General features: G+C 44.4%; 1 protein-coding gene across 3 annotated transcripts; it reads right to left on the bottom strand.

Moving 5' to 3' along the window:
• Nucleotides 1-241,615: 241,615 nt before the first annotated feature.
• Nucleotides 241,616-574,272, bottom strand: NDFIP2 (Nedd4 family interacting protein 2). 3 transcript variants are annotated; one of them, XM_033949047.1, is made up of 8 exons: nucleotides 573,668-574,272; nucleotides 537,860-538,028; nucleotides 504,333-504,469; nucleotides 444,691-444,778; nucleotides 356,004-356,128; nucleotides 303,548-303,614; nucleotides 283,358-283,463; nucleotides 241,616-243,201 (listed from the first exon to the last, which is right to left on the bottom strand). In XM_033949047.1, the coding sequence occupies exons 1-7, from the start codon at nucleotides 573,701-573,703 to the stop codon at nucleotides 283,360-283,362; spliced, it is 726 nt and encodes a 241-aa protein (XP_033804938.1). In that variant the 5' UTR covers nucleotides 573,704-574,272; the 3' UTR covers nucleotides 241,616-243,201; nucleotides 283,358-283,359. The 3 variants fall into 3 exon arrangements, with proteins under 3 accessions (XP_033804938.1, XP_033804940.1, XP_033804939.1); XM_033949049.1 differs by having other exon boundaries at nucleotides 504,333-504,466; XM_033949048.1 differs by lacking the exon at nucleotides 241,616-243,201 and adding an exon at nucleotides 255,388-255,691.
• Nucleotides 574,273-576,716: the final 2,444 nt, after the last annotated feature.

Genomic DNA, 576,716 nt, shown 5'->3' with positions numbered 1-576,716 from the left:
ATACACTGTCCTATCACACCCTCTGGAAGCGCATTCCAGGCGTCTACCACCCTTTGCGTGAAGAAGAACTTTCTAGCATTGGTTCTGAATCTGTCCCCTCTTAATTTTTCCGAATGCCCTCTCGTTCTTGTAGTTTTCGAAAGTTTGAAGAATCTGTCCCTCTCCACTTTCTTCTGTTATAAAATATTCTATCAGATGACTTAAAGTACTTTTTGCAAAGCCTTTGGTCCAGAGGAGAAGTCCTGGGTTGAATCGACCAACCTTTGTGACCTTGTCCTCCTATAGAAATTTTGGCCCCAAATGTTCTATGGGTCTTTCAGAAGCTGCTCCTGCTAAATAGTAAAAAAAAGAATAGAAGAGGCAAGATCTATAAGTAAATCAGCAAACAACAGATCTATAAACCAACAGTAGTCATTAATCAGAGTTATATTCTGTGGTGCTAATTATATGGATTGGCACTTAACTTCATTTGCTGTGTGGGCCAGCTGAATATCAGAAACAAGGATTTAAATGTTTTCATATGAGCAAAAAATCAATTAAAATCTGCCAAAACTAATGTAATTTAATTTATCACATAAGATTTTTCCAGTACTGCATTAGCTCAATATTAATTACCCTTCTTATTTAGCTCATTTTAGTACTGCAGAAATGCTTAAGAAAATACAGGGAATAGAGAAGGGAGGTACCATAGTGGCTAGGCAAACCTTTCCTTTTGATCCAACTATGTAAAGAAAGATAAATGGCAAGATGTGCAGACATACTTTACAGTTCAGGAGCCATAAGTTCCAATAGCTATCAGCACAGGATCTGCTCAGTAGTTGCCAGCTCAGAAATGTCCTTCCATTGCTTGTAACAGATACAAACCAGCTGCGCTTTGGTAGAGGCAGAATTGAGAGACAGGGGAGGAAGCAGAGGGACTGGGCCATGAGCACTAACAAACACTAGAACCAGCTGTAGTCTGCAGGTCGCATTTCCACTGCAAGAAAACATTGTTGTTTAATATTTGCCAGACACTGAAGCAATTCATCACAAGGTCTAAGTGGAACAAAAATGCCTGAAATGGCCTGTTGAAGATTAACTGGATGTATCACATTTCCAGTGTGATGACCTAAATGAGAAACAAAATATAGTAGGAACTTTGCTGTGAAGACACATACTCACATGCTGCAGTAGCAAAGCTCCCCCACCCCCTACCCGCCTTGCTCACTCTAGTAATGTATTAAGGAAAACCTATGCCAGAATACTTGTGTTCGTAAGAAGGCAAGGAAACTATACAAGAGAACTTTGGCCTTGCTAAATTCTTTTCTTCGAGCTGAGGATCTCTCATTAAACATAGTACTTCCATAATAAGTCCTGTCAAGTGATCAAGGATATACGCAACTCTGAACATCAACTTTATATAAGAAAAAAATATTAAAGGGACCAGAAACAGATAAAAGCCACAATACACATATCTATCTCACATTAGTGGGTTCAGGTTAGCCAAAAACTGATTTGCTGACCTGTGATAAAAAGCCAAGAAAGCTAACTGCGAATATCTCAACTTTAAATTTCCTTCAGCATTAATTATAACGGTTTTCTATTTGCTCTCACTCTGGATCTAAGCTTTTTTCCTTTTTCTGGCAACATAGAGATTATTAGATATTGAATCATTCTCTGTGTATCCTCTGACATTCAGAGGCCAATAGCACCACCATGCTGTTCTCCAACTTTTTGATTCATGCCTTCTCCTTCAAATTGCTGATGGTGTCATGATTTCACCTTTTTTATAGGAAGGATATCTTAGGTGGGCTTTGTTTTATCCATGTCCCATAAATTTTTAATTTATTTAATTCTTTATTTATAAATTTTAACAATTTTGACAGTCTTAACGATAAAAAAGGAAAAAACTTATTGTTGACAAACATCAATGAAATTTCACAAAGGAAAAAGATAAAAAAAGGAAAAAAAATTTCACAAGAAGTAGGTAGTCCACAATATATGGAGACGGAGTTGAACATTAGCTGAATTTTAAGTCCATGAAAAGATAACAAAGAAAACTAAACATGAGGGTAGGTGGCTCTCAAATTATCCTAATTGAGCTAAGTAACATCAACAGCAAACTCATGTTATAGTAACTGATTGCCTTTTAGTGGAAACAAATTCTGATAGATGCTGTGGTTCATAGAAAACATATCTGTTTTCCTTGAAAATCAAAACACATTTACAAGGATATCGCAGAACAAATGTTGCACCCAACTGGAGTACCTGAGGTCTCAAAATGTATCTCTTCTGGGTTGGACGAGATACATCTGGATACATTCTTATTACATTTGACAAAAAGGGAACATCTTTATATTTAAAAAACAATTTTAGCATCCATTCCCTATCGGCATCTAGAGTAAATTGTACCAACAGTGTTGCTGACATCTGAGTCTCAGTATTTGATCTCTTCAGGAAATAAGATAAGTCCAAACTATCAGCAAACAAATTCTGCTGGTTAGGACTTTGTGGCTTTATTCTTCTAGGAAAATAATACATTTTTGAGAGAGGCGGATATGAAGTTTCCGGTACTTTCAAAATTTTGTTCAAATATCTTTTAAACATAACTATTGCTGTTATTGAAGTTATATTCAATAAAGGCAGATCTTGTTTGATGAACTTGCTGCACTTCTTCGAGGGAGTAAACAGGCAGATAGACAAGGGCGACCTGGTCAACATTGTATATCTGGATTTTCAGAAGGCGTTCGACAAGGTTCCACATGAAAGATTGCTTCGGAAATCGCGAGCCATGGAATCGAGGGTGAAATACGTGGATTAAAAACTGGCTGGAGCATAGGAAACAGAGTGGGGGGGTAAATGGACAATACTCGGACTGGAAGAGCGTCACCAGTGGGGTGCCGCAGAGCTCAGTGCTTGGACCCGTGCTCTTCAACATCTTTATAAACAATCTGGACATTGGTACGACGAGTGAGGTGATTAAATTTGCGGACTATACGAAGTTATTCAGAGTAGTGAAGACACAGGGATATTGCGAAGATCTGCAACATGACATAATCAAGCTCGAGAAATGGCAAATGAGGTTCAACGTGGATAAGTGTAAAGTGATGCATGTCGGTAACAAAAATCTCATGCACGAATAGAGGATGTCCGGGGCGGTATTTGGAGAGACCTCCCAGGAAAGAGACTTGGGAGTTCTGATCGACAAGTCGATGAAGCCGTCCGTGTAATGCACGGCAGTGGCAAAAAAGGGTGAACAGAATGCTAGGAATGATAAAGAAGGGGATCACGAACAGATCAGAGAAGGTTATCATGCCGCTGTACCGGGCCATGGTGCGCCCTCACCTGGAGTAACACATCCAGCACTGGTCGCTATACCAGAAGGACATGGTACTACTCGAAAGGGTCCAGAGAAAAGTGACTAAAATGGTTAAGGGGCTGGAGGAGTTGCCGTACAGTGAGAGATTGGAGAAACTGAGCTTCTTCTCCCTTGAAAAGAGGAGATTGAGAGGGGACATGATCGAAACATTCAAAATACTGAAGGGAATAGACTTAGTAGATAAAATAAGATTGTTCACCCTCTCCAAGTTAGGGAGAACGAGAGGCCACTCTCTAAAGTTGAAAGGGGATAGATTCTGTACAAACGTAAGGAAGTTCTTCTTCACCCAGAGAGTGGTAGAAAACTGGAACGATCTTCCGGAGTCTGTTATAGGGGAAAACAACCTCCAGGGATTCAAGACAAAGTTGGACAAGTTCCTGTTAAACTGGAACATATGCAGGTGAGGCTGGACTCATTTAGAGCACTGGTCTTTGACCTGGGGGCCACCGCATGAGCGGACTGCTGGGCAAGATGGACCTCTGGTCTGACCCAGCAGTGGCAATTCTTATGTTCTAGAACTCAGCATAAGGATGGTAAGTTTGCATAGTGCAGATAAGTGAGTACATATCATCCTATTTGTCTGTCTTGTCTGTATAGATTGTAAGCTCTTTCAAGCAGGGACTGCCTCCTTTGTGACCTGAGTACACCTGGTAGCACTCTAGAAATAATTAAAATTGTCCCAGGCTTTCTGACAGCAGTGGCAAGAGCTAACCTGGTCAGAAAATTTGCCTGTCTCCACCTATCACACACACATCGCTAATTAATCAGTACACATACGAGGGCTGTTCAAAAAGTATCAGACCTTTATTCATACATAATACTCATATTCAGATACAACAATCTTATACAAATCTCCTTCAAAGTAGTCCCCTTGGGCTGCTACACACTTCTTCCACCAGTTCTTCCACTGTTGTAAGCAGCACTGGAATGCCTCTTTTGAGATTGCTCACAACTGGTACGTCGCATTCTGCATGATGTCTTCTCTTGACTGAAATCTGGTCCCCTTCAGGAGCATTTTCAGCTTGGGGAAAAGCCAGAAGTCACATGGAGCCAGGGTGGGAGAGTAGGGAGCCTGAGGAACCACAGGTGTGTTGTGTTTGGCCAGGAAACTCCATATCAAATGTGAAGAATGGGTAGATTCGTTAGCAGCTTTGGCACAAACTACACTGAAATTCTGAAGCTCAAATCCTCAGTCACAATGGAATGAACAGATCCAATGCTGATGCTTGCCTCGTCTGCAAGTTCTCTGATCGTGATTCGACAATCCTGCATCACCAGGGTCCTCACTTGGTCAATGACAATCTCATTTCTGGATGTTGAGGGCCTACCAGAATGTGCTTCACTCTCCACTGATGTGCGGCCATCTCTGAAGCAGTTGTACCACTCTTTTATCTGTGTGGTGCCTGTTGATTTGTCCCTGAAGGCCTGTTGAATTTTGCGGATCGTTTCCACTTGGGAATCGCCAAGCTTTACACAAAATTTAATGTAGTAGTGTTGTTCAACTTTTTCTGTCATTTTGTCAAGAAAGAAAATCCGACAGTACTCACTTACACTTCCTCACTCATCGGTGGTCTGCCGGTGACTGACAGCTTCTGTAGGCAGGAAAAAATTCAAGCATGTGCATTAGGGTCACCTACATACGTGCACCAAACCATGCCTCCCTAGCTTTATTTGTTTACACAAGAAAAATTAAGGGCTGATACTTTTGAGCAGCCTCATAAATTATATAATTTTTTAAATTTAAACAAGGGTCATTTCATAAATAATGCACACTATTTTATTTTTTTAATTTACATGTTTAGTTTTTTTTTTTTTCAAATATTTCTTTACAATCTTTCAATATAGTCTTCCTGCTTTGCAATGACCGAGTCCCAACATCCAGGAAGCTTCATTATTCCATCCAAGACACCGTTTTTGTTTAGTTGCAGAATGGCTTGTGTACCGGTAGAAGAAAGCTCTTCCAGAGAAGCAAAACAATGTACACGCATAGGTTGTTTCAACTTTGCAAAAAGGTCAAAGTCTGGTGGCTCATGTCTGGACTGTAGGGAGCATGAGGTAACACCTCCCAGCCGTATTTGCATAGTTTTTCAATGACGAATGGAGAGCTCCATCTTCCCCACGACCAAAAGACAAACAAAAGATTTTTGCTTATGATCATGAAGGCATCATCATCACAGACAAAGTTCCATGGGGAAGAAGTGTCACAGCAATGTATTATTGTGATTTTTTGCAAAAAATGCACAGAAAAATGCACAAAACCTGACCTCAGTTGCTCTTGGCTGGGCCTCTTATTCTTCACAACAACGCTCGCCCGCACATAGGGAATGTCGTCATTGAAAAACTACGCAAGTATGGCTGGGAGGTGTTACCTCATGCTCCCTACAGTCCAGATATGAGTCCACCAGACTTCGACCTTTTTCCAAAGTTGAAAAAACCTATGCGTGAACATCATTTTGCATCTCTGGAAGAGCTTTCTTCCGCCAGTACCCGAGCCATTCGGCAACTGAACAAAACAGTGTCTTGGATGGAATAATGAAGCTTCCCGGACATTGGGACTCGGTCATTGAAGGATTGTAAATAAATACTTGAAAAAAAACCAAAACATGTAAATTAAAAAAAAAAAAAAAAAAAAATAGTGTGCATTATTTATGAAATGACCCTCATATTTATTGAATTTTTAACCAAATTTTATAAGCTAAATCTGTCTTGTAACTGGAAAAATAAGCATTAAAGGAAATAAAACAATAAGAAAATAAAAACAAAACATAGATGCCCTTTTACTAAAGCTTAGAGCATCCTAAAGTGCCATGTAGCCTATAGGGCATGCAGCATTTAGCATGTGCTAAGCTAGTACAAGGACCCTTTAGTCAATATTCAAACAGGAAAGGACAAGCTCTATTAGACCCCAAATAAATGGGGAGAGCAGTAATAAACTAAAAGGGGGAGGAAATCACGTGATGCAGTAAGCAGGGGCAGATGTGTTTCTGCATTGCTCAGGTCTTCCCACTACCAACAGCTCTAATTTCTCCATTTATTATGAGCTCTCAAGCAAAATTTGGAATTGAAGATTGACTGTACTCATATATGGACAAATTTGTGCACAAGCAGGGTGTTACTATGGCGGCTAAAATAGAAAAAGACAAAGAGAGACAGCACCTGGGAGATGACAAGATGGCAGAGGACCCCTCTGTAATATCTGCCATGATCTTGGAGGTCCAGATAGAGCAGCTTACCGCTGGTGTGGTGCACGCTTTAGAACCCAGACTGGTTAAAATATCGGAACAACTTGCCTTTTGGGAGGTTACTCTCTCAGCTACTACACAGCGCACCGCTGAGTTGGAACAGCGGGTGTTTGAGGCGGAGGATTCCTTGGCGCACACCGAGGCTAGGCTGATGGGTTTGCAAGCACTAACCAAGATGCAGGCGGCTAAACTTGACAAGCAAGAGAATAGATTATATCAAAAAAATTTGAACTTTGTGGGCATCCCAGAATCTGTTGGGAATGGTCTTTTGCCATGGAAACTGGAACAGTGGCTGATTAAGCAACTGTCTATGGCAGAACGGACACTATTTAGCATTGAGAGAGCACATTGGCTAGGACACAAGTAGCACGCGGCCGAGAGTTGTGATAGCCTGGATTCACAACTATGCCCACAAGATGGATAGCCTACAAGAATACAAAGCAAAATGGGATAGCTATTCTTTGAAAAAGAGTCTTGTCTTGTCTTGACCCGGAAAAAATAGAATATTTTGAGAAAATTTACACACAAGTATGTAGGTAGAAATGTCATACATGTGTATATTAAGGTTGTGTATTGAGCACTATTTTATAAAGTGACATTTTGATATTCAACCCATTTATTTGGATAACAGCTTCTATTAGCTAGACAAATGGTTTAGCCAGTGCTGGCCTTGGATATTCAATGGCACTATGTAGTTGCTACTGAATATTCTTACGGTCTGTCTGTGTACAGGGCTAGGGCAGAGCTGACAGTTATCTGGAAAGTGGTGATATGTAGACTGCTGTTTGAATAACTACCTAGATAAAGTTAGGTCAGAAAAATTGATGAGCTAACTTCTTTTTTTTAATATTCCATAACAAGTGCACAACAATGGTAAGCATTTCTCTCCAACACTCTTTCAGAATAAATTTAAACAATAATAAAAGAACAAAAGTGTTTCTTCCCAGTTGACCAGGGGGAACTGCATCATCTGTCCCATCAGTTACCTTTTTACACTTTATAATCCCCTGCCCTTTAAAATTCTCCCTATTCAATCATTCACTCCATTCAGTCTCCATACCCACCCTTCCTCCCTCCATCCATTTACCCACCCCAACCAGACACTCATGTTGACTCAAAACTTGTTACTCTTCATCTTCTACTCTTTGTAAAAATTTGTGCCACAATTATCTGGATTTCTACCTAGATATAGGTTTGAATATCACCACTATTCTAACAAAGACGGTACTTGCTGTTCTATTCAGATATTCAGCACTGCAGTGTTTTATTTAGCTGCTATGGAATGTCTTTAAAAATAACACTAACTGTAGTGGCTGACTATTCTACTTGAGGTAGTATGCATAACTTATGTATAGGCCAGAATGTGAAAAAGTCCATACCTTAAAAGGCATGTTCTTGGGTGGGTAATAGGCATGTTCTGGAGAGGATGTATAATAACCACATACTAAGGAACAACAACCACTTCAAACGTCTTTTAACTTTCAATGGTGCTCAGATTCCAAGATGGAGGTTTAAAGTACTCAATAGGGGCATACAGCCCGTGAGAAACTTTATATGGTATCAATCATTGCACCTAGTTATAAAAGATGTTTCAAAGTCCTTAATCAGTAATGATTTGTAATGCTTGAAGGTCCAAAAAGTGAAAGCACTGATAATCCAAATTTTAAACTGTGTATATAAAGAACTTCCAAAGTAAATCACTTAGCTGAAACATAAAGAATGCGGTGAAATAGCTGGGTCCTGACGCGTTTCGCCACACAGGCTTCCTCAGAGAACCCGCTTGCAATTCCTTACATTCAAACTGTAGTTATGTTTTCAAATTTTCAATCCTGCAACACAGAGAAACCGAGGTACAGAAAAGTTATAAATTTTCAGAGGCTATGGGTATAACTACACCGAATAACTTTACCAAACTCTCAGCGCTGTCGACGGAATACCTGCTGTTACTCCACTGATTGATTGACATCTTCCTTGGTGCATAAAAAACCGGGTGCTCAGCTGAGCATTCACGTCATAGGACATTAAAAGATTACAGAAGTAACAGCAGGTATTCCGTCGACAGCGCTGAGAGTTTGGTAAAGTTATTCGGTGTAGTTATACCCATAGCCTCTGAAAATTTATAACTTTTCTGTACCTCGGTTTCTCTGTGTTGCAGGATTGAAAATTTGAAAACATAACTACAGTTTGAATGTAAGGAATTGCAAGCGGGTTCTCTGAGGAAGCCTGTGTGGCGAAACGCGTCAGGACCCAGCTATTTCACCGCATTCTTTATGTTTCAGCTAAGTGATTTACTTTGGAAGTTCTTTATATACACAGTTTAAAATTTGGATTATCAGTGCTTTCACTTTTTGGACCTTCAAGCATTACAAATCATTACTGATTAAGGACTTTGAAACATCTTTTATAACTAGGTGCAATGATTGATACCATATAAAGTTTCTCACGGGCTGTATGCCCCTATTGAGTACTTTAAACCTCCATCTTGGAATCTGAGCACCATTGAAAGTTAAAAGACGTTTGAAGTGGTTGTTGTTCCTTTATGTGTTAATAGTTATAACCCTTCAGGAACATTTGTTTTGAAACATACCCAGTTGTTTATATTGGGATTTAATAACCACATACTACATATTTTATAATAAGAATACATACCAATGTCATTAAAAAAAGAGTGTGTGCATTACACTTACTATAAACCGGCGTTAGGGGGAAGCAAACAGGGCAGCTGCCCTGGATCTCGTGGCTCGGGAGGGTCCCCCTGTGAACCAGCATGACTTCCCCCTTCTAGCCACACCGGTCTGATACTGTCCTTACCTTCTGTCACTGACAAATCCATATTTGCTGCAGGAGGTCTCCAACTGCGGCAGCCAATCTGAACAGCTGCCTACGGCCATGTTATGTGGGCATTTGCTCAGTTAATGATTGTTTAGATCAGTGGTCTCAAACTCACTGCCCGGGGGCCACATGCGGCCCGCCAGGTACTTTTTTGAGGCCCTCAGTATGTTTATCATAATCGTAAAAGTAAAATAAAACAGTTTCTTGATCATATGTCTCTTTAGCTATAAATTACAAAATTATTATTAAGATTTAGCCAAAATGAAAAATTTATAAACTATAAAAAGTTTTACCGCATGCAAAACTGTCATTTCTTTAATAAGACATTAACTCTTTTTTTCTGAGGCCCTCCAAGTACCTACAAATCCAAAATGTGGCCCTGCAAAGGGTTTGAGTTTGAGACCATTGGTTTAGATGTATAGTAGTTATGGGTGCTCTGTGGACTCAACTACCCAGAGAACTTTGTTTCCAGTAGTCTGGGCTGATTCAACAGAGCATGGGCCCACCTCCTTCTTCAGTCTGAGGAGAGCAGTGGACATATTTACTAAGCACATGCTAGAGTGAAAGCCTAAGAGTGGTGTTCTCCCACCAGGTTTTTCACCCCTTTAATTCTGACAATCAAATACAGCTTAGATTACTTCTGAGTCTGGAGAACGGTGTCATCTCCACATTGTGGACACTTCTAGCATAGTGGAGTGAGAAGGAATGTACAGGCTTGAACTACATTGAACTATCATCTTGTAGGGTCATGAAATGGTTAACTGTTGTTTAAAATATTGCTCTGGCCTACATAGCTGAAAACAGTATATAATCTATTGACTGCATCTGCCTGAAATGTATGTCCCTGCCTTACCACATTGTAAGCTGAATAGATAAGAGTTTGAGCCATGATGTGCCCTGCCCTTCTGTACATGTAACATTTAGACCTGTAAGATTTAGATAAGCAGAGAAATGAGCTAGTTTCCTATAGGACTATAAGTTGTACCCCTGAACCTATCATAAGTGCTGGCTTAGGACCAATAATAATTGTAGAAAGTTATAGAAGTAACAAATGAAAATTGTAGTTTTTGCATATATTAGTTTGCGAAAAGGGCATAAAAGTCCGTGTATTTCCTGTTTCTGACGCTCTAATAGGCAGGCTATTAACTGCACTAGAGTCCCGGCATGCTGTGAATAAAACTCTTGTACTTTCTTCACGCCTCTGACTTTGTGTATCCAAGTGACCTTTCAATCTGACTGTAAGTTGTTTGCTTCATTATTGAAGAACTGTTCAATTGATTCAGAGTCTGACTGTGACATCAAGATTAAGGAATTAGGGGTTGGATGAACAGGAAACTCTTACAGTGGCCAGTAACTTAGAGAAGTCCTTGCTTCAGTACAAAAACCTGAGGACTATGCAGAGAGCTGTTTCTGTATAATAGAAGCAACAGTAAAAAACATGGAACACTCTTGGCTTGTGGCCAGAGTGAGAAACCTGGAATACTCTTGGCTTGTGGCCAGAGTGAAAGAACCCGAGAGACTTGTCATGATGGCTGGGAGAGTAAAAAATATCTGTTGGACTTTGACTTGGTAACCAGGAGTGAAAGGACTGCTTGGGATGTTGCTGCTTGTATTTGAACTGCATTTAAAACGGCCTTATAAATGCTGATAAAGTTATAAATCAAACTAAAAGAATCATAGCTGAAGGCTGTAAAGAATATTTCATAAGGCAGAAGAGGACTGCCTACACATAAGTGAAAAGTTGTCTTAGAAATGGCCTATGTTCATCAGGAGAGGGTTACCCACACCTCAGTGAAAATTATCAATTGGTTGGCATAGATGCTGCATAGGCTCAAAAAGAAAAAAAACAACACACCTTACAGAAGAAACAGCAGGGTAGAAACAGCAGGGCAGAAACAGCAGACGAAACAGCAGAAAGCAGCATGGCACAAAAACACCATGACAGGGAAGAAGGCACAGAAACAAGAGTGTATACCTTAGCTCAGGGGTGCCCAAAACGTCAATCGCGATCTACCGGTCGATCGCAAAGGCAATGCCGGTAGATCACTGAGCCAGTCTTCTCCCTAGTGTGTTTAGCATCTTTTAGCCGGGCACTCTGCCCAGCTAATTTAGGTGAGCACCCAGCTGTCTTACTCAGATGACATGCTTCCCCCTCAGCGTCCTCCATTCTTCACTCTGGATCTATCACAGTTGAAAGTTAATTACAGCAGCCTTCAGAGCAAACGTAGCAGGCTGCAGTTGGTCTCTGTAGCACGTTCCCTCTGCCGCGGTCCCGCCCCTGACATTACAGGAGGTGTGGAACCGCAGCAGAGAGAACATGCTACAGAGGCCAACGGCAGCCTGCTACGTTTGCTCTGCAGGCTGCTGTAATTAACTTTCAGCTGTGGTAGTTAGGCCCAGAGGGAAGAATGGAGATGAGGACAGTTTGAAGATAAACTGAGAGAGTAAGTCTGTACCCTCATCTATCCTCTTATTGAAACATAGCATTTAGGGAAGTACTCCTCCCAATAAGGCCCCCAGAGTGCCTTCCCAGCTGCCTGTGGTATCTGTTTTGCTGACCACTTTAAAATTTATTCATTTTAAGTTTGCTACTGTTTTGTCTAGTTTCAGAGGCATAAAGGGAAATTAGCTGAAGTTGAAATCAAGAGGTAAGGCTGTGCCCATAGCGAGGGCCCTGGTGGGATGGGGGTTGCCTTAGAGATGCTGGATCGGGGGAGACAAAAGGACCTTAAGGAGGGGAGGGGGAAAGCAGCTTTGAACCAAAAGCTATGAACCAAAAGGGAGGGGGAAGACAGATCCTGGACTAGTAGAGTGGTTAGAGAAGGGAAACACCCCGAACTGAGGAAAGAGAGGTTCCAGACCCTGGGGAGGGGGAAGACAGAGTGAGAGAGATTAAGACCTTGACCAAAGGTGGGAGGACTCAAAAATGTTAGCAGAAGGATGACAGAGAGAAGGAGAAACTTGAAACAAAGGGGAGGCAGAAGAGAGGGGGGCAGATGTTGGTATATGGAAAGTGCAGACAGAGGAGGAGAGACCCTGAGGAAGAACAGAGAGATGCATGATTATAACAGAGGAGAGAGAGAGAGAGAGAGAGGGAGACATGTTGCCAATAGGGGTGGAGGAGAGAGGAAGAAAAGTTGGACTCCCAGAGGGACAGAGAGAGATGTTGGTTAGGGAATGGAACGAGGTCTGGAGGACAGAAGAAGTGCACACAGTATATATAATAAATAAATATCGGGGGTCTTTTACTAAGGTGCGCTAGCCGATTTAGCTCGTGCTAAATGCTAATGCGTCCAAAGAATATAATGGGCGAATTAGCACTTAGCACTCGTCAAATCGGCTAGCACCCCTTAGTGTTTAGTGTTTTTATTGTTGGTAAATCATTTTGACTTGGTCATTTTAAAAGTAGCTCGCAAGCCCAAAAAGTGTGGGCACCCCTGCCTTAGTTGAAAGGGCTCAAGAGAATTATGAGTCAGAGATACAGAAATACCATAGGTCATTAGATAGTTTAAGGGCCAAAGTCATACAGCACATAAATAAGAAAGCTGCCTATCAGACATATGAAGGCACAGGAGTAGAGTTCAATGCATATCTGGATAGGAAGCACACTCATGATAGTATGGTCCAGTCTGATAGTCAAAGGGCCACAGACCAGGTATGCTCCTAAAAGAGCAGAGCAGCCTACAGGGGCCCCAGATAAAGACACTAATCCTAAAAGGCAGGTCTAAATACTCCACAAAGAGCTCCAGAAGCAGTAGAACATCTAGAACACACAAAACAGGCCACTCAAGCCATTCCAGCAGATCATCTGTCAGACTAAGAATGGAAGCAGAATCTGCCAAAAGAAAAGCTCTCTATAGCCAGCAAGAAGCAGCTATAGAAACACAGAAATTAAGCAGTCATATGTGTGCGGACGATGTCAGGAACTGAGAAGCTTGAAGAGCGAAGTCAGTCGTCTGAAGCACAGGATCCGGAAGCTGGAGGGACTCTACATCTCAGAAGACCCGTTCCAGACAGCCGAAGACCCTATGAGAGAGAGGCACATCGAATAACAAGTCAGGGAGCTCGAGAAGTTCATCGAGGATGTCTAAGGGAGAGTGGAAGAATGAGAACATGAGCCGCGCAAGAACGAGGAAGATACACTAAACGGAGGACAAGAACCATCTGACACCAAGGCAGAAGGAACCCACAGAGGAATCTTGCAGGAAGAAGAGGCAAGATTCTACCAGTGCCTAGAGGGAGAAGAAATGAAGCGCACCAAGGATACGGACCTGCGACCTTAGCGGAAGCTGAAAAAGGGAAAATCTACAATCCTGGTGGGAGACTCAATCCTAAGACAAGTGGACAGTCACATAGCAGGAGGGAGAGAGGATCGGCTAGTGACCTGTCTCCCAGGAGCAAGAACTAAGGACATCGTAGACAGAATTGAAAGAATCCTGGAAGGAGCAGAGACGGAAGAGACGGCAGTGATAGTCCATGTCGGGATGAATGATGTCACTAGGAGAGACTACAGCAGGAATGCACTTACCGAACAGTTCAAAATCTTAGGAAGGAAGCTGAAAATAAGGACTCAGAGGATAGCATTCTCAGAGATCCTGCCAGTACCAAGGGCTGATGTGAAGAGACAGACGGAACTACAGTCAATAAATGGATGAGGAGATGGTGTGAGGAAGAGGGATTTCACTTCGTGAGGAACTAGACAACGTTCTTGGGCAAGAACAAGCTCTTCAGGAGAGATGGATTACACCTGAGCACGGCGGGAACTAGACTACTAGCAAACAACGTCAGGAGAGGAATAGAGCAAGCTATAAACTAAAAAGGAGGGGAAAGCTGACAGTCGACCAGGTGTCAATGATTCGGAAGAAAGTATCCCGAGGATATTGAGTGGGAAAAATTCTGGGATGACACAAATAGCACACAACAGGAGCTGAAAAAACAAGGGAACCGGCCGAAACAAGAGGAGGATAGGAGGAGTGTACTACAAGGGGAAGTCAAAATGGAGCAAGATGAAGGGAAGGAACAAAAGGAAGACAATAAGAACGTATCACAAGGGGAAGACAAAAGGGACAAAAATCAGGAGTCGGCAGATCAGGAAGGGGACAGAAAGAAAAATGAAACGCAAGGGAAAATAACAAGGAAGAAAAAATACCAAGACTTGAACTGCATGTACACTAATGCAAGGAGCCTAAAGAACAAAATGGGGGAATTAGAAGTCATGGCTAAAAATGAGAATCTAGACATCATAGCGATCACGGAAACATGGTGGAACAAGGAAAACAAATGGGACATAGTACTGACGGGATACAAGCTCTACCGAAGAGACAGGATATCAGAAAGGAGGAGGAATAGCACTATACATAAAGGACACCATTCACTCAACCAGAGTGGACGCAGCAGTGACAAACGACCAACTGGAATCATTATGGGTTAAAATACCGGGAAGAAATGGAGCCGAGATAAAGATGGGACTGTACTACCGCCCACCTGGGCAAATTGAAGCAAAGGATACAGAACTGGGAGCCGAGTTGAGGCGGGAATGTAAAAATGCAAACACCATAGTTATGGGAGATTTGAACTATCCCGGGATAGATTGGAGTCTTGGAATTTCAAAATGTACAAAGGAAATGGAGTTCCTGGAGGCTGTATGGGACTGCTTCATGGAACAGCTTGTCAAGGAACCAACGAGAGGGACTGCTATTCTGGATCTAATCCTCAACAGGCTGAAAGTGGAAGTGGAAGTAGTGGGACCATTAGGAAACAGTGATCACAACATGATCCAATTCAAAGTGGAAGTAGGAATGCCAAAGGGGAAGAGAACCATTGCAACAACGTTTAACTTCAAGAAAGCGAACTATGATGCCTTGAATCTAATGGTGAGAAGGAAACTCAGAAGCAGCTCCAGGAAAGCACAGACTGTGGAGCAAGCCTGCTCCTTATTCAAGGACACGGTAAATGAGGCGCAAAACCTGTATATACCCAGATTTAGAAAAGGGTACAAAAAGAATCGAACAAAAGACCCGGCGTGGAAAACAAATGAAGTTAAGATAACGATAGGAGACAAGAAAAAATCATTCCGGAAGTGGAAAAAGGATAAAACCGAGGAAAATTGGAAAGAGCACAGGAAGCATCAAAAAGAAAGTCACCGCATGGTCAGAAAAGCAAAAAAAGAATACGAAGAGAACTTGCCAGGAAAGCACGAAATTTTAAACCATTCTTCCGATATGTGAAAGGAAAGCAGCTGGCGAGGGAGGAGGTGGGACCTCTGGATGAGGGAGACAGGAAGGGAGTGGTGAAGGAGGAAGAAGAGGTGGCAGATAGACTAAACACGTTCGTCTTGTCGGTCTTTACAAGAGAGGACACATCCAATGTGCCGGAACTGGAAAAAATCTTCAAGGAGGATCAAGAGGAAAAATTATCATACATGGAGGTAAGCCGCGAAGATATACTGAAATAGATAGATTAAAAACTGACAAATTTCCGGGCCCAGATGGAATCTGCCCGAGAATACTGAAAGAGCTCAGAAACGAAACATCAGAGTTACTGCAGCAGATTTGTAACCTATCCTTGAAAACAGGAGTGATCCCGGAGGACTGGAGGATAGCAAATGTTACACCTATCTTCAAAAAAGGATCGAGAGGCGACCCAGGGAACTACAGACCGATGAGCTTGACCTCAGTTCCAGGGAAGATGGTCAAAGCATTGATCAAGGAGAGTATCAACGAACATATAGAAAAAAATAAACTGATGAGAACAAGCCAGCATGGTTTCTGAAAAGGAAGATCATGCCAAACAAACCTACTACACTTCTTTGAGGGGATAAGCAAACAATTGGACAAAGGTGACTGCTTAGACATCGTATATCTGGACTTCAAAAAAGCCTTCGACAAGGTACCCCATGAGCGCCTACTAAGAAAACTGTGAAGCCACGGGTGTGGAAGGGGATGTGCACAGATGGATCAAAAATTGGCTGGCAGACAGGAAACAGAGGGTAGGAGTAAAGGGACACTACTCTGACTGGAAAGGGGTCATGAGTGGTGTCCCACAGGGGTAAGTGCTGGGACCGCAGCTGTTCAACATATTCATTAATGACCTGGAATCAGGGACGAAGTGTGAGGTTATAAAATTCGCGGACGACACAAAACTCTCCAGTAGGGTTAGAACTGTTGAGGAATGTAAAGAACTACAAAGAGACCTGAACAAACTAAGTGGGCAAATAAATGGCAGATGAGCTTCAATGTAGAGAAATGTAAAGTCTTGCACATAGGAAAATGGAACCCAATGTATAACTATACAATGGGAGGGATGGTACTGGGGGAAGGCAACCTAGAAAGGAATTGGGGGTTTTGGTGGATAAAACAATGAAGCCGGCGGCCTCAAAGAAGGTGAACAGAATGTTGGGCATTATCAAAAAAGTATCACTACCAGAATGAAGGAAGTTATCCTGCCACTGTTTCGGGCGATGGTGCACCCGCATCTGGAATACTGCGTCCAACACTGGTCGCCGTACCTTAAGAAGGACATGGCGATGCTCGAGAGGGTCCAGAAAAGAGCAACAAGGATGATAAAAGGCATGGAAAACCTTTCATATGCTGAAAGGCTAGAGAAGCTAGGGCTCTTTTCCCTGGAAAAGCGGAGACTTAGAGGGGACATGATAGAGACTTATAAGATCATGAAAGGCATAGAGAAGGTGGAGAGGAACAGATTCTTCAGACTAGCGGGGAAAACAAAAACAAGAGGGCATTCAGAAAAATTGAAAGGAGACAGATTCAGAACAAATGCTAGGAAGTTCTTCACTCAGAGGGTGGTGGACACCTGGAATGTGCTTCCAGAGGAGGTGGTAGGACAGAGTACGATATTGGGTTTTAAAAAGGGTTTGGATGATTTCCTGAAGGAGGAGATTGAAGGGTATAGATAGAAGGTTACTATACAGAATATTAAATGATTAGGAAATAAAAGGTTTAGGTAAAGGATCACTTACAGGTCATGGACCTGGGGGGCCACCGCGGGAGCGAACTGCTGGGCATGATGGACCCCTGGTCTGACCCAGCAGAGGCAATGCTTATGTTCTTATGTTAACAGAAGGAAACAGTACGTAGAGTCAAAGAAGAGGCAGATGCCACAGCATGTAGAGTCAAGGAAGAGGCAGATGCCGCTGCTCGTAGAGCCAAGGCAAAGGTGGAGCTTGATATTGCCTTGAAGGTGCTACAGCAACAAAAAGAAGTGGCTGCCATTGAGGTGCAGCTGAAGGTGTTGGAGGGAGCCACAGGGGCTGACGGCGGGGAGAGTCAGTTGAGCCATATCAAACGGGAAGATCCCACACAGAGTAGGTTAGAGTATGTAAAGGTCTATGCCTCAGGGCAAGAAAGCACAAACAATCACAGTCTGACTCAGAGGAGTCACTTGATGAAGAGAAAGTACATTCCTTAGCAGCAGAGTCAAGATTGCCTGAGAGAAGCAATCTGAAGGCAGAGTGCGCCAAGGAGCCAAAACGTCATTATAGTGGTCCATACGCAAGTACACACATGGATGCACTGCCACTGGCTCTCAGTCCAGAAAGGCTCACCAAGAAGAATGCTTCATCTCTAGCAAAGATTCTGATACCAGACAGGAACCCGGCTCCAGTGAAGATTGAGCAGCCACCTTTCCCTCAGCACACTGTGATTAAGGAAGAGGCACCTGACACGCTATACTCCATACCTGTTTACAGGCCAACAGCAGCAAGTAGTCAGCCACCGCCAGCTTCCCACCGCCAACACTATAGGAATCTCAGAAAGAGAAGACTTTGCAACATACATGGCACACAAAAAAATAGTAAACATGGGGCTCATCCAATTTAATGATAGTCCAGAGAGGTACTGTGGGTGGAAGGCTGATTTCCAAGATGCTATATCAGTCATAAAACCAAGGCCCAGGCAAGAGATTAATCTAATGATCAGGTGGCTGGGGCCTGAATCATCCAAAAAGATAAGACACCTTAAATATGCATTCCAACATGATGATGTTCGGGACCTAAAGGAGATGTGGAAGAGGCTCAAGTAGCAGTAAGGCAACCCAGAAGCCATTCAGCAAGCATTAATGAGGAGAATAGAGAACTGTACAAGACTTACCAGCAAAGATCATGAGAAGCTGCTGGACTTGGGAGACCTCCTCCAAGAACTGGAAACACTTAAGACGATCCGAGTCTTCCAGGCCTGAGCTACCTGGACATATCCTATGGCATAAAGAAGTTTGCATCAAAGCCACAATATGATGTCAAATAAAAATGGTCTGCTCTAGGTATGAAGTATAAGGAGGAGAATCAAGGGAGGTTCCCCCAATTCACAGTCTTCATACACTTTATTAGAAAACTGACAACGAGAAGGAATGATCCCAGTTTCAGAGATGACACACCTGATCAAGGGAAGATAGGCTACCTCCAGAATGAGAAGCCAGTAAAAAGGTATGGCAACTCTACTAGAAAGTCTGTAGCAGTGCACAAGACAGATGTGCTACCTGCAGCAGCTAAACCAACAGACTGTCCTCCTACCGTAGAAACAATAGAGGATCCAGAAAGACAATGTCCAATACATAGAAAACCACATCCTCTTCTGAAATGTCGAGGGTTCAAGGAGAAAACCTCGAGAAAGCGAAAAGAGCTGTTGAGGAAATATCGAATATGCTTTAAGTGTTGCTCCTCAACCAAACACATGGCTATGAACTATAAAGCAGCCATTAAGTACACAGTATGTGATAGTGACAAACACATCAGTGCCTTACATCCTGGCAGGAGTAGACCAACCTCTCCAAGGATCCCTGCCCCAGAGTCAGGCCAAGGTGGGGAAGAGAGGACAGAACAAACAACATCACAGAATATCACTGTATGCTGCACAGAGGTATGCGGAGAAGGCCTCAGTGGCAGGTCATACACCAAGATATGTGTAGCAAAAGTATACCCTAAAGAGCAACCAGAAAAGGCAGTGAAAATGTACGCTGTCATTGATGAACAAAGTAACCAGTCCCTGGCAAGGACAGAGTTCTTCGATATGTTCAACATCCAGGGAAACCGCTACCCCTACCACCTTATAACCTGTTCAGGGAAGACCAGGAAGACAGGGAGAAAAGCAAGTGGTTGCACCATAGAAGCAATGGATGGCAACATCAAGTGAGATTTACCAACTCTAATTGAGTGCAACCAAATACCAGACATCAGATAAGAAATCCCTACACCTGAACTTGTACAACAGTACGCATCTACAACCAATAACAGAACACCTGCAACCAGTAGATCCAAAAGGAAAGATCTTGCTTTTACTAGGAAGAGACATACCAACCCTGATCAGATCTCTCGAGTTAAATGCGGGATCAGCCGATGCTCCATATGCTTATCAACTCGCCCTCGGATGGATAATAGTAGGTGACGTCTGCCTCAATGGACTGAGGAGACCAAAAAAATATGTATTCAAGACGTGTGTCTTGGTCTGTATTAACCCTGTCTTTTTTTGTTTTTTTTTAATATTTTTTATTTTTTTAATTAATTGTTTTATCCCTATTAAACTGTTATGTAATTCGCTTAGAATTTATTAGGCGAACCATTAAATCTAAATAAACTTGAAACTTGAAACTTGGTCGATGGACACACCACCTTATTCAAGCCTTGTCAGAATCATCTACAAGTAAAAGAAGTCTACAGTTGGAAAGAATTAGAACCTAATTCAGTCATCTACCAGAACACTTCACTATCAGATCCAGAAGATCATCTGGGTGATGCAGTGTTCCAGGTTAGCAAGGATGATGACAAGCCAACTCTTTCTGTAGAAGACAGAGAGTTCATCAAAATCATGGATCAGAAATTCTCTAAAGATGAGTCCAGCAGTTGGGTGTATCCTCTACCCTTTCAGACACCCAGAATACAACTTCCAAATAACAGAGAGCAAGCTCAATCTGAACTAACTTCACTGCAGCGAATCTTACGGAAGAAACTGGAGACAAAACAGCACTTTATAACATTTATACAGAATATGCTGGACAATGACCATGCAGAACCAACTCTACCATTGAAAGAGAATGAGGAATGCTGGTATTTACCTATTTTTGACGTATACATCCACAAAAACCAGGCCAGATCAGGATTGTATTTGACTCCAGTGCTCAATACCAAGGAGTCTCTCTCAACAATGTGCTGCTTTCTGGGCCTGATATGATCAATAGCTTAATGGAAGAAAGGAACCTATCGCCATATCAGCAGATATCCAGCAAATGGTCTACTGTTTCTTAGTGCATCCAGACTACAGAAATTATTTAAGATTCCTGTAGTATCGAAATCATGACCTCAATCAGGAGGTTGTAGAATACAGAATGAAAGTGCTTGTCTTTGGTAATAGTCCACCACCTGCAGTAGCAACCATATGGGCTTAGAAGGACAGCCCAAGAAGGAGAGAGAGAGTATTGCACAGATGTCAGACATTCATTGAAAAGGACTTTTATGTAGATAAACACAATTGTGGGCAATGATTTCAAGCTATCATTTACATAAAAGTCCTAGCTGTAGAAGTAGCAGAATGATACTTAAAGAACTGGACATTCAAGTGAATGCAGTTACATTCTACACTGACAGCAAAGTCATCCTGGGATATATATACAACAAGACCAGGAGATTTTATGTGTATGTCAGAAACAGAGTAGAGCGTATAAGGAAGTCAACTAGACCGGAGCAGTGGCACTATGTACCAACTAGTCAGAACCCTGCAGATTGTGCCACCAGAACCATAAAAGCATCAAAGCTACTGGAAACAACCTGGCTGACAGGACCAGAATTTTCCCTAGAATCTGGTCATATACTTCCATCCAAAGATAATACATTTGAGCTCATAGATCCTGACTCTGACACTGAAATTCGGCCAGAAATGACTGTTTTTACTACAAAGGTGACAATGGTCAACACCTTAGCAGCTCATCGCTTTTCTCGTTTCTTAAGTTAGTCAGCGCTTCAGAGAGCCATAGCGTGCCTGATCCACATTGCAACTTTAACTCAGCAACCAGCTGAGGCAAGATCAGATACTCAGCAGCCAAGTGTCATCAGAGAAGCAGAGCTTCAATTCACCAAGAGCAACTTGGCTCCACCTGGGAACCAAGGAACAGCTAAGACCATCACCTGAAAAGTGATCTTTTGGCATTGTGAAGAAGCCTGAGACGAAGATGTCATGGACCATTGTCCATCTCAGAGAATGAAAGACTTTTTCTCTCTTTTTCTCTCTTTGTGTTGTGTTCATCTGTGTTGTAAGTCTATCGTTGCAGCTCCTGCGAGACGACCAGAAAGAGATCATCTACATTGGAGAAGATAAGCCACAAGTCATCAAGTCAAGCTTCAATGATTAATGGACTTTGAGAGAATTGTATGGTATTGCTATGTAGTAGTAATACCAGATGGGGAGTGTTATGCCCCATGTTATGTGGGCATTTGCTCAGTTAATGATTGTTTAGATGTGTAATAGTTATGGGTGCTCTGTGGACTCAATTACCCAGAGAGCTTTGCTTCCAGTAGTCTGGGCTGCTTCAACAGAGCATGGGCCAGCCTCCTTTTTCAGTCTGAGGAGAGCAGTGGCCATATTTACTAAGCACATGCTAGAGTGAGAGCCTGAGAGTGGTGTTCTCCCACCAAGTTTTTCACCTCTTTCTGACAATCAAATACAGCTTAGATTACTTCTAAGTCTGGAAAATGGTGTCATCTCCACAGTGTGGACACTCCTAGCATAGACATGATATGCAAGTGGAGTGAGAAAGAATGTACAGACTTGAACTACATTGAACTATCATCTGACTGTAAGTTGTTTTTGGTTCGTTATTAAAGAACTGTTCAATTGATTCAGAGTCTTGACTGGTGACATCAAGATTAAGGACTTAGGGGTTGGCTGAACAGTGCAAAAAGCTGAGGACTATGCAGAGAACTGTATCTGAATAGTAAAAGTTAGACAGCAACAGCTCTCTTCCCTGCTTTCCTTTGCCCTGGTCCTCCCAGGTGTAAACCGGAAGTTGTGGCAGCCAATTTGAACAGCTGCCTACGGCTCCCTTCCCTGCTTTCCTTTGCCCTGGTCCTCCCAGACAGAAATTGGAAGTTACTTCATTGGGGATGGACCATGGCAGAAGAAAAGCAGGGAGGGAAGCTATAAGCAGCACTTCAGATTGGCTACTGCAGCTGAAAGTCCCCTACAGAAAAAATGGATTTTCAGCGACAAGAGCAACATCAGATCGGCATGGATAGGAGGAAGATATATGAGCGAGGAAATCCCCGTATGTAATTTTAGCTGTAATTATTTTTTTAAGTAGAAAGGGGGATTGGGGGAGGGATTTAAAAGAAGTGCCAGACTGAGTGTGGGAGTAGGTACAAGGGAAGAGCTTATGGGACTGGAAACAGTGGAGGAGGGAGGAAGGAAGGAGGAATGAGAGAGAGAGAGAGAGAGAGAGAGATGGTGGGCAGTGATCTGAAAGGAGAGAACAGAAACAGAGAAGTTGGATGTGGGATGGGGTGGGGTGGAGTGAAGGAAGGGTAAAGATACTTGAAGAGAGGACTGTTGGGAAGAGAAAGGGAGAGATTATGAACCTGGGGAAGGAGTGAAAGATAGGGGGAGGCTATTTGGGGAGAGAAAGAGAGAGATGGTAGACCTGGGGATGGAAAGAAAGGAGAGAAGGAGAAATGTTAGGTCTGGGGATGGAAGGGAGAGAGAGATGCAACATATCTCTTTCCCTCCAACCCATTGTTCAGCATTAAGGGGGAAGGGAAGAACACAATAGAAAAGAGAGGGAGCAAAATGTTGGACCATGGGGAAAGAGGAAGAGAGTTGAATCCACGGTAAAGGGAAAATATCAATATGTTGGAGACGCATAGTCAGGGAAATGGAGCAAGAGAGGAGAAAAAAATGAACAGACACTGGAAAGAGAATTAGTAAATGACTAGTCTGTAAGCCCGTTACATTAACGGGTGCTAGAATAGATGTATGTGTCTGTCTTTCTTCCTCTCTCCTTGACTGCTTTCTGTCTGTCTGTCTTTCTTTCTCTCTCTTTCCTCGGCTGTCCACCACCACCCCTTGCCTGCTCCCTCTGTCCAGCAGTAGCCCTTCTCTCTTCCTTTTACCTCCCCCATGTCCAGCAGCCCTTCTCCCTTTGTTTTACGTCTCCACTGTCCAGCAGCACCCCTTCACTGCTCCCCCTGTCCAGCAGCAGCCCTTCTCCCTTCGTTTTACCTCCCCCCTGTCCAGTAGCATCTCTTCCCTGCTCCCCCTGTCCAGCAGTAGGCCTCCCTTCCTGTTACCTCCCCCCTGTCCAGCAGCACCTCTTCCTTGCTCCCCCTGTCCAGCAGTAGGCCTCCCTTCCTGTTACCTATGTCTTGGCGGAACCACTATCCGCGCTCTTCAATCTCTCCCTTAGTACAGGTAACGTCCTGATGGACTGGAAGATGGCTAACGTCATTCCACTACACAAGAAAGGCTCCAGGATGGAGATGGCAAACTACAGACCAGTGAGTCTCACTTCAATAGTGAGCAAACTAATGGAAACCCTAATCAAACACCAATTGGATAGGATCATGGACGAGGAGAATCTACAGGATCCCCGCCAACATGGATTTACTAAGGGGAGATCCTGCCAATCCAACCTGATCAGCTTCTTTGACTGGGTGACGAAGAATCTGGATGTTGGTGAGTCCCTGGACATCGTCTACCTGGATTTCAGCAAAGCATTTGATAGCGTGCCACACCGCAGGTTGCTGAACAAGATGAGTTCTTTAGGTTTGAGCGACACATTAACCAAATGGGTTGGGAACTGGCTTGGAGGTAGGCTTCAGAGGGTGATGGTGAATGGCACCCCCTCCGAAATGTCAGAGGTGATAAGTGGAGTGCCACAGGGCTCCGTCCTGGGACCGATCTTGTTCAACATGGAGGAGTGTGTGGCGCAATGGTTGGATCTACAGCCTCAGCACCCTGGGGTTGTGGGTTCAAACCTCACGCTGCTCCTTGTGACCCTGGGCAAGTCACTTAATCCTCCCTAGCCCAGGTATGTTAGATAGATTGTGAGCCCACCGGGACAGAGAGGGAAAATGCTTGAGTACCTGATTGTAAAAACCGCTTAGATAACCTTGATAGGCGGTATATAAAATCCTAATAAACTTGAAACTTGAAACATCTATATAAGAGACTTGACAGAAGGGCTCCGAGGTAGAATAACATTATTCGCTGATGATGCCAAACTGAGCAATGTAGTGAGCAAAAGCTCAACAGACAAAAAAGCAATGGCAGACGATATGGTGCATGACTTACTTCTGCTGGAGCACTGGTCTAGGTCCTGGCAACTCAGTTTCAATGCCAAAAAATGCAAAGTCATGCACCTGGGAAGCCAAAATCCATGCAAGATTTACACCCTAAATGGCGAGATCCTGACAAGAACTGAAGCAGAAAGAGACTTAGGGGTGATTGTCAGGGAAGATATGAAGTCTGCAAACCAAGTGGAGCAAGCTTCATCCAAAGCAAGGCAAATCATAGGTTGCATACACAGGAGTTTCGTCAGTCGTAAACCTGAAGTCATTATGCCACTGTATAGATCCATGGTGAGACCGCACCTGGAGTACTGTGTGCAATTCTGGAGGCCGCATTACCGCAAGGATGTGCTGAGACTGGAATCGGTCCAGAGAATGGCCACCAGGATGGTCTCGGGACTCAAGGAGCTCCCGTACGAGGAGCGGTTGGGGAAATTGCAGCTCTACTCACTCGAGGAACGTCGAGAGAGGGGAGATATGATCGAGACATTCAAATATCTCACGGGCCGCATCAAGGTGGAAGAAGACATCTTCTTCTTCAAGGGTCCAGCGGCAACAAGGGGGCATTCGTGGAAAATCAGGGGCGGGAAACTGCACAGTGACACTAGGAAGTTCTTCTTCACTGAAAGGGTGGTTGATCGCTGGAATAGTCTTCCACTTCAGGTTATTGAGGCCAGCAGTGTGCCGGATTTTAAGGCCAGATGGGATAGACATGTGGGATCTATCCGCAAAGATAGATAGGGAGGGTCACCGGAGTGGGCAGACTTGATGGGCCGTGGCCCTTATCTGCCGTCTATTTCTATGTTTCTATGTTTCTATGTTTCTATGTTTATCTGCCAGTCTATCCTCTCAGTATCTGTCTCACTGCATCTGCTAGGTCCTCTTTCAATCTGCAGTATGAAAGCACAGAAATACATAGAAGCATGTATATGGGTGGCATATCTATAGTATTGATGGTATCCCTGAGTAAGTGGTCAGGACTCCAACAAAATAGCAGCCTGCTAAGAATGTGCTAAGTAAGCAGCTCTATATACACAGCACATTCCTTGGCCTCACTTGCTCTTCTTCCCCTAATTCCTTGGCCATGATTTCCACTGGGCACAACTTTCCATCAAGTAACACATCTATTAGTGAGGTAGGCATAGAGGTTAGGGGCATGTTTGCAAGAGTCAGGTAAAAGGGTGGGTTTTACTGCTTTCCTGAAGTTTAGTAGGCCTGTCAGTGATCTAATGGTTGGTGGGATTACGTTCCATAATTTTGGTAGGAAGTGTGAGTAGGAGTGTTTGCGGGCACTTTCTGGTAGGAGGATTTGTGCCAGTGGGGTGAACAATCTTCTCTCAGCTTATGATCAAAGGGGTCGGTTGAGGATGCATATTGTTAGTTTTTTGCCATGTAAGATGGGACCAATCTATTAAAGAATTTGAAAGCTAGTGTAAGAGATTTAAAGATGCAACATTTCCAAATGGATAGTGTGACAAACCGAGGTCCATTTCGGGTTTTTCTCATAACAAACCCGAATCCGTCCTGGGTTTTGCCTCAATGGTCAGGAGAATACACAGAGCACCTAGATGCAGGAGAGCTGATCAGGTGACTAACCAATTAACTGAGCAAGCTGACTTCTGCTCTGATAATGATATGGAGGTAGAAGAAACAGGGCAAGATAAGATCAGAAGAAAAAGCTACACTCCATGCAGACCTGCCCCTGCCACTGTCAGAAATCTGAAGCAATTTGAACAGCCGGTTAAAACCAGGACTAGGGAGAAACCTGCCTGTAATAGCAGGAAACAGGCTAGTGTGTGGAAAACTCTTCCCCCACCTTCTCAGAGGGGGAGTGGTTCTCCACAGGATATAACGTGGCTCCTGAGAACAGAAAGGGGGCACACAGGGGAGAGGCATTCAGGAGAGTGTGAAGCTGGGGAGAGTCAGTCTCTCTCAGACTGGCCTATGACAGAGGAAGAGGAGTTGTCTCCTAACGGGAAGCCTTGGGAGCAGCCAGAGGAAGAAGCTATGGAGGTACAGGCAAGCCATGCAGGCACTGAGACCCAGCAGGCACTGAGACCCATGCAGGCACTGAGGCCCATGGAAATCCAGTAAGTCTGAGAATTGGATTTTTCCTGTTGCTTATACCTCTGTGCTGCTAGCGATACTGTAGTTTGTGTGAACTGAATTTAGAAGCTCTCCTTGGAAGCCAAACTTAGAGGCTTTCTTTAAAGCATTGAAGTGTGAGCAAACGTATGAGTGTTTGTTTTCCCTGGATTGTTGCCAAGCTGAACCAGCACGTTGCCTCCTCTCACAGCTGTGCCTACTTACTGTAGCCACGTTTCAGAGTGAGAGAAACGTAGGCATGCTACTGAGGTTTTGAACAGAATCAATGATTTGGTTTGAGATGAACTGTTTGATAAAACATTATTTGCTTAAAGCATTACTGCTCTGGTGAAGAGGACTGTGTTACTCACCTGATTTAAGTCCAGAAGCAGGGGACTGTGCTTAATGCAGTGCTGGCCAAGCTTTAACTTCTGGAATGCATTATTTTGAATCTTTTGTTATAAGTTCAGGCAATATGTGCTTACACTGAACTGCAAGGCTGAAGCCTATATTTTTGAGTTATTTAATCAGTGCTGGAATAAAGCTATTTTTGTTTTGCCCCTTCTGACTGGGACTCTTTTACCTTGCATGCTTATGAGGCAGATAGCGTGCCTGAAGTAAGACCTGGAGGATCCCTTGGTAGTAAGGGACACGCTGGATCTGAGTTTTAGTCACGTTCCCGGGTGCTCACTGCGTCTACAGGAGCGCGGGTGTGACAATAGCCAGTGTACAGCAGTCAGAGCTGGGGCGACTGAGTCGCAAATAGACAGGTTCTTCAAAAGGCGAACTGCTGCATTTTGTACACGTTGCAATCTTTGTAGGTTCATTGCAATAGTCCATGTGTGATAAGACATAGGCTTTTGTTTGACTAATTTTGTGTCACACATTGCAAGTGAAGAAGGATTACAGATAGGTGGTTGTTTTATACCTTTTATGCAGCTTATTTTATACCTTAGCAACCATGGACCTCTGAGGAAGGAGTGTTTTCCATGTGTCAGGTCCTTTGGTTTGTTATAAGGTGGTATTTTTAACTGCATAAATGAAATATTTGGTATAATAAACATTGCCTGCAACTCGTACATAGTTGCCTGCAGTTTGTTGTTTGTTTTTGCTTTGGCTGGTGGTACTGCAGTTTTCGTTGGATTTTGTTTTTGTGTTGTTAAGACATAGGTGTAGAGCAGTTGGGTGAATTCTTCTTCTCTGAAGTATGGACGAATTTTCCGTAGTTGGCACAGGTAGTAGAAGAAGGTTGCTACTACCTGTGAGACATGGCTCGTTAGTGATAGTTCTGCATCTAGGGTGATTCCAAGGCTGCGTACTTGATCCTTAGCTTTAAGAGTCATATTATCCCAGGAGAAGACTGGGTGAGGGTGGGAGCAGTTTTTCTTATGAATCCAGTCTTCCATTCTCACAATGTCCTCTTGCAATTTTTCACAATCCTCTTGCAATATAACAACTTTGAACAACCTTGTGTCTTCAGCAAATTTAATTATCTCACTAGTTATTCCCATCTCTAGATCATTGAAAAATATCTTTAAAAAGCAGTGGTCCCAGCACAGAACCCTGGGGAACCCCACTATTTACCCTTCTCCATTGAGAATATTGACCAAATAAACCTACTCTCCGTTTTCTATCTTTCAATCGGTTCTTAATCCATAATAGGACATTACCTCCTGTCCCATAATTTTTTAATTTTCTCAGAAGTCTTTCATGGGCACTTTGTCAAATGCCTTTTGAAAATCCAAATGCACAATATCAACCGGTTCACCTTTATCCACATGCTCATTTACCCCTTCCAAGAAATGCAGTAGATTGGTGAGGCAAGATTTCCCTTGACTAAATCCATGTTGGCTTCTCTCTCATTAATGCATGCTTACGTATATATTCTGTCATTTTGTTCTAGTCTCTACACTGGCACTGACGTCAGAGTCACCGGTCTATAATTTCCTGGATCACCTCTGGAACCCTTTTTAAAAACCAGTGTCATGTTGGCCACCCTCCAGTCTTCTGGTATTATGCTGAATTTTAAAGAAAAATTATAAATTACTAATAGCTTTGTAAGTTCATTTTTCAATTCTATAAGCACTCTGGGATGTATTCCATCCAGTCCAGGCAATTTGCTATTCTGTAAATGTGCAATGGTCTTGCATAGAGCGTATTTGCAAGAGGATGGAACACTTGGGTGGAGCTTGGGCGTGGATCCCACCTATAGGCATAGCTGATGGGATACTGGAAGTGACATGTGTTGCTGCCAAATTTAGGTGCTTGCATGTTACACTAGATCCGTGGCTGGTATAAATGTGGCACCTAAGTGTTAGGCATGCTGATACTGGATTATGCTTGTGTTCTGGACAGTGGTGTTGTAAGGGGGGAGGGGCTTCTGTCAAATTGACCCATTACATCATCCAGTGTTACAGAGATTTGTATGAGTTTCTCCGATTCATCAGAACTGAATATAATTTTTGGCACCAGTAACTTACCTACATCTTCCTCAGTGAAGACTGAAGCAAATAATTAATTTAATAGCTATGGTCATGTCTTCCCTGAGAGTCCCTTTTATCCCTTGGTTATCTAGCGGTCCAACCAATTCTCATCCCAGCTTCTTGCTTTTAATATACAGTACTTAAAAAGATTTTACTGTGTGATTTTGCTTCTAGCGTAATCTTTTTTTCAAGGTCTCTCTTCACCTTTCTTATTAGCGCATTGCATTTGTCATGACATCCCTTGTGCTGTTTACAATTATTTTCAGTCAGATCTTTCTTCCACTTTCTGAAGGATTCTCTTTTAGCTCTAATAGCTTCCTTCACCTCACTCGTTAACCACACTGGCTGCTGATTGGTCTTCCGTCCTCCTTTTTTAATGCATGGAATATATCTAGTCTGGGCTTCCAGGATGATATTTTTAAATAATATTCTCACCTGCTGTATATTTTTTACCTTTGCAGTTGCAGCTAAACGTTTCTTTTTTACCGTTCTCCTCATGTTATTGTACTCTCCTTTTGTAAAGTTAAATGCTGCTGTATTAGATTTCCTGTGTACTTATTCCAGGGATTATATCAAATCTTATCATGTTATGATCACTGTTATCAAGCAGCCCCAGCACCATTACCTCCCTCACCAATTCTAGTGCTCCACAAAGAACTAGATCTACAATTGCTTTACTTCTTGTCAATTCCTGAACCAGCTGCTCCATAAAGCAGTCCTTGATTTCATCAAGAAATTTTATCTCTCTAGTATTCCTAATGATCATTTACCCAGTCATTATCGGGGTAGTTGAAATCACCCATTATTACTGTGTTAACCAGTTTGTTAGCCTCCCTAATTTCTGATAACATTTCAGCATCTGTCTGTTCATCCTGGTCAGGTGGATGGTAGTACACTATCACTATCCTTTTCCCCTTTAAACATAGAATTTCTACCCATAGGAATTCCAAGGTGTGTTTCTGCTGTTGAAGAATTTTTAGTCCATTTGTTTCAAGGCCCTCCTTAACATATAACACTACATTTCCACTGATTCGATCCACCCTATCACTGTGCTATAACTTGTACCCTTGTATGACCAGGTTTCAGAGATGCCTATTATATCTATCTTTTCATGTAGTGCAATATTTCTAATTCCCCCACCTTGTTTCTAAGGCTTCTGGCACTTGCATACAGACATTTCTGGAGACTGGGTGAGGGTAGACAAGCAAGGAGAGGAGGGACTTAGGTATACCCTCAAGGATATACACTGACTAAGCTAAGAAGCAGGAAGAGCTTACAGCTACTACCTTGGAAAACAAAATGAAAAGGATTGAAAAGACTTAAACTCATAAGAATAAGCCTATGTAAACAATTCAATAAAACCAGTTTATTAGCCAGACTTGTTCACAGCCATCATTTTGGATTTTTCCTGGGGGAAAAGAGTATGATTCTACCACCTGCTAATGCTTCTTTTCCTCAGGTGGAGGCACCAAGTGCCAAATGAGTGAGGGACTGATGAAGACTGCCTTTGGCGGATTCCAGCCAAGTCAGGGTCTGAATCCAGAACCACCCTGAGAGGGCATTACATTACTTTTTCCACAACAATATCATGGCACCTTATTCAAGATATAAGATTGGAACAGATATAAGTGTCTTTCTCCAGAATAACAGGTTGAAGCTTTGAAATGTGCTTTGAAATGAGACCAAAACACAGATGTCTACAATCAGTGTTATGTTTTTAACTGTATTTTGGTACAGACTGAAAGGAAGAATATTGTTCCTCATCTAGATTTCTTTCTATCCCTGGAGAGTTTGTGAATGTGGGAATACGGGCTCTAACACAAAACATTTGGTCTGTTTTCAGTTCTTCACACATACTCCAGAGTTCATGTTGCGGTTATCGGAAGGAATCTATGAAAAATGAAGCTGTGCACAACTGCAGCTCATCAGCAAGGCTTAACCCTGTCAAGAGGGGATGAAACAGGAAGTGCTTTGTGACACTGACTGGCAGAAATGCAAACTGATGAAGAAAGCATGCTGGAAGAAAGAGTATCCTAGGCAGCAAGCAGGAACACAGTATACAAATTAAAATTATATTCTAAAATGGCCAAGATCAGAAAGCATGCCAGCTAGATATTTCAGCAAAAGGATCAGTTGCATTGGCTGATTTAAACTTCACAAAATTTTGCTAAGGAAGAAATGTGGATTAGGACACAGGAAAGGGGAGATGGTGATGTACAAAGAGATAACATTTTAATTGTACACATGCTATTCTTGACATCCTAATCCAGAGGTTAATATGGTTCTTGGCACAGATGTGCCAACAGTCACATAAACATCAGCAAAGTAGCAGGTTAAAGAGGCTTCTTGTCATGCATTGATGAATCAAAACAATTTTTCTATTGATTTAACTAGTTTTCTTTCTCTCCATTTGTTTAAAAACCATACTATAGTACCATTTAACTTTTCCATAAAGAAGCTCACTATATAACATTTTTCAAAAGTGGAATGTGATTGGCATGTTGGCATGTCAAAAGTTCATGAGCAAGAGTAGATTATCCTGGCCAAGCTCCACTGGCTTCCGATAATCGCCAGGGTCCACTATAAATGCGCCTGTTTAACTTTCAAAATCCTATATGGTATCCTCCCTCCCTTTATCCCTCTTTCTTGGAATTCCTCAAACCCTAATATCACCAGATCCTCCCACAAATTAAAACTATCCTTCCCCTCGCTAAAAGGCATTTCCCACATAGGAAAGCTAGGGACCTCCCTCCACTTCAAAATCACTGAGCTCTGGAACAACCTTACCTCCCCTCTTCGGAACTTGAGCTCTCTCCAAGTTTTCCGCAAACATCTGAAAACCTGGCTTTTCTCAAAAAATGTAAGTCTCCCTCCAACTTAGGAATCAAGGAAACTCTTATATCTTGGCATCCCAAGTCTTCTAAATTTTCTTCACACTTCTACCTCTAACCCTCTGTTGTAGTTCCTTCCTTAATTCTCCTATTGTAAACCGCGTCGAGCTCTACTAACGTGGAGATGATGCGGTATACAAACCTAAGGATTAGATTAGATTAGATTATCATATTCCACCATGAAACTCAGAACTTTTCTCTGTGAAAGATGCAAAATCTATACACACTTAGAAAGAGCTGACAAATTTTCCATACACACAAAAAGCAAGAATACAGTATATAAAACAAAATTCATTGAATTGCCTTTTCTCCAGCATAATCTGCCTAACTGTCCAAATCTTATGTTAGTGAAATAGCACAGAACAATCAGAAAATGGTTAAATATTAATCACTACAAAGTATAAAATATATGGGTGGAATAGTAACGTGACTTAGAAGAAGCTATTGAACCCTCAGAAAATACACCATAGGGCAGTGTAAATTCAAAAAGTAAAACCTTATTACTGTATACAAAGGAAATAAACAAGCCTGTTTCCTCACAGGTTCAATATTCATAAGAACATAAGAAAATAAGAAGTTGCCTCCACTGGGTCAGACCAGAGGTCCATCGCGCCCAGTGGCCCGCTCCCGCGGCGGCCCATCAGGTCCGTGACCTGTGAAGTGGTTTCTGTCTAATCCTATAACCTACCTCTACTTCTTTCTGTACCCCTCAATCCCCTTATCTTTTAGGAACTTATCTAGACCTTCCTTGAACCCCTGTAGCGTGCTCTGGCCTATTACAGCCTCCGGGAGTGCGTTCCATGTGTCCACCACCCTCTGAGTGAAAAAGAACCTCCTAACATTTGTTCTAAACCTGTCCTTTTTCAATTTCTCCGAGTGCCCCCTTGTGCTTGTGGCTCCCCACAGCCTGAAGAATTTGTCCCTGTCTACCTTCTCTATATCCTTCATGATTTTGAAGGTTTCTATCATATCTCCCCTAAGTCTCCGCTTTTCCAGAGAGAATAGCCCCAGCATTTCCAATCTGTCCGCATATGAGAAGTTTTCCATACCCTTTATCAACTTTGTCGCTCTTCTCTGGACTCCCTCAAGTACCGCCATAGCGGCAAAATGACTTCCTTCGTCCTGGTCGTGATACCCTTTTTGATGATACCCAACATTCTGTTCGCTTTCTTTGAGGCTGTCGCACACTGTGCTGATGCTTTCAATGTTGTGTCTACCATCACCCCCAGGTCTCTTTCAAGTTTGCTCACCCCCAGCAACGATCCCCCCATTTTATAGTTGAACATCGGGTTCTTTTTCCCTACATGCATGACTTTGCATTTCTCAGTGTTAAAACTCATTTGCCATTTTTTTGCCCAGTCTTCCAATCTCGTTAAGTCCCTTTGCAGGTTTTCACAGTCTTCCTTGGTTCTAACCCTGCTGTAGAGTTTGGTGTTGTCCGCAAATTTAATGACCTCACAGTTCGTCCCTGTCTCCAAGTCGTTAATAAATATATTGAACAGGAGCGGTCCCAGCACCGACCCCTGTGGGACTCCACTCATGACCCATTGCCATTTTGAGTAATGGCCCTTTACTCCAACCCTTTGTTTCCTGCCTGCCAACCAATGTTTGATCCATCGGTGGATATCCCATTGCACCCCGTTCCACAGCTTCTTAAGCAGCCGTTCATGGGGTACCTTGTCGAAGGCTTTTTGGAAGTCAAGGTAAATGATGTCAATGGATTCCCCTTTATCCATCTGTCTGTTTATTCCCTCAAAAAAGTACAGCAAGTTCGTGAGGCATGACCTTCCCTTGCAGAAGCCGTGCTGGCTTGCCTTCAGCTGCCCATTTTTTTCTATGTGGCCGCAGATGGTGTCCTTAATCAGTGCTTCCATCATCTTTCCCGGAACCGAGGTCAAACTCACCGGTCTGTAGTTTCCCGGGTCATCCCTTGATCCTTTCTTGAAGATGGGCGTGACATTTGCTATTTTCCAGTCCTCTGGGATCTCCCCTGTTTCTAAGGAAAGGTTACATATTTTGCGAAAAGTTTCTGCTATTTCGTTTCTCAGCTCTTTAATTAGTACCCTTGGGTGGATGCCGTCCGGACCTGGTGATTTGTTGCTTTTTAGTCTGTCTATCTGACGGAGGACTTCCTCCCGGCTTACTTCTAGTTTGACCAGTTTCCCATCCTGGTCTCCATGTAAGATCTCTTCGGGTTCTGGAATATTGGATGTGTCCTCTCTCGTGAAGACTGACGAGAAGAACTTGTTTAACCTTTCAGCTATCTCTGTTTCTTCCTTTACCACTCCCTTTCTGTCTCCATCATCCAATGGTCCCACTTCCTCCCTGACCGGTTGTCTCCCTTTCACATACTTGAAGAATGGTTTGAAATTTCCTGCTTTCTCTGCTAGTCTCTCCTCATATTCTCTTTTTGCTTTCTTTACCACTCGGTGACATTCCTTTTGGTACCTTTTGTGTTCATCTTGTTTGTCCTTGGTTTGGTCCTTTTTCCATTTTCTGAACGATGCTTTCTTGTCACTTATCGCCTTTCTTACTGCATTTGTTATCCACACCGGGTTCTTTGTTCGATTCTTCTTGCACCCTTTCCTAAACCTGGGGACGTACAGGTTCTGTGCTTCGTGTACCGTGTCCTTGAGCAGGGACCAGGCTTCTTCTACGGTCTCCATCTTCCCTGAGCTCTTGCTGAGTTTCTTTCCTACCATTTTCCTCATGGCCTCGTAGTTCCCTTTTCTGTAATTGAGTGCTGTCGATGTGGTTTTCTTTACTTTTGGTGTTCCTATTTCTAGCTTGCAATGGATCATGTTGTGATCGCTGTTTCCTAGTGGCTCTAGTACTACCACCTCCTTTACGGGTCCCCCTAGCCCGTTGAGGATTAGGTCAAGAGTGGCTTCTCCTCTTGTTGGTTCCATGACCAGCTGTTCCATGAAGCAGTCCCTTATAGCTTCCAGGAATTTTGTTTCCCTTGTGGAGTTTGAGTGTCCAATATTCCAGTCTATGCCAGGGTAGTTGAAGTCCCCCATCACCACCACACTTCCGCTTTTGCATACCTGCCTTAATTCAGTCTCCAGGTCCTGGTCGTTTGCTTCCGGTTGTCCTGGTGGGCGATAGTACAGTCCCAATTTTATGTCAGCTCCATTACCTCCTGGTAGTTTAACCCATAGTGACTCCAAGTTGTCCGCCCCTATTGCTGTTTCCATCCATTCTTCATGGAAATCTCTTAAACACAACCTCACTTTCAATAATCCGGCTCAAGCATGGCTATTCTCTTCCATAATCGATGTCTTCAGCAACCAAGGCATTCCGAGACTACCTTGGTATTCTTCTCTCATATAAGCATTCAACCCTGAAATTCCTTCAAACATAAGCTTCAGAATTCTTCTCACTCAGCATACAAGGTTTGGACTAGGAGTCCTTCTTCCCAGGACTCTTACCAAGTACTACAGCATAAGCAAGATTACCTTGTGAGGATCTTTGCCCTCAAGACCTCTTTAGAAGACTTCTTGGCTTGAGTCCTCCTTGATCTATTCAGCCTCAGGGCATTTAACTCCAGCCTGAGTCTCACCCCTCTGACTCAGTCTCAGCCTCAGCAAACTAGTAACATATGCTGTAAGATGGATGAACTATACCATCAGTGAGGGAGTACTCTTCGCTATACCATTCATTCTCATACACACAAAGACAATAAAGAACATAGAATATCAAAAAATACAGATACATGGAGGGGCATAATCAAAACAAACATCTGTCCATTATGGGCCTAGGGCACTAGTCGCCCAAAGTTGGCAATGTCCAACGTTCATTCTCGAAAAATAAATCACAATTTTTTTTTTTTTCAAAAAATCATCTACTTCTGTGTCCAGCCGTTTGATCATCCAGACCGCTAGTACATCTATCTTTATACTATATTCTCGTCCAAAAAATCGTCCAAGTCCCAAACGCCTAGAACAAGACCTCTTGGATGTTGGGGGGGAGCCAAAAAAGTGATGGACTGGCCACCCAGACATGGCAACAGAGTAATGGGGCACCTTACTGGGCACTGCTGTGAAATTCACAAAAAGGGTGCCACATATCAGTCATGTGAAAAAATCTGTTCACCCCATGAAATATTCCCTTGAAAAGAGATCGAAACATTCAAGATAATGAAGGAAATAGACTTAGTAGATAAAGACAGGTTGTTCACCCTCTCGAAGCTAAAGAGAACAAGAGGGCATTCTCTAAAGTTAAAAGGGGATAGATTCCATACAAACGTAAGGAAATTCTTCTTCACCTAGAGAGTGGTAGAAAACTGGAACACTTCTGGAGGCTGTTATAGGGGAAAATACCCTCCAGGGATTCAAGATAAAGTTAGACAAGTTCCTGCTTAACCAGAACGTATGCAGGTAAGACTAGTCTCAGTTAGGGCACTGATCTTTGACCTAAGGGCCACCACGTGAGCGGACTGCTGGGCATGATGGACCACTAGTCTGACCCAGCAGCGGCAATTCTTATGTTCTTATTCAGTTCTTTCATAAGAAATGTTCACATATCGATGTCAAATCTTTTTTTTTATCTCTGGAAGAAAAAGTGATGCAATTGCAGGCAAACAACAAAAAATTTCCTTGATTTACTCGTGAAACAAAAGATATCCACAAAAATGTGTATTCTAACTGAGGAATAAATTAGGACACCCTACACCCTAATAGCTCTGACATTTTTCTCTCTCACCCAGCACCACAACACAGCTTCTCCTGTTCTGGGATTAAACCCCGTGCAGGACAAAGGAGGAAGTAGGAGGCAGGCACGCAAGGTTCTCATTGGCCCATGCTTTTGATCCGGCTTATGGATGTCTCCCATAGGCGGGGTAGACAAGGCGCTGTCTTTTAATTGATTTTTTTACTGATGACTGACAGTTTCTTTTATATGTATCCGTCCCTCCTCTTTCGTTTGAATGCAGCTTTCGTGGTGGCAGGAACAGCTAAAAGGGCCAAACCAGATCCTCCCACACCGTCTAAAGTCCCGTTAACAAAAGACTCTGCAGAGCTGTTGGACCAAGTAATATCGGATCTAAAGACAAAAAAATTTTTAAAGAAAATACTACAAAATTTGCTGGAGTTCAAACAGAAATAGCTAACCTAACACAGCAATTAACAATCTGTAATACCCATACAGAACAACTGGAGCAACGGGTGTCTGGGGTTGAAGAGATTCTCATGCAGTGCCGAGCTGATCACAAAATTATTGTACGGCTTTCCAGGGAGCTTGAGGACGCTAATAACCATAGTAGACGCAACAATGTCCGTCTGCTAGGATTACCTGAAGGAGTTGAAGGGAAAAATCCAATTGAATTTCTGATGAAGTTTATTCCAGATCTCCTCTTACTCAAGTTTGTTTACCCTTTTGAAATTGAGAGAGCTCATCGGATTACCTCTCATCTCTTCAATAAACAGCAGGGACCAAGACCAATTATAATTAAGATTTTGAGATTTTAACAAGTAATTGAAATCTTTGAGGCAGCAAAAAGGGCAAAAACTGTGAAGTGGCAGGATGGAAGAATTCTATTTCTTCCAGATTTCGCTACACAGCCTTGCTGAGAAAGCAGTTTCTGCAACTTCGACCACAGTTAAGGGAAATGGGGGCACAGTATGGCTTATTGTACCCTGCAGTGATGAGAATCACATATAATAATAAAACTACTCATTACCAAGATCCTAATGTATTGTAGGAATTTATAAATCAGCAACAGAGTTCATTGTCTTGAAATTACTATACTGCTGTGAGAACGGTTGCCAGATGACAGTTGAAATTTGACAGTTGGAGTTTATTTCTGTTACACATGACAGATAACTTTACTCATACTGGTTTTCATTAATTCTCTTATGTTATGTTGTTTAGGAAAAGGATTTTAAATATGTTTGTTGAGGAAGTACTCTATAATATTACATCGAAAGGGCTATTCTGATCTCTTAACATTAACATTGAGTGACAGGATATCATAGTCTGTAGATGAAAAGAATTTCAAGTAAGTAGGGCCAGATACCAGACGGGGTTTTTTTTTTCATCATCGACTATTTAAGACATCACTCTGGCAAAATCTGCAAGGAGTTTATATTTATAACTGATCTTTGGTCATCACCTATGCATTATTTATATTAAAAATAAAAATAAGCCGCATATCTTTAAAGTTCAGTAATGCAGAGAAAACAGCTTCTCACATATTACTTGGAAGGATCGCCTTGGGATGAGAGAGGCTTATATTTAAAGAAAATATTTACTGATCGATAAGTATAATTAATAATTTTTGTGGAAATGGTTTTTTTTGCTCAAAGAAAACGTAATGAAGACTAAAAGAAAAATAATTTTTTTTAAGGTTGTTTCTTTTTATTTGAAATATGTATGCATATGTATGGCAATTGAAGCAAGATGGTGTTGTATTGAGCTAACGTTTTAGCTTTTATTATTTATGATCACAGCGTTAAATGATAGGTCAATTAACTGCTAATTTTATTTTAGAAAGACAATTGAAGGGTATTGTGAGTAAAAGGGGCTAATGTATTGAGTTCTAATTGCTCTGTCGGGGGGATTTTACAATTGTAATTTGTGTTGTTACCTCGTCTATTTATTTATTTTTTGAACTAAAGATGCATTAATTCTATGGCCATCAGTATTTTAATTTCTTATTATTAGAGTTATATGTCATTTTATTATTTTTAGTTTCCAGGAACTGTAGTTTATTTGATCACTGGTTGTAAATACAGGTCTTATTTGGATAGGAGGCTTGCATTTCAAGCAAGTAAATAACAGTCCTGGTTGGGTAATTATATTAGTGGTCCCATGCTGTCTTAAACCGCATTTTGAAAAGAAATTAAGACTGTACTATTTGACAAATTCATCTCTTAAGTTTTGTTTTTACAACAAAAATATTATATTGTCTGTCTTTAGGTAACATGTATTTTTATCATTACTATTCTGTATTTTGCTGATTGTCCAGTTTTTCTTCTGTGTAAACCGCCTAGAAATCGCCTGTGGCGGTATAGAAGAATAAAGTTATGTTATGTTATGTATTAAGCAAATCAATGTCCTTAGCGCTGTAATTCAATGGTATCTCTGGAACAGGATTTATTTAAATTGATGGCAATTGGAGAAATATAAACAATTCGGATGAACTGTTTTTTTATTTTAATTAGTTTGTTGACATAAATTCTATTGCCATATGTGATATTTTATTGGTATTTTAATTTTTTATTATTAGAATTATATGTCATTTATTATTTCAGGTTTCAGAATTGAGATATTTATATTAATCAAATCAATGTCCTTAGGTCTATTTGATTTGGGTTTTATAGTTACATTAGTAAATATCTGATATTTATTCTTTTGGGGGAAGACAGGTTTTTTTAGGATACTGGGTTATTATATTTTCTGAAATCAGATACTTACATTAAAGATATTAATGTCTTTAGCTACATTAGATATGGTTATCATATTGTCATATTGGATAAGTCAATATATTGCTTTCTAGAATATACCATTTGGTATTTTAATTTTACTTTTTAATTGTAGTTATATGTTGTTTAAAAATGGGTGTTAGACAAGGATGTCCCTTGTCTCCTTTGCTTTTTGATATTGTTTTGGAACCTTTGTTGTTGGCTATTCTGCAATCAAAGGAGATACAGGGAATTCTATATGCAGGTCAAGATTATAAAGTCTCGGCTTATGCAGATGATATATTGCTTCATTTGAAGAATCCTAAATCAACCATCCCGCATTTACTGGAATTGATTGATTGTTTCTGGTTATATGATAAATTGGAGTAAATCAGAAGTTCTTTCATTGAATGTATATTGTGTAAAAGGTTTATTTGATCCATTCCCATTCCTTTGGAAGGAAGCGGACATAAAATATGTGATTCTCATCACTGCAGGGTACAATAAGCCATACTGTGCCCCCTTTTCCCTTAACTGTGGTCGAAGTTGCAGAAGCTGCTTTCTCAGCAAGGCTGTTTGTGTAGCGAAATCTGGAAGAAATAGAATTTTCCATCCTGCCACTTCACAGTTTTTGCCCTTTTTGCTGCCTCAAAGATTCAAAAAACATTGGAAGATACAGGGCTCCTTTTACTAAGCTGTGGTAGAGTTTTTAGCGCATGCAGCAGATTAGCACGCGCTAACCCCCACGCTATGTAGAAAAACTAATGCCAGCTCAATGGAGGTGTTTGCGTCTAGCGCATGCACTAAAACCGCTGGCATAGCTTAGTAAAAGGAGCCCACATGACAGTAAATGAAAAATCTTTATTGTTGAAAGTCAAAGAAATGGGCTCTGCGATAGACTCACTTTGCCTTGGCGATCGACCATTTTCTGGACCTCGCTGGCCGTGCACCCCCCATAAGGCTGCACCCGGGGCAGACCTCTCCCCCGTCCCCCCTTGGTACGCCACTGGGGGGATTAGGGTAATTTGTCTTAATATTTGATTGAATATAAGTGCTGTAATGCTGTAATATGTTATATCTGAATGTATATTTGTTTGCACTTGTATAAGTTTGTTTTTTAAATTAAATCTTTATTAAGTTTTCAAGGCTAACACAAAGGGCTCCTTTTACAAAGCCACGCTAGGGCCTTAACGTGTGGAATAGCGCATGCTAGATTGCCACACGTGCTAGCCACTACCGCTTCCTTTTGAGCAGGTGGTAGATTTCCGGTTAGCGCGTGCTATAGCGTGCTCTAATCCACTGCGTGCGATAAAACCGCTAGCGCGGCTTTGTAAAAGGACCCCAAAGTGCAGAAAATTGTAATAACCTCATAGGTTAATGGAATCGATGATACCAATATGTTATTAATCTGTCTCCATATCGATTTCCAAAAATTGAGTATCAAAGGACAATAGAACAACAAATGATCCAGTGTCCCTATTTCAAGATGACAATGCCAGCATCTATTAAATTTAGAACTCTCTAACTTCTGCAAATGAACTGGGTCCAAAAAGTTCTGTGTAATAAAAAAAAACAGGTTTGTCTCATAGATGCTGATGCTGTTCATCTCATCCTCCAAGTCCAAATTCGTGGCCATTGAGAAGCAGAAATCTGCTGCTTAATCTCAATGCTCCAAATATCTCTCAAGCTTGTGTTTGGTTTTTTATTCATATAGTCAGATATGAATTTATATTACTTGGCTACCTGATGCCCTAGCAAATCTGTCTGGAAACATAGGCCCGACAAGCTATACTGATTTTTTTTAATTTTGCCAATCAGGGAACCCTTTCTGAATGGCCTGTTTCAATTGCAACAAAACAAGGAGGGGAGGGTGGTCCCAACCTAAACTGCAGTAAACAACCAACCAAGAGCAAACAAAACAAAACTGCAGATCTGTACAAGACGTAGGCAAAATTTTTTGTGACAAAATAATTTATATGCAAACCCTTTTACCAATCATGGGACCCGACATGGTCTGTTTGCATTGAGTGAGCCCCGATGTCGCCAAAATTTTGCTGCTGCTCTACATTTTTTGTGACTTTTTATTTTCCTTTTTTACTATGGACCCCTGATGAAGGTTTGTCCGAAACACGGACCGTGTCGGGTCCCTTGATTGGTAAAAGGGTTTGCATATAAATTATTTTGTCACAATAAATTTTGCCTACGTCTTGTACAGATCTACAGTTTTGTTTTGTTTGCTCCTGCTTCAACTGCAACCACTTATATGCTTGAGACCTTGAAATACCAAATGATTGTTGCAGTCATGAAAAATCAAGCATTTTCCCATTTGATAATACATCATCTAATATACGTATACGTGCCTGCAACCAGTGCTTCCAGAGGATCTTAGACTCGCCTCTTTGGATCTTGGAGTTCAACATAAGGATTTACACGTGGATTGTTGTATTGGTATAGATGTTAACTTGTTAATGAATGTTAAGTTTTTCCATGTAACCAAAAGAATACTATTGTCCTTATAAATACGGGGTAATTTAATACTCAAAATATGGCTCAACTGTAATGGGCTCATTTGGCTCGCTTTAAAAGCTAAGTTGGCTGTGGTTTCTTGTATTTTGTATCTTGGGGATTAGGCTGGGGAGGACTCTATGAGTGGGTTTTCAGTGTGATTCACTCTCTCACTAGTTCACTGTTTGTGACTTATTTATTGTTATTAATTCTGCACAGTTGATTTTGCACACTAGGGACGCCCGATGATGGTGTGCAGGCGGGGTGATTCACCTCCGTCTTTGTAGTGGAAGCGCTGGAGTTTGTTCTCCCGTCGCTAATAACCTCACACTGAGAGCGTCCCTACTCCTCAATTGACATTTGGTATTTGTGTGGTTTGGTCTGTTAGTAGTGATTAGCTGATAGACACACTCATAGAGTCCTTACTGACATCTTTTGCCTTCTTTTTTGTATCTTTTCAACTGTAATGGGGACATAAGTTGTCTTTCTAAGATCAACCAATCCAGAAGATGCTCCAAGACTTCAGGAAGGATCCAATACAGACCTTGCCACATAATAAAAGCTTGATGGTATCTATAGAAATTTGGAAATTTACCCCACCCGCTACAATTGGGTTTGTTTGGGGTTGGGTTTTTTTATATATAAATCTTTACTAATTTTCAAAACTTATACAAGTGATGCATTTGTATAAATTTTGAAAATTAATAAAGATTTATTTTTTAAAAAAAGAAATCATTAAAGAAACATAGAAACATGATGGCAGATAAAGGCAAAACGGCCCATCTAGCCTGCCCATCCGCAGTAACCATTATCTCCTTCTCTCTCCAAGAAATCCCTCGTGCTTATCCCAGATCCTTTTAAATTCAGACACAGTCTGTCTCTACCACCTCTTCTAGGAGACTGTTCCATGCATCTACCACCCTTTCTGTAACAAAAGATTAGATTCTTACCTCTGCTATCAGCTAGGTGGGTCCTGGGAAAAGGATGAACTGCTCCTAATTCCATTGCCATAGGCATCTTGGAAAAATGGGTTTTAAGACCACCTTCAACCTTTAGAAGGATAATTCAAGGCAAAGGTCAAAGGGAAGGCATTCCAGAGTGAGGGGGTAGTGCAATAAAAAGCCCTATTTCTAATGGAGTCAAGTCTAGCTCAATGGACAGATGGAATATGGTGGCAATGATCATTTAAAGACCATGGAACTCTAAATAGAGCATAAAGGGTGATGAATGAAGAATGGTGCATAATTTTATGAAATAAGAAAAAGCCTACCGTACACGAGAGGGGTCACAACATGTAAACTGGAAGAAAAAGACCTGCTCTCAATTCTGGAAACTATCTTAAACCTGCGGACTTTCAAACTTTGCACTACTTGATTAATATTGGTTAGATACACCAGGAATCTCTAGAGATTTAATAAATAGCTAGGGATGGCTATCAGTTCATGGGAACTTGTTGGCAGAAAGTCATAAGTTCACCAGGGCATATCAGGCATAAAGCACCCAAGAGTGCATGCAAGGTTACCCATAAGCATCATTTAAAGTCATCCACTAGCTTAAAAACCAATTAATGTGTTAAAAATTCTAATAAATATAAATTCAAATGTGCAAAGATTGAAGATAATAATAATAACGTGCCCAAAGTGTCAGGTGCAAAATCACATCGTTCCTGAATTTCAAAAAGCACACTAAGGTCTATATTCTGAATAGTGCGTCTAACGTTAGGCATGCTTTAGATGTCCGCTTTAAGTAGATAATGAGCTATTTAATTGTCTTAACAAGCGTTAATTGAAACTTAGACGTCGGTTAGATGTCCATAGCTCGCAGGCGGAACCTAGACGAAGACGTAGCACTTAGACACGTCCAATCTTGTAGACGTGGGCGTAACCTGGGCGTGGTTAATAGTAGGTGCAACTTAGATGCTAGTTAGGCAGCCTAGTGCATCTAACTAGCGTCTAAGATATAGGCGAATGAAAAGCTGGTCTAACTATAGTATTTTCTTCATTTCAACGTCAGGGTACTGATGCTGTCACTTTAAACGTTATGCCACTATTTCCCTAAACCTGCAGATTGATACATACATATGGCAAAGGAAAGTTGTAGGTACTTCAAAGGACATAGGAGCACTTTAATATATTTTTTTCCTTTGATAAAGTTGATTTCAAGATGTTTCCATTACAAATGCCATGTTGTAAATGGGAAAGATGTGCTATAGGAGCTGAGGTTGTCATTTGAAATCTGCTCCTTTGGGAAGTGCGGTAATGTTTAATATTCAATGTGAAAGATTTATTTGGCACAATTGTAGTTTTAAAAATGAATCAAGATTTACCCAAAAAATATGATCAATTTGATTGATACTGGTTTACATCATCATTACTTTTTACATTATTATTTGAGATAGCCTGACTAAGAATACTTACTTCCATGGGACAGGAGGCTCTTCTATTATACCGCTGGGTCAGGCGGGTCCAGGATTCCCTGAACTGCAGGTGTGACCTGCGGTGGCCAGGCACCACAAAATAATGGTGCTCGTGCACCAAGAATAGCCTGGCCAGGAGTTTTGTATCAGCAGTGCTGAAGTTGGGCAGTCTCCTAGCAGCCATTTTAGGAGAGATAACTGCGTATGAAGAACGGGAGATTCTATGACATCACAACGCAAAAAACGCAATGATGTTTTTTGTGGCGCTTGTGGCGAATGCTCCGCGCTCCCTGAACTCCGTTAATTACTATACCATGCTGAAACCGCAGTTATAAAAACAAATATAGCACAACACTTAGAATGAACCTTAGCATGTAAACCTGATGGGAGTTCAACTCCCCCCATGTATTGAAGTTCACACAATCTACATTTGAACAAATACAATGACAATAAATTAAGAGTGGGAAGTAATAGGCATAATCTCAGGAGATTCACACATACTTTAGCTTAGCAAGTTAAGGCACTTTCGTGTGGCAGCTCTCCAATTCAAGTCCCAGTCTCACCTGCACTTATTTTAACAACCCTAACCCTAACATGTGTTCATGTAAAAGCTTTGACAATGCCTATATATCGTCCAATCAGATTTGAATGTGTTGGTGGGAAGTTCTAACGGCGCCTATGATGTCAGATGCTAATTAGGCGTGCGTAGTATATATACGGCTCTAAAACAGCATATTTGTGTCTCCTTTAGACTCCAGTGCGTTCGTTCTTCTGGTGCTTGATTTGTGATATTGTGACTTTGTGCTGTGATCTCACTGTTTCTCCTTTCCCCCATCTTCTCCCTTTTGTTGTGTACTTGTCAGTTGGTGTCTTTGGTTTGGTGTTGGTTTGAGAGATGGCTGACTACTTTGAGTTTGTCATACGTGTGGATGCCCGCCATAGATTGTTGCACAGAGGAAGGGGTCCGGCCCCGGCCCTGGGGCGTGGCCAGGTTAGAGGCAGAGGCACAGGCCGATGCCGATGCCAGGCCCCCAGGGTATATAGGCCCAGAACTTCCTTGATATGATTTGATTTAATTGGGAGACCATAGTTCATCTGTGTGACCAACTGCAGGAGGATTTGGAGCACACCACTCTTAGGGAACATTCCCTTCGAGTTTATGTACAAGTAACTACAGCCCTGGCATTTTTGGCTACAGGAACCTTCCAAAGGCCCCTGGGAGCTGAAGCTGGCATCAGTCAACCGTCTGTATCCAGGATTATAAATAAGTTTTTGGATGTCTTTTTAAGGCGTATTGCCATGTATATACAGTTTCCAATGAGTGAGGCAGAGCGGCAACGCACAATGAGGGGTTTTGATCAACTGGCACGTTTTCCCTCTGTCCTAGGAGCACACATGTAGCACTCAGACCACCTGCCGAGACTGAAAGGCAATTTAGGAACCGGAGGGCATATCATTCGATGAATATGCAGGTGGTCTGCAGTGCTACCATGGAGGTGACGGATGTGTGTGCCAGCTTCCCAGGGTCCTGCCACGACGCTTATATCCTGGTCCACTCCAGCCTAGGTGGCAGGTTCCAGAGGGGAGAAATCCACGGTGGATGGCTGGTTGTGAGTTAACATACTACTGCAAATAAAGCTTTGCTACATTAACCACCTTTCTCTCATTTTACCACAGGGTCATCGCAAACTTTGAAGGATGATGCAGAGCAATGGACAACAGATATGTGCCCCTTTTCTAATATTGTTTCTTCTTGCAGGTGATCATGCCTATCCCCTGAGGGCATGGTTGATGACCCCAGTTGTGCGTCCACAACAGCCAGAGGAGGTGCGGTATAATCGGGCTCTGAACACCACAAGGGCCATCGTGGAATGTGTGGTTGGGTTGCTCAAGTCCCACTTTAGATGTCTATACCACTCAGGAGAGCAACTGCTCTACAGCCCCAACAAGGTGTCCAAGATGTTTGCTGCGTGCTGCATGCTACATAACCTAGCGGTGAGAAGAAGGATGCTAGACCCTCCTGAGCCGGTCCAAGACAGTGATGATAACGAGGACATCCAACCTAGACAGAGGTTGCTACCTGAGCAAGAGGAGCGTAGGAGAGGGCAGGTGGTCAGGGACAACCTAATAAGAGCCCATTTCTTGGGATAATGGTGAGTATATTTATGTGAATCCCAAAAAGCTTCTCTCTCTCTGTCTCTGTCTCATGTGACTGAATATGATCATGCCTCTTTCTCTAGGCAGCAGTTAAAGCTCAGATGTCCTTGACCACCAAAGCAAGAAGTAATTGGTAGCAGCTCAAGTATTAAAGGTGGAATAATAGGTGAGAATCGAATGTAGCTATCTTTGTTTTTGGCCTGATTCACTATGTTGCTCCTGTATATCATTCCATTAGCAGGCTTTATGATGAATTGACCACATTTCAAATAGCTAAAAGCTTTCAAACTCTTGTTGCAGGTTGGATGTCCAAGACTTTCATCGTCACCATACAAGGGCATCGTAATGTGCTTCTTGATGGCCTGGTAAGAACTAGCAGTTTAGGACCTCTTATTTTTTTTGTTTTTTTACCAAGAAGTCCAAAATCAACACATGCTGGTGTTAGTTTAGCATATGTGTTGATTGAACACCCCCTTAGTTTTAAGTATAAATCACATCTATAGTTCTAAAAACCCTCTCTCAATGAACGTCTTTGGGAAGCTCAGAGAAAGCTGATTGGATGACCTAGACTACCTATACTGCTAAAATCTTAAACTACGGCTATCAGAAGCCTATATGGTGCTCAGCTTTCCACTTCTTATAGGAGTTAATGATGGTATTGTTCTACAAGTTTCTGTGTAGCATAAGACTAAAGCTCCCCTCCCTTTTCCATGCTGATAATTCAAGTTCAACTGAAGCTATAGGGTAACTTAGGTGTTCTGACAGTTTGAGGTGGGGAACTTTTCCAATGTATTAACATGCTTCCCCTCTTTGCAGGTGTTCGGGCCCAGCTGACCTCCTCCTGTGGCTAGCATCTCATCATGAAGCTGTTCCTGTGATACGGGCGGATCCTGTGACCTATTCCTGATACTTGTGCATAGGTAAGTATGAGATATTTGTGCTCACTTCCACTAACCTTCAACATTCCAAACAGTGTGTGTAGGTTCCTAGCTCTCATATGGACTCTGTAACAAGGAGGACAGCATTTATTTCCCTTGCTTTCAATGGCAGAAACCTCTGGGCTTTATTCTCTGATCTCCTTACTTCCCTTTCTTCCAGTGCAACGAAGAACATCCTACATCTCTGAATCCATCTTCCTTTTCCTACAACCTTCCTTATCCTATCGGGGCTCCATGAGGAAATTTTAATAATTCAAGCGCACTGACATTTTACCCTTTCCTCCTGTAGGCTGGCAGTTGATTTGGACCTAGGAGTGGCTTACTCTGTATACCGGTGTAGCTGTGATCCATCTCATCGAACTGCAGTTGCATGATGTTACACTTGCACACTGCTTTCCTGGACTGTGCAAGGATTGTACATTTGAGTGTCAATGAAATGACATGATATTCTACAATAAAAATCTTAAACCATTTATGGATCTTGTGATTACTTACCAAAGGAATGCCAGGGCCCATTCTGATACATTGAGTAGTGCACAGGCATTTGTGTTTCCTTAAGTACCGTTGTAAATTGATCAATGTTATCACATTGATCTTAGTCTTAACTAGTGTTTAATGAGGGCTAGGTTGCAAAGGAGAGAAGTGGGGTAGCAAACAGGGTAGGTGTGCTATTGGGGGGAGGAACTAGGGGTTGTCATGTCTCCCATTTGCTCACAGTCCAATGACACTACCTCAGAGCCTGCAAATAGCATAATTAAGAAGATGGCATTACTAGAGAGGATGGACAAGGTGGTATTGTTCCATCTTGTAGTTTGTAGGGAAATATTTTCCTTTTTACACACCTGGGTTTCACTTCTCTTCCTTTCCACACATAGCCTTTTGCTTACATTGCATATCATCTCACCTCATCTAGCTACAGTTGCATAACATTACTCTCGCCTGCTGCATTCTTAGATTGACAAAACAAATTCTTAGATTGACTGACAAAACCACACAGGAAACATATAAACCAGTATAAACTTTTTGTAAATAAAATCTTTAAAATATATATTAAAAACAGATTGCTATGTACATATGCCAAAGTGGAATTATAGGTACATATGTGTAATCAGGCAGGCACTTTAATATTTTACATCTTTAGTATTTTTTTTTTTTTTTGCAAAGTGGATTTCAACAGGTTTCTATTATAAAAGAGCTGTTTGGTAACACGTGCATGTGGCACAAATATTAAAAGCAACAAATTATGAAAGAACATGATGAAGGATTAGAGATTGTAAGTTCAAATCCCACTCTGCCACCTTCGGGGGGGGGGGTAGTTGTAAAAAGAACTATTTTGTACATGTTTATATACACAAACTAATTTAACATGATTCTTAGTGATCACCTGAATATGTATAATGATGTTCCTTAGGGTGGAACAAACTGGCTAGGAGCCTGGAGTCCTCTGTGGTAAAATAAGGATTTCTCCTGGCTACCATTTTCTCTTAATAAAATGTGTTATAAAACAAACCAAAAAAAAGGTGAATGATGTCTGGATGCTAAAACAGCATGATGGCGAACAGCTTTAGGACGCCGATAAGAAGAAAAACGCTACCGCCGCCTATAATTCGCATATGACAACTATGCGGGAAGATCCACTATGATGTTCATATAATATCAAAAAGGCTGTCGATATATCGCATACGACGCCTAAACGGAAAGGTACAATTGAGGAATAGCTTCAATTTTATTCCTCATTCAGTAGCACAGTGGTTTGAATGAAGGTTAGCATGTGAGCATGGGCTGGGTTCGACTCTCTCAAGTCCTTCACCTGACACAGTACTCATTTTAATAAAACTTACAAGATACAGAGCAATCCCATCTAATTTTCATCTCATCAGCACATTAGCAATACAAGACACAATACATTAAAGTTGAGCTTGCGTTTGATCAAAACAGCACTATTGGACTCCATGTCACATTTATTGAACCATACTTGAGAATATGGGTTTCGGGTCAGTGAAAGCAGCACTGGGCAGACTTGCACGGCCATTTGGTGGAAGATGGGCTGGGGAGGGCTTCAATGGCTGGGAGGGTGTGGATGGGCTAGAGTAGGTTTTAACAGAGATTTCGGCAGTAGGAACCCAAGCACAGTACCGGGTAGAGCTTTGGATTCTTGCCCAGAAATAGCTAAGAAGAAAAAATTAAAAAATTTAAATTGAATCAGGTTGGGCAGACTGGATGGACCATTCGGGTCTTTATCTGCCGTCATCTACTATGTTAAACCATTGAGCTACCACTCTTATGTCTCAGCTTACTGTGAGATGATAGCTAAGCTGATTTTACCTTAGCAGGTCACTAAGGTGTGATATGACAAGGGAGCCAGAGACACTGTAGCTCAATGAGTAAAAGCGCTGTGCCAATCTTTCAGAGGTTGTGAGTTCAATTCCCGGCCTGTCTTTTATTTGTGGCATTCTACCTTCCAGGTGCACCTTAATGAGGTCACAATGAGGTCAGCATTGTGCTGCTGGCTACTTCCATTTGCTATGAACTAGAAGCCACATTCAGGTATGTTCTGTGTTTTTATTCTGTTTTTAAGCTTGGACAATTGAAGTTATGGGATTTCCCTTTGGTCTGAAGAATGAGTTGATTGTAGTGATGTTTCATAAGAAAGAGAGTGTTATTTAGAGCAAGATATGAGTTCTATAAACCTCTCAAAGAACGTCTTTGGGAGGCCTGTAGAAAGCTTATTGGATGACCTAGACTACCTATGCTGCTAAAGTCTTTCTGGAGCTTAAACTACAGCTATCAGAAGTCTATATGGTGCTCTGCTTTCCACTTCTTATAGGAGTTAATGATAGAATTGTTATACAAGTTTGTGTGTAGCACAAGGCTAAAGCTTCCCCATCCCTTTTCCATCCTGATAATTCTAGTTCAACTCCCACTCAGTACCTCTCACTGAAAAACAAATCTTATTCTTATCCTTTTCAACATGTTACTTCTTTTGTTTTTATAATGTTGAAGTATAAATTCTGAAATCATGAAGGAAAAACATAACAGGGTAGTGTTCTGTCTCCTAGCAAAATTAACTGCCATTCCCTACCTATAAGGAGTAGTATAGTCAAATCAGAATTGCTATTATTGTATGGTGCGTTGTATAGCACAGTGGATTAGAGTGAAGGGTAGTGTGTAAGCATGGCACATTGTTTTCAATATGCACACTGATGTTCCAAGATCAACTCCCACTGAAACTGATATATTATAAATATTGCTTTAAACATGCTATACTGTGATTTCATTCTCCTTTTAATGATGGTATACTTTGAGTTAATTATGTGAAAGCTTACATTCCTGAAATAATGATAAGAAATGTGTAAAAAATGGCGTGATATGCTACGGACAGTTAGTCGTGCAGAGAGATTCACATCCATGCCGAGCATTCACCGCAAAAGTTGCCGATATTTTGCATATGATGCCTAAGCGGAACAGAAAATTACAAATGGTTAGAATGAAGGTTAGCGATAAAAACAGCACTATTGGACTCCATGTCACATTTATTGAACCATACTTGAGAATATGGGTTTCAGGTCAGTGAAAGCAGCACTTTAAACCATTGAGCTACCACTCTTTTGTCTCAGCCTACTGTGAGGTGATAGCTAAGCTGATTTTACCTTAGCAGGTCACTAAGGTATGATATGACAGGGGGAGCCTGAGACACTGGAGTGAAGGGTACTGTAGCTCAATGAGTAAAAGCGCTGTGCCGATCTTCTGAAGGTTGTGAGTTCAACTCCCGGCCTGTCTTTTACTTGTGGCATTCTACGTTCCTGGTGCACCTTGATGATGTCACAACAGGTCATCATTGTGCAAGTGTCATACTTCCATTTGCAATGAACTAGAAGTCACATTCAGGTCTGTTCTGTGTTTTTATTCTTTTTTTAAGCTTGGCCAATTGAAGTTATGAGATTTGCCTTTGGTCTGAAGAATGAGCTGATTGTAGCAATGTTTCAAGATAAGGAGAGTGTTATTTAGAGCAGGGAATCACTTCTATAAAACCTCTCTCAAATAACGTCTCTGGGAAGCCCAGAGAAAGCTCATTGGATGACTGAGGCTGCCTATCAAAGTGTTTCTGGAGCTTAAAGGAAGTTTATCAGAAGCCTATATGATGCTCAAAGTCCTATGCTTTCTACTTCTTATAGGAGTTGATAACATTACTGTACAACATTCTGTGTAGCATAAATCTGAAGTTCCCCCTTCCATGCTGATAATTTGAATTCAACTCCTACTCAGTACTTTTCATCTTATATTTCTCCTTTTAAACATGGCATGAAATCATGAAGTAAAAAGATATAACAGGGCAGTGTTCTGTCTCCTAGCAGAATTAACTGCCATTCACTACCTATAAGAAGCAGTATAATCAAATCAGAATTGCTATTATTGTATGGTTTGTTGTGTAGCACAGCGGATTAGAGTGAAGGTTAGCATGTCACATTTTTTCAATATACTCACTGATATTCCCAGATCAACTCCCACTGAAACTAATATATTATAAATATTGGTTTAAACATGCTAAACTGTGTTTTTATTATCATTTTAATGATCCTATACAATGGTGAAGTAATTATAACATGCTGAAATATATATAACATCGTAGGGACGTCTATCTAGCATCTTCGAATGGCAGTGTAGAGACGTCTAGATGACGTTTCAGAAAGCCGCATCTAACTCGCGCTCAGCGTTGTACAGATGTCTAGTAGCTGTCTATGGAATGCATAAGTATCGCTGATTGGCACTTGCGCGGTGAGGACGTCTAAACCACGCCTAAGTTTAGACGCAGTATTCAGAATCTAGGCCTAAGTGCAAAATCATTAATTGATGAGCCTTGAGAAAGCAAGAAATCACATTTATCCAATAAATTTAAACTGCCATCTGCAAGGACTTATCTGAGAAGCCATCAACATCCAACTAGAATTTTATGAACCAGAGTGTGAGTCTTGTATATGCCCCTAATTCTATAAAATGTGCTAAAAATTGCACGTACATTGTTAGCCATGTACCCAAATTGTGCATGCAATTTAATTGAATAACAAGCTCATAGATTAGATTAGATTATCAGCAATAACACTTCAACATTTTTTAGTGTATCTTACAGATTTTTGACTGCTGATCACAAAAATCACATTTAAAAAGATGTTTCACATACGGTTTTAACAAAAAAGTACATTTTAAAAAATCATTCTATTTATTGAAATTTCAAAATTAAATAGGATATAACATGCATCAGAAAACAAATTTCAATTTGCAATAAAATAATAAACATAGGCAATATTAATAGTAATTCTGTATCATAATAAAAAGCAAATGAATTTCCTATAAGCCCACTAGTAAAAGAGAAGGAATCTTAAGGAAAAGAGGCATAATTACTAGGAAAAAAACATTATTCAAATAAGAATACCGGGTTTTCTAGATGGTTATTCAATTATTCTATTTCTTCTCTTTTACAGAATAAAAAACTAAGTTGCTTCATTCATTTCCCTCCTATCCACACTTGGGACCTGAATTGGCTGTTTATTTTCAAGAAAAGCCTTGAGTTGTTTCAGGTCATAGGAAAGATATCTATTCGATTCAAAAAGGATTAAGCACTTACCGTATTTTCGCGGATATAACGCGCGCGTTATACGCGTTTTTACCTACCGCGCATACCCCTCGCGCGTTATATGCCTGAGCGCGGTATACAAAAGTTTTTTAACATAGTTCCCACCCCGCCCGACGCCCGATTCACCCCCCCAGCAGGACCGCTCGCACCCCCACCCCGAACGACCGCTCGCACGCGCTCCCACCCGCACCCGCATCCATGATCGGAGCAAGAGGGAGCCCAAGCCCTCTTGCCCCGCCGACTCCCCGACGTCCGATACATCCCCCCCCGGCAGGACCACTCGCACCCCCACCCTGAAGGACCGCCGACTTCCCGACAATATCGGGCCAGGAGGGAGCCCAAACCCTCCTGGCCACGGCGACCCCCTAACCCCACCCCGCACTACATTACGGGCAGGAAGGATCCCAAGCCCTCCTGCCCTCGACGCAAACCCCCTCCCCCCAACGACCGCCCCCCCCCAAGAACCTCCGCCCGTCCCCCAGCCGACCCGCGACCCCCCTGGCCGACCCCCACGACACCCCCACCCGCCTTCCCCGTACCTTTGTGTAGTTGGGCCAGAAGGGAGCCCAAACCCTCCTGGCCACGGCGACCCCCTAACCCCACCCCGCACTACATTACAGGCAGGAGGGATCCCAGGCCCTCCTGCCCTCGACGCAAACCCCCCTCCCCCCCAACGACCGCCCCCCCCAAGAACCTCCGACCACCCCCCCAGCCGACCCGCGACCCCCCTGGCCGACCCCCACGACCCCCCCACCCCCCTTCCCCGTACCTTTGGTAGTTGGCCGGACAGACGGGAGCCAAACCCGCCTGTCCGGCAGGCAGCCAACGAAGGAATGAGGCCGGATTGGCCCATCCGTCCTAAAGCTCCGCCTACTGGTGGGGCCTAAGGCGCGTGGGCCAATCAGAATAGGCCCTGGAGCCTTAGGTCCCACCTGGGGGCGCGGCCTGAGGCACATGGGCCCAACCCGACCATGTGCCTCAGGCCGCGCCCCCAGGTGGGACCTAAGGCTCCAGGGCCTATTCTGATTGGCCCACGCGCCTTAGGCCCCACCAGTAGGCGGAGCTTTAGGACGGATGGGCCAATCCGGCCTCATTCCTTCGTTGGCTGCCTGCCGGACAGGCGGGTTTGGCTCCCGTCTGTCCGGCCAACTACCAAAGGTACGGGGAAGGGGGGTGGGGGGGTCGGCCAGGGGAGTCGCGGGTCGGCTGGGGGGGCGGTCGGAGGTTCTTGGGGGGGGCGGTCGTTGGGGGGGGGGGGGGGTTTGCGTCGAGGGCAGGAGGGCCTGGGATCCCTCCTGCCCGTAATGTAGTGCGGGGTGGGGTTAGGGGGTCGCCGTGGCCAGGAGGGTTTGGGCTCCCTTCTGGCCCAACTACACAAAGGTACGGGGAAGGCGGGTGGGGGTGTCATGGGGGTCGGCCAGGGGGGTCGCGGGTCGGCTGGGGGACGGGCGGAGGTTCTTGGGGGGGCGGTCGTTGGGGGGAGGGGGTTTGCGTCGAGGGCAGGAGGGCCTGGGATCCCTCCTGCCCGTAATGTAGTGCGGGGTGGGGTTAGGGGGTCGCCGTGGCCAGGAGGGTTTGGGCTCCCTCCTGGCCCGATATTGTTGGGGAGTCGGCGGTCCTTCGGGGTGGGGGTGCAAGTGGTCCTGCCGGGGGGGGATGTATCGGACGTCGGGGGGGGGCATCAGGCTTTCAGGATGGGGACAGACCTTCAAGGGGGGACAGGACTTCAAGGGGGGACAGTGCACGGAAAGTCAGGGGGGGGTGAACGGAGAGTCGGGACAGCGCACGGAAAGTCAGGGCAGTGCACGGAAGTCAGGGGGGGTGAAGGGAGAGTCGGGACAGCACACGGAAAGTCAGGGCGGGCGAAAGGAGCGTCGGGCATCATGCGCAGTATACCCGTGAGCGCGGTATACAAAAGTTTTTGTACATATCATCGTGATTTCTGCGCGCTATACCCGTGTGCGCGTTTTACACGGGTGCGCGTTATATCCGCGAAAATACGGTACAAGGAAAAAGTAAAAAGAAATGTGCACCCAGGGATAATACCTGGAGACGAAGCTATAAAAATTGCTGCTTCTTCTCTTGTGTATCAACACTGACATCAAGAAATATCCAAACCTTCCCTCCCAGAACACCTAGTCTTTATCAGACTCAAAGACCAAAAGAGTAGTTCTTTCACACTCTTCCTCTACAGATGTTTCTAAAAATTGTGTTAAATTCAAGCTATCCATAGATAGCTCTTCTGGTCTTGAGACTTGTCACTTTTTTCTAGGCAAGAAATATGTACGGGAAACAGGAAGAATAGCTTCCTTAGGCACCCCTAAGTTCTCCATCAGATTTTTCTTAAACATTTCTAAGGGGACTGCCTTTTTTTTGACTGTGGAAAATTAGATTCAATCTTTGTGTATAATTTTATAGCTTTTCCACTTTTTTCTTAAGGCCCACAAACCCTTGATCAAACACTAAGGGCTCCTTTTACTAAGGTACGCTAGCATTTTTAGCGTACCCTGCATTGCCGCGTGCGCTAACCCCACACTATACACCAAGAACTAATGCCAGCTCAATGCTGTTGTTAGCGTCTAGCATGTGCTAAGCATGCGCTAAAACCACTAGCACAGCTTAGTAAAAGGAGCCCTAAGTAATTTGATTTAATTGTTTTCAGATCTTGATGAACTTTCTCAACTTTTCTTTCCAGTTCAAAGTTCTTTATCTCTTGAGTGACTAGGCGTGTTTTAAGGCTTGCAAGGTAACATCCACTAACATTTTATTTCCTATAAAAACTTTCTCCAAATGAGCAACTGTGTCCCAGATGGACTCTAGTGTTAGTTGGGTAGGTTTAATCATGGGGAGAGAGAGGGCTCACCGTCATTGTTGCTTCTTTGGTGTCTCACCAAAAGAATCCAGCAGCTGTTGACATTTATTTCTCCCAGGATTTCTAAGGTTCCAAGGGAAAACTCCGGACGTTCACCCTTGAAGGCATTGTTCCCTCCTACTGCTGCCTCCAAGCTCTGGTCACCCCTTCGATCAATGTTATATTAGCTGCTAAGCTGCCTGCCTCACACGGCTCTATCGATGGCTCTGGGAGCTTCTCCATGCCTGGATCTGAAAGCAGAAGGCTCTCCTCTGGGCTGAGAGTCGCATTCAGCTCCAGTGAGGACACCTCACTGCCAGCACTGGTTCCAGGGGGTAATACTGAGTGGACCACGAATATCTCAATGGACAAAGCAGGGAAAGAAGTGGATTCCAAAGGGAAAGTCCTTATTTTCCCTTTTCTTTTTCCCATCTTAAATGTAAGTAACCAAAAGAATTTAGCAGGAAAAAGATTTGTCTCCAGATCCCAAATCAGCAGATCCATCTAGAATGCCATCTTGATTTCCTCTCTCAAAAAAAGTGCATTTTTACAATTTCTTGTTATACTTTCAGGCTAATGCAATTAATTCTTAGCCTAATTCTTAATATAGGTCTATTGCTCACATTATACCCAACAGGCAACAGATTTTGAATGGTTTAGGAATACACAATTTTCAAAGACCTAGGTGAAAGTTATGACAGCCAATACTAATAATTTCTGTGGCGCTACTAGATGTACACAGTGCTAATTCTATAAAAGGTGCTTAAAAAAATTGCATGTGCAAATATAGTCACAAGACTAATTTGTGCATGCAATCTAATTGAATAATCCAATTAGTGCTGATAATTGGAATCTTAACAAGCAATTATCAGTGCTAATTGTAATTAATTAAAATTTATTTATGTCAGAGGTATACCTAGCATATTTGACATGCGGAGCTAATCATTTTTAACTCCCCATGTTCTGCCCCCATTTTATGTGGGCATTTACTCAATTTCTTGTATAAGAACTAGTATAAGTGTTTATGCTAAGATGTATGAGTAAAGTGTGCTCTGTGGACTTAAATCCCCAGAGGGCTGTGCGTCTTCTAAAACGCTAGGCTGTAACCACAGAGCTTAAGCCCACCCCACTTCTTGTTCAGTCTGAGAGAGAACAGTTGCCATATTTGTAGACTGCATGGCTTTATGGGAACTTGAGTTTAACATTATTCTCCCACCAGGTTTTCTGCCTTTATTTCTAACAATCTAACATAGCTTAGTTTTATATCTAAGTCTGGAGAACAGTGTTATCAAGGTGTGTACACACTCCCAGCTCCATTTTTGGATAGGGAAAGCTGGTAGAGTGAGAAGATTCTGTGCCAGAGTTGAACTGCCTTGAAGTCATCAATTGTGAGTGTTTATTCTTCATGTTATTAAAGAAAGTTGTTCAAAAGTCTGGCTGATAACACTAAGGTAAAACAATGAAAAATCCAACCGGTCTGCAGTAAAAGGCGAACACCAAAAACAAAGAAAAAACTACAGAGCGGAATGTACAAGGTGCAGGAATCTTTATTAAAAGTCTATACAAAATTGTAATCTATAAAAATGGCTTTCATATACATGGAGTACGGACCCAACACAGTCCGTGTTTCGGAGAAACACTTCTTCCTCAGGGGTCCGGTATATCCAATGTATCACATATAGAGAGTCATGCGGAGAACAACATTGTAATATAAAATAATCAAAATTTTAGAATCGGAGGCAAGAAATTCTCTTTCTGGGCTAACGGACAGGGTGAATACTGCTACCAAAAATGAAAGAACGCCCAAATCTGACTGCTCACAAGCCGAACACCCTCTCCACATGACTCTTTATATGTGATACAATGGACATACTGGACCCCTGAGGAAGGAGTGTTTCTCCGAAACACGGACCATGTTAGGTCCATACTCCATGTATAAGAGAGCCATTTTTATGAATTACAATTTTGTATAGACTTTTAACAAAGATTCCTGCACCTTGTACATTCCGCTCTGCAGTTTTTTCTTTGTTTTTAATAACACTAAGGTTACAGAAGTAAGGGTTAACTAAATAGAAGCCTCTTGCAATTGCCAATATAACTCAAAGGAGTCCTTTCTTTCAGTACAAAGCCTGAGGAGACTTCAGAATGAGGAAATCTATAAAGACTGTTCAGGGAAACTGACTATGATCAAAAGATTGCCCATTTACACACACAAGAATCTGCTGATACTTTTTCTGTACAGCTAGACATATTCAAACAAGATATGGAGGACTTTAAGAAATAAGTAAAAATCATGAAAATTAATAAGTTTTGGAGAGACGAAAACGACTATGTAAAAGGTTTTGTATATCCATGGATGGATCGTAATCGATGTGCACATTCTATCAAGAAACCCATTACCTATTCAAAAACATCAAGTGATTCCTCTGCTGAACTAGCAAGCTCGGGCAAGTCAAGTGGGTCAGCAGTATCTATCAACGATCCAGTGACAGTACATATTAGTACTCGAAATTTTCCAGCACAAGCCTCAGCTCGCGGTATAGGGAATCGTCTGAGAGACAAATGACCTCCCCGCACTTGACAGGTAGTGGATCTAATATATTTAATCTTTCTAAACGGCCATTATCCACAGTTGAGCTATCTGTACTAGCTAAAGGGCTATCGTTTGTTCCGAACACAGCACACACACGTATTAACTTATTTAAACTAATTAGGAAATGCAATCTGTCCTTGTTCTTTAACAATCAACCTTCAAGTGACAGCACTGAACACACTTTGCATAAACCCTCCACTTGGTGTCCTCCCAGCCCTAATGACCCTCATGTACAAGTATTTCACAATCTTGTAGAAGATCAGATCTCTGCTCTTGAAAGTTCACACCAGGTTACATCTAACTTGACCTTTGCTCAAAGAAATGCCATGCAAATGCTATCTGAAGATCACTCAATTGTAATTTGAGCAGCGGACAAGGGGGGAGGAATCGTTATTTTAGATGCAGCAAAGTATGAAGAAGAAGCCCACCAGCAATTGTCAGATCGCCAATACTACACTCCACTGCTACATGATCCAGTCGAGGATTTAAAGACCTACATTCATCATGTTTTGATTCAAGTACTTGAGTGTCACATTATTACTGACAATGAATTTAAATTTTTGAGTCAAGAATATCCAATCACGCCTGTTATTTATTTCATCCCCAAAATTCATAAGAATTTAGTGGACCCGCCGGGATGTCCCATCATCTCCGGGATAGGGTCAATTCTTGAGCCTTTATCAATGTTTGATGATGTGCATCTAAAGGATGAAGTTCCACATGCCAGATCCTTTGTTAAGGATTCCACTGATATGCTAAACCAACTTATGACATACCAAAACTTACCTCCAGACACCATTATGGCTACACTTCACATTATTGCCTTGTATACCAACATCCTCAGGACGCAACCTTGGAGGTGATTCGTCATCATTTGGAAAATCAATCTCTTTCAGCTGCTAGAATTGATTTTGTAGTACATTTGGCAAAAATCGCCTTGGAGAAAAACTATTTTAAGTTTGTTGATTGCTTCTATATGCAGTCAAAAGGCACTGCGATGGGAGCTACTATGGCTCCTACCATCACATGTCTTTATGTGAGTAATTTTGAAGAGAAATTCATATATGTTTCCGAGTATCATCAGCATATGTTAATCTGGAAAAGATACATTGACGACATTTTTGTGCTATGGTCAGGCTCACGAGATGTTTTCAGTAAATTTTTATGCTGGCTTAATCAGTGTGACACCAACCTGTCTTTTTCGGCCACCACTAGCACTGATTCTATTTCCTTTTTGGACATTCTAGTTACCAAACATGAAGATGGGCTTGCTACAATTCTTTACCATAAGCCTAATGATAGAAACAATCTATTGAATTTTGATAGCTTTCATCCCAAGCACCTTCGTGAAAATATTCCCATTGGACAATTTTTGCATCTTAAAATTCGTGCAGTAGAAATGCGTGTGAGATTTGAAGAACGAGAATATCCTAAAGGAGTAATTAAGAGGGCGTACAAAAGAGCTTGTATAAGCATAGAGAACTATTATTACAACCAGCTCCTAGAAGCACTGAGGCCCTGATTCTGTATAGGTGTCCTATACAGAATCGGGCCTACACTAAACTCCGATTCTGTAACCGGCGTCCATGTTACAGATGCTGGTTAGAGAATCGGGTTAGATTAGACACGGTCACTACACTTATCGCGGCAAGGGATATGTATAGCGGCCGCCTGTCCTATCGCTGGCAGGAGGATGCCCAACTCCTCCTGCCGGAACCCCGGACCCCCCCCTCCCCCCCAAACTCGTAATCGCCGGCAGGAGGATGCCCAATTCCTCCTGCCGGAAAGCCGAACCCCCTCCGGACCCTTCATGCTAATGACCCCCCCAAACTAACCTCCCTCCCCAACTAACCTTTAAAAGTTGGTCGGCTGGACGGGTCTTCTAGAGTCTGGGCCAATCAGGCCTTAGATTTAGTGGGGATGGGCCGGGAAGGGGCGGGCCCGTCTCATTTCCACGAGGCAGGCCTGTCGGCTGGACAGCAGCAAGACCCGTCCAGCCGACCAACATTTAAAGGTTAGTTGGGGGAGGGAGGTTAGTTGGGGGGTCGTTAGCATGGGGGGTCCGGAGGGGGTCCGGCTTTCCGGCAGGAGGAGTTGGGCATCCTTCTGCCGGTGATTACGAGTTTGGGGGGGAGGGGGTTCCGGGGTTCTGGTGATTATGAGTTTGGGGGGTCCGGGGTTCCGGCAGGAGGAGTTGGGCATCCTCCTGCCGGTAATGGGACAGGCGGCCGTGGCTGCTATACTTATTGCAGCAGGAAGATCTCTTGCCGCGATAAGTATAGCGGCTGTGTCTACTTACAATGTAGACCAGCATTTTGCTGGCCTACATTTTAAGCGTCTCTTTCTCTACTAGGGAGACGCGTAGGGCCGCCTAGGTTCGCCTAAGGCCCTTAGGCGAGCTTAGGCGTCTTGCGGGCCTCCCTAGGCTCCCGGAGGCGCCTTCAATATAGGCAGCCAGCCTGGGGAGCATTTTTTTAAAAACGTGCATCCTGATTGGTTGATTAGACAGCTGTAGGACGCCTACAGCTGCCTAAAATCAGACGGCACTTTTCAGAATTAGGGCCTGAATCTTCTCCTGTATGTGTATTACCCTACTCATATCATGCATTCAAGATTAAACGCATTATAACAGAACTGGCATATGCTTCAACATCATGACATTTTTCTATCAGTTCCTAGATTTGCATTTTCTCGCTCTAAAAATTTGAAAGAATTACTGACTTATTATCAATCTAATACAGGTATTGTCAACTACAGTCTTAAAGGACATGCAAAATGTGGACACTGTAATATATGCGACCGTGCTATAGTAACTGATGTGGTGATTCACCCCCGACTGCATTTTTCTCATAAATTGTCTCAATATACCACATGTGACCCAACTGGTGTTGTATATCTTATCAAGTGTCCTTGTGATTTAATGTATATAAGTCATACAAAGCATATCATCAAGGTTAGAATTATGGAATATCTGAGCAAAATACAGCAGGAAAATCTTACAACCCCACTGGTGCAACACTGGCGGGAGGCGGGTCATTCTGAGCAAGATTTACAGTTTGTTGTTTTGGAAGCTCCAATCATGCACTGGTGGGGGGAATCTTAAAACCCAGCTATGGAAAATGGAGCAGTCTTGGATTTATAGATGGCAAACAGTAGAACCTCACGGACTTAACCGTGAAGTAGAATGGTGGGCGTTCCTACATTAATTAGCATTACATCATACTGAGGCCTACTAAATTTATCAATTTATCAATTCCACTTTCTTTATAGACTGTGTCATTGTTACATTTTTTCAAGTTTAAACACTCTCCCGGGGGAACCTATTCAGTTAAGCTAATTATTGACTTATTTAAGTTAGAATCAAAGCATTGATAAAGAAAGCTAAAAAAGAATATGAAGAAAAACTTGCCAAAGAGGCAAAAATTTGTAGTAGGTACCTCAAAAGCAGACTGGACGACGGGAAAGATGGTAGAGTCATTAATAAAGGACCGCATCATCGATTACCTTGACGGAGACAGGCTGATGAGGACCAGTCAGCAGGGTTTTAGCAAAGGCAGATCGTGTTTGACGAACTTGCTGCACTTCTTTGAGGGAGTAAACAGACAGATAGACAAGGGCGACCCAGTCGACATTGTATACCTGGATTTCCAGAAGGCGTTCAACAAGGTTTCGCATGAACAACTACTTCGGAAAATTGCGAGCCACGGAATCGAGGGTGAAATACTCACATGGTTTAAAAACTGGCTGGAGCATAGGAAACAGAGAGTGGGGGTAAATGGACAATACTCGGACTGGAAAAGTGTCACCAGTGGGGTGCCGCAGGGCTCGGTGCTTGGACCCGTGCTCTTCAACATTTATATAAATGATCTGGGCATTGGTACGATGAGTGAGGTGATTAAATTTGCGGACGATATGAAATTATTCAGAGTAGTGAAGACACAGGGGTATTGCAAAGATCTACAACATGATATAATCAGGCTCGAGGAATGGGCATCAACATGGCAGATGAGGTTCAACATGGATAAGTGTAAAGTGATGCATGTGGTAACAAAAATCTCATGCACAATACAGGATGTCCCGGGCGGTACTTGGAGAGACCTCCCAGGAAAGAGACTTGGGAGTTATGATCGACAAGTCAATGAAGCTGTCCACGCAATGAGCAGCGGCGGTGGCGAAAAGGGTGAACAGAATGCTAGGAATGATAAAGAAGGGGATCACGAACAGATCAGAGAAGGTTATCATGCCACTGTACCGGGCCATGGTGCGCCCTCACCTGAAGTACTGCGTCCAGCACTGGTCGCCATACATGAAGAAGGGCACGGTACTACTCGAAAGGGTCCAGAGAAGAGCAACTAAGATGGTTAAGGGGCTGAAGGAGTTGCCGTACAGTGAAAGATTAGAGAAACTGGGCCTTTTCTCCCTCGAAACATTCAAGGTACTGAAGGGAATAGACTAAGTTGATAAAAATAGGTTGTTCACCCTCTCCAAGGTAGGGAGAATGAAAGGGCACTCTCTAAAATTGAAAGGGGATAGATTCTGTATGAACGTAAGGAAGTTCTTCTTCACCCAGAGAGTGGTAGAAAACTGGAACACTCTTCCGGAGTCTGTCATAGGGGAAAACACCCTCCAGGGATTCAAGACAAAGTTGTACAAGTTCCTGCTGAACCGGAACATGCTCAGGTAGGGCTAGTCTCAGGGCACTGATCTTTGATCAGAGGGCCGCCACGTGAGTGGACTGCTGGGCACGATGGACCACTGGTCTGACCCAGCGGCGGCAATTCTTATGTTCTTATGTACCTGTGAGGGAATCTGTGGGACCTTTGGATGCTCAAGGAGTAAAAGGTACGCTCACGGGATAAAGCCATAGCGGAGAGATTGAATTAATTCTTTGCTTCGGTCTTTATGTAAGAAGATGTAAGAAATCTACCTGAAGTGGAAATGGTTTTAAGGGTAATGAGGTGGAGGAATTAAAAAAAATCTTGGTGAATCTGGAAGACGTACTATGTTAAATTGACAAGTTAAAGAGTGATAAATCACCTAGACCAGATGGTATACATCCCAGGGTACTGAAAGAACTCAAATATGAAATTGCTGATCTGCTGTTAGTGATCTGTAACTTATCTTTAAAATTGTCTGTAGTACCTGAAGATTGGAGGATGGCCAATGATACGTCGATTTTTAAAAAGTGTTCCAGGGAAGATTCAGGAAATTACAGACCGGTAAGCCTGACTTCAGTGTCGGGCAAAATGGTGGGAACAACTACAAAAATAAAATTGTGGAACACGTAGACAAGCATGATTTAATGAGACAGAGTTGGCATGGGTTCAGTCAAGGGAGATCTTGCCTCACCAATTTGCTTGACTTCTTTGAAGGTGTGAATAAACATGTGGATAAAGGTGAACCTGTTGATGTAGTGCATCTAGATTTCCAGAGGCTCCTGAGAAAATTAAAGAATCATGGGATAGGAGGCAATGTTCAATTTTGGATTACGAACTGGTTATCGGACAGAAATCAGAGGGTAGGGTTGAATGGCCATTTTTCTCAGCGGAGGAGGGTAAGTAGTGGTGTGCCGCAGGGATCTGTGCTGGAACCAGTGCTAGTTAACCTATTATTGAACTCATTTATAAATGTCTAGGAACTGGAACTACAAGCGAGGTGATTAAATTTGCAGATGACACTAAACTGTTCAAAGTTGTTAAAATGCATGCGGACTATGAAAAACTGCAGGAAGACCTTAGGAAATTGGAAGACTGAGCGTCCAAATGGCAGATGAAATTTAATGTGGACAAATGCAAAGTGATGGATATTGGATGAGAAGCTGAGGAGGATGGAAGCGCAGGTGGTCTTCTCCTCGATCCTCCCAGTGAGGGACAAGGGGAGAGCCATGGAGGATCGTATCCAGAGGACTAACGACTGGCTACACGGATGGTGCAGGGAGATGAACTTCGGATTCCTGAACCATGGAGAGGCGCTGCAAGGACTACAGGGACCTGATGGAATTCACCTGACCAGAAGGGGAAAGAACGTCTTTGGACACCTTCTAGCCCGCCTACTTTGTAGGGCTTTAAACTAGGTAAGTTGGGGGAGGGTACCCTCTCATGTGATGGCGCAAGTGACCAACTTGACGAGGTAAGTTGTCAATCCATTTCTGGGTCCGAGGTAGGTACACTCTGCATTTCCGAGTCAGAGGTAAGTGCACACATTGCAGACAGTATTATAGGAGTCCAACTAGCTCAGGCAGGAATATCTACACAGACACAGAGCAAACGTAAGGTATGGAGAGCTATGTATGTTAATCCCCACAGTTTAGAAACATAGAAACATAGAAATAGAAGGCAGATAAGGGCCACGGCCCATCTAGTCTGCCCACCCCAAAGGTCTTCCCCTACCTTTCTCTGTGAATAGATCCCACGTGTCTGTCCCATTTGGCCTTAAAATCAGGCAAGCTGCTGGCCTCAATAACCTGAAGTGAAAGACTATTCCAGCGATCAACAACCCTTTCAGTGAAAAAGAATTTCCTGGTGTCCCCGTGCAGTTTCCCGCCCCTAATTTTCCACGGATGCCCCCTTGTTGCCGCTGGACCCTTGAAGAAGAAGATATCTTCTTCCACCTCGATGCGGCCCGTGAGATACTTGAATGTCTCGATCATGTCACCCCTCTCTCTGCATTCCTCGAGTATAGCTTTAATTTATCCAGCCATTCCTCGTATGGGAGAACCTTGAGTCCCAAGACCATCCTGGTAGCCATTCTCTGGACCGACTCAAGTCTCAGCACATCCTTACAGTAATGCAGCCTCCAGAATTGCACACAGTACTCCAGGTGGGGCCTCACCATGGATCTATACAATGGCATAATGACTTCAGGCTTACGGCTGACGAAACTCCTGCGTATGCAACCTATGATTTGTCTTGCCTTTGATGAAGCTTGCTCCACTTGATTGGCAGTCTTCATGTTCTCACTGACGATCACCCCTAAGTCTCGTTCTGCTTCAGTTCTTGTTAGGATCTCACCATTAAGGGTGTAAGTCTTGCATGGATTTTGGCTGCCCAGGTGCATGACTTTGCATTTTTTGGCATTGAAGCTGAGTTGCCAGGACCTAGACTAGCGCTCCAGTAGTAGTAGGTCGTGCATCATGTTGTCGGGCATTGAATTTATGTCCGTTGTGCTTTTGCCCACTACATTGCCCAGTTTGGCGTCATCGGCAAATAATGTCATTTTACCTCGCAGCCCTTCTGCTAAGTCTCTTATAAAGATGTTGAATAGGATCGGGCCCAGGACTGAGCCCTGCGGCACCCCACTGATCACCTCTGTCATTTCTGAGGGAGTGCCGTTCACCACCACCCTCTGAAGCCTACCTCCAAGCCAGTTCCCAACCCATTTCGTCAATGTATCGCCCAATCCCATAGAACTCATCTTGTTTTGCAACCTGCGGTGTGGTACGCTATAGAATGCTTTACTGAAGTCCAGGTATACGATTTCCAGAGACTCCCCAACATCCAGCTTCCTTGTCACCCAGTCAAAGAAGCTGATCAGGTTGGATTCGCAGGATCTCCCTTTAGTAAATCCATGTTGACGGGAATCCCGTAGATTCTCCTCGTTCAGGTTCATATCCAATTGGCGTTTGATTAGAATTTCCATTAGTTTGCTCACTATTGATGTGAGACTCACCGGTCTCTAGTTTGCCGTCTCCATCTTGGAGCCTTTCTTGTGGAGTGGAATAACGTTAGCCGTCTTCCAGTCCAACGGGACATTACCCGTACTAAGGGAGAGATTGAAGCGGTTCCGCCAAGACATCATGCAACTCCCTGAGCACCCTAGGGTGTAGGTTGTCAGGTCCCATTGCCTTGTTAACCTTAAGCTTTGACAGCTCGCAGTAGACACCGCTGGGTGTAAACTTGAAATTACTAAACGGGTCAACTGCGTCAAGCCTTGTCTGTAGCTGAGGGCCGGGTCCCGGCGCCTCGTGGGTGAAGACTGAGCAGAAGTATTCATTTAACAGTTGGGCTTTTTCCGAGTCCGTTTCTATAAAGTTGGTTTCCTGAGACGTACTATCCCACCTGAGTTCCTATTTCTTTCACTGATATACCTGAAGAAGGATTTATCTCCTTTTTGGATGTTCTTCGCTAGAGACTCCTCCATGCGGAATTTGGCCTCCCTAACTGCTATTTTGATGGTTTTTGACTTGGCCAGATAGACTTCCCCTAAAGTCCTGTTTCCCTGATTGTTTGTAAGAGATTAATGCTTTTTTCTTCTCCTTGATGAGGTCCAAAATCTCCGCAGAGAACCATTGAGGCTTATTGTTTCTTCGCCGTTTACTTATTGATTTAACATAGCGGATTGTTGCGTCCTGTATGGTGGCTTTCAAAGTCGACCATATTTCTTCCACGTTATCGATTCCTGCTAGGCTTTGTAGCGCCTGGTGAACGAAGTCTCCCATTTCTTTGAAGTTTGTGTCCTTGAATTTGAGGACCTTGGTCAATGTAGTAGATTTAGTGAAACCTTTCCTGAGATTGAACTACACCATGTTGTGGTCACTGGAGGCCAATGTGTCGCCCACTGAGACCTCTGAGACACTTTCTCCATCGGTAAGTATCAGATCCAGTATTGCCTGATCCCTTGTTGGTTCCAACACCAATTGCCTGAGTCTTGCTCCCTTCATAGAGTTTAATAGCCTCCTGCTGCTGCCAGAGGCAGAGGAAAGCATGTCCCAATCCACATCAGGCATGTTGAAGTCACCTAACAATACTGTGACCCCACGCATAGTGATATTCTCTATATCTCCGATCAGTTCCATATCTAGGTCATCCTGTTGTCTTGGGGGTCTGTATATTACGCCGAGATACAAGCATTTGTCCTTCCCTCTGGCCAAGTTTACCCAAAGGAATTCCCCAGTGTATTGGACATCTGTGATTCTGGTGACTTTAATGTCATCTTTAGTATATAATGCTACACCTCCTCCCATTTTGCCCTCCCTGTCCCGGTGGAGCAAGTTGTAACCCGGTATGACCATGGGCAATAAGATTCTGGAATTAGAGACGAAAATGAGGAACGCCGACCTAGATGTAGTGGCGATATCTGAGACTTGGTTCACGGACTCTCATGGGTGGGATATGACGATACCGGGATACAACTTACTTCGGCGGGACAGAGAGGGCAAAATGGGAGGAGAGGTAGCACTATACACCAAAGAAGACATCAAAGTTACCAAGATTGCAGATGTCAAGTACACCGGGGAATCCCTCTGCATGAATTTGGCTAGAGGGAAGGACAAATGCCTGTATCTTGGCATGGTATACAGACCTCCAAGACAAAGGGAGGACATGGATATAGAATTAATCGAGGACATTGAGAATATAACTTTGCGTGGAAACACAGTATTGTTAGGTGACTTCAATATGCCTGATGTGGATTGGAACAGACTTTCCGCTACGACCTGCGGCAGCAGGAAGCTATTAACCTCTATAAAGGGAGCTAGACTCAGACAATTGGTATTGGAGCCCACTAAGGATCGGGCGATACTAGACCTAATACTCACCAATGGAGAAAGTGTCACTGAGGTCTTGGTAGGCGATACGCTAGCCTCCAGTGACCACAACATGATACGGTTCAACCTCAGGAAAGGTTTCACAAAGTCAAGCTCATCTACCAAGGTCCTTAACTTCAAGGGCACTAACTTCAAAAGCATGGGAGATTTCGTCCAGAGAGCGCTGCAAAATCAAACTGAAAAAGATAATGTAGAGGTGTTGTGGTCAACTCTCAAATTAACCATATGAGAAGCAACCAACCGCTACGTCAAATCAGTAGGTAAACGGCGAATAAACAATAGACCACAGTGGTTCTCTACGGAGATCTCAGACCTCATAAAAAAAAAGAAAAGGGCATTCATCTTCCACAAACAATCAGGGAAGCAGAAATCCAAGGAAGACTATCTGGCCAAGTCTAAAGCAGTCAAAATGGCTGTCAGGGAGGCCAAACTCCGAATGGAGGAAGACCTTGCGAAGAACATCAAGAAGGGCGATAAATCCTTCTTCAGGTACATTAGTGACAGAAAAAGAAACACAGATGGGATAATACGCCTTAGGAAACCCGACGGGAACTTTGTGGAGTCGGATTCTGAAAAAGCCAAACTGTTAAATGAATACTTCTGCTCGGTATTCACTTGCGAGGCGCCGGGATCCGGCCCTCAGCTGCAGACAAGGGAAAGCTTGGAAGACCCATTTCAAAATTTTGAGTTTACGCCCAGTAGTGTCTATGATGAGCTATCTAGACTCAAGGTGAACAAAGCCATGGGACCGGACAAACTACACCCCAGGGTGATCAGGGAACTGAGTGACGTCCTGGCGGAACCGTTATCCGCGCTTTTCAATCTTTCCCTAAGTACAGGAAGAGTTCCGTTGGATTGAAAGATGGCTAACGTCATTCCGCTCCACAAAAAGGGAAGCAGGACAGAGGCTGAGAATTACAAACCAGTGAGTCTCACATCGATAGTAAGTAAACTTATGGAAACGCTAATCAAACGCCAATCCTGAACGAGGAGAAACTACGGGATCCCCATCAACATGGTTTTACGAAGGGAAGGTCATGTCAATCAAATCTGATCAGTTTCTTTGACTGGGTAACAAGGAATTGGATACAGGGGAATCCCTGGATGTCGTGTACTTGGACTTCAGCAAAGCATTTGATAGCGTCCCACACCGCAGGTTACTGAGCAAGATGGGTTCGATGGGACTAGGTGTAACATTAATCGCATGGGTTAGGGACTGACTTAGGGGTAGACGTCAGAGGGTAGTGGTTAACGGTACCCTCTCCGATACGATGGAGGTGACCAGCGGAGTGCCTCAGGCCTCAGTCCTGGGCCCGATCCTATTTAACATCTTCGAAAGTGACTTGACTGAAGGGCTGCGAGGTAAAATTACATTATTCGCAGATGACGCCAAACTATGCAACATAGTAGACACAAGCTCATCGGACGAAGGCACAGTGCCCGACAAAAGCTCAATGCCTGACAGTATGGCGCAGGACCTACTCCTGCTGGAGCATTGGTCAAAGACTTGGCAACTAAGTTTCAATGCCAAAAAATGCAAGGTCATGCACCTTGGTGGCAAAAATCCATGCAGGACTTACACCCTAAATGGCAAGATCCTAGCAAGGACTGTAGCAGAATGCGACTTGGGCGTGATCATTAGCGAAGACATGAAGACTGCCAATCAGGTGGAGAAAGCTTCCTCCAAGGCTAGGCAAATCATGGGTTGTATCCACAGAAGCTTCGTCAGCCGTAAGCCCCAGGTTATTATGCCATTGTACAGATCCATGGTGAGACCCCATCTGGAATACTGTGTGTAGTTCTGGAGGCTGCATTATCAAAAGGATGTGCGGAGAGTTAAGTCGGTTCAGCGAATGGCCACCAGAATGGTTTCAGGACTCAAGGATCTCCCGTATGAGGAATGGCTGGATAAGTTGCAGCTATACTCACTCGAAGAATGCAGAGAGAGGGGAGACATGATCGAGACGTTCAAATATGTCATGGGCCGTATCGAGGGGGAAGAAGATCTCTTTTTTTTTAAAGGACCCTCGGCGACAAGGGGGCATCCGTGGAAAATCAAGGGTGGGAAATTTCATGGCGATACCAGAAAATATTTCTTCACCGAAAGGGTGGTTGACCATTGGAATAATCTTCCACAGCAGGTAATTGAGGCCAGCAGCGTGCCAGATTTTAAGAAAAGATGGGATTGGCATGTTGGATCTCTTCATGGAGGTAGATAGGGGGTGGGTCTGTGGTGTGGGCAGACTGGATGGGCCGTGGCCCTTTTCTGCCATCATTTTTCTATGTTTCTATGTTTCTATAGTTTTTTGGATGCTAGGGACCACCTTGGGGGTCAGCACTCAAGAAAAGGATCTGGGTGTCATCGTAGACAATACACTGAATCCTTCTATCCAATGTGCGGCGGCAGCCAAGAAGGCAAACAGGATGCTAGGAATTATTAGATAAGGGATGATTAACAAGACTAAGAATGTTATAATGCCTCTGTATCTCTCAATGTGGCAACCTCACCTTGAGTATTGCATTCAGTTGTGGTCTCCTTATCTGATAAGAGATATAGCGGCACTAGAAAAAATTCAAAGAAAAGCGACCAAGATGATAGAGGCGATGGAACTCCTCTCATTTGAGGAAAGACTAGAAAGGTTAGGGCTCTTCAGTTTGGAAAAGAGACAGCTAAGGAAAGATATGATTGAAGTCTACAAAATCCTGAGTGGTATAGAACTGGTACAAGTGGATTGATTTTATACTGCTTCAAGATTTACAAAGACTAGGGGACACTTGATGAAGTTACAGATTAATACTTTTAAAACCAATGAGGAAATATTTTTTCACTCAGAGAATAGTTAAGCTCTGGAATGCGTTGCCAGAGGTTGTGGTAAGAGCAGTTAATGTAGCTGGTTTTAAAAAAAAGATTTGGAGGAGGTTTCCTGGAGGAAAAGTCCATAGTCTGCTGTTGAAACAGACATGGGATGGTAGCATGGAATGTTGCTACTATTTGGGTTTTTGCCAGGTACTTGTGACTTGGATTGGCCTCCACAAAGATGGGATACAGGGCTAGATTGACCATTGGTCTGACCCAGTAAGGCTATTCTTATGATCTTTTGATCTTACCAATTATCTTCCTACCAACTGTCACATCCAACAATTATTTTCCTACCAATTGTCACTGAACCCCTCTGTCTTGTCTCTGTCTTCCATCTAGCATCTGCCCTCTTCCCCTTATATCCACTGTCTGCCCTGCTTTCCCTTTCATCCAGGAAGCCAGTATATAAAAACAGTGAAGATTTAAATATATATTACACACATATACAGTGATGCATGACAATTAGCCATCTCTTCTTCCCTCCACACCCCTCCCCCCAGGTTCTGGCATCTATCGCCTCTCCTCTCCTCTCATTCCCTTCCCATCCCACCTATGGTCTGGCATCTCTCTTCCCTCCTTACCTTCTTCACCACCATCCCCCCCTTGCTCTGGCATCATTCATCTCTCCTTCCCTTCCCTCCATGCTCTGGCATTTCTCTCCTCCCTTTTCCTTCCCTCACTCCCTCCTAAGCCTGGCCTCTATCTCTCCTCTCTCTTCCCTGTTTTTTTCTTTTCTTCCCTTCCATGGTCTTCCTTCTCCCTCCTCCCTCCCCCCACCCTCCAAATTTGGTGGCTTTCTCCCTTACCCCTCTCTCCCCCTAAGTAGGTGCATCTGCAGGCTGGTGCTTATAATCTTTGGACCACCGGCAGCATCAGTCAGCTAAACACACTGCCTTCGGCAGCCCCAGAAACTTTCATTCTGCTTCAAATTCCTGTTCCCACAAAGGCAGGACACTGAAGTAGAGGAAAAGCTTCCATGCTGCTTAAGGTAGCATGTTCAGCTAATTGACGCTGCTAGTGGCCAAAGATTTCAAGCTGCAATGTTGGGAAAGAATGCTGCAGAAATGGAGCACCCCCTTATGGTTTGCACCCAGGGTGGTTTGCCCCCACCTCCTCACTCTTGGTACACCACTGATGTGCAAATATTTAGATTTGGGGTCCATGCATAAATTTTACAAGTGGTTCCAATAAGAAGGCATGGCCATGGGCAGCCCTGTAATTTACACATAAAGTTATAGAATAAGGGGAGGTGGATCCATGCCTAATTTAGGCATGAGGATTTATACCATGTTGCATTTGGTGTAAATAGCCATGCCTAAATTTAGGTGCAGTTCCTGATCTATAAAGAGTGCTTAAATATATGTGCCATTTATAGAATAGCAGTGATTTATTTTGCACCATTTTTTTAGAATCTAGTCCTATACTGTAATTTCTCTGTCCCTAGTAGGTTCATATCCTGTTTTGTACCTTGTACAATGGAGGGTTAAATTACTTAGACAAGGTCACAAGGAGCTGCAGTGGGAATTGAACTCAGTTCCCCATAATCATAACCCACTATACTAACCATTAGGCCACCTCTCCTAGAAGACCTGATTATAGCCGAGATATCTGAAGCAAGAGTCAGTGTAATGAATCAAAATAATATCAGCATAGTAGAATGCTGTAAGCCAAAGATCTTAGAAGAGGGTCCTCAGAGGACTGATAAATATGTTGAAAATCAGAGGGGCCAAAACCAAACCCTGGGTAACCCCCATATTCTTATTGGTAAACTGAGGAGGTTGATGAATGGGTAGAGACTACAAATGATCTGTAATTGAAAAAAGAGGAGAATCCAGCATTGAATATCCAGGCTCAGTTTAGCTGCTGTGGTCAGCAGCTTAAAAACCACTGACTTCCGCAGGGTAAACATTACACCCATACATTTCTAAAGATTTTAAAATTCTATCTTTCCAATGAAAGTATTTATTAAGAATAAACCCACTGGTCTCCAAGTCTGACATTAATATGCAGATGTGATGCCAGTTTGCAATGAATAGGGGGATTTTTGTATAGAGTCATCCCTAGAGAAGAATTAGTGGCATATGAAAGATCAACAAACAGGCAACATCTTGTCCAAATGTATCATTAAAAGTGTAGCCATTTGTATGATTTGGCAGGCTTATCCATTAAGCTATTAACAATGATAAGTTTTAGGGATTCTTCAACAAATCTAGTTGATGCTATTAAATGCTCACATAAGTGCTTTTTATTATCATAATGTTAGTATTCCTTCTAATATTTTGAAATGAGATCCTCCTATGCATGTTCTTACCACAAATCCATGACAAAATGTGCAATACAATTCATAAGAATCTGAAAGAATTCACTAGGGATGTTAAGGCAAAAAAATAAATAAATCTATTTTGGTGTATTTGGGTTTTTTCTCATATTTTGGGTTTTTTAAAAAAATTCTCTTCATGCATTTGTTTTAATACAACAAAGTATATATATTACAGCTTCCTAATGCACAAAAATCTTTAACTCTAGAAAGTTGTGCACCCAAATTTGCTCAGAGACGTTATAGAATAAGGTCAGTTGCACACATTACTTAATTGAATGAGATAATCAGTGTTAACTAGCAATAATAGGCTAGAATTGGTCTTAATTAGCATTAATTAGCACCAATTAGCAATTAGTCAGTATTCTATAAGTTGACATTAATATGTAGATGGCATTAATATGCAGATATACAATTTGCAATGAATAGGGGGATTTTTGTATAGAGTCATCCCTAGAGAAGAATTAATGGCAGATAGCTAGTGAAGAATTAGGGCCAGGGCCGGATTAATGGGTAGGCCCAGTAGGCACGTGTCTAGGGCCCAAAATTGTCAGGGAGTCCACTGAAGGAGGGCAAAGAGACAAGCTACTTACCTTGCCAATTTTTTATTTTTTTTTCAAAAGGCAACCCCCCCCCCCCCCCCCCCGCCAGCATCAATGGCATTATGGCCAGCTCTGCTGCAGGAAGGTCCCATGATGACTAAATCTGCTGGTCCATCCCCCCTCTGACGTCACTTACTTCTTACGGAGCAGAGCTGGCTGACGCAGTCATCGCGGGACCTTCCTGCAGCAGAGCCAGCCGTGTTGCCATTGATGCCAGGGGGGCCTGTGTTGCCGTTGATGTTGGGGGGGCCTGCATTGCTGTCGATGCTGGGGGGTGTTGCCATCGATGCTGGGCAGGGCCCGTTGCTGCCAGCTGTTCTGCATTTGTTTGAAGAGAGAAAGGAGAATGGAAGGGTGGTGGAGGGAGAGAAAGGGGGCAGGGTGGTATGGAAGGGTGGTGGGAAGGATGGTATGGAAGGATGGTATGGAAGGGTGGTGGAGGGAGAGAACGGGGCAGATGCTGATGGGCAGGAGGAAGGTAAAGGGGAGAGAGACATAAGGGGACAGATGCTGATGGATTGGTGTGCAGGGAAAGGAGAGAGAGACATAAGGGGGAAGGATACTGGATGCAATTGGATTGGAGGGAAAGAAAGGGGGCAGATGCTGAATTGGTGTGCAGGGAAAGGAGAGAGAGACATAAGGGGGAAGGATACTGGATGTAATTGGGTTGGAGGGAAAGAAAGGGGGCAGATGCTGATGGAAGTGGGGGAAGGGAAAGGGAAGAGAGACATAAGGGGGCAGATGCTGATGGATTGGTGTGCAGGGAAAGGAGAGAGAGACATAAAGAAGAAGGATACTGGATGTAATTGGGTTGGAGGGAAAGAAAGGGGGCAGATGCTGAATTGGTGTGCAGAGAAAGGAGAGAGAGACATAAGGGGAAAGGATACTGGATGCAGTTGGGTTGGAGGGAAAGAAAGGGGGCAGATGCTGATGGAAGTGGGGAGAAGGGGAAGGGAAGAGAGACAAAAGGGGGCAGATGCTGATGGATTGGTGTGCAGGGAAAGGAGAGAGACATAAAGGGAAAGGATACAGGATGCAGCTGGGTTGGAGGGAAAGAAAGGGGGCAGATGCTAATGGAAGTAGGGGGAAGAGAGAGGACAGAGTGAAATGCCAGACCATGGGGGTGTGGGAGAGGGAAGGGAAGGAGAGGAGAGAGATTCCAGACCATTGGAGGAGAGAAGGGAAGAAGATAGATGCCACACCAATGGGGGGGAGGGAAGGAGAGATGGGAGAGGCAGACAATTTCTGGAAGAGGCATAGAAAGAGAGCAGAAGCCTTATGGAAGAGGTCAAGAGAGGGCAGACAGTGGATGGAAGGAAGAGAATGATAAGAAAGTGAAGAAAGCAGAAACTAGACAACAAAGATAGAAAAAAAAATTATATTTGTTTTATTTCTTTTTGCTTTAGGATAAAGTATTATTGTAGCTGTGTTGATAATCGTTTATTAATAGAAAATGGAAATAAGGTGATCCTGTTTATTGGACTAATTTTAATACATTTTTTACTAATTCAGAAACCATAACTCCTTAGGTCAGGACAGGGATACTGTAACAGCAGTATAGTTTACTGACCTGAAGAAAAAGGTTTTAACCTCTGAAAGCTAAGTGAGAAATGTATTAATCCAATAAAATGACGGACACTAAATTTTCTTCCCACTATGCCCCATGCCTCTTACTCATATGCAAAATATGAATTGGTGGGCTTCCCAATGTCCTGTCAGCTGAAGATCTCTTCCTCTAGGAAGGAAGGGGAGATTTGTTCAGAGATGTTTGGAGTTTGCATAGAAGAAAAACTGTACACTGGCACTGGTATGGTAATTTTTGTTGTTTGTTTTGAATTTTGAAATAAAAAGAAATAAAGTGGAAATGAAGTAAATAAGAAAATGGGTAAATAAATGGGGGCAGGGTGGCCCAGTGTACTTGTGTGCCTAGGGGCCCTCGACGAATTAATCCTGCCCTGATTAGGGCAGATAACTTTAAAGGAGCATGAAATTTCATGGTGGCATGTGTGGGCCAGGGGCATGTCAGGCAGTCACGTGCATGTGTTATATAATACTACCATTTGTGTGCCTATGGTTAGGTGTGAGCATTTACACCAGCCACTAAGCTAGCAAAAGTGCTCACACCAAAAGTTAGGCATGTAAATGCAGGATTATACTAGTATTCTATAATGGTAGTTACACACACAACTACTGTAATAATTTTTGTGTTAGCTTGCATAATCCTGGTGCCCAGCTTTAGGAGATCTACAGATAATTATTTCCAATTGATTTAACGTGTGTTAATTCATAGGTTAATCTAATCTAATCTAATCTAAACCTTAAGTTTATATACCGCATCATCTCCATGAGAATGGAGCTCGACACGGTTTACAAGAACTTAAAATAGTGGGTAGAGAAGAAGAAAAAGGATTACATGAACTTATGTGTAGAAGGGGGGAGAGAAAGGGGGGAAGGATAGAGCTAACATCCTAACAAACACAATAGGGTAATTTTATAAAAAATATACTTGTGGGTGAAGGGAAAGGAACAATCTATAAGCTACCTATTTAAAAAAGATAGATAAATTGTGCGCTAAAACAATAGTAATATTTCTTTGTGGGTTAGCTTTCTTTTGTGTATTTCATATCTTTTTTTTTATTCAAAGTTTAATGGCATTTAATGTGAGCAAGTGCAAAGTAATGTATATGGGAAAGAGGAACCTGAACAACAGCTACATGAAGCAGAGATCCACATTAGGAATCACCACCCAGGAAAAGATCTATGTGTCTTCATCGAGGATATCTTGAAACCCTCAGTTCAGTGTGCAGCAGTAGCTAAGAAAGCAAATTGAATGTTAAGAATCAAGAAAGGAATGGAAAACAAAGATGAAAATGTTATAATGCCTCTTTATCACTTTTTTAAGTTCAATATTTTTATTGGTTTTATAATAATAATACATAAAATACATATACTTTATAACCCTGCACATTATTCCATCCACATAAAAGTAAATCATCCACATTATCCAATATCAATACACATCTAAGTAATCTGTATGTGCAAGTAATATAACAATGTAGAGTAACACAGAACTATACAACTAAAATAGAAAAGAAGGAAAATAAGTCAGTCATAAATTGAGACTTGGTCTGCATCATCTCCTGAAACTTCTAAAATGAAACAATTATTAATATACAATACTAAAGAGATTCACAATATTCGACCATAGTACCCCATACCTTAATATATTTAGCAAAGCTGCTATGTTTCTCTGCGTATGCTTTTTCAAATTTTGCTACCTGACATACCTGAGCCCACCAGAGATGATACGATAAGTTACCACTGTTCTTCCAATTACACAGTATAGTTTTGATAGTAATGAGAAGTAGGCATCTCAGTAGTTTCCCAGTCCATTCATCAATAGGTTCCTTCAACCCGTATTTGCCATATATGACAATTGCAAGAGTAAGGTCTTCCCTAATATCAGTGATTATGCATATCGTGTCCCATATTTTATCCCAGAATATTTTGATAGGGGGGCATTCAAAAATCATGTGAGCTAGTGTTCCCACTGCTGACTTACATGACCAACAACAGTTTGATGTCAAATTTGGGAGTTTGCTGAGTTTATAAGGCGTCCAGAAGGCACGGTTAAGGAGAAAATATGCTGATTGAGATATGCTTGCAGAGTGTAGAGAATGTATGCACTCTGACCAAATTCCAAGCCACCCCTGTGAGTCGATCTCTTTTCCAGTGTCTTTAGTCCATTTGTCACATAAGTCCGATGATCCTTGGTATTTGGCATCAATTAGGTAGTGATACCAAAAGGCAGCTTTGCCTTTCTTCTTAGATTCTACCAATCGATTCAGCCTCATCAAAGTAGGTTGAGACTCGTGCATCGACGACAGATCAATAGAGGCTTTAATAGAATGACAGAGTTGTATCCATCTGAAGTGCTGTGACATCGGAAGGTGGTACTTCTCACGTAGTGCAGAGAAGGGAATCCAATCTCCTGAACAATATAGTTGGTGAAGATAGCAAATACCTGCAGTGTGCATTAGTGACCAGTGTATGGGTTTCCCTTAAATTAAAATCTTCGCTTTGTTCCATAAATAAACAAAGGAAGTGGTTTCCCATCTAATATCCGCCAGATCATCAGAAGTACGAAGAGCTAATTTAGTTGAGTGAGTAGGTTCCCTGTGCTCACCTTTTTTGTGTATGTTTGTAAACATAGCCGAGCGTAAGTCTGGAATACCCAACGCTGACTTTTCTAAGTTAGACCAACTTTTTTGGTGAGTATTTTGTGGATCACATATCCAGAAGGAGCAGCGTCTCATTATGAATGCTGTGTGATAATCGAAAAAACTGGGGAATTTAACCCCACCCTCTGAGATTTCACCTTTCAGCTTTTTCAAACCTATCCTTGGAGTGGAATTATTCCAGAGAAATTTAGATAATAGAGTCTCAATTTTGGCATATATATGCCTAGGCAAATACATCGGAAGCATACTTAAAACATAGTTCACAACTGGTGTCATCATCATCTTTATGGTACACAGGCGTCCCCACCATGTAAGGCGCAGAGGGGTCCATTTGGAAGTAAGAGATTGAATGGAGTCTAAAATGTAGGTGGCGTTATATTCTACAGTCTCTTCTAGTGATTTGCCAAAAAAAATACCTAGATATTTCATTTTACTGGTGGTCCATTGAAGCCCAAGTTCCTCGATCTCATTCTTTATTTCAGGGCAATTAAGAGCAAGAACTTCAGTTTTAGTTAAGTTCAATTTGTAGCCCGATACATGCGAATATGAGGCAAGTACCTCCAAAACTTTTCCAAGCGAGGTCGGAGATACATATAGCAGGACATCGTCCGCATATGCGGATAATTTTATTTCAGTGTTCTCGCATTTGATACCCGTGATATGAGGATGTGACCGTATCGCTATCAGTAGTGGTTCTAGAGCGATGTTAAATAATAGGGGCGATAAGGGGCAGCCCTGTCTGGTTCCTCTACTTGGTCTGAACGTGTTGGAATATAGACCATTGATAAGTACCTTCGTAGATGGTTTGGAGTACAATACTTTAACCAGTGCCAGAAACTCAGGTGTAAATCCAAACCATTTCATCACAGAAAACAAAAAAGGCCATTCGACACGATCGAATGCCTTTTCTGCATCTAGGGCCATGGCCACTAATGCAGTATCATTATGGTTGGCATAGTCTATGATATGGGCAAATAAGCCGGTGTTATCAGCAGCAAGGCGCCCAGACATGAATCCATTTTGATCAGTCAAGATGATATGAGGCAGAACAGCTTGGAGGCGTGTAGCTAATGTTTTTGCATATATCTTTGCGTCAATATTTATTAATGACAAAGGCCTATAGTTCTGTATCAACAATTTATCCTTGCCAGGCTTGGGCAACACTATTATTGTAGCTTCTGTGAACGTGCCATCAATATCCCCAGATTCTATTAGATAATTGTAGAAAGACAGTATAATCTAGGAAGTAATAGGTCTTGAAAAGCCTGATAAAATTCTGATGACAGTCCATCTGGCCCCGGAGCTTTTGCTCTCGCCATTGAAGATAAAGCCATAGCTAAGTCTGAATGGGAAAGTGGCTTGTTCAATATATTGTTATCTTCCTCCGACAATATCGGCTGTGACAGGTCTTTCAAAAATGCCGCAGGATCTACATTGGGATCAGATGTGGTTGTATAGAGTTGTTCATAAAAGTGTTGAAACTGATTTAAAATGGTGGGTGGGTCAGTTGAAATGGAGTCATTCTCCATTATTATGGCAGTGATATTGGTCTTTTCATGTCTTCCCTTTAGGTAGTTAGCTAAGCTATGGCCACAAACATTAGCTTCCATATAGTAGTTAGCTGATTGGAGAAATATATGCTCTGCTGCCGAACAACTTTGTGTAAGATTATAGTTGAATTTTGTGGCTTGTAAAAGTCGAAGTGTATGCATATCAGAGGTATCAGAGCTGTGTGCTCGTTCTAGAGATTTGATTTTGCTATCCATAGACTCCAGAGCGGCCGCTGTTGTCTTCTTCTTATAAGCAGCGTAGGAGATAATGATTCCACGTATATATGCCTTGAAGGCGTCCCAAAGAATTCTCCAATTGGTATCTTCTGGTGTATTTAAGTCAAAGTAGTCCTTGATGGCACGTTCGATGTGAGGTTTGAATTCAGGATCTTGCAAAAGGCTATTGTTAAATCTCCATTGAGACCTATTTACAGGTGTACCTATATCAGAGAGACTTAACATCACTGGAGCGTGATCAGACAAGGCTATAGCTTTGATAGAAGAAGAGCATATTTGTCGTACAAGGGAAGGAGTTACCAAAAAATAGTCAATTCATGAGTACGAATTGTGGGGATTGGAAAAAAATGTGTATTCACGATCAGACATGTGCAGCAGTCTCCATGGATCTGTAAGTTGAAATTGATTAATCATTTCCTGTAATTGAGACCACATTTTAGATTTTTTAAAGACACAGGAGGATTGTCTATCAATATCAGGATTACAAATTAAGTTGAAGTCTCCTCCTAATATGCATGGAATTTCTATATGTTCATATAGACGCTCAGCTATAGTGGCATAAAATTTTAGGTCATCAATATTGGGACCATAGATATTCAGTATCATCACATGAGAATCCCCAATATCCAGAACCACCTCAGCCCATCTGCCGCAATCATCATTAGACTGTGATATAATTTTGATCTCTGATTTTTTCCTTATGAGTATAAGCACCCCATTTTTTTTATCAACAGCAGGAGATGATATATTAGGAAAAGCCCATGGGACCCTAATTTTACTTGAGTCATGAGCATTGAGGTGTGTCTCCTGCAACAGCACAATATCAGCCTTTAATTCATTTAAGTATGATAAGATTTTCTGTTGTTTAACATTATTGTTAAGACCTTTAACATTCATGGTAACACAATTCAAAGGCATGTCAAATAGCTACAGAATACATCAGCATAAGCATGGAATACATGATGAACATATAAAAGGAGAGCATGACACAGAAAAAACTGCAAGTGCATCTAGACTGACATTGCAAGTAAACATATTTCCATAAGTGTAACAAGAACAATAGTAAATGTTGAACACAGGTCAGCAAGACCACCGGTAGTGCAGTCCTGCATAGCCCAGCGTGAAAAGTAATTAACCAACCATCCGTGGATTCAGCAATATGTAGTCACAGTATCAGCAAATAGAACAGCAGGTAATTTTTAGTATTCACCTCAATGTATATTGTGAATTTTACGAGTAGCCCATCAGGTGGTATCAATGGACGAAGGTGACAGCTTCTCCAAATAATCAGCAAGGTCCATAGGTCTGACAAAATCTTTTGTACAATTATTGTACGTGACCCTCATCTTAGCAGGGTAAATCATTCCAAATTTTGCACCCATTGCCTTTAGTTTCGGGCGGTATTCCAGAAGTAGCTTACGGTTTTTGGCCGTTTGCTTGCTCAGATCGGGTACAAACATCAAAGTGCGGCCCTCATATTTTATAGGTGAGCGTAGTCGGGCCTGTTGCATGATGGTAAGAACTTGAGTATACCGGAGAAGTTTGACCACCACAGCCCTTGGGTATTTGTCATTCAAATTTTGTTGTGCTGGCACCCTGTGGGCCCTCTCTATCTCAAATGGTTGGGCAAATTCTACTTCAAGTAATTTAGGTAGCAGATCAGATAAGAATTGTACCATGTCGCGGTCCTCCCTCAACTCCGGCAATCCGAGGATCCGGAAATTACTCCGCCAGGCGCAATTGTTCGCGTCCTCCAATTCCAATTCTAAACGATCGATTCTTTTTATGCTTTTCATTGTGGTGGAGATATTTTCGGAATTAACCTTAGTTTTAATTTCCAGTGTCTCCACACATTGATTTAGGTCCGTGAGCTCAGCCCTGAATGTTGACAACTCCTTCTTAATGTCGGCCATTAGTGAGCGCATGGCACGGATTTCAGACAGGATGGTGCAGGCCGTATCGTCATCGACCTTCGCGGCCGATTTACTCGGGGAGACAGGGTCAGTGTTGCGCCATTTGCCGATTTTGGCGGTTGCCATGGTGCCGAGGGAGAAATGTACGAAAAGCTGAGCACTCTTACCCACGGGAAGTCAGTGAAAATCGGGACTTTCGTTTGAGTCACGCTGGAGCACAGGACTAGGCAGCCATACCATATAGCGCTCGCTAGCGCCCCCTTTATCACTTTATGGTACAGCCACATCTCGGATACTGTGTGCAATTGTAGTCACCATATCTAAAAAAAAGATATAATGGAATTAGGATAAAGCGGCTAGGGCTCTTCAGCTTGAAGAAGAGATGCCTCAGGGGAGATTTCATAGAGGTCTATAAAATACTGAGTTTACTCTTTCCAAAAATACTAGGACCAGGGGTATGCAATAAAACTACTAAGTAGTAGATTTAAAACAAACAGAGAAAATATTTCTTCACTCAATGTGTAATTAAACTCTGGAATTCATTGCTGGAAAATGTGGTGAAAGCAGTTAGCTTCGCAGGGTTTATACAAGGTTTGGATAATTTCCTAAAACAAAAGTTCATAAGCCATTATTGAGATGGCTTGGGGAAATCCACTGCTTATTCCTAGGATAAGCAACATAAAATTTGTTTTACTCCTTGGGATCTTGCCAAGTACTTGTGACCTGGGTTGGCTACTGTTGGAAAGAGACTTGAAGGACATTTATTCTGTCCCAGTATGGCAACTCTTATGTTCTTATAATGTAATGATATAAATTGAAATAAATATTTTTTAAGACACATAGGTGAGACTTCGGAGTAATTCTCTTGGAAACCAAATAAAAAGATACTTTGGTTTGTAAGTTGACTTTGGTTTGGCATAAGTTCACTGATTGGATTGATTCTATATCCCTGTTTGATCTAAATCTTGGTTAATTTGTGGTACTGGACCAAGGGGACATGCTTGTTGGAACCCGAAGTTAACAGAACCTTTCTTTAACATTATGTCACTTGCACAACATAGTACTGTTGCTTTACAACGAGACACTGAGCATTATCCAAGATATGAACATGATGCACTAATATGAGGGGCAGCTGAAAAGTTCTTAGCCCAAACAACAAAGTTGAGGCAGACTCCTTTGAGGGCTATACTGTACATTTAGGGCTCCTTTTACAAAGGTGCGCTAGCGCTTTAACACGCATAATAGCATACGCTAAATTGCCGGATGCGCTAGCCGCTACCACCTCCTCTTGAGCAGGTGGTAGTTTTTGGCCAGCGCAGGGGTTAGCGCATGATGAAAAGTCACGCACGTTAACCCCACCAGCACGCCTTCGTAAAAGGAGACCTTAGTCCAGCAATTTTCCACTTTTTTCATTTTGTATTTGTCCAATGGAATGAAAAAAGTGAAAAAAAAATCACTCGACTAAGTGTATAGTCCTCAATGGAGACTGCCCCAGCTTTGTTGGTTGGACTGAGAACTTTTCAACAGCCCCTTGTAAGATACTTTTAGAGCTCCTTTTATGAAGGCGCGCTAGCGAGGTTAACGCGCATGAGTTTTCATCACGCGCTAACCCCTGCACTTGCCAAAAACTACCGCCTGCTCAAAAGGAGGCAGTAGCGGCTAGCATGTCCGGCGGTTTAGAGCACGCTATTACGTGCATTAAACCACTAGCGTGCCTTTGTAAAAGGAGCCCTTAGTTTTTTTTGAAGATTTGCATATTTATGATTTTTATTATGTATGTTATTTATTCTTTTGATATTCGACTAACATCTGAAAACCTGGTTATTCTCAAAAATGTAACTCCTCCTCCCTCTCTGGTTATTCTAGTCTTCTAAATTTTCTCTTCATTTTGCCTCTTCCCTCCACTGGAGTTCCTTTCTACCCTAACTCTTGTTAACCGTGTCGAGCTTTATGAATGTAGAGATGATGCGGTATACAAACCTAAGGTTTAGATTAGATTAGATTAATAATTTATAGTATAATTCTAATGATTTTGCTATTATTTATTATACTTTAATTATTATGATTTATTATACCAGATTAATACTTTGTGGGGCCCTAGTCAAATATTTTCATTTATTGGCCCCATTTATGCTGCCCACAAATAAATAACCCTGTACCTCCCTTCAGGGATCTCCATTTATAGTGTTTTTAGGCTTCCCTCCCCCCAATATCCTCTCCTAAAATAACTTGCAGGAGAGTTTAGGTAGTGATTCTAGATGTAGCAGCAGTAAGGGTAAGGGTCATGAATTTGATATACTGCATTTCTGTGGTTACAACTAGAGAATGACACGGTGGCGGTTTACCCGCGGCTACTGCGTTTAGCCACGGGTAACCCGCCAAAAACGGGGAATGAAAATTAGCAGCCTCTGCGGGGACGGGGACAAGGCCATCACCGCCCCGTGGAGCGGTGAATGGTCTTGTCACCGCAGTGAGGCATAAAGGATCGTGCGGTACCCGCAGCCCCCACCCACCCACCCGCACGTCAGCTCGATCATTTAACCAGCTTCCTCTCTCCACCTCACCTTAGTTTGCCGCCTTTCTTTTTCGGCGACCGGAACGCTTTCAAAAGAGCCGCGCACGCACGGCTGCTCAGTATTCAATCTTCTGCTCTGACCCAACCGAAAACAGGAAGTTGCAGCAGAGCAGAAGATTGAACTTTGAGCAGCCGCGCATGCGCGGCTCTTTGAAAGCGTGCCGGTCGCCAAAAAACAAAACCGGCAAACTAAGGAGAGCTGGAGAGCAGTAGCGTACCAAGGGGGGGGGCGGGAGGGGCGAAAAAGGTAATGGCGCCAGGCCTTGGAGCACCGAGGCAGACCGCTTCTCCCTCCTCCCAACCGAACCCCCACTGACCCTCCTATCTCTCCCCCCCAAGTGAACCTTTCCGACCCTCCCAGCGAAAGCAACAAACCTCCCTCCAGTAGTGTCGGCTTTCTCCTCCCTCTGCCGCATCACTGATGATGTCATCAGTGACGCGGCAGAGGAGGAGAAAGCCGTGAAGGAGGAGGGTCAGAAAGGTTCACGGGGGAAGATAGGAGGGTCAGCGGGTGTTCGGCTGGGAGGGGGGAGAAGCGGTCTGCCTCGGTGCTCCATTACCTTCTTCGGGCAGCAGCAGCGTTTACAATTCGCTGCTGTTGCCGGCTTCAGGCCTTGTTCTCTGCCGGGTCCTGCCTACTTCCTGTTTTCATGAAGACAGGACCCGACAGAGAAGAAGGCCTGAAGCGGGCAACAGCAGTGAATTGTAAATGCTGCTGCTGCCCAATGAAGTTCAGGACATCAGGACATTGGGGAAGGAGCAGGGAGAAATCGGCTGCTGGCTTGTGGGTGAGGGTAGGGAAAGAATCGTGGAAGTGGAGAAATTGGCACTTGTGGGGGCTAGGAGGAGAGAGAAAGAAAGGAAAAAATAAAGAGGGGGGCAGGGGGAGAGAGAAAGAAAGGCAGAAATAAAGAGGGGTCAGGGGGAGAGAGAAAGAAAGGCAGAAAGAAAGAGGGGGGACCAAGGGGAGAGAGAAAGAAAGGCAGAAATAAAGAGGGGGTCAAAAGGGAGAGAAAGAAAGGCAGAAAGAAAGAGGAGGGCCAGGGGGAGAGAGAAATAAAGAGGGAGGCCAAGGGAAGAGAAAAAGAAAGGCAGAAATAAAGAGGGGGGTCAAGGGGGAGAGAAAGAAAGGCAGAAAGAAAGAGGAGGGCCAGGGGGAGAGAGAAATAAAGAGGGAGGCCAGGGGAAGAGAGAAAGAAAGGCAGAAATAAAGAGGGGGGCCAGGGGGAGAGAGAAAGAAAGGCAGAAATAAAGAGGGGAGCCAGGGGGAGAGAGAAAGAAAGAGGGGGGGCAGGAGAAGAAAGAAGAAGGATCAGAAGAAGGACCAGAGACTCATGAAATCATCAGACAAAAAGGTAGGAAAAATGATTTTATTTTCAACTTAGTGATCAAAATGTGTTCGTTTTGAGAATTTATATCTGCTGTCTATATTTTGCACTATGGCCCCCTTTTACTAAAACGCAATAGCGGTTTTTAGCGCAGGGAGCCTATGAGTGTCGAGAGCAGCATGGGGCATTCAACGCAGCTCCCTGTGCTAAAAACCGCTATCGTAGTTTAGTAAAAAGGGAGGGGGAATATTTGTCTATTTTTGTATAGTTGTTACTGAGGTGACATTGCATAAAGTCATCTGCCTTGACCTCTTTGAAAACCCGCGGAATATAAATGATAATTAACATTTTCTCTGCGTACAGCGTGCTTTGTGTTTTTAAAATTTTATTGTTGGTAGATCATTTTGACTTGGCCACAAAGGTAAGGGGGAGGGAGGGAGGGGAGCTGCTGAAAGACATCTAGTAATCCTTGCAGGCTTGACTGTGCAGGGAATTATTTTTGTAAAATCATGTTTTGTTATGTGACTGGCATTATCTAGACTTTAATTTCTATGAATGAATAGATTGAAAATGATATAAAATTACTTGCTTGCGGGGACCGCGTGTTCCGGCTCACACAAGGAAGGAGGGGGTGAAAGGGAAAAAGTTTCTCTTCCTTGGAAATAGATTCTGAAGTGACCTCATCAAAGAAGACCAGCACCAAATGTACAAGAAATCCCTTAAACAATTTCAAAAGAGCCCAAAATAGAAAATTGCTACTGCCTTGAGACTCCATTATTGAAGGAATCAACTTGAAATCACAGAAGAGACAGGAAAAGGTTAAATGCCTCATGGAATCCTCAGGTACAAAACACAAACCAAATTGTGAATGAAATCAGAGCAGACAGTAAGAATTATAAAATTGATGTCATTATCCATCTGGAAAAAAAGGCGTACTAGAAATAATGCCTCAGCAATACAATTTTCAGAAGTTCTATTTGCTCATGGTAAGGGAAAAGAGAGACTGCTAGTGATGGTAGGGGGACTGATAGAAGATATGAAAGAAGGGTGGTAGAAAGGAACAGATGGTAAAGGAGGGAGGAAAGGGTGGTGGTGGTGGAAAGGAATAGAACAGACATTGAAAGAGGGTAGAGAGGAACAGACCCTGAAAGGAAATGTGGAAGGCAGAGTGGGGAGAAGACGCTGGAAGGGAAGAAGACAGATGCCAGACTATGGGGGAGCGGAGGGAAGAAGATGGGTGCTAGACGGGGACGGTGACGGGGCGGTGAATGGGATGGCAGTGGCGGTGACGGGGCGGTGAAAGGGATGGCGGTGACAGTGATGGGGCGGTGAAGGGAACGGCGGAGACGGGGCGGTGCAGAGGATGGTGGGCCGGGGACAGTGCAGTGACGGGGACAGATTTTTTCCCCTTGTCATTCTCTAGTTACAACCAAAGTGGTGGCAGTTGTCTTGTAGTACTAGCAGTGGTACCATCTAACTGTTACTAATGCTTGTGGCAGATGTTTTGAAGTTGATGTCACAATGGGCAAGTTGTATCATACTATATTAGACCTGCTTTTAATACTATGTTTATCATGCTATGTTTTGCCAAACTATGCTCGTCATGCTAAGGCTCACCATATCATGTTTTTATCATGCTTTGTTAAGTATATTATGCCATAAGAACATAAAAATTGCCACTGCTGGGTCAGACTAGTGGTCCATCGCGCCCAGAAGTCCGCCAGTGTCCTGAGTCTAGCCTTACCTGCGTACGTTCTGGTTCAGCAGGAACTTGTCTAACTTTGTCTTGAATCCCTGGAGGGTGTCTTCCTCTATAACAGCCTCTGGAAGAGTGTTCCAATTTTCTATCACTTTCTGGGTGAAGAAGAACTTCCTTACGTTTGTACGGAATTTATCCCCTAACTTTAGAGAGTGCCCTCTCATTCTCCCTACTTTGGAGAGGGTGAACAACCTGTCTTTATCTACTAAGTCTATTCCCTTCATTATCTTGAATGTTTCGATCATGTCTCCTCTCAGTCTCCTCTTTTCAAGGGAGAAGAGGCCCAGTTTTTCTAATCTCTCACTGTACGGCAACTCCTCCAGCCCCTTAATCATTTTAGTTGCTCTTCTCTGGACCCTTTCGAGTAGTACTGTGTCCTTCTTCATGTACGACAACTAGTGCTAGACGCAGTATTCCAGGTGGGGCGTACCATGGCCCAGTACAGCATTTACCATGCTATCTTCTATCAAATGAGTGTGGCATAGTGGTTAGAGCTGCTGCCTTGGTACCCTGAAGTTGTGGGTTCAAGCCCACACTGCTCCTTGTGAACCTGGATGGATCGCCTGATCCCCCATTGCATAAGGCACATTAGATAGTTTGTGAGCCTGCTAGGTCAGACAGGGGAAAATGCTTGAGTACCTGGATAAATTCATGTAAACCATTCTGTTCTCCCCTGGGAGAACAATATAGAGAATTGAATAAATAAATAAGTGGTAATCACGTCTGCTTTAGTTTCTGAAATCACCAGGAACTGTAAAAGTACACTTACAATATCCAATTATGAAGGTTGGAGCTTAATAATCAAACAATCTTCCCTATAAACTGGACTTTTCCATTGAACTTGTGCTAAGAAGAATCTAGTATAAAAGTAGATCCAGATGGCCTATTGTAGGTTGGAGGGATTCTTAAGGAAGCTATGCTTGGGGAGAGGAAGAAAAAGGAAAGGAGGGAGAATCAGATGCTGGATTTGATAGACTTTTAGTCTGTCCCAATAAAGCAACAGTTATGTACTTATGATGACATAGTTGGCACCTGGTTTGAAGTATGGCCTCATTCCTGAGCTGGTGCCATTACTGTACAGTTTGTAGTTGCCAGTGAGTATCCATTTTAGTTTAAGGAGCTGTCAATAAATCAAGATAAGGTTATCACTCAAAGCATTTAAGAGGGTAGAATCATTGTACAAGATGGGATGTACAAGGGTCCACTGAAAAGTTCTCATTCCAACCAACAAAGTTGGGGCAGTCTCCATTGAGGCCTATACACTTAGTTCAGCAATTTTCCACTTTTTTCGCTGCATATTTTTCTGATGGAATGATAAAATTGGAAACTCACTGGACAAGGTATATAGCCCTCGAAGGAGGCTTCCCCAACTTTGTTGGTTGGGCCGAGAACCTTTCAGCGGCCCCTCGTAGATACCTGTTAATATGAGAAGTGGTTTTAGCTGGGAGCTGTAAGTGACAACTATAGGTGTCTAGTTTTTTTCCCTCTGGAAGTTTTTATCAAAAATTTCTGCTCTTGATGTCTTTTTTATTTTATTTGAGGTGCTATATACAATCTGGAAATGGTGATTAAATAATGTTAGCAATACTTCAAAAATGAGCTTCTGTTGGTTAAAAGGGCTGTCAAGCATATTTTACAAAATATATAACTGTAATCAAAGGATTAGAGAGATAAACATGAATAAACTTGACAGTCTTGCAATGACAAAGTGCTGATACATAATGTTATGGCTGTAGAAGAAATATGCTCCCATAAGATGGATTCTGCTATGTAGTATATTTAATAAGAACATAAGAAGTACCATCTCCGGAACAGACCCTAGGTCCATCAGGTCCGGCGATCCGCACACGCGGAGTCCCCACCAGGTGTACCCTGGCATAGTTTTAGTCCCCATATCATTCTAAGCTTCTCATAAAGAGAAGTGCATCTAGCTTACCCTTGTCACTTTATGCCACTCATAAGGAGATGTACATCTAACTTACCCTTAAATCCTAGAACAGTGGATTCCGCAATTACCTCTTCCGGGAGAGCATTCCAGATGTCCACCACTCGTTGCGTGAAGCAGAACTTCCTGATATTTGTCCTGAACTTGTCCCCCCCTTAGCTTCAGTCCATGTCCTCTTGTCCATGTCACATTGGACATTGTAAATAATGTTTTTTCCTGCTCTATTTTGTCGATTCCTTTCATTATTTTGAAAGTCTCGATCATATCTCCTCGCAGTTTCCTTTTCTTAAGGGAGAACAACCCCAGTCTCTTAAGTCATTCATCGTAATCCAGGTTCTCCATACCTTTCACCAGCTTTGTTGCTCGTCTCTGCACCCTCTCTAGCAGTTTTATATCCTTCTTTAGGTATGGAGACCAATGTTGGATGCAGTATTCCAAGTGTGGTCTGACCATTGCTCTATAAAGCGGCATTATAACTTTCTTCGATCTACTCGTGATTCCCTTCTTTATCATGCCTAGCATTCTATTCGTGTACTTCGCTGTCACCACGCATTGCGCCGACGGCTTCAGAGTCCTATTGATCAATACGCCCAGGTCCTTTTCCTGTTTGGTTTTTCCCAGAGTCGCACCTGACATACTATACTTGTGTTCCTTATTTTTTCTGCCTAAGTGCATCACTTTGCATTTTTCCACATTAAACTTCATCTGCCATTTATCTGCCCAATTCTCCAATCGGCTCAAGTCACTCTGGAGTTCCGCACTGTCCTTCTGCGATTTGATGGCCCAGCATAGCTTTGTGTCATCTGCAAACTTGAAGATCTCACTGGATGTTCCATCCTCTAGGTCGTTGATGAAAATATTAAATAAGATGGGCCCAAGTACTGAGCCCTGGGGCACACCGCTAGTCACATTTTCCCAGTCTGAGAACTTCCCATTTATGCCCACTCTCTGCCTTCTGTTCTCCAGCCATTTGCCTATCCATCTTAGTATATCTCCTTCTATTCCGTGGCCCTGCAGTTTCCTGAGGAGTCTTACATGTGGAGCCTTTCGAACGCTTTCTGAAAATCCAAGTATATAATATCCACCGGTTCTCCATTATCAATTTGTCTGTTCACTGTCTCAAAAAATTGAAGTAGGTTTGTCAAACATGACTTCCCTTTCCTGAATCCATGTTGGCTGGCTCTCATCAGGTCGTGTGTGTCTAAGTGCCGAGTTATGCTATCCTTGATCAGCACCTCAACCATCTTCCCAGGGACCGATGTGAGACTCACAGGTCTATAGTTGCCCGGTACTCCTCTTGATCCTTTTTTAAATATTGGCGTGATGTTCGCTATCTTCCAGTCGTCCTGTTTTGATTGACAGGTTGACAAGTTTTTGCAATAGTTCTCTGATTTCCACTTTTAGCTCTTTCAAGACTCTCGGATGAATTCCGTCCAGTCCAGGAGATTTGTCACTTTTGAGCTTGTCGACCTGGCGGTAAATCTGGTCCAAGTTCACTTCTACTATGGTAAGGCTGTCCTCTGTTACTCCTTTGAGCACTTTCACTGCTTCTGGAATTGTAAAGACAGACGCAAAGAAGGAATTCAGTCTGTCTGCAATTTGTTTATCTTCCTTGATGTACCCTTTCCTTCCCTGGTCATCCAGCGGTCCCACTGCCTCTTTTGTGGGTTTTCTCCCTTTCACGTACCTGAAGAAGGGCTTGAAGTTTTTGGCCTCCTGCGCTATTTTCTCCTCATAGCCCTTTTTGGCATCCCTCACCGCCCTGTGACACTTCTTCTGATCATCCTTGTGTTTGTTCCATGTTTCGGTTGTTTTCATGCGTTTCCATGCTTTAAAGGAGTCCTTCTTTTTTTTTTATGGCTTCCTTCACCTCTTTAGTAAGCCACGCCGGCTCTATTGTGCCTTTGGTTTTCTTTGCTTTGGACATCCGTGGAATGTAGAGGCTCTGTGCTTCCGTGATAGTATTTTTCAGAAGGGACCATGCTATATAGATTTATTGTACCCACTACTGTTACCAAGACATATAACATACAAAGATTATTCTACTTGCATGAATATTCACAAGGAATATTCACTATTTGTCATTTGGACACAAACTTTTATGCAGCTTTTCACCTTGAAACCATAATGCAGCTCCTAAAGTACTGTATTTTTCCTGTAGGCAAGAATCACTCTGGCTTTGGTGACATAGAACCTAAATGAATGTAAAATGATCCCAGTTTTAAAATTTCATCTTTAAGCTGTTTAATGCTTGCTAAATGAGCACACTCATAGTCTTAAATTGTAGGACTTTCAGCACATTAATCTGTTGCTGGGCAACCAACAGAAAGGAGCCCCGTGAAACAAAGAGTGAAACCTTCAAGAATGCGGCAGCTGCAGGATAGAGAGTATTAAAGTCTATTTTGTAGCTGTGTTCAGACAAAAATACTATTTAAGCTGCAGATTTGTTGCTGCTGCTGCTTTTGATTTTAGGAAGAGCCAAGCAATACAGTACTGTTAGTTCTGCTATGATTTAAATCCAAAAGAGTTTAATTTAAAACTATATTTGTTTTATGTTAAAAAAAAAAGAATGATTTCACTTTAAGGAAGGCCAAGTTATGAAATATACATCTAGAAAGGTTGTGTATGTGCCAATGCATCTATATGATTATCAGAGAAAGCACAGTTACTTACCGTAATAGGTGTTATCCAGGGACAGCAGGCAGCTATTCTCACATATGGGTGACGTCATCGACGGAGCCCGGATGCGGACGCCTCACAAGCAGACTTACTTGAAGAAACTCGAAGTTATGAGTCGCCCGCACCGCGCATGCGCGAGTGCCTTCCCGCCCAGCACAGGGCGCGTCTCCTCAGTTCAGATAGCTAGCAGAGAAGACAACCAGGGGAGGTGGGTGGGTTGTGAGAATAGCTGCCTGCTGTCCCTGGATAATACCTGTTACAGTAAGTAACTATGCTTTATCCCAGGACAAGCAGGCAGGTATTCTAACATATGGGTGACCTCCAAGCTAACCAGAATGGGATGGTGGGAGTGTTGGCAAGTTAGGAGAATAAATTTTGTAATACTGTTTGGCCAAACTGTCCATCCCGTCTGGAGAAAGTATCCAGACAATAGTGAGAAGTGAAGGTATGAACCGAGGACCAAGTAGCAGCTCTGCAAATTTCCTTAATAGGTGTAGATCTGAGGAAAGCTACTGAAGCTACCATTGCTCTGACTTTATGGGCTGTGACTTTACTATGAAGGGGTAATCCAGCCTGGGCATAGCAGAAAGAGATACAAGCCGCCATCAAGTTGGAGATGGTACGCTTAGAAATAGGATGGCCCAACTTATTTGGATCGAAGGAAACAAAAAGTTGAGGAGCAGTTCTGTGTGGTTTGATGCATTCCAAGTAGAAGGCCAAAGCACATTTACAGTCCAGAGAATTAAGAGCTGATTCTCCAGGGTGAGAATGAGGCTTTGGAAAAAACACTGGAAGTACGATGGATTGGTTGAGATGAAATTCCGAGACCACTTTAGGTAGGAATTTCAGATGAGTACGAAGAACAACTTTGTCATGATGGAACACCATGAAAGGTGGGTCAGTAACTAAAGCCTGCAGCTCACTGACTCATCGAGCAGAAGTGAGGGCAATGAGAAACACCACTTTCCAAGTGAGATACTTCAGATGAGCCTTATCAATTGGTTCAAATGGAGGCTTCATGAGTTGAGTAAGGACAACATGGAGGTCTCAAACCACAGGAGGCAGTTTGAGAGGAGGTTTGACATTGAAAAGTCCTTTCATGAATCTGGAAACCACCGGATGAGCAGAGAGGGGTTTCCCTTCAATAGGCTGATGGAAAGCCGCAATTTCACTGAGATGGACTCGTATAGATGTAGACTTGAGGCCAGAATTGGATAAGTGCAAAAGATAGTCCAAAACAGAAGATAAGGAGGAATGCTGAGGCTCCTTATGATGAGAAAAACACCATATAGAAAGTCTAGTCCATTTTTGGTGATAGCATTGTCTAGTTGTAAGCTTTCTAGAAGCTTCTAAAATGTCTCTTACAGATTGAGAAAACTGAAGAGGGGTTATGTTGAGAGGTACCAGGCTGTCAGGTGTAGAGACTGCAGGTTGGGATGAAGCAGAGATCCTTGACTCTGTGTAAGTAGAGAAGGAAAAACTGGTAGAAGGTATGGCTCCCTGCTGCTGAGTTGAAGTAGAAGGGAGTACCAGGGTTGTCTCGGCCACCGAGGAGCGATTAGAATCATGGTGGCATGATCGTTCTTCAATTTGACCAAAGTCTTGAGAATGAGAGGGAATGGAGGAAATGCGTAGAGGAAAAGATTTGTCCATTCCAGAAGAAAAGCATCTGCCTTGAGGCGGTGAGGAGAGTATATCCTGGAGCAGAACTGAGGCAGTTTGTAGTTGTGGGGAGCTGCAAAGAGGTCTATCTGTGGCGTTCCCCACTGTGAAAAAATGTGGCGAATAGGCGAGGAATGGAAAGTCCATTCGTGAGGCTACAATAGACGACTCAAGTTGTCCACCAAGCAATTCTTTGCCCCTTGAATGTAGACAGCTTTGAGGAAGGTGTTGTGCAGATTGCCCAGTCCCAAACCTCCAGAGCTTCTTGACAAAGGGAGGCAGACCCTGTCCTTCCTTGTTTGTTGACATAATACATGGCGACTTGGCTGTCCGTCCGAACGTGGACTACTGTGTCGTGAAGGAGATGTTGAAAAGCATGGAGAGCTTTGAGGATTGCTCTGAGTTCCATCTGATTGATATGACACTGACAATCCGTACTGGTCTAGAGGCCTTGAGTACGGAGACCATCGAGATGAGCGCCCCAAGCGTAGGTCAAAGAGTCTGTCATGAGGACCTTCTGATGAGGGGGCGTTTGAAAAAGCAAGTCTCTGGAAAGATTGGAAGAGAGCATCCACCAATGGAGAGACTTCTTCAAGGAAGGAGTGACTGAAATATATCAAGAAGGAGGGTCGCAAACTTGCGTCCATTGAGATGCCAGAGTCCACTGAGGAATTCTGAGGTGAAGTCTGGCAAAATGAGTCACGTGTACTGTGGAGGCCATGTGACACAGAAGTACCATCATGTGTCTCGCTGAGATGGAAGAGCGGGAAGACACTGTGTGACAGATTTGAAGAAGAGCTTCCAGACGTTGTTGTAGAAGGAATGCTCTGAGTTGGACAGTGTCCAGAACAGCTCCAATGAATTGTAGATTCTGAGCGGGCTAAAGTTGAGATTTGGGAAAGTTGATTTCGAATCCCAAACTTTGTAGGAACCAGGTAGTCCGTTGGGTTGCTACAATAATCCCTTGAGATGTGGAATCTTTGATGAGCCAGTCGTTGAGGTAGGGAAATACCTGAAGACCATGATTCCTTAGAGCTGCTGCTACCACTACCAGGCACTTGGTGAACACTCTGGGAGATGAGGCCAGGTCTAAGGGTAGTACTCTGTATTGATAATGCAGATTCCCCACCCGAAATCTGAGGTATTGACGGGAGGCCGGATGAATGGGGATATGAGTGTTGGCCTCCTTGAGATCCAGAGAGCATAACCAGTCGTTCTGCTCGAGAAGGGGATAAAGGGATGCCAGGGACATTTGAAACTTTTCTTTGACTAGGAATTTGTTGAGAGCCCTGAGATCCAGAATGGGTCGCAGATCGCCCGTCTTCTTCAGAACAAGGAAGTAACGAGAGTTCGATGGCATGGAGACGAAGCAGAGCTTGAGCTTCCTGAAGAAGAAGGGCGATCTGGGATGGATTGGAAGGATACTCTCTTGGAGGAAGCTCTGGTGGAACCTGAGTGAAATGAAGAGAGTATCCTTCCCTGATGATGGTTAGCACCCAGAGGTTGGATGTAATTATTGTCCATCGGTTGTAAAAGTGATGGAGACGACCTCCTATAGGGGGAAAAGGAGTCAGAGACAGAACGGTGGAAGTTATGCTCTGTTGTAAACAGTCAAAAAGGCTGGGAAGCCTTAGGTGCAGGAGAAGGTTGGGGTTTCTGTTGCTTCTGAGGTTGTTTTTTCAGAGGAGGGTGAGTATAAGGATCCAGCTTTGGAGCAAAACGCCTTTGATAGATAAGAGCAGGGCATGTAGGCTTGGCAGGAGCTGGCTTTGGTTTAAGTCTGACTATAGAAGCAAATGATTTTTCATGGTCAGATAATTTCTTGGTGGCTGCCTCAATGGATTCATCAAAGAGGTCGTTGCCCTCACAAGGAATGTTAGCTAAGCGGTCTTGAAGGTTAGAGTCCATGTCAATGGTACGAAGCCAGGCAAGACGACGCATAGCTACAGAGCAAGCAGCCGCTCGGGCAGACAACTCGAAGGCATCGTAAGATGATTGGAGGAGATGCAGACGTAATTGAGAGAAAGAAGCAATGACTTCCTGAAACTCAAAATGCATTTGGTTATCCAAATAAGCCAAAAACTTTGGTAAAAGAGAAAAAAGAAATTCAAAGTAAGTGATGAAATAAAAATTATAATTGAGGACTTTAGAGGACATCATAGCATTCTGGTAGATGCAACCTCCAAATTTGTCCATAGTTTTACCCTCCCTTCCAGGAGGAACTGTGGTAAAGACCTTGGAAGGGTGAGATCTCTTCAAGAAGGATTCAACAAGCAGGGATTGATGAGATAACTGTGAGTTGTCAAACCCTTTGCGATGCACAGTCTTATACCTAGAGTCCAATTTTCCTGGAACAGCTGGAATGGAAAAAGGTGTTTCCATGTAACGAGCAAAAGTCTGATTCAAAAGCTTATAAAGGGGAAGCTTAAGACACTCTGCCAGAGGTTGAGGAAGATGCATGACTTCTAGATACTCCTTATAATACTTGGAGCCAGTATCCAATTGAATATCCAAGTCTACAGCCATCTGTCGCAGGAAAGACGAGAAAGATAGCTGATCTGCCAATGCTTTGCCTCAAGAAGGACTCAAGGACGTCGAGGCAGCCTGTGTCGAAGAAGAAGCTTCAGCATAGAAAAAGGCATTAAAAGAACCTGGTGACTTGGACGAGGCAATCGAGACCGGAACATCCTCGAGATCCGGCATCGGAGACCTCGAACGAGGAGTCGATGGTCTGGTCGAGGTTAGAGTAGATCAAGGCTTCGAGGAAGATGGTCTGTCATGAGAAGAAGAACGATGCCTGGAAGGATGCCTCAATGAAGGCATTGAATGTCAGTGAGAACTGTGTCTGGATCCAGATCTCAAGGATCGAGGAGATTTCGCCTCGGAGACGTAGGCAGCCGATGCCGAAGTATGAATAGGACTAGAGGCTATAAATCGAAGCTCCAGAGGCTTGGTGGAGGAACCTCGATGCACGCTCAAAGACTCTGCTCCTTGTTTAGAGTGTGAGGATTCTCGTCGAGGCACTCGCAAAGAATCTGCTCCTTGCTTTTCGTGCTTGGATGGCAGACCAGACACTCGCAGACACTCTGCTCCCTGCAAAGAGTGTGTAAATTCAGACTGGGGCAAAGGAAGCGGCTCAACCTTGCAGGAGTCTGCTGAATGCCCAGGCTGGATAAGAGGAAGCAGTTTAGGTCCCATATTAGTAAGGAACTGAATAAACTGCTTCTCTAACATGGTCTGGAAAGAAGCCGGCAAGGATGGATCCGTGTCTGAAACCGAACCACCTGCTTTGGCTGGAGGTTTCTTCGAGGTAGTGTGAGTGTGTTTCGACTTAGGAGTCTTGGACACTTTAATCACCACCGGCGGAACCGACTGCTGAGCTATCTGACCTGAGGAAACAGGGGAAGATACAGCAGGTGACGTCGAAGCAAGAGCCGCTGCAAACGACGAAGGTCTGATGAGGCTCGAGGTGGAAGCAGTAGATGCAGAAGGAGCCTCGATGGAAGTCGAGGCCGAAGACGCCTTCGAAGTCGAAGGATCAGTAGGAGACTCCATCTCGAAAAGCTTGTCCACCAGAATGCAACGACGCTTGAAAGCACGAGGCTGAAGTGTTTGGCAAGGCAGGAATGACCTAGGATGATGTTTTGGCCCAAGGTACTTGAGGCAGCATCCGTGAGGGTCCGTAAGAGAGATTGCGCGCTGACACTTGCTACACCTCTTAAAGCCTGTAGCAGGCCGGGACATAGATGGAAAAATAGCCGCCGCAAAGTCGAAGCCTTCGGGCTGCAGCCGAGCGGCCTGTCCCAGAAAACGAACGGAAGAAGAATTTTTTTTTTTTAAACTAAAATAAAAGAAATAAAATAAAACAGTGATTCGTGAAGAAAAAAACACAAACCGCGGTTGAGAGAAGGCACAAAGTGAACAAAGTTAAACGCAGAGAGTCAAAGACAGACTTCTCGGCTCTGTGGAAAACTGAGAACTGAGGAGACGCACTCTGTGCTGGGCGGGAAGGCACTCGCACATGCGCGGTGTGGGCGACTTGAAACTTTGAGTTCTTCAAGCAAGTCTGCTTGTGAGGTGTCCGCATCTGGGTTCCGTTGATGACGTCACCCATATGTGAGAATACCTGCCTGCTTGTCCTGGGATAAACAGAAAATAGCATCAAGTAACATTAATGAAGGGAGTAATAGATTATGGTATTGTGTAAATTACATTACTGTTGACAATCAGAAAACTGCTGAACTAAGGGCTCCTTTTACGAAGCCACATTAGCGACTTTATCGCACGGGACTTTTCATCACGCGCTAACCCCCGTGCTAGCCAAAAAACTACCACCTCCTCAAGAGGAGGCAGTAGCGGCTAGCGCGGCTGGCAGGTTAACATGCGCTATTACACGTTGTAACCAGACAGGCATCGTGCCTGACCTAGTTCCAGCTAAAGTTCCCACTAAGACACAGAGTAAAACCCGGAAGGGAATGGACAAGGGTTGTTCTAGGGATGATTTTCAGGTTAACCACCAGGGGGAGCCTGAAATCTCCAAGGATATCCTGGAAGAGCAGTATCTAGGTCACCACATGAGGAGCCCAAGAGCCCAGGCAGGTCTGCTGATTCAGGTAGAATAGGGCATGCCCCTGGAGTACAAAAACCAGCAGCTGAGAGCAAGCAGACAGGCAGGCTAGGGAGAAGGTTCAGACCTTTCCTCCCTGAGAGTCTCCTCGGGCCAAGCAGGGATGATACAGCCTCACCTATGGAGGTACAGGAGGCTGGAGAAATGCTGGAGGAAGTTCTCTCTGATGCTGATCTTCCAATGGAACTTGACAACCTGCCTGAGGAAGGAAGTCCTTGTGAGGAAGCCATGGAGGTTGGTCTTTCCATCAGCTGCAGATCCTAATTGGCAGAAACAGTGAGTGTGTTTTCAGCTCCCTTTGATTGAAAGTGACTGTGTGCTGAAACTGGACCTTTTGGGATTTTTGCTTTTCTTTTTCCTTTGTTTTTCTGAAGCTGAAGGTGTCAGTTTTTGGGAGAGGTTTGCTGTTACCTGGGAGAGCATTTTGTAGGCTATATTATAGCTAAATGAAAGCAAACTTGTGACACTCTCCTTTGCCTGGCAAGTTAGTGTAAACCTGCCAGAGGCTTCACTAGAGGAGCACTGTGTTCAGTGAATTCAGTGACTTGAGCTCTATGTTTGTACTACACTGTATAGCCTGTTTGGGAGCAGGTTACCTTGAGTTCTGAGGTGAGACTAAACCTCAGAGGGGGAAATAAGGACAGCAGATGAACTTTATATTTGAACTGTTTTGTTGCTCTTTCTTTTGATTTTGGACTGCTTGAAGATTTATGGTTTATTTACCTGTTTGTTGGGATTCATGATTTTCCTGATTTTTTATGTTTGGAAAGAATAAACCTGAGGCATTCTGATTTAGAACCTTTTTGGAACATTATGGCTTTTGATTTAATTTGGTGTCAGTCCAAGCCTGCAGGGTGACTCCAGTCCGGGTCACACACAAGTGCTTTTATTTCTTGTAACCACTGAGGGGTGCTGTTGAGTCCCGAGTAGACCACAGTACGGGTTACAACGTGTTAAACTGCTAACGCGGCTTCGTAAAAGGAGCCCTAAAGGGATGCAAGTCCTTTTCTCTGTTGATATGATTACAGACTCTCTGGTCAAAACTAGTCAGAAGAAAACTTCACTTGATAGGTTCTGGTGAAATTTAAGGGACCATTTCACAAAAGTATAGTAAAAATGTGCATTTACCACTTATTAGATGTAAAAGCACATGTTTACTGTTGCAGATGTTCTACATAGTTACCAAGCACAAACTCAAAAAGAAAACGTAGTGTATAATGATTTTAGCAGAAAAACCCCATTCACACCATATCATCAAAAATAAATGAAACAAGACAAAACTGATAATGAATGCAAAAAAATGGAGAAAACAGATCTCATACATGGGCAGCCAGGACTATACAGTGCCCTAAGCTATCCATATCATCACTGGTCTGAAAAAACTCCATACATTTATAGTGGCAATTTTTCATTTCATTCATTCAAACTATCTTTCCTAGCAAGTTGGAACCTGTATGCAAAACTTTATACAAAACAAATCAGTGAAAGAAGATTTGAGGATTCTTCTAATTCTTGAAAAGTAAAACCTACCTTTACTGCTATAAGTTCTGTTGCACTGCACTAGTTTACAGAGACTAATAGTGCACTATACATTTAAGTCCAATCATGCAAAATAAATTTAAGTCCAGCACAACAGGAAAAAAAAATCCCTTTTGGATCTTGCAAATACAGACCTTGCCCACTTTTAGGCAGGTTGTTCAGCTTTCTCTGGCTGAGCCAAACTTATATTTTGCAGTCCAGGCAAAACAATTCCTGTAAACTTCTACCTTTCTTTAAGTTTTCTTTTAGTTCATTGCAGTGCACTACCTGAAATGCCACATTGAGTTTTTATATTAAAGCCAATACATATAAGTTACTGCAAAAACATCTAAAGCCCTGTCAGATGTTATGGCAAACTAAAACTATATTAAAGAGTTTTGATATTATCTCATTAAAGCCAATACACCAACTCAGGACTTTACTATATCATAACAGCACTAACTTTCAGAACTCAAAGAGCAACATCCTTAAGCACTGTAAATATTACACTAAGTCCTAAAATACTAATACAGCACCTAGTGAGAAAACAGAACAATATGATTGCTGCAAGATTTCTACACAGAAACTACATACTAGCAGAATAGCACACCCTGGTCACACATACAAGACACATGAAACTAGGGACCAGAGATCAGTAATAGAGATAAGAAGGCAAAAATCTTAACTGGAAACCTTAAGAAATCAGACTTGGCATATACAGCAATATTAGAGAAACCAAAACCAAAATGCACATCTCTTGATTATATTGTATTTCCAATGACTGGGATATTCTAATTTATAAATTCAGAATGAAATACTGAATTCTACCTTTGTTGTTCCTCCAGGAACTTGTCCAAACCTTTTTAAAATCCAGCTAGGCTAAACACTATTACAATATCCACTGGAACTTCTTAAATTTAAAACATTCAAAATAAAATGCTTTTTTCTACATTTGTTGCCTAAACCTTTTATTTTCCACACAAAAGCACAGCGCAGGAAATGAAAACCAATAGAGTTGGATGGGAATACGTTATTCAATATCACATTATGCAATATTTAATAAAGTGATCCCATCCAACTCCATTGGTTTTTATCTCCTGCACTGTGGTTGTATTGTGCGGAGGATTTGTTATCTTCTGTTTTTATCCATTTTATTTTTACATCATGTTGGTATAAATGAAGAGGGCCCACAGTGGGTTGAAGAGCAGGATGAATTTTGGCTATGCTCTCCAGAAAGCTGTCAAAAAGGCTGGGTTGACTTCTAAGGTGTGGAAGTTTAGGGTTTCTGAGGCCGTTGAGACTTCTGCCTCTTCTGAGGTGGAAATTTAGAAGAGGACGATGTTGCAGGATATTGTCTCTTATAAGAAGTATAAAATTGTTTTGGATAAGTCTTCGATGTACGAGTCTTAGTAGACTTAGAAGTAGACATGCTCTGTTGGTGGCAAGTGAACATAAGAACATAAGCAATGCCTCTGCTGGATCAGACCTGAGGTCCATCATGCCCAGTAGTCCGCTCACGCAGCGGCCCAACAGGTCCAGGACCTGTGTAGTAATCCTCTATTTATACCCTTCTATTCCCTTTTTCAACAGGAAATTGTCCAATCCTTTCTTAAACCCCAGTACCGTACTCTGCCTTATAACGTCCTCCAGAAGCGCTTTTGTGTAGTTTCCTCTACTTTATTGCCAAACAATTCCTCTCCCAAATAGGGAATATTGGCTAGTTGATCTTGAACATTAATATCAAGGTCAGAAACCCAAAGCCAGGTTAACTGATGCTATCAACATAGCTGATGCTCTGGATGTTACATCAAAGGCATCAAAAGCAGATCGAGCCACAAACTTGTGGGTTTGACGAATATTACAGGTAGTCTCCTGGAAATATGAAAGGCGATCAGCTGGAATAAACTACTGAAAGTCAGTTAGATGTTGGTAAGTTGTTTCATATAGAAAGGCATGAAAAAATTATAGCTTAGCACCCTGCTGGCTAACAGAATTCTGTTAAAGCCAGTGGCCAAACTTCTCTGCCTGGGGGCGCACCAGCATAGATTCAAACTTGATGATTTCTTGAGAGCAGTCTCTAATAATAAGGACTGGTGTTGAAGTTGAGGTTTATCAAAACCAGGACAGGATTGAATCTGATATATAGAATCTATCTTCCTAGGTTCAATAGGCAGAGTAAGGGGAGTTTCCCAGTTCTTGAACATTGTGTCTTTAAGCAAATGATGTATGGGAAGTTTAAGAAAATACATAATAAAAGTCTAAAGCTCAGAATCTGCCTCCAGCTTCACTGGCAAAGCTTTTCCCATTTGCCGGATGAACTTTGTGAAAGAAGTCCCTCAGGAGGTGATCAGTGCCAAGGTGGAGGAGGAAATGGCTCTGAAGGTATGCCATGTGACATTGGAGCAGAAAGATCAGGAGCAGAATCCTCATGGACTGAAAAGTCTGAGTTGACTATATGTACTGCAGGAGACTCCCTGTATGAAACAGGAGTAGAAGGCTTGTGCCTATTATGGGATGGAATGTAGCAATCATGAGAGTGTCTTGAAGAACTCTTACAATGCCTGTGGTACTACTCTGAAGAAGAGGAAGACAATGTTCAACGCTGAGAGTATGACGATCTTGATTTGCGTCGAGAAGCATGGGAGCTGGTACCGTGCAGTGCTGATGCTCTCTGAGATGTAGACTATGCAAGTGAGGAGTGTGCTTCGTTACCATGAAACTTTGATGTTCTGTTGGTACCATGTGGCCTCAATGTGCCATGCTCAGACTGTGCTGGTACTGAGGGAGATGGTGCAAGCACCAGTGCCAATTGTGCTTGGAACAGTGTGACCAGCTCCCCTCTGAACCAGTTGTTTAATTTGATCTTGAAGGAGATGCACTGGTACCGTTTGCTTAGCAGCTGGTACCAAGGGTGCAGCAGGCTGTTGAAGCATTGATGACTTTGATGATGAGGTACGCCTTTGAGGCGAGACAGCCTGCACAGATGAAGATCTCTGGTGCCATCACCTATTGGCATGCATTGAGGGACTCGATGCCGAAGATGCCTGGGATGGTGGATGAGAGGAGGATGGCTTCACAACAGGTTTACCAGATGATGGAATTGAACCCAACGTCGAGGGGGCATCAATGCCAGTACTGATGAAACCAGAGCATCCTCTGAAGACATAGCAGGACCGAAAAGTCTCTCCTGCTGGAGGCGCCAGGCCTTAAGAGTGTTTTTTAAGGGTTGAACAGTGTTTACAAGTGTCTACTTGATGCTCTGGTCCCAAATACTGAATGTATCAATTGTGCAGATCAGTGATGGGAATGGGCTGTTGACACTGAGACCACTTTTTAAAACCCAGTAGAAGGCCTCGACATGGAAGGAAAGATAGTGGTAGCCAAATCAAAAAGCGCAATTGTACTAAGAATATAAGAAGTGCCTCTGCTGGGTCAGACCAGAGGTCCATCGTGCCCAGCAGTCCAGTCGCGCGGTAGCCCAACAGGTCTATACCTCTCTATCCCCTTTCTCTTCAGGAAATCATCCAATCCCTTCTTGAACCCCGATACTGTACGCTGTCCTATCACGTCATCTAGAAGCGCATTCCAGGTGTCCACCACCCGTTGGGTGAAGAAAAACTTCCTAGCATTGGTTTTGAATCTGTCCCCTTTCAACTTTTCCGAATGCCTTCTCATTCTTGTAGTTTTCGAAAGTTTGAAGAATCTGCCTAATAAGAGGATTCCTCAGGCTAGACCATAGGTCCAGATAGAACAGCCTGATGATTTTTCAGACCCAGAATGGGAGAACATGAAAACCCTCCCCAGTCACTGCACACCTTTAAGTAGACCTAGAAACGTGGAGGGGCATAATCAAAAAAAGCGTCTAAGTCCCCTTTTGGCCTAAGTCCCTAAACGTTCAACCCAGAAGCAGGGAAAGTGTCCATAACCAAAACAAATGTCCATGTTTTGATTATGGCCTTCCTCTGCCTAAACGCCCAAACTCCACTATGTCTAAAAGTACCCCCACAGCACGTCTACACTTTTTAGCTATAATGAAACAAAAAAACGCCTAAGCCAAAAACGTCCAACAGAAGGGCTTTTAGGCGAAGGAGGAGCCAGTCCTTCACCTAAAAACTGGATTCTATAACCGGTGTCTGTCAAAAACAACACCGGTTACAGAATCTCCCACACACACACAACGATCCAGGCAGGAGGGTGTCCAAGCCCTCCTGCCATGTCAAACCGCGACCCTCCCCCTCCCGACAACATCGGGGCAAGAGGGAGCCCAAGCCCTCTTGCCCCAGCCAACCGCGGCACCCCCGACATATCGGGGCAAGAGGGAGCCCAAGCCCTCTTGCCCCCCCCGACTCCCCGACTCCATCAAGGCAAGAGGCAGCCAAGCCCTCTTGCCCCGCCGACTCCCCGACTCCATCGGGGCAAGAGGGAGCCCAAGCCCTCTTGCCCCACCGATCCTGCCCCCCCAACTTGTTCGGGCCAGGAGGGAGCCCAAGCCCTCCTGGCCCAGCCGATCCTCTACCCCCAACCCCACTACATTACGGGCAGGAGGGATCCCAGGCCCTCCTGCCCTCGATGAACCCCCCCTCCCCCAATGTCCGCCCCCCAGAACCCCCGATCGGCCCCCCCAGCTGACCCGCGACCCCCCGGCCGACCCCCCGACCCCCTACCCCCCTTCCCCGTACCTTTAGGTAAGTTGGCCGGACAGACGGGTGCCAAACCCGTCCGTCCGGCAGGTAGTCCTCCGACGAATGGGGCCGGATTGGCCCAGCCTAACCAAAGCCCCGCCTACTGGTGGGGCCTAAGGTGCCTGGGCCAATCAGAATAGACCCGGGAGCCTTAGGTCCCTCCTGTGGGCGGGGCAGGGAGGCAGGATCAGCGGGGCAGGGGGGACAGGATCAGCAGGGCAAGAGGTCTTGGGCTCCCTCTTGCCCCGATATGTCGGGGTGCCACGGTTGGCTGGGGCAAGAGGGCTTGGGCTCCCTCTTGCCCCAATGTTGTGGGGGGGGGAGTGATGCATCGCGGCAGGATAAATGCCTCATCTCCCCTACCGTGATGCCATCACTCCTCTACCCGAACTGCTGCGGGTCGTGGCAGTTCGGGTAGAAGAGTGATGGCATCGCGGTAGGGGAGATGAGGCATCTCTCCTGCCGCGATGGTTAGGTTGCCGGGCTGCTGAATTGATGGCGCCAACGGCCATCAGCTCAGCGGCCCGTTTTTCGGCACTTAGACCTGGTTTTATTTCGTCTAAGTGAAAAAGGTCTAAGTGCCAACTAAACTATATTGGTTATACCTGTTGTACGCCTAGGTGTAGGTCAGCCACCTCCCGCCCACTGCCCACCCTTTCCCCTCCTCTAAACACACTTCTTTTCTCTCTGTGCGTTTAGAGGCAGGGGAAAGGCCTAAGTTGGTTTTAGATAAGTCTAAAAACCAGCTTTGGTTATGGGTACTTGGACGATCAGGCTTTTTGATCGTCCAAGTAGCCACTTAGGACACTTTTTAGATGTTTTTTTTTTTTATTATTACCCCCATAGCTTTTAAACCTGGTCCTGTTTGCAGGAGGCCATGCAGTTTCCCTAGCGTCCACTGGGGAAGCCCAAGAAAGCCACAGATTAGGCAAGGTCAGCCAGATTAGGGCGTGGCTCTCCCCATGAAAAGCCTGCAGATTTCTCTAAGCTGTTAGAGAGGATAGGGATATAGAAACAGATCTCTCCCCAAGGAGGAAGCTCTCAGTTTAAGCCAGGGTAATGGCTTAGACCTAATGGAAGTGGTGGAAGCTGGTTCTACTACAGAGTTTGCAGCACAAGTCTAGGAGGAGCTGACTCAACGGACAGAGTTAATGGACTTGAGTTTGGCTGCCAAGCACTACTAAAGGCAGTGCTGTGTGCTTTGGATTGTTGAGTTTGGGACACTTTTGGAATAAGTCTCTTTTGCTGTATTTGGGTTTTTTTCCTTTTGGTGATATTTTTCTTTTGCATTGACTGACTGAACTGTACTGATTGTGGTGCCAGAATTAAGTACCCAGTGTTTGGAAACCCAGTGTTTTTGGACTCGTGTGTGGGTGGAGCACTGGTTGGTGCCTGATAAAAGAAAAGAAAAAAGAAACTGTGTTTTTGTTTTCCACTTTTCAGCCCAAGCTTATAGGAAGCTGGGGTTTTGCCCTTTGAGGGAGAAGTTTGCCACTATCTGGGAGGGAATTTAGGAAGCTGATTATTAAGCTTTTTGAAAGTTAAACTTGACACAATTCTCCTGTTGCAGCTGGAGGTTTCCATGTTTTTTTCTTTTGAGTGTTTGAATGCTTGGACTGTTAAAGCTGTGGAGCTGAACTTATCTGAAACCTGCATTAGGCAGGCTAGGGAAAAGAACTTTCAGAACCTGCAGGTCTAACTCCATCCTGAGTAGTGCACCTAGACCAGTTCTTGCCTGTGGCCACCAGGAGCACTGTTGTTTGTTCCTTGGGATCCCGGTGGCTACAATATATATATATTTTTGTTTGTTTGTTTGTTTTGTTTTTAAAGAAAAACACATGGGAAGAACACTAAAGAAACAAAATAAAAAAGATAATACCTGAAGGCAAAAAAAAAAAAATGTGCGACAGGAAGGGAATTCAGATGTACAAAGTCCAAAACAATACTTCTTCGCTATGCAGAAAAATGAAGAAGAGGAACCGTGAGCTGAAGTCGGACGGGAAGGCACTCATGCGTGCATGGTGCAGGCAGTCTCAAAGCTTTGTTGAAGCTTAAAGTGACAGTACACTTTAGTTCTGTCCAAACCGGGCTCCATGGATGATGTCACCCACATGTGAGAATATGCTGCCTGCTTGTCCCGTACCTTAAGAAAGACATGGTGATGCTTGAGAAGGTCCAGAGGAGAGCAACTAAGATGATAAAAGGAATGGAGAACCTTTCATATTCCAAAAGGTTAGACAAACTGGGGCTCTTTACCCTGGAAAAGCGGAGACTGAAAGGAGACATGATACAGACGTATAAAATCATGAAAGGCATAGAGAAGGTGGAGAGGGGCAGATTCTTCAGACTAGCGGGGACAACAAAAACAAGAGGTCATTCGGAAAAACTGAGAGGGGACAGATTCAAAACGAATGCAAGGAAGTTTTTCTTCACTCAGAGGGTGGTGGACACCTGGAACACGCTTCCAAATGAGGTAATAGGACAGAGTACAATACTGGGTTTCAAAATGGGACTGGATGACTTCCTGAAAGCGAAGGGGATTACAGGGTATAGATAGAAGGTTACTCTACAGCAGTGATTCCCAACCCTGTCCTGGAGGAACACCAGGCCAATCGGGTTTTCAGGCTAGCCCTAATGAATATGCATGAGAGAGATTTGCATATGATGGAAGTGATAGGCATGCAAATTTGCTTCATGCATATTCATTAGGGCTAGCCTGAAAACCCAATTGGCCTGGTGTTCCTCCAGGACAGGGTTGGGAACCACTGCTCTACAGGACATAAGCGAAAAGCGTATGACAGTTTTAGGGTATGAGCACTATCAGGTCCTGGACCTGAGGGGCCGACGCGTGAACGGACTACCGGGCACGATGGACCTCCGGTCTGACCCGACAGGGGCAATTCTTATGTTCTTATGATAAAGACCTAAACAGTCCATCCAGTCTGCCCTGTAACTACAGGCATTACAATTTAATGATTAAATTGTCTTTATTTTTTTCTTTGTTTCTTCTGAGCCAGAAACCTTGGAAGTTCACCTGGTACTGTCCTTATGCTCCAACTACTGGAGTTGCTGTCGAAGCTTACTCCAGCCTATCCAACCCATCTCCTTTGCAGGGTTCAGACCGTGAAAGTTTGCCCATTCATATTCTAGTTAGAGATCCTCTGTTTTCATCTCACACTTTTTTAAAAAAAATTCTGTCACTGTTTTCTTCTCCACCACCTCTCTCGGGAGGGCATTCCAGGCATCCACTAAAGCTTGTAGATATAATAAATTTATACAATGACCAGGGCTTAGGCTCAGACATAGAAAAAATATATTTTGTACCAAATTACAACATACAAAACATACAAAAGTAATTAAATATGCTAAGTAAAATATAGCTAATGGGTGTGGTGAGACAAAGTCTAGAGAGATTCCTGTTGATGCTGAAGCATGAGATGCTTTCTGAGGAGCAAGTCAAAAATCAAAGTCCTGCAAGTGAGATTGCAGCATCTTCCAAATATGTATCCTAAAAAGATAACTGTCATGGTCAATAGTAAAGTAAGCAACATAAAAGCAGCTTTCATAACATAAAAAAGAGCATCTATCACCACAGAAATCTGCTGTAGGCATGGAAATTGAAACTACCTTTACAACTATTAATCATGACAGAGATTCATGATGCAACTGAAGAAAATAAAACAGAGGTGGATTACCTTACAACACATTTATCCTTTCCTTGAACAGACAGAAGATGAATTGGAGGAAAGGACTTCCTTGTCAGAATGATGATCTGTTCTAGAAGCATTTATTGCTCTCATCTCTTGTGGATTTATTTTGTCCCCGCTCCTGATGAAGGCTCTGAAATGGAGCTCTGTTGAGGGCTGACAGAACCTGATGGGATTCAGCCAAGTTGGCGTTACATTCTGAATTGAACTGAACTCAGCTAAGTTAACTGTTTTCTTGGTTTTTCATTCTTCAACACCGTTGAATGATTTTTCAAAATATTTTGTGCAATGGTAGTTTGAGGCTTTTACAGCGCTTCATTCTTTTGCTTCCACTCTGAATTGTTTAGTTTGTGGTTTTTTAGCATGTGGCTGCTCTTTCACTGATTTTGAACATTCAAACTCATAATTATATAAATTATTTGAAACAGTAATGATGTATAGGACAGGACTTATGTAGACCTTTGTCTGGTGCCAAGTCACCAATGAGTTCCTGCCTGGGGCAAGGTTAAAACGAAGTATGGTGGACTGCCGTACCGATGTCTTTTTGTTCAGGTTATTGAGTTTCCACACACTGAAGTTTCTTAGTGGGAGGCAAATGTTAATGCCAATTATCTTTTTGCTAATTATAAAAGTGTTGCACCAAAATTGTGGTGCCTAGTTACAGAATTGCCCCCAAAGGTGCACAGACCCCAGATTCTATAAATAGTACCCAAAATTGCATGTGATCCTGAGATATGCATGCAAATAAATTACAATCATTAGCAATCAATAATTAACTTCAAATATTAAATAATTGATATTGACTCTAATTTGTGTGCGGCTCTGGCTGTGTGCAGTTCTATAAAGATTTGTACTCAACTCTTGTGTGCAACCCAAAAGGAGGCATGGTTATGGGAGGGGCATGGGCGAGTCAGGGATATTGCAAAGAGTTGCATGCAATGCTATGCATCAGGATTTACACCACGGCTCGGTTGGTATATGTCCTCATGCCCAAAACTGGCCGCCAGAATGCATGCTAAGTACTATTTTATAAACAGCACTCAGGACAGAGAACCCTTTTTAACACAATGCTCAATATGAATCTTTCCCAGTACCTACTATTTGGCATCATTTACTAAATCCAGCCCCGTGTATCTTCCCATATCACAAACTGGCCATAACACTAGAGACAGTGAGCATCATGGCCAGTAAGCAGCTAAGGTCCTACCCTTAAAAGAATAAGTGATGCAAGGAGATTTTCAGATCTGGTGGGGAGGAAGAATTCCATTAGCTGAAAAAGAGGTGAAGCAGATGAGACCAAGTGTTGCAATGATTTGGGGAGCCAAAATCTTGCCAGCCACATGCACACTCAGTTCTATGGTACCTGTGCAAAATGGCTCAAGAGGATAGCTTAGAACCAGCAGACAGAAGTTTCCACTGACAGAGTTAGGGATGTAGAGGAGGGAGAAAGAAATAAACAGCCATAAGAGAAGAGACCTCTGCAAAATCATGGAAGGAACTGGATGGGGTAAAAGAAAGAAGGTCCCACAGAATAGGGGGGATTGAATAATGCTAGAGGAAAAAATAAACCCCACAAACCCTGTCTGTACCCTAACACTCAAACGGTGAGCACTCCAAGTCACCCATCACATACACCCTCTCGCATAGAGCCTACATACTTCACACCCTTTCACACATGGAGGGCCATTTTCGAAAATACATCTAAGTCCAATTTTGGATGTTTCCCACAAAACGTTCACAAAGTCGGACGCATAGAAACAGCCATTTTTGAAAGCCAAATAGCTAGATGTAAAAAAAAAATTTTTTTTTAATAATCATCTACTTAAACATCTTGACTGCTAGGATGTCTAAGCTTCCAAAATGTCCAAAGTTATACCCCATTTTTGACTAAGAAAACATCTAAAAGGTCTGCATTTAACATTGGAGGGGCCAACCTTGTAATTGACTGACCACACCTAAATGCCAAAAGAGCAGTGGGGCACCTTAAAGGGATTTTTACTGCACCCTAGTGCACTTCGGATTTATTGGCACTATTACTGCTAGTCTTTTTAGTAGTTAATTTTAGATTTTACTTGTCTGTTTTTAGTTATTTTAAAGTTTACCTGCTTAATTTTCATTTCCAGATTGTAGCCTTGCTCAGATCTGCCACCGCAAAGCGGCGGCGGCGCTCCTGACCACACCTCCTCTTCAAGCCCAGTACATGCTATATTTAAAGCAGCTTCTTGCAGCACACGCCACAAAGGAGCGTGCTTAAGAAGCATGTAATGTTCCTTAGTTCACTCCTTTGTGCGTGAACTAAGTGGGCCATTAAAAAGACTCCTTCAGCCTGCATTTTTAGTAAGTTCCCTCTGTTATTTCTCTCTTTATTAACCTGCCTTTTTGTAATGGGTTCGCTAATAATACAACGGGTTGAAGGTCGGTCTACAGGGGAAAATATTCTCGTTCACTGGGGACATCGACCAGCTAACCCACACAGGTATGTATCTGCCTATTATAGACACCAAAACACTATTCAAACTTCTACTTTGACTCCTACTAATCATCACTTAATCAAACACCTTAAAATAGGTCTCATAAATGCAAGATCTATAAAAAGCAAGAGCCATATTATCAAAGATTCAATGACTCTAAACTCGGTGGATATACTGTGTATTAGAGAAACGTGGTTGTTAGACGTTGATGAGGCTTATATCAACTATGCTTGTCTGCCTAGCTTCACTTATCAATTTAATCATCGCACAGGTAAAAAGGGAAGAAGCATCGCAGTTATACACAAGCAACAGATGGCTAAAGATTTTGAAAAATCACCACCTAGGGCCCCAATAGAGTACCTACAATTCAAAATCAATGTTAAACCAGATCTTGATATACTTCTATATATGCCACCCCCTATTACCAGAGATTTGATCACTCATTTACAATCACCATTTATGGATTTTAATAATAATAATAATAATTACAGCTTATATACCGCAATACCGTGAAGTTCTATGCGGTTTACAAAGATTAAGCAAAGGTACAAATTGATTGACTTTAAGAGGGGAGGAAGAAAGAGAGTTAATAGGACAGGAAATCTATTTTTGAGGAGAGAGTACAATATCACAAAATATAGTAATACTTGGAGACTTCAATATTCACTTTGATAACCCAGAGAATCCCTTTACATCAGATCTGCTCAATTTTGTAACTTAGACTTAATTCCTAAAGTTTCCCAACCAATACATACTACAGGACACACTATAGATATAGTTTTTGTCTCGAATCATCTTAGTCCAAAAGCTTAGTTACCACGATCAAATAAGTTCACTTGTAAGAACCTGCTTTTATAGGTTAAGGTTGATTAGATCACTAGCCACTTTTCTTGATGAATCATCGTTGAATATTTTAATACATTCACTAGTCATATCAAAAATTGACTATTGGAACGTCCTGTACAAGGGACCTACCTTAAAAGCAATGCATAGACTGCAAATTCTCCAAAATACCGCATAAAAATAATTCTGAAAAGAAAAAAATTTGATCATGTAACTCCCCTTTTAAAGGAAAAGCATTGGTTACCTGTAAATCAGAGAATCACATATAAAATAGCATTACTCATACATAAAATATTAGTAAACATAGCTCCTGCATTCTTAGAAAGATTTCTAATACCATACATCCCCACTAAATCTTTAAGATCTGAACATAAATCTTTGCTAGTAGTCCCCTCGTTAAAATTCATTTATTCAAGGAGGGATGTGATTTTTTTCTTTACAGCCCCTCAAATTTGGAATTCGCTCCCGATCAACATAAGAAAAGAAAAATTACTCAGCAAGTTTAAAAGTCTCCTAAAAAGTTGGCTTTTTAAGGATGCTTTTAACTGATTCATTTAAGTTTTAAGATTTTACATTGGACTAGGAACACCGCCAAGTGAAAATTAAGTGGGTAACATTCCCCAACCTCTTGTTTCATTATCTTTCCCTTTTTACTTGTTTTTAAATTGTATTTAAGCCACTTTTTTTTCTCCTCCCTTTTTCAAATATATTATTTTATTACAATTAGTATTTATTGCCTTGTTTTTTTATTTTTATCTTAAACCTAATTTTTAACTAAATGTAAATTGCATTGGATTTGGATTTTACGATGAAATCAAACATTTTAAATAAACTTGAACTTCACATAAAGAGTGCCACATCTACATATCCTCTTATAATGTGGGGTGAGCCCCCTAAAATTTCCCCAATACCTTCTCTACTTGTCTACCACCTCAATATCCTTATGGCTGCAGGTGGCACCTTTATGGCAGTATAGTAGGGTTATGGTGGGTTATGGTGACCTCACACTTTCCATCATAAATGTTCTGGTTAGAGTAGCTTATGGGTCTAGGTCCTCCTCTCTATGATTCATTAACTCACTCACCAGGCTACTTAAGACCCCTGTGTGCTACTCTAGTAGACTTTCCTATCTGAGATGTTGCTGTTCTAGAGACAGGTATGTACTTTTTCATTCAGATTTTTGTGTGATGAGAGGGAGTCTGTGCCCACTGGGAAAATGTGGGGGCCATTACTTAATTCCTCTAGTGGTCATCTGGTCAGTTTGGATACATTTTAGGCTTCTAAAACCGAGATAAGCTAAAACATCTGTTCCATCTAGGACATCCTGCAAAAAGTTTAATTATAGGTGCAGGACATCCAAGACTAAGCCCCCCACCCACCCCCCATAGCACACCTCTCTACACTCTGGATGTACTGTGGGCCAAACATCCCACTAGATAGCCAGAAAACTGGTTTCTATTATTAGCACTTAGTTGTCCTGGCGATTAGGATGTCCAAGTGCCAACTTAGATGGCTTTCTGGACATGTTTTGATAATACCCCTAAAAGAGACACACACAACATGCACATACATCCGTCTTCCTCGCATATATATTCCATCCACACCCCCAACCCCACAACTCCCATGTACAAATATCCCCCAGCACACCACCCACACAGTAATTCCACCACCGAAGCAATACATTTCACTCCATCATTTTTGACAGGCTTTTCCCAGTACTACTAATAAAGTCCTCTTTAAGATTCTTGAAGCATTGTGCTCTTGAGTGTGTTGGAACATGCTCACTATAACACTTCTTGGTGGCAGGCCTGTGTTTATGGAATTTAATGCCCAAGGAAGTGAGTTTTAGTGAAGATTATTATACTTTTTGCAAGTTAATTAAAACTTGGCTTTTTCCAAAAGCTTTAAGATCTTAAGCAGCCATTGTAGCAGACATAAAAGATTATGTGAGTAATATTGCTTCTATTGAGTGATTCATTTGGAACTTTTCTTGTTTCGAAGTTTGATTGCATTTTCTGTAAGAGTGCTTATAAAACTAATTTCAATTCTCATGTACTGAGAGGTTCATAGAATTTTTGAAGAAGCAGTTTTATAACCACATGCATGGGTATTAGTACAGGTGTACAGGTATGCTTGCTCCAGATTTTCAAAGCAAATGTGTATTCATACTTCAACTTTGAAAATTACCCTGAGAAAATTATTTGCTGGCATTAAATACTGTACCAATATTCCTCAGATAGAAAGTTTAATTCTTATTGGAAAGGAATTAAGACGATTCACTAATTTAAGAGTTCCTAATCATCTTCCTTTGACTCTTGCAATCCTCGCATTGACCAAGAATTATTTTTGTTTTCAGGGAGTATTTTTCAAACAGATAAAGGGTACAGCAATGGGTTCATCCATGACCCCTGATTTAGCTAACTTTTACATTGCCAACTTTGAGGAATTATACCTCAGAAATTTTCCCTTTTAATAATGAGATAGATATACAGACAGTATATTGACAATAATTTTATGTTATGGAATGGTGATACTCCACCCCTTTACTAATTGTAATGGGATTTTTTTCCATTCATTTTTCATATACACACAATATACACTGCAGATATAAATTCTCAAAACTGACACTTTTCAATCACTATATATAAAATCATTTTCCCTATGTTGTCTGATGACTTTATTTTTCTGTGCTTTTACCTATGTTTCCAGGGCCTTCTTATCCATTGACTGTCTCTCTGTCTTAACTTTCTGTCATGCATCCATCTTTGGCATTAACTTAACATTCAATATTTCCATTTTTCTGCTTTCTTCTCAAAATCTACTATCTCTCTCTCCTTCCCTCCCTATTTCCATGGTCTGACATCTCTCTCCTTCCCTCCTTCCCCCCCACCCTCCCCCAGTGGTCTCCTATTTCCATGGTCTGACATCTCTCTCCTTCCCTCCTTCCCCCCCCCTCCCCCAGTGGTCTGACGACATCTATCTCCTTCCTTTTCCCCCTTCCCAGTCTGGCATCTCTCTCCTCTCCTTCCCATAATCTGGCATCTCTTTACTACTACTACTACTATTATTATTATTTCTATAGTGCTACCAGATTCCCCTCCTTCCCTTCTATTCCTTGATCTGCTATCCCTTCCTTTAGTCATCTCTCCTACCCCCTACCCCCCCTTGTAACATTTCTCTTTCCTTTCCTCCTTTCTGTCCCCTGCTGTCCATCTACCTTCCCTTCCTCCTTTCTTGCCCCCTTCCCAGTCCAAACATTTTACCCTCCTTTCCACCAGTCCAAAATTTTTTCTCTCTTCTTCCTGCATGCTTCTCCTCTGGTCCTCCTTCCCTCCCCCAACCAACATCTCTCTCTCTCTCTCTCTCCCTCCATGAGTCCAACTTTTCACTCTCTGCCCTCTCCCCCTTCCCCAGAGTGTAACATTTCTCCTTCCCTCCTTTATGTCCTCCCTATCCATCTTGTCCAACACTTTCTCCCTCCTGCATGCTTTCTCTCTCTGTCCTTGTCTCTTCCTTTGAGTGGCATCCCTCCTTCCCACCCTAAAACCCAACATGATCTCTCCCCATGCACCATCTCACCCTCCCCTCCAGGTGTATAGCACCTTTCATTTCCCTCCCTTTCTGCCAGGTCCAGCAGCACCTCTTTGCCCTTCATTTTACCTCCCCCCTGTCCAGCAGTACCCCTTCCCTCCTCCCCCTGTCCAGAAGTACCCTTTCTCCCTTCTCTCCTCCCCCTGTCCAGCAGTACCCCTTCTCCCTTCCCTGCTCCCCATGTCCAGCAGTACCCCTTCTCCCTTCCCTCCTTCCCTGTACAGCAGTACTACTTCCCCTTTCCCTGCTCCCCATGTTCAGCAGTACTCTTTCTCCCTTCCCTGTCCAGCAATACCTCTTCTGTCACTTGTAGCAGTAGTTTAGCTCAGTTTCATCAGGCAATCTCGGGGCCTTTGCTAGGCCGGCCCGCTTCGATGATGCAAAGGCCCCAATGCTGCCTGATAAAACTGGGCTAAACTACTGCTGTGTGCTGAAGTTAAAAGCACACAGAGCTGCTGCTCCTGGTAGTCTGGGGGTGCAGAGACAAGGAAGACAGGAGTCCCGACAGATATGCGTGTGACGGTAGAAGTCAGCAGACACAGCACACTTAAAATCTCAAAAGGCACACTAGTGTGGTACGGCACTCAGTTTGTGATATACTGCCTTCAATCTCACTCCCTGGTGTGGTAAATCTCATTATTTGTGGTGATTCACCCTTGGCATTTCCTAGATGAAGAGGACAATACAAACGCGAAAGAGTTTAAAAACTTTCTATCCCTATTCAATTACAACCTCCCTCTACCCACACAAACACATGAAAAAGGCCATCAGTTAGATATGGTAGCCATGTCCACAAAGGACATCCCAAACCCTGCCATCTCTATACGTAAAGGCACCTGGTCTGATCATTTTACTTATTATTTCAAGCTAATCTGGTCTTATTCTAAATCTAAAACACGCCCAATAATAAAAAGAGAACATCACACCAGAGGCTATATTAATCCAATAGATTTCTGGTCACAATATGAATTGCAGTCAGAGATAGAAGAAGGAATCGATTTCTGGGATCACTGGATGACAACCAGCACATCCATTTTAGATAAAATCGCCCCTATATGCAATAGCAAAAGCAATGCAAATAAATATAACAAATGGTTTGACACCGAACTTCTAAAACTGAAACAACTAGCTAGACGACTAGAAAGAACTTGGAAAAAAACAGGAGAACTAACAGACTGTAACAAATGGAGAGCTAACATAAAAATCTACAAACAAATGATAAAAGACAAACGTAAAGCATTCTACTCAATTAAAACCAACTCATCTTGTAATGGTTCACTAGGAATCAATACAAAAGAGCTATTCAACCTGATCACAAATTTATTTGACACCGCTCGCTACACCATACCCACACACAACTCTAAGTTACCCTCTGCAAATGACTTAGCACTACACTTCGATTCGAAAATTAAAAACCTTAGAATTCATTGTTCAACAAACGACCCTAGTGATCATCCGATACCTATCACCCAAGGAAATGATACACCAGCAGACATGATCTGGAGCTCCTTTCAAGATTTAGAGTGGAACAATTACAACAGACTATATAACAAATACTCTAAATCCTATTGCGTTCTGGACTCATGCCCCCCAGAAATCATGAAAGCGGCACCTTTAGTATTTAAACTATCGTTGATGCAATATTTGGCTCATAACCTAAAAACTGGGAAGTTCCTCTCTAATAATGGTCACATAATAATAACCCCAATTCTAAAAAATTGAAAAGAATCTTCAGCTATAATATCCAACTACAGACCAGTAGCATCCATTCTGTTTATTGTAAAAATTATGGAGGGATTGGTACAAACCCAACTGATGGATTATCTGGATCAGTTCTCTCTCCTACATGAAACTCAATCCGGTTTTAGACCGTTATTAAGTACTGAGACAGTAATTGCGGCTATTTTAAACAATCTGCGCCTATTGTTTAGTAAGGGCCTTAATGCCCTGGTTGTGCAATTCGATATGAGTTCTGCCTTTGATCTAGTAGACCACGGGAAACTGCTGCAATGCCTAGACACCATTGGTATCAGGGACGAGGTGCTGAATTGGTTCCGTGGCTTCCTTATGTCTCGCACTTATCAAGTACATTTTAATTATGAACTTTCAGATACCTGGAGCAATCCATCCGGTGTGCCACAAGGGTCTCCGCTATCTCCATTGCTCTTCAACGTCTACATGTCCTCACTAGGCACGCAGCTAACTCAGTTATGGATAAAACTATTTAGTTATGCAGATGATTTTACGATCATCATCCCATTCGTTAATTCTATCTCTGAAACTATTCCTAAAGCTTCAGAAACCATAAACATGATGGAGCACTGGATGACAACCTTTAGGCTCAAACCTAATTCAGAAAAGACAACTTTCTTTGTTGCTTCTCCACATCCGCTTGACACCAAATCACCACTATGTATCAATAATCTTAATTACCCTATCCAACCTACCATAAAGATACTAGGTGTAACTTTGGATCAGTGCCTAACCATGAGAAACCAGGTGGACTCCTTGATCAGAAAGGGATTTTTCACTCTCTGGAAACTCAGATCCATTAAAGCTTATTTCGATACAGCGGCATTCAGAACCCTAGTCCAATCCCTCATACTGAGTCTACTTGACTACTGTAACATCGCCTATTTAGCAATTTCCCAAAAGAACATGCAGCATTTACAATTGATACAAAATGTAGCGGTCAAACTGATCTTTGGGCTGAGGAAGTTTGACCACGTGGCACCCTACTACTGGCAGCTGCATTGGCTGCCAATGGAGGCGCGCGTAAAGTTTAAATTTGCCTTCTTCTGCTTCAAAGCACTACACGGACTTGCCCCTAAATATATAACTGACCTTTTCGTCTTCTCAGCCAACAGACACAAGAGAAGCTCACATTCCAACTTCGTTTCCCCCCCAGTGAGAGGTTGTAAACTGAAAAAACACCATGAACATCTTCTCTTGCACCAAGCAACATCATGGGGTAAAGACCTAGAACAATTGCTTTCGCCCACTACTTATGAGGAATTTAGGAAACGTCTGAAAACACACCTGTTCCTAAAGTATCTAGACAACTGATCCTCTCTTCTCTCTCCCCTCTATAGCGATTAACTTGTTCTATTGATCACTCTCTCCTCAAAAATGGATTTCCTGTCCTATTAACCCTCTTTCTTCCTCCCCTCTTAAAGTCAATCAATTTGTACCTTTGCTTAATCTTTGTAAACCGCATAGAACTTCACGGTATTGCGGTATATAAGCTGTTATTATTATTATTATTATTATTATGTGATATGGGGAGAGTGACAAAATGGACATGGGCTGAATAAGAGAGATGAGCTGAGTGGTGGGATACAGCTCCAACTGTCTGCATATTGGTGATGTGAGCTAGGCCCTTATACAGGGATATTCTGGATAGTGTGGAGTCAGTGTGTGTTCTTACCCATGAGCCAGCCCCCAGTGATCTCTCTTCTCTCAAACTGGTCAAATATCTGTGAGTAAGCCAGGTTTTGAGTTCTGGCAGGATCTAGGAGAATCATGGGAAGCCATCAGTGATCTCCCAATGTGCATTGCGCAATACTTGTATACTTAGAGAGTAAAAGGCCTTTCTGTTGCAGTAGGTGGGCTCTCGCACTTTGAGAGGCCTAAGGATCAATTGGGTGATTTCTACCATCAATGGAATTGATGACAGAAGGGAAGTAGGCAACCTTATAGAATCAGGTCATTGTCTCTTGTCTCTGTTGCTGGGTCTGGGGGAATGCAATGTCAGCATAGGGTATGAGAAGGGCCAAGAGGACCTGTGTAATATACTGGGAAATAGCTGACTGGCTGAAATCTGCAGTGGTTGCTTTATGTCTGAAAACTGCTAGTGACAAGAAATGCTAGTGCAGAGGTGACCTTAAAGTGGACAAACATGGACTGACCCATGTGAGTGGCAGTGTGGAGGAGGACTCCAACTTTTTGTAGAGAAGGTGAATAACATTCACTTGCCAAAGAAGCACCCTGTGCACTGTTCTTCAGTGAGGTCAAGAAACTGTGTTCTGGGCCTATATATCTTGTGATAAGGAGGTGGCTTATTGGTCTTTCTTTCTTAGAATATAAGAACATAAGAATAGCCTTATTGGGTCAGACATGGTCCATCAAGCCCAGTAGCCCATTCTCACGATGGCCAATCCAGGTCACTAGTACCTGGCCAAAACCCAAAGTATAGCAATATTCCATTCTACCAATACAGGGCAAGCAGTGGCTTTCCCTATGTCTTTCTCAATGACAGACTATGGACTTTTTCTCCAGGAACTTGTCCAAACCTTTTTTAAAACCAGCTACGCTATCCGCTCTTACTACATCCTCTGGCAACGCATTCCAGAGCTTAACTGTTCTCTGAGTGAAAAGAAAATTTCCTCCTATTGGTTTTAAGAGCACTTCCCTGTAACTTCATCGAGTGTCCCCTAGTCTTTGTAATTTTTGAAGGAGTGAAAAATCAATCCACTTGTACCTGCTCTCCACTCAGGATTTTGTAGATTTCAATCATATCTCCTCTCAGCTGTCTCTTTTCCAAGCTGAAGATCCCTAACCGTTTTAGTCTTTCCTCATACGAGAGGAGTTCCATCCCCTTTGCCATCTTGGTAACTCTTCTTTGAACCTTTTCTAGCACCACTATATCTTTCTTGAGATAAGGAGATCAGAATTGAACACAATATTCCAAATGAGGTTGCACCATGGAGCGATACAGGGGCATTATAGCATTCTTAGTCTTGTTAACCATCCCTTTTTTAATAATTCCCAGCATCCTGTTTGCTTTTTTGGCTGCCACCACACATTGGGCGGAAGGTTTCATCGTATAATCTACAATGATACCCACATCTTTTTCTTGGGCGCTAATCCCCAAGGTGGGCCATAGCATCCGGTAACTATAATTCAGGTTATTCTTCCAAATGTGCATCACTTTGCATTTGTCCACATTAAATTTCATCTGCCACTTGGACACCCAGTCTTCCAATTTCCTAAGGTCACCTGAAATTTTTCACAATCCGCATGCATTTTAACAATTTTGAACAGTTTAGTGTCATCTGTAAATTTAATCACCTCACTCGTCGTTCCAATTTTCAGATCATTTATAAATAAATTAAATAGCACCGGTCCCAGTACCGACCCCTGCGGCACTCCACTGTTTACTCTCCTTAATTGAGGAAAATGACCTTTTAACACCACCCTCTGTTTTCTATCCGATAACCAATTCCTAATCTACAACTGAACTTTGCCACCTATCGCATGACTCTTTAATTTTCTCAGGAGCCTCTCGTGAGGAACTTTATCAAAAACTTTCTGAAAATCTAGCTACACTATATCAACCAGCTCACCTTTATCCACATGGTTATTCACACCTTCAAAGAAGTCAAGCAAATTTGTGAGGCAAGATCTCCTTCGGCTGAACCCATGCTGACTCTGTCTCATTAAATCATGTTTGTCTACGTGTTCCACAATTGTATTTTTTATAATCGCTTCTACCATATTGCCCGGCACCAAAGTGAGGCTTACCAGCCTGTAATTTCCCAGATCTCCCCTGGAGCCTTTTTTAAAAATTGGCGTAACATTGGCCACCCTTCAATCTTCAGGTACTACAGACGATTTTAGCGACAGGTTACAGATCACTAATAGCAGGTCAGCGATTTCATTTTTGAGTTCTTTTAGTACCTGGGGATGTATACCATCCGGTCCTGGCGATTTATCACTTTTTAACTTGTCGATTTGGCTTAGTACATCTTCCAGATTCACCGAGATTTCTTTCAGTTCCTCCGCATCATCACCCTTGAAAACCATTTCTGATTCAGGTAGATCTCTTACATCTTTTTCCGTAAAGACCGAAGCAATGTGCCTCATGCAAGAAAATCAGAACAGCCCAGACATACTTTTGCCTCTTGGTGTTTTATGACATATAAAACCATGAAAATTCAATTAAAAAAGTACAATTGAAAGGTTACTTGGACACATAAAGTCAGAGGCATGAAGAAAGTACAAGAGGTTTATTACAGCATGCTGGACTCTAGTGCAGTGAACAGCCTTCTTACAAGAGTATTAGAAACAGGAAATGCACGAACTTTTATGCCCTTTTCACTAAACATATGCAAACTAATATATGCAAAAACTACAATTTTCATTTGTTACTTCTATAACTTTCTACAATTATTATTTGTCCTAAGCCAGCACTTATGATAGGTTCAGGGATACAATTTATAGTCCTATAGGAAACTAGCTCATTTCTCTGCTTATCTAAATCTTACAGTTCTAAATGTTACATGTACAGGAGGGCAGGGTGCATCATGGCTCAAACTCTTATCTATTTAGCTTACAATGTGGTAAGGCAGGGACATACATTTCAGGCAGATGAGGTCAATAGATTGTATACTGTTTTCAGCTATGTAGGCCAGAGCAATATTTTAAACAACAGTTAACCATTTCATGACCCTACATTCCCCCCTTTCAGGCTGGCGTACCTAAGGAGCCAAGCCTGACAAAATAAAGTTAGGGGTCAGGAAAGTCGGGGTTCCCAGTGGGTAAGGGACGATACTGGGAAAGGGCAAGGGCCAATGCAGCAGGGGAACAGTTGACAGCAGAGTCTACAGTGTGATGAAGAAATTTCATAGCCAGTGGAACTAAACAGGGTAGACAACATAGTACCAGGGAGGACAAAGCAGTTATCAACAGAATTGTTTTCAGGGTCATACCAGAGGGTAACCAAGAGCCCAGGGAACCATAGAACCAGTCCATATTGAGGCCATGCCAGGTTTGAACAGGAACATGAGCCAGCTTGGTGATGCGGTCTACAACTTCCTCAATCACTTTACCATCATCATCAAGTTCAAGGCAACAGTTGGAGAGGTTGAATTTACCACAGACACCCCCTTCAGCAGCTAGTAAATAGTCCAAAGCTAGACGATTCTGATAAATAGCAGTGTGCATTTTAGCATTTGCTCTGCCAATGGTACTCAAAGCTCGGGAGGTCTCATTAGTTATCAGTTCGAGTACAGCTTGTAGACGAATAATGCAGTTCAGCATGTAGATCAGGGTCTGATAGCCCCAGGTGCCGTCCTCAGCCCATGTGGCAGGTCCGTAAACAGCAATGATCCATTCTGCAGGCCAGTCATCACCCCATTCACCTATTTTAAGGGAATTGGTGAAAGTAGACCGCTTTTGGCGACCCCTGGTGTTGAAATCAGGGGCTCCCAGGTGTTCACCATCGGCCAGCGGTAACAGGAAGAAACTGGGACGGATCATGCCAAGTACACAAGTTCCAGTCCAATTTGCTGGCAACCAGGAGTATGCAAATAAGCCGCAGAGCCAGTATCGATTATCAGGGGCTGGCCAGTGATCATAGGAGATACCCTTGAGCAGATTCTGGTGCTGAATAGAGTGGGGCTAATTTTAAAGCCCTGGGATAGACGGGTCCAGGTTACTTGGGAGGTTTGTCCAGTGGAAGGGTTTTCCCATTGGAATGCAAAATGGGCTGACTGGAAGAGGAACCGACAGCAAACGAATGCATAAAAACCTGACGGGTTATGTCCTCTTCCAGGGAGCCAGAAGGGGCCAGCCCACACCAAATATCGGCCATTCTAACTGGCACAGACGAATAAGGGTTGATTTGTTAAGTGTAATCAGAGACAAATCCCTTTTTAAAATTAGCTAACATATCAAGGGATCTCCACAGATAGACTGACATCCCCCATTGTGCAATGGAGGACAAAAATACTTCCCTGTATTCCTGGCCCTGCCCGTCTCCGGACTAGGGAAACGCAGTACTAACAGGTCCGCACTCGCTTCGTCCTCAAGGACGTCTCAGACACTCTCAAATACACAAAACACAACAGATTTCAGTTCAATTACTCAACCAGAAAATAACAATTCCTAGAATCCCTCCCCACAACTTCAGCGACGGATCAAGTGGCTTACTAGGCAGGAGACGATAGACAGGATAGGGATGATCAATCCCCACTTACCAGATGGTGGCCACTCCAAGACAGAATTAAACTGATACAGATTCTTGTACTTTAAACTGAGACTGGATAAGTCAGTTGAAGTGGTCAAACTTCCTGAGGTCTGCCAAACCCAAAAGAAGGGATGCCAGCTAAGCAGACTAGTCAGCTGTAGGACCAGAAACAAGTGACCAATCGAGTAACCAGTGGTCAAGAGACCTTCAAGTCCCTGTTCGGAAGCCAAATGAAAGGTCACTTGGATACACAAAGTCAGAGGCGTGAAGAAAGTACAAGAGTTTTTTATTCACAGCATGCCAGGACTCTAGTGCAGTTAATAGCCTGCCTACTAGAGTGTCAGAAACAGGAAATACACGGACTTTTATGCCCTTTTCGCAAACTAATATATGCAAAAACTACAATTTTCATTTGTTACTCCTATAACTTTTCTACAATTATTATTGGTCCTAAGCTCATACTAGCAGATCACTTATCTAACTCTTACAGTTCTAAATGTTAAATGTACAGAAGGGCAGGGTACATCATGGCTCAAACTCTTATCTATTCAGCTTACAATGTGGTAAGGTAGGGACATACATTTTAGGCAGATGAGGTCAATAGATTGTACACTTTCTTCAGCAAAGTTGGCCAGAGCAATATTTTAAACAACAGTTAACCATTTCATGACCCTACAGTAGTGGGTAATTTTTCAGGATGGGGCAGTTTATGAAATGTAGATGCTATAATGGGGCAGTTGTGGGGGGGTTCATTTTTTAGTGGTGGGGCTGTTTTGTAATGTAGAGATGCTGTGTAGGTTGGGGTGGCAGTTGTAGGGATAGCTATTGGGTCTGGGGCAGCTGGCAGACTGGTGAGGCAATTGTGGAGAGTATTTTATGTGTGGGAAGTTTGTGGATAAGTGGGAAATCTGTGAGGAGCTAAAGACAGAGCAGTTAATAGGGTGATATGAAAACAGTGCAGGTAGACTTTGGGGAAGGGCAGTTACAGAGTAGCATTTTTAGGGTGAGCAGTTTGCAGGATGCTGAGATAGTTGGGAGTGATAATTCATGGGGTGGGGTGGGAACAGTTTGCAAAAGTTCTCCTTGGTCTGGAAGAGTTGTTCCTAGTTAGGCGAGTGTTCAGGTAGGATGGTCCATTGCAATGTAGAGTTTTGAAGAGCACGAAGGTAGTCAGTGTGTGTCTGGTAGGGGTGGTAATGTGGTCGTACTTAAGTGGATAGATCAGTCTGAGGGCTGTGTTTTACACTGTTTATAGTTGTTTTATCATGGTGGTGGTGGGGCAGGGTAGGTATATGATATTGCAGTATACTGATATTTGTCAACATTTGCTTATTTCTGATCTGAAGAAGGGTTACCTTCAAAAGCTCATCATAAAACTCTGGATAAGATCCTTTTTCTTCCATCTTTAATTGTTAAAAACAACTGCTTTAAAGAAGTGACCCCCTTCCCCTCCCCTATTCGCTCTCTCCCTTCCCCTTCCTTTTGACTTCGATGTAATTTTGAGTCTTCCCCTCCCCCAGTACCTATTGTATCAACTTTGTCTGTATCTTTGTCTGGTTTTTATGTTACCCTATTTTACTTTTATTTTATTATTACTTTTTTAAACTCTAATTTTAACAATTGTAAACCATCCAGATATTTGTTTGATGGTCAGTATATCAAAGTGTAAATAAACTTGGAAACTTATTACCTTATTTCCTTTATTTTTTGTTTTATTTCTATATATTACCTTGAAAAGTGGACTAATACGGACACCACACTATTTCACTCAGGAATGAAGAGGAAATTCTTATAGGGCCTCTTCTATCAAACTGCGCTAGCAGTTTGTAGCTCAGTGAGCCGCGCTGAATGGCCCACGCTGCTCCTAATTCCCATAGAGTTCCTATGAGCATCAGGAGCAGTGCGGGACATTCAGCGTTGCTCTCTGCGCTAAAAAATGCTAGCACAGTTTGATAGAGGCCTATAATTTCAGGTGGATTTCTTTCTTTCTTAAGCACAGTATAGGGACAGTTGTAAAGTAGTTTTAGAGGTGGAGCAATTTGAGGGATGATAAGTGTTTCTTGATTGGCCAGTATATGCTAGCACTTAGATTTTGAGTAGTGTAGAAACTAGTAAAGTATATCTATGCTATCCCTCTAGGTTATTTTTTTTTTGTTTTTTTTTACCTCTTTCCTTATCCTGTCCTGGATTTCATTGGCTATTTGACCAGCTAAATTTAGCTAGTTAGAGAAAATTAAGTGATTATATCGCTAATGTTTTAAGTGTTTGTATACACTCTGAGTTAGTATTATTATTATTATTTTTTTTTTTTTTTTTTGCATGTTTAGGATATTTGGTCCATGAAACTGAGCATATTTTATACTGAGGCCCTGAAGCAGTGGCTTAGTGCCATGAAACGATCATCGGCCACTGGACTTTATTTTTGGGATTATCACTTGTTTTTTTACCTCGCTGTTTTCACATTAACAGTGTTCTCCCTAGGGCCTTTCAGCCGGGCGGTCCGCCGCTGCTGCTCAACATTATTTAAAAAAAAAAACGGCTTGAAGATTTCACCTTAGCTCGTAGCGAACTTATGCTCCGGGGCTCTAAAGCACAGTTACTTACCGTATCAGTTGTTATCCAGGGACAGCAGGCAGATATTCCCACACATAAGAACATAAGAACTTAAGCAGTGCCTCCGCCGGGTCAGACCATAGGTCCATCCTGCCCGGCAGTCCGCTCCCGTGGCGGCCCAAACAGGTCACGACCTGTCTGAATCACCAGAAGGGGCTCCCTTGCCACCTTGGTTTCTCATTGAAGTCCTATCTTCCCATCGAAGTCCTAACCCTCCAGTCTTGCACATGCACGACCTGGTTGGGTTTCTATATAAGAACATAAGCAGTGCCTCCGCCGGGTCAGACCACATGGGTGACGTCACCCATATTCCCACACAAGGGTGACATCACCGACGGAGCCCCGCAGCGGACAGCCTCGAAAGCAAACTTGCTTGAAGATCTCGAGCTTTCGAGTGCTGCATCGCTTATGCGCGCGTGCCTTCCCGCCCAAACTAGGGGGCGCATCTCCTGTGAGGATCCTCAGTTCAGATACCAAGCCAAGAAGCCAACCAGGGGAGGTGGGAGGGTTGTGGGAATATCTGCCTGCTGTCCCTGGATAACAACTGTTACGGTAAGTAACTGTGCTTTATCCCAGGACAAGCAGGCAGCATATTCCCACACATGGGTGACCTCCAAGCTAAGTAAAAAGGGAGGAGGGAAGTTGGCAATTTACGAAAAAAGATTTTGCAAAACAGACTGGCCAAAATGGCCATCCCTCCTGGATAAAGTATCCAGACAGTAATGAGAAGTGAAAGTATGAACCGAGGACCAAGTGGCAGCCTTGCAAATTTCCTCAAGAGGTGTTGATCTGAGGAAAGCGACAGATGCCGCCATAGCTCTAACTTTGTGGCCCGTCACTCGACCCTGCAGAGAAAGACCAGCCTGAGCATAGCAGAAAGAAATACAAGCAGCCATCCAGTTGGAGATGGTACGCTTAGAGACAGGACGCTCCAACCTATTCAGATCAAAAGAGATGAAAAGTTGAGGAGATGTTCTGTGAGGTTGAGTACGTTGAAGGTAAAACGCCAATGTACGTTTACAGTCCAAAGTATGCAGTGCCGCGTCACCGGGATGAGAATGCGGCTTAGGAAAAAATACCGGTAGAACAATAGATTGATTGATATGAAAATCTGACACTACTTTAGGTAAGAATTTAGGATGCGTACGGAGAACCACCTTGTCATGGTGAAAAACTGTGAAAGGTGGGTCCGAGACCAAAGCTTGCAACTCACTGACTCGATGAGCAGAAGTGAGGGCAATCAAGAATACAGCTTTCCAAGTAAGATATTTAAAATGAGCCAAGTCAATAGGTTCAAATGGAGGTTTCATCAATTGAGCCAGAACAACATTAAGATCCCATACAACAGGAGGCAGTTTGATAGGGGGATGGAGATTAAAAAGGCCCTTCATAAAACGAGCAACCAGAGGATGCGCCGAGAGAGGTTTCCCATCCAGAGGTTGATGAAAAGCAGCAATCGCACTAAGATGAACTCTAATAGATGTGGATTGAAGGCCTGACTGAGATAAATGAAGCAAATAATCCAGAACTGAAGCCAAAGAGGAAGATTTCGGCTGAAGACGACGACTGGAACACCAAGTCGAGAATCTGGTCCACTTCTGGCCATAACATTGACGAGTGGACGGCTTCCTGGAAGCCAGAAATACATCTTGAACAGACCGAGAGAATTGAGAAGGATCTGTTATGCAGAGAGGAACCATGCCGTCAAGTGAAGAGACTGCAGGTTGGGATGAAGTAAAGACCCCTGACTCTGAGTGAGCAGAGAAGGAAAAACTGGTAGAAGAAGAGGTTCCCTGATGCTGAGTTGAAGAAGAAGAGAGAACCAAGGTTGTCGGGTCCACCGAGGCGCTATGAGAATCATCGTGGCATGGTCCGAGTTCAGTTTGACAAGAGTTTTGAGAATCAGAGGGAATGGAGGGAAGGCATAAAGAAACTGATTCCTCCAGTCCAGAAGAAAAGCATACGCCTCGAGACGATGAGGCGAGAAAATGCGGGAACAAAACAGAGGTAGTTTGAAGTTGCTGGGCGACGCAAAGAGATCCACTCGAGGAGTTCCCCATCGCGCAAATACTTGACGAAGTGTGGGGGAGTTGAGTGTCCATTCGTGAGGCTGAAGTAATCGACTCAATTTGTCTGCAAGGCAGTTCTGTTGACCCTGAATATAGACAGCGCGAAGGAGGATGTTGTGAGAAATCGCCCAATGCCACAACCTCAGAGCTTCCTGACAAAGGGAGTGAGATCCCGTCCCGCCCTGTTTGTTGACATAATACATCGCTACTTGATTGTCTGTCCGAACCAGGACTACTTGGTCGTGAAGGAGGTGAAGAAAAGCTTTGAGAGCAAGAAAAATCGCTCTGAGTTCCAATAGATTGATGTGACATTGACGATCTGTGGTTGTCTACAACCCTTGCGTACAGAGACCATCTACGTGGGCTCCCCATGCGTATTCGGACGAATCTGTCGTGAGCACTTTCTGATGAGGAAGATGGTGAAACTGTAAACCTCTGGAAAGATTGGAAGAGAGCATCCACCAGTGGAGAGACTTCTTCAATAAAGGAGTCACCGCTATATGTCGAGAAGGCGGGTCTAGAGCCTGTTGCCACTGAGACGCCAGGGTCCATTGAGGAATGCGAAGGTGTAGCCTTGCAAAGGGAGTCATATGAACCGTAGACGCCATATGTCTGAGGAGGACCATCATTTGGTGAGCCGTGAGAGTCGAAAGGGAAGCTACTCGTTGACAAAGTTGTAAGAGAGTTTCTTGACGATTGAGGGGGAGGAAAGCTCTCATGTGAACAGAATCCAATACGGCGCCCAATAAATTGGATCGATTGAGTTGGAACCAACTGAGATTTGGGAAAGTTGATATGGAACGCCAGACTTTGAAGAAAAGAAATAGTCTGAAGGGTCGCTTGAGTAACCCCTGGAAGAGAAGGGGCTTTGATAAGCCAATCGTCGAGGTAAGGAAAAACCTGGAGACCCCGAGCATGGAGGGCTGCAGCCACCACGACTAGACACTTGGTGAAGACCCTGGGAGAGGTTGCCAAGCCAAACGGAAGAACCCTGTATTGAAGATGAAGGTTCCCCACCTTGAACTGTAGATATTTGCGAAAATTCGGATGGACAGGAATGTGAGTATACGCCTCTTTGAGGTCCAGTGAGCACATCTAATCTCCCTGATCCATGAGGGAGTATAAGACTGGAAGAGAGAGCATGCAAAACTTCTCTTTGACTAGAAATTTGTTGAGAGCTCAGAGATCCAGAATGGGTCACAAATCCCCCGTTTTCTTGGGAACTAGGAAGTATCTGGAGTAAAACCCCAGATTGTGTTCGGAAGGAGGAATCTCCTCCACTGCTCGAAGGCGAAGAAGTGCCTGAGCCTCCTGAAGAAGAAGGGGGAGTTGCGAGAAACTGGAAAGACACTCTTTTGGAGGGTGATCTGGAGGCACCTGAAGCAGGCGCAGAGAGTATCCCTCGCGGATGACTGTGAGAACCCAGATGTAATGGTTTCCCAGACAGATATAAAGAGGGAAAGACGACCTCCGATGGGCAGGGAGGAGTTTGGATGCAAGGAGGTTGGAACGCTCACCACTGGACCGTCAAAAAGACGGAGCGGGTTTTGTTGGAGTGGGCGCCTGGGACTTCTGAGGCCGTTGTTGTTGAGGCCGTCTAGGTGGAGGCCAAGAGAAAGCCGGAGTGGATTTCATGGGATAGCGATGAGCAGGAGGCTTGTAAGCCCTAGTCGTAGAAGGTTTCGGCTTAGAACGAAGAAGAGAGGCAAAGGAGCGCTCATGCTCAGAGAGCCGCTTTGTAGCTGCCTCGATCGAATCGTCAAAGAGTTCAGAACCTTGACACGGCAGGTTTGCTAAACGATCCTGTAAATTTGGGTCCATGTCAACAATTCTGAGCCAGGTGAGACGGCGCATGGCCACTGCAAATGCCGAGACCCTAGAAGAGAGCTCAAACGCATCATAAGATGCCTGCAACATGAAAAGGCGTAATTGAGACAGAGATTGTATAATCTGTTTGAAATCCGAAAGACGCCCCCTGGGCAAGTCTGGGCAAAAAGATGACAACTGTTTCAAAAAGTAATTAAAATATGAAGTGAAGACATAGTTGTAATTCAAAATTCGATTAGTCATCATTGAATTTTGATACAGTCTGCGCCCAAACTTGTCCATAGTGCGACCCTCACGCCCCGGAGGGACTGTTGCAGACACCTTCGAGGGATGAGCTTTCTTAAGGGATGATTCAACCACCAAAGACTGGTGGGAAAGTTGCAATTTCTCAAAACCCTTGCAGGGAACAGTGCGATACCGAGACTCTAGCTTCGAAGGGATAGCTGTCACAGAATAAGGAGTTTCCATATTTCGCAGGAAAGTCTGCTTCAACACCGGAGTCACGGGCAGTCGCAAAGTCTCCTTAGGAGGATGGGAAAGCTCCATATCCGCCAAATACTCAGGTGTGTATTTAGAATCAGAATGTAAGTCGATGTTAAGAGCCTGCCCCATGTCGAAAACAAACTTTGCAAAAGAAGAAGACTTCGAAGTCGAGGCTTCTTCAGGGGAGGCAGAACGAGAACGAGGAGCCACTGAAAACGAGGGGGAAGCCTCGCGAGAATATTGAGAGACCGGATCCGAGTCCAGACGTAAAGTGATGGAGGATGCTCCACTGCCTGTCAGAGGCGGAGTAATTGAATGCTTCCACTTAAAACTTCGAGATGGAGAAGTTCGCGGAGTGCGAGGCTTAGAAAGAGGAGAGATATCCCGAGGTAAAAGCCTCGAGGTAGGAGTCCTCGACCTCGAATGCCTCGATTAAACAGAGGAGGCAACAGTACTCTGAGAGTGAGGCACATGCTTCAAATGGAGATCCGAAGGCCTCGAGCTCTTCGAGGAAGGGATCTTCGAAGACCTGGACCGATGCTTCAATCGAGGCAAAGAAAGTTTAGAAGTCCGTTCAGGTGAAGAGTCTGACGAGGAGACCCTAGTTCGAGACCTGTGTTGAGGAGAATGCCGACGAGGCTCAGACTGTTGCTCAGGCTGGACTTGCGAAGACAGGGTCGAGGCCGGGACCAACTAAGCTATTATTAAGGAAATTTGCGTAGTCAATATCGACTTAAGCATATCCTTGAACATGGGGACAGAGACCAAGGGACTCGGAGTCACAGGAGGTATCGTGCGTTCCAATGAGGGCGACCTCGAATGAGAGTATTCCCTGGACTTGGAAGCACGTTTCGAGGATGGTCTAGAAGACGGAGTCGAACCTGGAGCCCCAGGTTGCGTGGAAATAGACTCCGTCGGCTTCTTAGGAATGGCACCTGAAAAGGAAGCAGGAGACTTACCCCCCAGTCCAGGCTTCGAGGACACCACCAAGGCCTTCAAGACCGAGGACCCGGAGGTCTTCGAGGCCAAGGCCTGCAGAGGAGGCGAGGTCGAGGGTTTAGCACTAGATGATTGTCCCGAAGTCGAGGGCTTAGAAGACGCCTCGGCCGAGGCCACAGCTTTGTCAGGCTCCATTCGAGGGAAAAGCTCGAAGAACCTGTCACAGAGGCGCTTAAAGGCACGAGGTTGAAGAGTGAGGCAGCGAAGACAATCTTCCGGGCGATGAGTCGTCCCCAAACAGAACATACACCGACTATGGCGGTCGGTGATCGAGATTGTTCTGCCGCACTGATAACACCTTTTAAACCCGGTGACAGGCCGGGACATAGATAGGACAAAGTCCTTGTTGAGAATGAGGGAGAGAGGCCTAGGCCTCAAATCTCCCAACCCGACTCGCAAAGAAAATACAAACAATCTTTCTTTTTTTAAAAAAAAAATAAAGAAGAAACGAATAATAAACACAGCGACCGAAAAGAAAAAACACTACTCAGCCGTGGTGAAGAGAAGGCACAACACTACGGAGACAGAGTCGACAAGTCTTCTCAGCTCCGCGGAAAACGTTGAACTGAGGATCCTCACAGGAGATGCGCCCCCTAGTTCGGGCGGAAAGGCACGCGTGCATGCGCGATGCAGCACTTGAAAGCTCGAGATCTTCAAGCAAGTTTGCTTTCGAGGCTGTCCGCTGCGGGGCTCCGTCGGTGACGTCACCCATGTGTGTGAATATAGGTGACTTCACCCATGTGTGGGAATATGCTGCCTGCTTGTCCTGGGATAACGTGTGCATGCCGGCTTCCCTTCTCTTCCCTCCGAAACCGGAAGTTATGTCCGGGAGGGGGGAAAAAGAAGGGAAGCCGGCATGCACACGTTAGATCCCCGAAACATAAGTTTGCTACGGGCTAAGGCGGGAGACAGCTCAGTAAGCTTTTCATTTGCTCTTCTTGCTGCTGGGTCCTGCCTACTTTCAGTTTCCGCGAAGGCAGGACCAGGCAGCATTTCCCCCAATCGATTGTGATCTTGGGCCAATCAGCCTTCTTCTCCGACGGCAGAATTGACATCGGGGAGAGGAATGCTGGTCGGCCCGAAGTAGGGAGAGCTTGGCCAGCGGCTTTGGGGCCTGTTCCCCGATGGCAGTGACATTGGTAGTGGCTTGGGGGAGGGCAAGGAGAAAGAAAGTAAGAGGGCAGAAAGAGAAACAGAAAAAAAGAAAGGGGGCAGGAAGAGAGAAAGAAAGGGCAGGAAGAGAGGAAGAAAAAGTTGGGGGGAGGGGAATGAGGTTAGGAAGAGGGAAGCATACAGGCTGAAAGAAGGGAAGAAAGATTGGATGCACAGTCAGAAGAAAGTGCAACCAGAGACTCATGAAATCATCAGACCATAAGGTAGGAAAAATGATTTTATTTTAAATTTACTGATCAAAATGTGTCTGAATTTATATCTGCTCTCTATATTTTACACTATGGTTCCCTTTTACTAAACCGCAATAGCAGTTTTAGCGCAGGGAGCCTATGAGTGTCATGAGCAGCGCTGGGCATTCAGCGCAGCTCCCTGCGCTAAAAACTGCTATCATGGTTTAGTAAAAAGGGAGGGGGGTATTTGTCTATTTTTGTATGGTTGTTACTGAGGTGACAGTGCATAGAGTTATCTGCTTTGACCTCTTTGAAAAAATCCCAGAATAGGAATGATTATTAACATTTTCTCTGCATACAGTGTGCTTTGTGGTTTTTTAAAAAAATTTTATTGTTGGTAGATCATTTTGACTTGGTCATTTTAAAAGTAGCTCGCAAGCCCAAAAAGTGTGGGCACCCCTGCTCTAGAACATCGCTCCTTAGTTTTATCAAGTGGTGCAGTGAGGAGGGGGGGGGGTTAACTTCTTTTAGCATGTTGTTTCATTAATTCTGAGTTCGGTGTTACAATATGTTGTTCTTGGTTTTTAGTTTACACATTATTTATTCTTTTCTATGACATGTTCTTATCGCAATTTTACTCAAAAGTATAAATAGGTATCCATATTCAAGTTGCATCACGGTGCTCTGGTTTTGGCTCCAGTATTTGTCACTTCCGTCCACCAGGTCTGGCTATCCGTTACCGTCTCATATTTTAAAGACTCACTCATTATAATTAGCGGTGATCCACACGTCTCTTCGTAATGGACATGTCCGATTTTAGCATTTGGATCTTAGTACTATGGGTTTGGTCTTTTCTGGTTTCCTTTCTATAGTCTGCTTTTCGTCTGGAGTCTTGAGTTTAGAATTACATTTTATGACATTTTTGTGGTTATAATTGTATGACATGTCTAAATCGGTCAAGTTATCCATTCTTTCTATTATTTTTTGTCCCCTCATACAGTGGCAGACCGCCCCGGGTGCCAGCCCTAGTGGGGTACACAGCCGGCTGGATCCAGAACCTCCCAAGCTGCTTTAAATGGCACCTGCACCTCAGCACGGCTGCCGTACTTATTCTGAAGCAGTCGACAGCCGCACTGAAGTGCAGGAAGGTCCCGCGATGACTGCATTGGCCGCCTCTGCCTCCGGAAGACGTAAGTGACGTCAGAAGGGGAGGACCGCAGCTGCAGTCATTGAGGAACCTTGCTGCAACTCCTGTGTCTGCCGGCCCACCCCCTCCATCGTCACTTACATCTTCCAGAGGCAGAGGCAACAGAAGCAGTCATCATGGGACCTTGCTGGTTTGGAGGGAGAGAGGAGTATATAAGGGTGATGGAGGGAGAAAAAGGAGGTCAGGGTGGTATGGAAGAGTGGTGGAGGGAGAGAAAGGGGGCAGATGCTGATGGAATTGGTGTGCAGGGAAAGGAGAGAGAGACATAAGGGGGAAGGATACTGGATGGAATTGGGTTGGAGGGAAAGAAAAGGGGCAGATGCTGATGGAAGTGGGGGGAAGGGAGAAGAGAGAGTGAAAAGCCAGACCATGGGGGTGTGGGAGAGGGAAGGGAAGAAGAGGAGAGAGATGCCAGACCATTGAAGGAGGGAAGGGAAGAAGATGGATGCCAGAATAATAGGGGTGAAGGGAGAGATGGAAGGGGAATACAAGGAGAGAAGATGCCATATAGAAGGGGCAGAGAGAGGGTAGACAGTGGATGAAAGGAAGAGAGTGTCAATACTATGAGAAAAGCAGAAACCAGAGAAGACAATGTAGAAAAAAATTATATTTATTTATTTTTTTGCTTTAGGGGAGATGCATCGCTGTTTCTGTGGTGTTGCATTGTATGCAGAGTCCAGCTTCTTGGTGGTTCAATTTAACCTTTGTCTACGTTTTTCTATTTTATCCCCCCTTTTACAAAACTGTAGAGCGTTTTTTTTAGCACCGGCCATGGTGGTAATTGCTCAGAATTCTTTGAGAGTCTGAACTGTTACCACCATGGCTAAAAACCACATTACAGTTTTGTAAAAGGGAGAGGGGTTAGTTTGTGATTACATATTCCATACTAGGCGAAGGTGTGTTCAAAAGACATGGTTTTCAGTTAGGATTGACTGTGTAGGATTGATCTGTACTAGTCTGGCTTGTTTAGTTTTACATTGGGTGTATTGATGTACTGCTCACTGCAATATGTAAGATGCTGCCTTTTCCTAGGTACACTCTTGTGTGATATGTGGATTATTACTAAACTCATGTTTTTCATACAGATGGGGGGTGTCAAAAAATGATGGGCCTCGGGTGTCACATATGCTAAGTATGCCACTGCCTTCATAGTTTATATCTAATCCACAAGCCTGCTTTTAGGATCTACAGGGTATGTATCCCTCTGATTCATGACAATTTCACTTCTCATGTTATCTTATCCATTCTTTTTATTATACAACTACCCAGATAAGCATCATTCTTTGACGGGATTGGACCTTGAAAACTAACGTCATCAGTATTCTCCCCAGAACTTTTTTCCAGCCATGAAAAACATTTGCTACATTTAGTGTGCCGGAGTTAAAAAAGTTTGAGAGAAGCTGCTCTATACCATTTGAAAGAGGGCAACTATCTAATTATTCACTTCTAGAATTGGATATTTCTTAAATTTAATATATATATTATGGAACAAGTGTCAAACCTTAAGAAAGGCAGTCATATTGAGCATTGGAAAATAACTAATAATAATTAACTAATACAAATAGTACTCATTTAGGGCTCCTTTTACTAAGCTGCGACAGCGGTTTTACCGTGCGCTTAGCTCGCGCAGAATTGCCGCACATGCTAGACACCGATGCCAACATTGAGCTAAACGTTATTGCAGCTTAGTAAAAGGAGCCCTTAATTTTCCCCACCACCAAATTTCCCTGTCCCACCCCACCTAGCTACTTTTTCATGCCACCCGGCTGGAAAAAATTTCTGGGGAGAACACTGTGTTACATATTATTCCACATTTACATTGTCAGAATAAATATATTTCTTAAAATAAACATCTCACTTGGCATTTGAGGCTTTAAGATTAAGTACCTCTTCTATTAAACTGCGCTAGCAGTTTCTGGCGCAGGGAGCCACGCTGAATTGCCTGCACTGCTCCTGATGCTCATAGAGTTCCTATAAATGGTAAGAAGAGGAAAAAAAGATGTTGTATGCTCAAAGTCATTTCATAAGATGTTAGTGGTTAAAGGCCTGAATGTTCTTGAAATTCAAAAGATCTATTGTTTCTATGGTACAAAACCTCCCCAGTATGGGACAGAGATAAAAAGGAAGGAGTTCCAAGTAGATCAAGGTTAACCCGGATATATAAATAGCATAAATGCTATTAATCTACTGCAGCATGAACCAGAGAATTTCGACAAGCTACGGCATGAGGTTTTTATGTCATTTTATGTTACATAATGAGTATATTCATGGTGTAAATCTGCATACTGTCCAAGCTAGCACAGAAACAGCTTTAAGTAGCTTTAAAGAAAAAATCAAAGCATTTGATCTGTGGCTCTAAGAGGTAATAGGGATGCTCAGACAGTACCAGGTTTAGATATTTGCAGGACTCCATAGAATCAAACTCTGCTGGAAATAGCGTGAGAAAGGGTTTCTGAGCTGGATTGCTCACAGCTTATTATGTATGATGCCGCCTCACCTCATTATCTACTTTTTTTTTTCAGGAGTTAGCAAAGAAGCCGGGTAATACATGAAAAGATTGTTAACCGGAAAACATGAGATTTTTTTGTGCCAGGACTAAAAGTTCAAAATGAACGAAGTTCCTTTTTCTGACAAAGCGACAGATCCAAAAACCTAGAAAACAGCTAAAACACAGTGTGTTCCCAGGATATACAGCAGCATATCCACAAAATGTAGAAGTCATCGTAATGTTGGAAGAAAAGTGATAAAGGAGATAACTTTTGAATCACTTTCACTTTGGAAGAATAACCAATTACAAAGTTAATTCACTCAAGAACACAAAAATAAAGGTGAAACCTTATTTTTTTTTATATGAATCTTTATTCATTTTTAAAAGCCAACATAAAGTGCAACAGGTTAACAAACAATTAATACTTTGTCCTTGTGTCATTTTCTACTTTGGAGCTACAAGGGGCAAGATCAAGTGGGGTTTACTTCTGATCATTCACAGTTTAGAAAAATGTTGAAGACACAACTGTATATTGAGGCTTTCCTTTTAAACTTCTCTAATAGCCATATTTGATTAGAAATATGAATTGCACTTACTGCACTTTATTAAGCAGGGACAGATAAAGCACAGTTACTTACCAGATTTATCTAACAAAAAACCCAGAGAGGCCAAGAGCTCTGGCTCTGGGGGGGGCTACATTTCTTGTTAAGTATACTGCAAAATGTTATGATTCTTATCAGAATAAGAATTTTCTTTTTTTTTTTTTGAGCCTAAACAACTCTTGGAATTTGTTGAGTCGAAAGAAAGGTTGGTAACTGTGCCCAATGATATATGACTTACCATTCGGCTGTAGGAAGGTATATCTAGTGACGGTATATCTAGTGACGGTGCACCGCTGAGCCAGTTGGAAGGCTCAGTGGGAAGCCCCCAAGGTTTGAACTTCGTTGGTTTTACTTTTTTATCTTTTGTTACCTCTTCGCCGAACCTCCACAACCTCTCCACGGACCGGGAGCACGCGGGGCAGAGCAGGAGCAGAACAAGACTCGATCTGGGCGTGGGAGCGAACTCCGCCCCTCCCCTCCCGACGGTGCACCGCTGAGCCAATTAAAAGGCTCAGCGCTCAAAGGCCTTAGCGAGAGCGCCTTTGCGAAGCGACCAAGAGACCAGACATCCACACCAGACCTCTCTACAACTTCCATTCCTAAAATCTCCTTCCACAACTCCTACTCCTACCCAAACAAAGTACATGAACAACAACCTAACCATTGGCTGCCTATTACCACCTGCTCCAACCTTCATAATGAAGTTAACACCACAAACAAACACCCAGATCCTCCTATTGATAATCCTTCTTATCTCCAGCTGTAAGGTAGAAGCAAACAATCTACCCAACATTCCCACCAACTCAATTACAAACAAAACACATCACCCTAACAGGAGAGCACCATCAGACAGAAACCCTAACCACCAAACAAGCATTCAACACCCCATAACAACTACATGAGGAAGAAGAGCAACACAACTTAAAATCAAACCTCACCAGAATACAAAATCTCTCACCTATCCTAAAACAAATCAGAAACACCATACTGAAACCACAACTCTTAAATGTGCCTACCTAAACATCAGATCCCTAGGCCCAAAAACAGACCTCTAAAAAACTGGTTAAAAAACGAAAACCTAGACTGCCTCTTCCTCACAGAGACCTGGCTTACATCAGACACAGACACTAGAATCACGGAAGTCTGCCCTCAAGGATACAAAATTACAATGACTTGCAGAGAGAAAAAAAGAGGAGGAGGTTTAGCCATCCTAATTAAAGACTCCCTAACCCTAAACATACTGGAAAAGACATCCACCCCACACTTGGACCTTCTTGCTTGTCAAATATCAGCCACCACACTAAAAAACTCACTAAACTGCATGCTCTGCTATATAACACCGGGAAACTGGGCCATGGTTAGACCTGAATTTGAAAACTTCATTTACCAAAACTCACTTACAGCTACACACAACCTCATCCTAGGAGACTTAAACCTTCATCTTGAAGACCATTCATCCAAACCCGCACAGGACCTCCTGTCCTTCCTCAAAGCCTTATCCTTCCAAATTTTAAACCCTCAAACGACTAATGAGAAAGGGCACCAACTTGATATTGCAGCCTTCATGTCCCACCAAACATCCAATCCAGAAATTCAAACACCTACTGGAACTTGGTCCCCATCCCTCTGGTCAGATCACTACGCATACACCTTCGAAATTAACTGGACCAAAAACAAAACAAAACCGACATCCAAAACAACAACCTACAGCACGCAAACACATCGAGCCTATCATATTCTGGTCAAAAGTCGATGAAATAATCCAATAAGACAACCCCAAAGACTTCATAACACACTGGAGCAAACTGAGCGATAACATCCTCGACGAACATGCCCTACTACGAACCAAAACTAGAACCTGCAGAAGTTCAGACTAATGGTTCAATGACGAATTACTCATACTCAAGAGACAATATAGAGTCTGGAAAGAAAATGGAGAAAAACCAATCTAGATCACATAAAAACCTCCTGGAAAAAAACGAACAAGCAATACAAACTTCTATTAAAAGAAAAAAGAAAAACACACTATACAAACCTAATAGGCACAGAAACCCAAGACACCAAAAAATTATTCCAAATATTAAAAGATCTAACGAACACCAAACCCTATATGACCACAAACAATAACCCCTCCCTTTCAGCTTCTTTCCTTGCAGAACACTTCAAGAATAAAATCACAAACACCAGAGCTTCCTTCAAAAATAACCCAGCCCACCTAATTGACATCATAACACCTCCCACAGAAAAAGAATCATGCACTGCAGACAGAACCTGGTCCCAGTTCCCTAAGATACACTGGACCGAATTCAACAAACTCTACAATAAATACAGCCATGCATCCTGTGAACTCAACCACTGCCCACCTTATCTCCTATCATCAGCGAGCACTAAGTTCCGTACCCTACTCCTACACTGGATACAAACCATGCTCACAGATGGCACATTCCCAACTAATCTCAGTGAAATCATCATCACCCCAATCCTAAAAGACCCAAAAGGTCCAACAGATAACCCATCTAATTACAGACCAATCACCTCAATACCTCTGTATATCAAACTAACAGAAGGACTAGTAGCCAAATTCCTCAACAACTACCTCGAAGACTATGGCCTACTCCACCCCACGCAATCTGGCTCAGTACTGAGTCACTATTAGGCTCCTTTATCGACACAGCAAGACAACACCTCAGCACTGGAAAAAAAATGCTGCTAATACAGCTGGACCTGACGGCGGCTTTCGACCTAGTTGACCATAACATACTTCTCCAAATTTTAGACACTATAGGCATCTCAGACAAAGTATACTCATGGTTTGAAGGCTTCTTAAAATCCAGATCATACAAAGTAAAATCAGACAAAGAAAAATCCAACCCATGGTCCAACCCCTGTGGAGTCCCACAAGGATCTCCTCTATCCCCTACACTCTTTAACCTATTTACAGCCTCTCTCGGCATGTACCTGAACAAACTAGGTCTAACCTCTTACAGCTACACTGATGACATCACCATCCTCATACCCTTTGACCAACCAAAGCTAGCAATGACAGACACACTACACCGAACACTAGCTACAGGTACGATGTGGATGGAAAATCACAAACTGAAACTCAACCCAGACAAAACTAAATTCATCCTCCTAGAAAATAACAAAGTCCCTACCACTACCAACTTAGTAATCAACTCTATCAATTACCCTCTACAAACCTCCCTAAAACTACTTGGAATGACTATTGACAGGGGCTGCACCATGCAATCACAAATAAACAAAACGATACAGAAATCATTCACAGTCATGAGGAACCTTAGACAAGTCTGAAAATTCTTCAAAAGACTACAATTTTTGCTTCTAATACAATCACTAATCCTCAGTATACTCGACTACTGCAACATCCTCTACCTCCCCTGCCCGACAATAATGATTAAACAACTACAAACAATTCAAAATACAGCTTTGAGACTTGTCTACACTTTGAAGAAATATGACCACATCACGGAGGCATACATCGACTCACATTGGCTTCCAATCCAAGAAAGAATACAATTCAAATTTTACTGTATACTATTTAAAACTATTAACGGGAACAGCCCAACCTACCTAAACAACCGCTTTATCCAAACTACCTCTACCAGGCATAGAAAAACACACACCCCTTTCACTCACCCTACAATCAAGAAAGTAAAACAGAAAAAAACTTTACGACGGCCTACTAGCCACTCAAGCAGCAAGACTAGATAACCAAGTCTCCATCCTACTGACATCAACCCCTGACTACAAGAGGTTCAGAAAGGATATAAAAACTATACTCTTCAAGAAATCCCTGAGTAAAGCCTAATACCATGATTACCTCCCTTACCCCTGATCCTACCTTTCCCTCTCTCAGAAACTATCTCTGATCTAACTTTGTAACCCTTCCCTCCCCAACTTTTATTGTATTCCGCTTTGAACCGAAAGGTAATGGCGGAATAGAAATCTGTAATGTAATGTAATGTAATGAAGAGAGGCTAGCCAGGGAAGGACGAAATTTCAAACCGTTCTTCAGATATGTTAAAGGGAAGCAGCCAGTTAGGGAGGAGGTGGGACAGCTGGATGACGGAGATAGGAAGGGAGTGGTGAAGGAGGAAAAAGAAGTGGCGGAAAGACTAAACATGTTCTTTTCATCAGTATTTACAAAAGAAGACACATCCAACATACCGGAACCTGAACAAATCTTCAAAGGAGACCAAGCAGAAAAATTAACATCCATTGAAGTAAGCCTTGAGGACGTACACAGGTAGATAGAAAAATTAAAAACTGACAAATCACCGGGCCCGGACAGAATCCACTCTAGTGTATTGAAAGAACTAAAGGAGGAAATAGCCCATCCCCAGCGCGTCATCTACTGCGTGACACGGCTCCCCCTTAAAAGGGAGAGCCGCGGAGATCATCCCCCACATCGAAGCAAACTACCATTGTAAGTAGTTTGCCTTTTTGCTTACCTTTGGATTAGCTGTTTTTTGCAAAGGAGGGGGAGGCTTGGGGCTAGCAGGCAGCGCGGGGTAGGCGAGAGGTAGCTCTGCCCACCCCCATCTACTGCGTCATCTACTGCGTGACTCGGCTCCCCCTTAAAAGGGGGAGGGCCAACGGCGCGCAGCCATTTGGCGCGCGGTGAAGGAGAGTGGCAAAGGCCTTAGCGAGAGCGCCTTTGCGAAGACGCCTTAAGAAAGAGCCAGGAAGCAAGGTAGGAGGACTCACATAATACACCGGTACAGAGGTTTCACATAAAAGCACAGGAAGCTCTGAGGAAGAACAGGTATGAGCACCCACGGAAGCCAGATGGTGTGCTTTCCGGTCTTCTGCAACGGCTGCAGAAGACCTCCCCTCAGGGACTACGTCATACATTTGCAGACGGTGCAGGGAGCTGGAAAGCCTGAAACAACAAGTCTGGTTGCTGAAGGGAACTGTGAAGGAATTGGAAGAAATCCTCATCAATAAAGAGGAAAAGTGCACGCAGGAGAGGTTGCTTGTGGAGTCCTGCACTAGTGAAATGATTGAGGAATTGGAGAGATACATCGAAGATGCCCACCAGCAGATTGTGGAGACCCCAGGACTTGGGATCTGCAACCAAACAGCCCAAGAAGGAGGATTAATTGATGCAGAAGGAGGCACCAATTCAATCAACACAGATGATAGACCATCTGAGGATGAGCCACAGAAAAAAGAAGATAGGACTTACACCATGGATACGGACTTAAGACCCGAGGAACCCCCGACTAAAGAAGATTGGGATTATAGTTGGAGACTCCATCATAAGGAATGTGGACAGCCACATTGCGGGAGGAAGAGAAGACAGACTGGTCACCTGTCTGCCTGGTGCAAGAGTCAAGGATGTGGCTAGCAGGATAACCAGGATCTTAGACGGAGCAGATGGAAAGGATACTGCAGTGCTTATCCACGTGGGAACCAACGATGTTAGCGGACGGAAATACGACAGGGAAGAAGTAAAGGACCAGCTCCACTCACTCGGAAGGCTATTGAAGGTCAGGGAGGTGAAGGTGGCCTTCTCGGAAATCCTGCCGGTACCGAGAGTGGATAGAATGGGGCAGGATGAATTGAGAGCTGTAAATGCCTGGATGGTGCAAGAAGAGGGTTTCGACTTCGTGCGAAATTGGACAACATTCTAGGGAAGAAGCAGGTACTATAGAAAGGACGGACTACACATCACCAAACAGGGAGCGAGAGTCCTGGCTGAAAACATGAAGAAGTCCATTGAGAAGGCTTTAAATTAAAGATTAGGGGAGAGCTGACAGTCGGCATCCCGTCGATGGCCTGGACACCAGGATATCTCGAGGAGAAAACTTCAACCAACCGCCAAGTTAATGGGCAAGAACACGATGATTCTACAAGTGGCAATGAAACAGATCAAATGGATACAAAAAAGGATGTGAAGTCCACTAAATCCAAGAAATTAGCAAGAACAGTACTTAAATGTATGTACACGAATGCGAGAAGCTTAGGAAACAAAGTGAGAGAACTGGAAGAATTAGCAAAAAGAAAACAACTGGATATCATAGGAATAACAGAAACATGGTGGAACGAAGAAAATGAATGGGACACGGCATTGCAAGGATATAAACTATACAGAAAAGATAGGATTGGGCAAAAATGGGGAGGTATTGCCCTGTACGTCCATGAGGAAATAGAGTCTGTTAGGGATGGAGAAACAGAAGCTAATGTTAAACTAGAGTCCCTCTGGATGAAGATTCCTGGACAAAAAGAAGCAGACACACGAATTGGCCTCTATTATCGACCCCCGGGACAGAATGAGGAAACAGATAAAGAAATGATGGAAGAAATTAGTCGTAGATGTAGATCGGGAAATGTAACGATCATGGGAGACTTCAACTTTCCGGGGATAAACTGGAATTTGGGAACGTCAAGCTGCAGTAGAGAGATAAAATTCCTAGAAGCGATAGGAGATTTCTTCCTTGAACAAATGGTAAGAGAACCGACAAGAGGAAACACAATCCTTGACTTGGTCATAAATGGCATTACTGGGAAGACAGAAGATGTAGAAGTTACGGCCCCGCTGGGGACAAGTGATCACAGTATGATCAATTATACCATTGTCATCGGAAGGGGGAAACCAATCAAGACTAAAGCCAAGACCTTTAACTTCAAAAAAGGGAATTACGACAGCATGAGAACCATGGTTAGAAAACGGCTCAAGAAGGGCAGAGCAGAAATCTAAACAGTTGAGCAAGCATGGTCTCTACTGAAAAACACCATCACAGAAGCACAGAATATACACATACCAAAGATATCCAAAGGAAGGCGAAAAAAGAATAAAGGAGAACCAGCTTGGTTATCCAAAGAGGTTAAGGATGCAGTAAGGGAAAAGAGGAACTCGTTTAAAAAATGGAAAAGGGAAAAAACAGTGGAGGCCTGGAACTGTCACAAAATCGATCAGAAAAAGTGTCATAAAGTGGTAAGAGATGCCAAAAAAGTCTATGAAGAAAAGATAGCGCAAGAAGCCAAAAACTTCAAGCCCTTTTTTAGATATATAAAGGGAAAGAAACCAGCAAGAGAGGCAGTGGGCCCTCTCGACGACCAAGGAAGGAAAAGGTCAATCAAAGAAGACAAACAAGTAGCCGATAAGTTAAATGCATTCTTTGCCTCTGTCTTCACAAATGAGGACACTACAACAATGCCAGACACGGGGAAGATATTCACCGGAGGCATAGAGGAAAGCCTCGAAACAGTTGATGTGGAGTTGGACATGATATACTTTCAAATTGACAAACTAAAAAGTGACAAATCCCCTGGACCGGATGGAATTCACCCGAGAGTATTAAAGGAACTTAAGGTTGAAATTGGCGAACTATTGCAATCCCTAGCCAACATGTGAATTAAAACCGGGCAAATACCAGAGGACTGGAGGATAGAAAATGTCATCCCAATTTTCAAAAAAGGATCAAGAGGTGAACCAGGAAACTACAGACCTGTGAGTCTCACATCAGTTCCTGGGAAGATAATCGAAGCACTAATTAAAGACAACATTGTACAACACTTGGAAGATTACAACTTAATAAGGGCAAGTCAACACGGCTTTAGGAAAGGGAAGTCATGTCTGACAAATTTACTTCAATTCTTTGAGAAGGTGAACAAACAATTGGACAATGGAAACCCAGTGGATATAGTTTACTTGGATTTCCAGAAAGCGTTTGACAAGGTTCCGCATGCCAGGCTTATGAGAAAACTACTGAGCCATGGAATAGGAGGAGAAGTGCACAGGTGGATTGGCAAATGGCTCGAGAACAGAAGACAGAGGGTTAGCATTAATGGGCAATTCTCGTACTGGGAGAGTGACCAGCGGCGTGCCCCAGGGTTCGGTTCTTGGGCCTATCTTGTTTAATATTTTTATAAACGACCTTGAAGAGGAAACAACATGCAATGTAACAAAGTTTGCAGATGATACAAAAATATGTTGGGTGGTTGGCTCTCTAGGGGACTGCGAGGATCTCCAGAAGGATCTAAACCAGCTGGAAACTTGGGCGAAAAAGTGGCAGATGAATTTTAACATAGATAAATGCAAAGTGATGATCTAGGAAAGAAAAACAAAGAACATGAGTATAAGATGTTGGGGGTGACATTAGCCAAATGCGAACAAGAAAGGGATTTGGGCGTACTGATAGACAGAACCCTAAAGCCTTCGGCTCAATGTGCGGCGATGGCGAAGAAAGCAAGCAGGATGTTGGGCATGATTAAGAAGGGGATCACGAGCAGATTGGAAGAGGTCATAATGCCACTTTACAGAGCAATGGTCAGACCTCACTTGGAATACTGTGTCCAACACTGGTCTCCATACCTAAAGAAGGATATAACTCTGTTGGAGAGGGTGCAGAGGCGAGCCACGAAACTAGTCAAAGGTATGGAAAATTTGAGCTACGAAAAACGCCTCAGAAAACTGGGCCTATTCACCCTCGAGAAGAGAAGATTGCGAGGGGATCTGATAGAGACTTTTAAAATATTAAAGGGATTTGATAAAATAGACCAGGAAACAGCATTACTAACATTTTCGGAGGTGACACGGACAAGGGGTCATAGCCTGAAACTGAGTGGCAGCAGGTTTAGGACAAATGCTAGGAAGTTTTGTTTCACACAGCGAGTGGTTGGCGCTTGGAATGCTGTCCCGGAGGAGGTTGTGGCGGAGACTATTGTTCCGAGTTTCAAGCGCAAGTTGGATGCACACCTTCTTGCAAAGCATATTGAGGGATACGGGAAATCCGGGTCTCCAAAAAGGAGTACCTAAATGGGCCACCGCATGCGTGGATCGCCGGACAAGATGGACCACGGTCTGTTCTTATGTTCTTATGTAATCTATCCCTGAAAACAGGCGTGATCCCGGAGGATTGGAAGATAGCCAATGTTACCCGGGGAACTACAGACCGGTAAGTCTGACCTCGGTTCCGGGGAAAATGGCGGAAGCGCTGATAAAAGATAGCATCGAGAAGCATCTAGAGAGGCATAAACTTATGAAAACAAGCCAGCATGGCTTCTGCAAGGGAAGATCATGCCTGACGAACTTATGGCACTTCTTCGAAGGAATTAACAAACGGATGAACAAAGGGGATCCCATAGACATTGTATACTTAGACTTCCAAAAAGCCTTTGACAAGGTACCCCATGAACGCCTACTTCGGAAACTAAAGAACCATGGGGTGGAAGGAGACGTACACAGATTGATCAGGAATTGGTTGGCGGGCAGGAAGCAGAGGGTAGGAGTGAAGGGCCACTACTTGGACTGGAGAAAGGTTACAAGTGGTGTTCCGCAGGGGTCGGTGCTTGGACCGATGCTATTCAATGTATTTATAAATGATCTAGACACGGAGACGAAGAGCAAAGTAATAAAATTCGCAGATGACACCAAGTTATTTAATGGGGCTAGGACTAAAGAGGACTGCTAAGATTTACAAAGGGATCTGAACAAACTAGGGGAGTGGGTGACGAGATGTTAAATGACGTTCAATGTAGAGAAATGTAAAGTCATACACGTAGGAAACAGAAACCCAAGGTACAGCTACACGATGGGAGGGCTGTTATTGAGTGATAGTTCCCAAGAAAGGGACTTGGGGGTAATAGTGGACATGACAATGAAGCCGTCGGCACAATGCGCAGCGGCCGCTAAGAAAGCAAATAGAATGCTAGGAATAATCAAGAAGGGTATTACAAACAGAATGAAAGAAGTTATCCTGCCGTTGTATCGGGCGATGGTGCACCCGCATCTGGAGTACTGCGTCCAAAATTGGTCGCCGTACCTAAAGAAGGATATGGCGATACTCGAGAGGGTTCAGAAGAGAGTGACACATTTGATAAAAGGTATGGAAAACCTTTCATACGCTGAAAGATTAGAGAGACTGGGGCTATTTTTGCTGGGGAAGCGGAGACTTAGAGGGGATATGATAGAGACTTACAAGATCACGAAGGGCATAGAGAAAGTGGAGATGGACAGATTCTTCAAACATTCAACAACTACAAGAACAAGAGGGCATTCGGAAAAACTGAAAGGGGACAAATTCAGAACTAATGCTAGGAAGTTCTTCTTCACCCAACGGGTGGTGGACACCTGGAATGCCCTTCCAGAGGGAGTGATAGGACAGGGTACGGTATTGGAGTTCAAGAAACGATTGGACAATTTTCTAAGGGAAAAGGGGATAGAAGGGTATAGATAGAGGGCTACTACACAGGTCCTGGACCTGATGGGCCGCCGCGTGAGCAGACTGCTGGGCATGATGGTCCTCAGGTCTGACCCAGCAGAGGCACGGCTTATATTCTTATGTTTCTCTTGTAATTAGTTATTCGATAATTTCCACTGTGGTTAATTTCTTCTCTTGATCTCCTAAATTGTGGACTAAATAAGAGTTTACTTTCTTTTTGCTTTGTATACTTAAATTGTATTTACTTGATCTGTATCAAGTGTTATTATATGCTTGTAAAATTGAAAATCTTATAAATAAAAAAATATTAAAAATAAAATAAATCATTTGTATGAGGACTCAGTAGTGAATCAGTCGCCCAACAAGACTTGGCCACGGATCGCCCAGTTCGGTGAGTTTATTGAATCTAGGCCAAAGAGTAGCTGCAGTGAAAACAAAATAATAGATCCTGACAGCCATAAAAACTCAATGCACCAGCAATGCATACTTTTACCTAAATAAATGGTGGACAAGCTTCAAATAGCCCCTTTACCTAAGTAAAATTTCTTGTGGAAATTGTCCTCATTCTCTATAATAAAACCCTAAGTGCGCATGCGCACTTAGGACGGCGTGTTCCCTGACAGTATGATGTGTCCCTCCGTGCCGAATTCCATTTTCGAACACGTAGGCAAGGAACACACCGGCGACTCAAGTTTCAAGTTTATTAGGACTCCCCCCTCCTGCCCTCACTCACTGTAAAGCCCCCAAATTCGCCGTCGCTGCTGCTGCTCTTCTTCAAAGTAGCCTGCTGAGGATCGCTGGCCGGCTATAACGAACCTCGCAGGCCGCTCTCCACCTCGATAGCACGTTCCCTCTGATGCAATCCCATACGTCAGAGGAGGGGCAGGATCGCGTCAGAGGGAACGTGCTGCCGAGGTAGAGAGCGGCCTGCGAGGTTCGCTACAGCCGGCCAGCAATCTTCAGCAGGCTGCTTTGAAGAGGAGCAGCAATGGCGGCAGTGGTTCGTGCCAGTGGGCCAGAAGAGAGCAGGAAGCCTGGTTTGGAAGCAATACAGGCAGGCAGGGTGCCAGAGTGAGAGGGAAAGGGGACTGCTTTGGGGGGAGTGTTCTGGGGGGCAGACAACAATCATGCTTTGCTATGGTAAGGGGAAAAACAGAAGGAGGCCACGGAGCAGGCAGGCACAGCACAACAGGGGGCCAGGGGGAGAGGGAAAGGGGCTGGTTTGGGGGGAGGGATGTGCTGGGGGCCAGACAGCAATCATGCTTTGCTCTGGGAGGGGGGAGGGGAAACAGAAGGAGGCCACGGAGCAGGCAGGCATGGCACAACAGGGGGCCAGGGGGAGAGGGAAAGGGATAGGGGAATGACATACAGACAGGGGGCTAGGGAGAAACACAGACAGAAAGAAAGAATGACAGACAGACAGGGGGCCAGAGAGACAGACAGAAAGGAAGACAGACAGACAGCGGCCAAGGAGAGATAGACAAAGAAAAAAAGACAGACAGACAGCGGCCAAGGAGAGAGCGAGAGAAAGAAAGAAAGACACACACATCTATTCTAGCACTCGTTAATGTAACAGGGGTTAAAGACTAGTTTTTTTTATATAAACACACACAGAAAAGTTTTATATTTACATGGCTGATGTCCTGGAAAGGGGGCAGATTAGGGGCCTTAAAGTTATTTGTGAGGGAGGTGCAAGGCTGAAGTTTTGTCTAAGGTATCAAATACTTATGCTCATGCCCTGCATGCTGGGACATGATCAGTTCGGTATCTTTAAAAACTCTGCTGGGGGGGCGCTATTGAGCTGGAGAACAAGGTGGCAGCATAATCTCTTCTCTCCTCCTCAAAAACTAAATCATCGAAGCGGAGCAAGTGTTAATATCCACAGATTCAATATATTCTTATATCATTTTAAAGCCGAGATGGCAGTGAATAAATCGGGTAAAACAGATTTACAACTACCACAAACATCGGGATCGAAAAGAACCAAACACGATCCTCCGTCGCCAGAGAAACCGCCGGTGAGTAAACACCATACAGACTCCTCTGACATCGTTTTAGATGAGATCCGCGCATTAAAAGATCTCATTACAAAGCAATATGATATAACCTGCGAAATGCGCGGAGAAATAAACTCTCTCTCAGTCTCCTTCGAATCCTGTAAAACGCGTGTCGAGGCGTTAGAGACCAGAGCAGACATGGCGGCGCTCTCCTCGGCACAATTCGAGGAACGTGTGCAGCAGCGTTTTAAAAAATTAGACCAAGAGCTGGAGGATCTTTCCAATCGCAATCGGCGAAATAACATAAGAATTATCGGTCTACAGGAATGTGCGGAAGGATCAGATCTTACTAAATTTCTGGTTGACCAACTCCCGAAAATTTTACATTTGCCACTCGACTCACCTCTGCAATTTGAACGAGCCCACAGGACGCCATCTTCTCTAAAACAAGGATTCACATGACCAAGACCCATCGTGGCAAAACTTTTGCGTTATCCTCAGGCTCTACAAATATTAACAGCGGCAAGATCCACCTCGGATTTGAAGTTTGAGGATAAAAAAATTCTAATCGTTCCAGATTTAGCGAAAACAACGGCGCGAAAACGGAAGTCATTTCTGGATATGAGAGCACGCCTTAAATCAATGGGTGCAAGATATGGACTGCAATATCCTGCTCGGATGATTGTGACAATTAACAACTCTACCCAGCACTTTGATTCCCCAGAGCAGCTCCAATCTTTCCTAGATAACCTGCAGTCACAAGGCATGTCGTCCACCTAATGACTCTTCACTATACTTTATCTATCTGCCTACTTCTTATCCCTCTGAAGGACTGTGACAATCAACAACTCTGCTCAGCATTTTGTTTTTTCACAGCAACTCCAATTCCTCCCTGATTACCTGCAGACACAAGGCATCTCATCCATATACAGAGTATATTTACATTTCATCTATATACCCAGTTTTTTTTTTACTCCTTCAAATGACTGTGTCAACCAACAACTATACCCAATATTAGTTTCCCCAGAACATTTGCATCCTATCCTGGACTGCCTATACTCACAAATCATATATTCCATCTAATGTCCCCTTCTACTATACATCACCTACATGACTATTACTACTCCTCCGGATGAATATGACAATCAATAACTCTATTTTGATATCTGTCCCCCCAGAATACTTCTAATCATTCCTGGAATGCTTGCACCCTGTGGGAACTGAAAACTCTGCAGAAGACTATGCTTGTTTTCCACCCTCCTTGCCTTTACTTATCAAGATTTGTTTCTGTCTCCCTTGTCTTCTTATTTATATTATACTTAACTCATGCTCAATTTATTGAAATAATTTCCCTTCTCTTGTTTTCTGCTAATGGTTTCTCTCTTTGAGAGAGAGCGTGCGGAACATAGGATAAGGGAATAGTCGTTCTTCATATGTTTATGGATTTATTCTGACTTCTTTTTATCTAGACTTCTTATCTTTATTATGGTCTTATCTAAATTGGTTGAAAGGAAAGATTTTCTTATAATTAATGAAATTTTATATACATATGATAATGTGGAAATATAGGAATAGAATAAAGAAGAAAATAATAAGAAATAGGTAATAATTAAATATAAACTTAATGAACTCATACAATAATCTACCAAAATGGAGAAGGAGGGAAAAAAAAAAAAAGATAGAAAAAGAAAAGAAGAAAGATATAAAAAATCTAATTAATTACCTTTTCATCTCTAATTAGATTTTTTATAGGAACTACTAGTTTATTTTATGTCCATAATGTTTATTGAAATAATTTTCGCTTCTTTTATGCATAAACTTTTACTATTTGTTAGAAAATTTACTCTGTATAGGGAAGGGGGAAAATAATTATAAAAAATAGAGTAAAAACAAAAAAAAAAAAAAAAAAAAAAAAAAAAACATAGAGGAAGGGAAATATAAAATAAAGGGAAGGGAAGGGAAATAAAATATAAAATAAAAAAAAAAAAAAAAAAGAGAGGGGAAAAATTATATTTCTTTTGGTTGGGAATTTGGATGATTGAACAAAAAAAATTAAAAAAAACATATAAAAAAAAAAAATGAAGGGGAAAATAATAAAACAAAACAAAAAAAAAAAAACAATAATAATATAAAAATACAGAAAAAAAAAAAAATTACAAAATAAAAAAAGTGATATATGAATGTATTAATATGGTTAATGAGCAATATATACTTACGATTTATATTATAGATATGTTACATTCTTGTATAGTCCATATATTATATGGGATCTAATTCATTTACATGTTAATTTTCGATCTGATTTTATATAAGAATTACTAGTTTAATTTTCATTAATTATATCCTTATTGAAATAATCCTAATTCTTATTCTTTGCATGATATCTGCTATTTGTAAAATTACACAATATTTAGTGATTTATTACTTTACTAATTCTCTTTATGATCTTCTTGCTTCGTAGATACTTTATTAAGTATCACATTGAAAGGAGAGATATGCTTAACCTTGTTACTCTGTGTTTAATGGCACCATTCTGTTTTTATACGAATGGCTGGACCAGGTTGGTCCTCTTTGCCTTTTTTGCAATATTGCAAGTTCTACTTCAGTTTTTGTTATATATGTACGTTTTTCTTTTTGGCAACTGGCAGTATGTCTTTGATAGTAAGATGGTATTTTATGTTTCCCTGTTTCATACTATAGATCTATACTTTGAAATAAGCTTTTATGACCTCAGATAAGCAATTACCAGTCTCTGTTGTCTCATGGAATGTTAATGGGCTAAATAACCCTATAAAAAGGAAAAAGGTTCTCATTCACCTAAAACAAAAATCACCAGATATAATAATGTTACAAGAAACACATCTCCCTTCCACAACCTCTTTGATTAAAGCGTGTAACTGGATTGGTTCTGGAATTGATTCTCCCTCTTTAGGTAGAAGAGGAGGAGTATCTATATTATTTTCTAAATCTATACAACCCAGGATATTAAGTCAAGACATTGACACAAATGGTAGATGGGTAATATTACAAATCACTATAAATACTCTGCCTTTCCTCTTGATAAATGTGTATGCACCTAATAGTGACTCTCCAGAGTTCTTTCTTGATTTATTAACTACTATACAAACATTTGAACCACTTCCAATTATTATGGCGGGGGATTTCAATCTTCCTCTAGATCTTCACTTAGACAAACAATCAAAATCCAAAATGTCTCTGCAAAAATCTCATATCTCCTTTAAATCACTTATTACACAACTTCAGTTAATTGATATATGGAGATTACAACACCCTTCTGATAGAGATTATACATTTCACTCTATTCCACACAATAGTTTCTCACGGCTGGATTATATCTTTGTTTCCCCTCCTTTCCTTAACTCCATACTCAATACATATATCTCCCCAATTCTCATCTCTGATCATTCGCTAGTCTCCGGTACTTTCTTATGGAATGTAACACCTACACCTAGATCTCCTTTATGGAGAATGCAACTCTCGTTATTGGAAGATGAGGTAATAATAGATCGAATTAAGAAATTTATTCAAGATTTCTTTGCCACTAATGCTACAGCTGATACAGATCCTCTAATTACGTGGGAAGCCTTTAAAGCCGCGTTGAGAGGAGAATTTATCTCTATTGCTTCACATAAATCTAAAGCAGATAAAATTACTATAACAGACTTAGAAACACAAATCTCTACTATGGAGCATTTATATAGCAATACAAAAGATCCCAAACAATATAACGATTTATGTCAACTCAAATATCAATATAATCGTCTCATTTCCAAACAGGCGGGGATGCAAATATTTCTCAGTGAAGCTAAATATTACGCAGAAAGAAACAAAAGTGGTAAAATGTTAGCCTCATACTTGAAACGAAAACAATGTAAAATACAGATCCCTGCGATACACAATGAGAATGATCTTTCTATTACTTCATATTCTGGTATTTTAAAAGTTTTTCAGGAATATTATCAAAAACTATACCGATCTGAGACTACTACCGACTTATCCTCCCTAGATTCTTTTCTCTCAAAATTACATAGACCGGTATGGTCTGATTCAGATAATTTACTCTTAAATCATTCCATAACTACAGAGGAAATCCTTCTTGCACTGAAACAACTCAATTCTAACAAATCACCAGGTGCAGATGGGTTCCCTGTAGAATTTTATAAAACCTTCCAAAAAGATCTTTTACATCATCTTCTTGAAATGTTTAGATATCTTTCTCCAGACACAGTTCGATACAGTCGCTTTAGTGAGGCAATCATTACGGTCATTCCAAAACCCAACAAAGATCATTTAAAAGTACAGAATTATAGACCTATTTCGCTACTAAATGTAGACTATAAAATATATGCTAAAATACTAGCAAATAGAATCAAAAAGGTTATACACAAAGTAATTCACTCTAACCAAATTGGATTTATGCCCAATCGTCTTATTGCGGATAACTCCAGACTTTTCTTTCACCTATCTCACTTAGCTAGCAAATCACTAAATCCTGTTATAGCCTTATCCCTTGATGCCGAGAAGGCTTTTGATAGAATAGAATGGAATTATTTATTTCATATACTAGATTGGTTTGGGGCACAAACTCCTTTCATTCAAATGATCAAAATTCTCTACTCTTCTCCGTCAGCTCGAATAATAGCGAACAATTCTCTTTCCTCCTTTTTTCACCTGTATAGAGGCACTAGACAAGGATGTCCTCTTTCTCCATATTTGTTTAATCTTGCTTTGGAACCATTACTTATTCAAATTAGGCAAAACCCAAATATATCTGGGGTAAGGTGCAATTCTACTGAAGTTAAACTCTCTGCATATGCAGACGATGTTCTTCTATATATCTCTGAGCCGGAAACTTCGATTCCAGAACTTCTAGGTATTATAGCTGATTACTCCTCCTTCTCAGGCTACAAACTTAATCAAGATAAAACAGAGTCTCTTCCTTTAAATCATTTTGCATCCTCAGCCATGGTTCAACCTTATAATTTGATTTGGTCTTCTAACAAGCTGAAATATCTAGGGATTGAACTTACGCCGACCCTTCCAGAAACTATTGAAGTCAATACACAGAGAATATTTCAGCTGGTTAGAACCTTAATTCAATCGTGGCACCCTCTTTTCCTCTCCTGGTGGGGCAGATTGGAAACAATAAAAATGATGTTTATGCCCAAAATTAATTATATTCTACTTATGATACCTTGTCTCTTTTCTCCTTCTTTTTACAAAAAGATTGATTCCCTTTTATCAGCCTTTCTTTGGAAAAACAAGCAGCCTAGAATAGCACTTAAAAAACTTAAATTGAAAAAAGAGGCAGGTGGTGTTCAATTCCCCGATTTCTACACTTATCATAAAGCCTTTATTACTCATCAAGGCTTACACTGGTTCTCTGATATAGAAAACAACTCACCTATCTGGCTTGAAGTGGAAAAACAAATGTTATCTCCTCTATCTCCAGCTGCCTGTCTAACAGCAACACGCAACCCATCTATCTACCCCATTTTGAATTCAACAATACAATGTCTCTTAGACTTTGATTCCACCCTGGAAAACTCATATGATACCTCACCGTATATATCTCTATGGTATAATCCGAATATCCTCATAGACAAAAAACCTTTTCTATGGAAGGAATGGATAGACAAAGGAATATTCTTATTGAAAGATATCGTAGATGATAATTTTAAACTACTTCCTTTCTCTATCCTTCAAACTAAATTTGATCTATTGCCCTCTGCGTTTTATCAATGGATGCAGCTTCATCATTGTATCTCACACAATATTTCCCTTCAAAGCATCACTGTTACTCAACCATCTATTTCCAATATTGCCTCAACCCTTTTGACAACAAGACACATTGCGTCTAAACTATATAAATTAGTCTTTTTCCGAGATAATTTACCTAACAGCACACTAATGGACATCTGGGAAAAGGATTGTAAACAACACTTAGGTGATAAAGCATGGGAACTGCTCTGGTCAAAATCTCTGAGGTCATTATCATCAGCTAGTACTATACAATCTATGTATTTCTTATATCATAAAGCCCTATGGACCCCTCATAAGCTCTGCCTTGCAGGTCTCCTATCTTCTAATGTTTGTTGGAACTGTCACATAGATCAAGGTTCCTTAATTCATATGATATATGAATGTTCTTATGTGAATTCATTTTGGCAAGAAGTATGGTCCGTAATGAAATCTATGTTTCATATAGATTGTCAATTATCTTTAGCTATTGTAATGTTCAAATCTCACTCCTTGCACATTGATCTATTAGACTCTCAAAGAAAATTGTTTGATATATTACTTATTCTAGCTCAAAAATTGATTCTAACTCATTGGAAATCTGCAAGTTTACTTCACATCCAACATTGGTGGAACTTAGTTTTACAATACCATAAATATGAAATAGCGTTTTACAAATGTAAAGGACAAATACATTCTGTTAATTCTTGTTGGTCCCCATTATTACAATATTTGCAAACATCTGATGTATGAATGTATTTATTTTATTTTTCTCTGTAATGATATTATTATTTGTACTGCCTTTTGCCTCTGTTACTTTGGTTTTATATAAATTTAATAAAAATTTTCATGGAAAAAAAAAAAAAAAAAAAAAACTCTGCTGACCAGGGAACTTTTTGTACCATGCCAACAAACACATATGCATTCCTGCACAATCTGTGGGGAGAGCAATTTTTTTAAGTATTTTTAAATGCTGACCATCACCAGCTTAATTAGTTCTGGATTTTCAGTGCAGGACTGTGTCTAGGCACTGGCAATGAATATCAATGTCATGGCCACCATCGGGGTTTAAAAAGTGCGGCAACGGTGCTCGGGCTATTTCCGTCACTGACCCTCATCGTTGGTGTCTCCAGTGTTTGGGCCCGAGCACCATCCGGAAACTTGTACGTGCTGCTCTATTTATAGAAAAGAACTTTGAAAAATCGTCTGACACCATGGAAGAGGAACCGACACCAACCGCACCGGCTAAGATGACACCAAAAACTTCAATGCCAGCTGAACCAACAACGTCAATTTCAGTGTCGTAGTATACCATCCCTTTGGGTAAACCAGCTAAGAAGCCTTCCCCTTCTCCCTCCAGGACACATGTCAAAGCTGCATTGAGTCAAGTCATGTCAACTTCACATAAGTCCCATAAGTGCACAGTCCCCATTACGGTGAGTGCCTCTACATTGGCATCTTCCTCACCGGACCGTAGTGCAGCACCAGCGATACCAGTGAAAAAAAATGGTACAGGAGTGTGTGGCACAGTGGTTGAAGCTACAGCCTTAGCATAAGAACATAAGAACATAAGAAGTTGCCTCTGCTGGGTCAGACCAGGAGTCCATCGCGCCCAGCAGTCCGCTCCCGCGGCGACCCATCAGGTCCATGACCTGTAAGTGATCCTTTGTCTAAAACCCTTTAATCCCCATTTTTCTTCTATCTATACCCTTTCATGGTCCTATCTCTACCTCTATCTATATCCCTCAATCCCCGTATCCTTCAGGAACTTGTCCAATCCCTCTTTGAATTCCCTTAATGTACTCTGTCCTATCACATCCTCTGGAAGCGCATTCCAGGTGTGGGTTCAAACCCCATGCTGCTCCTTGTGACCCTGGGCAAGCCACTTAATCCTCCATAGGCCCAGGTACATTAGCTAGATTGTGAGCCCACCGGGACACATAGAGAAAATGCTTGAGTACCTGATTGTAAAACCGCTTAGATAACCTTGATAGGCAGTATATAAAATCCTAATAAACTTGAAACTTGAAGTAGAACAGAAAAAAATGCAAGCAGCTAAACAGTTGGAGATAGTGCGCTTGGAAATCGGATGTCCCAACTTGTTTGGATCAAAGGAGACAAAAAGTTGAGGAGCAGATCTGTGTGGCTTAGTCCTTTGCAAGTAGAAAGCCAAAGCACGCTTACAGTCCAGAGTATGAAGAGCTGTTTCTCCAGGATGAGAATGAGGCTTTGGAAAAAAACACTGGAAGTACAATGGATTGATTGAGATGAAATTCTGAAACCAGTTTAGGTAAGAATTTAGGATGAATACAGAGGACCTCCTTGTCATGATGGAATACTGTGAAAGGTGGATCTGCTACTAAAGCTTGAAGCTCACTGACTCTGCGAGCAGACGTGAGAGCAATGAGAAAACCACTTTTCAAGTGAGATATTTGAGATGAGCCGAAGCCATTGATTCAAAAGGAGGCTTCATCAATTGAGCAAGAACAACATTGAAATCCCAAACCACTGGAGACGGTTTGAGAGGTGGTTTGACATTGAAAAGTCCTTTCATAAATCTGGAAACCACAGGATGAACAGAGAGGGGTTTCCCTTCGATAGGCTGATGGAAAGCAGCAATTGCACTGAGATGGACTCGAATGGATGTGGATTTGAAGTCTGATTGAGATAAATGCAACAGGTAATCCAAAACTGAAGACAAGGAGGTAGATTGAGGCACCTTGTGATGAATGGTGCACCAAGCAGAAAATCTAGTCCATTTCTGATTGTAACATTGCCTAGTGAGAGGCTTCCTAGAAGCTTCTAAAATGTCCTTTACAGATTGAGAAAACTGTAGATGGCAGTTATGTTGAGAGGTGTAGAGGCTGCAGGTTGGGATGAAGTAGAGATCCCTGACTCCGTGTAAGCATAGACGGAAAAACTGGTAGAAGTAGTGGCTCCCTGCTGCTGAGTTGAAGTAGAAGGGAGAACCACGGTTGTCTGGGCCACCAAGGAGCTATCAGAATCATGGTGGCATGGTCATGTTTGAGTTTGACAAGTGTCTTGAGAATGAGAGGAAATGGAGGAAATGCATACAGAAACTGATTCATCCATTCCAGAAGAAAAGCATCTGCCTCGAGGCAGTGAGGAGAGTAAATCCTGGAGCAGAATTGAGGCAGTTTTTTGTTGTGGGGAGACACAAAGAGACCTGCGGAGTCCCCCACTGAAAAAAAAATGTGATGGAGAGGCGAGGAATTGAGTGTCCATTTGTGAGGTTGCAGAAGACGACTCAATTTGTCCGCCAGACTGTTTTTCTCGCCTTGAATGTAGACCGCTTTCAGAAAGGTGTTGTGAAGGATTGCCCAATTTGAAACTTTCTGAGTTTCCTGGCAAAGAAGGAGAGATCCTGTTCCTCCCTGCTTATTGACATAGTACATGGCAACTTGGTTGTCTGTATGAATGAGGACTATTTGAGAGCACTGAAGATCACTCTGAGTTCCAATAGATTGATGTGACACTGACGATCCATGCTGGACCAATGGCCTTGAGTATAGAGTCCATCGAGATGAGCCCACCAAGCATAGGTCGAGGAATCTGTGGTGAGGACATTCTGATGAGGGGGTGTTTGAAACAGTAAACCTCTGGAGAGATTGGAAGAGAGCATCCATCATTGGAGAGTATGTCTCAACGAAGGAGTCACTGTTATGTGCTGAGAGTGGGTCGAAAGCTTTCACCCACTGAGATGCCAGGGTCCACTGAGGAATTCTGAGGTGAAGTCTGGCAAAAGGAGTCACGTGAACAGTAGAAGTCATGTGACCTAGGAGAACCATCATGTGTCTTGCTGAAATTGAAGATAGGCAAGACACTTTTTGGCAGAGTTGAATGAGAGCATCCTGATGTTGTTGAGGAAGGAATGCTCTTGAGTTGCACCGTGTCCTGATGAACTGTAAAGTCTGAGAGGGCTGTAGTTGTGACTTGGGAAAGTTGATTTTGAAGCCCAAACTTTGGAGGAACCACGTAGTCCGATGGGTCACTACAATAACCCCCTGAGATGTTGAAGCTTTGATGAGCCAATCTTTGTCCAGGTATGGAAAAACCTGCAGACCATGGTTTCGCAAAGCTGATGCTACCACCACCAGGCACTTGGTGAAGACTCTGGGAGATGATGCCAGGCTGAAGGATAGCACTCTGTGTTGAAAGTGATGATTTCTCACCCAAAATCTGAGGAACTTGTGAGAGGCTGGATGAATGGGAATGTGAATATAAGCCTCTTTGATATCTAGAGAGCATAATCAGTAGTTCTGATCTAGAAGGGGATATAGGGATGCCAAAGACAGCATTCAAAATTTTTCTTTTTTTTTTTTAAATTCTTTATTCATTTTTTTATGTTACAACAAGTGTAGCAATTAAACTCATATGAACTTAAAGATGCACACTTGATTAACTCTCATATAAGCAAATAAGAAATTTGTTGAGTGCTCTGAGATCCAAAATAGGTCGCAGATCGCCCGTCTTCTTTGGAACCAGGATGTAACGGGAGTAAAACCCCTTGCTCTGCTGTTCTAGAGGAACCAACTCGATGGCACGGAGATGAAGCAGAGCCTGAGCTTCCTGAAGAAGAAGGGCGGTCTGCGATGGATTGGAAGGATACTCTCTTGGAGGCAGATCGGATGAAATGAAGAGAGTAACCTTCCTTGATGATTGAGAGAACCCAGAAGTCTGAAGTAATGAGTTCTCATCGTTGGTAAAAATGATAGAGATGACCCTCCAATGGGAAGAGGAGAGTACAGAGACAGAATGATTGAGATGATGCTCTGGATTAGATGGTCAAAAAGACTGAGAGGCCTTGGGTGCAGCAGGAGTCCGAGTCTTTTGCTGCCTTTGTTGTTGCTACTGTTGTTTTTTAGGGGGAGCCCTTGAATAAGGAGCCGCCTGCTGAGGAAAACGCCTCTGGTATGATGGGAAAAAGCCTAGGACCCTTAACAGCAGAAGGCTTGGGCTTTGGCCAGATGACGGAAGCAAACGATTTTTTATGTTCAGACATACGTTTGGTAGCTGCCTCGATAAAGTCATCAAACAACTCAGTGCCCTGACAAGGGATATTGGCCAGACGATCTTGAAGATTCGGGTCCATGTCTACAGTTCAAAACCAGGCAAGCTGGCACATAGCCACCGAGAAAGCAGTGACCCTTTAGGAAAGTTCAAATGCATCATAGGAAGATTGAAGAAGATGCATGCGTAATTGAGCCAGAATGTTACACAGCTGCTGAAACTCTGGAAGTCGATGTTGTGGAACAAAATCAGGCATGGTGTTGACCAAATGCTTGAGATAAGAAGTAAAGACAAAATTGTAATTCAAAACTCTGGTTGCCATAAGTGAATTTTGATACAGGCAACGGCCAAACTTGTCCATAGTTCTGCCCTCTCTTCCAGGAGGGACAGTGGCATAAATTTGGCAGGATTGGTTCTTTTTAAAGAAGACTCCATGAGAAGGGACTGATGGGATAACTGAGACTTTTCAAAGCCCTTGCAGTGGACCATCCTGTAGCGAGGTTCCAACTTCACTGGCACAGCAGGAATGGAATATGGTGTCTCAAGATTTCGTTAGAGAAAGAAGTCAATTAATGGGCAATTTTAGAGACTCCCTAGGAGGATGAGGCATACCCATTTCTTCCAAATACTCCGTGGAGTATTTGGAGTCAGATTCCAGAGTGATGTTCAGATCTTTACTCATTTGGCAGAGAAACTTGGACAAGGATACCTGATCTGAAGAAGGATGGCCTCGTGAGGGAGAAGGTGACCTCGAGGCGCCTTGCATACCTGAGATCTGAATATGCAAGTATAGATGACTCACTGAGAGAATGTAGGGAATCTCTCGCAGGAGAAAAATGGCAGCGAGAGTGGTAAGACTCTGCAGGTAGTCTTTTCGACTGAGGAGTTGGAGGCCTCGAAGAGTCTCTATGCCTGGATAATTGAGACCTGTCCTGAGAAGGAGACGTAAGCCTCGATGGGTGCCTCGACAGATGATGTGGAGAACTGTTCCTCGAATCAATCAGATCCCAGTTAGATGAATGTTAAGGAGTCCTCACCCTGTGCCTCGAAAAGGGCAATGCCTTATGTGAGGAAGGCGGGCTGGAAGTCGGAGATTGACGTTGAGACACCAAAAAGGACTCAGCTCCTTGTGTCGAGGTATCTTGAGGCACTCGCAAGGACTCAGCTCCTTGTATAGTGTGTAGACTCCGGTCAAGACACTCGCAAAGACTCGACTCCTTGCATAGAGTGTGTAGATTCACAACCACCGTTTCTAAGGGAGGCATGCCCAAAGGAGTTTGCTGAGCTACCTTACCTGAGGGAGACAGTGAGGAAAGCGGCTTGTCAGGTGAGGACTTGGCAGACTTGCTCGAGGACGAGGAGTTCCCAAACGAGGAAGTTTTAATTAAGGCCGAGGACGAGGTAGAAGGCGGAAACCCCATCAAAGACTTGACCGGATTCGGGGTTGAGGTCGAGACCGGAGTTGTAGTCAGGGTAAGGACCTTAGGCAAAAGTCTATCCATACCACCGAATATCTTTTCTACCTGAACTCAATGACGTTTAATGGCTCGAGGTTGGAGGGTAGCGCAGCGGGCACACGACTCTGGACAGTGGTAAAGTCCTACATACTGAACACCCCACTTAAGTGGGTCAGTGAGGGATATCGTGCACTGGCAATGACTACACTTCTTAAAGCCTGTGACCAGCCAGGACATAGACTGTAAAATAGCCGTGGCGAAATCGAAGCCCTTAGGCTGATGCCGCAGGGTAGGCCCCGCCATGACACAAAATAAAAAAGAGATGAAGTTGAAAATTTTTATTTTTTATTTTTAGAAATGAAACGCGCAAAAAACACAGTGACCCTGTAAGAAAAAAATACAGAAGCCGCGGTGAGAAAAGACCCAAAGTAGAACTAAGTCTAGCGCAGAGCATCGAAAGAGGACTTCTCGGCTCCACAGAAAACTGAGAACTGAGGAGACGCTGAGGAGGCGCACCCTACGTTGGATGAGAAGGCACTCACGCATGCGTGGTGCGGCAGTTGCAAACTTTCTAAAGTTTTACTAGCAAGTCTGCATGCGAGGCTGTCCACATCAGGGCTCCGTGATTACGTCATCCACATGTGAGAATATGCTGCCTGCTTGTCCTGGGATAATATGTAGATTCCTTGAGTTTTTGATGCAACTTAAGTAGTCTAAATCAGTGTTCTTCAACCACCGGTCCATGGACCAGTGCCGGTCCACAGAAATTTCCTGCCAGTCCACAGGGCCAGCACGTGCATCAGGCCCAACACAGTGTTCTTCAACCGCCGGTCCACGGTGCGATCGATGCGGCGTTATCTTCGAGCCAGCTCCCTCTTCCTAACTGATTCAGTGCACAAAGCCACGGGCAGTGACTTCTATGGGCATCCTGCGCCTGAATTGGAAGCCTTCTCTCTGACGTTGCAACGTCAAAGGGAAGGCTTCCAGATGAGGCACGGGATGTTAAAGGTGCAATTAGTACTATTATGGGGGTGGGGTCTGGGGTGGAGATTGGGTAGAGATGGGCGGGGTCTGGCCCACGACTTAGCCCAGTGTTCCTCAACCGCCGGTGCACGGACCGATGCCGGTCCACAGAATAATTATTTTATTTCTGCCGATCCATAGGTGTAAAAAGGTTGAAAAACACTGGTCTAAATTATTATGTGATTATGATTTAATTGAATGCATTTTGTAATTGTGCTGTCCTCACACTATTAGGTATAGGCGGTCTAGAAATTTTATAAATAAATAAATAAATACCAAAAGACCACTAGACCAGTGTACTCCCTAAGCCTAAGTACCCCCATCCAAGCTCCACCCCAGACACGCCCAGACTCTGGCCCAGACTCCACCCCATAATAATAGTACTAATTGTAATGCAATTTCTTCCATCCATTTTTCATATACACACAATACAGTATACCGTATTTTCATGCATATAATGTGCGCGTTATACACGATTTTACAAACCGTGCATAACCTTGCGTGTTGTATAAATTTTTTTTTACATTGTTCCCCCCCCCCTGACGTCCGATTCACCCCGCAGGACCGCTCGCACCCCCACCCCGAAGGACCGCTCGCACGCACTCGCACCCGCACCCCTACCCCGAAGGACCGCTCGCACCCCCACAGCCTCCCGACCCCCCCATCATGTAGAAGCCCTACCGTTGTCCTGCTGCTTCCTCTTCCGGTGGTCCCGGCCCTTCTGTTAGCCCTGCGTCTGCGCTGCTTCCTCTTCCGGCGGTCCCGCCCTTTCTCTGACGCTGGAAGAGGAAGCAGTGCAGACGCAGGGCTCACAGAAGGGCCGGGACCGCCGGAAGAGGAAGCAGCAGGACAACGGTAGGAGCTGCTACATGATGGGGGGGGGGGTCGGGAGGCTGTGGGGGTGCGAGCGGTCCTTCGGTGTGGGGGTGCGAATGCGTGCGAGCGGTCCTTCGGGGTGGGGGTGGGGGTGCGAGTGCGTGCGAGCGGTCCTTCAGGGTGGGGGTGCGAGCGGTCCTGCGGGGGGGGGTGAATCAGATGTCGGGGGGGCATCAGGCTTTCAGGGTGAGGACAGGACTTCAAGGGGGAGAGGAGAGTCGGGGCAGCCGAAAGGAGAGTCGGGGTGGCCAGAGGAGAGTCGGGGCGGTCGAAAGGAGAGTCGGGGCAGCATGCGCGGTATACAGGTGTGCGCGGTATATAAAAATTTATTTACATAAATTACAGTTTCCCGCGCGCTATACCCATGTGCGCGTTTTACACGGGTGCGCAGTATATGAGTGAAAATACGGTAATCTTATTAATACATAATGGTAACCACAAAATTGAAAAAAACACAAAGCACACTGTACCCACAGAAAATGTTGATTATTTATATTCAGGGATTTTTCAGAGGTCAAGACAGATGACTTTAAAATATGCAATGTCACCTCACTAACAACTATAGAAAAATAGACAAATATAGTGCAAAACATAAGACAGCAGATATAAATTCTCAAAACTGACACATTTTGAATTGCATGCACCTGGCCCGTCCCTGTTGCTGTGTCAGTGTTGGCATCAGTGGCTTCTCAGGAAACTACAAAGCCATGGAATAGAGGGAGATATACAAAGGTGGATAGGCAAATGGTTGGAAAACAGAAAGCAGAGAGTGGGCATAAATGGGAAGTTCTCAGACTGGGAGAAAGTGACTAGTGGTGTGCCCCAGGGCTCAGTGCTTGGGCCAATCCTATTTAATATTTATATCAATGACCTGGAAGACGGAATATCCAGTGAGATCATTAAGTTTGCAGACGACACAAAGCTATGCCGGGCAATCAGATCGCAGGAGGATAGCGAGGAACTCCAAAGCGACTTGTATCAGTTAGAGAAATGGGCAGAGCAATGGCAGATGAAGTTCAACGTGGAGAAATGCAAAGTAATGCATTTAGGTAGTAAGAATAAGGAATACGAGTATAGAATGTCAGGCGCAACTCTGGGTAAGAGCGAACAAGAAAAGGACCTGGGTGTACTGATAGATAGGACCCTGAAGCCATCGGCACAATGCGCGGCAGCGGCAAAGAAAGCAAACAGAATGTTAGGCATGATAAAGAAAGGAATCACGAGTAGATCGGAGAAAGTCATAATGCCGCTTTATAGAGCAATGGTCAGACCACACTTGGAATACTGTGTCCAACATTGGTCTCCCAACCTAAAGAAGGATATAAAACTGTTGGAGAGGGTGCAGAGACGAGCAACGAAGTTAATAAGAGGTATGGAGAACTTGGAATATGAGAAACGACTCAAGAAACTGGGACTGTTCTCCCTTGAGAAGAGGAGGCTGCGAGGGGACATGATCGAGACGTTCAAAATGCTGAAAGGCATCGATAAAATAGAGCAGGAAAATAAATTATTTACATTGTCCAACGCGACACGGACAAGAGGACATGGTTTGAAGCTAAGGGGGGGCAAGTCCAGGACAAATGTCAGGAAGTACTGTTTTACGCAGCGAGTGGTAGACGCCTGGAATGCTCTCCCAAAGGAGGTTATTAAGGAATCCACTGTGCTGGGATTCAAAGGCAAATTAGATACACATCTCCTTATGAGAGGCATAGAGGGATATGGGTGACTAAAACTACATCAGGTGTATACCTGACTGGGCCTCCGCGTGTGCGGATCGCCGGACTCGATGGACCATGGGTCTGATCCGGAGATGGCAGTTCTTATGTTCTTATGTTCTTATGATGGTGTCGGGTGTTGAGTGGCAGGGTCAGCTTCGGGGGTGAGGCAGGGAGAAATTGGATGCGGCTGCAGTTTCAGTGAGTGGGAGAGGCAGGGAGAGATCCTGGGTGGTAGTCAGCCCACGTACCTCCAACAGATGGCCCGCATACCCCCAAGGGTACACGTACCGGAGGTTGAGAAACACTACACTAGATAACTATTCAATGCCAGCACCCACACAGCTACTTGGGCAACATTAGAACTGCTATTTATGTAGCCCTACATGCCCAGTTAGCTACATAAATACTGGCACTAAATATTGCCAACTCCTGCATGACTCTTGGCTCCTCCCCACCTCCACCTCTGGAACTCTCTTATTCTGACTGGCTATCACATGGCCAGTTAGTACAGTTATTCAGCAACACTATCAGGTTAAGTGCTGCTGAATTTCAATAGTCAGCCTGCTCAGCATGCATTTAGAAGGCAGAAACCTCACCTGCCCATTTAAATCATGCTGAATATCAACCAATATATCAACCCCTATACATCTAAGTGGCTTTAGTTAAACAAAACTGTTGAAAATAATTTATTGATAGTTCATATTTAAGAGAAAAAAAAGGAACATTCTTCCTTAGTCCCTCATTGCTTATCTCCAACTGAAAGCCCTGACAAACTGCTCTCTTATGAGGAAAAGTGAAAGAGAATAGAAAGCCCAAGAGCCCGTCTCGACGGGCGACTTGTAACACGGAGCTGGGAGGTCCACGAGGTCGCCCGTCGGTTAGGTGAGGGGGGGGGGTCAATTGGGTGTAGGGTGGTAGGGTCTGCAGCGGGTGAGGTCTTTCCTGCCTTGGGATTGACCTCTGATTGGTTAGGGGTCGTAGCCGGAAGGAATTGTGGGAGGGGATACTTAAAGGGAGCTCTCAAAGGACCCTAACAGTTTCCGGTCCTCTGAGGCAGCTTTTGGTTTGCAGCGTGTGGTCGTTTGGGGATCGCAGTGGCTTTGATATCCGACTCAACGCAGAGTTTTTCGGCGCGAGTGCCGGGTGTTATTTGTGGTGCAGGAGAGTGCCTGTCAGGTCAGCAGTCCAGAGATTGGCGGGGAGTGATGGCGCGAGCGTCGACCAGCAGCTGCGAGGACCCCGCAGAGTTGTCCCTACTTGCTGGTGATTCCCTTGACGAAGACATGCAGGCAGTGGTGAGCAGGGCCTCATTTGAGGGTAGACAGTTGCCTCCGAGGCGTTTGCGTTCAGCTGCTCGAACGGCGATTGCTTTGGAGGCTCATGGTCAGGGGGGGCTCGGGGTCACCCCGCAGGGGCAGAAGTAGATTGCCTGGGAATTGGGGAAAAGGTCAAGGTTCCTTGGGGTCTGGAGCCAAGTCTGTGGGGGAGGCAGTCGGGCTGGAGTTGTAGGGCACTTCCTAGGTTCCCTGGTTGGAGATGAGTGACTTGGGTGTGGAGATGGAAGGAGGCATGAGGGTTGTGAGTGCGGTTTCCCCAGTGAGGGGTGTTGGGCCAGCGGAGGGAGGTGCGCATGGGATAGCCCGCCCCTCAACATCGGGGGAGGGTCGGGACAGCATGCAGGTGCTGCTACCTGGTGGTTGCCCTGGGCTGCTTGCCCGTGGGGGGCTAGCTGGGGTCCAGGCCCATGGTCTGCGGCTCCGCCGCCATTTTTTTGGGAACAGTTCCAGGAGCTCGCCGTGGGAATTTGGGGTTCCATTATCGGCCGATAAATCTGAAGGGCCTACTACTTGTCTCATGTTCTTAGGGATAGAGATTGACTCAGTTGTCATGGTGACTCGTCTGCAGGGTAAGGTGCGGCAGCTGTTGGATTTGATCTTGCTGGTAGGTGGTACCCGCAAACCTACACTGCGGGTGGTTCAGTCTTTGTTGGGATACCTTAACTTTGCTTGTCGGGTCCTGTCTATGGGCCATACATTTTCGCATAGACTGGCAGCGGCGACGTCGGGGGTTTGGGACCATAGACACTTTGTTCGAATTACGGCTGGGATTCGGGCGCATCTGCGCATGTGGACCCTTTTTCTTGCGCACTTTAATGGGACACTCCCAATTCAGCAACCTGATATTTCTAATTTGGATTAGAGAGTTGCGCGGGGACAGAAATCCCACCCGTCCCCGCCAAAGTCCCACCCGTCCCCACCCGTCCCCGTGAGGAATCCCTCCATCCCCACCTGTCCCTGTGAGGAATCCCACCCGTCCCCGTGAGGAATCCCCTCCGTCCCCGCCCGTCCCTATAAACTTCAGAAATAGTTATTTCATTTAATTATGCTACTGAATTAAAGGCTCTGGTAGAAACCCATTTACAAATAAGCAAAAAGACTTTATTAATTTGAAAATATTAATTGGGAAGAATACATACTTTGTAAACGGGTTTCTACCAGAGCCTCTAATGTTTATAAATTTTTATCAACACAACTAATATACTACTTTATCCTGAAGCAAAAAAAAAAAGAAATAGAATTCTTTTCCTACCTTTGTTGCCTGGTTTCTGCTTTCCTCATGTTCTCATTCAATTCTTTCCATCCACTGTCTCTCTTACTTCTGCATCTTCCATTTGCTCTGTTACTGTGCCTCTCCCTTTCTTCCCCCTTCCAAATTGGTCTGGCACCCATCTTCTTCTCTCCGCTCCCCCCATAGTCTGGTATCTGTCTTCTTCCCTGCCAGCGTCTTCTCCCTACTCTCTCTTCCCCATTTCCTTTCAGTGTCCTTCTCCCCCCCATCTTCCCCATGTCCTGTCAGCGTCCTTCTCCCCCCTCTGTCTTCCACATGTGCTTTCAGTGTCCTTCTCACCCCTCTGCTTCCCCATGTCCTTTCAGCGTCCTTCTCCCTCTCTGTCTTCCCCATGGCCTTTCAGCGTCCTTCTCCACCACCCCACCCCACCCCCGTCTTCCCCATGTCCTTTCAGGGCCCTTCTCCACCCCTTTCTCTTCCCCATGTGCTTTCAGCATCCTTCTCCCCCCTCTGTCTTCCACAAGTGCTTTCAGAGTCCTTCCCCCCCCCGCCCTTCCCATGGCCTTTCAGCGTCCTTCTCCCTCCTCTGTCTTCAAGTGCTTTCAGAGTCCTTCCCCCCTCCCCCGCCCGTCTTCCCCATAGCCTTTCAGTGTCCTTCTCCACCCCTTTGTCTTCAGTGCTTTCAGCATCCTTCTCCCCCCTCCTTTTCTACTGCCCCGGGTGCAGCACAGCCGGCCAGGTCCCCTTATTTTGTGGCACTTCCCCGACCGACCGACAACAGCCCCGGTCCGACAAACCTCCCTGCCCTTAACCGCGAATCTAAATTACCTTCTTACAGCTGCTGTAAGAAGGTAATTTAGATTCGCGGCTACAGGGCAGGGAGGATTGTCGGACCGGGGCTGTTGTCGGTCGGTCGGGGAAGTGCCACAAAAGTAAGGGGACCTGGCCGGCTGTGCTGCAACCAGGGTGGACTGCCCCCCTCCCTTGGTAGCCACTCGAACCGCGAGGCTACTCTCCTTCTCCTTACCTGCCCTGCCTGCAGCACAGAGCAAACGGAAGTCTTCCTTACGTCAGCGCTGACGTCGGAGGGAGGGAGGGCTTTGTTTAAGCCCTCCCTCCCCTCCGACATCAGCGCTGACGTCGAGAAGACTTCCATTCGGCTCTGTGCTGCAAGCAGAGCAGGTAGGGAGAAGAAGAGCTGCGCGACTGAGTACATCCAGCCCCGCAGGAACCCCGCGACCCTCAGAGGCGTCCCCACGGGATCCCCGCGACCCTAGGGGGCGTCCCCACGGGATCCCCGTGACCCGAAGGGGGAACCCGCAGGATGCCCGCGGGTCCCGCGGGATTCCCGTCGTCCCCGTTCCTGTGCAGCTCTCTAATTTGGATCTTGAGCTGCAATCAGATGCCGCGGGCGGTGCGGGTCTCCTCTATTGTCAAGGGTCCCCTCTATTGTCAAGGGGACTGGTGTGCGGCAGCGTGGCCGGAGAGTTGGCGGCGAGCGGGGGTTACTCGTAATGTGACCCTGCCGGAGCTTTTTCCATTGCTGGTTGCCTGTGAATTGTGGCCGGATCGGTTGCAGAATTGATGCATTGTTTTTTGGTGTGACAACATGGGATTGGTGGAGGTGGTCAATTAGCAGGCTGCAAAATGTTTACAGGTGAACTCGTTGATGAGGGAACTTGTATTGCACTGTCTATGTCTTAACTTGTTCATTCGGGCACGTCATGTCCCTGGGGTGCAGAACCGGCCTGCTGATGCTCTTTCCCGTTTTCAATTTTTGCAGTTTCGGCAGCTAGTGCCTGCAGCGAAGATAGATGGATTGCCAATGCCGGAGCATTTGTGGAGCCTGGTGCTGAGCAGATCTGGTACTTGTTGCAGCGGTCTGTAGCTCCAGCCACTTGGATCCGGTATAATCAGGGTTTCAGAACAGTGTTCCTTTTTCTTCATACCTGTGGTTGGGTTCCGGGGCCTGTGACGGAGGTCCTGCTAGCGGACCTCTTAGCAGACTCACAGCTTGCTGGCTATTCCTGGAGTGCAGTGGTGGGTCACTTAGCGGGCTTTGCCTTCTTCTGTAAGACCTTCGGTTGGCCTTGCCCGTCGACGGGATTTATGCCGCGCCAGATGATGGTAGCCTGGGATGGGGTGGCTCCGCGGCTGCCGGATTCGCGGCTGCCTATCACCTATGAACTGTTGTCTAGTCTCATCAGGGTCTTGCCGGTGGTGTCGAGTTCTAGCTTCGAAGCATGCTTATTCTGAGTGGCTTTCTCCTTGGCCTTCTTCAGAGTTTTTGCTCGATGACTTCGCTTCCTATTGCAAGCGTTTGGTGGGTCCTTAGCCGCAGCTCTGTTCATTGGGGGGGGGGCCTGTAACGAGTTACAGGCCTGTGGCGGTATCCCGAGCTACTGGCTGCTGGGCTCATCAAGGGATGAGCGATGGGCCGACTGGTAGCCGTATCTGGTGGGTCGTATGACCCTGGAAAATGGGGCATGTGGGATATGCTACACTTCGGACCCTTGCTTAGAAGGCAGGGTCGGGGGCCATTTACATCTGTTACAGTAGCTCAGAATCAAGGTCACAATGGTGATACCATTGTGTTTGTATAATCTGCTAATGTGTTATTTAATGATGTTTGTTAATATGTTATTTAAGATATGTTAAATGTTATTTAAATATGTTAATTTTCAATAAACAGGGATGCGGACAGGTTCACCACATAGGTTTGAGTGTTTCCTTGGGAAGGGCTAAAGGTATATAGGGTGGGGGGATGTGTTCCCTTGGGGGGAAGCGGGCCGCTCCAGGTTCTGCTGTTATAGAAAGCCCGAGAGCCCATCTCGATGGGTGACTTGTAACACAGAGCTGGGAGGCCCACGAGGTCTCCCGTCGGTTAGGTGAGGGAGGGGGTTAGTTGGGTGTAGGGCGTTAGAATCCGAAGCAGGGGAGGTCTTTCCTGCCGTGGGATTGACCTCCGATTGGTTAGGGGCTGTAGCTGGAAGGAATTGTGGGAGGGGATACTTAAAGGGGGCTCTCAAAGGACCCTAATTGTTTCCGGTCCTCTGAGGCAGCTTTCCTGCCCTCCTGCCCCGCTATGTTCTTGGATGGGTGTTAGGGTGCTAGGATACTAGGGTGGCGGTATCCCGAGCTACTGGCTGCTGGGCTCATCAAGGGATGAGCGCTGGGCCGGCTGGGAGCCATGCCTGGTGGGTCGGATGACCCTGTATAATGGGGCATGTGGGGACATGCCACCCCTTGGACCCTTGCTTAGGCGGTGGGGTCGGGGGCCATTTACATCTGTTATGGTAGCTCGGGATCAAGGTCACAATAAGTACATAAGTAGTCGCCTCCGCCGGGGCAGACCAGAGGTCCATCCAGCCCAGCGGTCCGCTCACGCGGCGGCCCATCAGGCATAATGCCTGGTCAGCGGTCCCTGACTAATTTTATTGCCTACCTCTACAGTTATCTCTAAACCTTCCACTGCTCTTATCTGTACCCCTCAATCCCTTTGTCTTCCAGGAACCTATCCAGGTCTTCCTTGAAACCCTGTACTGTGCTATTTCCTATCACGGCCTCCGGAAGGGTGTTCCATGTGTCCACCACCCTCTGTGTGAAAAAGTACTTCCTTGCGTTTGTTTTAAACCTGTCCCCCTTCAATTTCATCGAGTGACCCCTTGTTCTTGTGGTTTCTTTCAAATTGAAAAATCTGTCTTTGTCAACCTTTTCGATGCCCCTCAGGATCTTGAAGGTCTCTATCATATCTCCTCTGAGTCTCCGCTTTTCCAGGGAGAACAACCCCAGCTTCTTCAGTCTGTCAGTGTATGTAAGGTTTTCCATACCCTTAATCAGTTTAGTTGCTCTTCTCTGGACTCCCTCAAGCATTGCCATGTCCTTTTTGAGGTACGGTGACCAGTACTGTACACAGTATTCCAGCTGCGGGCGCACCATAGCCCGGTACAGTGGCAGGATGACTTCCTTCGTTCTGGTCGAGATACCCTTCTTAATGATACCTAACATTTGGTTTGCTTTCCTCGAGGCTGTGGCGCATTGTGCCGACGCCTTCAATGTCGTGTCTACCATCACTCCCAAGTCTCTTTCCAGATTACTGACCCCTAGCATTGATCCCCCCATTTTGTAAGTGAACATCGGGTTCCTTCTCCCTATATGCATGACCTTGCATTTCCCTACATTGAAGCTCATTTGCCACTTTTTCGCCCATTCTTCCAATGTCGTAAGATCCCTTTGGAGATTCTCGCAGTCAACCGTGGTTTCAACCTTGCTGAATAGTTTGGTGTCATCTGCAAATTTGATGACCTCGCATTTTGTTCCCTCCTCCAGGTCGTCAATGAATATGTTAAACAGGAGCGGTCCCAGCACCGATCCTTGAGGAACCCCGCTCGTGACCCCTTGCCAGTCCGAGTAATGGCCCTTTACACCAACCCTCTGCTTCCTGTCTGCCAGCCAGTTTTTGATCCATCGGTGGACCTCCCCGTGCACCCCATGGTTCCATAGCTTCCTGAGCAACCGCTCATGTGGTACCTTATCGAAGGCTTTCTGGAAGTCTAGGTAAATTATGTCTATGGGTTCTCCTTTGTCCACCTGGTTGTTTACCCCCTCAAAGAAGTACAACAAGTTTGTGAGGCACGACCTACCCTTGCAGAACCCATGCTGGCTCGACCTTAGCTGTCCATTTTTTTCGATATGGTCACAGATGCTGTCCTTAATCAGTGCCTCCATCATCTTTCCCGGGACCGATGTGAGGCTTACCGGCCTATAGTTTCCCGGGTCGCCCCTCGAACCCTTCTTGAAGATGGGCGTGACATTAGCTATTTTCCAGTCCTCCGGGATCTCTCCAGTTTTTAGGGATAGGTTGCATATTTGCTGAAGTGTCTCTGCTATTTCATTCCTTAATTCCTTGAGCACCCTTGGGTGAATGCCATCCGGACCTGGCGACTTGTCGCTCTTTAGCTTGTCTATCTGCCTGAGGACATCCTCCTGGCTCACCTCTAATTTGACCAGCTTGTTATCTTGATCTCCATTTTCTATTTCCTCTGGTTCCGGAATGTTGGATGTGTCCTCCCTCGTGAAGACCGACGTAAAGAAGTCATTTAACTTGTCAGCTATTTCTTTTTCCTCCCTCACTACTCCCTTTCTATCCCCATCATCCAAGGGCCCCACTTCCTCCCTCGCTGGTTGCTTCCCCTTTACGTACCTGAAGAATGATTTGAAATTTTTTGCCTCTCCCGCTAGTCTCTCTTCATATTCCCTCTTTGCTCTCCTAACCACTCGGTGGCACTCCTTCTGGCTTTCCTTGTGTTCCTTTTGGTTGGCCTGCGTTTGATCCTGTTTCCATTTTTTGAACGATGCTTTCTTGTTACTGATCGCCTTTTTTACAGCTGCCGTTATCCATGCTGGGTTCTTTATTCGATTTTTCTTGCACTCTTTTCTGAACCTGGGGACGTACAGGTTCTGTGCTTCGTGCACCGTACGCTTGAGCAGGGTCCAGGCGCTTTCTACGGACTCTACCTTCCTTGTGCTGCCGTTGAGTTTCTTCCCCACCATTTTCCTCATTGCATCATAATTCCCTTTTCTGAAGTTGAGCGCTGTTGTTGTGGTTCTTTTCACCCTGGATGATCCCAGTTCTAGTCTGCACTGGATCATGTTGTGATCGCTGTTTCCCAGTGGGTCTAATACCGCTACTTCCTTTGCAGGTCCCCCCAGTCCACTGAAGATTAGATCAAGAGTAGCTTCTCCTCGTGTAGGTTCCATGACCAGCTGTTCCAGGAAGCAGTCCCTCGTGGCTTCCAGGAATTTGGTCTCTCTCTCGCAACTTGAGTGCCCGATACTCCAGTCTATCCCAGGGTAGTTGAAGTCTCCCATCACCACCACACTTCCATTCTTGCATACCTGCCGCAGTTCCGTCTCCAGGTCCCGGTCGATTTCTTCCGATTGGCCAGGCGGTCGATAGTATAGACCCAATTTGATGTCTGCTCCAGATCCTCCTGGTAGCTTAACCCATATTGATTCCAAGCCCTCCGACCTTACTGCTGTTTCCATTTTGGTTGAGGGTATGGAGTCTTTTATGTATAGCGCTATTCCTCCACCCTTCTTGTGTGTCCTGTCTCTCCTGTAAAGTTTGTACCCTGGTATGACCACATCCCATTTATTATCCTCAGCCCACCACGTTTCTGTGATTCCAATTATGTCCAGGGCTTTTTGACTGGCTATAATTTCCAGCTCTCCCATTTTGGCCCTGAGGCTCCTCGCATTTGTGTAGAGGCAATATAGGTCCTGATTTGTCGCCCGCCCTGCTGTTTTCTTTCCATGGCTCGGCGCTCCCACCTGGCTTGCCTTTACTCGGTCATCCACCTCCCGTGGCGTGTCCGTTTTGCCCCCATCCAGTATCTCCTTTTTTGGATGGTCCTCTTGCTCCCATTGTTCTCTTTCAACCATGTCTGTTAGGCTCGTTTGTGCACTGGGCCCCTGCATTGCATCTGTGGACCTTTTTTCTGAAGATTTCCACTCAACCCTTTTGTTTAAAAGTTCCCTCTCAGTCCCTTTGTCCAAAAAGTCCCTCTCAGCCCCTTTGACCAAGAGTTCCCACTCAGTCCCTTTGTCCAAAAGTGTCTCCTCAGTCCCTTTGTCCAAAAAGTCCCTCTCAGCCCCTTTGTCCAAGAGTTCCCACTCGGTCCCTTTGTCCAAAAGTGTCTCCTCAGTCCCTTTGTCCAAAAAGTCCCTCTCAGCCCCTTTGTCCAAGAGTTCCCACTCGGTCCCTTTGCCCAAAAGTGTCCCCTCAGTCCCTTTATCCAAGAAGCCTCTCATAGTCCCTTTGCCCAAGAATTTTCTCTCAGTCCCTTTGTCCAAAAGATCCCACTCGGTCCCAAGCTCTCTTTTGCAATGTCCTTGTTCGGTATCATTTTTTGATACCAATGTCCGGTGTGTCGAGGCCAGATCGACTTCCGGCTTTCCCCTTCTCTTCAGTTTAAAGCTAGGTCTATGGCGTTTTGGATGTTTCTTGCCAGCTGCCTCGTCCCAGCTGTGCTCAGGTGCAGTCCATCTCTCCTGTAGAGCTTGTTCTTCCCCAAGAAGGTCGTCCAGTTTCGAACAAAGTGGAATCCCTCCTCCTCGCACCATCTCCTCAGCCATCCGTTCATTACTTGTAGTTCGCTCTGTCTTCTTGCGTCTGCTCTCGGTACTGGTAGGATCTCCGAGAAGGCTATCCTATTTGATCTCAGCTTCAGTTTCCGCCCCAAGATCCTGAACTGCTCAGTCAGTGTAGTCCGGTTGAAATTTTTCCTGCTGACGTCGTTGGTTCCAATGTGGATTACAACTGCCGTCTCCTCTGTCTCGGCTCCCTCCAGGATTCTATCAATTCTGCTGATGACGTCCGTTGTTCTTGCCCCCGGGAGACATGTCACTAGTCGGTCCTCCCTTCCTCCGGCAATGTGACTGTCCACTTCTCGCAGGATTGAGTCTCCTACTACAACAGCAGATTTCCCCTTCCTCAGATGTCTCTCTGGTCTCAGGTCCGTGTCTTCCGGGCTCTGCTGGATCTCCGCTGGTCCTTCCGCCAGGTCCTGTTGGGTACCATCATCTGCATTTTCAGACCCTACGCTAGGTCCCACTCCCATGGTGTTTGTTGGTTCCTGACCTCCAGCTGCCGGTTCCCGTCTGATACGCTGGTGGTCCTGTGCCTCTGCCATCTGCCAGGCCTCCTCTATGTACTTCTCGAGCTCTCTGACTTGTTCTGAGATGTGGCTCTCTCTGGTAGTCTCCTCCGTTTCCCCACACTGTTCCTCTATTGAGCAGAGTCCCTCCAGCTCCTGGACTCTAACCTGCAGCCTTCCGACCTCCCTCTTCAGGCTATCCAGTTCCTGGCATCGATTGCATATGTATGCCCGCCTCCCAAAGGGGAGGTAGTCATACATATGACATTCGATGCAGTATACTGGGTAGCCCTGCTGGATTCCTGCAGCCTCCATTTCTCTGTTTTCTTTCCTGTGTTCTGTAAGAGAAGAGAGAGAAAGAGAATGAGAATGAATCGAGAGTAAATTAGAGAAAATGTACCTCAGGAATTTCTCTACTGGGCTGCCTGTGCTCCTGGCTCCTTCTTAAGGCTCCTCCGCAAAGGCGCTCCCGCTAAGGCGAGCGCCTTTGCCGCTCGCCTTCGCCGCGCGCCGAACGGCTGCACGCCGTTGGCTCCCTGCCTTTTAAGGGGGAGCCCGCTGGCTGAAGCCGCTGACGCGATGCGGGTGGGCGGAGCTAACTCTCGCCCGCCCCTGGCTCACCGCGTCCCCCTCGCCTCTCTGCTTTCCTGCTCGCTGCCGCTGGAATCGGCAACGAGCTCTGAAGCCTCTGCGTTCGCCTGCCTGCTCTGCTGTCCTGGCCGCAGCTCCCTGCCTTTTAAGGGGGAGCCCACTGGCTGAAGCCGCTGACGCGATGCGGGTGGGCGGAGCTAACTCTCGCCCGCCCCTGGCTCACCGCGTCCCCCTCGCCTCTCTGCTTTCCTGCTCGCTGCCGCTGGAATCGGCAACGAGCTCTGAAGCCTCTGCGTTCGCCTACCATTGTGTTTGTATAATCATGCTCAATTCCTCCTGCTGTAGATATTCGGAGTTGGAGAGGGGGCAGCTTTGGAGTTCTGGCAGGAGAGACTGGGCATCTCTCCTGCCAGTAATCTTTGCAGGGGGGTTGGGTCCCTACCGTTGCCGCTAAACTAATCACGGAAGGAATATTCCCTTGCCGCAATCAGTTTAGCGGCCATGTCTATTTGAAATGTAGGCCAGCATTTCAGGTGCCTATCGTGACCCTAGGGCAGTGGTAGGCAAACTCATTAGTCAAAAGAGCCAAAGATCAGCAGTACAACGATTAAGATTTCTTTTGAGAGCCATACCACGCACCCGCTTGCGCCATGACAGCTACGTCAACCCGACTGACAACCTGCTCACCTGCACGTAGTCAAAATCGATTTGTGGCAAAGCCTAGAGAATGACATGGGGAAAAAATTTGTCTCTGCCCTATGAGCTCAGTCCTCGTCCCCGCAAACTATCTGATCCCATCCACTCAAGCCTCGAATAGTTTTATACTGAACTTATTATATTAAAGTATAAAAAGAAACAATATTATGTACAATTGTCAATTTATAAATCTGTGTCTTCTCCCCACTCTCTCTTCCCTGTTTCCCTTCAGCATCCTCAGCCCACTCTTTCTCCACTTCACTTCAGCGCACGCACATAAAAACAAGCAAGCAATTTTATATCATTTTCATTCTATTCATTCATAGAAATTAAAGTTTAAATAATGCTAGTCACATAACAAAACATGCCTGCAAGGATTACTAGATGTCTTTCAGCAGCTCCCCTCCCTCCCTCCCCCTTACCTTTGTGGCCAAGTCAAAATGATCTACCAACAATAAAAAATTTAAAAAAACAAAGCACACTGTATGCAGAGAAAATGTTAAATATCATTTATATTCCACGGGTTTTTAAAGAGGTCAAGGCAGATGACTTTATGCAATGTCACCTCAGTAGCAACTATACAAAAATAGATAAATATAGCCCCTCCCTTTTTACTAAACCGCGATAGTGGTTTTTAGCACAGGGAGCTCATAGGCTCCCTGTGCAAAAAAATGCTATTGCTGTTTAGTAAAAGGGGGCCATAGTGCAAAATATAGACAGCAGAGATAAATTCTTAAAACGGACACATTTTGATCACTAAATTGAAAATAAAATAATTTTTCTTATCTTTGTTGTCTGGTAATTTCATCAGTCTCTGGTTTATTCTTCTGACTGTGCATCCAATATTTCTTCCTTTCTTTCAGCCTCCTGTATGCATCCTCTCCTCCAGACCTCATTCCCTCCTCCAACTTTGTCTTTCTTTCACCCTGCCCCCTTCTTTCTTTCTCTCTCCATGCCCCCTTTCTTTCTGTATGTTTGTCTTTCTCTCTCTCTCCGTGCGCCCTTTCTTTCTTTCTCTCTCCATGCCCCGTTTCTATCTGTCTCCCTATCTTTCTCTTTCCTTGCCCCCTTTCTGTCTGTCTTTCTGTCTCCCGTCTCCCTTCTTTCTTTCTGTCTCCCTGCCCCCTCTTTCTTTCTTTCTCCCTGCCCTCCCCACAAGCCACCGCCATTGGGGAACAGGCTGCCACCGCCACCATCGGGGAACAGGCTGCCGCTGAGTTCTGAGATCTCCCTGCTTCCCTTCCCCATAAAAAGGACGCTGAAGCGCTGGGCCGACCAACCTTCCCCACCTGACATCAATTTTAATTGGCTGGCCCAGAACTTCCTCTCCGACGTCAGAATTGACGTTGGGTGGTGAAGGTCGGTCGGCCCGGTGCTTCAGCATCCTCTTTAGGGGGAAGGGAAGCAGGTTGGGCCCCCCTGCTCTAGCTAGCTGAGCCGCGAGCTGCACTCAAGTGGCTAAAGAGCCGCATGCGGCTCGTGATCCATGGTTTGCTGACCACTGCCCTAGGGAGATGCCTAGGGCAGCCTAAGCTTGCCTAAGTCCACTTCCGGGTGAAACCATGCCTGAACCTAGTCTTGGGCAAGCTTAGGTGGCCCAATGCGCCTCCCTAGGCTCACGAAGACGCCTACAATATAGGCAGCCAGCCTCGGGATGTTTGTTGTTTTTTTAAATGTGTGTCCCAATGGCTCGTTAGACAACAGTAGGACACCTACCACTGCGACACCATTTATAGAATTTGCCCTAAGTGTCTATTATATGTTTGAAATGTTCTTTGATGCCAGCAATGATGGATGAATCTGTTGCAGTAACAGCACGATGCTTGAGAAACTGGGCACATGATGGAAGGATGTTGCAAATGATAAATAGGTATCTGATTAGCAGACTCTTGTTGCCACATCAAAGGCAGACAAGATACAAATAATGTCATTTAACAGTTTCTGCAGTTTTCTGTTTTTTTAAATCATTGAATTCAGTTGCCAATTGTTTAAGATGTGTAAACTTTTACTTATTGATACTAGTCCCAAAGTTTGTCCCTGTCCCCACAGGCTCTGTCCCCATCCCTACCCTGCAGTTAACTGTGGGTACCCATCCTAGCGTCATTCTTTACTCTGGAACTCATTGCCACAGGATGTGATAAAAGTATTTAGCATAATCGTCTTTAAAAAATGTATGGATAAGTTCCTGCTCCTGTGTGAATGACTGATTAGTCAGTCATCACAGCTAGCACATCTGTTTCATCCAGTCATGTCCTCTATAAATTTATATTGATGTTTTATATAAATAGCTAAAACTATGTTCTTAAGTACTTAATAAAGTTCTAGTTGACCAGGAACAAGTAAAAGAAAACAATACAACAAAACTCATCCCCTACAAAACAAAACCTCCTCTTTCCCATCCCAGTAACAATGCTACACTGTCAGCCAGAATGCACATTAAAATTCAAACACTACCAATAGGAATATTGTGACCAGGCAGACAAGAAGCATGCCAAGGTCCCAGCTAAGCCCGGAGAAAAAGTTAAAAAGAAAACCCGGATGGGATTGTATAAAGGGTGTCCTAAGGGAAATAGGGATGATTCTCAGGTTGACCACCAGGAAGAGCCTGAAATCTCCAAGGACCTCCTGGATGAACAGTATCTAGGTCACCACAGGAGGAGCCCAAGAGCCCCAGACAGGTCTGCTGACTCATGTAGAATAGGGCGTGCCCCTAGAGTACAAAAACCAGCAGCTGAGAGCAAACAGACAGGCAGGCTAGGGAGAAGGTTCAGACCTTTCCTCCCTGAGAGTCTCCTCGGGCCAAGCAATGGTGATACAGCCTCACCTATGGAGGTGCAGGAGGTCGGAGAAATGCTGGATGAAGTCTTTTCTGATTCTGATCTCCCCATGGAACTGGACAACCTGCCTGAGGGAATAAGTTTTGGTGAAGAAGCCATGGAGGTTGGTCTTTCCACCAGCTACAAGCCCCAACAGGATTGAAACAGTGAGTGTGTTTTCAGCTTGCTTTGTTTGGAAAAGACTGTTTGCTGAAGCTGAACCTTTTTGGGATTTTGTTTTTCTTTTCTTTACTGTTTTGCATTTTCTGTGAAGCTGATAGTGTCTGTTTTGGGAGAGGTTTGCTGTTACCTGGGAGGGCATTTTGAGGTTATATTATAGCAAGATAAAAAGCAAACCTGAGGCACTCTCCTTTTCCTGGCAGTGAATTGCATGGCTGCCAGAGGCTTCAGTTTGGAGTACTGTGAATAGGGTATCCAGTGCCTTAAACCCTATTGTTTTGATGAACTGAATATCCTGCTTAGAAGCAGGCTGATTTAAATTCTGAGGTGAGTACAAACCTCAGAGGTGTGAAATAAGGAAAACACTTTGGACTTTATATCTGAACTGTTTATTGCTCTTACTTTTTGAGTTTGGACTGTTTGAAGTTTGATGGTCTACTTACCTGTTCTGTGGAACTCATAATTATCCTGACTTTTATGTTTTGGAAAGAATAAATCTGAGGCATTTTGATTTATTACCTTTTTGGAACATTGTGATTTTTGTTTGCTAATTGATGTCAGTTCAAGCCTGCAGAGTGACTCCAGGCCGAGTCGCACGCCATTGCAATTTGTTATTGTAACCACTAGAGGTGCTGTGGTGTCCCGGGTGGACCACAGTGGTGGTCACAATATTCATTCTACATTCTGAGGTTTTGCAGTTGTCATGGTCACAACAGCTAGTTGTATTACCTAAACAGACAGGTTATTGTATTCAACAAAATCAGGCAGTGTCTGATTTTATCAGTTGTAGCATTGTTATAGTCTTGAAGCACAACAAATTAGGTCAAGATCATCCTAATCTGAGAAGTTATGCACATACAGTTTGTCTGAAAATGCACAGATTCCAGTGTGGTTCTACTATAACAATATTTCAGCCAAGAATGGCAGATGTGTATGATTGTGCTAAACATGCTGAAAATCTTATTTTCTCTTAGACACAAACCTCGGGTTCCCTTCTTGTGCAGCAAAAAGTCATGAGCGCATGGAAAAAATACTATCACTGTAGTTCTAAATAATTATTTTAGACTTGCACAATCACAACAATATTATAAAGCTTTCTATGGGATTTTATGATACAAGATTAATTAAAAGATAATAATAATAATAACAGCTTGTATACCGCAATACCGTGAAGTTCTATGCGGTTTACAAAAGATTAAGCAAAGGTACAAACTGACTGACTTCAAGAGGGGAAGAAGAAAGAGAAGTAATAAGACAGGAAATTCATTGTTGAGGAGAAAAGTGATCAAAAGAACAGTAGGACGCTATTGAGGGGAAAGAGATGTGGATCAGTTGTCAAGATGTTTTAGGAACAGGTGTGTTTTTAGACGTTTCCTAAATTCCTCATAAGTAGAGGGTGAAAGTAATTGTTCTAGGTCTTTACCCCATGATGCTGCTTGATGTGAGAGAAGGAATTCATGGTGTTTTTTCAGTTTGCAACCTCTCACTGGGGGGTAAACGAAGTTGGAATGTGAACTTCTCTTGTGTCTGTTGGCTGAGAAGGAGAAAAGGTCAGTAATGTATTTAGGAGCAAGTCCATGTAATGCTTTAAAGTAGAAACAGGCCAATGTAGCTGCCGGTAGTAGGGTGTCACGTAGTCAAATTTCTTTAGTCCAAAGATTAGTCTAACTGCCACATTTTGCAATAGTTGTAGGCGTCGCATATTTTGGGGGGAAATTGCCAAATAGGCGATGTTACAGTAGTCAAGCAGGCTTAGTACGAGGGATTGGGCTAGGATTCTAAAAACCGATGTAACAAAATAAGCTTTAAGGGATTTGAGTTTCCAGAGAGTAAAAAATCCCTTTCTGATTAAGGAGTCTACTTGGTCTTTCATGGTTAGGCATTGATCCAGAGTTACACCTAGTATCTTTATGGAGGGCTGGATAGGGTAATTAAGGTTATTGATACAGAGGGGTGATTTAATGTCAAGTGGATGTGGTGAAGCAATGAAAAAAGTTGTTTTTTTCTGAATTAAGTTTGAGCCTAAAGTTTGTCATCCATTGTTCCATCATGTTTATGGCTTCTGAAGCTTTAGGAATAGTTTCGGAGACAGAATTGGTGAATGGGATGATAATCGTAAAATCATCTGCATAACTAAATAGTTTTATCCCCAGCTGGGTTAGCTTCGTGCCCAGTGAGGACATGTAGACGTTGAAGAGCAATGGGGATAATGGAGAGCCTTGTGGCACACCGGATGGATTGCTCCAGGTGTCAGAAAGCTCATAATTAAAATGAACCTGATAGGTGCGGGATATAAGGAACCAGTTCAGCACCTTATCCCGGATACCAATGGCATCTAGGCATTGCAGCAGTTTCATGTGGTCCACTAGATCAAAGGCAGAACTCATATCGAATTGCATTATCAGGGCATTAAGGCCTTTACTAAACAGTAGGTGCAAATTGTCTAAGATAGCCGCAATTACTGTCTCCGTACTGAATAGTGGCCTAAAACCAGATTGAGTTTCATGGAGGAGAGAGAATTGATCAAGATAACCCATCAGTTGGGTGTGAACCAATCCCTCCATAATTTTTATAATAAACGGAATGGAAGCTACCGGTCTTTAGTTGGATATTGGGGCTGAGGATACTTTACGATTTTTTAGAATTGGGGTTATAATAATGTGACCATTATTAGAGAGGAACTTCCCATTGTTTAGGTTGTAAGCCAAGTATTGCATCAGTGATAATTTAAATTCTAAAGGTGCCGCTTTCATAATTTCTGGGGGGGCATGAGTCCAGAACGCAATAGGATCTAGAGTATTTGTTAAATAATCTGATATAATCATTCCACTCTAAATCCTGAAAGGAGCTCCAGATCATGTCTGCCGGTATATCATTTCCTTGGGTGTTAGCTATTTGATGATCACAAGAGTCGTTTGTTGAACAATGGATTCTAATGTTTTTAATTTTAGAATCGAAGTACAGAGCTAAGTCATTTGCAGAGGGTAGTTTAATGTTGTGTGTGGGTGAGGTGTAGCGAGTGGTGTCAAATAAATTTGTGATCAGGTTGAATAGCTCTTTTGTATTGATTCCTTGTGAACCATTACAAGATGAGTTGATTTTAGTGGAGTAGAATGCTTTACGTTTGTCTTTTAACATTTGTTTGTAGATTTTTATGTTAGCTCTCCAGTTGTTACGGTCGGCTAGTTCTCCTGTTTTTTTCCAAGTTCTTTCCAGTCGTCTAGCTAGTTGTTTCATTTTTAGAAGTTCGGTGTCAAACCATTTGTTATATTTATTTGAATTGCTTTTGCTATTACGTATAGGGGCGATTTTATCTAAAATGGATGTGCTGGTTGTCGTCCAGTGATCCCAGAAATCGATTCCTTCATCTATCTCTGTTTGCAATTCGTATTGTGACCAGAATTCTTTTGGATTAATATAGCCTCTTGTGTGATGTTCTCTTTTTATCATTGGGCGTGTTTTAGATTTATGATAAGACCAGAATAGCTTGAAATAATAAGTAAAATGGTCAGACCAGATATCATGACTCCAGGTGCCTTTAAGTAGCGAAATGGCAGGGTCTGGGATATCCTTTGTGGACATGGCTACCACATCCAATTGATGGCCTTTTTCATGTGTTTGTGTGGGTAGAGGAAGATTATAATTGAGTAGGGATAGAAAGTTTTTGAACTCTATCGCATTTGTGTTGTCCACTTCATCTAGGTGTAGGTTTATGTCGCCTGCGATGATATTATAAGAAGGACCGATTGAATTGTTTAGGACAAATGCATAGAAGTCTTCTTTGGCTTTTGGCCAGCTTTTTGGTGGGACATAGAATAATATGCAGGATAAGGATTCTTCTAGTTGACAGTTGCTAATTTTACAGGCTAAAATTTCTAAATGGTCGGTCATTTTGGAATCCAGAAGTTCGAAGTCAAATCCTTCTTTAAGAATAATTGCTAATCCTCCTCCTTTTTTTCCCACGCGGTTTAGCGTAAGGATTTTGAAATTGCTTGGTAGGAGATCAATTATTATTGGATCATCTTCTGATAGTAGCCATGTTTCAGTTAGTAAAAGGCAGGCTATTTGCTTGTTGATGATCCAATCATTAATTAGGAAAGCTTTATTCCTGACAGATCTAGTATTAAGGTATGCACAGGAGATAGATGTGGGTGTGATAGGTTTGGTAGCGGTAGTGGTTTTGATGGGTTTTACTTGCCTTATTCTTTTTTTAAGTGTTCGTTGATGTCTTCTTTGAGATAGCGGTAATATGATTTATTGTGTTTTCTTGTGAATTAGTGATGTGTAGAATTGATAGATCAGGGTAGTTGATTGATTGTAATTGTGGGTGGAGTGAGTTAACATCTTTGATGTTGCCAATTAACAGACTGCAATTAAAAGATTGCAGTTGAGAAGAAATGACAACAGCTTAACAAGCGCTTGAAGGCATTTAACTCTGAAAATAAAAAGCACATTCAGAAAGTATAAAAAATGATGTATGCTAATCTACAAGATACTTTCAGTTTAAAATTCAAGTCCTGAACTACTTATTATACGGGCAATTCTATAACTAGCTACCCAGGGCCTGTTCAAGAGATTACAGTGCTTCAGCCCATGCTCGACCCTGGTTTATGTCCTGCCCCTGGCCAATTCCCTCTTCCTTCATAGGCTAGCATATGTGTCAAGCAGCATTTCACTTCTCTGACACTAACCCTTCTTCACGGCACCTAGCCTATGAAGACACCCTGCCAGGACAGGGCAGCAGCACCAGAAGAGGAGGGAAGTATAGCCGCAGAGTAGCTTAACTTATAAGCCAGTAACATCATGCCCCTGGATATTTGACACTCTTTAGTGCTGGCACCCTAGGCCAGAGCCTCACCTGGTCCATAGGTTAAGCTGGCTCTGGCTCTACCCATGTGTATAAAGTAGGGGTGGACCAAGAACTTTCCTGCACACAAGAGTAGAATATAAAAAATTATTTATCAGCATAGCACTGACAGATAAAAAGACTCAATAGGGGGTGTGTTTTGGCAGATAACTGCCTGCTTCAGGGGTCGCAAATACTCTTGTCAGATGTGTTCTTAAATTCTTAAGATGCCAAAGAGCAAAGTCTGCATCCAATAGCACCCACAAGGTGCTAAAGAAAAAGGCAAAAAAAAACCCAACCCTCAAACTGTCCGTCTCACAGCTAGTGCTGCAAAGTGCAGGGAAACTGAACTTTTCCTACTTTTGTGTGTTTTTTTTTACTTTGATACATAGGAGTGTACACCAAAAGAAACTATGTAAGTTAAAGGGTATTTACAGAAATAACAATCCAACAAAAACATCACAGAGGGCTTCAATGAACAAGGACTATACTGACCCCACACGAATCATGTTTTGGTGTACAACGCCTGCATCAGGGGTCAGCCAACAAAAACTTCAATGGAAAATAAAAAGCAAATACCGGGACTTGAAGATTAGATATAATCCTTTAGCTGGTATACACTAATCAATCATTATGTCCAGTCTGCAAAAGTGAAACTGAGGCATGTGTGGTAGTGGCTGTTTGTCTTTGACCTTTATTCGATGAAGTTTTCATTGACCTTTATGACCTTCATTCATTAAAGGTTTTGTTGGCTGACCCCTGATGCAAGTGTTGTATGCTGAAACATGGGCCATGTTGGGTCAATAAAGACAGTCCCTGTTCATTGAAGCCCTCTGTGCTGTTTTTGTTGGATTGCTATTGGTATGCTTTGTCTCTTTCTGTGCTGCTATTTACAGAAATAGTGCATAGGTTATATGTACACATACATACTGTACATAAGTACTAGTATTCTTGATATTTACATACTAAAACTGTGTATAAATATGAAGCACATTGTGCTTTCTCTCCTGCAAGCATCAGACGTGCCAAGCTCACATTCTTAAGGGGCTCATGCATTAGCTCTTTCTCCCCGGTGATCTGGTGCTCTTCTTCTCACACGAGTCTGGCATTGCCTTACCTTTATCTCCTCTCTCCCGTTACCTTCTACAGTTCCAACATCTCCCCTTCCCTATGCCCCTCCACCGTCCCCTCCTACAAACTTCTATGGCCAGTTTAAACTAAAGCTTAACTTTATATACCGGGTCTTCAACCAAAGGAAACTCGACACGGTTTACAACAATTAAGTAAAAATTTAAAAACATTAAAAACAAAAATTTGAAAAGAAATTAATTTTCGAAATGTTTAGCAAATAGAAAAGTTTTTAGAGATTTACAAAAAGATTGAAAAGGACTGGGGTTCCTCAGAGTTAAGGGAAGTTCATTCCATAGTTGTGAAAGTTCAAAAGCCAAAGGTTGACTAAAAATCCTAACTCCCTTAATTCCTTTTCTGGAAGGAAGGGAAAGTGAACTGTTGGATGTCTCTTGCATAGGAAAATCTGTAAACGTTCCATAATAAGGGAACGAGGGGAATAAAAATACCATATAAAATTTTAAAAGAGATACAAGCACATTTGAATTGAATTCTAAGATAAACCGGGAGCCAATGAAGACTCAGAAGCAAAGGGCTCCTTCCCTTTGTTGCAACTTCCAGTTGCTACATAGGCAGGATGCGGCAGAGAGAAAGAAGCCTCAGAGCAGCAGAGAGAGTTTGATGTAAGCAGTGCCAGCATAAACACAAATTGTAGGGCCCACGGAGAAGGGGCACAGAGGGGAGGAAAGGGGAGATACTGGACACCCAAGAGGGAGGGGAGAGAATACAATATACCGCAAAAGCCTTTTGGTTCTATGCGGTTTACAAAAAAGATGGGCTGACCATTGACAGTGAGCTACAATAGATAGAACATTGGCATCAACAAGTTAACAATAATTTCACATCAATATGCTGCTTTGGAGGGATTACAAGAATATTTAATAGCTTTTTAAAATGGGTTTTTAATAGCTTTCTAAAATGCATATATGAGGATGATATTCTAACCATTTGGCCCAGTTCAGGATCTATGGAAGCGGCATGGTATGATGAGTCGGTTAATGAATCTTTTCTGAGTACAGCCTTCGACTGAAGTGAAGGTAAAAAAAATGATCGGGAATGTGTGGAGCGGCTTGGCAATAAGAAGAACCACTAAGTAGTTAGGCAGTAGGCCACGTAGAGCTTTGTAGAAGAGGCATCCAAACTTGAAGAAAACTCTTCCCTCGACAGGAAGCCAATGTAATTTTTGATAGAATAGAGTTATGTGGTCAAATTTTTTCAGGTTAAAGATTAATCTCACTGGATAAAACTTAGTTTCTGGAAATGGACAGGATGAGTGGGAATGCTGCATTTGACGGAAAGGGAAGAGAGAGGAGGAAATGTGCATGAAGGGGAGGAAGGGAAAGAGATGCCAAGATTAGGAGGGGGGAAGGAAGAGATGCCAAGTTTAGGAGGGGGGAGGAAGAGATGCCAAGACCTGTAGGAAAAGAATGAAGAGTCAGAGATGCTGAATCTGCAAAAACATGACAGAAAATGAGCAAGGAAAGAGAGGAGGGGTTCAGGGGAAGGAAAGAGAAATGGAGAGATGTTGGCTTGGGAGGGGAAGACAGGAGAAAAGGAAGAGATGCTGGCACATAGAAGAGGATAAGGACACAAGATTTATGTTGGATAGGACAAGAATAGGGACACAGAGATGGGAGATGCTCAACATGGCAGAAAGATAGGGGCAAGGAGACAGGGATAATGCTGGTTAGAATAGATAGGAATGCAGAGAGAAGATGGACGATAGACATAGAGAGAAAAGACATGCCAAATAGACTATGAGCCTCTGGCAAGACAGTTAAGCGAAGAAATCAAAGACTCAATAAGAAAAATAAAATGACCAGACAATAAAGATAGAATACAAGTTTTATTTTCAGGGGTGTATAGCAACGATGTTCATAGAATTCCTATGAGCATCGGAGCAGTTGCCGCCGCTGCCAGTGCTAAAACCCACACTCATGACCCAGGGGCCACATGCGGCCTGCCAGGTACTATTTTGAGGCCCTCAGTATGTTACCATTGTTCTGGAATATTGCCCGCCTCACTGCTGTAACCTCACGCAAGCACTTTCCTGCATCTGTATGCGATTGTGAGGTGGAGTGGAGAGGACAATCGTGTACAGACGCAGGAAAGCACTTGCATGAGATTACAGCAGTGAGGCAGGCAACGTTCCAGAACATAAGGTAACCATTGGAGGCAGTGCAGCTTGTGTGTGTGTGTACATAATTTCATGAACTCTCGTGAAATTCGGCACCTCTCCTGGCAGTGACTGTTTGATGTAAGATGGCAGTTGTGGCCGGTGCTGGAAGAAGTGAGAGCTGAAGGCAGTTGCGGACGCGAACACCGGACACAACAACCGGATACTTAAGGCACAAGTTTTCCATTCACAAGGGAACAAGTTGGATATTGATTCTCCCCTCTAAAAAAAAGCCTAGAGGACTACACCAAAATCTTGTCTCTTGCAGTTGATACTTTAGATTAGAATCTAAATCACAATTTTGCATGAAGTAAAACTCTTTATAGTTTATAAATCTTTCCTTAATTGCGTCTGATAATTTCAGCTATACACTGCTGAAAGCAGTGCAACGTGCAGAAAGTGAAGCTTAGATAGTTTTTCACTTTCTGCACGTTGCACTGCTTTCAGCTGTGTATAGCTGAAATTATCAGAAGCAATTAAGGAAAGATTTATAAACTATAACAAGTTTTACTTCATGCACAGTTGTCATTTCTTTGATAAGACATTAATTATTTTTTCTGTGGCCCTCCACATACCTACAAATGCAAAATGTGGTCCTGCAAAGGGTTTGAGTTTGAGACCACTGCACTAAAGCAAACTAGAGAAAGTAGCAGATATGCATTAAAACAACATATATGCCATGGAAATGGACTAGATTGTTATAATCTTGTGTCTAACTACAAGCAGCATTATGCATTTCCAGAGCAGAAGACAACAAAGAAAAAGGAGGATTTAAAGTTAATCCTTAAAATTTGGTGTAGCATAAGATGCATTAATGCTTGTAAGTGCACACTAATGTGGCAGCACACCTTAGTAAATCTATTGTTTAATTCCTTCTTAGTGTAGTTTGTTTTTCTAAAATTAGGATAACATTCAGAATTTATGTTACCACTTCTTAAAATAAAAACACCAGCAACAATATTATATTTTTCATTAGAAAAGAAAAAACTATTATAGAAAATTCTAAACTATATAAAAATACTTTAATGTATGTAGTAAACTTCAGTATTCTTTCATTTAGAAAATGAAATTCCCTAGAACTCTGTGTAAACCAACTGCCATATATTAAAGTGTTAATCAAATTCTATGTACAAATATTGTTTCAGGGAAAGTTTGTCCAAAGTTTAAAATCATATGTGTAAAACAAGTAGAAAAATGTTTCCAGTTATGCTTTAGTCCCAGATGAGGAAAGGATTCTAAGAGGCATATAGTATATATAAATCATTCTGACACTGCATTTTATTCCAGAGTCCAAGGCACATAGCAAAATTGGCTAAGTGTCCCCATACTAAGGAGGCAGCTGCTCCTTCCCAAATGGACAGGAAATAGCAAAGAAAGAGAACATCTGACACATGTGGAAGAAATTGCTGAGACTTTCAAAACAATGTTCCAATTCCCTGGTTCCAGATGATGAGATTTCAGGCTACCAGAACAGCAATGATTAGATAAGAATGCCTCAACTCTCTCCAGCCCTTGGACTACAAAGGAAGGGAAACCTTCAGAATGTGGCAATCAATAAGAAAAGTAATATGAGGTATATTTGGAGAAAAATAAATACCTGGGAATAGTTGCCATTTATGCATTCATGCAAATGGCATTTAAATAGGCCAAGAAAATCTTTTTCTGGATATTGGTCATGGATGGAACACCGGGGACATGCACTTTGACCTATAACAACTTTCTTTTCCTTCAGGTGGAGCCTTCTGATACTCAGAAGCTGCCCAAACCAAAAGCAGATGGGTCTCAAAGAAGGAGGGAATGAACACAAGACATTTAGGAAGATGAGGACAATATCTGAATTTAAATAAAACACAGGATAGGAATGTGGGATCTCTTAGGGGAGGAAGACAGTTCATGATATGGATGGGCAGACTGGAAAGGCCATATGGCTTTTATCTGCCATCATTTTCTATGTTTCTATGATAAAAGAGATATTCAGTACTAGTATCTGGATAAATTAGGACAGACTTTTTCTGTCCTAAGTTATCTGGACACACAGAGCAGCATTGATCTGCAGGCATGTAGCACAGCAAATAGATAGCAAACCAACAAACATGAATATAAATAATTTATTAAATGAAGACCTACATGGGCACATTTCACCTCGAGGATAGATCAGGGGTAAAAGCTAAAATGAGATCAGAACACAACTTCCCCTAATTAGCTACAGTACATCCAAGATAGCAGTTGACAGCACAGGAGCAGCAATTCACCGTTCCACATTAACAGTTAAAAGAATCGCTTATCTCAGGTAGAGCTTTAAAAAAAATGGCAGCCTGAGCTATGCTCTCCAGAATGCCATTGTTTATTTCCTATTTTTCGAATGGTTAAAAGGAATGGTTAAAAGGTTTTTCCATCTGAATCCAGGTCTGTATCACAATTACCTGGTCCAATGGATTTTTCTGGAGCATGGACCAAAGAAGAATCTGGAAACTTTAGAGACTCAAGGTCAATCTTGGATAAAGGACATTGGGACTATTCATTTGAAATTGGAGGCTTTAAGAGAATGTGGTCAAAAAGCAAAACCTCAGATTAATTTTCCTAAACTATTTTCAATATCTGCTATTGATATGTTTTAAAAACATATTTATCTGAGGTTTTAAAAGTTCCAGAATCATCCTATCCTCCGGTCTCAAAAATTTATTACTTCCCTTCTGGAAAGAAAAAAACAGTTATTAATTAATAAGATCTTACTGTTGATAGTTTAGACTTGACAAATTTCTTAGAGAGATCGGATATGGAGGTAGTGGTATCAGCCATGTTATTTGTTGAATTGGCATTGGATTCTGACAGAGATTGGTTGCTGAAAATGTTTTAAGCACCAATACAATTTCTATGAATCATAAAATTCTAATGTATCCAGATGTATCTAGGGCCACCGAGAAAGCAATTTTTACTTTTGAGACCTCCGGTCTTACAAATGGGAGTAATGTTTGTGCTTAGATACCCTTGTAAATCTGTTGTTACCCTTCAGGAAATTAATTAGGTGTTTTTTTGAATCTTCACAATTGACTGAATTTATTTTTAATAAAGCATCATCGTTCTCTAGTACTCCTCAAAGTCTGCAACCTCAAGCTTCACAATGAAACTTAAGTCCAGTCTCAGGCTGCTTCTGTTTTCCTTTAGAATTGTGATATATTATATATATATATATATATATATATATATATATATATATATATAAAGTCCACCTTTTCCTTTTCTCCTCCCTTGTTAATTGAAGGCTAATAATGCATAAAATATTTTTTCCTTGTATTTTCTTTTTTCTTATTAGAGAATGTGTTTTAGTCATTCATTTGCACTGCTAATTTGTGCTCGATTAATATTGTCATGTTTCATTTGAAATTTCAATAATGAAAAGAAAAAAAGAATCGCTTAGCTGGCTATGGTGAACCATATAAACCCTCTCTACTCCCTTTTACAAAACTGTAGCATGGTTTTTAGTGCCAGCCACGGCAGTAACAGCTCCAACACTCATAGAATTCCTATGTGGATTGGAGCTGTTACAACCATAGCTGGCACTAAAAACCATGCTACAGTTTTGTAAAAAGAGAAGATAAGAGTGACTTTTAAGCAGACTTATTGATGGCTAACACCTCTTCCAGTAAAATGATGTGGTAGCCATCTCGGTCCACTTTTAAAGGTAATATATAGAAATGAAACAAATGAAATAAGGTGATAACTTTTTATTGGACCACCATAATACATATTTTATTATTAGCTTTCAAATATATTGTGAGAGTTCTATGTGCGAAGTATAACGGAATTGGTGCCAGCTTCTGGTGGTTTATCACATAGGCATGGCTGTGGAACAGCATGTAATTTGCTTCTGCCTCTCACTGTGTTGTCAAGGACATGCTGCAGCCTTCACTCCTTACTAACATGTGGCTGGCTGGAATTGAAATGAATAGAGCTGATTTAATGTGCATAAGGTCTTACAAAACCATCACATTTCTGGCCCTGTGGCAGAAATTACTGACTCGTGGTTATGTGGTCAGGAAAAGATGATCTCACCCTTCTGAGACTTTCAGAAACCTTCCTGAAACTTCTAGAACAATGTATTAAGCAATAGTGGGAAGGACAAAGCCTTCTCCCAAGCCAAGCTGCACATCAGAACATTAGGTTTGCAGGTTGTTGTGACATCAGACCTGAAGGATGTGATTGCCTGCCTCCCGCTGAAAGCCTCTCCGTGAGACCTTGCTGCCAAATGGTAAACCATCTCTTATTACTTGGGGGTAGTAACAATAGACCAGTGGTCTCAAAGTCAAACCCTTTGAAGGGCCACATTTTGGTTTTGGAGGTACTTGGAGGGCCTCAGAAAAAAAATAGTTAATGTCTTATTAAAGAAATGACAATTTTGCATGAGGTAAAACTCTTTATAGTTTATAAATCTTTCCTTTTGGCTGAGTCTTAATAATAATATTGTCATTTATAGCTAGAGAGACATTTGATCAAGAAACTGTTTTATTTTACTTTTGTGATTATGATAAACATACAGAGGGCCTCAAAATAGTACCTGGCGGGCCACATGTGGCCCCGGGCCATGACTTTGAGACCACTGCAATAGACTATCTTGAGGCTTAGTAAGAGTTATTGTGTGTTTGTTCTACTTGGTAGATAAACAATAAGAGCTTTTCTTTCTTCAATGCTGCATAACGTTCATATAATTCTGATTCGCTCATGTGTGTATGCTAATCTGTGCTTTAAATAAAAGCTTTTATTTTTATTTTATTTTTTTTATTAATACACATCCTGAGCCATTACTTGTTAGAATTGGTCTGTGCAGGGTAGAATTTGGATCTGGGAAATATAGAATATATATATTTTACCATTACATGTACATTTGCTCCCTGTTGCGGACCAAAAGCTCTATAGACCAGTCTTTCTCAACTTCTTCAAGCCAAGTACCCCCTAAGTCTAACAATATCAACAGAGTACCCCTGCCCAAGCTCCACCCCGACCCCACCCCCATAATAATAGTACGAATTGTAATGCAATTTTTTCCATTCATTTTCATACATACACACAATATAATCTAATTAACAATACATATTGGTAAATACAAAATTAAACTACACAAAGGTCACTGTATGCAGAGAAAATGTTATCATTTATATTCTTTTTCAAAAAGGTCAAGACAGACGACTTTAAAATATGCAATGTCACCTCAGTCACAGCTACAGAAAAATTCCTTTTTTTTTTTTTTTTTGCTTTCTTCTCAAAATCTACTTTCCATTCTTACATTCCCTCCCTATCTCTCTCCTCTCCCATGGGCTGACATCTCTTTCCTTCTTTTTCTCCTCCCAGTGATCCAAATCTCTCTCCTTCCTTTCCCCTTCCTTTCCCCCTTCCCATAGTCTGGCATCTGTCTCCTCTCCTTCCCTACCCCTTCCACTGGTCTAACATCTCTTTCCCTTCCAACCTCTTGTAGGTCTCTGCACCTCTCATACCTCCCTCCCCCAACCCATGGCCAAGATTTTCTCCCCTCTTTAGGCCCTGACCCTTTATTTCCCTCCAAACCCCTTGATTTCCCATGGGCCTACCAAGGTACCTAGTGGTCCAGTTGGACTCTTTGTGGCTGCCTTCTAAAATGGATGCCACAACCTTTTGTGGCAGCTCATGGTACTATAGGACATGCTGCAAGCAGCTGTGAGAGGTCGAGGCAGCTATTTCAGAAGACAGCCACAAGGAGGCAGGAGAGGGCTGCGCTACTGACACAAAGATCCCCGCTAGACCCCCCCCCCCCCCCCCCAGGTATCTCAATAGGCCCGGAGGGAGGATTGTGGGTTTGAGAGGAGATTAAAGGGTTGGGGCCTGGACAGCGATTCCATCAGGCAGCCTTGGGGCACTTTGCTAGGTTGCCCACCTCCAAAGAAAGAAGAAATTGCGGGCTACTTGCAAAGGACATAAGGCAATGGAATCACCAAAGTAATGCTAGCAGCAGCTGTATGGGGAAATTAAGACCACAGTGAGTGCTGGGGAAAGATGATTGTAATAAAATATGCAATGGCAGAAGGAGGGTGGAAGACTTACAGCACCATGCTGTGTACCCTGGCAATGGTGCATGCAAGTATACCACGTGTTGAGAACCTCTGCTGTAGACAACCCCTGCACATGTAATCCCTTATCAGCTTACACATTGCTTACAGATGGAGGTTCTACTATGATAAAAGATAAGATAAACCCTGTAATAAATACTTTGCTTTTTGGATAAAGGTCAATTTTTCTGTCAGAAGCTCAGGCTGTGTTAATATCACTGGTACATTGGAGTTTTTATAGGAGTATGTTAATCTTTGTTTACAGTACACAGGGTACATATTTGATAAACAAATTTGCTTTGGCAGAATTCCCAGAAGGAAACACTTAAGAGACAAACTGTTTTCTTTTTCTGAGCAGTAATAAGCCAAAGGGAACACTCTTTCAGATGCTAAGCATTGTTGACAAGACTGCTCCATACTAATGTAATCACAGTTAGAGTTCCACTGATTTATAATTAACTACTAAATATTGACAAACTTGTAATGTATATTCTTTTAAAACAAAGCACATAGTTTTAAAGTTTCATTCCTGGATTGTACACCTTAGTAGATTCTGTTAGCAGAACATTCATTGAGAGATTTCCCTTTAAATCTTCTGCATGTAGTGGGAGAGAAACTTAACTCTTCATTACACTGTTGAATATAATTTCTAATGCCAACATTTATTGTATGCTAGAAATAATTCCTTAGCCCATAGAAGTAAATTTACCTCTTGGTCTTGGTTGGTATATTTGTTTATTATAATAGTAAACAAGTTTCAACAGTGCGGGATTGCCTGTTTTGATTCCAGGCCTCAGCTTACTGTTGTTACTGGTTAATGCATGTGTCCAGAGGACAGCATCTGGGAGTGACAAGAGAGGAAAGTGTTCCCTAAGAAGAAATATAGTTAACACTTCATGGGCATACTAGAAATAAAGTTTGCTGATTTATTAGAAATTCTCTGTGTGGAAATACGTTAAATAAGTTATTTAAACTGCACTTCACATGTATACGATAGGAGAGGGACACAGAAATAGCAGATGTTCCAGGTGATACTTTTGGGAGATTTAATTATAATATTGCTGCATCAGCATGTGGGTACAGTCACCCAGAATCATATTATGGTAATCTAGAAAGGGGTATAAACAAGGAGAGTGTTAGAGCAGGAAACATCCCTTTGCTAGATACTTTGGTGAAGGTTCTGTTACAGCAGTGTTTCTCAACTGGGTCCTGGAGTACCTCCTTGCCAGTCAGGTTTTCAGGATCTCCACATTGAATTTCCATGAACTTGATTTGCATACACTGCCTCCATTATATGCAAATTCTTTCATGCATATTCATTGAGGATATCTTGAAAACCTGACTGGCAAGGGGATACTCCAGGACCGAATTGAGAACATAAGAATAGCCCCACTAGGTCAGACCAATGGTCCATCAAGCCCAGTAACCTGCTCTCACAGTGGCCAATCCAGGTCACCAGTACTTGGCAAAAACCCAAGGAGTAGCAACATTCCATGCCACTGATACAGGGCAAGCAGTGGCTTCCCCATGTCTCTCTCAATAACAGACTATAGACTTTTCCTCCAGGAACTTGTCAAACCTTTTTTAAAACCAATGTGTTCCAGAGCTCAACTATTCTCAGAGTGAAAAAATGTCCTCCTATTGGTTTTAAAAGTTTTTCCCTGTAATTTCATTGAATGGTCACTTCCAGTCACCACTAGTCACTTCCAGCAACTCTGAGAACCCCAGGGCCTGATCTGTCACCCCCACAGTGCAAAGTCCTTGATCACATGCTGGCCTTGTCAGGATCTTTTGGCTTACTGGGGGTTAAGCAAATGCCAATATTCATTCCTTTAAGGGTCACCTGAGAGCTCCTAACAAGCTCTCCCTTTCCTGGTTACTACACCTGGGAGTCTTGTTTTCTAACCCCTTTTCCCCTTGGGGTGAGTAGCGAGCTCCCAGGTATCTCTGCAGTGTCCATATACAAATCTGTATGTAAATGAATTTCATCAATGGTATCTGTTCCGGGTTTTAAACCCATGCTGGTTTTGGGTAGTGCATTTTCACAGAGGCCTTCTTTAAATCTGTGGTTTCTAGTGATGGGACACCTACCCTGTCACATGTCCCACCCCCTCCTCAGACTGAGCATATGCAAAGGTTTTCCTCACCTCAGTCTGCTGCCTGCCCTATAACCATACCATTCCCCATGTTTCCACAGTTTGTCTTCAGATTGGACAAAAGGGCAATTTTCCCTACTGTGGTCAGTTAATTCACAGAATTTACACTTTTGCCTTGTTCGGAAACTGCTTTTTCTTGTCTTTGGGATTGAGTTCTTTTCCCAAGCTGACTGAAAGGAGCTAAGAGTCAGTTGAGCTTTCTTCCTATTTAGGGCTTCCTTTGATCTCTCTAATTTCTGCCAATAATTATGTGTAGGTGATTTCTTTCTGTTCTAGGCAGAGGAGGGTGTTTTGATTCTTGATTTCTGGTTTGGAGAACTATCTGGTTTTCGGCCCTTCCCAGGCACCTTAGGGCCTAATAGGACATGCATCCCCTCCCTCAGGGTTACCTCACCTAGACATCCCCCTCTGAAAGAACATTCCATGAGTGGGCACTCCCTTCTAAAGTGTCCCTCTTCCCCACACTTATAACACCTAAGAGGGCCTCTGGTTGGTTGAGAGAGCTTGACCCCCTAAGGGTTTTCCTTTTCCATTCCCTTCTCCCAGAAGAAGGATGTATCTCAGGGTCCTGGGTGCCCTGTAAGTCTCTTCCTCTGGACCTCTCTCCCCTGGGAAGTAACTGGACGAGGTAGATGTCCTTTTCTCAATATTTTTCCTGGGTCTTATTCCCACACCCCATTCTGCTTCCAAGTAATGTTCTGCTAGCTCAGTGGCCTTGGCTAGGAAGCCTGGAGACACACATCTGTGAAGGGGGTGGCAGCACATTTAAGAATTGCTCCAGCACCACTTGGTTGAACACCTCGGCCGTTCTCCATTTTGGAACCCTCGGTTTCCAACTTTCTTCTGACAGCCCTCTGGCAACAGGTCTAGATGGTCTTGGATGGCTGTCTTCTCTTCCCCATAGTCTAAGGCTTTGGTCTCATCCAGTGCTCTGTAGGCAGCCTGTTCCTCTCCTGTCGATGCCAGACGAGTTGCCCACTGGTAAACTGGCCATCGGGTTACTGTTGCTATTTGTTTGAAACATGTGGATAAAGGTGAGTCAGTTGATATAGTATATCTAGATTTTCAGAAAGCTTTTCACAAAGTTCCTCCTGAGAGGCTCCTGAAAAAAAATTAAAGAGTCATGGGATAGGAGGCAAAGTTAAGTTGTGGATTAGGAATTGGATAGCGGATAGAAAACAAAGAGTAGGGTTAAATGGTAATTTTTCTCAATGGAGAAGAATACACAGTGGGGTGCCACAGGGATACTGGGACCGGTGCTATTTAACTTATAAATGATCTGGAAATTGGAATGACAAGTGAGATGATTAAATTTGCAAATGACCCTAAACTGTTCAAAGTTATTAAAATGCATGCAGACTGTGAAAAATTGCAGACAGACCTTAGGAAATTGGAAGACTAAATTTCGTCTTCCATTTGGGCACTCAATGTGGACAAGTGTAAAGTGATGCATAATGGAAAGAATAACCCAAATCATAGTTACCAACCTGTGTCCCAAGCTTCTCAACATTTGTCCAGCTGATATTTTTCAAGCACTCCTGAGTTTCTTCTACAATTGATACTAAGGGCTCCTTTTACAAAGGTGTGCTAGCGGTTTTAGCGCGCGCTAAAATGCCGTGTACGCTAGCCGCTACCACCTAAACTAAACTAAACCTTAAGTTTATATACCACATCATTTCCACGGATGTGGAGCTCAGTACGGTTTACAAGAACTTAAAATATAGGAAGAGAAGGAAAAAAAAGGTTTACATGAACTTATATATAGAAGAGAATAGTAAGGGGGGATAGAATTACATTTTAGTGAAAAGCCAAGTTTTCGGTTGCTTGCGGAATAATTGGAGGGAGCCCAGGTAACACAGCGGGGTAGTAAGGTCGTTCCAAAGACCTGTGATTCTGAAGAGAAGGGATTTTCCCAGTTTGTCTGCATAGCTAATACCGTGTAGAGAGGGGAAGGATAGTTTATACCTTTGGGCGGGTCTGGTAGAGTTAGGACTCGAGGAGTTATAAGATAGTGGGATTAAGGGAGGAAGAATGCCGTGAATGATCTTAAAAGCCAGGCAGGAGCATTTGAAATGGATTCTGGAATTCACTGGGAGCCAATGAAGTTTGGCTAGGAGTGGGGAGACATGGTCAGACTTGCGTTTTGCATAGATTAGCTGGAGTCTTTGAAGACTTTTTTTGATAGGCTTAAGTAGATGGCATTGCAGTAGTCTAGTTTGGAGAGGTTGATGGATTGGACAAGGACGGCGAAATGTTGTTGGCGAAAATAGGATCTTACTTTCCTCAGCATGTGGAGGCTGAAAAAGCATGATTTAGCCAAGTAGTTGAGGTGGTCATTGAGGGAGAGAGAAGACTCGATAATGATGCATAGGACCTCAGGGATCACCCTTATCCCCTATTCTCTTTAACATCTATATGTCCTCCCTGAAACTCCTCCAATTATCCCCCCTTGAAACAATCTACACATACGCTGATGACATCCTTGTCCTCCTTGAGACAGACCAGAACCTCACCAACCTCCACGAGAACATTACAGCTTGTATAATGAGACTCCATTCCTGGTCCGTCTCGGTACAGATGAAATTGAATGAATCAAAAACCTTTTAAGCAGGCGGTAATTTTTCAGCTAGCACGCGCTAATCTTGTGCATGCGCTAAAAACACTAGCGCACCTTTGTAAAAGAAGCCCTAAGTTGTGGTTCCTCAGTTGTAGAAGAAAATTGCCTGTGAAATTTCTAGTAATGCCCTAATTGCTGTGTCAGACCTAAATGAGACATGGAATTATTTTTGTTCATGTTCATTAGCACTTGATAGCCTGCCATATCCATAGTGGTTTACATAAAACAAAATTATAAGGAAAAGATCTGAATAGGAAAGCACTAGCCAATGAACACAAACAAAAAGACACACAAACAGATATCTCCCCTAATCAGGCATCACTAAAGGTTTTCTTAGAAAACAAACTGCTTTTTTTTTCATTAAGGATTTAACTTTGGAAAAAAGATAACGCAGCTCAAAGTTGGATCAGTAAACTGTTCCAAAGTAAGGGGGGGACATAAAAAAATAGAAGGCACTATCTCAAGTGCATTCCCAAATATGACTTACCCTGAAACATAGGAAAAAAAACGTTGGATTTCCCCCTGAGGCAAGACCAAAACCTTACACTCAACCCTACAGACTATGAAGCCAATGAAGCTGCATTAGTAAAGGTGTTATTAGAGAATGACACAGTGGCTGTTGCCTGTGGCTAGCCACGAGTAACCCGCCAAAACAGTTGGGAAAAAGAAAGTGCTCACTGTGGGTACAGAGACAAGGCCATCCACCGCCCCATGGAGCGGTGAATGGCCTTGTCTCTGCATTTAAGGGAAGGAATGCACACAGTCACCGATTGCATGCAGCGCCCTCCGTCCCGATCGCTGCCTCATCTATCTCCCTCCCTCCTTCCTACCTACCGATCGCCGCCGCATCTATTTCCCTCCCTCCCTTCCCCTTACTTTCATGGTACGTTTTAATTTAATTTGTTCACGCAGCCCGAGCCTGACATTGCGTGCATCTGCAGAAGCTTCTCCTCTTGACGTAACTTCCAGTTCTGTCAGAGGAGAAGCTTACGCAGATGCATGAGACTTCAGGTTCGGGCTGCTTGAACAAATTGAATTAAAATGCGCCACGAAGGTAAGGGGAACGGAAGGAGATGCACAGACTGCGTGAGGGGTGCTGAAGGGGGGCAGAGAGAGGGAAGGGAGTGGAAAGGAACAGACCCTGAAGGGAAATGGGGAAGAGAGAATGGGGAGAAGGCGCTGAAGGGAAATGGGGGAGTGGGGAGAAGATGTTGAAGGGAAATGGGGAACAGAGAGTGGGGAGAAGACGCTGAAGGGAAATGGGGAACAGAGAGTGGGGAGAAGACGCTGAAGGGAAATGGGGAACAGAGAGTGGGGAGAAGACGCTGAAGGGAAATGGGGAACAGAGTGGGGAGAAGATGCTGGAGGGAAATGTGGAACAGAGAGTGGGGAGAAGACACTGGAAGGGAAGAAGACAGAGATGCAAGACTATGGGGGAGCGGAGGGAAGAAGATGGATGCCAGACCAATGGAGGGGGGGGGGGGAAGAGGCACAGTAACAGAGCAAATGGAAGAGGCAGAAAGAAGGCACAGTGGATGAAAGGAATTGAATGAAGAGATGAGAAAAGCAGAAACCAAGATAACAAAAGTAGAAAAAAATTATATTTCTTTTCTTTTTGCTTTAGGATAAAGTAGTATATTAGTTGTGATAGGCAGACTTAAACATGTCTGAGTCTGAGTGCTTCTGAGATATTTTATTTATCAGCCACGCCCAGTTTGCAGAGATACAGTGCTACCAGTGCTAGAGCCCAAACAGGCGAGAATTCTAATGAACACAAACAGCAGAATGCATTACTGGTAGTGGTGTTTCCCTATGATAAATTGCCAGATACTTTCTGTGGATTGAATGTATCTGTATAAGATTATACACATCCTTTACAGTGTTCTCCCCAGAAATTTTTTCCAGCCGGGTGGCATGAAAAAGTAGCCGGGTGGGGCGGGACAGGGAAATTTGGTGGTGGGGAAAATTAAGGACTCCTTTTACTAAGCTGCAATTGCGTTTTTAGTACGTGCAGAATTGCCACGCTACACGGCTAGAACTAACGCCAGCTCAATGTTGGTGTTAGTGTCTAGCATGTGCAGCAATTCTGCGCAAGCTAAGCGCGCGGTAAAACCGCTATCGCAGCTTAGTAAAAGGAGCCCTAAATGTGTACTATTTGTATTAGTTAATTATTATTAGTTATTTTCCAATGCTCAATATGACTGCCTTTCTTAAGGTTTGACACTTGTTCCATAATATATATATTAAATTTAAGAAGTATCCAATTCTAGAAGTGAATAATTAGATATTTGCCCTCTTTCAAATGGTATAGAGCAGCGTCTCTCAAACTTTTTTAACTCCGGCACACTAAATGCAGCAAATGTTTTTCATGGTTGGAAAAAATTTCTGGGGAGAACACTGATGCCCTTAATTTTCAAGGTCCAATCACGTCAAAGAATGATGCTTATCTGGGCAGTTGTATAATAAAAAGAATGGATAAGATAACATGAGAAGTGAAATTGTCATGAATCAGAGTGATACATACCCTGTAGGTCCTAAAAGCAGGCTTGTGGATTAGATATAAACTATGAAGGCAGTGATGTACCTAGCATATGTGACACCCGAGGGCCATCATTTTTTGATACCCCCCCCCATCTGTATGAAAAACATGATTTTTAGTAACAATCCACACATCACACAAGAGTGTACCTAGGAAAAGGCACCATCTTGCATATTGCAGTGAGCAGTATATCAATACACCCATTGTAAAACTAAACAAGCCAGACTAGTACAGATCAATCCTAACTGAAAACCATGTCTTTCGAACACACCTTCGCCTAGTATGGAATATGAAATCACAAACTAACCCCTCTCCCTTTTACAAATCTGTAATGTGGTTTTTAGCCATGGTGGTAACAGTTAAGACTCTCATAGAATTCTGAGAAATTACCATCATGGCCAGTGCTAAAAAAAAAGCTCTACAGTTTTGTAAAAGGGGGGATAAAATAGAAAAAAGTAGACAAAGGTTAAATTGAACTACCAAGAAGCTGGACTCTGCATACAATGCAACACCACAGAAACAGCGATGCATCTTCCCTAAAGCAAAAAAATAAATAAATATAATTTTTTTCTACATTGTCTTCTCTGGTTTCTGTTTTCCTCATAGTCTTGACACTCTCTTCCTTTCATCCACTGTCTACCCTCTCTCTGCCCCTTCTATATGGCATCTTCTCTCCTTGTATTCCCCTTCCATCTCTCCCTTCACCCCTATTATTCTGGCATTCATCTTCTTCCCTTCCCTCCTTCAATGGTCTGGCATCTCTCTCCTCTTCTTCCCTTCCCTCACCCACACCCCCATGGTCTGGCATTTCAATCTCCTCTCCCTTCCCCCCACTTCCATCAGCATCTGCCCCCTTTCTTTCCCTCCAACCCAATTCCATCCAGTATCCTTCCCCCTTATGTCTCTCTCTCCTTTCCGTGCACACCAATTCCATCAGCATCTGCCCCCTTTCTCTCCTTCCACCACCCTTCCATACCACCCTGACCTCCTTTTTCTCCCTCCACTACCCTTCTATACTCCTCTCTCCCTCCAATCCAGCAAGGTCCCATGATGACTGCTTCTGTTGCCTCTGCCTCTGTAAGATGTAAGTGACATTGGAGGGGGTGGGCCGACAGACACAGGGAATTGCAGCAAGGTTCCGCAATGACTGCAGCTGCCGGTCCTCCCCTTCCAACATCAATTACGTCTTCCGGAGGCAGAGGCAGCAAATGCAGTCATCGTGGGACTTTCCTGCACTTCAGTGCGGCTGCCGACTCTGCTTCAGAATAAGTACGGCAGCCGTGCTGAGGTGCAGGTGCCATTTAGAGCAGCTTGGAAGGTTCTGGATCCAGCCGGCTATGTACCCCCCTAGGGCTGGCACCCGGGGCGGTCTGCCACTGTATGAGGGGACAAAAAATAATAGAAAGAATGGATAACTTGACCGATTTTAGACATGTCATACAATTATAACCACAAAAATACGTCATAAAATGTAATTCTAAACTCAAAGACTCCAGACGAAAAGCATACTATAGAAAGGAAACCAGAAAAGACCAAACCCATAGTACTAAGATCCAAATGCTAAAATCAGACATGTCCATTATGAAGAGACATGTGGATCACCACTAATTATAACGAGTGAGTCTTTAATATATGAGATGGTAATGGATAGCCAGACCTGGTGAACGGAAGTGACAAATACTGGAGCCAAAACCAGAGCACCATGATGAAACTTGAATATGGATACCTTGCATTTCTTGGCGTTGAAGCCCAGCTGCCAGGTAGATGACCAACGTTCCAACAAAAACAGGTCCTGCGTCATACTATCGTGTAAATCAGAGCCGCTCACTATATTACATAATTTGGCGTTGTCGGCGAATAGTGTTATTTTACCTTGAAGCCCCTGAGTCAGGTCCCCTATGAATAAGTTGAAAAGGAGTGGGCCCAAGACTGAGCCCTGCGGTACTCCACTTGTCACTTCTGAGGTTTTAGAGAGGGTACCGTTAACCACCACCCTCTGAAGTCTACCATTGGCTATTTTTTGGGCTTGCGAGCTACTTTTAAAATGACCAAGTCAAAATGATCTACCAATAACAACATTTTTTTTAAAAACCACAAAGCACACTGTACGCAGAGAAAATGTTAATAATCATTCCTATTCCGGGGTTTTCTCAAAGAGGTCAAAGCAGATGACTCTATGCACTGTCACCTCACTAACAACCATACAAAAATAGGCAAATATACCCCCTCCCTTTTTACTAAACCACAATAGCAGTTTTTAGCGCAGGGAGCTGCGCTGAATGCCCAGCGCTGCTTTTGACGCTCATAGGCTCCCTGCGCTAAAAACCGCTATTGCGGATTAGTAAAAGGGGACCATAGTGTAAAATATAGACAGCAGATATAAATACAGACACATTTTTATCAGTAAATTTAAAATAAAATCATTTTTCCTACCTTATTGTTTGGTGATTTCATGAGTCTCTGGTTGCACTTTCTTCTTCTGACTGTGCATCCAATCTTTCTTCCTCCTCTTTCAGCCTGTATGCCTCCTGACCTCATTCCCCTCCCCCCCCAACTTTTTCTTCCTCTCTTCCTGCCCTTTCTTTCTTTCTCTCTCTCTTCATGTCCCCTTTCTTTTTTTCTGTTTCTCTTCCTGCCCTCTTACTTTCTTTCTCCTTGCCCTCCTCCAAGCCACTGCCAATGTCACTGCCATCGGGGAACAGGCCCCAAAGCTGCTGGCCGCCGCCCCCCCCCCAAGCTCTTCCTACTTCGGGCCGACCAGCATTCTTCTCCCTGATGTCAATTCTGCCGTCGGAGAAGAAGGCTGATCGGCCCAAGATCACAATCGATTGGGGGAAATGCTGCCGGGTCCTGCCTTCGCGGAAACTGAAAGTAAGCAGGACCCGGCAGCAAGAAGAGTAAATGGAAAGCTTCACTGACCTGTCTCCCGCCTTTGCCCATAGCGAATTTATGCTTCGGGGATCTAACATGTGCGTGCCGGCTTCCCTTCTCTTTCCTCCCCCCCCCCCCCCCCCGACATAACTTCCGGTTTCGGAGGGAAGAGAAGGGAAGCCGGCAAACACACATTAAAGCCCTGGAGCATAAGTTCGCTACGGGCTAAGGTGAAATCATCAAGCCGGCTTTTTTTTTTTTTTTTTTTTTATGTTGAGCAGCAGCGGAGGCAGCAGAATTTAGCTGGGCGGTCATCTAAATTACCCGGGCGGACCGCCCAGCTGAAAGGCCCTAGGGAGAACACTGCTTTAAATCTAGAGAACGTAGCCAGTCCCCTAAGAATTAGAGAGACCAGGGAAACTATCATAAACTTCTGCTTGGTCAGGAGGAGGAGAAAGAAGTGGCGGAAAGACTAAACATGTTCTTTTCATCAGTATTTACAAAAGAAGACACATCCAACATACCGGAATCTGAACAAATCTTCAAAGGAGACCAAGCAGAAAAATTAACATCCATTGAAGTAAGCCTTGAGGACGTACACAGGTAGATAGAAAAATTAAAAACTGACAAATCACCGGGCCCGGACGGAATCCACCCTAGGGTATTGAAAGAACTAAAGGAGGAAATAGCAGAACTACTAAAGCAGGTTTGTAATCTATCCCAGAAAACAGGCGTGATCCCAGAAGATTGGAAGATAGCCAATGTTACCCGGGGAACTACAGACCGGTAAGGCTGACCTCGGTTCCAGGGAAAATGGCAGAAGCGCTGATTAAAGATAACATCGAGGAGCATCTAAAGGCATAAACTTATGAAAACAAGCCAACATGTCTTCTGCAAGGGAAGATCGTGCCTGACGAACTTATTGCACTTCTTCAAAGGAATTAACAAACAGATGGACAAAGGGGACCCCATAGACATTGTATACTTAGACTTCCAAAAAGCCTTTGACAAGGTACCCCATGTACACCTACTTCGGAAACTGAAGAACCTTGGGGTGGAAGGAGACGTACACAGATGGATCAGGAATTGGTTGGCGGGCAGGAAGCAGAGGGTAGGCATGAAGGGCCACTATTCGGACTGGAGGAAGGTCATGAGTGGTGTTTCGCAGAGGTTAGTGCTTGGACCGCTGCTATTCAATGTATTTATAAATGATCTAGAAACGGGGACGAAGAGGGAAGTAATAAAATTTGCAGATGACACCAAGTTATTTAATGGGGCTAGGACTAAAGAGGACTGTGAAGATTTACAAAGGGACCTGAACAAACTAGGGGAGTGAGCGACGAGATGGCAGATGAAGTTCAATGTAGAGAAATGTAAAGTCTTACACGTAGGAAACAGAAACCCGAGGTACAGCTACACAATGGGAGGCTGTTATTGAGTGAGAGTACCCAAGAAAGGGACTTGGGGGTAATAGTGGACATGACAATGAAGCCGTCGGCACAATGCGCAGCAGCTGCTAAGAAAGCAAATAGAATGCTGGGAATAATCAAGAAGGGTATTACAAGCAGAATGAAAGAAGTTATCCTGCCGTTGTATTGGGCGATGGTGCGTCCGTATCTGGAGTACTGCGTCCAATATTGGTCACCGTACCTAAAGAAGGATATGGCGATACTCGAGAGGGTTCAGAAGAGAGCGACACGTTTGATAAAAGGTATGGAAAACCTTTCATACGCTGAAAGATTAGAGAGACTGGGGCTATTTTTGCTGGAGAAGCGGAGACTTAGAGGGGATATGATAGAGACTTACAAGATCACGAAGGGCCTAGAGAAAGTGGAGAGGGATAGATTCTTCAAACTTTCGACAACTACAAGAATGAGAGGGCATTCGGAAAAATTAAAAGGGGACAGATTTAGAACCAATGCTAGGAAGTTCTTCACCCAACGGGTGGTGGACACCTGAAATGCGCTTCCAGAGGGCATGATAGGATAGGGTACGGTATTGGAGTTCAAGAAGGGATAGGACAATTTTCTGAAGGAAAAGGAGATAGAAGGGTATAGAAAGAGGGCTACTATACAGGTCCTGGACCTGATGGGCCACCGCGTGAGTGGACTGCTGGGCAAGATGGACCTCTGGTCTGACCCAGCAGAGGCACGGCTTATGTTCTTATGTAAATATTTGTTCAGGGTCTTTAGGTCTAGGACAGGGTGGAATCTTCCCATCTTTGAAATACTTGGAATAAAATTCATACCCTTTTTGTCCTGGTGAAACAGGCTTGACTCCATTGGTTTTCAAGAAGGAAGAGAGTTTCTTTGTAATACTTTCTGATGCTGAGATCTTTACCTTGGTGCTCTTGGCCTTTATCTGCCATCATGTTTCTATGGTCAGCAATCAGAAGGGGAGTCCAATTACTATAGACTAGTTTGAGAACCCACCCTCCTGAAATTGAATTAAAGTCATGTTCTCCTGAAGGCAGGCAAAACCCCATCCCTGGGTGCAGAAAAGAGGGATTTCTTAGCTCTTAGCTGTCTGGCACAAGAGTAATATCCTTGTTTGGGTTGGGAGAAGCAGATGGGTAAAAAATACCTACTCTAACAGGGAAGTCTATAATCTACATTCGGCATTAAGTAGCCGATTTAGTCAAATTTCAGAAAAAAGGCCTCAGAATAGGGAGCACTATGCAAGTCGTATCAATAACTGATGCTATTAGCGTAGTGAAAATGCCATCTTGCCGGCGTTTGAAAAACTACTGGCAGAACTAAAAAGAGTTAGACCACTGTGTCCGACTATTGGCCCTGAAGCAGCAGACTAAGTTGTGTTCCGCGAAACACTGGCCCGTCGGTCCCGGCTTTGGCTCCAGTTGTTAAATCAATGGCACAGATGATAAAAGAGTATTTAAGATAAGTGACAATTTATGGGTATTCTGTTAGTACTCTTCAAATCGCTAGGGTAGTCTATTCTACAAGTTTATAAATTATTGGAAATGAAGTTTTAAATGAAGGCTATGAATTAAATTAAAAAAATAACAGAATTTAAAAACAACAGAATTAATATTAAAAAAAGATTGGATTATCTAAAATATTAATTAAATTCAGGCTTTTTAGCCAATGATTGTATGACGGAGCAAAACCACTCATTTTGACGACGCTGATAGCATCAGTCATTGATACGACTTGCGTAGTGCTCCCTATTCTGAGGCCTTTTTCCTGAAATTTAACTAAATCGGCTACTTAATGCTAAATGTAGATTATAGACTTCCCTGTTAGAGTGGATTATCTATTATTGATAGTATACTGGTTATTTAGAGCACTTGGTAAGAAATATTTATAAAAAATACCTACACCTTTAGAGTAATAAGACTTCCATAACTTATCACTCTGAAACCTCCAAGAAGAGGTCAGGTTGGAAGTGGGCTGTGAAGGGCTTCAATGGCTGTGAGGGTGTAGATGTACTGGAGTGAGCTTTGATAGAGACTTCGGTAGTTGGAACCTAAGAACAGTACCAGGCGGAGCTTTGGATTCTTGCCCAGAAATAGCTAAGAAGAAGAAGGAAAAAACTCCAACAAATTTTTAGATTAAATGGACCATTCGGGTCTTTATCTGCCATCATCTACTATGTTACTCTGTAACAGCAGCCTCCTGTACCTTCTTATCTGCAATGAAATTCTCTTTATGGCATGGCACATCAGCAAGCTTTCCTGCAGATGAAATTTTACATCTGAGGCCATCAGCAGCTCTCAATGTTGTACTGATATCACAGGTCACAGATTATACATTTTCCATACTACTTCCCTTTGGCTACTAGCCTACAGAAATCTTGAGCCTTTTTCACAAAGAGAATGTTGGCAAACTATTACAATGAGTACTATGCTTTACAAGTGTATACCTATAAAGAGCTAGTAAAAAATAAGGATCTGAGCATTAAAAAAAAAAAAATCCTCCACTGTCTTAGCATTCCTTAAAGGAGTAAGTCTTGGAGCTCTTGGTTCTTTTGAGAGTGGATTGAAACATCATGGAATAGTGAGAAAGCCGATACTGCTAAATCTGGGAGCTTTCTGGAATCTTGTTAGTAGGAAAAACAGAGGGAGCTATCCCAGATTTTCATCTGAACTTCCTTTCTGAGCAAGCACTATCACAGCCTCTTTGATTTAAGGAGAGGATATAAATCTTTTGTCTCTAACTTAAATGGGGTATCATGGACCCTTTTCCTTATGAATTTAATGAATGAAATTGCCTCAGGTATAAACTGACTTTCATGAGATGGGAATGGATTTGAAGGAAGGTCTGGAGATACCTCCTCCAAGATGACATCTGGATGTTTCTCAGAAGCACTCAGATTTAATTCACATGTTTAAGTCTGCCTATCTCAAAGGCCATGGGCATCAAGATAGCAGGGATTCCTAGAAATCAACACTGGTGCAGCTAACATCAACTCTAGGCCCTTTTAAAGCTTCAGTGTTTAGGCTGATTTGATTTATTAAATTAAGATGTTTTCTGTAGGCAGTGCATAGACACCAAGGATTGGCTCTCCTTGTCTTGACATTGATGATGTGGAATTCAAAAAAAGTATGGGATGAACATACAGGATCTCTAATTAGAAAATTAATGGAATAAAACCCCCCAAACAAATGATTGCATGTATGTTTGATGTGTTGAATGGTGATTAGATGGCAACTTTGGTTGTGAAGAATTATGGCAAGTACTGTGCAGACTTGTACAGTCTTTGTCCCGTATATGGTAATTCAGTTTAGGATGGGCTGGGGAGGACTTCAACAGAAACTCTAATAATTTGGAATGTTAAGACAGTCTTGGGTAGACCTTTATGGTTTATATCCTACAAATGACAAGATGGTTTGGATAGGATGGAGTGAGCTTTGACAGCAACTCTGGTAGTTGGAACCTAAGGACAGTACTAGGCAGACATCTACTGTCTATGCACCAGAAATGTCAAAGAAAGAAAATTAATCATGAATTAATAAGGCACGTGACTGTTGGGCAGACTAGATAGACCATTTATATCAAGCAAAGAAGCACTCCTTTTCAAAGGCTGCGTTGACAAAAAAATATGGATATCGTAGTAAGTATGGATATCATAGGAGCGGCCACAAACTCCTGTGTTATTTGCGGTGTATTTGGAATTGGGGCCTTGAATCTGTAGAGGCTGTTTCAAATGAAGACTTTATTATTGGTTGAAAAGACTCCCCCCCCCCCCATTGCCTTTTCTTGCTGTTCTGCACTCTCTCCAATGCCACAAAGGTTCAGTGGTCCTCATTTTAAAAGCATGTGGAAGACACCAGCAATCTTGGTGTTTCAATTATCTCAGTAATGTTCTCTGATGAGGGGTGATGTTGAGGTGAACTAGCCTCTGCCAGGCAACCAGCATTATGCTCTCTTGGCACCAATGAAAATGAAGAAAAATTATTTCAGGCAAAAATCAATGATCAATCTCAATGGCTTCTGTCCATGTTTTATGTCAAGGGTGGTTCAGACACTTGATATTAATCCATCCCCAATTCTACTGTAGCTCCAGGACCCACCGACCCTGATACTTTTAATACTGATAACAATAGACTGGGCTTATTAGATTAAAAAAAGCTTTCCTCCTGCTTTTCTTTGCCAGAAATCTCTCTCTTTGATATCTGGGAACAAGCAATAGAATGAGGGGTCATGGTCAGGTATTGCAGGTACTGTTATTATATGTTAGGGATATGGTCCTGTTACACTAGAAATACCTCTTTGAACTGCTGGGGTGTCCTTCCTAGACATGCTGTCAAGGAAAAAATAGCTGCAGCAACATTAAATGACTTGAGGATAAAAATATACTTGGAATGGAGCCTGTGATCTAAAAATGGTCTACACCAGGCTAATGATGAAAAAATTAAGAAAACTTAAAATATACATCATAACTGCATAACAACAACTGAACTTACACAGTGAAAATCCAAATTCAATCACTGGAAAAGACATTCTAAAGTGAGCATGTCACAAAACACTTCTATTTGGATCCACGGAAACCCAAGGACTGAAATTCCTCAGAACAGTGGCAAGCCAGAAGAGGTACACAAGCATGGTGAGGCTTTTTCATAAGGTCTGGAAAATGCTGGAGGAAACTTCTGCACTGGCTCAAGTTTCATGTTTATTATCTTTTTAATATACCGACCATCAACAAGTATCTGGCCGGTTAACAATAAAATTTTAAAAAGAGAAAAAAATCATAGATATTTAAAATTGATAAGAGTGAACATCAAAAACATTAACTGGACAGACTTGAAAGTGAGGGTAAAAGGTGAAGGAGGGGAAAAGTTACATATTTTGAGAAGAGAAGGAGAAAGTGGGAGTGGGGTAAAACATATTGGGTGGGGTCGCTTTTTTAAAGCGGTTGGTTAAATATGAGAGGAACAGAAGAGAGAAGGAGAGAGAAAAGAAGGAGAGAGAGAGGGAAAAAAAATAGCTCTAAGCACAGGTGAAGGCGTCACGAAATAAAAAAGTCTTCAGGCTAATCTTGAATTTATCTAGATGTTGTTCATCTCAGAGTTGCTGTGGCAGGGCATTCCACAACATTGGGGCGACTACTGCAAAATTTATTTTCCGGGTGTAATAGAAATCTTTTATGGAAGGAATTAGCAAGAGTTTTTGATCTGTTGACCTCAGAGTACGTGAAGAACATTGAGGAATGAGAACCTTATCAAGATATAAAGGCTGGTGTGAGTTTTATTTTGAAGGTCAGCAGGATGATTTTATAGGTGATACGATGTGTGATAGGGAGCCAATGTGCCTCTTTCAGAAGCGGGGTAACATGATCATATTTGCCTGTTTTGTAAATGAGTTTTATTGCTGTATTTTGTATTAATTGTAGGCGTCAGATTTCTTTTTGGGGGAGACCGTTATAAAGAGAGTTGCAGTAATCTAGGTGGGAAATGACTAAAGAATGAACCAGAATTTTGATTGATTCAGTCCCTAGAATCGAAGTTAGTGAACGAATAAGGCGAAGTTTGAAGAAACAAATTTTTACAACCGAACTAATGTGATCATGGAAAGTAAGATCCTTATCGATAATGACTCCTAATAATTTTATTTTTGTTTCCATTTGTATAGGAGTGGATTTGATAGAAATTTTTCCTGATAGAAACTCGCTGTTTTTGATTGGGAGTAAAAGGCCACAGGATTTATCAATATTGAGAGAAAGTTTATTTGTATAGAGCCAGTCATTTATAACATCCAGTTTATTGTTTATGTCTTTTATATCTGAAATGTTTGAGGTGTTGACTGGGTGAAGTAGTTGTATCTCAAATGATGTTGCCATCTGTGAGAATTTGCTTATCTTGTTTGTCCTTGGAGAGAATATAAAAGCTCTTAGGAAAAAGGGACTTCCAGAGGAAAGATGGTACCCAACTGGACATGCTGAGTGGGTTCTTGAGTGCATTCCTGATCCCTGAAACAGCAAAACTGGGAAGGGAAAGTGATTAATACTTTCACATAAGAATATCCATACTGGGTCAGACCAGTGGTCCATCTAGCCCAGTATCCTTTTTCTACAAAGGCCACTCCAGGTCACAAGTATCTGGCAGAAACCCAAATAGTAGCAATATAACCCCTCAGAGGTTAGTTAGACTCATTGGATGATAAAGTGACTGTTTCAGCACACTGCCAGAAAGAGAACAGGTTTCTGCTTCTCTGCGTCGAGTGGCACTGATATAGTTTCTTTTTTATTTTTTTGGTTGAGAGAAGACAGCAGTCTTTCTGTGTTCCAGAACTATTTTGTTGATGAGGTTGCTGCCATCTGCAAACACTGTGGGAGATGCAGCAGAAGCAGCTAGTAAAGATAATTCTAGAGATATCTACCTCGTCTAGAAAAGTTGGTTTGAGTGGTAGGTCACAACATGAAGAAATCAGAGAGTTGGTGAACCATGTTGTGGAGGAGGTGAAAGTTCTTCTGCAGAGGTTTGGAAGGCCCAGTAGTTGTTATATTGTATTTTTTACAGGATGCCACCAAAGGCCCAGAACAAGTGCAAACATCTCAAATGTGATAAACCAACTAAAAAATGTCTGCAATACACATTTTGAAACAAAATGTTTTATTGGGATTTCTGAATGAGACATAAGAGACATTTTTTGAATGAAAAACAGAGAAAAATAAAATTACAGACAGAATTCTAAGAAAAATATGAACAAAATGATAAACACCACAATGAATTGTATTTGTTCCATACATAGGAAAGGTTAGTTTTGACATGTTAATTTAAGATCATTTATCTTCTTAATTTTAGGGCTCCTTTTACAAAGCCATAGTAGAGATTTCTACCAGTGGCTAGAGAGTTAAATGCTCTGATGCTCATAGGAATTCATAGCACCTACCTCGCTGGCCAACTGTAGAAACCTTTACTGCAGCTCTGTAAAGGCCAGCATTAGAAAGTTTAATAAGATATACCTTTTACTTTTTTTTTAACATGCTTAAGGTCAGAAAATGTTTTCTTGATAAAGTCCCCCCCACCACCCTTAGAAATAGAAGGAGGAAAAAACCTTAATATACCAGGCCTTAAAATTTGAATACAATATTAACAGCTTGCCATTATTAACAGTAAAGTTCTAGCTTCAAGAACAACAAAATTTTAGAAAGCAAAGGTGCAAAATGCAATGCCAGTGGTTAAAATCCAGGTTCCAGTTGTAGCATGACTTAAGAGATGATTATTTTAAACTACAGGAAACTACAGGATAATCATTACTAGAATGAACAACTAGCAAAAGTGCACTGCTTATATATTTGCTAGCTAACCTAGCACAGTAATAAATATTGTTTTAGCACTTCATGAAATAAATATTTTTAATACTTTTGATTTAAAGTGATATTGAACCTTTTCATTTCTCTGAAATAATCAAGTCTCCATATTATTTCAAACTACAGCAAATTAAGAATCCTTACAAGATGATTCAACTGTAAAGAATAAGCCTGCTGTTAAAGTTACTTTACCTTCTGTGAGCTTTATCTTCAGATTTATGGCCATTTTGTATCTTTGTCCTGTCACACAATTATAACTAAAGCAAACTATATTTATGGAGTAATTTTACAAGCCATTTATGAACATAAAGCAGAAGTTTATATGCAGAATAGCTTCTTTTAACACTGCCTAGACTACCTGTGGGTAAAAGCAGTTACCCAAATCAAAGTAGGCAGACTTGCAGAGGGGATAGCAGAAATGTGCATACTTTATGAACTATCCCCCAGATTCTCTAACTGGCGCACATGTCGGTGGCCACCAATCGCATGTCAATCATGCGTTAGCACCAGTTAAAGAATCGTGCCTGATTGCAAAGATAGGTGGCAGAAAAGTAGGCCAGAAAACCCTGGCCTACATTTCAGCCACCAGACTGCAGCCTGCTATCAGCTAATTGCAACAGGGGAATTTCTCCCGATCAGCTGATCCAGCAGGACTCGCTGAAACTGTGGCTTCGGGGACTCCTGCTAGCTCAGCTGAGTAAGGATACCTATGCCACAATCAAATGATGGACTATTGTCGGGATCCTTCAGCCAAGACAGGTAGCAGAAATGTAGGTGAAGGTTTTCCAGGCCTATATTTCTGGTGCCTGATTGTGTGCATCGCACCTATATAGGCGCTTGAGGTGCGATTCTCTAACTGGGGTTGTCACATGACTGACACATGATCAGCAGCTGCCAATGGTGTACCAAGGGGTGGTGGGGGAGGGAGGGTGTCCACCCCAGGTGCAGTCCATAAAGGGGAACTCCAAGGGCCAGTGCCGTGAACTTCTTCTGGCAGTGGCAGTATTCACAATCTGCTGCTCTGTCAGTGTTGGGCCTTATCTCTGCTGGGTCCTGCCTTTGCAGAAACAGGAAGTAGGCGAGACCAAGCAGAGAGGAAGGTCCAAAGTCAGCAAAAGCCATGATTAATGAAGGCTGTGCTGCCGAAGGAGGGTGTGTATGACAGAGAGAGAGGGAAGGAGAGAGGGGAGGAGAAAGGCTGCACCCAATTGGGGAGAGTGAGGGAGGAGGGAGAAGACCAGGGAGAGGAAAGAGATGCCAGACCATGGAGAAGGGAGGGAGGGAAAGGAAGAAAAGGAGATACTAGAACTTGGAGGAGCTAGAGATGCTAGGGCACTGGGTAGGAATAGGGAGGGAGAAGAGAGTGAAGCCAGAGCATAGAGGAGGGGGTGGAGATAAAGAGAAAAATGGAGAAGGGGGTGAAGCTGAAATGAATCATGTATAAAAGAGAAGGGGCACAGGATAGACAGTTTATGGAAGGGACATAGAAAGAGGGAAGATGCCCTAAGGAATAGATAGAAAGGGTGGACAGTGGCAGGAAGAGTCAGAAAGAGAGAGAGAGATAGAGAGGACAGTGGATGGAAGAGGCAGAGAGAGAGAGAGAAGATGGTCAATGGATGGAGAGGGCAACGGCTGGATGGAAGGGGCAGAGAGAGAGAGGGCAGATGTTACATGGAAGGGAGAGAGATGACAGATACTGTATGGAAAGAAGAGTGAAGAGAAGATGATTAAAACAGAAACAAAAATATTTTTGTTGCTTTAAAATAAAGTAATATTGTAGCTGTATTGATAAACGTTTATAAACAGGAAATGGAAATAAGGTAATCTTTTTATTGGACTAAACCCCCTTCCTCAGGTCAGGACAGGATATTGTAACAGCAGTATATTGTACTGACCTGAATAAGGAGGATTTGGCCTCTGAAAGTTAATTGTAAAATGGATTAGTCCAATAAAATGGTATTTTCTTATTTCCTATTATTTGTTTTATTTCTGTTTGTTAATTTGTAGAGTGATGCTTACTATTTCTTAGTTTTTTCAAATTTAGATCTGCTATCTCTGTATTTTGCACAATATTAAGGGGCATGCATCATTGTTTCTGTTATGTTGCATTGTATGCAAAGACTGGCTTCTTTGTGATTCAATTTAACTTTTGTCTATATATTTCTATTTTTAGTTTGTGATTACATATTCCATACTGGGCGAGAGTGTTTCTGTGTGTATGAAAGATATGGTTTTCTGATAGCATTGACTATGGAGGATCAATCTTTACAAGTCTGGATTTTTTAGTTTTACAATGGGTATATTGATGTACTGCTCAATGCAGTATGTAAGATGCTGCCTTTTCCTAGGTACACTCTTGTTGTGCGAAGTGTGGATTATTACTAAAAATCATGTTTTTCATATAGAGGAGGAGGGTGCTAGAAAACGATGGGCCCCCAGGTGTCACATATGCTTTTAAGGCAGCCACCAACATGAGCACCGGTTAGAGAATTTGGGGGTTATTGCACAAGCTAGGCAGCCTACCCAAAGAAGAGTAATTTATAACAAGGTATCTATGTTATCATGGTAGGAAAGCTCATTTTTTTAGCCTATTTTATAATTTGCATTTGTAAATTGTACCTAGATTGAAGGTGTCAACATTATGCCTAATCGTGAGCAGCTGCAAATGTATCTGCATATGTTATAATATAAACATGTAAAATGCAACTGCCTCATAGGCATGCACCATGATTATTTTGAAACATGATCAAATTTTATAAGTGATCAAATACAAACTCAAAATACTAAGAGGTGAAGTGGAAAAGTCAAGCCAAACAAAGGGCTCCTTTTACTAAGCTATGCTAGCAGTTTTAGCATTGCCACACGGGCTAGACGCTAATGCCAGCATTGAGCTGGCATTAGTTCTTGGTGTGTAGCGCGGGGTTAGCGCGTGTTAAAAATGCTAGCGTACATTAGTAAAAGAAGGGGAAAGTTCAAAAATATCTTACAGGTTTAGGCAGAGAAAAGAACTAAGTGTCTCTCTAATATAGCCACATATAACATTTATCTACTTAATTGGGAAGAACTAGAGTAAAGAAATTGTCATGCTGAAATAATATAATTTAAATGCCTAAGCCCTGAAGCAGCATGATTGTCACTAGTGTTAAGATCTGTTAGAAAATTTATTATGCAGATTTTTTGAAAATTTAATACACAGAAAAATGTTTCATATTTTCAGATTATTGCTCCATTGCTTTCTAGCATTGGTACATACTGTACAGTATTATAGCAGTTATTCTAAGACCTATGATGTGGTATGGGTTCACAATTAAGTCAAATAAATGCTGTTTGCTCTGTGTTAAGAGACACTAAAGTCTTTCTCTGCTTAAACTAGTATGATACTTTTAAATAGTTTTAGATTTTGGAGAATTTTATAAGAGTTAATTCATGTGCATAAATCAGTACTTTGCACACAAAAAAAGCTTATAAAATTACCCTCTTATCCAAATCAAAACAAACATATTATACTTAATTTAAAATAAATGAGAAAACACAAGGTTAAATACATTTGGACAATATACTATGCAATGTAAACAGTAACACTGGACAACAAAGTTTTTGCTTCTTCAACACTTTCGGGTGTATCTTACAGATTTTTGGCTGCTGATCACAAAAATCACATTTATAATTACATATCACGTACCGTTTTAACAAAAAAGTACATTTTTACAATGTCTTGTTATACTTTAAGGCTAATGCAATTAATTCTTAGCCTAATTCTTAATATAGGTCTATTGCTCAGGTTATACCTTGCTGGATTTAGTGTGGGCATGTCCAGGGATACATTCAGGGCAGGTTGCATCTGGGCATGCCTGTACATGTGCTTGATGGATGCAGCCTGAAAAGGCTATATAAAACCAGTTCACTTACAGGGATAATCTCATTACGTGTCTGTCAGTTCAGGTGTATTTTGACACTTCAAGGCATAGTATTGTCTATGTAAGTAATTTAATTAGTAAGCCAGTTAATTATTAATTGCTTTAGGATGGTTTGTGACAGCAGAAATGTCTCACCGATGTTTGAACAGCTGTGATACATTCTGCTACATTTATGGTGAGTACACGCTTAAGCCTCAAAACTATGACTCAACTTGTTAAGAAAGCATATGAGCTGTACTTCGGTTGCAAGACTAGTGATCAAGAAAAATCATGGGCTTCTCACATTTGTTGTACAAGATGTGCTTTTGAACTTAGAGCTTGGCTCTTAGGTACTCGGAAGTCAATGCCATTTGCTATCCCAATGAGAACAGAAGAATCACTTGACAGATTGTTAATTCTGTCTGACAAATGTTCCTGGTTGTTCTGGTTAAAAAAAATAATCGATTAAATACTCCCAATCTTCCTTCAGCCATGAGACCAATGCCTCATGATGACAGTCTTCCGGTACCAAAGCCACCAGAGAAATGGCAAAGTACCAGCCAAGCACTGACAGTGACATTGATCCTGATTTTGAACCATTTACGTCTGGTAAGCCTCATCTTATAACAGTCAGAATTAAACGACCTGGTCAGGGACTTAGGTGTGTCAAAAGCAGAATTATTGGGTTCAAGACTGCAGGGATGGAGTTTGCTCTTGTCAGGTATGAAAATTTCTGTCTTTTGAAGCCACCAAGATGATTTAAACAAATTTATTTGCACAGGTTGAAAACCTCTGTATCTGCATTGACATTGAAGGGTTGTTCACAGCTTTGGGTTGTACACATGACCCACAGGAGTGGCATCTTTTAATTGATTTGTAGTGTTAAGCCTCTAGGCTGTTTTGTTACACAATAGCGATGTCTACCCATCAATACCTATTGGCTATGCTGCACACATGAAAAAAACATATGAAAACATGAAATTGCTGTTAAGCATATCCAGTACACAAAGTACAACTGGAACATCTGCAGAGATCTTAAAGTAGCAGCTTGGATATACCAAGTACTGTTGTTTTATTTGTGAATGGGACAGCTGTGCCAAGAAGTTGCATTACATTAAAAAGAAATGGACACTCCGTAATAATTTGGTTCCAGACCAGAAAAATGTGGTACATGAACCACTTGTTGACCCGACAAAGATATTTTTGTCTCCTCTTCACATAAAACTTGAACTGATGAAAAATTTTATAAAAAGCGATTAACAAGACAAAGGTTTTCTTTATCTAAGACAGATATTTCCAAGAATAACTGACGCCAAGATTAAGGAAGGCATTTTTGTCAGTCCACAGATCAGAAATGTTATCAATGATGAAAGATTTGAAGATCCACAATGAAAGTCCACAAACTGAAACTGAATCAGGACAAAATAAACTTCATCCTACTCGAAAATAACAAAACCCCAACCGTAACAAACCTTGTCATAAACTCTACAACATACCACATCCAACCCACTTTAAAACTCCTGGGAGTGCTAATAGACAGAGGCTGTACAATGCAGCCACAAATCAACAAAACAATAAATAAATCATTCACAGTCATGAGAAACATTACATTACATTAAATTACATTAGGGATTTCTATTCCGCCATTACCTTGCAGTTCAAGGCGGATTACAAAAGAGTTAAAGAGGGTGTTTTACAAAAAGATTTCTGGTCCTTTTTGGGGAAAAAAGAGTAGAGTGGGTTGATTTGGGGGCTCGGGAGGGTTAGAGGGATTTTTTCAGGGATTTTTTGAAAAGTATAGTCTTTATTTCTTTTATGAAAGTTTTGTAATTGTTTATGGGTTGTTATCAGAAGGTTGGCAATTTGGTTGTCTATTTTTGCTGCTTGAGTGGCTAAGAGGCCATCATATAGTTTTTTCCGTTTAACTTCTTTGATTGGTGGGTGTATGAATGGGGTGTGAGTTTTCTTATGTCTGGTTGAGGTGGTTTGGATGAGGTGGTTGTTCAAGTAGGTTGGGCTATCTCCGTAGAATTTGAATAGTATTCTTGCTGAAATTGGAAGCCAGTGAGAGTTGAGGTATGCCTCTGTGATATGGTCGTGTTTCCTCAATGAGTAGATGAGTCTTAGAGCTGTGTTTTGAATTGTTTGTAGTTGTTTTGTTATTGTAGCAGAGCACGGGAGATAGAGGACGTTGCAATAGTCTAGTAGTCCTCCTATTAGTGATTGTACTATGAGCTGAAATTGTGTTTTCTCGAAGAATTTTCTGACTTGTTTTTCTCTTAACTGCGAATGATTTCTGTATTGTTTTATTGATTTGTGGTTGCATGGTGCAGCATCTGTCTATTGTTATTCCTAGTAGTTTTAGGGTGGGTTTTATGGGGTAGTTAATTGCGTTGATTTCTATGTTTGTTATGGTTGGGATTTTGTTATTTTCGAGGAGGATGAATTTTGTTTTGTCTGGGTTCAGTTTCAGTTTGTGATCTTTCATCCAAGTCGCTACTGCTTCAAGTGTTTGGTGTAGTGCGTCTGTCATGTAGGGCTTTGGTTGATCAAAAGGTATGAGAATGGTGATGTCATCTGCATAACTGTAGGAAGATAGGCCTAGTTTGTCCAGGAGGGCACCAAGGGAGTCAGTGTAGAGGTTGAAAAGAGTAGGGGATAGTGGCGATCCTTGGGGTACACCGCAGGGGTTTGACCAAGTTTCTGATTTTTCTTTATTTGATTTTATTCTGTAGGTTCTGGATTTTAGGAATCCTTCGAACCATGAGTATACTTTATCTGTGATACCTATTGTGTCCAAAATTTGTAGTAGGGTGTTATGGTCCACCAGGTCGAATGCAGCGGTCAGGTCCAGTTGTATGAGCATCATTTTTTTCCCTGTACTAAGGTGCTGTCTAGCAGTGTCCATGAGGGATCCTAGTAGCGTCTCTGAGGTAAAGTTGGTTCTGAAACCGGATTGCGTGGGGTGGAGTATGTTGTGGTCTTCTAGATAATTGGAGAGGAGTTTGGCTACTTGACTTTCTATTATTTTGACATATAGCGGTATGGAGGCAATGGGTCTGTAGTTGGATGGTTGGTCCATTGGTCTTTTAGGGTTTTTTAGGATTGGGGTGATGATGATTTTGCCGAGTTCAGTTGGGAAGATGCCGTTTGTGAGCGTGGTTTGTATCCAATGTAGGAGAAGAGCTCGGTATTTAGTGCTGGAGGTTTTTAAGAGATATGGAGGACAGTGATTGAGATCACATGAAGCATGGCTGTACTTTTTGTAGAGTTTGTTAAATTCGGGCCATTGTATGTTGGGGAATTGGGACCATGTTCTGTCTGCTGCAGTTGAGTCTTTATCTGTGGGATGTATTGTGAATTTCATAATGTGGGTTGGGGCATCATTAGGGTAGCTCTGGCATTTTTAATTTTGTTCTGGAAGTGTTCTGCTAATAGGGTGGCTGAGGGTGGGGGGCTATTGATTGTGGTTAGGTAGGGTTTGGTGTCTGTTAGGTCTTTTAGTATTTGAAATAGTTTTTTGGTGTCCTGGGTTTCTGTGCCTATCAGGCTGGTGTAGTGTGCTTTTCTCTTGTCCTTTAATTGAAGTTTGTATTGTTTGTTAACTTTTTTCCAGGCTGTTTTCGTATGATCTAGGTTAGTTTTTCTCCATTTTCTTTCTAGTTGTCTACATTGTCTTTTGAGTAGTAGTAGATCGTTGTCAAACCATTTGTCTGATCATCTGCTGATTCTGGTTTTGGTTTGTACTGGTGCTAGTTCATCAAGGGTGTTGGTACTCAGTTTATCCCATTGTGAAATGAAGTCTAGGGGGTTGCTTTCTTGGATTGTTTCATCTATTTTAGACCAGAATTTGGAAGGTTCAATGTGTTTGCGTGAGGTGTAAGGTATTTTTATTTTTATTTTAGTAAAGTTTTGTTTTTGGTCCAGTTGATGTTGTAGTGGTCTGACCAGAGGGATCGTGTCCATGTTCCATTAGATGTATGAATTTCTGTTAAAGAAGGTTGATGGGTCATGAAGGCTGCGATATCAAGTTGGTGACCTTTCTCATGAGTGGTTTGTGGATTTAACATTTGGAAGGATAAGGCATTGAGAAATGAGAGAAAGTTATCTACTTGTTTAGATGAATGGTCTTCAAGGTGTAGGTTTAGATCTCCTAGGATAAGGTTGTAGGTTGCTGTTAGTGAGTTTTGGTAAATGAAGTCTTCAAATTCAGGTTTTGCTGTAGTCCAGTTTTCCGGTGTTATGTAACAGAGCATGCAGTTTAGTGTGTCTTTTAGTGTGGTGCCTGAAAATTGACATGCTAGAAAGTCCATGTATGGGGTGAATGTTTTTTCAATTACATTTAGGGTTAGGATTCCTTTGATTAGGATTGCTAGTCCTCCTCCTCTTTTTTTCTCTCTGCAGACCACTGTTATTTTGTATCCCTGTGAGCAGGCTTTCGTTATTCTGGGATCTGTGTCCGAAGTTAGTTAGGTTTCTGTGAGGAAAAGACAGTCCAGGTTTTCGTTGATTATCCAGTTTTTAATAAGTTCTATTTTTGGGCCTAGGGCTCTGATGTTTAGGTAGGCGCATATAAGTGTAGTGGTTTCTGAATGATAATTGTGAGTTGTTTTAGGATAGATGAGTGATTTAGGGTGAGGGTGAGGTTTGGTCTTAGGGTGTGTTGGTCTTCTTCCCCATACTTGAGTGATGGGATGTTGAATGCTGCGTTGTTGGTTCGAGTTTCTGCCTATTGAGATTCTTCTGTTAGGGTGAAGGATTTTGTTTGTTGTAGTGGGGGGTGTTGGGAGGATGTTGTTTGTTACTGCTTCCCAGCTTGTTATAAGAAGGAGTATCAGTATGGTGTTCTGGGCTTGTGATAGTAGCTTCATTTTGGTGGTTCGGGGAAGGTACTCGAGGAGGTGACGCTCTCGGTGATAAGGTTGTTATCCTTACGTTGTATCTGGGTGGTTAGAGGTAGGAGTATTTATAGTAGTGCTGTGGGAATATTAGTTTGGGAGGGGGTTGCAAATTTGAATGGGTTTTGAAGAAATTGAGTGGGTTTGAATGCGTTTTGAAGAGATTGTGGTCTTATTTAGTTGGGATTTGGGTCATTTCTTGGTCGCTTCGCACCTTAGACGGTGCACCAAATGACTGCGCACCATTAGGCGCTGGGCCTATTATAGGCTCGGTGTAGTCTGGTCGGGGGGGGAGAGGCGGAGTGCACTCCCACGCCGGAGAGTTGCTTGTACTCAGCTCCCAGACCGGAGAAGATGGCAGGGTCAAAGAAAAAGGCAGAACTAACTGAAAGTAAATTTAATTTAATTTAAAAAAGGTTTCTGTTGAGCCTATCAGCAGGCTCAGTGCAGTCTGGTTGGGGGGAGGGTCAGAGTGTGTTCCCACGCCGGAGAGTTGCTTGGACTCAGCTACCGGACTGGAGAAGATGGCAGGGCCAAAGAAAAAGGTAGAACTAACTGAAAGTAAATTAAATTAAAAAAAGGTTTCTGTTGAGCCTTTCAGCAGGCTCAATGCAGTCTGGTCGGGGGAGGGGCGGAGTGCGCTCCCATGCCAGAGAGTTGCTTATACTCAGCTCTGAGGCAACCTGAGGCAAGTCAGAAAATTCTTTGACAGAAAACAATTCCAACTCTTGGTGCAATCCCTAATCCTAGATCTCATAGACTACTGCAACATACTATATCTCCCCTGCACAGCAACCATGATAAAACAACTACAAACAATATAAAACACAACCCTAAGACTGATCTACTCACTGAAAAAATTCGACCACATCACAGAGGCATACCACGACTCACATTGGCTCCCAATACAAGCAAGAGTACACTTCAAATTTTACTGCCTACTATTTAAAGCAATAAACGGAGACAGCCCAGCTTATTGCAACAATCGACTAATTCAATCCACCTGAACCAAACATAGGAGAACCCACGCACTATTCACACACCCTCCAACCAAAAACGTCAAAAGAAAAAAACTGTACGACAACTTCCTAGCCACTCGAGCTGCAACACTCGACCTCCAACTCTACAACCTATTGACCTCGACCACAGACTACAAAACCTTCAAAAAAGAAATAAAAACCCTTATATTATAAAAACACATAAAACCAAACTAACTCAATCAGAAATGTCCCAAGCATCACCTGCAACTACTCCATATGTACTTCTAATACCATGAAAATTCAAATGTAATCCTTAGCAACTCAAAGAAATGTACAAACTACTCCCTAAATACTTCTAATGTCCTGACAAACTACTTGTAATCCACCTTGAACCGCAAGGTAATGGCAGAATAGAAATCCCTAATGTAATGTAATGTAATCTGTTAGTCAGGCCAGAGAAAAATCGCCTAGAAAGCATTCAAGGATGTCGTTGAGAATTTTCTTTGCAGTTACAAAGCACCAAACCATATTAAACTGGTTGACAAACTTCTTAGAGCATACAAACTAAGAAGTGCAATATGTCACTGAAGATGCACTTTCTACAATCACACTTGGACTTTGCCCCCGCAAATCTTGGTACAGTCAGCGACGAGCACGGCAAAAGGTTTCACCAGGACATTGCCACTATGGAGAAAAGATATCATGGCAACTGGAATCCATCAATGCTGGCTGACTATTGTTGGACACTGCAATGAGATGCACCGCACACCAAGTACAAATGAAAATCAGCAGGAAAAAACTTTCAGCCACTGCGATCTATCACAGTGTATCAGAAACCTTGTGCATTAAAACATGTTATAGCCCATTAAAGATACCATTGTGTTTCTCAAAATTCCTATGTGATACAGTCAGTGGGAAATTATATTTATGTTTATTTTGAAGGGGTCTAACATAATCACCAGTTTATTTCAATGAAGCAAAACTTTTGGAAAAATTTGTTGTCCAGTGTAATTGATGAATGATTATTTACATTAGGAAGTTGATTTTCATTTTTTAAACTACTAGTTTTCTGAATTTGGTAGACCACTTTCCAGAATCAATATTAAAAATACATGAGTATGAGTAGTGATTTATATTTATATAAAAAGAGGTTAATTTCTGAATAACTAGGTCTGATGTTACATCATTGCATCCATTTCTATCTCATTTAGAATCTTAAGGCTAAAGAGACAGAACATGCATTCTTTTTATGGACAGTCCAAAATAGTAGAAGAGGCCAATCCAACTGTAGATAAATAGGAGGGGGTGCTGAAAAGTACTCAACCCAAGAAGGGAATGACATGGAGCCATGAAACTTACAAGTTATTCCACATATTCGCCCCTAAGTTCAACACACTTGGTACATTGGCCCTGATTCTATAAAGGGCGCCTACATCATACCTAAAGTTAGGCGCGCTTTAGGCGTCCAATTTAAGTAGTTAATGAGCCAATTAAGTGTGTTAACAAGCAATAATTGGCACTTAGAATTCCAAAGGACGTAGACGTCACTTTGTAGACGGTCACAATTTCATGGACGCCCATGTGCTGGGATTTGAACCTGTGACCTCTGGAAGAGGCACACAGGGCTTTTACTTATTGAGCTATAGCAGTTTCTAGGCAGGTATCTCTGACTGCCCTATGGTATGATAGCTTAGAGATCTGCTATCTATCTGAAGCCTAAACTGTGTTCAAAAGTAGACTTCCTTACAATGCCTATAAGACCCAGTTTTATAATTGCTATGTAGCTTGTTAACTCACTCTGTAAGTACACTGGCTAAACCTATACCCTTCTATCCTAATGTTGCTGGTTCGAATCCCAATCACTCTATCTGATGGAAGAGAAATAAATAAAAGCATTAAACAGATCCAACTCCTAGTATTACAATTATAATGAAAAACAGCATAAAATCACCATTCCAATACCATAATAATAAAATATTATAACATTAAGGACATTGCTTGGACGTCTAAATCTCACCTAAAACCTGATTCTCTAAAGGATGCCTAAAAAGTTAAACGACTAAACATTGCTGAACTCTGCTGAGCGCGAATCTACGAAGGACGCCTAACTTAGGCACCTAAACGGCGCCTAACTTTAGACGCATTCTGCTGAATCAGGGCCACTGTGTCTGAAGTTTCTGTAACCCTTCCAAAAAATATTCTGATGTCTGCTCACTGAAATAATGCTCTGTTGCTGCAATCACCTCTGAATCACTTGAAAATTATCGCCCTTTCAAACTCTTTTTAAACTTTGGAAACACAAAATAGTCAGATGGAGCAAGATCTGGTGAGTAAGGGTGGATGGTCTATGCACTAAAACCCCAACTTTGTCGAAACATTCATCATTTTGCCAGCCTTTTGAGCAGGCACATTATCTTGCAAAAAAGAACTCCTTTTTGCAGCTTCCCTCTCCTTTTTTCTTTCAATGCCTCCTTTAATCAGCACAACAAGTTACAGTAGTATTCTGTATTAACTGTTTGGCCTCTTGGAAGATAATCATTACTACACCTTGCTGATCCCAAAACACTGTCAAAACATAGCATTACGGTTCTGCAAATTGACACTTTGCACAATAAAATAACACTCTTTTCAGCTACAGTGGCAAAATAACACTCAGAATTTAGGAAGTTGGTTGGGCTGAGAACTTTTCAGCACCCTCTTGTAGTTCAAAAAGAAATAGCAGTGGATACAGGAACTAGTGGTAACTTTTCTTAAAAATCTGTAATCACAACAATTTCAAAAGTGGTAAAGGCAAAGAATTCCACACAGTTGACAATTATAACTTTAGCCCGACATGCTTCAGCATAATCGCCTGTTTTGGGGCACTTAACCAATTCTGAAGTGGCAGTCTTATACCACCTGTACAAGAAGATAAGGGAGCAAAGGGTCTGGATCAGTCAAATATAGTAAGAAAAATAATTAAAAATACAAAAATGATAATAAGGAACAGTAGAAAGGAAATGGTTATGTAATAAATAGCATGAACAATGTAAAAAAGTGTCACTCTGAGTTGTAACACCATAGCACCCAAAATATGGAGCATAGACAGCTACAAGTCAACAACCAAAGCAAATTAAAACCTAATGGAGCTATAAGGTACTAACCTCATGGAATGTCATTCCAGCATATACTGTATTTTTCACTCCATAAGACACACCTGACCATAAGATGCACCCTAGATTTAGAGGAAGAAACAAGAAAAAAAAACCATTCTGAACCAAATTCTCCCTGCCAGGCTCTGCAACCTGTCCCCCCTCCCTGCCAGGCTCTGTACCCTGTCCCCCTTCTGGTGGTCTAGTGGTAGGCAGGGACAGGGCACAGGGCAGGCAGGCCTAGTGACAGGCATGGCCCCCCACCCTAGGGCAGGCAGGCAGGGCCCCCAAAATGCATTATCTTTCTTCTCTTCTTCACTATCCAAGTGTACCATTTCCTCCCCTTCCATTAAGTATCACATCTCTGTATCTTTATTCCTCCCCTTTCCAGTATTATTCCATGTCCCTGTCCCAATGCTCCCTCCTCCTTCAGCATTTCTTTGCTCTCTCTCTTTCCCTCCCCATGTTAAGTTTCATTTCCTTCCTCCTGTACTCCTCACCCCCCCCCCACCCCGAGGCAGGCAGGCAGGGCACCCCCATCCCTGAGGCAAGCAGGCAGGGGGCCCCCCCGTACACCCTCTGACCTCTCCCCGTACCTTATTTTAGTTCCTCTAGCGCAGCTTGACAGGCCCGTTCCTCCATGTCCCGCCCAAACGTGAAAGGAGTCAGAGGAGTGGCGGTGGAGGCAGCTGAGGCCCGGTTGTGCCGCCCAGCACTGCCACGGGGAAAGGGAGGCAGGATAGCGGAAGGCTGGAACCAGCCACCGCTTCTGCTGCTGTTGCTGTAGCTGCTCACTCTTGTCAGGGCCGCGCCACCATGCCGGAAATCCCAGCGGTTTCCGGTTCCGATAGCTGCTGCTTGTGCCCGGCCCACGGGGAGTGTGTGGGAAGCAGGACTTTCTGTCTCCAGCTGCCTCTCCAGTGGCAGAGCGGCACACAAGGCTGCTTGCCTGGTCGGCTATCGTAGCTGCCTCCTCTTCCCATTAGCGGCAGAGCGGCGCACAAGGCTGCCTGCATGGTCCCGTGCCACTTCCCACGAGAACGGAAGCAGCTTGGGACTAGGCAGGCAGCCTTGTGCACCGCTCTGCCGCTACAAAAGGGAAAAGGAGGCAACCGTATCAGCCAACCAGGCAGGCAGCCTTGTGCGCTGGTCTGCCGCTACAGAGACAGCCGCGTCCAGCGAGGGAGGGCACCAAAATTAAAATAAGTTAACTAGGGGGTGGGTGGTTTGGGTGTTTGCTCCCTTATTTCCACCAATTTTGGGGGAGGGGTAAAAAGTGAATCTTATGGAGTGAAAAATACGGTAAATTTGTCACATTTACAAAAAATATCTTTGCAAAAGAATATTTTTAACAGTGACATATTTACAAAAAAGATCTTCTCAGCCACCTATACTCTGAAAGAGCTAACTGGAACTAGCCTCTAGAACTAGACCTTAGGACATACTTAGCCAATCAGAATTTCAGTATATCAGTGGTGTGCAGTGACATTTATAGCATCTTCACCATGTTGGGTTTTCAGGATTTCCATAATGAATGTGCATGAGATCTATCTGTATACAATGGACACACTGCATACAAATACAGTACATTACATTTATATTCATTGGGGAAATCCTGAAAAAAGCCAAACTTCAAATGGATTTCAAGAAATTACATAGTAAATTAATGACTGTATCAAAGGTATTGTTTATACAGTAAGAGAGAAAAAGGATCTCAGATAAAATAACATTTATAATCTGAGACTTACAGATTATAAACTTTTATTACTAATCTTGAAAAATCTCTCAGTAAACTTGTGAATTCTTACCTCCCCCTTTTACAAAACCGCAAAATCAGTTTTTAGCGCCAGCTGGTGTGCTGAATGCTCTGCTCTACTCCCGATGCTCATAGAGTTCCTATGAGCATCAGGAACAGCGCAGAGCATTCAGCGCACCAGCCTACACTAAAAAACACTTCCGTGGTTTTGTAAAGAGGGGGGGGGGGTTAATAAATTATACGGCAAATATCTGTTCAAAAAACTTATTATATAATGATTGTCTGTTAAAAAAAACAAACCCATTTCAAATCATTTGCTTATAAAAAGGAGTCAAACTTAACAGCCAATGTCATTTAATTCCTGAAAACAAACCTTTAGTTTGGCAAGCATCTATTATTCTTCATCTCTCAAACCCTTGAAATTTCATTCTTTATTTAAAATAGTCAACCACAGATTTTTCACTGAAAGGAAATCCACATTCAAACAGGACCAAAACGTCTACTGCCTCCCCTCATGTCTCCTTCCCTTCAAACCCCTGCCTCCTGCTACTACAATAAATAAAAACATAAGAACAGCCATACTGGGTCAGACGGAAGGTCCATCAAGCCTAGTATCCCATTTCTAATAGTGGCCAATCCAGGCCACAAGTACCTGGCAAGATCCCAAGAAACAAAACAGATTCCATGCCTCTTATCCTAGGAATAAGCAGTGGATTTCCCCAAGCCATCTCAGTAATGGCCTAATGACTTCTCTTTTAAGAAATTATCTGAACCTTTTTAAACCCTGTTAAGCTGATTTCACCACATTCTCTGACAATGAATTCCAGAGTTTAATTACATGTCCTAGTATTTTTGGAAAGAGTAAATAAGCAATTCACATCTATTCTTTCCACTCCATCCTTTCTTCACTCCAAAAGCAAGTTATAAAACAAACATTTTAATTCTTCATGGAAGAATATTCATGTCAGTCTAACTCACTTACCCCCCCCCCCTTATTTTTTAAAAAACATGTTAGGCTTTTTTATCGCTGGACGCAGCAGTATTTTCTCCAACGCACATAGAATTTCTATCAGCGACTGAGCTAATACCGCAATGGTTGGCGATAAAAAAGCCTAACATTGCTTTACAAAAGGAGGAGGGTTAATTACTTAACTTTGTCAAGGGAATTTTTGGAAACAGTGCTAATCTGGGTTTGCTATGACAAATGATGTGACGTCACACCACACATCAGAGGTTTTTAATTTTTGAATTGCATTTTTTTCAGATGGCACAATGTGAAATTCTTTTTTACAAGATTCTGTACATGCATATACCAAAAGGGACTCTGAAAAAAATTGTAAATATATGTATATACACATATACATATAGACAAGAGTAAGTCAAGCTGGTGTGGACACACCCAACCCACTTTGCATTAGTTCACTACTCTATCTGCAACCAACAAACACTTGATAGTTCACATAACACATGAGTTGCTTTTCCCCATCTTCCTCTTCAGAAATTCTGTTCCTTCTCCAGTAGGTCCTCCAGGTAAAAGAGAGAGAGAATGTTATCCTCCTCCTCCAATAAATTAGTTGGAGTCCCCCCCAGTTCTCTCCTCTGCTCTGTGATATAAAAATGTGTGATCACCTTGGGGCCAGAGATCTGTTGGTCAGAGCAGGGCTGGACTTATCCTTGATTCTGGGGGTGCTACTGTGGCAGGACAGAAAAGGCAGCCTGGAGAGCTGCAGGGATTTCATGGGGGCTACAGTCAAGGACCAGAGCTGCATTCTGGCTCCACACACCCCCACCACCACCACCACCACACACACACACACTAGCGTCCTGCTGTTCAAGAATTCAGCACCTGGAGAGAATCTTCTCAAGGTTCATTTTTATTTATTTTAATTTAATTGATTGGGCAGGCTCAGAAGTTCTGCCAGCCCAAACAAATAAATTAAAACAAAGGAAAACCAAAATGCCTTCACAACCAGAAATTGTCATTCCTTTCCTTTTTTAACTGATTAAATAAGCCCAAGAGCTAGTCTCGACGGGCGACCTTAACGCGGGGCTGGGTGGCCCGCTGAGTCACTCGTGGGCTAGTTAGTCTAGAGGTAAGGTTGGGGTAGGTTGAGAGATAGGAGAGAGTGCGGCCAGGGCGGTCCAGGGTCGAGGGATCTCCCCCAATTGGTTAGTCGCGGCCGAGGGGGATTGTGGGTGGGAGGAGTTAAAGATCTGCTCTCGGAGGACTCTAACAGTTTTAGGTCCTCCGAGGCAGCTTTAGCTCCACGTGTCGGTTTGCACCAGAGAGCGCGGCCTACCTGGTTTGGGCGTGCTGAATCGGCAGCGTGATCGTTGGTGGCTGTCTGTGGGTCGGTCTTGCCTTCCTGATGGCGCGCGCACCTCCTACCGCCGCCGCGGATCCAGCGGAGCTGTCCCTTTTAGCCGGTGACTCCTTCGATGAAGGAGACACGGCTTCGGTGAGTGCGGCTGCGGCCGGGGGTCGGACGTTGCCTCCTCGGCGCTCCCGTTCGGCCGCCCGAACGGCGATAGCGCTGGAGGTGGTGGGGGAGGTGCCGGTTGTTGGAGGGAGCGCGGGTTCGCCCCGCAGGGGTAGGGGCCGTCTTCCTAGGTCGCGATCACGTGGTGAGGCCTTGGCAGGGAGGGCAGCGGTTGAAGCCTTGCCTGCTGCTGCTGCAGATCCTCGGGTGGTGTCTCAGGGGGCGGGGGAGGTGGCTGCGGTGCTGGTGGAGGACCGGCGTGGTTTGGGGGCTTCTCCTTCCGGTGGGTGTGGGGACGTTGGGAGTGGGTTCCAGGAGGCTTCCATTCGCCCTTCCACTTCCGGTGCAGCCAGCGGCCCGCATGGGGGTGTGGCGGGCGGATGGTCCCCGTGGGGCATGTGGGGTTCTCCTTGGGTAATGGGCCCGTGGGCTTCGGTCCCCCCTTCCTTTCCGGGTGTGGTCCCTCCGTCGCCTTGGGGCCCGGATTTTGCGGGAGGGTCTGGTGGTTTTAAGGGGGTTGAGATCCATGGTGGGGCAGTTGGTTCTGCGGGGCTAACTTACCCTCCTGCTGTTCAGGTTGCTGGCCCCTGTCCGGATTTCTTCCCACAGGCTATCGCCGCTGGAAGTGTTGCTGTGGCCGGGACATCTACTGCTGGACCTGCTCGTGAAGGACGTGCTGGAGCCGTGCGGATGAGCGTCGAGGAGCCTGACCGGACCACACAGCGTCCTGCTATGGTGGTTGCTGCGGATGGCGCCGCTTCGGAAGCAGTTGGTGGCGGACGCGGACCCGGAGATGACCGGACTGAAGGTAACATGGCCCTAGGGGCTGGGGTTGATATCCGGGGTAAGCGGGGGAGGAAGAAGGGTAAGGGTAGGAAGAGCCGTAGGGGCAGGGATTCTTCTTCGTCCTCTTCCTCATCTTTAACATCCTCTTCCTCTTCACTGTCGTCTTCCTCTTCTGGGTCCCAGCGGAGGGTAGCGAGTGGGGGTCCGATGCATGAGGGTGACGATCGGGGGCTCCTGCATTAGTGGCGTTGTCGGAATTATGGGAGAAGGTCCCGCGGTCCCTGCGGCGTAAAATTAGGAGACGTGCCTGTGTAGACATCTTTAAGCTTATGGAGGGTTGGGTTTGCAGTAGGAAGAAGAAGGGTAAGAAGGAGGGTGGAAAACCCAAGGTGGGTGCGGTTTCGCGTAATGTTCTCAATTGGACGCGTGCGTTCTTGTGGTTGGCCAGTGTATGGGGAAGGGAGAGACCCCAGGATTATGGCCTTTTACTGGCGTATGCGGACTCCATTTTGGATGCATGTCAGCGCTTTGGGGGTTGGGCATGGCTGAATTATGATGAAGCGTTCCGTGACAAGATGGAAGAGAATCGGCACATGTCCTGGGGCATGCAGGACATTAATCTCTGGCTCACTCATATGGCAAAGCCGGGAGGTTCGGGTCCTGGAACTTTGGGTAAGCAGGTTCCGCAGGCGGCAGGGGGGGGTGCATTCCTTTCGTCCGCCCGGAAGTTCGGGTGTCGGGGGAGGTCCGGGCCTCTGCTGGCAGTTTAATAAATCGGTCTGCTCCTTTACCGACTGCCGTTTTTGACACGCCTGTTCTCTGTGCGGACAGGGTCACTCGGCCCTCAAGTGCCCCAAGAAGGGAGCCGGATTGCCTCCTGCCCCGGCTAAGTGAGTCTGGGTCCCGTGGGTTGCCCACCCCAGTTGTAGTGGGTGCCATGCGTCCGTGGCTGGCTCAGTATCAGGATTTGCGGGCGGCGGACGTTCTGTTGGGGGGGGGTTTAGTGAGGGATTTGTGATACCTTATGTGCCGCCTTTAGCTAATGTTCAGGCTTCCAACGCTTCCTCCATTTCTCAACTTCGGGTGGAGGTTCGCCGGAAGTTGACTGAGGAACTCGAGCTGGGGCGGGTTGCGGGGCCTTTTCGCGATCGCCCGTTTCCGGTGATGGTGCTGTCTCCCCTGGCGATCATACCTAAGAAGGAGCCGGGCAAATATCGTTTGATTCACAACTTGTCCAGGCCGGCTGGGCGTTCGGTGAATGACGGCATTCCGCGTGATCTCTGTTCGGTACGCTACGCGTCCTTTGACAGTGCCCTCTGTCTCATTCGTCGGGTAGACCCTTTGGCTTTGCTGGCGAAGGTGGACATTGAATCGGCTTTTCGGTTGTTGCCAGTTCACCCGTCCTCGTATCCTTTATTGGGTTTTAAGTTTGAGGGAGCCTTTTATTTTGATCGATGTCTGCCTATGGGGTGTTCCATTTCCTGCGCCTTTTTGAATTGTTCAGTTCCTTTTTGCACTGGGTCACGGTTCGGCGTGCTGGGAGGGACTCGATAGTTCACTACTTGGATGATTTTCTTTTTGTAGGGGGTGCGGATTCGGGTGATTGCATGCTATTGAAGACCACTTTTGAGAACATGGCTGCGGAATTTGGGGTTCCTTTGTCGGCTGATAAGTCCGAGGGTCCTTCCACGTGTCTCACGTTCTTGGGGATTGAGATCGACACTGTAGTGATGGTTACTCGGCTTCCGCAGGGTAAGGTTCGACAGTTGTTGGATTTGATATCATTGGTGCGGAGTGCTCGCAAGCCTACTTTGCGGTTGGTACAGTCTCTGTTAGGGTCTCTTAACTTTGCCTGTCGGGTTTTGCCTATGGGTCGCCCCTTTTCTCGTCGCTTGGCGGTATCGACGGCTGGTGTTCAAGACCGCCGACACTTTGTGCGGATTTCAGCTGGGATTCGGGCTGATATGCGGATGTGGTCCCTTTTTCTTGAGCACATCAATGGATCGCTTCCCATTCAACTGCCAGAGGTTACTAATTTGGATCTCGAACTGCAATCAGACGCGGCGGGTGGTGTTGGTTTCGGTCTTTATTTCCAGGGCGATTGGTGTGCGGCGGCTTGGCCGGAGGCTTGGCGGCAGGCTGGACTTACCCGTAATGTCACTCTGCTAGAGCTTTTTCCGTTGCTGGTGACTTGTGAGTTATGGCCGGACAAGTTGCGGAACAGGCGAGTTGTGTTTTGGTGTGACAATATGGGGGTGGTAGAAGTGGTCAACCGGCAGACGGCGAAATGCTTACGGGTGACTGCGTTTATGCGCGAGCTTGTCGTGTGCTGTTTGCATCTTAACCTGTTCATTCGGGCGCGGCACGTTCCTGGGGTGCAAAACAGACTTGCTGATGCTCTTTCTCGTTTTTGCTTTTTGCAGTTTCGGCAGCTGGCACCGGAAGCGCGGATGGTGGGATCGCAGATGCCGGAGCGTTTGTGGAGCCTGGTGGAGAACGGATCTGGTGCTTATTACAACGCTCCATAGCTCCGTCTACGTGTGCCCGCTACAATCGAGGTTTTGTAACGGTGTCCGGCTTTCTTCGGTCTCGGGGATGGACCCCTGGACCGGTGTCTGAGATACTGCTGGCGGACTTCCTGGCCTCGTCACAGCTACGGGGCTGTTCACGGAGTGCGGCGGCAGGTCATCTTGCGGGCTTCGCATTCTTTTGCAGGGCCCTCGGTTGGTCCTGCCCTTCGTCGGGGTTTTTGCCGCGTCGGATGTTGGCGGCCTGGGGTAGGATGGCTCCGCGGGTGCCTGACTCCCGTCTACCTATTACCCATGAGTTGTTGGTTAATCTTGTCAATGTTTTGCCACGGGTGACGAGCTCTGGTTATGAGGCATGTTTGTTTCGGGCAGCTTTCTCCTTATCCTTTTTTGGAGCGCTGCGTGTGGGTGAGCTGCTTGTCCATCCGTCGGATGTTCAGGGTCTGCGTGGCCTGCTGCGTAGTCAGGTGTGTATCTCCGGGCACACGTTGCAAGTATTCATTGCTCGTTCTAAGGCGGATCAGCTGGGCAGGAGGCGCACGTTGATCCTGCATCAGGTGGAAGGTTGTACGTCATGCCCCGTCTGATCTCTGGATGCCTATATGGCGGTCCGTCCTCAATCTGCCTTGGCGTTGTTGGTGCATGAAGATGGCGCTTTTCTCGCGCGGTATCAGTTCCTGGCAGTGTTGCGTCTAGCTCTGGGTTTGTGTGGTGAGGACCTGGCTAGTTACGGCACTCATTCCTTTCGCATTGGGGCGGCTACCAGTGCGTTTGCGGCGGGGGTTCCTGACGCGGTCATTCGACAGCTGGGTAGGTGGTCGTCTGATGCGTATCGTGGTTATATTCGTCCGTCGGGATCGGCTCGTGGTAATTCTCGGTTGGGCGGATTGGATTAGCGGGGAGTTCTGGGTTGTGTATGTCCAGGGCGGTGGAATGTTGTGGGTTTCTTGTTTGGGGATGGTTTAGGAGGTGGGGGTTTGGGGGGGGGGGTCACTGCATGGTCCCCTTCTTACTAACTTTCTGGTTTGGTGGTCTGTGATTTACTTGCGGGGTTTGCCTTGCAGGTGCTGTGCAGCGGGTCCTGTCTGTTTGGATTATCGGGCATTCCTTCGTCCATTGGGCTGGGGAGCGTGCCGTTGTCCGGCCCGGCGGTCGACACTTGGGCCTTGGGCATCGCGGAGTGTTTGTCTCTTGGTGGGGACAGAGGGGCATGCGCTGGCACCAGTTGCTCCCTCTGTTGAACGATCTTCGGCGGCGTCCTCGTCATCCGGATCTGTTGCTCCTTCACCTGGGGGGCAATGATGTCGATGCCCTTAGCGGCAAACATCTTATTGACATGGTCATTGGGGATTTGGGGGTGGCGCAGGGTTGGTTCCCCGAGGCGCAGTTGGTCTGGTCGGATATCATTCCTCGGCCGAGCCGATTGGCGTCTCGGCGGTGGACCAGAGGGCTCGCTAAGGTTAATCGGCAGGTGGGTAGATGGGTGGAATCTCGGGGTGGTATTCAGATTAGGCACGATTGGGTGGATGTGTCTTGTTCTGGGTTGTACTACAGGGATCGGGTCCATCTGTCAGATATTGGTTGGGATTTGTTGTTAGATGACTTCGCCTCCTGTTGCGAGCGAGTGTTGGTCTCCTAGCCGCAGCTCTGTTTCTTGTGGGGGGGGCCTGTAACTGGTTACAGGCCTGTGGCGGTATCCCGAGCTACTGGCTACTGGGCTCATCAAGGGATGAGCGGTGGGCCGGCTGGGAGCTGTGCCTGGTGGGTCGGATGACCCTGGATAATGGGGCATGTGTGGGACATGCCACCCCTCGGACCCTTGCTTAGATGGCGGGGTCGGGGGCCAATTACATCTGATGGTAGCTCGGGATCAGGTCACAATGGTGATACCATTGTTCAGGGTTATTGTTAATGTATTATTTATGGCTGTTAATTTATATATATTTAATTATGTTAAAATGTTATATGAATATGTTTACTGTTCAATAAACAGGGCTGCGGCCAGGTGTTTTACCAACTAAGGTGTATTTGTCTCCTTGAGATAGGGAAAGGGGATGTTGGGAGGGGGGTAAAGCGTTATAAGGAAGCGGGTCACTCCAGGTACCGCTGTTATAAATAAGCCTAAGAGTTGTCTCGACGGGCGACCTTAACGCGGGGCTGGGTGGCCCGCTGAGTCGCCCGTGGGCTAGTTAGTCTAGAGGTAAAGTTGGGGTAAGTTGAGAGATAGGAGAGAGTGCGGCCGGGGCGGTCCGGGGTCGAGGGATCTCCCCCAATTGGTTAGTCGCAGCCGAGGGGGATTGTGGGTGGGAGGGGTTAAAGATCTGCTCTCGGAGGACTCTAACGGTTTTAGGTCCTCCGAGGCAGCTTTCCCACCCGCCCGCCCTTTGGGTTCAGGGGTGTGTGGGGTTGGTACACCGCACTGATGTTATAATAAAGAGCGATATATAAATACAAATAAACATAAACTGAATCCCCCAACCGCACTAGCTTCTCCTGTGCTCCACAACTGCAGAACATTAAGGAGGCACCCAGGGTTAGTCAGCCTTGAGCCATCGAGGGATTCAGTGTCTGTAGTGTAGAGAATCCCTTGATGGCCCGACACCAGAACAACGCTCTGGAGAAGCATGTATGGAGAAGCTGCTGCCGGGAACCACCCAGCCCGAGGTCGGGAGGAAGAGTTGCCGGGAGTCTAGAGCTATAACTAATGCAAAAGTCACTCAAAAAATGTAGAAACAAAGTTTTAACTCAGACTGTTTTTCAAATGGTAAATGTAATAGAACTCTGCTCAGAGACATGAAAGCTGATCTCTCCGCCTCACCCACCAATCATTACAGTGTTCAATACAGAATTGAATATGGAGGTGAAGTCTCTCTATATATTGAATAGAATTTGTTATCATTCACACCTTGTTTCTTCTAATAGTTTGCACTATTAGAAGAAACAAGGTGTGAATGATAACTTAAAATTGCACTATTAGAAGAAACAAGGTGTGAATGATAACTTAAAATTCTATTCAATATATAGAGAGACTTCACCTCCATATTCAATTCTGTATTCGTTTGTCGGTTCCCTGACGCAGTACCGAAATGTGGCACGTCGGAACCAGTTAGCTATTTAAGCTAAGTACCAACATTTTTCTACTTTAAAATTGCAATAGTAGTCTCAGCATAGCTGGATAAGCTAGCAAATAGCATACATTATGAACACGAGTTTTAGAGTGAAGCTTTATTGAACACTGCAATGATTGGTGGGTGAGACAGAGAGATCAGCCTTCATGTATCTGAGCAGAGTTCTATTGCATTTACCATTTGAAAAACAGTCTGAGTTAAAACTTTGTTTTTACATTTTTTTGAGAGACTTTTGAATTAGTTATATCTACCTCTTTAATTACTCAACAATAATATTATAGTTGAGTTAATTACCCCTGTAGTGCTTTTTGAGGGAGTCTGTAGCTGGCAGTTCATAGTCAGAGCATTCACTGAATTACCCCTGAAAGCCCTGAAGGCACACCACTGCAGGATACCTACAATTAATATATATGAGATAGATTTGCATACAATGGAGGTAAGGCTTGCAAATCTCTCTTATGCATATGTAATGTGGCAATCCCAAAAATCAGATTGACTGGGTGTCCTGAGGATTGGATTGAGAAATCCTGTTCTAGAACAACAAATATAAAGAGAATGCACATAATTATAAATAAAACTTCCCAAAACAGTATCAAAACTAAAAGGTTAAGAACATAAGTACATAAGAAATGCCTCTAGTGGGTCAGACCTGAGGTCCATCGTGCCCAGCAGTCCACTCACGCGGCCGCCCAACAGGTCAAGGCCTGTGCAGTAGCCCTCTATCTATAACCCGCTATCCCTTTTTCCAGCAGGAAATTGTCCAATCCTTTCTTGAACTCCAGTACCGTACTCTGTCCTATTACGCCCTCTGAAAGCGCATTCCAGGTGTCCACCACACACTGGGTAAAGAAAAACTTCCTAGCATTCGTTTTGAATCTGTCCCCTTCCAACTTTTCCGAATGCCCTCTAGTTCTTTTATGTTTTGAAAGTTTGAAGAATCTGTCCCTCTCTATGCCCTTCATGATCTTGTAGGTCTCTATCATGTCTCCTCTGAGTCTCCGCTTTTCCAGGGAGAAGAGCCCCAGTCTCTCCAATCTTTCAGTGTATGAAAGGTTTTCCATGCCCTTAATCATTCATGTCGCTCTCCTCTGGACCCTCTCAAGTATTGCCATATCCTTCTTAAGGTACGGTGACCAATACTGAACACAGTACTCCAGGTGCGGGCGCACCATTGCCCGATACAACGGCAGGATGACTTCTTTCGTTCTGGTCGTAATACCCTTCTTAATAATACCCAACATTCTGTTTGCCTTCTTCGCGGCTGCTGCGCATTGTGCCGTTGACTTCATTGTTGTGTCCACCAGTACACCCAAATCTCTTTCAAGGTTACTTCCCTCTAATACTAATCCCTCCATTTGGTAGCTGAACATCGGGTTCTTTCTCCCTATATGCATGACCTTGCATTTCCCTACATTGAAGTTCATCTGCCATTTATTCGCCCACTCCTCCAGTTTGTTCAGGTCCCTTTGTAGGTCCTCACACTCTTCCGCAGTTCTAACCCTTCTACAGAGTTTAGTGTCATCCGCAAATTTTATAACTTCACACTTTGTCCCCGTTTCCAGGTCATTAATAAATACATTGAACAGCAGCAGTCCAAGTACCAATGCTACGGAACTCCGCTCGTGACCCTCCTCCAGCCCAAGTAGTGACCCTTCACTCCAACCCTTTGCCTTCTGCCTGCCAACCAGTGTTTGACCCATCTGTGTACGTCCCCTTCCACCCCGTGGTTCCACAGCTTCCTAAGTAGCCGCTCATGAGGTACCTTGTCAAAGGCCTTTTGGAAGTCGAGGTAAATGATGTCCACGGGTTCCCCTTTGTCCAACTGGCTGTTTACCCCCTCAAAGAAGTGCAGTGAGTTTGTTTGGCACGATCTTCCCTTGCAGAAGCCATGTTGGCTCGCTTTCATCAGCCCATTTTTTTCGATATGCTCACAGATGCTGTCCTTTATCAGTGCTTCTACCATCTTGCCCGGAACCAATGTCAATCTTACCGGCCTGTAGTTTCCCGGGTCTCCTCTTGACCCCTTTTTAAAGATAGGTGTAACATTTGCTATCTTCCAGTCCTCCAGGATCTCGCCAGTTTTCAAGGATAGGTTGCAAACTTGTTGGAGTATTCCCACTATCTCATTTCTTAGTTCTTTTAGTACCCTAGGGTGGATTCCGTCTGGGCTTTTCAATCTATCTATCTGTTGGCGGAAGAACAAATGGCTAAAAATGTAAAAAAGGGAGACAAAAATTTTTTCAGATATATTAGTGAAAGGAGGAAGATGAAAAATGGAATTGCTAGGCTAAAAGATGCTGGGAACCAATATGTGGAAAGTGATGAGGAGAAAGCGAATGTGCTAAACAAATACTTCTGTTCTGTGTTCACAGAAGAAAATCCTGGAGAAGGACCGAGATTGTCTAGCAAAGTTACACGAGAAAATGGAGTAGATTCTGCGCTGTTCACGGAGGAGGGAGTTTATGAGCAACTTGAAAAACTGAAGGTGGAAAAAGCGATGGGACCAGACGGGATCCATCCCAGAGAGGTTCTGGTGAGTCCTAATAAAGACTTGTTCAACAAATCTCTGGAGACGGGAGTGATTCCTGGGGATTGGAGGAGAGCGGATGTGGTCCCTATTCATAAAAGTGGTCACAAGGATGAAGCAGGAAACTACAGGCCGGTGAGCCTCACTCCAGTTGTTGGAAAAATAATGGAAGTTTTGCTGAAAGAAAGGATAGTGTACTTCCTTGAATCTAATGGGTTACAGGATCCAAGGCAACATGGCTTTACAAAAGGTAAATCGTGCCAAACGAACCTGATTGAATTTTTTGATTGGGTGACCAGAGAGCTGGATCAAGGACATATGCTAGATGTAATTTACTTGGATTTCAGCAAAGCCTTTGATACAGTTCCTCATAGGAGGCTGTTGAACAAACTTGAAGGGCTGAAGTTAGGACCCAAAGTGGTGAACTGGGTCAGAAACTGGCTGTCGGACAGACGCCAGAGGGTGGTGGTTAATGGAAGTCGCTCGAAGGAAGGAAAGGTGAGTAGTGGAGTCCCTCAGGGATCAGTGCTGGGGACAATCCTGTTCAATATGTTTGTGAGTGACATTGCTGAAGGGTTAGAAGGAAAAGTGTGCCTTTTTGCAGATGATACCAAGATTTGTAACAGAGTAGACACCGAAGAGGGAGTGGAAAATATGAAAAAGGATCTGCAAAAGTTAAAGGAATAGTCTAATGCCTGGCAACTAAAATTCAATGCAGAGTAATGCATTTGGGGATTAATAATCAGAAGGAACCGTATATGCTGGGAGGTGAGAAGATGATATGCACGGATGGGGAGAGGGACCTTGAGGTGATTGTGTCTGAAGATCTAAAGGTAAAAAAACAGTGTGAAAAGGCAGTGGCTGCTGCCAGAAGGATGCTGGGCTGTATAAAAAGAGGCGTAGTCAGTAGAAGGAAAAAGGTGTTGATGCCCCTGTACAGGTCATTGGTAAGGCCCCACTTGGAATATTATGCTCAATTTTGGAGACCGTATCTGGCGAAGGACGTAAGAAGACTTGAGGCGGTCCAGAAGAAGGCGATGAAAATGATAGGAGGCTTGCGCCAGAAGACATATGAGGAGAGACTGGAAGCCCTGAATATGTATACCCTAGAGGAAAGGAGAGACAGGGGAGATATGATTCAGACGTTCAAATACTTGAAGGGTATTAACGTAGAACAAAATCTTTTTCAGAGAAAGGAAAATGGTAAAACCAGAGGACATAATTTGAGGTTGAGGGGTGGTAGATTCAAAGGCAATGTTAGGAAATTCTACTTTACGGAGAGGGTGGTGGATGCCTGGAATGCGCTCCCGAGAGAGGTGCTGGAGAGTAAAACTGTGACTGAGTTCAAAGAAGCGTGGGATGAAACAGAGGACTTAGAATCAGAAAATAAGATTAAATATTGAACTAAGGCCAGTACTGGGCAGACTTGCACGGTCTGTGTCTGTATATGGCCGTTTGGTGGAGGATGGGCTGGGGAGGGCTTCAATGGCTGGAAGGGTGTAGATGGGCTAGAGTAAGTCTTAACAGAGATTTCGGCAGTTGGAACCCAAGCACAATACAGGGTAAAGCTTTGGATTCTTGCCCAGAAATAGCTAAGAAGAAAAAATTTAAAAATTTAAATTGAATCAGGTTGGGCAGACTGGATGGACCATTCGGGTCTTTATCTGCCATCATCTACTATGTATGTTATCCTCATGGCTCACCTCTATTGTTGACAGTTTTTCATTTTGGTGTCCATGGAAGATCACGTCGGGTTCTGGTACACTGGATATGTCCTCGCTTGTGAAGACTAACGAGAAGAATTTGTTTAACCTGTCGGCTACCTCTTTTTCCTCCTTTATCACTCCTTTTCTGTCTCCATCATCCAACGGTCCTACTTCCTCCCTCGCCAGTTGCTTCCCTTTAACATATCTGAAGAATGATTTGAAGTTTTTTGCCTCCCTGGCTAGCCTCTCTTCGTATTCCCTTTTCGCTCTTCTAACCACTTGATGACATTCTCTTTGGCGTTTCCTGTGTTCCTTCCAGTTCTCCCCAGTTTGGTCCTTTTTCCATTTCCAAATGATTTTTTCTTGTCTCCTATCGCTTTCTTCACTTCATTGTTTATCCATGCGGGGTCTTTTGTTCGGTTTTTTTTGCACCCTTTTCTAAATCTGGGGATGTACATATGTTGTGCTTCTTGCACTGTGCCCTTGAATAGAGACCAGGTTTCTGTTTTCTTTGAGCTGTTTCTGAGTTTTTTCCTTACCATTGCTCTCATAGCATCATAGTTCCCTTTCTTGAAGTTGAACGTTGTCACTGTGGTTCTCTTCCCTTTTGCTGTACCTACTTCTAATTTGTACTGGATTATGTTGTGATCGCTGTTTCCTAGTTGTCCTACTACTTCCACTTCTTTTGCAGGTCCCCCCTAGTCCATTGAGGATTAGGTCAAGAGTGGCATTCCCTCTTGTTGGTTCCTTGACAAGCTGATCCATAAAGCAGTCCCTCACAGCCTCTAAGAATTCTGTTTCCCTCGCACAGTTCGAGTTTCCAATACTCCAATTTATCCCGGGGTAGTTAAAATCTCCCATTACTGTCACGTTCCTGTTGTTGCCTTCCCACCTCAATTCTGCTGCCAGATCTTTGTCGTTTGCTTCCGTTTGTCCAGGCGGACGATAGTACAGACCCAATCTTATGTCAAGGCCATTTTTTCCCGGTAATTTAACCCATAATGACTCCAATCCTTTCGCCTTTGGTTCTATATCCACTCCGGACGAGGGAATGGTGTCTTTTATGTATAATGCTATTCCTCCACCCTTCTTATGGGTCCTGTCTCTTCTATAGAGTTTGTACCCTGGCAGTACTACGTCCCATTGGTTATCCTCATTCCACCATGTTTCTGTGATTCCAATGATGTCTAGGTCCTCTTTTTTGGCTTTGTAATTAGCCCTCTAAAGTGAAAAACAGCTCTTTAAATTACATATTCAGAAAGCATTATATAATGAACTTTTAAAGTTTCTTTTGACATTTTATTTAGATCAGAGTTGTGTTGTCAAAAGTACTGGCAGTAAATGGAAGTGTTAAATGCTGCCTTTACAGAAGTTCTACTTTTCAATGAATTAGAGAGAGATGTGGCCAGTTTGAGGAACATTTTCTAAAGTTTGTTTTTTTGGATTCTACATATTGTAGTAAGTAATATGCTCTGACTATATGTTTTAGAGCATTTGAGTTTAATTAATTTGGCTCTCTTTTATCAAACTGCATTAGTTTGTTTGTTTTTAATCATGGGCCGCTGTGTAAAAGCTTTGATGCTCATAAAATTCCTATGAGCGTCAGAACTCTTACTGCAGTGGCCTGCAATAAAGAACCCTAATGCGGTTTGATAAAAGGGGGCCTTTATTTGTTAGCCTGATATTCCATGAGGCTAGTACCATATAGCCCCAAAGGTTTTTAATTCATTTTAGTTGGCTCTGATTTTTAGGAATTAATTGACTTTTCTTTTTGCAAGTGAGCAGGAGAGGCTCCTGCCCATTTAAATTACCTGGAGCCAGTTGACTGCTGATACTTAGCAACACCTAACCAAGCAGTGCCATTGAATATCAGCTTTGACCAGCCCCCCAAAAATGAGCAGATCAGGGGCAATACAGGAGGCACTTATGTGGGTGCCAGTAATAGTGCTAAGACCAATATAGCTAAGCGATTGAATTTAAGATAGCTGCAAAACTGTCCTAATTTCAATTGCTTAGTTATACTAGACCCAGCAATGAATCTCGGCCAGGGCACCCATAAAGTACAATTGCAAGCAAATTCTTATCCATGCCTTCCAAAGTAAATTTGCATATGGTCCACAATGTGCTTTTTTTAAATTTGCTGTTCTGAGGTTAAAACTTGTGGGTTGACATTTTTGTAACATTTTTCACGCTATTTTATTTTTATAGAATCCCTCTCTTTCTATTGTCCCTTATTGTTTTTAATGTTTCTTACTATACTTTTAATTTATCCAGACCCTTTGCTCCCATATGTAAGATTGGTTCTCTAGAACAGATTAGGTGATCCTCACACAAGCAATTACTACAAAACATGCTGGGCTAGACAGCCTTTGAAATCTTTTAAACTAGATTTTACAGTTATTTTTTGTGAATAAATTTTTTAAAATATGAACCACTGCTATTTTGGGGGGGTCTTTTGTATAGGTCACATCTTACCTCTATTTCAGATTTGAAGCACTTGTTCTCATTTTACTTATATTCTTAAAAAATAGCACATATGCAAAAATAAAGCCAGTGCTTAACATATATATTTAATATATTGGCATCAGAGCATAACCCAGGCTGTCATTCTCTTTTGAAGCAGTATGTATTTTCGTAGTCTTCAAAACTGCTGTCTTAGAAGGTTACAGATCTGGAAAGTTCACATTGGTACAGGAAAGGAATGCCTGATCCACAACACCTGTGAATACAAAAAGAAAGATATTCATCAACAGATTACATCTATGTGAACTTCTTTATAAAGGCTGGCCTATGGTCCAAAAATCTCTTCAATATACCCTAAAGCAGCAGGGCATGTAAATTTTAGGGATAGATTTCTATTTTTTCAAACTTTATAAACTGCTAGTGCCCAAATTATGTAGCTTTGCATGCTGAATCTAAAGCTATCTTCAGAAACTGCTTAAAGCAAGTCTCACCTACATCAAATCACAGTTGAAATATGTAGAAATTATATCTGTTTGAACATACAAATAGTCTAAAATAGGTCTGTAGCCACATAATTGCCTTTAAAATGCCATTTATACAGTTAATTTAATTGTATTTAATAAAATCCAGCAAAGAGGTCACTTTATATTCAATCTTAAAATCTTTAATCCCCAATCCAAGGATATCAGAACAAGCTTCCACTAATAATAATAATAATTCTTCTATACCGCCACAATCTGACGACTTCTCGGCGGTATACATCGAAGAGAACTAGCACAAGTACTAGCTAATTTCTGTCAAAAGAAAATTGATAATATTAAAAACCAAATTCTCTCTACAGCTAACATTAATTCTAATGTGTGCATCATTGATCAAGCTTTTCCTAAAGGTACTGTATATACTCAAATATAAGTCTATCCGAGTATAAGATGAGACCCCCATTTTTCCCCACGAAAAGGAGGAAAAAGGTTGACTCGAAAATAAGTCAAGAGTAGAAATTTGGGTGATCCTGGTGAGAAAGTCTACAAAGACTAGATATCATTGCCATGTGTTTTAGCACAATATCTTGTAACTTTAAATATTTTTATTAGTGTAAAACCACAAAACATTGCCGCAGTTTAAACAATATCTGTAGATAAACATTTCTTCCCACCATAATTCCCCACATTCCTTACCCTCTATCCCCCTTCCTCAAATTTTAAACACATTAATTTCACAGTGTAGCTTTTAGTCATCACAGCACTGGGAAGCAAAGATCCCAATCTACTTGACTGATAATAGTATCTATAATAATAAAACCCTAGCCGCACATGTGCACTTGAAACTCTGTGCCTCCGCATGCGCAGTAGAAAAACCACTGAGCAGAGAGGAACGCCGAGCAGGGAAGCATTTCAGTGCAGTGACAGCAGTCCTGATTCACTAACCCCCCATTCCTTACCCAAAGCAGCAGTGGCAGCGTTGTAAACAGGCTATTTGCGGCAAGCCCTGGCAACGCCTTTCCTCTGCTACATCACTTCGGATGCGGTAGAGGAAACACCTTGTCGGGGCTGTCCGTGAACAGCCTGTTTACAGTGCTGCCACTGCTGCTTTGGCGAGTCAGGACTGTTGACGCTGCTACTGCTTTGGGGCACGGAGTGAGTGAGGAGGGGTTGGTAGGTCAGGACCACTGCTGCCACCTCGGGTAAGTAATTGGGGTCCAGGAGGCCAGACCCACGTGGAGGGAGGGCAGACCTGTGGGGGTGGTGGACCAGGTGTGTGTGTGTGGAGGATCCATCAAGGGGAGGGGCAGCCTGCCCAAAGATTTAGTGCAGTGGCCAGGGAGGAGGTAGGTGGGGGAGGGGGGTGGGGTTTGAACTGGTGCAGGCTCTGGTGTTGGGATGCAGTAGGGTGAAGAGGGTTAAAGTAATGGGGAGGGGGAGAGTTGCAGTTACAAGGAGAGGGGCAGGGGAGAGATGAGAGAGAAATTGATCCTGGGGTGGGGTACAAGAGAAAGGGTAAAAAAGGAAGAGAAGCTGGGTGGGGGTGGCATAGAGAGACAGGAAGAATGGCCTTGCAGGCAATGGAAGGAAGGATAGATAGGAATGGAGCTGGGACTGAAAGGGTGATAAATGCAGTGGAGGATCGATGAGGGCCAAAAGGGTACAGAGGACTAAGGAAATGGTGATGGATAGCGCCGGGAGCCAACAGAAGAAAGAAAGACATACAGACAGACAGGGGGCAGGGAGAGAGACAGAAAGACAGACAGACAGACAGAAAGAAAGACAGATAGAAAGACAGACGGGGGCAGGGAGAGAGACAGAAAGAAAGAAAGAAATTCTACACATCTATTCTAGCACCCGTTAATGTAACGGGCTTAAACACTAGTGTTTTAATATTTATACATTCATGGAGAATATTTTCCCTCAGCAGACTTTTTAAAAACAGCTAAATGAGTGTTCCATTAACACTTGTCAAAATGGATGTAATTAGGCCATTAACTTCTACAGGAAATTTCCCAGCCTTTTGCTAAATAACTTTGATGAAGGCATTATCACTGTCACATATAGAGTTAGGGGCTCATAATAAATTAAAAAAACATTTAAAAAGTGGCCTAAATCGGTACTTGGACGATCAAAAATATAGATCGTCCAAGTACCGATAATCAAAACTGGGTTTAGATGTATCTAAAACCAGCTTAGGCCTTTACCCTGCCTCTAAAAGCCTAGAGCGAAGAGAGGCATTTTTAGAGAAGGGGAAAGGGCGGGAGGTGGGCTGACCTAGACTTAGTTGTACAGCAAGTATAATCAAAAACTTTAACAGGTTGCCGAGTCGGAACTTATATGTTTTGACTTAGACCAAGTCAAAACAGGTATAAGTTCTGAATAGGGGCCGCTGAGCTGATTGCGACTGTCACAATCAGCTCAGCAGCCTTGGCAACGATCACGGCAGGATAAATGCCTATTCTCCCCTGCCATGATCGAGATCCCCCTCCCCCCGATCTGCTGCGAACCCTGGCAGGAGATAGCCCAAGCCCTCTTGCTGAGGCGCGAGCCCTCAAACCTCCCCAAATCCCTCAAATACCAACAGGAGGGAGCCCAACCCCTCCTGCCAAGGTGCACCCCCCGTGACACACCCATTCGACAATACCGGAGGAGGGAGTCCATCCCCTCCTGACGAAAGGTGACCCCTCCCTCAATATGGGCAGGAGAGATCCCAGGCCCTCCTGCCCATGGCACATCCCTCCGCCAACCCAACCCATGTGCCTAAGGCCCTGCCCACAGGAGGGGCCTAGGGCAAATGGGCCAATTCCGGTTGTCCCAGGCACCTAAGGCCCATCCTATGGGAGTGGCTTTAGGCACCTGGTCCAATCAGGCCCTAGGCCCGCCATTCGGTTGATGGCGGGCCTGCTGGTCGGACTGGCTTGGGACCCGTCCGGCCAACTTAACGTTAAGTTGAGTTGGGGAGGTTAGGGAGGGCCATTCGGCAATTCGGGGGGGCCAATCAGGGGTTCGTAGGGTACGCCATGGGCAGGAAGTACGGGGTCATTCCTGCCTGTATTTGAGGGGGGGTCGCCTTCCGACAGAAGGAGTTGGGCTCCCTCCTGCTGATATTGTCGGGTGGGTGGGTTGCGGGGGGGTGCACCACAGCAGGAGGGTTTGGGCTCCCTCCTGCCGGTATTTGAGGGATTCGGGGGGTTTGGAGGACTTGCGCTCGGCAGGAGGGCTTGGCTCCCTCTTGCCGGTATTGTCAGGAGGGTTGGAGTGTCGTCAGGAGAGATTGGGCACCTCTCCTGCCATGGTTCGTGGCAATTCAGGGGGGGATCGTGATCGTGGCAGGAGAGAGTAGGCATCTCTCCTGGCGCGATCGTTGAGGGGGGCATTCTGTAACTGATATTGTTTTTGACAGATGCTGGTTACAAAATCCAGCTTTTAGGCAAAGGACTGGCCCCTCCTTCGCCTAAAAGGTCTTGTTTTGGGCGTTTGTGACTTGGGCAATTTTTCGGTTGATAATGTGTTCTAAGGTTAGACGTAGTTGTGGTCTGGGTGATTAAACTGCTGAACGTAGAGATAGGCATTCTCAAAAAAAACCTCATTTTGGATGGGTTTTTTTGAGAATGGACATTTTCCTTGCTGCTACTTTCAGCGCTTAGGGCTTTAGACCAAAAGGGGACTTAGACGGATTTTTTGATTATGCGCCTCCAAGTGTTTTACCTGAGTAAAATGGCCAACATTACCCTCATTCGAGCAGCTATAACTGTGCAAAGGCTTCTCCAGCTCAAGGTGCTTCTAGTCACAGGACTATAGGTGCATTAGATTTGCAAATATATGAATATTATTTTTCTCAAATAGAAGGTTCAAAATATGCAAGTGATTTTAAGAGTTTCTGCAGATGTGAAAACAGGATAAATTTTGATGTCTTCTCTTTTTCATTAAGACATTTTCTCCATTAAATTGTACAGTGAAAACAATTTCTGTAAAGAAATATTTTCCATGTGTTTCTCTGTGAATATGAAAAGACTACGGTAATTTTAAAAGAGGGAGAACCGCAGCACGCTTAAAAGAGGGAGAACCGCAGCACCAGGAGAGCTGATTCGGCCGGTGCAGGATGCAGCAGGCACTGACGAAGAGGAGAGGAGGAAGCCGGGAGAGAAGGCAGTGAGGGAGAAGGCAGGCAACGCGGGGTAGCGGCGAGATGAAGCTCCGCCCACCCCCCAGCGTCACCAGCGAGCGTCACCAGCAAGCCCGGACTCCCCCTTAAAAGAGGGAGAACCGCAGCACCAGGAGAGCTGATTCGGCCGGTGCAGGAGGCAGCAGGCACTGACGAAGAGGAGAGGAGGAAGCCGGGAGAGAAGGCAGTGAGGGAGAAGGCAGGCAACGTGGGGTAGCGGCGAGAGGAAGCTCCGCCCACCCCCCAGCGTCACCAGCGAGCGTCACCAGCAAGCCCGGACTCCCCCTTAAAAGAGGGAGAACCGCAGCACCAGGAGAGCTGATTCGGCCGGTGCAGGAGGCAGCAGGCACCGACGAAGAGGAGAGGAGGAAGCCGGGAGAGAAGGCAGTGAGGGAGAAGGCAGGCAACGCGGGGTAGCGGCGAGAGGAAGCTCCGCCCACCCCCCAGCGTCACCAGCGAGCGTCACCAGCAAGCCCGCACTCCCCCTTAAAAGAGGGAGAACCGCAGCACCAGGAGAGCTGATTCGGCCGGTGCAGGAGGCAGCAGGCACCGACGAAGAGAGGAGGAAGCCGGGAGAGAAGGCAGTGAGGAAGAAGGCAGGCAACGCGGGATAGCGGCGAGAGGAAGCTCCGCCCACCCCCCAGCGTCACCAGCGAGCGTCACCAGCAAGCCCGGACTCCCCCTTAAAAGAGGGGAAGCCAATGGCGCCCAGCCGTTCGGCGCACGGCGAAGGCACTCAGCAAAGGCGCTCGCCTTAGCGGGAGCGCCTTTGCGAAGGAGCCAGGAGTCCAGGCTGTGCAGCAGCAAATTCAATCTTCTTAAATAACCTAAAAAAAAAAAAAATTATATATATCTACTTCCTTTTCTTTATTCTCATTCTTTTCTTCTCTCTACTTTTCCAGCTAGCTACACGCCGGGCACACCCCAGCGCACCAAGAAACTTAGGCACGAAGAAAGAGAAATGGAGGCAGCAGAATCCCAGCGAAGCTTTCCAGTATACTGCATTGAGTGTCACATGTATGACTACCTCCCCTCCGGGAGGCAGGCTTACATATGCGGTCGATGTCAGGAACTGGATAGCCTAAAGAAGGAGGTCGGGAGACTGCAGATCAAAGTCCAGGAGCTGGAGGGACTCTGTGCCGCAGGAGAACCATGGGAAATCAAGGCAACTGACGATACCACCAGAGAGAGCCACATCAATGAGCAGGTCAGAGAGCTCGAGAGATTCATCGAGGAGGCCTGCAAGATGGTAGAAACACAGGATCACCAGCAGTTCGAAAGGGAACCATCAGATGGAGGACAGGACCCACCACCAGAAGCCGGGGGAGAAGGACCTTGCGGAGGAACCAATCAGGAAGAGGAAGGACTGGAGGGTCAAATCACCGATACAGACCTGAGACCCAAGAGGAAGCGGAGAAAAGGGAAATCTGCAATCGTGGTGGGAGACTCAATCCTGAGAGAGGTGGACAGTCACATAGCAGGAGGCAGACCAGACCGCCTAGTGACATGTCTCCCGGGGGCGAGGACAAAGGACATATCTGACAGAATCGAGAGGATCCTGGAGGGAGCTGAGACGGAGGAGACAGCAGTGATAATCCACGTCGGAACAAATGATGTCAGCAGACGGAACTTCAACAGAACTACACTGGCCGAGCAGTTTAAGATCCTGGGGAGGAAACTGAAGCTGAGGACAAGGAAGATAGCCTTTTCAGAGATCCTGCCAGTACCGAGGGCAGATGCAAGGAGACAGATCGAGCTGCAAGCAATAAACGGATGGCTGAGGAGATGGTGCGATGAGGAGGGTTTCCACTTTGTACGTAACTGGACAACCTTCCTGGGGAAAAACAAGCTCTACAGGAGAGACGGACTGCACCTGAGTGCGGCTGGGACGAGGATGCTGGCACGCAACATCCAGACCAGCATAGACATGGCTTTAAACTGATAACAAGGGGAAAGCCGATAGTCGATCTGACCTCGACACATCGGACCACAGTATCAAGCAAGGATACTGAATCAGGAAATGGCAATAGAGGGCTCGAGACTGTGTGGACATTTTCTGGACTAAAACCCAAAGACGCCTTGCAGGGATCAAAGGAACTTAAGGAACTAAAGAGCGACAAAATGAAGAAACAGCCGGAATCAGAGGGCTATCCAAAGTCGAAGAAGCGGACGGAGGACGGGATAGACACACCACATGAGGAAGGTGAACAGAACGAGGCTCGGGGACTGGCAGACCGTGAGGGGATCGACAGGAGCACCAAACCACGAGGAGAACCAAATGAGAAGGTAACCAACCGGGACTTAATTTGCCTATATACAAATGCCAGGAGCCTAAGGACAAAAATGGGAGAGCTAGAAGTTATAGCCAGTAAAGAGGACTTGGACATAATAGGAGTCACAGAGACATGGTGGTCCGAGGACAACAAATGGGATGTGGCCCTGCCAGGGTACAAACTCTATAGGAGGGACAGGACACACAAGAAGGGTGGAGGAGTAGCACTGTATATAAAGGAATCCATTCCTTCAACCAGGATGGAAACGACAGTAAGGGCGGACAGCTTGGAATCAATATGGGTTAAACTGACAGGAGGAAATGGAGCAGACATCAAATTGGGACTGTACTATCGCCCACCAGGACCTGGAGGACGAATTGAGGCAGGTATGCAAACTTGGAAGTGTGGTGATTATGGGGGATTTCAACTACCCTGGAATAGACTGGAACACTGGACACTCCAATTGCACGAGAGAAACTAAATTCCTAGAGGCAACGAGGGACTGTTACATGGAACAGCTGGTCACGGAACCAACGCGAGGGGATGCCACTCTGGACCTAATCCTCAATGGGCTAGGGGGGACCCGCAAAGGAGGTGGTAGTACTAGCACCATTAGGAAACAGCGATCACAACATGATACAGTACAAACTAAACATAGGAACACAAAAGGTGAAAAGAACCACAACGACAGCACTCAACTACAGAAAAGGAAATTACGAGGCCATGAGGAAAATGGTGGGAAAAAAGCTCAGCAACAGCTCAATGAAGATGGAGACCGTAGAGGAAGCCTGGGCCCTACTCAAGGGCACGGTGCACGAGGCACAAGACCTGTACATCCCAAGATTTAGGAAAGGGTGCAAAAAGAATCGAGCTCAAAACCCGGCGTGGATAAACAATGCAGTAAAAAAGGCGATAAGTGACAAGAAATCATCTTTCAGAAAATGGAAAAAGGACCCAACAAGGGACAACCAGAAGGAGCACAAAAGGCACCAGAAAAAATGTCACCGAGAGGTTAGGAAAGCAAAAAGAGAGTATGAGGAAAGACTGGCGGGGGAAGCAAGAAACTTCAAACCATTCTTCAGGTATGTGAAGGGGAACCAACCAGCCAGGGAGGAAGTGGGACCATTGGACGAAGGAGACAGGAAAGGAGTGGTAACAGAGGAAAAAGAGATAGCTGACAGATTAAACAAGTTCTTCTCGTCAGTCTTCACGAGAGAGGACATATCCAATATCCCAGAACCTGAGGAGATCATAAATGGAAACCACGATGAAAAGCTGGTCCAATTAGAGGCGAGCCGAGAGGATGTCCTCCGACAGATAGACAGACTGAAGAGCGACAAATCACCGGGCCCGGACGGCATCCACCCAAGGGTAATAAAGGAACTGAGAAACGAGATAGCGGAAACACTTTGCCAAATATGTAATCTATCCTTGAAAACTGGGGAGATCCCAGAGGACTGGAAAATAGCAAATGTCACGCCCATCTTTAAGAAGGGATCAAGAGGATATCCGGGAAACTACAGGCCGGTGAGCTTGACCTCGGTCCCGGGAAAGATGATGGAAGCACTGGTCAAGGACACAATCTGCGAGCACATAGAAAAAAATGGACAACTGAAGGCGAGCCAGCACGGCTTCTGCAAGGGTAGGTCGTGCCTCACGAACTTACTGTACTTCTTTGAGGGAATAAACAGCCAGATGGACAAGGGGGAAGCCATAGACATCATCTACCTCGACTTCCAAAAAGCCTTCAACAAGGTACCTCACGAAAGGCTGCTTAAGAAGCTGTGGAATCACGGGGTGCAAGGGGATATACACAAATGGATCAGACACTGGGTTGGAGTAAAAGGGCATTACTCAGACTGGCAATGGGTCACGAGCGGAGTCCCTCAGGGATCGGTGTTGGGACCACTCCTGTTCAATATATTTATCAACGACCTGGAGACGGGGACGAAATGTGAGGTCATTAAATTTGCTGATGACACCAAACTCTGTAGCAGGGTCAAAACCAAGGAGGATTATGAAGACCTGCAGAGGGACCTGACGAGACTAGAGGAGTGGGCAAAAAAATGGCAAATGAGTTTCAATGTGGACAAATGCAAGGTCATGCATGTAGGGAAAAAGAACCCGATGTTCAGCTATAAAATGGGGGGAATATTGCTAGGGGTGAGCGACCTTGAAAAAGACCTGGGGGTGATGGTGGACGCAACATTGAAGCCATCGGCGCAGTGTGCGACAGCCTCAAAGAAAGCAAACAGAATGCTGGGCATCATCAAAAAGGGTATCACAACCAGGACGAAAGAAGTCATCATGCCACTGTATCGTGCAATGGTGCGCCCGCACCTGGAATACTGTGTCCAGTACTGGTCGCCGTACCTCAAGAATGACATGGCAGTACTCGAGGGAGTCCAGAGAAGAGCGACAAAACTGATAAGAGGTATGGAAAATTTTTCATATGCTGACAGGTTAAAAATGCTGGGGCTGTTCTCCCTGGAGAAGAGGAGACTTAGAGGGGACATGATAGAAACCTTCAAAATCCTGAAGGGCATAGAGAAAGTGGACAAGGACAGATTCTTCAAACGGTGGGGAACCACAAGCACTAGGGGTCACTCGGAGAAATTGAAAGGGGACAGGTTCAGAACAAATGCTAGGAAGTTCTTTTTTACCCAGAGGGTGGTAGACGCATGGAACGCTCTTCCAGAGGTTGTGATAGGCAGGGGTTCAAGGAAGGTTTGGATAGGTTCCTAAAGGATAAAGGGATTGAGGGGTACAGATAGAAGCAGAGGTAGGATATAAAAATGGTCAAATCACTTCACAGGTCAAAGGACCTGGTGGGCCACCGCGGGAGCGGACCACTGGGCGGGATGGACCTCTGATCTGACCCAGTGGAGGCAACTTCTTATGTTCTTATGTTCTGTAATCATTCTGCCTGATGTTTAGCCTGTGGTGGTAAGTGGTGTCTGAGCTGCTCCAGCCACAGGTGAACTAACCCTGGTTATTTGATGCTGGGGCATGCAGCTCCTGCCAATCAATATCTGCGACTCAGTGGTTACTCAGAGGTGCATTTGATTTGCAAATGTATGAATATTATTTTGCTCGAATAGCAGATTCAAAATATGCAAATGATTTTAAGGGGTATAAAATCCTTAAAACAGGATTCCTCATCATCAGAATTCCCAAAGAGACAGTGGAAGTCAGCTTCTGTGATGTCATCAGCACAGACACTCCTGACAATCCTGTTTTCCTGTATATGACCTTCTTGTATATTCCTGTTAACTTCAATGACTTCATTCTTTGTATCCTTAATTGATGTGAACCGCCTAGAACTCCCTGGGTATGGCAGTATACAAAATAAAGTTATTATTATTATTATTGTCATCACTACCATCATCATCATAACTGCTGTTCTTGCTCCCGTTCTCATATAACACATCATCTTCAGTGCCATCCATGGCATTGCTTATACCAGGGATCTCAAAGTCCCTCCTCGAGGGCCGCAATCCAGTCGGGTTTTCAGGATTTCCCCAATGAATATGCATTGAAAGCAGTGCCTGCACATAGATCTCATGCATATTCATTGGGGAAATCCTGAAAACCCGACTGGATTGCGGCCCTCGAGGAGGGACTTTGAGACCCCTGGCTTATACCACATTTTGGAAAGTATATTGAACCATATCTTCTGGAATGTCTTCCCAAGCATCTCTGACCCACTTTGCAACCAGTTCAATGTCTGGTTTTATCAGATTTCTAGTTTTTATCAAGCATGTTTGACCAGAAGACATCCATTCATGCCACATCTTTTGCACATGATCCTTGAAGGGTTTATTCAAACAAACATCTAGTGCTTGTAAAACAGATATAAGGCCTCCTGATATAACTGCTAGTCTGAAGAGATTTTGCCTTTTTTAATGTCTTCAGATATGTGGGCTTTAAACATGTCCCAAACAAGCAATGATGATTTTTTTTTCCACAGCAATACCCAGTTGTCTATTCCAAATCTCATCAAGCCATATTTTGGTTCCTTCTTCATTCATCCAGCCTTTCACATGTGCACACACAGTTATTCGTGGTGGAAATTTAACCATGTTTGGTAATGTCTTCATTTTAAAAATGACTACAGGCCTCAGCTTGATTCCATTCGCCAAACAAGAGAAAACAGTAAAATGGTTCTTTTCATTCCCAGTTGTCCTCAAAAAACTGTTTTATCTCCTAGACTTGCCACGGTTCTGTTGCTGGGAAAGTCAAACGTCATCGATGTTTCATCCATGTTTCCAATTTCTCCAAGCTCAAAATTGTATAATTTTGTTGTTTTATAATAAATTTATGAAATGAAGATACTTTTTCTTCAATATCCTGTGGCAGTTTCTGAGGAATTTTTGTTCTTTGTCACAAAGACCATACCTATTCATAAAGCGGCTACACCAACCTGCAGACTCAACAAATTTGTCTGTACCTTTAGCTTTATATTTGTCCTGTTTTGCCATTTGAAGGGCATGTAAGCAAATTCCTGTACGTGTAACGCAGTATCCATTTTTCCAGAATTCTAAAACCCAGCTGTTCAAGTCATCTTCAAGAACCGAGAAGGATGTAGTTAAACCTCGACAAGCCTTTTTGGATTTTGGCATTTTTTCTCCAACCTCTTACTTGCTTTTTGCTAATACCAAATTCTCTGCTTGCAATTAAATATTGCTCTTGATACAGCTTTCAATTTAAATGTGGCATCAGATGACATCCGTTTTCGCTTTCCACCAAGACTAGCAATGTAAACAATGTAAACAAAATTTAAAGGAAAAAGTTGGTTCCTTAATGTCCCCCAGCTGTACAGATTGTTCATATGGGAACTGCCGTAATGCATACTACATGCTAAGAAGTTCATAGGTATAAAATGGGCTTCTTGACATTCAGCTTGTGTAACGGTAATTCTGTGCCATAGGTACTGGTAGATCATAGAGAAAATAGTGAGAGAAGATAGAGCAAACATTCTATTAGTCTCAGAAAAACCTTGCCTCTTTCTTCTGCAGTCCGTGAAATGGTACTGTAAATGACTTCCAGGTGACTTATACCATTACCTTTCATACATGCCTCTCCCCCCCACACAGATGATCCATACAGATGTCCTCCATATACTAGTATTCCCCAAATTCCACAGCAGCTATTGATTTTAACCCAAAAGATCCAATAATAAATTTTAGCCCAAAAGGTCCAACAAATTCCACAGCAGCAATAGATTTTATGTTTAAAACGTTTTTATTGATGACAACCACAGCATGAAAGCAAAATACAAAAGCCAGAAAGCAAAATACACAGGCCAACCTGCCAGAGGATGGACCTCCAAAGAAAAGATCAACAATACAAGTCATCAATCATATTTTACAGTAATTTTTACAGTAATAAACCCCTAATCCCCCCTCTCCAATCACTACCAAAATACTACCAGGTAGTAAGTACACCCCAAAAAAATATTTTAAATAAAAAGATCCCACAAATTCCAAAACAAAAATCAATATTGTGGGATATTTCACGGTTTTTGTTTTGATTTCTCACTTCAGCAATACCCATTGTAGACAGCCAGCCTTATTGGTCGGTGACGGTGCTCCAAGCTGCAGATGCCAGAAAAATCTGTTTGCCGGTTTGCGATCTGTGCGGGGCCTTGAGCATCTGTGCATGCTCAAGGCCTGCCGACTTCCGCCTTCTGCTAAGAAGAATGCTGACATCATCAGGGGTGGGATCAGCCCTACAGAAAGCATCATCAGAAGTCATTACTGCTAGTGAATGTCGATCTGGTGCGGGGCCATGAAAATTGGATTCCTCGAAAGACCCAAGCAGGAGCTGATAAACAAAACAAAAAAGAATGTGTAATGGGGGAGGGAGAGGGACGGGCCATCAGAAAGCAGTATCGGATCGGAGCAGAGCGTGCAGGCAGGCAGGGGAAGGGGGCCTTCAGAACGGCAGTGGAACTAGCATCGGAAGTGGGGGGAATCTTCATAAAACAGTGGGGGGGAGTCTTCAAAAAAAACATTGGAGGTAGGGGTTTCTTTAGAAAGCAGCATCAGCGGTGAAAGGCTAGTGTGCGGGAGAGCAGCGGCATTCATCAGATGTTGGTGGGAGTTTAGGAGAGCATTACTCATTGTTAAAAGAGGAGTACTGAAGCAGCAACTACCTGCTTGACCCGAATATAAGACAAGACCCCCATTTTTGGGCCAATTTTTTGGCTCCAAAATCTCATATTATATTCGAGTATATATGGTAAATACCTTCCAATGGCTGCTTTCAAACCTCCATCTATTGCAGAAATCAAAACACTATTTCAATGCATCAACATCAAGGGATCAAATTCAGAAGTAATCCCCCCTCCCTGCTCATTCTAAAGAAATTTTTCAGACAATTTGGATATTTCATTCATACATTAATAACTAATAGTCTCAAAACGGGCACTCTTCCTCAACAATGGAAAACATCTATCATTAACCCCATCATTAAAGACCAGAAAGTGTAGTAATCTGGAAGTAGCAAACTATCAATCAATTGCAAAAATTCCATTTCTGGCTAAACTGACCAAGAAAATAATATTTAACCAGATTTCTGAATTTGTGGAATCCACAAACATCCAGAAAGTGTAGTAATCTGGAAGTAGCAAACTATCGATCAATTGCAAAAATTCCATTTCTGGCTAAACTGACCAAGAAAATAGTATTTAACCAGATTTCTGAATTTGTGGAATCCACAAACATCCTCCACCCCAATCAAACAGGCTTCAGGACTAACCACTCAACTGAGCACTCCCTGGTTGGGGATAACAACTACTGTTCTATATCATAGACCATCACAACTCTGTAGTTCTCATTTCCATTGATCTTTCAGCCGCCTTTGATACGGTAGACCACCCTCTCCTCTTACAAAGGCTTGAATCTATTGGGATGCTCAATTGGTTCAAATCATATTTCTCCAATCGGCAATCCAAAGTCTTATTCAATAACACTTCATCAGATCTCTTTACCAGGCAACGCGGGGCTCTTCAAGGGTCTTATCCTTTCCCCTTTATTATTTAACATCTTTTTGTCCCCCCTTCTCACCCTCTGCCAGTCAATCGGTTTCTCTGTCTTTGCATACACAAATGACATCCAGTTACTGCACCCTCTCAATCCAGCTAACATGAAAGAAATCTCCAAAATCAATAATAATCTAGAGCTAGTAAGGCTCAACAACTATGGCTCAACAATAATATGTTAGCATTAAACATCTCAAAAACAAAAACCATGATTTTCCAATGGAAAGAAGGAATAACACTTCAAGCCCCAATCCTACTCAATAACCAACCAATAGATAATGTTTCCTCATTAAAAATCATAGAGGTGGGGGGTCACGTGATGAAGCCTAGCTGAGCGGAGGCTCCTTGCCTGAGCTCCGTCCCTTCCAAGCTTAACTGTGCTAATTTCGCAGTGTTTACCCCTTTTTTTCGGTTCTGTTTTTGGCTCCACGGCAAGCTTAGTGATTGCTGCATAGGGCGGTGGGATCGAATTGTCCTCGGCACGGTGTCGGGAATTGTGCCATGCCCTTGAAGTCTTTGCAGTCAGCTAAACTGAGAAAAACCATGCTCTCTCCTAAAATGGCGGCAGCCGGCGTCTCTCCTACTACTACTGTCACGCTGCAGGAGGAGGCCATCAAAGAACTCACTAGGCATCTCTCGGCATTAATTGATGATAAATTTGCAAGATTTCAGGCGGCAGTCGATGAGATGAAAGACTGTGTTGAAAGGCAGGGGGCCCAAATCACTCACCTGGAACAATGGGTTTCTGCACGGGAGGACGCCGCTGGCCTGACTGATATCCGGGTGCGGGAGCTGGAAGCCACCTGTAAGCTCTTGCACTCTCGCCTGGAGGATCAGGAGAACCGCGGGCGCAGAAACAACTTGCGGCTGGTCGGTCTTCCAGAGCGGATTAAGGATTCGGCGCTATGAGACATCATGGAGCGCTGGCTGCCTGACCACGTGGGTTTGCACCTTGATGCTAGAGGCAGCGTGGTGGAACGGGTACATTGCATAGGCGCACCGCGAGCAGATGCTGCGCGCCCAAGACCGGTGATTGCCTGTTACCTGAATGCAGCAGTGAAGGACCGAATCCTGGCGCAATTCTGTACGGCTGGTGGCTTGGACTATGAGGGTGCGAAACCCTTGCTCTTCAACGATTATTCCGCTGATGTCGCGGGGAGACGTAAGGCGCTGGCCCCATATTGCACAGAACTGAGAAACAGGGGCCTGCGATTCACTGTTTTGTTCCCCGCTCGGGTCCGGATTCATACCGCCACGGGGGCCCGACTGTGCGAGACTAAGGAAGACCTGCAAGCCTTCCTGGAGGAGCGCTGAGAGGAGGCTGCACCTTGAGCGGCTTGGCGATGGTACATTTGGTATCAGTTGAGGGGCTTCTTGTGGGTTCTTGACTACTTTCTTGTGAGCGGGGGACCGGGAATAGAACCCTTCTGACTTTTTGACTAACCCTGCGGGACTTCCTTGGTCTGTGACTCTGGGGACCATGGCCGGCTCTGTGCCTTTTCTATCCTGGTTGTGTGTTCTCATTTGGGTATCAGCTGGGACCCAACTGTTTTGTGCTGTTTTGCTGTGTGTTTGCGCGCTGTCTTGACTAGCCCTACACTGGATTGGGGGCCATAATAATAATACTACTATCACTTCCATACCATGTTCATTTGCTGAGCCCTTGTTATGGGCCCGCTTACCCCATCTGCTATGCTGGTGCCTTGTTTTTTGGGCTGGTTTGTATATTTGCCTACTTGAGTCTCTAGTCATTTTGACTTGCAGTTTCTGTTTTGCACTGTTTATATTCTCTATGTTATACTAGTTGGGTTGGGGGGGAGGGCGCTAGGCCTACGGGGATGTTTTTTATCCTTTGGTCTTGGGAGTATTGGGGGTGGTATGCTGCTTCTCCTTTCGTTCAGGGGTGGGCAGTTTCTCTTGTGGTAGGGGGGTGGAGGGAGGGTAGAGCTTCGGGTGGGTTGCAGGGGGGTTCTGAGTGGGGGGGAGTTGTCTGTGTCTTGGAGTTGGGCTGTGTGTGTGAGTGATGGTTGGGGGGAGGGGGTGGGTGGGGTTGGGGGCTGGGGATTTTCCTCCTATGGTTTTCCTTTTTGGGCAGTGCAGGGATCTGGTGGGTCCTGGATGGGGTGTTTTTGGGGGTCTTCTTCTGGTCATCTCTGTCTCTTTTTCTTGACTGCTTGGGAGTTGGGGGTTTGATGGGGGTGGCTGGGGGTGTGTGGGATGGTGTGGCTGGGGTGTAAGGAATGTGTGTGTGTGGTGGGTACTGTCTGTGATGGGGGATTGGTGGCCGGGGTGGTTTTTGTGGGGGATGAGGGGGGTTGGAGGGTGGGTTTCTCTTAGTGACTGGGAGTCTTCTTCGCTTTCCTTTCCCTGGGGGCTCGGCTGGGAGGTCTACAGGGCTGCCCTTATGTTGTCTATCTTTTTGTTTCATCTATGTAGTTCTCATGGCTATGGCTGACTTGACTTATATCACCCTTAATGTGGATGGTCTTCATTCTCCCATCAAACGTAAGAAGGTGTTGTCCTTTCTAAAGAGAGAGAAGGTATCGGTAGCCTTTCTACAAGAGACACACCTTACCTCTAGTGAACACTCCAAACTAGTGAGGGATTGGGTGGGGGATGCTGTTTATTCTTCCTATAATTCCAGGCAGAGGGGTGTTGCTATTCTCATTAACAAAACAGTGGTGGCGGTTCAACATAAGACTATTGTAGACCCTCAGGGACGCTTCGTCCTCTGGGCTGGCACTCTTCAGGACCGACCGGTGGTACTGTGCAATATCTATGGCCCTAATGTATATGCTCACTCTTTCTTTTCTACAGTGTTGGCAAATCTGTTGGCCTTGCCCAATTATGAACCCATCCTGGCAGGGGATTTTAACATTACCAGTGACCCTACGATAGACTGTAAACCTCCTAGGGTGGTGAAGGGAGATAACGAACGGATTGGCGTGAATTTTCTGATGAGCGAGTTGGGCCTGATTGTGTGGAGGGCTCATCATCCAGGGGAAGTAGATTTTACATTCTATTCTGGGGTGCATCATTCTCATTCTAGATTGGATTATATTCTGCTGCCGTCTCAGTCCATTGGTCGGGTGGTGCGTACCCACATCCTTGATGTTCCTTTTAGTCAACACGCTGCTGTATCCCTCACTATGCACTGGCGAGGGCCTGTCCCTGATCACATTTGGCGTCTTAATCCCACACTCTATTTGGATAAAAATTTTCATGCGTATCTCTCGATGGAATGGGATTTTTATTATCAAACCAATGCAGGCGGGGAGGTCTTGGACACCATTTTTTGGGAGGGCACCAAGGCCTTTTATGGGGGCGGATCATCACCTACACAGTGCAGCAGCGCAGACAGCGCGACGCGGCCTTGGTGTCTCTCACTCGGTAATTGCGCCTGTGTAGGATTGCTCTGCATACGCAACCCTCGGAGTCTATTCGCATGGAGTACTTGAGCCTGCGTAAACAAATAGATGTTCTTTTTACCGAGCGCGCTATGTCTCATTCGGTTGTATCAATGGGGTAATAAGGCGACTAAATTGTTGGCTAATTTAGTGAGGCCGTTTCGGAAGGCCACTCGCATCTCTCATATCCGGGCTAGTGACCCTACTGTTCATACGGAGGAGACAGAGATCCGGGACCAATTTGTTCGCTTTTACCAGGAGCTTTATGGGCCGGGCCCTTATGATCTGGCGGCACGAGATTCTTTCTTTCAGGATCTTGTCCTACCTCAGGTGTCGGACCAACAACTACGTATGTTAAATGCACCCATCTCGTGTGATGAGATTCATGCCGCCATGGGGAAGTTGAAGTTAGTGAAGGCCCCTGGCCCGGATGGGATGGGGCCTGAGTTTTATAAAATTCTGAAATCTCAGATAGGCCCAGCCCTGGTGGCCATGTATGCACATCTGCAGCATACAGGACATGTTCTTCCTGCTCAGGGTCACGCTCATGTGGTGGTCCTACCGAAGCCGGGGAAGGACCCGGAGTTGGTGGGATCCTACCGTCCTATCTCTTTATTGAACCAAGATATGAAGCTTCTTACTGCGATCCTAGCAGGTAGGTTGGCCCAGGTGATTCCCTCCCTGATCCATGCTGACCAGGTCGGTTTCGTCCCAGGTCGTTTTGCTTCTTCTAATATCATACGGGCGTTAGTGGCCTTAAGGGAGGTTAGGTGTCGAGAGGGTGACGATCTTCTGGCTAGCCTGGATGCGGAAAAGGCCTTTGATAAGGTGACCTGGCCTTATTTTTTCTGGGTGGTGCAACAATTTGGTATTTCAGGGCCTTTCCATCGGTGGATAACTCTTCTTTATATGTCCCCCACGGCCCAGCTCCTCATTAATAAGCGTCGAACAGCCTCTTTTCCCCTCTATAAGGGCACGCGACAGGGTTGTCCCTTATCCCCGCTGTTATTTATTTTGTCCTTGGAGCGTCTAGCTCACAAAATCCGGACCTGCCCAGACATTTCTGGCATTCGGGTGGGTACTGAGGACTGTAAAATTACTCTCTTTGCAGATGATATGTTGTTGTTTGTGAGCAGGGCTCAAGAATCGATTCCACGCTTGTCTGCCGCTATTGAGATGTTCGGTGCGCTCTCGGGTCTCTGTATCAATTTAAGCAAATTGGAGGCTTTGCCTGTCTCGTCTCCGTGTGCTTCTTGTTCTGTTCCTAATTTCCCATTCCATTGGGCTAGTGGGGAGCTTAAACACTTGGGCATTTTCCTTAGTGCGGATTGGCCCACTGTCTACCGCCGTAACATTTCGGATCGGCCGAAAACTCTGCAGGCTTCCTGTGATCGCTGGGAAGATTTGCCCCTATCTTTGTCGGGTAGAATTGCTCTTGTGAAGATGGTTCTGCTCCCTAAGCTCCTCTATCCTCTCCAGATGCTCCCTCTATGACTTAAGTCCGCGGATGAACGCTCTTATCGGTCTTTTATCGGATCTTTCATTTGGCATCGTAGGAGAGCACGTATAAGCTGGCGTATGCTTACCCAGAGCCGCGATAGGGGGGGGGTTGGCTTTGCCGGACCTTCGTTTGTATAATGTAGCCGCCCTGCTCCGCTGGGTTCATGAGCTCTTTACTGCGGAAACTCGTTTTGCTCCAAGGGGCTTGTTTGACTTTTGGACAGCTCCTTATCGGGCTTTTGCCTGCTTGACTTGCCCCTTGTGGAGCCGCCCTTGAACGGGTTTTGCCTCAGTCTGGCTGTCTCCTTTACGAAGGGCGCTGCAGTGGTGGCGACATCAGATTGGCGGGGGTCGGGGTAACTGGGCTATTCTGATGATCGGTCATAGCCCTGACTTCCTCCCCGGTGTGGGCCCATCGGGGGGCGTTGCGGTGCGGTTCGGCTCTCGTCTTTGTTTGGGTCATGTGTCCTTGGTGGGCTCTGACCCCTTTGTTTTTCCCTCACTTGATACCCTTCGTACGACCTGGGCCTTACCTCGCATGCCCCTTTTTGCTTATCTCCAGTTGCGGCATTATTACATGGCCAACCTTCGTCGTAGCCCGGAGGGTGGCTCTTTTCTACAGGTAGATCAAATCTTCTTGTCTCTCCCATCTGCTCTCAACTCTTTATCTTTCTGGTACCGGACTGCGCAGGCAGAGCGGGTGGACTCTGATGCCTCGGCTGGCTTCTAAATGGTCTGGGGAGATGGGGGAGATTACCCCGGGGGAGCTTCGGGTGTGCTTCTCTAACATTACCACGGGGGTCCGTAGTGTGCAGTTGCAGGAACTCCAGTTTAAATTGCTTCATCGTACCTACTTTACCCAACTTAGGGGGCTGCAGGCTGGCTTATGGGACTCAGCGACTTGCACGAAATGTAAGCATGCACCTGGGACTCTATTGCATATGCTTATTGAATGCCCGATTTTTGGTGGGTACTGGAATGGGGTCTTGGACTTTCTTCTCCAGATCCTGGGGGTGCGGTCCAGTGGTTTTATCGTATTTTAGTTTTGGGTCATGAGGTGGAATTTCTGGAACAAGGCTTTAATGCTGCCCATTTGCAATTTGTTTATGTTGCCCTTCTCGTAGCTAAGTGGGGTGTACTCTGTAAGTGGTTAGCTGTAGAACCTCCGGAGTTGGTGGGATGGCAGCGGGCACTTCAGGACGTGGCCCTTTGGGAACTGCGGGGTCTTGCGGGGCGGTGAGAGGGGCCTCTTTGGGAACAGGTTCTTGCTGCTCCCCTCTGAGATTGCCTCGGTGTTCTTTTTCTTTCTTTTTCCAGTCGCTGAGGGGGTGGGGAGGGGGGTTCATCTTGGTTGGTCATGGAGGGGGGGGTTGTTTTGTTTTGGGGGGATACAACGGAAGTACGCTGACAGACTGTGTGGTTTTCACAGGTTTTCATGGGTGGCCCTGGGCCTCGCTGCACATTGACTGGTTTATTGTGTGGGGGAGAGGGGTTCTATATATTTATATATATATATAATTTTTCTATATAGTTTCTATATATTTCTATATCTTTTGTATGTATCTTTTATATTTCTTGATCGATTAGGATTCGTGTGCTAGTTCACACTACCCTCTCCCAACCTGCGAGTTGGCTTATATGCTGTATTTGATCTATTTCCTGGATATTGCTTAGTTGTATTGGCATTCTCTGTCTATTTGCTTCTTAATAAAATGTTTCAAACCAAAAAAAAAAATCATAGAAGAATGTAAGTCACGCTTAGTAACTCAGGAGGCAAAGAACTTTGAATTGGAGAGGAGTATAGAAGAGGCACAACAAGATTTGAAAATCTTGAAAACCAATTCCTTAGTGTCTGGAAGGGGATATGAGGGGTTAAAGAACAAAGTAGAGACGTTCGAAAATTACACACGGAGGTTAAACCTTTGTTTTGTTAATTTTCCACAATCTAAGAGGATTGCCTCTATTGAGGTGCTCAGAAAATGCCTGTTGGAAACTCTAGGGGTACCTAAGGAAGCCTTTCCACCCTTTTCCAGAGCATATTTTCTGCCAACAAAGAAGCGACAACCTTTGAGACAAGAGGAGCTATCTCTAGATAGCTTGAATTTGACACAGTTCCTGGAAACATCAATGGAAGAAGAGTGTGAAAGATCTACTCTCTTAGTGACTTTTGTCTTTGAGTCTAATAAGGACTGGATGTTATGACAATATTTTCAAAATTAGAATAAGATGTTTATTTGAAACTGCTAAGAAAAGAAATAGAAAGGGTAGATAAGCAGAGAGGATGAAGTAAAAGAAAAAAGAAAGTGAGGATGAAGTAAAAGAAAAAAGAAAGGTAAAGAAGGAGAAAGAGAAAGAGGGAGAAAAAGAGAGAGGTAGAAGTGTCTACGAGGCAGAATGAACATATACTCTGAATTCTTCTTAATAATTTGTTATATGCAAATGAATGCAATTACGGTTTCTTTTGTTTCTACATCACTATTTCTTATTCAATTTTCATGTACTTGAACTGCTTTCTGTATATTATTTATAATATTCAATAAAATTATTGAACTCAAAAAAAAAAAAAAAAAAAGAATAAGATGTTTATGGGTGGGAAGGTATGGGTTTTTCCTTATCTGTGCATTGACACACAAGAAAAAAGAAAACAATTCTTATTGCTTCGCCCTCAGGTTTTGTATATGGGTTTCATTTTTATTTGCGTTTTTCATGTAAATGTTTCATTCTTTTTTAAACAAATAGATACCTGTTCTATTTCCCTAAACAGCTAAAGGCTTTCTTGGAAAACAAACATGTAGTAATGGTTCCAAGTGCGGAGGTGAGGAAGTTGAGTGTAGACACTTAGGTGTTTGAAAAAGGGAAAATGAAACTATATAGGTAAGCTAGGTTCGCCTGATTTATTTTGTAAATTGATTTATGCTTTATTGATGCCTCTTTTCCTTAAATTTCCTCTCTCAACTGTATTATGGGCTTATAGGGAATTCACTTGTTAATAAATTTGATTCAAATTCATCTGAAAAAAAATCTTTTCTTTTCCTTGTTGGATAATTTATTTTTTACAATTGAATTCTATTTCCTGCTGCATATATGTGCTGTTTATTTTGAAAATTAAAAAAATTTTTAAAAATTCTAGGGGTCGTGTTCGATAAAAAACTAACATTTCATGAGCATATCAGTACTATAGTTAAATCGTACTTCCTCAAACTTAAGATGATTCGCTCTATCTCCAAATTCCTAGAGTTGAAATCTCTGAACATTCTGGTCCACTCTCTTTTAATTGCAAAGATAGATTATTGTAATAGTCTATTTAGTGTAATCACTCCGAAGGAAATGAGAAGACTTCAAATTATCCAAAATGTGGCTATAAAACTCATATCAAATACCAAGAAATTTGACCATGTGACTCCTTTATTGCTGAAAACTCATTCTTGTACAATCTCTCTGGCAGCTGAACGGCTGGGATCTTGTATCTCTATTAGTTTCAGCTGCAGGGCAACTAAAAGATCCCTCCCCTTTGGGCTACCTGCCCGAGAGCTTCCTGTCTTGCTCAGTTTGATCCTGCAGCTTCACTGCTTGGTTTCATCTCAGTTAATTCTGCTCATGATTTGTTTTCAATTCCTAGTCTTATTTTGATATTTTTTTGCGGGTTTGCCCACGTGCTGCAGATCAATTCGGTGCGAGTGATCCTTCAGCGGGAGATCGCAGACATTTTAATGTTTGGCTGCTTCTGGAGGGTGCTCTGTAAGCCTGAAACTGCAGTAAGCCCTCTAGACAGCATGCAGATTGAATCGGGTCTCCAGGTTCGGAAGCCATCTCTCCCCTGGTTCGTCTGCAAAGGGGTAGAGCACAGGCTGCTGCGGTTCCGAGGAGGTATGCTGGGATCAGAACCACGCTGCGGGTCTTCCCTGATTTCCCTGAGGTGGCAGGGAAGTTGAGGCAACCAAAAGATCTGAAATTCCAGTTTAATCAGATCCTGAGGTATGATCTACCTATGCTTGCACTGTGTAATACTGGCTGCCATTGAAAAGCATTGCAGCACATGTATCTGTGGGGTCTGTGAGTCACAGAGTTTGCAGATTTTGGGGGGTCCTCAAATCGGGGTTTTGGGGAGGTTCCCTGCATGCCCTGGTCCCACCTGTAAAATCCTAAAACCGCAATTTTTAGCGTTTTCCTGCGTTTTTAACAGTCATTTTTATGTCAAAATCAGCACCCACGGCAGCCATCTTGGATTTTCTTTAAAGTTTTTAAAACTATATTTTTTGGACTTAGAAGCTTCGTTTTTGCTCCAAACTTCACAGATGTCCACCTCAGGACAGGATGGCATGGATTCATTCTGTAAATCTGGCGGATGGCTTGCGGTTGTGCAGCCGCATATTCTGTGCACTGTGGCCCGTCAGGGGCGTTTCTAGTGTGTGGATTCTGCACTTTCCTCCTCCGGAGAGGACATGCTTCCCTCCGTTGCCGCCAGAGTCGTGATTCCAGCGTCCGGGATGCCGCAATTGTGTGAGGAGGGCATTTTCGCATAAACACAGGCGCAGTTCCAGGGAAAGTCATCGATCTTCAAGCAATTTCAAATCTGAGTCCTGCTGATCAACTCAGGCCGCCGAGGACTAATTTCCGCCGGAAATTCTGGATATGTTGTCTCAGGCTTTCATGAGAAAATGGGCTATGCCTGTGTCTCCCTTTCAGACTGCGGTGTGGCAGTCTGTACAGCCTTTGGATTCCAGCATGTCAATCTGATCCTTGCTGATACGCCTGAACGTCAGCAGCAACTTCCCGCTATTGTCGTGGTACCTGCATCACTTTTTAAGCCGTTGCTGCCACACGGCGGTTCTACGGGTCCCGCTGAGTGACTAGCCTAGCGAATCTCAAATTATTCCTAGAACGCTGATTCTCACGAGTGGGAGAGAATCAGATGGTGCGCAAGCTAAGTCAAGTTGCCTTCCTGATTCTATCTCTGAATCCTTGTGGACATTCTGACTCTGCAGTTCAGGCGGAGTGTTCGATCATGTGTTCCACGTGCCCATTCTCCGCTGCATTTCCGGATTGTGAGGACTCAGCTCTTGGAGGTTGGGGGGCCCATAAGAGTCCTCTAAGGCCATGGCTAAATTGTATCCCATGACTTCGGAATTTTCCATGTGCCTAGTCCCGCCGTGGATGGATTCGGTGGTGGCTCAGGTCCCTAAACGTACCTCCTTGCTCTCGGATGGAGGGGTAGTCCTGACGGATGTCTAGGACTGTAAGCTAGATTTTGTCTTGAACCGCCTTTTTGATTCTGCTGCGACAGGGGTGCAAGCTGCAGCGGCCGCTTCCTTTGTGGCCCGGGCATGCCATACTACACCTTTATGATATTTTGACGGTGTTTGCTAAGCTGGGAGCTTATTCAGTTTCTGCTAGGAGAATGTTATGGAATCACCAGTGGTCAAGGGATTCTTCATCCATGGCTACTCTGAGCAAGCTGCCATTCAAAGGTTCGCTCTTATTTGGCCAGGGTTTGGATCACCTTGTGGCAAGTGTGCAGGACCTTAAGTGCTCCCTGGCCCTGGTTCTCATCCGCCCAGGGGGCCGGGATGGCTGAATTTTCATCATTTTAGGAGGACTTCGCAGTACATCGGACCCTCTGCGGCAGGATGGCGCTTCGGAGCCTCCTACAGGCCTTGCTTTGAAAGTACAGCGCACCCGCAGCCTCAACCTTCGGTACCTTCCAAAAGAGAATTATGACACCAGGGCTCTGGCGAGGCCTCCCCGAATCAGGGGGCAGCTGTTGGCCTTCCTTCCGGAATGGCTGAAGTTAACCTCAGAACAGTGGGTTCTAGAGATACTCAGGGAAGGTCTTCGACAGCAATTCTTCTGGCCGGCGGTGGACATCTTCATGTCCTCTCCTGAGGGCAATTCGGACAGGTCCGGTTGCTGGATCTGGCAGCTATAGAGCTGGTTCCACAGGGCGTCTTGGGCTCTGGAGATACTCGATTAACTTCATCGTGACAAAGAAGGACTCCATCGATTGCAGACCATTTCTGGACCTCATAGAGGTGCATGCATTCTTGCGAGTTCCATGTTTCCGGATGGTATTGGTGCATGCGGGGTTACAGCGGTGGCACCCGAGGAGTTTTTGGCTTCCTTGGATCTAACGGGAGTGTATCTACACATCCCGCTTTTCACAGAACATCGGAGGATCCTGCGGTTTTGTGTTCTAGGGAGGCATTTCCAGTTGGCTGAGCTCCCTTTCGGTTTGGCATCGGCGCCCAGAACCTTTACCAAGTTCATGGTGATGGTGGCTGCCCTTCTGCGATCATGCCTAACTAACTTATTGCACTTTTTTGAAGGAATTAAACGGATGGACAGAGGAGACCCCATAGACATTATATACCTAGATTTCCAAAAAGCTTTTGACAAGGTGCCTCATGAACGTCTACTCCGGAAACTGAAGAACCATGGGGTGGAAGGAGAAGTACATAGATGGATCAGAAACTGGTTGGCGGGTAGGAAACAGAGGGTAGGGGTGAAGGGCCACTACTTGGACTGGAGGAGGGTCACAAGTGGTGTTCCGCAGGGCTCGGTGCTCGGGCTACTGCTATTTAATATATTTATAAATGATCTAGAAACAGGGACGAGATAATAAACAGATCTAGAAACAGTGTGAGATAATAAAATTTGTGGACAACACCAAACTATTCAGTGGAGCTCGGACTAAAGAGGACTGCGAAGAATTGCAAAGGGACTTGAACAAACTAGGAGAATGGGCGACGAGGTGGCAGATGAAGTTCAACGTTGAGAAATGTAAAGTATTACATGTGGGAAGCAGAAACCCGAGGTACAACTATGTGAGGGATGTTATTGAATGAGAGTACCCAAGAAAGAGACTTGGGGGTAATGGTGGACATGACAATGAAGCCGACAGCACAGTGCGCAGCGGCCGCTAAGAGAGCGAAGAGAATGCTAGGTATAATCAAGAAGGGTATTACAACCAGAACGAAAGAAGTTATCCTGCCGTTGTATCGGGCGATGGTGCGTCTGCATCTGGAGTACTGCGTCCAATATTGGTCGCCATACCTTAAGTAGGATATGGCGTTACTCGAGAGGGTTCAGAGGAGAGCGACACGTCTGATAAAAGGTATGGAAAACCTTTCATACACTGAGAGATTGCAGAAATTGCGTCTCTTTTCCCTGGAAAAGAGGAGACTTAGAGGGGATATGATAGAGGCATACAAGATCATGAAAGGCATAGAGAAAGTAGAGAGGGACAGATTCTTCAAACTTTCAAAAAATAAAAGAACAAGAGGACATTCGGAAAAGTTGAAAGGGGACAGATTCAAAACAAATGCCAGGAAGTTCTTTACCCAACATGTGGTGGACACCTAGAATGCGCTTCCAGAGGACATAATAGGGCAGAGAATGGTACTTGGGTTTAAGAAAGGATTGGACAATTTCCTGCTGGAAAAAGGGATAGAGGGGTATAGATAGAGGATTACTGCACAGGTCCTGAACCTGTTGGGCCGCCGCGTGAGTGGACTACTGGGCACGATGAACCTCAGGTCTGACCCAGCAGAGGCATTGCTTATGTTCTGGGTATGTTAGTGCATCCATACTTCGCTGACTGGCTGATCAGAGCTCCCTCGTGAGAGCAGGACTGCTTGGCGGTTTGACTAGTGGTGTCTTGGCTGGAACGTCTCGGATGGGTGATTTTCTGAAGAAGGTTGCCTCGTGCTGACCCAGGTATTGGAGTACCTGAGTATCCGGTTCAGCACGGGGGCTGAACCGGGCGTTTCTTTCAGATTCCCAGAATCTGAACCTTCGGAGTGCGATTTGGGACGGGTTGGCAGTCCCGGTTCAGCCGGCCTGGCGGTACCTGCAGGTGTTGGGTCTCATGGTGGCAACCATGGACGTCTTCCGTGAGTGAGAGCTCACCTGCGTCCTCTTCAGTTTTCTCTTCTGTCAAGGTGGAATTCCCCTGAGAGATGCGCTGGGGATGCAGCTGCCTGGGTTGGCAGTGGTGTGCAGCAGTATGCTGTGGCGGTTGAACCCAGTCATTCTGCCCACAGGGCTACTTCTGCGGGTCTCAGATTGGGTGACCCTGACTAAGGTCAAGAGTCTCCGGTTGGTGAGCAGTTTGCATGTCCGTCCTGGTACCCGCTGGATGGGTAGCGGTCTGCGTCAGAGAGAGCCGATGGTCGATCAATTGGCTGGAGCTGCGAGCAATCAGTTAGCTCTGCTACGGGTCCGAGTGCATCTCCATAGGACGGATGTCCGTGTGTTCTCGGCCAATGCAATGGCTGTTGCCCATGTGTGCCGTCAGGAGGCGCGAAGAGTCCCCGGCTTGGATTGGAGGCTCAGATGCTCTTTCCATGGGCGGCGCATCATCTCTTGGCTTTCTCCAAGGCTCATGTGGCTGGCGTTGACAGTGTTCAGGAAGACTTCCTCAGTCATAAGTCTCTGGACCTGGGAGAATGGTCCCTGTCTGTGCTGGCTTTCGCTCCTTTGCTCTGATGGCGTCCTAAGTAAAAAGGAAGGTGGAGCCGCCAACGAGAGGTCGGCGTCGGACTCAACGCTCTGGTTCAACCTTGACCCACAGGGGACCTTCGGTGCGTCCTTCTCCCATGGCCCATAAGGTGCGTTTTGTGCCGGGTGTCCTCGCACAGGGGCCCGGTGATCCTTGTGGCTCCGGACTGGCCCAGACGATATTGGTACGTGGACATTGTGAGGTTGAGCTCCGGGAGTGGTCTGTGTCTTCCTTGCCATCAGCAGTTCATCATGAAGGGTCAGTTTGCACTTCATGATCCGGACCGCTTTGGTCCTGCGGCCTGGTGCTTGAGTGAGCAGCCCTAAAGGGCAGGGGGTTATTCCTCTGCAGTTTTCATCATGCTCCTGCTGAGCAAGCGGAAATCGCTAGTCTCAACCTACGCAAACGCCTGGGGGTGTTTTCAGCTTGGTGTGCGGAGCTCCAGGTGGACCCGTTGGTTCCATTGGTGGCTCGTTCTGGACTTCCTGCAGGCTGGCCTCTGTAAGGGTCTGGCAGTCTCTTCTCTATGTGTTCAGTTTGCGGGCCTCTCCTGTTTGGGTCCCTCTTTGTTCAGGGGTTCTCTGGCTTCTCACCCAGCTGTTGTCCAGTTCTTGCGGGGGGCAGGGAGGCTTAGGCCTCCCTTTCGACTGCCTTGTCCATCAAGGAGTCTGAATTGGTCCTACGCTCCCTGACTCGTCCACTCTGTGAACCCCTGGATGCGATCTCTCTGAAAGATCTTACCATTAAGACCGTCTTCTACACTGCGAGTGTCAGAGCTTCCGACTTTGCCGTGCAGAGATCCTTTCTCCGCGTCATGGAGTCGGCGGTGATTTTGAGGACTGTGCCTTCTTTTCTTCCAAAAGTGGTTTCTTTTTTCCTCATAAACCAGGGAGATCGGTTGCCGGCCTTTGTTCCTTTGGGTTCCACGTCTCTGGTCCATGTTCTGCGATCTCTGGCGTCGTCTTTTGGGACACCTAGGGGCCACTACCATCCTACGTCTATCGGCCCATCTGTTTGTCCTAGCGGGCCCCGCGCATTGGGGTCGGCCTGCTTCCGAGACTTCTATTTCGTGTTGGATGCGAGCGGCAATTTCCGCGGCCTGTGTGGCGGTAAAGAAGACTCCCCTAGGGGTGGAGGCTCACTCTCCTGAGGAAGGCTTCCTTGTGGACTGAGTCTCACATGGTCTCACCTGTAGAGACTTGTCGGGAGACCACGTGGGCTTCCCTTCATACCTTTTCCAGGTTTTCCAGGCTTGATGTGGCATCTACGAGTGATACGGTGTTTGGCGTTTCTGTTCTTGCAGCAGGCTCATCGGGCCCTCCCTGAGTTTTGGGGACTGCTTTGGTACGTCCCAGTCGTTCAGCTGCCAGAGAGATTGTACAAGAATGAAAGATTAGGTTTATTATCTCTGCTAATCTTCCTTCTTGTAAATATTCTCTGGCAGCTGAACGCCCGCCCATCTGTTTTTTGTCCAATTTGCAGGTCGCCTATTCAGTAACTGGTAAATTTATGCTGGAGAAATTGTGGTCAGCTGGGTACCTTTCTCCATATTTGGTGGGACTGCCCGCGGGTTGTCCCCTATTGGGATATGGTTTTTGAATTATTGTCTGATATCTTACACAACACTCTTACTCGACATATGGTTAGTGCTCTTTTACATCTCCCCTTGGCTCCAATGACTGCTAAAGCACATAAATTAGCTTGTTTTATCTTTACTGCTGCTAGACTTTTATTGGCAGCTCATTGGAAACAATCTTAACCCCCAGGTCGGACTCACCTACTGCAAAAAGTGGACTTTATTTTCCGTATGTCTAAATTGACTGCTTTGCTTCAGACTCGTATTACTCCCTTTTTTAAGGTGTGGGTTCTCTATATTAGATGGTGTGAAAGTTCCTCATGACCTATGGTTAGCTATATATTTGTTACTTGCAAACCTTTTGTATTGTTATTGAGTTAGGGTTAGGGTTAGGTGAGTATATTTTTGACCCTGGAGTGGGGGTGGGAAGGGGGGTTTGGTTTTAATGGCTATGCTCTTGTGCATTGTACTGAAGTTACGGTACATTTTTTGTTATTAAGAGTTGGGGGGGGGGGGGTTGAGAGGATCTGTTTTATGTGGATTTTTGATTTTGAATTGGTTGTACCTCTGAGGCTTTGTATTTTTTCTGAAAAATTTCTCTTGATTGTTCTTATGACCCTTGTACACCTTTTTCCTTTTTGTATTTCATTAAAACTCAATAAAATTTCAAGTAAAAAAAAAAAATGCTCTTCTCATTTATGTACCGTATTTTCACACATATAACGCGCGCGTTATACACGGTTTTTACAAACCGTGCATAACCGCGCGCGTTATATGCGTGAGCGCGTTTTACAAATTTTTTTAACATAGTTCCCACCCCGACGTCCGATTCACCCCCCCCCCGCAGGACCGCTCGCACCCCCACCCAGAAGGACCGCTTGCACGCACCCACACCCGCACCCCCACCCTGAAGGACCGCTCGCACGCACCCCCACCCGCACCCCCACCCTAAAGGACCGCTCGCACTCCCACAGCCTCCCGACCCCCCACCCATCATGTAGAAGCTCCTACCGGTGTCCTGCTGCTTCCTCTTGGTGGTCCTGGCCCTTCTGTGAGCCCTGCGCCAGCGCTGCATCTTCCGGTGGTCCCACCCTTTCCCTGACGTCAAGCCCTCTTGCCCCGCCGACTCCCCGACATGATCTGACTCAAGCCCTCTTGCCCCAGCCAACCGCGGCACCCCCGACATGATCAGGGCAAGAGGGAGCTCAAGCCCTCTTGCCCCCCCAACTCCCCGACATGATCAGGGCAAAAGGGAGCCCAAGCCCTCTTGCCCCGTCGACTTCCCAACTCCCCGACAATATCGGGCCAGGAGGGAACCCAAGCCCTTCTAGCTCTGGCGACCCCCCCCGCTAGTTGTTCGAGCCAGGAGGGAGCCCAAACCCTCCTGGCCACGGCGAACCCCTACCCCCACCCCGCAATACATTACGGGCAGAGGGATCCCAGGCCCTCCTGCCCTCGACGCAAACCCCTCTCCCCCCAATGACCGCCCCCCCAAGAACCTCTGACCGCCCCCCAGCCGACCCGTGACCCCCCTGGCCGACCCCCACGACACCCCCACCCCCCTTCCCCGTACCTTTGTGTGGTTGGCCGGACAGACGGGAGCCAAACCCGCCTGTCCGGCAGGCAGCCAATGACGGAATGAGGCAGGATTGGCCCATCTGTCCCAAAGCTCCGCCTACTGGTGGGGCCTAAGGCGCCTGGGCCAATCAGAATATGCCTGGGAGCCTTAGGTCCCTCCTGGGGGGCGGGGCCTTGGGCACATGGTCGGATTGGGCCCATGTGCCTCAGGCCCCGCCCCCAGGAGGGACCTAAGGCTCCCGGGCCTATTCTGATTGCCCCAGGCGCCTTAGGCCCCACCAGTAGGCGGAGCTTTGGGACGGATGGGCCAATCCGGCCTCATTCCGTCATTGGCTGCCTGCCGGACAGGCGGGTTTGGCTCCCGTCTGTCCGGCCAACCACACAAAGGTACAGGGAAGGGGGGTGGAGGTGTCGTGGAGGTCGGCCAGGGGGGTCGCGGGTCGGCTGGGGGGGCGGTCGGAGGTTCTTGGGGGGGGGGGGCAGTCGTTGGGGGGAGGGGGGTTTGCGTCCAGGGCAGGAGGGCCTGGGATCCCTCCTGCCCGTAATGTAGTGCGGGGTGGGGGTAGGGGGTCGCCGTGGCCAGGAGGGTTTGGGCTCCCTCCTGGCCCGAACAACTAGCGGGGGGTCACCAGGGCCAGGAGGACTTGGGCTCCCTCCTGGCACGAACAACTAGCGGGGAGGGGGGTCGCCAGAGCCAGGAGGGCTTGGGCTCCCTCCTGGCCCGATCGTGTCGGGGGTGCCGCGGTTGGCTGGGGCAAGAGGGCTTGAGCTCCCTCTTGCCTCGATCGTGTCGGTGGTGCCGCGGTTGGCTGGGGCAAGAGGGCTTGAGCTCCCTCTTGCCCCGATCGTGTCGGGGAGTCGGCGGGGAAAGAGGGCTTGACGTCAGAGAAAGGGCGGGACTGCCGGAAGATGCAGCGCAGGCGCAGGGCTCACAGAAGGGCCAGGACCGCCAAGAGGAAGCAGCAGGACACCGATAGGAGCTTCTACATGATGGGGGGGGGTCAGGAGGCTGTGGGAGTGCGAGCAGTCCTTCAGGGTGGGGGTGCGGGTGGGAGTGCGTGCGAGCGGTCCTTCGGGGGGGTGAATCGGACGTGGGGGGGGCATCAGGTTTTCAGGGTGGGGACAGGACTTCAAGGGGGAGAGGAGAGTCGGGGCGGGCGAAAGGAGAGTCGGGGTGGCCAGAGGAGAGTCGGGGCGGGCGAAAGGAGAGTCAGGCGGCGACGGAAGAGTCGGGCAGCATGCGCGGTATACAAAATTTTTTTACATATATTTCGGTTTCCCGCGCGCATATTATACCCATGTGCGCGTTTTACACGTGTGCGCGTTATCTACGTGAAAATACGGTATTTGCTTCTTTTGCTCTTCTCATTTATGTATTTGTAAAAATGCACAACACCCCCCCATCCCCTGCATTTGTTAAGAAACCAATTGAAAAAGAAAAACTTATTATATTTACTCATGTTACCGGAGTTGCCATAAATAGTATCCAAAGGTACAACAGAAAACATATAATAAAACTAAGTAAACTAATGGTAGAAATCATCAGTAAAATCCAAAAACAAAATGCTGCGTAAAAATCCATGGGAAAAATGGTTTGATGTACCCTGTGTGTACCTGAATATAGTGAATGTAATCCAAAATAAATTTTTAGGATTATTGTTAAATGCAAAGGAGCAGCTAATTAAATGACTGTGAAAAAACTACCATATTTTTTCGCTCCATAAGATGTACTTTTGTCCCCCAAAAGTGGGTGGAAATAAGGGTGCGTCTTGTGACAAATCAAGCCCCCGTGCTGGTTTTGCACCTAGAGCTGCCAACAAGATCCTGTGCAGAAAAGCTGATCAAGTCAGCTCTGCTGAACCGTTTGAGATTGACCTCCCTTGTCCATGCTATAAGAATAGTAGTAATCTGGATCAGGTTTTTTATGAGCAGGAAGAAACACAGCATTGGCACTCTGTCAGTACATCAGCTAGGGCAGATTAAAGCCAAGGTGGCTGCGCCTATGAGAATAAGGCAGAACAGACAGGGGAAGCCTGAGCTTAGACAGCCTGCTGTAGAACCAAAGCCCATCCCTCTCTACAGGCTGAAGGGGAGTGGCTTTTCTGGTTAAAGGCAGGCTGAAGGATGCAGTAAGGGGAGTGGAGTAGTGCTGCCCGATTCACGATTCGAACTGATTCAATTTTTTTTAAAAAATCGGCCTCCCGATTTGATAACCGACCCTTCCCCCATGCCTTCCTAAAGCAGGAATGGAGGTGTTAAGGGACTGGAGGAGTTGCCATACAGTGAGAAAATGGAGAAACTGGGCCTCTTCTCCCTTGAAAAGAGGAAACTGAGAGGGGACATGATCGAAACATTCAAAATATTGAAGGAATAGACTTAGCAGATAAAGACAGATTGTTCACCCTCTCCAAGGTAGGGAGAAAGAGAGGGCACTCTAAAGTTGAAAGGGGATGGATTCCATACAAATGTAAGGAAGTTCTTCTTCACCCAGAGAATGTAGAAAACTGGAACGCTCTTCCGGAGTCTTTTATAAGGGGAAAACACCCTCCATGGATTCAAGACAAAGTTGGACAAGTTCCTGCTAAACTGAGGCTGGACTCATTTAGAGAACAGATCTTTGATCTGGGGGCCGCCGCATAAGCGGACTGCTGGGAACGATGGACCACTGGTCTGACCCTGCAGCGGCAATTCTTATGTTCTTATGACCTGGATCACTTGATCCACCATGCACTGACCCTCAGAGAATGAGGGGATTCTAATCAGCCAGTCCAAGTAGGGGTATACTTGCCAAGACCACCATCACTCTTTGCCCTCATGCTCTAAAGTGCGCAGCCTGGACAAACAAGTGTAAGTGACAAAGGATGCCGCCAAGGCTGCCTTGACTCCCAGAGCTACTGCTTCAAAGACTCTAAGCTGAACACGTTGCTTCTGTTGGACCCGGAAGATTTCCCTCTGCTTCAACTTCCTGTCCCTGCAGAGGCAGGTTGCTACAATAGAGCAAAAACTTCTGGGGCCACTGAGGATGAGGGAGCAAGGAGAAGGAAAGAAGATTGGGCCGATGCAGCACTAGTTCTGGTGTGCTGTCAAGTGCTACCTACCTCCAGCCAATGGTTCACGTACCCCTCAGGGTATGTGTTCCACATCTTGGGAATCTCTGACCTACATATTGCAGTATGGAACAAGAGCCTCTGACGTCAGAGGAGGGGCGGAACCGCGGCGCAGGAAGCAGCGCCGAAGCAGCGCAGGGATTGCTGACGTCGCGATCCTGCTGCGGCTGCTTCATAGGTGGTGCGGGGAGGCCAGGGGGGTGAGCGGTCCTTTGGGGTGGGTCGGGGCATCAGGCCTTCAGGGTGGGGCGGGCGGACAGGCAGGCAGGCAGGCTTTCAAGGGGGAGGGGGGTGACAGGCAGGCAGGCAGGCCTTCAAGGGGGGACAGGCCTTCAAGGGGGGGAAACAGGCAGACCTTCAAGGGGGGAGGCAGGCCTTCAAGGGGGGGACAGGCCTTCGGGGGGTGTGCAGACCTTCAAGGGTGCAGGCCTTCAAGGGGGAGGGACAGGCCTTTAAGGGGGGGCAGGCAGGCCTTCAAGGGGGGACAGGCCTACAAGGGAGTGGGACAGGCCTTCAAGGGGGTGGGACAGGCCTTCAAGGGGGGGAGAGGCCTTCGGGGGGGGACAGGCCTTCGGGGGGTGTGCAGACCTTCAAGGGGTGCAGGCCTTCAAGGGGGAGGGACAGGCCTTTAAGGGGGGGCAGGCAGGCCTTCAAGAGGGGACAGGCCTACAAGGGGATGGGACAGGCCTTCAAGGGGAGACAGGCCTTCGGGGGGGTGCAGGCCTTCGGGGGGAGTGCAGGCCTTCAGGGGGTGCAGACCTTCAAGGGTGTGCAGGCCTTCAAGAGGAGGGGACAGGCCTTCAAGGGGGGGGATAGGCAGGCAAGCCTTCAAGGGAGGAACAGGCAGGCAGGCCTTCAAGGGGGGGATAGGCCTACAAGGGGGGACAGGCAGACCTTTAAGGGGGGACAGGCCTTTGGGGGGACCCTGGTTTAGAAGTACACGGAGGGAAGGGGGTGTTCAAAGAGACGTGCATATGCCAAACTTTGGGGGGGGGAAGAAATAATGGGTCTGAAAATAGAGGAGAGGGAGAGAGATGATGGACCATGGGATTTAGGGAGGGAAGGAACAGAAAGGGAGAGAAATTGGACACAAGGGATGGTGTGGAGGAGGGATAGAGATACTGGATAGGAGGGTAATTGGGAAAAGAAAGGGAGATATGGTGTACTCTGGGGTGGTGGGGAAGGAGGGAGAGATGCCGGATGAAAGGGTAGTTAAGAAAAGGTGGATTTGTGGAGGGAGATGAATAAAAGGAAAGATACCAGACTTCCTGGGGAGGGAAGGGAAATGGAAAGGGAGGACAGAGTTGGCAGATGGATGGTTAGCATGCAGAAAGAAGAAAGAAGGAGACCCTGGCAAACAAGTTATCAGAAGAAAACCAGAGCCTTGGACCAACAAGATTTGAAATATAACAAGACAACAAAAGGTAGAAAAATTAATTTTATTTTCTGTTTTGTGATTACAATATGTCAGATTTGAAATGTGTATCTTGCCAGAGCTGGTGTTGGACTGCAAACGTGAGCTAGGATTTAACAGAGAGAGGAAAAGTCCTTTTTGTTTCTTTATTTTATTTACACCACAGCGCCAGTGTGGTTAGGAGAAGCCAAAGGGGGTGGAAAAGCTATAAAACACACCAGGAGTTTTGAAAAAAATCACCCAACTGGGCAGGAAAATCGAATTGAAAAACCAATTCAATAGGCTGAATCGAATCGAAATTTTTTTTCCTGAATCTGGCAGCATTAGTTTGCGCTACTGTCTTAGACTTTAGGACCTGGGATTGGGGAGAGATGGCATCCTCAGTACTTTATAATGCAAGTGAAACGAGGATTTGGTCAGACTTTTGAAGTGTCTGCAGAAAAAAAATATTGTATAGGCTGGGGACATGAGACAGCAGGAAATGGGAACTTTTCTTTCTTCTATTTTTGTGAATGGAAAGGCTGAGGATGTCAGAGAGTTCAGTTAAAATATGTGCTTTATAATAAAATATAATAATGTGTTTTATAAAGTTTATAGCATAACTGGCCTACCCAGTGAGGTGTTCCTAGTGGTGGTGGTGGCAGCGTGTCAATGTGTTGAGAGGAAGAGGTGGTCTGGGAAATTCTTCTGAGCAAACTCCGGGCCCATTTCCACCCCACAGTTAGTCCACTCCACTCAACTGGTTCACACACTGAGTGGGTCTTTGGGTGTTGTTTTGGAATCTCTTCCATTGGTTTATCAGTATCTCCTTCTGGTCCAAGGAAGGAAACTTTGTTATCCTTAGCATTGACCTACAGAATATGTTTGTAACAGCGCTGCTTGTGTGGCATTAGGCTATGTAGTGATCGAAAGAAAAAAACAGACCTTTGCACATTTTTGCACTATATGGTGGGTGTATGAGGAGATTCACATTTCCTGCACAGCTAAGTCCATGTGAAGTTACCTTGTGCTGTATTTGACATCTAGCAAGGTCTCTGTTTGAAAGGAAAGATCTAAACTTAAAAATGAAGTGGCCAGAAGTTATGGTAAAAGCAGATAGTGTAGCTGGTTTTAAGACCAGCTGGAGGAATTTGGTTTTAAGACCAAATTCCTGGAGGAAAAGTCCATAATCTGTTATTAAGACACGGGGGAAGTATCTGCTTGCCCTGGATCGGTAGCATGGAATGTTGCTACTCTTTGGGTTTTGACCAGGTATTAGTGTCCTGGATTGGCTACCATGAGAATGGGCTACTGGGCATGATGGACCATTGGTCTGACCCAGTTAGGCTATTCTTATGTTATGTTCTCATCTGTAGGGGCCTTTGTTTTCACTTCTTATTTTAATGTATTTTTTTTCTGGGAACTTATCAGTGTTTTTTATAATGGGAACAAAAATGGAAGAGAATTAATGTGTGTGGGATGAGGGGGTAACTAATTTTTTCAGCTAAATAATTAAATCTACCTCAAACAGACATAGGAGAACTCACGCACCATTCACACACCCTCCAACCAAAAACGTCAAAAGAAAAAAACTGTTCGACAACCTCCTAGCCATTCGAGCTGCAACACTCGACCCCCCAACTCTACAACCAATTGACATCGACCACAGACTGCAAAACCTTCAAAAAGAAATAAAAACCCTTCTATTCAAAAAACACATAAAACCGAACTAACACAATCAGAACTGTCCCAAGCATCACCTGCAACTATTCCATATGTACTTCTGATGTCATGACAATTCAGACATAATTTATGCTATGTTATGTTTGGAATATAAGAAAATTTTCACTGCCTGTTTCTATTCTGACCATTTATTCCGTTTCATGGTCATTACAAAAAATATTTTTTTACATGGGGGGGTGTCAAAAAATGATGGGCCCTGGGTGCCACATATCCTAGGTATGCCACTGTCTGGAGCCACAATTAGTTCAGCAGCAGGGAGAGTCCTACCGCTCAGCTGTTTGGGGTTTCCCCTGTTTGCTCAGTTGATTGTGGCTCCAGAGCTGCAAACAAGATGAGTTGGCAGTAGGGAGAGTAACAGTGGCGACAGGATTATATCTTTGGGTAAGCATACATTATTTTGCTCTGAGCTTTGATAGGTTTGGGGAGAAAGTGCAATGTAGGTTCCCTTCTATAGACAGTTTGGATCTTAAAAGAGCAAACTTTACTTAGCTAGTCTCCATAAAATAATAGCTTCTATAAGCCTCTGTAAACTTAAACCTTCTGCTAGAGATAGTTTCTGGCAAGCAAAGAAAAGTCTGGCTTAGTCTCCATTCCCTCCCACTCTCCCCTCCCAATCATAGCTCATTTCTTTACTTATAATCTTAATTTATTGTCAATTATTCTAATTAAGACAACTCTTTATATTTCATTACCTGCAAAGAATCAAACAGTAAATAAGCATACAATATAACCCTAAGACTATCTAAGAAAGAAACACACTAAAGAATGTAATGAAATCCTAAGGCTCTCTATACTAGTCTAATAAGGTTAATTAATTAATCAGCTCAATAACAATATGCTGACAGTAGTCCAGTAGCAAGAAGGTTGCTACCCAGTCTTTTGCAGAGTGTCACATGTATGATTTTCTCACGGTTGGTGAAAAGTTATATGTGTGCGCTCCCTACAAAGAGCTCCTAGCTCTCAGATAATGAGCATGTTCCCTTGAGGCTAGATAGAAGATTTGGAGGAGCTGAGGGAGACAAGAGGAGTACATAGAGGAGACCTACAGGGATATTGTAGAGAAGTCCCACCTCTAGTTTGGTAGCCCCTGTGCTGCCTTGGAGGAGAGAGATCTCCTAGATGGAGAGCCTCACCCTGGTGAAGTAGGAACTAATCCTGTAGCTAGAACTTACCCATCAGGGGATGCAATGTCCTCTCACAGCTGGTGATCATGAGGGTCGCCTGGTCACTTGACTGCCTGGTGCGAAGGTGGCAAACCTCACACATCATATAGATAGGATTTTAGATAGTGCTGGGGAGGAGCCAGCTGTCTTGGTACATGTAGGTACCAATGATATAGGAAACTGTAACGACAAGTGAGGTGATTATATTTGCAGATGATACTAAACTGTTCAAAGTTGTTAAAACTCATGTGGATTGGGAAAAATTGCAGGCAGACCTCAGGAAATTGGAAGACTGGGCATCCAAGTGGCAGATGAAATTTAATGTGGACAAATGCAAAGTGGTGCACATTGGGAAGAATAAACCGAATGACAGTTACCAGATGCAAGGGTCCACCTTGGGGGTTAGGATAAAAGGATCTGGGTGTCATCAATGTGCCCAATGTGTGGCGACAGCCAAAAAAAGCAAACAGGATGCTAGGAATTATTAAAAAGGGATGGTTAACAAGACTAAGAATGCTATAATGACACTGTATCGCTCCATGGTTCGACCTCAAATGGAGTATTGCATTCAATTCTGGTCTCCTTATCTCAAGAAAGATATAGCGGCACTAGAAAAGGTTCAAAGAAGAGTGACCAAGATGATAAAGTGGATGGAACTCCTCTCATATGAGGAAATACTAAAAAAGTTAGGGCTCTTCAGCTTGGACAAGAGACAGCTGAGGGAAGATATGCTTGAAGTCTACAAAATCCTGACTGAAGTAGAATGGGTACAAGTAGATCAATTTTTCACTCCGTCAAAAATTACAAAGATTAGGGGACACTCTATGAAGTTACAGGGAAATACTTTTAAAACCAATAGAAGGAAACATTTTTTAACTCACAGAATAGTTAACCTCTGGAATGCATTGCCAGAGGTTGTGGTAAGAGTGGAGAGCGTCGCTGGTTTTAAGAATGGTTTGGACAATTTCCTGGAGGAAAAGTCTATAGTCTGTAATTGAGAAAGACTTGGGAGAAGATACTGCTTGCCCTAGATCGGTAGCATGGGTTTTGGCCAGGTACTAGAGACCAGAATTGGCCACCATGAGAATGGGCTACTGGGCTTGATGGACGATTGGTCTAACCCAGTAAGGCTATTCTTATGTTCTTATGATGCCTCCCTGCACTACATGATATGCACTAGTTATTAGTACAATATAGGATCAAATTCAAATTTGCTTGCATTATTTTTAAGTTACTGGCTGGCCAAAGTTCATCATCATTAAGTGCAAGTTGTCTTTCATAAAGTAGGCACCATGAGACTTCACAAGAGCAAAGTCTTACTACACCCATCATTAAAATCTCAAATATAAAAGACATCATGAATGCACCTTTCAATACCTGAATGCTAAAAGCTGGAATGATTTTCCAACAGTAATTAAAGCTATACCTACCTACTGCATATTTCATAAATTACTGAAAACCTCTCTCTTTGAAGAATAGGCTTCACTCAAACCATGATGTTTAGCAGTGTTATTTATAATTTTCAGTAGTTTTGTTTATATTCACCCTTTTAAAATTTTTGTAATCTTTTGTACATTACTTTGAATCCAGTAGGAGATATAGCGGTATATAAGACACAATTAGCATTCTGTTTTATTGTTTCTATATACCTATATAAACTCAAGATGCTATCAGTAGCACTTCCCCAGCACAAACAGATCCAAAACACGGAGACAATAAGTTGTACCACATTTTTGGGTCAAATTAGAAGTCTGAAAATAGGCGCCTGGGCTCTAGGCGCCTGGGCCAATCAGGCCTTAGACTTAGTGGGGATGGGCGGACCCGCTATGCCTAAGGCCTGATTGGTCCAGGCTTCTAGAGCCTGGGCCAATCAGGCCTTAGGCTTCGGAAGGATGGGCCGGGAAGGGGCGGGCCCGCCTCATTTCGACGAGACTGGCCTGCCGGCTGGACGGGCAAGTTCCGTCTGGCCAACAAGGAAAGATTAGTTTGGTTGGGGGGAGGTTTGAGGGCTGTTAGCGCGGAGGGGGGGTGCGGAGGGGGTGCGTCTTCTGGCAGGAGAGATTGGGCACCCTCCTGCCAGCGATCGGTAATGTCGGGGGGGCGGTCGGTAGTGTCGGGGGGGCGGTCGGTAGTGTCGGGGGGCGGTCGGTAGTGTCCGGGGGGGGCATCTTCTGGCAGGAGGGATTGGGCACCCTCCTGCCAGCGATCGGTAGTGTCGGGGGGGCGGTCGGGCCTCGCCTTCAATATAGGCGGCCTGCCTGGGGAGCATTTTTTTAAAAAACGTGCATCCCGATTGGCTGATTAGACAGCTGTAGGACGCCTACAGCTGCCTAAAATCGGGACGCACTTTTGGAGAATCAGGGCCAAAATGTCTAGGTTTTCTCACAGATTTCTAAGAAATGATCTGCACCACCACCATCAGAAAATATCACCCACATGGGGGCAGATTCATCCTGTTGTCCCTTGAAGAATTATTTCCTTACCTTTAGTACAAGAAGAAAAACCGTGTTCTATGAGCAGCTGCCATACTTTCCGACATGTTTCTGACTTTCAAATAATTGACAAAACCTCTGAAGAACAGGAGGAGGCCTAAAGTATAAAAACCAAACAGTGTCATGTCATTGAACATATCACAATGATCACATTTCAAGGAATGCAATAAAAATTAAAGCAGAGTTGCTTTCCTTTTATAGATGTTAATGGACAGCAGGATACAAGTACTTAGACATAAAACTAACAAGCTTTTAGACCTCTCTGCTATGCTCTGAGAACATGAGGGATGTCCCGTGTCACACTGGTTATCACACCTTCTATCAGCTGAGAATAATATAATTTGAAAAAGCCAAGCCTTGGATGGGAAGGGGAGTTTTATAAGAACTGATATCTTGCTATCCTCTGAGAACACTCACTATACAGTACGTAAGCAACACTACTTTATTCAAGAACAGTAACTGCAGTTTTCACATATTTAAATTCCTTTTAGAATAAACTAGAGAAGAAAACTACTGCCAATAGGCTATATTTTATTTGAAAGGGGTAAGGGAGGGGGACAAACAGGAAATAAAAATGAGCCTTGAAAGAATACTGTTGGATTCTAAACATGAAAGATCTTGCAAGACAGCTTTACCAAAACTATGGTAGAATTGGGGGTCTCTGTCCCATCCCATTATTTCACTGTATTTTTCCTGCCCTCTCTCAGGCTTTCAAATATTGTATGTAATATGGTAGTTTGGAAATTTAATAAAGATTTACAGAAAAAAAAATATTGCTTGCCCTGTAACGATAGCATAGAATATTGCTACTCCTTGGGTTTTGGCCAGGTACTAGTGAGGAAGAATCAGGAATAAGACCTGCATGAAAATGTAGGTGAAGACCCTTGAGACCCCCCCCCAAAAAAGTTATATTTCTAAGAGAAACATTGTGCTTATGAATTTAAGTTTCTGGACAATCATAAGTCTAAGCCTAAGGTCTGATTGGCCAATCAGGCCTTAGATTAAGTGGGGATGGGCGGACCCGCTATGCCTAAGGCCTGATTGTTCCAGGCTTCTAGAGCCTGGGCCAATCAGGCCTTAGGCTTCGGCGGGATGGGCCGGGAAGGGGCGGGCCCGCCTCATTTCGACGAGGCGTGCCTGCTTGCTCGACGTGCAAGACCCATCTGTAAGAACAGGTTTGGTGGAGTGGGGGTTGTTAGCGCCGGGGGGGGTGCGTCTTCGGGCAGGAGGGATTGGGCACCCTCCTGCCAGCGACCGATATTGTCGGGGGGGGGGGATCGGTAATGTCGGGGGGGGGCGGTCGGTAGTGTCGGGGAGGGGGGGGCGTCTTCGGGCAGGAGGGTTTGGGCACCCTCCTGCCAGTGATCGGTCAGGGGCCACGGCCCGCTATACTTATAGCGGCAGAGAGATCCCTTGCCGCGATAAGTATAGCGGCCGCGTCTACTTACAATGTAGACCAGCATTTTGCTGGCCTACATTTTTAAGCTTCTCATCTACTAGGGAGACGCGTAGGGCCGCCTAGGTTCAGCCTAAGGCCCGCCTAAGGCCCTTAGACGAGCTTAGGCATCTTGCGGGTCTCCCTAGGCTCCCGGAGGCGCCTTCAGGCCTGCCTGGGGAGCATTTTTTTTTTTTAAACGTTCATCCCGATTGGCTGATTAGACAGCTGTAGGACGTCTACAGCTGCCTAAAATCGGGACGCACTTTTAGAGAATCAGGGCCTTTGTATGTATGTTATCCTTTTAGCCCAATGTGCTGTACTTTGTTGTTACATGTAATCTGCCTTTTGTTTAATGTTAATAAACCGATATATACAGCAATTGGGTCGTTGCAAGCTCAGTTTAAGAAAAGATCTGCAGCCTGTCATTTCATTTGGTGACCCTAATCGTGAAACCTTAAAATAGTTGTTTTTGTTTGATTTCAGCAGCTCCTGGTCTATGTTAGGTTTTGTGTCCGTGGTTTCTATATTGTTTTGATACTGATTAACGCTCAGCTCAGGGACACTGAGCTTGTATTTTGTTCTTCTTTTGTGGTTTTCAGAAAATAAAAGTGCTGCTTCTAGGAAGTAATTCAAAATTATTGCAATTGCATTTTGCTTTTATGTATTCTTATGTTGGTACCATGTGAAAACGGTCACATACACATCTTTCTCTGGTAACAATGCTCTAATCTAATCTGTCACTGTTAACTGTTTATATACGTTTCTGTCAGCATGCATCTTAGTGAACATATTTTGAAAGTATATGGGAACTGATGCCTGACTTCTTTTTTCTCCTTAACCTACATTTTCCTTCTGAAACTTCATACCTTTGTGTTCAGGCATAATTTTGAGGGTGGGCTCTATGCCAATAAAATCTCTACTGAATACCCACAAAATATATGTCCTCAAAGCTATCTTTCTAAGCCTATCTTCTACATAAATGAGAGCATTCCTCCATACAATAAAGCCTTTCCCGGCTTTGACCCAGTGCCAACGAGTGAATTAGAGTAATATGGAGTATAAATTTAGGCGTAGATGGATTTAAACCATCATTGGTTTCCTCCCCCTCAATCCAATACTTCCACCCTTCTTACTTACCCCTCCCTTCTCGGCACCCTCCTGTAATTGATACTTGTCATTCACCACTCTTTATCCTCACCATATAGGTAACTATCTTTGCATAGTAACCGCTACAACCGCATTATACAGTCTCCTGCACTGTATCATATTCTATAAGTCTCTCGCACCGTATTCTCACTGTATAAATATCTCTGCTGCATTTGTACAGTCTCCTGCATTGTAAATCTGCTTTATTTTCCGCTGTATTAACACCCTTGCTGAATATGTACAGTCCCCTGCATTGTAAATTGATCTCAACTGCATGGTACATTCCCTTACATTGTATCTTCGCTGTATATGTACAGTCTCTTACACTGTAAACCGCTCTGAACTGTTTGTGGTATTGCGGTATACAAAAATAAAGTTGTTATTATTATTATTATTATTGTTTTTGTACATTAAGGAGTGACCTCCAACCATATTTGACTGGTGGGTATAGCCAGCGAATCCGAGTAAGCACCAGCTTTTTGACTGGTGGATAGCAGCCAGCTGTGTACTGTAAGTATTTCTTTCATTATCTTCCTCAGTTAGTCAGGAATTCTTAGATAAGAAGGGCACGCGTCTTTGTTTTGTTCAATCTACTGTTTGTGTTAGTAACAGGTCTTTAGCCAGCTATATTAATTGGTTTTATTATGGTACCCTTGGACACTGTTAAACTTGCTAACCACCTAGGCATGCATAAGCTTATACAGCACTTCCATGATAAGTGGGTTAAGAACACTTCTAAGAAACACATAAGAAAAATTTCTAATAATTGGAAATGGCCAAAGGAAGGCTTTCTTTAATGGAGCGACCTTGTCACCCTCCGCACTATTGTCATAAATGATATTAGAACATTTAGGCATGTGGAAATTATGGCATGCCCATTGTCAGGATCCTCCAGCCCGAGATGTCACTCTATGCCAGGACATTACCCCTGCAACGGATCCCACTCTTGTCCCAGAACCCCCCTACTGACCTGAATCCCTTATGTATGGCTCCAGACAATCCAAAGCCACCCCCTTATTCTCATGTTTCTCCGCAGCCAACCAATCTTTCCACTGATCTATATCCGTCCTTGCAACCTCCTACCACCTACCCCAAAAGTGCGACGGATTAACCCGCTTTCTCCGTCCACTCTAAATTCCATACCTGCCTATAAAATCAATGGCATTGTAGACTTGGTGCCTGCAAATGGGCGTATTAGCACTGAATCTTGCATTTCTGACAAATATCTTAAAGAGATTGACCCTTACGACAGCGTTTGCCCTAATCGCCACTTCAATAACCCTGAACCTGACCCGTCTTTGATTCACCCTGAGCCATCCGCCCCCTTACCTATCAGAGTGAGAGAAACTCCTGTTATGCTTCATGATGAAGCACGCTTTAAGCAGTGGCCCAAACAAGAAACCAGGTGAGAGACAGATATGAAGGAAAGGGACCGTGTTCATCAGGAACACCTTAGATATGCCATCCCAACAGAGCCAGACAGGGAACGCCTTACAATGACACAAACCTAAGCACATGATGGAAACTATGTAGGCCAGCTGACACAGGATAATTTGGAAAGGGAACACTCATGTTTTGATTATCAAATTAAATCACACAAGCATTTAGACTCAGCACAGCCTTTAATTACTTTGGAACGCCTGAGGTTAAACAATAGTTCTGAGAGACTGACTTTGGATGACTCTATTAGGCATCCTCTAGAGCAGGGGTGTCCAAACTTTTGGCTTCCATGGGGCGCATTGGCCGAAAAAAAATTTCTGCGGCCGCACAAACACTAACACTAGCTGAGCAAAAAAAAAGGTTGAGCAGGTCCCACATTTGCAACCACTAATATAGAAGATGTACGTATCTAATAATAAACCTTCATTAAAGGGACACTGTGGAGAGGAACCCAAAAAAGCAGTAATACTGACCCTGACTGAGTGATCCTCCACGTACACCGCTGACAGTGGGAGCAGCCACAGGCTTCCTCATCCCCACTCTGATGAGCAGGGATGCGCGCTCCTGGTTCTACCATTCACTTCTATTATAGCTACAGCAAGCCTCTTCAGAGGTGAGCCTCATCAGAGCGGGGATGTCAGCTGATCAGCTGTCAGCAGCGCACATGGAGGATTGTTTAATCAGTGTAAATATTACTGCTTTTTTGGGCCTCCCACTTTGAGCTTAGGCTCCCTCAAAATTAATATCTCCCCTGCTGTAGCTATTAGGGATAAGAACATAACATAAGCCGTGCCACTGCTGGGTCAGACCTGAGGTCCATCATGCCCAGCAGTCCGCTCATGCGGCGGCCCATCAGGTCCAGGACCTCTATAGTAGCCCTCTATCTATACCCTTCTATCCCCTTTTCCTTCAGAAAATTGTCCAATCCCTTCTTGAACTCCAGTACCGTACCCTGTCCTATCAGTCCCTCTGGAAGTGCATTCCAGGTGTCCACCACCAGTTGGGTGAAGAAGAACTTCCTAGCATTGGTTCTGAATCTGTCCCCTTTTAATTTTTCCAAATGCCCTCTCGTTCTTGTACTCACTGCTCTCTCACTCATCTTGTCATCTCCCTTTTGACCTCATCCTCATGGCTCACCACTTTCAGAGACCCCCCCTCCCTCTCCCTGTCCCTTTCTTTCCATCCCCTAGCATCATCTTATCCCAGCTCTCTTCCCTCCTATGGTTCCATCTCTCCTCTTCTACTTCCATGGTCCAACATTTTGCTCCCTCTCTTTTCTGGTTTTCTTCTTCCCTCCTCCCTTGATGCTGAACAATGAAATGGAGGGGAAAAAAGAGAGATGCTGCATCTCTCTGCCTTCCATTCACAGGCCTAACATTTCTCCCTCTCTCTCATCCCCAGATCCAACTTCTCTCCCTTTCTCCCATCTCTCCCTCTGCCTCCTTTCCCCAGGTCTACCATTTCTTCCTTTGTCTTCCCAACAGTTTTCCCTTCAAGTATCTCTTTCCCTCTTCCTCCACACCACCCCCAGGTCCAACTTCTCTTCTTTTAGACCATTGCCCACCATCTTTCTTTCTGTCCTCTGTTTCTGGCCCCATAAGCCCAATCTGGCACTTCTTTTAATACCCTCCCCCCATAAAAAAAGTCCAGGAGGCTTCCTCGTCCCAGCATGTTCTCCCCCTTCTCTCTGCGCCCATACATCTCTACCTCACTACTCTCCCACCACCATGTCCAATAATTCTCTCCTATCTCCATCCCTCCTCTCTCTGCCCAACAGTTCTCCTCTTTCTTTATCTCCCTAATTGCACCATCTCTTTCCCTCTCAGACACCCATTCTCCCTTTTTATTATCTCCCTCACCTCAGCATCTCTTTCCATCACTCCTGCCATTCTTCCATCTTATGGCTCATGCTCCCCTCCTTCTTTCCCTTCATTCTGTGTCCTAAGTTCATGCCCCTTCATCCTTCCTTCTATCATTTTTTCCTAAGTTTGTGCTCCCGCCCTCTCAAGTCCCAACACACCCTTCTCCCGCCCTCCCTTCTATGCCCCAGGTGTTTACCGTCAGACCGGCTCCCTCCTCACTGCTACAGTCATATTGGCAGCGCCTCCCTCTCAAGTCCCAACACACTCTTCTCTCTCCCTCCCTTCTGTGCCGCGGGTGTTTACCTTCTTGCCTGGTCCCTCCTCCGTCTTGCTGCAGCGTTCGCTCAAAGCTACAGGCAGCAGCTCCCATGCGCTTCCCGCAGCTGATCTGGAAGCGTTCCCTCTGACGTCGTTACGTCAGAGGGAATGCTTCCGGGTCAGCCGCAGGAGGCATGTAGGCACCGTTGCCCGCGGCTTTGAGCGAACACTGCAGCAAAACGGAGGAGGGAGCTGGCAAGACGGTAAACACCCGGGGGCGGCAGAGGACATAGTGTCAGGAGACAGGATAGGCAGAGAAAAACAACGCATTGCCCTCGAGCGGGCAGCACAAAATGCCTCATGGGGCCGCAGGTTGAACACCCCTGCTCTAGAGTTTGAGCCCAAAGAATTATAAACATCTGTCCCACATGCTCCCTACTCATGCTATGCCATTTGATGGTGCTAACACTTTACAGAAAATATGCCCCATGATATGATTTCAATTTATTACCTTTTCTCCTTCCCCACTCAATTTTCCTTCCAACAAATTGGCACAATCATCAACATTAGCACACTTCTCCCACAGTACCCCCTCCCCCATTAATAAGATAATGAACCAAGTGGAACAACTCTCATGGCCTATTTTGAGCCTGTTTTATCCGAACACTATAGGTAAAGGAAGACTGTGCAAACTGGCACCTCAATTCCTCTACTTCAAAATCCCTAAATAAGTGAGGTATCAACTGCCTATATTCCTAAGAGGTAGGATTCCTAGCATCACCAAACAGGCATGGTTGCTGGAACAGTAGTTCCAAAATTGGGCAGGGTGAATTGGGAAAGAAAATGTCATAATATGTATCAGGAAAGGTGAGGGAAGCAAGAAAAAGTATCACGCCGAATTAAGAATAAAGGAAAAGCACAGTTACTTACTGTAACAGGTGTTATCCAGGTACAGCAGGCAGATATTCTTAACATATGGGTGACGTCAACCACAGAGCCCCGATGCGGACAGCTTCACAAGCAGACTTGCTTGAAGAACTTTTATAAAGTTTGTGACTGCCACACTGTGCATGCCTTCACACCCGATGTAGGACGCGCATCTCCTCAGCTCAGATAGCTAACTAAGAAGCCAACCAGGGGAGGTGGGTGGGTTGTGAGAATATCTGCCTGCTGTCCCTGGATAATACCTGTTACGGTAAGTAACTGTGCTTTATCCCAGGACAAGCAGGCAGCATATTCTCAACATATGGGTGACATCCAAGCTAACTAGAATGGGATGGTGGGAGTGTTGGCAATTCAGGAGAATAAATTTTGTAATACTGCCTGGCCAAAGTGGCTTTGCAGATTTCCTCAACAGGAGTAGATCTAAGGAAAGATACAGATGCTGCCATGGCTCTAACTTTATGGGCTGTGACTCGACCCTATAGATGCAGTCCAGCCTGAGCATAGCAGAATGAGATGGAAGCAGCTAACCAGTTGGAGATGGCTCTTTTAGACACTGGATGTCCCAACTTGTTTGGATCAAAAGAGACAAAAAGTTGAGGAGAAGATCTATGTGACTTTATCCTTTGTAGGTAGAAAGCCAAAGCACGCTTGCAGTTCAGAGTATAAAGAGCTGTTTCTCCTGGGTGAGAATGAGGCTTTGGAAAAAAACACTGGCAGTACAATGGATTGATTGAGATGAAATTCTGAAACAACTTTTGATAAGAATTTAGGATGAGTACGGAGGACCACCTTGTCATGATGAAATACTGTGAATGGAGGGTCCGCTACTAAAGCTTGTAGCTCACTGACTCTGTGAGTGGATGTGAGAGCAATAAGGAAGACCACTTTTGAAGTGAGATATTTCAGATGAGCCGTAGACATTGGTTCAAATGGAGGCTTCATCAATTTAGCAAGAATCACATTGATCCCAAACCACTGGAGGCGGTTTGAGAGGTGGCTTGACATTGACAAGTTCTTTTATAAATCTGGAAACCACAGGATGAGCAGAGAGGGATTTCCCCTCTAACGGCTCATGGAAAACAGCAATTGCACTGAGATGGACTCTAATGGATGTTGATTTGAGGCCTGATTAAGATAAATGCAACAGGTAATTCAGAACTGAAGACAAGGAGGTAGACTGAGGCTCCTTGTGATGAAGAGCACACCAAGAAGAAAACCTAGTCCATTTCTGGTTGTAACATTGTCTAGTGATAGGTTTTCAGGAAGCTTCTAAAATGTCTGTTACAGACTGAGAAAACTGTAGATTGGCAGTTACGTTGAAAGGTACCAAGCTGTCAGGTGGAGAGACTGCAGGTTGGGATGAAGAAGAGAATCCTGACTGTGTAAGCAGAGACGGAAAAACTGGTAGAAGAAATGGCTCCCTGCTGCTGAGTTGAAGTAGAAGGGAGAACCACGGTTGTCTGGGCCACTGAGGAGCTATCAGAATCATGGAGCTATGTTCGTGTTTGAGCTTGATGAGTGTCTTGAGAATTAGAGGGAATTGAGGAAACGCATAAAGAAATTTGTTCATCCATTCGAGAACAAAGGCATCTGCCTCTAGTCGGTAAGGAGAGTATATCCTGGAGCAAAACTGAGGCAACTTGTTGTTGTGGGGAGACTCAAGAGATCTATTTGTGGAGTTCCCCACTGAGAAAAAATGTGATGGAGAGGCGATGAATTGAGTGTCCATTCGTGAGGCTATAGAAGACAACTCAATTTGTCCGCCAGGAAGTTTTTCTCTCCTTGAATGTCAGAAAGAGGTTGTGAAAAATCACCCAATTCCAAACCTTCTGAGTTTCCTTGCAAAGGGGAAGGGATCCTGTTCCTCCCTGCTTGTTGACATAGTACATGGCTACTTGATTGTCTGTATGAATGAGGACTACTTGATTGTGAAGAAGATGCTGAAAAGCTTTGAGAGCACTGAAAATCGCTCTGAGTTCCAACAGATTTATGTGACACTGACGATCTGTAATGGACCAATGCCCTTGAGTACGGAGACTATAGAGATGAGCCCCCCAAGTGTAGGTCGAGGAATCTGTCTTGAGGAGCTTCTGATGAAGGAGTATTTGAAACAATAAACCTCTGGAGAGATTGGAAGAAAGCATCCACCAGTGGAGAGACTGTTTGAACGAAGAAGTCAGTGTAATGTGCTGAGAGAGAGGATTGGAAGCCTGCGCCCATTGAGAACCCAGGGTCCACTGAGGAATTCTGAGGTGAAGTCTGCAAAAGGAGTCTGTAGAGGCCATGTGACCTATGAGAACCATCATGTGTCTTACTGAGAGTGAAGTGAGGGGCAAAACTTTGTGTCAAAGCTGTATGACGTTGCTGAGGATGGAATGCTCTTGAGTTGCACAGTGTCCAGTACAGCTCCAATAAACTGTATTGTTTGAGAGGGTTGTAGCTGGGATTTTGGAAAGTTTATTTTGAACCCCAAACTTTGGAGGAACCAAATAGTCCATTGGGTCGCTATAATAACTCCCTGAGATGTTGAATCTTTGATGAGCCAGTCATCCAAGTGCAGGAAAACCTGAAGACCATGGCTGCGCAGAGCTGCTGCTACTACCACTAGGCACTTGGTGAAAACTCTGGGGGATGATGCCGGGCTTAAAGGTAGTAATCTGTATTGAAAATGATGATTTCCCACCCAAAATCTGAGAAACCTGCGGAAGGCTGTATGAATGGGAATGTGAGTGTAAGCCTCTTTGAGATCCAGAGAGCATAACCAATCGTTGTGATTCAGAAAGAGATATATGGATGCTAGAGACAGCATCCAAAATTTTTCCTTGACAAGAAATTTGTTGAGAGCTCTGAGGTCCAATATAGGTCATAGATCTCCCATCTTCTTTGGGACAAGGAAGTAATAGGAGTAAAACCCCGTGCTCTGCTGTTGCAGAGGATCTTCCTCGATGGCACGGAGATGAAGCAGAGTTTGAGCTTCCTGAAGAAGGGTAAGCTATGACGAATTGGAAGGACACTCTCTTGGGGGGAGATCTGGTGGAACCTGAAGAAATTGAAGAGAGTAACCCTCCCTGATTATTGTGAGGACCCAGAGGTCAGATGTAATTTGTTCCCATCGTTCATAAAAATGATGGAGATGACAGCAGGATGGGAAAAGAGGCAGAAAGATTGATGTTATGCTCTGTATTAGATGGTCAAAATGGCTGAGTGGACTTGGGCGCAGCAGGATTCTGAGGTTTGTGCTGTCGTTGTTGTTGTTTCTTAGGAGGTGACCTTGAATAAGGTGCTGACTTCTGAGGATAACGCCTCTGATAAGATGGAGGAAGCCTATAACTCTTAGCAGTGGAAGGTTTCAGCCTAACAATAGATTTCTCATGCTCAAACAAGCACTTTGTGGCTGCCTCAATAGAGTCATCAAACAGCTCATTTCCCTGACATGAGATGTTGGTCAGTCGATCTTGCAGGTTTGGATCCATGTCCACAGTGCATAACCAGGCTAGACGACGCATGGCCACCGAGAAAGCAGTGACCCTGGATGACATTTCAAAATCGTCATATGTGGCCTGAACCATATGCATGCGAAGTTGACCTAGAGTAGAATGCATAAGCTGGAACTCTGGTAGCCGATGTTTTGGGAGATACTTGAAAAAAGTAGGCATAGTGTTGACCCAATGCTTCAGATATTCCACATAAACGACTACTTCGAAAAATTGCGAGCCACGGAATCGAGGGTGAAATACTCACGTGGATTAAAAACTGGCTGGCAGATAGGAAACAGAGAGTGGGTGTAAATGGACAATACTCAGACTGGAAAAACATGAGTGAAGTACCGCAGGGTTCGGTGCTCAGACACATGCTCTTCAACATATTTATAAACGACCTGGAAATTGGTACGACGAGTGAGGTGATTAAATTTGCAGACGATACAAAGTTATTCAGAGTAGTGAAGACCTGGGAGGATTGCGAAGACCTGCAATGTGACATAAACACTCTCGAGAAATGGGCTGCGACATGGCAAATGAGGTTTAATGTGGATAAGTGTAAGGTGATGCATGTCGGTAACAAAAATCTTATACACGAATACAGGATGTCTGGTGCGGTACTTGGAGATACCCTCCAGGAAAGAGACTTGGAAGTACTGGTCGACAAGTCGATGAAGCTGTCTGCGCAATGTGCAGCGGCGGCAAAAATGGCGAACAGAATGCTGGGAATAATTAAGAAGGGGATTACAAATAGTTCGGAGAGGGTTTTCATGCCTCTATACCGGGCCATGGTATGCTCTCACCTGGAGTACTGCGTCCAGCACTGGTCGCCGTACCTGAAGGGGGACACAGTGCTACTTGAACGGGTCCAGAGAAGAGCGACTAAAATGGTTAAGGGGCTGGAGGAGTTGCCGTACAATGAGAGATTAGAGAAACTGGGCTTCTTTTCCCTTGAAAAGAGGAGACTGAGAGGGGACATAATCGAATCATTCAAGATAATGAAGAGAATAGACTTAGTAGATAAAGACAAGTTGTTCACCCTATCCAAGGTAGTGAGAACGAGAGAGCACTCTTTAAAGTTAAAAGGGGATAGATTCTGTACAAATGTAAGTAAGTTCTTCTTCACCCAGAGAGTGGTAGAAAACTGGAACGCTCTTCCGGAGGCTGTTATAGGGGAAACCACTCTCCAGGAATTGAAGACAAAGTTAGACAAGTTTCTGCTGAACCAGAACGTACGCAGGTAAGGCTAGTCTCAGTTAGGGCACTGGTCTTTGACCTAAGGGCCGCTGCGTGAGTGGAAGTTGGGCATGATGGATCACTGGTCTGACCCAGCATCGGCAATTCTTATGTTCTTATGTGAAGACAAAATTATAGTTTAAAATCCTATTTGTCATCATAGAATTTTGATACAGCCGATGGCCAAACTTGTCCATGGTCCTTCCCTCTCGGCCAGGAGGGACTGTGACATAAACTTTGGCAGGATTGGTTCTTTTTAAAGAAGACTCTACGAGAAGAGATTGATGGGATTGTTGAGGCTTCTAAAATCCTTTACAATGAACCATCTTATATCGAGATTCCATTTTTGCAGGCACAGCAGGAATTGAGTATGGGGTATCCAGATTTCTCTTGAAAGTTTGACAAATAATAGCATTCATGGGTAATTTGAGAGAATCCCTAGGAGGATTAGGCATACCCAGCTCTTCCAAATTCTCCTTAGAGTATTTCAAATCAGACTCCAAGGCAATGTTGAGATCTTTACTCAATTGACACAGGAACTTAGTAAAAGACACCAGGTCAGAAGAGGGAAGACCTTGAGGTGAAGATGAATGAAAGCCCCTCGAAGTACCCCTTACAGCAGAGAAAGAAGGTGAAGCCTCTCTGGAATATTGGTACCGCAGATCAGAATCCATAGGCAAATATGAAGATGAAAGTCCACTTCAGGAATGAGTAGGAGAAGCAGAATGTTTTCTTTTTGAGGAACAAGCTGGTGAAGAAAACCTCACAGGAGAGGAACTCGACTGACGAGAGTCTTATGGTTTCTGGATGTGAGGTGAAAAGCAACAAGCAAAAAACAAAAGGAATTGACCCCAAAATATCCACAAAGAAGAAAATCCAGAGAAAACCAAAAAAACTCTGTGGAGTGACGATGTTCCCAAATGGACTTTATTTGAAAGTATCAAAGTTCCAAAGGTACACTAAAATCATCCACATAAAATAATTCCATTCACATAAAAGTAAATCATCCACATAAGAGCCTTAAAGGACCTAGTCCGCTAGGGATACAGGACCCAACACGGTCCGCGTTTTGACAAAAAGTCTTCTTCAGGGGTCCCTGGGGGGTCCTATAAATGCAAGCAGTGTCTCACTTCCGGTTCACCATACAATTGTTTCCCACGTACTCACCTTTATAGGACCCCCAGGGACCCCTGAAGAAGACTTTTTGTCGAAACGCGGACCGTGTTGGGTCCTGTATCCCTAGCAGACTAGGTCCTTTAAGGCTCTTATGTGGATGATTTACTTTTATGTGGATGGAATTATTTTATGTGGATGATTTAGTGTACCTTTGGAACTTTGATACTTTCAAATAAAGTCCATTTGGGAACATCGTCACTCCACAGAGTTTTTTTGGTTTTTTCTGGATGTGAGGTTTCACAGTAGATTTCCTTGAAAAAGGAATCGGTGGCCTCAATGAGTCTGGATGCCTCGAAGAATGAGGTCTGTCTCGAGAAGAAGACCTAGGTCTAGATGAATGCCTCAGCAGATGATGTGGAGATGAACTATGCCTTGAAGAATGAGGCATTGGAGTCGAATCCAGCCTCGATGAGGAATGTCGAGGTGTCCTCGCCCTGTGCCTCGAAGAAGGCAATGCCTTATGTTGTGAGGTAGGACTGGAAGTTGAAGATCGAGGTCGAAACCCTTGCAATGACTCAGCTCCCTTGTATAGAGTGTTCAGATTGACCTCGAGGAACTCTCAAGGACTCGACTCCTTAAGAACATAAGAATATAAGCATTGCCTCTGCCGGATCAGGCCAGGGGTCCATCGTGCCCAGCAGTCCGCTCCTGAAGCGGCCCTCCAGGTCCATGACCTGTAAGTGATCCTTTACCTAAATCATTCATTCCCTAATCATATTATCCTGTGTAGTAACCCTCTATCTATACCCTTCAATACCCTTTTCTATCAGGAAGTCATCCAATCCCTTTTTGAAACCCAATATTGTACTCTGTCCTTGTAATACTGCTGAGTGCTCAGGCTGGACTGCAGGAAACAGGGTCAAGGCAGGAGTCAACTTGGCAAGCATGTTATCAAACTCCTGGTGCAGAATAGCTTCCAACATATGCTGCAAAGCCGGCACCAAGACCACTGGAGCTGGTGCAATTGGTGCGGCTATGGACTCCGAGGAAGATGACCTCAAAGAAGAGTGTTGTCTTGATTTTGAGACACACTTCTTGGGAAGTCTCGAAGCAACCGATCCCACTAAGGTCGCTGTTGGAATGGACTGTGACTCCTGAAGGACTGGCTTAGATTGCTTACCTGATGGAGACACTGAGGATAACGGCCCCTCCGGAGACGATTTTGCTGATTTCCCAGAGAACGAGGACTTCTCCATTGAGACAGGCTTGATCGAGATCGCAATCGGGGTCGAGGGTTTGGCAGACGGAAGATCCATGGCCCCGAAGATCTTTTCAATTTGAACTCGACATCGTTTGAGGGCCCGATTCTGAAGTGTAGCACAGCAGGCGCATAACTCCGGATTATGATCCGGTCCCAAACACTGCACACACCACTTTTGTGGGTCAATGATGGAGATCACACGTTGACACCAGCTACACTTCTTGAACCCTGTGACCGGCCGGGACATGGAAAGGAAAATGGCCGTAGCCAAATCGAAACCCATGGGCTGAGGCTGCGGAGTAGGTCCCGCCGTAACACGACGAGAAAATAATAAATTCTCTTTTTTCGCGCAAAACACATCAACCCTGTAAAGAAAAAAAGAATACACGAGACACGGTGAGAGAAGGCACGAGTTAGAACTAACTCTCACACAGAGTCTTGAAATGAGGGCTTCTCAGCTTTGCAGAAAACTTAGAACTGAGGAGATGCTGAGGAGACGTGCGTCCTGCATCAAGCGGGAAGGCACTCGTGCATGCGAGGCAGTCGCAAATTTTCTAACAGTTCTTCAAGCAAATCTGCTTGTGAAGCTGTCTGAATCAGGGCTCTGTGGTTGATGTCACTCATATGTTGAGAATATGCTGCCTGCTTGTCTTGGAATAATGTAGTAATACGAAGGAAGTGGGAGGTAAGAGAAAGTGGTATTGATGCCAGGGGTAGGGTGGTGGGAAAGAAAGGAAAGCGATGCAAGGGCTAATGGTGGAGAAACAAAGAAAAAATAATGATAGCAGATTGGGGGGAGTATAGGGAAGCTGACTGGTTGGAATAACAAAATGAACTCAATTCTGGGTGTATCATAATAAAACCTAGTATTGGCATGCCTAACATTAGGTGGCAAACAAACAAAAAATCTTCCAATGCAAATCAGACTTTAGTGTATAAGGATAGCCCCCCAAAGTATATAATAAGTTCATACAGAGGAGGCAAAATCTCAAAATCCCAATAGTCAATACTCTTATTGCCAGTGTTCTCCCCAGAAATTTTTTCTAGCCGGGTGGCATGAAAAAGTAGCCGGGTGGGGCAGGACGGGGAAATTTGGTGGTGGAGAAAATTAAGGGCTCCTTTTACTAAGCTGCAATAGCGTTTTTAGCGCATGCTGAATTGCCGCTCTACACGGCTAGAACTAACGGCAGCTCAATGCTGGCATTAGCATCTAGCACGTGCAGCAATTCTGCGCGAGCTATGCGCGTGGTAAAACCGCTAGCACAGCTTAGTAAAAGGAGCCCTAAATGTGTACTATTTGTATTAGTTAATTATTATTAGTTATTTTCCAATGCTCAATACGGCAGCCTTTCTTAAGGTTTGACACTTGTTCCATAATTTTTTATTAAATTTAAGAAGTATCCAGTTCTAGAAGTGAATAATTAGATATTTGCCCTCTTTCAAATGGTATAGAGCAGCGTCTCTAAAACTTTTTTAACTCCGGCACACTAAACAGAGCAAAAGTTTTTTGTGGCACACTAAATGGAGCAAATAGTTTTCATGGCTGGAAAAAATTTCTGGGGAGAACACTGTTGCCGTTAGTTTTCAAGGTCCAATCACGTCAAAGACTGATGCTTATCTGGGCAGTTGTATAATAAAAAGAATGGATAAGATAACATGAGAAGTGAAATTGTCATGAATCAGAGGGATACATACCCTGTAGATCCTAAAAGCAGGCTTGTGGATTAGATATAAACTATGAAGGCAGTGGTGTACCTAGCATATGTGACACCCGAGGCCCATCATTTTTTGACACCCCCCCCCATCTGTATGAAAAACATGATTTTTAGTAACAATCCACACATCACACAAGAGTGTACCTAGGAAAAGGCAGCATCTTACATATTGCAGTACATCAATATACCCATTGTAAAACTAAACAAGCCAGTCTAGTACAGATCAATCCTACACAGTCAATCCTAACTGAAAACCATGTCTTTCGAACACACAGAACACAGAAAACACAAACTAATCACAAACTAACCCCTCTCCCTTTTACAAAACTATAATGTGTTTTTAGCCATGGTGGTAACAGCTCAGACTCTCATAGAATTCTGAGCAATTACCACCATGGCCAGTGCTAAAAAAAACGCTCTACAGTTTTGTAAAAGGGGGGATAAAATAGAAAAACGTAGACAAAGGTTAAATTGAACCACCAAGAAGCTGGACTCTGTATACAATGCAACACCACAGCGATGCATCTCCCCTAAAGCAAAAAAATAAATAGAATTTTTTTCTATATTGTCTTCTCTGGTTTCTGCTTTCCTCATAGTCTTGTCACTCTCTTCCTTTCATCCACTGTCTACCCTCTCTCTGCCACTTCTATATGGCATCTTCTCTCCTTGTATTCCCCTTCCATCTCTCCCTTCACCCCTATTATTCTGGCATCCATCTTCTTCCCTTCCCTCCTCCAATGGTCTGGCATCTCTCTCCTGTTTTTCCCTTCCCTCTCCCACACGCCCATGGTCTGGCATTTCACTCTCTCCTCCCCCTTCCCCCCACTTCCATCAGCATCTGCCCCCTTTCTTTCCCTCCAACCCAATTCCATCCAGTATCCTTCCCCCTTATGTCTCTCTCTCCTTTCCCTGCACACCAATTCCATCAGCATCTGCCCCCTTTCTCTCCCTCCACCACCATTCCATACCACCCTGACCCCCTTTTTCTCCACCTACCACCCTTCTATGCTCCTCTCTCCCTCCAAACCAGCAAGGTCCCATGATGACTGCTTCTGTTGCCTCTGCCTCTGGAAGATGTAAGTAATGTTGGAGGGGGTGGGCTGGCAGACGCAGGGAGTTGTGGCAAGGTTCCGCAATGACTGCAGCTGCCAGTTCACCCCTTCTGATGACACTTACGTCTTCCGGAGGCAGAGGCGGCAAATGCAGTTATCGCAGGACCTTCCTGCACTTCAGTGTGGCTGACGACTCTGCTTCAGAATAAGTACGGCAGCCGCGCTGAGGTGCAGGTGCTATTTAGAGCAGCTCGGAAGGTTCTGGATCCAGCCGGCTGTGTACCCCCCTAAGGCTGGCACCCGGGGCGGTCTTCCACTGTATGAGGGGACAAAAAATAATAAAAAGAATGGATAACTTGACCGATTTAGACATGTCATACAATTATAACCATAAAAATATGTCATAAAATGTAATTCTAAACTCACCCAGACGAAAAGCAGACTATAGAAAGGAAACCAGAAAAGACTGGGTAGATGAAAAGATGTAAATTATTGTTCAAATGGGCTTCTATTAAAACCAAAGAATAAAACCACAGCACTCGGGAAAGTAAAAAAGGGAGAGTAAAATGGACTTAGTGAAAAGGTCTCTGCACTGATGAGATAAACTTGTACGCAGAATAAATGTGAACACGTGACAGTGGGGCTATGATATTTGATCTGTTGAAAGAGGCGCCAAAAAAATGTCGGCAGTGGATTGAATGCACACTGATAGGGGAGGGGCATCGGGCTGTTAAAAAAGGTTGCTTTAATAAATAAATGAAAATACTGGTGAAAAACTAAATAAAAAACCAAAACCATGATAAAATGCCGAACCTGACTGCAAGTGGTAGTGAAAGTAGCATAAGGCACCCGTAGTACTGTTAGTGCCAGAGCTGCTTAGAATAAAGAACCGTGCTGTACATGAGGAGAAAAAAAGAATGAGGTGATAAGATGTAAAGTGCTGGCCCCTCACTGCATCACTTGATAAAACTAAGGAGAGATGTTCTAGAGCAGGGGTGCCCACACTTTTTGGGCTTGCGAGCTACTTTTAAAATGACCAAGTCAAAATGATCTACCAACAATAAAATTTTTAAAAAACACAAAGCACACTGTACGCATAGAAAATGTTAATTATCATTCCTATTCCAGAGGTCAAAGCAGATGACTCTATGCACTGTCACCTCAGTAACAACCATACAAAAATAGACAAATATACCCCCCTCCCTTTTTACTAAACCACGATAGCAGTTTTTAGAGCAGGGAGCTGCGCTGAATGCCCAGCGCTGCTCTCGACACTCATAGGCTCCCTGCGTTAAAAACCTCTATTGCGGTTTAGTAAAAGGGGACTTTAGTGTAAAATATAGACAGCAGATATAAATTCAGACACATTTTGATCACTAAATTTAAAATAAAATCTTTTTTCCTACCTTGTCTGGTGATTTCATGAGTCTCTGGTTGCACTTTCTTTTTCTGACTGTGCATCTAATCTTTCTTCCCTTCTTTTAGCCTGTATGCTTCCTCTCCTCCAGACCTCATTCCCTCCCCCAACTTTTCCTTCCTCTCTCTCTGCCCTTTCTTTCTCTCTGCCGCCCTTTCTTTTTTTCTGTTTCTCTTCTTTCCTTCTGTCTCCCTGCCTGCCCTTTTTCTTTCTTTCTCCCTGCCCTCCCACAAGCCACTGCTACTGCCATCGAGGACCAGGACCCAAACCGCCACCAATAACAGGCCCCAATCCGCCACCAATAACAGGCCCAAAAGCTGATGCCATCCCAAGCTCTCCCTGCTTCAGCCGACCAGCATTCCTTTTCCCCGACGTCAATTCTGCCATCGGGGAGAGGAAGGCTGATCGGCCCAAGATCGCGATCGACCTATTGGGGGAAATGCTGCCGGGTCCTGCCTTGGCGGAAACAGAAAGTAGGCAGGACCCGGCAGCAAGAAGAGCAAATGCTTCACTAACCTGTCTCCCGCCTTAGCCCGTAGTGAACACTTGCTTCAGGGCTCTCAACATGTGCATGCCAGCTTCCCTTCTCCCCCCCCCCAGACATAACTTCCGGTTTCGGAGGGAATAGAAGGGAAACCGGCACGCACACGTTATAGCCCCGGAGCATAACTTCGCTATGGGCTGAAATCTCCAAGCCGGGTTTTTTTGTTTTTTTTAATGTTCAGCAGCGGTGGCAGCAGCAGATGATAACCGGGCGCTCATCTAAATTAGCTGGGCGGACCGCCCAGCTAAAAGGCCCTAGGGAGAACACAGCTTATTGCTAATAATAATATTGGTGAATGAGAGTCCTCAGTTTTCATAACTCACAACTTATATCGGCCACACTTTGAAAATTAATCTTCTGAAACTTAGTCTTATTCTTTATGGTTTTTATTTGTTAAGTTAACTATTGTAAACTGAGTCAAGCTTTCTTGGATTGATGTCTCGGTATATAAAGCCAAGCCTTAGATTAGATTAGCAAACAAAAACAGCTATTCTGCACAGCCTTCCTTTCTAGATCTGACTTGAACCAGCAGGATGAGAGGCACTTAACAGTTTGGTAGCTTACTCTTTTATGCAAGGCGAATGAGACCCCATATTTACCTGTTTATAAAAATGAGATCCCACAATTCTTTGCATTTGACCTGATTTCCCTACTACTACTACTACTACTACTATTTCTATAGCCCTACCAGACATACACAGCGCTATACAGAGTCATGAAGAAGACAGTCCCTGCTCGAAGGATCTTTTAATCTACGCTGACAAGACAAACAGGATGTCATGGATAAGTTAAGGGGAATCTGCTGGCTAGGTTGGTGGGCAGTGGGAGTATGGTTATGGATTGAAGGCTATATCAAAAAGGTGGGTTTTCAGTCTGCTTTTAAACAAGGGAAGGGGAGGAGCTTGGTGGACAAACTCAGGCAATTTATTCCAGGCATAGGGGGCAGCTAGATGAAAGGAACGAAGTCTGGAATTGGCAGACCCTAAAGGCCACTCCTGTTTTGTAATGTAACACAATGGGCATGTTCAGTAAGCTAATAACTGAGATGTGTTCAGCTGGCAAAACAAGTATCCTAAAAAATGTTGCAAATATAACCAACTTTGTTTAGAGACTGGTACAGAATACAAAAGAAATCATTATAAATACAATAATTTCAAAACATGCAACATATGTATAAACATTTACTCAACATATGAATAAAATGGTTTCTCTGTGTCAGAACATTGGATCACATTAGTTGAAGAATGATATTTCTCATGAACTGCAACTTACCAAGTACAAGAAATATCCACCAAAGCCAGTACTGTCCATTAAAGTATCCAGTAAAATAGTCTGAGAACTAAAATGAAAAAAGTAAGCTTTTAGCATCATCACACACAGAATAAAATACACATTTCCTACAACATAAATCATGAACACATAGAGGGGCATAATCAAAAGTGTGCCTGAGTTTGGACGTTTTGTGCAATATGTCCACAAACCCAGTAGGAAACATGCCCATTTTCAAAACTGCCAAACACCTATCTTTTATTTTTGAAAATAAACTAGGTATAAGTTTTAGTCCTTAGGATGTCTACCTTTTTTGCCCATTTTCAAAAATAAAATGGTGATTTTGAGCTAATCAGGGCCTTCGCCCCTCTCACTGCATCCCAAGATGCATTGGGAAGGGGAAGTCCCTTCATTTGCAGCACGCAGCCCTGCTGTTTTCTCATCTGAATATACCGGGTGGGGGTGGGGGGTCTGGGGATGTGGGAGGGGGGCCCAGGAATGTTGGGGGGATATGGGGGAGCAGAGATGTAAGGGGATGTTGGAGGAGGTCCAGGATGTCAGTGGAATGTCGGGGATGTTGGGGATGGCAGGCATTGGAGGAGGTCCGGGAATGTCAGAAGGAGGGGTGTAGAGCTCTGGGGCTCAGCTGATCCTGGCAGGGGGAATCCCCATCAGCTGAGCTGCCAGGAATCCCCAAAACCAGTTCAGCTGATGGGGATTGCTTTGACGTGGTCAGCTGAAGGGAAGCCTATGGGTTTATTTTTTTTTGGGGGGGGCATGACTACTGGGGGAGAAAGGGGGAGTCATACCTTAAATCCTCCAGTGGTCTTCTTGTCAGTTTGGCAACTTTGTGGAACTTAGAAGCAACTTAAACAGGTCTAACTGCCGGTGTCTAAGTTCCATCTAGGAAAGCTTTGATTATGGCTGGAGTACTTACAGGTTGAAGCCCGCCCGATTCCTGCCCATAACACACCTCCAACATGCCCCTTTGCTCTCTGGATGCATCGTAGCTTAGAAGTGCTGCTGTATATCCAGAAAGTTGGTTTTGATTATTGGCACTTAGACATCCCTGCTATTAGGATGTCCAAGTGCCGACTTAGGCTGATTTTTAGATGTTTTAAAGTTTTGATTATGAGCCCCATAGGCTTTTTTGTTTGAGGGAGGAGGAGCAGCAGCTCTGCCTCAGATCTCGCATCCATAATAATAGTACTAATTGCAATGCCATTTCTTCCATTCATTCTTCACATACACACAATATAATCTTATTAACAATGTATAATGGTAACCACATAATTCTGAGATTCTGTACCCCTTGTATTGTGCAAAATATAAAGATCGCAGATGTAAATTTCAAAAACTGACATATTCCAATCACTACATTGCAAATTAGCAAATACAAATAATATAAGAGATGGAAAATATGATACCATTTTATTGGACTAAATACATTTTTCTACTGGTTTACAAAGGGCAAGCGAGACTCTTTTCCTCAGATCACTACAGCATACTGCTGTTATGGTACCTGTGTCTGGCCTAAGGAATGTAGCTTTGGTCTCTGAAAGTTAATCAAAAAAGTATTAAAATTAGTCCAATAAAAAGATAACACCTCCGTGCGCAACTGGACGGCGTTCTGGGGAAGAAGCAAGTACTACAGAAAGGACGGAATACACCTCAACAAAGAAGGAGCAAGAGCATTGGCAAGCAACATGAAGAAGGCCATCGAGAAGGCTTTAAACTAGAAGACAGGGGAAAGCCGACAGTCGACCACCTGTCGATGGTCCGGGCGACAGGATGCCCCGATGAAGGAACCACGGGCTACTACTCATACACAGGAGGGGATGACCTCACAGCAAATAAGGGAGAAAAGGCAGGAAAGGACAACACAGACACAGGAGGGGACGCCCGCACAGCAATCAAGGGAGACAACGCAGGAGCAGAAAAGGATACCGTGAAAGAAACAGTAGAGACAGCCAAGCGTAGAAAGTCCAAGAAGGTAACACAAAGAGAACTCAAATGTATGTTTACGAATGCTAGAAGTCTGGGAAACAAAATGGGGGAACTAGAGACAATAGCAAGACACGATAAATTGGAAATCATTGGCATAACAGAAACATGGTGAAATGAAGAAAATAAATGGGACACAGTACTACAGGGATACAAACTATACAGAAGAGATCGAGTAGGGCAGAAAGGCGGAGGTATTGCCCTATATGTTCAGGAAGGAGTAGAATCTGTTGGAGTGGCTACGACGAAAGGAAAGAGAAGCTGGAGTCCCTCTGGATCAAGATTCCTTGTCATAATGGCGCAGACACAAAAATTGGCCTTTACTATCGACCCCCAGGACAGACGAAGGAAACTGACTCGGAAATGATAAGAGGAAATCAAACAAGAATGCAGGACAGGCAATGTAATAATCTTGGGAGACTTCAATTTCCCGGGGATAGATTGGAACCTGGGAACCTCCAACTGCAGCAAAGAGGCCAAGTTCCTGGAGGCGCTAGGGGATTGCTTCCTGGAACAAATGGTAAAAGAGCCAACAAGAGGCAACGCCACCTTGGACTTGGTCCTAAATGGCCTCACGGGACCAACAAAAGAAGTAGAAGTCGGTCCCGCTGGGGACGAGCGATCACAGCATGATCAACTTTAAACTTGACATTGGGAAAGAGAAACGTACCAAAACCTTAACCACGACCTTAAACTTTAAAAAGGGTAAATATGATTGCATGAGAGCCATGGTAGAACAACGGCTCAGGAAAAAGGTGGACAAACTTAAAACGGTAGATCAGGCATGGACCCTACTGAAAAATACTATCACGGAAGCACAAAATCTCTACATTCCACGGATTTCCAAAGAAAGGAGAACTAAAGGCAAAGGAGAACCGGCATGGCTTACCAGACAGGTGAAGGAAGCCATAAAAGAAAAGAAGGACTCTTTCAAAAAATGGAAACGCATAAAAACAACCGAAGCTTGGAACAAACATAAAGATGACCAGAAGAAATGTCACAAGGCGGTAATGGATGCTAAAAAGGACTATGAGGAGAAAATGGCCAAAAACTTCAAGCCCTTCTTTAGATAAGTAAAAGGGAAAAACCCTGCAAAAGAGGTGGTGGGACCCCTGGACGACAAGGGAAGAAAAGGGTACATCAAGGAAGACAAACAAATTGCAGATAGACTAAATTCCTTTTTTGCATCCATCTTTACAAGGGAGGACACTGCAACAATACCAGAAGCAGTGGAAGTGTTTAAAGGAGCAATAGAAGACAGCCTCACCACAGTAGAAGTGGATTTGGACCAGATATACTACCAGATCGATAAACTTAAAAGTGATAAATCCCCTGGCCGGATGGAATTCACCCGAGAATCTTAAAAGAATTGAAGGTTGAAATCGGAGACATATTGCAAAAATTTGCCAACCTGTCAATTAGAACTGGACAGATACCGGATGACTGGAAGATAGCGAACATCATGCCAATTTTCAAAAAAGGATCGAGAGGAGAACCGGGCAACTATAGACCTGTGAGCCTTACGTCTGTCCCTGGAAAGATGGTTGAAGCACTGATCAAGGATAGCATAGTCCAGCACTTGGATACACATGGCCTGATGAAACCCAGTCAACATGGCTTCAGGAAAGGGAAATCATGTTTAACGAATTTGCTTCAATTTTTCGAGACCGTGAACGAACAAATTGATAGTGGAGAACCGGTGGACATAATATACTTAGACTTCCAGAAAGCGTTCAACAAAGTTCCACACAAAAGACTTCTCAGGAAACTACAAAGCCATGGAATAGAGGGAGATATGCTAAGATGGATAGGCAAATGGCTGGAGAACAGAAAGCAGAGAGTGGGCATAAATGGGAAGTTCTCCAACTGGGAGAAAGTGACTAGTGGTGTACCCCAGGGCTCGGTACTTGGAACGATCCTATTTAATATTTATATCAATGACCTGGAAGAAGGAACATCCAGTGAGATCATCAAGTTTGCAGATGACACAAAGCTATGCCGGGCAATCAGATCGCAGGAGGATAGCAAGGAACTCCAGAGCGACTTGTGTCAGTTAGAGAAATGGGCGGAGAAATGGCAGATGAAGTTCAATGTGGAGAAATGCAAAGTAATGCATTTAGGCAGGAAGAATAAGGAACACGAGTATAGAATGTCAGTTGCAACTCTGGGTAAGAGCGAACAAGAAAAGGACCTGGGTGTACTGATAGATAGGACCCTGAAACCGTCAGCACAATGTGCAGCTACGGCAAAGAAAGCAAATAGAATGTTGGGCATAATAAAGAAAGGAATCACGAGTAGATCGGAGAGGGTCATAATGCCGCTTTATAGAGCAATGGTCAGACCCCACTTGAAATACTGCGTCCAACATTGGTCTCCCAACCTAAAGAAGGATATAAAACTGCTGGAGAGGGTGCAGAGACGAGCAACAAACCTAGTAAGGGGTATGGAGAAACTGGAATACGAGGATCGACTCAAGAGACTGGGATTTTTCTCCCTTGAGAAAAGGAAACTACGAGGGGATATGATCGAGACCTTCAAAATACTGAGAGGAATCGACAAAATAGAGCAGAAAAAATTATTTACATTGTCCAATTTGACACAAACAAGAGGACAAGGAATGAAGCTAAGGGGGGACAAGTTCAGGACAAATATCAGGAAATTCTGCTTCATGCAGATAGTGGTTGACACCTGGAATGCTCTCCCAGAGGAGGTTATTGCGGAATCGACTGTCCTAGGATTCAAAAGCAAACTAGATGCACATCTCCTTACGAGAAGCATAGAGGATATGGGTGACTAAATTACGCCAGGCATACACCTGGCTGGGCCTCCATGTGTGCAGATCTCCGGACTTGATGGATCGAAGGTCTGGTCCGGAGATGGCGTTTCTTATGTTCTTATTTCAATTTTTATTTATTAACACAGCTACTACATTACTTTTGCCTTAAAGGGAAAATTAAATTCTTTTTTCTACCTTTGCTTTTTTTCCAATTGTAGTACCAGTCTCTGTTTTCTGCTTTCCTCGTTTTCTCTTAACTCTCTTGATTTAAGGCAGTGGTCTCAAACTCAAACCCTTTGCAGGGCCACATTTTGGATTTGTAGGTACTTGGAGGGCCTCAGAAAAAAACAGTTAGAGGGGCATAATCAAAAAAAGCATCTAAGTCCCCTTTAGGCCTAAGTCCCTAAACGTTCAACCCAGAAGCAGGGAAAGTGTCCATAACCAAAACAAACGTCCATGTTTTGATTATGGCCTTCCTCTGCCTAAACGCCCAATCTCCACTACATCTAAAGGTACACCCACACCACGTCTACACATTTTAGCCATAATGAAACAAAACAACGTCTAAGCCACAAACGTCCAACAGAAGGGTTTTTAGGCGAAGGAGGAGCCAGTCCTTCGCCTAAAAGCTGGATTCTGTAACCGGTGTCTGTCAAAAACAACCGGTTACAGAATCCCCCCCTCCCCACAACCATCCAGGCAAGAGGGTGCCCAAGCTCTCCTGCCATGGCAAACCGTGACCCCCCCCCTCCCGACAACATCGGGGCAAGAGGGAGCTCAAGCCCTCTTGCCCCGGCCAACCGCGGCGCCCCTGACATATCGGGGCAAGAGGGAGTCCAAGCCCTCTTGCCCCACCGACCCCCCTCCCCCCAATGTTCGCCCCCCAGAACCCCCGACCACCCCCCCGGCCGACCCGCAACCCCCCGGCCGACCCCCACAACCCCCCACCCCCTCCCCCTTCCCCGTACCTGGTTTGAAGTTGCCCGGACAGACGGGTGCCCAAACCCGCCTGTCCGGCAGAATGAGGCCGGATTGGCCCAGCCATCCCAAAGGCCTGCCCAAAGGTGGGGCCTAAGGTGCCTGGGCCAATCAGAATAGACCCGGGAGCCTTAGGCCCCCTCCTGGGGGCGAGGCCTGAGGCACATGGGGTAGGCCGGGAGGGCAGTTGGGGGTTCTGGGGGGGCGGATGTTGGGGGGAGGGGGTTCATCGAGGGCAGGAGGGCCTGGGATCCCTCCTGCCTGTAATGTAGTGGGGGGTGGGGGTAGAGGGTCACCTGGGCCAGGAGGGCTTGGGCTCCCTCCTGGCCTGATCGAGTCGGGGGGGTCGCGGTTGCAGCAGGGCAAGAGGGCTTGGGCTTCTTGCCCCGATGTTGTGTGTGTGGGGGGATAGTGATGCATCGCGGCAGGAGAGATACCTCATCTCCCCTACCGCTATGCCATCACTCTTCTACCCGAACTGCCGTGAACCGCGACCCAGCGGCCATCAGCTCAGCGGCCCCTTTTTCGGCACTTAGACCTGGTTTTCTTTCGTCTAAGTCATACAGGTCTAAGTGCCGACTAAACTGTTTTGGTTATAGGTGTTGTACGCCTAGGTGTAGGTCGGCCCACCTCCCGCCCACTGCCCGCCCTTTCCCCTCCTCTAAACACACCTCTTTTCTCTCTGTACATTTAGAGGCAGGGGAAAGGCCTAAGCTGTTTTTAGATACGTCTAAAAACAGCTTTGGTTATGGGTACTTGGACGATCAGGCTTTTTGATCGTCCAAGTAGCCATTTAGGACACTTTTTAGACGTTTGGGGTTTTTTTGATTATTACCCCCTTAATGTCTTATTAAAGAAATGACAATTTTGCGTGAGGTAAAACTTTATAGTTTATAAATCTTTCCTTTTGGCTAAGTCTTAATAATAATATTGTTATTTATAGCTAAAGAGACATATGATCAAGAAACTGTTTTATTTTACTTTTGTGATTATGATAAACATACCGAGGGCCTCAAAATAGTACCTGGCGGGCCGCATGTGGCTCCCGGGCTGTGAGTTTGAGACCACTGATTTAAGGTATATTTGTTTTTCTAATTAACTTTTCATTCACACTGCCTTTTTATATATATATATGTATATGTGAACTCCAGATGTACAAAGCATGACTCACAATCCAATAATTAAAAAAAAATAAACTTCCTACCACTTTCCCCCCTTTTCATGCCAAGCAGTAATGACAAAGAGGGTGATATACTGCTTGCATACTCAACATCCACCATTTAAGACTCTGTTGCAGGCTTTATGAGACATAGAACGGCATAATAAAAAAAACACATCTAAGTCCATTTTGGACCTAAGTCACTAGTTGCCCAAAATCGGAAACATCCAAAGTCCATTCTTGAAAAATACGTCCAAAATATTTTTTTTCAAAAATCTTATACTTCTATGTTCAGCCGTTTGATTGTCCAGTCCGCTAAGTCATCTATCTTTATACCCCGTTCTCGTCCAATAAATAGTCCAAGTCAAAAATGCCTAGAACAGGGGTGTCCAATCTACAGCCCAAGGGCCGCATGCGGCCCAGTGAAGTATTTTGTGCGGCCCCGGTCGAGGGCGATGCAGTGTTTTCCTCTGCTGCCCCTGGGTGTTTACCATCTTGCCGGCTCCCTCCTCTGTCTTGCTGCAGCATTTGTGCATTTGTGCAGCCCCAGAAACATTTTTTTCGGCCAATGCGGCCCAGGGAAGCCAAAAGGTTGGACACCCTGGCCTAGAACAAGACCTTTTGAATGTGAGAGGGGTCAGCAAAGTGATGGACTGTACACCTAGCCATGGCAACACAGTAGTGGGGCACCTTACAGAGCACTGCTGTGAACTTCATGCCACATAAACATCTCACCACAACTCCCTTATAGGTCCCTAAACACCCCCAAAACCTACTATATCCAACTGTCTACTACCCCAATAACCCTTATGGCTGCAGATGCCATCTACATGGCAGTACATGTTTTATCATGAATGTAGTGGTTCGAGTGGCTTATGGGCCTGGGTCCTCCTCACTAGCCCACTTCCCAGACTAAATAAGACACCTCTGTGCAGCTCTACTAGGCTTTCCTATGCCAGGTGCTGATGTTCTGGAGGCAGATATGTATGTTTTTATTTCAATTTTTATGGCGGTGATCACTGGGGGAGTGTATGTGGGTCTGTACTTTATGTCTACAGTGGTTATCTGGTCACTTTGGATACCTTCTTTGCACTTATACCTGTTTTTAGATTGCCTAAGTCACAACGTATAAGTTCCGTCTAAGAAATCTCATTGAATTTTTGATTATCGCTAAAGGACGACTAAATCTAGGTCGGCCCACATCCTGCCTATCTCTTGCCCCCTACCACTCCTTCAAAAATGCCCCTTTTTACTCTGGGCATACAGTAGCACTATAAAGGCCTAAGTTGGTTTTAGATATGTCTAAAACCCGTTTTGATTATCGGCACTTGGATGACCTGTCTTTTTGATCGTCCAAGTGCCAATTTAGGCAGGTTTTTAGAAGTATTTCTATTATGATTATGTACCTCATAGTTTTTAAAAAAGGCTTCATTCTGCCTTTTTAAAATATTGATACATCATATTCTGTTAAGCACACATCACTTAATTGGGAGTTATAGTGATGTCATCGTCTTATGTCAATCAGCTTTAAGTGCAGGTACTTTTTAGTTTTACATGCGTTTCTCACTAATCACTTCCTTTTCACTTTCTTTTGCACTAAGTGATTTTGCAAGTTCGGTTGTATAACTTTTTTGAGAAAGTAACATAGGATCATAAAATAGTAGATTAAAAAAAAAGAAAGCAGATAAGTTGGAAAAGACCTTTAAGTAGATATTTATTAAGGAACTACACTTCAACAGTAGCCCGACACAGCTATGCTTCGTCCCCTCCAGAAGCTACATCAGGGACTATTAATCCGACGTTAGCATAAAATCATAAGAACTCAAAACATGCAAAGATTAAAACCATTAATTGCATAAATAAATTCTTACCTTGATAATATCTTTTCCAGTAAATAGGAAAGGTATGCTGAACATTAAGGCACTAGATCTATCCTTTCCACTAAGCATCCTGCAGAAAGATGTCAATCACAGCTTTTGAAAACTCCTCCTTCACATAGGAGTCTACTGCCCCCTTCAGTTTGTTCCAAAGCATGCAAGAGATCTAGAGTTGAGAATGACACGAGGACAAAATTGTCCCCGTCCCCACAGGAACTCAATTTCCCTGCCCTGTTCCAGCAAGTTTTGTTGCTGTCCCTGTCCCATTCCTGGAAGTTCTGCCTTAACTGCACAAACCTCGAACACTTATAATTTTTAAGTGTTTAAGGCTTGTGAAGATGAGGACAGATCTTACAGAAATGGGGCAGGGACAGGAAAAGAACTCTCCGGGACAGGACAGGATAATGAGTTCCCGCGGGGATGGGGAAAAATTACATTACATTACATTGTCATTTATATACCGCATGACTTATTATAGTTTAAAGTGGTTCACAGCAATAAGATTCTGAAACAGTCTCAGGAGCAACAAAAACATATTAGTTGATCACAATTAGGTTACAGAAATTTATCAAATAAGTGAGTTTTCAAGGGTTTCCTGAAATGTTTGTATGATGTAGTGTTAGCTATTAGTTGACTAAATTTCCTGTCTCTGATCGCAGCCTGATATGAAAATAATCTTTCAAAAAGATTTTTGTAATCGACAACCCTTTACAGAGGGGAACGTGAATTGAAATAGAAAACGTTGGGACCATTTTGATTTTGCCAGTTCAAAATGGTCCTTCAGGTAGTTTGCTGTAAGACCGAACAACACGTTGTAGCAAAGTAATCCAAACTTGAATACGACCCTAGCCTCTATTGGAAGCCAATGTATTTTTCTGTAAAAAGGAGTTATATGATCCAATTTTTTCAACCTGACAGCTGTATTCAAAAATCAACCTGACAGCTGTATTCTGAATCAAACACAATCTTCGAAGATTACTTTTTAGGCCAGCATAATAAATGATATTACAGTAATCAAGAAAACTAAGGAGCAGAGATTGTACCAACAGTCTGAAAGCAGAGTGGTCAAAGTATGAGCGTATGGAATGTAATTTCCAGAGTGAGTAAAAGCACTTCCAGACTAGCTGATTGGTGTGTTCTTTCGCAAATAAATTTGAATATAGAGTGATTCCTAGAATCTTAATGGTCGAACTTAACATATAGGTAACCCCATTTATTAATACATCCTGAACGTATTAAAATTTGTTCCCGTGTCATTCTCTACTCTAGAGTAAAAGACAGGAGAAGCAGGGACAGGAAAACCAAGGTACTGATCTGCTCATATAACATACGTAACAGTTAATAATGAAACTGTAATATATAAATGAACAAACATTACCATTGAACAGTAAAACACATCAAATAAACACATCAAATAAAAGCAACAGTTTTAATATTAGTGGAGCTCAATTATCTCTTTAGATTCTATTTACAAACGGATTCTGACCCCCATTGTCCGACTGGCAGAGAAGTCTTAACCATGGAGAGGACCATGAAACAAAAGGCAGAAACAGGCACATCAGAAATTATCAGGTGGGTGGGTTCAGCATACCATTCCTATCTACTGGAAAGCACAGTTATTTACAGTAACAGGTGTTATCCGGGGACAGCAAGCAGATATTCTCACATGTGGGTGATGTCATCTAAGGAGCTCGGTATGGACAGTGTCAACGGTGCATTGTCATTAAGTTTTTAGAAACTTCATGACTGCTTGCACTGAGCATGCACGAGTGCCTTCTCACCCAACGTCAGCTCATGGTATCTCAATACCGTACGCAAGCTAAAAAGCCAACCAGGGGAGGTGGGAGGGATGTGAGATTATCTGCCTGCTGTCCCTGGACAACACTTGTTACGGTATGCAACTATGCTTTATCCTAGGACAAGCAGGCAGCATATTCTCACATGTGGGACTCCCTAGCTTAATAATGGGATGGTAGAAGAGTTGGCCATTAAGAAGAAAATAAACTCTGTAATACTGTTTGGCCAAAACGACCATCTCATCTGGAATAGGATTCTAAACAGTAGTGAGATGTGAATGTGTGAATTGAGGACCAAGTAGCTGCTTTGTAAATATCTTCGACAAAAATGCTACTGATGCTGCCATAGCTCAGACCTTGTGTGCTATAACACATCCTTTGAGCTGCAGCCCAGCCTAAGCATAGCAAAAGGTACAGGCCACTAACCATGTGGAAATATTCTCTTGGTTACAGTCAGGCCCAATCTATTAGGGTCAAAAGAGATGAACAATTGAGGTGAAGTCCTGTATGGCTTAGTCCTTTCTTTGTAGTAAGCACACTTCCAGTCCAAAGTGTATAGAGCTGTTTCTCCAGGATGAGAATGAGGCTTTGGGAAGACGACTGGAAGCACAATGAATTTAAGGTGAAATTCCATGACTACATTTGGGAGGAATTTGGTATGGATCCTGAGAACCACCTTGTCATGATGAAATACTGTAAAACAATGGTCTCAAACTCAAACCCTTTGCAGAGCCACATTTTGGATTTGTAGGTACTTGGAGGGCCACAGAAAAAATAGTCAATGTCTTATTAAAGAAATGACAATTTTGCATGAGGTAAAAACTCTTTATAGTTTATAAATCTTTCCCTCCCCCCCGAAGACCTGCATATTCCCCTCCTTCTTTGCAGCATCCTCCAGCTTCCCCCCTGGTCTCCCAGTCTTAGTTTCAGCTAATTACCGCAGCCTGCAGAGAGGATCGGCAGTGCTGTAGCGTTCCTTGCAGGCTGCCATCGGCCTCCGCAGCACATTCCCCGTGCCGCAGTCCCGCCCCTCCTCTTGAAGTCAGGGGCAGGATCGCGGTAGAGGGAACGTGCTGCTGAGGACGATGGCAGCCTGTAAGGATCGCTACAGTACTGGCAATCCTCTCTGCAGGCTGCGATAATTATCTGAAGGTAAGAGCAGGAGGCCAGGTGGGAAGCTGGAGGACGCTGCAAAGAGTGGGCAGCACTAGTACAGACCGTGGGCTGCAAAATAGTACCTGGCGGGCTGCATGTGCCCCCCCCCAGGCCGCGAGTTTGAGACCACTGCTGTAAAAGATGTGTCGGAAACCAATACTGGAAGTTCACTCACTCAACAAGAAGTTGCAGCTTGGGGACTTTGGAACTCTAGAAGCTGGAATTATTGTCATCTGTGTTGCTGAGTGCACTGCATGAGGAAATGGAGCTTTCAACAGTCAATCGTCCAGATATGGAAACACTTGAACCCGTAGGTAAGTAGGGTTGCTGCCACCACCACCACCAGGCACTTAGTGAATGCTCTTGGAGAAGAAGCTAGGCTGAATGGCAGAACTTTATACTGGAAGTGTTGATAAACTAACCGAAAATGTAGAAACTTTGTGTGTAGGTCTCTTTGAGGTCTATGGTTAAACATTTTTTTATCGACTTGAACAAAGCGGATCAACAACAAAATACCAGGAAACAGTATGCAACTGAAAAAGCAAGAACTCCGCCATAGAACAACAGAAACAGTACAAATTTTTTGTATTAATATCCCTCCCTCCCTATCCCCCCTATCTCTACAGGCCCCCCAGTCCCACCCCCATAAACCCCTCCTCCCTTTTTTTTATTCTCCCAAACAACATAAGTCTAATTTAGGATCTAGGCAAGCCAGTCCTCCAAGCAATGATGAACACATACCCACCAGGGCCTTGACTCTGATGACCCTAGGGCACTAAACAATGCAGGACCTGCCTTCCAAGATAAGACCCCCCCAACCCCTCCCCCCCTCAGAGCAGAAATATACTAAAGTCCTAAGTTAACGAGGCATCCAGCCAACCTACAAAAATCAAACAAGGGTGTTTAAAATAAGACTGCACCCCTTGGGAGGTAAGGTGTGTAAATAAAGATCCAATAGAAGCAAAAAATGACATCTGCGTTTAAGAGAGCCCCCCCACTTCCCGCACCTCTCAGAGAACCAATGTATGTATTTGAGCCCTCCACTGCCAAAATGTAGGAGGGTCTGGTGAAGTCCAGTGCTGCATGATGCATCTGCGAGTCAGGAGACACACCTTACGACAAAGCAAGTGGTCCCCCTTGGGTAATGCCCAAAAAGAGCCTGGAAACATGCAACACCACCTGTTCCATGGTGCATGCAACAAAGCGGCCCAAAAGTGAGTGTAAGTACTGTACCACCTTAAACCAGAAGGCCTTAATGTGCCAGCACTCCCACAGGGCATGCAAAAAGTTATTCGGTGCCCTACCATATTTGAGGTATAAAGGCTAATCAATGCCTCCAATTTTGTGAAGCTGAACATGAGTGAAATACCCCCTATACAGGACACGAGCATAACATCCCCGCATCACTGCTCCCCGGATTAAACAAGGGAGGCCTCCAAGAGTCCATGAGATGTGCCAGTGATCCAGACCCACCTGAAGCTCCGCTGCCCAACCATCATGAATATGCTGACAGTCCTTAGGAGCCTCGAACTGAAGCAATGCCTTGTATAATGCCGAGACAAAAGTCTGTGAGATGTCAACCTGGGCAAAAAAGTCTTGAATGCGGTCTCCCATAGGATGGTGAATGCCCTCTTGCGGGAGAGACAATATATAATGCTTAGCCTGACAATATGCAAACATGTCTCCCCAACAATGCCCCAGATGTTCCTGAAGAGAAGCCAGAGGCCGCAACCCTTCCTCTTTATGCAAGAGATGTTCCACCAAAGAGATTCCCCACTCTTTCCACCAATGAAAACTGATGTTATCCATCCTAGGCTCAAAATTAGGGTTTCCCGTAAGTGGCAACAAATTAGTTACCCTCGGATCCCCCCTCCCCCCAAATGCCTCACCATACCTTCCCAAGCCACCCACATAGGACCCATCGATTGGTTGGAGTCATTTTTCCAGGATGGACTCCAGGGCCGCAGTAACATCAGCTCTTATCTCCGCTACCCACGTAGAAGCGATGGAAGGCCCCCGCCAGGCTCATGTCAGCCACTACTCTGCTCTGCTCCCGGTATATCCCTGACGGTTTTGCCACCATAAATCATGGCACATGCTTAGATACACTGTGCCAGAAGTGTGGGAGCCTCGATGCAACAAAGCAAGTTTGCTCAAAGGGGTGATAAGCTGAAAATCCCGGGTTCATTCGGGCAGGTGGCAGGAGAGGCGGTCTTCCCCTGAGCATAGCATCACGTGACTCCTCCCCTCTTTGAGGTCTAAAGAACACAGCCAATCATTTAATTCTAGAAGAGAGTATCGGGTTTCTAGAGATTGCATGCAAAACTTTTATTTCACTAGATATTTGTTTAAGGCTCTGAGGTCAAAAATTGGAAAAAGACCTCCCAACTTTTTTGGAATTAGGAAATACCTGGAATAGAACCCATGATTTTTCTGAGAAGAGGGTATTACTTCTACGGCATTTAGTTGAAGTAGAGCTTAAGTTTCCTGAAGAAGAAGAGACGTCTGTTGAGATGTGAAAGAGGACTCTCTTGGAGGATGGTCTGGAAAAATGGTGGTAAAATGGAGAGAGTAACCTTCCTTGAAGACCTTGAGGACCAGGTGTCCATGGTGATGAGAGTCCAGCACTGATGATACAACAGAAGTCGACCTCCGATGGGTTGGGGAAGAGGCTGATGAGGAATTTTGGCTTTGCTGTCTAAAAGCACGTCAAAAAGACTGGGATGGCTTCTGAGAAGCCGAAGGCTGGGGCTTCCGAGGCCTCTGTTATTTCTTCCTCTTCTATGGTGGAAGCTTAGAAGAGCCAGTTGTTGGATATTGCCTCTTATATAAAGAAGAAGTAAATCTTTGAGAAGGCTTAGACGGTTGAACCTTAGTCAGATCCCGGTTAAAGCATTCCAACACTGCTCATGCGAGTCAGTCTTTGATTAGTATCCTCCACCTTGTCGCCGAATGACTTGCAGCCATGCAAGATGTATGATGCTCTGGATGTTCTTGCCATAAATTTTCGTGTTTGAAGTAGACTGTGAATAGTCTATTGAAATTCTAGTAGGCGGTAAGATGGAATTATACTGCTCAAAATCAGCCAACTTCTTTTTGAGCTGTTTAAGAAAAAAAAGACATGTAGAAGTTGTAATTGAGAACTCGGTTAGCTAACAGAGTTCTGGTAAAAATGCATCCAAACTTATCATTAGCATGACCCTCACATCCTGGTGGTGCAGTAGTATAGACCCTGGAGCTGGAGGATATTTTTTAAAGATTCAACAAGCAATGATTGATGTGTTAATTGTGGTTTATGAAATCCAGGACATTTGCTAAAGAGTCAACTGGATACAGGGTAAAAACCAAACAAAATAACCAAAGCTTAACATACAAAGCACACAAAAAGATTGATCAACCTAAATTCTGGAACAAAGTAGACACCATGATACAAGATGGAAACCCCAAGGACTTCATTAACCACTGGAGCACCCTAAGCACATCTATCCTCAAAGACATGTCACAACCAAAGAAAAAGACCAGAATCTGTAGACACTCAGATAAATAGTTTGACCACGAACTACTGCAACTCAAATGACAATGTAGACATCTTGAAAGAGAATGGAGAAAAACAATCGAGAACACACAAAAACAACCTGGAGAACACTGAATAAACAATACAAACAAAAGCTAAAAGAAAAAAGAAAGGCATACTACACCAATCAGATAGGCATAGAAATCCAGGACACCAAAACCTTTTCAAACTACTAAAGGAACTCACAGACACCAAACCCTATCTGGCCACCAAAACTGCCCCGCCCCCCACAGCCAATCAATTGGCTGAATTCTTCAGAAACAAAATATCAACAGCTAGAAACACCTTCACTGGGACCCCAAACCACCTCAACGAAATCTCGATACCACCTAAAGAAAACGAGGCCTAGACAGCAGACAGAAACTGATCAGATTTTCCAGACACACAATGGCATGACCTAGACAAACTCTACAAAAAATACAGTCATGCAGCTTGCGACCTCAACCATTGTCCCCCATACCTGTTAAAAGCCACCAGCACTTGATTCCGCACTCACCTCATGCGGTGGATTAGTTACATGCTCACAGAGGGTCAATTTCCACAAGAAGTCGCCAAAATCATCATAACCCCTATTATGAAAGACCCAAAGGGAGCAACAGATCAGCTATCCAATTACAGATCTATAGCCTCAATACCGCTATATGTCAAACTAATGGAAGGCCTCGTAGCAAAACTTCTCACCGAATACTTAGAAACCCACAACATTCTTCACCCCTCAGGCTTCAGAGACAACTACAGTACAGAAACACTAATAGTCTCTCTCCTAGACACAGCCAAACAACACCTAAGCAAAGGCAAGAAAATGCTACTCATACAACTCGATCTCACAGTGGCATTCGACCTAGTAGATCACGACATCCTACTACAAACAAGCAGTAGGAATCACAGGCAAAGTCTACAATTGGTTTGAAGGATTCCTCTGCTCAAGAAGATACAGAGTAAAAGCAAACAATGAACAATCAGAATCCTGGAACAACCCTTGCAGAGTCCCCCAAGGTTCCCCACTATCACCAACACTCTTCAACCTTTACATAGTCACACTTGGCACATGATTAGACAAACAAGGCATAACGTCATACAGCTATGCAGACGACATCACCATCCTCCTGCCTTTCGACAAAACCACTTCCAACACAACAAAGTACATATTGCACTAGAAACAGTGTCAAAATGGATGAGAGACCACAAATTAAAACTGAACCAAGACAAAACCAAATTCTTACTCCTAGAAAGAAACAAAATCCCAACCATAACAAACCTAGAAATAAACTCCATCACATATCCCTTATAACCCAACCTAAAACTGCTGGAAATAATGATAGACAAAGGCTGCACCATGCAACTTCAAATCAGCAAAACGGTTCAGAAGGCATTCGCAACCATGTGCAACTTAATACAAGTCCGAAAATACTTCAACAATAAACAATTCAAACTCATAGTACAAGTGCTAATCCTAGGACTCCTGGACTACTATAACAAACTTTACCTGTCATGCCCTGCCAACATGCTAAAACAATTACAAAGAGTCCAAAATAAAGCCCTAAGACTAATATACTCGCTGAAACAATACGACCATATTACCTCAGCTTTCCAAGACTCACATTGGCTCCCAGTACAAGCAAGCATACAACACAAATTCTACTGCACCCTATTCAAAGCCCTAAATGGAAATGGACCAAGCTATCTGAACAACCGCCTAATCTGTAAAAACACATTCAGACCAAGGAGAACTCAAGCACACTTTACCCACCCCCCAATCAAAGGCATGCAACGCAAAAAAATATATGATGATCTATTAGCCACCAGAGCAGCAAAAATAGACCACCACCTCTCAAATCTGCTGACCACAACGCCCAACTACAAAACATTCAGGAAAGAACTGAAAACCATACTATTCAAGAAATTTGTCAAATGATCAAACCAAACCAGATCGACCATTCCCAAATCCCGATGCATACTATAGCTATCAGCCGTGTAATCTCCCTGGGAATGCCCAGGCTAATTTCTTGTTGTAAACCGCCTAGAACTGAAAGGTATTGGCGGGATAGAAGATATCAATGTAATGTAATGTAATTTCTAGAAGCTATAGTAACAGAGAGAGGGATCTCCCAGTTCTTAAAGAGCGCATCTTTAAGAAGATTGTGCAGAAGCAACTTTTATTATTATTTTTTTTTTTAATTCTTTATTCATTTTCAAAGTTACATTAAGTGTTAAATATATTCATTCACATTAACAATAAATACATCACTTACAAACAATCATTAGTACATTACATAAATTCTTATCTCTTCCCCTTTCCCATCCCTCCCACCCATATATTTCATTATCATATAAAACATGTAATAATAAAATTCCCCCCTCCCTACACCTTAAATTGATAAATATAAGGGAAACAATTTCAATTAATCTTTACAATATTTTGTTAATGGTTTCCACACATCCTGAAATTTCTTAAAATATCCCCGTTGTAATGCAATAAACCTTTCCATTTTATAGATATGGCATAAAGAGTTCCACCAAAAGTTATAATTTAATCTCCTCCAATCCTTCCAATTATATGTGATTTGCTGAATGGCAACACCAGTCATTATAAGTAACAATTTATTGTTGTTCGCAGAAATCTGACTTTTTGCTCTCATTTCCATACCAAATATCACAGTATCATAGGATAATGCCACTGGATTATCTAATAAATTATTAATTTGGTCCCAAATTGATTTCCAAAAATTCATAATAAATGGGCAATGAAACAATAAATGATCTAAAGTTCCTGCTTCCAGATGACAATGCCAACATCTATTAGACAAAGAACTATCTAATTTTTGCAACCTAACAGGGGTCCACAACACTCTATGCAACAGAAAAAACCAAGTTTGTCTCATAGATGCTGGCACCGTACATTTCATCCTCCAAGACCAAATTCGTGGCCATTGAGATGCAGTAATTTCATGCTTAATCTCAATGCTCCAAATATCTCTTAAACCAGTTTTTAATTTCTTTTTAGTAAATCCACTTAACACTTTGTACCACTGGGCAGCCTGGTGACCCAAGAAGTCTGTCTGAAAACAAAGAAACTCCATACTATAATGATTATTAAGGTTTTTCCAATCAGGGAACCCCGCCTGAATGGCATGCTTCAGTTGCAACCATCTAAAATTTTCTGAGTTATTAAGACCAAATTTATGTTGCAACTGTGAAAATTCAAGCATAGTACCATTATAAATAACGTCATCCAATATTCGTATTCCTGCTATCATCCAATGCTTCCAGACTAGTCTCTCTCCGCCAATTTGGATCTTGGAGTTTACCCATATAGACTGATTTGTAGATTTATAAATTGGAATAGTTGTTAAGTTACTTACATACCGCAATGTTTTCCATGTATCGGCTAGTATGCTATTATCTTTACTGTAGCTAGGCAATTTGATACTGAGCACATGGCATAGACGCAATGGAGACATTAGTTGCCATTCTACCCACAACCAATCAGGGAGTTTTTCCATGAGTTTTGGGAGGACCCAATACATACCTTGGCGCAAAATATAAGCTTGATGATACCTATAAAAATTTGTAAAATTTACCCCTCCCTCTGAAATTGATCTTTGTAAGGATACCAAAGCCACTCTAGGAGTTTTACCCAGCCAAATAAATTTTAAAAGAATGCTATTTAATTTTTTATAAAAGGACCCTTGAAAATATACCGGCAACATACCCATCTGATAACAAACCACAGGTGAAATCATCATTTTAATAGTTTGGATTCTCCCCCACCATGAAAGGTGTAAAGGATTCCATTGCTCACACATCTCCATAACCTACTGTAATAACAATTTTTCATTTATTTTCCTTGTTTCATCCAATGTATTTTTAATCCAAATGCCTAAATACTTTATTCCATCCTCTTTCCACAGAAAGGAAAAGAATCAAACAAACCTTTTGTACAATGAATATTGAGTGGAAGAATTTCTGATTTATTCCAATTTATCTTATAGCCTGAAAATTTTCCAAAATTCTCAATTATTTCAAGTAAGCAAGGAATGGTTGTCTCAGGATTTCTCAAATAGAGCAATATATCATCCGCATAAGCCGAAATCTTGTATTCCCGATCTTTATGAGGAATACCCTGTATCTCCTCCGTTTGCTGAATAGCTAATAACAAGGGTTCCAATACAATATCAAAAAGCAAAGGAGACAAGGAACAGCCTTGTCTAACCCCCCTTTGCAACCTAAAACCTTCTGAAAAATTATTATTAATATACAATTTAGCAATAGGGGAGCTATACAACGCTTGAACCATTTGTATAAATCCTGAACCAATACCAAACCACTCCATCGCTTGATACATAAAGGTCCATTCAACACGATCAAAAGCCTTTTCTGCATCAAGTGATACAGAAAAAACTGGATCTTTTAAGGCTTTAGACAAATTCAACATATGCAATGCAAGCCTAGTGTTATTAGAAGAATGTCTTTGAGCAACGAATCCTGTTTGATGAATACCAATAATAAAAGGGAGAGCTTTAGCCAAACGTTTAGCCAAAATTTTAGCTAAAATTTTCCCATTAACATTAATTAAAGAAATAGGCCTGTAATTTGAAACCAGTGTGGGATCTTTATTTGGCTTTGGCAAAACTATAGTTAATGATTCAGCCATGGTACCCGTAATACAACCTTTAGTAAGTACAACCTTTAGTAATACAACCTTTAGTAAGATACATAAAGGTCCATTCAACACGATCAAAAGCCTTTTCTGCATCAAGTGATACAGAAAAAACTGGATCTTTTAAGGCTTTAGACAAATTCAACATATGCAATGCAAGCCTAGTGTTATTAGAAGAATGTCTTTGAGCAACGGATCCTGTTTGATGAATACCAATAATAAAAGGGAGAGCTTTAGCCAAACGTTTAGCCAAAATTTTAGCTAAAATTTTCCCATTAACATTAATTAAAGAAATAGGCCTGTAATTTGAAACCAGTGTGGGATCTTTATTTGGCTTTGGCAAAACTATAGTTAATGATTCAGCCATGGTACCCGTAATACAACCTTTAGTAAGTTGAGTCTGATATAAATTTAATAAATATGGTAACAGGGTAATTTGAAATGATTTATCGTCAAATATATTTTATTGAGCACCAATAATAACAACAATCCAAAACAAGGTCAAAGATCAACAAGGCAGCTCAAAATTTCACACCATAAGCCAACCAACCCACCCCACCAACCCAACCCACAACCCATTCCTCCCCCCAAACACTCTCACTGATGCCAAACAAAAAGCATAATAAACTAAGGGAAAAAGACAAATACCAAGGGGTTAACAGTTTAAAAGGCGACTACGGGCCACCGGAGACAATGTGGTCCAAAAGGGCTCCCAAATTCGTTGAAAGGCTCGTCCGGGCAAGGAAGAAATGACTTGAACTCCTCTCCGTTCCCAGGAAAGCAACATAATCATGTGACAACGCCAAAGGGAATAGTCAAGTGCCTCCGCTTCCATCCACTTAAGCAAAATGCATTTGATAGAAATCACTGCTGTCCAACGCAGGAATGCGGAGGCCCCGGGCCGACGGGGATGGAAGTGTAAGGAGGCTCCAAATAACACCAAGGCTGATCTCTGAACTGTAATGTTTCAGATGTCGTCAACAAAAAGAAAAACAGCGTCCCAAAAGGTCTGAATGGATGGACAAGACCAAAACATGTGGCCAAGACCGGCGTCTGGATCACCACAGCGTCGACAGTCCGCAGTCGGGCAGAGCCCCGCCAAAAAAGCTCTCCGAGGAGAGATATACAGGTGAAGAGTCAATTTGTAGTGTTGTTCCCAAAAAATAGCATATTTACTATATAGAGGTAACTTTTTGATAGCATTCAAAATTACTTCATCAGAGAATTCCACATTCAAATCTCCCACCCAAGCATCCCGCAATCTAATACAAGCAAGCATAGGGGACTCATCCTTCAGATGTCTATGGTGAAATTTCAAGGGGACAGGCTGTTGAGAGCCAAATGTAAAAGCCTCCAGCAACAGTTCCCGACTAGAGGCCGAAAGATGAGTACTAGGCAAAGAGGATATGTAGTGGCAAATCTGGAGGTAGGCATAGACATCTGTACGAGGTAGAGTAAATTCCTCACAGAGCAGGTCAAATGATTTGATCAGACCTTCATCATCAACCAAATGAAACAAAAAACGAATCCTCTTTGCTTCCCACTGCACAAAGCTAGCATTGTCCACCCCTGGAGGAAAACGAGCATTATAGCGCAAAGGTAAAAATGGAGAGACCAGAGGACTGAGAGAATGAAACCTACAAACCCAGTGCCAGGTCCGACGAAGAGGGAAATGCAACAATGCACTGGGTGCAGATTCCCATTTAGAAAGCAAAGGAGAGTGGAGAAACGCACTAAAGTGAGTAGAAGTAAAGCAAGAAAGTTCCAAGGAAGTGTTAGTAAACGTGGAGGTGCAGCTAAAGATATCATTAATGTGGCGCATACCACAAGCAATCGTTAAGAAACGAAGATTCAACAACCCCAAACCACCTTTGTACCAAGGTAAGGCCACCCTCTTATAAGGAAGGCGAGCACGCTTACCCATCCAGAGGAACCTTTGTACCATGCGCTCAATACGCTTCTCATCATGAGGGGACAGATAGAGGGGAAGAACCTGAAAGACATACAGCCACTGTGGTACTACAAGCATATTATACAGACTCACCCGACCCAACAAAGAAAGGGGAAGACCTCGCCACAACTGCAACCGTGTCCCAAAGGTAGAAAACAAAGAGCCAACATTTAAGGAATAGAGGCGGGCAAGATCCATAGGAATGCGGATGCCTAAATAGCGAAGCTCTAACTCCGCCCAGCGCAAAGGGAAGGAACCCTGCCAAGAAGTACGAACTGCCGGACTAGAAGGCATAGCCAATGATTTGTCAAGATTAAGGGAAAGGCCGGAATGAAAACCAAATTCAGAAATAAGGTCCAACGCGAGGGGAAAAAGACACCTGCGGACTGGTCAGGATTAAAAACATATCGTCCGCAATAGCCAGTGTCTTCAGAGACTCACCCGCAACTCGAAGGCCCCGCACCTCATCGAAATGACGCAGAGTACAAAGCAAGGGTTCCAGAAACAGCAGAAAAAGAAGAGGAGATAAGGGGCAGCCCTGCCGAGTACCTCGAAAGATAGGAAAGGAATCCGTGCGAGTACCATTAACCAAAAGAGTCGCCCTCGGGATAGAATATAAAGAACGGATTGCACTAAGATAAAACCCCCCCAATCCCACATGTTCAAGGGTGGGAAACAAGAAGGACCAGTTGACACTATCGAATGCTTTAGAGGCGTCCAGGCTAACAAATAGCGAGTCAATGTTCAAGTCCTGGCAATGAGCCAGCGCAAAGAGGACCTTGCGCACATTGCGAACTGAGTGCCGACCCCAAACAAATCCAACCTGGTCTTCATGAATAACAGAAGGAAGAAGGGACGTGAGACGGTTGGCCAAAAGACGAGAGAACAATTTTAAATCAACATTAAGTACAGAGATCGGGCGATAAGACCCTGGGTCATCTGCCGCTTTACCCGGTTTCAGTAACAAAGTAACCAAAGCCTCGTTGGCATAGCGTGGAAAGGAGCCCCTATTTACAGCCGCATTGTAGTAGTCAAGTAAGGGCCCGAAAACGCGATGGGAGAGAATACGATAAAACTCGCCGGAAAACCCATCCGGACCAAGAGCCCGACCCGATCGAAGAGATTTGATGGCAACCTGTAATTCTAACGCCTGAAGGGGCTCATTAAGATGAGTCGCTATGGCCGCAGCCAAGCGCGGCATGCTCGACGAGTGCAAATAGTCAGAAATGAGGTCCCCAGAGATCTCATCCGGTGCAGCATAGAGGTGAGTAAAGAAATCAAGAAGCGTGTCCGCCACCTGTGACGTTTTTGTCACTCGACCCCCCCCCCAAGGTGTCTTAAGGGTCAGGATCGGTTTGCGGCCCAGCTGAGCATCGACGAGACGGGCCAATAGTCACCCCGGTCTGTTACCAAATCTGTGAAATCGATGTTTGTGGAAGGCCGCCCATTTCATCGAACGAGAGTGGAGTAACGAGTTAAGCGTAGCCTGAGCAGACAGATAGTGTTCTCGTGTAGCAGGAGAGGGAGCAGCCTGAAAGGTTCGCTTAGCTGCGCCAAGATCACGTTGTAGGGCTATAATACTCCTGTTAATGCGTCGGTGTCTGGCACAGAGGAAGGAAATAATGTGACCTCGAATCACAGTTTTGGCGGCCTCCCAAAACAAAACGGGATCATCTTGATGGTGTGCATTATGTTGTAAATAGTCATCCCACTGAGTCTCCAAAAAGGTTTTAAACTCCACATCCTGGGCCAAATAGAAGGGAAATCGCCAAGAAGAAGAATGAACATAGGACGGATTCAGATTGATATCAATCCAAATTGGTGCATGATCGGAAATGGCCAAAGGGCCAATCTCCGCGGACGAAACGGAGGGAAACTGACCCAGGGACACAAAAATGTAATCGATGCGAGACCAGGTATTGTGAGCTCTAGAGAGATGAGTATAATCCCGGGTCTCGGGATGCAAGAGGCGCCAGGGATCTACCACCGATAGAGTGTCGCAAAAATCAGCAAGAAGGCGGCCTCGAGTCCCAAAAGTAGAGGGGGGGAGGCCCTGACTTATCTAATGCAGGATCACTAACCAAATTGAAATCACCCACCAAAAGCAAAGGATCACCAGAATACCGGGAATGAAGAGCGACCAGGTTGCGTAAAAAGGCTGATTCTGACGAATTCGGGCCATAAACCACCAGTAACAGATAGCTCCGGTCACCCATCGAAATTCGCAAAAGTAGATGGCGACCCTCCAGAGATTTGTCCAATACCTGCACACCAAGAGGCGAAGATTTCCGAAGCAACACCGCCACACCCCTATGGCGGCCAGGCGAAGACGCAAAATAAACCTCCCCCACCCAAGAGCGCCGTAACTTAAGATGTTCCTCATCAGTGAGCTGAGTTTCTTGTAAACAGGCAATATTAGTATGATGACGCTGAAGCGCAGCCAAAATTTTAGACCTCTTAATCGGGGACGTAATGCCCCCTACATTCCAAGAGGTGAGCCGAAGAGGTAAACTTACAGCGGCCAGAAGAGAGAAAAAAGACGACTCACAGATAGACGAAGCCTCCAATATAAGACCCTAGGAGCCCAGCCTCCCCCAGGGCCATCAGAACCACAGTGCGCCAGGACAGGAAACAAGAGGAGAAGAAGAAGCTCAAAGAGGCAGAAAAGAAAGGGAAGAGGAAAAACAAAACCCCAAACTCCCCAGGAGGAGCAGACAATGCAATAAAAAATACAAACCCAAAAAACAAACCCCCAGCATCAGTGAGAGCAAACCACCCCCTCCCAAAACCCAACCCAGCCCAACCCAAACCACCCCTCCCCAAAACCAAATCCCAATTCCCAACACAAGCACACACCCCGTCCAACTAAAGCGGAACAAAGAGAAGGAGTCACGAACCAATGTAACCCAGGCCCCAGACCTCCCTACCTCACACCCATCATTGCTACATCTCACATGTACACAAAGAGAACCAATCATACAAGCATAAACCCGACCCCTCAACTCACTCAAACCCACCCCAGACCATGCGACCAACTCAAAACCATCCCAAAGGAATAAGGCAAAAGCAAAATGGAGGAAACCACACATACAAAGACCAATCAAACTGAGGAGGCTGCCCAACGCAACCCATCCAGGCAGAAAGCCCAAACACACACTAAACTGCAAACACACAAGTGCCTGCTCCAAGCATGGAAGTCCCCAAGTCATCCAGGTGCAGGCCAAAATAACATGGTAAATTACCCACACGCAACCCAGCATTCAAAATGGCTTATCATGAGTCCCATAAGGTATAACCCAAAGATTCAGACTCGTGGCAAAAGGAACCCCAGCGAACAAGAGCCAACAGGTCCTAAGACGAGGTCCCACAAGGGCTAGTCCCAACGGTAACGGTAGTCGCAATCAGGGCCCCGATGAAAAAGCAGGAGGCAGCTGGCAGCAAAAAACCCCCAAAAACCAACAGCAAACACTCAATCCCCAGCAAACTTCAAATCCCTCCCAGCAGTCTCACTAAATCCCGAACATCCAAAGAGTAGTGACCCACATGCTTCCAACCACAGTTCCAATCAAACCCCATATAAATCATACCACCCCCCACTTGAGGGAGTAGAAAGAGTAAGCAAGAGAAAGCGGAGCCATAGTCCACAAAACTGGAGACAGGCACGCTAAAGCTGAAGGTCAATTGTTCCCAAAGAGGATCACCAAAATAGCCAGATCCCACAAAAGGCAAAATCAGGGCGCCGAGGAGGGACCCGGGGCAGCCGGCAAAGCATCCAAAAAGGACTGAGTGGCCTCCATGGTGGCATAGCTCCTCCATCCAGTGCTGGTCCAGATCTTCAGAAGTGCCGGATACTGAAGCATAAAACGTTGCTTGCGGTCAAATAAGGCCGAGCACACCCTGGAGAAACGTCTCCGACGGTCCTGAAGAGCCAGTGAGTAATCTTGAAATAGCCTAATTGGAGAACCTTCATATGCAAGGGTGTTGCGTCGCTGCTTGTAAGCCCGCATCAGTTCAGCCTTGTGTGCAGAGTTGTGTACTTTCACAATTGTGACTCTGGCACGCGTAAGATCCTCAGAGCGCCGGCCCAAACGGTGAGCCCGGTCCAAACGAAGAGGTCCCATCCCTGCCGACAAGGGAAACTCAGCATTTAGCCAGGCTTCAAGGGTAGGCAGAAGGCGAGGGTCAGGCACAGACTCTGGAAAACTGATCAGCCTGATGTTATCCCTGCGCGACTGGTTCTCCAGGTCGTCAAGTTTCTCTGCCTGGCGCTGCACGAGGTCTTTGAGGGAGAGGAGGTCAGCCGCCGAAGAAGTGTGTGTCTCCTCCACTAGCGCTATCCGCGACTCGAGCTCCCCCGTGCGGCTCGTGGTTTCTGTGAGCAGGGACTCGAGCGATGTAAGCTGCCCAGACAGACCCTCAAAGCGCGAATCCAGCGCGCAGACCACCGATGCTGAAAGGGCCTCAATATGCGCTTCGGAGAGAGGCAGCGTGGAACCCGAGTCCGCGGTCGCCATCTTGGCGTCAGATTTGGGAGGCCGCGGTTCTTTATCTTTGTCCTTTCGGGAGGTCCGTCCGCTCATTGCAGGGCTAGTGGGGTGTACGAACCGGTCCATGCACAGATCCAAGCCCCGGGAAGGAACAGCAGATAACAAAAGCAGGCTAGAGGAGGCGGGGAGGATCGTGGGGCCCAGGAGCTCGAGCTAGGCACATCCTGCTCGGCTCAACACATCACGTGACTACCTGAAATGATTTATAAAACTCTACAGTAAAACCATCTCCACCTGGAGCGGATCCAACTCTAAGGGACTTCAATGCTGCTTGCAATTCATTTATTAATATTGGCTTTTCTAAACTTTCTTTTATATGCTCAGGAATTTTCGGTCCCGTAATTAATTTTAAAAATTTCAAACCATCCCTTTCTTTATCTAAATAGGGCTCAGAAGAATATAGGTTTTTGTAAAAACTTAAGAAGTTCTCTAGGAGGCTCACCATAATCTAAAGGCATTAAGGAGCTCTGCTCTGGGCTCAGTATCTGACTCCAATTTGACAGGCAGAGCTTTCCCCAACTGCCTGATATACTTAGTAAATGAATGTCACTCTGGAGGAGATCTTCTTCTGGGAGAAGGAGGAGATGGATCTGAAGGGATGCCATAGGACTCTGAAGCAGATAATGTAGGCTCATAGTCAGTATCAGTATTGTGCTAAGACAGGTCAGAATCGACATTTTGTGCCCCAGGAGATTCTCTACAGGATGAAGATTTTCTATGTCGAGGAGTTCAATGAGTGTAAAAGCGTCGAGAAGAGCTTCTTCAACAACATCGATAACAATCCGATGACAATGACAAGCGATGCAATGATCTTTTGGATCTAGAAGCATGTGATGTCAATGTTCGGCGATGCAGATGCTGTGATGTAGAGTGGCACTATATCGATGCAGCCCTCTCACTGTTACCACATGGCCTCAGTGTGCTAACCTCAGGCTGGGCCGGAACTGAGGGAGTCGATGTAAGCACTGGTGCCAAATGCAACTTACACAGGTCACCAAGCTCCCTGTGGAAGAACTCCTTTAGTTATTCTCTGAAGACTTGCGCTGGTACCCTTGGCTCAACAGACAGTACCATCTGTGCTGCAGGGTGTTGAGAAGTGGGAGACTTCAATGACAATGCACACCCCAAAGGAGACACTTCCTACACTGAAGGAGATCGATAGCATCAACTCTTGGCCTGCATCAAGGGACTCAATGCTGTAGAGGCCTGCGATGCTTGTCGGAAAGAGGGTGGCTTCTTATCAGGCTTGCCTGATGGAGGAACAGCATCTGATGTTGATGCTAGTACCACTGGTACCGATGGTTCAGATTTAACACTGGAGTCCATGCCGAGCTGAACAGCTTTTCCTGCTGGACACGTTGAGCCTTTAATGAGCGTTTCTATAGTGTAGAACAATGAGTACAAATGTCTACTTGATGCTCGAAGGTTTAGACATGGACAGAAAAATCTTGGCGGTGAAATCAAGAGACTCAATGGTAATAACAAGGTCAAAAAACCACAGAAGTGGAAAAAAGAGGGTCCAAAGGCCTGACCGAGGTAGAAAAGAAAAGACTTTTTTTTTTCAGACCGAAGAACACTATAAAAATAAAACAAATAAAGAAATAAAGCCTAAAGGCAAAAAAAAGAGAAACGTTGATGAGAAGGCAACGCAATTTTGGACGGAGTCCCCCAAAAATAGCACTTCCTCACTCCCTGGAAAATGAAGAACTGAGGTACCGTGAGCCGACATCTGGCGGGAAGGCACTCGCACATGCAAGGTACAAGCAGTCACGAAGTTTCTAAAAACTTAAAGCAGCAATGAACTTGATACTGTCCCTACCAGGCTCCGTGGATGACATCACCCACATATGAGAATATGCTGCCTACTTGTCTAGAATAAAAGATATTATCAAGGTAAGAACCTAATCTCTTTTTCCTATGCAATAGGAATGGTATGCTGAACCTTAGAGATGTACCTCAGCAGTCCCCAAAGTCCTGGGTGGGAGAGAAAAGCCTGCTTTCAGTACTGAGGATCCAAAAGTGGAATCCACTTGTGCTGCCATATCCACCCCATAGAATTTAGTGAAAGTGTATAGGGAAGACCATGTTGTAGATCTACAGAGGTACTGCTCTTGATTCCACCCAAGATGAGACTTCTCCTCTGGTCTAATGTGCTTTCAACACCACCAGCGGTTGTTTGCTGCAAACAATGTAAGTGAAGGAGATCACTGTCCGAATCTACCGGGAAATGGTGGCCTTGGAGGCTGGTCTGCTTCAGGCTGACTCTTTGGTTAGGACAAAGAGATGGTCTGACAGACAAAACTCATTAGTCACTTCTAGGTAATGCAAGAGAACTCTGCAGACTTCCAGCAGCTTTAAAGCCTTGTCTTTCTTCTTAGAGCCTGTAGGTAGAAGGCTGGTAGCCCGACTTCCTGGTTGATGTGAAACACTGAAACAGCCTTTGGCAAAAAGGAAGGCACTGTACACAAGGTCACTCCTGTTTCAATGATCCTCAGACACAGCTTGCAATTCTGAGACTCTTCTGGCCAGGCTGAATATCCTTTCTTGGCTAGCACTGCATACTCGAGAGCCATACCGTAACACTGAACTGATCCAGATCTTCTAGAGCAATCGGTCCCTTTGTGAGCAAGTCTGGATATACCTGGAGCCAGAGACATTCATCCACTTGTAGGTGTACTAGATCTGCATATCAAGGATGCCTGGGCCACAAGGATAATCCTCTCTGGGTGAGATGCTATGCGACAAACCACCCAGCCTATCAAGGGCCATGGAGAAAACAAATATAGCAGTCTAGACTTGGGCTATGGTTGCACCAAGGCATCCAGCCCTGCACTTCTGGTCCCATATCTTTGGCTAAAATACCGAGGCACTTTCTTGTTGCATGCTGTTGCCATCAGATTAAACATCAGACACCAAAACATCCAACAATGTCTTGGAACACCCACAGGACCAACGACCAGTCTCCCAGGTCCAATGTCTGTCTGTCCAGGGTCCGCAGGCATGTGCAATGAAAGAAGCAGCTGACACCACCTTAACTCCTAGGACCAGGGCCTCAAACTGCCTCCTGAGAACCATATCCATGCTGCAGTCCTATGTATCCTTCATTACAACTCCTGCCCTCACTGGGTAAGGACATACATTTAGTCACCTGTACCACCAGAGAATCTACCTTAGGCATAGCAAACATTTACTGATCCAGAGGAAACAGCCTAGTCATGGCTTTTGCCCCTTCAAGGGAGCCTTCTGGGACCTCCCACAGTTATGTAACCAGGAGTTTCATGTCTAGGTGTCACGGAAAGGACTTGGTCTGAGATCAGACTCCACTCAAAAGAGAACACTGAAATGACTGGGGCTGAGGTTCAATCTTGAGTTCACAAAGAGACTCAGATATGATGTCTAGCAAGACCGAAAATTTAAACAGCAACCATATGGAGGAATCCTCTCCTGGGTCCACAGCTGGGATTCCATCCTGATTCTCAACATAGGAGGCTGAATCTCCCATTTGGGAGGCCTCGCTTTGAGACATCTTATTAGTTGCCAAAACTGATCCAATCTGTTTAGATCTGGAACCGGTGAAAAAGGGACTTGTAATAATTGCCCAATGGATATCAGATCATAGATTAGTTCTCAGTGTTGAGAAATGTGTGTCCTGCTGGATCACAGGTCATTATCCACAGCCAAAGTTTGATGTCAAAATTTTTGGAATGAGAATTCCATTAGTTGAAAGTTTTAGATATCTTGGAATCTGGGTGGACTATCAACTGACTTTTGAAAAACATGTCTCAAATATTGTAAAAATAGGATTCAATTCATTGAGAGCTTTGCAAGCAATAAGGGGATTTTTTCAGGAAAAATATTTACATACTCTTATTCATGCATTAATAATCTTGAAGTTAGACTACTTTAATATTGTATACTTGAGTTTGTCAAAAAGGAATCTAAGAAGATTACAAACTATTCAAAATACCACTATAACATAACTTTATTTTTCTATACCGCCACAATCAGATGATTTCTAGGCGGTTTACACTGAAGAGAGCTGGACAATCAGTGAATTACAAAATACAAATAGTAAACGTAACTCTATGCTTTTTCTCTTGCCAATGTTGTACAAGGGGAGCCTCTATATTCCCCATATTAATCCTAGACTTAAGTTCTGTCAAGCGAACAGATATTTTTCTACTTGTGCGTCCCACATAAAGGAGGTCACATGGGCATTTTATTAGATAGACTACAAAGAGCAACTAAGTTAATAAAGGGTATGGAGGACCTCTCATATACTGACAGACTGAAAAAGCTGGGGCTTTTCTCCCTGGAAAAGCGGAGACTTAGAGGAGACATGATAGAAACCTTCAAGATCATGAAGGGCATAGAAAAAGTAGACAGGGACAGATTTTTCAAATTATGGGGAACCACAAGTACAAGGGGGCACTCCGATAAATTGAAAGGGGAAAGGTTTAGAACAAATGCCAGGAAGTTCTTTTTCACCCAGAGGGTGGTAGATACATGGAACGCACTACCAGAGGATGTGATAAGCAGGAGCACGCTACAGGGCTTCAAAGAAGGTTTGGATAGGTACCTGGAAGACAAAGGGATTGAGGGGTACAGATAGGAAGAGAGGTAGTTTATAGGGATAGGATTAGAGGACTAGAGGTAAGTTATGAAATTAGTCAGGGACCACTGTTCAGGCAATAGGCCTGATGGGCCGCCGCGGGAGCGGACCCCTGGGCAAGATGGCCACCAGGATGGTCTCGGGACTCAGGGAGCTCCCGTACGAGGAGCGGCTGGGGAACTTGCAGCTCTACTCACTCGAGGAGCGTCGAGAGAGGGGAGACATGATCGAGACATTCAAATATCTCACGGGCCGCATCAAGGTGGAAGAAGACATCTTCTTCTTCAAGGGTCCCGCGGCAACAAGGGGGCATTCGTGGAAAATCAGGGGCGGGAAACTGCACAGTGACACTAGGAAGTTCTTCTTCACTGAAAGGGTGGTTGATCGCTGGAATAGTCTTCCACTTCGGGTTATTGAGGCCACCAGTGTGGCGGATTTTAAGGCCAGATGGGATAGACATGTGGGATCTATCCGCAAAGATAGATAGTGAGGATCACTGGGGTGGGCAGACTTGATGGGCCTTGGCCCTTATCTGCCGTCTATTTCTATGTTTCTATGTTTCTATGTTTCTATGCCTCAGCAGAGGCAACTTCTTATGTTCTTATGTTCTTATGTTCTTATGTACAACATATTTCTCAAGAATAGTCAGAATAGAATTATTAAATTTAGTATGACTTCTGTTTAGGAAATAGATCTGTCAAACAATACAGTCTTAATTTCTTTCCAAAATGCGCCATAGGTCAATCTGGCTCCATTGATGTAATTACCTAACCAAGACTGCTGTTTACTTGCTTGAAACATAAAAGTTCTATCCAAAAAGGGCCTGTATTTACAACTGGTGATCCTTGGATATGCAAATAAATTACAATTTCTGATTATCCTTGTAGGGCTATGTAGCACGAAATGAGGTAAGAGATAGGTAGGAGGTATTCCCCAAACCAACTTAAAGCAAATGCAAGAGAACATAAGCTGGGCTTTAAGAAAAAGTTTGATAGAGTTACACCTCTCTACTTACAATTTCACTGGTTGCCAGTCTTCTAAAGATCTCAGTTCAAAGCTGTAGAAACAGTTAAAAACAGCTTTTGAAGTTTTCCCACACATTGTCACAGCCTTAATCATATTGTAGACCATGTGCTGGAGAAATGGTGCTACTGCTGCCTGCTTCAGCTCCTCTCAGGTGTAGCTGTTCTAGGAGAAGCCCTCTGCTTCGAGTCACTCAGTCACTTCGATGGGATCTTTAGGCTGCTGGTCAGACCTTCATGGATCGACCCTCAAACCCCCCAGACCTCTCACAAAAAAGGGAGAGGGAGAAGAAACACAGCTGACACCGTGAGTGCCTCTAGTCCTTCCATAGAAATGGGGAAAGATACTGTTAGCCCCATTAGAAATTCTGTTAGGAGAACTATGAGATATCCTGAAGCAAGTGAAAATCCTGTGCATAGCCTCAGTCAGGAGCCTGCCCCTTTAAGAAAGTCCAGTGCTCAAGCTAACAGCAGGAGTGCAGGATTCTTTAAGAACTTCTCAGTCCTTGCTAGGAGGGGGCATGGCCTTATGCCAAGGTTTCCATTTCTTGAGCCTCCCTCGTCAGATAGGGGGAGGACACAGCTGGAGCATGCAACTGAATGTAAGCTGGGAAGGAAGCCAATCCTTCCAGCAGAGCAGGACTCATAACAGAACAGTTCCCCCATGGAAACTTCTGACTATGAAAAGGAAGAACAAGCTGAAGGCAATGCTGAGCCATTCACAGAGAATCAGCAGGAGGCATGTCCAATGAAATACAACGAGGATTATGTTTTGCCTGACCTGATTAAGGAACAGATGGTCTGTGAGTAGACTGCCCAGCCCAATGGTTTATTTTTTTATTAAAGTTTCTTTTTGATGTTTTTGGTGCAATTGCTGCTTGAGAGTTTGTGCTAGCCATCCAGTGAACTGAGTTTCTAAAACTGCATTTTAGGTTTTGTTTTTCTGAAGTATGTGCACTGCTCGAGGCCTAAAGGATCTGGGAGTCCAGTTGGCCCAAGCGGCTAAGGCCCCTCCCATGGGGGGCCTTAGGCCCCTCCCCGGTGCATCCCATGATGCAACGGGAAGGGAAGGCCTGCCATTTTTGTGAAGGCAGGCCTGCCAGCCGAAGGCTGGAAGGATCTCTCAGGCCGGCCAACCACAAAAGATAGGCAGGGGTTGAGGGGTTAGGCGGGAGGATTCCAGCTGGGTTGGGGGGTCAAGAAGCCACCTTTGGTGAGGGGATTTGGGGTGTCCGGCAGGAGGGACTGGGCATCCCTCCTGCCAGGGAACAATGCGGGGGATCGCCTCAGGTTTGGGCAGGAGGGACTGGGCATTCCTCCTGCCATGATCGTTGGGGGAGGGGGGAGGATGGTTTCACGATTTTCTAACCGGAACTTATGATAGACACCTGTTAATAGAATCGAGGTTTTAGGAAAAGGACAGGTTCCTCCCACGCCTAAAAGGTCTTGCTTTGGGTGTTTAGGACTTGGGTGAATTTTTTTTTTTCGGGAATAGGGTTCAAAGATAAACATAGTGGTGGTCTGGGCGATTAAACACCTGAACATACAGGTAGGTCATTCTCGAAAAAAAACAAACAAAACATTATGGACGTTTTATTTGAGAATGAATATTTCCCTGCTGCCTATTTTAAGCGCCTAGGTGCTTAGGGCAAAAAGGAAGTTAGATGTTTTTTTTATTATGACCCTCCAGGTGAATATGTATTAATTATTCCAACTCCTTTTATTGATATATCTGCTTTTTGTAGTTGAATAGGCGAACTAGAAATCATGGCCAAAGATGAGAACCTAGACGTCATAGCGATCACAGAAACGTGGTGGAATGAAGAAAACAAATGGGACATAGTACAAGCTCTACTGAAGAGACAGGGCGCATCAGAAAGGGGGAGGAGCAGCACTTTATATAAAGGATACCATTCACTCGACCGGAGTGGACGCAGCAGTGACAAATGACCAACCGGAATCAATATGGGTTAAAATACCAGGAAGAAAGGGAACCGAGATAAAGATGGGACTGTACTACCGCCCACCTGGACAAACAGAAGCAATGGATGAAAAACTGAGGGCCGAATTGAGATGAGAATGTAAAAATGCAAACACCATAATTATGGGAGATTTCAAGTATCCCGGGATAGACTGGAGCCATGGAGGTTCAAAATGTTCAAAGGAAATAGAGTTCCTGGAGGCTTTAAGGGACTGCTTCTTGGAGCAGCTTGTCAAGGAACCAACGAGAGGGACAGCTATACTGGATTTAATCCTCAGCGGGCTGAAAGGACCAACCCAAGAAGTGGAAGTAGTAGGACCATTAGAAAACAATGATCACAACATGATCCGATTCAAAGTGGAAATAGAAATGCCAAAGGGAAAGAGAACCATTGCAACATCGTTTAATTTCAAGAAAGGGAGCTATGATGCCATGAGGCAGATGGTAAAGAGAAAACTCAAGAACAGCTCCAGGAAAACACAGATGGTGGAGCAAGCCTGGACCTTATTCAAGGACACGGTAAACGAGGCGCAAAACCTGTATATACCCAGTTTTAGAAAAGGGAGCAAAAAGAACCAAACAAAAGACCCAGCATGGATAACAAATAAAGTTAAGAAGGTGATAGGAGACAAGAGAAAATCATTCAAGAAGTGGATTAAGGATAAAACCGAGGAAAACTGGAAAGAGCACAGGAAACATCAAAAAGAATGTCACCGTTTGGTCAGAACAGTGAAAAAAGAGTATGAGGAGAGACTTGCCAAGGAGGCACAGAATTTTAAACCATTCTTTCGATATGTGAAAGGAAAACAACCGGCCAGGGAGGAAGTGGGACCCCTGGATGAGGGAGGCAGGAAAGGAGTGGTAAAGGATGAAAAGGAGGTGGCAGACAGATTAAACATGTTCTTCTCGTCAGTCTTCACGAAAGAGGACACATCCAACATGCCGAAACTAGAAAAAACCTTCAAGGGGGATCAGGAGGAAAAATTATTATCGATAGAGGTGAGCCTCGAAGATGTACTCAAACAGATAGATAGATTAAAAACTGACAAATCGCCGGGACCAGATGGAATCCACCCGAGAACACTGAAGGAGCTCAGAGACGAAATAGCGGAGTTACTACAGAAGATTTGCAACCTATCCTTGTAAACAGGGGTAATCCCGGAGGACTGGAGGATAGCAAATGTTACACCTATCTTCAAAAAGGGATCCAGAGGCGACCCGGGGAACTACAGACCAGTGAGCTTAACCTTAGTTCCGGGGAAGATGGCCGAATCATTAATCAAGAATAGCATCAATGAGCATATAGAAAGAAATAATCTGATGAGAACGAGCAAGCATGGTTTCTGTAAAGGAAGATCTTGCCAAACGAACCTACTGCACTTCTTTGAGGGGATAAACAAACAATTGGACAAAGGTGACCCCATGGACATTATATATCTGGACTTCCAAAAAGCCTTCGACAAGGTACTCCATGAGCGCCTGCTAAGGAAACTGTGGAACCACAGGGTGGAAGGGGACGTGCACAGATGAATCTGTAATTGGCTGGCGGACAGGAGTAAAGGGACAGTACTCTGACTGGGAAGCAGTCACAAGCGGTGTCCCGCAGGGGTCAATACTGGGACCACTGCTGTTCAATATATTCATTAATGACCTGGAAGTAGGGACGAAGTGCAAAGTTATAAAATTTGCGGACGACACAAAACTCTCCAGTAGGGTTAGAACTGTTGAGAAATGTAAAGAACTACAAAAGGACCTGAACAAACTGAGTGAATGGGCAAATAAATGGCAAATGTGCTTCAATGTAGAGAAATGCAAAGTCTTGCACATAGGGAAAGGAAACCCGATGTACAACTACAAGATGGGGGGAATGGTATTGGGAAAAAGCAACCTAGAAAGGGACCTGGGGGTTATGGTGGACCACACAATGAAGCTGGGGGCACAATGTGCAACGACCTTAAAGAAGGCGAACAGAATGTTGGGCATTATCAAAAAAGGAATCACTACCAGAACCAAAGAAGTTATCTTGCCGCTATATCGGGCAATGGTGTGCCCACATCTGGAATACTGCGTTCAATACTGGTCGCCGTACCTTAAGAAGGATATGGCGACACTCGAGGGAGTCCAGAGAAGAGCAACAAAGATGATAAAAGACATGGAAAACATTCCATATGCTGAGAGGCTGGAGAAACTGGGGCTCTTTCCCCTGGAAAAATGGAGACTTAGAGGGGACATAATAGAAACTTACAAGATCATAAAGGGTATAGGGAAGGTAGAGAGGGACAGATTCTTCAGACTGGTGGGGGAAACAAGAACAAGAGGGCACTCAAGAAAATTAAAGGGAGACAGATTCAGAACGAATGCTAGGAAGTTCTTCTTCACTCAGAGGGTGATGGATACCTGGAATGCACTTCCAGAGGAGGTGGTAGAGCAGAGTATGATTTTGGGTTTCAAAAAGGGGTTGGCTAAGTTCCTGAAGGAAAATGGGATTGAAGGGTATAGTTAGAGGGGTACTATACAGGATAACATGTCTTAAGTAAAGGATCACTTACAGGTCACTGACCCGGGGGGCCGCCGCGGGAGCGGACTACTGGGTGCGATGGACCTATGGTCTGACTCAGCAGAGGCGATGCTTATGTTATGTTTTATATATTACTTTTGATGCTCTTAACTTTATTTATTTATGTAATTAATGGTTTTATACTAACATAGGTTTTTAAAAATATATTAACAGTTCTTATAGAAACATGATGGCAAAAAAAGGCCAAATGGCCCATCCAGTTTGCCCATTCGCAGTAACCACTATCTATGCCTCTCTCTGAGAGATCCTACATGCATATCTCACACTTTCTTGAATTCAGACAGTCTCTGTCTCCACCATTTCTTCTGGGAGACTGTTCCACGCATCTACCAACCTTTCTGATAAAAAAAAGTATTTCTTTAGATTACTCCTGAGCCGATCACCTCTTAACTTCTTCCTATGCCCTCTCATGCCAGAGTTTCCTTTCAAATGAAAGAGACTCAACTCATGCGCATTTACACCATATAGGTATTTAAATGTCTCTATCATATCTCCCCTTTCCCACATTTCCTCCAAAGTCTGTTCCCATACTCCTTATGACAAAGACCGTGCACCATTTTATATCTTTTTGAAGGTGCGGCCTCCAGAATTATACACAATATTCTAAATGAGGTCTCACCAGAGTCTTCTACTTGGGAATCAATACCTTTTTTTTCCCTACTGGCCATACCTCTTCCCATGCACCTTAGCATCCTTCTAGCTTTCACCGTCACCTTTTCAACCTGTTTGGCCACCTTAAGATCATCACATACAATCACACCCAAGTCCCGCTCTTCTGTCGTGCACATAGGTTCATCACTCCCTAAACTGTACTGTTCCTTCAGGTTTTTGCAGCCCAAATGCATGACCTTGCATTTCTTAGTATTAAATTTCAGCTCCAAATTTCAGACCATTTTTCAAGCTTCACTAGGTCTTCCTTCATGTTATTCACACCATCCGGGGTGTCTGCTCTATTGCAGATTTTGATATCATCCTCAACGAGGCAAATCTTACCTGACAGCCCTGCAGCAATATCGCTTATAGAAATGTTAAAGACCCAAGAACAGAACCTTGAAGCACACCACTGGCAACATTCCTATGTTGTCTTCCACTCAACCAGTTCCTGACCCAGCCTGTCACTTTGGGGCCCATTCTGAGGGCACTCAAATTTATTTATTAGATGTCTGTGTGTAACACTGTCGAAGGCTTTGCTAAAATCTAAATACACTACATCTAGCACACTCCCTCTATCCAATTCTCTAGTCTCCCAGTCAAAGAAATTGATCAGATTTGTCTGACAAGACCTACCTACCTCTAGTGAATCCATGTTGCCTCCGGTCCTGTAATCCATTTGATTCCAGAAACTTCACCATTCTGTTTTAAAAGCATTTCCAATAATTTGCTTACCACAGAAGTCAGACTTACTGGCCTGTAATTCGTAACTTCCTCCTTACTTCTACTTTTGTGAAGCAGGACCACATCCGCCTTTCTCCAGTCCTCCGGTACCACTTATCGTTTTGCCAACCTACCTGCCTGGGCGCACTGAAAAGGCCTAAACTGTTTTTAGATATGTCTAAAACTTATTTCAATTATCAGTGCTTGAATGACCTCTCTTTTAGGTGGTTCAAATACCAATTTAGGCAGGTTTTTAGATGTATTTCCATTTTGATTATGAACCTCAAAGTTCTTAATATTAGCTTGAGCTATTACCTTATAGCGGAATGATTTAATAATAATAATAATAACAGCTTATATACCGCAATACCGTGAAGTTCTTTAAGCAAAATTAAGCAAAGATACAAATTGATTGACTTTAAGAGGGGAGGAAGAAAGAGGGTTAATAGGACAGGAAATCCATTTTTGAGGAGAGAGTGATCAATAGAACAAGTTAATCGCTATAGAGGGGAGAGAGAAGAGAGGATCAGTTGTCTAGATACTTTAGGAACAGGTGTGTTTTCAGACGTTTCCTAAATTCTTCATAAGTAGTGGGCGAAAGCAATTGTTCTAGGTCTTTACCCCATGATGCTGCTTGGTGCGAGAGAAGATGTTCATGGTGTTTTTTTCAGTTTACAACCTCTCACTGGGGGGGAAACGAAGTTGGAATGTGAGCTTCTCTTGTGTCTGTTGGCTGAGATTTAAGGCTTATGCATGCAAATATGGACAATCTGCTTTGCAAAAAGGCATAATAGTTGTCACCCAGGATTTTAGAGTGCCAATACTATATATACACATATATGCACATACAGTACTCCCCCGATATTCGCGGGGGTTCCGTTCTAGGAACCCCCGCGAATGTTGAAAAACCACGAATACGATTTTTAGCAGGGAAGACAGGAGAGGGCAGCCGGAGAGGCAGGAGAGTGCAGCCGGAGCGCCGGCGGGCAAAGGAAATCACTTGCGGTATGCTCCAACTGCCTCTTCCTGTACTAAAGTCAGGCTTCACCAATCAGGAGCTGCTTTGTCCTTCCTCTCCTTGGGATGTTCTCATCTCCTCCACTTCCAGGACAGCAAACCGGTTCTTCAGTTCAATGGTGGAGGGGGAGTCACAGTACCAATCTTGCAGTGTTCCGTAATCTGAGTCCAGCTGCCTTCCCTCACCCCAAACTCTCGTTCTCCACTACTGGAAATCTTCGACGCCTCATGAACCATATCATTGATGTACCTCTCATTCTCACGGTTGCTTCTCAATCTTGCCACCTCTTCTCTTTGCCAATCCCTCTCTCAGTTCTTTTACTTCTTTCATGAGGGATTCAAGCTGAAGACAGCTTGTACATGGAACTACTCTCTCTGCCTGGGTAACATTTTCTGTCTGTACAGAGACAGAAGTTGTAATCTGAGCAGCAGCTTTGGTGATACAATGTTTCCCAGCCATACCGTGGTGCAGAAGAACTTATACCTGGAAGAAAAAAAAGGGAAAGAGCAGAAAAATCATACCAAAGTAATGCCCTGTTCCAGAGGCAGACAGTAGTTCACAGGTTGCTACAAGTAAAGAAATGAGCTAGGGGTGAGCCTGCCAGAAAGTATCTTTAATGCCGATCCTCTACAACCTTTCTCTTAGAGCCAGGCTTACTGAGGGTTAGGCACTAGGCCAGCATTCCTCCCTTCAAGGGTCACCTGTGGAGTCTGATCTCTTAAGAAAGTCCTCAGAGCATAGATAATTGGAAGATCTGTTTGCAAAAACAGTCCCAATGTCCTGGCTTCTCTACCTAGAAAAACAGAAGCTGCATGATTGTTTGAAGACAAATTCCACAACTAATAATTTTGATCACCATCTGATAACCTTCACCATTACTCACCCTAACCCCTCCACCACTCCCAGTCACCTCCAAGAGGTTTAGAAATCTTCAAGCCCTCGATCCTTCTATGCTCTCATCCTCTCAACCTCTATGCTCTCAACCTCTCCTTGCCTCCACTATGTTATCTAAGTCTATCCACGAGGCTGTCTCGTCGTACAACTCTATTCTCTCTTTTGCTCTGGACACCCTTGCTCCCCCTGTTCCTCACTCTGTCAGACATACCAAACCTCAACCTTGGCTCACTCCCAGTGTCCTGCAACCGCTGTGCTGAGCGTCTTTGGCTCAAATCTCACACATGTGCCGAATTTCATCACTTTAAATTTATGTTGGCCTCCTTTAATTCTGCACTTACATGGATCAAGCAAGACTACCTACATCCAACTAACTTCCTTTCTTCCAACCCTCATTGTCTCTTTGTCACGCTTAACTCCCTCCTCAATGTGCCCCCACTTGCGACCCTTCCTTCTCTCTCTCGCCAGATTATAGAAACAGAAACATGACAGCAGATAAATAATAATAACAACTTTATTCTTTTATACCACCATAACCAAAAATTCTACGCGGTTTACATCCACAGTAACCATTATCTCTTTCTCTCTCTGAGAGATCCCATGTGCCTATCCCAGGCCCTCTTGACAAGGTCCACAAGATTGCCCTTGAGTTCACTATAAAGTCACATCCTTCTCCCCTACCCATCATCCATTCTCCTGAAATTCAATCTCGCACCTCCCTTTCATCCTTCACCCAAACAGCTTGAGAAGCTAACTCCTGTCAGGTTCCGTCTGCTTGTCCCTCTGTCAACTACTGCTGAATTTTCTACCTTCTTTGCAACCACATAGGAAGAAACTGCACATCTTCTGCCTTCAGCCAAGCCTACTACATGTCCATCAGACTCTATTCCCACCCCTCTACTCGACCCCATCTCCCATATGCCATATTCTCAATCTATCTCTTTCCACTGCAACTGTCCCTGCTGCCTTCAAACATGCGGTGGTTAAGCCACTTCTTAAAAAACCCTTGCTGGCCCCTCCTACACATCCAACTATCACCTTTCTCCCCTTCTTCCATTCCTATCCAAGATACTCGAGCATGCTATTCTCCATCGCTGCCTGGACTTCCTCTCAACTCGACACATTCTCAATCCTCTACAATCAGGTTTTTACCCCTAACACTCCACAGAGACTGCCCTCACTAAGGTCTGCAGTGACATGTTCATCGCCAGATCTAAGGGACTTTACTATATCCTCATCCTTCTTGACCTGTCTACTGCCTTCAATACTGTAAATCACAGCTTACTCCTTGATATGCTGTCCTCGTTTGGATTCTGTGAATCTGTCCTCTCCTGTTTTGCCTCCTATCTTTCCCAATGCACCTTTAGTGTATGTGTTGGTGGGTCCTCTTCTGCTGCTACCCTGCTACGGTTTGTGTACTCTAGGGTTCTGTCTTAGGACCTCTTCTCTCTCTACACCTCTTCCCTCGGTGCCCTGATCTCCTCCCATGTTTCCAGTATCACCTATATGCTGATAATTCCCAGATCTACCTCTCTACACTTGAAATTTCACCTAAAGTCTAGGAAAAAGTCTCTGCTTGTTTAGCTGACATTGCTGCCTGAATGTTCTGCCCTCATCTGAAACTAAAGATTGTGATATGCAAGGTGTGCCTGCTAGGACTGTCCCTAGTATAAAGCCCATGTCCAGAGCAGATAGTTCCCCTGCTGCTCAGTTTAAACCACAGTGTAGCCTTTTGCCTGCCATTCCTCCTGTATCCAGCAGAGGGAGCCCTAGTGCCAGACTACAGGTTTCCCTTCCCCCTCATAATCAGGGAAAGAGAAACAGGATATCCGGTACACCTGAGCGTTTGGTGCGTGGTTGCCAGCTCCTAAATCTGAGGTCTGTCCTGCTGGAGAGGGAGAAGGAAAGCTGGAGTGAACCAAGGCAGTTGCAAAGCTCAGGGCTGGGAGCTCTGCCAAACTGTTCTGTACCTGAATGTATGGAACTGATAGAGGCAGGAGTAGAGACGCCTACAGTCCCTTTGGAAGAGTTCCAGGCCATGGAACTGGAGTTGGAGCCAGAGCCACTTACAGGGATACCTTCCAGTGTGCAGCCTATGGAAGTCTGTTAATCCAAGGCAAGTGCAAGTGGCCATAAACTCTTATGCTGGATTACAAATATCCAGGTTTTCCTGGAGGGACTATTTTTGGTAGTACAGACTGTTTTGTAGTCAAGGTGGTGGGGGTTAGCCCCACGTTAAATGTGAAGGGATAGAGGGTACACTACCTTGTCCAGCACTACTGCGGTTGGAGGAATCAGTGCTGAGGCACTGGTTCAGGCACAAGTCTTTTTGATAGAAAATAAGGACTTATGCTGGGCCTATATTTTGGCTATACAGAGAAACCTTATTGTTTGGAACTCTGACTGACAGAAATGAATCCCTTTTTGTGGAGACTTAAGGTTTCTAATTTTGGGATTTTTTCTTTTTCTGTTTTGATTTCCTCTCATTGGAGAGATAGTACACTGCAATAGGACTAATAAGTTTGTCTAATCTGAATGTTCAGAGAATTTCCTATTGGCGGTCATCACCTGATAAAGTGTATCTTTTGATTTCTTGGTTTTTGTGGACTGATTTAAAGCTGAAGTTTGAAGCAACTGTTTTGTTTTGTGCTACAAAGTAAATCCAGTCCAGGTTTTGAATTTTTACTTTCCTGTCTCAAGTGTGCTTTCTTTTACTGGAACCTGCCTTATCATTCTTTGTGTCGCTCGTGGCAGCACACAAGAGCCAATTTCCTTGTCCCAGCGGCTCGGGACCCATTGCCCTGACCCCGTTGGTGACAAGATGTCCAAAACTGAGCTGCTCCTCTTTCCTCCTTTCTCCATCTCGGTTAATAATACTGTCATTGTTCCAGTCTCCTCTGCTCGCAACCTTGGAGTGGTCTTCGATTCTGACCTCTTATTTTCAACACATATCCAACAAGCTGCCAAGACCTGTCGTTTCTATCTCTTCAATATCACCAAAATTCACCCCTTCCTCTCTAAGCACAGTACCTGGACCCTTGTCCAAGCTCTCCAAACCTCACACTTAGATTACTGCAATCTACTCCTAACTGGTATCCCTCAGTGTCGCCTCTCCCCCTTGCAATCTGTGCAAAACTCTACTGCGCGACTCATCTTCTACCAATCTCACTACACTCATGTCACCCCTCTCCTTAAGTCACTTCACTGGCTCCCTATCTGCCATCGTATACAGTTCAAGATCTTATTGTTGACCTACAAGTGTGTTCATTCTGCTGCCCCTCAATATCTCTCCTTGCTTCTCTCTCCTTATACACCTCCCAGAGAACTCTGTTCCTCAGATAAGTAACTCTTAACGTTACCCTTCTCCTCCACTGCCAATTCCAGACTTCATTCCTTTCATCTAGCTGCCCCCTACATCTGGAATAAATTACCCGAGTTTATCTGTCAAGCCCCTTCCCTTGTTTAAAAGCAGACCGAAAACCCACCTTTTTGATATAGCTTTCAATCCTTAACCCTATTCCTCTGCCCTCCAACCCAGCCTGCTGATTAACCATTCCCCTTAACTGTATCCATGACATCCTGTTTATCTGTCTTGCCTGTTCAGATTGTAAGCTCTTTCGAGCAGGGACTGTTTCTTATTCTTTGTGACTCTGTGCAGCGCTGCGTGCATCTGGTAGCGCTATATATGATTGATTACCTCCATTGCCAATTCAGCAGAAGCACCAGTGTGCTGTTTCTCCAGCTAGATCTTAGCAGTGCTTTTGATTTAGTAGATCATGATATCTTGTTGGGATGTCTAGATTTCAGGCAAGATCTGGAAATGGTTTCAGGGATTCTTGAAAATTCGATCCTATCAAGTGTTTAGTGATGGAAACTATTCTCACTCTTGGAGCAATCCTTGTGGTGTACCCCAGGGTTCCCCGTTGTCACCTACACTATTTAACATCTATATTTCCTCACTTGGATATCTATTGCAGAGTTTAAATCTGAAATTTTACATCTATGCTGATGACATTTCTATTCTGTTTCCTTTAACTAAGTTCACTGTGGAAGTCATAAATCAGATATCATCTATATTATTTCAGATAGAACAATGGACTATTAATACAAAAATTATTTTAGCCAGTCCTAATGATAAAATAACAGAAACATCGCTTTGTCTTAATGGACATGTCTATCCAATAACCAATTCCATCAAAATTCTGGGAATCACGCTTGACCGTCAATTGACTTGGATCAACTATACAAATTTGGTGGTACAAAAATGTTTCTATACATTATGGAAATTGCGGACCATTAAATAATATTTTAATCCAGCGCTTAGATAATCTTGATAGTCGGTATATAAAAAACCTAATAAACTTGCTAAACTACTAGACTAGCCAAGGAAGCAAGAAATTTCAAACCATTTTTCCGATATGTGAAAGGGAAACAGCCAGCGAGGGAGGAGGTGGGGCCCCTGGATGAGGGTGACCGGAAGGGAGTGGTGAAAGAGGAAAAAGAGGTGGCTGGTAGGCTAAACAAGTTCTTCTCGTCGGTCTTTACAATAGAGGACACATCCAGTGTGCCAGAACCGGAAAAAATCTTCAGGGGAGATCAAGAGGGGAAATTATCATGCATGGAGGTAAGCATCGAAGACGTTCTCAGGCAGATAGATAGATTAAGAACGGACAAAGCTCCGGGCCCAGACGGGATCCACCCGAGAATACTGAAAGAGCTCAGAGATGAAACAGCAGAGTTACTGCAGCATATTTGCAACCTGTCCTTGAGAACAGGGGTAATCCCGGAGGACTGGAAGATAGCAAATGTTATACCGATCTTCAAAAAAAGATCGAGAGGCGACCCGGGAAACTACAGACCGGTGAGCTTAGCCTCTGTTCCGGGGAAGATGGTCGAATCAATGATCAGGGAAGGTATCAATGAGCATATAGAAAAAAATAATCTGATGAGATCGAGCCAGCATGGTTTGTGTAAAGGCCGATCATGCCAGACAAATCTACTGCATTCCTTTGAGGGGATAAGTAAGCAATTGGACCAAGGTGACCCAGTAGACATTATATATCTAGATTTCCAAAAAGCCTTTGACAAGGTGCCCCATGAACGCTTACTGAAGAAACTGTGGAGTCACGGGGTGGAAGGGGACGTGTACAGATGGATCAAAAATTGGCTGGCGGACAGGAAACAGAGGGTAGGAGTAAAGGGGCACTACTCTGACTGGATAGGGGTCACAAGTGGTGTTCCGCAAGGGTCAGTGCTGGGACCATTGCTGTTCAATATATTTATTAATGATCTAGAAACGGGGACAAAGTGCGAAGTTATCAAGTTCGCGGATGACACAAAACTCTCCAGCAGGGCCAGAACTGTTGAGGAATGCAAAGAACTGCAGAGCGACCTGAACAAACTGAGTGAGTGGGCAAAAAAATGGCAGATGAGCTTCAATGTGAAGAAATGTAAGGTCTTGCACATAGGGAAGGGGAACTCCATGTACAGCTATACGATGGGAGGGAGGGTACTCGGGGAAGGCAGCCAAGAAAAAGATCTGGGGGTATTGATGGATAACACAATGAAGCCGGCGGCACAATGTGCAGCGGCCTCAAAAAAAGCGAACAGAATGTTGGGCATTATCAAAAAAGGTATCACTACCAGAACAAAAGAAGTTATCCTGCCACTGTATCGAGCAATGGTGCGCCTACATCTGGAATACTGCGTCCAATACTGGTCGCCATACCTCAAGAAGGACATGGCAATACTCGAGAAGGTCCAGAGGAGGGCAATGAGGATGATAAAGGGTATGGAGAACCTTTCATATGCCAAACGGTTAGACAGGCTGGGGCTCTTTACCCTGGAGAAGCGGAGACTGAGAGGGGACATGATAGAAACTTATAAAATCATGAAAGGCATAGAGAAGGTGGAGAGGGACAGATTCTTTAGACTAGCAGGGACAACTAAAACAAGAGGTCATTCAGAAAAACTGAGAGGAGACAGATTCATAACGAATGCAAGGAGGTTCTTCTTCACTCAGAGGGTGGTGGACACCTGGAACGCGCTTCCCGGAGAGGTGATAAGACAGAGTACAATTCTGGGGTTCAAAAAGGGACTGGATGACTTCCTGGAAGCGAAGGGGATAACAGGATACAGATAGAGGTTTACCTTACAGGACATTGAACGAATAGGGTATGGATATTTTAGGTTAGGTAGGGAACACTTTCAGGTCATGGACCTGGGGGGCCGCCGCGGGAGCGGATTGCCGGGCACGATGGACCCCTGGTCTGACCCGGCAGAGGCAACGCTTATGTTCTTATGTTCTTACTGGTACAATCATTGATCTTACCCATTCTGGATTATTGTATCATCATTTATTTGGAATCTTCCCAAAAAATTTTAAGAAGACTGAGAATAATTCAGAATACTGTAGTTCGACTGATATTTGGTCTGAAGAAGAATGACCACATTAGCCCATATTATCGTTTATTACATTGGTTAGTGTTGGAAGCAAGAGTACTATTTAAATTTTCTTGCATTTGTTTTAAGTTGATTTCAGGACAGTCTCCTATTTATCTGTCTCCTCATTTCGCGTTCTACAGACATAAGAACATAAGAAACGCCTTCACCGGATCAGACCTAGGTCCATCTAGTCCAGCGATCCGCACATGCGGAGGCCCAGTTAGGTGCTCCCTGTTGGAGACCCGGATCTCCCATATCCCTCGATATGATTTGCAAGAAGGTGTGCATCCAACTTGCGCTTGAAACCCTGAACACTAGTCTCTGCCATAAGCTCCTCTGGGAGAGAATTCCAAGCGCTCACCACTCGCTGTGTGAAGCAGAACTTCCTGACATTTGTCCTGAACCTGCTGCCACACAGTTTCAGGCTATGACCTCTTGTCCGTGTCACATTTGAAAATGTCAGTAATGCTTCTTCCTGGTCTATTATGTCAAATCCTTTTAATATTTTAAAAGTCTCTATCAAATCCCCCCTCAATCTTCTCTTTTCGAGGGTGAACAGTCCAAGTTTTCGTAGGCGTTCTTGATAGCTCAAATTCTCCATACCTTTGACTAGTTTAGTCAGTTTGACTAGTTTAGTTTATATCCTTCTTGAGGTATGGAGACCAGTGTTGGACACAGTATTCCAAGTGTGGTCTGACCATCGCTCTGTAAAGTGGCATTATGACGTCCTCCGACCTACTCGTGATCCCCTTTTTAATCATGCCCAACATCCTGTTTGCTTTCTTTGCTGCCACCGCGCATTGAACCGATGGTTTTAGGGTTCTATCTATCAGGACCCCCAAGTCCCTTTCTTGTTCGCATTTGGCTAATGTCACACCCAATATTCTATATTCATGTTCTTTATTTTTCTTTCCCAGATGCATCACCTTGCATTTGTCTATATTGAAATTCATTTGCCACTTTATCGCCCATTTTTCCAGCTGGTTCAGATCCTTCTGAAGATCCTCGCAGTCCCTTGGAGAGCCAACCCCCTGACATAATTTTGTGTCAGCTGCAAACTTGATTATATTGCATGTCGTTTCCTCTTCAAGGTCATTTATAAAAATATTGAACAAGATGGGTCCAAGAACCGAGCCCTGGGGCATGCCGCTAGTCACCTTCTCCCAATCCGAGAATTTCCCATTTATTATCACCCTCTGTTTTCTGTTCTCTAGCCTTTTGCCTATCCATCTGTGCACTTCTCCTCCTATTCCATGACTTTGTAATTTACTCATAAGCCTTGCGTGCGGGACCTTGTCAAACGCTTTCTGGAAGTCCAAATAAATTATGTCCACTGGATCTCCAATATCGATTTGTTTATTCACCTTGTCAAAAAATTGAAGTAAATTTGTCAAACATGACTTCCCTTTCCTGAAGCCGTGTTGACTAGCACTTATTAGGTTGTGCTCTTCCAGGTGTTGTACAATGGTATCCTTAATTAGTGTTTCAATTATCTTCCCAGGAACCGATGTGAGACTCACAGGTCTGTAATTTCCCAGTTCACCTTTTGATCCTTTCTTGAAAATTGGGATGACATTTGCTATCCTCCAGTCCTCCGGTATTTGCCCGGTTCTGATTGACATGTTAGCTAAGGATTGTAATAGTTCGCCAATTTCTATCTACTGCATTCATGCAAGAGTATTAAGTTCCTTTAATACTCTTGGGTGAATTCCGTCCGGTCCAGGGGCTTTGTCACTTTTAAGTCTTTCAATCTGAAAATATATCATGTCCAACCCCACATGTACTGTTGCGAGGCTCTCCTCTATGCTTCCGGCGAATATCCTCCTTGTTTCTGGCATTGTTGTAGTGTCCTCATTTGTAAAGACAGAGGCAAAGAATGAATTTAACCTATCGGCAACCTGCTTGTCTTCTTTTATTGACCCTTTCCTTCCTTGATCGTTGAGAGGACTCACTACCTCTCTTGCTGGTTTCTTTCCTTTTATATACCTAAAAAAGGGCTTGAAATTTTTGGTTTCTTGCGCTATCTTCTCATCATAGACTCTTCTGGCATCTCTTACTGCTTTGTGACACTTTTTCTGATCGATTTTGTGGCAGTTCCAGGTTTCCGTTGTTTTTTCGCGTTTCCATTTTTTAAATGAGTTCCTCTTATCCCTCACTGCATCCTTCACCTCTTTGGATAACCAAGCTGGTTCTCCTTTGATCTTCTTTCGCCTTCCTTTGGATATCTTCGGTATGTAAAGATTCTGTGCTTCTGTAATGGTGGTTTTCAGTAGAGACCATGCTTGATCAACTGTTTGGATTACTGCTTTCGCCTTCTTGAGCCGTTTTTTAACCATGGTTCTCATGCTGTCGTAATTCCCTTTTTTGAAGTTAAAGGCTGTGGCTTTAGTCTTGATTGGTTTCCCTTTTCCAATGCCAATGGTAAAATTGATCGTATTGTGATCACTTGTCCCCAGCGGGGCCGTAACTTCTACATCTGCTGTCCTTCCAGTAATGCCATTTATGACCAAGTCCAGGATTGCGTTTCCTCTTGTCGGTTCTCCCACCATTTGTTCAAGGAAGCAATCACCTATCATTTCAAGGAATCTTGTTTCCCTGGCGCAGTTTGACGTCCCCATTTTCCAGTTTATCCCCGGAAAGTTGAAGTCCCCCATGATCGTTATATTCCCTGATTTACATCCACGGTTAATTTCCTCCATCATTTCTTTGTCTGTTTCTTCAATCTGTCCCGGGGGTCGATAATAGAGGCCAATTTTGATGTTCGCTTATTTTTGTCCAGGAATCTTTATCCAGAGGGACTCCAGTTTACCATTTGCTTCCGTCTCCCCTACTCTAATAGATTCTATTTCTTCTTGGACCATTAAGGAATACAAGAAGTTCTTATTTATTTGCCTATCCTAAGCCAAATGGTGTCAGATATGAGACCTTTTTTGATAGGACCTTAGCATTTCAGACAAGCAAATTACAATTCTGGCTTGGTGAATGCATTCAGCAAGCCATGTCTTACTTTTCTTTTTGAAAATTAGTTAAGTCCTCTTTGTTCGACAAATTTATTACTTAGTTAGGTATTTTTAAGATTGTAACTATATTTTTAACTTTTTAAATGGTTTTATTTCTATGATATGTATGTATTTCGCTGATTGTTCAGTCTCTTATGGTGTAAACTGCCTAGAACTCTTGATAATGGCGGTATAAAAGAATACATTTATTATTATTATTATATAAGTAATTAATAGTAATAAAGTTGAGTTCTGTCAAAGCCTGGATACTTTTGAATTCTATACATTATGCCTATATTTTTAGGAGCTACCTGGATTGACAGGGGATTCTCCCAGTTATTAAATAAAGCCTCTTTCATGACCCTATGCAAAGGTACCTTAATGCATTAATTTGGTGGTGCTTCAAAATCAAGGAATTCAAAAGGTTCAGAGCAAGGTTCCTCCTCTGTTTCCATTTTGATGGGCAAAGCCTGACCCATCTGCCTTAAGAAGCCAATAAAAGACATACTCTCTGGCAAAGACTTGCATCATTAAGAAGGAGGGAAAGGATCAGAAGGCATACCATAGTAGTCTGGCAAATCCTTTTCTAAATGACTGGAGAGATCCAAGTCGTATTCCTCAAACATCTATCAGGTGAATCAGGTGATTTACCTATCAGGTGAATCAGGGAATGTGTGTTGAGAGAAGCATCAGCTGTGTGTCAACATGTAGGCTGATGGTCTAATCCAGAAAAGAACTGCTCTGCTGGTAATGATGCACGTGTTAAGTGGGTCTGTGCTGACCCAGATGCTCAAAGTCCAGAAGGGAGAAAGACCTCATCCTCAATTGACACTTCGATGTATCCTCAGGCTGACTTGAGGCAGGCATGAAAGCTGTTAATGCAGTAGACCCAAAAGCTCTTGTCAGAACATAGCCTGGAATTCCTCCTGCAGAGATGGTGCCGGTACAGGAAGAGACATCGGTATAGAAACAGTCTGCTGTGCCAGATGTTGGGGTGGGGAGACCTCGATGTCAAGGGATACCTACAAGGAGACATGAACTGGATAGAAGGAGAGCAATCCTTGGTGCGTCGATGTTTACTATGCGTCGAGCAATCGATGCTTGGGAGGATGCAGTACCATATCTAGAAGGAGAAGAATGTTTGTACTTAGCTTTCTTACATGCCATGTCTACTAGAAAGTAGAGTCCTGTCTCTAGAAGCCTGATGCTCTTGATGTGATGTCAATGCATTTGGTGTTGATGTCGATGCTTGAGTCATAGGAGGCTGGGTATCGAGTTCTGAGTCCCTCAACGTGCTCAATGTTGATGCAGACGTGGTACAGAAAAGTTTTCAAACTGAAGTTATTGGGATTTCAGTGACCTCTTTTGCATGAAAACAGAGAGGTCACAACAAAAGGTTACGACATTTGAGACCCAGGCACTGGACATATCAATTATGTGGGTCAGAGCTTGAAATAGTCTGATTAGAGAGAATATTTCTTAAAGCAACTCAATATCCTGTTTGACATGGAGGGGAAAAAAAGGGCTCAATGGCCCAAGGAAGTCAAGTAACTAGGATGCTCAAAATGGTCAGTGCTCCTAGGAGAAAAAAAGGCTCGGAGAGGCCAGAAAGTCAAAAGGCCAAAAAATGAAAAACTGACAAAAATCAACCAAAGTCAGGTGCAATACTGGAACATGATAGAAACAAGAAATTATGAGGAAAATAATGAAAAATAAGTATGGGAAGGCAAAAGCTCAACATACTGAAGAGAAAACTGGAGAGACATTGTCTCAGCTCTGCGAAAAATGAAGAACTGGTGGTCTTGTGAAACAACGTCAGGCGGAAAGGCACCAGCATCTGTGACTTGGTAATATCCATACCAGGTTCCGTGGATAACGTCACCCACATGTGAGAATATTATGTCTTCTTGTCCTTCAAGAACCCCAGATAGCTAACTTTACTCTGCATTATAGCAGACACCCAAAAGTTCTTGGAAAGCCCCAAAAGTTACTTCAGAGATTTTAAGCCCTTAATTTTCAACTTGTTCTATATATGTTATTGTATTTCAATAAATAGGTACATACTTTTTCAGTGCACAAGACAAATGTTAATGATTTTACTCACAATTAAAAAGTCTACTTACATGTACTGTTACAGTTGGTTTTTTTTATAGTTTATTTAAGATTTGATAAAAACGCTTATAAAAACCTTCTAACCACTGTACATACTAAATTGGGTACAGTACATTTATAAAAAATACAATACAAGTAAATTATTCTAAAAAGGACATAAATACTTACATAACACTACATAGACAATGACTTATTAGCACAATGACTTACTGGTACATGGGGAGTGGAAAGGAAGAACTACAATATTGTAAGGAAAAGATTACTTTTAAGGTAAGAACGAGAGGAGGTGGAATAGCTTTGGTTGTGGTAAATTTGAAAGAAGGTCTAAGTTCAGATGAAAAACAAAGTCAGGTTTCAAGTTTCAAATGCGTCCTTAAAAAGAAAGGTTTTAAGGGCCGCTTTAAATTTTCCTAATATGGATTCCTCTCTGAGATAGCTGGGGAGTGAATTCCAAAGCTGGGGCACAGTGACTGAAAAAATCTCATTGCGCCTTGTGCCAATTACTGTTAGTTATTACTTTTGTATATGAAGAAAATGTCTGATAAAAAAAACCTAACAGTTTGAAAGGCAAAATGAAATACATAATTTCAATTAGCTATTTATTTATTATTTATTGTGATAAGAGCCCAACATTCACCCAGACATTCACACAAAACACTTTAAAAAGTGCAACAAAATTCTTATTTATGTGAGATGGCAATTTGTGAGCTTTGATTTATTGTTATAATTGTTGTTTTTTTTAGCATGGGCTGGCGCAGTAAATGCTCAGGCACTCATAGAATTCCTATGAGCATCAGAGCATGTACCTTGATAGCCTATGCTAAAAACCTCTAGTGCAGCATAATAAAAGGGGGTCAAAAAGATTTAAACATAAGAAGTTTAAACAGGTTAGACTGTAATCTTGTTAACTATTATATGGACTCAGGAACATAAGCTCAAATTACTCACCCGGACAATTAAAATCCATTTGATTAAGGAAAGGCCAAATCCACATATTGCCCCATATCTTCCTGCTATTGTATTAGTTATACAGAAAGATAAGCAAAATCCAATCCAATTGAAAATAAATGCCACTAGAAAAAGAAAAATCATTCAATACTAATATGAGAATACGAACATATCAATTTAAAAGAAAAAACACAGCATAACTGTACAGTAAATATATATTGTCAAAATTAGTTTGTAGGAATGCACATATACTTTGTTATATTCTTGCTATATACAAATGAAGTTAGAGAAACCATGGAAATGGTTGTTCAACTAAACAATTCAAGGTATTCCACTCTTGAAAAAAGCCCATTGGTTGACTATCTCTTATAGAATAACTTATAAAATTGCATTGTTAACATTCAAAACTCAAATCACAAAAGTCCCTAGTTTTATTGACAAAATTATTACATTTCTCCCTCCTTATCCACGGTTTCAGTATCCACGGATTTGGTTATTCTCAATTCTTTTTGTCTAAGTTTTCTTCTATTTTTAGGCTGTCAGAGCCTCCCCGGACCTTACCTGGTGGTCTAGCGGTGACACGGGGCAGCAGCGATCTTCCTATGCTCCTGCCCCGTACAGAGCCATCATCAAAATGGCTGCCGTGATTTTCCATTGTAGTCTTGAGACTACATTTTGATGACAGCTCTGCACAGGGCAGGAGCATAGGAAGATCGCTCTTACCCCGCATCACCGCTAGACCACCAGGTAAGGCAGGGGTGTCCAATGTCGGTCCTCGAGGGCCGCAATCCAGTCGGGTTTTCAGGATTTCCCCAATGAATATGCATGAGATCTATTAGCATACAATGAAAGCAGTGCATGCAAATAGACCTCATGTATATTCATTGGGGAAATCCTGAAAATCCGACTGGACTGCGGCCCTCGAGGACCGACACTGGACACCCCTGAGGTAAGGTCTGGGGACGCAGAAGGGAGGCGGGGATGGGTCAGAGCCGGCCCAAAAACTTATTTACAATTTTTCACAATTCGCGGGCCGGCTCTGCACCTAACCCCCGTGAATATGGAGGGAGAGCTGTATTCCACATCTATCATCTAGATCACTTAGATCCGCTACACAAAACTTACTGTTCATACCCTCCCTAAAGATCATCAACACCCATCGCACAAACATATTCTCGGTAATGGCTCTTCTTATATGGAATTCTTTACCCGTCCACCTAAGGATGGGAAAAGAACCTAGACAAATTCCTTTTTTTCCCAATTCTTTATTCATTTTTAAAAAAAACTTACAATAAGTGTAACAGTATTTATAGCATTTAAAATTCAAATACAACACTTAATATTCTGTTAAACATTATATCAGACTTTATCCCCCTCCCCCTAATCAATTACACTCTTAAAATTCCAGAAAACCTATCATAAACCCCATTCTTATATACCTTCTTTAATGTTCAAAATCAATAAAAATCCCTCCCCTCCCCCATCCTGGACATGTATTTTTAAGGGAAAAAGAGAAAAAAGAAAAAGAAATATTCAATCATTACAATATTTTGTTAATGGCTCCCAAATCTCCTGAAATTTTCTAAAATTCCCCTGCTGTGTGGCTATTATCTTCTCCATTTCATAAATATGACAAAAAGAGTTCCACCAAAAACTGTAATTAAGTCTCTTCCAGTTTTTCCAATTACTCGTAATCTGTTGTATGGCAACCCCTGTCATAATAAGTAGAAGCCTATTGTTCTTGACATGACAAACAGCACAGAATCATAGGATAATGCCACTGGATTTTCTAACATACAATTTATTTGACTCCAAATTGATTTCCAAAAAGCAAGAATCAATGGATAATAGAATAACAAATGATCTAATGTCCCAGCTTCAAGATGACAGTGCCAGCATCTATTAGATTTAGAGCTATCTAACTTCTGTAAATGAACCGGGGTCCAAAATGCTCTATGTAACAGAAAAAAACAAGTTTGTCTCTTAGATGCAGACACTGTACATTAGAGAATGACATGGTGGCTGTTACCCGTGGCTAGCTGCGGGTAACCCGCCAAAATGGTGAGGAAAAACCTGTGTTCACTGTGACTATGGGGACAAGGCCATTCACCGCCCCGTGAACGGTGAATGGCCTTGTCCCCGCAGTTAAGCGAGGGAACGCGCGCGGTCACCTATCGCGCTCCCTCCCTCCTTACTGCCACCGCCGAGTTGAAACAACTCCCTTTCTCCCTCCCTGCCCCTTACCTTCATGGCCGCAAGTCTAAATTGCCTTCTTACAGCTGCGTGTGGCTGCCGTAAAGGTCATCTCTGACACAACCGGAAGTTGCATCAGAGACAACCTTTACGGCAACCATATGCAACTGGGAGGGAGGTTTGTCGGACCGAGCCTGTTGTCTAGGGGGAGGGGGGATGAAAGCGCCATGAAGGTAAGGGGCAGGGAGGAGGAAATGTGGGGTGGAGAGGAAAAGATGCTGAAAGCACATGGGAAAGACAGGGGGGGGAGGACACTGAAAGCACATGGGGAAGACAGAGGGGGAGGACACTGAAAGCACATGGGGAAGATGGGGGGAAAGAAGCACGCTGAAAGCACATGGGGAAGACAGAGGGGGGAGAAGGACGCTGAAAGCACATAGGGAAGACAGAGGGGGGAGAAGGACACTGAAAGGACATGGGGAAGACAGAGGGGGAGGACGCTGAAAGCACATGGGGAAGACAGAGTGGGGAGAAGGATGCTGTAAGCACATGGGAAAGACAGAGGGGGGAGAAGGACACTGAAAGCACATGGGGAAGAGAGTGGGAGAAGACGCTGAAGGGAAATGGGGATGAGAGAGTGGGGAGAAGATGCTGGCAGGGAAGAAGACAGAGATGCCAGACTATGGGGGGAGCGGAGGGAAGAAGATGGGTGCCAGACCAATTTGGAAGGGGGGAGAAAGGGAGAGGCACATTAACAGAGCAAATAGAAGACGCAGAGAGAAGACAGGCAGTGGATGGAAGGAATTGAATGAGAAGATGAGGAAAGCAGAAACCAGACAACAAAGGTAGAAAAAAAATTATATTTCTTTTTCTTTTTTCTTCAGGATAAAGTAGTATATTAGTTGTGTTGATAAAAATTTATAAACAAAGCCCTGCCAGCTGAACATCTCTTTCTCCAGTTCAGCAGCCAGAACTTTGATTTCTAAGGAAGGAATAAGCTAAATATTGCAGTACTGAGGCTTGTATGGATGTTGCGGGGATGGTGACGGGACGGTGAATGGGATGGCAGTGACGGTGATGGGGCGGTGAATGGGATGGCGGTGACGGGGCGGTGAAGGGGACGGTGAGCCGGGAACGGTGCAGTGACGGGGACAGATTTTTCCCCGTGTCATTCTCTACTGTACATCTCATCCTCCAAGACCAAATTTGTGGCCATTGAGACGCAGTAATTTGATGTTTAATCTCAATGCTACAAATGTCCCTAAGACCCGTTTTTGGTTTTTTATTCATAAATCCAGATATCAATTTGTACCACTGAGCAGCCTGGTGACCCAGAAAGTCCACCTGAAAACATAAGAATGGTAAACTATACTGATCACTAAGATTTTTCCATTCAGGGAACCCTACCTGAATAGCCTGCTTCAATTGCAACCACTTATAATTTTGTGATTTATTAAGACCATATTTGTGTTGAAATTGTGAAAAGTCAAGCAGCTTACCATTAGAAATAACATCATCTAAAGTGCGTATACCTGCCTTCAGCCAGATACTTCCAGATGATCTTAAATCTGCCAATTTTTATCTTGGAATTTAGCGATAGGGTCTGATATGTTGATTTAAATATTGAAATTGGTGTTAACTTTTTCCATGTATCTACTAATATTCTATTTTCTTTATATAACCTAGACATTTTGATACTGAGAATATGGCTTAATCTCAGAGGAAACATGAGTTGCCATTCCAATATCAACCAGTCTGGGAACTTATCCATGAGTTCTGGGAGGATCCAATACATACCTTGACACAAAATATAGAATTGATGATACCTACAAAAATTAGGAAAATTTACCCCACCCTCCATGATTGGCTTTTGTAAAGATACTAGAGCAATTCTTGCAATTTTACCCAGCCAAATAAATTTCGTAAGAATACTATTCAATTTTTTTATAACAGGACCCCGGAAAAAACACTGGTAACATACCCATCAGGTAACAAACCACAGGTAGAATCATCATTTTAATAGTTTTAACTCTCCCCCACCAAGATAGATGTAATGGGTTCTATTGCTCACACATTTCTGTAACCTTTTGCAATAAAAACTTCTCATTCACTTTCATTCTCATCTAGCGTATTTTTAATCCAAATGCCTAAATATTTTATTCCCTCTTCCTTCCAAAGAAAGGAAAATGAATCAAATAATCCCTTAGTACATTGTACATTTAGTGAAAGAATTTCTGATTTACTCCAATTTATTTTGTATCCTGAAAATTTCCCAAATTTCTCTATCAATTCCAGCAAATGTGGAATGGTTGTTTCAGGATTTCTCAAATGAAGCAATATGTCTGCATAAGCTGAGACCTTGTATTCCCGACCTGTGTAAGGAATACCCTGTATCTTCTTTGCCTGTTGAATAGCTAACAACAAGGGTTCTAATACAATATCAAAAAGCAAAGGAGACAAAGGACAACCCTGTCTAACCCCTCGCTGCAAACAGAAACGCTCTGAAAAATTGTTATTAATGTACAGTCTAGCAGCAGGGGAGCTATACAAAGTTTGAATCTAATATAATAAAACCCTAAGCCGTGCATGCGCACTCCCACCTGCATGCTCCCGTTTTCCGTGCGCTGTAGGGCACCGCAGGTAGGAGTGCGCAAATCTTTCTCTTTCTCTCTCCCCCCGAGGCGGATGTCGGCCGCCGCGGCTGTTGGTGGCTGCAGGCCGCGGCGGGCAAGCACGGAGCATGGAGCCAGTGTAGATGGCTGGAGGAGGACGAGGAGGAGCTGCGAGAGCTCCGCAGAGGCAGGCGGTGACAAGAGTTTTCAGAGAGTTTTCCAAGGTGCAGGTTGCCTCAGCAGGATAAGTAGTGCAGACGTCAAGTTCCCTTCCAGGTAGGATGAGTCAGGGAAGGAACAAGGGGGGAGGGGAAATGTCATTCCATGGCAGCATTTTAGCTCCATGCTGGGAAGGGAGATACTACAAGTAACAAGGCAACAATTTCTTCCACTCTCTTCAGGCTTAGAAAGGTCCTTGACTGTTAGCTCAGGATGTTTCCTATTGTGATCATCATCAGTGAGTGAGCCAACAAAGGCAATGAACTTAGAAACAACTAAGACGATTACAGTTACTCCAGAATGCATCTATCTAGAGAACAAAAGGGGAAGCATAAGAGCTACCATACTGATACAGAACAAATCAGGAGAGGGAGAGATGGCATTATAGAATTGGTGCCTTATGCTTGGTATCAGCATGCCTAAATTGTGGTGCCCAGTTATAGATTTCCCCCATCTAATATAATAAAACGAGGCAGGAGGTGACTAGAGAACAAAAGAAAGTAAGCCAGAGAAGCATAAGAGCTACCATACTGAGACAGACCAAAGGTCCCAAAGAGTAGAACAAATTTATGCTGCTTAAAATAAAGCAGTGGATTTCCCCCAGATTCGGGAGAGGGAGTGGGAGAAGGGAGAGATGTTGGACTCAAGTGAGGAAAGGAGAGAGAGACAGAGACAGATGGATGAGAAGACAGAGGGGCTACTAGGGGGACCAGGAGAGATGGTAGGGGATAGGGAGAGATAGACTTCAGGGAGTGTGGAGGGGGACAGGAAAGGGAAAGATGGCAAAATGGTAGAGGGTGTGAAAGGGGGAAGGGAGAGATGGAAATGGTAGGACCACTGCTGCTTTGGAGCACTGAGGGAGGAAAGGTTGGTATGTCAGGACTGCTGCTGCCGCTTCGGGTAAGTAAAGACCTTGTCAGGTGATAAATGCAATGGAGGATCTATGAGGGCCAAAAGGGTACAAAGGAAATGGTGAAAGGTGAGGTGGTGGGACTGGGATCAGTGGGAGGCAGGGTCTGGGCATGATAGAGGCGGGGCAAGGGTAGGGTCAGAGTCAGGGTCAGGGTCAGGGTATAGATGGGGCTATTCTAGCACCCGTACTGTAACGAATGTAACGGGCTAAAACACTAGTCATTTGTATAAATCCCGTACCAATACCAAACCAATCCATTGCTTGATACATAAAGGTCCATTCCACACGATCAAAGGCCTTCTCTGCATCCAAGGATACAGAGAAAGCCAGATCTTTCAAAGGCTTTTGTTAAGTTTAACATATGAAAAGCTAGCCTGGTGTTATTTGAGGGATATCTCTGAGCAACGAACCCCGTTTGGTGCATACCAATGATATAAGGGAGCCAAGCGTAAAGCCAATATCTTAGCTAAAAGTTTACCATCTACATTGATTAAAGAAATAGGCCTGTAATTTGAAACCAACTTAGGGTCTTTATTTGGCTTTGGCAAAATTATAGTTAAAGATTCTGCCATAGTACCTGTAATGCAACCATTAGTTAGTTGAACCTGATATAAATTTAATAAATGTGGTAAAACGGTATTTTGAAATGATTTATAAAACTCTACGGGACTTCAACGCTGTTTGTAATTCTTTTAGCAATATAGGCTCTTCCAAACTTCTTTTTATATGTTCAGGAAGTTTTGGTCCCCCAATTAGTTTTAAAAATTCTAACCGTCTTTTTCCTTATTTAAATAAGGCTCAGAAGAACATAAAGCTTTATAAAAATTAATGAATTGTTTTAATATAGGTGCAATTTGAGAATGAACATCAATCACCTTTCTCATCTTTAATTCCAATTATTTTTATCTTTCTTTTTTTCACTTTAAGATAATTTGCCAATAAACTTCCTGCCTTATTTGAGTTTCCATAATACAAGGTCTGCTGAAAAAACAATTATTTCCTTACTAATAGTGAAGAAATTTCATTATATTTACACATGGAGGGGCATAATCAAAAAAACCGTCTAAGTCCCTTTTTGGCCTAAGGCCTTAAACGTTGAAAGCAGAAGCAAGGAAAGTGTCCATAACCAAAACAAACGTCCTTGTTTTGATAATGGCCTGCCTCTACATTCAGCTGTTTAAACGCCCAGACCACCACGACATCTACACTTATACCCCATAATGAACCAAAAAAACGCCTAAGCCCCAAATGTCCAACATAAGGGCTTTTAGGCGAAGGAGGAGCCAGACCTTCACCTAAAAGCTGGAGTCTGTAACCGGTGTCTGACAAAAACAACACCGGTTACAGAAACCACCCCCCCCCCACGACATCGGAGCAGGAGGGAACCCAAGCCCTCCTGCCCCGGGCACCCACGGCACCCCGCCACAACATCGGGGCAAGAGGGAGCCCAAGCCCTCCTGCCCCAGGCAACCACAGCACCCCGCGACAACATCGGGGCAGAAGGGAGCCCAAGCCCTCCTGGCCCCAGCGATCTGCGACCCCACCCCTGCCGATTACGTTCGGGGCAGGAGGGAGCCCAAGCCCTCCTGATCTCTCGCCCCCCCCCCACCCCCCTACACGATCGGGCAGGAGGGAGCCCAACCCCTCCTGCCCAGGCAGACCCCCCATCCCCCACTACAATACGGGCAGGAGGGATCCCAGACCCTCCTGCCCTCGATACAACCCCCCTCCCCTTAACATCCGCCCCCCCCGAACCCCTGATCACCCCCCCGCTGACCCGTGACCTCCCCCCACAAGAGGAGCCTTGGGCTCCTGGGCCTATTCTGATTGGTCCAGGCGCCTCAGGCCCCACCTGTGGGCGGGGTTTCAGCCGCCTGGGCCAATCCGGCCCCATTCTGGAGCCAGCTGGCCTGCCGGACAGGCGGGCTTGGCACCCGTCTGTCCGGCCAACGATTTGAGGTATGGGGAAGGGGGATGGGGGTGGGGGGGGTCGTGGGTCGGCGGGGGGCGATCAGGGGTTCGGACGTTGGGGGGAGGGGGTTTGTGTCGAGGGCAGGAGGGCCTGGGATGCCTCCTGCCCGTATTGTAATGGGAGCTGGGGGATAGGGGGGTCCGCCTGGGCAAGAGGGATTGGGCTCCCTCCTGCCTGATCGTGTAGGGGGATGGGGGACGAGATGTCAGGAGGGCTTGGGCTCCCTCCTGGCCTGATCGTAATCGGGGGAGGGACCCGCGGGGCAGGAGGGCTTGGGCTTCCTCCTGCCCTGAACGTAATTGGCAGGGGGGGGTCGCAGTTCGCTGGGGCCAGGAGGGTTTGGGCTCTCTCCTGGCCTGATGTTAATCGGCAGGGCAGGAGGGCTTGGGCTCCCTCCTCCCCGATGTCGTCGGGGAGGTTGGGGGTGCACGGGGCAAGAGGGCTTGGGCTCCCTCTTGCCCCGATATTGTCCGGGGGGGTGATGTATCCCGGCAGGAGAGATTGGCCATTTCCCCTGCTGCGATGCTATCACTCCTCTACCTGAACTGCCACAACCCGCGGCAGAAGAGATTGGGCATCTCTCCTGCCGCGGGTCGCGGCAGTTCGGGTAGAGGGGTGATCACATCGCGGTAGGGGAGATGAGGCATCTCTCCTGCCACGATGGTTGCGGTGGGTGGGTGGGTAGGTTGCTGGGCCGCTGAACTGATCACACCAGCGGCCATCAGCTCAGCGGCCCCTTTTTTGGCACTTAGACCTGTTTTGACTTCGTCTAAGTCAAAAAGGTATAGTGCCGACTAGGCAACTTGCTGCACGCCTAGGTGTAGGTCGCCCACTGCCCGCCCTTTCCTCTCCTCTAAACACACCTCTTTTCTCTCTGTGCGTTTAGTGGCAGGGGAAAGGCCTAAGCTGGTTTTAGATACGTCTACAAACCAGCTTTGGTTATGGGTACTTGGAAGATCAGGCTTTTTGATCGTCCAAGTAGCCATTTAGGACACTTTCTAGACTTTTTTTTTTTTATTATGAACCCGTTAGCTTTTAAAAGTGCCTGTAAAGTAATTTGTTCCCATTTTTCAATCTATTTTGATTCCAAGACCTTAATCTCCTGTTCCAAATTAGAAAATTTTCTTTTAAGCTGTTTCCTAAAATATGCTGAATGTGAAATAATTTGTACACTCATGGTTGCTTTAAAAGCATCCCATAAGGTTTCCATAGAGACCTCCTCTGAGGTATTAATTTGAAAATAATCATTCATTTTTAACTGAACTACTTCAAGAAAGTTTGAATCCGCAAGTAATGTATTATCAAATCTCCATACAGGTGTACTACTATCCTGTTCAGCAATTTTAAATTCAATCCACACACCCCCATGATCAGACAAAATGATTGGATCTATGGAGGCTTGTGTTACCTGCTGAACTAATTGATCCAAAACGAAAATATAATCTATTCTTGAAAATGATTTGTAAACATTGGAGCAAAAAGAAAATTCCCGCTCATTAAAATGAAATATCCGCCATATATCTTTCAAATCACAAGACTGTGCGAAATTATCTAATCCTAATGACTTCATAATTTTACTAGGTTTTTTTTATCTATCAATGGATCCATAACAGCGTTAAAATCCCCAGCCACTACTAAATTAGAAGCAGCCAGTGGTAGTACCAACTTTTGCAGAGCTTTGAAAAATTCAATTTGATTCGAATTAGGGGCATATACACTAAAAAGCACCAGCATATTATTTCTCATGCTCATCTCCACATGCAACCATATGCCTAAGGGATCTGCAGAAATCATTTTAAACATAGCTGTACATTTCTTATTCACTAAAATAGCTACCCCAGCCTTCTTTCCCACAGCAGGGGCAAAAAAACAATGCTTCACCCAACCCCCTTCTAATTTCATTGACTCTATGGCTGATAGATGTGTCTCTTGGATATAGCATATATCTACATTCTGTTGTTTCAGATAAGAGAGCGTTTTTTTTCTTTTAATTGGGCGATTAAGGCCAATTAAAAATGACCTAGTAAAATGAATATATTTTAACCTCCATTTCCATAGTACATGACCCACAACAAATATCGCAAATTAATCTGATTTTTCAATAAATACTCCTTTTCCCCAATTTTAAAACCTGGAACATAGAATCTAATTCCCCATACCATCCCCTCCCTAACACCCCCCATTCCCCTCCCTCCACCCTCCCCATAAAATTATTGTACTGCTTGAAACCTCTCATACAGACAACCATCGACACCCCCACCTTTATATCCTTATTCCATACATCACATCAAACATACAATTATCATATAATCATCCAAGATTTAAAAAAAATAATAAAAATAATCATACCTCATTACCTAACCAGTAATTCCGATTAATAAAATATATCCTTAATAGAATAACATGTAATATTTTAACATTTTATATCCTCATTCCATTCAAATACATTAAATTCATATATTACTCCCACCTATCTAACAGAACCTTTATCCTAAATCCCTCCCAAATTTTACCATATAATAAATAAAATTCACCATATTAAATTTCATCTAATATAAAATAAGCCTTAAACTCTATCAATATGCTTTCAACAATACTGTCTGTTAGAACTAACTTACTTCCATTTTTTTCCTTTAAAACCATACTCATTAATTAATAAATAACCTGACTTCATATATAATAATCTCAAATTTCAATATGAACTCCTCAGACCCATGTTTTATCAATACTTAATCTACTTGAAATCCATTAAATGATATGATACTATAATGCCAGTTTATGTTTAACTAATCACTATCTGTAACCCATCTCAATAAAAAATTATTTCTATGTACTTAAAATAATCTTTATATCAAGTTTCTGTAATAATAAAATGATACACAGACTCAAATCAATATATTCCAATCAATAGTATTGACAATATAACACTCAAATTCCTACTTTAGATCATAACTCATTATACCTTCTACCCATAATAAAAACTAATTATGAGCATTAATACATTTTGCAGCCTAACAGTATCCAATATACTAGCTTTGAGCCATAAAATTTATCTTATCTTTTCTAAATAAACATTTTATATATATACTCAACTTAAACTAGTATTAGAATAAAAATGCTGAAAACGATGTCTAATTTTCAGTACATATCATCCAATTTCAGTACATATCATCCACTCCCCCCTCTCGTCTTATGAGCCGCATAACAATCGCTGAAGAAGATAAGTATCCAGTATAATATCACTACCCCATCCATGTCGATCATTCCTACTTGAGTCCGAAGATCACACCTCTTCTTTTCTCTTCTAACATCAGGGGCAGAACCTCTTCTCAAAACTTCTTTCCGTGCATTTTAGAAAAAAAAAAAAAAAAAAACCATTGCATTTGACATTGAATCACTTAGCCCCACCTCATGCAACTACAGGCCGTTCACATTAAGGGGGCGTTCCCACATGCCGATTTTCCTCCAATCAGGTGATAGTAAACAATACTGAGATGATTCCATTCCAAAACCAGCAAATTTCAACTGTCAAGAACTGAATAAACTCACTATAAATTTCAATAAAAACATTTCTGCTCATCTATACACTGGGAACACCAAACACTCCTGATGCAAACCTCCCACTTCACATTACAAAATCGAAAAAAAATGTTTCCTGTAGTCCCTCCTCTTCAGCATTCAGTTGAGACACTCCATATTATGTAGACATCAGCACCGTTTGCTGCTCTGTATGTTGAGTCAGGTATTCCTCCAACTTTCTAGGATCGTCAAAATTTAAAGTTTTATTTCCATGAGTAATCCGCATTGTGGCAGGGTAAAAAAGACCATATTTGATGTCAAGTTCCTTTAATTTCGGTCTCAAAGCCAGAAATTGTTTCCTCACGCTGGTTGTCATCTTTGCGAAATCTGGCACAAATGACAGTTTAGACTCCTTAAATTGTAAATTTCTGTTTGATTTTGCAAGTCTCAATATTTCCAACGCCAACTGAAATCTTAACACATGGAAGATTATTGGTCTGGGACCCATTTAACTGCCAGTTCTCCTTGCAGGAATCCTGTGGGCATGTTCAATTTCAAACGGAAATTTAAACTTCACTGGCAGCAATTATGGTATCAATTCTTCCAAAAATGAAACAGGATCTGCTCCTTCCAAATTTTCCTTTAGCTCCAGGACCCTGATGTTATTCCTACAGGCCCTATTCTCCAATGCATCAAATAGCTTCTTTTGTGCGTGATTCTATGGATTTCATAACTCAACTCCATTTGGTGAATATACCTGTTAGTTACTATGGACATTGTTTCCCTTTATACTAGCATACCCTAATCTGAAGCTCTTCAAATTATTAAAAAAGTATTATCTAACTCTTTGGGGGTTGGAAACCGTTTGGATTTACTTTTGTCTATGGGTGATTTTGTGATCAATAAGAATTATTTCAAATTTGAAGACACCTTTTACATTCAAAAGAAAGATGTAGCGATGGGAGCATCTGTCGCCCCTTCAGTTGCTTGTTTGTTTATGGCAGAGTTTGAAAATCATTATGTTTATCCTTCTGTCTTCTTCTCTAAAGTTCTTTACTGGAAGAGATACATTGATGACATTTTTGTCGTCTGGTCAGGCTCTTGCTCTGAACTCATGGAATTTTCTGCATATCTCAACCAGTGCAATCATAACATTCAATTTACTGTCACATATCATCCTACCAAGATCAATTTTCTTGATATTCAGTTGATCTATCAAAATGGTCAATTTGAAACATCTATTTTTTGTAAATCTACGGATACCAACTCATTATTACACTACACTAGTTATCATCCTAAAATTTTGTGGAATAGTATTCCTACAGGCCAGATGCTTCGATTGAATCGTCTATACTCTTCAGATACAGATTTTAAAATCCAAGCTCAGGATATGACCTACCGATTTAAAGAACGTGGTTATCCTAATAGTATCATCAAACGGGCTGCTAAACGTGCTGCATGTGCCAATCGCGAGTGGCTTTATCTCTCTATTTGGTCGGTCTCTCTCTCTCTCTCTCTCTCTCTCTTCCTTCCAACCTAACCTTCTTCATTGCTTGCAACTCTGATAAAATGTTGTAAATCCGCGTATCATCTTGGATCTTAATTGATGTGAACCACCTAGAACTCCTTGGGTATGGCGGTATACAAGAATAAAATTATTATTTATTATTATTATTATTAATTCCACAGCTGCAACCGCTGACCAAAGGGTCACATGCATTTTACCATTTGCTCCTCTATCTGCTCCGTTGCAGAAGATTATCAGGCATCATTGGGCATTTATTAAGTTTCCATCATGAGTTTAAAAATAAACTGAGATTTGCCTTTAAATGAGGTAGGAACTTAGGGGAACATCTTAAAAATCGTTTGGGCCATTTTTCCACTGATTCTCAATTAGGACATAAACCCTGCGGCTCCTGTAAATATTGTCAGTTCTCCCTGAACACCAATCACGTGTTGATTCCTAATGTTAATATCGATTTTGAGCTCTGTGGTAATACAAATTGTAATTCTACTCAAGAAATATATGGTATATTTTGTCTGTTTAAGAAATTATATGTAGGACAAACAAAAAGAGCTGTTAAATTATGAATACACCTTAGTTGTATTAGGACGAATACAATGGACTCCCCGCTCACTGAACATTGGGCACAAGCCCATCATTCCCTGACTGATCTTAAGTTCTGTGTTTTAAAACATTTGATTTATCAGAATGGTGGGGATATATCTCAATTATTAACCTACCATGAGCAGTGTTTCATCTTTGCATGGAACATGGTTGTCCCTCATGGCCTTAACAGAGAAATTGAATTGTTGGTGATGCGTTAATGTCTCTGTTGGCCTGCTTTGCATTTTTGAATGAGTGAAGGCTCCCTAATTTTCTCTGCTACAGCTGTATTAGTTTTGTTTGACGTTCAGCTCTTTAGTGAATCCCTTTTCGTCATCACGCTGTATGCTTTTTACGAAGCTTTGTCCATTCTGTTAATCTTCCGCTGGCTGACGGGTTTGTCACGCTGCTCATGGTTAATCCAGTTTTCTCTCCTCTCCCGGTAGGACTGCCTTGAATTAGTTTGATAAATTAGTTTTTAGTTATGTTGTTTATTTGCTTTATTGTATGTCATATGTATTTTGGTTTGTATTTTTGTCCATATGTTTCTCTCCTATTCAGTACTGTTATTCCTCTTGAAAAATACAATATCGAAACACAATCTGTATTGAGGGAGTTGTATCTGTATTGGATTATCTGGTCGCATTTGAAGTTGGATTCATCTATGTGGACTTTGAATTGGTCACTTTGTGAAACACTTATGAAACACCTGCACTTGCACCTTATGGACTAATTGTTTATGAATTGGGACTGAGAATATCTGGACTTTGAAGTTTCTACTTTATCTTAAACAATCTTTTTTTACTCCTTCACTGATTTTTGGCAAAATTGGAAGATTGAATGTTATATATTAAATCTTTTGTTGATATTCGTAAAATTGTTACTGTTTTCAATGTTTTATGAATTTTATGATTATATTGTGATTTAAATGCAGTAATATTGATTAAATAAATTCGGATTCTCTTGTGATAATATTTTACTGATATTACCTGCACCACAAACCATTGATGTGTGCTGTATTACCTGCACCATTTGGAATATTAGTGAAGAATTACAATAAACTTTGGCTTCAAGTACCTCATATCCACAGTTTTGCTTTTGTTTTTGGATTGCTCATATACTGTACTTCATCAGCTTATCCAAGTTATCACCAAAGAACAAGTGCCCCCTAAAAGGCAGCTGACTCAAAAGCATCTTGGAAGCCACATCCAACAGGAACTTTCAACACCAACATTGAATGAGAAGCCAGACATACCAGATCATACCAGAGCATCTGTCCAAAACTGCATCTCAGCTTTCAGACAAGAAATTTGGGGGGACCCTCTCACTGCTAGAACAAATACAGCATGGAGCTACACAACTACCACAAACAGCAGCTTGAATGCTGGGGGACCCCATTTAAAATGCCAGGCAGAGCTGCTATTCCATTCTTTTTCCCTAAGAACCAAGCCCCCTTGGATACATACAGCAGACACCTTCATGACTGTCATAACTAGGGTGTCCACTTTTGGGAAGACCCCCCAACCTTCTCAGTGAAGGCATAGAGCACCAGCCACCCTGAGGGGACCATCCAAAGACTCCCACTTTGCCATCATCATTAGGATGAGGGCCTCTTGGAGTGGAAAATGCTTTAGGGCTCTGAGGGACCTGCTGTGAGAGACTTAAACATAGCCAAGGCCGCCACGACCTTGTCTAAGAGAAAGACAGCTCCTCGGAATAAAAGAGCAAGAACCCAGGACAAAACAGGACAGTCCTCTCTTCCCCTTGCTGTTTTTACTCTTTTTAGACCCATTTTTGTGCACGCTTAAGAGGGGTGATGAATTGCAGGGCCTCCTGGAGGGTGACGCGCAATTGTGTGTCTTAGCATTTGCAGATGATATGCTGTTGACCTTAGTGGACCCACAACCATCCTTGACTAGGGCCCTGGCCATATTGGATGAGTATAGTATGTCATTGGAGGGGGGATTTTTCCTTACATTGGGCGTCAGACCACTTGACCTATTTGGGAATTAAGATGCCAGTGGACCTTAAAGCACAGTTAATTACCGTAACAGTTGTATTCCAGGGACAGCAGGCAGCTATTCCACATGTGGGGAGCCAGGATACGGACAGCCTCGCAAGCAGACTTGCTTATAGAAAACTTCAAAGTTTCAAGTCTGCTGCACTGCGCATGCGCGAGTGCCTTTCCGCCCAGGTAAGTAACAGTGCCTTATCCCAGGACAAGCAGGCAGTCTATTCTCACATGTGGGTGATCTCCAAGCTAACCAGAATGGGATGGTGGGAGTGTTGGCAACTTAGGAGAATAAATTTTGTAATACTCTCTGGCCAAAATGGCCATCCCGTCTGGAGAAAACATCCAGACAATAATGAGAAGTGAAAGTATGAACCGAGGACCAGGTGGCAACTTTGTAAATTTCCTCAATAGGAGTGGATCTGAGGAAAGCTACTGAAGCCGCCATGGCTCTGACTTTGTGGGCTATGACTCGACTCTGTAGATGCAGTCCAGCTTGGGCATAGCAGAAAGAGATACAAGCAGCCATCCAGTTGGAGATGGTATGCTTAGAAATTGAATTTCACAACTTGTTTGCATCGGAGACAAAAAGTTGAGAAGCAGATCTGTGTGGTTTGCTGCGTTCCAGGTAGAAGGCCAAAGGACATTTACAGTCCAGAGTATGAAGAGCTGATTCTCCAGGATGAGAATGAGGCCTTGGATTGATTGGATTGATTGAGATGAAATTCTGTAACCACTTTAAATAGGAATTTAGGATGAGTACGGAGGACCACCTAGTCATGATGGAAAACTGTGAAATGTGGATCAGCAACTAAAGCTTGCAGCTCACTGACTCTTCGAGCAGATGTGAGGGCAATGAGAAACACCACTTTCCAAGTGAGGTATTTCAGATGAGCTGTAGCCATTGGTTCAAAAGGAGGCTTCATCAATTAAGCAAGAACCACATTGAAATCCCAAACCACTGGAGACAGTTTGAGAGGAGGTTTAACAATGAAAAGTCCTCTCATACATTTGGAAACCACCGGATGAGCAGAGAGGGGTTTTCCTTCATTAGGCTGATGAAAAGCAGCAATTGCACTGAGATGGATGTAGACTTGAGGCCAGAGGTAGACAAATGCAAAAGATAACCAAACAGAAGCCAAGGAGGTATCTTGAGACTCCATGTTACGAGAGATGCACCACGTAGAAAATCTAGTCCATATTTGGTGGTAGAATTGCCTATTGGCAGGCTTTCTGGAAGCCTCTAGAATGTCTTTAATAGGTTGAAAGAACTGAAGAGGAATTATGTTGAGAGGGACCAAGCTGTCAAGTGCAGAGACTGCAGATTGGGATGAAGTAGAGATCCTTGACTCTGTGTAAGCAGAGACGGAAAACCTGGTAGAAGGTATGGCTCTCTCTTACTGAGTTGAAGTAGAAGGGAGTACCAAGGTTGCCTGGGCCACCGAGGAGCTATCAGAATCATGGTGGCATGATCGTTCTTGAGCTTGACAAGAAATCTATCTGAGGAGTTCCCCACTGAGAAAAAATGTGATGAAGAGGCGAGGAATTGAGTGTCCATTCGTGAGGTTGCAGAAGATGACTCAACTTGTCTGCCAGACAGTTTTTCTCCCCTTGAATGTAGGCAGCTAAGAGGAAAGTGTTATGAAGATTGCCCAGTTCCAAACATAAAGAGCTTCTTGGCAAAGAGGGAGAGATCCTGTCCCTCCTTGTTGTTGACATAGTACATGGCAATTTGGTTGTCCGTCCGAATGAGGATTACCTGGTCATGAAGAAGGTGTTGAAAAGCTTTGATAGCATTGAAGATCGCTCTGAATTCCAACAGATTGATATGACACTGACGATCCGTGCTGAACCAGTAGGTCAAGGAATCTGTCGTGAGGACCTTCTGATGAGGGAGTGTCTGAAACAGCAAACCTCTGGAGAGATTGGAAGAGAGCATCCAGCAGCGGAGAAACTGTCTCAACGAAGGAGTGACTGTAATGTGTTGAGAGAGTGGTTTGCAAGCCTGCATCCACTGAGATGCCAGGGTCCACTGAGGAATTGTGAGGTAAAGTCTGGCAAAAGGAATCGCGTGAACGATCGAGGCCATATGACATGATAGAAACCTTCAAGATCCTGAAGGGCATAGAAAAAGTAGACAGGGACAGATGTTTCAAATTATGGGGAACCACAAGTACAAGGGGGCACTCGGAGAAATTGAAAGGGGACAAGTTTAGAACAAACGCTAGGAAGTTCTTTTTCACCCAAAGGGTGGTGGATACATGGAATGCGCTTCCGGAGGCTGTGGTAGGCAGGAGCACGTTACAGGGCTTCAAAAAAGGTTTGGATAGGTTCCTAGATGACAAAGGAATTGAGGGGTACAGATAGGAGTAGAGGTAGGTTATAGGGATAGGAGTAGAGGTAGGTTATAGAAATAGTCAGGGACCATTGCTCAGGAAATAGGCCTGATGGGCCGCCGTGGGAGCGGACCGCTGGGCGAGATGGTCCTCTGGTCTGCCTCAGCGGAGGCAACTTCTTATGTTCTTATGTGACCAAGTAGTACCATCATGTGTCTCGCTGAGAGTGAAGAAAGGGAAGACAATTTGTGACACAACTGGAGCAGAGCATCCAGATGCTGCTGAAGAATGAATGCTCTGAACTGGATAGTATACAGGATAGCTCCGATGAACTGTATATTCTGAGAGGGCTGAAAGTGGGATTTGGGAAAGTGGATTTCGAATCCCAAGCTTTGTAGGAACCACATAGTCCATTGGGTCGCTACAATAATCCCCTGAGACGTAGAATCTTTGATGAGCCAGTCGTCCAGGTAGGGGAATACCTGCAGACCATGGTTCCTTAGAGCTGCTGCTACCACCACTAGGCACTTGGTGAACACTCTGGGACATGCGCGCATGTTTCCTTCTCATGGCATTTGAGGACACGCCGATGGGGTGGAAGATGGCGAATCGGAACAGGCTTGCAGGCGATGCCATTGACAAAGGGACTGCCTCTGAGGGGTTCGCACCATGTGCGGCAGTGGTGGTGATTGCCTTGCCTGAGATGTCGCCTGTTCTTGGAGGAATCTCAGGACCCCAGATGATAGCCATCGGAACTGGGGTTGATGGCGGTTGAACGTTTTTTTCACTCTTTGGCTTGTAATTATTATGATCATTTAACATCAGATCCTAATGCTTTTTGGAATATATTATATTTATTTCTTTTTATACTTATTTTTTATCTCTATTTTTATTTATTTTACTTATTATTTTAATTCTATCTTTAACTTATTTATTCATTACTTGTTGGATTATTCATTTCTATCTCTATCTCTACCTCTGTTTTTATATTTTTTATCTTTACTTTTCATAAATTGTTTCCTCAGGTACTTTAGTTAGATTGTGAGCCTTTGGGACAGTATGGGAACTTCCAAGTACCTATCTTTATTTATTTTATTTATTGTATCTTTTAATGTATCATTTTTGTAAACCGCTTAGAACCTCACGGTATTAGCGGTATATAAGAATTAAATTAAATTAAAATTAAATTAAATGATGCAAGGCCGAAGGGTAGCACTCTATATTGAAAATGCAGATTCCCCACCCGAAATCTGAGGTACTGACATGAGGCTGGATGAATGGGGATGTGAGTGTAAGCCTCCTTGAGATCTAGAGAGCATAACCAATCGTTCTGATTTAGAAGGGGGTAAAGGGATGCCAGGGACAACATGCAAAATTTTTCTTTGACCAAAAATTTGTTGAGAGCCCTGAGATCTAGAATGGGTCGCAGATCGCCCGTCTTCTTTGGAACTAGGAAGTAACGGGAGTAAAAACCCCTGCTCTGCTGTTCCAAAGGAACTTCCTCGATGGCACGGAGACGAAGCTGAGCTTGAGCTTCCTGAAGAAGAAGGGCGGTCTGGGATGGATTGGAAGGATACTCTCTTGGAGGAGGCTCTGGTGGAATCTGAGAGAAATGAAGAGAGTATCCTTCCCTGATTATTGTCAGCACCCAGAGGTCAGATGTAATGGTCTCCCATCGATGGTAAAAATGATGGAGACGACCTCCTATGGGAAAAAGAGAGGACAGAAGCAGAACGATGGAGGTTATGCTCTGTATAAGACAGTCAAAAAGGCTGAGAAGCTTTAGGTATAGCAGAAGGTTGAGGTTTCTGTTGCTTTTGCTGTTGTTGTTTCTTGGGGGGCGCTCGAGTGTAAGGAGCTGCCCTCAGAGGATAACGCCTCTGATAGGATGGAAGAGGTAGAGTAGGTTTTGCAGGAGCTGGCTTATGCTTTGGTCTGACAATGGAAGCAAAGGATTTTTCATGTTCAGACAACTTCTTGGTGGCAGCCTCTATGGATTCATCAAAGAGGTCATTGCCCTCACAAGGAATATTAGCCAAATAATCCTGAAGATTTGGATCCATATCAATGGTGCGAAGCCAGGCCAGACGGCACATCGCTACCGAAAAAGCAGTGACCCTGGAAGAAAGTTCAAAGGCATCATAAGATGACTGGAGAAGATGTAACCTGAATTGCGCCAAAGTAGCATGACTTTTTGGAACTCTAAGGCCCTGATTCTCCAAAAGTGCGTCCCGATTTTAGGCAGCTGTAGACGTCCTACAGCTGTCTAATCAGCCAATCGGGATGCACATTTTTAAAAAAAAAATGCTCCCCAGGCAGGCCTAAAGGCGCCTCCGGGAGCCTAGGGAGACCCGCAAGATGCCTAAGCTCGCCTATAGGCCTTAGGCGAACTTAGGCGGCTCTACGCAATTACGAGTTTGGGGGGGAGGGGGCTCGGGGTTCCGACAGGAGGAGTTAGGCATTCTCCTGTCGGTGATGGGACAGGCAGCCGCAACAACCGCGGCCGCTATACATATTGCAGCAGGGAGATCCCTTGCTGCCATAAGTATAGCGGCCGCATCTAATTTAACCCGATTCTCTAAAGACGCCGGTTACAGAATCGGCGTTTAGTATAGGACGCCTCTCCCGGGCGGCCTGCCTGGGTAGCATTTATTTTAAAAAAACGTGCATCCCGATTGGCTGATTAGACAGCTGTAGGACGTCTACAGCTGCCTAAAATCGGGACGCACTTTTGGAGAATCAGGGCCTAAATGTCTATATTGATCAAGGTTTTTTGTAAAACCTGGAAGTATATCAATGAGGTATTTAAAATAAGTAGTGAAAATAAAATTAAAGTTGAGGACTCTGGAAGCCATTATCGAATTCTGATAAAGGCAACAGCCAAACTTGTCCATGGTCTTACCCTCTCTTCCAGGAGGTACTGTGGCATAGACCCTGGAAGGATGGGTTTTCTTCAATGAAGATTCCACAAGAAGGGATTGATGAGATAGTTGTGAATTCTCAAAGCCCTTACAATGTAGAGTTCTATACCTCGATTCCAACTTGCCTGGAACAGCAGGAATAGCGTAAGGAGTCTCAAGGTTTCATTTGAAAGTTTGAGACAAAAGTCTATTAAGAGGCAGCTTGAGAGACTCTGCAAGAGGTCGAGGCATACTCATCTCTTCTAAATACTCCTTGGAATAGCATCTAATTGAAGATCCAAGTCCTCAGCCATCTAGCGGAGGAATGAGGAAAAAGACAATTGATCCGCCAGAGCTTGGCCTCGAGAAGGGCTGGACACCCTCGAGGTGCCTCGAGTGGAAAATGAAGGTGAAGCTTCTCTAGAGTATTGGTACCCTAACGAATATACTGACTGGAACAAGGCATTGGAGTCAGCTGAGTCCTCGGGTTCTGCAATCGGTGTTCTCGATCAAGGAGTTGGAGGCCTCGAAGAGCTGGAAGGCCTGGACGGAGGCCTGGACGAGGAAGGCTTCTCCCTGGAAGAGGACCTGCAGCTCGATGAATGCCTCAATGAGGGCCTCGATCGACGACGAGAATACTGTCTGGAAACAGGCCTCGTGTAAGATCGAGGAGACTTTGCCCTATGCCTAGAAACGGGCATTGCCGCTGGTGAATGAATAGGGCTAGAAGCTGTAGATCGAAACCCCATAGACTCAGTAGTTTGGATGGAGGAATCTCGAAGCACTCCCAAAGATTCAGCTCCTTGTATGGAGTGTGAGGATTCCTGACGAGACACTCGCAAAGATTCAACTCCTTGCAGAGTGTGAAGATTCCAATCGAGATACTCGCAAAGACTCGACTCCTTGCATAGAGTGTGTAGATTCCAGTCCAGACACTTGCAAAGACTCAACTCCTTGCATAGAGTGTATAGATTCAGCTCGAGGCACAGGAAGGGACTCGACCTCGTGTGAGACTGTGATTGCCCAGGCTGGACTGCAGGAAGCAGAGTAGAGGCAGGACTGTATTTGCTCAGTAACTGAACAAATTCCCGCTCTAAAATGGTCTGGATAGTAGCCTGCAATTGTGGATCCGAGTCTGGAACTGGACCGCTTGCTAAGGCTAAAGGCTCTGAGGTGGAAGGAGGAGCATGCTTCAACTTGGAGGATTGATGCTTGGATATCTTGAGGACCACCACAGGAACTTTCTGTTTAGGCATCTGACCTGAGGGAAGCTCAGGGGAAGATATGACAGGTGTACTCGAGGTCAAAGACGATCCAAACGAGGAAGGTCTGATGAGACTCGAGGTCAGAGTTGTGAAGACAGATGGACCCCCTCCCCCCCCCCCCCCCCCCGTTGAAGGCTTGACCGAGTCGGAGATCGAGGGTGTAGCTGAAGAGTCCATCCTGAAATGCTTGTCCACTTGAATCCGATGATGTTTGAGGGCTCGAGGTTGAAGAGTAGCATAGCGCACGCACGACTTTGGACTATGGTTAGGCCCGAGACACTGAAGACACCAGTGGTGTGGGTCCGTGAGGGAAATTGCACGCTGGCACTGGCTACATTCTTGAAGCCCATGACTGGCCGGGACATAGGAGGGACGATAGCCATTGTGAAGTCGAAGCCTGCAGGCTGCAGGCGCGCAACCCACCCCGCCAGTCAGTCGCCGAAAAAATAAAACTTTTTTTTTTTAAACTAAAAGAAAAGAAAAACACAGTGATTCGGTAATAAAAAATTAAAACACAAACCGCGGTGAAGAGAAGGTACGAAGCGAACAAAGTTCAGCACAGAGGGTCAAAGACAAACTTCTCGGCTCCTCGGAAAACAGAACTGAGGAGGCGCGCCCTGTGCTGGGCGGGAAGGCACTTACACATGTGCAGTGTGGCAGACTCGAAACTTTGAAGTTTTCTACAAGCAAGTCTGCTTGCAAGGCTGTCCGCATCCTAGCTCCGTGGATGACGTCACCCACATGTGAGAATAGGCTGCCTTCTTGTCCTGGGATAAACATCTATATCATCTGAATGTGGTGTCACTCCTCACCCTTACCAAACAAAAAACTGCAAATTTGGAGGGAATATCTACTGTCCTTACTGGGAAAAATAGCATTGTATAATATGGTTTTAGTACCTCAGTGGATTTATGTCTTTCAGATGCTTCCCATATTGCTGTCTGCTAAACATGATAAAGAAATTGGAAAATGTTTGAGCTCCTATTTGTGGAACGGGAAACGTGCTAGGATATCCTTGTCAGTACTAATGAGGCCCAGGGATCGGGGGAGAGGGGCTACATAGTTTAAAGTTGTTTTCACAGGCTTGCAGTATGCCAGTATTCATCAGCTAAGTTCGGCAGCTAGATAGACCTGCCTAAATAGCAGGTCTATCTTTGGCTGCTATGACTTAGCCGGCTATGTCTTGGCTAGCCAAGAAAACCTCACAAATTCAATGCTGGTCAGGCGCCAGCATAGAATTTTTGAGTTTACTGCATACTGCGGGAGTCAGCCAGCTATCTCCTTCCTGCATTCTGAATATCGGGTGGTATAAAAATAATCCATCATCCCTGCTCAGCCAGCTACTGTCTCGGCAGACCATGCAGCTTGAGCCAGCCAGCATGCCCTATCATATGGCAGATGCGTGTTGGCATGCCTGACTGCCTCGGCCTACCTTGGCCTGAGGCTCCAGCATATCTCCATTTCCAGCTCTCTCTGGGTGTGCCTAGAGGGAAATTTCCTACTTAGTTTTTTACAACTGCATTAGGCCTGATAAAGGGCACAAAGCTGTCCAGATCAATTGAATATATATTTGAATCAATTGAATATATATTTTTGTGCAGAACAGTGGAGTCAATGCTAAAAAATATAGTATAACTAGCTGATGCCCCGGCGTTGCACGGGTATTTAATTATAGCAATAACACTGTAAATGGATTCAAATAAAGATACTTTATAGTGGTGAATGAAATTATTTTTTTACAGCTTTATAAAAAGTACAATATTCAAATTATAAAGTGAAATATTTGACAAAATGAATACAATACAACTAACACAAAACTTGATTATAAACAACAGTTTTAGTTTCACCTCCAGGAGCAAGAACATATACATTCTTGGGTGAACCCACCCTTGAGCAAGCAACATAGAGTTGTCCATGGGAAAAACAGGGGGATCTTAAATCCACTCCACAGTATGTAATAGGTCTGTCCTTGTGATTTGTTGATTGTGATAGAGAATGCAAGTCTCACTGGAATTTGCAATCTCTTAAACTGAAAAGGAAGATCTGTTGGAATAAGTGGTATCCGCGGGATAAATACGGTTTCACCTTGTCCCTTTCCGGTTAAGATAGTCGCTTTAATTACATTGGCCAGTAACCTCTTTACACAAAGCCTTGTGCCATTGCAAAGTTTTGGTGGGTCAAGGTTGCTAAGTAAAATAACTGGAGATCCCACAGCTTTTTACATTTTTTCCATTGACTTGAATGGGTGAAATCAGATTTTCTGTTTGTAGCTCCGCCCATGTGTGCAGGTGGGCCGCGAAACCCCCAGAACATATCACCCCAGGTAGTGAGGGATCTGCATGCCAAGCTTCGTTCAAATCGGTCCCACAGCTTTTTACATATTTTCCATTGACTTGAATGGGTGAAATCAGATTTTCTGTTTGTAGCTCCGCCCACGTGTGCAAGTGGGCCGCGAGACCCCCAGAACATATCACCCCAGGTAGTGAGGGATCTGCATACCAAGTTTCGTTCAAATCGGTCCCACAGCTTTTTACATATTTTCCATTGACTTGAATGGGTGAAATCTGATTTTCTGTTTGTAGCTCCGCCCACGTGTGCAGGTGGGCCGCGAGACCCCCAGAACATATCACCCCAGGTAGTGAGGGATCTGCATACCAAGTTTCGTTCAAATCGGTCCCACAGCTTTTTACATATTTTCCATTGACTTGAATGGGTGAAATCAGATTTTCTGTTTGTAGCTCCGCCCACGTGTGCAGGTGGGCCGTGAGACCCCCAGAACATATCACCCCAGGTAGTGAGGGATCTGCATACCAAGTTTCGTTCAAATCGGTCCCACAGCTTTTTACATTTTTTCCATTGACTTGAATGGGTGAAATCTGATTTTCTTATTGTAGCGCCGCACACGTGTGCAGGTGGGCCGAGAGACCCCCAGAACATATCACCCCAGGTAGTGAGGGATCTGCATACCAAGTTTCGTTCAAATCGGTCCCACAGCTTTTTACATTTTTTCCATTGACTTGAATGGGTGAAATCTGATTTTCTGTTTGTAGCTCCGCCCACGTGTGCAGGTGGGCCGCGAGACCCCCAGAACATATCACCCCAGGTAGTGAGGGATCTGCATACCAATTTTCGTTCAAATCGGTCCCACAGCTTTTTACATTTTTTCCATTGACTTGAATGGGTGAAATCTGATTTTCTGTTTGTAGCTCCGCCCACGTGTGCAGGTGGGCTGCGAGACCCCCAGAACATATCACCCCAGGTAGTGAGGGATCTGCATACCAAGTTTCGTTCAAATCGGTCCCACAGCTTTTTACATATTTTCCATTGACTTGAATGGGTGAAATCAGATTTTCTGTTTGTAGCTCCGCCCACGTGTGCAGGTGGGCCACGAGACCCCAGAACATATCACCCCAGGTAGTGAGGGATCTGCATACCAAGTTTCGTTCAAATCGGTCCCACAGCTTTTTACATTTTTTCCATTGACTTGAATGGGTGAAATCTGATTTTCTTATTGTAGCGCCGCACACGTGTGCAGGTGGGCCGAGAGACCCCCAGAACATATCACCCCAGGTAGTGAGGGATCTGCATACCAAGTTTCGTTCAAATCGGTCCCACAGCTTTTTACATTTTTTCCATTGACTTGAATGGGTGAAATTTGATTTTCTGTTTGTAGCTCCGCCCACGTGTGCAGGTGGGCCGCGAGACCCCCAGAACATATCACCCCAGGTAGTGAGGGATCTGCATACCAATTTTCGTTCAAATCGGTCCCACAGCTTTTTACATTTTTTCCATTGACTTGAATGGGTGAAATCTGATTTTCTGTTTGTAGCTCCGCCCACGTGTGCAGGTGGGCTGCGAGACCCCCAGAACATATCACCCCAGGTAGTGAGGGATCTGCATACCAAGTTTCGTTCAAATCGGTCAAGCCGTTTTTGCGTGATCGCGGCACATACACACACACATACATACACACATACCTCCGATTTTATATATATAGATCATTGCTACCAGAATATATGAGGTATAGCTCTGCCAGCTTTAGGGCTCTGAGGGACCTGCTGTGAGAGACTTAAACATAGCCAAGGCCGCCACGACCTTGTCTAAGAGAAAGACAGCTCCTCGGAATAAAAGAGCAAGAACCCAGGACAAAACAGGACAGTCCTCTCTTCCCCTTGCTGTTTTTACTCTTTTTAGACCCATTTTTGCGCACGCTTAAGAGGGGTGATGAATTGCAGGGCCTCCTGGAGGGTGACGCACAATTGTGTGTCTTAGCATTTGCAGATGATATGCTGTTGACCTTAGTGGACCCACAACCATCCTTGACTAGGGCCCTGGCCATATTGGATGAATATAGTATGTCATTGGAGGTGGGATTTTTCCTTACATTGGGCGTCAGACCACTTGACCTATTTGGTTTACGAGCATAATTCGTTCCAGAAGCATGCTCATAAACCAAAATACTCGTATATCAAAGCGAGTTTCCCCATAGGAAATAATGGAAACTTGCTTGATACATTCCCCCCGCATGCTCAAGGCTTTCTAATTCTCCCTCTCACTGAGATTCTCGGTGAGAGGGAGAATTAGAAGGCCTCTTTCTTACTTCCACTTTTGTGTAGAGGGACCACATCCGCTCTTCTCCAGTCCTCAGGAACCACTCCTGACTCTAGAGAAGCATTGAAAAGGTTAGACAGCGGAGCCATCAGAATGTCCCTTCAGCACCCTCGGATGTAAACCATCCGGCCCCATTGCTTTGTCTACCTTTAATTTAGCTAGCTCCTCATGAACACAATCCTCTGAAAATTGATCAGGGTCTATCACTACTATCCCTATTCGTGTTTGTCTTCTGTAGTCCCGCTCCCGGAGCTTCAGCTATGAACACAGACAGAAATATTTGGCCCCGAAGCAGCGTGTGTAGAGTGATGCAGACGCTGCTGGAGTCGGCAGGTTTGGAGTCGGGACCGCGGGAAGGGAAGGGGGGGGCGGCAAGGCAAAGAACTTACTTTTACCAGAACAGGGAGTCCAGCACTGGTGGCCAGTCCTGCCGGCGAGTGTAGTTAGTTGCTCTAAGGCTGGAGACCCGCGCATGTGCACTCCTGTCACCACGGACCTACATCTCACAGAACAGGGAAAATGGAACACGCAGGTAGGAGTGCGCATGCATGGCTAGGGTTTTATTATATAGGATATACCCAATTTCCCTTGTTAATCCAGCAACCTACATAAATACAGAATATTATTATGACGATTCTTACTATTAATCCCTAGTATTTTTCTGGCCTTGGCTGCAATCCATATTCATATTTTTATATCTTGGCACAGAACTTTTCATAGGCTCTTAATTGTCTCCCACAACTGCATTACTAACTAGATTTACCCAGAATCATATGAAAAGTAGGTGTCTTGCATGTACCTTGCACACCATCCATGCCACACCCTAGCGCCCTTTGTCCAATAGCGCCACTCCTCAGGACTACTGGCTAATGCACCCATATGGAGCAGCCGGCCAAATGAGCAGTTGAAACCAGCCATGTCTCAAAGTAGATACGAATGAAAAGGGAAAGGAATTTCGTAGGCAACGAAAGCATGATTCTCGTGAAAAGAATAGCTTTAGAGGATGAAAAGGAGGAACTATTCTAGAAAGAAAGAAAAGCCTATGTTATGAAACATAAAATTAGAATGACATAGTGGCTTACTTTGGAGAAAATAACCTCCTGATAAAAATATTTTTATTATATACCATATTTTTCGCTCCATAAGACGCACCTGACCATACGAAGCGCATTCAAGGTGTCTACCACCCTCTGAGTGAAGAAACTTTCCTAGCATTGGTTCTAAACCTGTCCCCTTTCAATTTCTCCGAGTGCCCCCTTGTTCTTGTAATTCCCAGTAGGCTGAAGAATCTGTCCCTTTCCACCTTCTCTATGCCCTTCATGATCTTGTAAGTCTCTATCATGTCTCCTCTGAGTATCCACTTCTCCAGGGTGAAAAGCCCCAGTCTTTCTAGCCTGTCTGCGTATGAAAGGTTTTCCATACCTTTTATCATTCTTGTCGCTCTTCTCTGAACCCTCTCAAGTATCTCCATGTCCTTCTTTAGGTACGGCGACCAATATTGGACACTGTATTCCAGATGCCGGCACACCATCACGCGCTTCAGCGGCATAATGACTTCCTTCGTTCTGGTTGTAATACCCTTCTTAATAATACCCAACATTCTATTTGCTTTCTTTGAGGCTGCTGCGCATTGTGCTGTTGACTTCATTGTTGTGTCCACCAGCACACCCAAGTCCTTTTCAAGGCTACTTGCCTCTAGTACAGTGGTCTCAAACTCAAATCCTTTGCAGGGCCACATTTTGGATTTGTAGGTACTTGGAGGGCCTCAGAAAAAATAGTTAATATCTTATTAAAGAAATTACAATTTTGCATGACGTAAAGCTCTTTATAGTTTATCAATCTTTCCTTTTAGCTAAGTCTTAATAATAATATTGTCATTTATAGCTAAAGAGACTTATGATCAAAGAAACTGTTTTATTTTACTTTTGTGATTATGATAAACATACCGAGGGCCTCAAAATAGTACCTGGCGAGCCGCATGTGGCCCCCGGGCCGCATGTTTGAGACCACTGCTCTAGTACTAATTCCCCCATTTGGTAGCTGAACATTGGGGTTTTTTTCCCTATATGCATGACCTTGCATTTCCCTACATTGAAGTTCATTTGCTATTTATTCACCCACTCCTCCAGTTTGTTCAGGTCCCTTTGTAGGTCCTCACATTCTTCCACAGTTCTAACCCTGCTACAAAGTTTAGTGTCATCCACAATTTTTATAACTTCACACTTCGTCCCCGTTTCTAGGTCGTTGATAAATATATTGAACAGCAGCGGTTCGAGTACCGACCCCTGCGGAACTCCGCTCGTGACCCTCCTCCAGTCCGAGTAGTGGCCCTTCACTCCAACCCTTTGCTTCCTGCCTGCCAACCAGTGTTTAACCCATCTGTGTACGTCCCCTTCCACCCCGTGGTTCCACAGCTTCCTAAGTAGCTGCTCATGAGGTACCTTGTCAAAGGCTTTTTGGAAGTCGAGATAAATGATGTCTATGGGTTCCCCTTTGTCCATCTGGCTGTTTACCTCCCTCAATGAAGTACAGTAAGTTTGTTTGGCACGATCTTCCTTTGCAGAAGCCATGTTGGCTCGCTTTCATTAGTCCATTTTTTTCAATGTGCTCACAGATGCTGTCCTTTATCAGTGCCTCTACCATCTTGCCCGGAACCGATGTCAATCTTACCGGCCTGTAGTTTCCCAGGTCACCTCTCGATCCCTTTTTAAAGATAGGTGTAACATTTGCTATCTTCCAGTACTCCAGGATATCGCCAGTTTTCAAGGATAGGTTGCAAACTCATTGGAATATTTCCGCTATTTCGTTTCTTAGTTCTTTTAGTACCCTTGGGTGGATTCCGTCCGGGCCTGGTGATTTGTCACTTTTCAATCTATCTGTTGGAGGACATCCTCATGGCTCATCTCTATTGTCGACAGTTTTTCTTCTTGGTCTCCACTGAAGATCTCTTTGGGTTTTGGTACACTGGATGTGTCCTCGCTTGTGAAGACTGACGAGAAGAACTTGTTTAACCTATTAGCTACCTCTTTTTCCTTCTTTATCACTCCCTTACTGTCTCCATCATCCAACGGTCCTACTTCCTCCCTCGCCGGTTGTTTCTCTTTAACGTATTTGAAGAACTATTTGAAATTTTTTGCCTCTCTGGCCAGTCTTTCTTCGTATTCCCTTTTCGCTCTCCTAACCACTCGATGACATTCTTTTTGGCATTTCCTGTGTTCCTTCCAGTTTGGTCCTTTTTCCATTTCCAGAACGAATTTTTCTTGTCTCCTATCGCTTTCTTCACTTCATTGGTTATCCATACTGGGTCTTTTTGTTTGGTTTTTGTTTTGTTTGTTTTTTGCACCCTTTCCTAAATCTGGGGATGTACATACGTTGTGCTTGTTGCACCGTGCCCTTGAATAGGGACCAGGCTTGCTCCATGGTCTCTGTTTTCCTTGAGCTGTCGCTGAGGTTTTTTTTCACCATTACTCTCATAGCATCATAGTTCCCTTTCTTGAAGTTGAGCGTTGTCACTGTGGTTCTCTTCCCTTTTGATGTTCCTACTTCTAATTTGTACTGGATCATGTTGTGATCGCTGTTTCCTAGTGGTCTTACTACTTCCACTTCCTTTGCAGGTCCCCCTAGCCCATTGAGGATTAGGTCGAGAGTGGCATTCCCTTTCGTTGGTTCCTTGACGAGCTGTTCCATAAAGCAGTCTCTCACAGCCTCTAGGAATTCTGTTTCCCTCGCACAGGTCGAGTTTCCAATACTCCAGTCTATCCCGGGGTAGTTAAAATCCCCCATTACCATCACGTTTCCGTTTTTGCATTCCTGCCTCAATTTTGCTGCCAGTTCTTTGTCATTTGCTTCCGTTAGTCCAGGCGGACGATAGTACAGTCCCAATTTTATGTCAAAACCATTCTTTCCTGGTAATTTAACCCATAATGATTCCAATCCTTCCGCCTTTGTTTCCATATCCACTCTGGTCGAGTGAATGGTGTCTTTTATATATAGTGCTATTCCTCCACCCTTCTTGTGAGTCCTGTCTCTTCTATAGAGTTTGTAACCTGGCAGTACTATGTCCCATTTGTTTTCCTCATTCCACCATGTTTCTGTGATTTCAATGATGTCTAGGTCCTCTTTTTTGGCTACGACTTCTAGTTCTCCCAATTTGGTCTTTAAGCTCCTCACATTTGCGTACAAGCAATTTAAGTCCTGGTCTTTTCTTTTCCCTGCTGGTTTTCCTTGTGATTTACTCCTCTTGCCATCCTCCTTTTGAGCTGCCAGTCCCTGATTTCTGTCCCTTTCTTCCTCTTTTTTTGGCGCATCTTTTTCGTCCCCCACCTGATTTCTCAATTTCTCTTGTTCCTCTAGCTCTTTCTTTTTGCCCTTCTTATTGTTTGCCAGGTTCTCTTGTTCTTTAGTTTCCTGTTGTTCGTCTTTTGCTTGTTCCCAGCATTTTTCCCGCTCAGTATCTTCTTTGGATACTCTTGTCCCTAAGTGCGCATGCGTACTCCTACCTGCGTGTTCCGTGATCCATATGTCCGTGGATGGCAGGAGTGCGCATGTGCGCTTAGGGTTCTATTAGCTTGGGAGAAAAAACAGCACCACACTCGCGGAACCCCAAGGATGTTCTGAGCGAAGTTATTTTTAAGTTCAAAGCCGCGGTGGCAGCTCCTCTCACGAGCCGCACCTGCATCGGAGAAGTCTTCTGACGCAGGCGGGGATTGTGAAATGAGCCGCTGTGGCAGCTTTAAACTTAAAAATACCTCCGGCACAGAACTAAACGGTCGGCGAAAGAACGTAGGACATTGCTCACGATCCCGGTCGCTCCTCACACATTCCTCACACACCCGAGCAATCTCTAAGCGCGGGCCACCCTGCTCTTCAGCTCCTCCAGGCAGCGGCAGATCTATCCACAGCCAGGGAGTACTGTAAGGCTCTCTGCTGCTCTTCTGTCTGCCCTCCTCTTCTAAACAGCCAGATGCTGGACAGGGGAATCAAGGTAAGGGGTGCTGCAGTACAGGGGGAGCAGAGAAGAGGTTCTGCTGGACAGGGGGGGAGGAAACAGGAAGGGAGGCCTACTGCTGGACAGAGGGAGCAGGGAAGAGGTGCTGCTGGGCAGGGGGGGGAAAAAAGGAAGGGAGGCCTACTGCTGGACAGGGGGAGCAGGAAGAGGTGCTGCTGGACAGGGGGAGCAGGGAACAGGCGCTGATTGTCAGGGGGGAGGTAACAGGAACGGAGGCCTACTGCTGGACAGGGGGGAGCAGGGAAGAGGTGCTGCTGGACAGGGGGAGCAGGGAACAGGTGCTGATTGTCAGGGGGGAGATAACAGGAAGGGAGGCCTACTGCTGGACAGGGGGAGCAGGGAACAGGTGCTGATTGTCAGGAGGGAGGTAACAGGAAGGGAGAAAGGCTGCTGCTGGACAGGGGGAAGGTAAAAGGAAGGGAGAAGGGCTGCTTCTAGACAGGGGGAGCAGGGAAGAGGTGCTGCTGGACAGGGGGGAGGTAAAACGAAGGGAGAAGGGCTGCTGCTGGACAGGGGGAGCAGTGAAGGGGTGGTGGTGGACACAGGGGAGGTAAAAGGAAGGGAGAAGAGCTACTGATGGACAGGGGGAGCAGACAAGGGGTAGTGGTGAACAGCTGAGGAAAGAGAGAGACAGAAAGAAAGACACAGTGGGAGGGAGACAGAAAGAAAGACAGACAGAAAGCAGCCAAGGAGAGAAAAAGAAAGACAGACACACATCTATTCTAGCACCCGTTAATGTAACTGGCTTAAAGACTAGTATATATATATATATATATACACACACACGCACACACATACATAATATATATATATTTTATTTTTTTAAATCTCGCGAAGGCTGAGAAAGGATTGTAATAAGCCTAGAACAATAAAGTCAGTAGAGAACAGGAATGGGAAGCATATTATATAAGCAATATGCCAGTAAACACAAAATCTCCTCAGAGATTTAGTAAGGAAAGTGTGAATGGATTTGTTTAATATCCTTGTAAAAACAAAATGTTGGTCAAGTGTTTGTTTTGGGTTATTGTTTTTTGTTTTTAAAAAGGATCCTTATGCGCTGAAAGAGGAGCTTAGTAAGGTTAGAGCGCTACTAAACTTTGGTACTAAAATTGGGAACTGAACCCATGAAAGCATATTTCTAGAAGAAAAGTAATTAAATTTTCAATCTACGGTTCCCTGTTAACGGCACGTTAGAAATTGGTAATCAAAATACACAAACTTTTACCCCAGTAAAAGTAAAGAATGGAGAAACGAGCCATGATAGTTGTGGCCCTGAGTAGTAAATAAGTGCCACCTAAAAACACATGTACCTAAGAAGGTGAATAAGAAAACCAAGTAACAAATCCATGTAATTGAACTCCTGTACCCTCTTATTTTGCTATAGAAGAGGGATCATGGGTAACCAGAGCTTAGCTGTGTGGTACCCCAAAAAATTGAAGAAATTACTTCTGAGCAGTAGCATCAACTGAAGGTAAAAAGATACCAAAGAGTTGATAGTGACCTAATTAAACAAAAAGAGACAATGTGCCTGCAAAGTTGAAGTGCTGAATAGAACCTTCTTGAGAATAAACAGAGGTAATACTAGGAAAGTGGTCACAAGTAGCAAAAACAAGAGAGGAAATGGGCAACCATCAGGAGAAAATCTCAGTGTTGCACAGAGAAGTACATAGAGGAGAAAAACAAATGAGGAGAACTAGAATTGCTGGAGCATAAGCGTAATACCAGAGGGCTAGCCAGAAAACAACAAACTCGGAACAAGGTCTTGTGTGTGAATTTTAGAAATAGAAAACAGAGAAAAGTGCGAGAACATTTCCAATACCTAAACCCATTGAAGGAATTATGAGTAGGACAAAATGAACACTACGATATTTCTTACCAAAATATAGAAGCCCGTTACATTAACGGGTGCTAGAATAGAGTGTCTGTCTGTCTGTGTTTCTTTATCTCTCTCTCCTTGGCCGCTGTCTGTGTCCTTCTGTCTCCCCCCCCTCAAGCAAAGCTGTCTGCCCCCAGCACACACCTCCCACCCAAAGCAGCCCCTTTTCCCTCTCCCTATCTCTCCATGGCCCCTTCTGTCTCCCCCCAGCACACCCCTCCCCCAAAGCAGCCCCCTTTCCTTCTCCCTGTCTCTCCATTGCCCCTTCTGTCTTCTCCCCAGAGTAAAACTGTCTGTCCCCAGCACACCTCCCCCCCAAAGCAGCCCCCTTTCCCTCTCCCTATCTCTTCATGGCCCCTTTCCCTCTGGCCCCCTGAATTAATCCCCCTGCTTACCCTCCCTCCATCCCAGCATCTTCTGGCCTGCTCCTCTTCAAAGCAGGCCGCGATTGTGGTGGCCGGCCCCAGCGAACTTCGCAGGCCGCTCCCCAACCCGGAAGCATGCTCCCCCCCGACGCGATCCCGTGTGTCAGAGGGAACGTGCCAACGAGGCCGGAAAGCGGCCCACCAGGCCCGCCAAAGCCAGCCACGATTGCAGGCTGCCCCAAAGAGGAGGATCAGCGACAGCAACAGCAGCGTTGAGCGAGGGCGGGAGGTATGGTCCAGCTTGCTTCGGGTTGGTGAGGTGAGGGCGGAAGGTCTGTTGAGCTTCCTTCGGGTTGGTGAGGGCGGGAGGAGGGGAGTGGCCAGAGTGATCATTGGCCGGGTTCTAAAATGGAACACAGCCACGGATCACACACCACGGCCGCAGTAATCACCCTTTTTTAAAAGCGCATGTGCCACTAACCTTTTATTATATAGGATAATAGTAGAAAAAAAGTCACAGACCAACCACACTATCCCTCTGCAGCAGCTCCGAACTCTTCTTCTCTAGGCAAAAAGTAAGAAGTAAACTAACCATGCTAGATCATTAGAAAATGGTTGTAGCAAGAGATATTACAAGGTCAACTAAGACAATTCTTTTTTTTATGACCTGCAGGTCATTTAGAATGATTCCGAAGGTGGATCAAGATTACAGGTTTTTAGTGCCACCATGGAGGGGTTCTGAGTTTTCTCATGAGGAATAAAGAAAATTGAAAACAGGAATGAGTCCTGCAAAGAAACGTGACTGTAGTATGCTAGTAGGAACAAAAATACTCTCAGTAAGAGATAAAAAGGTGGTGACCTAGAAGTTAGTCTAGAGTTCACAACATGTAAACCATGTTAGATGAGATCCCAGCATACTGAAGAGAAGTGCAAATGATAGAGCAGTAACACACTGAATGAAGATCAATATAAAACCCAAGGACCTGTGATAAAGCTACGGCTTGTTTTCAGTATTGGAACGATACCCAATGGTACAGTGCAATGATATAAAAACTTGTATACACAATTGCACCCAAACATGTTCATTTTCTCCGCCTAGAGATTGAAAATGAAATTGAAAGATAGGAATGTGACCTGTGACCTGTATAGAATGCAGAGAAGGAACACGTTTAGAATTATAATCGTATTGGAATTTGGATAGTGCACACTGATGTCTGAACGTACAACCCTCTGACTTCAGACCATGAAACTTCAGTCAAGAAACTCTGTTAGATATAAACTGGAGTAATGGAATAAAATTAAAAACATTCTAAAAAGGATGCAGTGGTCTCCTCCTCCCCTACCACTACTCCCAAACCTCCAGGTTCCTTTAGAATAAAAAAGGAGATGAAGTAAAGGGTGTTGTGGATAATGTCCATTAAACAAAAGGAAAAACACATGTAGGGAAAGATACTCAAGGTAATTGTATAAGCATCCTGAAAAGTACTGTATGAACATTGATGGTACATTGGGAGGCGTGCTTCAGTAAAAAACTTGGCTGATCCTGCTTAGAGGATAAAGCAGTGAACTATTCATAGCATTTTCAAACTTTCCGCTTCACTGGTTAATATGGAGAAGGGGAACTTAAGAGTGTACAATCACAAAAACACTCTACTCCTTCTATTCTTACTTCTTTTTTTTTTTTTTTAACATAGAAGGGAATCTAACTTAACAGGCTCTACACCCATATTAGATTCCCCCACTAGTCCTTATAATGTAGAAAAGATCCATGTCTTTCATGTTCAATGTCCAGACAACAGAAAACCACCTTACAGGCTCTACACCCATGGTAGATTCCTGAAGTAGTTTGGAAAGGCAGATGCAATGTGGATCGATGACTTGATAGAAAACTGAATTTGGTACCTTGTAGCCCCAAAATGCTATTCTTAGGTAAGTCTGGTACCAAAGAAAGCCTCTAGAAGCAGGCCAAAAAGACCAAGCTGGCTTCTGAGACGGAATCCCAAGGAAAAACCATCGATGTTAATGCAGAATCTCTTGCGAAGAAGGACATCTATGCTTTGAAAATAATCAAAGTCCTAGAAGGAAGATCACCATCAATGGGAACAGATGTCGATGTCTTTTGGACCCAGACTGCTGCTCCAAGATAAGCAGCGACACCATCTGTGAAAAACATCAAATTCCTTTCTTATGCGAGTCTGAGAAGTGGAGTCCATAGGAAAATAAAGTTCAAAGACTGTTGGAAATTAAGAAACTAGAGCTGGAATATCGTGCCATGGCTAAGGGCTAGTTCAAATTTAAGCTGTATTTTTGATTAAAAACTTTTGGTGCCCCGATAAAGACCTTTCTTACATACCTCGAGGCAGAGCCTCGATGTGAAGAACAACATTGGTGTTTCACTGGTGATCGATGCTTCAATGAAGATCGTTGATGGTGTCGATACCTTATGAAAGCAAAAGGACTCTTTAAGGACGAGCATTGTCATCAACTTGAGGAACTTCGATGCGAAGCAGAGCAATGTGTATTAACAGAGACTGAAGTGGAACCGATGAATGTAAAGGGGAGAACAATGATCCTCCCCGACGTCTTCGGTACTGCTCCAATGAAAACTACAGCTGATGTGATGCTCTGTCAAGAGTAAGTAGGTCATAGTTGATATAAACAATACGAAGGAGTGTGCATAAAGTCATCAACCCTGGAACAAATATCCTGCACCAATACCTGAGAGTGAGCAGGTATCAATGGTGCTACAGAGTGTTGAGGGGTGGGAGACCTCAAAGAGGATACACACCTAGTAGGAGACACAACCTGCATAGAAGGAGGACACCAGTGTTGACGTGGAGTTATTCCTCGACGATGTACACCCATATACTTGGATCCAGGACAGGTACTATCGTTGTAAACACCACAATACTGAAGAAAAAACCTCAATTAAGGCTCGATAATCTTCGATGCTACGATGCAAAAAGAACCTGGAGAAGGTACTGTTCTTGGATATGCTACACCTAGCATAGATCAGTACCGATGCAGATCGATGAATGAAGAAGAGGCACCAACAGCACAGGCATTGATAGCATGGAAGCCTGAAAAATCGATACACTTCAAAACAACAATCTGCATCAATGTTCATCGATGAAGATGAGAGACCATGACCATGTAACATCAAGTGATATCGAAGGTGCCACAGGCATCAAAGCGTGAGTGCCTGAAAAGGTGATGCATTTCAGAAATGACAACCTGTATTGCCCAGAACGCCATGCATCAAATGGACTTGATGCTTAATTGGCAGGGCACTGTCCACTCTGATGCATCTGCATCAATATGGTTGAAACATCAGTTACAGAAAGGCATGCATCAAATAGACTCGATGCTAATATGCCACCAATGCAAGTAGATGGAGGTATTGATGCCTACCAGTACCAGCAAATCCCAGTTGCTGGAAATCCAACTACAGACCTATATGTTGAAATAAAGAAAAAGAAATAAAAGAAGAAAAACTTTGACATTAATCAATAGTGTTTATCTTCTTCTAATCTACAGCCCTGGAGTCAGATTTGGTCGGAAAGGCGAGCCGAGGCAGAGTAGAAACGAAGCCGAAAATCCATTGATGATCCCGGTGGGAAGTAAGGATAGAAATATGCATGAATAATAATAATAATAATAATTTTAATTTTGTATACCGCCATACCCAAGGAGTTCTAGGCGGTTCACATTTGTTTATCAAAAAAAAATTACAAGTGGTTTAAAACAAGTGAACACTATTAAAAGCAAGTAATAAATTACAAGTGGTATAAAACAATTGAACAATATTAGGAGCAAGGAAGTAGTTGAGGTTAGAGAGAGAGAGGGGAGAGTGTAGGTCAGGGGGGGGAGGTGGGTAGGATGGGAAAGAGAAGGTGGAAGGGTGCAGGAGGAGATTGTTGTTCATTGGAGAGGGGTGTTAGGTGTCTTGTCCATGGAATAGGTGAGTTTTGAGAGATTTTCTAAACCCGAGGTAGATGGGGGCCTTAAGGACAATTTGGGCTAGCCATGGGTTCAGTTTGGCAGCCTGGAAGGCGAAAGTTTTATCAAGGAATCTTTTGGAGTGACATAGTTTTAGGGAGGGGAAGGCGAACAGCTGAATTTGCTTGTTTATGCGATTCAGGTAGAAGTGAGGGTTTAAGTAACTTGGGGATAGGCCAAATACTGTTTTATAACAGAAGCAGGCGAATTTGAATAGGACTCTGGATTCAAAGGGTAGCCAGTGAAGTTTGTGGTAGAACGGGGTGACATGTTCCCATTTTTTCAGACCGAATATGAGGCGGACCGCAGTGTTCTGGATCATTTTAAGTCTCCTAGTGGTTTTCTTCGTGGAGCTCAAGTAAATAATATTGCAGTAGTCTAGTATGCTAAGGATGGAGGATTGTACTAGCAGGCGGAATGAGGAAGACTGCTGAACATCGAAAGAAGTTTGAAGAAAGTCCAAACTTTCTTTTCCTCTCTACCTTCCTTCTTTGCTTATTTTTCAAAAGAAAAATAAAGACCAGAAAGAAGAAACTTGAAATACTTGAAAAGGTTATTAAAAAAATATAAATGGGAAGGCAACTCGACAGAGAAACAAGAGATACGTCTTCTTCACTCCACAGAAAATGAAAAATTGAAGACCTCGCGAGTTGGCGTCAGGTGGGAAGGCACTCAAGCATTGCACAGTAAAGGCAGTCTAAAAGCTTGCTAAAGCTTAAAGTGATACTATATTTTTCACTGTCCGAACTGGGACTCTGTGCATGATGTCACCTACATGTGAGAATATGATTCCTACTTGTCTAAGGATAACTAAAATTTACACATGTAATACAGTGGTACCTTGGTTTACGAGCATAATTCATTCCAGAAGTATGCTCGTAATCCAAAGCACTCATATAGCAAAGCAACTTTCCCCATAGGCCATAATGGCAATGCTGACAATTCGTTCCACAACCCAAAAGGTGCCAAGGAACTAGGAGGAAGTGGAGAGGGGTGGCCCAGGGATGTATACCTGTTGGGTGCCAGGTGCTGCAGTTTGTAGGTGGCCAGCCAAACGCAACCATCAGGGTCCTTATACAGATGCAAGTAGCACCACCTCAAGGAGATGCCTCCTCCGTCCGCTAGCCAGCCCTCCGCACCATGCTGGAGAATCCCTGAGCCCACGCAGCCGAGCGCTGTCCCACATGTGCGCCACGTATAAACACGCACATCGATGATTGACGTTGTGCGTGATCATATGCAACGTGTATGTGGGATGGCGCTTGGCTGCGCGGGTTCAGAGGTTCTCCAACATGGTGCGGAAGGCACTCGTTGTGGAAGGCTGGCCGGCGGACAGAAGAGGCATCCTCCTGAAGTGGCGCTGCCTGCAGCTGTAAGTGCTCGTTTATCGGGGCGGCGCTTGGTTTGCAAGACAAAAGTTTGCCGAGTGTTTTGCTCGTCTTGCAAAACACTCACAAACCGCGTTACTCGCAAACCAAGGTTTGACTGTATATGGAAAATTCACAACTTCCTTGGGGAAGTTCACAATGAGTTCTTGAGACTGTAACACTTTAATAGTGACTATATGAATGTATCCATCTCTGCTTGAGACCTTTCCTTGGCTAACCAATCAACTGGGTTCTATGAATATGCTTTTATTTATTTAATTTTCTATACCATTCTCCTAGGGGAACTCAGAATGGCTTACATGAAATAATTCAGGTACTCAAGCATTTTTCCCTGTCTGTCCTGGTGAGCTCACAATCTATCTAATGTACCACGGGCAATGGGGGGATTGAGTGACTTACCCAGGGTCACAAGGAGCAGCGTGGGTTTGAACCCATAACCTCAGGGTGCTGAGATTGTAGTTTTAACCACTGCGCCACACTCTTCCCCCCTGCTGTGATGATAAGCAATTATGCATAAAGAAGTTATCAATACTCATTACTCATTCCGTGCTGGTGTCATAGCTCTTCTAAAACTTTTTACCAATATCTCTATTCCATAACAATTCTCAAAAGCATTAAAAAATCTTCCAAAACATTCAAATATAAAACTGTGAAAGGACTTCAACAAAGAATGGCTTCCTGATCTTCACAGGAAATGCATCTCTTCCTATTATCATCAGTCCAAAAATGTGTAACATTTACTAGTGATGACAAGCAGACACTTAGGACTCAATTCTATAAATGACCAAAGGAACCAAGGAACATGGCGCTTAACGCATTTCAATCATAAGTTAAGCGTCGTTTATAGAATCACTCCTAGTCTCTGTGTACAACACTCTCATCCTTCCTATTTTGTCTGCTAGCAATCTCGGGGTCATCTTTGACTCCTCTTTCTCCTTCACTACCCAGATAGCACAGTTACTTACCGTAACAGGTGTTATCCAGGGACAACAGGCAGATATTCTCACATTTGGGTGACGTCATCCAAGGAGCCCCGGTACGGAAGGTCCCAAGTGCATCGCCACTTTAAGAACTTTAGAAAGTTTGCAACCGACTGCACCACATGCACGAGTGCCTTCCCGCTCAGTTCAGACAGACAGCTAAGAAGCCAACCAGAGAAGGTGGGTAGGTTGTAAGAATATCTGCCTGCTGTTCCTGTATAACACCTGTTCTGGTAAGTAACTGTGCTTTATCCCTGGACAAGCAGGCAGCATATTCTCACATGTGGGTGACCTCCAAGCTAACAAAAAATGGGATGGTGGGAGTGTTGGCCTTTAAGAAAATAAATTTTGTAATACTGCTTGGCCAAAATGGCCATCCCGCCTGGAATAGGATTCCAGACAGTAATGAGAAGTGAAAGTATGAACCGAGGTCCAAGTGACAGCTTTGCAGATTTCATCAATAGGAGTAGAGTGGAGAAAAGCTACTGAAGCTGCCATAGCTCTAACTTTGTGGGCTGTGACTCAACTCTCCAGTTGCAGCCCAGCCTGAGAATAACAAAACGAGATGCAAGCAGCCAACCAGTTGGAAATTGTCCTCTTGGAAACAGGATGTCCCAACTTGTTTGGATCAAAGGAGACAAAAAGTTGGGGAGAACATCTATGTGATTTAGTTTGTTGCAAATAGTAGGCCAATGCTTGTTTGCAGTCCAAAGTATGAAGAGCTGTTTCTCCAGGATGAGAATGAGGCTTGGGAAAAAATACTGGAAGAACAATCGATTGATTGAGATGAAATTCAGTAACAACTTTAGGTAAAAATTTTGGATGGGTGCGTAGAACCACTTTATCATGATGGAATACTGTAAAATGGTGGATCCACTACCAAGGCTTGAAGTTCACTGACTCTGCGAGCAGGTGTGAGAGAAATGAGGAAAACCACTTTCCAAGTGAGAAATTTAAAATGAGCCGTAGACCTTGGTTCAAATGGAGGCTTCATCAGTTTAGCAAGGACCACATTGAGGTCCCAAACTACTGGAGGCGGTTTGATATTAAAAAGTTCTTTCATAAATTTGGAAACCACAGGATGAGCAAAGAGAGGTCTTCCATCTAATGGCTTGTGAAAAGCAGCAATTGCACTGAGATGGACTCTTAATAGAGGTGGACTTGAGGCCAAACTGAGATAAATAAAAAATATAATCCAGAATCAAAAATAAGGAGGTGGATTGTGGCTCCTGATGATGATCGCAACAAGCAGAAAACCAAGTCCACTTTTGAATATAACATTGTCTCGTGGATGGTTTTCAGGAAGCAATCAAAATGTCTTTGATAGGTTGAGAAAACTGAAGGTCAGGTGAATTCAGCCTGAGAAATACCAAGCTGTCAGGTGTAAAGACTGCAGGCTGGGATGAAGAAGAGAACCTTAACTCTGTGTAAGAGAAGGAAAAATTGGCAGAAGTGGCTCCCTATTGCTGAGTTGCAGTAGAAGGGAGAACCATGGTTGTCTGGGCCACCGAGGAGCTATCAGAATCATGGTGGCAGACTGTCGTTTGAGTTTGACACGCGTCTTGAGAATAAGTGAAAAAGCAGTTACTTACCGTAACAGGTGTTATCCAGGGACAGCAGGCAGCTATTCTCACATGTGGGTGACGTCATCCGACGGAGCCCGATGCCGACGCCTCACAATCAGACTTGCTTGAAGAAACTAGAAGTTTCGAGTCGCCTACACCGCGCATGCGCGAGTGCCTTCCCGCCCAGCACAGGGCACGTCTCCTCAGTTCAGATAGCTAGCAGAGAAGCCAACCAGAGGAGGTGGGTGGGTTGTGAGAATAGCTGCCTGCTGTCCCTGGATAACACCTGTTACAGTAAGTAACTGTGCTTTATCCCAGGACAAGCAGGTAGGCTATTCTCACATGTGGGTGACCTCCAAGCTAACCAGAATGGGATGGTGGGAGTGTTGGCAATTTAGGAGAATTTTGTAATACTGTTTGGCCAAACTGTCCATCCCGTCTGGAGAAAGTATCCAGACAATAGTGAGAAGTGAAAGTATGAACCGAGGACCAAGTAGCAGCCTTGCAAATTTCCTCAACAGGTGTAGATCTGAGGAAAGCTACTGAAGCTGCCATTGCTCTGACTTTATGGGCTGTGACTTTACTGTGAAGGGGTAATCCAGCCTGGGCATAGCAGAATGAGATACAAGCCACCATCCAGTTTGAGATGGTACGCTTAGAGATAGGATGTCCCAACTTGTTTGGATCGAAGGAGACAAAAAGTTGAGGAGCAGTTCTGTGTGGTTTGGTGCGTTCCAAGTAGAAGGCCAAAGCACGTTTACAGTCTCGAATATGAAGAGCTGATTCTCCATGGTGAGAATGAGGCTTAGGAAAAAATAATGGAAGGACGATGGATTGGTTGAGATGAAATTCAAAGACCACTTTAGGTAGGAATTTCGGATGAATACGAAGAACCACTTTGTCATGATGGAACACCGTGAATGGTGGGTCAGTGACTAAAGCTTGCAGCTCACTGACTCGTCGAGCAGAAGTGAGAGCAATGAGAAATACCACTTTCCAAGTGAGATACTTTAGATGAGCCTTATCCATTGGTTCAAATGGAGGCTTCATGAGTTGAGTAAAGACAACATTGAGGTCACAAACCACAGGAGGCGGTTTGAGAGGATGTTTGACATTGAAAAGTCCTTTCATGAATCTGGAAATCACCGGATGAGCAGAGAGGGGTTTCCCTTCAATAGGCTGATGGAAAGCCGCAATTGCACTGAGATGGACTCGGATAGATGTAGACTTGAGGCCAGAATTGGATAAGTGCAACAGGTAGTCCAAAACAGAAGATAAGGAGGAATGCTGAGGCTCCTTATGATGAGAAAAACACCATGTAGAAAATCTAGTCCATTTTTGGTGATAGCATTGTCTAGTTGTAGGTTTTCTAGAAGCTTCTAAAACATCTCTTACAGATTGAGAAAACCGAAGAGGGGTTATGTTGAGAGGTACCAGGATGTCAGGTGTAGAGACTGCAGGTTGGGATGAAGCAGAGATCCCTGACTCTGTGTAAGCAGAGAAGGAAAAATTTGTAGAAGGTATGGCTCCCTGCTACTGAGTTGAAGTAGAAGTGAATACCAGGGTTGCCTCGGCCTTCGAGGTGCGATTAGAATCATGGTGGCATGATCGTTCTTCAATTTGACCAGAGTCTTGAGAATGGGAGGGAATGGAGGAAATGCGTAGAGGAAAAGATTCGTCCATTCCAGAAGAAAAGCATCTGCCTCGAGGCGGTAAGGAGAGTATATCCTGGAGCAGAACCGAGGCAGTTTGTAGTTGTGGGGAGCTGCAAAGAGGTCTATCTGTAGTGTTCCCTACTGTGAAAAAATGTGATGAAGAGGCGAGGGAATGGAGAGTCCATTTGTGAGGTTGCAGGAGACGACTCAAGTTGTCCGCTAAGCAATTCTGTGCCCCTTGAATGTAGACAGCTTTGAGAAAGGTGTTGTGGCGGATTGCCCAGTCCCAAATCTCCACAGCTTCTTGACAAAGGGAGGCAGACCCTGTCCCTCCCTGTTTGTTGACATAACACATGGCGACTTGGTTGTCCATGCGAATGAGGACTACTGTGTTGTGAAGGAGATGTTGAAAAGCATGGAGAGTTTTGAGGATCGCTCTGAGTTCCAACTGATTGATATAACACTGACGATCCGTACTGGTCCAGAGGCCTTGAGTACGGAGACCATCGATTTGAGTGCCCCAAGTGTAGGTCGAAGAGTCTGTCGTGAGGACCTTCCAATGAGGGGGCGTTTGAAAAAGCAAGTCTCTGGAAAGATTGGAAGAGAGCATCCACCAATGGAGAGACTTCTTCAAGGAAGGAGTGACTGAAATATATCGAGAAGGAGGGTCGCAAACTTGCTTCCATTGAGATGCCAGTGTCCACTGAGGTATTCTGAGGTGAAGTCTGACAAAAGGAGTCACATGTACTGTGGAGGCCATGTGACCCAGAAGAACCATCATGTTTCTCGCCGAGATGGAAGATCGGGAAGACACTGTGTGACAAAGTTGCAGAACAGTCTCCAGACGTTGTTGAGGAAGGAATGCTCTGAGCTGGATAGTGTCCAAAACAGCTCCAATGAATTGCAGATTCTGTGAGGGTTGAAGTTGGGATTTGGGAAAGTTTGGGATTCGAAGTCAACTTTGTAGGAACCAAATAGTCCTTTGGGTCGCTACAATAACCCCTTGCGATGTGGAATCTTTGATGAGCCAGTCGTCGAGGTAGGGAAATACCTGAAGACCGTAGAACTGCAGCTACCACGACCAGGCACTTGGTGAACACTCTGGGATACGAGGCCAGGCCGAAGGGTAGAACTCTGTATTGGTAATGCAGATTCCCCACCCGAAATCTGAGGTATTGACGGGAGGCCGGATGGATGGGAATATGAGTATAGGCCTCCTTGAGATCCAGAGAGCATAACCAGTTGTTCTGCTCGAGAAGGGGATAAAGAGATGCCAGGGATAACATTCAAAACTTTTCTTTGACTAAAAATTTGTTGAGAGCCCTGAGATCCAGAATGGGTCGCAGATCGACCGTCTTCTTCGGAACAAGGAAGTAATGGGAGTAGAATCCCCCTGCTTTGCCTGTTCCAGGGGAACAGGCTCGATGGCATATAGATGAAGCAGAGCTGAGCTTCCTGAAGAAGAAGGGCGGTCTGGGATGGATTGGAAGGATACTCTCTTGGAGTAAGCTCTGGTGGAAGCTAAGTGAAATGAAGAGTATCCTTCTCTGATGATGGTAAGTACCCAGAGGTCGGATGTAATTATCGTCCATTGGTGGTAAAAATGATGTAGACGACCTCCGACAGGGGGAAAAGGAGACAGAGACAGGACGATGGAGGTTATGCTCTGTTGTAAACAGTCAAAAAGGCTGAGAAACCTTAGGTGCAGCAGAAGGTTGGAATTGCTGTTGCTTCTGAGGATGCTGCTTTTTCAAAGGAGGGCGAGTATAAGGAGCCGGCTTTGGAGGAAAACGCCTCTGATAGATGACAGGAGGGCGTGTAGGCTTGGGTGGAGTCGGCTTTGGCTTGGGTCTGATGATGGAAACAAACGATTTTGCATGGTCAGATAACTTCTTAGTGGCCGCCTCGATGGATTCATCAAAGAGGTCGTTGCCTTGACAAGGAAGATTAGCCAGGCGGTCCTGAAGATTAGAGTCCATGTCAATGGTTCGAAGCCAGGCAAGACGACGCATAGCCACTGAGCAAGCAGCCGCTCGAACAGATAGCTCAAAAGCGTCATAAGATGATTGAAGGAGATAGAGACGCAACTGAGAGAAACAAGCAATTAGTTCTTGAAACTCAAAATGCATTTGGTTGTCCATATAAGCCAAAAACTTCTGCAAAAGGGAAAGAAGAAATTTAAAATAAGTAATGAAATAAAATAGTTGAGGACTTTAGAGGACATCATAGCATTCTGGTAGATGCGACGTCCAAATTTGTCCATAGTTTTCCCCTCTCTCCCAGGAGAAACTGTGGCATATACTTTGGAAGGATGAGATCTCTTCAAGGGGGATTCAACAAGCAGGGGTTGATGAGAGAGCTATGAGTTGTCAAAGCCCTTGTGATGCACAGTTTATACCTCGAGTCCAACTTTCCTGGAACTGCTGGTATGGAAAAAGGAGTCTCCATGCATCGAGCAAAAGTCTGATTTAAAAGCTTATGAAGAGGAAGCTTGAGACTCTCAGCCGGAGACTGAGGGAGACGCATGACTTCTAGATATTCCTTAGAATATTTGGAGCCAGTATCCAATTTCACATCCAAATCCAGAGCCATCTGTGGCAAGAAAGAGGAAACGGATAGCTGATCTGGTAAGGCTTGGTCTCGAGAAGGACTCGAGGACGTCGAGGCAGCTTGTGTCGAAGAAGCTTCGGCATGGAAAAAAACATTGAAGGAACCTGGTGACTTGGACGAGGCAACTGAGACCAGAACATCCTCAAGGTCCGGCATCGGAAACCTCGACCGAGGAGTTGGTGGTCTGGTCGAGGTCAGAGTAGAACAAGGCTTCGAGGAAGAGGGAATATCCTGCGAAGAATGATGCCTGGAAGAATGCCTCGATGAAGGCCTCGAGCGATGATGAGAGCTGTGTCTAGAACCAGATCTCGAGGATCGAGGAGACTTCGCCTCGGAGACACAAGGAGCCGATGCCAACGTGTGAATAGGGCTAGAGGCTGTAGATCAAAGCTCCAGAGCCAAGGAAGAAGAACCTCGATGTACTCGCAAAGACTCTGCTCCTTGCTGAGAGTGTGAGGATTCTCGTCGAGGCACTCGCAAAGAATCTACTCCTTGCTTTTCATGCTTGGATGGCAGACCAGACACTTGCAGAGACTCTGCTCCCTGCGAATAGTGTGAAGGCCCCGACTGGGACATAGGAAGCGGCTCAACCTTGCGGGAGTCTGCTGAATGCCCAGGTAGGATAATAGGAAACAGTTTAGGACCCATAATAGTAAGGTACTGAAGAAACTGCTTGTCTAATATGGTCTGGAAAGAAGCCGGCAAGGTGGGATCCCCGTCTGAAACCGGTCCACCTGCCTTGGCTGGAGGTTCCTTCGAGGTAATGTGAGAGTGCGTCAACTTAGTAGTCTTGGACACTTTAATCACCACCGGTGGAACCGACTGCTGAGCTATCTGACCTGAGGAAACAGGGGAAGATACAGCAGGTGACGTCGAAGCAAGAGCCACTGCAAACGATGAAGGTTTGATGAGGCTCGAGGTGGAAACAGAAGGCGCCAAAGGAGCATCGATGGAAATCGAGGTCAAAGATGCCTTCGAAGTCGAGGGATCAGTTGGAGACTCCATGTTGAAGAGCTTATCCACCAAAATGCAACGACGCTTGAAAGCTCGAGGCTGAAGTGTTAGGCAAGGCAGGCACGAGGTTGGACGATGTTTCAGCCCAAGGCACTAGAGCCAGCGTCTGTGAGGGTCCGTAATGGATATCGTGCACTGACACTTGCTACACTTCTTAAATCCTGTAGCAGGCCGGGACATAGGCCGAAAAATAGCTGCCGCAAAGTCGAAACATGCAGGCTGCGGCCGAGCGGCCCGGCCCGGAGAACGGACGGAAGGTAAAAAAAAATTTATTTTTTTTTTAAACAAATGAAAATAGCGATTCGTGAAGAAAAAAACACAAACCGCGGTCGAAGAGAAGGCAAAAGTGAACGAAGTTGAACGCAGAGAGTCAAAGACGGACTTCTCAGCTCCACGGAAAACTAAGAAATGAGGAAACACGCCCTGTGCTGGATGTGAAGGCACTCGCGCATGCGCGGTGCGGGCGATTCAAAACTTCTAGTTTCTTCAAGCAAGTCTGCTTGTGAAGCGTCCGCATTGGGGCTCCGTCGGACGACGTCACCCACATGTGAGAATAGCCTGCCTGCTTGTCCTGGGATAATGGAGGGAACGCATAGAGGAACTTGTTTGACCAGTCCATGAGAAAAGCATCTGCCTTCAGTTATTGAGGAGAGGAGAGTCTGGAACAGAACTGGGGTAACTTGTTGTTGTGGGGAGATGCAAAAAGGTCTACTTGAGGTGTCCCCCATTGAGAAAAAATTTGATGAAGAATTGGTGAATTGAGCGTCCATTCATGAGGTTGGAAGATGCAGCTTAGTTTGTCCACCAGAGAATTTTTCTCCTTGAATATAAGCAGTCTTCAGAAAAATGTTTTGAAGAATTGCCCAATTCCAGATCTTTTGGGCTTCTTGACTAAGGAGAAGAGATCCTGTTCCTCCCCTGCTTGTTCACATAGTACATAGCTACTTGATTACTTGATTGTCTGTACAAATGAGAATGACCTGATCTTGAAGATGTTGAAAAGCCCTGAGAGCATTGAAAATCGCTCCGAGTTCCAACAGATTTATGTGATGACAATGATCTGTGGCAGCCCAGTAACCTTGAGTATGGAGACCATCTAGGTGAGCTCCCCACATATAGGTTGATGAATCTGTTGTGAGAACCTTTTGATGAGGTGTTTGAAACAGCAAACCTCTGGAAAGATTGGAAGAGAGCATCCACCACTCAAGAGATTGCCGTAGAGAAGATGTTACTGTAATGTGCTGGGAAAGCGGATCTAGAGCCTGCGACCACTGAGAAGCTAGTGACCACCGAGGGATTCGGAGGTGAAGTCTGGCAAAAGGAGTCACGTGAACTGTAGAGGCCATGTGACCTAGGAGGACCATCATGTGTCTCACTGAGAGTGAAGGAAGGTCACTTGATGGCAAAGCTGTATCAAAGCATCTTGATGTTGTTGAGGAAGAAACACCCAGAGTTGAACAGTATCTAGGAGGGCTCCAATGAACTGAAGAGTCTGAGAAGGCTGCAATTGAGATTGGGGGAAGTTGATTTTGAATCCAAAATTTTGCAGGAACAATATAGTCTGTTGTGTCGCTACAGTAACACCTTGAGATGAATGATCTTTGATGAACCAATTGTCTAAATACAGAAAGACTTATAAACTGAGTTCTCAATGCTGCTGCTGCTGCCACCACCACCAGCCCCTTGGTGAAAACTCTAGGAGATGATGCAAGACCAAAGGGCAGAACCTTGTATTGGTAATAATGATTTCCCATCTGAAATCTGAGAAACTTGCGAGAGGCTAAGTGAATGGGAATGTGAGTGTAAGCCTCCTTGAGATCCAGAGAGTATAATCAATCATTTTGATCCAGTAGGGGATACAGGGATGCCAAAGACAGCATCTGAAATTTCTCTTTGAGAAGAAATTTGTTGAGAGCTCTGAAGTCCAATATAGGGACGAGGAAATGCCGGGAATAAAACCGTGTTATGCTATTCCAAAGGAACCTTCTCGATGGCACTGAGAATGAGCAGAGATTCGACTTCCTGAAGAAGAGAGGACTGCAGAGGATTGGAAGGAAACTCTCTTAGAGGATGATCTGGAGGAACGTCGAGGAAATGAAGAGAATAACCATCTCAAATGATTGGAGGTGATTAGCTGCCAACAAGCATGGTAATATGTTAGAAGACCTCCAATAGGGAGAGGGAGAGCCAGAATGATGTTGATTGAGATTATGCTCTCTAGTAGTCGGTCAAAAAGGCTGATTCAACTTGGGAAAAAAAAGTCTGATGCTTTTGAGGGCGCTGTGGCCTAAAAAGAGGAGTAGACTTTGGTGTATAACGCCTCTGTTATAAAATAGATAGTTTGAAAGACTTGGAGGCAGAGGATTTTGATTTAGGCCTGAGCAATGAGTTAAAAGACTCTTCATGCTCTGAAAGTATTTTAGTTGCATTTTGAATAGTATCTCCAAAAAGCACATCTCCAAGGCAGGGAATATTAGCTAAGCAATCCTGGAGGTTAACGTCCATATCTGCTATCCTTAGTCATGCAAGCCTCGTCATGGTCACAGAGACTGCAGAAACCCTAGAAGACAGCTCAAAGGCATCTTATGCTGACTGCACCATATGCTGTCTGAGTTGAATGAGAGTATGGAACATGTGCTGGAACTCTGACTTCTTATGACATTGAAGATATTTGAAATAATTTGGCATTTGCTTCACCAAATATTTGAGCTAACAGTTAAAATAAAAATTATAATTGATGACTCTATTAGCCAGCATGGAATTCTGGTATAGACGTCTCCAAAATCTGTCCATTGTTCAACCTTCCTGGTCTGGGGGAACTGTGGCATAGACCTTAGAAGAACAGACTTTTTGAGAGTGGATTCAACTACGAGAGATTGATGCGAAAGTTGACGCTTATCGAAACCAGGAATGGGAATAATCTTGTATCGAGAATCCAGTTTCCTAGGTGCAGCTGGAACAGAATAAGGGGACTCCTAATTCTTACGAAGAGTTTCTTTCAGGATGCCATGTAAAGGGAGTTTGAGAAGCTCCTTAGGAGGATGTTTGTAATCCATGGTTTCAAGAAACTCCGCTGAATACTTGGAATCTGCTTCTAATTTTACATCCATGTCTTTACTCATCTGTCTCATAAAGCTTGAAATGAGACCAGATCAGAAGAAGGTTCTCTGTAAGAAGTAGTATGAGGAGAGTACTCTGCCCGAGAATCATAAGCCTCTGTAGAAGATGGAGAGGCACCCTGGTTAGAATCCAGATGAAGATCTGAATCTACTGGAATGGAAGGAGAACGGTACCAGCGTTTGACTCGGTACCAATCCGATGAAACAGGCAATACAGATTTTTACGCTTATCTGAGCGTTTAGGAGAAATGTGTTTGGATTTTGAAGAATGCTTTCCAGACTTAGAAGATCCAAGACATGGAGACGATTGCCTGGAATGAGCCTCAGAAGAATAAGGCTTCTTATGTGAACGCTTTGGAGAAGGAGATCGATGTCTTGAAGATCGATGCTTTGTAGAAGGGGATCGGTACCTTGAAGAACAGTGTCAAGAACTATGGTTTGATGACGATGATCAGTGTCAAGAATGGCATGGTACTGAGGAGGTAGTAGTGGTACTTGCATCTCGCATGGGGCGACGCTCAGGATGGGCCGGTACAGGAGGAGCCGACATGGGGGTGACAAGCTGGAACATATCCCCGAACTCCAATTGAAAGAGAGCATCGAGCTTCTCTTTAAAAGCTTGCACCGACACCTGTGGCTTGGACGCCAGTATCAATGGTGCCACAGCTCACTCCGGAGAGGAAGACATGGATGAAGATACACCACTCAAAGTTGAAGCAAGCTGCATTAATGGTCTCTGCTTGGCCGGTATGATTAGACTCGATACCTTAGTGGCCTGAGACCCCGTCTGGGAAGCTGGTGACTTCTTAGCTGGCTTACCTGATGAAGTTATAGCCTGCGACACTGGCATGGAAACTGGTACCTCAGATGATAGCGATGCCTTCAATGTCAATGGTTTCGATGGTGCCGAATGTACCTGCGAAGTATCCATGGTACCGAAGATAAGTCTTTGTTGTAGAAGGCAGTTCTTAATGGAGCACTTCTGCAAGGTCAAACAGCGCGTGCAAAACTCCACGCGATAGTCCGGGCCCAAGCACTGGATACACCACTTGTGTGAAACAGTTTCTTGAAGCCAGTTAATGGGAGGGACATGGGAGGGAAAACTGCCTCAGCCAAATCAAAACCCAAAGGCTGAGGTGGAGGCAAAGGCCCCGCCGTCAAAAACGGCTTCGAAAAAAATATAAAAAAGTAAACTTTCTTCTTTAAAAAAAAAAAATTTTACAAGAAGTAAAAAAAAAAAAAAAATTTGAAAACCGCACAAGTGAGAAGGCAAAATAAAACGGAGACCGTTTCACACACGACTTTGAAGCTCCGCTGAAAACTGAGGAGCCACGCACCTACATCAGGCAGGAAGGCACTCGCGCATGCATGGTGCGGTCAGTCACAAACTTTCTAAAGTTCTTAAAGTGGTGATGCACTTGGGACTTTCCGTACCGGGTCTCCTTGGATGACGTCACCCACATGTGAGAATATGCTGCCTGGGATAAACAGTATATCGCTAAAACCTGCCACTTCTTCCTTTATAATATTACCAAAATCCAACCCTTCCTCTCTGAGCACACTACCAAAACACTTATCCATGCTCTCATCACCTCCCGCTTAGATTACTGCAACTCACTCGTCTCAGGCCTTCTGCTTAGCCATCTCACTCCCCTCCAATCCGTCCAGGATTTGGCTGCACAACTCATTCCGGGAGAGCCGCTTTAGTCACATTATTCCTATCCTAAAGTCACTTAATTAGCTTCTCATCAATTTCCGAATACAATTCAAATTCCTCTTACTGACCTACAAATGCACTCACTCAGCTGCCCCTCACTATCTCTCCATATAATCCTCCCCTTGAGCTCTGCTCAGCTGGTAAGTCCCTCCTATCTGTGCCCTTCTCTTCAATTGCCAACTCTAGACTCCGTCCTTTCTGCCTTGATGTGCCGTATGCTTGAAACAAGCTGCCCGAATCCCTACAGCTGGCTCTGTCTCTGGCAGTGTTCAAGGCTTTCAACTCCTAACTCCTCTCACCTTGGGTTCTGCATCCCCTACCCTCTATGTCATGTCTTCTCTGTCCAAGTTAGATTGTAAGCTCTTCTGAGCAGGGACCATTTATAACTATCAAAATGTACAGTTCTGCGTACGCCTTTCAGTGCTATATAAGTGATTAGTAGTAGTGGGACCTAAAATAAATTTAAGTCCCAGCAGACGTCTGAACCTTAGATGCACCTTATTTAAGCCAGGGTTTCCTTGGACTAAATACTGGTGCCTATTGACACCCAAGTCCAAAATAGGTGTCTCCAATCAAAACATGCCCATGATCCACCCCTAACCATGCTTACTTTCCAGTAGGTGCCTACTACCCAATTAATTTTAATTTAAGCTAATTATGAGATGCTATTTGCTTTTTACTGGACCAATTAAGCTTTTTAAATAATTAAGTTAGGTGCGCCGATCTAGGCACCTAACTTTAGGCATTTTTTTTATAGAATCTGCCAGTTATTGACTACCCATACAGTAGATGTTTGATAAAAATGCAGAGCCACTTTCATCAATGAACAAGAGGAATAGCTGCCCCAGGCCCTACATAAAGGGGGCTCAGCTGTCCAATTCCCCATGGTTTAATTTAGCCCTAAATCTGAAACTTTGCCACTGACAATTGGTGTGTCTTTCTTTATAGGGCTGCCTCAGTGTCAGCATCACTCCTCTTCCCCCTCCCTGTGGTCCCCCAAACTTGCCCTCAAGCCTTCCTTCTACTGCATCCCATCCGTGCAGACATAGGAAGTTGCATCAGAGGAGGCCAGCCAGTGGCAGCCTGTCTTCCTCAGTACTGGTGATTGAAAGCAAGTTTGAAAAATCACTGCGGAGGGGGGTCCTAAGAAACAGGCCAACTTGTTTGCAAAATCCAGACTGTCAAACAGGCGAGCAGACTAAATATAGACCAAAGTAGTCCAAAGCAGAATTTATTAAAAAAACACAGCAGTAGAAGGGTGAACGCACAAGCCCATCTTGGTCAAGTTTCGTCTTTCCTGGGATGCATCAGGGGCTAAAATTACTATTAAAAATAAATCATTAAAAAGAGATTATGTACTTACCCTGGTAAGCTCTTTTCCAGTAGATAGGCGAGACATTCTAGACAGATGGGTAGTGTCCCTATGGCTGCGTGCCATCTGCAGAAGGAATCCACTCCAGATTTTTCCTTTTGTCTCTGCTGTACTTCACTGGGTTCCCTAGCTCCACCTGCAGTTAGTACCCAAGCCCTGAGAGACAGCAAATAAATGTGAAAGAGGCACCTGTAGTAAACAGGCTGAGAAACAACTGTTCTGCTCAAAAAGTAAAATCAAACAGTAATAGTAACTAGAGAATGACACGGGGACAAATTTTTCCCCATCCTCACGGGAACTCATTTTCCCGTCAAGTTCTTTTCCTGTCCCTGCCCCATTCCTTCAAGCTCTGTCCTCATCTGCACAAACCTCAAACACTTTAAAATCATAAGTGTTCGAGGCTTGTGTGGTTAAGGCAGAGCTTACAGGAATGGAGCAGGGACGGGGAAATTGATTTCCTGCGGGGACGGGGACAAATATGTCCCCGTGTCATTCTCTAATGGTAACCACCAATAAAGGCTTCAAAAGAGATAAATTTCTGTTTTGTAGTATCACTGTGCTGGTATTCAGATCATCTTAATTTTAAACCTCACAACACAGATTATTACATTACATTACATTAGTGATTTCTATTCCGCCAATGCCTTGCGGTTCAAGGTGGATTACATCAAAGTTATCAAGAATTACATTAAAAGTTTGCAGGAATAGCATAAGCGATGTCATAATATTTACTTAAGAAGTACCAAAGAGTTGTCAAGATCTTAAGGTGATAAATGTTGGGTAATAACAATTACCAAAGAGAGGTTGAGATCTTAAGGTGATAAGTGTTTGGTAAATTAGAAGCATTTTAGACTTTGTTGGGTAGTTAGAAGCACATTAGAGTGTATTAAGGGTATAGAGAGGTTGGAGGGGATTGGGTTGGGACTGGTCGTGCTAGATGGGTTTTATTTATTTTTTGAAGAGTATGGTTTTAATATCTTTCTTGAAGGTTTTGTAGTCTGTGGTCGATGATAACAGAATGATGATTTGTCTTTCCAGTTTAGCTGCTTTGGAAGTTATTAGGTTGTCATATAGTTTTTTTCATTTGACATTTTTGGATGAAGGGTGTGTGAATAGTGAGTGGGTTCTCCTGTGCCTGGTTGAAGAGGACTGAATTAGTCGATTATTCCAGGAGGTTGGACTTTCTCCGTTAATAGCCTTGAAAAGTAGGCAGTAGAATTTGAAGTACAGTATACTCTTGCTTGTATTGGAAGCCAGTGTGAGTCATGGTATGCCTCTGTGATATGGTCATATTTTTTTAGTGAGTAGACGAGTCTCAAAGCTGTATTTTGTATAGTTTGTAATTGTTTTATCATGGTCGCTGTACATGGAAAGTATAGTATGTTGCACTAGTCTATTAGTCCAAGGATAAGAGATTGTACCAAAAATAGGAATTGTTTCCTATCGAAGAATTTTCGGATTTGTCTTAGATTTCTCATGGTCATGAACGATGCTTTTATTACTTTGTTGATTTGTGGTTGCATGGTACAGCCTCTGTCAATTATTACTCCCAGAAGTTTTAGTGTGGGTCAGTGGTGTACCAAGGGGGGGGCGTGGGGGGCGGTCCGCCCCGGGTGCCAAGCCCTGAGGGGGTGCTCCCAGTCCGGTCCGTTTCCCCCCCTGCGCTGGGTGTCGCGTTTGGAAACAGCCTGCAGCAAGATCGCGATGCTAGCAATCTTTGCCTGCTTCAGCTGTTTCCTCCGCCACGGTCCTGCCCCTCCTCTGATGTCAGAGGAGGGGCAGGACCGCGGCGGAGGAAACAGCCGAAGCAAGCAAAGATCGCTGGCATCGTGCGATCTTGCTGCAGGCTATTTCCCCAGGGAAATGAAGCGTGGAGGCCGGGGGAATGAGCAGTGCTTCATGGTGGTGGTGGTGGGGCCGAGCGGTCCTTTGAGGTAGTGGGGGGGGCAGCAGGTCTTCAGGGTGGGGCGGGCAGGCAGACCTTGTTGAGGGGGGAGAGACAGGCCTTCAGGGGGACAGGCCTTCATGGAGAACAGGCAGGCAAGCCTTCAAAAGGGGGGACAAGCCTTCGGGGGGGTGCAGGCCTTTGGGGGGGGACAGGACTTCAAGGGGGACAGGCAGGCCTTCGGTGGGGATACAGGCCATCGGGGGGGTGCAGGCCTTCGGGGGGGGGACAGGCCTTCAAGGGAGGGCACAGACCTTCAAGGGGGGACAGGCAGGCAGGCCTTCAAGGGAGGGACAGGCCTTCGAGGGGGGTGTAGGCCTTCGGGGGTGGTGCAGGCCTTCAAGGGGGGGTGCAGGCCTTCGGGGGGGGGGGGACAGGCCTTCAGGGGGGGCAGGCCTTCAAGGGGAACATGCAGGCAGGCCTTCGAGGGGGGGACAGGCCTTTGAAGGGGGTGTAGGCCTTCAGGGGGATGCAGGCCTTCGGGGGGGGTGCAGGCCTTCAAGGGGGGGGACAGGCCTTCAGGGGGGATGCAGGCCTTCAAGGGGAGCAGGCAGGCAGGCCTTCAAGGGGGGGACAGGCTTTCAGGGGTGGGATGCAGACCTGTAAGGGGAGAACAGGCCTTCAGGGGAGGGGGGCCCTGGTGTAGAAGTACACGGAGGGAAGGGGGAGGGGTTCAAAGAGACGTGCATATGCCGGACTTTGGGTGGGAAGAAATAATGGGTCTGAAAATAGAGGAGAGAGAGAGAGATGATGGACATGGGTTTTAGGGAGGGAAGGAACAGAAAGGGAGAGAAGTTGGACACAAGGGATGGTGTGGAGGAGGGATAGAGATACTGGTTAGGAGGGTAGTTGGGAAAAGAAAGGGAGAGATGGTGGACCCTGGGGTGGTGGGGAAGGAGGGAGAGCTGCTGGATGAAAGGGTAGTTAAGAAAAGGTGGATCTGTGGAGGGAGACAAAAAAAGGAAAAATGCCAGACATCCGGGGGAGAGAAGGGAAACGGAAGGGGAGGACAGAGATGGCAGATGGATGGTTAGCACGGAGAAAGAAGAAAGAAGGAGACCCTGGCAAGCAAGTTATCAGAAGACAACCAGAGCCTTGGACCAACAAGATTTGAAAAATAACCAGACAACAAAAGGTAGAAAAATTAATTTTATTTTCTGTTTTGTGATTACAATATGTCAGATTTGAAATGTGTATCCTGCCAGAGCTGATTTTGGACCGCAAACGTGAGCTAGGATTTAACAGAGAGAGGAAAAGTCCTTTTTGTTTCTTTATTTTATTTACACCACAGCGCCAGTGTGGTTAGGAGAAGCCAAAGGGGGGTGAAAAAGCTATAAAATAAACCCACCAGGATGTTTGAAAAAAACACCCAATTGGGCAGGAAAATCGAATCGATAAACCAATTCTATAGGCTGAATCGAATCGAAATTTTTTTTCCTGAATCTGGCAGCACTAGTTTGTGCTACTGTCTTAGACTTTAGGACCTGGGATTGGGGAGAGATGGCATCCTCAGTAATTTATAATGCAAGTGAAATGAGGATTTGGTCAGATTTTTGAAGGGTCTGCACTCTGCAGAAGAAAAATATTGTATAGGCTGGGGACATGAGACAGCAGGAAATGGGAACTTTTCTTCCTTCTATTTTTGTGAATGGAAAGGCTGAAAATGTCAGAGAGTTCAGTTAAAATATGTGCTTTATAAGAAAATATAATAATGTGTTTTATAAAGTTTATAGCATTGCTGGCCTACCCGGTGAGGTGTTCCTAGTGGTGGTGGTGGCAGCGTGTCAATGTGTTGAGAGGAAGAGGTGATCTGGGAAATTCTGCTGAGTAAACTCCAGGCCCATTTCCACCCCACAGTTAGTCCATTCCACTCAACTGGTTCACACACTGAGTGGGTCTTTGGGTATTGTTCCTGGGTAGTTGTTTTGGGATCTCTTCCAGTGGTTTGTCAGCATCTCCTTCTGGTCCAAGGAAGGAAACTTTATTAACCTTAGCACTGACCTACAGAATATGTTTGTAACAGCGCTGCTTGTGTGGCATTAGTCTATGTAGTGATCGAAAGAAAAAACCAGACCTTTGCACATTTTTGCACTATATGGTGGGTGTATGAGGAGATTCACATTTCCTGCACAGCTAAGTCCGTGTGAAGTTACCTTGTGCTGTATTTGACATCTGTTTGGAAAGAAAGATCTCAGCTTAAAAATGAAGTGGCCAGAAGTTATGGTAAAAGCAGATAGCGTAGCTAGTTTTAAGAAACTAGTTTTAAGAAAGGTTTGGACAAATTCCTGGAGGAAAAGTCCAGTGTTCTCCCCAGAAATTTTTTCGAGCCGGGTGGCACGAAAAAATAGCCGGGCGGGACGGGGAAATATGTTGCTGCAAATTTGATGCTATGCAAATTAACCCTCCCTGCTTACAGTGAAGGAGTAGGAGTGGGGAAGAGGGTTGGCCCACGACCTGGAACGCTATGAAAGTTACCCCTCCCTGCTCACGGTGAAGAAGTAGGGTAGGGGTGTCCAATCTTTTGGCTTCCCTGGGCCACATTGGACAAAAAAATTTTCTGGTGCCGCACAAACACCAACACTAACACTAGCTGATGAGCAAAAAAAAAGGCTGAGCAGGTCCCAAATTTGCAATCACTAATATAGAAGATGTACGTATCTAATAATAAACCTTCATTAAAGGGACACTGTGGAGAAGAACCCAAAAAAGCAGTAATTCTTACTCTGGCTGAGTGATCCTCCATGTACACTGCTGACAGTGGGAGTAGCCACAGGCTTCCGCATCCCCACTCTGATGAGCAGGGATGCGCGTTCCTGGTTCTCCCATTCACTTCTATTACAGCTATGGTGAGCCTCTTTAGAGGTGAGCCTCATCAGAGCGGGGATGCTGAATCAGCTGTCAGCAGCACATGTGGAGGATCGTTTAATCAGGGTAAATATTACTGCTTTTTTGGGCCTGCTCCCTGTCCCCCCCCCCCCTTGGTTTTCTGGAATGCATGAAAGCAGGGGAGCTTGAGGATATTGCCTTTGGCTGCAAAGCTTGGAGATTTTGAGTTGCCAGACTGGAGAAAGATGTCTTCAGTTGGCAGGGCTTGGGAATCTCTACTAGCTCAAGTATTTATAAATTGCACTCAGGCAGGGAGAAACTTTGGTGCCCCTCCACTAATTTTGGGCTCCAGTCCCTCTTCCAAATCAGCTGTATATGACTACGCCACTGAATACAAAAATAATTGTGATGCACATATCCCTTAGCTAACATATAACAGTTAATAAATTCATAATAAAACAATTTTTTCTACCTTATTGTCTGGATGTTTTGTTTTTCCATCATCTTGGTCCCAGTTTCTCTTTCTGCTTTTTGTCGATCTTCTACTAATTCTCTTTCCAATGTTTGCTGTCCAGTTTTTCTCCTCTCAATACTGTTCCATTCTTTCCTTATGCATGTCTCCAATGTATTGATTTTTCCCTTTCAGCCTTCTTAATTTTTTCTCTTTTTTGCCTCTGTCCACTCAAATCTTGCCTTCTTTCTTACCCTTCTTCTTTATAAATGTTCAGCTACCTCTCAATTCTCCATCTTCTCTCAGTCCCTAGCTCTCCCATTTCCCATCTCACTCCTTTCCCAGCCTATTTCCTTCTATCTACTCCCCATTACCACATTTCTACCACTGTACTCACTCCTCTCTCACTCATATTGTCATCTCCCTTTTGACCTCATCCATATGGCTCACCACTTTCAGAATCCCCCTCCCTCTCTCCACTGGTCAGGTTGTAACTCCCTGTTCCTTTCTTTCCATCTCCTGCCTAGCATCTTCTTATCCCAGCTATCTTCCCTCCTGCCCTCCCATGGGTCCATCTCTCTTCCTCTATCTCCATGGTCCAACATTTTTCTCCCTCTCTTTTCTGTTTTCTTCTTCCCTCCCCCTTTGATGCTGAACAATGAAATGGAGGGGGAAAAAAGAGAGATGCTGCATATCTGCCTTCCATCCACATACCTAACATTTCTCCCTCCTTCCCATCCCAAGATCCAACTTCTCTCCCTTTCTCTTCCCAACTGACCCTATCCCATCTCTCCCCCTGCCTGCCTGCCTCCCTTCCCCAGGTCCACCATTTCTTCCTTTCTCTTCCCAACAGTTCTTCTTCAAATATCTCTTTCCCTCTTCCTCCACACCAATGCTATAAATTCTGTGCAGGGTATCAGGATTATGCAGGTACGATGAACTAGACCATTTCTAGAATGCTTTTGAAGAGTTATCAAATGTATCTACAATTGATCTGGATCTCTAGAGCAGTGTTCCTCAACCTTTTGACACCTATGGACCGGCGGAAATAAAATAATTATTTGGGCACCGGCACCAGTCCACGGACCGGCAGTTGAAGAACACTTGGATGAGTCATGCCCATCTCCACTCAATCTCTGCCCCAAACCCCGCCCCCATAATAGTACTAATTGTAACACCATTTGTTCCATTCATTTTTCATATAAACACACAATATAATTGTATTAACAGCACATAATGCTTAACCACAAAATTAAAATACACAAAGCACACCGTATGCTTTTTAACATTCATTCCTACCATAAAACAGATAACCTCATGCAAATGCAGGACCAAAAATTAAAAGTACTAATATTTACAAACCCTAAGATGCAAGGCTCTGCAAGCAGTACAACCTCAGAGGAAAAGAAACAAATGCATTTCTTCCTGAACAGACAAATCAATCACTAAATTAAAAAAAATAAAAGCATTTCCCCTACCGTTGTTGTCTCTCTCCCTCCATGTGCCTTGCCTTCTGGCCTGCCCCCCGGTGTTATCTTTGGGCTGGTCCACTTTCTGATCAATGCAGCATTTTCGGGCCGGCTCCCTGAGTGCTGCATTGCACAAAGCTGTGGGCAGCAGCTCCTCGCATGCATCCCGCACCTCATCTGGAAGCCTTTCCTCTGACGTTGCGGTGTCAGAGAGAAGGCTTCCGGTTCAAGCACAGGCCGCGTGGAGGAGCCTTTTCCCATGGCTTTGTGCACTGCAGCACTCAGGAAACTGGCCCGAAGACGCCGAGTTGATCGTACCGTGGACTGGCAGCTGAAGAACGCTGTCTTGGGCCCGATGGACGTGCCAGCCCTGTGAACCGGCAGAAAATGTCTGCAGACTGGCACCAGTCCACAGACTGGCGGTTGAAGAACACTGCTCTAGAGCACCTGGTTTGGGGCATTTCCACCAGCTGTGTGCAGTGAACTTTTATCCCTCTACATGAGGAACTATCCTCTGGGAATAATTTTTAGTCTTCTTCCTTTTGGATAGAGTGATTGTCATTCAAACAGTCATAGCTGCCAATGCAAAAATTAGAAATAAATTTAAAGAAATGGATCAAGTTATTTTGGTCTGTTCCCATTTTGTACTGTATATGAAGGTTTCAATCCCTTATACAAAGTTCTGAGTTTATTCAAGACCACATATATGAAATACCCCAAAATACCCACCAATTTCACCAATTAATAATTCAGAAACTCCAGTCCGAGTCTCAGGACTCCTACAGCCACTTTGGTTCTTGGGACACATTTTTTTTTGCAAGCCACACACCAATCCTCTTCCCTGTCTCTACTCCAGGGGTGTCCAACCCGTGGCCCGACAAGGAGTTTTGTGCGGCCTAGCTTCTCTCTCCCTCCGGCAGTAGTTTTCTGGCCGGCTCCCTTCTGCAGTCGGTTGCGGGTTGCGTCGGCTCCTCATGCGCGATTCATGGCTGATTCGGTAGCCTTCTCTCTGACGTCGTGATGTCAGAGGGAACGCTTCTGACAGAGCCACAGATCGCGCGCGAGGAGCCGACGCCACCCACAGTCGACTGCAGAAGGGAGCCGGCCAGAAAACTACCGCCGGAGGGAGAGAGAAGCTGGGTCGCACAAAACTTCTTGTCAGGCCGCAGGTTAGACACCCCTGGAGTAAGGACAGGGAAGAGGATTGGAGCGCGGCTTTGATGCTGGTGGTGCGGATGCAAGATGACAGCCGGGCGCTCACCTAAATTAGCTGGGCGCAGCGCCCAGATAAAACACGCTAGGGAGAACACTGAAGTCCATAGTCTGTTATTAAGACATGGGGGAAACATCTGCTTGCCCTGGATCGGTAGCATGGAATGTTGCTACTCTTTGGGTTTTGACCAGGTACTAGTGACCTGGATTGGCTTCCATGACAATGGGTTACTGGGCATGATGGACCATTGGTCTGACCCAGTTAGGCTATTCTTATGTTATGTTCTCATCTGTAGGGGCCTTTGTTTTCACTTCTTATTTTAATGTATTTTTTTTCTGAGAACTTATCAGTGTTTTTTATAATGGGAACAAAAATGGAAGAGAATTAATGTGTGTGGAATGGGGGGGTAACTAATTTCTTCAGCTAAATAATTCAATCCACCTCAACCAGACATAGGAGAACTCACGCACCATTCACACACCCTCCAACCAAAAACGTCAAAAGAAAAAAACAGTTCGACAACCTCCTAGCCATTTGAGCTGCAACACTCGACCCCCAACTCTACAACCTATTGACCTCGATCACAAACTACAAAACCTTCAAAAAAGAAATAAAAACCCTTCTATTCAAAAAACACATAAAACCGAACTAACACAATCAGAACTGTTCCAAGCATCACCTGCAACTACTCCATATGTACTTCTGATGTCATGACAATTCAGACATAATTTATGTTATGTTATGGTATGTTTGGAATAATGGTTACATATATGAAGTTCAATAAAAGAAAATTTTCACTGCCTGTTTCTATTATGACCATTTATTCAGTTTCATGGTTATTACAAAAAATATTTTTTCACATGGGGGGGTGTCAAAATATTATGGGCCCCGGGTGCCACATACCCTAGGTACGCCACTGGTGTGGGTTGAATTGGGTATGAGATCGAGTTTATTATTAGATTTGTTAAGATTGGAATTTTGTTGTTTTCTAGGAGGATGAAGTTTGTTTTGTCAGGGTTAAGTTTTAATTTGTGCTCTGTCATCCATGTTGCTACTGTTTCAAGTGTTCTGTGTATTGTGCTTGTCATGGTGGGTTCTGGGTGGTCGAAGGGGAGGAGAATAGTGATGTCATCTGCATAGCTGTATGAAGTTATGCCATGTTTGTCTAGGGAGGCTATGTATATATTGAATAGTGTGGATGACAGGGGTGATCCTTGGGGAACTCCGCAGGGGTTGGACCATGGTTCTGATTTTTCTTGCATTGTTTTAACCCTGTAGGTTCTGGATTGTAGGAAGCCTTTGAACCATGCAAGTACTTTGCCTGAGATTCCTATGGAGTCTAGAGTTTGTAGAAGAATGTCGTGATCTACCAGGTCGAAGGCTGCAGAGAGGTCTAATTGTATGAGCAGGATTTTCTTGCCTATACAGAGGTATTGTCTTGCAGTGTTCATTAGTGTTCCTTGTAGGGTCTCTGTGCTGTTGTTGGCTCTGAAGCCCGAATGTGTGGGGTGGAGTAAGTTGTGATTATCTAGGTATGATGCTAAAGTTTTGGCTACGAGGCCTTCCATCAGTTTGACGTACAGAGGGATTGAGGCTATGGGTCTGTAGTTGGATGGCTGGTCCGTTGCTCCTTTGGGGTCTTTTAATATCGGAGTTATGATGATTTCGCTGAGTTCTTGTGGGAAATGACCCTCTAGTAGTAAAGAGTGTATCCATTATAGAAGCAGGGAGCAGAATAATGTATTTGAGGTTTTCAGTAGGTATGGGGGGCAATGGTTAAGGTCGCAGGCTGCATGGTTGTATTTATTATAAAGATTGTTGAAGTCTGACCATTGTATGGGTGAGAAATGGGACCAGGTTCTATCTGCTGCGACTGGTTCTTTTTCTGTAGGGGGAAATGATGTCTCTATGTGTGTGGGGGTTCCGTTGAATGAGGCTCTGATGTTTGCGATCTTGTTTTGAAGTATGTGGCTAAGAGGGTGGCTGAAGGAGGGGGGGAGTTGCTGTTGGTTATGTAGGGTGTGGTGTTTGTGAGAACTTTTAGTAGCTGGAATAGCTTTTTTGTGTCTTGGGGTCCTTCTCCTATTTGTTTTGAGTAGTATGTCTTGGCTGCTTTTTCTCCATTTTCTTTCTAGTTGTCTGCATTGTTTTTGAGTTGGAGTAGTTCGTTGTCGAAACACTTGTCTGATTTTCTGTGGATTTTGGTTTTGGGTTTTTCTGGGGCTAGTTCGTCCAGGGTAGCAGTACTTAGATGGTTCCATTTTGAGATGAAATCTTTGGGTGTGCAGTATTGGATTATGGTGTCTGTTTTTTTCAGAATGTGGTGGGATCTATATGTTTGCGTGAGTTGTAGGTTGTCTGTTGAGTAGTTGGAATGTTTTTGTTACTGATTTCGAAGGAGTAAGTGTAGTGATCAGACCAAAGGGAACGGTTCAATTTTCCGTTTGGATCTCTGGTTGTGTGGTCTGTTGGGACATGTGGGCTACGATGTCTAGTTGGTGTCCTTTTTCGTGTGTGGTTTGAGGATTTAAGATTTTATATGTTAAGGCTTCGAGATATGCTAGTAAGGTTTCTACATTTTTGCAGGATTAGTTTTCAAGGTGGAGGTTGAGGTCTCCTAGAAGGAGGTAGGTTGTCGCTAGAGAGTTTCGATAAATAAATTCTTCAAATATAGGTTTAGCTGTGCTCCAGTTACTTGGAGTTATGTAGCATAGTATGCATGTTAGTGTTCCTTTAAGTGATGTGCTTGAAAGTTGACAGGCTAGTAAATCCATGTATTGGTCGGTTGTTTTGTCTTGTATTTTTATGTTTAATGTGTTTCTGGTTATGATGGCAATTCCTCCTCCTCTTTTATTTTCTCTGCAGATTAATGTTATTTTGTAGCTCTTTGGGCAAACTTTGGTTATTCTGGGGTCCATGTCAGAGGTAAGCCACAAGAGGACATCCACTGAAAATCAGGAAAAGGCAGTCTAGGTTATCATCTTCTATCCAGTTTTTTATGCATTCTGTTTTAGGGCCTATGGCTCTGATGTTCATATAAGCATATTTGAGAGTGGTGCGTTGTGAGTTGTTTTCGGGTATATGAGTGATCTTTGGTGGAGTTGTTTTTTGGTTTTGTATGGGTTTGTTGATTTTCTACTTGTTGATTTTGGGGTGGGTTGGTATGTGAAAGACTGATGGTTTGAGTTTCTGTTTATTATGAGATGCCAGTTTGGTTGGGTAATTCCTTTAGAGTTTGCTATGATTGGTATTGGATATATATTGTTTGCAGTTGCTTTCCAGTCTGTTAGGAGCAGGAGTATCAGAAGGATTGCTTGTGTTTAATTTGGAGGTGTGGTTCTCATGGTGGTACTAAGTGTGGTGATCACTGTACCTGACATATCTAGTTCAGTATGGGTTTGAGGAGTTAATCATTTCTAATACCTTAATCAATTCTAATATTGAGTTTCTAATCTAAAATTATTCTGTCTTTTAATGGTAAAAGTTTACAGTCTATTATAAATCTGTCATCTAGTGGTTAATTAATTCTAATACATTAATCAATTCTAATATATTGAGTATGTAATCTAATATTATTCTGTCTAATCTAATATTATTCTGTCTTCTAGTGGTAATAGTTTCCAATCTGCTATAAGTCTGTTATCTAGTGGTAATAGTTTGCATTAGTCAGACTTTTAAATTCGGCAAACATTAGCTTTAAACTTTTAGATTCAACAAACATTTAACAAGCTATTAAGACTTTTAAGCTTTAAAAATATTTTTTTATTATTATTATTACTACAATCATATTCATTCCATTAGGAATCATTTAACTTTATTATATAAAATTTATAAAAATAACTAGAAGATGACTGAATGCTGCCACCATAGTAAGAAGTCAGAGTGTTTCTCTCATGTCAAGTCTGCAAAAAATGTTTAGTGCATTTGGACTTAATCTACTCTATACCACAAATCTACCACTAGATGGCAGCTGGAAACCACAAATTAATCAAAAAGATGAAATTCATATAAGAAAATTTCAGGTTGCCTAGGAGGGCTTTGCAATATAGCCTAATGTGAGAGGTAAAGTTATTTTCTGTGCAAAAGGGTTTTATAATAAACATTTTACAAAAAAAGCCTGAAGATATTAGGTAGATACTGCTAAACAGCACAGTTACTTTATTTATTTACAGTGGTACCTTGGTTTACGAGCATAATTCATTCCAGAAGCATGCTCGTAATCCAAAGTACTCGTATATCAAAGCAACTTTCCCCATAGGCCATAATGGCAACACGCAGGTGGGATGGTGCAGGTGGGCTCAGAGGCTCTTCAACATGGTGTGAAAGGCATCCGGCGTGGAAGGCTGGCCGGCGGACGAAAGAGGCATCCCCTGAAGCGGCGCTGCCTGCAGCTGTAAGTGCTCATTTATCGGGGCGGTGCTCGGTTTGCGAGACAAAAGTTTGCTGAGTATTTTGCTCATCTTGCAAAACACTCGCAAACCGAGGTTCCACTGTATATTCTTTTACAAGTTGAAAATACATCACTTGAAAGGAAATATAATAATCTAATAAAGATAAATAAACAACATAATTTACCATAATGACTATGACTAAAATCCACATTAGAGAGGGAGGAGATCAATCACTTCCAAGGGAAGTTGGATTTTAAGGAATTTTTTCTAAATTAAACTAAATTACAGAGCACAGTTGAATTCAATTATATGGCCTGATTAGCAATTTCTATGGAAGTCTCTGGAATTCTTGCAGTTGCTTTACCTTCAAGGAAAAATTGCAACTGATCAGGTTCATAAAAAATATATCTATTAGCTTGATATGTAACAAAGAAACATAGAAAATGACGGCAGAAAAGGGCCACGGCCCATCAAGTCTGCCCACTCTAATGACCCACCCCCTTAATTTCTTCCCCTAAGAGATCCCACATGCCTATCCCATTTTTTCTTAAAATCTGGCACACTGCTGGCCTCAATTACCTGCAGTGGAAGATCATTCCAATGATCAACCACCCTTTCAGTGAAGAAATACTTCCTGGTGTCGCCATGAAATTTCCCGCCCCTGATTTTCAGCGGATGCCCTCTTGTGGCCGTGAGTCCTTTAAGAAAAAAGATATCATCTTCCACCTCGATACGGCCCGTGATATATTTGAACGGCTCAATCATGTCTCCCCTCTCTCTACGTTCCTCGAGTGAGTATAGCTGTAGTTTATTCAGCCTTTCCTCATACGGGAGATCCTTGAGTCCTGAGACCATCCTGGTGGCCATTCGCTGAACCGATTCAGCTCTCAGTACATCCTTTTGGTAATGTGGCCTCCAGAATTGTACACAATATTCCAGATGAGGTCTCACCATGGATCTGTACAACGGCATTATGACTTCGGGCTTGCAGCTGACGAAACTTCTATGGATAAAACCCATCATTTGTCTAGCCTTGGATGAAGCTTTCTCCACTTGATTGGCAGTTTTCATGTCTTCACTAATGCAGGGAAAACGTAACTGGAAGGTTGCTCCTAAATTTAAAACAGACTGACGATAAGTCAGGAATTTTTTACGTCTGACTTATGTCTACTTCAATAAATCAGGAAAAATTGAAATTTTGAATCTATGAAATTCAACATTATCAGTCCTATAGAATAGACAAAGAATTGCTTCTTTGTCTTGAAGAAAAACAAAAGTTACCAATAAAGTGGCTCTAGTCATACTTTCTACCTGAGACGACTCCAACATACCAGTGAGATCCAATTCTTCTGGATGTTCGTCCCCTTTTTCCTTATCCTGTTTAGGCAAATTTAAGTAATATGACTTTTGTAATGGTGGCATGTTATTTTCTGGGTATTTCAAAATGGAAATTAGGATTGAAATAAATCCCTAGAAGACTGAAATCTAGAGACAGGAAAATTCAAAAATCTTAAGTTTAAATTTCTGTTTACATTCTCCAGATTTTCAATTTTTCTAGTAAGTAAATTTTTATCTTTCAATTGCAAATTAGTAGAAATCTTCAATTCTATCACTGAATTCTCAACTTTGTCCATTCTAACTGATTGTTGTTGAAATTTCTCTTCAAAATTCTTGAATTGAGTATTAATGTTTTGCACTGAGGCAATAAACTGGGAGCATACCTTGTGCAAATTTTCCACAGCGCTCCAGATAGCTTCCATGTCTATTACCGCTGGTCTAGTCAGGGGAGCAGGGAAAGAAATCACAGGAGACTCTAGCTCAGGAATCACCTCCAAATAATGTTGAAAGGCGTTCTCAAACCCTGCCACACTCTGGGTTACAGGTCCTCCAGCCGCTAAAACCAAATGCAAAGAAGTCGGCAAGTTGAAATTTCCATCCGGGGTCAGGAGTGAAACCTGCAGCGTCAACAGAGATAACAACTCTGGTGCTTCCTAAGAAGCTGTAGGTGTCCCCGACATCGTCCCAGGATGCGGAGGAACTGCAGGCCCCAATGGGCTGAGCGAAACATCGCCCTCCAAGATCAGGGCAGGATTAATTCTTCGAGGGCCCCTAGGCACACAAGTACACTGGGCCCCCTGGGCCCCCTTTGCCTGCCCCGCCCACCCCCCACCCCTATTTATCTGTTTTCTTATTTACTTCTTTATTTCCACTTATATTTCTTTTTTAAAATTCATAACAAACAAAGATAAGAAAATAAGAACTGCCATCTCCGGATCAGACCCTAGGTCCATCAAGTCCAGCGATCCGCTCACGCGGAGGCCCAGCCAGGTATAACCTGGCGACCTGGCGAAAACTTAGTCACCCGTATCCCTCTGTGTGTCTTTCGAGGAGATATGCATCTAACTTGCCCTTAAATCCTAGAACGGTGGGTTCCTCAGAAATCTCCACCGGGAGAGCGTTCCAGGTGTCCATCACTCGCTGTGTGAAGCAAAACTTCCTGGCATTTGTCCAGGGCTTGTCCCCCCTCAGCTTCAGTCCATGACCTCGTGTCCTAGTCACATTTGACATCGTAAATAACTTTTTATCCTGCTTTATCTTGTTGATTCCTTTTATTATTTTAAAAGTCTCAATCAGATCCCTTCGTAGTCTCCTTTTCTCAAGGGAGAACAGTCCCAGTTTTCTAAGTCGTTCTTTGTAGTTCAAGTTCTCCATACCTTTTACCAGCTTCGTTGCTCACCTCTGCACCCTTTCGAGCAGTTTTATATCCTTCTTTAGATAGGGAGAACAGTGTTGGACACAGTATTCCAAGTGTGGTCTAACCATTGCTCTATAAAGCGGCATTATGACCTTCTCCGATCTACTCATGATTCCCTTCTTTATCATGCCCAACATTCTATTTGCTTTCTTTGCCACCACCACACATTGTGCTGATGGTTTCAGGGTCCTATCTATCAGTACACCCAGGTCTTTTTCTTGTTCACTCTTACCCAGAGTTGCACCTGACATGCTGTACTCGTGCTCCTTGTTCTTTCTTCCCAAATGCATTACCTTGCATTTTTCCACATTAAACTTCATCTGCCATTTTTCTCTGCCCATCTCTCTAACTGGCTCAAGTCTCTCTGTAGTTCCTCGCTGTCCTTTTGTGATCTGATTGTCCGACATAGCTTCGTGTCGTCTGCAAACTTGATTTCACTGGACGTTCCTTTTTCTAGATCGTTGATGAAAATATTAAATAAGATGGGTCCAAGAACCGAGCCCTGGGGCATACCGCTAGTCACTTTCTCCCAGTCTGAGAGCTTCCCATTTATGCCTACCCTCTGCATTCTATTTTCCAGCCATTTGCCTATCTACCTTAATATGTCTCCCTCTATTCCGTGGCATTGTAATTTCCTGAGAAGTCTTTTGTGTGGAACTTTGTCAAACGCTTTCTGGAAATCCAAGTATATTATGTCCACTGGTTCCCCATTATCGATTTGTTTGTTTACTGTTTCAAAGAATTGTAGTAAATTCGTCAAGCATGACTTCCCTTTCCTGAAGCCATGTTGACTGGCTCTCATCAGGTCATGTGTATCCAAGTGCCGGACTATGCTATCTTTAATCAGTGCCTCAACCATCTTTCTAGGGACAGACGTAAGACTCATCGGTCTGTAGTTGCCTGGTTCTCCTCTTGACCCTTTTTTGAAAATTGGGGTTCGCTATCTTCCAGTCGTCCGGTATCTGTCCAGTTCTAATTGACAGGTTGGCAAGGTTTTGCAGTAGTTCTCCAATTTCTACCTTCAGTTCCTTTAATACTCTCGGGTGAATTCCATCCGGTCCAGGGAATTTGTCGCTTTTAAGTTTGTCGATCTGGTAGTATATCTGGTCCAAATCCACTTCTAATGTGGTGAGGCTGTCCTCTATTTCTCCCTTGAACACTTTCACTGTTTCAGGTATTGATGTAATGTCCTCCTTCGTAAAGACAGACGCAAAGAAGGAGTTTAGTCTGTCTGCAATTTGTTTGTCTTCTTTGATGCACCCTTTTCTTCCCTGGTTGTCCAGTGGACCCACTGCCTCTTTACAGGTTTTTTCCCTTTTACGTATCTAAAAAAGGGCTTGAGGTTTTTGGCTTCTTGCGCTATTTTCTCCTCATAGACCTTTTTGGCATCCCTCACCGCCTTGTGATATTTCTTCTGATCGTCTTTGTGGCTGTTCCAGGCTTCGGTAGTTCTTTCGCGTTTCCATTTTTTAAAGGAGTTCTTCTTTTCTCTTACGGCATCCTTCACCTCTTGAGTAAGCCATGCTGGTTCGCCTCTGCTTTTATTTTTCCATCCTTTGGATATCTGCGGAATGTAGAGATTTTGTGCCTCTGTGATAGTATTTTTCAGTAGGGACCATGCCTGATCCACCGTTTTAATTGTGTATATCCTTTTCTTGAGTCATTTTTTTACCATGGCTCTCATGCTATCATATCTTCCTTTCTTAAAATTGAGGGTCGTGGTTAAGGTTCTGATACGTTTCCCCTTCCCGATGTCAAGTTTAAAGTTGATCGTGTTGTGATCGCTCGTCCCTGGGGGGACCGTGACTTCTACTTCTTTAGTCTGACCAGTAATGTCATTTAAGACCAAGTCCAAGGTGGCATTCCCTCTCGTCGGCTCTCTCACCATTTGATATAGGAAGCAGTCCCCTATCATTTCTAGGAACTTTGTTTCTTTGCCGCAGTTTGAGGTTCCCAGGTTCCAATCTATCCCTGCAAAGTTAAAGTCTCCCATTGTCTGTCTTACAACCTTGTTTGATTTCCTCTATCATATCTGAGTCTGTCTCCTCTGACTGTCCTGGGGGGTCGATAAAAAAGGCATACCAGTGCACAGTTTTTCTTCTATGCAACCCCCAAACATCTCTGAACAAATCCCTCTTCCTTCCCTTCCCACCTACTTACCCAGGACTTTAACTTTGAACCCTTTCCATGCATATATAAAAGTGTTCAAATATATTGTAAAGCAGTAATACTATCCAAAATATAAATCTATATTAATAACCAAGTTTATAATGCCTAACTGCCTCACTCTACATCAACCAACGGTAACCCATCTGTATGTATAAACAACCAAATCTGTAACTCCTCTAGTATGTTCCACTCCATGTATGTTAACTTGCAACGAAACAGCAAGGCAAGCAGTCCACCAAAGAATGGCAGAAAATAAGGAGATTCAAATCAGATTTATTCAAGGTGCTCCCAAGAACCATGCCTGATGCAATTCGCCAAACAAGGCTAGTCAACACTAACAAAAAATCATGTCTTTCATACAAACAGAACACAGAAAACACCTTCGCCTAGTATGGAATATGTAATCACAAACTAACCTCTCCCCTTTACAAAACTGTAGTATGGTTTTTAGCCACGGTTGTAACAGCTCAGATGCTCATAGAATTCTGAGCATCAGAGCTGTTGCCACCATGGCCAGCACTAAAAAATGCTCTACAGTTTTGTAAAAGGGGGGATAAAATAGAAATATGTAGACAAAGGTTAAATTGAACCACCAAGAAGCTGGACTCTGCATACAATACAACACCACAGAAACAGCAACAATGCATGTCCCCTAAAGCAAAAAAATAAATAAATAGAATTTTTTTTCTACCTTTGTCTTCTCTGGTTTCTGCTCTCCTCATCTTCTTGTCACTCTCTTCCTTTCATCTGTCCTTCTATGTCACTTCCAGAAACTGTATTCCTCCCCCTTCCATCTTTCCCTTCACCCCCATTGGTCTGGCATTCATCTTCTTCCATTCCCTCCTCCAATGATCTGGCATCTCTCTCTTCACCTCTTCTTCCCTCTCCCATACCCCTACTCCCATGGTCTGGCATTTCACTCTCTCCTCTCTCTTCGATCCATTTCCATCAGTATCTGCCCCCTTTCTTTCCCTCCAACCCAATTCCATCCAGTATCCTTCCCCTTTCCCTGCACACCAATTCCATCAGCATCTGCCTCCTTTCTTTCCCTCCAAACCAATTCCATCCAATATCCTTCCCCCTTCCCCTACACACCAATTCCATCAGATCTGCCCCTTTTCTCTCCCTCCACCACCCTTTCCACACAGCAACGGTAACACCTACCCCCAGCAATGGGCCCCCCCTACAGCAACAGGCCTCCACCTGGCATCGACAATGACAACAACGCTGCCCCCCGGCACTGATGGACGGCATAGATGGACGGCAACGTGGCCTCCCCCCGGCATCAACGTTAATGCAGCTGGCTTAGTTCCATGAAGATCCCACGATGACTGTGTCTGCCGGAAGAAGTAAGTGATGTCGGAGGGGGATGGACCGGCAGACGCATTCATCGCGGGACCTTCTTGGAGCTACGTTGGCCGCGTTGCCATTGATGCTTGTGGCTGGCTGTGTTGCCGCCCGTTGATGCCAGGGGGGGGCCCGATGTTGTTGTCATCATCGGGTGAGAGCCCGTTGCCGTGGAGGGAGGGAAGAGAGGAGGCCCATTGCCATCTGAAAAAAAAATGTCATGGTAAGTCGTCCTTCAGCTGGCCCCCCTGACTATTTCGGGCCCTAGGCACATGCCTACTGGGCCTATTCATTAATCTGGCCCTGCCCTTTTTATATTTTTTATACAGTCATGTGAAAAAATTAGGACACCCTATGAAACATTCAGTTCTTTCTTAAGAAATGTTCACATATCGATGTGAAATCTTTTTTTTATTTATCTTTGGAAAAGAAAGTGATATAAAATTATAATTGCAGGTAAACAAAAAAAGTTCTCCTTGATTTACTCATGAAACAAAAGATATCCACAAAAATGTGTATTCTAACTGAGGAATAAATTAGGACACCCCCACATATCCTCCCACTTGGAAACTTGGATTTTTTGATTCAATTCATGTTTTCCGCCCAATCTGGCGTTGTATGTCCTGGTGGGTTTATTTTGTAAGATCACATGAAAACTGAAGTGGCACATTAAATATGCAAAAAATATACAACAACTCTTTTCAATTCTGCCAACTGTGCTCAGAATATTGTGTAATTTTCAGACCAAGCATCAGGACAATACTATGGCTTCACACTTCAATCATTGCCATAGCATTTCAATAACCGGACTTGTCCCGATGCTTGGTCTGAAAATTACACAATAGTCTGAGCACGGTTTGGCATTATTGATTAAGAGTTGTTGTATATTTTTTGCAAATGTAATGTGCCACTTCATTTTTTCTTGTGATCTTATGTAGCTTTTTTGAAGTTGGCTGATATAAGAATTTTTCTTCCCTATTTGTGCAGAATTCCTGGAGTTTATTTTGTAGCCTTTCCAACCACACCACCCCTTTTGCCCTCACCAATCCCATGCTGACATTATGGTATAAACAAAACAAAAAAAAGACTTTTCCTCTCGGTTAGGTCCTAGCTCATGCTCACTGTCTAACCAGCTCTGGCAGGATACACATTTCAAATCTAACATAGTGTACAGTAATCACAAAATAAAAAATAAAAATATTTTTTTATATCTTTCACTGCCATATCTAACATTTGTTTCTTTCCCACTGTCTACCGTCTCTCTCTTTCTCACTCTCCCTGCCTTCTGCCCTGGTCAAACCACTCTATTCACCTCCATGCAGTATCATTTCCTTCCTCCTCTCCATTATCATATGCAACATTTCTTTCTCTCTTTCCCCATGCATCATCTCTCTCTACCCTCCATTCTATGTCCAACAATTCTCCCTCTCTCTTCTCCATGCATCATCTCTCTCTGCCCTCCATCCTATGTCCAACAATTCTCCCTCTCTCTTCTCCATGCATGTTTCTCTCCCCTCCACAACATGCATTTCTCCTCCATCTCACCCCTTTCTACCTCTTTGTTTCATCTCTCCCTTCCTCTCCTCCACCCCAATTCTTCATCTCTCCCCACATATTGTGACCAGTCAGGCTCCGTGCCTGACATATTCACAGGAAAAAAACCACAGGAGAAGCAGGAATAGAGGTAGGAAAGTTGTTCCCACGCCCCATAGAGCCCAGCAGCCCATGTTCCCTGGTTATGCTAGGGAGAATTTCACTGAAGAGGAGTTTCTTTCTGACCATTCAGAAGCCGAGGAGATGGAGACTCAACCCAGCTCTGCAAGGTTGGTCTCCAAACCTGTTAGCATTAGGTTTAGGCAAAATGCCCCTGTGAGAAAACCTTGCATTTACCCAAACATCCACAGGGGGAGCCCAAGAGAGCCTCAGAGCAGTGCAGGCACACAGAGAGCAGGGCGGGGCTCTCACAATGAAAAGCCAGCTGCATTCTCTCCACAGTTCGAGAGGACAAGGAAGGGAAAGGATTCTCTCTCAAGTTTCAAGTTTATTATAAAATTTGATTAATCGCCTATTCCGAATTCTAAGCGATGTACAAATTGATAAAAATTACAAAGTTAAGGAAGACAAACATAACTGACAAGTGCTAAATCTACTAAAACATATTAATAAGTCAACAATCAAACACAAGGAAAACTAGGAAAGAAATACAATCTGGTTATAAAGAAAAACAATTAGGGTTAAAAACAATAGGAAAGGGAAATGAAAACTATCACAAAAATCTAAAGATGGATTAAGAGCTATAAGCAATTCATTTAATCATTGAATGCATCTTTAATGCAAATTTAAGAGTTTGCTCTTAAATTTTTCGAAATTCTTTTCCTCTCTTAGATAAATTGGAAGGACATTCCAGGATTGAGGAGCCGTGACTGAAAAAATAGATTGCCGCCGTGTTTTAATAATTTTAAGAGAGGGAATGACCAATAAATGTTGGTCATTTGACCTCAATTATCTAGATGGAAGTATAAGGAATTAAAACTTTATAAATAAAAGCTGGGGTTTTAAATGTCAAAGACTTAAAAGTGAGCAGACATAATTTGTACATTATACGATGAGCAACTGGAAGCCAATGTGCTTTTTTAAGTAAGGGTGTCACATGATCAAATTTCTTGGCTTTCATAATAAGTTTGATTGAGGCATTCTGGATAATTTGCAGACTTCTAATTTCCTTTTGAGCCAATCCTTTAAACAGGGCATTACAATAGTCAATTTTAGAAATAACCAGAGAATGAATTAGTACATTCAGAGATTTTGGACATAAGAATTTAGATACTGAACGAATTTGGCAGAGTCTATAAAAAGTTGATTTGACAACATGACTGATATGGTCATGATAAGATAATTTATCATCAAAGATAATCCCGAGAATCCTAATTCTGTGAATCAACTTCAAGGAGATGCCCTTAATAGTGATTGGGAAGAAAAGTTTATAACCAGAGCAACTGAATAATCTGAAACCCATAGAAGTTGATGATTTAGCTCCAGACCAAGAAGCTGAGGCCTTACCTCAGGTGAAAGAAATGGAAGTTTTGAACCAGGTATTTCCAGAACAAGAAGCTCACTAACTGGAAAGCTGTGTGTTTTTTCTGTGAGCAGTTTCTAAAGCTATCCACTGAATTGTTTAAATGCTTCTTTGGATTATTTTTGTGTAATTATGGGGACTTGTGCTACAGCCTGTGACTTATTTTGCAAGAGTATTTTTTTTTCTTTTTGCTACCTGGGCTCACAGCATTTGCTGAGGTCCAATGCTAGGCCCCAGACGGGGCTCTTTAGCTGTGATTGCATAAAGGACTATGGCTGATGTTTTCTCAGTTTGTTTGTTGGAGAAAGTTTTGTTTTCTTTTTTAACTGCTTTATTTCAAGTTTGAGTGCAGTAAAACCTAGGAAATGAGAACTGTTTTAAGTGGGAGAAGTTTGTCAAGATCTCGGGTGGGAATATTTGAATATTGTATGAAGCTTGAAGACTAACTTGGCAGTTCTCCTGCCCCAGCTCAGGAGCAGAGCTGAGGGCCTCCTGACATTTTTTCTTTTACATTTATGTTTTGTGAAAGTAATGCAGTGAGGATTATTGCACTGTGATAACTGGACTTAACTCTCTTTTGAAGAAAGGCCCAGTTCTAGGGCCAGAATGAGACCTAGCTGCAGGAAGCTGTGCTGCATTTGCTGAGGCACCAGGACTTTGGTATATCCCGATTTGCTGTACAGGACTTGTGCCTCAAGTTTATTTTTTATTGTTTGATTTTGTTTGCCATTTTGTTTTTGCATCATCCAGGAATAAAGAATCCTGAACAATATTCTGACCAGGATTGAATTCACCACATGATGTTTTGCCTAATTGTTTGATTTTCTTTTTGTCTATTTTGTTGAGGATTTGCCTGTAGGGACTGTCTCCATACCAAACAGCACGCCAGATCAGTTTTTCTGTGGTCCACTCGGGGTGCTATCTGACTAGGCGAGGACACGGTGGCCACAATATGAAGCATCTTTCCTCCCTTCCCATTCCCCTGAGCAGCAGCTTTCATCCTCTCACCCATCCCCCTAAGCAGAGCACGCAAAATATATGTCCCATTAAAAAAAAAATGAAAAAAGTCCCCCATCGCCGATGACGGCCCTCTTCAACGACCCCTGACGAACATTTCACGAGAGAAAATTGGCAGGAGAGATACCCGCTCCCACCTGCCTTGCTGTCTCCACCATCCCCCACGAGAGAAAATTGGCAGGAGGGATGCCCATTCCCTCCTGCCAACGGAGGCCCCCCTGAACTATCCCCTACCCTCCTGAAAAATAAAAAGTCAGGAGGGATGCCCACTCCTCCCCCCTTCCTTCCAAAAAAAAAAAAAGCAGGAGGGATGCCCACGCCCTCCTGCCACCGGATGCTCCCCCGAACCCCCGCCCTACTTCGTGAAACCCCCTTCCCTGTACCTTTGCTATACTTTGGAAGCTGGAGGGAAGCTTGGTCCCTCCAGCTGCAAGGCCCACCCATGGAAAATGACAGGCCTTCCCCTCCCCGGTGCACCATGTGATGCACGGGGAGGAGCCTAAGGCCCCGATTGGCTCAGACGCCTTAGGCTACTCCCTCTATATCCCATGTGATGCACAGGGAGGGGCCTAAGGTTTGACGTTTGAGGAAATCAGTACCTTAAGACCCTTCCCATGCATCACATGGATACAGAGGGGGGAGCCTAAGACCCTGATTGGCTCAGATGCCTAATGCCCCTCCCAACAAACTTAACCATCGATGGATGTTATCTGGCTACAGACAAACAGACCTCAACCTCTCACTCCCGAAAGGACGCATGACATGACGGGGCAGCAACTATGCAGCTGGCTTCCTGATACCCAGAGGATTCTTATTCAGAGGCCACTCAGCCTGTGCTCAAGCCTCTGATGAATCAGCAGGTGAGCCAGCTCCCAGGAGAACAGACCTTGAGCTCCTAAGGGACACATAAGAACATAAGAATCGCCTCTGCTGAGTCAGACCACAGGTCCATCGCACCCAGCAGACTGCTCCTGCGGCGGCCCCCCAGGTCAGTGACCTGTAAGTGATCCTTTATTTAAGACATTTTGTCCTGTGTAGTACCCCTCTAACTATACCCTTCAATCCCCTTTTCTTTCAGGAACTTGTCCAACTCTTTTTTGAAACCCAAAATCGTACTCTGCTCTACCACCTCCTCTGGAAGCGCATTCCAGGTATCCACCACCCTCTGCGTGAAGAAGAACTTCCTAGCATTCGTTCTGAATCTCTCCCTTCAATTTTCTTGAGTGCCCTCTTGTTCTTGTTTCACCCACCAGTCTGAAGAGTCTGTCCCTCTCTATCTTCTCTACACCCTTTATGATCTTGTAAGTTTCTATCATGTCCCCTCTAAGTCTCCGTTTTTCCAGGGAAAAGAGCCCCAGTTTCTCCAGTCTCTCAGCCTATGGAAGGTTTTCCATGCCCCTTATCATTTTTGTTGCTCTTCTCTGGATTCTCTCGAGTGTTGCCATATCCTTCTTAAGGTACGGTGACCAGTATTGAACGCAGTATTCCAGATGCGGGTGCACCATTGCCCGATATAGTGGCAGGATAACTGCTTTGGTTCTGGTAGTGATTCCTTTTTTGATAATGCCCAAAATTCTGTTTGTCTTCTTGAAGGCTGCTGCGCATTGTGTCTGTTTGCTTTCTTGGAGGCTGCTGCGCATTGTGCCCCCGGCTTCATTGATTGGTCCACCAAAACCCCCAAGTCCCTTTCTAGGTTGCTTTTCCCCAATACCATTCCCCCCATCTTGTAGTTGTACATTGTGTTTCCTTTCCCTATGTGCAAGACTTTGCATTTCTCTACATTGAAGCACATTTGCCATTTATCTGCCCATTCACTCAGTTTGTTCAGGTCCCTTTGTAGTTCTTTACATTCCTCAACAGTTCTAACCCTGCTGGAGAGTTTTGTGTCGTCCGCAAATTTTATAACTTCAACTTCGTCTCTACTTCCAGGTCATTGATGAATATATTGAACAGCAGTGGTCCCAGCACTGACCCCTGCGGGACACCGCTCGCAACTGCTTCCCATTCAGAGTAGTGTCCCTTTACTCCTACCCTCTGCTTCCTGTCCGCCAGCCAATTACAGATCCATCTGTGCACGTCCCCTTCCACTCAGTGGTTCCACAGTTTTCTTAGCAGGCGCTCATGGGGTACCTTGTCAAAGGCTTTTTGGAAGTCCAGATATATGATGTGTATGGGGTCACCTTTGTCCAATTGTTCGTTTATCCCCTCGAAGAAGTGCAGTAGGTTTGTTTGGCAAGATCTTCCTTTACAGAAACCATGCTGGCTGGTTCTCATCAGATTATTTCCTTCTATATGCTCATTAATGCTGTCCTTGATTAATGATTCGGCCATCTTTTCCAGAACTGAGGTTAAGCTCACTGGTCTGTAGTTCCCCGGGTCGCCTCTGGATCCCTTTTTGAAGATAGGTGTAACATTCGCTATCCTCCAGTCCTCCGGGATTACCCCTGTTTTCAAGGATAGGTTGCAAATCTTCTGTAGTAACTCCGCTATTTCGTCTTTGAGCTCCTTCAGTGTTCTCGGGTGGATTCCATCTGGTCCCGGCGATTTGTCAGTTTTTAATCTATCTGTTTGAGTACATTCTCGAGGCTCACTTCTATTGATAATAATTTTTCCTCTTGATCCCCCTTGAAGGTTTTTTCCGGATTTGGCATGTTCGATGTATCCTCTTTCGTGAAGACTGACGAGAAGAACGTGTTTAGTCTGTCTGCCATCTCCTTTTCCTCATTTATCACTCCTTTCCTGCCTCCCTCATCCAGGGGTCCCACTTCCTCCCTCGCCAGTTGTTTTCCTTTCACATATCGAAAGAATGGTTTAAAATTCCATGCCTCCTTGGCAAGTCTCTCCTCATACTCTTTTTTCGCTGTTCTGACCACACGGTGACATTCTTTTTGATGTTTCCTGTGCTCTTTCCAGCTTTCCTTGGTTTTATCCTTTTTCCACTTCTTGAATGATTTTTTCTTGTCTCTTATCACCTTCACTGGTTATCCAAACCGGGTCTTTTGTTTGATTCTTTTTGCTCCCTTTTCTAAATCTGGGTATATACAGATTTTGCGTCTCTTTTACCATGTCCTTGAATAAGGTCCATGCTTGGTCCACCGTTTGCTTTTTCCTGGAACTGTTCTTGAGTTTTCTCTTTACCATTTGCCTCATGGCATCATAGTTCCCTTTCTTGAAGGCTGGTTCCACAGGTACTCTGAGGAGATTGGCCTGGGAGCAGCAGTCCACCCATGTGGGACTGTGCCCTTTCTCCGGCGGAGTAAGCCAAATAAGGGGACTTACAAGCACTGAAGCCAAGAATAAATTTCAAAACCAACAAGAAATATACCCCAAAATAATAAAATGAAGTAGAGCAGATCATAACATACCTACTAAGTTCTCTTGCAGAAGGAAAAAATGAAGAGGGAGCTGTTCTCCACTGTAGAAGGGAAGGAATTCAAAGTTTTAAAGAAACACCCTTCTGTAGATTCACGGTTAGTGGGATTCAACAGCTACAGAACATACTCCTGTGTATATATAACAGAAATAGCAGTTTCAATTTGTAGCCTCAAAGTATAGCGAGAAAGCCTCAAAGCAAAGCAAGAAAGTACAGCCTCAGAGCACAAAAACGCATAACAGCTATTCACAGATCCATTTCCCCTAGACTTGGAAACTCTTTCCACAGAATCACCCCAGGAAAAGTCTGAGAAGACTCTGAAGAATCTATACAAAACTGAGAGAGATCTTCCAAATGTAGCCTTCTGAGGACTAGCAGGACTCAAGAAAAGGAAAGGAACTTGACAGATAAAAACAAATTTCACCCTCATTATCATCCTTCTAGATCAATTCAGACAAGTAGGACACACTAAAGCTATAAGGCAAGTCTCAACAAATCCTGGGCACCAGGTTGCCATGGAGCCTAGAAACTGAACATTGGTGCCTAGGATTTCATCTGCCAAATTTTGGTCATTTTGTGTAGCGCTGCCTCAAATGGTAGACTGAATAATTCTGCACCATGATCCAACTTGGTATGTTTGTTTATTGACTGTTTCTATACTGCTACAAATGTCTGGGGAGTAAATTCAGAGCGGTTTACTTGGGCTTCTGAAAAGGTGTTTCACTAAATGAGCTTCTGTAGAGATGGTACCATACAGAGTTACAAAGAGCTTCTGCGAGGTGTTACAATACATGGGCTCTATACTGAAATACATGGAGCTCTGTGGTGTTGCAATACAGAGTTATTAATATCGGCATGATTATGCCATAATCATCCTACTTATATTACTGCCACATTGATCATCCTACTTATATGCACATGTTTATACCAAATCAATTGTCCTATGTATATACACATATAAACTAAGTTTACTATTGCAGCTAAATATACTATATTTATACACCTCCTAAGGAGGTTGGTCATTTCAACTAGCTATAATCTATTTACACGCATCTCTGAAAGTTCTAGTTTCCTCTCTCTGTTGTCAACTTCATAATTTCAGTTGAAGTAATTTGAAAAAAGAATAGTCTTTATCCCTTTCTTGATTTTTCCGGTGTCCTTTTCTAGCTTTAATTCCTTTGGAAGGGCATTCCACCAAGTTGGGGCCATTACCAAGAACATTCTTGCTCTGGTGCTTTAGTATTTGATGTCTTTGAAGGAGTAAAGACTCTTGGCTCAACCACAGAGTGCGTAGGGGCTTATGCTGAAAAGTGCAGGAAGTTGTGTGGTTTTAAATCTCTTGGGACTTAAATTTGTGAAACTAGCCCGAACATCCTGTACCATGTGCTCAAGGTTACAAACAGAGCTGAATCGTGGCAAAGAAAAAGAAACCAAACATTTTCTTCTAAAAATGCAACCCACAGGGTAAGGGGAATAGATGGCTGTGACTGATTCGGTGAATTTGTGAGGGTATGCAAGTGAGAGACTGGGTGAAGTCGGGGGGGGGGGGAAATGCAAGAAATAAACTGGTAGGGACCCAGGCTATGGTGTCACATGAAACAAAGAGGCAATTGCCTCTGTTTTACCTACCTAGAGTGTGCTGTCATGGGAGTGTATGGTGTAGTGGTTAAAGCTACTTGCTTCTTGTGACCCTGGGCAAGTCATTTAATCCCCATTGCACCAGGTACATTAGATAGAGTGGGAGTCCACCAGGACACTTAGGGAAAAATGTTTGAGTACCTGATATGCAATTCGCATAGAATTGTAGGATATGCGGAATATAAATTTAAAAAACAAAAAAAACAGCATGCTTTGTGAAGGGAAACTATTGGCTTCTGTAAGTCAGTTTTAGAAGAGTTATGATGGAGGGGGTGAGGAAAGGAGAAATGAGAGAGGTCTCAGCTAGAGAATGACACGGGAACAGAGCCCATGGGGACGGGGCATGGACAAACTGTGTCCCTGTGTCATTAAGCTTTAAACAGGCTGTTCCAAAAGCATGTATAAAATGTTAGTATCAATACGTAAAAACGTAACACAACTTAAGACAACTGGCAACTGAATTTAATGATTAAAAAACTGCAGAAACTGCTTTTGGATTTAAATAAAGTACTTTTAAATTACATCATTTCTGTCTTGTCTGCTTTTGATGTGGCAACAGAAGTCTTGTCTGCTAATTAGACTCTCACCACCTGCAAAGTCCTTCCATCACATGCCCAGTTGTTCAAGCATCTGTCACTGCAATAAATTCATTCAACATTGCTGGCATCAAGGAGCATTTCCAATATTTAAAAGACACTTATTTTCCTGTTCATCCACTATACAGTATTGGTTCTCTTCTATGTCCATATCTTCCCAGATGATGTAAAAACACAGGCAACAGAATCTTTGGGAAGGTTATACCAATACCAAATCAAAATGGAAGGCTCTATTTGTGATTTACAAACAACAGGTGTACAGAATATTGTCCCTTTTTATATTTTAATTTAAAAATTTAAATATAAAGTCATAACTGTTTGAGGATTATGCACATGAGGACAGAGCTCATGGGAATGGGGACAAACTTTGCCCCTGTGTCATTCTCTAGACCAGTGTTTTTCAACCGCTGTTCCGCGGCACACTAGTGTGCCGCGAGATGTTGCCTGGTGTGCCGCAGGGCCGCCGGGCCCGGAGCTGACAGGGGGCCCGAGGCAGGGGCGCCAGTAGCTCGCCAAGGCAAAGTGAGTCGATCACCCAGGACTCACTTTGTCTTGGCGATCTAGTCTTCTTCTCCCCGATGTCAATTCTACAGTCGGAGAGGAAGTTCGGGCCAGCCAATCGCTGCCTGGCTGGGCGGAACTTCCTTTCCGATTGTAGAATTGACGTCAGGGAGAGCATGCATCGGCGTCGGCTTTGGGGCCTGTTATCCATTGGTGGGTCCTGTTCACCGATGGCAGCGGCAGTGGCAGTGGCTTGGGGAACGGCAGGGAGAAAGAAAGAAAGAAAGGGGGCAGGCAGGGAAACAGAAGGAAAGAAGAGAAACAGAAAAAAAGAAAGAAAGGTCAGGGAGAGAGGAAGAAAAAGTTGGGGGAGGGAATGAGGTGTGGAGGAGAGAAAGCATACAGGCTGATAGAAGGGAAGAAAGATTGGATGCACAGTCAGAAGAAGAAAGTGCAACCAGAAATCACCAGACAAGGTAGGAAAAATGATTTTATTTTAAATTTAGCAAAGTGGAGGCAGTATTACCACAGTTTTCAAAGGAATTTGCCCAAATAACTTAATAGTTAACTGGGTAAATTCCCAGAGATGAAAACTTCCCTTCACTTACTATGCACAGTTCTGAATTTATATCTGCTGTCTATATTTTACAATATGGTCCCCTTTTACTAAACCGCAATAGTGGTTTTTAGCGCAGGGAGCCTATGAGCGTCAAGAGCAGCGCTGGACATTCAGCGCAGCTCCCTGCGCTAAAAACTGCTATTGTGGTTTAATAAAAAGGATGGAGGGTATATTTGTCTATTTTTGTATGCTATAAAATCCAAATACAGAGAGAGACTGAGAGCTGTTGACGAAGAGCTACGTGTGTGTCTTTCTTCGATTCCAGCCAGAATATCAGCTTTGTGTTCAGCCAAACAGGCCCAGGTTTCGCACTGAATAAAGTATTTTATAATTTTTATTTCGTAATAAAGTAATTATAAAATACTTTCTTTGTGTTTATTTGATTCCTATTCAAGAGAATTACTTTATATATAGTCAATATAGGCAGAGAGTTAAATTTTTTAACATTTTCTAATGGTGGTGTGCCTCGTGATTTTTTTCATGAAACAAGTGTGCCTTTGCCCAAAAAAGGTTGAAAAACACTGCTCTAGACTCTCAGCTGTTGGCTGTTAAGTTTTTGGACTGACTCCAAGATTTTATTTAAATTTATCAAGCCCTGCTTTAAAGACCCTAGGTGGGAGAAAAACCACTCCTGATAAACACCAACTTGTAAAGCAACATGTCCAGCAATTTACACATTACATTAGAGATTTCTATTCCGCCATTACCTTGTGGTTCAAGGCGAGTTACAAAAGAGATAAAAAAACGGAGGGTTACAATGGAAGAACATTTGTCCTTTCTAGAGAGGTAAAGAGTAGGTTATGTAGTTTCTGTATGGCGGGAAGAGGAAGGGGGAAGTACGGTAAGTTTGAAGTTAGGGCTGTTTCAGGAATTTCTTGAAGAGTATAGTTTTTATTTTTTTTCTGAACGTCTTGTAGTTTGGCGTCGTTATTAGTAGACTGGAGATTTGGTTATCTAATTTAGCTGCTTGAGTGGCCAGGAGGCCATCGTATAGTTTTTCCGTTTTACTTCTTTGATCGAGGAGTGTGTGAATGGGGTGTGTGTTTTTCTATGTCTGATTGAGGTGGTTTGGATGAGGCAGTTGTTCAGGTAGGATGGGCTGTCTCCGTTTAAGGCTTTAAATAACATACAGTAGAATTTAAATAGTATTCTTTCTTGGATTGGTAGCCAATGTGAGTTGATGTATGCTTCTGTAATATGGTCGTGTTTACTCAATGAGTAGATGAGTCTCAGAGCTGTATTTTGGATTATTTGTAGTTGTTTAGTCATTGTAGAAGGGCAGGGGAGGTAGAGGATATTGCAGTAATCTAGTAGACTTAGGATTAGGGATTGTACTATAAGCTAGAATTGTGTTTTTTCAAAGAATTTCCTGACTTGTCTTAGGTTTCTCATCACTGCAAAGGATTTCTGTATTGTTTTATTTATTTGTGGTTGCATGGTGCAGTATCGGTCTATAATCATTCGTAGTAGTTTTATGGTAGTTTGAATGGAATAGTTGATTGTATTAATTTCTATATTGGTTATGGTTGGGACTTTGTCATTTTCGAGGAGGATGAATTTAGTTTTGTCTGTGTTGAGTTTCAGTTTGTGATCTTTCATCCAGGTTGCTACTGTTTCTAGTGTTCAGTGTAGTATGTTTGTCATGGCAGTCTTTGGTTGATCAAAAGGTATGAGAATGGTAATGTCATCTGCATAACTGTAGGTGGTGATGCCTAGATTATCTAGGTATGTTCCGAGAGATGCAGTGTATAGGTTGAAGAGAGTAGGGGATAGTGGGGATCCTTGCAGTATGCCGCAAGGGTTGGACCAAGGTTCAGCTTTTTCTTTATCTGATTATACTCTGTATGTTCTGGATTTTAGGAAGCCTTCAAACCAAGAGTATACTTTATCTGAGATGCCTATTGCATCCAAAATTTGTAGTAGGATCTTATGGACTACCAGGTCAAATGCTGCGGTAAGGTCTAGTTGTACGAGAAGCATTTTTTTTCCTGTGCTGAGGTGTTGTCTGGCTGTGTCAATGAGGGAGCCTACTAATGTCTCTGTGCTGAAGTTAGATCTGAAGCCAGATTGTGTGGGGTGAAGTATATTATGGTCATCTAGATAGTTGGTGAGGTGTTTGGCTACTAGTCCTTCTGTCAGTTTCACATATAGAGGTATTGAGGCAATGGGTCTGTAGTTGGATGGTTGGTCTGTTGGTCCTTTTGGATCTTTTTGGATTGGGGTGATGATGATTTTGCTGAGGTCAGTTGGGAAAAGGCTGTCAGTGAGCATAGTTTGTATCCATTGCAGAAGTAGAGCACAAAATTTTGTGCTGGAGGTTGTAAGGAGATATGATGGGCAGTGGTTAAGGTCACAGGATGCGTGGCTGTACTTTTTGTAGAGTTTATTGAATTCAGACCATTGTATGTTGGGGAATTGAGACCATGTTTTGTCAACTGCAGTTGATTCTTTATCTGTGGGAAGAATTGTGAGTTCGTTTAGGTGGGATGGGGTACAATTGAGGGTGGCTCTGGCATTTGTAATTTTGTTCTTGAAGTGTTCTGCTAAAAGGGTGGCTGAAGGGGGTGGGATATTGTTAGTGGTCATGTAGGGTTTGGTGTCTGTTAGGTCTTTTAATATTTGGAATAGTTTTTTTGTATCTTGGGTTTTTGTGCCTATTAGCTTAGTGTAATGTGTTTTTCTCTTGCCCTTTAGTAGTATTTTGTATTGTTTGTTAGTTTTTTCCCCAAGTGGTTTTCGTGTGATCTAGATTCATTTTTATCCATTTTCTTTCTAGTCGTCTGCATTGTCTTTTAAGTAGGAGTAGTTCATTGTTAAACCATTGATCTGATCTTCTGCTGATTCTAGTTTTGGTTTGTAGTGGGGCTAGTTCATCAAGAATGTTTGTAGTCAGATTGTTCCACTGTGAGATGAAGTCCTTGGGGTCACAGTCCTGGATTGTTTCATCTATTTTTGTCCAGAATTTGGGGGGGGGTCGATGTGTTTGTGTGAGGTGTAAGTTATTTTGGGGGGTTTAGGTATGGTTTCGTTCTTGGTCCAGTTGATGTTGAATATGTTTGTGTAGTAGTCTGACCAGAGGGATGGGGACCAGGTTCCATTAGGTGTTTGAATTTCTGGGGAGGATGGTTGATGGGTCATGAAGGCTGCGGTGTCAAGTTGATGTCCTTTTTCATGCATGGTTTGTGGGTTTAGGATTTGGAAGGATAAGGCATTGAGAAATGATAGACAGTTTTCTGCTGGTTTGGATGCTCAGTCTTCAAGGTGTATATTTAGGTCTCCTAGGATGAGGTTGTATTCTGCTGTTAATGAGTTTTGGTATATGAAGTTTTCAAATTCAGGTCTTACTGTAGTCCAGTTTCCTGGTGTTATGAAGCAGAGCATGCAGTTTAGTGAGTTTTTTAGAGAGGTGCTTGAGAGATGGCAGGCAAGGAAGTTCATTTATGGGGTGGATGTTTTTTCGAGTATATTTAGAGTTAAGGAGTCCTTGATTAAGATTGCTAGTCCTTCTCCTCTTTTTTTCTTCTCTGCAGGTCACTGTTATTATGTATCCCTGAGGGCAAACTTCTGTTATTCTAGGATCTGCGTCTGAGGTTAACCAGGTTTCTGTGAGGAAAAGGCAGTCTAGGTTTTCGTTTTTTATCCAGTTTTTTATGTGTTCTGTTTTAGGTCCTAAGGCTCTGATGTTTAAGTAGGCACATGTTAGGATGGTGCTATCTGTTTGGAAATTGTGAGTTGTTTCAGGGTAGTTGAGTGTTTTAGGAGGAGGTTGAGGTTTGGTCTTGGGAAGTGGTCTTCTTCTCCAGGCTAAGGTGATGGGATGTTGAGCGCTGGTTTGGTGGTTTGAGCTTCTAACTATTGGGGTTCTCCTGTTGTGGTGTTGGATTTTGTTTGCAGGGGAGCATGTGGGTGGGGCTGGTAAGTTGTTTGCTACTGCTTTCCAACTGGTAATGAGGACGATTATCAGTAGGGTGGCCAGGGTGTGTGTTTGTGTGATTAGCTTCATTTTGGGGGGGGAGGGGGGTAGTGAGGACGAGTAGTTGGCTGTGAGAAAAGTTTTTCTTCTTGTGTTGTACCTGGATGGGTAGGAGTAAGAATTACTTTAGTGTAGATGCTGTAGAGAGCCTTGGTGGTGTGTGAGGATATGTTGGGAGTGAAAACGTGGTTGGGCGTAACAGTTGGGAATGACAGTTATGGTTGAGAGTAGCAGTTGAGCAAAACCCGACAGTGCAAAGTCGAGGGGGAGGGGTGGAGCACACTCCCACACCCTGAGTGCCTTCTGCACTGCTCCCGCTCTGCCTCTACTGCTGCTCCCGGTCCAAGTCAGGAGGTGGAGAGTAGAAGTTAACAGATCAAGCGAAACCCGACGGTGCAAAGTCGAGAGGGAGGGGTGGAGCATGCTCCCACACTCTGAGTGCCTTCTGCACTGCTCCTGCTCTGCTTCTGTTGCTGCTCCCGGTCCAAGTCGGGATGTGGAGAGTAGAAGTTAACAGATCAAGCGAAACCTGACAGTGCAGTCGAGGGGGAGGGGTGGAGCACGCTCCCACACCCTGGCCCACTAGGGCCCAGGAACAGTGATGTGTCCTAGGGTTCTACCTAAACCCAGTGAACACAGCACTCTCAAAGAACCTAGTCTGTCAGACTAAGGACTTCCCAGGCCACCTGGCCTAAACAATTGGTACTGCTCTTCCCCACTTGTTTCTCCTGAGTATGGCTAAACAGAAAGGCCCAACATAGAAAGGAAGCTTCCATGACTATAAGGCAACACTGAATGAGCACCATAGGCAGGAATTCAGGGCTGTGAAAACATGCAATCCCCAGACTTTATCAAAGGAAAGTACATGCATTCATCCTGGACTCAACTATATGGCCCCTTAGAACTCAGGCCAGCCTTCAAACTCCTGCTGCACCAGTTCATCTGTACCAGAAAAATGCTAGCAACTTCCAGTGATCCACCACTTTTTCTGTTGGTATTGATGTCACCAAAACATCAGTGTTCTGCCTCCATCTGCTGAGTGTGGGGCATAATTCATCATCCAGACTGGTCTAGATGGATGATAAGGAATAAGTCTGTTTTTATTGGAAAATTATCTGAACAAATATTGCTAACATTGCTGCTTTCAGATAGGTTATATTTCCTCACAAATCAAGGATTTTGAGACAGACAGCTCATCATGTTAATGTGATTCATCTTCTTACAAAGTTATGCTTATACTTGGTTATAAAGCTAAAAACTACATCTATGGCTACATGGTGGGTCAGTGGTCATACAGCATAGTATCATTTAGAAAGACCCCCTTGTCCTGTCCCTGACTTGTGCCTTCCAAAGATTGGGTGAACTAGAGATACTGCAGAGTCAACATTCACAGGTGCTGGGTTGAGACAGAGCTATTGTCATCATTAAAGGTGATGTTTGGTGACTAGAATAAGAATTCCCAGTCTCAAGACTACTGCTGAAGAAACTGGACTAAAAATAATGAAGGTAATTTTAAACAAACATGGAAAAGATCAACAGGTTGCTATAAACAAAGGCTCTTGTTGTCAGAATCCCAGCACTTGTGTTTAGCAGGAATAAATAATAAAAATAGGAACTATTAAGACAATAAATAAAAATAAATGTGTGACAGCTTTGTTAACCTGAGACACTTGCACACAGGAATCATCTATTTGTTCATTTTAGACAGGCTCCCAAAGGTTTTAAAGAACTCAGAAACACAATTATTGAACCACAAAGCACTGCTATAGCTCAATAGAGACTACTAACACAATTAAGATTTCATTTTAAATAGCAACAATATCTGATTGTGGATAATTCACCTTAACTGAATAACTTCAACATTGATTACATCTTCAGTTTTGTGAAGTATATCATATAGTACTCTCAACCAAACTTTATTGGTCTGTTATCCACCATAAAGCTTTGTGGCTCAATTTATGTTGAAATAAACATTATGAAATAACAGACTAAAAGTACTTACTGAAAAATGCCAACATGAAAATGCCATCATTACCCACTCTGAGCTGATCTGCATCATTGAAGTCTTCTCTTGGTAGATATTCTTCCTCCTAGATTTATAAATAAACAAATTTTATAGGTTGGCTTTAATAAAGAGAAGAATACAAACCTAAGAATTTACTCCCTTTTACAAAGCTAAGTTAGTTAGGCTTTTTTTTTATCACCGGCCGCAGCGGTATTAGCTCTGACGCTCATAGAATTCCTATGAGTGTTGGAGCTAATACCACTGCAGATGGTGATAAAAAAGCATAAAATGGGGGGGGAGATTTACTTTAAATGGATGAGTTTCAAATACCTAAAAACTGCAATTTAGCAGTGTTATTTCTTTATCTAACTTGCTCTTAAAATTTATAACCTAGTACCAAAAGGCCCTACAGCAGACTTCAACAAATTTTCTTAGGACTTAGGAGCCCACCTAAGAATCTAAGAGTCAGATTCGGAACAAATGAACATTTATTTATGCACACTTACGGAGCAATTTAACAAAGAAAAATGCAACAAAGCTATGAAACAGTAAATACAGTGATCTAAAAAAGTTTCTGTCCCCTCCTGATTTCCGCTATTACTTCATATATGTCACACTTAGGCCTACTTTTATTAAACTGTGCTAGCAGTTTTTAGCGCCGGGAGCCGTGCTGAATGCCTCGTGCTGCTCCCGACGCTCATAGGAACTCTATCGCAGTTTAATAAAAGGGGGTCTAAGTGCTTTCTGATCTTTAAACAAAATGTAATATTAGACAAAGGGAAACTGAATAAACACACACTGAAACAGAAGGAAACTGTTGTGCTAAAGCACTACTTTTAAAATATCAGTGAAAGCAAAATCTGTATAGTTTGCTGTACTGTGTTTACACTTAACAAATGAAACAGTTACAGCCAATTTTGCTTTCTCAGTGTCAACAGTCTCAGCCTGTCCTTCACAATCTTTAAAGCTCTCATCTTCAAAAGTATTGTGCCTTTTCCATCCCCAAAGCATCCAGTTGGGTCCGTTTATCCTGTCCACCACCTGGCTGGGTGTCTAGATCCTTGTTTTGGAATATGCAGTATAAGAATTCTTAATAAATGTAAACATGTTTCCCTATCAGGTCTAAAGCAAGTAGGAGGATTAAATTGAACCAATTGTGATACTATACTTTTGCCAGTAGGGGTCAGTATTTCTGCACTACCCTTCACATCTGGCATTGAAACTGGAATCCCATTGCTTATTTTTAGTTCATGAGTCTACAAAACCTGGCTTTGAATAAATACATAATGTTATGACTGAAGTTTTGTGAATGTATGCTGTGTTATTAAAAACAATCTCATTATGAACATGTACATTACAGCATGGGCTTAAGAGTAGATACTTCCAAACTGTCAGGATTACTATGCAATGTTAAATTTACAGCGAGTTTATTTTTCTTGTAAAACTCAGGGCCTGTTTTACAAAGCCGTGCAGCAACAGTCCCGAAGCCCTTTAAATTTCTATGAGCTTCGGGGCCGTTACCACGCTGCAGCCGCTAGCGCGGCTTTGTAAAACAGGCCCTCAATTATTAGAGCCAGAAGTCCCAGCACTTTCTTGCTTTATCTCTCAACTGTGCAATAATATTTTCAGCTTCACCGTTTTTAAAGGAATAAAGTTATCCAACCACCATATAGCCAATGTGAAAAAATATCTGCCTCCTAAACTTAATAACTGGTTGCATCACCTTTTATATCAATAACTGCAATCAAACACTTCCTATAATTTGATATCAGCCTGTCATATCACTTGAGGAATCTTAGAGCACTCTTATTTGCAGAACTACTTTAATTCTGACAAACTCATAGATTTTTATCCATAACTGCTTGTTTCATGTCCTGCCACTGCATCTCTATTAAGTTCAAGTCAGAACTCTGGAAAGGTCAATTCAAAAATTTAATGTTGTTTTTCCTCAGCCATTCAAATGTAGACTTCCTTTTGTGTTCTGTATTACTGTCTTGCTGCATAACCCAATTATGGTTCAGCTTCATTTTCATTTTAAAAATTGTTTATTAATTTTATATAGCAAAATATAGCTGATGCACAGGGCTCCTTTTACTAAGCTAAGCTAGTGTTTTTAGTGCATGCTAAAACATTAGCGCGCGCTAACCCCGTGCTACACAAAAAATACTAACGCCAGCTCTATGGAGGCGTTAGAGTGTAGCGTGTGCTAAAACTGCTAGCGCAGCTTAGTAAAAGGAGCCCACAGTGTAAGAAAATTTACATAAATTAGTAATATGTTCAGAAAACACCAAGAAGCTATACATAAATAACTTAAGACCAAATCCCCCAAGCCCCCCATAATAAGCCCTCCCCCCCCACCTCCTGTATATGTATAAAAGGTTCTTGAACTGAAACCAAGTCCAAAAGGGTACATTTTATGCGAGTATGTTTACAGAAAATTAACATATCTATCTAGCGGGACCCCATGTTTCTTTAAATTTTTGAAACTCTCCTGATTTTTCTGACATCTCTCTTTCAAATCTATAATACTGACAATTTCCCACCAGAATGAAAAATTCAAAGAATCTCAATGTTTCCAATTTCTCGTTCTCATCTCTATTGCAATTCCGGTCATAATTAGTAACAGTTTATCTTTATCGGCTCTAAGCGGATTTTTAGACAAAGAAGTGCTGAAGATAACCATTCCATAAAGCACAGTTACTTACCGTAACAGGTGTTATCCAGGGACAGCAGGCAACTATTCTCACATATGGGTGACGTCATCGACGGAGCCCTGATGCGGAAGTCTCGCAAGCAGACTTGCTTGTAGAAACTAGAAGTTTCGAGTCGACCACACCGTGCATGCGCGAGTGCCTTCCCACCCAGCATAGGGTGCGTCTCCTCAGTTCAGATAGCTAGCAGAGAAGCCAACCAGAGGAGGTGGGTGGGTTGTGAGAATAGCTGCCTGCTGTCCCTGAATAACACCTGTTACGGTAATTAACTGTGCTTTATCCCAGGTTAAGCAGGCAGCCTATTCTCACATATGGGTGAGCTCCAATCTAACCAGAATGGGATGGTGGGAGTGTTGGCAATTTAGGAGAATAAATTTTGTAATACTGATTGGCCAAACTGTCCATCCCGTCTGGAGAAAACATCCAGACAATAGTGAGAAGTGAAAGTATGAACCGAGGACCAAGTGGCAGCCTTGCAAATTTCCTCAATAGGTGTAGATCTGAGAAAAGCTACTGAAGCTGCCATTGCTCTGACTTTATGGGCTGTGACTCTACTGTGTAGGGGCAATCCAGTCTGGGCATAACAGAATGAGATACAAGCAGCCATCCAGTTGGAGATGGTACGCTTAGAGATAGCATGTCCCAACTTATTTGGATCAAAGGATATAAAAAGTTGAGGAACAGTTCTGTGTGGTTTGGTGTGTTCCAAATAGTAGGCCAAAGCATGTTTACAGTCCAGAGTATGAAGAGCTATTTCTCCAAGATGAGAATGAGGCTTTGGAAAGAACACTGGAAGAACAATGGATTGGTTGAGATGAAATTCCGATACCACTTTAAGGAGGAATTTAGGATGAGTGCGAAGGACCACTTTGTCATGATGAAATACCATGAAAGGTGGATCAGCAACTAAAGCTTGCAGCTCACTGACTCGTCGAGCAGAAGTGAGGGCAATGAGAAATACCACTTTCCAAGTGAGAAACTTCAGATGAGCCTTGTCAATTGGTTCAAATGGAGGCTTCATCAGTTCAGCAAGGACAACCATTGAGATCCCAAACCACAGGAGGCAGTTTGAGAGGAGGTTTGACATTGAAAAGTCCTTTCTTGAATCTGGAAACCACCGGATGAGCTGAGATGGGTTTCCCCTCAATAGGCTGATGGAAAGCCGCAATTGCACTGAGATGGACTCGATTGATGTAGACTTTAGGCCAGACGTGGATAAGTGCAAAAGGTAATCCAAACAGAAGATATGGAAGAATGTTGACGCTCCTTATCATGAGAAAAACACCATGTAGAAAATCTAGTCCATTTTTGGTGATAGCATTCTCTAGTGGTACAATCAAGTGGTACAATCTAGTGGTACAATCAAGACCAGTATTCCAGTCGCTATGGGGATCCAGGAAGCGACCACGGACTGCTTGCAGGAGGAAGACCCAGGTACAATCAAGTGGTACAATCTAGTGGTACAATCTAGTGGTACAATCAAGACCAGTATTCCAGTCGCTATGGGGATCCAGGAAGCGACCACGGACTGCGTGCAGGAGGAAGACCCAGGACGGTGGACAGAGGTCTCTGTGCAGACCGAGACCATCCCCCAACGCTACACTACAGTCTCTACACAGACAGAGGAGGCTGCGCAGCTGGATGGAGATCTCATGCAGGAACTAAGGAGCCTCAGGGAGGAGGTGATACGCCTGAAAAGCATCCGAGAGGACGAGGCCTACATCGACGGAGTCGTCCAGGAGCTGTCACAAATCACCGAGCAGGCCCATGACAAGTCCATCCTCGAGACACCCAAATCATCAGCTTTGAAACCAATAATTGGGATACAGGAAATGGCTAGCGGCACTGACTCCTGGCAGCTGGTGACCTCCTCCACGGGCAAACATAGGAGACACCCCCCCCCTTTTTCAATCTCTTCATCTTCTCCTTCTTCTTACAAACAGGGCAGCTATAAATCAACCCCTCAACTCGCCCTGCGGAACAGATTCCAGATTCTTCAGGAAGGAACTGCCGATGAGGAACAGGAGCAGGAACAGGAGCAGGCACAACACACAGCTCCATCTCCAGGGACAACTGACCGGCTCCCCCCAAAGAAGCGCAGAGTAATAGTCATCGGGGATTCCATGCTGAGGGGCACCGAGGGACCAATTTGCAGACCGGATATGCAATCTAGGGAGGTCTGCTGTCTGCCTGGAGCCAGGATACGAGATGTCACCGCTAGTCTGGATAGACTACTCACGCCCCAAGACCACTTTCCTATGCTTCTTGTCCACATAGGAACCAACGACACTGCCAGGAACACACCGGAGACCATCACCAGAGACTTTGGAGCACTGGGTGAGAGGCTGAAGCGCACAGGAGCGCAGGTGGTTTTCTCATCGATCCTCCCAGTTAGAGGCAAGGGAAGAGCCAGAGATGAACGTATCCTGAGGACGAACGAGTGGCTACAGGGATGGTGCTGGGATATGAACTTCGGATTCCTAAACCATGGGGAAGCGCTACAAGGACTTCAGGGACCAGACGGACTCCATCTGACCAGTAGGGGTAAGAACGTCTTCAGACACCAACTAGCCCGCCTGCTTCTCAGGGCTTTAAACTAGGTAAGTCGGGGGAGGGTACCCATTCACATATTAGTGCAGAAAGGAATTATCCTGATGAGGTGAGTCGAAACTCCGCTTCCATGTCCAAGGTAAGTACCCACATTGCAAACAGTTCTTTGGGAGTCACACCGACTCGGGTAGGATACGCCTCACAGGGACTTAGCAAACACAAGATATGGAGGGCCATGTATGTCAATGCACACAGTTTAGGTAACAAAATTCTAGAATTGGAGGCTGAAATAAGGAATGCCGACCTAGATGTGGTGGCAATATCTGAAACTTGGTTCACGGACTCACATGGGTGGGATATGGCTATACCGGGCTACAATCTACTTCGTCAGGACAGAGAGGGCAGGTTAGGAGGGGGGGTAGCTCTATACATTAAAGAGGACATCAAAACCACCAGGATCACAGATGTCAAGTACACCGGGGAGTCCCTCTGGGTAAACCTGGCAAGAGGCAGAGAAAAATGCCTGTATCTAGGTGTGGTTTACAGACCCCCAAGACAACTGGAAGACATGGACGCAGAATTAATTGAAGACATAGAGAATATCACTCTACGAGGAGAAGATGTACTGCTAGGGGACTTCAATATGCCTGATGCAGACTGGAACTCATTTTCAGCGACAACCAGCGGTAGCAGGAGGCTCTTAACCTCCATAAAGGGAGCACGTCTCAAACAAATGTTAACGGAGCCCACTAGGGCCCAGGCGATCCTCGACCTGGTACTCACCAACGGGGAAAGCGTCTCAGAGGTCTCAGTAGAAGATACGCTAGCCTCCAGCGACCACAACATAGTATGGTTCAACCTTAGGAAAGGCTTCCCTAGATCAAACACGAAAACAAAGGTACTCAATTTCCGGGGCACAGACTTCGCACACATGGGTCCATGTCAATGGTACGAAGCCAGGCAAGACGGCGCGTGGCTACAGAGCACGCAGCTGCCCGGGCAGACAACTCGAAGGCATCATAAGATGACTGGAGGAGATGTAATCGGAGTTGTGATAAAGAAGCAAGAACTTCTTGAAATTCAAAGTGCTTTTGAGTATCCAAATAAGTCAAGAATTTTGGTAATAGAGTGATGAGGAACTCAAAATAAGTAATAAAGTGAAAATTATAATTGAGAACTTTAGAGGACATCATGGCAGTTTGATAGATGCAACGTCCGAATTTGTCCATAGTTTTTCCTTCCCTTCCAGGAGGAACGATGGCATAAACCTTGGAAAGATGGGACCTCTTCAAGGAGGACTCGACAAGCAGGGATTGATGAGATAACTGTGAGTTGTCAAACCCTTTGCGATGTACAATTTTATAACTAGAGTCCAATTTGCCTGGAACAGCGAGTATGGTATAAGGGGTCTCCAGGCATCGACCAAAACTCTGAGACAAAAGCTTGTGAAGAGGAAGCTTAAGTGACTCTGCCGGAGGTTGAGGGAGATGCATGACTTCGAGGTACTCCTTAGATTATTTGGAACCAGCATCTAATTGAAGATCCAAATCAACAGCCATCTGATGAAGAAAAGATGAGAAAGATAGCTGATCCACCAATGCTTTGCCTCGAGAAGGACTCGAGGACGTCGAGGCAGCCTGGGTCGAAGATGAAGTTTCGGCTGGAAAAAAGGCATCAAAAGAATATGGAGACTTGGACGAAGCAATCGAAACCGCTGCATCCTCGAGGTGTGGAAGTGGAGACCTCGAGCGAGGAGTCGATGGTCTAGTCGAAGTAGGAGTAGATCGAGGCTTAGTTAAAGAGGGACATTCTTTAGAAGAAGAACTATTCAGGGAAGTATGCTTCGATGAAGGCCTCGATCGTTGGTGAGAACGATGCTTTGAAGCAGATCTCGAAGATCGAGGAGACTTCACCTCAGAGACAGAAGCAGCCGATGCCATCAAAGAATGGATAGGACTGGAGGCTGTAGATCAAAGCTCCAGAGGCTTGATGGAGGAACCTCGATGCACTCCCAAAGACTCTGCTCCTTGTATGGAGTGTGAGGATTACTGCCGAGGCACTTGCAAAGATTCTGCTCCTTGCTTCACGTGCTTAGATGCCAGACCAGACACTCGCAGAGACTCTGCTCCCTGCAAAGGGTGCGTAAGCTCCGACTGAGGCAAAGGAAGCGGCTCAACCTCGTGGGAGTCTGCTGAATGCCCAGGCTGGATGAGAGGAAGAAGCTTCGGTCCCATATTAGTAAGGAACTGAATGAATTGCTTCTCCAACATGGTCTGGAAGGAAGCCGGCAAGGATGGGTCCGCGTCTGAAACTGGACCACCTGCTTTGGCTGGAGGTTCCACCGAGGCAGTGTAAATGTGCTTCAACTTGGAAGTCTTAGGCACTTTAAGCACCACCACTGGAACTTTCTGCTGAGCTATATGACCTAAGGAAACAGGTGAAGATACAGCAGATGACGTCAAAGAGAGAGCCGCTGCAAACGACGAAGGTCTGATGAGGCTCGAGGTGGAAGCAGTAGAAGCAGGAGGAGTCTCGGTCGAAGGTGAGGCCGAGGGTGCCTTCAAAGTCTAGGGATTGGAGGAAGAATCCATCCCGAACAGCTTCTCCACCAAAAGATGACGACGTTTAAGGGCTCGAGGTTGAAGAGTAGCACAGCACTCGCACGACTTCGGGTGATGTTCCGGCCCAAGGCACTTGAGGCACCGACAGTGTGGGTCCGCAAGGAAAATCGCACGCTGGCACCGGCTACACTTCTTGAAACCCGTGACAGGCCGGGACATAGAAAAACAGCTGCCGCAAAATCGAAGCCCTTGGGCTGCAGCTGAGCGACTTGCCCCGGCAGACAGACAGAAGATTGAAATTTATTTTTTTTTTAACTAGAAATAAAATAAGAACAGCGATTCGTGAAGAAAAAGAACACAAACTGCGGTTCAGAGAAGGCAAGAAGTAACGAAGTTAAACGCAGAGAATCAAAGACGGACTTCTCGGCTCCACGGAAAACTGAGAACTGAGGAGACGCGCCCTACGCTGGGCAGGAAGGCACTCGCGCATGCGCAGTGCGGTCGACTCAAAACTTCTAGTTTCTACAAGCAAGTCTGCTTGCGAGGCTTCCGCATCCGGGCTCCATCGATGACGTCACCCATATGTGAGAATAGGCTGCCTGCTTGTCCTGGGATAAGACAATGATAAAGTCACTTCAAGAATGAGCATAATTTTGCTCTAAATAGACCTGCAAAAAACCTTTATTAAAGGACAATGAAACAAAAGATGATCTAAAGTACCTGCTTCAATTTGACAGTGCCAACATCTGTTGGAGCATGTACTATCTAATTTTTATAATCTCACCGGAGTCCAAAATATTCTGCATAATAAAAAATAAAGTGTTTGTCTCATTGAAGCAGAAGCAGTACAATAGGCTCTTTTATTCCAAAGCCGGGACCACATAGCAGGAGAGATATTATGTTGTATTTCCTAACTCCAGATATCACGCAGGCCCACAGTAACATTTTTAGGTAAATAATCATTTATTAACTTATACCACGCAGAGGCCTCATGTCCATGAAACGCCACTTGGAAACAGAAAAATAGAAGACTGTGTTGACCTTTTAAAGAATGCCAATCCAGAATACCATTTAGAACTGCCTGTTTTAATTGTAACCATTTAAAGCAGGGGTGCCCAATAGGTCGATCACGATCGACCGGTAGCTCGCCAAGGCAAAGTGAGTCGATCATCCAGGACTCACTTTGCCTTGGCAATCTATCGGGCCGATCAATATTCCTCTCCCCGACGTCAATTCTGTCGTCGCAGAGGAAGTTCGGGCCAGCCAATCGCTGCCTGGCTGGGCGGAACTTCCTCTCCGACGGCAGAATTGACATCAGGGAGAGGAAGATTGATCGGCCCGAAGCAGAGAGAGCATGGGGCGTCGGCGGCATCGGCTTTGGGACCTGTTATCCATTGGTGGCGTTTGGGTCCTGTTCCCCGATGGCAGCAGCAGTGGCAGTGGTTTGGGGAAGGGCAGGGAGAAAGAAAGAAAGGGGGCAGGCAGGGAAACAGAAGGAAAGAAGAGAAACAGAAAAAAAGAAAGGGGGCATGAAGAGAGAAAGAAAGAAAGAAAGGGCAGGGAGAGAGGAAGAAAAAGTTGGGTGAGGGAATGAGGTGTGGAGGAGAGGAAGCATACAGGCTGAAAGAAAGATTGGATGCACAGTCAGAAGAAGAAAGTGCAACCAGAGACTCATGAAATCACCAGCAAGGTAGGAAAAATGATTTTATTTTAAATTTAGTGATCAAAATGTGTCTGAATTTATATCTGCTGTCTATATTATACAATATGGTCCCCTTTTACTAAACCGCAATAGTGGTTTTTAGTGCAGGGAGCCTATGAGCATCGAGAGCAGCGCTGGGCATTCAGCGCAGCTCCCTGCGCTAAAAAATGCTATTGTGGTTTAGTAAAAAGGGAGGGGGTGGGTATTTGTCTATTTTTGTATGGTTGTTACTGAGGTGACAGTGCATAGAGTCATCTGCTTTGACCTCTTTGAAAAAACCCCGGAATAGGAATGATAATTAACAATTCTATGCGTACAGTGTGCGTTGTAGTTTTTTTTTATTTTATTGTTGGTAGATCATTTTGACTTGGTCATTTTAAAAGTAGCTCGCGAGTCAAAAAAGTGTGGGCACCCCTGATTTAAAGTGTTGATTAGATTGTAAACCAAATGACTGTTTCAGTTGGAGAAGACATCAATTTATCTTGATGACAAACATCTTCTAGGGTTCTAATCCCAGCTTGCAACCATGTTTTCCATAGAAATTTTGTTTTCTCCACCATAATTTTAGAATTTAGACATTAGGACTGCGATTTTGTTTTCACAATAGGAGTAGGGAGTAAATTATCCAATAATTTTAAAGTCTTGCAAGTTGCTTGAAAAATCTTGCAAGTTGCTTTATATATTTTTGGGAGATTAATACTCAATAAGTGTTTAAGATGAAGAGGGGCCATCAATTGACTTTCAAGAATTAACCAATCCGGTAGTTCATCAAATAATTCTGGAAGAATCCAGTACATACTTTGACACAATATATAGGCCTGATGGTATATAGGAAAATTTACTCCACCCCCTGATTTAAATTCCTGCAAGGATGTTGTCAGCATAGCTATTGCTAGCATTCAGCATTTTCAGTTGGCAGAACTAATGTCAGCAAAGGCCTATGGGAAATTATCTGACTCTGGAATGTTGATGCAGAATTCTGTGCTCCTGCACAGAATTCACATACATTAAGCATCCAGCCAGAATGGATTGTTTATCAAGAAGATAGGCTGCTTGAATGGGACAAAGAAGCCAGAGACTAATCCCATCTACCATGCCTACAAGTATCACACCTTCCTTATCAATTAAATTAACTATTGTTTAAAACAGTTTACAAATTCTAAACAGAAAGATACTGGGACATACAATAGTTTCTATATTCAGAATAAGATTCCAAGCTATAAAAGCCTCCTCTCTGCAACACACATGAAGCTCTCTCTTTCTCTGTCTATCTCTCTGTCTATCCTTCTCTTTATCTATGGAACACGAAACTTAGACCATCACCCCATCCCCTTTCTCTCTCTCTGGCTCTCCTTAGAACTTCAGACTCTCTGTCTCTTTGCCTCTGAACTCTGTAAGGCAGGGAAACTGCTTTGCTCTCTACTTAATTGTAATGCTTAATTGTAATACTTATAAATATTGCTTTTCTGTAAGCCTATTTCTATAATATATTCTTTATGCAATCACCTCTGGCTGTGTTTCCTATTGGATTCTACTCCTGGTGAATCTTCTGTGAGGGAACTGAAACTGGGACCTGGCGTGTGTAAGGGCGCCTCTCACGTAACCCCTACCACCTAATATTGGGGGGGCCTTGGGGGCCACTAACAATCCTTACATTTTGGGGGCTTGTCTCGGGCCTTCCTGATGATTTCATTTGGGTAAGTAGAATTCAATTTATTTTTTTTCTTCCTTGTATGCACTGTGCAATAGGATTATGTATAGACAGAGTGAGATAGAAATCAAAAGACCTTGGAAAACCCTTAGATTGACTGTACATTAGACTGGATGACATACTGGTGAAAAGTTCCAGTAATATTGTGGGGTTTTATACTTGGTGAGATTTTACTTATCAATAGACTTGGTATTTTGGATTGATAGACAGAGTGAGATAGAAATCAAAAGACCTTCTGGAACCCTTAAATTGTTTTAGACTGGATGACACATTTGTGAAAAGTTCCAGTAATATTTTGGGTTTTATATTTGGTGAGATTTTACTATCAAAAGGCTTTGTAGTGTTACCTGTGCCAATTTGCATTTTATGCTTTGCTATTATAGGCTTGCTAGAGGGTGTTGCATGTAAGAATATTTCAGCTGCTCTGAAGAAAAGCATGGTCCAAAAGTAAAACAGTCACTCAATTAAGACACGCCACATCTGTACTAATAACTTTTACTTTTTTACCTTGTGCTTTTAATTCTATTTCTTGTTAGTCTCTGCCCTGGTGAAAGGCCCATTGCACACTGGACTGGAACTGGCAGATGGCATCTCTCCTCTTCTAACAGACTTCTTATATTTTTTCCTGCTAAACTTCTGCCTGTAAATTTCAGGTAGTAACCTTTGCATTTAAAGTGTGGGCAAGTGTGGGCATAAGTGTATTATTTATGCCAATGACTCTAGCCTAAGACGCTTTTACCTCATTTTTTCTACCTATTAACTAAAGTCTCCCTCCTTCATCAGTGGGAGCATTTCAATCTCAAAGGCTACACACAGACAGGGATGAGCAAGGCCCACGTATCAAGGCAGACTGCAGCCTCAAATATGAACCCTTTTGATTTTCAAGAACTCACAGATATTGTACACAAATATTTTGACAAGAAAGGGGGTCCATATGAGGGTAATTTTCCAGAACACACATGGCACGATATTCAGAAACAAATGGTTTCTCATTCTCAGGAGTTTAGAAAGAAAACAAATAAATGAAAATGCCTTTTCATTCAGGGCCTATGTAGAGGACTTATTAGCCTAAGACAAAAAAATACTGACTTGAACACTCAGTGCCATCAGCTGTCCAAAGACCTAGATGAGGCACAAATTAATATATCCATTCTAAGAACCCAAATTGTTCAAGCTACAAATTCCTTTTTAGCTGTAAATGAACAATTAGAAGAGGCCAAGGCAGAATTAAAGTATTTAAAATCAAAATGTGCCTCACAGGGACAGGTTAATGCTGTCTCCTCACAGATTCTGCCGTCTGCACCTGTGCCACCATCACCATATAATCCATGTAGTTAGTTTATAGAAAAACAGAACACCGTTTTTGTAGCAGGCCAGCGAAAAGGTAAACTAGCTACAGATGTAGAACAGGAAGAAGAACCGACAAATGAAGATGAGGAAAATTCATCACCAGGCCAGAGCACTACCAATAGTACCCCTATAAGTGACACAGCTCCAGTAACTGTAGTGCTGCAGGGACATATGAAGGACAGTGACATTGAAAGAATAGTACAAAAAGTGGGACCTATGCCTTTTAACATAAATGAATGGTGCAAATGGGCTACTGACATACTGATTCACTGGGGTCTAGGGAAATACAAAAGGAACAATGCAGATTTTGATAAGCTTATGCACCTAGCCATGGGTCCACATTATTATAAATTTGGATCTCTTGTATATCCATACCAGTTTGTAAAGATGGGCATCGAAAAACTATTTCGATGCAGCTCCCTACAAGTACTTAGAACTCTTTCACCCCTGCCAAGTGATACACTAGAGCAGTTTGCATATAGAGTGTGGGAAATACACGCTGTACTTAAAGAGAATGAACACTGGCCCATTTCTTCAGATTATGGTCAGAGAGAACATAAAGAATTTGTTAAAATTATTATCCCCCGAGATTACTAAACACCTTCTGTTGTTTTCGGAGGACCCTAAAACTACCCCTTTTGACACTTTACTGCTCAGGATTGGGTCTGTGTGGAAGACCCAGCCAGCTCAAATTATTTCAGTATCAGAAGCTAGAAGGTGGCGTGCTGAGGGAGCACCCCAATACAATAAAACACCACACACAAGAAATAGGGGGCATGTCAGAGGTAGTTACAGAAATTCCTCCACTCCATGAACTCAGAGACCAAAAGGAAAAATTAGAAAAAGAGAAAAGGAAATGGGAACAGGATAAACATACCATGCAGATAGAATTGGACAGAGTAAAAAGTGATTTGACAGCTAGGACCAACAATGCTAGTGCATAGGGATGTCCTGACTTTCTGTGTCCAAATACCAAGGTCACTCAAACCTTCACAGCCCTGCCAGACTCCTATCACTTTCCTGTGGACTCATTTTTGGAGACGCAGGATAAGGGAAAGAAGTCAGACTCTGAATTCAGCTTGAGGTATGTGGCACCTTTGATTTTTGACACTTGCAGCCGCCCCAATGTTAATACTACCATAGAGGGTCAGGATAAATTAACTTTGTTTGACACAGGGGCTGGAATCAGTTTTACAGATAGAGCGCCTCCTACTGGAGATCAGAAAAATATGGAAATTTGTGAGATTCAGGGTCTAAATGACAAAGCTTCAAAGTGTGTGTCTATCCCACAAAAGGAACAAATGAAAGACATTGTATAAACTACTGCCAGCACGAGTGAGAATACAGGCAAAGAAATAGTTGAGGTGGCTGATCTTGCATTGGGTACAGGAATTCTAAATGCTTCTAAACCTTTGGTTCACGAGGTTATTCCTGTGCAGTTAGCCACACAGTGTTGCCTGCTAGTGCAGCAGCATGATCGTAGTGTAACTCACTCAGAGGCTGCAGATGTTTCAGTTTGGACACAAGATTGTGGGAAAGGTACACAGAAATTTTGTTTAAGGGCAAAGATCCTGAACCACAAACACAACATCCAGGACTTCCTCCAGCAACAGAAATGGTGCCTAAGATGGAGGAGAGGGGTCTGAGTGGACCTGTCTCTTCAGCATGTGGCTCTCCAGTTTGGTCAGATGCTAAACCAGAGGGCTCCGTTAGGCTAACTATATACTCTCGGGCCCTAAATAAGGTTTCAAAGCCTGTAGAACCAGTGGCAACCTCTTACTCTGACATTACTGTGAAATTTAACCCTAAATGTATATTTTTCTCTGTCTTAGACATGACTAATGATTTTCAGAATTTGCCCCTTGCCTCTGAATGCCAAGACACGACAGTGCAGACAAAAGACACATCTAGCCTGCACCTGACTTCTACACCGCAGTGCCTACTCTTCCGAGTGCAGTGGGACCCAGGTGGCAGACATGTGGTCCAGATCGGCCTGAATGGAACATGAACAAAGTCTGTTTTAAGTGACCTTGAGGATGCTGCCAATTTAAAATGTTTTTTTTTTTCTTTTTCTTAGCAGCAGTTCGGATATATGCATAGCCATCCCAGACCAGTTTTGGCACAAAGATATTTCTAGTGTTTTCCAAGGATCCTCTTTATCACTGCAAAGATAAAGACGTTCCAAAGAAGATATTAGCTTTATGCTTTTTCTGAATATGGAATGGTTATGCTATGCATTATTTGTCCATATACTTTACTCATGTGTTCATATTTGTTTTGTTTTCTATAACAATGTGTTTATTTCTAGAGATAAGTTCAGCCCTGAACACTTGACAGAGGGAAGAATAGCCTCATGCCTAAAACTTTGTGTTTTCTGTTTTGTCTGTGCCATGTGGTCTGTGTTTTGTCTACTTGTTTTAGTTTAGTGGGTATCCCAGGATACATTACATTGGCCATTTCTAGAGCTCTTTTCCCCATTTTTTTTTTAACTAGCCCAATTGCACAATGTTCTTTTTACCTATTGTTTCATATCCTAAATGTAGCTTAGTTAGGGGTTATAGTTTTAAGAAAAGGATTTACTCTATACAGTGTTTATTCCATGGTGCTCACTAGATATGATCCATTCAGTACACATTTCTGACAAATTTTTTAAATACATTCAGTACAGAATTATGGTCTCTCTAAAGTGCCATAATAGTTATATGCAGCACACAAAAACTTTTTTTTTTTTTTTTTTTTTGGAATGTCCGATTAAGAACCTTAAGTAACTGAATATTGTCTTTCTTTTGCCATAACTATACCAAGTAAATGCATTAATATTGTCACATGTTGCCACATTCAGTACAGGCAACCTGGTCTCTCTCTCTCTCTCTCTCTCTCTCTCTCTATATATATATATATATATACTAGCTGATGCCCCGGCGTTGCAGGGGTATTTAATTATAGCAATAACACTGTAAATGGATTCAAATAAAGATACTTTATAGTGGTGAATGAAATTATTTTTTTACAGCTTTATAAAAAGTACAATATTAAAATTATAATGTGAAATATTTGACAAAATGAATACAATACAACTAACACAAAACTTGATAATAAACAACATTTTTAGTTTCACCTCCAGGAGCAAGAACATATAAATTCTTGGGTGAACCCACCCTTGAGCAAGCAACATAGAGTTGACCATGGGAAAAACAGGGGGATCTTAAATCCACTCCACAGTATGTAATAGTCTGTCCCTGTGATTTGTTGATTGTGATAGAGAATGCAAGTATCACTGGAATTTACAATCTCTTAAACTGAAAAGGAAGATGTATTGCAAGTATTGCAAGTCGGGCAAGCCGTTTTTGCGTTGGCAGCTTTGTACAATTTTTCCATTGACATGAATGGGTGAAATCTGATTTTCAGTTTGTAGCTCCGCCCACATGTGCAGGTGGGCCACGAGACCCCCAGAACATATCACCCCAGGTAATGAGGGATCTGCATACCAAGTTTCGTTCAAATCGGGCATGCCGTTTTTGCGTTGGCAGCTTTTTACATTTTTTCCATTGACATGAATGGGTGAAATCTGATTTTCTGTGTGTAGCTCTGCCCACGTGTGCAGGTGGGCCACGAGACCCCCAGAACATATCACCCCAGGTAGTGAGGGATCAGCATACCAAGTTTCATTCAAATCGGGCAAGCCGTTTTTGCGTTGGCAGCTTTTTACATTTTTTCCATTGACATGAATGGGTGAAATCTGATTTTCTGTTTGTAGCTCCGCCCACGTGTGCAGGTGGGCCGCGAGACCCCCAGAACATATCACCCCAGGTAGTGAGGGATCTGCATACCAAGTTTCGTTCAAATCGGTCAAGCTGTTTTTGCGTGATCGCGGCACATACACACACACACATACATACACACATACATACCTCCGATTTTATATACAGTGGTGCCTCGCATAAAGAACGCCTCGCACAGCGAACGCTGCACACAACGAACTTCATGTCATGATTCATACAACAAACTTCGTTTCACACAACGAAGTCGCCCGAGCTTCCACGATCGCTGCCGATGTATTGCATCCTTCCGCGCAGGCGCTGCAGGCAGTCAGTCACTGCGCTTAACGCGTTTCACATAATGAACTTTTCGCATAACAAAGTTGCTCCTGGAATGAATTAAGTTCGTTGTGTGATGCACCACTGTATATAGATATATATATACATTCAGTACAGGCAACATGGGTTCTCTCTCGTTTCTATCTCTTATTTGGATCACACTGGAGTACAGCTGCTGAATGATATCTGGACTCTTTTCAAGCCGGGGTATCCCTCCCTGTATGCATAGACATCATTTAATCCCAAGGGTGAACACCACCAGTTTCCAGTGACTGACAGATCCTGTGCAAACATCATTTCATCCCAAGTGTGCATCTCTCCAGTTTAAAGAGACTGTCGGTTCCTGCTGGACTAATTCATCTCCCTGCACCCTGACTGCAAAGACTTCTCTACCTTCTCACACATGTTGTACACAATGTTTCCTGTTCGCTGTTTCCTGTTCATAGGATCTACGGATTCATGATAGCCACCTTCCTAAGAACGCTTTGCTGTACAGTTCAACTTATTTACTGCTATGGACATTCCAGACTTTATTTCATATGCTGTACATCTACTACCTCTTGGTATGGGGAACAAGACATTCCACAAGCTGCTGAACTTTAACGAACCCCATACTTACATTGAACTATTTAAGAAAACCTCCAAAGAAGTGAATCATACTATCACTTTTGAAAATGGACAGATTGCACAAACTGTAGAAAATTTGCTACGAGACGTTCATGTCTTAGTTTGGGAACTTTTCTTTGGGTATTCGCCCACTGCAAACCACTTATTTAATGTTTTAATTCACCCTATCATTATCTTAATTATTGTACAAATTTTATTATGTATTGTTATGATTTTCCTTTGCTGTAAAGTGAAACACATGTACATTTCTTTACAACGCATATCATACAAAGTTCCTTCTAGCTTTTAAGGCAGTTATACATGTATTTCAAGTATCTTCTCTGACACTTGCTAATTTGGTTCCAATTTGGTTTTAATTTGGCATGGCTTATTGCATTGCATACCAGGGTCAGACATAATATTATCTCATATCCCATACTCTCTCATGACATCTTGGTACCTTTATGCCTAAACCTCCTGAGAAAGCTTCCTGCATCCCTTATGCACCGTTCATTCGCTCAACGACGGGTAAGATATAAGCATACTGGGTTCCCCGCCCAGATGATGGACTGTACAACCTAAGACAGAGGTTTGAACTCATAATGGGAACTGTTTATCTTCATAGCTTGGAGATTCTGCAGAACAGAGGACGTGCTCATATGCTGTTGGAGGTAAGTGAGGTATCTGCGAAATGCAGACTGGCTGTTTATAGAAAGGTACCACAAGCTTGCCTTCATTTCAAAGAATAAAAATTAAAAAAAGTATGGGAGATGTCAGCATAGCTATTGCTAGCATTCAGCATTTTCAGTTGGCAGAACTAATGTCAGCAAAGGCCTATGGGAAATTATCTGACTCTGGAATGTTGATGCAGAATTCTGTGCTCCTGCACAGAATTCACATACATTAAGCATCCAGCCAGAATGGATTGTTTATCAAGAAGATAGGCTGCTTGAATGGGACAAAGAAGCCAGAGACTAATCCCATCTACCATGCCTGCAAGTATCATACCTTCCTTATCAATTAAATTAACTATTGTTTAAAACAGTTTACAAATTCTAAACAGAAAGATACTGGGACATACAATAGTTTCTATATTCAGAATAAGATTCCAAGCTATAAAAGCCTCCTCTCTGCAACACACATGAAGCTCTCTCTTTCTCTGTCTATCTCTCTGTCTATCCTTCTCTTTATCTATGGAACACGAAACTTAGACCATCACCCCACCCCCCTTTCTCTCTCTGGCTCTCCTTAGAACTTCAGACTCTCTGTCTCTTTGCCTCTGGACTCTGTAAGGCAGGGAAACTGCTTTGCTCTCTACTTAATTGTAATGCTTATAAATATTGCTTTTCTGTAAGCCTATTTCTATAATATATTCTTTATGCAATCACCTCTGGCTGTGTTTCTTATTGGATTCTACTCCTGGTGAATCTTCTGTGAGGGAACTGAACCTGGGACCTGGCATGTGTAAGGGCGCCTCTCACGTAACCCCCACCAACCTCACCTTGTGGGGGACCTGAACTAACAATCCTTACAGATGTCATAGCTATTAGAGAATGACACGTGGAAAAAATTTGTCAGTCAGCGATTGGCTGGCCCAGAACATCCTCGCCAACATCAGAATTGACGTCGGAAAGACTTCCTGTTGGCTTTAGTAGCTGCAGCATGGCGGTAAGAGCAGGGGAAAAGGAAGGAGGCTTTTTTTTATTTGCGCCTGTCCATCTTGCCGTCCCTGCTCTACATCAAAGGTGAGGTGGAGGGAAGGAGATAGCCGAATGCTGCGATCGGGCGGGTGGGGACCGCGCGATCCTTAAATGCCTCACTGCAGAGACAAGTCCATTCACCACTCCACGGGGCGGTGAATGGCCTTGTCCCCATCCCCGCAGAGACCGCTATTTTTTCTTCCCCGTTTCGGGGGGGATGGAGGATGACCTCAAGTAGGCTACTAACACAGCCATGGCTCTGACACTATAAGCCTTAGAATGACCCTCTAGAGCAGTGTTTCGCAAACTTTCTGGCCAGGGGCACAGTAAATTCAGTGCCCTGGCCGGAAGGCACCCGGAAGTGCGTGGACGTCAATGCGATGCGCGTGACATCATCTTGTCAACATCAGCGCGGAGGCCCATCTGGCCATGACTCGCTTTGGTGGAGGGATCCAGGAGGTACAGGGAGAGGAGGAGAGATGCTGGCCAGGACTCCGGTGGCAGGGGGGAAGCCCGAACGGATCTCTGGTGCAGATCGGGCCAGCACGGCTCTCTCCTTCCCGCAAGCAAGGCTTTCTCCTCTCTTCCCTGGCCAGGCAAAAGCGGTGGTAGCGAATTCAATTCACTATCCTGCTGCTGCGTTGGGCGTCTTCTCTCCATTCAGCCGCCCAAGCGGAAACAAGAAGTTTTCACTGAGGGCAGGCCGCAGTGGAGAGAAGACGCTAGGAGTAGTGGCAGGAGTAGATCATTACCGCCACCGGCAGACCTCTTCCAGACTCTTTGGGAAAGGTGCGGGGGTGTGGTGGTGGTGGTGGCTTAGGAGTGCCATAAAAATGGTAGATGGAGGGAGAGGTGAGATGGGGAGTTGGTGGACTGGAGGAGAGATGGGGAGAAGATAGATGGGAGAAATGAACTTGGTGGAGGGGGAGATCATGGAAAAGGGAGATGGGGGAAGGATAGAAGAAATAAGGATCTAAAAACAGGAGAGGGAGATATATGGTGGACAATGGGATTTAGGGAGGAAAGGAACAAAAAGGGAGAGAAGTTGGACACAAGGGATGGTGTGGAGGGGAGATAGAGATACTGGATAGGAGGGTAGTTGGGAAGAGAAAGGGAGAGATGGTGGACCCTGGGTTGGTGGGAAAGGAGAGAGAGATGAAGGATGAAAGGGTAATTCAGAAAAGATGGATCTGTGGATGGAGACAAAAAAAGGAAAGATGCCAGACCTCCAGGGTAGGGAAGGGAAACGGAAGGGGAGGACAGAGACAGAAGATAGATGGTTAGCACGGAGAAAGAAGGAGACCCTGGCAATAAAGTTATCAGAAGACAACCGGAGCCTGGGACCGATAAAATCTGAATAATGATCAGACAACAAAAGGTAGAAAAAATAATTTTATTTTCTATTTTATAGTGTTAGACCACGAATGTGAGCTAGGATTTAAGAGAGAGAGGAAAAGTGTTGTTTGTTTATTCTGTTTACACCACAGTGCCAGGAGATGGCAAAGTGGGTGAAGAGGCTATAAAATAAACCCACCAGGATATTTGAAAAAAACATCCACTTGGGCAGGAAAATCGAATCGAATAATCGATTCCATAGGCTGAATCGAATTGAATTGAATTTTTTTTCCTGAATCGGGCAGCACTAGTGGGGATTGTGGGACAGAATCCACAGGAGATCCAAGGGTTGGGATTGTGGGGCCTTTACTTTTGAATGAGCTCTCTTTATACCCATCTTAATATTAAACCATACCATGAAGTGATCACTGAATACCAAATGATTACCCACTGCAGTGGCGTACCTAGCATATGTGACACCCAGGGCCCATCATTTTTTGACAACCCCCCCATCTGTACGAAAAACATGATTTTTAGTAACAAACCACACGTCACACATGAGTACCTAGGAAAAGGCAGCATCTTACATACTACAGTGAGCAGTACAACATCAATACACCCATTGTAAAACTAAACAAGCCAGACTAGTACAGATCGATCCTACACTGTCAATCCTAACAGAAAACCATGTCTTTCGAACACACAGAACACAGAAAACACCTCCGCCTAGTATGGAATATGTCATCACAAACTAATCCCTCCCCCTTTTACAAAACTGTAGTGTGGATTTTGGCAATGGTGGTAACAGCTCTGACGCTCATAGAATTCTGAGCATCAGAGCTGCTACCACCACAGCTGGTGCTAAAAAACGCTCCACAGTTTTGTAAAAGGGGGGATAAAATAGAAATACATAGACAAAGGTTAAATTGAACTAGCAAGAAGCTGGACTCTGTATTCAATGCAACACCACAGAAACAGTGACACATGTCTCCTAAAGCAATAAATAGAAAATTTTTGTTCTACCTTTGTCTTCTCTGGTTTCTGCTTTCCTCATCTTCTTGTTACTCTCTTCCTTCCATCCACTGTCTGCCATCTCTCTGCCCCTATATGGCATCTTCTCTCCTTCTATGCCCCTTCCAGAAACTGTATGCCTCCCCCTTCCATCTTTCCTTTCACCCCCGTTGGTCTGGCATCTCTATCCTCTCCTTCCCTCTCCCACACCTCTCTTCTGCAATCCCTTTCTTCCCTCATTTTCCTTTTCAATTTATTTTCTGCATCCATCTAGATTACATTCTTACTACCCTCTCATCAATTTCCTTTTTTACTGTCTACCTACAGCTCGCCATCTCTTTCTCTTACCTTCTCCAGTATTTCCCTAACTCAATCCTTTTCCCCCCCATCATGTGCCCTCCTTTTATTTATCCCTTCCTTCCATCATGTGCCTTCTTTCTCTACCCCTTCCATCTAGCTAAAGAAGCACTACCAGGGCTTTGCAGTCCCCAGTTATGTCTCTAGCAGGATATATATTTCAAATCTGATATATTCTAATGACAAAATAGAAATAAAACAATTTTTTTTTCTACCTTTTGTTGTCTCTGGTTTATGCTTTTATCTTCTTTTCACTCTTTTCCTTCCAGCGTCTGACCTGTCTCTTCAATCCAGCATCTGCCCATTCCATCCACTGTCTGCCCCTTCCATCCACTGTCTGCCCCTGCCATCTCTCTAGACCCCCCCTTTGGTCTGGCATCCATCATCTTCCCTCTGTTCCCTCATGGTGTGGCATCTTTCTCCTTTCATCTATCTTTCCCTCCCCCCTGTGGTTTTTAGCATCTCATTTCTCATTTCCTCCGCTCAGATTTGATATATCTGTCTCCTTCCCCGTTCTCTGGCATCTCTCTCTCCTCTCTCTCTTCCTGTTCCTTCTCTGGTCTTCCTTCTTTATTTTCTGCCTCCGTCTAAATTAAATTCTTTCTTACTATGCAGTCCTCAGTTTCCCTCTTTTCACTGTCTACCTACAGTATGCCACCCCTTTCATTTACCCCTCCACTGTCTCACTAACTCTATCTTCTTCCCGATCCAGCATATGTCCTTTTTCTTTATCCCTCTTTCCATCCAGTATGTGTTCTCTTTCTCTACTTCCATTCAACTTTGCTCTCCCTTCTCCCCACTTCCATCATCTGCCCTCTTCTCTCTCCCCAGTTCCATCATCTGCCCCTTCTACCCACTTACATCATACGCCCTCTTCTCTCTCCCCACTTCCATCATCTGCTCTCTTCTCTCTCCCCCTTCTCTCCATTTCCATCATCTGCCCTCTTCTCTTTCCCCCTTCACTTCCATCATCTGCCTTCTTCTCTCTCCCCCTTCTCTCCACTTCTATCATTTGCCCTCTTCTCTCTCCCCCTTCTCTCCACTTCCATCATCTGCCCTCTTCTCTCTCTCCCTTCTCCCCACTTCCATCATCTGCCCCCTTCTCTCAATCTCTCCATCCACCATAGGCCCATCTCTCTCCCTTCCTCTCACCTTTCCGATTTTGGCAACATAGAAACATAGAAGATGACGGCAGAAAAGGGCCACAGCCAATCAAGTCTGCCCACTCCAACAACCCTACCCCCTTGAATTTACCCCCCTAGAGATCCCACATGTGTATCCCATTTCCTTTTAAAATCCGGCACGCTGCTGGCCTGAATCACCTGAAGTGGAAGTTCATTCCAACGATCGACCACCCTTTCGGTGAAGAAGAACTTCCTGGTGTCGCCATGAAATTTCCCACCCCTGATTTTCAGCGGATGTCCTCTTGTGGCCGAGGGACCTTTAAAAAAGAAGATATCATCCTCCACCTCAATACGGCCGGTGATATATTTAAATGTCTCTATCATGTCTCCTCTCTCTCTACGTTCTTCGAATGAATATAGCTGCAATTTATTCAGCCTTTCTTCATACGGGAGGTCTTTGAGTCCCGAGACCATCCTGGTGGCCATTCTTTGAACCGACTCAACTCTCAGCACATCTTTTTGGTAATGTGGCCTCCAGAATTGTACACAATATTCCAGATGAGGCCTCACCATGGATCTGTACAACGGCATTATAACTTCGGGCTTCCGGCTGATAAAGCTTCTTCGGATACAACCCATCATTTGTCTTGCCTTTGATGAAGCCTTCTCCACTTGATTGGCAGTCTTCATGTCTTCGCTAATGATCACCCCCAAATCACGTTCCGCCTTGGTCCTAACTAAGGTTTCACCATTTAGTGTGTAAGTTTTGCATGGATTCCTGCTGCCAAGGTGCATGACCTTACATTTTCTGGCATTGAAGTTTAGCTGCCAAGTCGAGGACCAGTGTTCCAATAGAAGTAGGTCCTGCGTCATACTGTCTGGTAAAGTGTTCTCACTTACTATGTTGCATAGTTTGGCGTCATCGGCAAATAATGTGATTTTACCCTGAAGCCCCTGAGTCAGATCTCCCACAAATATGTTGAAGAGGATCGGGCCCAAGACCGAGCCCTGAGGCACTCCACTGATCACCTCTGACGTTTTTGAAGGGGCACCATTCACCACCACTCTCTGAAGTCTACCGTTTAGCCAATCACCGACCCATGTAGTTAATGTCTCTCCCAGTCCCATTGATTTCATCTTGTTCAATAGTCTGCGGTGCGGAACGCTATCAAAAGCTTTACTAAAGTCCAAGTAAACGACGTCTAGAGACTCACCCACATCCAGTTTCCTTGTTATCCAGTCAAAGAAACTAATTAGATTGGATTGGCAACACCCTCACCCGCCCCGCGATGACATTTAAGATCCGCAACGGGCATCCTTCTACCCCCGGCATCAACAGAACTTCAGATCGGCAACGCAGTGCTCAGTCCAAAGCTTCCCTCTGACTCAGCTTCCTGTTTCCACCCAGGCAGTTCAGTCAGAGGGAAGCTTTTGACTGAGCACCGCGTTGCCGATCTGAAGTTCTGTTGATGCCGGGGGTAGAAGGAGGCCCGTTGCCGATCTTAAGTGTCATCACAGGGGGGGGGGGGGCGTTGCCGATCATGAATTGCATCGCGGGGGGCCACCGATGCTGCTCATCGCCGTTGCAGCCCAGATGCTGCCGATGGCCCCAATGCGATCTTGCCAGCCCTGTGTGGACCGGCACCAGACGACCCAGACCTGACCGGCTGTGCACCCCCCAAGGCGTGCACCCGTGGTGGACCGCCCCCTTCCCTCCCCTTGGTACGCCACTGACCCACTGTAACATCAAAAACACTTTCCCCATTCATAAGCACTAAGTCCAGTATGACACCATCCTGCATGGGTTCCATTACCAACTGCTAGAACAATTCCCCTTGTAGAGAATCCAGGATCTCCCATACTTCTAGAAGACCCTGCAATAGGGGTACCCCAATCAACATCCGGTATGTTAAAATCACCTATTAGTAAAACTTCCCCTTTTTTAGATATATTCTGAATGTCTACTATTAAATCTCTGTCTACTTCTTCCATCTGTGAAGGAGGCCTGTATATCACACCAATGTAAATATATTTACCATTCGCTCAATCCAAATTGATCCACAGTACCTCTTCCTTGCCCTGCAGATCATGCAATTGTGTAGCATTAAGATCCCAAACCACTGGAGGCAGTTTGAGAGGTGGTTTGATGTTGAAAAGTCCTTTCATAAACCTGAAAACAAGAGGATGAGCAATTAAAGATTTATTGTTGACCAGAATATGGAAAGCACTAAGGTGAACTCTGACTAAACTGGTTTTAAGACCTGAATTGGATAAGTGGAGGAGGTAATCCAATACTGAAGATATGGAGGAGGATGAAGCATCTTGATGATGAAGAATATATCACATTGAAAACCGTGTCCACTTTTGTTAGTAGCACTGCTATGTAGAAGGTTTTCTGGATGCATCCAAAATGACTCTGACAAGATCAAAAAGATCAGCGACTGCTGAGGTCATCCCGAGAGGTACTAAGCTGTCAGGTGCAACGACTGTAGATTGGGATGTAAAAGAGACTCTTGATTCTGCTTGAGAAGAGATGGAAATATCTGCAGGGGTACTAAATCCTTGACATTGAGCTGAAGTAGAAGGGAGAACTATGGTTGTCTGGACCACCAAGGGACTATAAGGATTATGGTGGCTGATTCTTGCTTGAGCTTGAGAGAAATTGGTGGAAACACATAAAGGAATTTGTCAATTCAATCCAGGAGAAAGGCATCTGCCTCTAGATGATGAGGAGAGTATTGTCTGGAACAGAATTGAGGTAGTTTGTGATTGTGGGAGGGACACAAATAGGTGAGGAGACCCCCAAAGAGAGAATATCTGATGCAAGACCATGGAGTTGGCTGAAGAAATCTGCTGAGTTTGTCGGCAAGTGTATTTTGCACTCCTTGAACATAGACAACTTTCAGAAATGTTTCGAGCAATTACCCAGTTCCAAATTGTCTTGGCCTCTAGACAGAGAGTTAGAGAACCTGTACCTCCTTGCTTGTTTATGTAATACATCGCAACTTGATTGTCCATGCATACTAGGTCTTGATTGGATACACTGCTTTGAAAAGTCTTCAGAGCACTGAGAATCGCTCTGAGTTCAAAGAGGTTTTGTGTGCGAGCTCCCCAAGCATACTTGGACAAGTCTGTGGTCATAATTTTCTGATGTGGACGCATTTGAAACAGCAACCCTTTGGAAAGATTTGAGGAATTCATTCACCACTGAAGAGATTGACGAAGTGATGATGTTACTGTAATTTTAAGTGAGAATGGATCGAAAGCTTGAGACCATTGAGAAGCCAGAGACTACTGAACTGTTCTGAGAAAGTCTCGCGAAGGGGGTAACGTGGACTGTAGACCCAAATGTGCCCAAATAGTATCATCATTTGTCTGGCTGAGATGGATGGAAGATGATAGACTTGATTGCAAAGTTGAATCAAATTGTTTTGTCTTTGCTGAGGTAGGAACACCCTGAGTTGAATGGTATCGAACAGGGCCCCTATGAATTGTAGAGTTTGAGATTTTGGGAAGTTGAGATTTTGGGAAGTTGACTTCGAACCCCAACTGCTGAAGAAAAGGATTGTTGACTGTGTTACTGAGAGCACCCCTTGAGGAGAGGCGTCATTTATGAGCCAATCATCAAGATAGGGAAAAACTTGGAACCCTTGAGCTCTTAAAGCTGCTGCCACTACTACCAGGCACTTGGTGACCACTCTTGGAGAGGAGGCCAGGCCGAAGGGCAGAACTTTGTTTTGAAAATGTTGATGGGCTATCCAAAACCGCAGAAACTTTCTGTGAGCAGGATGAATTGGTATATGGGTATAAGCCTCTTTTAGATCTAGAGAGCATAGCCAATCATTTTGATCTAATAGTGGATATAAAGTTCCCAGAAATAGCATTCAAAACATTTCTTTGATTAGGAATTTGTTTAAGTCTCGGAGGTCGAAAATTGGACGTAGACCTCCCATCTTCTTTGAGATGAGAAAATACCTGGAGTAGAGCCCCTGATTTTTCTGAGAAGGGGGTGCTATCTCTATGGCATTTAGTTGAAGCAGAGCCTCTATTTCCCAAAAAAGAAGGGACGTCTGCTGAGGGTTGAAAGAGGACTCTCTTGGAGGATGATTCAGAGGTATAGTGACAAAATGAAGAGAGTAACCTTCCTTGATGAGTTTGAGAAACCACAGGTCAGTTGTTATAAGAGTTCAATGTTGCTAGTAGAATTGTAGACGACTTCAAATTGGTTGAGGAAGAGGCTGAGATAAGGGAACAGCATCTATGCTCTCCATAAGCACGTCAAAAGGATTGAACTGGTTTATGAGGAGCTGTCGCTTGAGCTTTCTGAGGCCGCTGTTGTTTTTGCTTCTGTTGTGGTGGTGGCCTAGAAACAGAAGGTTTAGAAGTATATCGCCTCTGATATGAATAGGAAGGCTTAGCAGACTGCTGTGAAGCTTGAGGCTTAATCTTTGTTCTGACTAAAGAATTCCAATTCTTTTTATGTTGTGTTCATTTTCAAGTGGCCGCCTCGATGGAATCACCAAAATGTTCTTCTCCTAAACATGGAATACAGGCTAATCTATCTCGGAGATTGATGTCCATATCAGAGACACATAGCCACCGACATAGCAGATGCTATGTATGACATCTCAAAAGCATCATAAGCTGACCTTGCTATATATTTTCTAGTCTGTGAAAGAGTGTAAATAGTTTGCTGCTATTCTGTAAGGTGCTCTGAAGGAATATTCTTTTCAAAGTCAGGCAATTTCCTCACCAGATGTTTTAGATAAGAGGACATGTAGAAATTGTAATTAAGTATCCTGCTCGCCAGCATAGAATTTTGATAAAGGTGACGTCCAAATTTGACCATACTACAGCCTTCATGCCCTGGTGGTGCTGAGGCATAAATTCTTGTACTGGAAGATTTTTTAAGGGTTGGTTCCACAAGCAATAACTGATATTGTAGCTGTGGTTTATCAAACCCTGGACAAGAAATGATTCTGTAAATGAAATCCAATTTTCTTGGAGCTACCTTAATACTTAAAGGCTTTTCCCAATTTTTGAGAAGCGTCTCTTTAAGAATGCCATGTATTAATAATTAAGATGAGGATGGGAGTAAATGACTGTTTAATGTAATAATTGTATAGTTGTTAGTGCGTTCTATGTAGTATTTATGATTTATCAATTATATTGCACTATCAAAGTTTGAAAATCAATAAAGATTAAAAAAAAAAAAAAAAGAATACCATGTAACGGTAACTTGAGGAGCTTTTTGGGAGGCTCATCATAGTCCAAGGCGTTCAAGTACTCAGCACTTGGTCCAGTGTCAGCTTCCAATTTGACAAATAGGGCTTTGCCCAACTGCCTAATATACCTAGTAAAGGTAAGTCTTTCTGGAGGAGATCTTCTGTGAGGTGTTTTTTGTGGTGACTGTTCTAAAGATGTGCCATAAGACTCAGTTGCAGATAAAGTAAGTTCACACTCTGAATCAGAATGCAAATCTGAATCATAGATAAGCTGTGCATCAAGGAGAACGATGTTTACAGGAAGGTTTGCGATGTCTCTGGTACCGATCCAATGAAGATGAGGATCGATGAGTATCCCTTTTTCGCTTCGAAGCATGAGATCGACGCGAGGAGGAATGATGATACCTTGGCAACGAACGCTGTATTGAAGAAGAGCGTTGATGCTTCGAAGTAGTGGATCGATGTCTCAATAGCGAATGTCAATGCAATGAACTAGAACGTCGATGCGAAGATCGATGCCTGGAGGTAGAATGTCATTTTGGGGGGAGTGACGATGCCTCGCAGAAGATCCATGAGAAGTAGCTCGATGCTCCGATGGACAGCTAAAATGGAAAAAGAAAGTGGAACTAGTATCTTGATATATGATTTATTCCAAAATGGTGCAGAAAAAACACAATAAAATATATAATGACATGAAATACATAGTATAATGGTGGCGTAAACCTAACAGAGGCCGTGTTTTGGTCGTACATAAGCACATAAGCATTGCCTCTGCCGAGTCAGACCATAGGTCTATCATGCCCAGCAGTCCGCTCACGCGGCGGCCCCCCAGGTCAATGAGTGTAAGTGATCTATTACTGTATAGTAACCCTCTAATTGTATCCCTCGATCCCCTTTTCCTTCAGGAACTTGTCCAATCCCATTTTGAAACCCAAAGTCGTACTCTGCTCTACCAGCTCCTCTGGAAGCGCATTCCAGGTGTCCACCAGCCTCTGAGTGAAGAAGAACTTCTTAGCATTTGTTCTGAACCTAACTCCCTTCAACTTTTTTGAGTGCCCTCTAGTATTTGTTGCCCCCCGCCAGTCTGAAGAATCTGTCCCTCTCTACCATCTCTATACCCTTCATGATCTTATAAGTTTCTATCATAACCCCTCTAAGTCTCCACTTTTCCAGGGAAAAAAGCCCCAGCTTCTCCAGCCTCTCAGCATATGAAAGGTTTTCCATTTCATTTTTGTTGCTCTTCTCTGGACCCTCTCAAGTATCGCCATATCCTTCTTAAGGTACAGCGATCAGTACTGAACGCAGTACTCCAGATGCAGTCGCACCATTGCCCTAAACAGCGGGAGGATAACTTCCTTGGTTCTGGTAGTGATACCTTTTTTGATAATTCCCAACATTCTGTTCGCCTTTTTCGAGGCCGATGCGCATTGTGCCACCGGTTTCATTGTTATATCCACCAAAACCCCCAAGTCCTTTTCTATGTTGCCTTCCCCCAATATCATCCCCCCCATTGTGTAGTTTTACATTGGGTTTCCTTTCCCTATGTGCATGACTTTGCATTTCTCTAGATTGAAGCTCATCTGCCATTTATTTGCCCACTCACTCAGTTTGTTCAGGTCCCTTTGAAGTTCTTTACATTCCTCTACAGATCTAACCCTACCGGAGAGTTTTGTGTCATCCGCAAATTTTATAACTTCGCACTTTGTCCCTGTTTCCAAGTCATTAATAAATATATTGAATAGCAGTGGTCCCAGCACTGACCCTATGTGGGACTCCACTCGTGACTCCTTCCAGTCAGAATAGTGTCCCTTTACTCCTACCCTCTGTTTCCTGTCCGCCAGCCAGTTTCTGATCCATCTGTGTATGTCCCCTTCCACCCCATTGTTCCACAGTTTCCTTAGCAGACGCTCGTGAGGTACCTTGTCGAAGGCTTTCTGGAAGTCCAGGTATACTATGTCTATAGGGTCACCTTTGTCCAAATGTTCGCTTATCCCTTCGAAGAAGTGCAGTAGGTTCGTTTGGCAAGATCTTCCAGTACAGAAACCATGCTGGCTTGTTCTCATCAGCTTATTTTTCTCTATATGCTCATTGATACTGTCCTTGATCAATGATTCGGCCATCTTCCCCAGAATCGAGGTCAAGCTGACCGGTCTATAATTCCCCAGGGTCGCCTCTGGATCCCTTCTTGAAGATAGGTATAACATTTGCTATCCTCCAGTCTTCCGGGATTACCCCTGTTCTCAAGGATAGGTTGCAAATCTGCTGCAGTAACTCCGCTATTTCATCTCTAAGTTCTTTTAGTATTCTTGGGGTGGATTCCGTCTGGCCAGATTTGTCAGTTTTTAGCCTATCTAATCTTTTTGAGTAAGTCTTTGAGGCTTACCTCCATGCACGATAATTTTTCCTCTTGGTCCCCCTTGAAGAATTTTTCCGGTTCCGGCACATTGGATGTGTCCTCTTTTGTGAAGACCGACAAGAAGAAAGTGTTTAATCTGTCCGCCACCTCCTTTTCCATCCTTTACCACTCCCTTCCTGTCACCCTCATCCAGAGGTCCCACCTCCTCCCTCGCCAGTTGTTTTCCCTTTCACATATCGAAAGAATGGTTTAAAATTCCATGCCTCCTTTGCGAGTCTCTCTTCATACTCTCTCTTTGCTATTCTGACCATGCGGTGACATTCTTTTTGATGTTTCCTGTGCTCTTTCCAATTTTCCCTGGTTTTATCCTTTTTCCACGTCCTGAAGGATTTTTTCTTATCTCCTATCACCTTCTTAACTTTATTGGTTAGCCATGGTGGGTCTTTTGCTCGATTCTTTCTGCACCCTTTTCTAAATCTGGGTATATACCGGTTTTGCACTTCGCTTGACGTGTCCTTGAATAAGGTCCAGGCTTGTTCCACCATCTGTGCCTTTCTGGAGCTGTTCTTGAGTTTTGTTTTTACCATTTGTCTCATGACATCATAGTTCCCTTTCCTGAAGTTGAACGTTGTTGTAATGGTTCTCTTCCCCTTTGGCATACTTATTTCCACTTTGAATTGGATCGTGTTGTGATCACTGTTCCCTAATGGTCCCACTACTTCCACTTCTTGGGTAGGTCCTCTCAGCCCGTTGAGGATTAAATCCAGAATAGCTGTCCCTCTCGTTGGTTCCTTGACAAGCTGTTCCAAGTAGCAGTCCCATACAGCCTCTAGGAACACCGATTCCTTTGAACATTTTTAAACTCCATGGCTCCAGTCTATCCTGTATAGTTGAAATCTCCCATAACTATGGTGCTTGCGTTTTTACTTTCTCGCCTCAACTCGGCTCTCAGTTCTTCATCCAGCGCTTCTGTTTGCCCAGGTGGGCGGTAGTATAGTCCCATCTTTATCTCGGTTCCCTTTCTTCCTGGTATTTTAACCCATATTGATTCCAGCTGGTCATTTGTTGTTGCTGCGTCCACTCCGGTCGATTGAATGGTATCCCTTATGTAAAGTGCTATTCCTCCTCCTTTCTGATGTGTCCTGTCTCTTCGGTAGAGCTTGTACCCTGGCAGTACTGTGTCCCATTTGTTGTCCTCGTTCCACCATGTTTCCGTGATTGCTATGATGTCTAGATTCTCATCTTTGGCCATGATTTCTAATTCCCCCATTTTGTTCTTCAGACTTCTTGCATAAGTGTACATACAGTTTAAGTCTCGATATTTTTGTTTTCTTGTTATTTTCTCTTGCGATTCATCATACCTTCGTCCCTTTCTTGTTCTGCAGACTTTTGCTTATTGTCTCCCTTGTCTTCCTCCTGTGGTACATGGTATGTTTCCTCTTTACGTTCATTCCCTTCTTCTTGCTCCTTTTTGTCTTCCACATGTAGTAGATTTGTCTTGCTCCGTCGGCATTTTGTTGCCTGTTTGACGTTATTGATATCTTCCCAGCACTTTCCCCACTCAGTATCCTTTCGGGATACTGTCTTCCGAATCATCAACACCTGGTTGACTGTCGGCTTTCCCCTTCCTCTCAGTTTAAAGCTTGCTCTATTCCCCTCTTGACGTTAGTTGCTAGTAGTCTAGTTCTCGCCATGCTCAGGTGTAGTCCATCTCTCCTGTAGAGCTTGTTCTTGCCTCAGAACGTTGTCCAGTTCCTCACAAAGTGAAATTCCTCTTCTTCACACCATCTCCTCATCCACTCATTAATTGATTGTAGTTCCATCACATTGATTGATTGTAGTTCTTCACATCAGCCCTCGGTACTGGTAGGATCTCCGAGAACGCTATCCTCTGAGTCCTCATCTTCAGCTTCCTTCCCAAGATCTTAAACTGTTCAGTGAGTGCTTTCCTGCTGTAGTCTCTCCTGGCGACATCATTGGTCCCGACGTGGACTATCACTGCCGTCTCTTCCGTCTCTGCTCCTTCCAGGATCCTATCAATTTTGTCGATGATGTCCCTGGTTCTTGCTCCTGGGACACAGGTCACCAGCCAATCCTCTCTCCCTCCTGCTATGTGACTGTCCACCTGTCTCAAGATCGAGTCTCCCACCAGGATTGCAGATTTCCCTTTCTTCAGTCTCTGCTATGGTCGCAGATCAGTGTCCTCGGTGGTTCTCATAGTAACATAGTAATATAGTAGATGACGGTAGATAAAGACCCGAATGGTCCATCCAGTCTGCCAACCTGATTCAATTTAAATTTTTTAATTTTTTCTTCTTAGCTATTTCTGGGCAAGAATCCAAAGCTTTACCCGGTACTGTGCTTGGGTTCCTACTGCCGAAATCTCCGTTAAAACCTACTCCAGCCCATCTACACCCTCCCAGCCATTGAAGCCCTCCCCAGCCCATCCTCCACAAAACAGCCATATACAGACATAGACCGTGCAAGTCTGCCCAGTACTGGCCTTAGTTCTTCAATATTTACTATTATTTTTAATTCTAAATCCTCTGTGTTCATCCCATGCTTCTTTGAACTCAGTCACAGTTTTACTCTCCACCACATCTCTCGGGAGCGCATTCCAGGCATCCACTTCCCTCTCCGTAAAGTAGAATTTCCTAACATCGCCCCTGAATCTACCTCCCCTCAACCTCAAATTATGTCCTCTGGTTTTACCATTTCCTTTCTCTGGAAAAGATTTTGTTCTACGTTAATATCCTTCAAGTATTTGAACGTCTGAATCATTTTCCCCTGTCTCTCCTTTCCGCTAGGGTATACATATTCAGGGCTTCCAGTCTCTCCTCATACGTCTTCTGGCGCAAGCCTCCTATCATTTTTGTCGCCCTCCTCTGGACCGCCTCAAGTCTTCTTACGTCCTTCGCCAGATACGGTCTCCAAAACTAAACACAATACTCCAAGTGGGGCCTTACCAATGACCTGTACAGGGGCATCAACACCTTCTTCCTTCTACTGACGCCTCTCTTTATACAGCCCAGCATCCTTCTGGCAGCAGCCACTGCCTTGTCACACTCTTTTTTCGCCTTTAGATCTTCGGACACTATCACCCCAAGGTCCCTCTCCCCGTCCGTGCAAATCAGCTTCTCTCCTCCCAGCATATACGGTTCACTCCTATTATTAATCCCCAAATGCATTACTCTGCATTTCTTTGCACTGAATTTTAGTTGCCAGGCATTAGACCATTCCTCTAACTTTTGCAGATCCTTTTTCATATTTTCCACTCCCTCTTCGGTGTCTACTCTGTTACAAATCTTGGTACCATCTGCAAAAAGGCACACTTTTCCTTCTAACCCTTCAGCAATGTCACTTACATACATATTGAACAGGATTGGCCCCAGCACCGAACCCTGAGGGACTCCACTAGTCACCTTTCCTTCCTTCGAGCGACTTCCATTAACCACCACCCTCTGGCGTCTGTCTGTCAACCAGTTTTTGACCCAGTTCACCACTTTGGGTCCTAACTTCAGCCCTTCAAGTTTGTTCAACAGCCTCCTATGAGGAACTTTATCAAAGGCTTTGCTGAAATCCAAGTAAAATTACAACTAGCATATGTCCCTCGATCCAGCTCTCTGGTCACCCAATCAAAAAATTCAATCAGGTTCGTTTGGCACGATTTACCTTTTATAAAGCCTATGTTGCCTCGGATCCTGTTAAACCCATTAGATTCAAGGAAGTACACTATCCTTTTCTTTCAGCAACACTTCCATTATTTTTCCAACAACTAAAGTGAGGCTCACCGGCCTGTGGTTTCCTGCTTCATCCCTGTGGCCACTTTTATGAATAGGGACCACATCTGCTCTCCTCCAATCCCAAGGAATAACTCCCGTCTCCAGAGATTTGTTGAACAAGTCTTTAATAGGACTCGCCAGAACCTCTCTGGGCTCCCTTAGTATTCTGGGATGGATCCCGTCTGGTCCCATCGCTTTGTCCACCTTCAGTTTTTCAAGTTGCTCATAAACACCCTCCTCCGTGAACGGCGCAAAATCTACTCCATTTTCTCGTGTAACTTTGCCAGACAATCTCGGTCCTTCTCCAGGATTTTCTTCTGTGAACACAGAACAGAAGTATTTGTTTAGCACATTTGCTTTCTCCTCATCACTCTCCACATATTGGTTCCCAGCATCTTTTAGCCTAGCAATTCCATTTTTCATTTTCCTCCCTTCACTAATATATCTGAAAAAATTTTTGTCTCCCTTTTTAACATTTTTAGCCATTTGTTCTTCCGCCTGTGCTTTCGCCAGATGTATCTCTCTCTTGGCTTCTTTCAGTTTCACCCTGTAGTCCTTTCTGCTCTCCCACTTCTTGGGTTTTTTTTATATTTCTCGAACGCCAACTCTTTCGCCTTTATTTTCTCAGCCACTAGGTTGGAGAACCATATCGGCTTCCTTTTTCTCTTGTTTTTATTGATTTTCTTCACATAAAGGTCCGTAGCCATTTTTTATCGCTCCTTCAGCTTAGACCACTGTCTTTCCACTTCTCTTATGTGCCCTCCCATCCTAACAGCTCTTTCTTCAGGTTCTTTCCCATTGCATTAAAGTCCGTACGTTTGAAATCTAGGACTTTAAGTATCGTGCGGGCACGCTCTCCCACTTTAGCCGTTATATCAAACCAAACCGTTTGTATGATCGCTACTTCCCAGGTTGAGCACCCACTCGAATTACTAGAGATACTCTCTCCTTTGTGAGGACCAGATCCAATATCGCTTTTTCCCTTGTGGGTTCCGTCACCATTTGTCTGAGCTAGAGCCTCTTGAAAGGCATCCACAATCTCCCTACTTCTTTCCGATTCCGCTAGACGGACATTCCAGTCCGCATCCGGCAAGGTTGAAATCTCCCAACAGCAGACTTCCTCTTTACCTTCCAAACTTTTGGATATCCACAATCAGATCCTTATCAATTTGCTGCGATTGAGTCGGAGGTCAGTAGACTAACACCACGTAGATAGAAGTTCCATCTTCTTTTTTCAGAGCATCCATAACGCTTCTTCCTCTCCCCAGGTCCCTTGCATTTCAGTTGCTTGGATATTGATCTTTACATAGAGAGCTACTCCTCCACCTTTTTGACCATCTCTGTCCTTCCTAAAAAGATTATATCCCGGTATGTTTGCAATCCCATCCATGTGATTCACGAACCATGTCTCTGTGATAGCGACAATATCTAGATCTGCCTCTAACTCAGGGCTTGCAGATCATGAACTTTGTTGCATTAGACTGCAAGCATTTGTGGTCATCGCTTTCCCAGCTAATTTTTCAGCGATAATCTCCTTTTTCATATGGATTTTTGTTTCGTTTCACTTTCCATTGCAATACTAAGAAATGAGTTGCTGATATTGTTTATGTTGCAGTCTTTACTACTATCACATCTTTTCTTTTGCCAGGGGTGGTCTCTATAATTGTCCTTCAATACATACAACACCCCCACCTTCTAGTTTAAATGCCTAGAAAAATATTGTCTAAAATTTCTCTGCAAGGTTTCTTTTTCCTGCTTTAGTAATATGTAGCCCATTAGTGCAATATAGCTTCTTGTCCTTCCATGTATTTCCCCATCCTTCTATGTACCTGAAGCCTTCTTGATGACACCAGGCTTTGAGCCATCTATTAAATCCTCTGTGTTTTTCACTCTTTGCTCTCCCCTTTCCATATGCAGGCCAGTATTTCAGAAAAAGCTAAAGTCTTTACAAAAGGTTTCACGCCCTCACCAAGCTCCCAAAAAGTTTTCTGTGCTGCAAGTGTGGAGTTGTTGGCCAGGTCATTTGTTCCCAGATGGATAACAACATCAGTGTTAAAATCCTTAGTTTCTTCCTTAATTATAGTCTGTATTTGCATGGAACTCCTGGTAGCTGAGGATCCTGGAAGACATTTCACTATTTTGGTCTCCTCGCCTTGTGTTCCAAGGTTAATGCCTCTGATGATGGAATCCCCCCAACAGTAATAGTTTTCTGTTTTTGGCTTTTTTATTTGTGCTTATAGTGCTCTTGTTCTCTTGAGTTACCTTTATTGGTTCCAGTCCCACCTCCCTTCTGTTTTCTTGAGTATCGCAGTGCACTAGTGGAGCGAAGGAATTCTGTAGAGGTAATATTTGTGAAGGTGGATGTTTCTGTGTTACATGTCGCAGTCTTCCTGAGCCTACAGTGACCCATTTATTCCTGGGCTGTTTTATTCTTTGAGGTAGAGGTGGTAAGTTGATATGATTTTGTGGAGTGATGGAAGCTGATTTAATTGTATTCAATTCCTGTTTAAGTTTGCAGAGCTCCTCCTTAATACTAGCAAGTTGAAGACAGATGGGGCAAGCCTTAAGCCTCCAAATAGTATGTCTTGAATTAAAGCACCACAGTGATTGCATAGAATAAAGGTCATCTTGATTGTTGTGAAGTGACTTGATTTGAGTAGTCCTGATTATTTGGGTCTCTATATATGAAAAGTGGTCCCTGGGCTTGGTGGGACTATAAGTCTTACCCTTATTCCTATGAAGGGAAAGGGAAAGAGGAAATACGATTAAACAAAGGAAAGACAAAGGTTTATTTTTTGTGTTTTTAAATAAGAAACAGGGAGGAGAAGAGAAATTAAGCAGATATAATGTTGAAAATCAGTGAAAAGAGCAGAATATGAAATGCTGGCAGGATCTTGCCTCTTCCTCCTGCGAATACCCTCCATAGGATCCTTCAGCCTTGGTGTTGGATAGTTCGTGTCCTCTGCTCAGTGCATCCATCTTGTTCGTGTGCTGCTCGAGTTCTTGTTCTCCTGTAGGCGTCCTCGATGAACTTCTCAAGTTCCCTGACCTGTTCCTCAATGTGCCTCTCTCTCATGGGGTAGTCGGCTGTCAGGAATGGGTCTTGTGAGATGTAGAGTCCCTCCAGTTCCTGGATCCTGTGCTTTAGATGTCTAACTTCACTCTTCAAGCTCTTCAGTTCCTGACAACGACCTTCTTCCGGGGCCACAAATATAAAAATGTAAGAAATAATATAAAAAACTGTGTTCGGTCTGGCTGTCAATCGAAAACTAAAGATTGCAAAAGCAATGCAAAAATGTTCGCAACAGACGAGGTCTGTAAAACGACAAACTAACATCAGTACCTTGAGACCTCTTAGTGCTATGCTTAGGCTGGGCCAGTACCAAGGGAGCTGATATTAACACCAGCATGCAATGCAATTTTAACATATTACCGAGCTTCCTGCGAAAGAACTCATCGAGTTTTTCCCTGAAAGTATGCACTCGTACTGATCGCTCTTCAGCCAGTACCATTGGTGCAGCAGGTTGTCTTGGAGTGGGTGACCTCGATGAGGATGCACACCATGAAGAAGAGACAACCTGCAAAGCTGGAGAACGATGGCATCACTGTTTGGTCTACATCAAGAGACTCTATGCTGTTGAGACCTGTGACATTTGCTGGGAAGTGGATGGCTTCTTAGCTGGCTTTCCCAATGCTATAACATCTTCCAATGCAGAAGTTTTCGATGTTGACGGCTCCAAAGATTTGCCAGTGTCCACGGCCGAGCCAAATAGCTTTCCTGATGAATGTGAAGGACCTTGATAGAGCACTTTTGTAAGGTGGTACACCAAGCACAAGATTCAATACGATGTTCAGGGCCTAAACACTGTAGACACCAACTATGAAGGTTGGTGATGGAAATAGGCTGCTGACACCTACAGGATTTCTTAAAACCCGCTAAAAGTTTTGACATGTATGGAAAAATTTTGGCGTCTAGATTAAACACAATTTTGAATGTGAACAAGAGACCCACTGAGGGAAAAATCCAGAGGCCGAAGCCTGAGTTTAAACGAAAAGGAAAAATAATATACACTGTATACTTTTTCTTTTTTTCCTACAGAAGAACAAAATTAAAGATATTAAAAGAAAAAAACCACTAAAGCGGGAAGAAAACAGATTGAACGGAATCCAATCAAAAAAGTACTTCTTCACTCTGTGGAAAACAAAGAACTGAGGTTCTGCGAGCGGGTGTCAGGTGGGAAGGCATGCGCTTACGCGGTACAGGTAATCACGAAGTTTCTCAAAACTTAAAGTGACAGTACACTTTTTAAACAGCCAATACTGGGCTCCGCGGATGACGTCACCCACATATGAGAATATGCTGCCTGCTTGTCCTAGAATAATACCCTCTACTGTGAAACTTTTCAATCAATGGTAGAGTGGTTTGGTACTTTCTGCAACTGCTTTTGTTATGTTGCTTCAAGGATACCCACAGTTCATCTCCACTAGGTTCTTCCTTCTTTCAGTCCTTACATCACCTCAAAGATAGAAAGCAGCAAAATATACTTTTGAAAGCCTGTATTACAGCTTGAATACCACACAGGCCTGGGTTACCTTAGATATAGATTCATTGAGTCATAAGCTTTTCAGGAGAAGACTCCACTTTTGTCTGAAGTATAAAATATAGTAGAAGAGGAGGTATTATATAATGTTATGGAAGAAGAGGAAAGAGGATATAATATTCAGAGAAGCTATTGTTTCAGCACAGTTATATAAAATTAAGAGGCGAGGATCACGTGATGCCGTAAGCAAGGGCAGACGTACCCTGCCCTGGGCCCCAAGTCCTGCACTTGCCTTTTTACTGCAGTGTGGACGGAGACACGGAGCGCGAGTGTCTTCTTTGTTGCTGGGCCGGTGCATGGACAGATATTTAATTTCAGCGACGCTCCCCATGGCCGCGAAAACAACTAAAAAAGACCGGGAGCGTCTGAAGCCGGCCGAGGATAAAACGGCGTCGGGTTCCGGTTCGGAGGTGAGCCAACTGTCCCCGGAGGCGCTCCGGAATATCACTCAGGCAGTCATGACGGCGATGCAGCTCAGTATGGACAAGCTTTCAGCACAGTTACAGCAGGTGGATGATACTATTAAAGACACAGCCAGACGCACTACCGAACTTGAAACACGTGTTTTCCATATAGAGGACATGCAGGGGGAACACGTCTCAGATATTCAAGCCTTAAGGGATCTTACTCGTGCACAAGCAGAAAGACTGTAAGATCTTGAAAATAGATCCTGTAGGTCAAATTTACGGTTCCTGGGGATCCCAGAGACGGTGACTGGTCCCTCTATTGTACAGACGCTTGAAAATTGGCTCCGGGAGCAGTTCCCTTTGCGTGCGGAGTTGGGCCCTATTCGCTTGGAACGGGCGCTTCACCTGGGCAGAGAGCTGAACCGTGAAACGCGCCCGCGGATGATCATAGCTAAGCTGCTAAATTACAACCACAAAGTCGCAATATTACGCAAATATAAACAGCTTCACAACGGTTTAAAATTTGGAGACTCTGAGGTCCGCATTTTCCAGGACTACTCTGTGGCTTTACTGGAGAAACGGAAAGCACAGTTACTTACCGTAACAGGTGTTATCCAGGGACAGCAGTCAGCTATTCTCACATATGAGTGATATCATCGACAGAGCCCCGATGCGGAAGCCTCGCAAGCAGACTTGCTTGTAGAAACTAGAAGTTTTGAGTCAGCCGCACTGTGCATGCACAAGTGCCTTCCCGCCCAGCACAAGGCGCGTCTCCTCAGTTCAGATAGCTAGCAAAGAAGCCAACCAGGAGAGGTGGGTGGGTTGTGAGAATAGCTGCCTGCTGTCCCTGGATAACACCTGTTATGGTAAACAAATGTGCTTTATCCCAGGACAAGCAGGCAGCCTATTCTCACATAAGGGTGACCTCCTAGCTAACCAGAATGGGATGGTAGGAGTGTTGGCAATTCAGGAGAATAAATGTTGAAATATGTCCGGCCAAAATGGCCATCCCGTCTGGAGAAAACATTCAGACAATAGTGAGAAGTAAAAGTATGAACCAAGGACCAAGTAGCAGCCTTGCAAATTTCCTCAATAGGTGTAGATCTGAGGAAAGCTACTGAAACTGCCATTGCTCTGACCTTATGGGCTGTGACTCTACTCTGTAGGGGTAATCCAGCCTGGGCATAGCAGAAGGAGATACAAGCAGCCATCCATTTGGAGATGGTACACTTAGAGATAGGATGTCCCAACTTATTTGGATCGAAGGAGACAAAAAGTTGAGGAACAGTTCTGTGTGGTTTGGAATGTTCCAAATAGAAGGCCAAAACACGTTTACAGTCCAGAGTATGAAGAGCTGATTCTCCAGGATGAGAATGAGGCTTTGGAAAGAACACTGGAAGAATAATGGATTGGATGAGATGAAATATGAGTACGGAGAACCACCTTGTCATGATGGAAAACAGTGAAAGGTGGATCAGCAACTAAAGCTTGCAGCTCACTGACTGTTCGAGCAGACGTGAGGGCAATGACAAACACCACTTTCCAAGTGAGATACTTCAGATGAGCCGTAGACACTGGTTCAAATGGAGGCTTCATCAATTGAGTAAGAACAACATTGAGGTCCCAAACCACTGGAGGTGGTTTGAGAGGAGGTTTGACATGGAAAAGACTTTTCATGAATCTGGAAACCAACAGATGAGCAGAAAGGGGTTTTCCTTCAATAGGCTGATGGAAAGCCGCAATTGCACTGAGATGGACTCGGATCAATGTAGACTTGAGGCCAGAGGTGGATAAGTACAAAAGGTAGTCTAAAACAGAAGATAAGGAGGAATGTTCAGGCTCCATATTTAGTCCATTTTTGGTTATAGCATTGTCTAGTGGTAGGCTTCCTAGAAGCCTCTAAAATGTCTCTTACAGATTGAGAAAACTGAAGAGGAGTTATGTTGAGAGGTACCAAGCTGTCAGGTGTAGAGACTGCAGGTTGGGATGAAGCAGAGATCCCTGACTCTTTGTAAGCAGAGATGGAAAAACTGGCAGAAGGTATGGCTCCCTGCTGCTGAGTTGAAGTAGAAGGGAGTACCAAGGTTGTCTCGGCCACCGAGGAGCAATCAGAATCATGGTGGCATGGCCATTCTTTAACTTGACAAAAGTCTTGAGAATGAAAGGGAATGGAGGGAATGCATAAAGGAAGAGATTCGTCCATTCCAGAAGAAAAGCATCTGCCTCGAGGCAATGAGGAGAATAGATCCAGGAGCAGAACTGAGGCAGTTTGTGGTTGTGGGGAGCTGCAAAGAGATCTATCTGAGGCGAGGAATGGAGTGTCCATTCGTGAGGTTGCAGAAGCCAACTCAAGTTGTCCATCAAGCAATTTTTTGCCCCTTGGATGTAGACAGCTTTGAGGAAGGTGTTGTGTTGGATTGCCCAGTGCCAAACCTTCAGAGTTTCTTGACGAAGGGAGGAAGATCCCGTCCCTCCCTGTTTGTTGACATAATACATGGTGACTTGGTTGTCCGTCCGAATGAGGGCAACCTGGTTGTGAAGATGTTGAAAAGCTTTGAGAGCCTTGAAAATCACTCTGAGTTCCAACAGATTGATGCAACACTGACGATCCGTACTGGTCCAGTGGCCTTGAGTACGAGATGAGCGCCCCAAGCTTAGGTCGAGGAATCTGTTGTGAGGACCTTCTGATGAGCGGGTGTTTGAAACAGGAAGCCTCTGGAGAGATTGGAAGAGAGCATCCACCAGCGGAGACACTGTCTCAATGAAGGAGTGACTGCAATGTGTTGAGAAAGTGGGTCGCAAACTTGCGTCCACTGAGATGCCAGGGTCCACTGAGGAATTCTGAGGTGAAGTCTGGCAAAAGGAGTCGCGTGTACTGTGGAGGCCATTTGACCCAGGAGTACCATCATGTGTCTCGCTGATATGGAGGAGCGGGAAGACACTGTATGACAGAGTTGAAGGAGGACTTCCAGATGTTGTTACGGAAGGAATGCTCTGAGTTGGATAGTATCTAGAACAGCTCCGATGAATTGTAGATTCTGAGAGGGCTGAAGTTGGGATTTGGGAAAGTTGATTTCGAATCCCAAACTCTGTAGGAACCATGTAGTCCATTGAGTCGCTACAATAACCCCTTGAGATGTTGAATCTTTGATGAGCCAGTCATCCAGGTAGGGAAATACCTGAAGACCATGGTTTCTGAGAGCTGCGGCTACCACTACCAGGCAATGGTGAACACTCTGGGAGATGAAGCCAGGCCAAAGGGCAGCTCTCTGTATTGATAATGCAGATTCCCCACCCAAATCTGAGATATTGGGGGGAGGACGGATGAATGGGAATATGAGTATAAGCCTCCTTGAGATCCAGAGAGCATAACCAGTCGTTCTGGTCTAGGAGGGGATAAAGGGATGCCAGGGATAACATGCAAAATTTTTCTTTGACTAAAAATTTGTTGAGAACCCTGAGATCCAGAATGGGCCGCAGATCGCCCGTCTTCTTCGGAACAAGGAAGTAACGGGAGTAAAACCCCCTGTTCTGCTGTTCCAGAGGAACTGGTTCGATGGCATGGAGACGAAGCAGAGTGTGAGCTTCCTGAAGAAGAAGGGTGGTCTGGGATGGACTGGAAGGATACTCTCTTGGAGGAAGCTCTGGTGGAACCTGAGTGAAATGAAGAGAGTATCCTTCCCTGATGATTGACAACACCCAGAGGTCATAGAAACATAGAGATAGACGGCAGATAAGGGCCACGACCCATCTAGTCTGCCCACCCCAATGACCGGTTGTGACTGTCTCCCATTGGTGATAAAAATGTTGGAGACGACCTCCAAAAGGCGGAAGATAGTTCAGAGACAGAACGGTGGAGGTTATGCTCCATTTTAAAGTCAAAAAGGCTGTGTAGCCTTAGGTGCAGCAGAAGGTTGACATTTCTGTTGCTTCTGATTCTACTGTTTCTTGGGAGGAGAGCGAGTGTAAGGTGCCGCTCTCAGAGCAAAACGCCTCTGGTAAATAGGAGGAGGGCGTGTAGGCTTGGCAGGAGCTGGTTTTGGCTTAGGTCCGACAATAGAGCAAAGGATTTTTCATGCTCAGACAATTTCTTGGTGACTACCTCAATAGATTCATCAAAGAGGTCATTGTCTGCACAAGGAATATTAGCCAAGTGGTCCTGAAGGTTAGAACATAAGAACATAAGAAGTTGCCTCCGCTGAGGCAGACCAGAGGTCCATCCTGCCCAGCGGTTCGCTCTTGCGGCGGCCCATCAGGCCTAATTGCCTGAACAGTGTCCCTGACTAATTTTGTAACTGCCTCTAATCCTCTAATCCTATCCCTAATACCTACCTCTACTCCTATCTGTACCCCTCAATCCCTTTGTCCTCCAGGTACCTGTCCAGACCCTCTTTGAAGCCCTGTAGCGTGCTCCTGCTTATCACATCCTCCGGTAGCGCGTTCCATGTATCCACCACCCTCTGAGTGAAAAAGAACTTCCTGGCATTTGTTCTAAACCTTTCCCCTTTCAATTTCTCTGAATGCCCCCTTGTACTTGTGGTTCCCCGTAATTTGAAAAATCTGTCCCTGTCTACTCTTTCTATGCCCTTCATGATCTTGAAGGTTTCTATCATGTCTCCTCTAAGTCTCCGCTTTTCCAGGGAGAAAAGCCCCAGCTTCTTCAGTCTGTCAGTATATGAGAGGTCTTCCATACCCTTTATTAGCTTAGTTGCTCTTCCCTGGACTCTCTCAAGTACCGCCATGTCCTTCTTGAGATACGGCGACCAATACTGGACACAATATTCCAGGTGCGGGCGCACCATTGCATGATACAGTGGCAGGATGACTTCCTTCGTCCTGGTCGTGATACCCTTCTTAATGATGCTCAACATTCTGTTTGCCTTCCTTGAGGCTGTGGCGCACTGCGCCGACACCTTCAATGATGTAATGTAATGTAATGTAATGTAATGTGTCTACCATCACTCCCAGGTCTCTTTCAAGGTTACTCACCCCTAGCGGTGATCCCCCCATTTTGTAAGTGAACATCGGGTTCTTTTTCCCTACATGCATGACCTTGCATTTCCCTATGTTGAAGCTCATTTGCCACTTTTTGGCCCACTCTTCCAGCGCTGTCAGATCTTTTTGGAGATTTTTGCAGTCCTCCTTGCTTTCAACCCTGCTGTATAATTTGGTGTCATCCGCAAATTTAATAACCTCACATTTTGTTCCTGCTTCCAGGTTGTTAATAAATTTATTGAACAGGAGCGGTCCCATGTCAATAGTACGAAGCCAGGCAAGGCGGCACATTGCTACAGAACAAGCAGCCGTCCTGGCAGACAGCTCAAAGGCATCGTAAGAAGACTGAAGTAGATGTAATCTGAGTTGGGATAGAGAAGCTATGACTTCTTGAAATTCAAAGTGCTTTTGAGTATCTAAATAACTGAGAAATTTAGGCAAAAGAGCAATGAGAAACTCAAAATAAGTGATAAAATGGAAATTGTAATTAAGGACTTTAGAGGACATCATGGCATTTTGATAGATGCGATGTCCAAATTTGTCCATAGTTTTCCCTTCCCTTCCAGGAGGAACGGTAGCATAAAGCTTGGAAGGATGGGACCTTTTCAAGGATGACTCCACAAGTAGGGATTGGTGAGATAACTGTGAAAATTCTCAAATCCTTTGCAATGGAGAGTTTTATATCTGGAGTCTAATTTGCCTGGAACAGCTGGAATTGTATAAGGATTCTCCACGCATCTGGTAAAAGTCTGAGACAAAAGCTTGTGAAGAGGAAGCTTAAGTGACTCTGCCGGAGGTTGAGGAAGATGCATGACTTTGAGATACTCCTTAGAGTATTTGGAACCAGCATCCAATTGAAGGTCCAAGTCAATAGTCATCTGACGAAGAAATGAAAAGATAGCTAATCCGCTAATGCCTTGCCTCGAGAAGGACTCAAAGTCGTCGAGGCAGCCTGGATCGAAGATGAAGCTTCGGCAGGAAAAAAGGCATTAAAAGAATAGGGAGACTTGGACGAAGCAATCGAAACCGCTGAGTCCTCGAGGTGTGGAAGTGGAGACTTCAATCAAGGAGTCGATGGTCTAGTAGAACTAGAAGGTGTAGATAGAGGCTTAGTTGAAGAAGAACCATGCCTGATTGTATGCCTCGAAGAAGGCCTCAATCATCGGTGAGAATGGTGCTTGGAAGCAGGTCTCGAAGATCGAGGAGACTTCACCCCGGAGATGGAAGCAGTCGATGCCACCAAGGAATGGATAGGGCTAGAAGCTGTGGATCAAAGCTCCAAAGGCTTGATGGAGGAACCTCGATGCACTCCCAAAGACTCTGCTCCTTGTATGGAGTGTGAGGATTCCTGTCAAGGCACTTGCAAAGAATCTGCTCCTTGCTTCACGTGCATAGATGCCAGACCAGACACTTAGAGACTCTGCTCCCTGCATAGAGTGTATAGGTCCAGACTGAGGCATAGGAAGAGGCTCAACCTCGCGGGAGTCTGCAGAATACCCAGGCTGGATAAGAGTAACAAGCTTCGGTCCCATATTAGTGAGGAATTGAATGAATTGTTTCTCTAACATGGTCTGGAAAGAAGCCGGCAAGGATGGATCCGCGTCTGAAACCGGACCACCTGCTTTGGCTGGAGGTTCCACAGAGGCAGTGGAAATGTGCTTTGACTTGGAAGTCTTAGGCACCTTAAGCACCTTAAGCTGGAACTTTCTGCTGAGCTTTCTGACCTGAGGATACAGGGGAAGATACAGCAGGCGTCGTCAAGGAAAGAGCCGCTGCAAACAAAGAAGGTCTGATGAGGCTCGAGGTCGAAACAGTGGAGGCAGGAGGAACCAAGGTCGAAAGTGAGACCGAGGTCGGCTTCGGAGTCGAGAAAGTGGTCGAATCCATCCCGAAGAGCTTCTCCACTGAAAGTAGACGACGTTTAAGGGCTCGATGTTGAAGAATAGCACAGCGCTCGCACGTCTTCAGAAGATGGTCTGGCCCAAGGTACTTGAGGAACCTACTGTGTGGGTCCATGAGAGAAATCGCATGTTGACACTGGCTACACTTCTTGAAGCCTGTTGTTGGCCGGGACATAGGAGGAAAAACACTCGCCGCAAAGTCGAAGCTCCTGGGCTGTGGCCGAGCGGCCTGTCCAGACATCCGAATGGAAGAAATAATTTTTTTTTTTTAAACTAGAAATAAAAGAAATACAGCGATTCGTGAAGAAAAAGAACACAAATCGCAGTGAGAGAAGGCACGACGTAAGTAAGTTAAACGCAGAGAGTTAAAGAAGGACTTCTCGGGTCCGCGGAAAACTGAGAACTGAGGAGACACGCCCTGTGCTGAGCAGGAAGACACTCATGCATGTGCGGTGCGGCTGACTCAAAACTTCTAGTTTCTACAAGCAAGTCTGCTTGCGAGGCTTCCACATCAGGGCTCCATTGATGACATCATCCATATGCGAGAATAGGCTGCCTGCTTGTCCTGGGATAAAAAAAATTTTACCCGCTCTCCTCTACCTTGGCAGAGAAAAAGTTGTGTTTTCTGTTTGTCTATCCAGCTCTTCTGCGCCTTTATCATCAGGGCCAATGGTATACCTTTGAATCTTCCAAAAACACAGCACTGTACATTAATACTTATTTGCTTCACTCACAGGAACCCACTTGATAGTGGTTGGGACCAGTAAGGCTGTGGTTTACTCATTGTCCTGGCAGCAGCTACTTAGCGTACTATGCTACAGGGTTTGATGTTCTGTTGGTTTCCTGATTCTTTGTGTTCACCAGGTTCTGATTTTTCCCCACAGAGTTACTGTTCTATTGTTTAGAATTTCAGAAGTGGGATCAGTGGCGTACCTAGGGTATGTGGCACCCGGGGCCCATCATTTTTTGACACCCCCCCCCCCCATGTAAAAAAATATTTATTGTAATGACCATGAAACGGAATAAATGGTCAGAATAGAAACAGGCAGTGAAAATTTTCTTATATTCCAAACATAACATAACATAAATTATGTCTGAATTGTCATGACATCAGAAGTACATATGGAGTAGTTGCAGGTGATGCTTGGGACAGTTCTGATTGTGTTAGTTCGGTTTTATGTGTTTTTTGAATAGAAGGGTTTTTATTTCTTTTTGAAGGTTTTGCAGTCTGTGGTCGATGTCAATTGGTTGTAGAGTTGGGGGTCGAGTGTTGCAGCTCGAATGGCTAGGAGGTTGTCGAACTGTTTTTTTCTTTTGACGTTTTTGGTTGGAGGGTGTGTGAATGGTGCCTGAGTTCTCCTATGTCTGTTTGAAGTGGATTGAATTATTTAGCTGAAGAAATTAGTTACCCTCTCATCCCACACACATTAATTCTCTTCCATTTTTGTTCCCATTATAAAAAACACTGATAAGTTCCCAGAAAAAAAATACATTAAAATAAGAAGTGAAAACAAAGGCCCCTACAGATGAGAACATAACATAAGAATAGCCTAACTGGGTCAGACCAATGGTCCATCATGCCCAGTAGCCCATTCTCATGGTAGCCAATCCAGGACACTAATACCTGGTCAAAACCCAAAGAGTAGCAACATTCCATGCTACCGATCCAGTGCAAGCAGACACTTCCCCCATGTCTTAATAATAGATTATGGACTTTTCCTCCAGGAATTTGTCCAAATCTTTCTTAAAACCAGCTACACTATCTGCTTTTACCATAACTTCTGGCCACTTCATTTTTAAGTTTAGATCTTTCCTTTCAAACAGAGACCTTGCTAGATGTCAAATACAGCACAAGGTAACTTCACATGGACTTAGCTGTGCAGGAAATGTGAATCTCCTCATACACCCACCATATAGTGCAAAAATGTGCAAAGGTCTGTTTTTTTCTTTCGATCACTACATAGCCTAATGCCACACAAGCAGCGCTGTTACAAACATATTCTGTAGGTCAATGCTAAGGATAACAAAGTTTCCTTCCTTGGACCAAAGTTTCCTTCCTTGGAAGGAGATACTGATAAACCACTGGAAGAGATCCCAAAACAACACCCAAAGACCCACTCAGTGTGTGAACCAGTTGAGTGGAGTGGACTAACTGGGGGGTGGAAATGGGCCCGGAGTTTGCTCAGCAGAATTTCCCAGACCACCTCTTCCTCTCAACACATTGAGAGGAAGAGGTGCCACCACCACCACTAGAAAACCTCACTGGGTAGGCCAGCTATGCTATAAACTTTATAAAACACATTATTATATTTTCTTATAAAGCACATATTTTAACTGAACTCTCTGACATCCTCAGCCTTTCCATTCACAAAAATAGAAGGAAGAAAAGTTCCCATTTCCTGCTGTCTTATGTCCCCGGCCTATACAATATTTTTTTTCTGCAGACCCTTCAAAAGTCTGACCAAATCCACGTTTCACTTGCATTATAAAGTACTGAGGATGCCATCTCTCCCCAATCCCAGGTCCTAAAGTCTAAGACAGTAGCACAAACTAATGCTGCCAGATTCAGGAAAAAAAATTTCGATTCGATTCAGCCTATTGAATTGCTTTTTCAATTCGATTTTCCTGCCCAGTTGGGTGATTTTTTTCAAAACTCCAGGTGGGTTTTATAGCTTTTTCACCCCCTTTGGCTTCTCCTAACCACACTGGCGCTGTGGTAAATAAAATAAAGAAACAAAAAGGACTTTTCCTCTCTCTGTTAAATCCTAGCTCACGTTTGCAGTCCAACACCAGCTCTGGCAGGATACACATTTCAAATCTGACATATTATAATCACAAAACAGAAAATAAAATTAATTTTTCTACCTTTTGTTGTCTGGTTATATTTCAAATCTTGTTGGTCCAAGGCTCTGGTTTTCTTCTGATAACTTGCTTGCCAGAGTCTCCTTCTTTCTTCTTTCTGCATGCTAACCATCCATCTGCCAACTCTGTCCTCCCTTTCCATTTCCCTTCCCTCCCCAGGAAGTCTGGTATCTTTCCTTTTTTTCATCTCCCTCCACAGATCCACCTTTTCTTAACTACCCTTTCATCCGGCATCTCTCCCTCCTTCCCCACCACCCCAGAGTCCACCATCTCTCCCTTTCTTTTCCCAATTACCCTCCTATCCAGTATCTTTATCCCTCCTCCACACCATCCCTTGTGTCCAATTTCTCTCCCTTTCTGTTCCCTCCCTCCCTAAATCCCATGGTCCATCATCTCTCTCCCTCTCCTCTATTTTCAGACCCATTATTTCTTCCTCCCCCCCAAAGTTTGGCATATGCACGTCTTTGAACACCCCCTTCCCTCCGTGTACTTCTAAACCAGGGTCCCCCCCAAAGGCCTGTCCCCCCTTAAAGGTCTGCCTGTCCCACCTTGAAGGCCTGCACCCCCCTTGAAGGCCTGTCCCACCCCCTTGTAGGCCTGTCCCCCCCTTGAAGGCCTGTCCCCCCTGTAGGCCTGTCCCCCCTTGAAGGCCTGCACCCCCCCAAAGTCCTGCACCCCCCCGAAGGTCTGCACCCCCCGAAGGCCTGTCCCCCCCCTTGAAGGCCTGTCCCACCCCCTTGTAGACCTGTCCCCCCCTTGAAGGCCTGCCTGCCCCCCCCTTGAAGGCCTGTCCCTCCCCCTTGAAGGTCTGCACACACCCCGAAGGCCTGTCCCCCCCCTTGAAGTTCTGCCTCCCCCCTTGAAGGTCTGCCTGTCCCCCCCCTTGAAGGCCTGTCCCCCCTTGAAGGCCTGCCTGTCTGCCTGTCACCCCCCTCCCCCTTGAAAACCTGCCTGCCTGCCTGCCCGCCCGCCCCACCCCGAAGGACCGCTCGCCCCCCTGGCCTCCCCGCACCACCTATGAAGCAGCACTACTTATGCTCACGGCCTTGCCGTTCAGTTGCCCCCCCACCACCCCAGAAGGACTGCTCGCCCCACTGACCTTCCTGCACCACCTATGAAGCAGCCGCAGCAGGATCACGACGTCAGCGATCCCTGCGCTGCTTAGGCGCTGCTTCCTGTGCCGCGGTCCCGCCCCTCCTCTGACGTCAGAGGAGGGGCGGGACCGCGGCACAGGAAGCAGCGCCCAAGCAGCTCAGGGATCGCTGACGTCGCGATCCTGCTGCGGGCTGCTTCACAGGTGGTGCAGGAAGGTCAGTGGGGCGAGCGGTCCTTCGGGGGTGGGGGAGGACTGAACGGCAAGGCCGGGAACACCCCCTCAGGGCTGGCACCCGGGGCGGACCGCCCCTCCCGCCCCCCCCTTGGTACGCCACTGAGTGGGATTACTGCGGAAACTTCTGTATTGCTGATTATCTGATGTTCTGACTTGGGGCTCAGGGAGGCATCCTTCTGTGATCTCACGCAACTACAGACCCACTCTGGTGGGATCTGCAGATGTATCCAATTTGGAGGGGTGATTGTAAAGGGGGGGAGAGAGGGCAGGAAGGGGAGGGGGTTTGGCAGGGTGGGAGGGGAGGGTTCCAGAGGGGAGATGTTTTTTGCAAGGGAGTTACGTGAGCTTGTATGTGTTCTATTGGTCATGCCGGTTTATGCAGTGGCGCCACTCAGCCCTATTTGATCCTCCACCCTGGGTTAGGGTGGGAGCCCGGGGGGGGGATTATGACTGATAGATTGGGTTTGCTTTATGATTAGATTTTGTGATTTTACATGGCTTTAACCTCTACTGTACGCATTGTTTCTTGGAATGTCTCACCTCCCCCATTAAAAGAACAAAAATTTTGAATCAGTTGAAACGTCATAAAGCTGATATTGTGTGTCTCCAGGAAACTCAATTGACTGATGAAAAACATTCCACATTAAAGAGATCCTGGGTGGGGGACGTTTATGCAGCTTCTTCTCCGCAGAAGCGAGCGGGTGTAGCCATCTTATTTAAAAAATCATTGCCACTGATGTCCCGCCTGATAGAGCGGGATCCCCAGGGCCGCTTTATTTTGCTTCATGTTACTGTGGGTACCTACTCTTTCTATCTTATGAGTATTTATGCTCCGAATGTTTACAATCACTCCTTTTTTGAACGATTGACAGCCATATTGGGGGCACATGCAGGGGATCCATTATTTCTGGCCGGCGACTATAATCAGGTTTCTGATCCCAGTTGTGATCGCTCTAACATATACATAGTAACATAGTAGATGACGGCAGATAAAGACCCGAATGGTCCATCCAGTCTGCCCAATCTGATTCAATTTAAATTATTTTTTTTATTTTTTTTTTTTCTTCTTAGCTATTTCTGGGCGAGAATCCAAAGCTTTACCCGGTACTGTGCTTGGGTTCCAACTGCCGAAATCTCTGTTAAGACTTACTCCAGCCCATCTACACCCTCCCAGCCATTGAAGCCCTCCCCTGCCCATCCTCCTCCAAACGGCCATGCACAGACACAGACCGTACAAGTCTGCCCAGTAACCGGCCTAGTTCAATCTTTAATATTATTTTCTGATTCTAAATCTTCTGTGTTCATCCCACGCTTCTTTGAACTCAGTCACAGTTTTACTCTCCACCACCTCTCTCGGGAGCGCATTCCAGGCATCCACCACCCTCTCCGTAAAGTAGAATTTCCTAACATTGCCCCTGAATCTACCACCCCTCAACCTCAAATTATGTCCTCTGGTTTTACCATTTTCCTTTCTCTGGAAAAGATTTTGTTCTACGTTAATACCCTTTAAGTATTTGAACGTCTGAATCATATCTCCCCTGTCTCTCCTTTCCTCTAGGGTATACATATTCAGGGCTTCCAGTCTCTCCTCATACGTCTTCTGGCGCAAGCCTCCTATCATTTTCGTCGCCCTCCTCTGGACCGCCTCAAGTCTTCTTACGTCTTTCGCCAGATACGGTCTCCAAAACTGAACGCAATACTCCAAGTGGGGCCTCACCAATGACCTGTACAGGGGCATCAACACCTTCTTCCTTCTACTGACTACGCCTCTCTTTATACAGCCCAGTATCCTTCTGGCAGCAGCCACTGCCTTGTCACACTGTTTTTTCGCCTTTAGATCTTCGGACACTATCACCCCAAGGTCCCTCTCCTCATCCGTGCATATCAGCTTCTCTCCTCCCAGCATATACGGTTCCTTCCTATTATTAATCCCCAAATGCATTACTCTGCATTTCTTTGCATTGAATTTTAGTTGCCAGGCATTAGACCATTCCTCTAACTTTTGCAGATCCTTTTTCATATTTTCCACTCCCTCTTCGTTGTCTACTCTGTTACAAATCTTGGTATCATCTGCAAAAAGGCACACTTTTCCTTCTAACCCTTCAGCAATGTCACTTACATACATATTGAACAGGATTGGCCCCAGCACCGAACCCTGAGGGACTCCACTAGTCACCTTTCCTTCCTTCGAGCGACTTCCATTAACCACCACCCTCTGGCGTCTGTCCGACAGCCAGTTTCTGACCCAGTTCACCACGTTGGGTCCTAACTTCAGCCCTTCAAGTTTGTTCAACAGTCTCTTATGAGGAACTGTATCAAAGGCTTTGCTGAAATCCAAGTAAATTACATCTAGCATATGTCCTCGATCCAGCTCTCTGGTCACCCAATCAAAAAATTAAATCAGGTTCGTTTAGCACGATTTACCTTTTGTAAAGCCATGTTGCCTCGGATCCTGTAACCCATTAGATTCAAGCAAATACACTATCCTTTCTTTCAGCAACACTTCCATTATTTTTCCAACAACTGAAGTGAGGCTCACCGGCCTGTAGTTTCCTGCTTCATCCCTGTGACCACTTTTATGAATAGGGACCACATCCGCTCTCCTCCAATCCCCAGGAATCACTCCCGTCTCCAGAGATTTGTTGAACAAGTCTTTAATAGGACTCGCCAGAACCTCTCTGAGCTCCCTTAGTATCCTGGGATGGATCCCGTCTGGTCCCATCGCTTTGTCCACCTTCAGTTTTTCAAGTTGTTCATAAACACCCTCCTCCGTGAACGGCGCAGAATCTACTCCATTTTCTCGTGTAACTTTGCCAGACAATCTCGGTCCTTCTCCAGGATTTTCTTCTGTGAACACAGAACAGAAGTATTTGTTTAGCACATTTGCTTTCTCCTCATCACTCTCCACATATTTGTTCCCAGCATCTTTCAGCCTAGCAATTCCATTTTTTATCTTCCTCCTTTCACTAATATATCTGAAAAAATTTTTATCTCCCTTTTTTACATTTTTAGCCATTTGTTCTTCCGCCTGTGCCTTTGCCAAACGTATCTCTCTCTTGGCTTCTTTCAGTTTCACCCTGTAGTCCTTTCTGCTCTCCTCTTCTTGGGTTTTTTTATATTTCATGAACGCCAACTCTTTCGCCTTTATTTTCTCAGCCACTAGGTTGGAGAACCATATCGGCTTCCTTTTTCTCTTGTTTTTATTGATTTTCTTCACATAAAGGTCCGTAGCCATTTTTATCGCTCCTTTCAGCTTAGACCACTGTCTTTCCACTTCTCTTATGTCCTCCCATCCTAACAGCTCTTTCTTCAGGTACTTTTCCATTGCATTAAAGTCCGTACGTTTGAAATCTAGGACTTTAAGTATCGTGCGGCTGCTCTCCACTTTAGCCATTATATCAAACCAAACCGTTTGATGATCGCTACTACCCAGGTGAGCACCCACTCGAACATTAGAGATACTCTCTCCATTTGTGAGGACCAGATCCAATATCGCTTTTTCCCTTGTGGGTTCCGTCACCATTTGTCTGAGCAGAGCCTCTTGAAAGGCATCCACAATCTCCCTACTTCTTTCCGATTCCGCAGACGGAACATTCCAGTCCGCATCCGGCAGGTTGAAATCTCCCAACAGCAGAACCTCCTCTTTCCTTCCAAACTTTTGGATATCTACAATCAGATCCTTATCAATTTGCTGAGATTGAGTCGGAGGTCTGTAGACTACATCCACGTAGATAGAAGTTCCATCTTCTCTTTTCAGAGCAATCCATATCGCTTCTTCCTCTCCCCAGGTCCCTTGCATTTCGGTCGCTTGGATATTGATCTTTACATAGAGAGCTACTCCTCCTCCTTTATGACCATCTCTGTCCTTCCTAAAAAGATTATATCCCGGTATGTTTGCATCCCATCCATGTGATTCACTGAACCATGTCTCTGTGATAGCAACAATATCTAGATCTGCCTCTAATATCAGGGCTTGCAGATCATGAACTTTGTTGCTTAGACTGCGAGCATTTGTGGTCATCGCTTTCCAGCTATTTTTCAGCGATAATCTCCTTTTTCGTATGGATTTTTGTGTCGTTTCACTTTCCGTTGCAATACTAAGAAATGAGTTGCTGATATTGCTTATGTTGCAGCCTTTACTACTATCACATCTTTTCTTTTGCCGGGGGTGGTCTCTATAATTGTCCTTCGTACATACACCACCCCCACCTTCTAGTTTAAATGCCTAGAAAAATATTGTCTAAATTTCTCTGCAAGGTTTCTTTTTCCTGCTGTAGTAATATGTAGCCCATCAGTGCAATATAGCTTCTTGTCCTTCCATGTATTTCCCCATCCTCCTATGTACCTGAAGCCTTCTTGATGACACCAGGCTCTGAGCCATCTATTAAAGTCCTCTGTGTTTTTCACTCTTTGCTCTCCTTTTCCATATGCAGGCAGTATTTCAGAAAAAGCTAAAGTCTTTACAAAAGGTTTCACGCCCTCACCAAGCTCCCGAAAAGCTTTCTGTGCTGCAAGTGTGGAGTTGTTGGCCAGGTCATTTGTTCCCAGATGGATAACAACATCAGTGTTAAAATCCTTAGTTTCTTCCTTAATTATAGTCAGTATTTGCCTGGAACTCCTGGTAGCTGAGGATCCTGGAAGACATTTCACTATTTTGGTCTCCTCGCCCTGTGTTCCAAGGTTAATGCCTCTGATGATGGAATCCCCCAACAGTAATAGTTTTCTGTTTTTGGCTTTTTTATTTGTACTTAGGGTGCTCTTGTTCTCTTGAGTTTCCTTCATTGGTTCAAGTCCCACCTCCCTTCTGTTTTCCTGAGTATCGCAGTGCACTAGTGGAGCGAAGGAATTCTATAGAGGTAATATTAGTGAAGGTGGATGTTTCTGTGTTATATGTCTACTCCGGGACCTATTTCATCGGGGATGGGGACTCGTGGAATCCCGTATCTTTGTTCAGCCTTGGACCTGGTGGATCCCTGGCGTTTGTTACATGCTACAGAACAGGTTTATACCCACAGATCCAGAGCACATGGTACGCTTTCTAGGATTGATTATATTCTTACTTCTAGACGCTCTTTCTTGAATGTTGATTCAGCAATTATCAGACTCGTGGTGATCTCTGATTATGCTTTTATTTGGCTAGATGTTAATATTAGCTTTGGTATAAGGGGACCACCCTGTTGGCGTTTTCCTAGCTATTGTTTCATGATGCTCATTTTCAGGAATTTTTACAAAAAAAATGGGAGGATTTTTTTGTAGTATATAAATAATCCGGATTTGTTTTGGAGTACCGCTAAGGTAGTTCTTAGGGGGGAATGTATTGCATATGTTACAGCACATAATAGCCGCTTATCAAGAGGCATACTTCGTTTGGAGAGAGATTTAGCGGCTGCTAAACGACAATACGTGGCTTGTCCATCCCCTTCTACTAAGGAAACTTTAATATCCATAGAAGCATCTCTTAACACCCACATACATGAATGTATGATGAAGATGCTATTTTATCAAAAATTTAAATATCATAGATATGGTAATCGTGCAGGCAAATTGTTATCTTACCTTACAAAGAGGGTGAGAGGACAGCGTTTTATATTGGGCATCAAAGATAGCACGGGAGTACTTCACCACGACACCTCCCAGATTTCCAATCTCTTTAGGTCTTACTTTCAGGATTTTTATGCAAAGCAGGATCGGGGAGCGGGTTCCCTGATTGGGGATTACCTCGCTGATTCGGGCTTACCCAAGCTTAATGATGATGATATTGCTTCTTTAAATGCCCCTATTACACCTAGAGAATTGCAAAGGGTGATTCAGAATCAGAGGAATTACTCTGCCCCTGGGCCTGATGGCTTTACCGCCAAATTTTATAAATTGCTGTCCTCTCAGCTCGGTGCTCCCCTGAGAGATTATTATACACAAGTTATTGAACAGGGAGCTTTCCCCCAGTTGCTAATGAAGCATGGATCACTTTAATTTTGAAGCTGGGAAAGAAGGCGACTTTTCCCGAATCCTATCACCCCATCTCACTCCTTAATGTTGACATAAAAATTGTGGCAAAAATTTTGGCTGATTGTCTATCTTTACTTCTTCCTAATCTTATTGGGGTAGAACAGGTAGGATTTGTGAAGGGCAGACAGTCAGTACAAAATGTTAGTAAGTTGCTTTTAACAATGGCCCATACACAGGTTCATGACATTCCCTTGTTATTGGTGAGTTTGGATGCAGCCTGGGCCTTTGATAAAGTTGACTGGCCCTATTTGTTTGAGGTCCTGGATTATGTGGGGGTGACGGGTTGGTATGCACAGGCGTTACAGACTTTGTATGCTTTACCGGTAGCGCGTTTGTTAATAAATGACACAATAACTGAGAGTTTTCCGATAGAACGGGGCACTCGGCAGGGTTGCCCATTGTCCCCATTCCTTTTTTTGCTTTATCTAGAGCCTTTTTTAAGAACAGTAGTGTGGGATCCTGATGTGAGTGGGATGGCATTTGCAAACCATACGGTCAAGGTATTGGTCTTTGCTGATGATTTAATCTTTACGTTGACTCAACCCCTATTTTCTCTGTCCCATCTTTTACAATCCCTAGAAGAGTTTCAGTTTTACTCGGGGTTTACACTGAACTATCTCAAATCCAAAACCTTAGCTATTCCTATTGCCCTTCAGGATATCTGGGAAGGGGAGTTTCCCTTTTCTTAGGCTCCAAGGCAATTAAATATTTAGGGGTATGGTTGCCTCATGATTTGTCCACCCTATATGCTTGTAATGTGTCTCCAGTGTTGGAGGAAACGAGGCATCAGCTTAAAATTTGGAATTCTTTCCCCTTATCAGTGGCAGGACGGGTGGCCTTGTATAATATGGTAGTATTTCCAAAATGGCTATACCGTTTTCAGGTTTTGCCATTGTTGTTAACCCATGCACATAATATCCAACTTTCCAGAGTTTTACAATCCTATTTCTGGGGGGGGTAAGAGGCCGCGGATGACCTATCTGCGCATGTGTCTACCCAGGGAGAGGGGGATTATGGTCTGTTGAATATCCGCTGGTATGCTTTGGCCTGCCAGATGAGACACATTAATGATTGGTTTAGAGGTACAGCATATTTTTCTGCCACCCAGGTGGAGTTGTCAGTGTTACCTCCCTATCATACTAGCTACTTGTTACATGTCTCAGCTCCGGCTCTCCGCACCGTGGTGGCACAGTATCCAATTTTTTTCCCCTGCGAGTCAGACATGGCGATGGGTTTGTGGATGCTTAAAACTCTCCTCAGTGATCTCTCCCTATCTTCTGATACAGGGTAATTGTGATTGCACCCCAGGTTTGCAGAATCCCCCTTTTCGGAGGTGGGCCTCCCAAGGATTACAGTATCTTTTCCAATTGTATACGGAGGAGGGGACTTTAGCCTCCTTTCGATCTTTGCAACAAACTTTTGGACTTTTGGAGGTGGATTTGTTTGCTTATTGGCAACTCCGACATTATGTACAATCATTGCCAGGAAAACCACTTGACAGAAGCCTGTCGAGACTCTATCTCTGAGATGTTCAGTTTTTCGGCTCAACAACAGATACCCTTACGTTTTCATCATGTGGGACTTCGTGACACGCAACCAGGTATCAATTTGGAGATTCTAGCAGCCACCTGGTTGGAGGATTTACAGTATGCGCTTACAGCATCAAAGGTGAAACAGGTTTTGAAGAATCTGAGGAAGTTGTCTTCTAATGTACTTCATTGGGAACTTCAGCTTAAGTTCCTTCTCTGGCTGTATATCCCACCCATGAGAGCATTCCAGATAGGAATCACCCCAGTACATAACTGCCCCAAATGTAAGCAGGCTCAAGCTACATTGGGCAATATGCTTTGGTCCTGCCCATGTATCCGGCAATTTTGGACTTGTTTGGGACACTTCACAACCTCCTTATGGGGCAGGTGCTGGTTGCCCACGCTCAGAGCACTTTTTGGCTTTTAACAGATAACGTCTCCTAAGCCTAAAGGAATGTCGGGTTTAATAGCTCGAATGCTGTTGTTGGGTAAAAAAGCCATTTTGACAAGTTGGCTGTCAACTAACCCTCCAGCCTAGTCATTGGAGGTCTTTGATGATCATCCAAGCCTCCTTGGAGCGTAGACACTTTGCAACTCTTGATAAGGGTCCAGGATGTCATTTTCAGCAGATTTGGGAACCCTTTTGGATGGATCTGACTCCTCATGCCTGGAGTAGACTTTTGAATGTCTGACTTGGAGTAGTGATTGTTTTGCAAGCTCACGATTTGGATTTGTTGGGTGATATGGATGGGAAGGGGGGAGGGGGGCGGGGGATTGTTTTGAGCAAATTTTCAAGAAAACTGTTTTATTTTGTTCTCTTTTTTTTTTTTTAATATTTTTTATTCATTTTCAAGATTACATTAAGTGTTAAAATATATTCAATCACATAAACAATAAATACATCACTTAGAAATAATCATTGACACATCTCACAAATTCTTATACCATTCCCTATCCCAACCCTCCCTCCCATATATTTCATTATCATATAAAACATGTGATATTAAAATACCCCCTCCCTGCACCTTAAATTAACAAATTTTGTTCTCTTTATATGTGTGCACTTTGATATTTAATAAATATATTTCAACATAAAATTAGGATACAACGTGCAGAGGAAAGCATGAAAAATATGATAATCGTAGCACAGTTAAACCAAATTAACACATGTAGTAGTCAATGAAATCATTTTTTACTCAGGTTGCCCGAAACAATATACAGCTTTTGAATGAGTTTTAATTCAGAAGTTTCACATTGGCAGGTTCTTTGATTGTTCTTCATACAAGCATGAGACCTTTAGAGTTAGTGGAAAGTTGAAATGTTCTGCTGAATTTTGGATGTTGCCATTTCGGATAAACTCTTTAACTCATTTTGAACATTCATTCAATTTTTGGAAACAGAGATATTTAGATTTGCTATGACAATGAGTGTGAAAAATTGCACATTCAAGATTTTTTAACGTTTAATTCTTAATTATTTTTTGAATATCTATAATTATTCATTCACATATGTTACATAAATCAATGAAATAAACTGTTACTTTAATGCATTTTGAACTGTAGTTTATAGATAGTAGAATGTAAAAAATGTGCAAGAGACCTACTTTTTACAAGGCACTGTGCATGTATGTATTTACATACAAAACAACATAAACAAAATCCAATTCACATTTTCATACTTCTAGCTAGATCTGAAATTTCTTACATTAACATCCTATATAATAGCAATTATCACAAGTGAATCCGTTGCACTCAAGATAAAGAAAAGAATGAATATGATTTAAAGCTAGGTAAAAGATGTCTCAAAAAATGTGAGAGAATGTGTGCTTACTCTTTGGGCTGATTCTGCTGCAGCAGCTGCCATTGCAGCTGCTTTGGCTTTCTCTGCTTCATCATAAGTTGGAAGAGAGGTAGCTACACTATATGGAGGTGGCACTGGGTAAAATTCATTGTGTCTCTCAGTGTCTGCTAAGGGAAAAAAAAGATAGGATCAATTCAAATTCTTGTATGAAATCAAGCATTACATTAAAATACATTTCTAGACCACAATACAGTGGTACCTTGGTTTACGAGCATAATTTGTTCCAGAAGCATGCTCGTAAACCAAAATACTCGTATATCAAACGAGTTTCCTCATAGGAAATAATGGAAACTCGCTTTGATATGTTCCCACCCCTCGAGGCCAGCGGCGCTGCTCTATTCCCCCCCCCCAGGAGAACCAGCATTGCTCCCCCCGAAGGCCCCCCCCCGCGATCCGGCACCCTCCCCCCGCGATCTGGCACCCCCCCCCCCGCCGCGATTCAGCACCCCTCCGCCGCAATCTGAAGTCCCCCAGACCCACCCGAACTCGCTTCTTACTGTCATCTCGGCCTTGGCACCTGTATGTCCTGTGCGCTGGTGCCCGAAGTTTGGCCTCCTCTTCTTGCTGGGCCTTGAGCATCTGTGCATGCTCAAGGCCTGCGAGTTCACACTCTCTCCGAGATCTCCAAGAATCTCGGAGAGAGCGTGAACTTGCAGGCTTTGAGCTCAAGGCCCAGCAAGAAGAGGAGGCCAATCTTCGGGCACCGGCACCAACGCACAGGACATACTGGTGCCGAGGCCGAGATGACAGTAAGAAGCGAGTTCGGGTGGGTCTGGGGGACTTCAGATTGCGGCGGGGGGGTGCCGGGTCGCGGGGTGCAGGATCGCGAGGAGTGCCGCTCGCAAATCGAGGCACGCTCGGTTTCCGAGGCGCCGATTTTGCGAATGTTTTGCTCGTCTTGCAAAACACTCGCAAACCAGTACACTCATAAATCGAGGTACCACTGTACTTTCTAGATTGATGCAGTTTATACATCATTAAGAGTAGTACAGCACAGTTACTTACCATAAAGCAATGTTACTTACCGTAACAGTTGTTATCCAGGGACAGCAGGCAGCTATTCTCACTAGTGGGTGATGTCATCCGACAGAGCCCCGATACGGACGTCTCACAAGCATGTCTTGCTTGAAGAAACTCAGAAGTTTCAAGATGCCCGCACCGCGCATGCGCCAGTGCCTTCCCGCCCGATGGTCCGAGCGTGTCTCCTCAGTTCAGGTAGCTAGCAGAGAAGCCAACCCAGGGGAGGTGGGTGGGACGTGAGAATAGCTGCCTGCTGTCCCTGGATAACAACTGTTACGGTAAGTAACATTGCTTTATCCCAGGACAAGCAGGCAGGTATTCTCACTAGTGGGTGACCTCCAAGCTAACCTCAATGGGATGGTGGGAGAGTTGGCAACTTAGGAGAATAAATTTTATAACACAGTTTGGCCAAACTGTCCATCCCTTCTGGAGAAAGTATCCAGACAATAATGAGAGGTGAATGTATGAACCGAGGACCAAGTGGCAGCCTTACAAATCTCCTCAATCGGTGTCGATCTGAGGAAGGCTACAGAGGCCGCCATTGCTCTGACCTTATGGGCTGTGACCTTACAGGGAAGGGGTAATCCAGCCTGGGCATAGCAGAAAGAGATACAAGCTGCCATCCAATTGGAGATGGTGCGCTTCGATACAGGTCGTCCCAACTTGTTTGGATCAAAGGAGACAAAAAGTTGAGGAGCAGTTCTGTGTGGCTTGGTGCGATCCAAGTAGAAAGCCAAAGCACATTTACAGTCCAGAGTGTGAAGAGCTGATTCTCCAGGATGAGAATGAGGGTTCGGAAAAAACACTAGAAGTACAATGGATTAGTTGAGATGAAATTCAGAGACCACTTTAGGTAGGCATTTCGGATGAGTGCGGAGGACAACCTTGTCATGATGGAATACTGTGAAAGGTGGGTCCGCCACCAAGGCCTGAAGCTCGCTGACCCTGCGAGCAGATGTGAGGGCCACCAGAAAAACCACTTTCCAAGTGAGAAACTTTAGTGGAGCCTGTCTCAGAGGCTCAAAGGGAGGTTTCATAAGCTGAGAAAGGACAACATTGAGATCCCAAACCACTGGAGGTGGTTTGAGAGGAGGATTGACATGAAAAAGTCCTTTCATAAATCTGGAAACCACAGGATGAGAAGAGAGAGGTTTCCCTTGTAGAGGCTGATGGAAAGACGCAATAGCACTCAGGTGGACTCGTATAGATGTAGACTTGAGACCAGACTGAGACAGGTGTAGAAGATAGTCCAATACAGAGGAAAGGGAGGCTCGCTGAGGCTCCTTAGAATTGGAAACACACCATGAAGAAAATCTAGTCCATTTTTGGGAGTAGCATTGACGAGTAGCAGGTTTCCTAGAAGCCTCCAAGACATCCCTCACCGCCTGGGAAAACTGGTGAGGATTTACGCTGAGAGGAACCAAGCTGTCAGGTGGAGAGACTGCAGGTTGGGATGAAGCAGAGACCCCTGATGCTGAGTAAGCAGTGAAGGAAACACTGGAAGTAGGCACGGGTCCCTGCTGCTGAGTCGAAGCAGAAGGGAGAACCAAGGTTGTCTGGGCCACCGAGGAGCTATCAGAATCATGGTGGCATGGTCGGACTTCAGCTTGACCAGAGTCTTTTGAATGAGAGGAAATGGAGGAAACGCATAAAGAAAGCGATTCCCCCAATCCAGCAGAAAAGCATCTGCCTCGAGGCGATGAGGATCGTAGATCCTGGAGCAAAATTGAGGCAGCTTGAAATTGTGGGGAGCCGCAAAGAGGTCTATCTGAGGCGTCCCCCACTGAGCGAAGATCTGATGAAGGGTCTTGGAATGGAGTGTCCATTCGTGAGGCTGGAGAAGACGACTCAGGTTGTCCGCCAGGACATTGTCCTTCCCCTGAATGTAGACAGCCTTGAGGAAGGCGTTGTGGCGAACCGCCCAATCCCAGACTCTGAGAGCTTCCTGGCAGAGGTAGGCCGAGCCCATGCCCCCCTGCTTGTTGACATAATACATGGCGACCTGATTGTCGGTGCAAATGAGGACCACCATGTTGTGAAGTAGATGTTGAAAAGCTTGAAGAGCATTGAAGATGGCTCTGAGCTCCAGAAGATTGATTTGATGGAGTCGGTCCGCACTGGTCCAGAATCCCTGAGTGCGAAGCCCATCCAGATGCGCTCCCCAGGCATAGGTCGAGGAATCGGTTGTGAGAACCTTCTGGTGGGGAGGAGTGTGAAACAGCAAACCTCTGGATAGATTCGAAGAGGTAATCCACCAAAGTAGAGACTGCCGAAGAGCAGGAGTGACGATGATGTGTCGAATCAACGGATCCGACACCTGAGTCCACTGAGATGCCAGGGTCCACTAAGGAATTCTGAGATGGAGTCTGGCCAACGGTGTCACATGAACTGTAGAGGTCATGTGGCCCAGGAGGACCATCATGTGTCTCGCCGAGATGGACTGGCGAGAAGATACAGACTGGCAGAGATGAAGAAGAGCATCCATGCGCTGAGGAGGAAGGAATGCTATGAGACGTATGGTATCCAGGACCGCCCCGATGAAGGGGAGCGACTGTGTAGGCTGTAGATGAGATTTGGGAAAGTTGATCTCGAATCCCAAGCTCTGCAGGAACAGAATCGTGGACAGGGTCGCCGAGATGACCCCTGAGGCCGAGGGAGCCTTGATCAGCCAGTCGTCGAGGTAGGGGAATACCTGAAGACCTTGGTTCCGGAGTGCAGCGGCCACTACCACCAAACACTTCGTGAAGACTCTGGGGGACGAAGACAGGCCAAATGGAAGCACTCGATACTGTAGATGGAGATGTCCCACCCGAAATCTGAGGAATTTGCGAGAGGCCGGATGAATGGGAATGTGACTGTACGCCTCCTTGAGATCCAGAGAGCATAACCAGTCGTTCTGCTCGAGGAGGGGGTAGAGAGAAGCAAGTGTCAGCATGCGAAACCTCTCTTTGACTAGGAATTTGTTGAGGACCCTGAGGTCCAAAATGGGTCGCAGGTCGCCCGTCTTCTTCGGAACAAGGAAGTACCGGGAGTAAAACCCCTGGTTCAGTTGGTCCGCCGGGACCGGCTCGATGGCTCGAAGCCGGAGCAAAGCCTGAGCTTCCTGAAGAAGAAGGGCGGTCTGAGTCAAGTTGGAAGGATACTCTCTTGGAGGATGGTCTGGAGGGACCCGATGGAATTGAAGAGAGTATCCTTCCCTGATGATAGTAAGGACCCAGAGGTCGGTGGTTACGGCCTCCCAGCAATGATAGAAATGATGGAGGTGCCCTCCGATGGGAAAAACAGGGGGAGACGGAACGAGACTGGTTATGCCCTCTACGAGACAGTCAAAAAGGCTGAGGAGCCTTAGGGACAGCAGACGGTTGAGACTTTTGCTGAGCCTTCTGAGGGGGCTGCCGCTTCGCAGGTTGCCTCGCAGGCGGAGCTTGCCTCGGCTGATAACACCGCTGATAGATCAATGGCGGTCGAGAGGGCCGAGACTGCTGAGGCTTAGGCTTCGGCCTAAGAATGGACTGGAAGGACTTTTCATGATCAGACAGCTTCTTAGTGACTGTCTCGATGGATTCATCGAAAAGATCCGCCCCAGCACACGGGACGTTTGCCAGCCGGTCCTGAAGATTCGGGTCCATGTCAATGGTTCGTAACCAGGCCAAACGGCGCATCGCCACAGAGCAGGCTGCCGCTCGGGCCGAGAGCTCAAAAGCATCATAGGCAGATTGCATCAATTGAAGACGAAGCTGGGACAGCGAGGCAACCACCTCCTCGAACTCAAACCGAGCCTGGGACTCGATGTAGGGCGTGAATTTCCGAAGCACAGGTAGAAAAAATTCCAAGTAGGTGGCAAAGTGGAAATTATAATTCAGGACTTGAGACGCCATCATAGAATTCTGATAGATGCGTCGTCCAAACTTATCCATGGTCCTGCCCTCGCGGCTGGGAGGCACCAAAGCATACACCTGGCCAGGATGAGACCGCTTGAGCGAGGATTCGACCAGGAGGGACTGATGAGAAAGCTGAGGCCCCTCGAAGCCCTTATGATGCACCGTGCGGTACCGAGCATCCAATTTTCCAGGGACCGAAGGGATAGAGTAAGGAGACTCAAAGCACCTCATGAAGGTCTGGTCAAGGAGCTTGTGCAGAGGTAGGCGTAAGGACTCGGCCGGAGGACGAGGCAAGTGCATGGTATCGAGGTACTCCTTGGAGTATCAAGACCCAGCATCGAGGGTAATATCCATGTCATCCGCCATCTGTCTGAGAAACGAGGAAAAGGACAGTTGGTCCGCCAGCGCCAGTCTTCGAGAAGGACTAGAAGAAGTCGAGGCTTCGGGCTCCATAGAGGCCTGTGAGCAACAGGGCGAGTAAAACACCTCGGGGTCGTCAAACTCCGGGCCCGGAGGAGGAGACCCAGCCGAAGCAGAATACCCCATCCGAGGCAATTTCTTCTGAGGTGAGACGGTCGAGTGCCAAGAGGAATGCCTCGAAGAGTGTCTGGATCGATGCCCCTCTCAATGCCTGGAAGGGGATCGAGCCCTTCGGTGAGAATACTGGTCCCCAGAAGCCTCCAAGGAGCAGATAGGACTCGAGGCCGTCGATCGGAGAGGCGGAAGAGTCGGCGCCTCCCCAGAACCCGCCCAGGCTTGATAGGGGGTTCGGAAGAACTCGTCCTGCTTCCTGCTATGCCCAGGACTGGGAGGCCTCGAAGGTGGACGTCACACTATGTCATGGGGCGGGGTAATAGGTTCCAAGGGAGGTAAGTCGCTAAGGGAAGCTTTCCTCGAGGGAATAGGCTCCAAGGGAGGCATATCACTAAGGGAGGCCTTTCTCGAGGGAATCGGTTCCAAGGGAGCATGGCACTACCCGAGGACCGCCTCGACGAACTGGACACCGCCCGCCGCTCCTCCTCGCTAAGCAACGAGGTCAAGCGGTGCGGTGGAGGAGGGGGGGCGGGCCGCCCCTCGGAGCCGGAACTGGCAGGTCACCCTGGATCGAGGCAATCAGCCGGGGACCCATGGTGCTCATGAGTTCCACAAACTGAGCCTCCAGAATGGACCTCAGCGAAGCCGATATGGAGGGATCCGCACCAAAAGGGGGCCCTTCCGCATGGTCTCCGCGCTCTTTTGGTGCTGCGTGCTTTTGCTTGCCAGCCTTCGGCACCTTAAGCACCACTGGTGGAACTATAGGAGTCGATACCTGTTCCGAGGAGACAGAGGAAGGCACCGGCGCCGAGGTCGAGGCCGAAACCGGCGTGAACGAGGCTGGTTTCAGAAGGCCCGAAGCGGCCGGGGAGGCAGAGGGCTTCGCCAAAGGAGTTTTGTTCCCTCTAAGCTGAGCAGGTGTCCTCCAGCTGCATTGCTACCACTAGGGGGTGGAATATTTTCAGTCGCTAAGGACAGGTATGTTCCCTGGAGTCCTGCAGAACTTGCATGTCCCTCACAATTGAAAAATGTGACAGTAAAACAGCACCCTCTATTGGTGAGACTGTGGGTGGAGGACTCCTGCTCAGCTTAGAGGGAACAGTGACACCAGTCGATGTTGAAGCCGAAGGATCCAACGAAGCTTCCATCTTGAACATGGACTCCCACAGAAGGCAGCGGCACTTAAACGCTCGTGCCGTCAGAGTGGAGCAAGGCCGGCACAATTTCGGAAAGTGGTCCGGGCCCAGACACTGTATGCAGCGTCGATGAGGGTCCGTGAGCGAAATCGCGCGCTGGCACTTGCTGCACTTTTTAAAACCGGTGATCGGCCGGGACATAGGCCGGAAAAGTTCCGCCGCAAGGTCGAATGCGTGGGGCCCCAGCCAAGCGGCCGACCCGGTATCGGAAGTAAAAATTTTTTTTTTTTTTTAAAGAAATCAAAGAAAGAAAATAAACTCACGGGAGAGCCAAAAGAACCCAACCCGCGGCAATAAGAAGGCAAAAAAACAGATTCAATGGGCGCAGAATTGAAGTGAACTTCTCAGCTCCGCGGAAGAAAAAGAACTGAGGAGACACGCCCGGACCATCGGGCAGGAAGGCACTGGCGCATGCGCGGTGCGGGCATCTCGAAACTTCTGAGTTTCTTCAAGCAAGACATGCTTGTGAGACGTCCGTATCGGGGCTCTGTCGGATGACATCACCCACTAGTGAGAATACCTGCCTGCTTGTCCTGGGATAATAGGTGTTATCCAGGGACAACAGGCAGATATTTTCACATTTGGGTGACATGGAGCCCAGTACAGACAGTGGTAAAAGTGCATTGCCACTTTTTAAGTTTTAAGAAACTTTGCGACTGCCCACACTGCACATGAGCTGGCTTATGGTACTTCAGTTCCGTAAGCAAACTAAGAAGACAACCGGGGGGAGGTAGAAGGGATGTGAGAATATCTACCTGCTGTCCCCAACTAAGTTTCAATGCCAAAAAATGCAAGGTCATGCACCTAGGCAGCAAAAATCCATGCAGGACTTACACCCTAAATGGTGAGATCCTAGCAAGGACTGTAGCAGAACGATACTTGGGAGTGATCATTAGCGAAGACATGAAGACTGCCAATCAAGTGGAGAAAGTTTCATCCAAGGCTAGACAAATCATGGGTTGTATCCGTAGAAGTTTCGTCAGCCGTAAGCACGAGGTCATAATGCCGTTGTACAGATCCATGGTGAGACCCCATCTGGAATACTGTGTACAATTCTGGAGACCACATTACCAAAAGGATGTGCAGAGAATTAAGTCGGTTCAGCGAATGGCCACCAGGATGGTCTCAGGACTCAAGGATCTCCCGTATGAGGAACGGCTGGGTAAGTTGCAGCTTTACTCATTCGAGGAACACAGAGAAAGGGGAGACATGATCGAGACGTTCAAATATATCACAGGCCGTATCGAGGTGGAAGAAGATATCTTCTTTCTTAAAGGACCCACGGCAATAAGAGGGCATCCACTGAAAATCAGGGATGGGAAATTTCATGGCGACACCAGAAAATATTTCTTCACCGAAAGGGTGGTTGACCGCTGGAATAATCTTCCACTACAGGTAATCGAGGCCAGCAGCGTGCCAGATTTTAAGAAAAGATGGGATTGGCATGTGGGATCTCTTCATGGAGGAAGTTAGGGGGTGGGTCACTAGTGTGGGCAGACTAGATGGGCCGTGGCCCTTTTCTGCCGTCATTTTCTATGTTTCTATGTTTCTTACTGTGCTTTATCCTAGAACATGCAGGCAGCATATTCTCACATGTGGGACTCCCTAGCTTATTGTAATGGGATGAAGGGAGAGTTGGCCATTAAGAAAATAAATTCTGTAGTACAGCTTGGCCGAAATGACCATCTCGTCTGGAACAGAATTCTAGTGAGATATGAATGTGTGAAATGAGGACCAAGTAGCTGCTTTCCAAATTTCATGAAAGGGAGTGGAACATAAGAAAGCTACTGATGCTGTAACACATCCCTCGAGTTGCAGCTCAGGATGAGCATAGCAAAAGGAAATACAGGCCACTAACCATGTGGAAATAATTCTCTTAGTTACAGGGAGGCACAATCTGTTAGGATCAAAAAATATGAACAGTTGAGATGAAGTCCTGTGTAGCTTAAGTCCTTTGTATGTAATAAGCCAAGGCATGCTTACAGTCCAAAGTGTTTAGAGCTGTTTCTCCAGGATGAGAATGAGGCTTTGGGGTGCTTAGTTATACAAATAATTGTGCTTTGTTGACTACTTGTTGTTTATTCTGGATTCTGTTGGTTATCTTTTCTATCTTCACTCACAATAAAAAACAGATTTGAACATAAAAATACATGACTAAATTAACTTGTCTCTTCTTTGATATTTCTGGGTCATAGACTGTAAAGTCACCTGGTATTGTCCTAGGTTCCAAATGCTGAAGTTGCCATCCAAGCTCACTCCAGCCTATCCATCCATCCTGTTTGCAGGATATCTACCTTAAAGTCTGGCCAGTAACATCCTCATATTCCAAGTTAGTGGAGTTCCCATTGATGCCCTCCCCAGCCCAATCCTACACCAAATCATTACATATGGGACACAGACCGTGCAAGTCTGTCCATTATCGGCCTTAGCTATTTAATTTACATATTTTGTTTTCCAATTAGAGATCCTCTATCCCACACTTTTTTGAATTCCATCACTGTTTTCCTCTCCATCACTTCCCTTGGGAGGGCATTCCAGGCATCTACTACCCTCTCTGTGAAAAATAATTTCTTAACATTGCTCCTGAGTCTTCCTCCTTGCAACTTCAAATTATACCCTTTAGTTTTACCATTTTCTCTTCTCTGGAAAAGATTTGGTTCTATAATAATAATAACTTTATTTTTCTATACCGCCAACACCCAAAGAGTTCTAGGCCAGTGGTTCCCAACCCTGTCCTGGAGGACCACCAGGCCAATCGAGTTTTCAGGCTAGCCCTAATGAATATGCATGAGAGAGATTTGCATATAATGGAAGTAACAGATATGCAAATCTGCTCCATGCATATTCATTAGGATGATCCTGAAAACCCGATTGGCCTGGTGGTCCTCCAGGACAGGGTTGAGAACCACTGTTCTAGGCAGTTCACAAAATAAGATGACTGAACATTTCAGTGATAAAACAGAGCACAATTAAGAAATCACAATACAATATTCCATTTATAAAACTACAGTATGAAAACTATGACATAGTCGCCGATCAAATTTTTGAACAAATAAGTCTTAACTGATTTTCTAAAAGTGCAATAAGATGCAATCTATCTAATCAGATCATCTAACCATACGTGAATTTTATCTGCTTGATAGGCCAAGCATTGGTCAAAAAATTTTTTATAACGACAATTTTTGGCATTGGGAAAAGTGAATAAACCAGAACGTCGAGTAGGCTTAATCAGACTATACAATCAGAGAAAAGATAGGATGGAGCTAATCCAAATAACAATTTATGCAGGCAAATTTAAAAAGTATTCTAGCTTCTATTGGCAACCAATGTAGCTGAAAATAATAAGGGCCGACATGTTCCTGTTTTTTCAATCCAAAAATTAAGTGAACAGCTGTATTTTGGATTCGCCTTAGTCTTCCAAGAATAGTTTTGTAAGATCCCAAATAGATTATATTACAGTAACATAGTAGATGACGGCAGATAAAGACCCAAATGGTCCATCCAGTCTGCCCAAACTGATTCAATTAAAAAAATTTTTTTCTTCTTTTTTTTTTTTATTTTTTATTATTTATTTATTCAATTTTCAAAATACAATTCAAGATTTAACTTGTACAGAAAGCTTTAAGTCAAGAAAATAAAACCACAACAATATTGTAAATTAGGGATATCAATTAACTTAGATCAGCTCAAGTCCACAAAAGATCCAAAATGTAATTATAAACGGAAAAAACAAAGAAATATTATTTAAAGAAAATAATGCAAGTCAACTGGTGAGGACATCTTAAATATTCTATACTCCTCCATTCTTTTCCTTCTCCAGCCGAGAAAGAGAAAGGAAAGTTGTCAACTGGTAAGGCTCAAAGAAAACATATTTTTGGGAATTATATTGTATAACGCATTTACAAGGATATCGGAGGAAAAAAGTTGCTCCAAGAGCTATAATTCCCGGTTTTAACATAAGAAACTCTTTTCTTCGCCGTTGTGTGTCCCTGGCTAAATCTGGGAACATTTGTATTTTGAGTCCCATAAATTCTTTTGCTCTATTTTTAAAGAAAAGTCTCAAAATCCAATTCTTGTCCATTGTTAGAGCTAAAGTTGCCACTAATGTTGCAGGAGTAGCCATTTCTTTATCTGATAGTTCCAGTAATGCCGATACATCTATTGGTCCTTGGCTATCTTCCTGTTGCTGAATTTGATTTTTCTTGGGAAGGCAGTACACCTGTGTAAATGGAGGTAATGAACCCTCAGGAACTTCTAATATTTCCGTCAGGTATCGTTTTAACATCTCTCGCGGAGTAATTGTTGTAATTCGTGGAAAATTAATCAATCTGATATTGTTGCCTCTTGAAAAATTTTCAAATGTTTCAATCTTCCTTCTTAAGTTTACATTGTCCTTAATTAAAATCTCTTGAAGCTGTTTGGAAGATTTTAATTCATTTCTGATAGTTTCTAAAGATGTATTTGGGTCAGCAATATCTTGCTTTATTAAGGTAATTTATTTTTCTTGGTCTTTCATTTTCCCCTCCACTTGCACTTGTTGGACATTAATTGTTTTCGCCATATTTGCCACCAGGTCCCACAAGGCATCTAAAGTGACTTCTTGGGGCTTAACTATGGTAGGAATTTGTAAATGAGTAATCAAAAGTTTGTGCTCACCATTCGACCGCTCTCCTCCACTTCCCTCCGCTTGAGTAGGTCCAGTTTCAGTTGTTACAGCACTCCCGACCATATTCAGGCTCTCCTGCAAAGCCTGTGAGCCTGAATCGGCTTCCTCAACACAGCTCCGCGCAGCCTCTAGGGGAGCGCTCATCCTGACTTCCGATGAGCTCTCGACCCCTGGGGAGCTGGTTGCACGGGGGTGCAGAGGAGGAGGTCTTACGTTGGGGCTCAGAGTGGTCTCAAGACTTCGGTGAGACACCTCCGTTCCGTTCCCACGGGGCGTCTCTAACTGCAATCCTGACGTCATCATGGTGCCCTGGAATCGCCGAAACAGCGCTTCTATGTTGCCGGAGGTAAGTGTTCCGGAGCGCAGGGAGGCCCCACCGGTGCTCTTTCCCCTTCTTTTCGGCATTTTAGAAGGCAAGAAAAAACAAACAAAACAGCTCAATAGAGCTCAGAAACTTTCAGCTGTAGCGTCTGTTCGGCAACCTGCTTCAGCGGCTTGCATCCGCAGCTATCTTGGATCCTTCTTTTTTTTTCTTCTTAGCTATTTCTGGACAAGAATCCAAAGCTCTACCAAGTACTGTGCTTAGGTTCCAACTACTGAAGTCTTGGTCAAAGCTCACTCCAGCCCATCCATATCATCCCAGCCATTGAAGCCCTCCCCAGCCCATCCTCAACCAAACAGCCATATACAGACACAGACTGTGCAAGTCTGCCCAGTACTGGTCTTAGTTCTTCAACGGCTCAAGAAAAGGACAGCCGAAATTCAAACGGTCGATCAAGCATGGTCCCTACTAAAAAATACTATCACCGAAGCGCAGAATCTCTACATTCTGCAGATATCCAAAGGAAGGAGCAACAAAAACAAGGGAGAACCAGCTTGGCTATCTAAGGAGGTGAAGGATGCAGTGAGGGATAAAAGGATCTCGTTCAAAAAATGGAAACGTGAAAAAACAACGGAGGCCTGGAACTGTCACAAGGTTGACCAGAAAAAGTGTCACAAGGCAGTAAGAGACGCCAAAAAGGTCTACGAGGAAAAGATAGCACAAGATACCACCCTTTTTTAGATATAAAAAAGGGAAAAAACCAGGGAGAGAGGCAGTAGGCCCTCTCGACGACCAAGGAAGAAAAGGGTGTATCAAGGAAGACAAACAGATTGCAGATAAGCTAAATTCATTCTTCGCCTCTGTCTTTACAAATGAGGACACTGCAACAATGCTAGAAACAGGAAGGGTATTCATGGGAGAAATTGAGGAAAGCCTCATCACAGTGAATGTGGATTTGGACAAAATATACTATCAGATTGACAAACTAAAAAGTGACAAATCCCCTGGACTGGATGGAATTCACCCGAGAGTGCTAAAGGAGCTTAAATTTGAAATTGGAGAATTAGTACAAACCCTAGCTAACATGTCAATTAGAATCGGGCAAATACCAGACGACTGGAAGATAGCGAACGTCATCCCAATCTTCAAAAAAGGATCAAGGAGAGAAACGGGCAACTACAGATCTGTGAGTCTTACGTCGGTTCCGGGGAAGATGGTGGAAGCACTAATCAAGGATAGCATAGTGGAACACCTGGAAAATCATGACCTGATGAGAGCCAGTCAACACGGCTTCAGGAAGCGGAAGTCATGTTTGACAAACTTACTTCAATTTTTTTGAAAAGGTGAACAGACACATCGATAGCGGAGACCCGGTGGATATAATATACTTGGACTTCCAGAAAACATTCAACAAGGTTCCGCACGCAAGGCTTCTGAGGAAATTACAAAGCCATGGAATAGATGGGGACATACTAAGATGGATAGGCAAATGGTTGGAGAACAGATTGCAGAGGGTGAGCATAAATGGGAAATTCTCGGACTGGGAGAAGGTGACAAGCGGTGTGCCCCAGGGCTGGGTTCTTGGGCCCAACTTATTCAATATCTTCATAAATGACCTGGAAGAAGAAACAACAAGCAATATTATCAAGTTTGCAGATGACACAAAACTAGGACGGGCAGTTGGGTCACAAAAGGACAGCGAAGAACTACAGAAAGATTTGAACCAGCTGGAGAAATGGGCGGAAAAGTGGCAGATGAAGTTCAATATAGGAAAATGCAAAGTCATGCACGTGGGCAGGAAAAACAAGGAACATGAATATAAAATGTTAGGTGTAACTTTGAGCAAGAGCGAACAAGAAAGGGACCTAGGGGTATTGATAGACAGGACCCTGAAGCCGTCGGCTCAATGAGCAGCGGCGGCAAAGAAAGCGAGCAGGATGTTGGGCATGATAAAGAAGGGAATCACACGTAGATCAGCAAACGTCATAATGCCGCTTTACACATGCTGTATCCAACATTGGTCTCCCTATCTAAAGAAGGATATAACCCTGCTGGAGAGGGTGCAAAGGAGAGCCATGAAGCTAGTAAAAGCTATGGAGAATCTGAGCTACAAGGAATGGCTCGGAAAACTGGGATTGTTCACCCTCGAAAAGAGAAGACTGCATGGGGATATGATAGAGACTTTTAAAATACTAAAAGGATTTGACAAAATAGAGCAAGAAACATCGTTATTCACATTGTCAAATGTGACACGGACAAGAGGTCATGGACTGAAACTGAGGGGCAACAGGCCCAGGACAAATGTCAGGAACTTCTGTTTCACACAGCGAGTGGTGAACACTTAGAATGCTCTCCCAGAGGAGGTTGTGACGGACACCACCATTTGGGGATTCAAGGGCAAGTTGGATGCACACCTTCTTGCGAATCACATTGAGGGATATGGGTAAACAAGGTATTCATCAGGGAACACCTAGCTTAGCCTCCGTGTGCGCGGGTCACCGGTCTAGATGGACCTAGGGTCTGATCCGGTGAAGGCATTTCTTATGTTCTTATTTAATATTATTTTCTGATTCTAGATCATCCCACGCTTTTTTGAACTTCGTCACTGTTTTCCTCTCCACCACTTCTCTCGGGAGCGCATTCCAGGCATCCATAAAGAAGAATTTCCTTACATTACTCTTGAGTCATAGAGAATAGACAAAATTAATGCCTGAACTAATAATCTAAAGTAAGTAGGGTCAAAATATTTTTTAATGGAATGCAATTTCCATAATGCAAAGAAACATTTCTTAAAAAGCATATCAATATGTTCCCCCAAAGTTAAATGACGGTCTAGTGTAACTCCTAAAATTTTTAGAGAAGGAACAATATATTGGATATTCTTTTTCTCTTAAATGAAGAGTTTTTATCCGTGATTAATACCTTTCAAGTATTTAAACGTCTGTATCATATCTCCCCTGTCCCTCTTCTCCTCCAGAGTATACATATTTAGGTCTTCCATACTTCATACTTCTTTTGGTTCAAACCCCTTACCATTTTCGTCATCTTCAAGTCTTTTTATATCCTTTACCAGACACGACCTCCAAAACTGAACACAATACTCCAAGTGTGGCCTCACCAATGACCTATACAGGGGCATCATCACCTCCCTTCTTCTGCTGGTTATTCCTCTTTCTATACAGCAAACCCCTGGAGAGATTTGTCGGATCTATCCATCACTGAAGAGACTAGCAAAGAGATGAGGTGACTGTGATCCATTGGGATAAGGGATCGAAAGTTTGAGACCACTGAGATGCTAGAGTCCACTGAGCTGATCTGAGATGAAGACAGGCAAAGGGGGTAACATGAACTGTAGATGCCATGTGACCTTCAAGTTGCATCATCTGTCTTGCTGAGATGGTCTATAGAGTGGAGACCTGATTGCAAATATGAAGTAAGGTGTCTTATCTTTGTTGAGGTAGAAAAGCCAATAGAAGAGTGGTGTCGAGTAGGGCTCCTATGAATTGCAGCACTTGAAAGGGTTAAAGCTGCAACTTGGGGAAGTTGACTTTAAACTCTAGGAGCAGTAGAAAAGTCATCATCAACTGTGTTGCCAAGTGGACTGCTTGAGGAGATGTAGCTTTTATCAGCCAATCGTCCAGATATGGAAATACTTGAAACCCTTGATTACGTAGTGTTGCTGCTACAGCCACTAGGTACTTGGTGAATACTCTTGGAGAAGAAGCAAGGCCGAATGACAGAACTTTGTACAGGAAATGTTGATGAGCTATCCAAAAACGCAGAAACTTTCTGTGATCGGGATGAATAGATATGTGTGTATAGGCCTCATTGAGGTCTAGAGAGCACAGCCAATCGTTTCATTCTAGAAGTGGGTACAGTGTCCTTAAAGATAGAATACAAAACATTTCTTTGACTAGATATTTGTTTAAGGCTCGGAGGTTGAGAATTGGATGAATACTTCCCAACTTCTTTGAAATTATGAAATACCTGGAGTAGAACCCCTGATTTTTCTGAGAAAGGGGAATTACTTCTATGGCATTCAGTTGAATTAGAGCTTCGATTTCCTGAAAAAGAGGGATGTCTGTTGAGATGTGAAAGAGGACTCTCTTGGAGGGTGGTCTGGAGGAATGGTTATAAAATGGAAAGCAACCTTCCTTGATGATGTTGAGGACCCAGGGGTGAGTGGTGATAAGAGTCCAGCGCCGATGATACAACAGAAGTCAACCTCTGATGAGTTGGGGAAGAGGCTGAGGAGGAATTCTGGCTATGCTCTCTAGAAGCACGTCAAAAAGACTTGGGTGATTTCTGAGGAGTCAAAGACTGGGGCTTCTGCGATCTCTGCTGTTTTTCCCTCCTCTCTGGTGGAGGCTTAGAAGAGGATGTTGTAGGATACCTCCTTTTATAGGAATAAGAGTAGATTTTTGAGGAGGCTTAGATGGTTGGGCCTTAGTCTTAGATCCTGTTAAAGAATTCCAATTCTGCTAAGTTTTTGCGTAGCATCCTCTACCCTGTTGCCGAAGAGTTCTTCACCAAGACAAGAAATGTTGGCTAAGTAGTCTTGAATATTGATATTCATGTCAGAGACTCGCAGCCAAGCAAGACATCTCATAGCAACAGACATGGCAGATGTTCTTGATGACATTTCAAATGCATCAAATGCTGTTCTTGCCACAGATTTTAGTGTTTGAGTAGTCTGTTCAAAAACCGTTAAGCGGTCAGATGGAATATACTGATCAAAATCAGCCAACTTCTTTTGAGATGTTTGAGGTAAAAAGACATGTAGAAGTTGTTCTTATGTTCTGAATTCTGGTAAAGACGGCGACTAAATTTATCCATAGTACAACCCTCACGCCCCGGTGGTGAGTGGCATAAACCTTGGAACTTGGGGATTTTTTAAGGGTCGATTCAACAAGCAACAATTGGTGTGGTAGTTGCAGTTTATCAAAGCCAGAGCAAGATATTATTCTATAAAGTGAGTCAATCTTTCTAGGAGCTATAGTTACAGAAAGAGGATTCTCTCAGTTCCTAAAGAGCAACTCTTTGAGGAAATTCTGTAAAGGCAACTTAAGAAGCTCTTTAGGAGGCTTATCGAAACCCAAATCATCAAGGAGCTCTGTGCTCAGTGTCTGCCTCCAATTTGACAGGTAGAGTTTCCTCAACTGTCTGATATACTTGGTAAATGAAAGTCCCTCAGGAAGAGATCTTCTTCTAGGAGGATCTGAAGGGATACCATAGGATTCAGGAACAGATAATGTAAGCTCATACTCAGTATCAGCATAGTGATGGGACAGGTCAGAATCAACTTCTTGTACCCCAGGTGATTCTCTGTAGGATGAAAATTTCCTAGGTGGAGGATACCGATGAGTTCGAGAGCGTCGAGAAGAACTTCTTCAACAACATCAGTACCGATCCGATGATGATGACGAGCGACACGACGATCTTTTGGATCTAGAAGCATGTGATGTTGATGTACATTGATGCTGTGATGCAGGACATCGATGCTTCGATGAAGAGCGCTGATACGATATAGAGCAGCGCTTCAATGCAGACCCGTTGCCTCAGAATGCTATGCTCAGGCTGGGTCAGTACTGAGGGAGTCGATGTAGGCACTGGTGTCAAGTGCAACTTAAATAGGTTTCCGAGTTCCCTCCAGAAAAACTCATTTTGAAGACTTGCACCGGTACCCTTGGCTCAACAGCCGGTACATTGGTGCTGCAGGGTGTTGAGGAGTAGGAGACCACGACGAGGATGCATGCCCCATAGGAGACACAGCCTGCTGAAGGCGTCGATACTTGACCTACATCAAGGCTTTCAACGCTTGCTGGGAAAAGGATGGCTTCTTAGCAGGCTTGCCAGATGGGGAAACAGCTTCTGATGTCAATGTCGGTATCACTAGTACCAATAGCTCAGATTTATCACCGGAGTCCATGGTCGATCCGAATAGCTTCTCTTTCTCGATATGTCAAGCCTTCAACGAGCATTTCTGTAATGTAGAACTACGAGTACAAGTGTCTACTTGATGCTCAGGCCCCAAAAACTGTAAGTACCAACTGTGTGGGTCAGTGATTGAAATAAGTTGCTGACACCAACAGCACTTTCTGAAACTGCTCAAAGGTTTAGACATGGATGGAAAAATCTCAGTGGTGAGGTAAAAAAATTCAATGATGAAAAATGAGAATGAGAACTGCCGAGGTAGGAAAAAGAGGGCCAAAAGGCCTGATTGAGGCACAAAAGAAAAAAGGAACATATAATTTTTTTGGGGGGGGGTTCAGACTGAAGAAGGATAAGTTAAAGTAAAATAAAGAAAGCCGAAGGGCCAAGATAGAAAAACATTTACAGGAAACAATGCGCTTTGGACAGATACAAAAAACGTGGAAAACGAAGAACTGAAGTACCTCGAGCCGGCGTCAGGTGGGAAGGCATTTGTGTATGCGTGGTGCGGGTAGTCACGAAGTTTCTAAAAACAAAGTGGCAATGCACTTTTACCACTGTCCATACCGGGCTCCGTGGATGACATCACACACATGTGAGCATATAATGCCTGCTTGTCCTAGGCTAAACAAATATTTGAGAAGATTTGTTCATTTACTTAAGTTACAGTCCACTCAACTATAATATTTTCAGGAGAGTAATAGAATACCAGAAATAGGCATATAACAACCAAATTGGAAGAGCATAAGGGAAAAAAATTGTTTCATTTTTAGAAAACCTACCTCTACTCCTATCTGTACCCCTCAATCCCTTTGTCCTCTAGGAACCTATCCAAACCTTCTTTGAAGCCCTGTAACGTGCTCCTGCCTACCACAGCCTCCGGAAGCGCATTCCATGTATCCACCATCCTCTGGGTGAACAAGAACTTCCTAGCGTTTGTTCTAAACCTGTCCCCTTTCAATTTCTCCGAGTGCCCCCTTGTACTTGTGGTTCCCCATAATTTGAAAAATCTGATAAGAACATGAAAAATCTGATAAGTACCTTCTAACATATGTAGTATCCTATATAATAAAACCCTAAGCGCTCATGCGCACTTAGGGTTTTGTGATCCCTGACGCCATGTTTTCTGATCCGTGGCCAAATTTTATTTTAGAACACGGCGGCAGGGAACAGCATGGCGAAGGAGAAGGGTAGGCAGAGGAGCGATGTGAGCAGGTCGGAGAGCGACAGCGACAGGATGATGGTGTTGGTGACAGTGCGCAGCTGGCGGTGCTTGAGGATCACCAGGATGACGGCGCAGTTACCCAGGCTGGAGAGCAGCCCTTGCAGGAGGAGGCCCCCGCCACCAACCGCCAATGCCTTCCTAGTCTCCTGAGCCGCGTACTCACTGCCCCGATTGCTGGCCGCAGTGGCCCCCACTGTGCTCAAGGTGAAACCGCCCAGTACTGCGTGGATCAAGGCTGGGCTCGGGGTCAGCTGTAGAGCGCGCTCCGTCAGGTTGGCGGCGAGGTGAGGTGCACCTGCGACTCCATCGAAACACTCTGGCAACTCCCCCCTCCCGCCCTCACTCACCGCCCTCACTCACCAACCAAACTAACCAACCGCAGCCGCTCCTCTTCAAAGCAGCCTGCTGAGGTTTGCCGGCTGGCTATAGCGAACCTCGCAGGCTGCTCTCCACCTCGGTAGCACGTTCCCTCTGACGTGGTTCACGGACTCTCATGGGTGGGATTTGGCTATACCGGGATACAACTTACTTTGGCGGGACAGAGAGGGCAAAATGGGAGGAGGGGTAGCACTATACACTAAAGAGGACATCAAAGTTACCAAAATCGCAGATGTCAAGTACACCGGGGAATCCCTCTGGGTGAATATGGCTAGGGGGAAGGACAAATGCCTGTATCTTGGTGTAGTATACAGACCTCCAAGACAACAGGAGGACATGGATATAGAATTAGTCGAAGACATTGAGAATATCACTTTGCGTGGAGACACAGTATTGTTAGGAGACTTCAATATGCCTGATGTAGATTGGAACAATCTTTCCGCTACAACCAGCGGCAGCAGGAAGCTATTAACCTCTATAAAGGGAGCGAGACTCAGACAAATGGTATTAGAGCCCACTAGGGATCGGGCAATACTAGACCTAATACTTACCAACGGAGAAAGTGTCACAGAGGTCTCGGTAGGCGATACGTTGGCCTCCAGTGACCACAACATGATATGGTTCAACCTCAGGAAAGGTTTCACTAAGTTAAGCACATCATCCAAGGTCCTCAACTTTAAGGGCACAAACTTCGAAAGTATGGGAGATTTCGTCCATCGGGCACTGCAAAACCATGCCGAAACAGATAATGTAGAGGTAATGTGGTCAACTCTAAAATCAACCTTACACGAAGCAATCAACCGCTACATCAAATCAGTAAGTAAACGGCGAAGAAACAATAGGCCGCAGTGGTTCTCTGCGGAGATCTCAGACCTCATAAAAAAGAAGAAAAGAGCGTTCATCATCTACAAACAATCAGGGAAGCGAGAATCCAAGGAAGACTATCTGGCCAAGTCAAAAGCAGTTAAAACGGCAGTCAGGGAGGCCAAACTCCGAATGGAGGAGAACCTTTGGAAGAACCTCAAGAAGGGCGATAAATCCTTCTTCCGGTATATTAGTGACAGAAAAAGAAACACAGATGGGATAGTACGCCTTAGGAAACCCGACGGGAACTATGTAGAATCGGACTCCGACAAAGCCAAACTTTTAAATGAATACTTCTGCTCGGTCTTCACTTGCGAGGCGCCGGGATCCGGCCCTCAGCTGCCGATGAGAGAAAACTCGGAAGACCCGTTTCGAAATTTCGAGTTTATGCCCAGCAGTGTCTACGAAGAGCTATCAAGTCTCAAGGTGAAAAAGCTATGGGACCAGACAAACTACACCCCAGGGTGCTCAGGGACTTGAGTGACGTCCTGGCGGAACCGTTATCCGCGCTCTTCAATCTTTCCCTAAGTACAGGAAGAGTCCCGTTGGATTGGAAAATGGCTAACATCATTCCACTCCACAAAAAGGGATGCAGGATGGAGGCTGAGAATTATAGATAGTGAGTAAACTTATGGAATTATAGATAGTGAGTAAACTTATGGAAACACTAATCAAATGCCAATTGGATACGATCCTGAACGAGGATAATTTACGAGATCCCCATCAACATGGTTTTACAAAGGGAAGGTCCTGCCAATCAAATCTGATCAGCTTCTTTGACTGGGTAACAAGAAAGCTGGATATAGGGGAGTCCCTGGACGTCGTGTACTTGGACTTCAGCAAAGTGTTTGATAGCATCCCACACCGCAGGTTATTGAGCAAGATGGGTTCGATGGGACTGGGTGAAACATTAACTGCATGGGTTAGGGACTGGCTTAGAGGTAGACTTCAGAGGGTAGTGGTAAACGGTACCCTCTCCGATACGACGGAGGTGATCAGCAGAGTGCCGCAGGGCTCGGTCTTGGGCCCGATCCTATTTAACATCTTCGTAAGAGACTTGGCTGAGGGGCTTCAAGGTAAAATTACATTATTCGCCGATGACGCCAAACTATGCAACATGGTAGGCAACCGCACAACAGATGAAAGCACAGAGCTGAAAAAAGCTCAATGCCCGACAGTATGACACAGGACCTACTCCTGCTGGAGCATTGGTCAAAGACTTGGCAACTAAGTTTCAATGCCAAAAAATGCAAGGTCATGCACCTTGGCTTCAAAAATCCATGCAGGACTTACAACCTAAATGGTGAGATCCTAGCAAGGACTGTAGCAGAACTTGACTTGGGGGTGATCATTAGTGAAGACATGAAGACGACCAATCAAGTGGAGAAAGTTTCATCCAGGGCTAGACAAATCATGGGCTGTATCCGTAGAAGTTTCGTCAGCCGTATGCCCGAGGTCATAATGCCGTTCTAAAGATCCATGGTGAGACCCCATCTGGAATACTGTGTACAATTCTGGAGGCCGCATTATCAAAAAGATGTGCGGAGAGTTGAATCGGTTCAGCGAATGGCCACCAGGATGGTCTCAGGACTTAAGGATCTCCCGTATGAGAAACGACTGGGTAAGTTGCAGCTGTACTCACTCGAGGAACGCAGAGAGAGGGGAGACATGATCGAGACGTTCAAATATGTCACAGGCCGTATCGAGGTGGAAGATGATCTCTTTTTCCTTAAAGGACACACGGCAACAAGAGGGCATCTGTTGAAAATCAGGGGTGGGAAATTTCATGGCGACACCAGAAAATATTTCTTTACCGAAAGGGTGGTTGATCGCTGGAATAATCTTCCACAACAGGTAATTGAGGCCAGCAGCGTGCCAGATTTTAAGAAAAGATGGGATTGGCATGTGGGATCTCTTCATGGAGGTAGTTAGGGGGTGGGCCATTAGTGTGGGCAGACTAGATGGGCCGTGGCCCTTTTCTGCCGTCATGTTCTATGTTTCTATGTCAGCATCTATGAGACAAACATGTTTTTTTCTGTTACATAGAGCATTATGGACCCCTGTTCGGTTACAAAAATTGGATAGCTCTAAGTCTAATAGATGTTGGCACTGTCATCTCGAAGCAGGGACTTTAGATCATTTATTATTCTATTGTCCATTTATTATGACTTTTTGGAAATCAATTTGGGACCAAATTAATTGTTTATTAGACAATCTAGTGGCATTGTCATTTGATACTGTGCTGTTTGGTATGTCAATGAGAGCAAAAAGTCAGATTTCTTCAAATAATAACAAATTATTACTTATAATGACTGGGGTTGCCAGTCAACAAATTATGTATAATTGGAAAAACTGGAGTAGATTAAATTATAATTTTTGGTGGAATTCCTTATATCAGATTTATAAAATGGAACGATTTATTGCAATACGGCGAGGGTGTTTTAAGAAATTTCAAGATGTGTGAGAGCCATTAACAAAATATTATACTGATTAAATGATTTTTTCCCTTAATTTATAGGTTCAATTATGAGGGGGGAGGGGGGGTTAATTTTATTATTATATATTGTACAAGGTATTTGATTATATAAAAAAGGGGTGGGATGGGTGGGGGATAACAGCATATTATTTCTACTATTGATGATTATTAAGTGATATATTTATGGATAATTTGTTTTAACATATTGATACACTTATTGTAAGTTTGAAAATGAATAAAGAATTATTAAAAAAAAAAAAAAAAAAAAAGACTTCTTTCTAAAAGCTCCTATATTGTTGAAAAATAAAAATCAATTGGAAAATAAAATGTTGGGTCATGGGAAAATTGATAAGAGATCAACTCTGGCAAAATGTAAAAGAAGTATTAGTGTTGGTAATATGATAAATGATTGGAATAACTAGTGTAACTATTTTAGATAGGATTGTGCCATTAAAGAAATGAAAATTGGAAGGTAAAAGATCTCTCCTTGGTCTAATGAGGTTCTGGGAGAACTTAAGAGAACATGTAGAAGGCTGGAGAAGACATGGCAGAAAATAAAGGAAAACCAGATTTTTTTTAGAATGGAAATGGAAATTTAAAGAATATAAAATTAAATTGAATGAAACAAGAAAGGAGTATTATGAAAAAAGAATTAAACAGTCAGAAAACAAAAAAGAGACAATTTTTCAAATTTTTACACAGATGACTAAGTTGGATTCTGTTAGTTCCATAGCAAAAGAGTCTGTACCTACTGCAGAAAAGATGGCAAGCTTTTTCAGTCTAAACTCGGATTTACTCCCCTCACAGGCTCGAGGCAGATGCTTTCCTGATGATAAAAATGCCGGAGACGACCTCCTATGGGCAGGAAAGAAGGCTGCTGGACGTAAGAGGACGGCATGCACGGACTGGGATAGTCAAAAAGATGGCGCGGGCTTCACCGCAGCTGGGGTCTGAGGCTTATGTGGTCCCCGCTGCTGCCGCATGGGTGGCAGGCGGGAAAACACTGGCATGGACTTTTAAGGGTAATGCGGCGGGGGAAGCTTGTACGGCTTCGCAGGAGGAGCCTTCGGCTTCTGCCGCACCAGAGAGGCGAAAGTCTGTTCATGCTCCAAGAGGCGTTTAGTGGCTGCCTCAATGGAATCATCAAAGAGCTCATTCCACACACAAGGGAGATTGGCGAGGCGATCCGTGTCCACAATACGGAGCCAGGCCAAACGGCGCATGGCAACAGCAATGGCCGTGACCCGAGTGGACAACTCAAAGACGTCACAGAAAGCCTAAAGCCTGAAGTATATAGAGACGTATCTGTGAAATGGTCTCCTTGAGCTTCTGGAATTCCTTCAGGCGATGGGATGCCACATCCGACTCAAAAGATTGCATGAAATCAGTGCAGTACCCGAGGTAGGAGGTAAAAGTGAAGTTATAATTGAGAACACGGTTTGCCATCATCGAGTTCTGGTAGAGACGGCAACCAAATTTATCCATCGTACGCCCTGCCCTTCCCTTCCCGGGGGAACAGTGGTGTATACCTTGGATGGGTTTGACTTCTTAAGAGAAGATTCCACCTCCAAGGACTCGTGAGAGAGTTGCGCCTTCTTCAAGCCCAGACAAGAAACCGTCCGATAGCGGGACTCCATCTTGGAAGGGATGGCAGGAACCGCATAGGGGGTCTCCAGATTCTGGAAAAACTGGAGGTCCAGATGAAGAGCCCAACCCATGTCCGAGACAAAACGGGAGAAGGAGGAGAACTTGAAGGAAGAAGGTCCTGCACAAGGCGAGGAAGACCGAGACCTCGGAGCTGCCGAGAAGGAGGGAGAAACTTCCCTCAAATAGTAGGCAGGCTTATCAGAGTACCTCGACCGGGATAGAGAGGAGGCCCTGCTATGCCTCCGAGGAGTTGAGGACCACCCCCGTCGCAGATGGCTCAGAGAGGAACCCGGGGTCCAGGGCACCGGGACCTGCGAAAGAAGGGCCGGAGACGCCGGAGGAAACAAACTTCCTTTCAACTTCCACTCCGAGACACCTTGCCCCGGGGAACCCAGCAGGGAAAGAGGTTCTCGAGAACGATAGGCCTCGAGGTACGGGAGGCAGGGGACCGTCTCCTCCGAGAAGGGGATTCCCTCAGCCGCTTCGAAGGCAAGAGCCTCGAAGATGAGGCCAGTTTAGTGCGGCGCCTTGATCAAGACGGGGATTACAACCTCGAAACCGGAGGGCAGGAATCACTGGAAGATAAACGGTGAGACTTGTGAGACTTACCCCGAGAGTACTCGGGGTTGCGCTCAGGCTGGTCCACCGGAGGCTGGGCCGAGGCCGAAGCCAGTTGGCCCAACACCGAGGAAAGCTGCGTAGTCAGAATAGCCTTCAGCATGTCCTCGAAGATAGGCACCAAGACCATGGGATCAGGTCTTATAGGTGCAGCAGTGTGCTCCAACGAGGGCGACCTCGATGTAGAGTATTCCCTATGTATGGAGACACACTTGACAGGAGGTTTCGAAGATGTCGGGGCAGCCACACCCGCCTGAGACTCCGTAGGAGGCTTCTTCTCTGAACTACCTGAAGAAGGAAGAGGAGACTTACCCAAAGCCAGGGGTCTGACTGCACCCAACGCCAAGGCCTTCGAGGTCGAGGGAGATTTCGAGGTCTTCGAGGATGGGGTCCCCACCGGGGCCGAAGCCAAGGTCGAGGACGAGGCCTTACCTTCCGGAAGATCCACAGGCCCAAAAAGCTGGAGGATCTTGGCACACCGCCTACGAAGGGCCCACGGTTGGAGAGTAACGTAACATGGGCAAGACTCGAGGCAGTGGTTGGCACCTAGACACAAAATGCACCAACGGTGTGGATAAGTAATCAAAATCACCTGGTAACACTTGGTGCACTTCTTAAACCCCTTAACAGGCCGGGACATAGTGAAAAAACACCGCCGCGGCCTTGAAAAACCGGACAACCCGGTCGAAAAAAACAAAGACAAAAAAGATTTATTTTTTTTAATTTTTTTTTTTTTGACACGCCGCACAGCGACTCACTCAATCGTTAAAACAAAAAAGCAAGCCGCGGTGCAGAAGGCACTTAGAGATCACGCAGAATAGAGGAACAGGGCTTCTGGCTCCTCAGAAAACTAAGAACTGAGGCCACGCTGAGGAGACGCACGCCCTTACTCGGGCGGGAAGGCACCCGCGCATGTGCAGTACACTCGCAAGCTTGAAGATCTTCAAGCAAGTCTGCTTGCGAGGCTATCCACTAGAGGGCTCCATAGATGACGTCACCCACATGTAGAGAATATGCTGCCTGCTTGTCCTGGGATAATAATCCTTATGAATGGGTTGAATGCCTCACTGCTACCAGCAGGTGGAGATGAGCACAAACTTGTATATCAGGGTAGAATCTCCCTAGCAACTCAGTCTGCCGAATAGCCAAGCAGAACCTAGGAAAGACTTCAACTTAAAACAGTATAATACACTCCGAATAGGAGTCGAAAAAACAACAAATACTTATAAACTATTGTTGGAACATGTGTAGAACTTAATCCTGATATAGAAAACATCCCTACAGCTCACCAGCTAAGCCAGCTGAGCCATAGCTGCTGTTCTTACTTCTCCCTAGAAAAATGTTAGAACCCGCAGAAAACAAAAGCTGCACGCGAGTAAAACAAAAACCCGCAATCACTGCACAAAGACAGATAGGGTGGGGGACTATACCAGTCTACAAGCTAACATAAAGAAAATTAGCAGGTAAGAACCTAATTTATCCTTCTGTATCGCTTGGTAGATTGGTATAGTCCTTACGAATGGGACGAACCAAGGCAGTACCCATTAAGGGTGGGACCCCCAAAATGCCGACACCAGAATACCGCGTCCCGACGCGCTTGAACATCCACATGGTAGTGTCTGACAAAGGAATGCAGAGAAGACCAAACTGCAGCCTTGCAAAAATCCACTGAAGACACCAGAGAAGATTCAGTCCAAGAAGCTGCCTGAACCCTAGTAGAATGAGTCTTAAGAAATTCTGGAACAGGCTTCTTCTTCAGAAGATAAGGGGAAGCAATAGTCTCCTTGATCCAGCGCACAATAGTAGCCTTAGAAGCGTCATCCTCCTTACGAGGACCCGCTAAAAGAACAAAGAGATGATCTGATTTCCTGACCTCCTGGGTCCCCTGCACATAAGAGCAAAGGAACAGGCCTCAAGACAACCCGCTCCCAAGAAAATTCCAAGAAGGGAGCCCTATAAGAGAAAGCCTGCAGCTCAAAAACGCATCTAGCTACAGTAATGGCCACCAAGAAGACTGCTTTAAGAGTAAAGTCCTTCAAAGAGCAGTCGCCCTACGGTTCAAAAGGAGGGCACACTAGAACCGACAGAACCAGATTCAGATTCCAAGATGGAACAGAGGGTCGTACTTGAGTCTTGAGCAATTTAGCCACCCACACAACAAGCGAATCATATCAGGAATGGCAATCAAAAGCTGACTTTTCAACAACCCACGAAAGGCTGACAAGGCCGCAAGCTGAACCCAAAGAGAAGACCAAGCCAGTCCCCTATCCAGGCCATCCTACAAGAACTCTAAGATGTTAGGCAGGAAAGCGCAAAAAGAGGCCACTCCACGCACAGCACACCACTCCTCAAATAGACACCAAACTCTCACATAAGCCCATGAGGTAAAAAGCCTCCAGGACCCCAAGAGAGTTGAGATTACTTTATCTGAATACCCCTTCTTACCTAGGCAACCCCTTTCAAGAGCCAAGCCGTAAGACAGAAAGGACCCGGATCGAATGGGACCCTGAGTCAGAAGGTCGACCAAGAGAGGCAGAGGAACCGCCACCAGATGACTCACGATTGTCGAGGCCAATCCGGAGCCACCAGAACCACGAGGCCCGAATGGCAAATTATGCGGAGAAGAACTCTGCCCACTAATGGCCACAGAGGGAACACATACAACAGCCCCTCCGTTGGTCATGGTTGAACCAGAGCATCCAAGCCCTCAGCCTAACCGTCTCTGCGACAACTGAAGAAGCAGGGTGTTTTGGCGTTGACACTTGTAGCCATCAGGTCCATGAGGGGTTGACCACAACGCCGCCACAAGACTGCACTTTCAATTGAAAGGCCACGGGGCTTAGACACCACTCTCCGGGATATAGCACATGACGACTTAGGAATCCGCTTGAACATTCTCCACTCCAGCTATGTGGGATGCTGATATTTCTTGAAGGTGCAACTCCACCCAGACCATGAGCAAAGCTGCCTTCTGTGCCACCAAAGTGCTCCTGATGCCCCCCTGATGATTGACATAGGCCACCGCTGTGGCATTGTCTGACAGAACCCTGACTGACTTGCCCATTCAGAAAGGACTGGAAGGCTAGCAAAGCCAAACGGATGTCTCTGGACTCCAAGACATTGATTGTCCAAGAAGCCTCCTCCGTGGACCAGGTGCCCTGAGCTGAGTGACCTAGACACTGAGCTCCCCAGTCGAGAAGACTGGCATCCATGAGCAGCACCGTCCACTGTGGCTGATCCAGACTCACCCCTTGTACAAGATGGGGGTCTGGAGCTACCAACAAAGATTGCCTCAAGCTAAACTCAGAAGTGGAACAGGGTGATCCAGACGGTACCTCTGAGGCGACCACCTCCGAAGAAAAGCATACTTAAGAGGACGCATGTGGGCCCACAACCACCTCACTACATCGAGGAAATCTGCCATCGACTCCAAGACTTGAGGAAATCCTGCGCCCGAGGACACCGGGACACCATAAGCAGGCGAATCTGAGATGGCAATTTGCTTACCCAGGCCTCCAGAAGGAAGACCTTCCCCAAGGAGGTGTCGAACAGCACGCCTAGATACTCCAGGCGCTAAGAGGGAGATAGCCAGCTCTTGGCAAGGTTGACTACCCATCCCAGTGACTGCAAAAACTCCACCACCCGAGCCGTGACCCGGGTGCTCTCCTGTAACAACTTTGCTCAAATCAACCAGTCACAACGCCGCCACAACGACCACCATCACCTTGGTGAACGTCCGCAGAGCCATGGCCTGAAAAAAAGGGAGTGCACAGAACTGATAATGTTGCCCCAAGATCGCGAAGTGCAGGAAGTGATGATGGTAGGCCCGAATAGGAATGTGCAAGTAGGCCTCGGTCAGATCTAGAGAGGTCAGAAATTTCCCCGGTTGAACCGCCAGAATCACCGACCGCAGAGTTTCCATGCAGAAGGAAGGCACATGAAGGGCCCTGTTGACCCCTTCAAATCCAGGATGGGCCGAAAGTAGGTCCCTTCTTTCTTTGTACCACAATAGTAAATAGAGTACCAACTATGCCCCACTCCCGCAGGGGAACTGGAACCATCGCGTGGAGATCTAACAAGGGTCTGGCGAAAGGCCTGTTTCTTCCACGCCACCTGCGAGAGAGAAGCAAGAAAACGATCTGGCAAGGAACGGGCAAACTCCAGAGCATAACCATCCCGAATCATCTCCAGAACCCACTGATCGGACGTGATGTCTGTCCCCTTTGGATAAAAATCCCTCAGCCGGGCACCAACGGAACCAAGATGGGCACTGGCAAGGAGTCATTGGGCAGGAAGGGCAGCAGGGGACCCGGCGGGGGTGCTACCCGTACCCCGACAGGCCCCACGAAAGGACTGCATGCGCTGGAAGAACCTGCCTCGAGAGCCCAGGGGACTGAAAAGAGGCAGCCCCTCGACCAGGGCAGAAATGGCGGAAATCACGTCCACCCCATGAGCAGCGCCACCTCGAGCCAGCGGCCTAGGCCTATCCTCAAGCAAACGAGGCACTTTAGAATCAGTGAGAGTCTGAACCAACTTGCCCAGGTTCTCACCAAACCAAAAAGATCCCTTAAAAGGAAACTTTGTCAACTTATCTTTGGACGCCGAGTCCGCTGACCAAGCGCGAAGCCATAAGGTACGGCGAGCTGCCACTACAAATGCCAACGACTTGGCAGAAGCTCGCAAGAGGTCATACATGGCATATGAAAGATAAGAAGCACCCAATTCAATCTTTGCCACCTCACGCTTGAGCAATTCCCAATCCTCAGTTCTATAGTCAAGGACATGCTCGGCCCAACGAAAACACACCCAACCCACCAGCCTGCCACACATCGCCACTTGGACCGCCAGAGCTGTCACAACAAAACTCTGCTTAAGGAGGGACTCCACCTTACGCTCCTCCGGGTCCTTCAAGGCCGCACTTGCCCTCAACAGGCACGGTATGCCTTTTAGAGATGGCCAAAACCACTGCGTCCACTACAGGTGACTTCAGAGTGTCTCTATCCCCTTCAGGAATGGGATACAGGTGGGCCATGGAGCGCGCAAAATGAAAGGGAGCTTCTGGCACCTGCCACTGTGTGAGCATAATATCCTGAATATCCTGATGCATAGAAAAAGATCAGGAAGCAGAGCGGATCCCCTTAAACAAGGGGTCCACCGTATGCACGGTGTCTTCAAAGTGCAAAATCAAGGAGACCTGAAGAATTAACTCATAAAGCTCTTCCCGCTGAAAAATGCGCACCACAGACGCATCTTCGCCAGCTGGGGGGTACTCGAACCCCTCATGGGCAGAATCCGATCCCCCAAGAGGATCCTAGAAATCTCCCCAAAGGTCCAGGTCCTATAACATCTTGCTCCTCTGGGCAAAAATCCTGATCCCAAGAGACCCTCGGGCGTTTTGATGAGAGAGGAGCAGAGGGGGGGCAAAACTGCCACTGTGTGGGGCTGCACAGGTGAAGACATCCAGGGCAAACACCCCCCCCCCCCCCCGAGACCTCTGGAGTGGACACAGAACCTTCAGCCACCAGCACATAAGCTTTACAAAGTTCTAACATAAATTCAGGGGGAAAAAAAATCCCAGCGGCCGCAAGGGACTCCCTTCCCCAGCATGGGACCCTGCCATACCTTGACCCTGCATTTCCAGAACAGGGGGAAGGTCATCTGAGGTAACTGAGATGAAGGAGGAGGTACCCGCCGAAACTGGACCTGAAACCGCCAAAATCGGATCTCTTGCAGATTGCTACGTCTGAAAAGCCAGGGACTTTCCTGACACTGAAACCGAGGAACCGACTGATGCGAAAAGGGAATCCCTAGCCATTCCGGCAGTAAGGGAATCCTTTTCTCCCTGAACATCAGCGGCTGGGGAACCTTCCACATGGGTGTTGGGGGAAGCTCAGGCTTCCCTGCAATCCGAAGCCAACTCGAGGTACATGCGGCAGGGTGTCCTGGCTGCCGGCATCCACTGCCGACGAGGCTACCCCACCGCTCCAGCCTGCACAATGCTTGCAGAGGCCGGCTGCGAGTACCTCGCGTCTGGAGCACAATGAGCATTAGTTCCCTTTAAAAGTGCTCATTGTGCTGAAAACCGCCCTAGCTGAAAGAAAAGTGCCAGTTAGATGAGAAAATATAGTAAAAAGGCAGTTTGAAAGGGAAATGAGCCCTTTAGACTGGCACACCTCAGGATTTTATCTTTTATTTTTTTACAGAACAGACTCCACGGCTCTCAAGCTGGAGGGCTGACCAACTAGGGGGCCAGGCCGCTGGCTGAGGCACCTCTACAAAAATATGGGGAGGTAGAGGAAGGTGGGGGGAGGGACCCAGCACAAGACCCGCCGAGTTTAACACCCCCGAGGTTAGACATGTCCCCAAACAAGATCCGTCCAAGCTCTATCCGGCACAAAAGAGGAGTCCAAAACAAAATTCCAACAGTACTAAGAGGGGAGCCAATCTAGTCTTACCCACCTGCTATGGACACTGAGACAGACTGAGTTGCTAGGGAGATTCTAGCCTGATATTCAAGTTTGTGCTCAGTCTCCACCTGCTGGTAGCAGTGAGGCATATAACCCATTCGTAAGGACTATACCGGTCTACCAAGCGATACAGAAGCTAGGATTTTTTTTTTAGTATTAGCAAGTAAATAGGCCTGCCACAGAGATCTTCTGTGCCTCAGCAAAGGGAGCAAAAACTTAGAAAATGGCTCTTTTTTATGTGAGGATGGAAGGCAGGGAAACTAAAGCCCAGGAGGTGAACATAGACACAGGGAGGGAAGAGGGGAGGGACCTGGACCCACTATGTTTACCCCAATCAAGCACCCAGCTACCTAGCCCATGGCTCAACCAAGGTAAGAGACTTACAAAGGGAGCCTAGCAGCAGATGTATGCTGGAGCATGGGATAAGCTATCCATCCACCTGCTGGAGCTAAAGAATACTGAGAAGCATACCATCCAATATATCTCCAGTCACAATTCAGTGCTCTCTATCTCTGCCTGCTGGTGGCTGGACTTAACCCATTCTTCTGCTGCTGATGCCAGGAAAAATCAGTACATCAAGTCCCATCCCCTTTCCCTTCTTCACTTTGCCAAAAGATGGGGTCCCAGCATCCCCTCAAGAGTTGTCGGCTCACCAGTCAGGGACTCGTTCACATACCTGACCAGGCCTGGGTCTGGAGCTATTTCAGCCCCAGAGTCCATCCACAAGGTGCACGACCACAGGATTAGTAGATCCTGCCTAGCTCTCTCAAATCTAATAGGGATGACTTCTCCATCCTGTAAGGGAACATAGAGAAAAGGCTGCTGTTCCCTTCAATCTGTGGGTACTGCAGGCATTAAGGTAGTAACAGGATCTGGATCATAGAGTACCATTCCCAACAAGACCAAGAACAGTCCATCATAAATAGTTTGAGAAACAGCAGTGCTGAGCCACTGGCTCCCACACTGTGCACAGAGTTGGCCAGCATGTCTACACATGTGACACCTTCCCCCATATTGGAGCAACTTGATTCTTGGGACCCTTATCAGACCTCCACAGCCCCCTCTGGATCTCAAGATCTAAACAGGGCAAGGTTTCACCATCACTGATTTTTTTTCTACCCTGTTTTACAATTTTATTCCCTTGACAAACAGGAGAATAAATCCAGCACAATTAAACCAAAACTTTTTATGGCTGCAGCCTTCAGGGAAGCCCAAGGGACCACACCATGGAGGTGGGTAAAATATTCCATGGTCCTCCACTAGGAAAGGTCTCATAGGAACCCAACCCAGGAGCCACACTGGGCTATAGCTCGGAGCAACACAAGAATGAAGTGCTTCACAGCTCTACTACATCAAGATCCTCAGACTGGACCCTAGGAGTAACACACTTAGGCTTGACCACAAGACTGTATCCCATGGGCTGAACTTTGTGGAGCTGTGCCAAGGGCTTACTGCACCAGCCCAGACAACCTTACTATCTTATACCTGCTATTTCACTGGAAAATTCAGTATCTCTTCCTCTATCTTCTGGTAAGAAGGGGTCACAGCTAGGGTTACCATACTTGAAATGGTAAAATCCCAGACTCCAATCCCGCCCCGTTAGGCCTCAAACTCCGCCCCATTCCCCCCTCAGACCCACCCCCACAAAGCCTCATCTCTTCTTTCCTACTGGGTCTGCAGGGCCTCCAAACATACACAGATGCATGTGACATTGTCTGTGCATGCTCAGAGGCCTTCCAGACATGGCAAGGCTTTTTAAAACCCGGACAAACTGCTAGGTTTGGAAAATCCGTCCGGGTTTTCCCGAATATCTGGTAACCTTAGTCATAGCCCACTTATATGGACTAATCTAGCAAGGGGCGATAAGGACAGAATACATATAAGATCTATAGGAAGAAAAAGCCTTATTGTGCGACATACCACAATACTCTCTAGCTCAGTGGTCTCAAACTCAAACCCTTTGCAGGGCCACATTTTGGATTTGTAGGTACTTGGAGGACCTCAGAAAAAAGAAAAAAGAAATTGTCTTATTAAAGAAATGACAATTTTGCATGAGGTAAAACTCTTTATAGTTTATAAATCTTTCCGTTTGGCTAAGTCTTAATAATAACATTGTCATTTATAGCTAAAGAGACATATGATCAAGAAATTGTTTTATTTTACTTTTGTGATTATGATAAACATACTGAGGGCCTCAAAATAGTACTTGGCGGGCCGCATGTGGCGCCCGAGCCATGAGTTTAAGACTACTGCTCTAGCTCGATGCAAATACCTGTATCTGCAGCTATTTCTACATCAATACTACTGTATGGTGGAGGGAAGACATCTACTTCAGAAGATGTTAATGTTTGAGATATAGGTGCAGGTGCAGACTGTATTTGTGTAGACGTTGATGGCTGTTCAACAGGAGACAATTCAGGTACATCATCTTCATTGTGAAGCTTAAAAAAAGCCAAAAATAATACATATGTATAAAATATGAACCTTCACAGTAACTTCTGCAGACTTTCACACAAATTACAAATAAATTATAGTAACTATTCAACTTGTTAACACCCTCCTCAGAGGGTCATCAATGATCACATAGTTATCCAAAATAAATTTCATAAAAGTAAACAACTTAGACACAGAGTTATTTGCTTTATGAAGACATTTACTATTCCTGAAGACAATTACTCTTCTCCCTCCATTTTCAAGGGGGTTAGAGGCAGAGCCAGCCCATGAATATGGAAAAATTGCAAACAACATTTAGGGCTGACTCTGACCCACCCCTGCCACCCAGACCTTTCCACACCTTACCTGGTGGTCTAGTGGTGAAGCAGGGCAGGAGCAAGCTTCCTACGCTCCTGCCCCTTGCAGAGCTGTCAACAAAAATGGCTGCCGTGAGTTCCCGTAGTGTCACAAAACTACAGAGGGAACTCACAGCAGTCATTTTTGTTGACAGCTCTGCACAGGGCAGGAGCATAGAAAGATTGATCCTGCCTTGTTTCACCGCTAGGCCACCAGGTACAGTGAGGAGAGGTCCAGGAGGCAGGGGTGGGTCAGGTTTAGAACTCGCAAATAACCGAAGTCGTGAGTTCTAAACCCATAAATTTGAGGGAGAAGTTATACAGCATAAGTCAGCTCATGGGATCCTATCCTCTTCCATCATCATCTAACACATCTCTACTATTCACACATCTAATGTTTCAAAATAGAAGAATCTAGAAGCAGAGAGAGAATTAAAAATGTGTTGCAATAGTATTCTCTCAAAAAGGCAGTCTCCATGAGGCACAGGCAGTGGAACTAGGTGGACTACTGGGATCATAGCTTGACAAATATTTTGCCAAACACAAAGCATCAGCAAATAGAGAACTTGAAGGTAGGTCCAGAATTTGGTTTGTTTGGCGCTTCCAAACCATTGCTATTATTTATTTCTACAATGCTACAAGATGTATGTAGTGCTGTACATAAAACATGCATGAGAGTGTGCCCTCTAGAAAGTTGTTCTACATCCCTTGTCACAAGGTTTCCTAAAAACTTCATGATAGCCCTGGAGATGCCTTGTTAAAACATAACCTAACGTAGTATAATAGTGGACAGCAAAAAAAGATTAATTGGCCCCTCTAGCTACTGATTTATACCAGCAGTATAGCACAGTTACTTACCATAACAGATGTTATCCAGGGACAGCAGGCAGATATTCTCACTGATGGGGTGACAGCACCGACGGAGCCTCGGTATGGACACTTCAAGAACTCAAAAAAAGTTATTGACGCCCGCACCGCGCATGCGCGAGTGCCTTCCTGCCCGACGTAGGCGCGCGGTCCCTCAGTTAGGATAAGCCAGCTAAGAAGCCAACCCGGGGAGGTGGGTAGGTTGCGAGAATATCTGCCTGCTGTCCCTGGATAACACCTGTTACGGTAAGTAATTGTGCTTTATCCCAGGACAAGCAGGCAGCATATTCTCACTGATGGGTGACCTCCAAGCTAACAGAGATGGGATGGTGGGAGAGTTGGCCAAAGAAATACAATTGGAAAAATAATGGCTGAAGTGCCCATCCCGTCTGGGGAAAAAACTGGACAAGAGTGAGAAGGAATGAAGTGAGGACCAGGTGGCAGCTGTACAGAGTTCCTCAGTAATGTAACTATAAGGAAAACACAAAAGCTCCCAGAACCCGAACTTAGGGACTGGGACATGATATCCCTGTGCCAGGCCAGTCTGAGTAAAGAAGAACGAGAGAGAGGCAATAAGCCAAGCAAAAATAGTTCCCATTAATAAAGGATATCTAAACTGAGTTGAATCAAAAGAAAAAGTTGGAAGAAAATCACTGCAGCTCTGACCTGCGTAACCAGGACAAAAAAATGCTTATAGGAGAAAACATATAAAGCCAGGATCCCCATAGGAAAAACGAGGAGCAGGAAACAACACAGACAGAAGAACTGACTGAGCGAAATGAAAATAGTAGAAGATACTGTGGACATGAACTGTGGAATGCGCTTCCAGAGGATGTGATAGGTCAGGGTACGGTATCAGGGTTCAAGAAAAGATTGGATAAATTCCTGAAGAAAAAAGGGATAGAAAGGTATAGATAGAGATCACTGATCCTGGACATGATGGGCCACCGCGTGAGCGGACTGCTGGGCAGGATGGACCCCTGGTCTGACCCAGCAGAGGCACTGCTTATGTTCTTATGAACACAGAATCACCCTGGCTTGATGAAAGACTGGCTTGGCTTGGCTTGATGAAAGACTGATAAGGATGAAGCTACTAGCCCCTGGAAGAGGTGAGAGACATAAGGAAAAACTATTGTCTAGGAAATAAACTCAAGAGGAGCTGACGCCATTGTTACAAATGGTAGCATCAACAAACAGGAAAGAACCACAGGAATAGTCCAGACGACAGAAGAAGGAATGAGGTGTGGTTAAACACATGAAAAAAAACCTGGGAACCAGAGAAGAAATCAGAAAGAGGTTGCTCCTTGACAGATCAAGGGAAAAAATGCAATAGCATTAAAAAGAAGTTTGAGAGCTACAGACTCGAGACTAGAATCAAACAAAGAAAATATATCACCAGTGGGGAAGGTGGAAACAGGCAGAGAAAAAGACACCAGGAAAGAAAATGAAACCACTTTTGATATCAACAAGGGGAAGTGTCTGGTGTCCTGGCAGAAAACAACAAACAGGCTGAGAAAGATGTAAATGAAACGGATGCAGCCCAAAGAAAAAAACAATGAAGATTGGAAGAAATCAAAGATTCCTGAGTCGGAGAGAACTGAGCAGGAAAATGAGAAGAAAAGGCTCCCAAAATTTGAGTGGACGAAGAAGGGAGACCCCTGGTGACTGGGCGCCATGCATCATGGAGACAACAACTCTCGTGAGCCTGATGAAAAAAGCCCAAAAGGAGAAGAAGCGAAGGGAATGCATATAAAAATATGCTCGCCCAATCCAGGAGAAAAAGAACCATTGCCACACGAAGAAAAATCCTGGAGGAAAAGGAGTAAAGAATCCTGCTGAAAATGGCTGCTAGAAAATTCAGCTCCCCATGAATAGCAGCAAGAGCAGATGGCCAAATGCCTCCAAGGTCACAAAAACAAGACCTCTGACATAACAGGAGAGAGCCCTAAACTCCTTGCTCAAATACACGTAGTGTAAAACCCCTGAATTGACCGTGCAAGGAAGGAGGACTTGAGGACAGAGTAGATGATAAAAATCATGAGGTCTGAAAAATATCATTAGAAGAAATTTGAAAAAAAATGGGAAAAACCGATGCCTGGCAGACGAAAGACCCTGAAGCTGGAAAATACCCATATGAACTCCCCAGAGGGAAATTATATGTAGCAAGCATGAAGACCATGCAAGGAGGTAACAAAAAGAAATAGGAACCTCCGTAGAGACTAGAGGTCAAAGATATACAAGTCGTGAGAGAAAAGCCCTCGCCTGGTACCACTGGAAAACAAAAGACCACTGAGGAGTACAAGAATGTAGGCCGACCCGTGGCATAACAGAGACAAGAGAATGCCTGTTGTTCAAAAGGAATAACATGTGGAAGATTGAAAACAATCTGAAAACGAAACACTCTCAGGAGAGTGGAGGCAAGAAGTAACCCAAAGAAACACAGACATGAATACTGAAAAAACAATCAGGTAAAAACAACAACCGGGTAAAAAAAAAAAAACGGATGTTCAAAAATGGAAAAACAATAAGGCCCTGTAATCGAACAGATGGGGCCCGCACAATCAGACACCCCCAGAATAATATGGGAGGAAAAAACCCAAAACTGGAAATGAGTACAGTTGAAAAAACCAAAACTCGAAAGCCGTATGAATTGGAGACTGGAGCGGCTGCCCAGAAATTCAGGAAGCAGAGCCATGAGGTCTGAAATCCAGAAAAAATACAGTCATCCAGTCATACAGGCCTTGACAATTAAGAGAAAGACCAGTAATCAAAGAGAACCCTTCAAGGAGAATTAGCAGGAGAAAACAGGAAGGACTGCGTAAGATCCCACGCAGGACGCTCAAAAGAAAACAGAGTCCTGAGATAGAGGTTTGCACGGGAACGGGGATCGCGGGATCCCGCAGGTTCCCCCCCTGGCCCACGGGACTCCCACGGGAATGCCCCCTTGGCCCACGGGACTCCCACGAGGACGCTCCCCTGACCCACGGGACTCCCACGGGAATGCCCCCTGGCCCATGGGATTCCCACGGGGATGAAAACAGGCCTACCTAAATTCTGGCGATGCAGGCATGAAGCTTAAGCACAAGTCCGGCGTCGCGGCGGAAACAGCCATGCTGAGCAGTGAGCTCAGCACTTACACAGCTGAAAGCCTTGCTTGCTGATTGGTCCGGCGGCAACGGCGCATCTCGCGCTTCGTTGGTCAAGCGAAGCCGTCGGGATCGCTTCTCTCCATCTTGCGTAGGGTCCAAGGAGAGCGGAGTGTCTGCGCCTGCGCATTGCGGGGAATCCTGCCTGACTGGCGGCCGCCATTTTGTTTTCCCCGATCTGCAGCGGATGAGCCGTGCTGTAGAAACGTAGTTCTCCCGATTGTCTGCTCGCTCCCTCCCCGCCCATCCATCTCTCCCTCGTACCCGGCAGCCAATGATGATGATGATGGAATGACAACGGGCAGCCACGGACCCTGTGAGTAACGAGAGGCCGGACGCTTCCTGAGCGCAGGAGCTGCACCATATTGGACCCATGTAGACTTGCACGGCCATTCTGAGTGCTGACCTGAGGTCCCTTTCCATCCAGCATCTGCCCCTCCCCCTCTTTCCATCCAGCATCTGCCCCTCTGTCTCCTGCTTCTGGCCACTCTGTCTCCTGCTTCTGGCCAGCATCTGATCTGTCTCCTCTCTTCCTCCTTTCTGCCCCCTGTCATCCCATCCATCATCCACCCTTCTTTCTCCCCCTTCCATCCAGCATCTGCCCATTTTCTCCCCTTTCAGCCCAGCATCTGCTTCATTTCTCTTTCTCCCCCTTCTATTCAGTGTCTGCCCCATCTTTCTCTTTCCTCCCTTCCATCCGTATCCTCCCCCTCCTCCTTTCCATTCAATGTCTTCCTCCCCTCTCCTTTTCTTTACATCCATCATGACTTTTTCTCTCTCTCCCCAGGCATTCCAGCTTGTCTTATCTTTCCCCTTTCATCCAGTGTGCCTGATCCCTCCCCCTTTCTATCTACAGTTTGTCTCCTCTCACCTCCTACATCCAGTATCTACCCCCTCCCATTTGACACCTCAGCCGCCGCCAGACTGATGCAAAGCCTTCCCTCCGATGTCAGCTCTGACTTCGGGGGAAGACTTCTGGGTCGGCTACATATGGCGTGCTGCAGGCTGCCTCCAACCCCTGCTGTTATCTGGGCTCGAATGAAGTGGTGGAAAGGAGTGCATTTTTGGACACAGAAGTCATGAACTGGGGAGAGAGGAAGGGAGGGAAAGAGATGCTGAGGTGGGGGAGGGAATAGAAAGGGAGAATTGGGTGTGGGTGTGTCAATTACATTACATTACATTAGTGATTTCTATTCCGCTTGTGCCTTGCGGTTCTAAGCGGATAACAAATTAGAAGATATCTGGACATTACCGAGAGAATTATATAACAATGATTCGTGTACATTACATGATACAGTTGAGAATTACAAATTAGAAGATATCTGGATTTTTCCGATGGAATTACATAGTAAAGATTCAAGTACTTACAGGATACAGTGGGGAATAACAATATATTCGGGTAACAGAAGATTACCTAACATTGAAGGAAGAAGTTTATTGGATACATGTGGTAGATGCTTATTTAGGAATCTGAATATTTTTTTTGGTAGGTAAGGTTCGAGGGATTGACTAATGTGTTATTCACGGGGGAGAAAGCATGTACGAGTGGGAGGAGATTAGTAAGTAAGGTCGTGTTTTTTTAATAGAACTGTTTTGATTTCTTTTCGAAACACTTTGATGTCTGTTGTTTTGATCATCAGTTTGGTGATGGTGGGGTCAATTTTCGCTATCTGTGTCGCTAGAAGGCTGTCGTAAAGTTTCTTACGTCGGGTACCATTATGAGGGGGGAAGGTGAATAGGTTCTGAGTTCTCCTTGATCTGGGTGAGCGGTAGCGGTATAGGCGGTTGTTTAGGTAGCTGGGGGCAGTACCATGGGTTACTTTAAATAATAGGCAATAGAATTTGAATTGAGTTCTTGCTTTTATCGGAAGCCAGTACGGGAAAGACAGATGGTTGTGTACACACGGCAAATGGAAGAAAGAGGAGAATTTTTGGTCGGAGGGAGGGAGGTACAGAATATGATAGGGAAGAAAAAGATGAGAGTGAGAAATGTGGCAAGGGAACAATGGGACAGATTGAAAGGGATGCAAGAGGGAGGAATGCTGGACAGTGGTGAAGGGAATGGAGGGAGAGATGTGGCATGGTGCTGGAGATGGGTGATAGAAGGAGAAATGTTGGGCATGGGGCTGTTGGGCAGGCACGAAAGATGAGAAAGAGATAAATGCTGGACCATGGTAGGGGGAACCAATGGACAGCAACAGAAAAATTTACAGAAGATGGGAAAGCAGAAAAAAGAAACTGGGACCAACTTTATGGAAAAATAAGTCTCCAGACAACAAAAGTAAAAAACTGAATTTATTGACTAAAATATGTTAGCTTTGGGAAATGTATATGGCAGATGTCTGTTTTGTGTTCAAAAGAAAAGGAAATGCATTTCTAGTTTTATTTCTACAGTGTTGAAGTACTTGCTGACCCTTGCTGTGACTGGTGGGGATCCCCAAGTACCGCCAGCAGAGGACCTCCTCTAGAGATGGCCAGAACTCCCCTCCACCAAGCACAGCAGTCGCTGGCAGCATCCATGAGCCACTGAGGTGCCAGCATCTGTGACTCAGGGACGCTACTGCTGCCTGCCAAGCTTGGCAAAAGGGACCCCCGGCCAACTAATGAAGTCCTCAGCTGACAGCTTGTGGGTTCTCATCAGCTGAGTATTTATATTTTATATTTACATTAGAGGTTCTGGTAGAAACCTATTTACAAAGTATGTATTCTTCTCAATTAATATTTCCAAAGTAATAAAGTCTCTTTGCTTATTTGTAAATGGGTCTCTACCAGAGCCTTTAATTCAGTAGCATAATTAAATAAAATAACTATTTCTGAAGTTTCTAGGGAAGGGTGGGGACGGAGGGGATTCCTCGCGGGGATGGGTGGGGACGGAGGGATTCCTCGCGGGGACGGGTGGGATTTTGGCGGGGACAGGTGAGATTTCTGTCCCTGCGCAACTCTCTAGTCTGAGAGCAGGAGGAAAAAATTAATGAATAAGCCTCCAGAGGAAGAAAACTCGGAGAGCCTAGGATCATAGGAGTATAGGAAGACTGAGAAGACAGCCACCGTGACAGTAAAAACTGCTACACAGATGAGGCCAGAGAAAACTCATCAGGTCCATAATGTAGAGGAAACATGTTCCAGCACAACCCGAGGAACACATCCCCAAATCAGACATATTCAATATCCTGTACTGTTGAGTAATGAGAAAAACAAACACTCAGATGGAGACCAGATCCGTTAAAAACAGATCTGCAAAAACAGGTATTCCAAAGGAAAAGTGGCTACAGGAAATGTGTACACCAATGAAAGTCAAGGAAAACCAATCAGGCAGTAGGGGGGATCTAAGAAGTCGGTTTGGTTAACCGGACCCCAGCCTGGTCCACTCTGCCTAGAAAGACAGAGGACGACACTAGTTGTGAGGAGGAACACTACGAGGAAGGAAACAAAAACACATGGGAACTAGCTCATAGGACGTGCCAAAAAAGTTCCCACAGAGATCCAGGAAGGGAAACAACCCACCCTGGAGGAGATAAGGAGAAGGAAGGAAAAGAAATTCCGTAGGGAAAGAAATGACTGTACAAAGTCAACTCCCAAGGGAATGCATTTACTAGAAAATTCCGTAATGATGCAATTATGAAGGCTGTGCGAACCCCACTCAAGGGAAAAAAGCAATGTGATGGAGAAACACCCACCACTTCAGAGAGAGATGGGGCGTAGTTCTAAAAGACACCCCAAGCCTCTCAAGCAGTCAAAGCCAAGACTATCAAGGAGTCAAAGTCAAAGGCCAAATACAGGTTGATGACTGCAAAGTCCCATACCAGAACAATACCGACACCAGTAACTGCAACGACAACTGGTGTCACGGGAGAGGAGTCGTCAAAAGCAGAGAAGACTCAAAGGAAAATGTCCCCGGAATCAAAAAACTCAACCGGGCAGCACTAAAAGAGATGGTGTCAAAAGGGGTGACCACCCAAACAACAGACATTACAGACGAACATGCCGATGACAACAAAAAAGTCTGAGATCGACCTGGATGTCGATATGGACTGTGACATCGATCAGACCTGATGACAATAACATGTCGTCGAGAGAGAAATCGACATCGAACAGGGAGGTCGACACCAATTAGGAACGTCGACATCACCAACTGGAACAGTGAAAACACGCCAACACCCACCGAAATCGTGGCATGAAAGCAAATACTGTTAAAAATGGAGAACCGGTACCAATGGATACAACGCCGGTACCAAGGTGGTCCTAGTGAAAAAAGCTGATATCAAGGCACACAGCACCACTGGAACAGACGGGAAAAAACACCAGCACCGTTGGTCCATGACTGGTACCGATGGTGTCATTCCCAAGCAGAGAGAAAAGGACACTGGCACCATTGCCAATGGTCATGCCCCAGTAAAGATAAAAAGACGCCGGTACTGTTGGGCCATGACCAGTACTAATGGCGTTAAGCCCCAGCAAAGAAAAAAAGAAAAAAGCGCCAGCACCCAGGGGCCATGACTGGTACCATCGGTGCCACTCCCGGAGGAGAAAGAAAAGAACCCCAGTACCTTTGGTCCCTGACCGGAACCATTGGGGTCGTTCTGGAGCAGAAAGAAAAGAACACCAGTACCCTTGTTCTATGACCGGTACCATAGGTGTGGGTCCAGAAGAGAAGAAAAGAACACCAGTACTCATGATCCAAAACCGGTACCATACGTGTGGCTCTGGAAATAGAAGAAAAGAAAGGGACACCGGTACCTTTGCCTCATGATCGGTACCATCGGAGTCGCTCCACGCTTTGAAGATGAAAATGCACATATCAAGACAGGCATCGACATCGAAGCAGAGCCATAGATAGGACTGAAAAAGGTCGGCAGGGTAGACTCACTGCCACAATGACCTGAAGTCTAAAGGAGAAAACAAACTTACCAAAGAAGAAGCATCACAGACGGTGCGGACTAGAGAAGCGGTACCAAAAGTATGCTTTGTACCGAAGCACTGGCGTCGTCCGGTGCCCGATTGCTGGTACCAGATTCCTGGTACCAGATCACTGGCGTCGACTGGTGCCAAATTCCTGACAGCATTGATGGGAAACTGCTTCTGGAGAAGACACATGAAAATGTACTGAAGAGGAAAAAAAGCATAAGAACATAAACAGTGTTCTCCCCAGGGCCTTTCAGCCGGGCGCTCCGCCCAGCTAATTTAGATGACTGCCCGGCTGTAATCTTGATCGCAATCCTGCTGCTGCTGCTGCTGCCTTCTGCTCAACATTAAAAAAAAAAACCTTCTCACCGGCTTGGAGATTTACCGGGCTGACTAGGCACAGCCTGAAATCGCAGGAGCCTGACTTTTTTTTTTTTAGTTTTTAACACCAGCAAGCGACTTGAACCCATGCTCCGGGGCTCTAACATGTGCATGCCGCTTCCCTTCTCTTCCCTCCGAAACCGGAAGTCACGTCCCGAGGGGGGAAGAGAAGGGAAGTCGGCATGCACACGCCCTTGAGCATGGTTCGCTATAGAAGACAGGTCAGCTTACAACTTGCTCTTGCTTGCTTCGGGCTTTCCTCGCTGCCGGGTCCTGCCTACTTTCTGTTTCCGTGAAGGCAGGACCCGGCAACGAGGAAGGCCCGAAGCAAGCAAGAGCAGCGAGTTGTAAGCTTCCCTCCGTTGCTGACTTATGGAAGATAGGTCAGCGATGGAAGAAAGCTTATAACTTGCCTTAGTCCAGCCCTGCACAACATGCGGCCCAAAACGGATCTCACTGCGGTCCGCGCCCGATATGGCTCTCACTCCGCTCTCCTTTGAAGATCAGCTAAAGAGGCAAGATTTAGCCCGAGATCAGATACATAGTTGCATCACTCTTAAGGATCTGATCAGAGATTACATTAGACAAGGTGGTATTTTTAGGCATGGAAAAACAGGACATGTTCTCCTCAATCTGCTCAGATGCCTTCAAATGCCCTTTAATGTTATTTGAAGGCATCTGAGCAGATTGAGGAGAACATGTCCTGTTTTTCCATGCCTAAAAATACCACCTTGTCTAATGTAATCTCTGATCAGATCCTTAAGAGTGATGCAACTATGTATGCTGGACAGTCTCCTCCAGTAAACAGAGCTTTAAAGCCTGCAGCCATACAGAACCAGATGGTCAAAGGGCTCCGAAGTGTAGTATTGCCAAGGGATCTGTCTCACAAGTTTCTGCTGCTGGCAGATGTAAACACAGCACAAGAAATAGAGACTTGTGGCATTCTGTGTGGAAAGCTGATGTATTAGGAATTTACTATTACCCATGTTATAGTGCCAAAGCAGTCTGCTAGACCAGACTACAGTACAGTGATATGGAGAATGTGGAAGAATTATTCAGTGTTCGAGATCAACATGATCTCCTCACAGAAGAAAGACGGAGAAAAAGAGAGAGGCCTGGACCAAAGGGGAAAGACAGGAGGCAGATACTGGAAAGGGGGGAGAGAAGGGAAGGAGATAGAGATGTCAGACCATGGGTGGAGTGGGAAGGAAGGAAGGAAAGGAGAAGAGAGAGATGCCAGAGCATAGGGGAGGGGTGGAGACAAAAAATGGAGAGGGGGTGAAGCTGAAATAAATCATGTACAAAGGAGAGAAAGGGCACAGGATATAGAGTTTATTGAAGGGACATAGAAAGAGAGAAGATACCATATGGAACAGAGAGAGGGCAGACACTGGATGGAAAAGGCAGAAAGGGTGGCAGTGGATGCAAGGGGCAGAGATAGGGTGGATAGTAGATGCAAGGGGTAGAGAGAGGGCAGAGGCTGGGTGGAAGGGGCAAAGAGAGAGGACAGATGTTGCATGGAAGGGAGCGAGGACAAATGCTGAATAGAAAGAAGAGAGTAAAGAGAAGATGACTAAAGCAGAAACGACAAAAGGTAGATAGAAGTAGAGGTAGGTTATAGGAATAGTCAGGGACCACTTCACAGGTCATAGGCCTGATGGGCCGCCGCGGGAGCGGACCGCTGGGCGTGATGGACCTCTGGTCTGACCAAGTGGAGGCAACTTCTTATGTTCTTATGTTCTTGTTGCTTTACGTAGAATCAAGTAGTATTTTCAGTGTTCCCGCTAAGCTGCGCTGGCGTGCGCTTGCGCACAAAATATTACCTCGCAGCGCACAAGTTTCTTGTCACAGCGCACACAGTGTAGAGCACAGTTCTTCAACCGGCGGACCGGTGCCGGTCCGCAAACAAAATCTTGCCGGTCCGCGAAGGATTCGGTCCCCGCCGCAACGAAAGGCCGGCGTCAGCTGACTTGCAACTTCCTGTTGCAGTCGCTGTGCCGGGACTCCTGCCTTCCACCGCGTTTGCCTCCTGCCTTGTCTCCGCACCTCCAGACCAGCAGCGGCAGCTGTGTATGCTTTTAACTTCGGCACAGAGCTGCCCCTAATCAATAGTTTAGCGCGGTTTCATAAGGCAGCCTCGGGGCCTTTGCTAGGCCGGCCCACATCGCATCATCGAAGCGGGCCGGCTATCAAAGGCCCCGAGGCTGCCTCATGAAACCGCGCTAAACTATTGATTAGGGGCAGCTCTGTGCCGAAGTTAAAAGCATTCAGAGCTGCCGCTGCTGGTCTGAACTCTTGGGCCGCTGAAGGAGGGCAAAAAGCAGCTGTCCTGGAGGTTTCCCTTCCTCTCGCCTTTACAGGTTCCTTTTTTCCACCTTTTTTTTTTTCCTTCAAACGGCAACGGGCCCCAGCATCGACATCAATCAAGTAAGTTCCACTGTCAATCAAGCGGTTCTGCTCGGCCAAAGCTTCCCCTGTGACATGAGCCACCCTCAGGGGAAAGAAAGTGACCCACAAAGGTGAGGGGAAGGGGGGCAGATGATGGAAGTTGGGGGGGGGGGGAGAGAGAGAGAGAGAGAGAAGGGGCAGATGATGGAATGGAGGAGATGAGAGAGAGAGAGAAGGGGACAGATGATGGAAGTGAGAAGAAGGGAGAGAGAGCAGAAGGCAGATGGATGTCAGTTGAGAGGGGAGAGCAGATGCTGAATGGAAGTGGGGAAAGAACACATACTGGATGGAAGGAGGAGATAAATAAAGGGGGAAGAAAATAGTAAGATAATGGAGGGGTGAGGGAAAGGGGTGACAAGCTGTGTGTAGACACAGTGAAAAGAGGGAAACGGGACTAAATAGTAAGAAAGAATTTAATTTAGATGGAGGCAGAAAATAGAGAAGGAAGACCAGAGAAGAAAAGGGAAGAGAGAGTAGAGAATGATCAGATCTGAGTGGAGGAAATGAGAAGAGAGATATGCTAAAAACCACAGGGGGGAGGGAAGGATAGAGATGCCAGACCATGAGGGGAACAGAAGGAAGATGATGGATGCTAGACCAAATTGGGGGGTGGGGGGGGCAGGAGGAGAGATGGCAGTGCTTCTTTAGCTTCCAGCTGGCTTAGGGCTCTCTCTGACCAGGGGGCAGTTGCCCTAGTTCCACTCCCCTAACACCATTCCTGTCATGTGTGACTGTGATATTCTGTTACTTGATATTTGTGTAGCATTCTGTAATAATTTGGCTTATTCAGTTTTCTTGATAGTAGAGGGGATATATGTGAAGGGGAGGGGAGACAGGGGTTTTGTTGATTTTGCCCTGTATTATTTGTATTTATAAAATGACAATTGTATAGAATATTGTTTCTTTTTATACTTTAATAAAATATGTTCAATATAAAATTATAACTATTTGAGGCTTGTACGGATGGGATCAGATGGTTTTTGGGACCGAGCTTGCGGGGACGGGGCGGCGATGGTTTTTTAAAAAAAATTTCAGTCTTAGTAGTTTGCCGGTCCACGAAATAATTATTTTATTTCCGCCGGTCCATAGGTGTAAAAAGGTTGAAGAACACTGCCTTAGAGAGTTTCCCTTTGTAAATTTTCCTGTTACACTATACGGACTAGAGTATGTCCCCATGAACCTACAAATCTTAAATTCAGTTCCATAACTGGCCTGGAACTTAAGCTGGCCTGATGCCTTGACAACATATTTATTTGGCTCATAACTTGCTGGCGCCCGATATTTTTAGCTCACAGTGAAAAAAGTTTGCTCACAACACCCGCCCGCTTAGAGGGAACACTGATTACTGTATTGATTAAAATTTATCAATAGGAAATGGAAATAAGGCAATTTGGGGGGGGACTAAACCCCTTTCCTCAGGTCAGGACAGGATACCATAACAGCTGTATACTGTACTGTCTTGAAGAAAGATTTGGCCTCTGAAAGCTAATTGAAAAATGGATTAGTCCAATAAAATGGTATTTTCATATTTCTCATTATTGTATTTCTATTTGTTAATTTGTAAAGTGGTGACTATTATGTAGAAGTTTTTTTCAAATTTACATCTACTGTCTTTATATTTTGCACAGTATTAGGGGACATGTGTCACTGTTTCTGTGGTGTTGCATTGTATGCAGAGTCTGGTTTCTTGGTTCAGTTTAACTTTTGTCTACATATTTTATTTTTAGTTTGTGATTATTCCATATTGGGCGAGAGTGTATCTGTGTTCTGTGTGTATGAAAAGGACATGGCTTTCTGTTAGTATCGACTACAGGATCAATTGACTGTGTAGGATCTGGTTTGTTTAGTTTACAATGCGTGTGTTGGTGTTCTAGTGCTCACTGCAGTGTTTAAGATGCTGCCTTTTCCTAGATGCACCCTTATTGTGTGACTCATGGATTATTACTAAAAATATATTTTTTTATATAGAGGGGGTTGTTAAAAAAATGATTAGCACTGGCTGTCCTATATACTTGGTACACCACTGGATTTAATGACCCTATTCTAACTTTACTGTTGACGTAGGTGTTGTCCCCCAACACACGGACACACACATTATAAAGAATTAAATTAAAGTTGTATTATCATCAAGCAGCTTTCAAATGACATTATAAGCAAATAAAAATAAAATATTTTTAATACATTGCTAATTATTACTTGCATCTTTACCTATACTGTTTTGCCCTAGCTCTTACTTTGCACTATAGCAAAATAAAAAAGAAGCAGATAAAGATCAATCACACAGGTGCCCTTCAAGGCTCAGTAACACCTCTCCATAAATTATGTGGAAGAGGTCTGGAAATGGGGATAGCATCTATTTCATATCCTCAGTGAGACCTCAGGAAGGAACCTAGTGATCAAAACATTATTAGACGTGTTGTACAGCCATTTCTTGTATGACTGGATGAGCTATATTTATCTTTTTTTTTAGTTGTTTAAATTCATGCAGAAATAAATGGTTAGATTGAACCTAATGACTTCATTAACACATTTCCCTTTTTTAAACCTCTATACCAGGGGTGTCCAATGTCGGTCCTCGAGGGCCGCAATCCAGTCGGGTTTTCAGGATTTCCCCAATGAATATGCATGAGATCTATTTGCATGCACTGCTTTCAATGCATATTCATTGGGGAAATCCTGAAAACCCGACTGGATTGCGGCCCTTGAGGACCGACATTGGACACCCCTGCTCTATACCATTTGAAAGAGGATGAATATCTAATTATTCACTTCTAGAATTGGATATTTCTTAAATTTAGTAAAAATATTCTGGCACAAGTATCAAACCTTAAAAAAGGAAGTCATATCGAGCATTGGAAAATAATAATAATTAATTAATAAAAATAGTATACATTTAATTTTCCCCACTACCAAATTTCCCCGCACCGCCCGGCTACTTTTTCATGCCACCCAGCTAGAAAAAATTTCTGGGGAGAACACTGCATAAGAAATGCCTGCACCGGATCAGACCTGGGGTCCATCTAGTCTGGTGATCCGCACACGCGGAGGCTCAGCCAGGCATACCCTGGCGAATACCTTAGTCACTTGTACCCCTCAATGTGTCCTGCAAGAAGATGTGCGTCCAATTTTCTCTTAAATCCTAAAATGGTGGTTTCCTCCACCATCTCTTCCGGGAGAGAGCTCCAGGCGTTCACCACTCGCTGTGTGAAGCAGAACTTTCTGACATTTGTCCTGGCCGTGTCCCCTCTCAGCTTCAGGCCATGACCTCTGGTCCGAGTCTGAGTCAGATTTGCCAATGTGAATAACGCTGTTTCTTGCTCACCATCCTTTCCCCCTGCTGATGAGTGAGCTTGCTCCATTTTGTTGATTCCTTTTAGTAATTTAAAAGTCTCTTTCAGATCCCCTCTCAGTCTTCTCTTCTCAAGGGTGAATAATCCCAGTTTTCTGAGGCGATCTTTGTAGCTCAAGTTCTCCATACCTTTTACTAGCTTCGTCGCTCGCCTCTGCACCCTCTCCAGCAGTGTTATATCCTTCTTCAGGTATGGAGACCAGTGTTGGACACAGTATTCCAAGTGTGGTCTGACCATTGCTCTATAAAGCGGCATTATGACCTCCCTTGATCTACTCGCGATTCCCTTCTTTATCATGCCTAACATCCTGTTAGCTTTCTTTGCCGCTGCTGCGCATTGAGCAGACGCTTCAGGGTCCTGTCTATTGGTATCCCCAGGTCTTTTTCTTGTTCGCTCTTCCCCAATGTTATACCTAATAGTTTATACTCATGCTCCTTGTTTTTGCTGCCCAGGTGCATCACTTTGCATTTTTCTACATTAAAACTCATCTGCCAATTTTCTGCCCATCTCTCAAGTTGTTTCAAATCTCTCTGGAGTTCCTCGCTGTCTTTTTGTGACCTGATTGCCCGGCATAGCTTTGTGTCATCTGCAAACTTGACGATAACACTGGTCATTTCTTCTTCCAGGTCATTTACGAAGAAAAAAATGGCAAGGCCGAGGTCCCGAGATTGCCAAAATAACAGGAGGATGTCGGTGAAGGAAAACTGGGCAGGAAAATCCAGCCCGGGACAAGAGCCATGCAGAGGGGAGAAAACAAAATGGCGATTCATAAGGCCCTACTAGGCCAAACCGACAACAGTAAAAGAAAATATTATTAAAATATATATATATTTTTTTTTTTAGAATGAACCTATCAACGAAAGAAAAGAAACTGACAAAAAGTCAGTAAAACTGCGAGAGCAGGAAGGCAGCGAAATAAAAAATTTTCAACAGCCGTTGAAACACAACTTCTTAGCTCCACAGAAACTAAGAAACTGAGGGACCACGCGCCTACGTCGGGCGGGAAGGCACTCGCACATGCATGGTGCGGGCGTCAAGAACTTTTTTCAAGTTCTTGAAGTGTCTGTACCGGGGCACCGTCGGTTCCGTCACCCCATCAATGAGAATATGCTGCCTGCTTGTCCTGGGATAAAAACTTTTATCTATACAACACCACTGCTCTGCCAATCAGATTTTATTATCATTAGATTCTTTATATACCACCTTTCTGTGGTACAATCTTGAGAGAAATGGTGTAGCAGCTGTGGTACAATCACCAGTTTCTATACTGCATTCAGGTAATTTCTCTATCTCTAGTAGGCTCACAATCTAAGTTTTCTACTTGCTTTTGTTTGCATCCTCATAAGCTCATAATAATGTCTCACCCTTCCCTCCCCCCATTATACTGTATGACCACGAGCTTCCCAAACAATTTTGGGTTACAAAACCTATATTTGGGGTCACAACCTACTGTATATACTCGAATATAAACCAAGATTTTGGGGCCAAAAAATGGGGGTCTCAGTTTATATTCAGGTCAGCGCTGACCCGTTCCCCTCCTGAACCTGCTGAAGCCTCTGCCGGACCAGCTGTGAGACCTGGTAGTCCAGCAGTGGCTGGAATAGGAGGGATCCCTCCCACCTCCTGTCCTAGCTGATTCTAAGAATTTTTTACCTCCCTCCTGCCTACCCTGCATACCTTTAGTATCCCTGGTGGTCCAGCAGTGAATCATGGCAGGAGCAACCTTCCTTCGCTCCTGCCCGTGTAGCACCACTAGCTGATTGGCTGCTGTGAGTTCTCACAGGACCGTGAGTTCAAGGCAGCCAATCAGCTAGTGGCTCTGCATGGGCAGGAGCGACCTTCCTTTGCTCCTGCCCAGTAGACAAGGATGGTATGCTGAACCACAGGGTGGTCCATGCCTGCTCGCAGGAATTCTGCAGAAAATGTCAATCACAGTTTTTCAGCTCCTCCTCTTTCTTCCTGAGATCTGCTGCCCACTTCAATTCATACCAAAGCCAGTGACAGCCCTACTGGGTTACGAGGAATTCCCTAACAGCAGGTGTCTGATCTGCTCAGATGAATTTTAAAACAATCACTGAACGAACAGTAATATAGTGAAAACATTAACAAGCCTCTAAGAGGATCAATGGCTGTAAGAAAAATACCTAAGCAATCCCAAAGATATAGGGTGGGAGAAATGAGCCTGCACATAGTACTGAGGACCCAACAGCAGCATCCTCCTGTGCTGCTATGTCCACCCTGTAGAACTTGGTGAAAATATGAAGGGAAGACCAGGTTGCTGACCTACAAATCTCCTGAGGGGGAAAAGTCCTTGCTTCCGCCCAAAAGGAGGCCACTCCTCTTGTAAAATGAGCCTTCAATGAGATAGACGGCTGTTTACCGCAACTGATGTTTGCAGAGGAGATAGCTCTACAAATCCATCTGGAGATGGTAGCTTTGGAAGTGGGTCTGCCTATTCACACTTGATTGGTTAACACTAAAAGATGATCTGACAGACAAAACTCATTGGTTATTTCCAGGAAACACAATAGTACTCTTCAGATAAAGACCCAAATGATCCATTCAGTCTGCCCAACCTTACCCTCTCTTTAAATTACTGATTTAATTTAAATTTTCCTTTTTCTTAGCTATTTCTGGGCCAGACCAAACCCACAAGCTCGAACCAGCAGGAAAAATGTCCATTTTCAAAGCTGCCAAACGTCTATCTTTTATTTTTGAAAATGAGCAAGGTATAAGTTTTGGTCTTTAGGAAATCTACCTTTTTTGCCCATTTTCAAAAATAAAAACGTACACACGAAAAACGTACAAAAGCAAGTTTTGTAGAAGTACCCACCAACTACCTTGTCTGAACACAGCAGAAGGAATCCCCATCAGCTGGGCTGGTTTCGGGAGTTTTCTGGCAGCACAGCTGATGGGGGTTCCCCTGCCGAGATTAGCTGAGTCACAAAACCCTACGCCTCTCCCCCTGACATCCTCATCCCTCTAATATCTCCCCCACATCCCCCTAATATCTCCACCCCCTCCACATTCCCCCACATCCCCGGGGCCCCCCCATCCCTTTGAAAGAGCAAACAGCAGGAAGGAAGCTCACTCCCTCCTGCCTACAGGGCCATATGCTGCAATGACAGGGCTTCCCCCTCCCAATGCATCTTTGGATGCAGTTGGAGGGGCCAAAGGCTTGATCAGTTCTCTCCCACTGCATCCGAAGATGCATTGGACGGGGGAAGCCCCATCATTGCTGCAAGCGGCCCTGTAGGCAGGAGTAAGTGAGCTTTTTTCCTGCTGTTTGCTCTTCCAAAGGTACAGGGGGGGTTCTGGGGATGTTGGAGGAGGGCCCAGGGATGTTGGGGGATGTGGGGAGGGCAGGGATGTAGAGGGAGGTACAGGATATCAAGGGGATATCGGGATGTCAGGGGGGATTTGGGGGATTGTCAGGGGAGGGGTGTAGGGCTCCGTGGCTCAGCTGATACTGGCAAGGGGAATCCCTATCAGCTGAGCCACCAGAAATCTTCCAAAACCAGCTCAACTGATGGGGATTCCTTCTGCCTCGATTAGCTGTTGGGAAGTTTATGGGGGGTTTTTTTGGGGGGGGGCTCGCTCTTCGGGTTGTGGGTGGAGGTCGGTCATGACCACTGGGGGGGGGGTGAGGGGTCATGCCTTAAATTCTCAAGTGGTCTTCTTGGTAGTTTGGACTAGAGAGTTGCGCGGGGACAGAAATCCCACCCGTCCCCACCAAAGTCCCACCCGTCCCTGTGAGGAATCCCACCCGTCCCCGCGAGGAATCCCTCCATCCCCACCCATCCCCGCGAGGAATCCCTCCATCCCCACCCATCCCGAGGAATCCCTTCCGTCCCTGCCCGTCCCTATAAACTTCAGAAATAGTTATTTAATTTAATTATGCTACTGAATTAAAGGCTCTGGTAGAAACCCATTTACAAATAAGCAAAAAGACTTTATTAATTTGGAAATATTAATTGGGAAGAATACATACTTTGTAAACGGGTTTCTACCAGAGCCTCTAATTTTATAAATTTTTATCAACACAACTAATATACTACTTTACCCTGAAGCAAAAAAAAATAGAATTTTTTTCCTACCTTTGTTGCCTGCATTCTGCTTTCCTCATGTTCTCATTCAATTCCTTCCATCCACTATCTCTCTTCTCTCTGCGTCTTCCATTAGCTCTATTACTGTGCCTCTCCCTTTCTCCCCCCTTCCAAATTGGTCTGGCACCCATCTTCTTCCCTCCGCTCCCCCCATAGTCTGGCATCTCTGTCTTCTTCTCTGCCAGCATCTTCTCCCCACTCTCTTCCCCATTTCCTTTCAGCGTCCTTCTCCCCCTGTCTTCCCCATGTCCTTTCAGCGTCCTTCTCCCCCGTCTTCCCCATGTCCTTCTCCCCCCTCTGTCTTCCCCATGTCCTTTCAGCGTCCTTCTCCCCCCGTCTTCCCCATGTCCTTTCAGCGTCCTTCTCCACCCCTTTGTCTTCCCCATGTCCTTTCAGCATCCTTCTCCCCCCATCTTCTCCATGTCTTTTCAGCGTCCTTCTCCACCCCTTTGTCTTCCCCAGTGCTTTCAGCGTCCTTCTCCTCCCTCAGTTTTACCCATTTCCCTTAAGCGTCTTTTCCTCTCCACTCCACCTTTCCTCCCTTTCTCTCTCCCTGCCCATTACCTTCGTGGCGCTTCCCCGCCCGACCGACAACAGAACAGGCCTGGTCCGACAAACCTCCCTGCCCTGTTGCCGCAAATCTAAATTACCTTCTTACAGCAGCTGGAGTATTGAAGCTGCTGTAAGAAGGTAATTTAGATTCGCGGCTACAGGCAGGTAGGTTTGTCGGACCGGGCCTGCTGTCGGTCGGTCGGGGGAAGCGCCACAAAGGTAAGAGGACCTGGCCGGCTGTGCACCCCCCCTAAGGCTGCACCCGGGGTGGACCGCCCTCCCCGCCCCCCCCCTTGGTACGCCACTGCCTTTCCCTACCTGCCCTGCCGCAGCACACAGCCGACCAGAAGTCTTCCCGATGTCAGCGCTGACGTCGGAGGAAGGGCTTAAGCAAAGCCCTCCCTTCCTCCAACGTCAGCGCTGACATCGTGGAAGACTTCCGGTCGGCTGTGTGCTGCGGCAGGGCAGGTAGGGAGAAGACGAGCCTCGCGAGTATATCCTACCCCGCAAGGAACCCCGTGACCCTAGGGGGCGTTCCCACAGGATCCCCGCAACCCTAGGGGGTGTCCCCATGGGATCCCCGCGACCCGAAGGGGGAACCCGCGGGTCCTGCGGGATTCCCGTCGTCCCCGTTCCCGTGCAGCTCTCTAGTTTGGACACCAAGTGAAACTCAGATGCAACTCAAACAGGTCTAACTGCAGGTGTCTAAGTTCCCTCTAGGGAAGTTTTGATTATGGCTGGGGTACATCCAGATTAAAGCCCGCCCATAACACACCTCTTAACATACCCCTTTGCTCTCTAGACGCACAGCAGATTAGAAGTGCTGCTGCACGTCCAGAAAGTTGTTTTTGATTATTGGCACTTGGACGTCCCTGCTATTAGGACATCCAAGTGCTGATTTAGGCTGGTTTTTGGACGCTTTATAAGCCCCAAATTGTCTAAATTTCTCCACAAGAATTTTTTTTCCTACTGTAGTAAGATGTAGCCCATCAGTACAATATACATATTTTCTTGTCCTTCCATGTATTTCCCCATCCTCCTATGTACTTAAAGCCTTCTTGATGACAACAGGCTTTGAGCCACCTATTGACGTCCTCTGTGTTTTTAATTCTTTCCTCTGCCTTTTCATACGTAGGCAGTACTTCTGAGAAAGCTAGTCTTTAAAAAGGTTTTAAGCCCTCCCCTAGCTCCTGAAAGGCTTTCTGCACTCCAGGTGGCCAGGTCATTTGTTCTCAAATGGATAACAATATCAGCTTTAGAATGTTTAGTTTCTTATCTAATTATAGACAGTATTTGTTGAATATTCCTGGTAGCCAAGGATCCTGGGAGATACTTCACTATTTTAGGCTCCTTGTCTTGTGTTCCAATGTTAATGCCTCTGATGATGGAATCCCCTAAAAGCAATAATTTATTGGATTGAGCTTTCTTACTCTTCCTTTGTGGGTGAATTTCTTCATGAGTTACCTTCACTGGTTCCAGTTCTATTTCAGTTCTTCCTTGAGCACTGTAATGCTCTAATGGAGCAAAAGAATTCTGTAGATGCCACTGTGAGGGTAGATGTTTCTGTGTCACATGTCGCAGTCTGCCTGACCCTACTGTGATCCATTTATTCCTTGATTGCATTACTCTTTGAGGAAGTGGTGGTAAATTGGTATGATTCTGTGGAGTGATGGAAGCTGCTTTGATTGCATTCAATTCCTGTTTAAGATATCTTTCCATTTTTAATGTCTTGCTTGAATTCATTAATCTTTTTGTCAACATTTTGTGAGATTGTATCTTTTTGTCAACATTTTGTGAGATTGTATCAAAATTAATGTCATCTTCCTTTAATTTGCTGAGCATTACTCAAAAAATTAAAGGAAGATGACACCAATTTTGATACAATCTCACAAAACATTGACAAAAAGATTAATGAATTCATGCAAGACATTAAAAATGGAAAGATAGACAAGCTTAAGAGATTCATTAGACTACAGTAGAGGTGGGATTTATCCTTGGGCAAAATGGGGGGGTGGTGTAGCATTATATACTAAAGATAACATTAAGGTCACCAGAATCACAGATGTACAGTACACTGGGGAATCCCTTTGGGTAAATTTGGCCAGAGGGAAGGACAAATGCCTGTATCTTGGCGTAGTATACAGACCCCCAAAACATCAAGATGACCTAGATATGGAACTAATTGGAGATATAGAGAATATCACCTTACGGGGGGACACAGTATTGGTAGGTGACTTCAACATGCCTGATGTGGTTTGGGTCACACTTTCCTCTGCTTCCAGCAGCAGCAGGAAGCTATTAAACTCTTTGAATGGAGCAAGACTCAGGCAACTGGTATTTGAACGAACAAGGGATCAGGCAATTCTGGATCTGGTACTTACCAATGGAGAAAGTATCACAGAGGTCTCGGTGGGTAAAACTTTGGCCTCCAGTGACCACAATATGATATGGTTCAATCTCAGGAAAGGTTTCACGAAATCTACCACACTGACCAAGGTCCTCAAATTCAAGGACACAAACTTCCAAGACATGGGAGACTTCGTTCACCGGGCACTACAAAGCCAAGCAGACACCGACAGCGTGGAAGAAATGTGGTCAACTTTGAAAGCCATCATACAGGAATCAACAAACCGCTATGTTAAATCAGTAAGCAAAGGGAGTAGGAACAACAAGCCACAGTGGTTCTCTACGGAGATCTCGGACCTCCTCAAAGAGAAGAAAAAAGCATTCATCTCTTACAAACAATCAGGGACACAGGACTCTACAGTAGAATATCTGGCCAAGTCAAGAGCCGTCAAAGCAGCAGTTAGGGAGGCCAAATTCCGCATGGAGGAGTCTCTAGCAAAGAACATCCAGAAAGGAGATAAATCTTTCTTCAGGTATATATCAGTGACAGAAATAAAAACTCGGGCGGGATAGTACGTCTCAGAAAACCAGACGGAGACTATATGGAGACGGACTCGGAAAAAGCCCAACTGTTAAATAAATACGTCTGCTCAGTCTTCACCCGCGAGGCGCCGGGAATCGGCCCTCAACCACAGACAAGGGTTAAATCAGTTGACCCGTTTAGTAATTTCAAGTTTACACCCAGCAGCGTCTACTGCGAGCTGTCAAAAATCAAGGTTAACAAGGCAATAGAGCCTGACAACCTACACCCTAGGGTGCTCAGGGAGTTGGGTGATGTCTTGGCGGAACCGCTATCCACGCTCTTCAATCTCTCCCTTAGTACAGGCAACGTCCCGATGGACTGGAAGATGGCTAACGTCATTCCACTCCACAAGAAAGGCTCCAGGATGGAGACGGCAAATTACAGACCAGTGAGTCTCACATCAATAGTGAGCAAACTAATGGAAACCCTAATCAAACGCCAATTGGATAAGATCATGAACGAGGAGAATCTACAGGATCCCCGCCAACATGGATTTACTAAAGGGAGATCCTGCCAATCCAACCTGATCAGCTTCTTTGACTGGGTGACGAGGAAGCTGGATGCTGGTGAGTCCCTGGACATCGTCTACCTGGATTTCAGCAAAGCATTTGATAGCGTACCACACCGCAGGTTGCTGAGCAAGATGAGTTCTTTAGGCTTGGGCGACACATTGACCAAATGGGTTGGGAACTGGCTTGGAGGTAGGCTTCAGAGGGTAGTGGTGAATGGCACCCCCTCCAAAATGTCAGAGGTGATAAGTGGAGTGCCACAGGGCTCCGTCCTGGGCCCGATCTTGTTCAACATCTATATAAGAGACTTGACAGAAGGGCTCCGAGGTAGAATAACATTATTCGCCGATGATGCCAGGAACTAAGCAATGTAGTGAGCAAAAGCACAACAGACAAAAATTCAATGGCAGACGATATGATGCATGACCTACTTCTACTGGAGCGCTGGTCTAGGTCCTGGCAACTCAGTTTCAATGCCAAAAAATGCAAAATCATGCACCTGGGAAGTCGAAATCCATGCAAGGTTTACACCCTAAATGGCGAGATCCTGACAAGAACTGAAGCAGAAAGAGACTTAGGGGTGATTGTCAGGGAAGACATGAAGTCTGCAAACCAAGTGGAGCAAGCTTCATTCAAAGCAAGGCAAATCATAGGTTGCATACGCAGGAGTTTCGTCAGCCGTAAACCTGAAGTCATTATGCCACTGTATAGATCCATGGTGAGACCGCACCTGGAGTACTGTGTGCAATTCTGGAGGCCGCATTACCGCAAGGATGTGCTGAGACTGGAATCGGTCCAGAGAATGGCCACCAGGATGGTCTCGGGACTCAAGGAGCTCCCATATGAGGAGCGGTTAGGGAAGTTGCAGCTCTACTCACTCGAGGAACGTAGAGAGAGGGGAGATATGATCGAGACATTCAAGTATCTCACGGGCCGCATCGAGGTGGAGGAAGAGATCTTCTTTTTCAAGGGTCCCGCGGCAACAAGGGGGCATCCGTGGAAAATCAGGGGCGGGAAACTGCACGGTGACACTAGGAAGTTCTTCTTCACTGAAAGGGTGGTTGATCGCTGGAATAGTCTTCCACTTCAGGTTATTGAGGCCAGCAGCGTGCCAGATTTTAAGGCCAGATGGGAAAGACATGTGGGATCTATCCGCAAAGATAGATAGGGAGGGTCATTAGAGTGGGCAGACTTGATGGGCCGTGGCCCTTATCTGCCGTCTACTTCTATGTTTCTATGTTAATCAAATCGTAGAAAGATAGACAAATTTAAAAGAGATTCATTAGACTACAGTAGAGGTGGGATTTATCCTTGGGCTAAACTGATACAATCGAATCGTGGAAAGATAGATAAACTTAAAAAAGATTCATTAGACTACAGTACAGGTGGGATTTATCCTTGGGCTAAACTGTGATACAATCGAATCGTGGAAAGATGGAAAGATAGACAAATTTAAGAGATAAAAGATTAAATTCATCTTATGAGTATCTGCCTTTTTTTTGGCAGTCTCTGCCAGTAGGATCATAAGATCTAGGGAACATTTATTTAAAATGCAAAATTAGTTATTCAAGAACTCCTGATCATTCTGGTACATAGAAGGTTCTTTCAAAATCCTGAGACCTCTGGGAATTCTTTGATGACAACAATACTCCAGTAAAAATGCATAGTGTAATTCATTGCGAGTAATGTCTTTCTTGAGGCGTCCAACCTCTCTCCATCTCTCAAGCATGGAGAGCATTAATTCCTCATCCTCCAGAGGGGTTGATTCACCAGTCTGCATTTTAAAATTTTTACTCAGATGATTTCATAAAAGTAGTTCTTGAATCAATTTTTTATACTGATTCTAGAAATGACTTTCATTTTTGCCTATCACGTCAGGTTTTTACACACTACTACTATTTATTATTTCTATAGCACTGAAAAGGCATACGCAGCACTGTACATTTTAACATACAATAAACAGTCCATGCTCATACGAGCTTAAAATCCAATTTAGACAGGACATTACAGGGTTGGGAAGATTATGGTAGAGGAAATGATTCAGTGGATTTAGGTATCTCACAGCAGTGAGTGGGAGTTAAGAGATGAAAGCAGCATCAAAAAAGTGGGCCCCTAAGCTTGGATTTGAACACTGCCAGGGATGGAGCATGATGTATTGATTCAGGCAGCCTGTTCCAGGCATACGGTGCCGCAAGAAAAAAAGGGATAGAGTTTGGAGATGGCAGTGGAAGAGAAGGGTACATAGAAGAAGGGTTTACCCGATGAGCGGAGATCACGGGGAGGGGAGCATAGGGGGAGATAAGTGAGAGAGATATTGAGGGGCTTCAGAGTGAATGCACTTGTAAGTCAGCAAAAGGAGTTTAAACTGTATTTGGAAATGGAAGGGGAGCCAATGAAGTGATTTGAGGAGAGGGGTAACGTGAGAATAGCAGCTCTCACGGAATATGAGTTGTGCAGCAGAATTTTGAATAGATTGAAGAGGTGAGAGATGGGTGCGCGGGAGGCCCGAGAGAATTATGTTGCAGTAGTCTAAGCACGAGGTGATGAGAGCGTGGATAAGGGTTTTGGTAGTGTGCTCAGAGAGAAGAGGATGGATTTTGGTAATATTATAGAGGAGGAAGTGACAGGATTTGGCGGTTTGTTGGATCTGAGCAGAGAAGGAGAGAGGCTCCGGTGATGAGGAGGCTGATGTCGAGGCACTCACCGAGATCTTGGTTCTTTTTGAGGTTGGCAGGATTTGACTCACTGCTGCTTTGACCCGAGGCCCACTGTAGGCTGCGACACCGGCGATGGTTCTGTCGGTGTTGATTGGTGCAGAGCCACCTTGGACGGTACCATCGACATCGGTAGTGGTGTTGAGTCTCCCTCCATCGCGATGCTGAAGAGTAACTTTGCTGGATCAGGCGGTTTTTCAAGGTTCTCTTCTGAAGAGAAGAACACCTAGAGCAGGTTTCTGGATGGTGCTCAGGCCCAAGAACTGAAGGCATCAGCAATGTGGGTCAGTGACTGAAATGGGCCAAGCACAGCGTCCGCACATTTTAAAACCCATCTGTGGCCGGGACATCGATAGGAAAGACTCCGCTAAATTAAAGTTAGAGGCCAAGGTGGCCGGACTGCGACAGGGAAAAAACAAAAGAGCATTCAATTTTTTTAGAAAAAAGAAAACAATTATAAGAAAAAATATGACATTCACAAATCCGCAAGAGCGGGAAGGCAGCAAATAAAAAAGTTTCAACAGCCGTTGAAAAACACCTCTTCTTAGATCCACGGAAACTAAGAAATTGAGGGACCACGCACCTACATCAGGTGGGAAAGCACTCGCGCATGCGCGGTGCAGGCTATCACAACCTTTCTAGAGACTTAAAGTGGCGATGCACTTTTATAGTGGTCCGTACCAGGGCTCCGTCGGTGACGTCACCCATACGTGAGAATATCTGCGTACTTGTCCTGGGATAAAAATAATAACCGCCATCACCAACGTATGGGCAACCTAACAGGCAAAAAGCAAACAGCATGTTGGTACCAAAGGAAACCGACCTAAGTTCCAGAGAAAATGAGTAGAGCAAGCAGCGATAAAGACGAGTCCACCAGAATCCTGGTAAAAACCCATATAGTATTGGTTTCATCAGAGGAAAAGATAACATTAAGATCCCAAACAAGCTGGAAACTAAGGGATGTACAGACAATGGCTTTTAATCTAGAAGTGAATGAAAAGCTGTAATAACACTGAGATGAACTCAGATTTTAGTAGTTTAGACACCAGAGTTGGAAAGGGGCTGTAGAGGATAGTCCAGAACCAATGGGATCTATTGAGTTGAGATTACTCCAGACTGTGAAGAGAGTCCACAAAGTGATAACAACGTTGTATAGAAGGTTTTCTATAATTTTCAATGATGGCTGATACTGGTGCAGAAAGTGTGGAAACAACCTACTGATTAGGAGATAAATACCATGATGTAAGGGCTAACAAACATAGATTGGGATGGAGTAGAGATCCTTAGTTCAGTGTCAGCAAAGCTGAAAATATTTGAAGGGTGATGGGTTCCCTAACACTGTACTGCAGACGGCGAGGGAACCATGATTATCACGATCATCAAGGTGCTATGAGTATCATTAGTAACCTCTTCTTGGCGAAGCTTGAGAAGAGTTTTCCCGAGTAGAGGAAATGGAGGGAAAGCATAAAGGAATTTGCTGTGCCAGTCGAGGAGAAAAGTATCCAAGTCCAGATGACTGGGAGTGTAGATTCTGTAACAGAAGATTGGAAGTTTGTAATTGTGGGGGGACGCAAAGAAAAAGTTCCCAATCCTTGAATATCTGATATAAAACCAATGAATTGAGGAGATCACGTGATGCTGTGAGCTGGTAGGCAACACGCTGTGCCGGCTCCGGAGCCCTGTCCCTCCTCACGCAAAACACGGAGTTTGAAACAGCGAAATTTCGGCCACCTTTTGTCAGCATTGGTGCTGGCCTCGAATGGACAAATTTTTGGCAAGGTCCCCGAACGCGATGGCATCTAAATCCGCGAAAAAAGATCGGGAAAGAGCGAAACCGAGCGAGGACAAAATGGCGGACGCCACCAGAGCACACAGCCCGACCTTTACCCCGGCTATGATAGCGGACCTGGAGAATGTAATTCTGCAGGCTCTGGGACCGCGAATGGAACAGATCTCCACACAGTTGACCAGGTTGGAATCGCTACTTGAAGATAACTCCACACGTGTCACTGAGCTGGAGAACCGGGTGTCCGCGGTGGAGGACGGGGCTTCTACCCTGGAATCTGAGGTGGCTACACTTTCCTCACAATTACGTTCCTGCCAGGACAAATTGGAAGACCTAGAGAATCGATCGCGCCGTGGGAACTTGAGGTTTATTGGATTCCCGGAAACCATAGCGGAATCAGCGCTCCTCTCGGTGGTGGAATCGTGGCTGGCTAGTACATTGCCGATGCCAGCCTCCTTGGGCCCGGCCCGATTTGAGCGGGTGCATCGGGTGGGTGCCCGGGCTGGGGCAGACCCGCGCCCCAGGGTTGTCATTGGAAAGATACACAACTATCGCCATAAAGTGGAGATTCTCCGGGCATACAGAGCAAACAGAGACTCGTTGGTATATGAGACACACCCGATTCGCATTGGACAAGATTATTCGGCTGCATTAACGGACCGGCGCAAAGTTTTCTACCCTCTTTGCTCCAAATTGGTGGAAAAGAAGCGGCGCTTCATGTTCATCTATCCGGCCATCTTAAAAATACAACATCAAGGGAAATGGCACGTGTTCGACTCTGAAGTGCTGGCAGGAGATTTCATTAACAACTTGGAGTCCTCTGCCTCGCCAACCTGACCAGTGATGCCTGATGGGGACTTAGCTGGCACGGGCGGCGGATTTGCTTTTGGCTTATTTCATTTATCATCTTAACTCTCTGGACATGTCTTGGTATCTGTTAAGAGGACAGGGCCCTGATGGCCTCATTCTCGTGATTTTGCTTCCCTGGATCCGGGAGGGTCCTTGGTAAGCCAGGTTTCTGGTTGGGGGATTGGGAGTGGGAGGGGGGGTTTGGGGGTGTGTTGGGGTGTGTTGGGAGGGGGAGGTTTGGGGTTTTGGGAAGGTGGGTTAAAGCTCAGAGTTTTATTCTTTTCCATTCCAGTGCAAAATGTGGTTTCCCATAAAATTAAACGTGTGTTCTCTGTGTATGTACTTGAGATGTTCTTTCTCGGGCCTGGCTGGGAGCTTGGGAAAGTCTGTTGTGGTACTGGGCGGGGCTATTCTCCTACTGTAAGGTATAAGTACTAAGACTTTTCGAATTCTGTCTTGGAACGTTTGTGGTATAACATCTCCAATAAAGCGAAGCAAAATTTTGCAGCGCCTTCAGTATCACAGAGCGGATTTGGCATGTCTCCAGGAGACCCGCCTGACTGATCCTGAACATGCTAAATTGTTGAAGGGCTGGGTGGGTCAGGTGTTTTCCACTTCTTCCCCGAATAAGAAGGCAGGGGTGGCACTGTTGGTCCGCAGGGGATTCTCGGGGCAGGTAGAGCAACTTTATCAGGATTCATTGGGGAGGATTTTATTGTGTAAGGTGACCATGTCAGGGTTTGCTTTTCATTTGCTGGCAGTTTATGCCCCTAACCAATACGATCATGCTTTCTTCACAACACTAGTTTCACTGGGGCTCAGGGATACGACACACCCCTTGGTTTTACTGGGGGATCTAAACCAGGTGCTTGACCCCCTCCTGGATAGGACGGGCCCGGGTACTTCGCAGACTCCCAGTCCAACACGAGGGGTTCCATTTCTTTGCGATACCCTGGATCTTATTGACCCTTGGCGCTTGCTCCATACTACTGAAAGGGACTTTACACATCAATCTCGGGCCCATAACACATTTTCGAGAATAGATTACATTTTGACCTCTACTGCTTCCTTGCCTCAGGTCCACTCAGCGGAGGTGGGTCCACTGTCCGTATCGGATCATTGCCCAATCTGGATTGACTTCCTACACGGTGGGAGCCCGACCGGGGGGGGGACTTGGAAATTTCCAACCTATTTGGCTTCCAGTTCTGATTTTCAAAAATACATTGCCCAGAAATGGGAGGACTATGTAGCTTTTAACTCACAACATCAGGAAACGCCGCTTTTGTTTTGGGAGGCTGCGAAATCGGTCCTTAGGGGAGATATTATTTCATATGTAGCGGCACAGCGAAAACGCCTTTCCAGGGGCCTGTTGCACTTAGAGAGAGAGTATAGGAGGTTGAAACGTGCATATGTTGCGAACCCGACCCCCCCCTCTCGGGAGGCTATGATAGCTGCGCAAGTGGCATTGAATACTTTATTGCATGAGCGCGCTTTAAAATATCGCCATTACTCTCGCTTTCACTATTATAAATTTGGCAATAAGACAGGCCGATTATTGGCCGGGCTGACGAGACCTCGTCGACCTCCTCGTTATATTCCTACCCTTGTGTTGCCTTCGGGCAGGGAAGTGACCTCCACTGATGACATTGCACATAGTTTTTTGAGTTACTACAGGGACTTTTATGCCTCTAGAGACCCACAGGGGGGACCTGAGGTGGATGATTACCTTGCGGACGCTGGGGTTCCTCGCTTGACTTCACCGGACAGGCTTGCACTGAACCGCCCGATTCAGGGTAAGGAACTCCTCACTGCAATTAAACAACTCAAATGCGGAACTTCCCCTGGCCCCGACGGTTTCTCTCCCGAGTTTTACCACTTGCTCTCTGCCTCTCTTTGTGGCCCCTTGGAAGCTTATTACACAGCTGCGCTAGAGGTGGGTCATTTTCCAGTGGGAGCTAATCATGCATTCATAACTTTAATTCCTAAGCCGGGCAAGTCTGGTACAGATCTTGAATCCTATAGACCTATCTCATTAATTAACGTGGACATCAAAATTCTTGACAAAATTTTGGCTAACCGACTGGCTGTGTTATTGCCTGCCCTGATTACCCCCGAACAAGTCGGTTTTGTCCCGCACCGACACTCTGTATTGAATGTCCGTAGACTACTTACGGCAATACAACGATCAAAGGATGCTGGTATTAGGGGAGTTCTGGTGGGCTTGGATGCTGCTAAAGCGTTCGATCAGGTGAACTGGGTCTATCTTTTTCGAGTACTTTCCTTCATGGGGATTGAGGGGTGGTTTTCAGATATGGTACACCTGCTTTACACAGATCCCACAGCTTGTGTGTTGGTTAACGGTTCCAGGTCCCCTACTTTTCCTATATCCCGGGGTACCAGGCAGGGTAGTCCGTTATCCCCTTTGTTATTTCTTTTATACCTGGACCCTTTTCTCCGCACGCTTTTGGGGGATGATGTATTACAAGGGCTGCCGGAGGGTGATACGCAGTTGCGGGTCCTGGCATACGCTGACGACCTCTTGCTGACTCTGGGAACCCCCACTGTATCTCTCCCAAGAGCGCTGGATTTACTGGACGAATTCAGTATGTACTCGGGCCTGGCCTTAAACAAACAAAAATCTATGGTACTGCCGCTGTCCCCTGAGGTTCGGGCGCAGTGGCAGGGACCGTTTCCCTTGACTTGGGCCCCAGGCACTATTGTATATTTGGGTGTTACGATATCCCCTGACCTTTCAGCATTATATACACTTAACATAGAACCATTGGTTCGCTCCACTTTACACAAATTGGAGAACTGGAGGGTGTATCCAATATCTTTGTTAGGGAAAATAGCATTATATAATATGGTCCTGGTGCCTCAATGGCTGTATATGTTTCAGATGTTACCTGTTTTGTTACTGGCTAAACATGATAAATTAATTGGAAAACATCTTCAAAAGTACTTGTGGAATGGAAAGAGGGCACGCATGTCCTTGACTCATATGACACGTCCTAAAGATCTGGGGGGCCTGGGATTGCGTAGCCTTCGATTATTATCCCAGGCGTGCCAGATGAGACATATCAACGATTGGTTCCGCAGGACTAGCTATTTCTCAGCTTCTCGACAAGAAATCATGCTTTGCGCCCCTTTTCATTTCAGCTATTTGCTCCACGCACAGAGTTTGCCGCCAAAGACTTCCTCCGCAAGGGACCTTTTCCTGCGACCACTGCGTCGGGTCTGGAAACTTCTCTGCCACCAACTTCAAATACCGCCACATGTGACTCCATACTTGCCTCTGCGGGGAAATGGGGGTTTTCCCCAGGGGCTTGCTCCTGCTCCATCTAGTGTCTGGACTGCCGATGCTAACTTGTACGTTTTTCAATTGGTCCGTTCTGATGGATCCTTGAAATCTTTTGCTGATCTCCAGATGGACCACGGCTGGAGAGCTTGCGATTGGCTTTCCTACTTTCAACTATCTTCTTATATTCGCACCTTGCCCCAGAATTTCCTTACTGATCGGTGGATGGAGACCATATCTGAGGCCTTGAGTTTGTCTGCTCAGGTTTTGATCCCGATGAGATTTCATTACCGACACCTTCTGGAGAGTATGGGCGAGATTTCCTATGAGACCTATGCTACTAAGTGGTCCATGGAACTTCCGTGTGTGGTTACTGCCCTTATGATTAAGAGAGCGATCTCTGCGACAGCTCGAGTGACACTCAATGCAACCTTGATTGAAATGAACTATAAATTTTTGCTGCGTCTTTATCGCTCTCCATCATATATGTTCCGGGCAAAGATGTGTACTTCTGCCCAGTGCCTTAAATGTTCCCACTCCCCAGCTACACTTGGACATCAATTTTGGACCTGTGTGAAAGTGCAGACATTTTGGCTACAGCTTCAGGGACATATCAGGAACATGTGGACACACAATTTCACTTTTAGTCCAGTCATGTTGTTCACGTTGGATCGCCTCCTGCTTGCTTCCCCAAGAGGGTTTCGGAATTTCATGGCCCGGGCAGTGTTAATGGGGAAAAAAGTGATCTTACAATGCTGGATTTCCTCTGAATCTCCAACTTTATCTCACTGGCGCACCTTGATGTTACAGCAGGCTTCCATGGACCGTTTGCGAATTGCTTCTCTGGATACATTACCTGGCCGGACTTTTAGGCTTTGTTGGGAACCCTTTTGGCTTACATTGACTTCTAGAGCCCGAAGTCATCTGCTTAATGCCTGAGTTATTACACAGACATTGTTCTTGGAATGGAGAAAATGTATGATTTGTGCAGCTTTGTAGGGTTTGTTGGTTATTTGGGATGGGATGGATTGGGGGGTGGGAGGGAGGGGATTTGGGGTGATGGTGAAGTTCGGAAGACTTTGCAGGTATTCATGTATTCTTGTGAACACCATGTTGTTACTTTTGTTGAGTTTTTTCTGAAACTTTAATAAAAACATTTAAAAAAAAAAAAAAAAAAAAACCAATGAATTGAGTGACCAAACGTGAGAAGTTACAAGAGTATGCTCAACTTGTCAGCTAATACATTTTGTTTTCCTGAGAAATTTCTTGAGAAATTTGTTGCGAGGAATTACACAGGACCTGATTTGCATCACTTCTTGGCAAAATGGGCAAGACCCTGTGTCATCTTGTTTGTTGATGTAGTACATGGCTATCTGATTATCTGTTCCAATGAGTACCACTTGATTGAGGAGGAGATCCTAGAATGTGCATAAAGCATTCTGGATTACTCAGAGCTCGAGGAGATTGACATGGAGAGTTGCATATGAAGGCCCTCTAGGTGAGCTCCACAGCCGAGCATCTATGGTTAATATCTTTTGATGTGGTAGATTATGGAACAGAAAGCCTCTGGAGAGTGGTCAATAAGAGCCACCACTGAAGGGACTGATGAAGGTTGGAGGTTACTTGTATCTTTGGGATAGTGTTCCAGTAGACTGAGAACATCACGCTGAGAGTCCACTGAACTTCCCCAAGATGCAGATGGGCAAATGGAGTTACATGAACAGTGGATGCCATGTGGCCTAGAAGACGCATCATTTGGCATTCAGTGATGTGTTGGAAGTTGGATACTTTCTAGCAGATCAGTAATAGAATGCTGAGCTTCTGTTGAGGTAAAAAGGCACAAGCTTGAGTTGTGTCTATACATGTTCCTATGAATTCAAGAATCTAATAGGTTGTAAGTAGAATTTGTCGTAACTGATTGTAAATCCAAGAAGTTCCAAGGGGTCGGATGGGGGGGGACTGGCAGTGGAGTTCACAGTGGGCAGGAAGCAGTGGACATCCCTCCTGACGATTTTGGCTGGCGCAGGGGGGACCACAGTGGCAGGAAGGAGTGGGCATCTCTCCTGCCACTTTGGCTGGCGCAGTGGAGGGGGGGTTGTTGTCGGGGAGGACCACCATGGCATTTTTTTATGGGCACATTAGTGCCCATATAAAAAAAAATGAAAAACCAGCCAAACTGATAGGTCCTGTCAGCTTTTCCGGGTCCTATTGACCCGATTCTGGCATACAAGTTTAGGGCATGGATCGGATGCCTGGTTTTAAAATAAATGACCTCATTTGCACACTAGAATCTGAGAATGTAGAAAACCACGCACTGAGGCTGATTAGAGCATCGGGTCGGCAAATACGGTCATTCGTTAAACCAAACAGGTTTAGCGATGATCATTAGATGATCAAAAGCTTTAGTGCAGGAGTGTCCAACCTTTTGGCTTCCCTGGGCTGCATTGGCCGAAAAAAATGTTTCTGGGGCTGTGCAAATGCTATAGCAAGACAAGAGGAGGGAGCTGGCACAACGGTAAACACCCAGGGGCAGCAGAGGAAAACACTGAATTACCCTCGACTGGGGCCGCACAAAATACTTCATGGGGCCGCAGGTTGGTCACCCCTGCTTTAGTGCATCTAGCCCTTAGAAGTAGTTTTCTATTCATTTACAAAAATGTCTCTTTAGTATTTTCTTACACATTACTTGCTTTCATGTTGATGAAGGGAATTACAAGTCTTCCGCCAGCTCAAGAAGAATGGAAAAAGGCTTAACTGCAAAGCTACCTGGCAACACATATCAAAAACTAGTATACTATAACAAGAAACTGAAGAGAAATGAGGGCCTGTACATAACTGGACTTTCTTATAAAAATATTGAGATTAAATAATAAGAACACAGTGGGACCGTGTCCAACATACTCTGACTTAAGAACACGGATCATTCCTGTTAAGACAAGAGGAAAACAAATCCATTCTCAGTAAGTACCGGAAGAACAACAAACATCAAAATGTTATGGCACCAACTGGATTTTCCGGCTGGAAGTGAAACACCCCACTACCACCTCCTCTTGTTCCAGCTTCCATCACAAAGAGCTGTAATCAAGGCAAAACATAAGAAACGTGATTGAGATACCCCCTTCTCCCAAAAGAATAGGAAACTTTCCCCCTCCACTATCTATCCTGCTTCCTCGTCAGAATCAGGAAAGCCCATCAAATGAACAGACCCTGGGTCCCTACCGTTCCCGCTGCACACTTCAGATACACACTGCATCAAAAATGCTCACATACAGAACAGTGAACCTTCAGAGGATAAGGACATGACAGAATTGATTGACAACGGAACAGCTTTAGGGTGTACTGTATGACCACATTGCAACAACAAAATATATCATCTAAGAAAACGAAATGGTGACTAATCAGCGGAACAATCTTGCTATTAGAGCGCTCCAACACACTGCCCACGGGCACTTACCACTTGGTAGCGGCTGATAGCCGGGTGGAGATCCATGGTGCGAAGCAGTCCAGCGCCGCAGAATGACGCTATCTAAGACTGAAGAAACCCGGCTCCAGTTGAAACACTCGATAAATGATCCCCCAATTCCCCCTCAGGTTGCGCTCTCTCTGGGTGGGGGGAGGGGGCCACTGACCCAGCTTGCGTTTCCTACAACAGCAAGAACGCGAACGCGCCTAACGCCTGCTGGCTATTCACTATGACGCTTTCTTCTCTCACAGTCTCAGCTGTTCCCTCCAAGATGCCGCCTACTTGGGCTCCGCCTCTGCCAGCTAAACTCTGCCAGTCGGTTCTCTTCAGCGGAGTCCTCGTCAGCATTAATGCAACTAGCTACTTTCACTTTACCAACTACAGTGCGCGCGACCTAGAACTATGCCGCAGTGTCAGCTAATCCTGGATTAGTTTAAGCAAGAGGAGATGAGTATTATTACCCGGAGGTTGGCTCTAGTAACATCATTATCAACTAGATGTCTCCGCTTTTTGTTGTTTCTGAAACCCCTCAGATCTTGAGTGTGCGATTTGGACTACATTGATGTCTGTCTCTAGAACTACTTTTAAGTCGGGCACTAAATTTATGGTTTTACTTTTTTTTTTTTTTCAACTCAAATACTGTTTCTTAAAATTTGATATATATCAAAAAGTTTTGAAGAACTCCACTTAAAAAAAACCCCCAACATGTAGAGGGCCTTTTTCAATAGAACATCTAGTCAGAGGTGTAGTATGGGGGGGGGGGCAGACTGCCCCAGGCGCCATGTCAGTGGGGGCGACGGAACCATGCCATCATGCTCGCATAATCCTTTCCCCCACCCCATACCCCTGTAGATCTTAGCCTGAGCAACTTCTCTTGCCTGTTTCTTGCACCAGCTTGGTTCCCCTCTGAATCACTTCCAGCTCAAGGGACCAGGAAGTGATGTCAGAGGGAAATCCAAAACTGGCACAAGGGAGCATGCTGAAGAAAAGCCACTCGCACTGGTGAAGATGTAGAGGTACGGGAAAGGGAGAGCACAAATGGGGGATGGGAAGAAGCAGGGGCATGGAGATGAGGGTGTGGGGCTGCTTCCTACCCTTACTATGCCACTGTCTACAGTAAATCCGATTTTCGACGTTTCCTGCAAAATGTCTAAAGGTTGTGCCAGAGAAACATCCAATTTATTTATTTATTTTAATGACCTAGGAAGGACCGCTGACAAGTTCTCAACCCAACCAAGAAGAGAATGATAATAATAATAACTTTATTCTTCTACTAGTCTTTAAGCCCGTTACATTAACGGGTGCTAGAACATATGTGTGTGTGTCTGTCTTTTTTTCTCTCTCTCTCCTTAGCCACTTTCTTTCTTTCTGCCTTTCTTTTTCCTTGGCTGTCCATCACCACCCCTTGCCTGCTCCCCCTGTCCATTTTCCCTTCCTTTTACCTCCACTGTGTCCACCACCACCCCTTCACTGCTCTCCTTATGCAGCAGCAGCCCTTCTCCCTTTGTTTTACCTCCCCTCTGTCCAGCAGCACCTCTTTCCTTCTCCCCCTGTCCAGCAGTAGGCATCCCTTCCTTTTTTATCCTCCCTCCTCCTTCTTATCCCTATGATACTCTTACCTTGCTCTGCCCCTGATCAGAGGTTCCCGACAGCTGCCCAGTTGCACTCATTGGAAAAGTTCCCACTGCCACATCCCGGCTCCCGCTGTCCTTTCTGTCTCTGGCCCCCTTTGCCTGTCTGTCTTTCTGTGTATCTCCCTGACCCTGTGTCTTTCTTCTTTCCTTTCTGTCTCCCTTCCTCCCTCTGTCTGTCTGTCCAAAGCAGCATTCCATCCCCCTCCATTTCCCTCCCCCCACACCAGTTCCCTGTGCACCTGCCCCTGTGTCTTTCTTATTTTCTTTGTGTTTCCCTTCCTCTCTCTGTCTGTCTGTCCAAAGCAGCATTCCATCCCCCTCCATTTCCCTCCCCCCCACCAGTTTCCTGTGCAGCAGCATTAGCGTTTCCTCTACCCCCCCCCCCTTTCCCTTCCCGCGGTCCGGACTACAAAGGTGTTGATTCCAGCAGCGCTTGCATCAGTCTCCACACGCTGCTTCGGGCCCTTCTACTGCCCTGATTTACTCTGGCACGTCCCTGATGACATCATCAGAGACGCGGCAGAGCAAATCAGGGCAGTAGAAGGGCCCGAAGCAGCGTGTGAAGACTGATGTACACGCTGCTGGAATCGCCATTCGGGCCCGCGGGAAGAGAAGGGGGTGGGCGGCAAAGGAGAAACGGAGATCGGCGGCGGCGGCAGCAGGAGGAACAGAGAACGTCGTCTGGCTGCGGTCCGGCTTGTGGAGGCGATAGGCTGGTGACGTATTAGCGCGCATGCGCACTCCTTCGGCCACAGACCTACAGCGCACAGAACACGAAAATAGGAGTGCGCATGCGCGGCTAACTCTTTATTATATTAGATACCACCACAATCTTGAAACTTCTAGGCGGTTTACAATCAAGAGTGCTGGACATTCAGCGAAATACAATAAGTAGATATGATATGGAGCCATGAAACTTACAAGTTATTCCACACTTTTATTCACACTTCCTTTCAATGATATGAAATAAAACAAAGTGTCAAGAAAAGCGTGGAATAATTTGTAAGTTTCATGGCTCCACATCATTCTCTTCTTGGTTGGGCTGAGAACTTTTCAGCAGACCATTGTATTTGGGCATCTTGGTTTAAGGCTGCTTTCCAGTCACAACTGATGTTAAAGTCAAATGGACTTGGTGACAACACCTGCAACTAAAAAGACAGTAACAGTACTTCTGGAAGCTCTTGTCTTAGATTGGCTGCCTAGCAGAAGAAAATGACAGCAGGAATTCGATACTAAAATAAAAGTAATCCTAATGTCTATTTCACTCTGTCCATTCTTTTTTTTAATTCAATACATCTTCACAGAGGAAAATAAGAAATGTTAAAAAACAATATTTAAATAACAATAAAAATAATAATCTTGCCCATATCAAGGGGAAAGAGAAAGAAAACTAAATCGAAGAAAGC

This window comes from Geotrypetes seraphini, chromosome 6 (genome assembly GCF_902459505.1).
Source record: "Geotrypetes seraphini chromosome 6, aGeoSer1.1, whole genome shotgun sequence".
Taxonomy (NCBI): Eukaryota; Metazoa; Chordata; class Amphibia; order Gymnophiona; family Dermophiidae; genus Geotrypetes; species Geotrypetes seraphini.
Note: the sequence above shows the minus strand (reverse complement) of the source record. Positions and strands in the feature narration are given on the sequence as shown.

Coding starts and splice junctions, on each gene's coding strand:
- NDFIP2 (XM_033949047.1), bottom strand. CDS start 573,703: ATGGATCTCCACCCGGCTATCAGCCGCTACCAAGTG. Junction 538,029..573,667: donor CTATCAGCCGCTACCAAGTG/GTAAGTGCCCGT, acceptor GCTTTTTTTAAG/CTTCACAATGAAGATGATGT. Junction 283,464..303,547: donor GTGGATATTTCTTGTACTTG/GTAAGTTGCAGT, acceptor TTTATACTTTAG/GCCTCCTCCTGTTCTTCAGA.